Source organism: Thermobia domestica, chromosome 8, assembly GCF_964235325.1.
Source record: "Thermobia domestica chromosome 8, izTheDome1.hap1.1, whole genome shotgun sequence".
Classification (NCBI taxonomy): domain Eukaryota; kingdom Metazoa; phylum Arthropoda; class Insecta; order Zygentoma; family Lepismatidae; genus Thermobia; species Thermobia domestica.
In genome coordinates, this window is record NC_137461.1 from 263,859,924 (window position 1) to 264,436,639 (window position 576,716).

At 35.9% G+C, this 576,716-nt stretch overlaps 2 protein-coding genes across 7 annotated transcripts; both read left to right on the top strand.

The window, feature by feature from the left end:
• Positions 1 to 8,966: 8,966 nt before the first annotated feature.
• On the top strand, positions 8,967 to 315,513 carry LOC145693601 (uncharacterized). 5 transcript variants are annotated; one of them, XM_081769733.1, is made up of 8 exons: positions 8,967 to 10,256; positions 152,481 to 154,143; positions 208,678 to 208,796; positions 212,929 to 213,216; positions 292,152 to 292,318; positions 297,143 to 297,307; positions 304,977 to 305,130; positions 311,849 to 315,513. In XM_081769733.1, exons 1-8 carry the CDS (start codon positions 10,223 to 10,225, stop codon positions 312,208 to 312,210), a joined length of 2,952 nt encoding a protein of 983 aa, XP_081625859.1. In that variant the 5' UTR covers positions 8,967 to 10,222; the 3' UTR covers positions 312,211 to 315,513. The 5 variants fall into 5 exon arrangements, with proteins under 5 accessions (XP_081625859.1, XP_081625860.1, XP_081625861.1 ...); XM_081769734.1 differs by lacking the exon at positions 8,967 to 10,256 and adding an exon at positions 23,852 to 24,023; XM_081769735.1 differs by lacking the exon at positions 8,967 to 10,256 and adding an exon at positions 107,093 to 107,229.
• Positions 315,514 to 393,342: 77,829 nt separating this feature from the next.
• Positions 393,343 to 492,433, top strand: LOC145693603 (uncharacterized). 2 transcript variants are annotated; one of them, XM_081769737.1, is made up of 7 exons: positions 393,343 to 393,874; positions 410,730 to 412,510; positions 417,869 to 418,032; positions 423,990 to 424,115; positions 451,639 to 451,765; positions 479,634 to 479,859; positions 485,042 to 492,433. In XM_081769737.1, the coding sequence occupies exons 2-7, from the start codon at positions 410,737 to 410,739 to the stop codon at positions 485,187 to 485,189; spliced, it is 2,565 nt and encodes an 854-aa protein (XP_081625863.1). In that variant the 5' UTR covers positions 393,343 to 393,874; positions 410,730 to 410,736; the 3' UTR covers positions 485,190 to 492,433. The 2 variants fall into 2 exon arrangements, with proteins under 2 accessions (XP_081625863.1, XP_081625864.1); XM_081769738.1 differs by lacking the exon at positions 479,634 to 479,859.
• The last annotated feature ends 84,283 nt before the right edge of the window (positions 492,434 to 576,716 follow it).

The window sequence follows — 576,716 nt, forward strand, 5'->3', positions numbered from 1 at the left end:
ACAAACAAGATTCCCATAGCTAAATATAGCATATTTTGCATGGCTAAAACAGCTATATCTTATTTGGCAAACTTTCTTCAGGTTCAATTTGAATATTCCCTATTTTAATACAAAAAAGTAGGTTATGTTATTTATCCCGTAACTATCATGAGCTCATTAGAAATAAATACTAAATTATATTATTGAATTTCAGCGAAAATGGTACTAAAATATTATAGAAAAAGAAGAATACTTTGTGTCTTGCAAAAATGGTATGATCATTCTTACAACAATAAGAATAATCCAAGACAGATTGTTTATTCGTGCGAAAATTAAAGTATTGTCAAGCCAATTTCTTGTTCTGAGTGCATCCCTCCCTCACTTCCCCCCTTCCCCTTCCTATTAATGACTAAAAGGAAGAAAGTAAGAAAAAAAAGAAGAAATTTGCAATCCAAATAAAACAACAATGATCCGCGTAGTGAGAATCAAGTACCAGTTCTATTGGAAATAAAACAGCATCCGTGTGTCGCTCGAGTGCAAACTTTCTGCTCGTTTGGGCTGCAGAGGCAGTGGGACAGCGGACTTGGATTAGGATTTGTGCGGTATATAAGAGTATTTTTTAACGAATTAATAATTCGTTGGTGTTTTTGCAAGTGTGAATGTGGGCGCTGTGGTATTTAGGACAATTTCCCGAGAACGGTAAGTGTGTTGCTAAATTCACTTAATTTTTTATGTTATTATCAATGATTTGGTTTGGACCGGACGCACTGAAACGATTTTGGAAAATGTTTGTTCTAGATATCCTGCAGTTCAGTAACAAATTTGTGCATTATACTAATTCCTGTCAGGCCCGCAACTTGAAATTTTTGTTGGGTGAGGCTCAATACTGCAAGCCTCTATGTCTATGTAAGATTGAACGGCTATTATTCTGTACCCAAAAAGATGATAACAAGATTGTAAAAGAGCTTCTTTGTGGCTAAGCGGTTAGCGTATGCGTCTTTGGAGTGGAAGACTCTGGTTCGATTCCAGGCGTGAACTCATGTGGTTCGAATCCTACGTTTATCAGTAGGTCCACATCTCATATAGACTTGCTGTTGAACGGGAAGTCAACTCAACCATTAAGAAATTGTAAAATATTCCCACCTATATTTTCAAAAAAAGAAAAAGAAAAAGAAAGAAAAGAAAAAAGGAACTAGATTGTTTTTATAAGAGAAAGAATACAAATGAAGTGTAAGACCAAATTTTCATGCTTCATCAATCATTTCCCTGTTAAACAAATATACTTTTATGGAGAAAGTGTACACTGAGAAAAAAATTGTATGTGGCATACGTAGAAACGTACGTTACATGTGTAAATCCTGTAGTTTGACGTACAGCAAACGTATAACTGAAAAAGTATATTTTATACGTACATTCCATAAAAGTGTTCCGAATAAACGTGCTTTTCGTACGAACAAAAAAACTGTATATAGGCGGTCAGGATCTCACGTATAGATGGACGTAACATATAGCTGACGTATATGACATACGAATATGTATGTAATATACGACTGTTAGATGTCAAACATCCTACAACGACATAGTGTAACATCTGAGCGGGAAAAGTATGTAGTATATAGATAACGTATGCTCCGTGCAGATTTCTGTAGTAAACATAAGGGTCCCTTATTTTTATACAATATACCTCTGTCCGGATAACGAATTTTTCTCAATATACATATATATGTTGAGTTAGGAAGTTTGGGGGGAGGGTCCGGGCCCCAATGGGTGCGGCCCTGGTTCCTCTAAATATTTTCTTTTCGACTAAATCGCTTATTATTATTATTATTATTATTATTATTATTATTATTATTATTATTATTATTATTATTATTATTATTATTATTATTCATTCCAAGTCGCTGCTGCAGTGAGTAGCTTGATATCAGGTTTGCTAGGGGAAAGGGCACATGAATCTCCATCGACATAAGATGTTTACGTTTTCCGTTAGTAATACTATACTATGCATTCAAGGGCGCCCATGTTGTGGTTTCCAAGGCAGGGCAAGTATAAGCGACGTTTCAAAAATAGTTTCCAATTTTGCTGTAACTAATGTAAAAATTCTATTGGATTTTCGATATTCTGAAGTACAATTTCCTCTAGGGGCGCCCTTGTATGTATTATATAATATATTATATGTATTATATAATATACTATATATTATAGCTATAATATATTCAGGATGCATCATTTATAATTTCCAAACGCGATAACAGAGAAACCAAAATAAGGAAAAAAAAGTGAAACTTTGCAAGAAGCAACTATTAGGAGGAGGACATCTTTGCACTAGTAAACAGAAACACCCAACAAACAGTATTGCCAACCTAATATAAAGTTTTTTTTTCTTTAAAAAAGACACTATGTCAAAATATTATATATTTCATATTTTGCCCTTTAGAGCACTTCGATATCTCAAACTGTTCCAGAGATATGATAAACAAACATCAATGACGTTTGAAACATTGTTGAAAATGGCGGATTTATGGAAAATACTGAAACTGACTGTTGTTTTCCTTCTCTTTTATAGCATTACTGCAATACCTTTTAGTAGCTCTAAGTACAACAAGTTCTCGTAATTTCATGATTTAATTGCAAAATGATTTGTTTATCAATTGCACATCATACAAGTAACTATCATGGACGCCCGAAGGGGAGGGCAAGGTGGGGCCCGAGCACCCCACCTCTGGCTCATGAAAATTATTAAATTTCTTCAAGATTTTCTTAATACAAATAAACAATACCAATTTTAATGTAGCAATCAGTGATTTGAGCTTCCCCAGAAAATTTTCTTCGGGCGCCCATGGTAATTATATATTATACCTATCTAAGCATTTTTTCGAAATAAACCCTTTCAAAAAAATCAAATTTTCAAGCCCTTGTAACTTCGTTCCTATTCATTCGAAATAAGTCATATCATGACTATGGAATCCAACGCTAAGGAATTTTCCATGTGCATTATCCTGTCCATCTCTATTGTGCTGACGAGCTCCCTCGTGGCTAAGCGGTTAGCGTACGCGCCTTTGGCGTGGGAGGTCCGGGTTCAATTCCCGGTGGGAGCTCATGTAATTCGGATTCCACGTTAATCAGTAGGTCCACGTCTCATATAGCCTCGCTGCTGAACGAGACGTTAAACTCAAAATAAACTCAACTATATTGTGCTGTAGAAGTGATAGAAGCTTCCAAACTTTGGATGTTTGTGAAACTAAAAAATTCCTTAGTTTGCAACACTTAATAATAAATGTAGTATTTTAAGTTTTCGTTTGACATCTTGATTTGAAATTTCTAATAATCTGATGTAGTGCTATTTAAAAAAAACAGACACAGCTTTGTGTTGGGTTGGCAACACTGTTTTGTTCGGTGTTTCTATTTTATACGTGCAAAGATGTCCTCCTTCTTATAGTTGTTTCGTGCAAAGTTTCGCTTTTTTCCCTCTTTTGGTTTCTCCGTTATGACGGTTGTCCATTATAAATGATGCACCATTATAAATGATAAGCAGCAAATTTTACTAGCCCAAGAAGGAAGCTACTAGTCCACATCCCACAATAGAAATAATTTACTTACCTTTGGTATGATATTAAATACTTGCCGCACCGATGCATACCTGATTATTTACGGGGCTCCGGGCTAGATTTCCGGTGGGAGAGCCTTGAATTTTCAACATATTAGTGTTTCGAATTCCATCTAAACTGTAAGTCCACCATAAACGTCTCATATAACCTCGGTGCTGAAAGGGGACGCCTAAACTCCAACTACTTAAAAGCCAAAAAGCTTAACGGTGCTTCAAAAGAAGTTTGTTGTTGATTATGGGTGTGATTAGGGGTACCCAGAGCAGAGTACCATGACATGCAGAGCGTCGTGATAGAAATATTTCAACCAATTTGAATTTGATTTTCTGTCAAATCATTTTACAATTTCATCTAAAATTATGAGTAATGCTTGGGAACTGATGGGAGATAGTATTTGATTTGAGACGGGAATAAATTAATTTTCTGTAATTCTGGGTTCCAAAGCACTGTCAAGTCCTGATAAATTTTATTAAAATTAATAAACCATTCAGTCTGAAACCTTCACAAATCAGACGGGGGAGGGGGAACAATCTGAATGGAGGGACAGAAATTTTCAACGAAAATTTAATAAATATAACATGATTATTTGAGGAAGGAATCCCTTGTAGTGTTCCATATTCCTCTCTGTAAATAGTAGAAACTAACCACAGGCAGTATGGGAATTACCGAGGGTTAAGGGGAACCCCTGTGGTACTGTTTGACCCCGTAAGTTCTCCATTTTTCATCCTCAGTGTTAATGTGTAATTTGGGAGAAAGGGGCAAAGATATTTAATTAAACTTACTTTTTCTTCTAAAACTTATTTACTTTTTCTCATCTAATGCTAAGAGTTTTTTAACCGAAAATGGTTCCTACTTTCTCTCCCTGGGAATGATTAAAGTATTCCGAGGTAGGTAACGATTGATTTGTAGGAATCAATCATCCTTTAAAATATTTTCTAATTTTTCTGTCCGAAATATCACAAAGATATTGTGAATTCTGCAATGGTAAAACCTTCAAAGTATTTTCCTGTGATTGATTCTGGAAGGAGGGGTGGAAAGAGAAACATAATTATCAAATGTAAGAATGTTTTTAATTAACTATGGATTGCAAGGGGAAAGGGATATATTAACACTAAAGAAAATGAAATGAGATGAAATTTTTCAGTTTTACGTCCCATGGTTATCCCGACTACACTAAAGGAGACGGTGATTTTGAGAAATGAATGCGATCGTGGAATGAGTAAAATGTTAGGAAGCGGGAGAACCCCGGGAAAACGCATGCACACGGTGTTTGTCCACCACAAGGTTCACTTGGCACGAACTAGAATCGAACCAGGGACCCCCACGAGTCAGAGGTGAACGCTCTACTACTGACCACCGCGGCCTCTTTAATACTATTTAAGAAAAAGCAATGACTAAACTTACAGATAACCTCTACTTGATTTGGAGGAGGGGAATTAACAGAAAAATGACGGGCGCGTCATGGACTATGGAGAGGATTGGCACCGTTGGGTCTGGTTCATTCATTGGTCTTTTAAAAAGAATAATTTAGGAAAAAGCAATGACGGTGACCTTATAACTTGTTTTTTCTCGGTGTAGATTTACTTCAGAAGAAGGTTATCAAGAATATATTTGTTAAAAAAAATAATAATTCTTTAAAGTTTTTATCTCACTGTGTATTATTAACGGATGAACGAATGTTATCAAAAAGAGGCAGGTTTACTTTAGGAAATCATTATTTAAAAAATAAAATAACATTTTGAAGGAATCTAGCTTTCTTTGTGTATATACAGCTAGAAAACGGTAAGAATGAGATACTTTATGCTTGCTGCAGCACTAGCTGTCATCTCATTTTGCATTCCTTTATTCAAACGATTACTGCACCGACATTTCCCGCACGCGAAGGGAACTATCAGCGTGGAGTTATTGCAAAATTGCTTTGTAGGTTTTCATTCAACCGTCTACAGAGTATTTGCACAATTTTATGGATCTCTATGCTATGTCTTCAAGCCACGGACTATATTCTATACTACTTCTACAAGTAACGGCAAGTCAGTTACATGGAACACAAAGCCGATTTCAAGCAAGATTTTGCTTTCAGATTTCTACAGAAAGAGTTTGTTTCTGTCGTTCGTACTATTGAATAAATTTACACTGTGTCAGTGGCGTAGCACACTTTTGCGGCTCCCCCCGCAAAGTATAGAGAAGGGGCCCTACTTGTAAAACCGACAGAAGAAAGGTTGAAGTTCTACTTCTTTAAAACTTTATTCATCGCAAGACTTAGGGGCCCCCTATACCTCGGGCCCCCCCCGCACTGCGGGGGTTGCGGGGGCAGCTGCTACGCCACTGCACTGTGTCTTTTATTGTCGAGCAGTGAAATTACACATACATAAATTCTTCAAATTATCGCTCTGCTAAACTAAACCTGAGTCAATTTTTCAATACGGAAATGGTTAAATGAGTGTTCTCGCCCTGTGGTGGATACGGAGGGGGGCCGCCTCCAACTAAAGGGAAGGCATATAGTCTTTTTGTATTATTTTCTGTCAACATGGGCGCCCGAAGGGGGAAGGTGGCCCGGGTCCCCCTGGCTCATGAAAATGTATAAGAAAAGAAATGTATATTAAAAAATAAATAAAAGTTAACTCCTGAACCACTCCTTCGATCTTGATCAAATTTTCAGCATAGATGAGGTTCAGGCCTGGGATCATTTTTATGATTTAAATTTGACGGAACAACGTAGGGGAGGAGAAGGAGGGGGAGATATATAAAAATTAATTTATATAAGACTGAAAGTGACTATTTTTGTAACTTAATAAATCTTGAACTATCCGACTGATCTCAATCAAATTTTCAAGATACAGGAGGTTCGGATCTGAAAACATTTTTGTCATTTCATTTTAACGGTAGATCCTAGGGGGGAGGGAAGGGGCCTATAAATAAAAACTAATAAAACCTAATAACTTTTGAACCAGTAAACCAATCTCAATTAAATTTTCAACATATATAAGGGTCAGGCCTTGGGTGTTTTTTATCGTTTCACTTTGACGAGCCAACCTAGGTGAGGGGGAGGGGAGATATATGTAAAAAAAAATAATATTAAAATGACTGACTTTGTGACTTCATCACTCTTGAACTACCCGACCGATCTCAATCAAATTTCCAACATACATGAGTTTAGGGACAGGGATTACTTTAGACAATTCATTTTGACGATGCAACGTAGGGGAGGGGGGAGTAAGAGAAATTTAAAAATGATCGAAAATGAGTGATATTAGTGTTGAATTCATAGTTTTAGGGGTCAATGAGAGAAACGGTGCCACTTCAATCCACATCCAGCCCTTATAGTTGGGGAGGGGAGGGTACAACGTAGGGTAGGGGATAAACATTTAAATATGATCGAAAATGACTAATATTAGTGCCGAATCCATAGTTTTAGGAGTAGCTGAGATTAACAGTGACAATTCTGATGCCGTGTGCCGCAGCACAGAGGAGAGGGAACTATATATACCGTAGGGGAGAGGAGAAGGAGATAAATTTAAAATTGATCAAAAATGACCAATATTAGAGTTGAACCCATAGTTTTCGGGGTCGATGAGAGAAACAGTGGCACTTCTGATGCTGTTTCAATCTAAGTTCAGCCCTGATAGTTGGGGAGGGGGAGGGTACAACGGAGGAAAGGGAATAAACATTTAAAAATGAGGGTAATATATGCTAGTTTAAAGAAATAATGTAGTTGTTAATCATATGCAGTGTTCAGTGCAAAAGGAAATCAAGTTTACTTTTGATCATTTTCAACATATTTCATCTTAAGATCTCGGTACCATCCTATTTTAGATCCCCATAGATTTACAAAATTTATAGAAGAAATATATAATCCGTAATAATGTTCAAAAATGTAACCCAAAGTTCATGCTTTTCACTACTTATATCTATCATAGTATGGGTTCTGGCTCCCCCCCCCCCCAGTTTTATCTTCTAGAACCGCTATTGATCTGAAGCTCCTTTCAAAGCTCAAGAGATTCATGTCCAGATTTTGTAACTGTTATAGGCCTAATGTTAAGAAAGAAAAAAAACATTAACTTTTCCATGTACTTACCTTATAAATTACATGTCTCTTTTTGTCATATCTTTGGTAAATTGGCTTGATTCCCTTGTGCTCTGAGCGCCCCATATACGATAAATAGAACAACGGCCGATTAGTATTACTAGAATTTTATAATACTGTGTTGTAAACGTTGGCTCGTATAGTATAAGGTATTGCACTAGTGAGGCTCTATTTTTTCCTTTCCTTTCTTTCTTAACCTTAATTAAAGTTTATTATCTTTAGGTGCAGACGGAAGTCTCAGTTACCTATACTATTGAGTTTTGTTATAAATAAGTGTAATTTTAATGTAAATAATTGAAAGAAATTATGAATGATGATGGCCGATGAATCTCGGTCTCCATCTTATATTAAAAAAAAAAGAAACAGTAATGCTAATAGAATATTTATGAACATGAAATTAAAAGGAAAAACAAAACATGAACGAAAATATACTAATTGTAATGGCGACTCTTGAGGGACGTCACATCGGTAAATATATATATATATATATATATATATATATATATATATATATATATATATATATCGTAACTATCTAAGAGAACAAAGTTTACCTCATATACTAATCGTGTATACATTAGATAAGGTTGTATCAATAACATTTACATTTTTAATGATTTGGCTTCCCTCAAAAGCCGCCTCTGGACTGGTCATATACAAGTTCGTAATATGGTAAAGGTATAGTTAAAGAAATGGTAATGACTCCAACGTATATATTTACTTAGAAGGGAAGATAAAAAGTATCGTACCTAGCCCTCCTTGCTGGTTTACATTTTAAAACCTTAACAAGAATTACAGACCATAGGTGCATATTGTATACTTAAATAGTCTAGTTATGTAGATTGATATACCAGTTGAAACTATACCCATTTATTGATAGCTTCGTTCCTGTGGTTTTACATTTCGTTCAGTTGGATGAGAACTGTGTCTCTCTTTTTCAATTATAATTTTTTATGGACGAGATTATATTTTTTATGGACACTTGTGGTGCAAATACTTCAAATATCTCAAAATGAGAATCGACTGACGTCGCTTAGTAACGGCATCAAATAAGTCATAAGAAGCCAGATTTGATTTTTGTTGGCAAACGTTTCTGTTTTCTCTCTCTCCCTCTCTAGACAACAGGTCATGGCTACTGACAAGAGTTTATTATTATTATTACTTTGAACTGTAGTTTGCCCCGTGGTTGGCTGCAAATGACCCGTCCCCCTCCTCTTTCTTATGTTCTTTTCTCCCTTCACCACCCCGCAAACGCTCCCTCTTCAAATACTTGATACTAAACTCAAGAACGAAAAGAAACTTAAGTTTTTGCAGCATACATACATACATGCATATACATCTGCTCAGTTGATTATTTTATTTAATGGCAGCATAAGCTATTTTAAAAAAAGAAGAAGAAACTGAAGAATTGTTAAACGAGAGGATAGCATGAGGGGCGTGCAATACCATGTGACCAACAACCAAGTTGAAAGTAAACCTTCCACTATATACAAACAGTCGAAACTGAATTTACATAAGAGTCATTTTGATTGCTCATCGACGGAAATAATTATATTTTATACGCGAGAAAAAGAAGTACCAAGTTAGGTACAGTACCATACACATATTAAAGTGAATTTCGTCAATACAGTGTATGTTGCCGAGTGAGTTTCGTCTTTACGGACTGTGATTTTGTAAATAATAAGTGCAAAGTGAATAGAGAAAACTATATTTAAAAAAAAAAAGAAAAAAAAACTTTTACGATTCTCTTTTTAATAACATTTGAAGTGAGAAGAACTAGATGGTTTCATACGGGACAGGAAAATAATAATTGGATGTTTCGAGATGCGTTTTTATACTTTTTCATCTCTGCAAGAAATCAAAGTGACTTTGTAGCATCTATTGTGTTTTACAGTTTATGTATCGTACCGTACGACAAAGTACCTCAACAGTGGCACGCGTTTCTTCCTTTCGGAGTATTCTACAAACTACCAGTTATTGTTTTCCGTCTCCTTCGCTTGTTTCAAACAGTTCCTACCTCGCTCTTGTTTTCCCCACCCCTTTGTAGCATTACATTGCTTCTCCTCCGGTTGTCCCCCCACTATTGACTTCTTTGACCGCCCCTCCTACGTCTTGGTATAGCCTAGTTTCCTCCGTCCATATGTCCGCGCACATAAGCCTAAGGTTTTTGCTTTGTGGCTTGGCCTTTCAGAACTATAATGTATGTGAATATGTATGTATAAAGTATGTGAATACGTTTTTTTAAAGAAAAAAGTGTATGAGAGTTGCTGTACATATGCATGTTTGTCGCTGCTTTTGATATTCGCTAAGACTAACGGGGGAGAGAGAGTATATTAAAAGCTATGCACATGATCACTCAGAGCTAGAAACAACAGTAAAAGAAACTTAAGTGTGAAAGAAAAGTTTACATGACTTATTTAGTATAGAGATTCGAACCGTGGACATTCTGAAAAACAAAAGCTTTCTTGTGTGGTCAGTTCTTCTGTGGACACTTCTTTTCCCCCAATAGTTTTTGTTTATAGAAAAAATCTGAAGAAAGAAATAAAAATACAAAATGGCATCACGGCAGGACTACATGAGAGCTCTAGGTAAGGTATATTATTAAGCTTTATTTATATGGGAAGTAAAAGAAAAATATATTATTAGAATATTATTTTTCTTTTCACAAGTTCGTAAAATATCGTGAAGATGTTATAATCTAATAGAAAAATATTAAGACTTATTTATATTTTAAAATTATAACGAACTTAAATGTGTTAAATTTTAAGAAATTCAAATCTTTAGAAAAAAAGTGCACTTCTTTTTATATACGTATATACATATAATTTATGTTGCCTTAAAGAAGCTTAGAATGGCACACGTATGCTCGCCAACTGGATGTTGTGTGTCGGAAAACACGTCACCAACTTCAAACCACATAGAACAAAATCACTGCAGTTTCTTTTTTTTTCCCCCGAACACTTTTTCCGCTTTCGTTGTAGCATCTTAAAAGACAACATACACAGCACATAAATATAATTAAGAAATTATGATCCTGGTAAAAGAACATTTGTAACTTTTGTTGTTGACACTTGGCATTATTGATATTTTTGTTGGTACTTGTTTTGAGAATCGAAGAAATACCATAAATTCACAAAATTTGCAGTTGAAATATCTGGAACTAAAATAGCACACCCGAAACTAGATTCAAATCAATATGGCCACCATTATTGAACATAATTTTACGTGGAATTAGAAAAAAAATGGCCAGTTCTATATAAAATGCAGCCGTATTCTGCAACCTCCGCTTATCCACTGCTTGCCTATCGCATATAGACGGCTTTAACAGTCTTAGTACACAGCAAACGTAATATGCTGCTAGTGTGAATGTATACGTAATTTATCTCACAAATATGCGATAACGGATGATAGCATGCTACGCTCTTGATAAGGATTTTAACACTCGGAACATACAATGGTAGTCTCATATCATATCGGAGTTTTTTTTTTTCTCGTAGTCCCCCCTGTTCCGCGCCGACCTCTGCTGTTTCCTGATTGTAACATCTACACTATAGTAAGCAAGCAGTTTCTTCGTTAACATTTTTTATAACAAACACAAAAGCTTTTACTTTTTATTGTACTTTGCACCAGCTATCAATAGATTTTCTCTGTTTCAAATGTTTTACAGCGTATTATTCATTTTTTTAAAAAAAATATTTCTTTGTGATCCGAATACAATTAATTTTTTCATTTCTAATTTGATTTCATTTTCGAATATGATTAGAAATTTGATCACAGGAACATTCATCAAATAATAAAGGTAATCAGCTGTTTAGTTATGTGTTCATATTTCTTTGTACTTTTTATTTTCTTTCTACTCTGTGTGCGAGCTGTTTTTCCTCATGAGCAAGTAAGAGTACGTGTGGAGATATTTGATCTCCAACACACGACCTCAAAGAGGATCGGTTTCACATTTAGCCAGATCATTTTAATTTGAATGTATAAACGAAAATGAAAGAGAGAAATATAACCGTGTCTAATGCATTTGTGTTTTGTTTATATATATATATATATATATGCGCTTATATGTTTCTCAGTGCTACCAACATTGTTATATTTTTTATTTGTCGTGAGTTGGTATGTACTGTACACCCAGCTCGTAAATGGAAAAAGCATTTTAACTATTTATTTTCAGCGTACGTGGTACTGGATAAGTTTTGCAGCACGTAATTAATTCAATATTTTTTGTGCCTAGTTATGAGTATTTTCTGCTTTCCAAATTTCTATTGCAAGTTAGAAAATTGTTATTTTTATAAAAGAATATACGTTGTGTGTGTGTGTGTTTTTTTTAAATACATCCGAAATTAGTGTATTTACTGGTAATACGAATACGAGCAAATTCGATCATTTTATTCGCAATTAATTTTTGAATATTTTTGGTTTGTAAATGGTTTCCATATAATCGATATTCCAAATCAAGATACTATTAATCCTTTTATTTTAAATTCCAAATCGAAATAGTTGGAATAAATAAGAAAATCAAGACTCCCTAATGCATGTATTACAGGCGATAACCAAAAAATTTTTGTTGGGAAGAAGAGGGTACAAAATCCAAAATGTATTCCACTCTTTTTCAAGTTCAATATTTGAATTAGTTAATGTGAAAAGGGCTTCAGTCAAACAAACTTAATTTTGAAAAAAAAATAAGAAAAACATTGCAGTTTTGAAACTATAAAATCAATATGAATAATTGTTTCTCGTGTGAATAAAAATTACATTAATCAAATGCTCAAAGCTTAGGAAAACCATTTTAATGCTCATTGCCATGTTAAAAAAAAAATCGCTGTGGACTGAAGCCGTCCTTGTACGTAAATTATAGTCGAAGCCCTGTATGCATGTAATTTTATGTAGTTTTTTTTGCTCTTTTTAAACACAAAAATGTGTTAAGACTTTTTTTTTTTTTTTGTCAGGTTCCAGACGTTTCAGGTCTGCCTACCGAATGGGACAAAATCAATAGCTATGCCACTAACATATAAAACAAATATAATTCTCCATGCAGAAAGGGCTTCAGTCACTCACTCAAACCCATGCTGCCTAGAATAATCAAAGTTTACATCTGTTTATAAAATGTCAACCAATGAAACTGATCCCTTTGTGCACAGAAACATAGGTGTACCCAATAGGAACAGAAATCCGACGTTAGCTCACTTTTCGCCATTTTGGTGACTGAAGTCCGTTTTGCATGAACTAATTTATTTGATCTTGTAGTCAGGGCCGGCCTTAGCCGGCGCGGAGCCCGATTGGGAACGATTTTGCGGGGCCCAGGTTTACAATTAACTTGCACCAAGATCTGTAGAACCTATATATACATAGAGAGAGAGAGAGAGAGAGAGAGAGAGAGAGAGTATTTCAAAACAATACCAACAACGTTTGGAAGGTGATTTCTGACACCAAGATCAGACAAAAAGTATAGACCAACCTGGGTACACAAATGCTTTCTTTCAAATTTATCGACTGCCGAAAACATGAAAAAAAAAAAGAACTTTAAAAGTCCATAATTCCAAAACAATGGGACTTACCATAGTCGGGTCAAGACTTCATTTAGGAGCCAATATGTGTGCTATCCAAAAATACATATTTCAGAATCTTAAGGTACTCACGCAACAATTCTTATAGAGTGAGTTTGACTACGAGTATATAATTTGAAGTACTCACCAACTACCTCTATAAAAATTGTTGCGGAAGTATCTCAGGATTCTGAAAGATGGATATTTGGATAGGGCACATAGTAGTTCCTAAATTAAGTCTGGATCTGATTATAGCAGCTCCCATAGTTTTGAAGCTTAAAATTCATTTTTTTCATGTTTTCGGCAACCTATAACTCAGAAAGAAAGCATTTGTGCCCCCAGGTTCGTCTATACTTTTTGTATATCTTGGTGTCAGGAATCACCTCCCAAATGTGGTTGGTGTTGTTTTGAAACACCCAGTATATATATGGCGCTCTCTCTGCTGGTGTAGTGGTTACCGCGTGCACCCTGTGGTGTACATAGTCTCGAGGCCGATTGCCGGTGGGAGAGCATACAAAATTAAATTTCATAATCGCCTCCTTTCAGTAATCATTCAGTTCCTAAGAACAAATCCTGGATAAAAAAATATATTTCATTTCAAAAGTTTAATAGGAATTTTGCAATCAGAATGGATGGTAATCAAAATGTGCGCTTAAATAGTGCGTGAAAGTTAATAGACTAAACATATATAAGGTACATTTTAATATTAAATTTTATATATATAGATCTACAACTAGCAATATGAGTACATCATATCTGGAAAGGACATAGTCATAATACTACTTGTTTTAGTGACCTCCAGAAATTTTGAAAAGTTGTTAAAATAAAGCCTAAAATTACGTTTTCAGTCCCCACATTGCCAAATATTACCAAACACTGACGGCCCCCTGAAAATTTTCAAGTTGTTAAAAGAAACCCTAAAATTGCGTTTTAGTTTCCCCATTGCCGAATACTTTCCAGGGAAGGACCCTCGGATCCAGCCCGAAATGAAATCCTCGCTACGATACTGTACATATATTAAATCTGGTAAATATCTATAGTACTATAGAATTTCATACTAATCTATTAAAGATAACTGTATCAGCAAGCTAATGTAACAAGTTTCGACATGTATTTCGAAGAACTGAACACTTTTCGAAAATATAGGTGATGTAACTGACACCCTTGCCTCACCCTGCTGGCGGCCGTGTATACGACAATAATTATACTTTAAGATATGTTTTTAGAAGTTTAGTAAAAAGCTGTTAACAATCCTTATATTGTGGAAAATGTAAGTGAATGACATCTTATACGTCATAATAACTATAAATACCACAGTTTCTTTGTCCATTTGGCCGTCTTACACGAATTGACTTTCGAAAAGTTATTTTGCAATTTAAGGTTAAAATAATAGACCCTTCTTGCACTGTGTGTAAATATGACTGAATAAAACATAACACCTGCGTATAATTTCTTATGAAAAGTCGCCCATTACTAAAGACACAATTGAAAATGAATGAATAAGAAAAATGAATTCATCTTAGGAGTGTGTTAGAGTCTTGATGTGTGCAGAATACTCCCTGGACATAATATCTAGGCTATTTTTACAACAGAAATTGTAAACATAAAAAAATAATAATAAAAAAAAGAAACTACTGCAGCATTAAATTCAGAAAATGTTTGCTTATCCCCGGATACTAAATATAAGCTATTCATTTACTGGTTAGTGAGACGCCATCCCCTCCCCTGTGGAATCCATGAATGTACCTGTGTTGCAATATGTTGTGTGTACTTGACAACGAGAGTAGTAGAGCAATCTTAACGGTATCATAGCCACTTGGCCGGGGCCCCGCAAGCACTGGGGGAGGGGGGCCGCGAACAGAATGGCATGTATTAATTACATGTATTAGGAGTAAAATTTATTCATAGGGACCACAACACACTTGTTTGTTCTAGGGCCTAGTATGCTGTTAAAACGCCACTGGAGTAGATTAGACTGAAGAGTAGTAGACGGCAAGTGCGGGGCCCCATTAGGCGCGGGGCCCGATTGGAAGCAATCGGTCCAATCGGCTTAAGGCGGCCCGATTGTAGTAATACATGCATGTCACTAATCCATATAGTACAGTATATTATAAGTAATAGGATACAAAAGAAACTATTTTACGATGAAATGCGTTCTGTTTAAATTCTTTTGTCTTCGCGAAATATATCGAAGAATTTGAAGCTTAAAATATATAAAATGACAATTATGTCTATTGTGTTGCATGAAGGAAGAACGCAAATTGAAAGTATCTGAAAATAAAGTCCTGAGGTGAATATTCGGATCCAAGAAAGATAAGAATGAGGAATGGTGGAAACTTCATAATGAGGAAAGTGGATCTGAAAAGAGAGGGGACAATAGGTAGCGGCATGACGTCACGCTGTTCCCCTGCCTATCTTTACCCATGTATTTTTTTTTTTTTTAGGAACTGGAGGGACGTCGTACATATTCTTTTTAAGTGACAGAACGTCGTCCCCCGCATTCCCCCTCACTTTTACCCCTGCCGTGTACCTAATATTGTTAGGGCCTTTAAGTCAGAAAGTAGAACGCTGTCAAACTTTTTAACTTGAAATGCATCGGGAAGAGACCATTAGGAAGAGCTAGGAGCAAATGGAAGAACAATAGAGATAGATTTCGCAGAAGTAGGAATACAAAGTAGAAACTGGATCCATTTCGCTAAGGACAAAACTAGAGAGCTTTTGTGAATGCGGCATTGAATCTCTGGATTCCATATGTCATCGAGTTAGTAAATGTTATATATACTTCAACTTTCGGACATTGACGTCTTTCCCTAAGATTTTTCTTTTAGTGTTTCTAAAGGAATATGTCAAGTCTAGGAATTGTACATTTATACATTACCGTACTACTTAATTTCCTAAGAAAGTATAGTGTACAGCAATCCACAATGCTGTTTTACTGTAGTAATGTAATTACAAAATTTTGAAGTAAGCAAAGATAGAATTTCGAAACTCGTCTGAAAAAATCGTAAGTGAAATCTACCAAATTAGTACAAACAATATTTCTTGGGACTAAACAAGCATTTTTATGAGTAGACCAATAACGCAAAAATAATATCTTGCATTTTAAAAAAGATAAATTAATCTAGCATCTTACGTCTTTTTCGGTTGACATCAAAACATCTTAAAACAAAATGTTACAAAATAATAGGTTATATACAGTGTGTTTATATTGGGGTGAAAATACATTTTCATTCAGTATGAATTCCAGTAGAAGTTGTAACATATTCTCCTCAACCAGCGGCGCAAATCTGTCTTCAACATTGGGGGGACGGGTAAGACCGTTCCCATATATATGTCTTCAACGTTGGGAGGCGGGCAGATTTGAGGCTTATTCTGGGGGATATCAATTTCATCTCACGTTCCTTTGTGGCAATTGGACAAAAATTGTCAAATTTCTCCACCAAAATACATTTCAAATCGGATTATTGGGGGGACAGTCTCCCTCAGTTCCTAGATTGGAAGGGACAGGTCCCCCTCATGCCCCTGGGATTTGGGCCAGTGCCCTCAACAGACTTTGCAACTCAACAGGGATCGTGAATAATTGTTTTTCCTGGACTAAGCCAACACAAAGCCTGCATTTAAGAAATAGCGATTTTGGAAGAGAGCAGTGTTCGTAGGTTTCCTTAAGAAAATTTCCCTCGAAACTGATCCAAAATTTTCCCTTCTTTAAATCAAATTTTCCCTAGTTTGTTGTGTCTAATTCCTATGACAGAAATTGTGAAAAGATTAATTTAGTTATATTAAAAGTATCAACTACATTTGCTTTTTGCTTCTATTCTTTACTTATTTTTTTATTTTTTATTTTTACAAAATACACACAAATACACCCAGTCAACAATGAACAGATACACACTATTGCTACTCTATTGGTCTATTTCTGAAGAACAAAGACAAATTTTAGCATTTATATTAGTCAATCAGTCAGCGCGAGAATTTCCCAGGAGTTTTCACGTTTTATCGAAAAATTCCCTTTTTCCCTTTTTGCTTAATTTACCTACGAAATTTCCCTCAAACTACGAACACTGGAACAGAGATGATTTAGTAGCCATCAGTGCTGCCAATCTGAAACATTATAAAATCCCATCTCGAGAGGCAGAAATTCCCATTTTTCCTCTTGAATATCCCAGATTATGCGAATTACAAAATTAAAGTTTAAATAAACACATGAAAATGAAACTACACATGAAAATGTTACACATTTTCTTCAACATATGAGTAAACTACCCTTTGATATTTTTATTAAAAGGCCTTGTGTCCATCTTAAACACAAATTAAACATAACTTTCTTAAATTTTATGTTACGTTATCTATGATTTCAGTTGAAATAGTAGTCTGAAGAAGGAAGTGATATACTTCCGAAACTGTAACATTTCTCGTTAATTTATAATAAAGAATATAGACAGCCTTGTACGAAAGTTATGTTTAATTTGTGTAAACTACCTATAAATTTCTCTTTCACGTTTATCAAGTTGAAGGGATGAATTCAGGGGGTAGCCCGGAGGGAACCTCCCCCCGAAGAAAATGCATACCCCCCGGAGAAACTTCCAAAATTTCAGTCACAAAATGTAGAAATTAGTTCACCCAATTATTTTCTTTTCTTTCCGTGCACATGCAGACGAAATCCGATCTCTCAATATACATATAAATTACACAGACTCATTCTATATAAATATTAAACATCTAAGATAGAATACCAAATAGTCAATAAAATCTACATGAAATTGTCAACTGTTGAAGAAAGTTTTGTATTTTAGTAGGTACTATACTCTCGCCCTATATTATATATTAGTAGGTAGCACTAGCACAGTTGAGATAGGAAAGGAAAGATAGGGAAGATCCTTCGATCATTCCATATGATCTCTGATGTCAGCAGACTTCAGTTCTTGAAAATGTACAGTTCTTGCATTATTTGAAATAGAGCGCCTAAATCCTATTTCTCGCATCGGAAGTAACAGACGTAAATGTGTTTTACGATTGTTAAAGTAAACACATCTTTCTTTAACTAAAAATAAGTCACTTAATGACCGAACCAATCAACCAACTAACTAGTCAATGATTTATTGATATTCTACATTCCAGTCAACAATCTGAGACGAGATATAAAATTCAAAGTGAGATTTGAATCAATGCGTTCGGCGATCTCTTACCGAAAATCGAACCTGGGACCTTGTGCACGGAACGGACACTTTCTATTCTAGCCACTAGGCTTGGGATAAGGGCCAATCAATCAATCAATTATAACCTTGTAAAATCATTTGCAAAATTAGATCTGTTGTAAAGCGCTGGAAAAAATCCTAAAAGACTGGCTAGTTCGGAAAGTAGAGGTGACCATAGGTGCGTTTTATAGTGCACGTTGGATCCATGAGATTTATTGGCGGGGGGAAGGAGAATTTATTATTGAAAATAGCACAGTCAAACTTAACATAATGATGTTTATAAGAACGATAAATTGAATAGTTATTTTACAAAGCAAGTTATCTTGATTTTGTCAAACCAATCCCATCCTCCTCTACTATTATTTTATTGGGGGTGCTGAGAATGGTAAATGTGTGGGGAGTGCACCCAAACAGTGACGACGCCAGAGGGGGGGCAAGGGGGGCGAGCGCCCCCCTAGTAGCTACTTCTGCCCCCCTGACTGCCACCTAAACTGCCCCCCCAGACTCCTACAATCTTTAAACATTCTACATGTAGTATTTTATATCAGTATCATAACCAATCTCATCGTCAAATTGTAGTCTACTTTCCATGCATTTACTATGTGGCAGATTAGTTCTCAAGCTTTCTTCTTTGAGCGTCTGGGTATGCACGCATATTTCTGTTTTCTAATTTAGCGCTTTTGAGGTAAATTTTAGTTATACTTCTTTCTTATGATTTTTAATTATTGTGCCTAGCGAACAATAATAGACTTGGTCGATTAGTTTTCTTTTCATTGGATCAACTTCGAAGGGAACAAAAGAAAGGTAAAAACAGTTACGTAACTTGTTTGTATTTTGAAGTTTTCAGTTTCATATTTTGTTTTATTTAAAGGTTCTATATTTCTTTTTTCTGAAACAGTATTCTCGGCTTTCAATATTCAGAGGATGTGCTTATAACAGCTTAGTTTGCAACTACCAGGGCTTAATTTTTTGAAGGGGATAAAAAGAGTTGTGTTTTCCCTTCCTGCAAATTTATGGAATTAAATTGATTCCCAATAAAACGTATTGTCAGAGTGCTGATCTTTAGTTAGTAATTGGTTTATACTAGTGCTCCCTTACTTATTTTGTTTCAAAGTACTGACGTCAGTGTTGTCACAGTCTTAGCTCTGGAGTGGGCTGAAAAATAGTACCAAATTGAAACAAAAAGGGCTGAATTCATTATTTTATACCAATGTAATACATGGCTTTATAACACGAAATTAAAAGAGATAAAATTCTAGAATACCCCCCCCCCTCCAAGAGTCAAAATCAAGAAAGTATTCTTTTCAAAAATTACTTTCTAGAAACATCCAAATAAGAGGACCCCGAACAACAATGGAAGTAGATGAAACTTTTCTCGCATGTAGAGAGTATAACAGAGACCGCAAATTAAAAGGGAAAACTGTTACCATCTTTGGTATGTATTGTAAGGAAACCAAACGCCCCTCTATTTCAAAGTGACCGACAAACCAAAACGGTATTATGGTCATATATGAAAATATATATATAAAACGAGGAACAAGTCAATCATCTCCGAGATCGTGTGTTAAAATATAAATTATTGCACCTTATTCTTGCTTATTTCACGACCGAAGGAGGATAATAGTACTGACACTTTTGAAAATGTGACAAGTATTTGCTAAATAGCGCTGAATTGGGTAGAATTGTAACAACTTTTTCACAAAAAGGGCTGAAAATGCCAGCGTGGTACCAACGGGCGGTTGAATGACAAAAAGGGCTGAATTTGGTACAATTGTACCAAGTGTAGCAACACTGACTGACGCGACGTCTACCATATTGACTAGGAACTGCTGAAAATTTCGTAGCCCAACCCAGGAGTGCACGTGGAATGGTGAAGTTTTACTTCTTCTACACTTCCCCCGGAGTCAATATACTACATTATACAGTGCTCCAGTTTTTGCAGAAAAGTTAAAAAATCTGAAGATTTCCTCGCACCACTGATCGTAGCACTACCCGTATCGGATCTAAAATGACGTCCTTTCAAGTGTTATTTAACTTTGGAAAATAAGTACACGTAATAGTTAGACGGAGCTAAATCTGCGGAATAAGAATGATGATCTAGACATTGAAATCCTAGATCATGCAATGTCAATTGTGTTCGCATGGGCTTGATGGATAGGTGTCTTCTCCTGAAGGAACAGAATTCCATTCTTTTCATTTTTCGCGGCGTTGAACTTCGAATTTTCTTTCAGTTTTGTAAGTAATGCAGAGATTCTGGATTAAATATCTGACCGTAGCGGAGGTAGTCTACGAGTACGACTCCATACTTATCCCAGAAGAATGTTGCAAACAGTTTCTCAACCTACTTCTGTGTCTTGAACTTCGTGGGGCGAGGGAGAAATGAGTGCTACTACTCCATTGACTATTGTTTCGTTTCAGGATCACAATGGTAGAACCATATTTCGTCCATGGTTACTATTCGTGAGCGAAATTGATCAACATTACGGTCAAATGGGAAGAAGACTTCTCTTAATGCCGTCACTCTTTTATTCTCCTGACAGATTTTTTGGGAACCCATTATGCCGAGAACTTGCGCATGCCCAAGCCATTCTGAATTATGCTACCGACGCGTTCCGAAGAAATGCCCACAATCTCTGGCACAAGCTTTGCTGAGAAGGTAAAAACGAGGTGAGACGTTTTTCCGAGAAAGCGAGATGCAGCCAGACCTCAGACTATAATAAGTATATCGTGAGTTTACTATACACTTTAAAAACCATATAAAAACTGGGGTGACCGAGGCCCTCCGGCCCCGGGCTATATTCCCCACTGGCTGAAATGCTGCAATTTTCAAGAATAATGTCACAAATTGCATCCATAATTTCGGGAAGAGTCATTGCTTTTAATCATTATGGATGTAAAGCATAATTTGTTGAGAAATCGCCACGTTTATACTAAGCCACTAACTTCTTCACCACTGTATATAACGGAGGAGAGTCCCGTCGTATTTTACTGATTTCCTAATTAATTTACTTCAGTGACTTCCCTTCATGGAATAAACATGTTATAACAGTTAGGATCTGGATGTTCGTAAAATTGTGTTTGGGCACACATAATCACTTCAGAGGCCTGAGAAACAATAAGAATTTCATTATTAATATGAAAATTTGAATTTGTATTTACATACAGAGATATGTTTTTCTAAACTACGTTTCATTTTTCTACCTAGTACCTACACTCCTTCTGGATTGGACTACGACATTTTCAGCAGCTCCTCGTAAATATTCTCTCTCTCTCTCTCTCTTTCTCTCTCTCTCTCTCTCTCTCTCTCTCTCTCTATATATATATATATATATATATATATATATATATATATATATATATAGAGAGAGAGAGAGAGAGAGAGAGAGAGAGAGAGAGAGATACGTAGCATATAGTACTAGACGAATGTGTTACTTGTAGCATACGCGAAAGTAGTTCAATTTATGTTTAGGCTTCAAAAGTTTCATTGAAAAATATTTCATGTGCAGACGTTACTTATTTGTTAGTTACAAATTTTACTTGAAATAAGTTTAATTTATAATCATATAGGTCTAATATGAAAACAGCAACTAAATGCACAATGTAATGTAAAATAAGTCAAACGTAATAAATATGTCATTTTAGGTATGGCAAATAGCCGCTCCCCCCAAAAATGTATCTGCCCCTCCTTTGCCCCCCTAAGAACTTAAAGCTGGCGTCGTCACTGCACCCAAACACTTGGAGAACATGTGTACCGCTATCTGAAAGTTGTTAACTAATTCGAAAGCTCATGTTAACACCAGCAGAAACCAAAATCCCTTTATTTTTTCCTATTCTGTATCAATGCAATCCAGAGTGCAATCAGGGAAATGAACAAGAGCAATATTAAATTAGGTGCTCGTGTAGGCACTGTTCATTAAAAAAATACCACTTTATTAAGTTCTCTAATACAGTATGAGCTATCAATGAGTGTAGCCTACACTTGTGCACTACATCAAATATAATAAAGCTTATTTTAAATATTTACAGCTTGTATGATTTTCAGCATTTTAATTGACTAATGGTATACGATCTCGGCACAATTCGATCACTACCTATTAATATTATCTTCCTACTTTGCAGGCCCGAAACCAGCCACAAAGGTTTGAGGGGGCATGAATATGTTAGGGGGGGTCAAATCATTAAAAATTCTCTTTCAACTATCTAAATTGTGTTTTTTGTATTAATAATAGCATTTCGTATTGAGGTCCGGAGGGGCCACAAAAAGTTTAGGGGGGAAGACCCCCTAGCCCCCCTCTGGTTGCGGGCCTGCTACTTTGTATCCCACTGGCTTTTCCAATCTGTATTGAACTTAGTGTAACACTTCATTCTGCGTACGAATCTAATATAGCAAGCGATTTCCAGTATTGCCATATCATAGATCGTTCGTAAATATTTGGAACAACAAGATAATTTAGTATGGATTCATATGGATTCGTACCTTCGTGTACTGCTTTCTCAGTAGGCAATCAAGTGATTTACATTAATCATGAACCAAAAGCGTAGAACTAGACACTGTTGCAAAAGGGAATAAGAATTTAGCAATAGAGAAGAGGCTCCAAAGAAACCTTGTTTTCCAATAGCCAATGTAACCACTTCCTTGGCTACAGCTAATAGCAGTCAATGATCCAGTGATGTCAATTTAAAAGAGTGCGCCGAGTATACTGGTAGAATTTTATACTTGTACAGTCAGAAACATTATTAGGTATAGGTTGGAGGTATAAGAAATGATAGCTCCAACGTATACTTAATATTGTTTCTGACTGTACACCCACGCTTATTTCTCATCCACGACGTTTTAATTTGGTAATAAGCTGTACGTAAGCAGTAGTCTCATACAGGGGAATTATTTCAGACTTTGCTTGAGGGGGACAAGAGCACCACCGACGTAAGACCTTCACTTTTTGTACTAGTATATTAGTAGACAATCCATTAAAGTATATGTATTCCTCAAACTCTTGGAGCGGGCAATTGCCCCATCCTACTCCCTCCCCCCCCAAATGATCCCCCTGGTCTCGTAACGTGCATTTCGTACACGCAATCATTTTAACATTACATTGCTCGGGAAAGAGAAAACCAATATAATTTATTTTCCGGCATAAATGCGTTTATATTCAAATATCTACGTCGTACACACTTGTGTAGAACCAAGCGAAGCCAGGCTAAAATGTCTTATCTTCAGTCAATATATATACAGTATATTATGTATATAGAAAAAAACAAAGATAACATGAGGATGATGGTATTTTAGGATTGGAAGACAACGCGTCCCTCTGTGGTTAGGCTCTGATTTTTGTTTGCCTGTCCGTTATGAAGACTAAAGTTCATTTTGATTTCGAAAATAACATTTACACTCACTCACTCTCACACAGTCTTCAATTCCCCCCTCTGACCCTTCACCTCCGGTCGTCTTCCACAAGAAGCCAATGTCAAGAGAGTTTTCCACATACACTAAAACGTATACAGTAATCCTATATTTGCACTTCGTATCCAGCACCCATAACTTTGTTCTCGATAACCAATCGAAGTGAATTAGGTTTTCAAGTTTTGTTTGCCTCTACAGAACAATATGTTTCATGTGAGTACCTCATTTTCACTTATTATTACTTCATTTTGTTGGTGAGATTATTAGTCCAAATGCCTGATCAGGATTTTTTTTTTCAAGTTGTCGTAGGTTGTTTTGACCAAAATTCTTACTTCTTAACGCCAGTTGTAATGTGAAAACAATACTTGCACTACAACAGTCATACAAAAATATACTAAAATTTGTATGTAACAACTTTTAATACAAAAGTAACTTAACGTTAACTAAACTTTGAGTTATTGTTATTATCATTTCGTTTCATATCGTTGCTATAATAGCCAGTGAAGTAACTAAGGGGGAGGGCAAACGGAGCTTATGCCCCGGGCGCGGGATTGGGGGAGGGGCGAAAAATTGAGCAAATATTTATTTTCACTATAGGGCAAGGAAGGGAGTTTTTAGCAAACTAAAGATCATAAAAAAATTACCTCAGAAACTTAACAGGACAACAACGACTCACGAACCTTAGTATCATATCCATAGAGTATAAGTTAGCTTCAAAGCTTTCTTTTGAGAACATTGTGAAAATCTTTGCAGCCAAAAGAGCCCGCAAAGTTAAATTTTAGCTTCAGCAATTTTCTGTTTTCATATAACTTACATCGATTTAAGAGATTTGCAAAATGTCCGAGTATAATACTCGAGACAACAGCTTAACTGTTTGTCATAATTAAATATTATATTCTAAAGCAACAGACTGTTGATTCATTCTACATCTATGCACATCCTGATATACTGTAATTCCAGAAAAATGTTGTGATTTGCAGTTATTATGATAAGACTAAAAATTAATTATGTACTGGAATTTTGAAATCAAGCTTTACCACTTGAAGAAAAAATGGAATAGGAATACTGTGTGATGCCAATATCAAGTGTACTCGGGGAGCATTTTGGTTTGGTTGGTCAGGAAGGGGCGCCAAGACCAATTCTTGCCCCCGGGTGACAACTAGCCTAGCTGCGTTGCTGGTAATAGCTAGACTTAAGAATTTGGAGCACTCTAAATTCCTCAAAAATGCCTTTAAAACAATTTATTTATTCTTTAAATCAGTGGTTCTCAACCTTGTTTACCTGGCACCCTCTTTCCAAACTTCACGCCCCTACTCCGTCTCCTACTAATGACAAACAAAGTGTTACACACGTAGCGTATGTGAAGGTTACGAAAGCTAAATTGTAAATTGTCATTACAATTAATATCTTATTCTTAATTTGTCAGCTAATTTCTGTCAGTAGTTTGCGGTCGCTCTTCACGCCCTCAGGTTGGGCACCACAGCTTTAAACAACGCTCTAAAAACTTGATTTTGTCCAGGAAACTTAGGAGTGTTTTCTACAGGTACTATAAACGTACAGATTTTTCTATATTTACATTTCTTTGAGCATCCACAAATTTGTGTCCAAATATAACCTAGGAAGCCCAAATTATGCTCAAAGCTTAAGAAGCCTAAATTGTGCTCAAATTAACATAAGATGCCTAAAATATATCAAAATTTTGACTAGGAGACCTAAATTTAACATAAGAAACCTGAATCGCGTTCGAATTTATCCTAGAAAACCTAAATTGTTCCCAAAATTAATCTAGAGAACCTACATTTGCCCAGATTTGACCTAGAAAAACTAAATTGTGCGCAAATTAGACTAGGGAGCCTACTGTGCTCAAATTTTAGAAAGAAAACATTATGGCTTTCGGTATGATTACAAAACCTTTAATTCCAATCATGTAATCGTTCGAATCTGTTGTAATAACCGAGCCCTTTCTTTATTACCTTACTGCGGCGAAAGTAAACGTGGAATAATATTTTTGAAGGATATGCATATAAGTTTGTGTCTTTCTTAACTCTCACATGGAACTTAAACAACTGATATAATTTAAAGTTACGAATTCGATGGTTTCGTTATAATCTAATAAGAGCCGTGAGCATATGAATTCACCTAAAATTCAACAAGCGGACATCAATTGTCAAATTGTTGAAACAAGGATTCCATCGTAGAATTTTGACAACGTGGTAGAAAGAAGTACGGTAAGTGAAATGAATCTAGTAAGTGAAGTGTTGATAGAATCTAGTAAGTGAAGTGTTGATAGAATCTAGTAAGTGAAGTGTTGATAGAATCTAGTAAGTGAAGTGTTGATAGAATCTAGTAAGTGAAGTGTTGATAGAATCTAGTAAGTGAAGTGTTGATAGAATCTAGTAAGTGAAGTGTTGATAGAATCTAGTAAGTGAAGTGTTGATAGAATCTAGTAAGTGAAGTGTTGATAGAATCTAGTAAGTGAAGTGTTGATAGAATCTAGTAAGTGAAGTGTTGATAAAATCTAGTAAGTGAAGTGTTGATAGAATCTAGCGAATGAAGTGTAGATAAGATCTAGTAAATGAAGTGTTGATATGATCGAATAAGTGAAGTACTGATGGAATCTAGTAAGTGAAGCATTGATAAAATCTAGTAAGTGAAGTGTTAATAGAAGCTAGTGAGTGAAGTGTTGATAGAATCCAATAAATGAAATATTGATGGAATCCAGTGAAGTGAAGTAAGTGAAGTGTTAATACAATTTAGTGAGTAAAGTGTTGATAGAACTTAGTAAGTGAAGTGTTGATAGGATCTAGTGAGTGAAATGTTGATAGAATCTAGTGAGTGAAATGTTGATAGAATCTAGTGAGTGAAATGGTGATAGAATCTAGTGAGTGAAATGTTGATATAATCTAGTTAGTGAAATGGTGATAGAATCTATTAAGTGAAGTGCTGATAGAATTTAGTAAATGAACTGTTGATAATGTCTAGTAATCGAAGTGTTGATAGGATGTAGTGAGTAAAATATTGATCGAATCTAATAAATAGGGCAACCATAAAGCATAAAAACCAGTAAAAGCATAACGGAATTTTTCACCTATGGTTGGTACCATATCTGTGATTTTGGCCATTTTACATATCCAAATTTGGTAATCTTATAAGCATAATAAAGCATAATTTACAGAAATAAAGCATAAAGCATAATGCTTATGCTTCTTATTCCAGAACCTTGTGTATGTGTACAATAAAGAATAAATGTTTATATATTTTGTGCCAAACAAAAATATGATCAACAAAGGCTGTTATCAATGCCTTTCTTAAACAGTGGAAACCAAATACTAATTGCCTTTACGCGTAACAATGGAAAGTTCGAGTTCCTCCTCTCTCCGCACCTTCCGCTCAGAAAGATTTTTTGTTTCCTCGCTTCGTGTTAGAAGTCAAGCAAGACAGGTTGTGCTTATTCGAAGATGCCAAAATCAATAGTACAGTATATGCAATTTAAGAGACGAGAATTCTCAACTAACCATTTCAAAGTAGAAAGCCTTGGTCGTAACTTGTGGGTTTGGGCATGGGACAATCCCCCCAGGGAAGCTTCCCGCCGTACGAGGGGGACCCACTTTAAGACAAAATTTTCTTGCTCTATCCTACGATACGAACATGAAATTATAAATGAAGCATCAAATAGGTTCACTACATTACATAAACAAAACAGCACACAGAAGGTAAATAAAACAAAATTGATTCGAGGGCCCATTTTAGTAAAAATGTCTACTATTATGGCCCTAGAAATAATATTTATTCGTACGGCTTTGAGATTTGTCAATAGAAATGGATAGAAATGAAGTATAATTCAAGGAACAGGAAATTAAGGCATAATTTAGGAAGAAGCATAATAAAGCTTAAAATAAGGAAAAATAAAGCATAATATACAGCTGTATAAAGCATAAAGTTGGTTGCCCTACTAATAAATGGAATGTTGATAGAATCTAATGAGTGAAATATTGATCGACTCTAGTATGTAAAGTGTTAATAGAATCTAGTGAGTAAGATTATAGAATATACTGAGTGAAGTGTTGATAAAATCTAGTAAATAAATTGTTGATAAAATCTAGTGAGTGAAATGTGGATAGAATCTAGTGAGTGAAGTGTTGATAGAATCTAGTGTGTGAAGTGTTGATAGAATCTAGTGAGTAAGATTATAGAATATACTGAGTGAAGTGTTGATAAAATCTAGCAAATGAATTGTTGATAAAATCTAGTGAGTGAAATGTTTATACAATCTGACTTACGAGGCTATTGCGCTATCTGCTATCATCTTTGGGTACTATATATAAATGGTTATTTCATGAATTTGTATGAACTTTTTTTGTCAGTTTTTGGAAAATTGATGTGAAATTGTCTATTAATGTTTAATCCGAGATGTGTGGCAGGAAAAAGAAACTCCTCCAAATGGAAATTGCTGAATCAATTTCGTGTAAGCAGTAACAAGCTTAGTGACTCCGAAGAATATTGTTCCAATGATTTCCAGTACGTTAAAGATGTTTTAGGATATTAGTCATATGCGTTGACTTTTATTTATTTATTTACTTTCAATGAGTGCTCACGCCTAGGAAAGAATCACAACGTTTCAGGTCTCGTATTCTATTATGTTTTAACAGATCCAATATACCAATTATTCTCAAACAGGGGCTCCTTTAAAAGCGTAAAATACCATGAAGGGGGCACAGGTTACTGGAATAAAATGAACAGTGAAGTTATTTCTAAACTGCAAAGGTGTATTATTTAAAAGCAAGATTATACTTGTTTTGTATTGAACTTTGTATTTAAAAACTCAAACTAAACATAAAGTTTTGGTTTTTCTATTTCAAATTTATTTAGCAATATTGACCAAAGGAAAAAGGCAAAAAAAAAAAAAAAAAAAAGTCCAATCGGTGCTGAGCATCCATTAAAAATCTCCAATGGGTCCTTAAGGTTGGCGTAAAGGGACAAGCTTTGCCAATAGATGTCACTACAGTCTTCGTATCTCTTTCATGTATTTTTTACCTTTCACGAAAATTAACAATTTCTCTTACAAATTTCAACATACAGACTTCAAATTTTTGGAGAAGGTACTTCATAACCTATCGAAGACAACAATCCGTGCCGATTTCTTATTTAGAATTTTCTTCATTGTTGATACAGTTATATTGTTAAAGGTTTGGATATCCCTTTCAACAAACAAGCCATTTCAACAATAAAGAAAATTCTACATAAAAAGTCGGCACGGATTGTTGCCTACTGTAGGTTATGAAGTTCCTTCTCTAAAAATTTGAAGTCTGTAGGTTGAAATTTGTAAGAGAAATTGTTAATTTTCGTGAAAGGTAAAAAATGCATGAGAGAGAGATACAAAAACTGTAGTGACATCTATCGGCAAAACTTATTCCTTTAAACTAACCTTAAGCCCCAGAGCACCGATGTAGCCAGCTCCTGCAAATGTAATTAAAGGAAATGTGTCTTCTACTCAATAAATTCTGTTAAAAGACTATCCCAACAAGTATTTACAGTAGAAAAGTTTACACTGTAAAAATTGCAGGAAGTCTATCAAATATACATTTGTTGCGTTAAATAAAAGAAAAGAATAGGGTATTTTTTAAAAAATGTCATTTGTAATTTTTTAAATGTCGCCAAATATTGCATATAATATGGAATTAATGGGTTGTAACAAATATTCGTTCTTTTTTCTTTTGTAAATTTTAGAAAAGTTGGTTTACCAAAACTCATTTATATATTTATTTTGTCTGTCTGTGTGTCCGTCCGTCCGGGAGGCGAAAATCTCAAGAACTACTTCTTGGTTTACTATCAAGTTTGGCCAGATGTAAGGGGTCAAAAGTTAATAATGATCCATCCAGTTAATCCAAAGGTATACCCTCCTATGCGTCCCTATAGAGACTTATTATAGTTTACATTGTACCTTAGTAGTATGCAACCCAACATTACTTGATGTCGTGCTGGTTGCATATTAGTTACATTCAATATTCTGACCAAACTATTTCACGTGGTGTACATGTGACGCTGCTACTAGTTAAATCTAACAACAGTGTACAGGACATTTTCAGATCAGCTCCCTCGTAGCTATATGGTTGGCGTGCGCGTCCTTGATGCTGGAGGCCCAGGTTCGATTTCAGGTGGGATCTCACATGATTCAGATCCCACGTTAAATTGTAGATAAACGTTTCATATAGCCTCGCTGCTAAACTCTAATCAACCAATTAATATTGTTAGATCTCTTCGAGAAAGGTTGTGATTGCACAAACATGTGAAATAACTTTCAAGACACTGCTTTATTCATTTATTTATTTCGTACTAACAATTTTCAAGTTGTGGATTCTACAATGCAGTCGTTCGTAGACTTTTCGAACTTTTATTCTAGTTTTGACAGCAAACTTTGACTGAAAACAAACAGCAACATATGTCAGAAGAGCCAGTATGTCCTGCCAATGAGTATGTTCCGGATACCTGGACTTACCTGGGTAAGGCGTTGAAGGAGATCTCCTAAAAGGGATTACAAAATTATCTCTGGATTACCTGCCGGTCTCAATAATGAGATGGGTATTAGGAACCGAGGGGTTCGGATGTCTCGTCTCGAAAATCTCACGGACCATCAGATGGTCACTCAGACCACAACGCACACAAACATTATTCACACACACAACAAAAACACATTGTATTAAACAACACCATGCTTATTTATTAAAATACTATTCAAAAGAAAAAAATAACGGAGTAGAAAAATAATCACAACACTCAACACTGCATATGTATAATTGTTTCCTTTAATAAAATCACACTTTACTTTCTCACTATTCTTTAGCCCTTTGTCACTTTATATATTAGGATTGAAGATTAAGATAATGATTCCACTACATACACTTTTCTCACACCACTAACGCACTTGGAGGATTAGCACTGAGGAAAAGTCGCCGCGATAATCCCACGAAGTAATATAGTTGCTGCTCCAAACAATCATCAAATGTTGACGTTTATCCTCAGTAAAAATAGGTAGTCTCCAAAGTGGAATGATAATGTTGGAGGGCGCGTTTATAACTTTGACGCACAAGGTATGTGAACCTGGGACTTACTGATTGGGGCTAGCCACGATTAAGTCATTGACTGGTGGCTAATAACATATACCACTCAGCACAACGTTTTACTTGATGCTCGACGCGACGTGCGTGGTTGTTGCCTGGAAACGTGGAGTAACACTCCTCGAACCAAGAGGTTCGAAATACGAGCTGCATTGATCCACTGATCAATGTTAGCAGTTCATTCTCAAAAGCACTCAGGTTAAATCACCTGTACGTACATGCAAATAGAACGTAAAAAAAGAGTCAACGTTAATGTTAGTCCACTGGCCACGATGCACAAGACATTGCGGTAACTTGACTGTGGGAACATTTAGATAACGAGCTGCTAAAGCGATGTGACTTGTGCTATTCAGTCGTTTCTGCACCTGATGTGCTCTAGATCGCAGTATTTCCATAAATGATTGGAGAATACACTCAATTCAGTTCCAAATGACCATAGAACTTAGATTTTGCATATTGATAAGTCAGGGAGACAATGACTGAGAACACTGAGAAGCTTTGTCGCTCACTGAAATGTTCTCATCACAAAATAACGTTTTAGATATATATATATTAAAAACGATGAAAGACTTCTTTGTTCTGTTGCGTGGGAAGTAAACAGTTCCCATCGAAGAGAGAACTCATTGGCGTCGCAGAATATAGTATAAATCGAAAAAAAATATATTACTGTCTTTCCAAAATATACAGAGCGCCCACAAAAAATACTTCCATAACCTGGTGACGGTTATATTACCATATAAGAAGGAAAATTGTCAAAGATGAGACAATGAAATCAATAAACTGGGTCTGGGTGTATCAAAAGTCTGGGGCCTATAGACCAACTTCGTTATGGAGAAAGTTAAGAAAAGTAAAGGACCAAAGACCAACTCCGTTATGAGTAGAAGATAAGGAAAGTTCACGGCCATAGACAAACTCAGTTATGAGTAAAGATAAGGAAAGTCCGGGGCCATAAACCAATTCCGTTATGAGTAAAGATAAGAAAAGTTCACGGTCATAGACCAACTCAATTATGAGTAAAGATAAGGTCCCCGGACCTTTTTTTATCTTTGCTCTTAACGGAGTAGGTTTATGACACAAATATTTCTTATCTTTGCTCATAACGAAACTGATCTATGGCCACAGACTTTTCTTATCTTGATTCATAGCAGAGGTTGTCTGTAGTCCCAGTTTTTTCTTATCTTTACTCATAACGGAGTTGGTATATGGCCCCGGACCTTTTTTTTATCTTTACTTATAACCCCTTCGGGACGTACCCGCACAATCGTGCGGGTACTAGCTACAATTACAAATAATTATATATGTTGACGTTGCATTTTATTTCATCGGGGCCATAAACCAATTCCGTTATGAGTAAAGATAAGAAAGGTAATTGGTGAGTACTTCAAATTATATGCCCGTAGCCAAACTATCTCTATAAAATTGTTGCTGAGTACCGTAGGATTCTGAAACATGGATATTTTGATAGTGTACATACTAGTTCCTAAGTGAAATATTGATCCGACTATGGTATGGACCTATGGACCTTTGAAGTTCATTTTTTCATGTTTTCGGCAACCCATAACTCCGAAAGGAAGCATTTGTGCACTCAGGTTGGTCTATACTTTTGGGTTTATCTTGGTGTCAGGAATAAACTCCCAAACGTTGTCGGTGTTGCTTTGAAACACCCTATATATATATATATATATATATATATATATATATATATATATATATATATATATATATATATATATATATATATATACAGACGTGTTCAAATTATTAGACTCACGCTCGAAAAATGCAAAATTGATGTAGAAATCCTAATTTCAGAGTTCTAGAACATTTAATTTAATGGGTAAACTACCAATATAGGATCCTTCATATGTTTACTGTGCAGTTGAAGTGATGATATCACCGTTGAACAGCAGATGGTATTAGTAAGGGGGGATAATTCTGAAAGTAGTGTTTCAGTTGTAGATAGCTATTGTGGTTCCTATCAACAAGTTACAGTCTGAAGTGTTGTGGTTGCTGTCGTAAGAAGTTAACGACATTCAAAGCGTTCAACAGTTCGAATGGGCCAGTTTCAAATGATCGTGACGTGGTTCGTGTATCAATCTTTTATTCTGTGTAGTTCTGTAATTGCAGCATAATTGGAAAAGCAAAAGACCTTTCTCCGCGTAAAATGGAAGTTAACAAAATACTCTGATGGAAATAACATATACACGGCAATACATTGCTAGTAGAGTTGGGATAGAACAAATAAACTGTGAGTAGAATCTTTGTTGAAATGAACAAGAGCCAAAATAGGGTTGGGAAGTGTGGGCGAAAACCAAAGCTATCGCTAAGAGGTATCAGAAAACTAAAAAGTGTGGCTCTCCGAAACAGAAGTGCAACTTCTAATAGACTTAAGCATAAAAATGGCTGAGTATGGCGCAGATACTGTATGTATTTGGCCTGAAAGTGTTCGAAGGATTCTTTGTATCGAGGGAATAAAAGCACACGGTCAAGAAAGAAAGAAACAAAAATTAGAGTCTACTCCAATCATGGCCTCGAATGGGCACGAGGCCTAGAATATTGGGCTACTGACGATTGGAGAATAGTGTGTTTCAGTGATGAATCATGTATCTGTGTGCCTGATGAATGTTCACAATATGTGCGACATTGACCTGGGAGGAATTCAAGTTGGAATGTCTTTAATAAATCGTGAAGCATCCTACTTCAGTCATGGTCTGGAGTGTGATCTCTGTCTTCGGGCCTGGAAGACTGTATATAGTAGAGATGACAATGAAGGACGATCAATACCTACAAGTTCTTCCAGAAGAACTACTTTCGCAGACTGCACTCTGGTTTGATGACTTACAATTCACCTTTATGCATGGTGGAGCCCCATGCCATCAGGCCAAAGCTGTGACAAAATTCTTCGAGGACAACGAAATTATATTTGAATGTTACGTACGCATTTGTTTTATTGATATTGAAAAGCATATGCCACACCCACTAGAAATTAGAACAGTTACAAGTTCGAACGTATTTTCTCACGTAATATTGTAAGAACAGTAAAATATTCAGAAACTGAATGGTAAGTCTAATAATTTGAACACGTCTATATATATATATATTCGAAAAGAAAGCAAGCCGAAGCACGTAGCATTTAAAAATTTATGTCATACATCATTTGGATTGGAAAACATAAAAGAGTTCAATACAAAGAAACGAATAAAACACAACTGGGAAATGACGTCAAACTGATGTTAGAATATTATGATCCTCAAACTTCCAAGTGGCAGTACTAACTTCTTAAATTTTTTTGTTGTTTTCACTTCCTTCACGTTTTCAGTTCTTTTTTTTTTCTTTCTTTTAATTTCTAAGTCGTCTTCTTATTTCATTAATGGGCAGTAGTACGTATAGATATTTTGCCCCTGTTGCTCATTTTCACTCCACCTTCCCCTACATCAAAGCATTATATAGTAGAAGCCAGAAGCCGGATTTTGTTCCAGCTTCACAATGTTGTTTTATGCTTTATATATGTATGTATGTGTTAGGGAATGAATGCGCACTTTTTTTTTCTTTCTGTTGTTCGCTTTTCTAACCTTCAATTGTTTAGCAGGCAGGTGCTCCGTTTCGTCACAGCGACACGGCATGCCACATACAGTCATTAAGCCTCTGTTCGTCCTTATTGACGGCTTTTGCGAAAAACAAACGAAGTAAACTAATGTTCCCTGGCGGAATTCAAAACTTGTTGTAATATATTGGTTTATTTTTTTTTTATCCCTTTTCTTTCTTTTTGTATGCATATGGCTGCAAGTTGCACTTTCTTTTCGTGAATAGTGCATCTGTGTAAGGTGATTTCCCTTCTACATTTTTTTTTTTTTTACTTTCTTTTCGTGGTAGTTCATAAGGTGTTTGTTTCAGAGAGTTAAATAGACTTTCTTTTATATCATAATGTCAGTTCTTTTCCTGATAGTTCATTTGACAGATTGAACTCAGTGTTGTCATACAAGTGATAATTTCCCCGTTTTTTCGAAAGAAATAGAGTAAGTAACTAGCCTCGGAGTTAGTATTAAAATAATAATAATGAAATAAATACATAAAAGGAATGCTTCTATAATGCCCGTATCACTGGTCTGTGGTGGCAAGCGCTAGCAAGCATCTTTGGTGTGCGCGGCAGTGATGTAACTAGGGGGCAAACGGGGTTTCTGCCCCGGGCGCCCGATTCGAAAAGTACAAAATTGGGCAAATATTTCGAGGATTGTTTTGGTTTGGTTGGTCAGGGGGGTGCTAAGGCGAGTTCTTGCCCTGGGTGACTACTAGCGTAGTTGCGTCGCTCTCACGGGGTCCCGGCTTCGGTTCCCGATGAGAGAGCTGTGAAATTTGAAGCCATCACGGTGGTTCAGATTCCATTTTCAACTGTAGGTTCACTACACATATAGCCTCGGTGCTGAAATGACCGCTAAACCTCAATCCATCCAACCAAATAGATTTATAAACTGCACTTAAAAGGAGAAAAAAATCGTGCTGGTATAATTCAGTAATTATGTCTTATTAACAAAATTTGTAATAAATAAATAAAGGTTTTTGCGGGGTGAATTGATTCTTTCACAGCAGTGGTTCCCAACATTTTTCGACTGACGACACACTTATTAAACTCCCATGTCATCGCGACACACTTGAGTTTTAAAATTTTTCTTTCGAAATGTGGGTGTGGAGAATAATGGAGATAACTAGCTGGGGTAGAGCACAAAACGAATAAGAGGATGCTAGTAATTGTAGGGTAGAAAAGAACAATTTTAGATATTACTCAACATCGATTACCCGCTTCGCTGTGCTAAAATGAAAATTTAAATACACAACACCATATCTTATATGTTTGGTACCACCCTAACAGCACAATCACATAGCAGGCATATGCCTATCATGTTCCCTCAGGTACATGGGTATGTGTCCAGTATGTGCCTTATGTACCTCTCAGAGAGAAATCACATGGATGGCAAGTGATAGTCACAGTCTATGTCCGCCCCTAAACACATGCTTGACATGTACCTGGGGAACGTGCTAGTATGTTCTCCATGCCATAAGAGTCAATGAACCACAAAATTACACCCCCAAAATATGTTAAATCGCCTATATGCGTAATGTCTTTGTACTTCGTTTGCTCCTATTTGCTCCGCAGTTTCTGCGTTTGCTCCCCTACCGTTCCCGAAAAAATAGAAATTTAAAGTGGAGGGGGGCAGAACAACATGGTCCCAGCCCCTCCACCAAATAGCAGAGAGGAACGAATGGTGACATTCGTTTGTACTTCGTTTGCTCCCATTTGCTCCGCAGTTTCGATGTTTCCTCCCTTACCGTTCCCGAGAAAATAGAAATTTAAACTGAGGGGCCAGAAAAAGGTGGTCCCAGATCCTCGAATTAAAAACAGTCACAGAGAGGAACAGATGGTCACATTCGTTTGTACTTCGTTTGCTCCCATTTGCTCCGCAGTAGCTCCGTTTGCTCCCTTACCGTTCCCGAGAAAATGGAACCTTAAAGTGAAGGGGCCAGAACAACGACGTCCCAGCCCCCCACCCAACTAAAAATAATCACTGAGGGGAACGGATGGTGGCATTCGTTTGTACTTCGTTTGCTCCCCATTTGCTCCGCAGTTTCTGCGTTTGCTCCCCTGCCGTTCCCGAAAAAATAGAAATTTAAAGTGGGGGTTAGAACAACATGGTCCCAGCCCCCCTACCAAATAGCAGAGAGGAACGGATGGTGACATTCGTTTGTACTTCGTTTACTCCCATTTGCTGCGCAGTTTCACCATTTGCTCCTCTACCGTTCCCGAGAAAAAAGAAATTTAAACTGAGGGGCCAGAAAAAGGTGGTCCCAGACCCTCGAATTAAAAACAATCACAGAGAGGAACCGATGGTTGCATTCGTTTGTACTTCGTTTGCCCCCATTTGCTCCGCAGTAGCTCCGTTTGCTCCCTTACCGATTCCCAGAAAATGGAATATTAAAGTAGGAGAGGTGCAGAACAACGTCATCCCAACCTCCCAACCCAACTAAAAATAATCGCTGAGGGGAACGGATGGTGGCATTCGTTTGTACTTCGTTTGCTTTCATTTGCTCCGCAGTAGCTCCGTGTGCTCCCTTTACGTTCCCGACAAAATGGAACATTAAATTGGGGGGGGGGGGAAGAACAACGTCGTTCCAGCCCTCACCCAACTAAAAATAATCGCTGAGGGGAACGGATGGCGGCATTCGATTGTACTTCGTTTGCTCCCATTTGGTCCGCAGTTTCTGCGTTTGCTCCCCTACCGTTCCCGAGAAAATAGAAATTTTGTGTGGAGGCCAGAACAACATGATCCCAACCCCCCAATCAATAGCAGATAGGAACGGATTGTGGCATTCGCTTGTACTTCATTTGCTCCCATTTGCTCCGCAGTTCCTAAGTTTGCATCCTTACCGTTCCCAAGAAAATGGAACTTTAAACTGTGAGGGGCCAGAAAAAAGGAACCCAGGAACTTCGAGGGGCGAGAAAAAAAGAACCCAGGAACTTCGAGGGGCCAGAAGAAAGTAATCCCAGCCCCTCGAATTAAAAAAAAAAAAATCACAGAGAGGAACAGATGGTCGCATTCGTTTGTATTTCCTTTGCTGTTATTTGATCCGCAGTTTGTCCGTTTACTCCCCTACCATTCGCGAGGAAGTAGAATTTTTAACTGGGGGTTCCAGAACAACATGGTTTTAGCCCCCCACTCAATGGTAGAGAGGAACGGATGGTGGCATTCGCTTCTACTTCATTTGCTCCCATTTGCTCCGCAGTTTCTCAATTTCCTCCCCTGCCGTTCCCGAGAAAATGGAACATTAAACTGGTGGTCCAGGAAAACGAAGTCCCAGCACCTCGAATTGAAAATAATTTCAATGAGGAACGGATGTCGGCATTCGTTTGTTCTTTGTTTGCTTCGCAGAGGTACGTTTACGCCCTTACCATTCCCTAGGAAATGGAACTTTAAAGTGGAGACTAGAACAAAATTGTCTCAGCATCCCACTCAAACATAATAACATAGGAGAGCGGATGGTGGAATATTTTGTACTTTGTTAACTTCGATTTGCTTCACAGTTTCTTGGGTTGCTCTGCTATCGTTCTCGAGTAAACAGAACTTACACAGGTGATTTCAGCCACCCTCCCAACTTATATAATCGCAAAGGGGAGTGGATGTTGGCTATATCTCCTTTATTCATATTTGCTCCACAATTCCTCTGAGTACTCGTCTACTCCGATTGATCTCAAGAAAGAGGAATTTTGAAGCGGTTGGTGTGGAAATGTGATCCCAGTCCTCAACCTCCTAAAAATCGGGGAACAGTAGGGAAGAAAGTGAAACAATTCCAGAGCAATTCGGGGCAAATCTCGCAAACAATTATTTTTTCCTACATTTTTTTAGGAGGTTGAGAACTGGGATCACATTTCCACATCAACAGCTTCAAAATTCCTCTTTCTTAAGATCAATCGGAGTAGACGAGTACTCAGAGTAATTGTGGAGCAAATATGAATAAACGAGATATAGCCAAAATCCACTTCCGTCTGCGTTTATATAAGTCGGGAGGGTGGCTGAGATCACGAGTTTAAGTTTTGTTTACTCGAGAACGCTAGGGAAGCAACCCAAGAAACTGTGAAGCAAATCGAAGTTAACAAAGTACAAAATATTCCACCATCCGCTCTCCTATGTTATTATGTTTGAGTGGGATGCTGAGACAATTTTGTTCTAGTCTCCACTTTAAAGTTCCATTTCCCGAGGAAATGGTAAGTGAGTAAACGTAGCTATCGCGAAACAAACCAAGTACAAACGAATGCCGCCATCCGTTCCTCATTGAAATTATTTTCAATTCGAGGTGCTGGGACTACGCTTTTCTGGGCCACCAGTTTAATGTTCCATTTTCTTGGGAACGGCAGGAGAGCAAATTGAGAAACTGCGGAGAAAATTGAAGGAAATGAAGTAGAAGCGAATGCCACCATCCGTTCCTCTCTACCATTGCGTGGAGAGCTAGGACCATGTTGTTCTGACTTCCTCAGTTTAAAATTCTATTTTCTCGCGAACGCCAGGGGAGCAACCGGACAAATTGCGGAGCAAATGAGAGCAAAGGAAGTACAAACGAGTGCGACCATCTGTTTCTCTCCGTGATTTTTTTTTTTTTAATGCCAGGGGCTCGGATCACTTTTTTCTGGCCCCTCGAAGTTCCCGGACTCCTTTATTCTGGCCCCTCAGAGTTTAAAGTTCCATTTTCTTGGGAACGGTAAGGATGCAAACTTAGAAACTGCGGAGCAAATGGGAGCAAATGGGAGCAAATGAAGTACAAGCGAATGCCACAATCCATTCCTATCTGCTATTGATTAGGAGGCTGGGACCATGTTGTTCTGGCCCCCACTTTAAACTTCTATTTTCTCGGGAACGGTAGGGGAGCAAACGTAGAAACTGCGGAGGAAATGGGAGAAAACCAAGTACAAACGAATGTCACCATCCGTTCCCTTCAGCGATTACTTTTAGTTGGTTGGAGGGGCTGGGACGATGTTGTTCTGCCCCCCCCCCCGCACTTTAAGATTCCATTTTCTCGGGAACGGTAAGGGAGCAAACGGAGCTACTGCGGTGCAAATGGGAGCAAACGAAGTACAAATGAATGCGACCATCTGTTCCTCTCTGTGATTGTTTTTAATTCGTGGGTCTGGGACCACCTTTTTCTGGCCCCTCAGTTTAAATTTCTATTTTCTCGGGAACGGTAGGGGAGCAACTGTAGAAACTGTGGAGCAAATGGGAGCAAACGAAGTACAAACGAATGTCACCATTCGTTCCTCTCTGCTATTTGGTGGGGAGGCTGGGACCATGTTGTTCTGGCCCCCCACTTTAAATTTCTATTTTTTCGGGAACGGTAGGGGAGCAAACGCAGAAACTGCGGAGTAAATGGGAGCAAATGAAGTACAAACGAATGCCACCATCCGTTCCCCTCAGCGATTATTTTTAGTTGGGTGGGGGGCTGGAACGACGCTGTTCTTCCCCCCCCCCAAACACACACTTTAAGGTTCCATTTTCTCGGGAACGGTAAGGGAGCAAACGGAGATACTGCGGAGCAAATGGGAGCAAACGAAGTACAAACGATTGAAATTGTTTTCGAAGAATTGCGTGATGGTGGGGGGGCCAGGACTACGCTCGCGGCATAATACTGATTTCTGACTTTGACTCCTTTTCTTTTTGATAGGTTTTGTATCTTGAGCTTCAACAAAAATGGCCGCTAGCCCAGATGCAAAACCTGTTAAATCCAAACTATTTTCTTCAACAACGCAATTCACAGACTAGTGTGATTAGATCGCTTTCGACAGACCAACACTTACATTATTCTTAATTTTTTAATGTTCTCTAGTTTCTAATGTTATTTTACAATTATGACTTGTTTAAACAGTTTTTCTCGATTTGTCACAAATTTTAAAATATGAATTTAACGGGTTTTGCTATTCGCCTACTCATATATATTCGTATATATCCATGGCCCTAGTAAATACATAAAGGAGTTTTGGTAATCCTAACTTCTCGAAAATAGTTATAATATTAATCTATATATTTTGCATTTCTTAGTTCTTTATATACTAGGGAATTTTCTGTTATATAATTTCCCTCTAGTTGAATTTCCACGATTTTTCTTATCGTCCGCCATTTTAGGCGTAACGACGATTAGGCCAAACGAGGATCCTTTTTCGCCTAAAATGGCGGACACAAATCTTATCATTTATCTGTCATAAAAGTGTCAGATAACTGGTTAGGCGAAACGAGGATTAGGCCAAACGTGGCGACACGATCATTGTTTTCCTTATGTGAATAAGAAAGAGAAAAATTTAGAGGAAAGCAAATCAAAGTTTTTAACGAGGATTGCATTCGGAATTATCAAAATATGAAACTCGAAAGCATCTATCTTTTTCAAGAACAGCTTTATTACGTACTTCATATCATTAGTTAACTAGATATATTTTCTCGTGTTAACATACTTTATAACCACTTGAAGAACCTGGTTCCTTGATAATTCAATATGACAAATGCAATGCAAAACATGGGAAACAATATTTTCGCAAACACTGACAGCGGCAGAGAGAAAAGGATACAAAAGGCATGCACAGCCCGTTATAGCCTTGCTGGAAGGCAAAACATGAAGCCACAACCAATACATCAGCTATTTTGCAAGAGTTTCTTCATGGCTAAGTGGTTAGCATATGCGCCTTTGGCGTGAGAGACCCGGTTCGATTCCCGATGGGAACTCATGTGGTTTGGATCCACGTTAATCAGTAGATCCACGTCTCATATAGCCTCACTGCTGAACGGAATGTTAAACTCGAAATCAATTCAACTTATTTTGCAATATCTTCTTAAGTTCTTACCCTTGGAGGCTTGCAATGTTGCCAAACGTATTTTGAGATAGAAAATATCTAATTCTTCAAGTGTACGCGTGTCGTGGGCTGTAGGGTAGATACAAATCATAGGAGCACCTACCCGAGGTCGAATCCAGGTCTCCTACGCCAGAGTACGCTAATCCAATGGCATGGGCGCTAATCTTTCGAAAAATTTGTTTGAATCTCTCAGGATCTAGAGTCTTTGCTTGAAGTTTTATTTGTATATATAACAACGAAACACATACCTGAATGCCATTACCCTCAAAGTTATACAGAAATCAGCGTCACTATTCAGCGGTCGAATTGGAAATAAATTACCGGCACATACCGTCCCAATTCGATCACTGCGCTGACCTTTTCCACACGGAAGATCTTTGTTTTTATTGGAGATGCTCACTTAACTTTGAGAGTGCTTAATATCGTCCCTCTCGAGACAAAGGGGCGTATCTCATTTTCTTAACTCTTCCAGGAGATAACTTTAATCCATTTCTCATTATTTATTCTCTCGTCTTCTTTTAAAATTTCGTTTGATATCCTTCGTTCAGGTATATAACTTACGAGATCAAACAAAATTTTAAAAGCAGACGATAAAGTAAGTAATGAGAAAAGGCTTAAACTTCTCTCCTGGAAAAAATTAAGAAAATGAGATATGCCCCTTTGTCTCGAGAGGGACGATATCAAAGGATATCGGCGGAAACATTGACACAATATGATTTTCTTCTGCATTTTGATTTTAGCAAGCTAACAGAGCTTGATCTTTTAAGAGTCCTGATTTAGCGCGATTTTTCCTTCATAGTTGGCAACCTTGAAAGCAAGGACATTTTAATAATTGGCAACATTGAAGTATCTTTCTTCCTGATGCTAGATTGTGTTTCACTGAAAGCCACGTGTTGATCTGTAATGACGTAGATAGGGGGCTGTTAATATCAACATGAGCAATAAAACAAAGCTACTTCGTTTTTTCCTCCACACTTTTGTTCACTTGCATCCTGGTTTTACCTGCTTCTTTCACTCGATCTTTTCTGTTGCACTCTCAACAATGTAATAACTTGCACTTCGCTCATTGTTTTATTGTACTTTGTTACAGACGTCATAGAGGTATTCTGCTGATATCAGACAGGTGGTGAAGTCATAATGACAACAGCTAGTTACTGGTGAAATTTAATTTTGTTACCCCCGCCTCAATCTTGTTTCTTTTAACAACGCTATAAAACTATGCAGTACCAAACCGGACTTTGCAATCATAATCATAATATTAGTATGATTTGAGTTTTATAAATATAACCTAGAAGTGTTAACATGGCTTGACTTTAATACGACTTGGCATTTATAACTTTTAACAAGGTGTCAAAGCAGGCTTGTGGCTAGGGTGTCGCCAGGGGACTTCCTTCATCTTACAACTAGTTTCCTCTTGATTGAATGGTTTACCGGCTTTGGCGCGAGAAACCCAGGTTCAATACCCGGTGCGAGCACATATGGTACAAATTCCACGTTAAGCTGTAGGTCTACGTCCCATATAGCCTCGCTGCTGAACGGGACGCTAAATTCAAATTCATCCATCGTCCTACAACTACAGTCAACCCCCTTGAAACTTTCAGTTACTTATCTCTATTATATATATCAGAAGTTGTGACTGATCAACGCCGAGGCCAAACCGCTTAAGCTAGAAACTTTAAATTTGAACAAGGCATAGAATTTGTAGAGTAAGGCCCCAGTAAGGAATGATTTTTTTTGGAAATTTTGCGGGGAAAGAGCGAAAGAGGAATGACAATTATTATCTTAGAATGTCCATATCTCGGAATCTAGGAATGTTAGATTCATGAAATTTGGTAGATAGACTTCTCATTCACAATAATTAGACACGTCTTTTAACGTCTTTTGATATTTGACTTAGAAGGGAAGGAAGGGGATGGGAATTACAATTATAATAAGATGTCCACATCTCGGCATTCTTAAGGTTAGAGATATGAAATGCTGTATTTGAATTTTTCTTTACAATGATTGGTTGTGTTTCACCTAGGGATGAGCACGAGTCGAGTCGAGACAGAATTTTCCTGAGAAAATTCGAGTCGAGACACAGCTCTTCCAATAGAAAAATATACGTTTTTCGAGTCGAGACATTAATTTTACAGCACATTTTCGAGACGAGACAGCTTCAAATCTTGTCTCGTGCGCATCCCTAGTTTCACCGTTTTTTTGACAGTTGCTCTAGAAGGGAAGAAAAAGACGTGAAGAAAAGGATGGGGTTACAGTTGTTATAATTGGAAGGTCGTATCTCGAAATTCGTTAAGTTTAGAAACATAAAATTTGATATTTAGATTTTCAATTTAAAATAACTATAAAGACATGTTTCAGTGTTTTTGATACTTCCCCTAGAAGAGAAGAAAAATGGCTGCTAAAAAAAGAGTGGAAGTTCTAATTGTTAAAATAAGGTGGCCATATCTGGACGTCCTTTAAGATGAGAGCATGAAAACTGGTATTTAGGCATTTAATTTGGAATAAAGACTTGTTTCAGCGTTTGTGTGTGTGTGTGTTTATCTTAGAAGGGAAGATAAAAAACGGGAAGAAAAAGGGTGGGGATTACAATTATTATAATAAGATGGCCAAATCTCTATATACGTTAAGATTATATATATATATATATATATATATATATATAAGGGCGGATCCAAGGGAGGGCTATAGGGGCTATAACCCCCCTTGACCCTCAGGTATACAATGGATAAAATGGGCTTCAATCTTGTTTAAATAAAGCGGCAAATTATGGTTTAGCTCCTCCCTTGATCATATCCTGGATCCGCCACTATATATATGGAATAGATTCTGATATTTCCCTTCCGGTTGAAGGACTCGTAGGAGGTAAGTTACTTCACCACTAGGTGGAGGTACCAATGGAGTTCCTGAATTGGAGTCAGTGGGTGTGCTACCGGACCAAAAACGTTTCCTTTCAGAGTTATGAACCGCCGAATATTCGAAAAATCACGTTTCAAAACGCCCTGGTTTAGAAACTATAGGGCCTATCCCAAGCGGTTTAAGGAATTACACAGGAATAGTGTGCGTTCTGTCTAAATATCCATGTTTCAGAATTCACCGATACCAGGGAAACGAACGCACCATTAATACTTAAAGGAATATCCCTATACCTCAACTTCCTTTTTACAGTTCGTTTCGCCGATAACGGAGGATGATAAAATATGTATATTTAGATAGAGAACATACTAGTTCCTGTGTAATTCCTTTAACCGCTTGGGGTAGGTCCTATAGCTTCTAAGCAAGGGCGTTTTGAAACGTGATTTTTCAAATTTTCGGCGGTTCATAACTCTGAAAGGAGACGTTTTTCGACCCATGTTTATTAGATTTTTTCTTTTGTTTCATGTAAAGTTTTTCGGTGCTGCTACTTTCCACCAGGGGCGGATCCAGGACCGACTTCTGGGAGGGGCGGCGGTTTGTCATAATGTTACTTTTAAGTGCTCCAAACTCTGGGATGGATTATATATATATATATATATATATATATATATATATATATATATATATATATATATATATATATATATATCATAAGAAAGTTTCCTCATCTGGGGGGCGATCGCCCTGATCGCCCCCCCCCGCCTGGATCCGCCCCTGTTTTCCACCCTGTATATTAGGGATATGAGAAGTGCGAGGCCATAAGCGGAGCAAATTCAAGAGTCTGCGATCGAAGTCCCCAGCTCACCGAAGGCTAGTTGGTATATATGCTGATTGAGGGGTGAAGTGAAACAAGCGTCTACTTGACTGAATCCTCTTGTTTAAGTTTTGTGGCTATGGGTCTGTTTTAGACGGCTGCTTGAAGAGGAGATGATGCAAATAGTGCTTTAAGTTTTTAATTTGTCTTTCTGTTGTTCCTGTAATGTTAGGCTCTAAATCGACTAGACGAGAAACTAATACACATTCTGTAATATTTGTTGGCCATAGTCAACAACTAAATTGCAATGTCCTTTACTATCATAATAATAGGCCTAATAACAATAATAACAAAAACAATAATAATCTACAGGTATACTAAAATGATACATTTATATTTTTGTGGCCAATTACTTGTGTACATTTTCCATTTCTCTTTGATTTTTTTTAAAAATATGCCGTTTTTTTTTTCACTCAACGTCTTAAGTGTCGTTAGGATTAATATTGTCACTAGGTCGTTGGTAAGGTTGATAGGCTTGTGTTAGGCAACCAGTAGAAAAGTTACGTATAGCAGGTTGACGGCATTGCAGGCATTTTGCTTTGCAAAACCTGCATGCTAGCAAACTTCAAAGGCCTGCGGAGCCGCTTCGCAATGAGGTTTGCTCAGATATAGCTAGGGATGGCTAATTCCGGACTTTTTACTTTCCGGAATGCGGAAAGTAAAATCGGAAAAATTCGAATTTCTAAAAGCATCTGGAATTCGAAAGAAATTTGGAATTTAGAAAATTCCAAAATTCAGAAAAATTCCGGATTTCGGAAAAATTCCGAAATTTTTCCGAAGTCTGAAAAGTGAAATTACCGATTTCGGAAAATTTTGGCCATCCGTAGGTATAACTTTATAAGAAAAATATTTCCATTTAACACCATCTATGACTTCGCTACATTTGCCAAAACTCACTCCAACAGTTATATATTAAAATGTTCAGTTTATATGTTTGTCTATGACATTGTGTAAGTGCTCCTATCCTTCAGTTCTGTCTGTAAAGGGACATGTACAGATATAGTAAGGGAGCGGGGAAAAGATTCATTCTCGTATTAGAAAAATATTAGAAAAATAAAGGGATATCTATCAGATTCATGTTCTACTGTGATTGTGAGAATGAAGGAAATGGTGGAATGAAGAAATTGGGAGGAAACAGGAAAACCATGAGAAATCAAACGGTCACGGTTATTGTTTACTACAAAATCCACTTGGCGCAAATTGAGATCGAACCAAGGACTACAAGCACTTTAAGTGAATGGTCTATCACTGAACCACCGTGATGCTTATATTGGAATGATGCGCTGTATAGAGAAGGCAGATTAAACTAATAATGATAATAATCATGATAATAATAAATTATATCTTTCCCTTCTTCTTTTACCTTCTGCCATACTTAATATCATGAACTAAAGAATTTCTCGGTGCCTTCGTCGTAGAGCGCTCACTTCTGGTCTGAAGAGTCCTTGGCTCGATCACGGGCGAAATGAGTTTGTGTCCGAGAGTTTTCTCGAGGTTCTCACCTTTCCTCCAAAGTTACCATTCCATCATTTATTTTACAACCGTTCACTTTTTAACTCATCCGTCTGATTTATTGTGAAGGCAATATCTGTGGGACATAAACCTAGAAATTTCATTTTACTTCATTTTAAAGAATATCTGCAGTATTATATTCCTTCTTCCTGCTTTATTAACTCGCTATATTCTATCCCACTCCCTAATTTTCACAATTCTTCTCCACAGCCACATTTTGAATTCTCCAGGCTATTTTACATTTTTTTTTCAGAATTTCGATTCTTGCTCCTTGCACTACGATATTCCATACAAAATATTTAATGAATCTTATTAGTAATTCGTTTTGCAGCGATCATCAACATGAGATTTTGTTCTTCATATATATTTTTCCTGCCACTCTTATTCCTGCCTTTGCTTCTGGTTCACAGATCAGATCTTTCCCATTATTACTTGGGTTCAGTGTTTAAAATTATTCGCCTATTCTACCTTTTTTTTCCTTGGGACACGCACGACACCGCAAGAATTGCGGGTGTATCGTCTAGAAGTTCTGTGTTGAAAGTGATGACTCGTCTCAAAAATGTATCAGTTTTTCGGTGTCTCGTATCGCGTCGTGCACAATTTTATTCCTTCTTCCGGGCTCTCCCCTATAGTCTAGTGGCTAGCACTCCCAAGATTACTCTATAAGTCTCTATAAAATCTTAGTACACACACCCTTCTTTCACGAAACTTCTGGTTCGATTCCTATTAGAGGTGGGAGAGCATTGAAATTTGAACATATTACAATGGTTCGGATATCACTTTAAGCTTCGGTGCTGACTAGCAGCGACAACAACCAACGACAGCTATTCTTCCTTCCAACTTATAGTGACGTAACTAGAGGATGGCAAACGGTGCTTGTGCCTTGGTACCAAATTAGGAGTAGTGTTGCCACGAGACGAGACATTTCTCGTGTCCCGTCTCGTCTCGTCTCGTAAACGAGACGAGACGGAACCCTTTTAGACGAGACACGAGACGGGACAGACTACTTGTCCCGTCTCGAAAACGAGACGAGACACGAGACGAGACGGGACGTCTCGTGAAATGTCTCGTCCCGTCTCGTGTCTCGAAAATGCAAACGCTGGCGGGAATGGCCAAGATTGAAATTGCCAGTGGTCATATAGATTGCAAAAGGAAAATCCCCTTTGTGAGAAAACATGTTGAAAAGCCTTCATAGAAAAGTGTCCTCTGTCTATTGAATGAATCAATCGTGATACATGAGCTTCCAGGAATATCATCCTTAATGTCTTGTCCCCAATTCCCCTTGCTGTAAACTGAGGAATTCTCATTTCTTTCTTTTTTTTTTTTTTTCATTTCTGGCTGGAATGATGACAAACAAAATCAAAGACAGGGAAGATTTTTACAAGGTCAAGAAACCGAACTACCACCCCATCTATTCAATTTGAAAACTGGATAAGGTCTACACTCATTGCAGGCTGTAGTTGAAAGTTCTGGTTGAGATGGCGGATTCTCTGGTGGCGGTATTCTTTTTGCTATATGAACCGAAATTAACCGAAAACGGCAATTGAAGTATGTCATCTTGCAACTAATATTTTGTCTTCTCTCTCGTTCTCTCTCTCTCTCTCTCTCTCTCTCTCTCTCTCTCTCTCACACACACACACACACACACACACATACACATAAAAATACACTTTTACCATTTTACCAATCGCTCGCTTATTATACAGCAGTCATGTTGTAAAATTCACCTCTTCGTTTGGAAGGCGGGCGCAGGACAAAAAAAGCAGATATTATCGACGAACCCTTCAAATTGTTTGCTTTCAGCAAATTTATGATACTAACAATAACACTTTAAATGAAGAGGTTTTACAGGGGGACCTTCGTTTTGTTACGCGGAAATGTTTGATCTGACCAGTGTGCGAAATTGCCCTCTGCTTCCAAGGTTCGCCGACCCTACTGTTCCTTTCCTCTTTTAAGGTCGCGTCATAACTACCCTTCTTTGAAAACCGAAGATGCAGTAAAATTGTGACGTCACGGCGGGAGCAGAAACAGCTTTCGCCCAAGGTCCTTGTCATTCACCCTTGTTTGTTTCTTTGATTTTTGCAGGAAAGTGAGTGATTCTTGCTTTCCTGTATTAAGAAAACATTAATTACTGTAGTGCTCGTGTTAGCCTATAAGCATGTCGAATTCTACACTAAGTATTTGTCGCAATTATAGTAGAAATACTACGGGTTCCAAAGTTATTTATCATATATTTCCCTCGGTTCCTTTGCGGAAAGTTTGGCGAAAGAAATGCTGTCGGAAAGATATCTTTAAAGTTGAAAACGCCAGCGTCTATTCCGATCATTTTATTCCCGAAGCTTATGGACATAATTTAAAATGTGAGCTTCTAAATATTCTACCCAAGAAAAAGTTTAAACAAGACGTGCCTTCACTAAACTTACCTTTACTATACGGAACCGTGTTGATGTAAATAATGAAAGAATTAAATGTACGGAAGTTAGGTGTTTAAAGAAAAAACAAATCAGACATTGGGGTGCAGCCAGATGAAATAACTATTGTGACTGAAATAAAAAATAACTCTTTGTTTATGTTATTTTTCGTTTGTTTTGTGGAGAGTGAGGGGCATAAACCAAAGGAAGAGCTCTCCTTTTTGCGTAAAGAGAACGAAAAACTGAAGTTTAACAGTATGTACAAAGCCAAAATAATATGTTTATAAACGAAGTTAAAAGAATTGGAAAGCAAATATAATAAAGAATTAATTTCAAAGGCCAGTTCTAAAATATAATATTGTGATCGTTTCAATAAAGTGGTTAATAACCGGTGGTGGATATATTACGAAAAAGTTTTATACAGGGCCAAGTAAATATGCTAATGAATGGCAAGAAAAAACTAAGATGGATTGATTAAGATATCATTCGTGCATTAACACAACATGCCTCATTGATAAATTATACGATCATCTGCGGTTACAAGTTCGAATCCCCGTACCCAATGTGTCAACATTTCGACGTTGTATGATTGCGAATAGATCACGACAATATAAGAAACTTTAATCCAAAATGGCCACCCAAAAATCAACTTTTTTAGACCACTAGCTAATCTGGGTGTACTGTCATGAGTTTGTTACACAAACGGGGCAACCACCATATAGTGGCACACACCCTGCGGTTATGGGAACAGATTTGTACCATGGAAGTGAAGACTGGCCCCAAGCATTCTTTGGTCCGATGTGTCGTTCAGCTCCCATTACTATGGCACTTTAAGTAGAGCTTAATGTGCAGTAACATATAAAATTTCAATCAAATACTTTCCATTACTCAATAAAATTATTTGGTTCCGAGCTTTTTTTTTTTTTAAAAAAAAAAATAATAATTGCAACAAATCTAAACATGCTAAAATGAAAAGTAGTTTTTGGATTGGTATGGAAACCTAAAGGCTGGAATATATGAAATCAAAGTGTACACACATATCTATCTCTCTATCTCTATTTATCTATATATCTTTCCATCTCTCTCTCTCTCTCTCTCTCTCTCTCTCTATATATATATATATATATATATATATATATATATATATATATATATATATGTATGTATACAGACACTATAAAGCAAGTGGGCTGATAGTACACGATAGTGTCGGGGATGGTGACACCTTTACACCGAACTTTGCTTGTCGTGTAAACATTATTTGACATTAGTGTCTTCATCTTCAACGTACCTATGAGCAATTTACTGTATATTCGTGTATTGAAACTGGTGAAACAAATTTCAATGTTTCAGATTGTAAAAAAAAAAAAAAAAAAAAAAAAAAAAAAAAAAAAAAAAGCCAGGGTCGAGAAGCCTCAGACAACTAGCAGCAGATATATATTATCTTGTAAACTATTTGCCCTTGCCTTGTGAGCTTATTTGAATTTATTTTTAAGACCTTTAGGCAACTTTGGCCCACCCCGAATGGATGATGATGGGAAAATTAGTGGAATGAAGAAAGTGGTAGGATACTAGACAACTTCGAGAAAACACACACATTCGAAAAATGAAATGAAATGAAAGGAAATATTTGAGTTTTAGGTCCCACGGTAATGCCGGTTAGGCTAAAGGAGACGGTGATGATGAGTAATGAATGAAACAGTGGAATGAAGAAAGTGGGATGAAACGGGAGAACTCCGAGAAAACCCACGCACACGGTGTTTGTCCACCACAAAGTTCACTTGGCGGGGCTGGGATCGAACCCGAGACCCCAAGCGCCAGAGGTGAAAGCTCTACCACTGAGCTACCGCGGCCTCCACACACATTCGATGTTTGTCCACCACAAAGCTTACATGGCACTAACCGAGATCGAACCGACTACCACATACACCAGAGGTGAAGGCTTCACGGTGTAGTTACCGTGACATTTCTTGTCTTTGTGTTCTGGTTACTACTTGTAACTTAGTTGTATCTTGATTAGCATGGGGCAGCCTGCTACATTTAACTTTCGTTCCCATGGTATGCTGCCACATTTTTTACGAGACAAGACGAGACAAAACGAGACAAACGAGACGAGACGAGACGGGACAGAACCTCTCGAGACGAGACACGAGACGGGACGAGCGCATTTTTTCGAGACGAGACACGAGACGAGACACGCTTTACACGAGACGAGACGAGACAGCCTGATGTCTCGTCTCGTGGCAACACTAATTAGGAGGGCGTAAAACTGGGCAAATATTTATTTTCGTTATAAGGCAGAAGTTTTAGCAAAGAGGTTTCACAAGGTTTTAGCGAAGTAAAGCTATATTTTCACAAAGCTGAATGCAGTTTTAACGCTTTTGCATTGTTACTTGCAGTACATTTACAACGAAAAATTAGCAGTGAAACATTATTAAATTACACCCATGCTTAACATGAGAATGTAGCTCATATTATTGAAAAAATCTATCGATACTATTCTGATAGAAGGTTAACTTGATATTACAGTAAGGTATTAATAATATTACATTATATTATCAATCATTTATTCTTTAAATATAAACTTATAATACGTATTACATATCGCTATAATTTAACATATTACTGAGTTACAGAAAATCTGCCAATACTTTATTGTTATTCTACTGTTCATTCTTTGATGTGAATTCTGCCTCTTAGAAATTAAGTTCCGTTTCTGCGTCTTATCTCTGTACTTAAAACGAAATTGGTGAAATTGATTACTATCACTTCCGATTGTAGATTTTTTTCAGTATTAAATCTCCTCATCTGGGAGCCTACCGTAGTATCACACTATGAAACAAAAGATTATTATTATTATAAAGTAGAGGACCCTAATTGAACTTGTTTACTAGTTAGTGATGTCAAGCAGTGATTGGTAAATATTGACTAATCATTGGTGTACACACTAATGCGGTGATATCAGGCTTTAATTTCTTCGGAGAGTCAAACGGTGGAGCAGAGAAATTTCTAGAAGATTTTTTTTCTATATCGAAAAGGATGGTTTTATACAACTTAGCCTTCATTACAATGCAAGATGCCTGGGAGACAGTCGTAGTCACCAGGGACAGGGGTGTATTGCTCTTTTTCCCTACGACACTCACCCTACGTCTTCAAATTTTTCAGTTTAACGTCCCATGATTATGCCCCTTAACGTATGGTTATTTGAGAATGCGTTACCCCCCGCAGGGAACGCGGTCAAAGTGGCTACGCGGTACTCGGTAATTTTACTTTTGCCAGAGTTATATATCATACTGTGAGCAGTCAGGGTTTCCGGGTCTTTTTGCCAGGTCCAGGTCTATACTAGCAGAGTTCCAATACTCTGCACAAACCATCTTCCAAGCAGCTGTTTCTTTCTAAAAATCCCCTTGCCTGGCAACATGTCTTTCCTTTTTGTCCTTCCTGACGGTCTGTTGTTCCGGAACGCACCAAATACGCTCGAGTTGACGTTTTCCCCGCGTTTTTATTGCTTTCGCGTTTGTGATTAGCCATCTACATTTAAATACATGGTCAGCGTATTCCAAGCGTACGCATGAGCAATAAATACGCTTTGCAAACGCTACCAAATAGCCGGGCACTTAGGCTAAGAGAGACGATGATTAAGGCAAGTGAGTGATTATTGATTATGAAAGAATTGATGGAATTAAATGTGGGAGGAAACGGGAGTACCCCGAGAAATCTACGGACAAGATGATGTCCACCACAAACGTACGTGACCGGGGATCGAACCAAGGACACCATGCAGCAGAGGTAATCACTGTAGCACTGAGTTACCGTGGTTCCTTCACCCTGCGTCGTGAAGGAAATTAGAAATGTAGCATACTGCAGTGAAGTAATTTATTTATTTATTTATTTAACAATCACCAGATACAGCTCAGAGGCCATTTTACACTGGATATCCAACAATAACAATGGAAAGGATTTGGGAAGGTATCGGTCAGGGCCTGTTTAGTAGGTACCATCCTGGCATTTGCCTGGTAGGACTGAGGGAAACCCTGGAAAACCTCAGTCAGGATGGGCGGCAGCGGGATTCGAACCCACGACCTCCCGAATGCGAAGCCAACGCTCTACCACTTGAGCTATTTAGCTCTACCACTAATAAGAAATGTTGCCCAAGATAACCAGAAACCACGCAGATAGAACTTGTAATATGTCATCAAGTTAAAACCACCGTCTCGTTGGTTTAAATCGTACTCCATCCCCCCCTCCCCAGAACTAACCTTTGGGTTCAATACTGTACTGCTTTTCAAATTCAAAAAATGACCTGAGAGTTATTCACAATCCGTGGTAGGACAGTAGTAATATTCTTAACCTAATATATAAGTAAGTGTCAACAACTATTGGGCTCGAGCCCCACCCTACCCGGTTATGGGCACCAATATCTACAAGATAGGCAATATGATTTTATAATACATTGCCTATTCTCTTGCCTAGGAAGTACAAGGCACTGTTTCAGAATGAGCACACTATCATGCAGTCTAATTACCCATTATCATTAACAAGCATGACTGAATCGCTGCAATAACGCATGTTGGCAGTTCTGTGATGCTCTGTGTTATGTCTACGGAGATCTTGACGTGTAGCGTGTGCACTGGAAATCGCCTTAGTTCCTTGTATCACCGACAGAGGGACTATATAGCAAAACCAATCTGCAGGAACACACCTTACGAAAGCGCACGTTCATGTGTTGACAAGTGTGTGTGTAATATAATGTTTGTTACTTGTTGAATATTTTAAAATATACATATTCATGTATCAAAATAAACTTATCAATGGCATATGGTGAGATTAAACGCCTATATTTTTTTTAAAAAAAATTACTCATTGGGCAAATTGCTAAACGTAATCAAGGTTATGAACATCCAAGTAAATTCTCAATAGGCTATTTATTTTGATGCATGAGCTCCTTCGTGTCTCAATGTACTGCGCGCATTAACTGGATGTGTGCAATCCTAGGTTTGATCCTGTTATTTGTACATTATTCAGAAGGGTGAAAGAAAATTTATACGAAAACTCTAGATTAAAATTTCAGTTTTTTTTTTTTTTTTTTTTTTTTTCAAATAATGATTTCATGAGATGATCCGGGGCGGAATTTCCCCTTCGAAGCTATGAAATGCCTCCTTCCCGGAGCCAGTCTCTGTTACACGTTGTGTTTACGCAATACTCACAATACTATTTCTCACCATACTATTTTCATAATACTCTTTCCCACCACCAGTATATTGAAAGCCACCTCACAGAAAACCTCAAACCATTATTGTCTGTAAATGAAATAATAATAATAATAATAATAATAATAATAATAATAATAATAATAATAATAATAATAATAATAATAATAATAATAATAGACTAATTGAAGCTATGATTGCCAAAACTACATCAATTATTATTTTACATTGTTATAGAGACAATAACTACTTGAAAATTACACACTGTGCGACATTTTTCTTCTTTTCGTACACAAATTACGTCCACAATCCAAATAAAGTACTACTATATAACTTGTCTACTTACTACTATATAACTGTATATATAAGAGTTTTCCTGCCCCCCCCCCGCATTTTCATTTCACTCACATTCATTAACCACGCGTCTCTTTCAGCCTACAGGACTTAGCTGTCGGATGTAAAAGTAGACATTTTATTTCATTTGACTTCACAGTACAGTTATCTTCCAAGTGTGGCCATATCATCTGTTTACAAAAATACTAAATCACGAATCTAGATTTTGGTTTAAATGTGGAGAATTGGCGAGGCTATATACTTCTGGGTGTCACTTTATCCATACTAATCCCGAATTTAGTATAACGGAGGAGGGGAGGCCATACACTTGCTTGCACTTTAGAATGAGCAATTTAGCGAAAGTGATATGATAAAATGAAACTCAGATCGACACAAGTATATTGAAAGTATATTGAGAAAAAAATTCAAACCGTTCAAGTTTACCCGTGATGCAATCACAAACAAGATCAGTTTCATTTTTATTTGTAGATTCGTGCCTTTTGATTTACCGTTAAACAGTGTTCGAAGTGTGTGTGTGGGGGGGGGGGGGGTGAAGCAGAGGCGGTATGTTTTATTGTGATTTTGACTCGACATACCGGCTATCTAAATGTTGAAATGCAGTGAGGGTATGTTGTCTAAAAGATTGCATTTCTATTTACATAACGACTGAAAACCATTGGAGAGCTTCTCTGTAGTAACGAGGGAGATATGGAGAGACTTTGATTCCCCCGAAAACAACTTCCTAAAAAAATATATCATGTTATGTTTTAAATAAAGAATTACACACGAAGATGCTGAAAAACCGAATGAGGATATTAACAATTTCCTGCGGGAAAATTTTTGGTCCCCCACTCGATTGTGAGGTATTCCAAATCCCCGGAAGAGTCGCCCCATCAGCAGACAACTCCTAAATCCGCCCATGCTCAAAATACGGCATTTATATGCATTAAGGCAAGAAGACACACACACATATATATAACATAGAAATAGTTCAATACGGCACATCAAAATATACACAGATGAATTTCGTTGAAGACATCTCATTTTAAAAACAAAAGGTAGATAAAAGATAACAAAAATGTCGCTGTTTTCAACTTAGAAATTATTTCTACATAAGAAATAAAATCTTAATTCGTCAATTACTATGTATAAAAATGGATTTAATAAAAGTATTTAGCATCTACTTTCCAGTGACTGTATGTATTAATCATTGCAAAACCAGAGACGGTATGGCATACCACCGCATGCCGTCTCACTTCTACCACTGCGCGTTAAATGTAAATTTGGGAGCCGTTAACGGCGCATATTGCGAAACCAGATATGAATTTAATCGGAGGAGCCTGCGAAAGGGGTGTTAAAATTTTGAGTACTATTTTTGAATGGTAATAAATAATGTCACACTTGCTGTGCCTTATGTAAGGAAACCAACATAGGCTAATAGCATTGCAATAAGACGCTATTTTTTCACAAGCGGAAGAGCCAGATCGGGGAAAACAATAACTATAGAAATGGGGTAATTTCACCGGAAATCCGACACTGCAATATCCAACATGGCCTTATCCGGACCGGAAGTGACGCGCGTGGCTGGCGAGAGGTGCTTGCTTCCCTCTATTTGTCCAAAGCAAACACTTTTTTTTTCTTTCTTCTACACATTCAACACATTTTCAGTTAAGAGAATGAGTACCTTTTTAAAAAGTTAAACTTGTTAAAAGAAAATTCTCACTAAGCAGAGTTTTCCGTCCTTTCTTTTTATGGCTTTTGATATTTTGCCGCTTTCCGCAAGGTATACTCTACTGCAAGTCTTATGTATATTGGTGTGTGTGTGTATTTGCAGGCTTCCCGTATATGTCATGTTTGTAAGAACGAATATATGGTTACAAGGTCGTGGTGCGTGAACATTTTCAATTGCGTATTAGTCAATCGGACTGGATTTTCCGAATTTCCAAATCATTTTAACCACTATTTATATTTTGTACGTAACACACTTAACATTGTATACAATTGAAATTCTTACGAAGTCAGGCACACATTGCAAATAAGCCTACACTAAAGCCTGTGTGTTACGGTACATGTGTTCAACAGAAAGCTGTCTATGCTTTTATGAATAGTTTACCAATAAGATAAAATGAAACCTACAAATGATGAGATAATAATAATAATAATAATAATAATAATAATAATAATAATAATAATAATAATAATAATAATAATAATAATAATAATAATAATAATAATAATAATAGGGAAAATAATCAGTTACATTATGTTTTAAAGATAATGTTGAAATTCTTCCCTATTTCGATGGGTGAAAACGATCGAAAAGTTTTCGGAATGCGTTCTGTAGAGAAATAGTGATGTGAACTGGCCGCCCAGGGGATCATGTAATCTTCCCCTGAGTATTTTCTATGGGGATTTCTACAATCTGTGGGAATAAGCCACGAACAGATCGTGAATATTTAACGGGCAATTGCAAATTTATTGCGTAGTAATGTGAGCAAAATTGGACCTTTAAAATATATTCCACCCATCGAAGCAGTGCAGGGTATTTGAACGATACTATTTTCAAAACATAATGCCATTTATTCAATCTAGGGATGCGCACGAGACGAGTCGAGACAGGATTTTCCTGACAAAATTCGAGTCGAGATACGGCTATTCCAATAGAGAAATATACATTTTTCGAGTCGAGACATCACTTTAAGAGTACATTTTCGAGACGAGACAGCCACAAATCTTGCGCATCTCTAATTCAATCTCATTTTAAAGTTCTGACGTTCGTATTATTAACCCCTAAATTTCTTGAATTATCATATATAGACCTAATTAAAGACGTAATGAATCGAAGGGGGGGGGGGAAAGGGCTTTTAAAAAGGCAGACAGACAGAAAGAGAAAGAAATAAAAAGAAAAATCTTTTCGATGGTCTTTTCCCTGAGAAAGTTTGAGCTCTTCTTAAAATACTTGAATTTTAAAGGAAATTAATGTACATTTCATTTAAGTTCTAATTACAACACGATAAAAACACTACTGCAATCTGGAGATGCGAAACTGCCAACTTTTTTTTGAATAGATTTTTTTTTTTTTATGGTTTTCATATTCAAGTATCACTTCTGTTACCTTATACTGGATTCTACAATACAACATCCAAGATTTGTGAACTTTATGTTTAGTGGAAGGCTGCCTGTCTTGATTGATTTTCCCACTGACATTTCATTAGTTTCCAAAATAAGTACAAGTTATGCAACCTGTCATATCGCAGTTGTTATGCTGGGTTGCCTAACCACGTTATTAAGTGCCTGAAGATTATACCTCTTGAAATACATGTTTATTGGTTGCCTAATTAAAAATGGCAGAAAAAAAAACAGCATAAGGCAAGAAACATAAAAAAAGAATTTTTGTTTTTGGTATCAAATTTTGCTTACAGCTCGTTCTCCGTTCGGGAAACACTTTATCCTAAGTAACAGGTATTCTTTACAACCTAACGTTAGTTCAGTTGTCGAAGTGAAAACCATAGACGGCTATTTTGTGGGTAGTAAAACTTTATTCTTTACAGAGTTCCATATTTCTTTACCGCGCTATCGTATCGAAATATTTGAAACAAGAAACTTGGTATATAGTACTTGAAACTTCCCCATCGATTTTTTAAACAACCTCAATAAATATAATGAGGTTTTAGTTCATTCATAAATTTCAAATGACAATTTTGTTCTTCACAAATTTACTACATTTTTAGAGTAGCTTGCAACAATATTAAACTTTCTTTTTCAAAACATTTTTGTAGTGAATGCTAATCAGCTCCATAATGGAACTAGAAAATCCACTTCGTTTACAGATTTGTACTTTTTCTTTCCTATCGAATGACCAAATATATTTGATTTTTGATCTGTTTTTTCAGATTAATTTACTTTTAGAATACACTAACTAAATTTTCATCTCTCGTCTAAAATTGGAGTATTTTAAAAAGCCAAAAATTTCCCAAACAACAAAAAAAAAAAAAATTCGAGAGGAAAAACTCCGGTTTATTTATTTATTTTAGAAAAGTTATTTCTTTGAGCTTTGCATCTCGGCTGCATTCTGAAAAAAAAAAAAAACAGCGACGGGGGGAGGGCACAGTAGCTCAGTGGTATAGTATTTTCCTCTGGTGCGTAGGGTCCCTGGTTCGATCCCTATGCATTTCGGTTTTGTAATGATAAATAAGGACCATGACAACGTTTGTCTTCAGCTACTGCTGCCACGTTGACCAGGGCTTTCGAAACAATCAAGGTATCAGTATCACTTTTATTGTGTTTCACGCAGTATTTGAAAGATACGAGGGCATAGGAAAAAGGTTGGATTAATTTTATTTTGTTTATGTCGTTTGCGAAGAATGATTGCAAATTTCAGTGAATGAATGTAAATTTGTCAAACGTTACATTTGCTACAGAACCAGCCTACAATTTAACCCTCACAGCACAAGTTTCAGCGTATTCTGAGATACCGTTTTTAAACTCCTATTATTCACAAAGAAAACAGAGGAGAAAGGTTTGTCCCGTTGAAACAAATATTTTATAAACTCGTTAACATAAAATAAAAACATTCAATACGGGATCCTAAATATTCACGATTAATATCACAAATTTCGAAAATATGGCACTTTGTAGCCCCCTTCCCTTGGTGCTGCTAGGATTAAGGTGGAATTCGAACCAGTGTAATCCGTTCAAATTTCAACTCTCTCCTACCACCGGGAATAGAATCTGGAACTCCGTGCATCTACGGCGCGCACGGAAAGCATTCAGTTAAGTTGAGTTGAGTTGATTTTAAGTTTAACGTCCCTTTCAGTAGCGAGGTTATATGAGACAGGACCTACTGAATAACGTAGAATCCGAACCACATGATCTCCTGCGGGAATCGAACCCAGGTCTCCCACGTCAAAGGCGCGTACGCTAACAGCTTAGCCACGAAGGAACTCGGAAGGCATTCAGATATTCATATTAAAACTATATGTGATTAGGCTGCTATGTTAAACTGTAGATCCGCGTCTTATTTTGCCTTTATGCTGAGAAAACATATTTAATTACAAATAGAAGAATAGGCAATTGCTTCTATTGAGCATCTCACGGACTTCCATCCATGATTTTCGGTTTACCACCCATGTTGGTTGTACCCGTGGGTGGGCTTGACCTGATTAAATTGTATCTTACGTTTTCTCATTGAAGGTGATTTAAGTCAATTAACATTTTAGTTATGATTTCTGCTTTGCTCTCAGAGACTATAATTTTGGCAATTCGGATCATTTCCTTCGTATCAAAATAATTCAAAAGAGAAACGAAACTCTCATGAATCATTTAATTTCTTTCTTTGTTATTATTATTATTTAAAAATATTTTTGAATATTCCATACCTCTACCAAAATAAATGTCCCGTAATCTAATAAACTATGGTTATCTAATAAACTTATCCTCTGAGACAATATGGGAAACGGTCCTTTGAAATTAACGGGGACCAAAACACAAGAGGGAGAAAAAGTTTTTTTAAAAAATGGAAGAATAAGAAAAACAAGTAAATCTGTCATTTTGTAAAAGGGCAATGACGTAAGACGACAAGGGCAAAAACTGTTTTTTTTTTTTCTTACGTATATTTGCTGCTTTGTCTTTTCTGCTGTATTTTCTGTGCAGGGTTGCCTCTGCTAGGAAAATTTTCGTGTAAGTCAAGATTTTTTTAATTAAAGGCAAATACGTATATATTAACAGTCGTATATAGTGACTTTTTTCTTGCTTGAAGGTACCAATACGCTAAGATTTACACTTTAATAATAGACACACTTAATAAAACTGTTACCTCTCAATATGTAAATTTATGATTTATGTAGCGGACATTTTGACTTGCTAGTAAAACGATTACCTCTGATGTGACAAACATCTGGTTCGATTCCAGACAATGTGATTAACAAAATTTGGTGCTTTTGTGACTACTTTCTGTGCGTAATGCTGATGACAGATATACACATATTATTTTATTATTATTAAAGAAGATAAGCTAGGGGAGCTGCTTTTAAATGCGTCACGTGAGAGGTAACTTCCCTCGGCGATCACACTATCCGAGGAGAAAGAGAAGGAAGAAAGAATTGGGGTATTAACGAAGCGGCTTGGGTCCTGTGTGTTAGGTACCATCCCGACATTTGTCTAGCGTGAATGAGGAAAATCCAGAAAAAACTCACGACGGCTGGCCCGAAAAAACTTTCACACTTTTTTCGCCGAATGTTCCCACCGGGAATCGCACCCGAGACCACTCACACCAAAGACAAGAGTCTTAGCGACTACGACTACGTTTCCCGGGGTCACTCATAAATTCACATATTTAGAGATAATACTGTATTTCTAATAATTGTATTTATTATTAGACCTAAATGAAATGAAAATGAAGTTAAGTATTTCAGTTGAACGTCCCATGACCTTTAGATTAAGAGAAATGATGATTAAAACAAGTGAATGATGATGGAAGATTTGATGGAATGAAAAAGTGGGAGGAAACGGGAGTTCCGAAAGAGTTGAGTTAATTTTGAGTTTAACATCCCTTTCAGCAGCGAGACTATATGAGACAGGACCTACTGATTAACGTGGAATCCGAACCACATGATCTCCCGCAGGAGTTCCCAGAGAAAACCAAGGATACGATGTTGTTCACCACAAACTTACTTGGGCGGGGATTGAATCAGGGAACCCGCGGACCGGAAGTAAGCTCTCTAACACAGAGCCACTATATCCCTTTTCCATTCTTAAAATGTGAACGTTAGCGTATCGGTACCTTTATGCAAGAAAAAGGCACTATATACTAGTATTATGGGCATTCCAGTTTATAACACGCATCGTCATTTCTGGTATTATCTCGGGGTTCTTATTCCCTCACTTGCTTTAATCATAATCTCTGTTAGCGTGAAGTACACAATCGTGGGACCTTTTTTTCGATGTTCGACTAGGACAGATCAGAAGGGTCACAAATTATACAGTGGAAAATTTAAGGATTTAACATGTTCTGGAATGCCTTCTCTGTATGCAACCCACATGACATTTTGGATATGCTAGCTTACATAGATGTTCGTTATTCATATCGACGCGGGCTTACGTACATGAAAGGAGAAGATAAACACCAGCGAAATGGCATGGTTGTATGGACATTTCTTTAAGGGCATTCTTCCTCCCTTTTTTAATATATATATATATATGTATTTTCTTTTAATGTTTAAGCTTTCAAACTATGCTATGCATAACTATTATAAAACCGCTTTCTCCGTCCGTGTGTCGACAGGTAATGGGGCGTTTACACTTGGTCGATTTAGTCGCACGGCTAAATCGATTTAGTCGCACGACTAAATCGACTCGCTGCATTTGCCACTAAATCGAAGCAACTAGGCCGAATGAGATCGATGGATGTGTTCAATTATTTCAACCACAGAAAATAGAACGTCTTTCAATTCAGTTGACAGTCGATTAGTCGCCTTCGATCAACAAGCGATTAAGTTGAAGTCCCGTTTACACGGTCGATTAAGTTGAAAGTGACGTCAATTCAACTGAATCGAACGCAAATCGACTAAGTGTAAACGCCCCATAACAGAGCAAACACGTTAACAGACATAGACATGCAGTTTTCTACAATCGATTCAGCGTTCCAAAAATAGATTCCATCATCTCCATTAACCTTTTATTTAAACCAGAAATAATTCAAGTTAGCCATTTCGGGTTTTCACGTTTAACGCTATACAACGAATACGGTAAATAGATAACGATAAACTATTTTTTTTTGCAAACTATTCAGCGACTCAAGGTGACATACCATGAGTGCCCCGAATACTAGTTGAAATGTGCTATTACTTGTCGTGAAGACGAAGAGGTCAGTGGAAGACCATGGAGCATGGAAGCTATTTAATAGACACGTTTCTAATACAATTCTACAAATAATATCTTCTCATTACTTCCAATATGATCCATTACTTACAAAACATTTGTAATTATACAGTAACTTGCGCCCCACTTTGGCGTTTCCCAACAAGTTGATCCCGTGACAGATATTTTTACTAGGCGACCTACTCAACTATATTGGTACATCGTCATTGAATCGACCCCAGAAAAGTTTTTTTTTTTTTTTTTTTTTTTTTAAATTTAGTTGATAGTCTATTCGTAGCGTTCGAACAGTAAGCGAATTCAGTCGGAGATCGAACTGATTATACACCCAGTCGGAGATTATATTCTACACCCGACTTAGGCGACAGTGACGTCAGTTCAACTGAATCGACCACAAATTGATAATGACCCCCCTTCCTTGTAATTCTGACTACAATAACCCCCTCAATAGCAGGAGCGGCGATAAAGTTAAGCCGTTACCCATCCTCTGCTCTCCCTGACCAATCAGTTCACATTAATGCGTAAAATCAATGTATCTTTATATTATGATTTATGTGAAACTGCAGATGGTGACTCTGCGGCTATTGAAGAAACTGAGAAATAAGTTACTGAATGTAAACAAACAAACAAACAAAAACTTTCATAGCGTTTGTATTGTAATTCATGTTGTATATCCAACTGAGTAAATTGACCATTGATACATTTGAAAGAAAGCTAGAGGCAATTAAATATTTCATCTTGAGAGAAACAGTACAACAAAATTTTCTCTACGCTACTTCTTGCGTATGGAAACTCTATCATATTGGTCCTTCAAAGTAAAATTTCTGTTTTGGGATTTCTAAGACAAAAACCGTTTGATCTAAAGTAACTGTAAGTGATATATTTGATCTCTCAAAGTCCATTACTTTTCCATGATGATAAGCCTACCACTACTTTCTTATGTATGTTATCTTTTCGACAGTCGAGGACACGTTGTTTCGTGGTAGAATGATTAACTCTAGTGTGTGGGATTCCTGGTTCGATCCCCGGGTAAGTAAATTTGTGGTGGACAACAACGTCTACGCGAGTTTTCTTGGGGCACTCCCGTTTCCTGCCACATTCTTATTCCACTATTTTTTCCCATCATTATTCATTTGCCTTATTTATCCGTCTCTCTTGGGAGCAATGTGGCTCAGTGGTAGAGCGTTCATCTCTGCTGCGCGAGATCCCTGGTACCATCCCAACTCGCGCTAAGTTGGCTTTGTGGTGGGCAAACACCGTGTTCGTGGGTTTTCTCGCGGTTATCCCTTTTCCTTCCCCTTCTTCATTAGACAATTTCATTCATTTCTCATCATCATCGTCTCCTTTAGCCTAGCCGGCATAACCATGGGATATAAAACTGAAATATTTCATTTTTTCCTTCTGTCTTAGCCTAAAGGGCATAATTTGGAACGTTAAACTGAAAGATTTCAGATTTCAAAGCCATCCCCCTCGGGTCCACGGTGGCTCGGAGGTAGAGCACTCCTTCTGGTGCGTGAAATCCATAGGTTAATCCAAATTCGTGCCAAATGAGCTTTGTGGTGAACAAACACAATTTGCAAGAGTTTTGTCGGGGTTCTTCCTTTTCTTGCTGCCCCTTCATTCCATCATTTCGTTCATTATCACTATCAGTCTCCCTTAGGCTCATTGCCACAGGGAACGGTAAACTGAAAAAAAAAAAAGTTCCCCCAAGGTAAATCTGTATCTATTATATGAGACAAGAAACCATTGTAATGACCGTACAGCACCTTTTTTTTTTAAAAAAATCATAGGGAACAATTCAATTGAAAGAAAGACTCTCTTTGATTTCTTAAATTGAGGGAACTGCAGATTTCCAAGCGATGCATTTTTTGACCATCTCTCAGTTCATGTATCAAGTTTCTTAATTTTACCTAACGCATCCAATTTACGAGACAGAGTACTAGTAAACACATGAAGATCCTCTTCAAATTTACGAATTGATTTAGTAAACACATGAAGGTCCTCTTAAAATTTACGAATTGATTTTGTAGGGTCTTGTTGATTCTTTGCTTCCAAATCCCCATGGTTAACCACAGATGACAGCCTTCCTCGGGTTCATTTCCAGGATCCATATCCCCAGCAATGTTGAATTTGGCAAGTTAATGTTGAACAGTGTGTATGCTTACTATCCTCTTACCAAATGTGCAGCATATGCTTGAGCTTGCTTCTTCACTATTGCGTCCTAATCGGTCCAATGCCAAAACCGCAAATGTGCAACTTTGGCTATTTTCACCTAAGTGCAATTTCATGTTATTTAGGCACACAGATTCCAATACCAAAGTCCCATTTGTGAAATATGAGTATATTAGAAGTTATCGTCAATTCCTAAAACATGTACCTAAGTCTATATACTGATTTTTCGGAGTAAGTTGAATATTAAAATGCGTATAACACAAAGTTGAATTTAGCACATTTGCGGTTTTAGCATTGGATCGACGAGATGGCTTCTTTCTGCCCAAAACAAACAAAAATATTAGGATTAAAGTTTAAAACGTCTGTTGTCATAGAATGAACATTATTTCAAATATTACACGAAGTTTTGTTTCAATCAGAGTAGATTTAATTATTTTAAATTTGTCGTCTTTTCAACTACTGGAAAAAAATTCATGTCCAACGACCCAATATAAATATTGCTTTCGTAGAGGTAGAAAGAGTTTGTCTGCTCATCGTTGTATATACAACATAATATAGTTTTTGGTTTGATAAAAAAAATCTGAGTGAAGCGAACGTTTATTAGTATGTACTAATCTATGTTAGTGTCGGCAATAATGTATCTGATGAAGGTAATGGTCTATTACCGAAACTATAACATACGGTAGATTAGTTAAACTAAATGGTTGCTTTGGTCAGATTTTTATAGTAAATGGTTGCTTGGTCAGAGTTTTATAGTAATGGTTGCTTTGGTCAGATTTTTATAGTAAATGGTTGCTTTGGTCAGATTTTTATAGTAAATGGTTGCTTTGGTCAGAGTTTTATAGTAATGGTTAGTTTGGTCAGATTTTTATAGTAAATGGTTGCTTTGGTCAGATTTTTATAGTAAATGGTTGCTTTGGTCAGATTTTTATAGTAAATGGTTGCTTTGGTCAGATTTTTATAGTAAATGGTTGCTTTGGTCAGATTTTTTATAGTAAATGGTTGCTTTGGTCAAATTTTTATAGTAAATGGTTGCTTTGGTCAGATTTTTTATAGTAAATGGTTGCTTTGGTCAAATTTTTATAGTAAATGGTTGCTTTGGTCAGATTTTTATAGTAAATGGTTGCTTTGGTCAGATTTTTTATAGTAAATGGTTGCTTTGGTCAAATTTTTATAGTAAATGGTTGCTTTGGTCAGATTTTTATAGTAAATGGTTGCTTTGATCAGATTTTTATAGTAAGTGGTTGCTTTGGTCAGATTTTTACAGTAAATGGTTGGTTTGGTCAGATTTTTATAGTAAATAGTTGCTTTGGTCAGATTTTTATAGTAAATGGTTGGTTTGGTCAGATTTTTAAATTTAAGACCTACATGGTTTCAATGCTTTAATGAGCAGTATTCAGATATAAGTTTTGATAGTTATTATTATTATTTCATGGTCTACCTCTGATCTATCCAAGAAGAAAGGGGGGATGATGCCACTTCTGCTCGGCAGGCCTTGTAATTTAGTGATATAGATGAAAGCAACTCCGGAAGCAGATGACAATGAATGGAGTGTTTCTTTGACAAATTAAAAAGAAAACCAGTTGAAAATGCTCCAAGAGCATTGTCGGAACGAACTTAAAAACAATTTTTCTTATTAACTTCTACAGGCTTTATATCAATTGTTCTAAGTACTTTATTATTATAGGCCAACTCATTAAACAATTCTTGTAATATATCTATCCATTTGTAATTTCCTTTAGTACTAACTTTTTTCCACATGTTTTGTGAAAGAGTTTTGTTAAAACTTTCTACGATATGTTGTTTCACCAAGACATATGCTCAAAATTGAAAAATTCACAAAATATCATCTGTCTATAATATATGATTCCCGAGATATGGCTCCTTACATCTCTCTCTCTCTTTTTTTTTTTTTTTGCCAATATCTGGGGAACGGTAGCCAGTTGGCTAGTGGCTACCGTTTATTATCTAGCACTGGCGTCTCTGGCATGTAAAATGGGGGGGGGGGACATCAAAGGAAGTGATTAAAATGCTAGTACCTCAGCGGAATTTTAGATCACGTCGATTTGTTATTTATTTATTAAACAGATGACTGTGATAGACTGAACAAAATTAAGTTATCTAGCAATTATTCAATAATATATTGAACCATAAAATTAAAAAAAAAATCAACATGTAAATGCAAATTCACACATACAATGACGTAAGGAATACAAAATCATCATAATGTTCTTTAGTTTCCTATTTTTTAAATAGCGATTAGACCAAAGATCGTCATGCGGAGGTCACTGCTTGCAGTAGATCTGTCTGCTAACTCGTCTAGGCTGAGGTCTAGTAAATAATGATGTGTGGGACAGATGATAACATGCTTCAATCTCTCCTCTGTCATTGTGTTTCTAGTCTTCGAATAGATCTAAAGCTCTGTTCAGCTTCACATGAAGAAACTAACAGCACTATCAAAAGAGGCAATAAGTTTTTAACGTTTTTAAACATTGCTCGAACTTCTGGTTCCACTTCTTGTAGCACAGTATTTTGCAAGCATGACTGACACAAGACATACCAGTCTTGTGCAGAAACATTTTCATCTCAGAAGAAAATGACAATGCATCTATTTCTGGATAATTTTCAAGTATGTCAACTTGTTCGACCAAGCCGTATCTTCTAGTTGCCGAAGACGCAGGAAATACGACTGCCCTTGTGAGTAAATCTTAATTTTAGGCCTTTCAGAACTACATCAATTATGGCATAAAAATTTTTTCCCTATAATACGCACTAACATCTTCAGGAACAAAATCTTCTACTGGTTCTGTCTACTTCCTTGGTACTCTCTTCATTCTTGGCAATGAAAAGGAGTTCAAATTATATTTTTCTACTTTCTCACTAGCTTCTTGCATTATCTTGTCAAACCTTTCTTCGTGGTGTAGGTTCTGAATATTTCCTGAAACAATTTCAACACCTTTAATCAAGCCTGTTACAGTTTATTTCCGACTTTGGAATGACTTCTTCAGAAATACCAGCATGCCAGTTATTTTCTGTCTAAGTAATAAATCCAACAGCTTTATGCCAGTTTCAAAATGGGATAGAAGAACTAGAGCTCTTTTAAGCTCTTCGGTTTCAGAAATGCCTGCAGAGTTTCTCGAATCTGATCATCTCTGTATAACCATCTTGTAGGACAAAGCGGTTTTATTCTAGTGACATTGCCTATTGGTCCATCAGATTTGATTCAAGTATAGCAACAAAATTTCCTCTTGCTAAAACTGATTGAGAAAACAAGACACGTAACTCATGAGCTCATTGCATTGCATTCATGAGTTTCCAAACATTACCCTGAAGGACTATTACTCGACTAATGAAGCAAGATAAAAATATTAGACCAACATTAACGTAATGTTATAATCCAACGATTCTTAATCTTCATTAAGTCACGGTCCCCTCTGAGACTATGGTTAGAGCTTTGAAACTCCTTCCAAGAAATATGGACTTTAATATAAACTTTCATTTACTTTATTTTATAGAAACTTGATCGTATCATACACAATAAATTACTACTCTGTTATCTAATACTAATAATACTCAACCAACACTGTAATCTAGCCCAACCTGTGTATTATCTTCGATTCAATTTGTTACCTTTCATCTTGTCTTCACGGATCCCCTGAGACATATCAATAACTCTGTTATAATTGTTTCACAGCCTGAATATTATATTCCAAATAAATATAATTATTATTATTTAATGTTATTCTGTTGTTAGTAAATAAATTAAATTAGAATAAAATAATGAATATTTCGTACTTCAAAATTTTTGGGGGACGCGTCCCCCTCGCCCACCGCCAGAGACGCCCGTACTATCTAGTACCAAAATATTCATCATCCTATCGTATCTCTATGGCTTACGGTTCCCGAGATAGGCTCCTTATATCTCCCGAAATCGCAACTTTTTTTTTGGGGGGGGGAGGGGCAAATTCTTGGGAACGGTAAGAGTGACGCGAAAAATGCCATCACTTCTTTCAGATAGTTTTCAATGCTCTGTCGAATGGAGGGCTCAAAATTGAAAAATTCACAAATAACAGACAGACACACACACACACACACACACACACACACAGACAGAGAGAGATACATAGAGAATTCAGTAACGAACATTTTAAGTTCGTTGAAAATAAAGAAAAATCGCACATTTCAAAAGAACTGACGGTGCATAGTGGAGATTACGATCCAAAATTTTCACACAAAATACTGGTAACACTGATTTCACTCCTCAGTGACTCTTTTAGAGACTGTGTTGTTTTGCTTTTCTCCATAAAGAAGACAAGCTGCCTCATTATTGGTCACAGAATCGGAACAAGTGTGAATCACATGAGCTCATATGTGTAGAAATTGGACAGCATAAAAAGAAACAAGAAAGTTCCTTTTGCTTTATAGAAAGAATTGAAAGAAAAATGAATAATAAATAAAGAAAAAGGCCAATAACACAATTAGAACGGTGGCTTACAGACTAAATAACGTTCATTTCTTTAAATGTGCCGGACTAAATTAGACCGACTTCTTAATGAGGAAACAGATATGCAGTATTTATTGTTTCTTCTTCATCTTTTTATTGTTACTTGTATATTTTTTAAAGAAAATATTAGGTCTTGAGCAAAAGGATCCATCCATCCTTGACATTTTCAAGGGTCACCAGCTCACAAGAAGGCTGGTTTAATCGAGGGTAAAGGTCAAGTCTATATGGAAACTGACAGAAAACATCATAAAGTATGTTTTTTCCGTTGTTCTTTTTTTTTTTTTCATTAATGATGTCTCGTTGAATTTCAGTATTAGACTCCTAGCAAGATAGAGACACCCCTTTAAGAGTATTACAGTGTTTCCGATTTTCTACTGTTGAATTTCAATATTAGGGTTTCAGAAAAAAAAAAAAGTTGAGAATGCTCCAGGACACGAGCGTCTCTGGCAGGAGGTACGAGGGGGACGCGTTCTCCCCAATATCTTGAAGTACAAAATATTCAATATTTTATTCTAATTTAATTTATTTACTAACGACAGAACATCATATAAATAATAATAATTATATATACTTGGAATATAATATTCAGGTTGTGAAACGATGATTTTTCTGTAACAGACTTCTTAATATACCTTAGGAGGTTCGTGAAGATAAGCAGAAAGATAACAAATGGAATCAAAGATAATAAACAGGTTGGACTAAATACCATTTAAATCACTTTCTTTGATGCCCCCCCTCCAAATTTTACATACCAGAGACTCCAGTGCTCCAGGTGCATTGCCAGAACGAACTTACAAAGAATTAATTTTTCTTATTAACTTCTACATGCTTTATAAAAAATTGTTCTATGCGCTTTATTATTATACTATTCTTGTAATATATATTCATCCATTTATAATTTCCTTGAGTACTGAAGTTTTCCACATGTTTTGTTTAAAAGTTCTGTTAAAACGTTCTACGATATATTGTTTTACGAAGACATGCTCAAAATGGAGGACTCAAAATTGAAAACTTCGCAAAATATAATCTCTCTATGACTTACGGTTTCCGAGATATGGCTTCTGAAATCTCCCGAAATCCGAACTTTTTTGGCCAAGATCTCGGGAACAGTAAGACTGACGTGAAAAATTCCATCACTTCATTTACATAAGTTTTTGATGCTCTATAGAATGAAGGGCTCAAAATTGAAAAATTAGCAAATAAAAAAAAAGTTCGTTGAAAATAATAAAGTTTCTTCGTGCGTATGCCTAAGACAGAATGGTTTTAAGGAGATAAGACGTGGTGATTGATTGTGAGTTTAACGTAGGTTCTAGCAATGGTACTATAGACTAGTGCTGCCGAATTTTTGTGACATTTGCGGTTTTCGGTTTTTGAGAAAACCGGTTTCCGGAAAACCGAAACCGGAAATGCGGTTTTCAAAACCGAAACCGCAAATGTGATTTTCGAAACCGAAATCGCAAATGCGGTTTTGGAAACCGAAACCGCCAAAGCGGTTTTCAAACGCGAAACCGCAAAAACGGTATTCAAAACCGAAACCGCAAATGTGGTTCTCGAAACCAAAATCGGAAATGCGGTTTTCAAAACTGAAATCGCAAATGCGGTTTTCAAAACAGAAACCACAAAAGCGATTTTCAAAACCGACATTTTGGTTTTATGAAATTTCGCTTTTTTCAAAAACCGGTTTTCGGTTTTTTAAAAACCGATTTCGACAGCACTGCTATAGACCCTATGAAATACGGATCTTAAGAGAGAGTTGGAGTGAATTCAGCTAGTAAACTAGACTATAAACATCTTCCATTATATACTAGCTGAAATGTCCATGCACGGGAGAATAGGTTTATAAAAGTATTTGAATCTTTTTCCTTTTTAGGATACGCATTGGGGATGAATTTGCACTTAAATGACATCTGGAGTGTCACTGTTCATCTCAACGACCACGAACAATATGGCTTCGACACTAATGTCGGTCGTTTTGGATTCTTTTTGCACGTCACCTCCACCTATCAACTCCATGCCGTTGTGAGATAACAGCAACGCCAGTGTTACAGTTCATCCCAACGATCCCAAAAACTTTGAATTGAAAAATATCGGTCGTTTTCGATTATTTTACATGTCAGCCTCTTCTCACCCACACGCCAAGGGTGATGATGGTGTATTACTCACGCTGGGGGATGAATTTGGACTCAAATAGGATCGGGTTGGTCACTATTCATCTCACTGACCCTTAAAACTATGAATTGAATATTAACAGGTTGTTTTCGATTATTTTTTTACACATCATCTCTACCCATCAACCCTTGCTGATATGAAATGAATTTGGACTTTAACAGCAACGTTAGTGACACTAAGATTCTCAGTGATCCCGAAAGCTTTGGATTTGACCGGTTTAATATTGGACGGACGGTCTTCGATTATCTTTACGTGTCATCCCCTTCTCATTCACACCCGAGAGGGTGCTGGGGATGTATTACTCATACTAGTGGTTAAACTTGGACTCAAACGGCATCAGGGGTGACCCTATTCGTCTGAGTGAACGCCAAAACTATAAATTGGACATTAATAGGTTGTTTATATATCAGCCTCTCTCACCTCTTTATCCTCCTTGTCGAAAATGTACTAAAAATTTAAGGATGCACTCATGTACCAAAAATCATCAAATTTGGTTATCATTTATCTACATCTCAAATCTATGAATGTATTATTATTATTATTATTATTATTATTATTATTATTATTATTATTATTATTATTATTATTATTATTATTATTATTATTTTAATGGCGAAATAGTTCAGTGAAAGTGTAGAACACTTCGTCGGGACATTCTCTGCCGTGTCGTGACAAAACGCTGTAACTTTGGCGAAGAAGTTTTGCGAAAATGAGCCTTAAAGTTTTCATCCGAAAATGTGATCTGTATCGTGTAGAAATAGTGTATCTTGACTTTGGAAACACGTGGTTACATGTAATGTTACGTAAATGCATGTTGTGTGATTAAATTTGGTGAAAATTGATTGGTTGACCATTATTGCCTAGTTACACTGGTTCTACACGATACAGATCACATTTTCGGATGAAAACTTTAAGGCTCATTTTCGCAAAACTTCTTCGCCAAAGTTACAGCGTTTTGTCACGACACGGCAGTTCTGCACCCTGATCATCATAGAAGATGAAAAATATTTTTAATTTGGCGGAGAGTTGTTGAGTTGAGTTTAACGTCCCGTTCAGCAACGAGGCTATATGAGACGTGGACCTACTGATTAACGTGGAATCCGAGCCACATGAGCTCCCGCTGGGAATCGAACCCGGGTCTCCCACGCCAAAAGCGCGTATTAATTTGTCGGAGATAAAATGCCAGGAAAAGGTGGATTTTATACTTCCGGAATTACAGGGACTCCAGCTACTGTACGTTACAAAAAAACAAGAATTTTCAGAAGAAAGTACCGGTATGAGGAGCTATTTTGCTATAAGGTGTCACCCAGGGGCGCACCAGAAATTTTTGTTGAGAGGGTCCAACACTATAAGCCACTACGTCTATGTAGTATTGAACGGGTATTATTCTGCACTCGGAAAGACAATAAGTTATTTATTTATTTATTTATTTATTTGTGAACAACAACAGGAAAGCCCAATTATAGTGTTGGTGCATTACAAAATATACTTACAATAATTTTCTTGAACATATTATAGTTCATATTACATATATTAATTTGTTTGTGTTCGATACCTAATTTGTTATAAGAAGAGCATGTTCTCCAGATTGGTGACTTCAATAATACGTTGATCCTTGAATTTTTGCAATAGAACAGGCCTGAGTTTTCAACACGAGTTTTAAGTGTCGGGACATGAAAATTTAGTGTCCATATCAGATCTGTACAATTAAACTCATTTTGTACTATTTTACGAAGAAAGATCAGATCTATCACATTTCCCCTTTGTTCTAGTGTAGGGATACACAAGTTGTCTGTTAATGTAAGATAGTTTAATGTAAGATAGTAATTGTAAAATACTTCCACCTATATTTGAAAAAGAAAACGAGAGAACTAGATCATTTTTATAAAAGAAAGAGTACAGATGGAGTGTAACATCAAATTTCCATGCTACGTTAATCATTTTCCTTCTAAACAAGTATACTTTTATTCCGAAAGTGTACAAATGTATGTTGAGTCAGGAAGTTTTTTTTTGGGGGGGAAGATCCGGACCCCCCTCCTGTGGGTGCAATCCTAGTGTCACCAACCATACATCAATACAGTTAATGGTCCAGCAGTCACAGCTGACATGTACACCAAGATATGTTTACCGAAGTTACTTCTATTCGTTAACATACAGTACATCATCATGGTGTATTTGGCCAGACCTCGCAACCAACCATTATGTCAGGAAAACAACTGACTGTTTGACGGAGCACTCAGTCCCATTCATATGACGGAACGTCAATCTACAAAATGTCACATAGGCACACCCTATAGAGGATTTGTGGTCTCTGTTGGCTGTGGACGTTATGAATGATAGGGAGATCAGAAGTCAAAACGGTACCACAGTTCGTTCGTCGCATCAAGACCAAGCCACTGAACTTAAACTTCAGACCCGTCCAAAGTATGCTGAAATGGGTACACTACAAATTACGGCCAATTGAAGACTACACATCATGCAGCATTGTAAAATGTAAGATGGTTTGTCAATAGTGTCTCCATCACTGCGTTGGTATTTGCAGTGAATAAAGACATTTGCCTGTTAGTGATGTCTTCTGTGTAAACTTTCGCCCATGCCCTTAATAACAGTGAAATCGAGATTATTTAATGAGTGTACATTTAAAAGCATGTACAGACGCCAGCGCCGCCATAACTTAGATTTTTTTTTCTGGGAAGACAAGGCTTAATACGCGTATTTGGGCCCCCTAGAAAAAGTTGTTTTTCTAATTTTTGGGCCTCTTTCCATCTTTCTCCTACTCTTTGTAGGCTCCCCGGAGTCTGTGGACCCTCCCGCACGGCAAAGTCTGCGGGACCATTAGTTACGCCCCTGGGCACGTATCTTACATGTCAAATTAAGTAAGGGGACAATATTGACAAATCCCAAAGCCATACGAATAAATATTATTTCTAGAGCCCCTAATAGTAGACATTTTTTACTGAAATAGGCCCATGACTCATTTTTGTTTTACTTACTTTTTGTGTGCTGTTTGATGCTTCATTTATAATTTCATGTTCGTATCGTATGGAGTAAGAAGATTTTGTCTTAAAGTGGTCCCCGTCGAACTGCGGGGAGAGCTTTCATTGGGGAGGGAGCAGTTGCCCCCTGCCCCCCACCCAACCACAGGTTACGGCCCTGACAGCCCCAATTCAACTGTGTAAGTATGCTCTGCTTTTTTTTTCCTCCAGTACTCCGAACGCCACAGCACGTGCATAATTTGCTGCTCCGCATTGGAACGATTTATCACTAGCCAATCATATTCTTTAAACAATGGAAGGATATGGATTTTGTTGTTTATCTCCATTTTGAAGTAAGGTTGAACAGATAATGAAAACAAAAGATATTTGATTGACCATTGCTTTTTCCATAACGTTTAAAACACTAACGAGTGATTTTTACAATTAAAAAGGCATATTTACATACACTTTAATTCAAGGAACACTTCTTTTGCTTTTTACTGTGTAGTCTTTTTTTAAAAAAAAGACCTTGTCACAAGTCTCTCTGTGATTTCAATTTTAGTTTTTTTTGAGTCGTTATGCAACATTAAGGTTATGAAGGACGAGACCAAATTATTCAGGTGGGGTCTGAACCACGACTAGGGCTAGAACGCCATGCAATTGGATAAACTACGTGCAAAATCAACTCTTATAGCATAGGCCGTTCCTCAGCACATTATATCGCCTTCAAGAGAACTGATTATAGAGTCACGGGACCGCTCACGGGGATTTCTTTCTCGAAAATCCTGTAGACTCTTATGTATGAATATCAAAGCAGTGGATATATTTTTAAGGGGGAGGGGGTAATTGAGCAATTAAGATTGTATTTGAATCAGAAAAAAATAGCATTTCGTGTTACAGTGCCGAGCAGAGGTGGATTAACCTACCTGGAGGCCCGGGGTTAGAAACAATATGTGGCCCCTGTTCACTTCGCCTAATACATTTCTGTGAAAAGTACAGTGGGAAAGTTAAGTGATTATATTTTATATTTTTGGTCATATTTTATCTCATGATGATGACTGTATTTTGTATGATTCATTTTTTACATCCAGTTGAAATTTTGATTAGAGTGGAGGCCCCCATCCACGTGGATGCCCGGGGCAAGTGTTTCTTTCAGGAACAATGTTCCGGGGAGGCACACTTAGTATTCCGGGGGGCACTGCTGGTACTAATCTATTTATCATTATATTATAGACGTATTATTTTGGCCTCCTCCGGTGACACTCTCAGAGCTCCGAAGGGTCAGTGCTCCCCAAAAACGTGTCTGGAAGAAATACTGTCTGGGGCTACAGCCTTCCCTAAGCTCCCCCTAACCCGGCCCTAGTACCGATAATATGAAAGGAGGGGGTGGCCAGTTTGTTTCTGAACAGGGGGTATACTTGCACCCATATTCAGAAACAAAACAAAAAAAATAGTAGGAAAAGAAGTTAGTTTTAGAAATGAGAAAAAAAAAATGATTGAAAGTAAGGCTATGTTCATTCATTTATAACAGAGATTGAGAACTCCATGTGAAAAAAAAAAGAAAATTAAAAAAAGCTACCAAAAAAGTGTCGAAAAACGTTTTAAAGAATGAAGAAGAAAAAGAAAAATCAAAACATTAACGATGAAAGAAAGTTAACAAGCACTAGGCTTGCCCTCGCTGGAGTGTGACCTCGTGATCAGGTGCCTGGAGAGATTTATAATGTCTCGAGCGACAAGTTGGGGAAGACCTATTGACTCCGTTTTGAATTTGGGAGAAGACCTTGGAGCACTTCTTGCGGTCACAGCATCACAGAGGAACAATAAATTTCAAGAGCTCTCCTTTTATGTTTGAAGATCGGAAATGTCTCGTGCAAAGATTAGGTTTCATTTACTATCCCCGTCCCTTAATAAAAGCCCTATATATTTTTTTCTCTTTCTTTGAGTTTGTGTATATTCACATGTCTTATCGGTAAGCTTTATCTCTGCTTCTTCCATTCATTCAGCCGAAACACCAAGAAAGAGCGCGCAAGCAGCTGAGCTGTTATCACACGTGGTCACTGCTCGTGTAATCATTATTTCGATACCCAGCACGTGTATTACAGAACCAAATATAATGTAGTATTTATAGCCTGTCCGTTTGTATCGTTAGCTTATCGACTTGATTTGTAACCATAGAGGTCTTATCGGTGTTGTGTTCCTACTACCGTAGTGTTACTATAATCGTGGTATACTTCACCGCACAGAGACATAGAATAATGGGGTTCAAGCACATTTGCCCTCAAATTACTACATTAATGATAAACTTTCCATTGGTGTAGTGTTGCACGAATGATGTTGACCACGAGACAATATTTTTTTTTTTTTTTTTTTTTAGAATTCTTGTCTCGTCTCGATTCTCGAAGATTTTTCTCGTCTTGTGTCGTTTTGATTCTCGAAGAATTATTTTTCGTCTCACTTCGTCTCAATCTCGAAGAATTATTTTTCGTCTCATCTCGTCTCAATCTCGAAGAATCATTTTTCGTCTCATCTCGTCTCAATCTCGAAGAATTATTTTTTTCGTCTCATCTCGTCTCAATCTCGAAGAATTATTTTTCGTCTCATCTCGTCTCAATCTCGAAGAATCATTTCTCGTCTCAATCTCGAAGAATTATTTTTTGTCTCATCTCGTCTCAATCTCGAAGAATTATTTTTCGTCTCGTCTCGATTCCCGAAGGGCTCTTTCTCGTCTCGTGCCATTTCGATTCTCGAAGATTCTTCTAGTCTCGTCTTGCCTCAATTCTCGAATATTCTTTCTCATTTTGTGTCGTCTGGATTATTCTGTGGGCGTTCGTTATACGTATGTTATTCCCAGAATGGCACGGTCATAGTGAAGGCATCCGCGCTCTTCTAGTTCTCCTTTATGCTTCTACAGGGTTTTCAAAACGTTTGAGAGGTGATTCCTGACACCAAGATAAAACAAAAAATATAGACCAATCTGGGTGCACAAATGCTTCCTTTCGGAGTTACAAGCTGCAGAAAACATGAAAAAATTAACTTTAAAGGTACATAACTCCAAAACTATGGGACTTACCATACTCGGGTCAAGACTTCTTAGGAACTAATATATGTGTTATCCAAAAATACATGTTTCAGAATCCTGCAGTACTTCCGCAACAATTTTTAGAGAAGTAGTTGGTGAGTATTTCAAATTATATGCCTGTAGTCAAACGCCTTCTACAAAAATTGTTGCGTTAGTGCCGCATGATTCTGAAAAATGCATTTTTTGGATAGCGCACATATTAGTTCCTAAGTGAAGTCCTGACCCGACTGCGGTAACTTCCATAGTTTTGGAGCTATGGACCTTCATTTTTTTCATGTTTTCGGTAGCCTATAACTCTGAAAGGAAGCATTTGTGCACCCAGGTTGGCTATGCTTAGATAAATGGGAAGCTATTTGAGCTAGCTGCTTTGAGTTTATATCTCTAACAGTGTAATTAATCATAATATATTCTTCTATCATTGGTAGCTAGGTCAGTTGCTAAAATAGTTTCTGTATACTACGATTTAAGAAACATTATCTTCATGTAGGATTCATACCGTTAGCCCTTTTAAGATCTTGTGTTTTGGGGGTATTTTTTAGATTTTCAGTCAAGCAGCTACTGCATCGTCACTATTTATCCAAGGATCATGGTTTATACCTCATTCTCTTTATAATAGAGCAGGCTTTCAAATGGTACCACTTACATGCCCATACCATATACCAGGATAGGGAAAAATTGAGGGGAAAGGTAAATTTCGAGGAAAATTTTTGTCACGCCAAATTTCAAGCTTCTATCTTGAATAGTAAGGGCGGGAAAAAATTACCAAGAATTCCCACAATGCCCCAGATTACCGCAAAAGACCCTGATCTCAGGTAAAAAAAATTCCTGAAACATCCATAGTCATCCTAGAATCATGGTTCGCCCATCATTCTCTTCAGAATAGAACTGACTTTCAAACGGTACCATTCACGTGTTCCCATCGTGTATCTGAGGCGAGAGAATCGCGAAGAAAGGGAATTTTTGGTTAAAATATCCCTTTTTTCAACTTTTTGTCCTTTGGACCCCCTGTTTTAACGCAGAGATATGAAAAAATCTGATAAATACTACTTGGTGGACTGAATGTTTGTGCAAAATTTCAATCTTCTAGGTGCATAAGTAAGCTCGCCAAAAATATACCCATAAGACCCTATATTCCCGTATAAAAAAGGATCTTGAGTAAAAATTTCCCTGAGACATCCCTAATTACCCTAGGATCATGGTTCGCACATCATTCTCTTCAGAATAGAACTGCCTTTCAGGCGGTACCATTTACATGTCTCCATCATGTATCTGAGGGGTAAAAATAGTGAAAAAGGGGATTTTTGGTTAATATATATATATATATATATATATATATATATATATATATATATATATATATATATATATATATATATATATATATATATATTACCTTTTTCTCCCTCTGGATCCCTCTTGTGCTAACGCAGAGATCTGGAAAAAAATCTGATAAATACTAGTCGATGGACTGAATGTTTGAATTTCAATTTTCTAGGTGCAAAAGTAAGATCGCAAAAAATAATGAAAATAGGCCTAACAAACGAAAAAATATTTTTTAAAGTTTTGACGTCATCACCTCCTATATCTCGACGCAGGAAGACTTGCAACCATACATAACATGTACTACAATGCCTCTAGACTTGAAAAATAAGAAGCGGGCGAAAAAGCTCAAATAAGAGAGTTATAACGCAAAGTACCATAAAACACCCGTATGGTACAAATTGTACCATAAGATCTTAAAAGGGTTAGTAACGAAAAACGATCCTAGTTTGCTTTCTATCATACTTTCTTACATCTCATCCAAAGTACAATTTCTATTGCAGTAACGTCCTAACATTTTTAATTATTTCACCCCTATTATTCCTAATATGCTTTATTGGTTTATCGTTCCAATCAGTTTTTTTTTTTTTTTTTTTTTTTTTTTAAATTCTTAACGTACAAACTTCGGAGAACTCAAACGCGATACAGTTTTTATGTCTTTTCGTAATGCTTATGTTTGTGCTGTATTCAAACATTGTTGAAACTTTTCATTCAATTACACATATAGTGTGCTTCCCATCACCATCATCACAGTCATAAAACAGAGTGAAGTTAGTTCATATTTTCGTATTTTGCGATTTGTTTATCATTTACATGTCAACATTTCGTTAATAATATTGAATACCTAAGAGTATAGAAAACTAGCCACCTATTCCTCTTTCCTCGTCCAGACTTCTACAGTTGACAATCATCTCAGCCGCCATTGCTTTAATCGTTTTAATATTTATTTTAATTTCAAATTATTTTAATTTTTTCTTTCTCTTCTTTGTAATCAGGTTTATTTTGTGTTCAGATTCCCCAAAAATAGTCATATCATCTGAAAAAACAAACATATTACTCTTTCTATTTCATTATTAAATTAATCTATTCTTTGATCGAACTATCCTCCGCTCTTATACATAATAAGCTTTCATCTTTTTCCCTCTTCATGCAAAGTTTGGGGAGTTGTGTTCCCCCCGCCAGAGACGCCTGTGGTACCTAGTTTTTTTTTTTTTTTTTTTTAACGTACTGTGCTTGAGGATTACCCCTTAATTTCCTCCTTTTGCCTTCCACTTTCCACATCTGTCATTTTTCTTCAAAGAATTTGTGTTTTCATTCCATACTAGACCCTCCATCCTATACCTAAAAGTTTCTCAAAGAAATTGAAATGTTCCAGAAATGCTTATTCGTATCTTCTCCCAGCGACAATAGTGAAATATTGTGATTTAGTTAGCTTCTGTGGTTTAGGTTGACGTGAAAAAAAAAAGAAAATTGTAGTATGGTACTTTAAACCATATCCTTTCGATGTTTATTTATTTTTATTTTATTGCAAAAAGAATCTCTTGTTTAGGTGGAAAAAAATTCGCAACCAGAAACTCTTAGGCCAAATTCTCGCCTGACCAAAACCTCGCTGTGAAATCTTGCGTGACGAAATCTCGCCTGGTTAGACTTGTTGCACAAATCTTGCCTAAGATAAAGTCTTTCCAGGATAAAAATCTCAACATAACGAATATACATTTGTACACTTTCTTAATAAAATTGATCTAACACTTCATATGTACTCTTTCTCTTATAAAAATAATATTGTTCTATCATTTTTTCTGAAAATATAAGTAGAAGTATTTTACAATTACTTATCGTCTTTTCGAGTGCAGAATAATAACCGTTCAAGACAACATAGAAGTAGTAGCTTGTAATATTGGACACCCTTCAAAGCTTGGATCACGCAACAAAAATTTCTGGGTACGCGCCTGCATGAACTTGATAGGAATAAGGAAGTCTATTGTGGGGGTCTTTGAATACAGATTTAAGAAAAATAGTCATCAGATATTTCGTTTGGAGTATTGTACTCTAGGGGACAGAAACCCAAATATTACGCAGAAAGGATTTAAATAAACTGGAGGCTTCTGAAATGTGAGTATGGAGAAGAATGGAGAGTGTTAGCAGGGTCAGACGGAAAACAAATTAAGAAATGTTAGGAATAGTGGGGGTCGAAGGAACGCGTATATTGATGAAGAAGTGTCTGTGTCATGAGGGACATATTATTAGAAGGCACAGTGACAGGGAAAAGGGGTTGGAAGGAAAGAGGCTACAATTGCTGAACAGTATTATAACAGAAAATTGCTACGTTAAGACGAAGAGGTTAGCTGGAAAAGGTGGTGAAATGGGAGTTCCCCAGTTTGCATCAAATGACCAGCCAATAATGGCGGAATACTTACGATGATGATGATAAGTAGTCAAATATTATGTAGGATATTCTTTTTTGTAGTTTTCTCAGTACTTTGTAAAAGAAAGGAAAGAAAATAATGGCGAAAATACTGAGAGCAATTTTATCGTCAGGCAATTGTATGGTTGGCCTTGGAAGTGTCATGTATTTATTAATTGAAAAAGAAGAGAGAGAGAAACAAATAAAATACTCTTGCTTGCTTTTTCATTACTTGTTTTCCTTGACTAATTTTTGTCTTTCAGGAGCAAACGTTTTAAAATTCGTGTTGTGCGATTAAATCGACTTTAACCTTTGGAAAATTCTTAAGTCCTCAAAAGCAATGTTTCTGAACAATTTTAGAGGCCGCAATACAATATTTCTCAAGGACTTAACTTTTTATCTCAACAAAAATTAGAAGAAAAATGAAATCTTTGAGTTTAATGTCCTACGATTATGTCCTTTAGGCTAAGGGAGACAGATAATTAAGGCAATTGAATGATGATGGAAGAATTGGCAGAATGAGAATGCGGGAGAAAACGGGAATCGAGAAAACCCACGGATACGAAGAACTGGACTTCTAGATTTTATTCGAATACTCAACGTTTCTCATAGAAGAGGCTGTAGACATGTAACAGAAATAACACACATAAAGAACGGTGTTCGGAAAATTATGCATAGACTCCAATCTCGCAAAGGTAGCATAAGTTTAAAAGCGGAGCAATAATTGGACGAGCTCCCGGATTCGAGTTCTCTCTCATGACTCGGTAACTAACCGGGCTTTCTGTGCTCGTGGTCCCGGCTTCGCTTCTCTGTGGGAATATTTTGCTTTCAGATACAAACTTTAGGAGTGGTTCGGATTCCACTTTAAACATTGGGTCTTCTTTTATATAGCCTCAATGATCAAAGGAACATTGTACTTCAACTAATCAACCAATCTATTCCGGGTTCAATTCCTGTTGGGCAGTGTTGCTCACGAGACGAAAAATAAGATTTTTTTGTCTCGTCTCGTCACGGTTTGCGAAAAATTATTTCTTGTCTTGTCTCGTCTCGATTCACGAAGAGTTCTTTCTTGTCTTGTCTTCTCATCTCGATTTACGAAGAATTCTTTCTTGTCCCGTCTCGATCCATGAATAATTCTTTCTTGTCTCGTCTCGTGTTTTTTCGAGAAGAATTCTTTCTGATCTCGTCTCGATTCACGAAGAATTCGCTCTGGTCACGTCTCGATTCACAAAGAATTCTGTCTTGTCTCGTCTCGATCCATGAAGGATTTTTCTTGTCTCGTCTCGATCCACGAAGAAGTCTTTCTTGTCTCGATTCACGAAGAATTCTTTCTTTGCTCGTCTCGATAAATAAAGAATTCTTTCATGTCTCGTCTCGATTCACAAAGAATTCTTTCTTGTCTCGTCTGGATTCAGGAAGAATTCTTTGCTGTCGCGTCTATATTCTCGAAAAGTTTGTCTTATCTTGAAATCTTTCTCGTCTCGTTTTGTAAATTTACGTACGAAATTGATGCCTTGAATTAAAAAAAAATCATCATAAAAGTGGTGAGAATCCTTCTGCGTTTTAAGAGTTCTAGTAATTTTTCAGACAATCATGGCTGGTAATTCAACTATTGACCAAGGGAAGTGGATAATCAAGCAATACTGGAAGACAGAGAGGTTGTTGAATGTTGAAAAGGTTCGAGGAGAAGGGGATACAGAATTTAGCCTCCACCAAATAAGCTAAGCAATAAATTTCATGAAACTAGCTCCATCTGTAATGAGCCAAAGAATGGTCGATCAGACAGTGTTAGTACACAGGACAATGAAATGTTAGTTGCGCAGGCATTTATCCAAATCCCCCCCCCAAAAAAAAAAAAACAAAGAGGAGAGCTTTTCGTGAGTTAAACATTTCCTGTAGTTCTTTGAGGCGTCTGATGCAACGTTCAGGTTTCGAAAATGTATCGTTCAAGATTACTATATGGATTGTTAAGGGGGCAGACTACTAAATATTTTGGGAAAAAATAATAATTTTTCTTTTGCCCGTTTATCGTAAGTAAAAACAGGTAATTAAATGTAACTTACCACAATAATAGATAATGTTGTTCTACACCCGAAAATACGAATCGAAAGAATTTTCAGTGTTGCCATCCATAGAAATTACAGTATGACCAGAATTTGAATTACTCAAAAATCTAGGTTAAGGCAGCGACTAGAAAAATGGACTCAACGGTAATTGTTGACTTTTGGTCATACTGTAATTTCTGGTCATACTGTAATTTCTATGGATGGAAACACTGAAAATTATTCCGATTCGTATTTTCGGGTGTAGAATAACATTATTTATTATTGTGGTAAGTTACATTTTATTACCTCTTTCCACACGATAAACGGGTAAAAGAAAAATTATCAGTTTTTCAAAAATATTTAGTAGTATACCCCCTTAAGAAAGCTCCAGATCGCCTATTACAATTCTCCGAGGTAATGTTGAATGCAGAACAAGGTGATGGTATCATTGGAAAAGTGTATTGGTCAGACGAGGCGAATTTTAAACTTTGACTGCCACCACATATGTATGTTGACCTTTATAACCTGTGCGCCAAAGCAACAATTCGCCACTAATATTTTGTTTTCGGCTCATAAATGTATGTTTTTTTCTGTGTATAATTTTGTATGTACGTGGCATGGACATTAACTTCTGACTCTTACGCCATGCATGTGTAATTGCATTCACACATATATAAAACATGAGCGACAGCAATTAAATATATTACTTGTGTTTGGAAAATCATATACGCGGCGCTGCACGGATGAGCCTGTGTATGAGATTCCATATACATGGCAGTCTACGTGTTAAACATTTAGGCGCTGTTAATAGACATAACTGTGTCTATCACTCAACAGAAAACCTCCGTGTAACACTTGGACAACAATTGAATCAACCTGGGATTACAGTTTGGACGAACTATTCAAGTAAAGGGATCATTGAGCCTATGTTGTTTAATAGAACTGTTACCCAGTTTGGACGAACTATTCAAGTAAAGGGATCATTGAGCCTATGTTGTTTAATAGAACTGTTACCCTCGACCTGTATTTTAACATGCTACGGGACACCGTTTTCGATAGTTACGGCGACAACATGATAGTGATGACTTCTGTTTAAAACAAGATGGATCTCCTCTCTTCTATGCTGTAACAGTGCGCAAGTTTGTTGACAACGAATTACCCAAGCGTTGGATAGGTCGACAAGGACCAGGTAAATGGGCACCACGATCACCAGACCTCACCCCAATGGAGTTATTTTCTTTTGGAGTGTTCTCAAAGATAAAGTATTTTCGAGGAAACCACGCACTATTAACGACACGATTAATATTATAAGAGAAGCGTGCCAAGAAATTAATAACAATAAAAACCTCCTGTGTCAAAGTGTGCTTCAGTGTAAAGAAACTAGAATGCAGGAATGTGTAAATGCCGAAGGATGGTATATTGAGAAACTCAGAGACTGTACTTAATTACAATTCCTATATCATCCTGATTGTGACCTCTGAAAGTTTTCTTTTTTTTCACAATCAAGAATTCGTTATGTAATACCTAACTACTAATAAGTAAACAATAACTCTTATAACTGTATATTTACTTTTGCACGCAGACACACCCATACATTTTCATATACAGTACATAACTAGGGTCACGGTGGCTCAGTATATATATAGTCGACAAATTATTTATATATGATATTTACAAAAATACTAGTAGGCAAATTAGTATTAGTTTTTACCTTCAGACAAGTTATTTGAATTTTATACTGTTCGTGACATTATTTTCGCACTTATTAAAGACCTGCTTTCACGAAAAAATAAAATTTATTTTCTATTTTTATTTCTTAGTTGATATTGATGAAAACTGCTGAAACCCGAATTGTCAGTAGGTATGCTATTCATATAAATTGTAAAATATTTGTAGCGTATCAGTATCTAGCGTTTAATTTATGTTGCATTTTACGGTGATCACGCGTACATAAAAACATTTCATACTTAAATAGACGTAAGATGCATTATAAATGACTATTTGAAAAAAACGAAATTTAGAAAAAAAACGAGAGGCAATGTTTTTTTCTAAAAAAACGTACTTTTCTGAAAAAATACGAACGTTTTTTTTTTCTATTTACAACACTAGCTCAATGAGATATATCTCTTGATATATATGGCTCATCTTGTTTCGTAATAATAATAACTGTAGCGAGATTCTGCCATCTGATTTAACCAGCATTTGTATGTACATTTGACAGTCCAGTTCCCCGATAACTCACTTCAAAATTTACCCTATTTTAATGAATCTTGGTATGTGCCTTCCTCTAACCTTCGGAAATAACCTATTGTTTGGAATTAAACTTCAGTAAACAATAAGGGAAGGGAGGTATCAATGGCGTATTTAGGGAGCTTCCGGGCTTAAGCCCCCCCCCCCCCGAAATCTTACTTACTATAGTAAAGTATATGAAATATCTTGCAGAATTTTCACATTTACAGGCAAAGCCCCCCCCCCCGAAAGTTAGCAAAGCTCCCCACGAAACAAAATCGTAACTTCGCCACTGGGGGGTATAATGGGTAAAATCCATCCCATGTTGCAAATTTTAACATACACATACAAAATACCTCTTTTAGTATGAACTACATAAAATTGTTCCATATTGATGACAACATGGGTATATTTTCATTATGGTATCCCAGTCGATTACACTTGAAACTAGAGGAGGATAAAGAGACAATAGGAGATAAGTCCTTCCATATTTCGAAGTTCTTATTTTATCTACTAATATGATGAAAAAATTAATTTCCCTCGATAATTTTCATCAGGGACGTTTGCAAGAGGTAGGGTCCGGACCTCACTTCTCCCGAAATAACGACTTTTCTGTAAATTTAATCTTACTTTAGGGGTGATTTTATAAATTTATTTATTTTGTAATAAACAGTAAAAAATAATAATTTTGTAATGAACAGGACAAAAAATACAAAATATTATTTAAAACGTAGTTAACAAGGAACCAAGACAATATCATAAATCATCAATTCCCGTTGAGTTCATTTTTCTAGTCGCTGCCTTAACCTAGATTTTTGGGTAATTCATAAACTGGCCACACTGTAATTTTTATGGGTGGCAACACTGAAAATTCTTCCGATTCGTATTTTCGGGTGTAGAATAACATTATTTCTATTATTGTGGTAAGTTACATTTTATTATCTCTTTTCACTTACGAAAAACGGGCAAAAGAAAAATGGTTAGCTTTTGTATCATTTTTAGTAGTCTGCCCCCTTAAAGGATAATAGTCCTTTAGTTAACAAAAGTAGTTAACAAAATTAAACATACGTTCTACTGAATAATTAAAAAGAGGAAAAGGACATATTCAGAATGATTGCTGTAAACACGTAGCTGTTTATTGAACATAAGAATTAGGTTCCTTCACTTAAGTCTTTGGTTCTTGCTTTCTTCCTTACTATTAAGAGAAACATCCTGGTTCAATGGAATGCATGATTCATGGCATCAAGAAGCACAGTCATAAAAACTGTTTTAAAACGAAAGGTTAGGTATGCAATGCGTTTGCGCACTAATTCTCTAACAAATGAATGTTTTTTTCTTCTTTGTTTTTTTTTTTAACGTTATGTCTTAAGCCAACTAATAGGTGGTCAGTTGCTGTGGAGTTAGTGTTGATGAAGACCTGCATTTTGTTGAAATCAGCAACACATCGTGTTTGAAGGATTCATAATCTTTACCACAGTCTTGTTAGGGAATGTGATCTGCTACAAAATGGGTGATCACGTGTCTGAGAAACTTTTATAACATATGGCTTACATTTTGCTATTTTAGCACTATGTTTTTTTTAAGTGTTTCGATATACTTCATAGATACGTAATGACTGAACTAAAATCTGAATAGAAAACGACGATTACATTGACTTAAATGAATATCGAAAAGGAAATTTTGTTTTTAATAAACGCATAGTAACAGTGATAGTACATTTCTTTGCCGTTGTGAGGCGATGCAGTTGTGACATATAATTGACTTACGTTTTCCGTACATTCTTTGAACGTAAGTGCACGGGCTACATACATATTTAGCCTGTGTGAGTTGAGTGGTAAAGATTTTGTTTATTTATCAGAGAGGAGAGAAGTTTCCCTTTTTTTTATTTAGTTTCTTTTTGTGCTCTGTTCGTGGAACTTTGACTTTAAAAAAGATGCTTGTTGATTGGGTTGTTACTTCTGGTGAATATTTTCACTCATCTTGGCCAGAAGAATATAATGATGTTTTGGAAGGATACAATATTACCGATAGTAAGTATTAAGTCACCATGCAGTGGATGTTCATTACTTTGATTTTTCTTGAGTCTTTGTCATAAATAGAGCTTAACTAACTACATGATAAAATCCATTGGTGTCCACAGCACATAAACTTTGGGTGGGGACAGACTACCGGGGCACTGGGGTGTATGGAATCCCCTAGGAAAGCCGGAGAGTCTTCATACATTCCATTTTAAGCATTTTTTACTTGAAAAGCAAACAGAAACTTTTTTAAAAATTTGTTTTATTTTTATCTTTGATAGTTTTTTTTAATTGAAAATGTAGTACTAAAAACACAACACAATTTACAGTTTGTTTGTTTATTTAAACAATAGAATTCAACCTCGTTTTACAATTTTAGTTAAATGATACCCAGTGTATCTTAAAAACATAATAATAATAATAATAATAATAATAATAATAAAAGGTAGTGTGAAGTGAATACTCAAAAGTTTTGGAAACAGGTTTTAGGCCTACAAGCCTACAATTAATGTAAATTAGACTATAGAAACAGGGTTGTAGCCAGAGGAAAAGACGGTCCAGGTTGGAGTTCGTCTTTCAAAACGTTCCCTGCCATCTGCTATCGCCCCGTCTTTCATACTTTAATATTTCAAGCAAATGAAGAAGTTTATAATAGAAAATGAAAAAATTACAATCACGTCAATACGCGTTATATCTTGTAGGCCGCTGACGTTAGGTGCTCCACAGTGCCGTGCCGTGGAGGGAAGGGAGAGAGGGGTGACGGGCCCGGGCGCCGAAGTAAGGAGGACAATCAGCATTTTAATTCATCAGCAGTGTTTTTCAATCTAATATTTAATTTGCATGTGCACATATACAAAATGAAAGGAAAAAGTTATAAAAAGTGCTCAAAATCATGGAAAAGCAGGGTTTATTTTTGAAAATTTTATTACGCTTCACGTCAACCATGGTGGCGCTTCGCGGCTGGTCTGTCGATCTCATTCATATGTACGGGGGTGCGGTCGCATACTCTGGCACCGGACACTGATTTAACATGACATGGCACTGGTGCCCAGTTTCAATATTGACACACATACTCGCGCCACATAGGTGTTCCATGTCACATCGGCGAAGGGCGAAGTTAGCTGTACTTGCACTTGAAAGTGCAATCCATCTTCAGATAACGTTCTTTTTTCTTGATTTTCTTTTTTTTTTAAAAAAAACTGAGAAATCAACAATTAGTGCTAGTGGCGTATTTAGGAGGGTGGCTATCGGGCTCAACCCCCTCTAAAAATAAATTGGATATACACAAAACTTCATTAAAATTTGTCGGCACCCAAAAGGAAAAATATAAGTGCTTATTCACGTGTTGTGCATAGCCTTCCCCCGAAACAAAATCCTAAATACGCCACTGATTAGTGCATACTAATTAATCATCTATTTTCCTACTCTCAATGGAGTAAATGCACTCAGTTGCAAATTAATTACTTTACTATTGCATAAAAGCGTTGCATAAGAGTTTGATCTCAGTTTATCTTAGTACACTTGTAACTTCAAAATCAAACAAAAGGACTTCCATAAACAGTTTTTGTTTCCTTAAGGATAATTTATTGGTACATTTCGTACAACATGTGATTCTAACTTCACACACTGTCAGGGTCCATGTTTCAACAATGTTTCTTTCTTTAGCTCATTCATTAGTAAGTTGATACTACTTATTGATGTCTAGTTTCTGATCATCAGCTTCATTAAGTTCTGAACAGCAAGCTCATTAAGAGGTTTCATAATTCTCGCTGAATGAAATCGAGTGGGCATTTAATGTGACTTTTTTTTAACCAGATTAAGATTATACCAATAACTACTTGTATAGCCTACTACCTGTATAATACGTGTATCTACTATATCTTGTTTCAACGCGGTACAGAAACAATGATATGTAATGAAAGAAAACCTGAATTGAGGACGAATCAAATCCCTCTCTCCTAAGCATCTGTCTCTAGTTTGAGATTTCTCAAAGAAACCCCAAAGGATTTTTGATAATTATTTTACCGAGTCGACCAACCATTTTGTACACATTTTAAATTAAATACTTTCGTAAGGTGTCCACATTCTGGAAAATCAGTGAAAGTCAGGGAAAGATCAGGTAGGTAAAAATGTATCAGAGAAAGTCAGGGAAATGGTAGTTTGGTCAGGGAAAGTCAGTGGGAATCTATTTAGGTCCATTGTTATATTATTGTTTTTATGAAATAGTGTTAATTTCTTTACTGTTACTGGATTACTGGATGCAAAACGAGTTTTTCCAAATGATAAAATTGAGGGAGACAGTGTTCTCTGAAATAGTTGTTAAAACTAATTTTCTGCGAGAAACACTTGCCAAACTTGCGTACTGGCACATTTGTATGAAAGAGTAGACGCTGTCCTGGAAGAATTGCATGATGCCAAGAGGATATCTGGACAAGTGGCTGAGAACGCGAAGAAACAGTATCTCCGAAATGTAGGATTTAAGGAACACTTCAATAATTTCATAGCCAAGGACAAAGACGATATTGCACTTGATGATTTTTTACTTACTCTTAGGAAGTGAGAACTTCGTTGACTTATGATGTGTTATGAAGCTGTGTTTTTATCTTCTCTCACGGAAACGCATTTGTTGAAACTGGTTTTTCAATAAACAAAAATCTCATTGTTGAGAACTTACAAGAAGAATCTCTGATGGCTCAGCGGATCATATAAGATTTTGTGATGAAAATAGGTGGATCGTCAGGATTAACAATTCCAAGAGGTATGATAAATTCAGTGAGAAGTTCAATGAGACAAAATGAGGTGTATTTGGAAAAGAAAAGAGAAATGAATGCTGGAGACGAGAAGGGGATAGAGAAACGGAAGATTCAGCAACAACTAAAGAAGCTGGAGAAAGAAGAGAAGAAAATTAAACTGCGGAGACAACAAGAAGGATATTCAGATCAATAAGAAGAAAACTATGCAAGAAAGGATGAAAACAAGTTGTTAAATGGGTTGCATTTAGCAAACTGCATCGGCAAAGGTATGTGTTACATAATGTTTTCCTTTGTGATTAGTAAAATCATGTATGAACTGTTTATTACTATAAACAATATTATAATACTGTGTAATTGGTATTATACTGTGTAAGCATATAATGTGTAATTTTTTAATATCTTAAGTACTCTGTATACTTCACACTTTCGTTTGTAACTTTACATCTTGTGTAATATGTAATCAGCATCAGCCTAATGCATATATTTGTAAATTCACAATTCTTTTGAATTAAAGAAAATTGAAATACGAAAGAAACAGAAACGGAAAGAGAACAAAGCAAATATGGGGAGTGTGGAGACTGGGGTTTCTTTCTTTTTTCTTATTTTTAAATTATTCAATGGTCAGGGAAGCCTGGAACTTTCGTCATGGAAAGCCAGGGAAATGTCTGGGATTTTTTTTCGCTAAATTGTGTGGAAACCCTGTTTCGAAATTTTAAACAAGCAATCGAAAAAACAGCTCCCAGGAAAACAGGTGATTAAAGTGCCTCTCCATTACAATATTTAGAAATTTCTGTGACTACACCATTATTTTGTATATGCAGATAATCAAGTATAAAATAATAAGCCTGACTTAAATTTTTAATTGTTTTTGTTCCTCGTAAAGATATCCAGCAGAGTTGAGAAAAAAGCTGATGTCCAAAGTACGTAAGTGATAAATCAACTAGGGTTGGCCACAAAGTTCCGGTTCCGGCGGAACTGGTTCCACGAGGAACCGGTTCTCAGAGATCCGGTTTTCAGAACCGGTTCTGGAACCGATTCCGGACCCGGATTCGAAAACCCGGTTCCAGAGCCGAATCTTAGGAACCGGTTCCAGATCTGGATCCGAAAACCCGGTTCCAGAACCGGATCTTAGGAACCTTCTCCAGACCTGGATCCGAAAATCCGGTTCCGGAACCGGATCTTCTAGAACCTGGTCCGTTTAGACCCAAAAACAGGTTCCACCAGGAACCGTTCTGGCCATCCCTAAAATCAACCATCGAGTAATGAGAGACCTAGCTTCAATTCTCTGCTAGTTGAGTAATATTTTTTTTAAATAAATAAATAAATTTGTACCTTTTAATGACAACTAGGCTACAGTCGTGTTCTCTCTTATGAAACTACCAAGCATTTCCAGATAGAAGTGACCACTAACAGTGGAAGTTCGGAAGGAAGCAGTCGCCTCCAGAGAAATTAAGCATGACATTTGAAGGCCCAATTCATGCTGATTACAACAAGCTAATACGGTTGAGAACTGTTCGAGATATTCAACCTGGAAGTTTATCTGAGAAAAAGAGGATATGCGCATTTAAACGCGTTAAGTACAACATAATTAGCAACGAATATTGATATACGAATTGAAGCAATAACTAACGGGTTTGTTAGTTAAAATTAGTCAATATACTGTTTACAGTATGATAGGTTAGAGATGAAAATTAATCAATGTTGGTCTTCTGCTCTATTAAGAATTGACGCAGGTAAAAGACTTCCTTGCATCATGAACATTTTATATGTGCAATTGCGTTCCATTCGTGAAGGAAACAGTTCGCATAAGCAAAGCGAAAAGCAAATTCGGCAGGTGATTGAAAAGGTATATAATTTGTTTGGTAATCTGTCTTGTGGAACGCAAACTGAAACAATCCAATGTATCGCGGTGATCGAAACTGATTCATTAGCATGGACACTAACTTTATTTGATTGTTTCGTTGGTACATCATAACGTCTGGATGAAGAAGTCTCATACTATGTACAGATCTCCTGCCATAATATTTGATTGGCCAGAATAAAAAAAAAAAAAAAAAAAATCAAATGGCTGTGCAAATCATGTACAGTTCTTTGGTATATTCTCAACCATTACGTCTTTGCCATCCGTCATCCAACTTGCAATGGGCAATTAATTGTCTGTAGTGGACCCCAATGGTCAAGCAGTAGCAAGTTCAAACCATCAGGCTGCATAATAACGTAGGTCGCTAGGAGGCGCAATCGTGAATTTAACGTTGACTCTCTTGAGTTTTCAACCGTACAGGAATTGAATTAGTTTGTAATCAGCATGAATTGGTCTTTAAAATTTCATGCTTAATTTCTCTGTAGGCCAATGCTTTCTCCCGAATTTCCCTTGTAAGCACTCTAAGATATAAAGTATTTTTATAATTTTTATTCTTAAACAAGAACAAGTTAGTAAATAAACAAATCCTTAAAAATGTTACCAAATTACATTTTAATATCGAAATTTGGTTCCACTTGATTATGAAACTTCTTTGAAATTGAAATAAGTTGTGTGTGGTTGCATAATTCCTTAAAATAATATTGATTGCTGAATGAAATGGAAAAATGTTAGTTTCAATTACTAATAGGGAAGCGAATTTATTTTTTTAATGTTATCTAAGTGACTACTGTCATTATGTTTAATTAGCATTTAAAAGTGTTTCTCTGTACAATTAGTTGCACCTTTTGCGCAGTATTCTGAAATATGAATACTAAATACTAAGAAAAGACCACTTAAGTGCAATTTAAATAAGATATAATTCGTATTTCTAGTTTAATTAAGAATTGGGTTGTATTTATCGTAATATAAGCCTACGAGTTTGCAAAGAAGAAAATCTTACAAGGGGCTGTACCGTTAACTACATCTTCCTGTCGAACCAAAAGCAGTTGAATTACCAAGATTTACATGATTGCTTATATTGACGTCCTGGATACAACTAAGGAAGAAAACAATAAGTTGTTTTCTGTCCACATAGAACATTAGGTTGTAAATAGACTGGGTAGTAATCCAACATGAAACAATCTCTAGAAAGCAAGTAAGAAACAAAAGCACTGTAACCCTCAGGAAGTATTAAGAATCACTTTTTATTATAAATGGTGTCATATTCTAATCTCTGGAATGGTCTTCAGTCTCTGTTCTACACCCAAAATTTAAAACGTCGGTAAATTTAAATATAAATTACGCTTCAACGTTTCTGTTTGGGATGTCCAAAAGTTTACAAAAGCCGTCAAATTTAAAATATTTAATTTGACTTGTATGTTTAGTGTCGGCCTTAGGAAGTGCCCCAATTAGGAACAATTTTGGACGGCTCCAGGCTCCCAGCCAAGGTACATCAAAATATGTAAATCTGTGACACGTTAAACTTTAAATTTATATTTATCTGTAGTATTAATACTAAATTTATAACATTAGTAGTTCTTATTAGCTTAAGAAATAACTCATTTTAGAAAATTAAAATAAAAGTAGTTGGGTCCAGTGCCCTAAAGATACAACAAGTTGAGTTGTATTGTTCTATTACAATAATCAATACTGTTTGTTGCAAAATATGAAATGTGGTGTTACATATTCGTATGTATGTATTCAAATGTGTTGTGTGTATCTGACAAGCCAACAGTAGACTAGTGAAGGGCCCAATTGGAAGCAATCGATCCAATTGGGCTTAAGGCCAGCCCTCGGATCCATCAGATTCAGTAACTGGGTCATTGATAATAAATTATGGGCTAGACTTTGAGATCTGAAATCGAATCAATGGGGTTCGAAGTTCAAGACTCTGTGTCTAATGATGGACTCAAGATGATACTGATATAATAATAATAATAATAATAATAATAATAATAATAATAATAATAATAATAATAATAATAATAATAATAATAATAATAACCATCATCATCATCATCATCATGGTCAAACTCTAATTGGTGTCCCCAGTCACATAAGTTAGTACATTAGCGACCTTTGAGAATAGCCAATGCGTCTACTATGCGCTTTTTGCTAATTTGACATACGTTAGTGGAAATACTATATAAAGATTTCCAATGATTGTCCCTCGCATGTATCTCTTTAGAAGTATTGAAGCATTAAGGGTCTTCACTACAGCAAAATTAAATTACCGCTAATTTTAGAGTTTTTCTGCAATATCTTCAAAACAAATAAAAATATTCGAAAAGCGGATACGTAGTGAACTAGATAATACGATTTTGCATGTGCTACTGTTAATCACAACTCATCTATCTGCTTTCGATTTGCAACTGTAGATATATTTAGCATTTTTTGCGGGTTCTGTAAATAGCGGCATACCTAAAACAGATAGGTGAATTGTGGTAAAGGTATCACATGCAAAACCATCATGTTTAGTTCACTACGTTTCTGCTTTTCGAATATTTTTATTTCTTTTCAAGATATTACAGAAAAACTCTAAAATTAGCGGTAGTTTAATTTCGCTGTAGTGAAGACCCTTAACTCTACATTCTGTTCGCCTTCCAAAACAATGCAGATTGTATTAGCGTGGAGTAGAGACCTGCATGGGCCGGGCTTGGGCGGGCCGACTCTGTTATTTCTTTGGGCTGGGCCGGGCTTGGGCTGGCCGACACTGATTTCTCTTCAGGTCGGGCCGGGCTAGGGCCGATCAATTGCAATTCTTTAATAATTATTGACTTTCGTTGAACGATAATTGGAATAAAGTCAAACGTTTAAGAAGTGAGTCCGTGAAAAATGTTACAAAGAATGCAATAGCTATTTACAGTTTGTGTTGCTTAGCGGCTCCACTTTCACTATAGGGGATTGCGGTAAATTGAGCTCTGACCTTGACCTTCACTGAACTCAAAATATAAAAAGAAGGGGTGGGAGTGTTTTGCCTGTCGCTAAACAATATTACCATTTTCACTTTATGCTAAAAATCAATTAAGTTAGATTTTTGTTACAGGGAATGGAGTTTTTGTTCTCTTGATGACAGGCAAAGTTCTAGGAGGCAATGGTACCATTCGGGAGGCAAGCGTCAGGTTGTGAACAAAGTTTAGAAAATTTTTCTGAGGGTTGGGTCAAATTTAGTACTAAATTTTGAGAAAGATTCGGGCTCGAGCTATTTTTTTAAAAAAATTATCAGGCCGGGGCCGGGCCAAAAACTTTTAAAATTTATCGGGCCCGGGCCGGGCTTGGGCCAAGAATTTTGAAAAACTTATCGGGCCGGGCCGGGCTCGGGCCGAAAATCTCTAAAACTTTTCGGGCCCGGACTGGATTGGGCTCGGGCCGAAAAATTCGGCCCGTGCAGGTCTCTAGCGTGGAGGTACGAAAGGACTCTGTGCAGTGACGAGGCCAGCTTTAATTTCATTGGGGTGACACGTAGAGGGGCAGATTTTTTTGGGGGGGGCAGTTATAGCCACCGGGGGCTCCTTACACTCGCTTCCCTCTGGCGTCGTCACTGTCTCTATGTGTTATCAAAGTAGATGTTTTTTTCTATTGTTTTAAAATCCCGTTGTGTTCTCGCGGAAAGAATACCACACAATTCGAGGAAGAAAAGGTAAAACAAACGACAGGTATGTTTTCTTCTTTTCATTTCTTTTTAAAAAAGAGTAAAAACGGATACCAAATAATTACAATTTCAATATAATTAGTGAATAAATAATTGATTCGTAACAAAGGAATCGTTACGGCACAAAATTCTGTTTTCATGCAAGAACAAGATCTTATAAAAGAGTCAGTAAACATTTCCAGCCAATCATTGGTCATCATGTAATGCTATCATGCATCAAACGGTTAAAGGTGGAAAAGGCTTGAAATCGCAACGTCAGATAAAAAATACCTTGTATATTGGAATTTAAGATTAGGAGTACCACAAATATTCAAGAATCGAATAGTAATAAATTAGCTTCACTAACAGCATGCGTCAATTAATATTTTTTTTTGATAGAAATCATTCTGATTTATTATATCTTCAAGAATATATGTTATTTGCAAAAACAGTAGAATATACAGGGGGTTGAATATTGTGCTAAATGCTCTATGAATAGAGAAACGTAGAAAATTTTTCATAAACATTTTTGTGTTCTCGCTTTGCTATGGTTGGACGAAGGCCATCGACTGATTTCTCAACAGTTCAAAGTCTTTTTCTCCTTTTAGTTCGTACACTCGTGTTTTTACCATACGTTGGCTCAACTATTGAAAAGTGTAAGGAGAAAGACAGGGGTAAAAGGTCAAGTTAAGGGTTAAACATCGCATGACGTAGATACTGACGTCACGCAAGTGCATGAAGGTTTAACACAACAAAAGAATTATATATATATATATATATATATATATATATATATATATATATATATATATATATATATATATATATATATATATATATATATTGCGTTGCGTAGGAGGCAGGCAGGGGGAACAGTAGCTAACAATATGGTTTTAGAATGCTGGGTTTATGGTTGCTTTCAGAATGCCAAATGCCTCATGAAACGTTCTCCATTTTCGATTCAAACGATGCCATTTTTCAATATTGGATCCGCTACAGAAACGAAACAGTCATCAACACGGCGCTTTACGAACTGAGAACTAAATTGGAATCCAGTTTAAATATGCAAACAAACAAAACAAATGTCTTTGGCGTAATATTTTAGAGAGGAAGTCGAGACGAAATACATTTTTTTTTTAAAAAAATGAAAGCTGTATTTGTAAACTTATTTTTATATTGAAAACGAAAGCTACTTCATAAAATCTACACAATTAAATAATGATCTTAGGTTAAGATTTATTACTTCTTTCTCGGGTGGCAGTTTATTTTATTTTATTTTTAACTAACAAGAAAGGACATTCATCTGCAATTTTACACGATTCTGCTGATAACAACTACAGATGGTTAAATTCTTTCAAGTCACTTTTCTGATTTATAAAGTTTTTCTATCTTGACAACGATAGTGGATATGAACGTAAGTAAATAAGACATAATTATGTCTGGTTCTCTTCCTGTTATATTCTGACAGCTGTTTGCTTTTCAGTAAGAAAAAGTTATGCATTTCTTATCTATATCTATATCTATATTTATATCTATATCTATATCTATCTATCTATATATATTAAAAATCTTACATATTAAAAGTGATTAGCAAAAAAAGATGTATCCAAAGACAAGGAGAAAAAGTACCAGATGTCCAGAAAGTACCAGATGTTTCAGCCTATCGCGGCAGTGGGTGGGACTAGAGCGACTGCGACGTATTACAAAGTGCGCTGCACTACAAAATCCCGCCTGTTGTGAGGTGCGTTCTGCGATAATGTTTTTATTGAAAAAAAAAAATTGAAATTCATCGTCAACTATGTGAAGTGTACAGACATTGAATAATGAGTGAAGGCCGACTGAGCACGCCGAATACGGCCAAGCGTACCCGAGAGCTCTTGGATAATTTTGAATGGGAGGTGTTCGATCATCCACCATACTGCCCGGATTTGGCGCCGAGCGACTACCACCTCTTCTCAGCAATGAGGACATGGCTCGCTACACAACGCTTTGATACTGATGTCGAACTGTATGCCTTTGTAAGTCAGTGGTTGAAATCGCAGACGGCAGATTTCTACCGCGACGGTATTGAAAAGCTTGAGCCACGATATAAGTGCCTTAAATTGCATGGCGATTATGTAGCAAAATAGCTTAAGAGGTCTCATCCCGGCAAAATTAAAATACCGCTAATTTTACAGTAATTATCTGATATCTTCAAATAGATAAAAGATAATCGAAATGTGGAACAAGAGCGCCCTAGACAATATTATTTTACATGAGAAACCGTTATCACGACTCACTTATCTGCTTTCGATTTCGAGCCATTTTGAAAATCGGCATTTATTTTCACGTTTCTAAACACTAAGTGACTTGTGATAACGGTAGCTCACGCAAAATAATATTGTCTAGGGCGCTCTTGTTTCACATTTCAGTTATCTTTTATCTATTTGAAGATATCACATAATTACTGTAAAATTGGCAGTATTTTAATTTCGCCGGGATGAGGCCTCTTAAGCGTGCATCTTTCAAATGTATATGATATAATTTGGTTTGATCATTCTGTTACTTTCTTTTTTATTTCAAAACGTCTGTTACATTCTGGACAGCCTTCGTAACTTGTAAACCTAAAAATAGATGCTATATGGGAATCCTGTCACTTATTGTTGAGATGAAACTGACGCTGAAATATGCGCTCATTATAATACGAGCAAGACAACGGTATGGTTAATAAGATACAGCTTAAAATTGTCATTTTAACTTTTCAATTTTGCTTCAACTCCAAATATAATAATACACAAATCACTCGGTAGATCACATCAGGCTCAATAAAATAACATAAAAGCCAAAAAAAAAAAAAAGTTGGTGTAATAGCTCTATGTGGACCTGAGCCACTACAACGCCATCTGTTAGCGAACGGCTGAACTACATCCAGTATAGTGACGAACATGTGGTCACCATATCTCTAACAGGCGTATCAGGTGCTTTCTAAACCTAGTGTGGCCATCACATCTTTTATTCACGTGACTCCCCTGTTTACCTCACGACGCTAGGTGGACGCCGAAAATTAGGAAGCATCAACAGGAAGAATCGACCCTGGGACCACGCGGATGTGAGCCCAACGCTCTAACCACTACTAGACGACAATGTCCCGACAACAAAATAACTTGCTCATGAAAAAATACTATTAATTAGCAGATTGTAAATATTATTGCTTTATCCCACTTATCAGTAACATCCATACTAGTATCAGTGACTGATATATACTTATAACAGTAACTCATATACTCTTACAGGTGACACATATGCTCCTAACAGTGACTCATATACTCTTACAAGTGACACTTATGATCCTAACTGTGACACATATACTACTAACAGTGACACATATTCCTAACAGTGACATATACTCCTAATAGTGATTCATATACTCCTAACAGTGACCTATACTCCTAACAGTAACTCATGTACTCCTAACAGTGACATATACTACTAACAGTGACACATACTCCTAACAGTGAAACACATACTATAACAGTGACATATATACTCCTAACAGTGACATATACACCTAACAGTGACAAATACTACTAACAGTGACATATACTTCTAACAGTGAAACATATACTATAACAGTGACATATATACTCCTAACAGTGACATATACACCTAACAGTGACAAATACTACTAACAGTGACATATACTTCTAACAGTGAAACATATACTCCTAACAGTGACATATACACTCCTAATAGTGACATATACTTCTAACAGTGAAACATATACTCCTAACAGTGACATATACACTCCTAATAGTGACATATACTCCTAACAGTGATACATATTACTAACAGTAACATATACTCCTAACAGTTACATATACCCCTAACAGTGACACATACACTCCTAACAGTGACATATACTCCTAACAGTGACATATACTCCTAACAGTGACACATAGGGTCTACTACTAACAGTGACATATACTCCTAACCTAAGAGTGACACATATATCTACTCCTAACAGTGATGCACATACTCCTACGACTGGCCTAGCATTGATCACATACTACATGTAAATTATGTAAAAAGCATCTGTAATATCGCAGGTCGCTTGGATCACTTAGGTCACGGATTTCATTCGGTTGTAGCGTTACTCACGAGACGGGGCGAGACAACAAATAGGGTGTTTTTCTTGTATTTTTTTTCCGTCTCGTTTTCCAAATGTATGTACAAAGTTTATCTCCTTATTTAAAAAAAAAAAAAATTCATCTAGATATTATCAGACTCCTGCCGCGTTACGAGAGGTCCACGAAGAATGGGATAACAACATTTAAACTACATTTATTATTAGAGTACATTGTTTAATGACTTTATTGTCTTTCAATATTAATAAATGTTCTTCATTGTGTTCGTACAATCACTTTATCAATTTATAGTTTTCAAACTATGGATCATGTAACACTAAAACCTTGTTTGAGATCTAAGACTTGGAAGAACTAGTGTTGTGAACGAGATTCGAGAAATTTCTCATCTCGTCTTGAATTTCTTTTTTTTTTTTTAAAAAAAAGACTTCCCGTTTTGTTTTCGAGACGAGAATCGAGAAGGGAAATTTGTCGCCTTGTGGGCAATATTAATCCCTTTTCTCATGGATTTGTTCGGGTCTCCAGGTGGTGGCAGATCTAGAAGGTAAAAACTGGGGGGGGGGAGGCAGTCAGAACCAAGATTAGACCTGGTCAGGTAGACCTATATCATGAGTTTACTATAAATTTTTAAACATATATAAATAATAGCTTAAATTCTTTTTGTAACTTTAAAAAACTGGAGGGACCTAAGCCCTCCGGCCCAGGCTCAAGTCTCGATTCTGACATTCGGAAGCACCCAAAATCTGTCAGGTTTACAGCATTGTTGCAAACTTTTACAGTAAATTAATAATATCCACTGTATATTCTTGAGTTCAGTTGATTTTGAAAAATGAAATGAAATCTTTGAGTTTTACGTCCCACGGTTATGCCGGTTAGGCTAAAGGAGACGGTGATGATGAGAGATGAGTGAAATGGTGGAATGAAGAAAGTGGGAGGAAACGGGAGAACCCCGAGAAAACCCACGAGCACGGTGTTTTGTCCACCACAAAGTTCACTTGGCGGGGGCTGGGATCGAACCCGGGACCCCAAGCACCAGAGGTGAACGCTCTACCACTGAGCCACCGCGCCCCCCACAGTTGATTTTGAGTTTAACGTCCCTTTCAGCAGCGAGGTTACAAGAGACGGGGCCAGGGAGGTAAAAGTGAGGGGGAACGCCGTCCCCCCACCTTCAAAAATATGTGTGAGTCCCCCCAGTTCCTAAAAATTACAATGGGCAAAGATAGGCAGGAGGACGTCGTGACGTCATGCCGCTACCTACTGTGTCCCCACCTTTTCAGATCCACTTTTACCTCTGGACGGGATATACTAATTAACGTCACACATACATCATGAATCCGAACCACGTCACGTCATTAATTCGAACCACATGAGCTCCTGTCGGGAATGGAACCCGAATCTCCTACGCCAAAGGCATGTATGCTAACCGCCTAGCCACGAAGGAGCTCTCTTGTATATGCTTGGGTTTGATTCGCAATGTGAAATTATTGCTTAATCATCATACACTTAATCTACGAATAGTTCGTCTGTATCACGAATGGAACATAAGGTATGCAAGCATTTCTGATATCACTGTACTAAAGAGGAGGTCAGCGTGTCAACCCCAGTGACTGCACAATTGTTACAGAGTACAAACAAAAAACATATTTAATAACTTAGTATTTTGATGAAGTGAGATCTAAAATTTTGAATCACACTGTATAAGTACGAATTAAATCTTCAATGAGTGCTCATACTTATAAGATATTTATGCAATATTTTTTTTTTTAATCGAAATTTGATTATGCTATCAGTGTTAAAAGAACAAAAAAATTACATCTGCACAATAGTTTTTGGTTTGACTCATGTATTCCATATTAACTAAGGACTCTGTACTTCATTATCACGCTCATAGTTGAGTATCTTATCATTTTTAGTTTTGAGAATGACATTATGATACAATTCCTTTCAATAAATAGTATAGAGTATTTTTTTTAACGTAGTTATTCGTGATATATCTCATTCCTTTCCATATAGCGTAAAATTCAATGTAATAATAATAATAATAATAATAATAATAATAATAATAATAATAATAATAATAATAAAGTAAAAATAATAACAATAATAAAAAGACGCTAGTTCGAATCAGTGGCGTAAGGATATAGCCCTACTGTGTGGGTCCGCCTGCAAAAAAAAAAAAAAAAAAAATCGTGCTCCCTAAAGAAATAAAAAGAAAACTTTGCAGGAACTAAGTGTATTACAAGTTAGGACACATTGCATTAGACTAAAATACACTGTTTATCATTACTGGTCTAGTTCATACGAGGTGGTATCAAAAAATTTTGAGACTAGTTCTGTTTATAAGAAAGTGTTTTATTTATCTACGTTTATACACTATTGCCTTCAAAATAGTCACCTTGTACAGCAATACAGCGCTCCTAGTATTTTAGCCGAAATGCGTCCTGGAAGTCTTCCTTTCGAAGCGTGTCGAACATCTTCTGAGATTCGCACTAGATCTCCAAAGTGTTGATCAGACGGCTACCTTCGAGCTAAATCTTTAAATTCGGAAAAATATCGAAGCTCGCAGGACCCAAATATGGTGAATAGAGTGGGCGTGGAAGTACAATCACCTGGTTTCTCGTATTGTCTGTCTAAGCTATAAATTATTTTTGTTTTATACAGGGTGGCCAAAAAGTAGATATACATCCCTGCATTGATCAAGTATAACTTTCTAGCTTATAGGTTTATTCACTTTGGCTGTTCCGAGCTTACGATGTAAGTAAAAACACATTAAGAACAAATAATAAAGAAACTAAGTCTACCTCATGGATAACAATAAAAAATGATATAAAATGTAATGAGCTGATCAGTACAGTAATGTATACCTACTTTTGAGCCACCCTATATATTAATATGAAAGGCAGAAATTCAACTCACCGTGACCACGTATTTTTATCTGTTGCTCTACTGTAAAGAAAAAAAAAATGAAATCTAAAGATTATTTCCTGCAACATAACATCATTTAATAAATATTAAGGGGTTGGTTTTCCAAAATTCTTTATATCTGAGCTGCTCGGGGAAACATAATGGTATTTCACATTTTCTAATTCTTGATTGAACTGGGAAAGAAGGTTCAACATCAGGTTGAAGAAGGGAAAGAAGGTTGATTATCAGTGGGAGAGTATTGAACACACTACATTGATTCGGATACCACTTTTAACTGTAAGGATCCCCCTACAAAGCCTTGCTGCAAACGAAGGATATAAATAGAGATCAATTAATCAGTTTATATTGATTCAACCTTTCAACGTTACAAGAATAAATTTAATCTTCGATGTTACCCATTTACTAAAATCGGAAATTATATATATGGATTCACTTTGTCTAAAATAAATTCCATCTTCAATTTTAACTTCTATCACTTACATATTAAAAATTATAGAAAGATTTTCGAGACATTCGAGTCGAGCAGTCTCGACCGGACTCGAAAATTCGAATCGAGAAATATATTTGTCTAGACTCGTCTCGAACTTTACAAAGCGTGTCTTGACTCGAATTTCGAGTCGAGTCGAGTCGAGATTCGAGACATGTCTCGACTCGTGCGCATCCTTGTTTCTGATTAAGATTTCTCGTATCAAAATTACGTTCCATTTTCGTCCTTAACCCCTTTAAAACCAGAAGTAGTAGACTTAACTATTTCCGATTTCAATATTAGATTCCATAGAACATAAACAATAAGGGATAATAAAACATGATTTCTGATAAAGATTTCCCGTCTCAAAATTACGTTCCATCTTCGTCATTAACTTCTTTTAAAACCGGAAGTGATAGACTTAATCATTTCCGGTTTCAATATTTGACCCTATAGAACATAAACGGTAAGAGATAAAAAAAAAATATGGTTTCTGATAAAGATTTTCCGTCTTAAAATTATGTTCCATCTTCATCCTTAACCTTTTTAAAACCGGAAGTGGTAGACTTAACCATTTCCGGTTTCAATATTGGATTCCTACTGTTTTGGAAGCCTACTTATCGTAGTTTGACATTGCGAAACGAAAAATCACTTGCTTTGATTCTATTCCCAACTCCCCACCCATCATTCCTCAAAGAATACTTTCGTTCATGCATAAAGGAAAAAAAAAATATTCGTAAGTGGGATATAATAATGCCTTTCGTGCCTGTGAAAATAAATATCACAAATAAAATCACGTCACGTAACTCAAAACATGTTGATTGTCTCAACATTTTTTTTTTTTTTTTTTTAATGTATCATTTTGGTATTTGGAACATCTATAAATGCTTGCGTTAACGACAAGTAACTAACATTTAACAGCTGCATCAAGATCTCGTTTGTTTGTTGAACACGATATTTGGCATTCTCATTTCCTTAATGTCATAAGAGCAACCGTTAGACAAAAGATGTTTACAAGTTCATAAATGTCTTCATAAAAAAAAAAAAAGGAAGAAAATGAACTTCCACCCTTAGGCAAGATGAATTAGGGGAAATGTGTTTGTGTATGCATATGAAAACAAAACACATGAAGTCATCTTTTCAACATTGAGAAATCAATAAATTCCTGTTTGGGACATTATAAGTAAAGATCAACTGCTATTCATTAAGTGCTTTTTTATTATATGGATACTACGAAAAGGGCCACGATGACTCAGTGGTAGAGCATTCACCTCTCGTGCATGAGGTCCTGAATCTATTCCAGCTCGCGCCAAATGCACTTTGTGGCGGACAAACACCATGTGCGTGGATTCTCCCGTTTCCTCCTACTTTCTTCATTCCACCATTTCATTCGTTTCTCATCATCTTCGTTTCCTTTAGCCTAGCTGGCATATCCGTGGGACGTAAAACTCAAAGATTTCATTTCATATGGATACTAATGTGAGAATTAGCTTATTGATATTTTTGTTGGGGGGGAGGGGGAGATAAAGTGATTCCCAACAGAACACAGGGATCTAAAGTTGCAATCATTCAAAATTAAGTAATGAAGCCCCCTCCCCAACAACACACATATATACTTATTTCACAGCAATAATAAACAAGAAATTTATACAATGGACGAACTTAAAAGTAATAAGTAAATTAACTATAGATCCTATACCGTCCGAGGCAGGAACGTACGCAGAGGGTGGATCCTGGGGGTCCAGACCCACAGAAACCCCAATTTTTCTGTAAATGTAGTCTAATTTTAGGGGTAATTGTATATACAAATGTTTTTATAATTTATTTTCATATAGAATTTGGAGCCCTAGGAAATGCTTTGGACCGCCCCTTTCCCGAAATAAATTCCTGCGTACATCCCTGGCCCGAGGTACGCGCTTCTATAAGCTTTCCAAATGTATCTAATCTAGGGTTGAAAGTATCTTACATGGTATATGTAAAATATAAGGCGTTTGTTTTTAAATTCATACACGACTTTGTTATACATAGTATTACGTTGTCATCCAAATTCACCGACGACGACGAATTGAAAAGGCATGAGCGAGGCGAGACGTACGATTGCAAGTGACAACTACAAAGCAAAATAAAATAGTGAAACGGGTGAACACAGAAGAAAAGGATATATTATATATTACAGTGAAATTTGATAATGTACTGAAACTTTATCACTCAGCTTTTTTTTTTTTTTTTTTTTTTTTTTTTTTTTTTTTTGAGCGGAACCATCAAAGTTTTATTTCTTTTAAATTTTTTATCGACTTGTACTTTACCACTGTATGAATGTTCTCCTAACACCCTGGCATTAGAAATTTGCATATCTGTTGTTGACTTATGTACTAGCGAGTTGCTAATCCAGTTCTATTAAATTAAGAAAAAACTCTCCGTTTACCTTGAAATAGTGATAAGTGAATCGTATCTAATTCACTTCGTATTAATTAATGTCTGTAATTCGTCTTAGCACTTATTATAAGAAATAAATATCAACTAAACCCTACACTGCTTAATTTTTACACGAGATTGTAGCTCTTCTCTTTTGGAAATTTCTAACTTTTACTTAAAGTGTACAAGAGAAGGACAGGAAGGGGCAAACGTATGGCTAGATGGAGAGAAAATCGAACATGTTAAGACGTTCTCTCGGACGGAAGAAGTGCAAAAAGATGTAAATTCCAGAATAGCGCAGGCTAAACAAGCATTCAATTGAAAAGGACTGCTAACATCAAGAAATGTGTCGTCGTACGTCGTCTTTACTGATCAGAGACGTGGACATTGAGAAGAATTGAAATGTCCAAGCTGGAAGCGTTTGAAATGTAGTGTTGGCGCAGAATGCTGCGTATATCATGGACCGAAAGGGAAAGGAATGAAGACATTCTAAAGGAAGCTAATGAAGGTCAACAGATCATGAAGATAATAGAAAAAAAAAAAAGAAACTGCATTCTTGGCCATCTTATTCGGCACTCCGGTTGAATCACCGTGTTGATAGAGGAATAGGCAGAAGGAAAACCAGGAAGAGGAAGACTAAGGATAGAATTTCTAGAAGAGATCTAACAATTACGAAGAAGAGATCTTATCAAGGTATAAAACAGCTCTCCCAAGTGAGAGAAACGTTTTAAAATTTTCATGTTGCCCACCAACATATAGTTGAGGTGAACAAGAAGACTTAATCGAGGTAACTACTTCGTATCTTCTATATATAACTTACGACAAAAGGAACACTAATTCCACAAAGACACTCTCTGATTACTGTCCAAGTGAAAGTTACCCTCACGAGTCGCCATTCCTTCATCAATATCTAATACTCTTTTTAGTTTCCATTGTTCGGTCCGTTTGATAAATATGATTGCTATTGTAAGAAAATGAATACCAAGACAAAATAATATTATAATCCAGCGAATGTATGTGTATGGCATAAATTATGATTTTGGTTCGTTATTAATTTTTGTACAGACATAAGTTCTTGGAAATGAAAATTACTCTCATAAACAATATATATATATATATATATATATATATATATATATATATATATATATATATATATATATATATATATATTAAAAAGCGACACTTTTGACATGTCCTTTCTAACCCTTAGTTCGTCGTTATAATTTCAGCTCCAATTTTTACTAGCCTCCGTCTCCCCGTCACTCTCTCTCTCTCCACCACATCCTTTTCAGCTTCTATTTTATAGTAAAACTCCTGTCTTGACCATTTTTGTTCGTTTTAATGCCATAATGTTTGGTTTATTAAAAAAAAAAAAATCCGAAACGGGATCACAAAAGGTCAGACGAGAAGAAGCTTCGGTTCACGTGACCTCTCATTTAATTTTTCCACTCCTGATAACAGTTGTCACTGCGTGTATTGGATAGTTTCCAGCTTTAAGTAATAATCTTTTTTTTTTTTTTTTTTTCTTATGTTAATCCATTAGCGTTACCCAGTAGAGTGATATTCATTCTTCTGTTTTAAAATACGTAAAGCAGAAGCTTTTATCACTGCGTTGTGCCCTCCTTCTTTCGTTATCTTCAATGTGCCGATTTATCTAATGTTTTCGAGAAGCGATTAGACAAGTACGATATTTCAATATTCATCAAAAGATAGGTGAAAAGACTTTGTAAGTACATTTTTTTCTTTTTTTTCTTTTAATCATTTGTAGTCTGCTTGCTTATGATAGTGGACGCACCAAAATGTCGTCCTCTTTTAGTCATTTTGTATAAAGCTCGGTTGTCTCCTTCTGGTATCTTTAGTGTATTAGTTTCTTCTGGTGAGAACGTGATTTTAAGTTAGTGTTCATGCTGCAAAATTCTTGTAGATATTTTATTAAAACTTTATATTAAGAATTCCGATTATGTATGTACTTTTTGTGGAGTCTGGAAACATTATCCATACAACATAATCAAAATATTCGAATTGTATCAATTGAAATATCGAGTGCCAAAGAGAATTATCTATGATTTTATACCAAATGAGAAATCGATAGCTTTCACAGTGACGGTGCTACTGTAATTTATTGGGAGGACGAAGATTGCTCAAATAATCTTTATAAATCCAGCCTGTTTTTGTACGACCCGCAAGTCCGACCTGCGTTTTGTTTGCTTCAAATAAGACCCACAAAGAAAACGCCAAAGTGTTACGTGGAAGTCCCCAGGTTCTCCGAAAGCGAAAATATTGCGTTTTCAAAAGTCACATAAGAAAACAATATTGATTTGCTTTTACTATTCCATAGGTATTATACTTCAGGAATTCGTCCCACAGGGACAAACTGCTTATGAATATTATCTGGGTGTTACGGAGCGTTTGGGGGAAATGAATTGTTCGCGTAAGGCCCGAGTATCGAGTGCCAGGCAGTTGGTCTTTATTGCACGACAACGCACCATGTCACAGAACCGTCGCAGTTCGTGATTTTTTGGCTAAAAAACAAATCTGTTTTCACATCCTCCGTATTCGCCTGATTTATCACCCTGTGACTATTTCCTATTCCGAAAATTAAAATTGGCCATGAAAAAACATTTTATGACAATGTTACACACGTCCAGTTTGACGTAACGAGGATCATTAAGGCGATTCCTAAAAATGACATTCAGAACTCTATGCCAGTATTGGTTAAACGTGCCCAGCCGTGTATTGGTGCAGAAGGGGTTTATTTTAAATAAAAAGAACTCCAGGTGGTAAAATACCAAATTCTTTTTTCTTTTAATTTAAAAAGTTCCGGTACTTTTCTGACATACTGTCTATATTAGACGAGAGTTTACATCAAGCTGAGGAAAATAATATGCTTGCGTAGCTTTTGAAAAAGAATCGAAAACCTTATATTTGATGGCACTAAAAAATATGTCAATCGGTGTCAATAATAATATTGTATGTCAACTATTTGGATCGAAATCCAGACGCTGACATACATGCATTCAGCTATACGTAGCTCATAAAATAATAAACTTATGTAGTATGATGAGGGCTAATATCTATACGTATAACAACCTCAATCATTAAGTTCAGATTAATGCAGACTTAGTTGGAAATGACTTAATTTATTAAATAAAACTTGAGACATCAGATTTTGTTAATTATCCAAAACTGGTGCTGTAGCCTTTTTCTACTTAATGGATGACTAATCATACTGAAATTAAGAAATGAATTTTGACGGAAGAAAGGATTCGCAATTTTGAGTCGAATATAAGCAATATGTTCTTTAGTAATGAGCCAGCTCTTTTTTTTCTCTCTCTCTCCTCAACCATAGGTTGGTAAGCAACATGGAAATTTTAAAACTTACTTTTCTTTCCCTTGGGAAACCTATTTTATACTTTGATGATAAGCTCTCTTCTTTTTAACTGCATCTAGATATTCTATTCTTGGTCTTCCTCTTCCTGGTTTTCCTTCTGCCTTTCCCTCTATCAGCACGGTGATCCAATCGGAGTGCCAAATATGATGGCCAAATATATTGTTTCTTCTTTTTCTATTATCTTCATGATCTGTCGTCCTTCATTCGCTTCCTTTAGTACGTCTTCATTCCTTTTCCTTTCGATTCATGATATGTGCAACATTCCGCGCCAACACCACATTTCAAATGCTTCCAGCTTGGATATTTCAATTCTTCTCAGTGTCCACGTCTCTGATCCGTAGAGCGCCACGCTCCATACCAGGGTCTTAATAAATCGTTTACGGATTTCTTGATGTTAACAGTCCCTTTTTCCTGTTGAATGCTTGTTTAACCTGCGCTATTCTTGAACTTACGTCTTTCTCACTTCTTCCGTCCGAGGATATTAGACTTCCTAAATATGGGAACGTTTTAAAGTCTTCGATTTTCTCTCCATCTAGCCATACGTTTACCCATTCCTGTCCTGCTCTTGTGCACTTTATCACTTTGTTTTTATTCTTATTTAAGGTAAACGCGCTTGAATTCGACAGGTACCCGAATTCGACATACCTGTGCTTAAATTTTGTGAAATAAGCGTAAGATGTCATCCCCTCAATCGTGCATAGAAGTGGCAACATTATGGGAGTGTCTTTTCTCATGTCAAAAGCACGGTTACAGTAGATAAGTCATACGCATCTGCGTGACACACTCTTCGAGAAAAAACACATCTTAAGGAAAACATAAGACTGCAAGTTATTTTGCTAAGATTTTTATTAAAGTTAGGTTTGATTCAAGCAAATAGTAGTTCTTTAATATTGTAGAGGAGTTTCAATCAGTGCGTTTTGTGTTCTTCTGTGAGGACAAAGGTTTTGATGTAACATGAACGGGGGGTTGTCGAAAACACGAGCCTTTCTTCGTAACGTGAACCGGATTTCGACAAGGTTGTCGAATTCATGCTCAGTAGTGCAAATATAATTTTAACTGAATATCTAAACGTACAAGCATATTCAAAGTCTTTCAAAAAGCTATTTGTTGCATAATTCTCCGATACTTGTAATCTCAGTTCGACATGGGATGTCGAAATCAGGTTCCAGCATGTCGAATTGAGGATCATCGAAGTAACTACTCAGTTCAGAAAATTTAAGTTGTGTTCTTTTGTCCGTCTGATTATTTCTGCATAATAATAAAACAGTATTTGAAGCTGAGAAGAGATTACTATTACTAATAATGCAGACTTAATGTTTTACATGGATATAATTCAAGGTGACGAATTCAGATACCGCAACTGTCGAAACCAGGTGAAGTGTGTCGAATTCGGGTTCCATTGGCCAGTTCCAGTTTTATAAAAAATTTTAACATTAGCATTTGAGCCTTGAAGTGACTTTTAGTATTAGTAGAGACTGTACAGTTCAAGGGGAAAAAAAATGGGCCAACACCGACCAATATTATGGCCACAATAGGCGATTGATTTTTTAAAAAAAGTCCTTAACCTGTCGAAATCCGGTGCGTTTACCTCTTTATTTTGCTTTTTTTTTTTTTTTTTTTTCAGTTGGTCGTTCAGCTTTGAAAGTGTTTAAGATTGCAAGATTTTTCTGATTGCTTGAAGTAGAAAGTAGACCTACTTTTAATTTAAATCAACACATTGCTACATAAGTTTTGTTTCTTATAGAAGGAATGTTTTGTCTGTACATAATTTTTAAGCTTGCTACGTGACTTCCTTAATTAATTTAAAGATAGGTGAATGACCTACCAGCACCAGAACAAGAGTTGAATTTTATTTTCATTAAAATATGAATAATTGAGATATAAAATAGGTATTGAGATAATTAAATATATTTTTCCTTTCGCCAATTGATTTCTGTCATATTACAATAATTTACAGTTTTTATTTTATTGAAACAAATTGTTTATTTATGTAATGGATATATAGCGAAATGCACTGACTGTAACTAGCAGATATAAATATTGTTTATCTTTTCTTAACTGTGACACTCATAGTTTTTACGCAAATACTACTTATAAATTTACACAACAAAAGCTGTTAATGAACAATCATAGCTGCTATGGTTCTTTCTGGGCTATCAGCATTAATTGGTTCATCTCACTAAATGCTATATCAAGTGCTTAAATAAATAACACGAAGTAAAATTAAAATGAATTGAATTAATTGAGTTAAAATTATATTGACGGGGAAATTAATAGAGAGTAAAAACGAATAATTCCTGATAAGTTATGTGCAACCGTATGTTGAACGGTTCTAAGGAAAAGAACTAAAAGACCTAATGAAACAAGATCATCATCGTAGGTATTCTGCCATTACTGGCAGGTTACTTGCTGCAATTGAGAGGCTTCCATGCTCCACGGTCTTCCGCTAACCTCACGTACGATTTTTCTATTTTGATATAGCCTATTAATTCTGGTCTACTTCGCCCTCTCCCTCTCTTTCCTGTCACCGTACCCTCTAGCACCTTCCTCATGATACAGTTCCTACTTAGCCAATGTCCCAAACAGTTTCTCTTCCTCTTCTTAATAATATCTAAACTTGTTCTTTTCTCGTTTACCATTTCTAACACCTTCTCATTCGTTTTCTGCTCGACCCAGCTAACTCGCTCCATTCTTCTCCACACTCACGTTTCGAAAGCTTCCAGTCCTTTCCCATCATTTTTGCGTAATGTCCATGCTTCTGCACCATATAGTGTAATACTCTACACGAAGCATTTTATGAACATTTTTGTCAACTCTTTATTCAAGGTCCTACAAAATAGTATTTTCTTCCTCCTAAAGGCTTCTTTTGCCATTCCAATCCTTGCTTTTACACGTTGACATTTCATATCATTACTAATAATACTACCCGAGTATCGAAAACTAGTCACCTGTTCTATTTTCTTCCCTCATACTTCTGTATTTGACACCGAAACCTTTCGTTCCAACCACCATGGCTTGAAAAATTAATTAAAGTTGCATTTTCTGAGTACAGACTGAAAAGATATTATTATTATTATTATTATTATTATTATTATTATTATTATTATTATTATTATTATTATTATTATTATTATTATTATTATTATTATTATTATTTAAAATAGGAAGAAAGATGTGAAATATTCGGTTACGTTAGTATCCAATATAGAACATTTTTTTCTTTTATTCTTATGTTCTCTGTTTATATAGAATTAAACACTTTCACGCAAATTTATCGTGGACATTGGAGGAATATTCATGCCTAAGCGGTTAGCGTTCACGCCCTTGGCGTGGGAGTCCCGGGTTCGATTCCCAGCGAGAGTTCATGAGGTTCGGATTTCACGTTAAGCAGTAGGTCCATGTCTCATATATCCTCGCTGCTGAACTGGACGTTAAATTCAAAATCAACTCAACTCGGTTGTAAGTTGCTGCATTTTTAGCGAAAATTTTACTGTCGCAATCTGCATTCTTCCAAGAGGGCACATTAGTGTTAATCGTGTACCATTGTATTTACTTTTAAGTAAGTAAGTAACGAAATTAAGTCCAGACTGCATAAATAATAAGTCATGTAAGTCTTCTTAGAGTAACAGAAAATTTACATTCCTTAGATTTACTCAATGATTATGGCTCAAGAAACACATTCTATACTTGGTTAACTTGCACTCAAATTTCGTCTACTTCAATGCACAGATCCGAGTAATTATGTCATTTTTAACAAAATAATAGAAGAAGAAGCTTTTTTTTAACACCCGTACTCACGTTATGCATGGGTGGATAAGCATTGCACACCTGTGGATGTCTTAAAGCAGGCAGCTGTTTGTTGGTTATTTGCAAGGAAGAGGGTGGGCAGGATAGATTATGAGTGAAACCATGAATCGTCTTCACTATGTATATTTAACGTTTCATGGGCTTGGGCCAGGTGAGAAGAATAACGCTCCAACTAGAAGGAGAGGGAATTGATGTTGCAATTTGATTGTCTTTTATTATTAATCTAAAAATAGTAGGTCAATAGGTCCTTTGAATTAAGCTCCTTAACCCTTTTAAATTCCGGCTTTTTTAAAAGGTAAATTATAGACTTTCATTCAAGTGGCTACAGCATCATCCCTATTTATCTTAGGATCATGGTTTTACTTTTTTTTTTTTTTTTTTTTTTTACAGTAGACCAACGTTTTAAACGGTACCACTCACATTTCCCTATCATGTCCTTGAGGCGGGAAAATTTTGAGAGAAATCGGGATTTTTCTCTGATTTAAAAATTTTGAGCCCCTCTGGATCCCCCCAGTGTAAACGCAGAGATCTGAAAATCAATTTAAAAATACTAAGGGGCGTACTAAATTTCAAGCTTCTATCTTGAATAGTAAGGACGTAAAAAATATTTACCGATAATCCCCACAATGTCCCGTAAAAAAAATCATGAGACATCCCTATTTATCCTAGGGTTGTGTTTAGTACCTAAATATTACTAGGTGGACTGAATGTTTGTGCAAAATTTCAATCTTCTAGGTGCAAAAGTAAGCCCGCCAAAAAATAATAAAAATAGGCCTAACCAAAAATATTTTTTAAAAGTTATGACATCATCACCTTCTATGTCTCGACGCAGAAAGGCGTGAAACCATACACAACATGTTCTACAATGTCTCTAGACTTGAAAAACAAAACCAAGAGAAAACGAAATAAAAAGTTTTATTGGTTCTACACGTTCGCTGCGTTACGAGTCACCGGTAGCTCTTGCGATAGGCCCATTTCATTCATGTACTGTGCCGTTTTATGTATGCTATTACCTCTGTTTATTTGTGGTATTTTCGTTTGAACAGATTTTTAACATTACTAGCACCCACATGCTAAATCTTCAACGAGACACACGGTGACTCGTATAGCACTGAGATCCAAACGCAGTTTTACACTGCCGCAGCGAACGTGTTAAATCGAATAAGGAAGACACTACTTTAGTACATAAAAATAGATATTAGAACTCCAAAGGAAGAATAAAGCTCCAACTAAAAGGCGAAGGAATTGATGTTGCAAGTTGGTTGTATTTTATTATTAATCTAAGGATAATAGCATCACTAGGTCCTTTGATTTAAGCTCCTTAAACTGAGTTCCTGTCTGTGGTTCAACCTTCGTACCTTTCTTCAATACATAACAGAAGACATGAAATAAACATTAGCTTAGGTTAGCTGTTATTATATGCGTAATTGAGATTGTAACCATAAAGAGTACAAAAAATTGATGTAATAAAAGTTAAATGTAAGGAACAATTGATTGACTTTGGGTCACGATGTGAGAAACAATTAAAGACACTTGATTAGTATTAATCTTTTGATTTAATTAATTAATATATTAGTATTTGTTAATTCTGGATTATATTCTTTTTTCCTGTAATGATTCGCTGGTTCCACAGAGCACCTAGAACTAGAGCTTGATTGACCCACTGACCGACCTGCCAAACGTCCAATGTACAGTCCGCCCCATCCCCCCCTAAAAAAAATGAAAAAAAAAATTGCCTGAAATATGTTACATTAGTTTTCTTGAATAATGCACAAAATGATTCTCGTATCTTATGAATCTTTGTTGGTAGTAACCTTTCAAGGTTGGCAGAGGCGTATTGCCGGAGCATCATCAAGGCTGTTTTCTGTGTTCAAATATCAAATTAAAACAGGGTTAGCGCTTACAGTATTTTTATGTCAAAATTATGCCTAACGTTATATAGTTAAAATCGTACTTATAGACATAATATGAGATAGTTGTAGCAACAGATATCTATAAAAGACAAAATGTCCCTATCACGAATCAATTGGCATCAGGGACTCTCAGTATCTGTATCACTGTCCTTTTCCTGTCCAGCACTGTACTACAAACACAAAAATATACATTTTATGAATAATAATAACTTTGTAGATATCGTTTTCGTAGGTTTTCTCGGGGTTCTCCCATTTCCTACCAGATTGTCACTTCACCAATGCTTCCATAGCCATTCCCTTTCATTAATCATCCGTTTGCTTTAGCCGAAAGAGGATAAAACTAGGAGTTCCTTATCTTTGCATTTCAATAAATATATTAATACCTATAATAATTCTATAATAGTATTAATATCTATATAATTTCAATAATAATATTATAATCTGTGGCCTATGGAATCCGAAGGTTCAATGCCACGTTCACAAAAGCTCTCCACTGACTTCTACTAGCTCCAGTTTCTATTTTGTATTTCTATTTCTGCGAGATCCATCTTAATATTGTCCTCTCATCTGGGTCTAGGTCTTCCTAATGATCGCCTTCCGATTGGATTTCCAATTAAAAAGTTGAAAGCGTTCCTACTTTCTTCCATCCTAACTACATGACCTGCCCACCTGTTCCTCCTGAATTAGTCCCAGAAGCGACAGTCCTATTAGCGACAGGAACTGTTATCTGTCCTATGAGCGACCGATTCATTTACATTGAGATAATGAAGATGATATGATTCCATCTCGTTAGATATGTGTGCCTTTGGCGTTATTAGCGACCGAACAACCTTGGTATAAAATATGTACGTGGCAGTGACACTGTTCCTCAAATATATTTTTCCTCTACTGTGAGTGCAAATAAAACTTATTTTAATTTTGAGTTAGATTTGTCATAAAACATATCAAACGAGACAACAGGGATATTTCCATGAAAAATGTATTCCTATGTAATTATTGAAAATCCAGTTGTAATATTCCCTTTCCTCAAAAGCTCTGTTTTCTGTACTTAATTTGATTCAAATCTAATTACTCACTAAGCACAGTATTATATTTTATTTTGAAAAACTTAAACGTGTAACAGTTTCGCCAACTATATACTTTTTAGACTTTCTAAGACACTGTGAATAAAATGAAAAAAAAAAAAAAAAAGTCAATGATAAAAGACAGCTTTTGAGATCCCTTACATCTGATTGGCTATTCTCAACCAATCTCACCAATTACAATGCAGTTCACTCTAAACAATCGAAAAGGTAAACGAACTCTTTAAACTACCTTTCCCCCCTATTGTAAGCTACTTAAACGTAAATTAATTGCTTAATTTCCTTCCTCCCTTGTTTTGACTTATACATAAAAGTTTGTCGTGTAGCAATCTGAAATAATCCCTTATAACTAGACGAACTGTTAAGTCCTGCGAGAGATTTGTAACTTGTGTAATAATTTCTTCGAATACACCGTTTTTTCGATTTCTTTGATATTATCAAATGGTGAACGCCTTTTTCCCATGGGCTCCTGATGGGAAGGCAGGGGTCGTCCCCCTGGCTCACATAAATGTATACGCAATATAGCAAACCACGTATATTAAATACCAGAAATAGCAGACGTGATACAGCAACCATGGAGATGCCCCTCCATAGAAAATATTCTTCGGGCGCCCCTATCTCTTTCTGATTTCTTTCTGACACCAATGATAGTCATACGTCTTGCAAATAAAATCAGAAAAATAAACACACTACTGAACAAGACTGCACTTATTTAATATAAAAACACATTTACACGTGACGTTTCGATCTTCTAGCGAAGATCCAGAGTGTATGTCTGGTGAGGATTTTGGCTAGAAGATCGAAACGTCAAGTGTAAATGTGTTTTTATATTAAATAAGTGCAGTCTTGTTCAGCAGTGTGTTTATTTTTATGATTTCTTTCTTATGCCTTTAGCATATTCAATCTAAACTTATGCTCCGTATCATTTTAACATGAAATTTTTAATTATATTAGAATCATAGACAAAGGCGGAGCTACTCTAAATATTTAGTTAAATTTCAACTTGATAGAGTCAATGTATTTATAGAAATTAATTTAAAAATATAATATTAGGATAAACGTAAAAAAGATTATTAATGTAATGAGAGCATTCTCACGTGTTAAATTCAGGTAGAGCGAAATTTTTAATAGTACATTTTGTTAGGTTCTAAATCACATTACCATAAAACAAGTTAAAAAAAGAGAGAACCTTATCTTCTTCCATTATCTTAGAATGAACGAATCGGTGACTCATAGGGCAGTTAACAGGTCAAATCGGTCGCTCATAGGACAGTTAACAGTTCCTGTCGCTAATAGGACTGTCGCATGTGGGAAGACACCGTTCCTCCTAGACTTGATGACAATAACAATGTTTGGTAAACAATATAAATTATGTAGTTCCTTGTTATAAAGTTTCTACCATTCCCCACTCCCATTCTTCTTGGGTCTGAGTATTCGTCTCAGGATCTTTTCCTCAAAAACTTTCAGTCTAAGTTCTTCTCTCAGAGTAAGCGACCATGTTTTGCAACCCTACAGGACAACCGACATACTTATCTTTTTATATATTTTAAGCTTCAAATTCCTCGACAGAAGTCGCGACAACAACTGAATAATAACATGAATTATCTGTTTTTTTAGTCGACATTTAATTTTTTCTTGAATATGTTTTTGAGTCCATCGTCAAAGGATCCCATTAAATCTTATCTGTCCCAAACCAAGCCAATTTGCTTAGTGATAGAGCATTTGCTGCTGGTGCATAGGGTCCTTAGTTCGATCCCAGCTCGCGCCAAATGGGTTTTGTGGTGGACAAACATCTTGTGCGTGGGTTTTCTCGGAGATCTGTTTCTTTGTACTTTTTCATTCCACCATTCCGTTAATTAATATCATGACCCTCATCCTCAGTTTCAGAGCATAATCGTGGGCAGTGGCGGATCTAGAAGGTAAAAACTAGGGGAGGGACATCCAGGACCCAGACTATGATAGTATATGATGAGTTTACTACAAAGTTTCTAAAAATATATAAATTATAGCTTCAATTATTTTTGTCAGTTACAAAATCTGGGTATCCTAGCCCCCTCCCAGTTCCGGTTTAGATCTGCCACTGACTCTAGGACGTTAAACTAAGAGAAAAAAAACAAGAGAGTTGGGATTAGAAACCTTGCTTCCCCATGAACCCACAATTTATTGGGGTTCGTGATCTACAACCGTACCCCTCAATCCACTCTGCTGTAGCCACTGGCTAAAGGAAGAGATGGGAAATACATGAGCATAATAAAATGGAAAGTAATAGCATAACCCATGCACTGAGCGAGATTCGAACCCGCGACAGACAAGTATTGTGATCACCATCCTAATGACTTAAGATCACTTGAGGCTTGACCATGCAAGCCGACAATTATTTCAGTAGTAGAGTAGTAAAAATTACACAGAGAAAAAAGTATGTGGCGTACGTAAAAACGTAGGTTACATGCGTAAATTCTGTAGTCTTTGGACTTAACATACGACTAGAGACAACATTTTGAAGCAAATGTATAACTGAAAAGGTACGGTATGTTTTATAATACTGTACTTTCCATATAAGTGATCCATCTATAACTACTTCCCATACGAAACAAAGAAATGTATCGGTCAGGATCTCACATAAAGATGGACATATATAACATGGAAGATGGGAAAGATGGAGAAGATAAAATGCACAGAGAGAGCAACAAACGAAGATGTTCTAAAATGAATACGATAGAAGAGGACACTTCTACCCAACATCTTTCGTAGGAAGGCCAATTCGATTGGACACATCTTGCGAAGAAATTGTCTTCTTCATACCGCCGTAGAAGGAAAGATGGAAGGAAAGTGAGGAATAGGAAGAAGAAGAACACAACTGATCGATGACTTGAGAAACAGAAGAAAATATTGGGAGTTAAAAGAGGATCGAAGAAACATTTCCAGACATAAATTTAAATTTAACTCGTCAACGCCCAATGGCACCTACAGGTTACACTATTTTAAAGACGTCTTCTTGTTCGCCAATCGTCCACCAGGGGGTCCTAGTGAACCACAGTAGCACCAGCTACTTACGTATATATGTTGCATCACCACACAAAAAAGTTTCGAAGTTGACATACTTTACCAGGAAGAAGACGCCTTTCAAGTAGTGTAACCTGTATGTGGCACTGGGCGTTGACGGTTTAAAAAAAAAAAAAAAAAAAAAAAAAAAAAACCTTAGTTTCAGGACCTGCCGAAAGGCAGTATACTTTAATAATAGGCCTAATAATAATAATAATAATAAAACATATAACTGACGTAAGTAACATACATATACGTATGCAATATATAAAAGACTGTTAGATGTCAGACGCTCTGCAGCGGCATGGTGTAACATCTAAGCTGGTAATAGGCAGTAGACCCTACGTATGTAGTATATGGATAACGTATGCTCCGTATAGATTTTCGTAGTAAACTTATGGATTCCGTATATTTGTACAATATACCGCTGTCCGGGTAACGGATTTTTCTCAGCGTACACTCCTTATTTTTACACTGTACTTGTTTACTATTAACATAAAAACAAAGTCTTTACATTTCTTTTTCTTCATTCTCTGTTGTAATACAGTAGTGCTTGATAATACAACAGCATCACGACGGAAATGTTGGAAGAAGCTTGATATCAATTGTTCATGCATGGTTGTGCGATTACACGTAATACAATAGTATGGTTATGATAGGAGCAATGTGTCATAACTATACACACATTGAGTATATGTGGTAGTAGTGTCGTGAAACTGGTATGAATGGAAGTTAATCTAGTGAATTAAATAAAGATAGTGAAATAGTAACTCTGTAGTAAAGGTTTATCATTAGACGCTGCGATAATCCCTCCAAGGTTGAACAGAGTTTACAATGCAGTGTTACAGGTTGATACGAAGACGTGAAGAAAAGAAATGCTATCCATTTGCGTGTGTATACTTTGTATGTGTGTCTGTACATATATATAGACACACATATATGTGTGTAATGAGTGTGTGCATATATATATATTTATCGCAATAAAGTGAATCATTTTTGTTTATAAGATACTGTAACTATCGTTGCTTGTTACTAATTATTAAAAAAAAAAAAAAAGTCTTCAGTATTTCTTCCTCAAATCTTTCGTGTCTCGTTCATACTCGAAGTAAACAAAATGTACGACCAAAATTCTACATATTTTCATTTTTAACACAAGTTTAACAAGTTCAAAGATACTCTCTTTGATTGTTATCTATTATTATTGTAATTCTGCCTTTTGGCAGGGTGTGGGACTAATGAGTTTTTTTTTCTTTTTTTTAAATTTTAGATTTGGACCTGGAAATGTTTGTTCTACGTTTTTCGGTCTTCAGCTTCCTCTTTTAATTGCCAATATTTTCTTCTATTTTTCAAATCATCGATTAGTTTGCTCTTCTTCTTCCTATTCCTCACTTTCTTTCCATCTTTCCTTCTATAGTGGTATAAAGAAGACAATTTCTTCGCAAGATGTGTCCAATCCAATTGGCCTTCATACGAAGAATGCTGCCTAGAAGTGTTCTCTTCTCTCCTATCCGTTTTAAAACATCTTCGTTTGTTGCTCTCTCTGTCCACTTTATCTTCTTCATCTTCCTGCAACACCACATTTCGAAGCTCCCTAAATATTTCTTCTTTAATTTCCGTAGTGTCGAAGTCTCTGAACCATACAGTCCAATGCTTCATAGCACTTGGACCAATTTCTTCTTAAGTCCAGTGTTGAGCCTGCTAGTTAAGACTAGTGATCTTTTCTTGTCGAATGCTTGATTGGTTATGTTAGTACACTAGTAATAAAATTATATTTGTTTCTCTGAACCATGCAGTCCAATGCTCCATATATAGCACTTGACCAGTGATCTTTTCTCGTTGAATGCTTCTTTGGCTATGTTAGTACAGTAGTAATAAAAATACATTTGTTACTATACTAACAGTTAGATAGTTGTAAACTGATAGTGACATTGAGCATTGCACATAGTAGCATGCTGCTTTTTTTTTTTTAAATAGAGATTTTCATCGTTTTATCCTTTATCAATTTTATCGTGTTTCGTAAAAAAAAAAAAAAAAAAAAAACGAATTTTTGTTTTATGAATTTTCGAGGAAGTTTCCTTAAATTGGGGGTTTAGTGAAGAGAAGTTAAATTCATTTTCTGGTTTTGACCGATTTCAATCCCAAGAAGAAGAGATTATGGGGAATCGCCATAGAACGTATAACTTAGGTCATATTTTAGCAAAATATTTTATTTATTTATTTATTTATTTATTTTCTTTTTCTTTTTTTTAGCTTTTGTTCTCGTGGAACATATTTCCTAAACCACTTGGGGGAGGGAGCTTAAATTTAAAACCATATATGCTACATTACACCAAAATCGAATATGAAAAATACCATGGAACGTGTTTTTAATCGCAAAGCTAAAGAGGGGGGCGGGTAAATCAACTCCTCTATTCTCTATTGATTTTTAACTACATGTAATGGAATTCATTGGGAAGCCTCAAAGGAAATCTATTCCATTGGGAGGGAGTAGAATTCACCCTTTCCTTCTTAACAGACTTTAATTTCAAGGAGGAAGACAACTAGAAAGCCTCAAGAAAATATGCGTCTTATTGCATCAAAATTCGAATAATTTTGGTGAAAGATATCGGTAATAATTATTTTATCATAATTTTTAAGTAAGGAAACTTAAAAATTTGAGGAACTTAGCACGTTTTACCCCCTTATCCTTGGCTGATTTTAACTGTAGTGAATGTGGGTGATCAAGGTGCCTTAGACAAGATACAGACCCTGTTTTATCAAAATCGAATAATTTTTACTTAGTTTATAAACCCATAGGAAAATTTGTTTAGCATGTATAAGTGGAAAATAGCATCATGGGGTGTATTTTATCCTGTAATTTTTGATTGATTGGAACCCCAAACAACAGAATTATTTCGGAAGGTTGGGAGGGAGACACATACCAAGTTTCATTAAAATCAGATAAGTTTTACGGAAGTTATTGTGGGACAGACCGACAAATGGACACTTAGATGAACATATAAATATTAATTGAGTTGAATTGTAGAAGCTTTCTAAGGTCGCTTAATTATTGCTATACTTCCCAATTGTAGTAAGGTTAGTGTAAAGGATAAGTTTTGCTGATAGATGTCACCACAGTCTACGTATCTCTTTCATGCATTTTTTTACCTTTCACGAAAATTTACAATTTCTTTTACAAATTTCAACCTAGAGACTTCAGATCTTTAGACATGGAACTTCATAACCTATCGAACGCAACAATCCGTGCCAATTTTTTTATTTAGAATTTTCTTCATTGTTGAACCAGTTACAATGTTAAAGGTTTGGATATCCATTTCAACAATCAAGCCATTTCAACAATGAAGAAAATTCTAAATAAAAAAAATCGGCACGAATTGTTGCCTTTGATAGGTTATGAAATTCCATTTCTAAAGATTTGAAGTCTCTAGGTTGAAATTTGTAAAAGAAATTGTAAATTTTCTTGAAAGGTATAAAATGTATAAAAAGATACGAAGACTGTAGTGACATCTATCAGCAAAACTTGTCCTTTAAACCAACCTTAAAATTCGAACTGGGGAGTCCTAGCACCAGGAATAAGCTCTGAACCACTGAATCAACTTCCCCTTTATCTATAAGTGTAATTATGGTTAAAAGTTTACAAACGCTACGTCTGTCAAAACATAAGTCTGAATTGCAGTCAGGAGCGTAAAGATACTGGTATACTCTCTATATTAAAATGATAGTTTTGTATGTTTGTGGTAAAAAAAAAAAATGTTTATGTTTGCCGTTTTCACTGATGGATTGCAAATTTTGTGTAGATTGTCCAGTTCTAATTGAATATTTAAAAAAAAAACATGGCCGTTATTTCTTTATTATATTTTTTAGGGGTACACTTAAAGTGTTGGTATTTTTAAAAAGTAAAGAATCATATCCTATGAGTTATACATTCCAACACAACATATTTGTATACAGGGTTTGTATATCTCTCAGACGTTTGTTTCATGGCCAAATGATAATGAAAAACGAAGGATAACCATTTGTCCAGTCTAAGATGTATCTTTATTGTTTGGAATGTTTTGCCCATTGAACACTATATATCATTGACATTATAATTAATTGGTGAATGTAATGTATTTGCTTATTACTTACTGCATACAAGAAGAAAGTAAACACTGATCATAGATGAATTAGGAACTCCAACCGGAAGTAGCCTCAAATCTTGCAAACGGTGCGAAATATTGAAAAAAAAAAAAATCGAAAAGACCTCCCCTTTATGATACCCCTTGCCGATTTTTTTTTTTTTTTTTTTAAATCAATACGTCTTTCACTTGTGTCTGTAAAGAGACATATGCAGTTGTTGTGAGGAATGACAAGGAGATTCATGCTCATACGTGAATGATGCGCTGTGTAGAGAGCGCAGGTTCAGCTAGTAAATTTTGAAAAAGGAAAAGAAAAAAAATATTTATTTACGTGTTGTAAGGCGTTCAGAACCTTTTCCGATAACGAAGCTACGTGTACTAGATATTAATCTATACAAGTGCTTGAAACTGGGATTCGAGGACACGGTAAGTCAGTGCTAGAGAGGTTATATCTCTTACGAGAGGTCACTGGTTCGATCTCTGACCATCTGAATTTATAGAGGACAACATCGTGTCCCTGAATTTTCTCGGGTATCTTGCATTTCCTCCTACATTACCATTCCACTAATTATTTCCCAATTTATTCACTTCCATGAATCATCTGTCTCCTTTAGTATAAAGAACATAGATATTCCAGTGACATAAAACCAGAAATTTCATTTAATTTTTATATTGAGACTTCATGTACTTTCATTGAGAAGCAAAATCCAGGTTTCTTGCATCAAAAGAAAGAATGCTTATCCAAATGTTTACACACGTAAGATAACCGACTATCACTCTTTTTCTGTGTGCCGCTCTACCTGTATAAATGCAACTAATTTGAATTACTATATTACTTTAAAAATAAGTCGGCACATCAGACAAATGGTTATAACTATCTTAACCCCTCCTTCTTCCATTGACAAACAAATATTGGTCACGCAGGCCTCATATGCATCTGAGTCATCTCTTCGAACTGGAAACGAAAACAGTCAAACAACATTTTGGCTTCATATGTATTATTAACATGTTTCAGGCGTGTATTAACCTGTTTGTGTTTACACAGTCTCTCTTTCCAATCTTTTGTTAACTTGTCTTTCTGTTTTCGACGTTTTTGTTTCTTTAAACTTGACCTGAACTAAACTGTGACCTTTCTTAAAGGATTTGATTTTGCAATAGACACTCTGTCACCTTCCCCTGAGTAGACTGGCTTAATCTCTTTAACTAACCACGGAATATACATATATTCTCTCTTTATGGTTAAAATTGAACAATGGTTGTTACAATACGAGGTTCGATGACCTAACTGCGTTTGCAAAAATATTTAATCTGTTTGCTAACATTAGGATCAGTTGCGGATCTAGCCCGGGGCTGGACGGCCTATGCCCCCCGCCAGCTTTTTGAGTGACAAAAATAATTTAAGCTATTATTTATATATTTTTTGAAGTTTATAATAAACTCATGATACCTATCATAGTCTGGGTTCTGGTTGGGCCCCCCCAGTTTTTACCTTCTAGATCCGCCACTGAGTAGGATCAGATACCGAGAACAAAGATGTTCAAACCCGACTCAAGCACATGTGAGTACGAATGCTGAAAGTGCGAGTCAGAGCCTGTGTCCGAGCGAACGCAAGCCAATGAAGTTACTCAGTGCGAGCACGAGAAAGCGATAGAACAGTTGTCGGGTCACTTTGGTCACAAGTTTCGTCCGAATCATTACGGTCTGGGTCTCACTCATTTGCTTGATTCCCGATGTGACATGTCTTAATCAAGATACCATATCTTGAACATTTTAAATATTATTTCACGTTTATCTCCATTCTAAAAACAATAATACTATACAAAAAGATTTAACAAAACACTCTTTGGGCTCAGCGATATCTCTTATATCCTAAATGACAAATTTTAAAAGGTTTGCTTGAATAAAATTTAACCATCCTTGTAAGAAAAAAAAAACATACAGCTTATCTATTCTGTGTTTCTCACGCATTTATACTCTGATAAACTTTGTAGTTATCTTTCAATGCAATGCTTCAATACACACAGACACGCACAAGCGAGAAAATTATAGATTTAGCGAAAAGGCAGAGAGAAGAGAGAGAAAGAGAGAGATGATAGAATCGAATTTATTAGAATTACATTAAAAGTCTCCTAGTCAGACCGAGTCGTGCCCGGGTCATGAGCCTGTTCGATTCAGACCAGATCACGGAGCTGTCTGGTTGGTCATAGGACTGACTGACTCTGGGTCTTTCAGGTCACGGGTCACGAACGAGTCGATCCAAGTCTCGGAGCTGTCCGAGCGCCCGGGTCTCGTGAATTATAGGTCTGACTGCCTCTGGGTCTTTCGGATTACGGGTAACGAAGGAATCAAACTGGGTCACGGAGCTGTCTGAATCACTAGGTCTGGCAAGTCATTGGTTTGACTATGTCTAAGTCTTCCTGACACATTCCACCCCATTGCCATTGAGGACAGGGAGTCCGAATCTAAGCTAGTGCAAGTCCAAGATGATAAAGGCATATATGCTAATTATCACAAAGGAACTCTGTCCCTGAGATGACTGTACTTGTCGTTCATCTTGATTTAATTTTTTTCTGCGGTTTTCTCCTCAGTTTCACTAGGAGAATCCCGGGGTGGTATTTTTGAATGTAGTCCCTGTTCGAGTCTTCTCTTCCTTCCCTAATGTTGTTATTTTCTTAGTTGTTATTGAATCAAATACTAATTGTCCTCACAGGCTGTGTTGGAAGTTTGTTAAACAAATGAATAAAGAAAATAATTTCTACTCCAAATAACAATACATTAGGACAAAAGACAATAATTTTTGAAAAAAAAAAAAAAAAAAAGCAAGAACAAATTTAACATGTGTTAAATGATTCGATAGACGTAGTTGGTTTGTAAACATAACAAAATAACAAACATAGTGACTTAAATTCGAACCTGGAAATCCCTATTTTTCTGCTTCATATGAAGTCCGGAGAATAATGGTATAACCAGTATCGATTTAGAAACGTATACCAAGGTAGTAAACATGCATACGCTATATAGTTTGTTTCGGAAGCAGACAACAATAAATAAATGAAGTCAGCAAGCTCTAAGATTTACGCATGTCGGCCATACATTTGAGACTATCAAAACGAGACCGAGACCAAAATGTGGAAATATATATACAGATTATAGTGGCGTACGCAGACTTTCGTCGAGGGAGGGGGTTCAAGCTCTCAAGTTCATACACACAGAGCACGAAGTACAAGGTATGGCATAAAAATATATGTGAAACCTGTCCGTAATAGAGCACACACACATGTCGTAATGATACTAAACACACTGCCAACAACGTGAATAATATTGTCACTAAACACGCTGCAAGAAGACGCTAGAAATATTAATTTTAGTGGAAATAATGCTAGTTTAGTCACTAGACAACATTTAAAAGGTGCTAAATTTCTATTCTAACAATATAAATGAACCAATTGTTTTTGATGAAAAAATATCCTTAAAAATTTCTAGATCAAGCGACAAAGTGCTACATTGGTAGCACTGATAACAAGAGACAAACGACAACCGCCTCACGTTTCCGCGCATGTGTATAAATTTTTGATGTACAATTATGTCATCTCAAACATTGCCCCAGTGATCAAAACATAACATACTAATCCGTCAAAACTAATTAAAACAAGGCAGTAGATCATTTTGACATGCTATAGTTGCTCACATTTTTTATATTCGTGGCGGACATATCCGTAATGTCAAAAAAAAAAAAAAAAAAAAATCGACATATTTCCTTATGTCCACCATTAGAAGGCAATTCATTTGTACCCATTGAAGTATGTCCAAATTTGAAGACATGCATTTTCGTGTCGTTTTGAGTCGTTTCGGGCTCTGCGTGTATCATCTCAAGTGTTTGTCTTAATATGGCCAATGTCCGGGACTCTCCCTTACATACGCCACTGACAAATTGAAATGAGACATGGACCGCATGATAATGTTCATTTTAAAAAACTAATTGAAACCTTTACTTTTACGTCTGACGATTATTCCTTCTGAGTTAAAGGAAATTATTAGGAAAGAATTGATGGGGGGGGGGGGGAGGAGAAACCCCACGAACCAACAGGAAAACTCACAATCTTATGTATCATGCGATCGAACCGGAGACCCCTCTTTGTAGAAAAGGTAAGCGCTTTACTTGTGAGTTTCCGGGCTCCCAATTTCCAACTCGAGACAAGCCCGAGACAGCTATCTGTGAAACGAGACAAAACCGAAATTGTATGTGTTGTCATCTCGTCTCCGATTCTATTAAGGAGTTAATGAATGAATGAAACAGGCACTCATTTTAAAGAGTGTATGTTGCATTATTCATATTATGTAACTTACTGCCTAGTATATACCAATGCTGCAAAATAATTTAAAACAGAAAGAAAGTGAAATTTGTTGCGTTTTATTAGTGTAGCTCACATCACCTGATACTACGTCACCACACTTCCCTGTTAGTTTTTGGGGTGTGGATGAAGGGTAAAATTTTCCATAGAAAGTTTGTTCCTTTCTTTCTTTATTTCATTTTTTTCTCAACATTTACGTATTCTAAAGTTTCATCAACCTAGGAGAGGCGGATCCCTTTGTTGAAGGAAATCCTAAGAGCGGCGCGGTGGAAATGTTACTTTGTCATTGCGGGTGTGCTGTGTTGTGTTAGACAGCTCAAAGCACTTTGTATGACTTTATTGGAGTCTGTACGGTGTACACAAGACGCCAGGACACCTGTCCATCTGCAACACAGGTTATGATTACTAAACTTCAGTATGAGACAGGTTATTGCAAGTTTTCACTTGCTAAAAGCATTCTCAAATTTCAGGATGAATTAACGATCTTTTACTTGTTTTTGCCATACTTTCTTTCTTTTAAAATAGTTTAAAAGAATGGTTCTCAGATAGATGTTCGCCGTTCTAAGCGTTTATAAAACACCAGTATAAAACACTAGTATGGAACAAGAGGGACACAGGCTGCCAGGGACGTACGCACGGGGTGGGTCCTGGGGGGTCCGGACCCTCCCGAAATTTCGATTTTTCTACAAGGGCGCCCATGTTGTGGTTTCCAAGGGGGGCAAGCATAAACGACGTTTCAAATATAATTTCAAATTTTGCTGTAACGAATGTAAAAATTCTATTGGGTTTTCAATACTCCCAAGTACAATTTCCTCTTAGGGGGGCAAGGGCACTGCTTTGCCCCCCCCCCCCGATGGGCGCCTTTGCTTTTCTCTAATTTAGCCTAATTTTAGGGGCAATTTTAGGAATTAAAATATAAAATAACCTCATATTGAGTCTGGACCTCTCCCGAAATAAATTCCTGCGTACGCTACTGCAGGCTGCTACGAGATTATATGTTTTTAACAAATAATTATTAAATGCATCCCAAGAACAACATCAAAGGAATGACATGTGGCTAACTCAAATTTTCAGACTTACAATCCTGACTTTTCGTATTAGGATTAGAATTTAGATTTCTAGGCTTTCGGCGTCTATGGCCATGTTAGCCCGTCACTAGGATTAGGATTAGGAATTAGATTTTAGGGCTTTCGGCGTCTATGGCCATATTACCCCGTCATTAGGATTAGGATTAGGAATTAGATTTTAGGGCTTTCGGCGTCTATGGCCATATTACCCCGTCATTAGGATTAGGATTAGGAATTAGATTTCTAGGCTTTCGGTGTCTATGGCCATGTTAGCCCGTCATTAGGATTAGGATTAGGAATTAGATTTCTAGGCTTTCGGCGTCTATGGCCATGTTAACCCGTCAGTATGGGGGATGACGTCCCTCGACGATCACTCTACCTGGGGAATTGGAGAGGAAGAAAGGAAGCCGCTGGGGGACCATTGTGTTAGGTGTTATCCCGGCATTTGCCTGATGTGAATAAGGAAAATCCGGGAAAAACCTCATTCAGGATGGCTGCCCACGAAAAGCTATTACAACTTTCCTGCCGAGTGTCTCCACCGGGAATCGATCCCGGGACTACTTGTACGAAAGTTCTTGGCAATCGGAGTCAAACTTCTCAAAGAAATTTCAGATTAGATCAGTAACGCTTAGTCTAACAAAAAGGATTCAAGGATGTAGTGTTACCCACGAGTGGTGAAATTTCTCGTCTTGTCTCAATTTTATCTCGATTTTTTTTAGATTCGAGACGAGTTCTTGACTTCGAGAGCAACACTAGTTGAATCAAGTCTTAAATCGTAATTGCTGTTTTAGAGTTGAATGGCTTGTCATAACATAGTAGCTACTAGCTATATAAACCATAAATTGATAGAATGATTGTACAGTACGAGTATAATGAAGACCATTTGTTAACATTTAAAAATACGCAAGTCATTACACAATGTTCTCTAATTATAAATATGATTGAAATGTTGATATATATATTATATTCTTCGTGGATCTTTAGTGACGCGAGTTGAAACTAAAGCAAGATCATAAATTTTGTATATAAATTTACAAGCGTGGACACTGTTACCATTGGCATAAGCAGAACCTGAAAAAAATCCCAATTTTGAGGGCTTTATATTTTCATTCTTATTTTTATTTATTTATTTTTGACGATTTTCTCAGGAATGACTCAAGTAATTCCACAAAGGATAGTTTACTATTGGGAATGAGTTTATTTTTCGATGACTTTTCAGTAATGATTCAGGTGATTTTGTTCATATTTCATTAATGATATTAACACTTAAAGACCCGGAGGGGATTTAAATGTAGAAACGCTTGGATCCCGGCCATTTTAAATGTATTTTTAAAATTTTGTTACTCAGAAACTACCCTTTTAAAGTGAACGAAACTTTCAGATTCAATCGAATAAAAATGTACTAATATAACAGAAAAACAGTAATTCACTTAGCATTGTTACCGTTGAATACACAGTGTTGCAAACTTTAAGGAATATTTTTTGTATGTTGGAAATCCAATCGAAAGATATATTGTTCGATAATTTCGTGTAAATTGCAAACGACCATACAACTAAATATAAATAAGTTTAAATATACACTACATATCACAATATGTCACTCCGCCCCCTCCTGTCCCTTTTGGTGACATGTTAGGTGCGAGGACATTTAGAAGCGCGGCGCGATGGTTGAGAACTAGTGCTAAGAATAGCATCGAGTGTTGTTTTCGTGTCACTGTCGGAAGATTCTAGTTATTCTAATATTGTAGCAATGTCTAAACATTAGATTCATCGTCCGTTTCAAAAGCATCGGAGTCGCTATCATCTATTATTTCCGTAATTTCTCCGGGCGAAAATACGCCACTATCATAAGAACCACGACTTGTTGCGGTGGTATTCATGGCCAGAAGCTCAACTAAAAAGAGGGAGTGAAGCCTAAGCAAATTACAAGAAGGATGTCGAAACAACCACACTAGGGATGGCCAGATCCGGATATTTTTGGATCCGGAAATTTCGGACCTTGGATCCGGATCCGAAAAAAACGGATCTTGGATCCGGATCCGAAATTTCGGATCTTGGATCCGGATCCGAAAAAAACAAATCTTGGATCTGGATCCCAAATTTCGGATCTTGGATCCGGACCCGAAAAACCGGATCTTGGATCCGGATCCGAAACTGTCAGAAAATTAGGGTGTTCCGAATAAGCAAAATTTTCGAAATTATTGACAAAGTGATTTTCATTCCTATGCTTAAAATAAGATTTTAAGACACTTTTGGTATGTGTTCGTGTGACAGCCTTGAGTTCTCTTCAATCTGTTGATATTTGGTTTTCGTGCCTTAATATGTCACAATTACTCCAAATTTGATTGAGTAAAACTGTCGACTTTGGTGAGAGCAATCTCATTGTCAGATTCGATTCTAGTGGAAAAATTTGTCCTTTGTTTTCTGTAACACTAGTCAAATGCTGGGATGAAACAGTCTCAAGCACAAGCTTCTTCATTAGGCTCAGGCTGCTTACTTTCCTAATTCTTTCTGAGTTATTGTGGTCACTGAATGAGGCCACTTCCTAGTCGTGATGGGCTAGGCCATTGCTAATAGAACAGCCCATAAAATATAGATCAAATCAAATTAAGGAGCAACTACCTTTTCTTGCTCTTGATAAACTTTTTTTTCTTTCTTTAAAAATACGTTTCTCTGTGACCGTACCACTCCAGATAGAATTAAGAATTGTAGTAGAAATAAAGTTCTAAATGGCAATTAAGGTATCAAAATCAATGTATTAATGTATACAAAATACCATATGGAGCCTCGAGCAGTAACACCTTATCTGTGTAATTAGTAATCCAAATGGCAATTAAGGTATCAAAATCAATGTATTAATGTATACAAAATACCATATGGAGCCTCGAGCAGTAACACGTATCTTTGTAATTAGTAATCCACTACTATTAACTCTGCATAGGTTGTATAAGGAGCTATATCATTCATGTAAACACATAGGCGGATCCAGGGGGAGGGCGAAAAGTCGTTCGCCCCCACCCAGCGCCACCATTAACAGTGTACTTTAGTAGTAATTTGTGGCAATTTCAGATCATCTAAGTAATTTTTCACTGCTAGCATCCCCAACCGCCCCCTAAGAATCCATCCGCCCCCTCCAGGAGTCCGTTCTCGATTCGCCCCTGCGTAAACATAATATACAACTCATTCAAGAGTACATTTTGGTGGCTTTTTAAAATTTTCATTTTAAAGGATTGTCATTTCTCGTGGCTACTTATGCAATTTTGTCCACAGGCATACATGCAATTTCCAGTCATTACGCAAATACATTTATATACTTAATAGACCTCGGCTAGTTGGGGGCTTCGCCACTAGACCCCCGTTACTAGGGCCTCGCACCACAAAAGCCTCTAATCATAATCAATTTAAAAAGAAATGTCTGGGGATTTGCCCTTAGACCCTCTGATATCTCATTTGATCGGCGTATGACCTCGTACCTCGTAAACCTACAACCATACCGAATCTCAGTTCAAATATCAAGTTGTATGAAATAACATTCTGGTATCCCAAGATATACCGAATTTCAGTGCGAGTACATGGGGGCTTTCCCCCCAGCCCACACATTTGCTCGGTCTACGGCCTCGCACATCATATGCCTGCAAACATAACGAATTTTTAAGGGGGCGCGGAGGCTCAGTGGTAGAGCGTTCACCTCCGGTGCTTGGGGTCCCTGGTTCGATCCCAGCTCGTGCCGTGTGGACTTTGTGGTGGACAAACACCGTGCTCGTGGGTTTTCTCGGGGTTTTCCCGTTTCCTCCCACTTTCTTCATTCTACCATTTCATTTATTTCTTATAATCACCGTCTCCTTTAGCCTAACCGGGGTAATCGTGGGACGTAAAACTCAAGGATTTCATTTCATAACGAATTTTTGTTCAAATAACAAGTTTCATTTCTCTAACATTCCAGGATTCCGAGATATAAAAGTCTTTTCTCCCCGCCAATTTTCTTCCCTTCTAAGACACATAAAAAAAAAAAAACCTGAAGTACATACCTAATTATTTCAAATGAAAAGTCCAAATACCAAATTCTGTGCTCCTAACCTTCAGAGGTTCCCAGATATCGACATGTTATTATAATAATTACAATCCCCACCCTCTTTCTTTTCCATCTCTTTTCTTTTCCTTTTTACTATAACGTCAAAAAACACTGAAACACATGTCAAATTATTTTCAATGAGAAATGCAAATACCAAATTTCAAGTCTCTAACCTCAAAGGATTGAACATATTAATAAAATAATTGTAATCCCCACTTAATTTTCTTCTCGCCCTTTTTCTTCTCTTCTGGACCACGTATCAAAAAAACGCTGAAATACGTATCTAATTATTTTAAGTGAAAAGTCCAAATATCAAATTCCATGTTTCTAACCCTTTATGTTTCCGAGATATAGGCATATTATTATACTAATTGCAATAATTGCAATTACTACCCCTTCTTTTACTTTCTACATCTTCTCTGCCCCTACTAATTTAAATATCAAAAAACACTTAAACAAGTATCAAATTATTTTCAATGAGAAACCCAAATACCAAATTTGAAGTATCTAACGTCAAGAATCATCAATATTTTCCACCCCATTTCCCCCCTTCCTCGTCGAATTTCCCAAAGTTCTTCCTTAGTGGTACCCTACGTCACAAAGCCTATAAACTATCCAAATTTCAAATTTGTAGCTTAAGCGATTTGGCCTGTACGATGATCTGTCACTCACTCACTCAGGACTTTGCCCTTTTTATATAGAGATATTTAAGATTTTATAGGAAAGCCATGGATTTTGTTCTAAGGCCGCCAGTGTCTTAGAAATGTAATAGCTTTGCTATAAACTTTAAGCAATCAACTGACTGATCTGCGTCTATATGTATTATGTAAAATACCGCTTATGATATATACTTTGCTCGTAATAAAAAAAAAATAGAAATAATGACGAAAATTCAAAGACATCCATGATTTTAGCGTAATGCTGCAGGAGTTCAGATCATTGGATTAATCATAAAAGCCGACTGTATCAGATAGACTACATTAATTTCCAATGTGGCACAAAGAAAATATGCAACATTACTATGCAGTTTTTCAACGTTTTAACTCATTCTGAAAATATTATCATAGGTCTCACAAACAATGGAATTTTAATCCTAACTTGATTAATATAGTATAACAAAAGGCAGATCTATACAACTACTGACTTGAGATGAAAGTGGCATACTTGTAGTACGCTTAAAGATATACTAAAGACTAAATGATGGATGGGGTGTGCGCAACAGTGGTCTAACCCCGAAAAATGTGAAAATAAGATTTTGATGTAATCTTTTGTCATTTAAATTGCATTGTCTTCCCACTGAGTTAGATAAAATTCACCTAGTAAATTTTATACATATGGATATTTTAGTTCTGGGTCTCAATCTAAGGCCTAAAATATTCAAAACAGGAGTCCGAATCTGAACTTCGAAATTCCGGATCCAAGATCCAAAACTTCGGATCCGGATCCAAGATCCGAAATTCCGAATCCGGATCCAAGATCCGAAATTCCGGATCCGGATCCAAGATCCGAAATTCCGGATCCGGATCCAAGATCCGAAACTTCGGATCCGGATCCAAGATCCGGATATCCGGATCCGGATCTTATAGGATCCGGATATCCGAGATCCGGATCCGTCTGGCCATCCCTAAACCACACACACTTACACTGGCTTATAAAACAGGAGAAAAAAATAACTACATGTTTTTTTTCCTTCTGAGTACTGATATCTTTTTGGGGTATATACATTTGACACAGCATTTCATATAAATCTACGCAGTACGTGACCTGTAGGCATGAAGGTGATAAATATTAGTGAAAAGTAAACAGAAGGGACTAGCTGTATGAAGCTGTTGGCTTCTTTCGTCAACTGCGTGCTGAAGTGCGGGAGCTGGCCTTGATGGGTGCAGGGCAACTAAAGTTGTCTCCGGGACTGAACGCCTCGTAACAAGAGGGCAACTATAGTTGTCCATGGGTCTTTAAGTGTTAATAACCCTATAATATTGCGGAAATCATTTCTCTCGAAAATATCCACAAGAGTTAGTTTAGTTTTCTTTTGGTGGGGCCAGGGGCGGGCGATCGGGTCGATTGCCCCTCCTTCCAGAAGAGGAAACTATCTTATTTTATATATGAATATAACCCTTCCCAGAGTTTGGAGCTCTTAAAAGTAACTCTAAGTAGCAGTATTACAACCCACTGCCAACTCACCCAGAAGTCCGTCCTGAATCCACCCCTGGGTTGGGTGAACAATTTCCTCTAATAGAACTCATGCAATATCGTTGACATCTCATATAGATTAGCAGGCTATTTCATTAATAACCCTAATATATAGCATTAGTACGGAACTTAGTTTTCTTTGAACGAAGTTTTCTGACATCATAAATTTGTTCGCATTTCATAAGTAAAGTTTCAGTAATAACTTGAGCATAGCATGATTTAGTTTAAGAAATTGGAGTGAGAAAGTTTAATATGGTAGTCCATAACTTTTTTTTTTTTTTTGGAAGGTTTCGGTGTTGGACCTATTAAATAAATATAAAAATGACATTTAAGCAATTTATAATTGATTTATAAGGAACCGAGGAAGTGTACTTAATTACGTTGTTTCTTATGGTAATTTAACACAAATGTATGCATGTTATAACAGAGAGGTGTTAAATTAAATACCGTACAAACACGAAGTGACTATTGAATAAGAACTGTTGTTTCGATGAGAACAAAGTTGTTAAAATAATAATAATAATAATAATAATAATAATAATAATAATAATAATAATAATAATAATAATAATAATAATAATAATAATAATGCACTACATGGTTATGTAGAAGTCTTGCTGGAAATAAGGTAAATTGGTGGAAATTATTATTATTATTATTATTATTATTATTATTATTATTATTATTATTATTGAAAATTTGTGAATTCAAAACTGCATCTAAAATTGCAAAAGTAGTCAGACAAAGAGCACGTACGACCAACGAGTTGGAAGTCGGAGGTCATGTTCCAGATAAATAAGTTTGGGAACCACTAGCATAGCCTATATGGTGGGCTCGAGCATAATTGCGTCTTGTAGATTTTCTAAGGACTTTTGTGGACTTTAGCGCCCCCTTTTAGTACCGTGGTTATTTCGCAATCGGTCCCGCTGTTCGAAAATATCTATGACACATGGTCCTACCTTACAATTTTAGGTGGAATCGGAACCACCGAAATGCATTTAAATTTCAGCAGAAATCAAATCAGAGACCCAGTGATTCATACTTAACTTTCTACTTAGCTCCCTCGTGGCTAAAGCGGTAAGTGTACACGTTTTTAGCGTGGGAGACCTGGGTTTGATTCCCGGCGGAAGTTCATGTGGTTCGGATTCCACATTAAGCTGTGGATCCATGTTTCTTATAGCCTCGGTGCTGAAAGGGAAGCTAAACTCAAAATCAGATCAAAACATCAACTTTCAGCTATCTTTATGCAAGCAAATGACCGAATACCTCGTGTTTTACGATACTTTTTATTATTTGTATTACTATTTTAATGTCCCGAGTAGCTTGTTGCAATTTAGAACAAAACTACTGAATAGGAAAAGCGGAAACTGAATTTCCCATTAAAGAAAAGGAAGTTCCCATGTTAAAAGTATTGTTTATATTAAGTATTGAGCGCAATTTAAACTTACATAGCGTCATTCCGGTTCTTGCAGGAACTTGACGCGTTTGGGACTTCCCTTTCAGAAGAAAATAGGTGTAGCATTTTCTGTAATTTATACGCATATAGTATGCACGTGTTAATGGTCTGAGTTAAAATAAAGGTATCAAATGTCCATGGTGGTTTATGGCAGAACACCCATTTCTTTCGTTTCTTTGCTCGTGCCAGGAAGGTTTTGTTTTTTCCTTCAGGCCAGCAAGAAAAAAACAAGTAAGGAAGAGAGAGAGAGAGAGAGAGAGAGAGAGAGAGAGAGAGAGAAAGGAAAAGACCCATCCTACGATCTTTGGGCTAGGCCGTCTGCTTACTCTTTCTTATTTGTCTGGAAGAACACCATCATCTTGTCTTGACACAGTTCCTCCAGAAGGCATGACTCATTCTCGTGTGCAGATCTCAAACCACGTATAAAGCAGACGACAGTGTATATGAGTGTGTGTGTGTCTGCTCTCCAGGTAGTTTTCTTGTGCGTGATGAGTCAGTGAACCGTAGGACATACAAACTTTTGAGTTATTTTGGAAACTAATACAAGTGACTTATTTAAGTGTTTGTTTTTCTGTGCGACGGGTACAAAGTTTTCTTCTGCTCGGGGACAATAACAACAAAATATAACATGTTGACAGCAGCTTTGGATGGACTTTCATCCGTGCGGGATGTGTTGCTATGTAGCAGTGCATGGGATTTTCAAGGTAGGCGCTTGTTAGTTAATAGTACGTAACTAGCTAAGTGTATGTAATTTGTCATTGCATCGAAAGCGATTGTTCATAATCAGTACATGTTTCACTTGCTTCTGTCATCCAGGAGAGCACGGGGCTCAGTAGTAAGAGCGCTCGCTCGTTGCTCATGTGCAGGGTCTTTGACAAATCGATTCCAGATCATTTGAGTTTATTGTTGACAATATTATGCGGTGTATTTTCTTGAGGTTTCTCCGTTTCTTCACTATTTGATTCCACGAAATTTTATCATCATTATTCTTTGGACAATGATTATAACACCTCATGTTTTATGATTTGTAACCTTGCCTTAGTTCTCGAGACGATAATTCTATACCGGTGGATTAGAACCGGATTAACCCATCTGGGGACCCTGGGGCTATGTGGCCCCTGCTGCCCTTGCCTAATACTTTTCTGTGATAGTACGGTAGGAAGGTTAAGGGAATATGTTCCATATTTTAGTCATATTTTATTTTATTATGATGATTGTATCTTTATGACTCCTTTTAGATAATAAGTTGAGATTTTGATCAAAGTAGAGGCTCCTATCCACCTGAGGCCCGGGCTACAGGCCCCTTAAACCCTTCTTTAATCCAGTCCTGTGGTAAAGTCTCGTGTGCTGTAGATTTCATGTTAAAACAGTTCCTCCATGCTTCATATAGGTTGGTTATGGGTATGATTCTGAAAAGCAACATAAAACCCCAAAAGCAACCAACCAAGCAATTTGCAGTTAGAATCATTTCCTTTAAGATATACAATAAATAAACATAGAATGCCAATTTCATTTTATTAATTTCCCTTATAAAAACAATTGACAAGTGCTAATTTTTTTTCGCGGTGATATGAAAGTCATGAGTTCGAGTCCTCTCAAATCGATTTTGTGACCTGAAAAACAAACTAAACATGAGTGTAGATAGCCGTCTCCGCTGGTTAAGTGATTAGTGCTTACGACTTTGGCACATGAGGCCCTGGGTTCGGTTTCCGGTAAGAGCACATTGAACGTGTTACTGTAGCTCGAATTCCTTTGTTAAGTGTTAAGTCCACGCTTAGCCTTAATGGTGCAAAAGGAACGTTAAACTTAAACAAGCAAACAATAAATAGGTGTAGATGAACGTAATACATATATTTGTGTTATGGTAAGTGCAAAATAAGCATTTTAAGTGTTAAAAAGGGCAAGGAACGCACGCGCAGGGAGTCTACTAATTGACGTCTTCCTCTTTTATGACGTCTTCATCTTCATCAATTTAACATACCGGTACTGTATATTAATTAGATTTAGTTGTGACGTCAGCAGGTCACCCCTTCTTCTTATCAAATTTCTGTGTGACGTCAGGTCAGATGTCAATACAAGTATATAAATGTGAAGGTGAATTAAAGATGGATAGTAAAGTAATAATTACCTAGAATTGCGGTGGAATGTTTAATTACGAGATGAAGCTTATATATGCCTATAATTTAAACTCATTATTTCCTACAGTTATTTTGTGGTCGGTTACCCCCAATCTCTTCCGGAGTGACATTTTGATATTGATTTTCCCATACTGCAGTTGGTTGAAAAGATTTTAATGAAAGTTAGGAAACTATTTTTTTTTTAAACTGTTTCATCACTTCCTTGGGAGAGGTTTATTATAATTTAAAAGGGTTTATTGGAACATTGGGTAGTTTTGGATTAGAACTAGAGCCTTCAGAGAGAGAGGTCCCGAGATCTAAAATGTTTGTATCTAAACAAAAACAAATTTAATTTATTCATGAACTTCCGTGATTAATATGCGCAAAGATTTGCAGGGTAACGTCAAACGCGAACACTAGTCAGATTTCCTATTACCAATTGTAAGCTGTGTTCGATTCACTTTTTTTTTTTTTTTTTTTTTTTTAAATGGAGTTAGTGGGAAATTCTATTAAAACAAATAAGGAATCTTATTTTGTACAGTACGCTTTTATGTGGTCTAAGTTAGATTCCTGGTGGTTGCATCTGAATTATGTGTTAACCAAGCATCATGACGCAATTGGGAGCTACTTGACTTAAGAGATAGCGAACTCCAGCTTTGAAAGCCAGAAATAATTGCAATGGGAGCCGACTTGGCAAATACACATTACCTAACTGAAAGCCATCAGGCTGTCCTGAGCCCTTTGTGTGGTGTATACGTATTGTAAGCCAACATTATTTAATCAACAATTGGGAAGCTTCGATATTTTTTTCCGTACCGTAGTAGGTGATGATGATTTTAATTAGAACTCTAATTCTGTGTATAGATCTTCTTAGTATCTATAGGTTTAGCATGCATACCTTCAACGGGGTTGGCCCGGATTCAATACCCGGTGAAACCGCATATGTTTCGGATTCAATGTTAAATTGTATGTCCAAGTCCTATATATCCTTGCTGATGAAAGGGGACGCAAATCTCCGTCCATAAAAAGTATTTAATTATTCTGTAATAAATATATAGTCACTCACGAATAGCTTCTCACGGCTATTTGAAGCTTAATTCACCGAGGTCATTTGTGGCCGAGGCTCTACAGAACATGGTGACCGAATACTAAAATGCTGCTACTAGTGGTCCCTTGTCAGGGTCCATAATGATCTGAGTAGAAGTTAGGGAGGAGGAAGGGGTCTAAAAAATAGTATTTACACTGGAATGCTTCGGTATACAGAGTTCATAATATGAACATTTATAATTATTAAACTATGTTTATTTCATATGAAATAACATGTTAATTTCTATATGTGAATTACTATAATTGCGAACTTCTGGGAATAGTATAACTTTCTTCTTTTAATCCCAATAACTTATTAGTGGAGAAATGTTATTTCCAAAGTATTAAGCGAAAGAAACTTCCCTACTCCCCTAGAATTTCGCGCCCTGACTCCAAGGGCGCCGATTTCTCTGTAAATTTGGGGGGGGGCATTCAGATGCAGAAGGTTTATATGAGGATTTTAAGACAAATTGCATTCAAATTATGCCAAATATTGTATATTCATAAATACAATAGGGGCCACATGAGCTTTGGGGGGCGGACCCTCCGGTCCCCCAGGATCGGCGCCCGTGCCTGTCTCGGGTTTGACCGTAGGTTATTTGAATTTATCATGAACAGCATCGTGTGTGTGTCCGAGAGTTATATACAAGGTGGCCCTGTAGATATACGGTCCGTACTAATCATCTCATTGCATTTTATATCATTTCTTATTGTTATCCACAGGTAGACTTAGTTTCTTTATTATTACATCCTAAGCTCAGAAGAGTCGAAGCAAATAAACCCATAAACTAGAATGTTATACTTGATCAATGCAAGGGTGTATAGGCCTACCTACTTTTGGGCCACCCTGTATATATAGTTCTTTCGCTTCGTTCCACGTTCCTTTTACACCAATTATTTTCTTTCACTAGCGTTTATTTTCATTAATAACCTGTTTCTTTATCCTAAAGGGTAATAGGCCTACCGTAGAACTCATCTCATATTGTCTCACTAGGGAAGGTCGCGGGGTGTCATTCTGACTTCATATCGATACTATGCTCATTCGACTCTTTTTTTTTTTTTTTTTTTTTTTTTTTTTACCTGTGAAACAATTAGGCAACCAGAGAAATCCTTGATCGCAAGCGTGTTTGAATTAGAAGCATTGAAAGTTCAAAATTGAACAGATTTTGCAAAAAGTTTGAAGTAAGCATTTTCTAAGATAGAAGTTTTGTTTTTGGTATTAGGGGGTTTTCTTGGGTGTCCAACACAGTGGCGAAGTCAAAATGTATGCATTTTGCAAGATGGGCACTTATTGAAAGGGGGTAAAGGCGTCTTACAACTTTCAGATTATTTTTGGATTACATTTTGACCTCACCACTGTCGGACATCGAAGAAACCCCCCCTAATACCAAAAACGAGTCATCTCTATATTTTAAAAAAATGGTTACCTCAAACTTTTAGCAAAATCTGTTCAATTTTGAATTTTTATCGCTAATAATTCGAACACGCTTGCGATCGAGGATTTCTGCGGTTGCCTAATTGTCTCATATGTACAAAGGAGTCGAATGAGCATAGTATCGGCATGAAATAAGAGTAACACCCTGCGACTATCCCTAGTCAGTGCTGGAAAGAAATGCTAAGCTGAAAATCAACCAATCTAATGCTATACATAAACCTAACTCAAAATAATAATCAGGATACATACAACATTATATAATTGAACACGCCTCCATGAAATAATAATAAAAATAATTCGATTTACGTTTGTTCTGATTTGATTTACGTATGAGATGTGAGGCGCGTAGTTTTATCGGCTAATAATCTCTTCTGCACTTATTTGTATCGGAGTAAAAATAATAATAAAAAAAAAAAAACCCTGATCAGACCATGCCACATGATTTCAAGAAGTAAGTTGTCGTCATAGTGACGCATGTAAAAGTTCAAAGGTCATTGGTCAGCATTCAAGGCAATTTTAAATTTCAGCTATACCTACAGCTTAAAATTATAGGATCAACAGCATAATTACGTACGTTATTTGCAAATTTTAAGATAAATTGTATACATATATATACTTTGCTACTAAATTAGAAAAACTATCGTTATCTTGCGAATTTTTTATGCCTTATACGCAGAAGTTTTTGTTTTCGCAAGAAATTCATCCGATGGCTGAAGGAAAAAAAAAATCAAATTTAGTTTGATTAATATTTCAATAATTTTCAAGTCAATATTACGGATGTATGCCTTGTCTATCAGTACGTTTTGTAAGGGTTGTATCCGAAAGCAAGTTCCAGCCCACTTATCCTAACGTAGCCAGGCAGGATCACTAAGCCAGTTATGCAGAGGTATAGAGACTAGTTTCTTCCCCCTGTGACTCAAAAAGGGATATGTCAAACTGGTAATTACGACCTGGAGTAGAGGGTTAGGGACAGCACGAATACAAGAATTTGATAATATGGTATTTTGAGTTTTACTTGAGGTGTAAATGATATATCAATGGCTCATTGCGATTGAAGAGTGACAATGGAATATGGCGACGCTAGGACTCAAATTAAGCTCCATACTGGCTATATGGTTAAGACACGTGCCTTTGAAGTGGGAGATTCGGGCTTGATTCCCTGTGGGAACTGGTGTAGTTCGGATTTCACGTTAAGCTGTAAGTCCAAGTTTCATATATTCTCGATGCTGCAAGACACGTTAAATTTTAATTGAGCCATCAATAAAGAAGCTAAGCGCCATATTGTTTTTTTTTTAAAAGGAATATACCTTATCGGTTAAACATTTTGTAAAAAGTAGTCTATCAAATGAAAGACGATTCCTTTGATTGGTTCGATTTAGGTAGTGTTGTTCACGAGACGAGATATACATTTTTCCTGTCTCGTTTCAATTTCCGGAAATTGTTTCTCATCTCCTTTTGTTTGTAGATATACACTATGTACAAAATTTATGCCTTGATTTTTTCTTAATTTCATAGTTGTCACAACCCTTCCACGTCTCGAAAGGTACACGATAGGTGTGATGTACCGGTACTTCTCGTCTCGTTTTTGAGACGGTAATCGAGACCAGTCGAGAAACATATCGTCTTGTTGGCAACACTACCCGCAACAAGTCTTGTTTCTGGAACGTAAGCGAAAACCTAGAATTCCACAGGATGTGTATGTCCTGTGAAAAAATTGGCAACAAAATGGGACGATCCGTGGACACAAGGGCGCCGATCCTGGGGTCGCGGGCCCCCCTTAAAGCTCATGTATCCCCCCTACTGTATTTATGAATATACAATATCTGGCATAATTTGAATGCAATTTGTCTTAAAATCCTCATATGTATACTTTATGCATCTGAATAAACCCCCTCAAATTTACAGAGAAATCGGCGCCCTTGCGTGACATCCCATTATCCTGAGACTGATGTGTCTGTACTCAGTATATAGGTACGATTCAGTGTTATTTGTTCAAGCGCATGATTTTACGTTTAAATCCTTTTCGATTTTTATTTAATCCTTTATGTACTACATTGCGTGAAAGGCATATGTCCAGATAAAAACTGGTATAGAAAATTTAAAAAAAAAAAAAAAAAAAACTGAATTTGGGAGAGACTCAAACTGGCCTCCATTTTATCCACCATAAGACTGAGAATTTCGTGAGAAGGCGTTCTATTCCCCAAATATCCATCCTAGATGTGTTTTTGCTGTTGTGCATTAGCATGATTGACGCGTATGCCCTCAGTTCACTACTCAAGGTGTTGACATATCATCATGAAGTTGCGAGGGAGCTGTTTGAATTAAGACATAGTAAGCTCTAGTCTAGAAAGCAAGAAATAAACGACGTATGAGATCACATGTGCTGACTTACACAAATACAAGCACTTTGTCTAGCCATTACCTCTTGTGTGCTGAAACGCTAGGAAACTTTGTTTTAAATATTATGTAACTATTTCCACATCTACGCATATAGTTATATATACTTGACTGTAGAATTTCTACAATCGTATTTGCGTGTAAGTAAAAGACATTTTCCAAAGCTGAGACATTAGCTTAACAATCGATAGATCTATTTGAATTAAATAAAATTACATGTTTATGGAAATTCTCATGAGTAGTTTTTGAGAAAATCGTCAAAAACTAATGTTTATGACGCTAATAACTAGCAATGTCAGAATGTACACAACAAAAAGAAGTTTGGTTTCGTTTCTGGTAATCAAAACCCCTTAACAAGCTACATTTTAACAAGCCTAAGCTTAACTATAAGATTTTACCTCAAATTAAATGAAGTAAAATTTAGAATGAATGAATCGAGTAAAATAACCACTTGCGTAACAGCTCTTCACTGGCCTGAGCAGCTTCAACGCCATCTGTTAGCAACCGATTGAACTAGAGTTGTTGAATAGAAGGTTATTTGGTTTAATTTTATCTTATGGGCATATTAGTATTTTCATCCTGAGCATTATACTAACCCGTTAATCTCAATAGCAGTGCAAGTACTTATATCCAGCAAGGATAATATCCACAATTACTTCCATACAAATATATATGCGGAATTGATTTTTAAATGTCCATATCTTGGAAAATGAAATCTTGCAGTTTAACGTCCCACCGTTAGTCTATGCCTTTTTTTAAGGCTAAGGGAGACAATGATTAAGGCAAGTAAATGATGATGGAAGAATTGGTGGAATGAGAAGATGGGAGGAAACGGGAGTTCCCCGAGAAAACCCACAAACTGACTTGGTCGGGAATCGAACTAGGAATCTCATACACCATCGGTATGAGCTCTACCACTGAGCCACCGTGCCCCAATCTTCATATCCATAGATCACGCCTGTCAACTGGATAGATCATCAACGTGATTCCTATAACTTTTGACTTTATAATCCTGGCCAAAATTGATGGAGGTCCATCAAGTGCAGTAGTTTTTAATATTTTGTGTCTCCTAGACAGCGGCACAAATCTGACTTCAACATTGGGGGGTACGGGGACGGGTAAGACCGTTCCTTTTTTTTTTTTTTAAGCGATGTTCAAAATATTTATGAATTTCAAAGACAATACTGTGGAAGATCAGGGGAGCAGAGTTGTCTTCAATATTACAAGGCGGGCTCATTTGAGGCTTATTCTGGGGAGACATAAATTTCACCTCACTTCCCTTTGTGGCAGTCGGACACGAATCATTACACTTCTCAAAAAAAAAAAAAAAAAAAAAATCCAAATCGGATTATTGAGGAGTACAGTCGCCCCTAGGTCCAACATTGAGGGGGGACATGTCCCCCTCATTCCCCTGGAATTTGCGCCAGTGCTCCTAGACAAACACACAAACAGACAGATCAAATATACATGTAGAAAGGAGTTTTTTGTTTTTTGTAAACCAAACTCTAAAAAATACTTTGTGATCAACAACTAACAACCTAAATAATACGCCACACATCAAGGTGAAAACTGATGCTAAAACATACTCCTTCTAACGTTTCATTATACTATTACATAAGAGGACAACACCCAGTTTGATTAAACAGAAATTATCATGTAATTTTTAATGTCTTTCAATTAACGATTTCAGAATTGTACGTATATAGGCCTATATAAGTAAAATAAATAAATTATTCACATCTGATTCAGGATCGCAAACATTGGAGTAATGTATACTCTGATATCATAATAGGTCATATCTGGAAAATCCCAATCCATATGGAAAGTCCATGAATAGATTTATAACCCTATTATTTAGTTTACCAGCGCTAGGCTGACGACAATTCTTGAGACAAAAACTACGCGATAGAGTTTAGATGGATTCTTCCCTATTGTTTCTGTTGTTATTTTAGAATTTCCATTCTATATCCAGTGGTGCCCCCCCCCCTTATGTCCATGACGCACCCCCCCCCGCAATTGTCTATCCATAGGTGTTCTTCCATGAAAAAAATATATTTTCGATTAATTTTTACACCCTCTCAAACATATTTATATAGATTTTTACCCCCCCCCCAAATATTTCAATGACGCAGTTTGCGTCATAGCCCCCCCTTGTGGGCACCCCTGCTATATCTATAGGTTGATGGATACTACATTTTTACGCCAGGAGTCGAATCTGAGACAACGCGCATCAAATAAAGTAGACTCGTGTTGTTAATGTTTCCTGTATTGTTTTGTAGTAAGGTTTCTTTGGGATCCGAATACATCAATGATCCCAGTAGGCAGCACTTTTTTTTTTTTTTTTTTTTACTTGTTCTTATAGGAGTAAATTATGTGGAGACACAAACTAAAATTACGCAATCCTACTGTTGTAGGGGTGCCTTACAAAGCCCCAATTTTACTTTTCCTTTTGTTCTAGAAATTATGTCAAACCGTTGTCCAGAAGGACTGGATTGAATTGGATTTTGAAAAAAATGAAATCTTTGACTTTTATGTCCCACGGTTATGCCGGCTAGGCTAAAGGAGACTGTGATGATGAGAAATGGATAAAATGATGGAATGAAGAAAGTGGAAGGAAACGGAAGAACCCTGAGAAAACCCACGCACACAGTGTTTGTCGGACCTACAGCTTATGACGTGTGTAAGACGTGAACCTACAGCTTAACATGGGACCCGAACCACATGAGCTCTGGCAGGGAATTGAACTCGGGTCTTCTATGCCAAAGGTGCGTACGCTAACCACGTAGCCACGAGGGAGCTTCATTGTCGAGAAGGAACTATCTCCCTCATTACAACTTAATGCTAGCTAGACTTTATTTTTATAGACTACTACTTTTGATATTTATTTAGTAAGAAATACCTCATTTACTCGAATATAAGCGCCTCCTTTTTTTTTTCAAAATGTAGTGCATGAACTCGATCGACGCTAGGGGCTACCGCCCCCTCCTGTGGCTGTTCCCCAAACATGTATTGTAGTATAGGTCAAGCAATATAAATCTTATTTTCTGTTTACAAATTAATAGCTCCTCCACCAAAAAAATTGTTTTTCATAAGTAGAAGCTATGCTTTGTATATAATAAAACAGAAAGAAACTATTTGCTTAGCAAAACAATATATTCACATTAAAAAACTACATACGTGTGACAGTTTCGCCAACTATAAAGGTAACCAAGAAAGTTATGTCGCTTTTTCACCCACCACATCCGAACAACGATATGTCACCTTACCTGGAAGATCAAAAATAGTCCCCATCAGCATCGACGACCTTCTGCCAACGTTCTGAAAGGCCATGGATTCCATCGCTGTAGAACTTGGTGGTCCTTGAAGCGAAGAAGGTATTAAGTGCATTTTGCACCTCTACTAGGTATTTGAACTGGCGTCCTCTAAGGTGATTGTCCAAGGAATGGAACAAGTGACAATCGGACGCTGCAATGTCCGAGGAGTATGGCGGATGCAATAGTGTTTCCTATCCAAGGCGTAGAATGATGTCCGGGGTCATGTTAAGCACGTAGGGCTTAGCTTCGTCCTGTAATAGGAGGACCCTTTGCGATTCAGAAGTGCTGGATCCAGAGTTTCGAGTTTTTTTTTTTTTTTTTTTTTGAATACGCCTCAACAGCTGACAATACAGTTATATTGATGCTCTGGCCAACTGGTAGCAGTTCCCGATGCACGATGGCGCAAGCAGTCCATCAAGCACACAAGAGACCTTTTGGTGCAATGCTGGTTTCGACTGTTTTGGAACCGGTTTATGGGATGCTAACCAATGATGATGGCGCCGTGAAGCTTTGTACAGGACCAATTTTCCATCACATGTCGACACCCTGTCCACCTGTCCAGAAATGAGTCCTTCCTCAGACGAGACAGCAATGAAACACAGGTGTCTGTACGCGTTGCCTTCTTGCCCGGAGTCAAATCATGTGGGACCATCGACCCAACTTGTAGTGTTTCCCAAGTTGATGGAGGTGCTGTTGAATGTTTTTTTCCATTCACATTGAACTGTAGTCCCAGTTCTTCACATGTCTGGTCACTGTTCGCCTCAATTGCTGCCTGAAGATCTTCATCTTGTACATGCGTTGGTCTTCCGGCACGTGGTGCGTCTTCGAGTGTTTCGTCACCGCCCTTAAACTTGTTAAACCATCGCTGCACTGTAGTCACGTCATCCTTACCAAAGACCTGGCATATATTCCGCCCCGCTGCAGCGACGTTTGACCACAGTTTGAACTCGTACTGCATACACACTTATGACGCTCTGTGGATGTCCCATGTTCACTCTGTCCATACGCAAATTCAGGGTGTAATTGAACTGCCACAACCAGGTAGTATGTTGGATATATCCACACCAATAACTGAGCTTCACCTTATCTCCATTGGCATTCAGCTCACGGTGTGAGGGCCAATTGAAGAAAGACACTTTCTTGGTTACATTTATAACACTTTGGCTTCATCAGACACTATCCTAGACAAGTCAAGTACACACTTGGAAGACACTACATATGGTAGGCCACGATTGAAATGTACGGACCAAATAATACAAGAGGGGACGGGGAAGTACAGCGAAATAAAAAGTCTGGTTCATAAATAGGGATGCGCACGAGACAAGATTTGTGGCTGTCTCGTCTCGAAAATGTGCTGTGAAAGTGATGTCTCGATTTGAAAAATGTATATTTCTCTATTGGAAGAGCCGTGTCTCGACTCGAATTTTGTCAGGAAAATCCTGTCTCGACTCGTCTCGTGCGCATCCTTATTCATAAAAAAGAGCAAAATAGCTGGGTCAAATCAATCGAACGATTGTTGACCTGGGAAGAAGAAACTTAGTCTATTTTCGAAATTTCATCTGGGATGAGGAGGTATTTTAATGCTTACGCGTAGTCAGATGGTTTCTCTGTGCGTAGCGCCGTCTTTAGGACACACAATTTTTTGGTGGTGAGTCCAGTATTAGTGATGCAATAGAGAGACTATTTGAATTAAAACACAGTGAACTTCAATCTAAAAAGTTAGAAATTGCATTGATAGGAGTGGATATGCTGAGCAAGATACGTTACGGAACTAAAAAGTTGTTTGGACGGCAAAAGGAATCAATCACTTTTAAATCAATAAAATTATTATTATTATTATTAAAATTTAAGTCCAACATGTTATGGCAAATACAAAATAGTAAAAATAAAGCAGACTTCTATGACTGGATGGACTGTGAGATCACGATTAATTTTGAAGATATGATAATTATAAACTATATAGGATTTTTTGGTTGAATTGTTGAAAGTTTTAAAGGGAAAAAATTAGAAGTAGAAAAGATGAACATAGTTTTTCATTTTGTACGGGTATTTGCCGCTAAATAAATTCTACAATGTGGCTGGAGTTTCATGTTTTTTTTTTTTTAAAATGGCTAAAGATGACACATATACCAATCGGCATATATCAATGAGACATAGATCTACACCAACACATAGACATCAACATGTGCGCCGACTACGTGGGTGCTCCGTGGTTCCAGCGCCCACACAAATAATCTTGTGTGTGCGGCGCACACACAAGATTTTTAGTTTGATAGAAATAAAATAAAATAAATATTTCTACACTTGCCATTATTAAAAAAAAAAAAAAAACAATAAGCAATTAAAATTGAGATGGAAGTTAACATTTCTAACCTCTAAAACATGATTGTTTGTTACAAATGTGTGCAAAGGCAACCAAGCAACACACTCCCCTTTTCCTTCCCTCCCTCTGGCCTAGTCAAAGGCAGTCCCCACAATAATAATAATAATAATAATAATAATAATAATAATAATAATAATAATAATAATAATAATAATAATAATAATAATAATAATATCAATAATAATAATAATAATATTAATAATAATAATAATATTAATAATAATAATAATAATAATATTAATAATAATAATAATAATATTAATAATAATAATAATAATAATAATAATATCAATAATAATAATAATAATAATAATAATAATAATAATAATATCAATAATAATAATAATAATAATAATAATAATAATAATAATAATAATAATAATAATAATAATAATAATAATAATAATAATAATAATAATAGGAACTATATTGTGAATAGAATCGAGCAGAGCCCTTTATGACTGTTCATAAAGAATTTTAACTAAAAGAAAATCAATCATAAAATATCGAGACTTCCCTGAAAACATGTAACACGTCCCACCATTGATATGCACCCACGTAAATTTTGGGAAGTCGGCGCCGTTGGATATCAAATGAACTGAAACACAATGGTACAGGCTCCATTCCTCACTCGTAATTTTCGAGTAAAAATTGGAATTGTTTTGTAATCCTAAAAACTGATGTTACGTGATAACTACCTTATTCTATTAAGATTAAACTCTTATTGAAGTGTATACTAATCAATCTCTCTCATTATGACATTTGGGAAGACCACACTATAATACAGAGCGTTCAAAAAAGTCTCTATCCACCTGAATTGTCACATATTCAAAGCAACCAGAAAATTATTTTACTCAAAATTTATTATATTTTATGGCATAAAAGTACTATGTGCAGAGCGTACCCTATACACACACATTTTAACACACATTTTCACAGCAAATGTTGGAAATGTCCCCCATGAGCCTCCAAACATGCGGTGTATAGAGACTTTTTGAACGCTCTGTACATTAACCATACTGTTTAGTAGATCAAAATTAAGCAGTATAGGTCGAATTCTATTTTGTTTATGTAATTATAATATTGTCCAAAAATAAGAGATATTAATCAATAAATTACGATCGAACTGAATGAAATTACATGGCTAATGGTAAACTATTATGCGTAGTTTTTGAGAAAATTAAATTTATCTGATGCTATTTTTCTTTTATTCGTTTGATGCAAATCTGATGCAACTAATACATTTCATTATACTTGAATAGATTATTTATTTATATATTTGCTCAATATGAAAAATACATTACGTAAATGAAATGAAATGAAAAAATACATTAACACTAAAATGCATTTTGATGCCAATTGGCGACATTATATTGAATCAATTACAATAACAATAATAGGGTCTAATGATATTCTTAAAATATGTATATTAGCGAATAGTGCATGCCGATGCCATGTGGCACCAATGGAGTTAAGCTTTTTACCACACAATTTTCGTCTAGTGGCATAGGTCGAACAGAGAGCGTCAGAGAGCGTCAGAAAGCATATAGAAAACATAAAACGTGCACGTTTGTTACATGTAAATTTTTTCACAAAACCTTTTTTTGTTGTCTTAAGATTTTTAAAAAAATCATTGTTTTACAATCTTCCATACCACATGGTTTCTGCTGATATTGGCACTAAACCCTGTTTTCACTAGTGTAATACAACCATGACATCTATCCTGTAATTTATTACCCCAAAAGTAAAAACAAAAAAAAAAAATCATTTTATTGGATATTATATGCATTTATCTACGTAATGCATAAAGAAAGACAAAAGAAAAATAATTTCAACACAACCAAAATTAATTCGTGCAATAAAGGGTTAAGTAAATGAAATTAAATGAAATCTTGTTTTACGTCCCACATTATGCCGGCTGGGGTAAAGGAGACGATGATGATGAGAAATGCATGACAAATAATCTACTACTATCTACTACCTACTTGTATCTACTTGTTGTCTGATCTTTCGTAAAAGTGACACAAATGCTACTTTTGCCATTCATCTTTCATTCTCACCATTTGGGTATTTAGGGGGCTATCGGGCTCAAGCCCTCCCCAGATAAAAATAAAATTGTTAGTTTTTACACTCCACGTACGACAATAATAGTTCTTACAATTTCTAAGAATTTCAATGACTTTCCATTTTCTTATGCTCTTTGTTCAGAAATAATAGACTGAATTTCTTAAATTTCATTCCATGTAAGATCTGCGTTCTTTTTTTTTCTTTCTTTCGTCCATTCTACTCTTCTGTTTCTTTTTCTTAGTTGTTACTTTTTTTTTCGTTTCTCCTATCATACTTTCGACCGTTGTTATATAGTTGTGATTCAAGTCGGCCGTCGTCAGTAACTCCAAAACTAAGGAAGTAGTGTGTATCTAATATAGAAATCAACACGGGCGTCTCTGGCGGGGGGACGAGGGAGACGCGTCCCCCCATATTTTGAAGCACAAAATATTCATTTTTTAATTCTAATTTAATTTATTTACTAACGACAGAATATCATATAAATAATAATAGGGTCTAATAATAATAATAATAATAATAATATTTATTTCAGATATAATATTCAGGCTGTGAAACGATTATAGCAGGGTTCTTGATATACTGTAGGGGGTCCGTGAAGGTAAGCAGAAAGGTAACAAATTGAATCGAAGTTAATAAACAGGTTGGGCTAGGTAGTATAATTTAAATCACTTTCTTTTATGCCCCCCCTTCCAAATTTTACATGCCAGAGACGCCAGTAGAAATCAATCACCATACTATTTACAATGAGCTGTTTTAAAAAATGTAAAAAGTTATTAAATTAGTTGTGAAAAATTATGTAAGAACAAAATGGTGTATGTTGTTTAATAAAATGCAGGATAATAGTATTAATATCTTCTATTGCTCATAACTGTTCTATTCTTTGATTATTTCATTCAAATTTCATTTTTTCCTTTAAATGGCTTACATTGCTTTTCCTTATCGCGGGATCTGTATTTAATTTTAAACGGTAGGTTACTTATTTTTCTAAAATATGCTGCCACAAAATTTCATATCTCCCCCTTTTGCATTTCCATTTTGATAACTTAGGTATTGTCTTACCTTTCAGTTACTTCTTCCCTCTCCCTACTCTCACTGAATGTTTTCATTCCTCATACTTGGAAGTGTCATTATACAAATATTAAAGGAAGTAAAATGAACTTGAATAAAATTTGTCAGCACCCAAAAGAAAAAATATAAGTGCTTATTCTCGTTGTCCATAGACCCCTGAAACAAAATCCTAAATACGCCACTGATTCTTACGATAAAAAATTTAATTGAAAATAGTTGACTTATTTTTAGATTCTAATATATGTTAAAAATTGTAAAATTATACCGAAATGTAATTACTTTCACTTGTAGTAAGGTTGTAATTAAAACGTAAGAACTGGCCACTACTACTTTGTATGTCCTCTTGAGAGCAGCTCCAGGATCCTATTACACGATTAAAAAACAGCCCCTGAACAAAAAATACTAAGTTGTTTGAAATCATTTGATCGTTTTATTCTATACCACTATATCACTTACTTTTGGAACACCCGGTACATAAATATATATAACGTATTTATCGCAATGAATATATCTGTAGATAGCCTTAACATTTTATGTAATTTAAATGCAATAGTAACTGTAGTGGGTGATAAGAAAACATTGATATCTTATGTTTTGTTTCTCTTTTTGTTTTGCAGGCATAACAATGCCGGTGGATTATAACATCAGAGATGACTCCCCACTGAGTACAAGTTTCAAAATTTTATCACAAGATGTCTCTCATGACATGGTTCACGTGGTCAGTGGGGGAGGATCCAGTGGACTAAAGGTGGAGCTTCAAAATGGCGTCCTGGTGAATCAAGCAGGGATGACTCCGCCTTCACACAGCGATGACGCAAACAGTGACGAACCACAGCCGCGCTATTGCTTCCCCGAGACAATGCCCGGTTACCAAGACAACGAAGAGGAGCATCACTCGCACGCGAGACTTGGAAACTCTCCGCTGGTAGATGGCTCTGATGAAGCCGGGGGCGGAGCTTCTTCGCGGCGACGATTGACGGACGACGACGAAGAAGCGGCGGAGGACCCAGGGGCATCGAGGGGTGACGAAGAATCTTCAGTGTCCGTTGCTATCAGAGCCGACGTTCTTCGAAGTGGTCATTCAGACAAAGATCGCGCAACTGTTGCTGCTACTGAACTACACTATCTCGATTGTGTTCGTGACCTTCGGGTGCACGAAAATCATCAAGAACAACAGCGGTACCCTCATCATTTAACGTCTTTGGATGAGGGCGGTTTGGTCCATCAGGAGACGGCGGGGAGTAGCGGGGACGACGTAAACAAGGACGGTGTCAGAATTTCCTCGGCGGAAGAAACCGAGGACGACCGTGCGAGGTCAAGTATTGAACAAGATAAGGTCGAATTGGTGAACACCTCAGGTATCTTCTATAGGGTCGGTTCTATGCCGTATTCGTCAGCGAGCTTGTGTGAAGATTTAAGGATGCGAAGTGGTGGAACTGATGGTGGGGACAGTTCCGGAACCACCTCCAGCCCTCTTGGGGATGTCCTTCATGGTATACGCGTCCGAGAATCCTTCAACTTCGGCAACCTTTTTCCTCATCTAACATCTACCAATAATAATAAAAATGGTCACAATGGAAATGGGGGTGTTCCAGACGATACGGATGAAGGCCAACATCAAACTCAACACCGCCAACAAGAAGAGCAGTTTGGTTTAGAAGAGAACCGAGGCATTCTCCAACACCATCACAATGGTGACGTCACGTCCGGTTTATGTACTATCAGAGACGATTCAAGTACACAAAGGGTTTCACAGCAACAGTCACAACATCATTTTGCGTCACTTCTTGTCGGTTCTCCTGGAACACCTGGACGACGTGATGATTCCGGTTATTTACATGATGTATCAGCAGGTTCTTCCTCCGGTTCGCCAGTCTCCCGGAACGGAACGTCGCCAACCGTGTTAGAACTCGAGCACCACCGCGGTATTGCGAAATCACCTCTGGACATTGCAAACAGTGCAGCAGCGAGCAATAACAATAACAATCACAATCGTGTCAGTACGTTGCAGTTGCCTTCCAGTGGCGCTGGAGTTGCCGTCGTCGCCAGTTCCTCATCGTCTTTCACCACTTTATCTGCACTCCAGCCGTCACCTTTGACCTCTCACCACGTAGACTCTGTTGGTGGTGGGGGCAGTGGTACTTCAGGTGGAGGTGGGCTACAGCCTGTGGTCTCCAGCCCCGATACAAGAGATTTATACAATACAGGAATGGATCTCCATGGGTTCCACGATACTCCGACGTCCCTAATGCACGGCGGTACCAGTGTCAATATGGGAAGGTAAGTAATCAATACTTTTATATTTGTTGTATTTTCTCTTTGGACCCCATGTTACATTCCTCCCTCACCCCTCACCCCAAAAAACATATAATTTTTTTTTAATGGGTCTCACCAATTCATTCAGAGGAATTATTGTTTTATTATTACTGTTTACATGCCAGGCAACTAAGCTAAGTAAGCAGAAAATTTAAATCTTCCATAATAATGATGATGTAGCTCTCCAACTTTTTTTCTTTTTTAAATTTAAAGGGTGATCGGGTTTTAGAAATACTACTTGTGAAATATCATCTACAGTCAAACCTGAATAAGTGGGACTTCGTTCGATAACTAAAAAACTTCAGTTACAGGAAATCTTGTCTTTCGACATTAGGCTTACCTCTCTAAGTGAGGCATGGAACTATTTCAACTTGCAAGTAGAAAGCTCGATAAGTTAGTTACCTCTCGATAAATGGATTTAAGTTGGCTGTCCCTTGCGATCCTACTTATCCAGGTTTAACTATATTAACATTTAAAATATGTTTCTTTTTATGTTTTCATATATATTTTATCTTTATATTGTATAGAAGTGGTAACACTTAACTTTTCCAAAGAGAATAAAACATTCATTGAGGGATATCAAAGGGAGTATACTACGTATTTTTCATCTGGGACGTTCCATTAAAATTATCACTATCCTATAGGCGAATTCATCTAAGATCGATCGGAATTCGTATCCGAAACTGCATCGACAGGAACCTTGTATGAATCAGTACATCGAGCATTCTTAATTCGTAGATATAGGCTTATTTACTCTTTAAATTAAAACAGAGTAGTATAACATTTTCGAAAGATAGGATTGAACTACAAGTAACATCTTTTAGGGTATTTCGTATTGTATTCTTTGTTACGTAGTGTCATAATTTTGGTGATATGTGTAATTGAATTGATTATTGCGAAAACAGGTAAGTGTTTTAAGCATATTTATGAAGAATAAAAGCAAAAATTAATATTTTCTTGACTTTTTGACCCCATCTTTTAATTTGATAATATATTTGGAAATGATTGATTTTAATTGATTGAGTTTCCATTACTTGAGATTGTGTCAGATCTTTTTTTTTTTTTATGTTAGCAAATGGGAAAATATGAACTATCAAAGATTAATAAAACGGTTTTTATAACACATTGTCAGTTGCACAAAAGCACAATCTATTCATATTCTTAGGAATCAAAGATCTCTTAAAATTTCAGACTTAATGGGCGAAATAAGTTGTTCAAATGATACCGATAACGATCCCGCAGTGCCTTGAGGCCCACTCAAAAAATTTTGAAATTCGAATCGTATAGGGCAAATTTTTAAGTGGTGCGGTAGAGGCACTGGCGTAACTAGAATATTTCATCATGGCCCCTTACTTCTGAGAGTTAGAAGAACTTGATTTGGGTCCCAGTGTTTCTAGGGAACCCTTCTCAACTTTGTCCTTCCTCTAGTTATGCTTGTGGAAAAGCGGGCCGTTTGGCTGCCACGGATTTATTCCCTTGTTAGAGTGAATTTACAACACAACTATACGGAGCTTTATGCTGTTCATAGCATAGAAATCGTAAAATATTTTGTTGTATCTCCTGCAGAAAAGGGCGCTCTGCCAAATGGAATGTAATGGCGATGTCCAAATGACAGGCTTTCCAATGCTCCTATACTTCCTATTTTTCCTATATATTTGCGTGTCTTCCTATATTTCGTATATTTTAACGAAACCTATATTTTTGTGGTATTGCTACTTCCACTTGTGAAAATAACATAAGGAAATAAGGTGTGGGTGGTTGAGGGCCTTTGTCTCCACTCTAGGGTGGTTGAATGGAGACTCCTCTGTGTTTTGTTCTTTCCTAGTTATTGTCTAAAGATAATTGCACCAAATAATATATAACTAGCGCAAAAAAATATTCATACACCTTAAAAAATGGAACAAAAATAAATAGTTTCGTCATATTCATTTAAAAAGTTCTATGGAGTAATGGTTTTAAAGACTTATAAATAATTTATGTGTATCAATACTTTTTGCACTAACTGTAGGCAGATAATTGTAGAATATGTTACACATAGCCAAATCTTACCTTAAAAGCGCCACCAGCAGAATGTTTAAATTTTAAATTTTATTTTGCATTTCAGATAGTTGTTCCAGGAAGCGTGCAACGGTATTTCTGCATCTTCCCCGTAGCGTTTTCAGTATTCCATTGTCATTTCTGCGTTTTCTGTTGTCATTCCTATTCTGATATCCAATTTTCTGTATCATTGACATCTATTGAGCGTACAGGGTTGACTTTATAAAGATGATATGTAATTTCCATGCATTTTTTTTTTATTTCTACTTATTGAATAATGGAAATGTTCCTCACAATAGGTAGAAATATTGTTATATGAATTTCTTTGTTCCTTGTTTATTTTCAAAATGTTCCAAATGCGCAAATCTTCCTTCAAAACGTTCCAGGAAATAATTGAAATGTTCTTTTTCACAGCTTCACGAAACCTCCTATATTTTTTCGTCGTGATTTCCTATATTAATTGTCATTAGCATTGGAAAGTCTGAAATAACTTTACTTCCAAGTTTCTTTGCATGTTGTTTGTCAAAAATGTCACTCGTAGCTATTAATTTGTTTTATAGCATGACAGTATAATTATAATGTCTCATCAGAACTGTATAAAGCATTTGTTTATTACATTGCAATTTTCGTGAAAGTGCACTTGAATTTACTATTGCAAAAATATTTCAGAACATTCATATAGTGTGAAAGGAAATGGGAAAAATATTAAATATATGAATCTAAAAATATTTCAGCTGGTGACTTCTCTTAAGCACGATTTTGATTACGATAAAAAACAGATACGAGCTACAGAAACTTTGATCTCAATATATGTCTAATTTCAAGCACCTTGGGACTGTTATATCGATTTCGTAGTATTTTGAGCTTGAACACAGTTTTCACATTTCAGAAATATTGATGATATTAAAAATATCTATGTAAGTTATTATCTTTTCGATCTGGGTGGTCCTGGTTTCGATTTGCGATGGAGGTACAACTTAGTTGTAAATGCATAGTTGAGTTTTTTGTTAGCACAGACTCTACCGTATGCGATATGACGTACAGTGTAAAGTGTGATCTGCACAAGTGTACTGCGATCGATGTCTCCTCATCAGGAATTGAACCCAAGATCTCGTGTGCATAGACATAAACGAGAAGACATTGGCTAGGACATCGTTGAAAACATATTGTACTTTATAGTGTGTGACGAAGTATGGTAGAAAGAAAAATAAGGATGAGGAAAAATATTTTTTGCCTAGATGTTTATGCAACCTGTAACACTTAAATGTTATTATGTTTGCATATTAGGGTTACTGTCCGACTAAAATTATTTTGTTTTGTAGTGAATTTTAAAATCCCTAATGATGTATTCCATTGTTTTTCAAAGAAATTCAAATAGAAGTATATTTTAAGTGAGTTAAGTTAAATATCTAACTGTAAACAGATAGACTCTTTTATTATATTCAAAACTTAAGGCTTTTAAACATCTTAAAGTTTACGAGTGGTTTCCTAAGGTTAAAATCTTGCATGCGCGCTACGGTATATTGTTAATTTATTCATACTGACATGAATATATAGACCCAGGCCACCTTCTGATTGTTGTGCACTATAGGTTAAAATGGTGTTTAATTAACAGCTGTATTTGTTTAAATTTATCAAATTGATTTATTTTTTTTTTTTTTTTTTTTATTTTGCCAATTCGAAAATCCATACTATAGACCTATGTCTTCTTTTTATCCAATTACTCAAGGACTCCGGTATACGCAACAATCTCGCAGATAGCGATGTCTGTTAGCGTTAGACAGGCAAGTGATAGCGCACATCATCTGTTAACGTAACTGTTTCAAATTAAGAATTAGCATGATGTAGGCCCTACTAAAACGTTTGTCGTTATTATAGGGACTTTTCATTGTACCCCTTACATTTAGACAACCAAAATTATAAATCTCTCGAGCAGTGTTGCATAATATTCCAGGATAGTTGGGCCACGGCTTTTATAACTAGGATTTTTTTTTAAAATATATCTAACAATTATAGTATTATTTCAGACCGTTCTTTACTTTCTTCCCATAGACCCACCGGTAAAAAAATATCGCTTAAGCTAAGAAAGGATTCATACCGTTTCAGTGTTAGTACATTAGCTGAGCTTTTTCCTCTTAGCTTCTAGAGATAAAATTTATGATTATTATTATTATTTCCGAGGATATGTTCTTCAAGAACCGCCACTAATCATATCTCTGACAAGACACTTTGTTTTCATAATCTTGTTAGTTCTTTTTTCTTTTTTCAAAGTACAGGGAGTTTATGGTTTGATTAAAATTGATTTCTTCTTGAGTTCCATTTAAACGTGTATTAGATTGTGAAAAATTTAGTTCTATGATATATGCCCTCATCCTTGGGGTAGTAGCTAGCCCGTGCGCCTTTGGTGCGCGAGATTCTGGGTTTATTTTCTGGTGGCAGAGTATCAAACGGACTACAGAAATAAGTTTAAAAAGTGAGACCAGTACCAGTGTAGTGCGTTCGATGCTCTTCAACTGGGAACTGAACCTGTATTGTCGCATCAATGACACATACACTCTAGTCATTTGTATAGGGACGAGGGTGACGTGGCTCCAAATCTTCATTTCATATGCAGTAATTGATATATATATATATATAAATAAAGAGCTATTACGCATCTCTCCTTGTGCATAGATGGATAGAATCGAATCAAATATCCACGTTCTTCATCTCATTGTCTCTTTGAAGTTTGTTGCAAACATATGAAAATGTATTACATGCGATTATGTGACTCAGTCATCATCATCGTATACGTATATTACTGTTAGATCAATTGCCGCAGATTTAAAACCAATGTTCTCCACTAATCTCTTCATCTTGTCGCAAGAATTGCTCTCTTTAATGTAATTCATCAATTGTAATCTTCCTTTTCTTCTTCTACTAGATTTAATATGACACCCCTTAGAGTATAATTTTTACCTTCAATACTTACCTTCTATCATATTCCTAATAAGACAATTTCTTTTTCAGATAATGTCCTAACCAGTTCCTTTTCTTCTTTTTATTTATGTCCAGTATTATCATTTCCTCTAAAATTTATTCGTATCTTCTATCACATCCTCTATCACATCCCTAATAAAAGTATTCTTTTCAAATACTGTCCTAACTTCTTTATTTTCCTCTTTTTTAAACTATTTTCATTAATATCCTTCTATCACTTACTCTTATCTTCTACCATGCCTTCTACAACGTCCATAATAACTCAATTTCTTCCCAAACAATGTCCTAACCAGTTTCTTCTGCTTTATCTCCAGTATTGTCTCTCCTCCAACACTTCATTACTTTCTATCATACCTTCTATCGCATCCCAAAAAAGACAATTTCTTCTCAAATAATGTTCTAACCAGTTCCTTTTCCTCTTTTTTTCTATTTCCAGTATTATCCTTATCTCCAATATTTATTCATACCTTCTACCATTTCTTCTATAACATTCCTAATAAAAGTATTCTTCTCAGACACTATCTTAACCAGTTTCTTTTCCTCTTTTTAATTATTTCCAGTAATATCTATCCCTCCTTCAATGCTTACTCTTATTTTCTACCATAGCTTCTACAGCCTCTGTAATAACACATTGTCTTCCCAATTAATGTCCTAAAGTTTCTTCTCCTCTTGCTCCAGTATTGCACTTCTCTCCCCCAATGTTTATTCGTACCTTCTACCATACCCTCTACCAATCCCGAACAACACAATTCTTCTCAAATAATGTCCTAGCCAGGTTTTTTTTCTGTTTGTAACTATCTCCAGCATTGATCTTCTGTCCCTCAATGTATATTCGTACCTTCTACCATACTTTCTGCCACATCCCTAATAACACAATTTCTTCCTAAGATGGTATTCTAACCAATTTATTTTCCTTTTTAGCTAGGTTATATTGACTATGTTTCTTTTCTCCCCAAGAAACATTTTGAATATAGTCTTATATTCTAAGTAGTCTTCTCATTGGCTTTCCGTTGCAATGAAAATAAAATAAAATGAAATTTTTAAGGTTTACTTTCTAAGCTTATGTGGATTAAGCTAAAGGAGAGGGTGATGATAAGAAATGAATGAAATGGTGGAATGAAGAAAGTAGGAGGAAACGGAAGAATCCCGAGAAAACTCACGAACATGGTGTTTGTCCACCACAAAGCTCACTTGGCGCGAGCTGGGATCGAACCAATGACCCAGTGTTCCAGAAGTGAACTCTCTATCACTGAACCACCGCGGCCCCTGGTTTTCCGTTGAATCCAGCTAATTTCTAAGTTCCTCTTCATATCTATATTTCGAAGGCGAAATCAGTTTTGGTCTCTTCTAACCTACAGTTTATGATTTGAAAACAATAGTGGTCATCGGTTCGCGAACAATATCGGTTCACGAACGGTTTTGTGAACAATTTTGCCGTTGGCTCATATTTCGGGGTACTCACATAATCGCTTGTGTACCCACAATCTCGCACGCTCAATAGTGCTTTGATGCTTTTGCCGTAAACATTATTTGTCAGAAGCCTAAATTCAAAAACTATTTTATTTTTTCGTATTTGTCCCTTTTTGTGATATTTTAATCCTCATAAAATTTTAGGTCTGTTCAATTTAGTTTAGTGTTATTTGTTTTTAAATGTGATAATTTTATATTCACTCTATACTCTTCATCCAAGAAAAAAAAACGTACCTGGAGTATTTTTAAATGTATACAACCCAGTGAAAAATGTAATTTCAGCTCGCGGACATCGTTGTGGAACGGATTCTAGGGTTGACTGGGGGAGGGCACTGTATCTTAGGGGTAAAGCACTTACCTCTGGTGTGTAGGGTCCCTGGTTCGATCTCCGACCAAGTAAGTTTGTGATGGACAACATCGTCCGTGGGCTTTTTCGGGGTACTTCCGTTTCCTCCCACTTTCTCATTCTACAAATTTTTCCATAATTGTCATTCACTTGCTTTAATCATCATCTTCCTTCGCCTAAAGGACATAAACGTGGGAAGTTAAACTGAAATATTTTATTTTTCTAAGGTTCACTGAGTGGCGTATTTACGATTTTGTTTCGGGAGGGGCTTTGCTAACTTTCGGGGGGGGAGGAGCTTTGCCTGAAAATATGAAAATTCTGCAAGATATTTCATATACTTTACTATAGTAAGTAAGATTTCGGGGGGGGGAGGCTTAAGCCCGGGAGGATTTACGCCATTTTAAATTAAAATAATGTGAAGTATTTGTTTTAACGTCCCAAGTTTATGCTTTTTAGGTTAAAAGAAACTAGTGATACATGAAAGCGAATGATTGTGAAACAGTTAGTGGAATTGGTGGATTCTGGGAGGAAATGAGAAAGCCTCGAGACCAACTATGGACACGATGTTGTCCACCAGGCAAATCATATGACATGGGATCGAACCAGAAACTTCTGGCACCAGAGGTGAGAAGGCTTTATCACTGAGGCATTTTACCCCAAAAATGAAATATTTAGTTTATCGTTCCTTCCATAGTATGTCTTGCACAGGTTAATCATGGTTGGAAAGTAACTGTTATTGGAATGCAAACATCGGAAAGGGGAGAAATTGAAGAACTCCCCCCAAAAATACTGCAGACAGTTTATCATAGCTCATGGCATGCGGTCGAAGTAAAGGACCTTCATACCTTTTCTTATGAGTAGAGAATCCTTAAATGATTGAGTATGTATCCTTACCGATAGAGCCCCAATGGCATAGTAGATAGGGTGTTCGATCCGGGTGAGAGCGGGAATTACTTTTCACCTTATCCTCGTTTCAGTGCAATCATAATTCTCCCAGCCTCTGTAATATCAGTACATGGGTTAACCAATGGTGTAAAGAGGTTGGAACATGGTGTCTACATAACCGAAATGTCGTCTAGGATTGCCTACCAGACAAAGACGAGACTGCTCTTTCAATGGAAGCTGACACTCTTTCGATGACGATTCACAACTCCTTTTCGAGACGGCCTTAACTTTCGTCACGTAGTGATACCTTCCGTCCGTCCAGTCCGTGGGCCCCAGATGGGACTGTCCCGAATGTAGGGCGTCGTTTATATATAATTATTGGAGGAAAGTGAATTTTTGAACTATATATGTATAGAAAGATAGAGAGCTAGATCCATTAACTCGGACGAGTTTATTAGTCAATCTGCAAACATAAGGCTTTATAATATTTCTTAGCTTCTATGCAACCTGAACAGTCGCAAAGAAACGCTGGTTGCCTAAGATAAAGGGATGTGAAATTGTGTGATCCTTATTACTATCTTTAGTAAAGATTATTGGAAAATGAGATTATCCGAGGCATAATTATTTACTAACGTAAGTTTGGGATGTTGAGTACGTAATTAAGGATTTCGGAGGTTAACACCACAGGAACAGAAGATTATTGGATCACACGCTGTGTTAAGAAAATTCCATACTTCTTGAATATTATTTTTTTAACGATACGTTATCATTCCATCTTCCAGATCAGTCATTTCCGATTGAATGGTCTGTGACGTCATAGTTTGGTTCTGGCCTATTCAAGTGGAAAGAGAAGGAGGTAGCTTGACGTTAATAAAAAATCGTGCCTATTGGGAATCAAGAATATCGATAACGTAGTCGATGGCAGTCAGTAGTAAAACGGTCTCATATCGAGTTTTAAATAAATGCTTCAACTTCTACGATTGTTACTAGTAAGCTGAGGGACAAGTGATTGATGAGAGACAAATTAGTGAGATGGAAGAAAGTTTAGAAGTATGCAAGCTATGAACTCAAAACTCAAGCTTTCTTCCAGAAAATTGTGCCCTAAGAATGGGGACAAAATTAAAATTTGTGGTACAATTTGCTGAAGGACAAGGCCTGCAGAGTGTGACATGCAATCTCAAATTAATTTATCTTAGCTCTCTAGATGCGGTTTGCGAACTCGAGGCAGTAGGCGTGGGGGTAAGCCTTTTCTTAAAAGTATATGCCTGGTAGAAATACTGCCCAAAGTGCTTGTCAGCTTGGACTCTAACTTTTTTATTTGTTTTTTCCAAGATATTGCACAAATCAAATAATATTGCAATTATAAAATTTCCCTGCGTATAGTGTTTCACACGGAGTGAGATTTTAGACTGTCTGGTCTCGGGAATGTGTCGTCTCGTCTCGAAAAGTATACCGGTTTCTATTGGGAAAACTATTGTCTTGAAAACTATATGGGTTTCTATTTGGAAAACTGTCGTCTCGAAAAGTACATTAGTTTCTATCGGAAAAACTATGTCTCGTCTCGAAAAGTATATAGGTTTCTATTGAGAAACCTGTCTCGTCTCGAGAAGTATAAACATTTCTAATGGGAAAACTGTCTTGTCTCGAAAAGTATATCAGCTTCTATTCAGGAAGCTGTCTCCTCTCGAAAAGTACATTGGTTTCTATTTGAAAACTGTCTCGTCTCGGAAAGTATATAGGTTTCCATTAGGGAAACCACGTCCCGTCTCGAAAAGTATATCAGTTTCTATTGGAAAAACTGTCTTGACTCGAAAGGTATGTTTGTTGCTATTGAGAAACTGTCTCGTCTCGAAAAGTATATAACTTTCTATTGGAAATCTGTCTCGTCTCGTAAAGTATGTCGATTTCTGTTGGGAAAACTATATTTCGTCTCCTATCTTGTCACGAAATTTCTGCCTTTCCTTGCTTCGTCTTTTGTGGGCAAAACTACCCCAGCAATTTTTCATTAAATACAGAGACTAGGCTACTAACTTAAATTAGTCAATGTTTTTCAGATGGCCTTTGTTCTTTCTCAAGGTCCTCATTACGTATCCGTCTTCGTAAAATTTGCGAATCACAACGCAAATAATGCAATAAATAATAATAATTCCGTGTCTCGGATTGCGTTGACTCATACGTAATGGGTCACCAGTTCGTCATCTGAAACTTTATAATATTTATTAGTCTCTCTTCTATCCCATACACTCACACACAGATATATATATATATATATATATATATATATATATATATATATATATATATATATATATATATAGCGTACGCGTCTTTGGTGCGGGAGACCCTGGTTCGAAATCCGGCAGGAGCTCATGTAATTCAGATTCCATATTAAACTGTAAGTTTATGTCTCATATAGCAACAGTGCTGAAAACGAGCGCTAGACTTCAATTCATTCAACCAAGTAATGTTAGTTCGAAAGTCCATAGTGTCACATTTACTGAAAAAAAAAAAATATTTGAAGAAAGATTTTAAAAAAATATACTCGAAAGAAATTATTTTTACCTGTTTTTCCACACGTATACTAGCTTACTAATAGTCAGTAGACGCAGGTCAAGAATTCGCTCCAAGGTAAAATATAGAAAAAAAGGAAACTATTAGAGGAAAGAGAGTGTCGTTTACAGAAGGACAGAATGTTTTAAGTGGCTTTAAAGGTGACCTTCGGAAAATGGCAGGACCTTCTGTCGGGTTTCTCGTTGGCCCCGAAGTCAACATTCCGTTTTGGTGCTTGTATTGTTCTGTATTATCTGATAACGCGTAAGAATGTTTGATATTTTTTTCTTTTAACATGTAAAAAATTTTTTTAAAGGCCACAACATATAACGGAAACTAGCTCGATACGTAGCCCTATAAATGTATTGTTCGCATGTTATTGAGCATCCGATATGAAAATGAGTGTCTTCGTTAATTAACAATACTCCCGGGTTCGATTCCCGGTGGAGTCACACGGTCGAAAAAGTGTAACACGCTTTTTTTTTTAGGCCAGCCACCCTGAATGAGGTTTTCCTGGGTTTTCCTCATTTATACCAGGCAAATGCCGGGGTGGTACCTAACTTACAGGCCCCAGACCGCTTCCTTCCTTCCCAACTCCTTTCTTCCTTCTTTTTCCCCGGATTGTGTCCTCGCCGAGGGACGTCAAATCGTGATGGGCTAAATGGCCTTAGCTGCCGAGAGCCCAAAAATCTAAGTCCTAAATCCCAGTTGACAATACATGAAGATTTATTGTTCTGTTCTAGATTAGAAATTTGACTGCATTAGGAAAAAAAAATGTCACTGCCTCTCAACATGTGAATAATGAAAAGAAAAATCTTTCAGGTTTACTTCCCATGATTATGGCTTTTATGCTATAGAAAACAGTTGATTAATAAATAATAAAGGTGAATGATTATGAAAGAATTAGTGCAGTGAAAATATAGGAGGAAATGGGAGAACCCCGAGAAAACCCACAGACACCCTGTTGTCCACCACTAACTCAAATGACCTGGGAGTGAACCAGTGAACAATGCCTTCCGTACTGCAAAGGTGAACGTCCTACCACCAAGCGACCGTGTTCCCTATCAAAATGTGACCGCAGAAACGATAAACGTGTATTTTTTTCTTCTTTAACAGGACCATTAATTTGGTTAAGTTTTGTAAACTCCTGTAAAACTTGCAAAATTATTCTCATCTTGGCCCCTAGCTTTTAACTTGGTCAAACATTTTGCAGATCCTTAATTGGTTAGCATAAGTGCCTTTGACGAGATCCGGGTTCGATTCCCCGGTATAATTTGAGTCCTACGTTAAAGCTATAGATCCACGTCTCGTATAATCTCAGTTCTTAAATGTTTTCCTGGTTTAGAACAGGGGTTGTTAACCTTTTTTGACTGACGGCACACTTCGCTGAACCCTAGAACATCGAGACACACTTTTTAATATTATTATTATTATTATTATTATTATTATTATTATTATTATTATTATTATTAATAATATCTATTATAATAGTGAAATCAATTATAATGACTATATAGCACTGAGTATTATTGACTATTACTACTATCGCTGGAGGTGTTGACTGGTAGTAATATGTGATGATCAAGAACTCTTAAAAAATACGCAACCACTCATTACTCAATTGAAAGTGTACCTTAATAGTTCGTGAGCTTTTTCTTCCCCATGAAATTTTCGTTGATAGTGGCGATAAGATTGAGACAGTGAATCATTCAAATCTTAAAAATGTCATGCGAATACCCTAATTCTGTGATTCAACTTGTTGGGCTTTTGTGTTCGAAAGAAATGGCTTATCAAAGAAAATAATCTTTCTTTGTGCTATATTGCTAAAATACACTGATTTAACAATTGATAAATAAAATAACACTTCTTGAAGCGCTGATGTTTTATTATCTATGACCGAATCTTGCAAGATTTATCTGATTATATAATGCGACAAGTGCATTTGACCTTTTTGTAATTACAGAGAGATCCGAAGTTGTCACTCACTCCGCCCCCTCCCCTCTCCTTGCCCCTGTAACATTTTACCTTTAGCACTGCAACAGATTCAACTGTTAGCAACTTATTAGAAACACGTTTAATCAAGGATTATCACTTATAGTTTCTTATAGATTAAGTAGACTTGATCATATGTAATATTTCAATTTAATCTTCCATCCTAATCTATTTTCCTTTCATCAGCTACTAATCTTCAGCTATCTTTCCACGTTCCGCATTTAGACAGTCTTTTGTTTACATAGATTAGGATTAGGAATTAGGTTCCTGGGCTTTCGACATCTATGACCATGCTAGCCCGTCACAGATACATGAGGGATGACGTACCTTGGCGATCACACTGCCGGATGAATTGGAAAGGAGGAAATAAATTGGGTAGGAAGAAAGCGAGCTGGAACTACTATGTTAGGTACCGTCCCGGCATTTGCTTGGTGTGAATGAGAAAAACCGACTAAAAATCTCACTCAGGATGGATGGTCTGAAAAAGCTGTTACACCATTTCGACCGAGTGTCCCCATCGAGAATTGAAACCGGTACCGCGCGGAGCAAATGTGGGAGCGTTAGCGACTACGCTATGCGGGGGCATTATGCCTCTTTCACATTATCCGGCGATTTGCCGGATCCAATTCCGGCTGTTTGCTGGATCCGGTTTCGGCCCCTTTCATATTATCCGGCGTTTTGCCGTGGATGAAAAATATGCGAGCAGGGTTGCTGTGCAACTGAAGATACAAAACTCAGTGACTCTTGTCGTGTTGTGGTGGTTGTAATGGACAGACGCAAAATGTGTTTTCTACTCGCCTTGTTAAGACACAGGCAGAAAAAAAAAAAAAACGTCAGAGACACATACGGGCCTGTTTGTTACCTAATGAGAGAACATGCTACATACAGAAAAGATGTGCACTTTTTATTAGAGAAGCGGTATTTTGGAAGACATTTTTCTATACTGTTTCCACAATTGATAAACTTGGGCAAAATAGCGGCCCGGTTCTGGATATTTAAAATACCGTTCCGGTATTCAACTGTTGTGACTGAGAAAATCAGGCTAAAGTCCTCTCGGGATAGTCAACCGTTGAGGTCTATCCGAGAATCTTAAGCCAACATTCAGCCACTGACTCCAAGACTGGTCTGTAGGCATTATTATTGTTATTACTAGCTGTTATGCCCGTTCTTCGCACGGGTCAGATAAAATATCAATGTAAACAAACTGAGCAATGAGAGAAGAATTAAGAAACATTTCTAAAATTAGATACATTTTGTGTGAATATATATCCAACAACGTACGTGTTTTCATTGGGAAGACCGATGGGTGCTGAATTTGAACGTAAACACTATCGGGAGTATCAATATACATCTGAGCGACCTCGATAAATATGAATTCGACACAAATATTGGTCATTTTCTACTACTTTTACATGTCCCGGTAAACTCCCCCTGAAACCCCTCCCTGGTTCGAATTGTGAAAAAATCGCCTCTGGTCTTCAGCCGATACCGCAAAAACTATGAATGTGACACTAATATCTGTCATTTTCTACTACTTTTACATAGAAAGTAAACGTCTCTGTGATCCTCTGGTTCCAATTTTGAAAATACAACACCTCTGGCTCCCAGTCAACGGGGGCTGTATTTGGAAATCAACACCTTGGGAGAATCACAATTCATCTCAGCGACAGCGAAAACTATTGATTTGACACTAATATTGGTCATTTTCGATTATTTTTACATGTCTCGCAATTTTCCAGCCCGGTGACTCCCGGCCCGCATACAATGGTGGCTGAATTTGAAAATTATCGCTAATGAAAGTATCACCATTTATCTCAGACCGCGAAAACTGTGAATTATCGGTCATTGTGGATTATCTTTTACATGTCTCGGTGATCTCCTGGCCCAAGTTCCTTAGCTGATGGGGACTAAATGTGAAAGTAAACGCTATCTTGAGTTTCACCATTGAGCTCAGTGACCCCGAAAGCTATGGATTTGACATTAATATCGGTCATTTTCGATTATTTTTACATGTATCCAAATGCCTCCCCCCCCTGGTGATCCCCGGCCCGCATACAAATAGTGGCTGAAGTTATCGCTAATGGTAGTGTTACCATTGATCTCAGCGACCGCGAAAACTATGGATTTGACACTAATATCGGTCATTTTCTACTACTTTTACATGTCCTGATAAACGCCTCCCTGAGACCTCCTGGTTCGAATTTAGAAAAAAAACCGCATCGGCTTGATCTGGAGCCTGGACCAAGGTACCCATGACCAAATCTTGGTAACTTTCGGTCCACTCGTATGGTCCCCAGGCCACACAAAGACAGCCAGACAGATACATAAACTCTTTATTTTATTTATATTTATTATTAATTATCATTATTATTATTATTATTATTATTATTATTATTATTATTATTATTATTATTATATTATTATTATTATTATTATTATTATTATTATTATTATTATTATTATTATTATTATTATTATTATTATTATTATTATACTATTTCGGGTTTATTCTTTTGTTTTAAGCGTTCCGACTATTGACTCAAGTCTCTTTAAAGCACTGCTCTAGTCTCTGAATTCAGAGGACTATTCAAGAAATTACAGCCAGATAATTATGAACTATATAAAGTACGGTATATTTATCAAATATCACATCATGAATTCTCTCTTGCTTTGCGTAGCAAAATAGTACATTAATATATAGCAAAAGACTGTATTGCTGAAATATTTGATAGTGTATATTTCAATTTTGGGTCACCACAAATTTATAGAAGCTCATTTGTCCAGTGCTACTCGGACATCTCCCAATCTTCTATTACATAGAAAAATAATAATTTATATTGATTTCGACACTTGGGTAGTATTGGTCGTTTTCAATTCATTTTACATGTCATCTTTCCCCATATGTTGTATATACAGGTTTGGTTAATTACTCCAGATGTACTGGGCTAGAACATAACCACATACACAAACACACTCCACATAACACACAAAACCACACGCTCCCATATTATAGCAGCCACTTTCTGCTCTTTCCTGGCAACACTTGCTTCCTCCCCCAACACCCATCCGGTAGTTTGCCGCGTATATGTGAAGAGCTTCATTGCTTGCAATGTCTTTCTACCTCGTCCGGCAATTCGCCGGAATCGGATCCGGCAAATCGCCGGATAATGTGAAAGGGACATTACTGTTTATATAGAATATTCACCATTTGTTGTCCTGGGAAACGTCAACGAAGGTGCGTTGAAATCAGCACACGTGTGAGCCCTAAACATAAGTTCGTGGACTTCAGTAGATCAACCTTCTTCAAGGTTTGCAAAGATAAATGTTTGTTTTAGTGAAGATTTGAATGTACGATTGGAGATGCTTACAAGATAAGAATTGAGGGTTTCTTGTCTCAGAAAAGTGCCGCAGAAGTCATTATCGTGTCTCGAAAAAATGCTTCTATTTGGAAGAGTTCAGTTCCATCATGTATCTCATGAAAATTCTATCGTGTCTCGATTCTATCTTGTCTCGTTCACCTTGTATCGCGTCATGAAAATTCAGTCTTACTCGTTCGTTTTGAGTCTTATGAAAATTCTGTTTTGTCCCGTCTCGTCTCGTTCGTTTTGTACCTCGTCATGAAAATTAAGTCTTTTCTCATCTGGTCTCGTTTGTCTCTTATCTCGTCATGAAAATTCTGTCTTGTTACGTCTTATCTCGTTTGTTTTGTATCTCGTCATGAGAAATTCTGTCTTGTCTCATCTGGTTTCGTTCGTCTAATATCTTGTCATGAGAAATTCTGTCTTGTCTCATCTGGTTTCGTTCGTCTAATATCTTGTCATGAGAAATTCTGTCTTGTCTCATCTGGTCTCGTTCGTCTTGTATATCGCCATGAAAATTCTGTCTTGTCTCGCCTGGTCTCGTTTGTCTTGTATCTCGTCATGAAAACTGTATTGTCTCGTTCGTCTTGTATCACATCATGAAAATTGTCTTGACTCATCTCGTCTCGTTCGTCTTTATCTCATCATGAGAAATTCTGTCTCTTCTCATTCGTTTTGTATCTCGTAATGAAAATTCTGTCTTGTCTTGTTTGTCTTGTAACTCGTCATAAATATTCTCTATTGTCTCGTCTCTTCTCGTTTGTCTTGTATCTCTTCATGAATATTCTCTTATTATCTCGTCTCGTCTCATTCGTCTTGTATCTCGTTACGAAAATATTGCCTTGCCTTGTCTTTCCCTTTTGTCTTGCAACCTGTTTACAATAGAACTGAAAACACTTGCTGGTTGCTTGGAAGCGAGATTGTAGGATGGAGAATGACCGATACTATAAGATCTTCCACAGTGGTTTGTGGACGGCCAACTGGATTGGATTGAAGCTCTTGGCCGTGATTCTAAGCCCACAGTAATAGTATGTCCTGATTTTCATAACCTTGGATGTTCTTTCGTATAAGGACTAAAGCATATCCATAGACACAAACACACTTAACTTTCTTTCTTGTCCATTTTCCATTGCAGACTACTGATCTGCTCTACCTTAGTCGGCAAAGTCGGTGGCAAAGTGATGAGAAAATGAGAAAGTGTCTTAAAACACCATTTTGTCCTGTATAAACGTAGGAATTTCACAGGGTGGCTCTACGTTCGATGTGGTCGAGATTTTTTTTTTTTAAACCATTTCACTTAGTTTCTTTATAGTCAAGAACATGTCTTTTTACGTTCTGTAGGAAATATTTTCTAAAATTAGTTATTTTATTATCATTAGATTGGTTGGTTGAAGTTTTGCACCCCTTTTTAGCACTAAGGCTATTTGAGACGTCGATTTACAATTTAATGTGAAATCCAATCCACCGTCCTGCCTTCAAATTTCAAGGTTCTTCTACTGGGAAACGAACCGGAATCCCGTGCACCAAAGGTATGCGCTTCCCCGCTAGTCACTAAACTAATGTTAGTCACTCGTCTCTAAATCCAGACTAGAAATATCTGTTTAAATTCAAAAGGAGACAACAAATTTCTAAGCACTGTTTTAGCGTTACGTAATTCATAATATACAAAATATAAATTTATAAAGTGATTTTATGACCATAGTAAAAATAATTTATCATCGATTAAAGACACACATGTCATTACACAATATATTACAGTAATAAATATGGTGCAAATATTGTTATATCATACCCTGAATGGTTCTCTTGTGACATGAAGAGATTCGGATAACTTCTAGATCAAATTTCGCTAATATATATATATATATATATATATATATATATATATATATATATATATATATATATATATATATATATATATATATATATTGTGCATGGATTTTCAAAACGATATAAGAAAATTTTCGAGACGAGACGAGACGAGAAAAGCTTTCCGAGAATCGAGACGAGACAAGAAATAATTATTCGAGAATCGATTCGATTCGAGACTTCGACAAAATTTACGAGAATGAGACGACAAAACATTATTTTTTTTTATCTCGTCTCGTTGTCAATAAACAGTACGCTAGACAGGCGGGGAGAGTTTTAGGCTGATTATTAGGATTCGCAGTCACATGACTTGTACCTGCAGTAAGTTTTTGCACATTCAATCAGGTATTTGGGGGACGCGGTGGCTCAGTAGTGGAGCGTTCACCTCCGGTGCTTGGGGTCCCTGGTTCGATCCCAGCTCGTGCCGTGTGGACTTTGTGGTGGACAAACACCGTGCTCCTGGGTTTTCTCTAGGTTCTCCCGTTTCCTCCCACTTTCTTCATTCCACCATTTCACTCATTTCTCATCACCACCGTCTCCTTTGGAATAATCGTGGAACGTTAAACTTAAAGATTTCATTTCATTTTCATTCAGATATTTTTTCCCTTTATCGATGTCTCTTTTTCCTTTTTTAGTGGAATGGATATTGTTCTGCTGTTCAGTGGACTAGGAACAGATTAGAATTCAATGGACAGTTTGGTACTCAATCTCAGATAATAATAATAATCAAGCCCCTAATTAGGGAGGGGCTACAGGGGGAAGTTCCCCCTAAATTATTTTTGTCCCTCTAAAAATAACACTGAAGAGAATTTTCAAACTGACTCAAAGCCAGTGAAATTCTTGCAATTGTATTTACCAAAGCAATCTGGTAAATATAATTGGAGCAATTATATTTATTAAATTCAACTTTGCGAATTCTACTAATTTCTGTGTAAAATTATATGCTTCTTGCTAGATGCACTAAACATCTTCCATTACCTTTACCCATTTTAAGAATTTCAAACCGTACCCTATTATTGCAACCATGAGAAGCATCCAAGAATACCGGGTGCTTTGCCAAACAAGAGTATCATAGTCCACAACGTTAGTTGTGAATATTAATAAACTCTAGTGTCTCGCTTATTTTGGAAAGTAGAAAATTGAGTGCAAACGTTGAATAAAACATATACTTCTATTTTGTATTGATATAATCTAAAATTGCTGTAATATAATTTTGTTCTAATGTTTAAAAAATAAATACTTCAACTTTAATTATTATTATTATGAAACTAAGTACTTCTCAAAGAGCTTGCATTGAACACACAGAATGAAACAAAAATTTACGGTTTCGATTATTCAAAAATACAGATTCTATAAATAATAAAAAATGTACAATTTTATGGTGTTCTTTGATGTCTTTGTCATTGCCCCCCCCAGTCTTCATTTCTACCCCCCTAATAAATCAGGCAGGCTACGAGCTTGATAATAATACAACCAAGTCCCCTCTCAACGAATAATACGTAATACATAGTTAATAGAGTTTCCAGCAAATGACACAGACGTTGAAATTCTTCTTAATTCTGTTTTGGTGTAAAATTCGGTATTTGGAGCTTACATTCATCGTCTAGGAGGCAATTCGGCCCCTCTAAACGACTCATTTAAATCCGCTAGGGGTCCTTTTGAAACTTATAGGAGATAGAAAGTAGTGCCATCCGGAGAATTTAACTTAAGAATTGACAGTGGACACAAAGGAGGAAAGGGTCATATGCTTCTGACATGATAAGCCATGACCTCTGCTTTGTAGTTAATCTGTATGTGGTCGCGTGTCAACACTAAGTGTGTAGTCTTCTTAAAAAGAACTTTCTCCACTTTGAATTCGAATGACATGGTCAGCGGAATGTTAACAGTACAGCTTTCTACATGTACTACGTAGATCTCAGCCCAAAAGCTTTCATTCCATTTTAATCGTTTAAAAAAGTGCTGTCCTGCACGTACTTAACAAGCATTAAGAAAATAATGTGTGTGTTTGTGTTTTTAAAGAATTCCTTTTGCTTGTATATTTGTGCTATGTTTCACGTGTGTTAAAGCTAATTTCGCAATACCTACCAACCGTATAGTACTATTTCATCTATATTTGACGAACACCTAACTTTTTGTTGGAATTTCTAAAAGAATCTCAAGGCTGCATTTGTCCTTTAATTAATTCCAGAGAATTGGTTAAAATTTTACAACTCTTAAAAATTAACTTTATTTCTTAAAAAAAAAAAAAAAAAAAAAAACAGAACTTAAAAGAAATCTTAAAATAATAACTAGTATTAGCAAGTACCTAATTTATTGATGAGCAGAACATTCGTAATTCAGTTGGGGACGTCTGAAAACGTATTGTTCACCGTTCAGGGACCCCTTATAAAACATTGACTATAGTCCTATTATAATAAAAGTTAAAATTTCGTATTAGTATATTCTCTTGTAAAAGTTCCATATTTTCCTTTAAAAAAAATGAATCCAGTAAAACTATTTTTAAACATATGCGTGTATGGAGTCACGAAAAAAGTTACTTCAAACTTGGGATCTCTGAGTTACCGTTTAATGCCGATAATAAGAATACCTACGCTTCGCTACATTACCAATTGCGCGTTTTATTCTGATTTGAAGATCTTGAGTTCAATGGAGCTAGTTTCGAACATATCCGTCCATGGAGTCACGAGAAAAAATAGCTCAAACCTCACAAACATGTATGTTTAAAAATACTTCCATTGCACTCAGCGTCCTCAAATTTGTATAAAAAACGCAATTAGAAATTTATTCAAACGTGAGCGCTATTTATTAGAGGATGATCACGGATTTTTTATACCACAGATTTATTACACGGTTATTCAAAAATTATCGCAATTTCAGAAGAATGCAATACCTCAAACAGTAATAAATCACTACCGTATGATGTGAAGCATCCACCTACTTCAATCAGAGCTTTAATATGTTGTGTCATCGAATCAACACACATTGCATGAAAGAAATGCATTGCATTGCGTAAGAAATTATCTGCCACACTGTTCGTATGCGAGTCTGTTGGAGGACCAGGTAGGGAACATAAACATACCACATAATTAATTTCCAGTATATCCATGGCCCATAGGCCAGGGAAACAGTTGCAGTCTGTCTGGACATTGCCCTGCTGAAATATGGTGTCTCGAGTTGTCTGAGGGATAAGTATAATCTTGGTCTTTAGAATGTGTTGTGAGAGTCCGTGGTAAGATTGTCCTAAATAGGTAACAGCGGAGATCGTGTATTGTATCTCGTGATGACTGTGCATTCGATCACTATAACGTTTGACAGTGCATACTGGCAGATAGTGTGCAAAATGGTAACATCTAACGCATATGCAGTCATCACTGTATGACAGGTTGAAACAGAATTCATCCGAAAACGTGTCTGCCATTCATTTTACGAGCAGCACTGTTCATGCGTACGTTATAATCTGAAGCTTTGCGGTCAATGAGAACTTACACAAAGGCATGCGTGCCGTTAGTCTAGTGTTCAGCAGACGCTGTCGAACCATTAATTCGAATAATCCATTGTCTTCACAGTGCTCTAGCGCCATGCTAACGATGTCGTCAACTTGGTATGATCCGTCACGTCCATGCAGACGAAATATTTGCCATCCCGTGTGGTCGTACTGTGTAAGTCACTACCCGATTGTCATTGTGTACGGTTCTTTTCTGTCCTAGCTTCCATACGTACATGACCGTAGTGGCGGCACGCGCACCATTTGCGGTATGACAAATCACCTTCCCGTAGCTGATGATAGACCCTGTACGATAGTCGTCTGTTTATGTTGTACGACTGGACATAGTGACCTTTGCTTACGTGTTTCTAATCCCTTGTCCTCGCTCCACGATTCAGTGCTCCATGACGTGATACCCCGTGGGCCTGCTCAAAAATTTTAATATCAGGTCCAGGACTTAAAAGGTTAAGAACTAAAGTTGACGTTTTCTTCGCTTATTCAACCCCAAAAATTATTTGATAAATGTTGACCATGTAGTCAAATGTTTTTAAAACAAAACGCTTCAAATATGGTTCGTCGGCTGCTTTGCAACCACGTGGAGTTAGTTATGTTGATACTTCTTTTTCTCTTCCTTTACTCTACACATGGATAAAGTTACAATCATTGAGTAAATTGTTATCGGCTATGTTTTCAACAGTAGCTTTTTATCGGCTACTGTTGTGATAAAGCGTAATCAATCCTACCGTTAACGTAACCGCGATATAAACCGCATATAATAATATGCTTCGTAGAAGTTGAACAGAGGGCACTACATGTTTTGACATCTTGCCTAGCAGCGTCATAAAATTACAGAATTTACAGTATATTTATAATAATTTGACTATTCTCGTTTCTCTTTAAGTACTATACTATTATTTGTCGGTTATTTTCTGGTTTTTACACTTGCTTGAATCTTTTGCAGTCTGTTCCTCAGTTGAGGCGAGAAAAAAAAAAGAGATAAGACAAAACGACCATTAATATTTACTTGTTTTGATAGTGTTATCTCAATTGCCTGATTCCTGCGTTTGTTGTTGCTTCAAAGTTATTTAGCTAATCTCTTAAAGTAGCGGGATTCTTCAGCACTTAACCTAACCCAGAGATTTATTTTCTTACTGTGTCCAAGTAACTTGACATGTAACATTTTGTTTTCATCTATTTAACAAAACGCGTATTATCAAACTTTTGGTTTAAAAAAAAAAAAAATAGCTGTTTCGGTAGAATATAACATGAATGGTTGCTGAAAACTTAGATAACTAAACATTTAGTCAACTGTTTGATCAAAATATACTTTATTGTCCAAATAAGTTATTAATCCTAATTACGAGTAATTATTATTAGTGATCCGAGCCAATGATGATTTTCCGATCGAATAATGCTTTCGAATTATCACACAATTAGATTGATGTTTGGAGATTCAACAATAAACGATAGTTTGATGACACTATATATAATATATAATCGTTAAAAACATAAAATATCGTGCTCAAATGATGCATTGGACGCAGATAAAACACTGGGTGAAATTGGAGAATAAAAGATTAAACAATTCAACTTTTTGTTCTAAAATAATTGCGGTCCTAGGTTCGAACCGTGTGGAACACCCAGTGCCATTTGTTTCAGGTAATAAGAGTCTTAGAGTCTTTGATGTATATTGAAAGATTGCTTCCACTATTGTCGAAGGCTTTTTGAGATACAGTATAGTGTTATATATATATATATATATATATATATATATATATATATATATATATATATATATATATATATATATATATATATATATATATATATATATACAGTGGCGGATCCAGAATATGATCAAGGGAGGGGCTAAACTATAGTTTGCCGCTTTATTCAGTGTAAAGCAGGATTGAAGCCCATTTTATCCAGTGTATACCTGAGGGTCAAGGAATGGCTATAGCCCCCCTTGGATCCGCGCCTATATATATATATATATATATATATATATATATATATATATATATATATAATACCTTCCTGCTTTTTAAACTCCTATTAAGAAACCATTAAAATAGTTATTATATTCGTGGCGGTTGATCTTTTCTAAATAAATCCTTATTGTTGCTAAAGAATAACGTTTGTATATTTTCCCAAAGAATGACAGTATAACATAGATAAAAAAAAAAAAAATGTTGAGCATGCCTCGAGTTTTTTGGTAATTGGGCATATTAAGACCATCTTCCATTTTGTCCAGTGGTTACCAACCTTTTTTGGCTGACATCACACTTTACTGAACGCTAACGCGAACACTTGTTTATTTGTTATCAATAATAATATAAGTTATAAACGTGTAAGACAAATAAGTTTCTACCAAGTAGTGACCATCTAGTGTTGAATAATGTTGCTGCCACTGAAGACATTGCTTCATGATTTTTAAATTTTAAAAATCCACGGCACAGCGATTGGGAATCACTGCATTAGTCCTTAAAAATTGTGCTTTTAATTGAAAAATTTAGCATATAATTAATATAAAGGGAAAAAGCTTTTAAAGTAGATCTTACATAAAACTATAATAAAGACGGCTATTTGATTCACATTCAGCTCCATCATCGCTTCTCCATTTTTGAAACAACGTAGAAATTTCTCTGCGTAACTCCTGATTGTGAAAGAAATGTTGGAATGAAAATCTTGGAGAAAAGAGAACCCCGAGAAAACCTACGGTCGCACTGATTCAGAAATTAACCGTATTGCGTTTCCTCTTTACAAAGACTTATTGGCTTATTTTTGTGAGTATTCTCATCATCAAAACGTTGTAATAGAAACATTTGAAAGACCTTATTCAGTGAACAATAATTAATCAGTTGTTGCAACAGAGAACATAAGCAGGGCCGGATTTAGAGGGGTGCAAAGGTGCACGTGCACCCCTCGCTACCCTTCGTTATAAATATACGCTACCTAAAGTGAGAAGCTAGCAGTGAGTTTTGCAAAATCAATAGTTTAAATCAATTTTCTGAAGATTGAAGGAAAAGAATTCATCGAGAGCAGACATTTAGCATTTTCAGGGCAATTCCTCATTCACACCACAGATGCCTAAAGATATTTAAAAACTTCAAACTCAATTTAAATGTACTGGCAGTTATTTGATGCACCCCCTCAGAAAATCCTGAATCCGGCCCTGAACATACGTATGGAATAAAGCAGCGTCTGAGGATTTATTTTTTAGTTTTAACGGTCCACGTTTATGCATCGAGGCAAAGGGATACGGTAATGATAAATGGTGGAATGACAAAAGTGGGAGGAAACGGGAGAACTCCGAGAAACCCACACAGACGGTGTTTGTCCACCACAAAGCCAGAATCGAATCAGTAACCCCACGCGCTAGAGGTGAGCGTTCTACTACTAAGACACTGCGGTCCCAGGTAATCAAGTTGTCCATTGTGAAGGATTTAGCCTCTCTTTTCAGCACTGAGAGACCATTTGAGACATCAACTGGAAACCGAGTCTTATGAAATGAAATTTAATCCTTCAGTTTGGTTCCCACACTTATGCTCTTGAAGTTAAAAAAGACGAATGATTCATGAAAATGATTATGTAATACGTAATTGATTTGAGCAAGAATGCAAGAGAAAACAAGAGAACTGAGAGAAAACCTACAGACAAGTTGTTGTCCACTTTAAAATTGTATGGCTCGTTATCAAACCAGGGACCTCTCATACAAGAACTCTACTCCGTCTGCAAATCATATGTGATCCTACTGGAATCGAACCTACGACAAGATCTGAATAAACCCATTGTATGCATGCATGAATTGTATTTGAAATTCGGAAATTTCAGGAAAGGAGAAACGTGCTTAACTAATACAATTTTGTGTGCATCAGAGCGTAACACTAGGTGAAGTGAAGCACAGAGGCGTTTAGTCTAAGGAACATCATAAGGTTTTTAAGCGAGCGTGTCTTCGAACAGGGAAACACGTGCAGTGCGACCTACAACAAGTCTTGTCCATCAGCCTAAGTGAACATTGGATACAGAAAAAAGGACATACATTCATCCGGTTGCATTGTTATTTTTTCTCTTCCTTTTTCTTAAATGGAAAGGAAAGAGGGGCGTGGATAGCTCGTGCCTTATTTTTTTTAAATTCACGGGTCCTCAATCATTGTTGTTAACTAACTACGACAAATTTTGTTTGTATAGTCTGTTCGATCAAAACGGAAAACGACCATTAGGAAGACCTAGGCGCAGCAGGGACAACAATATTACGATGAATCGCACAGAAATAGGAACATAAAGTAGAAACTGGATATAGTTGGCTAAAGATGGAAGTCAGTGAAAAGCTTTTATGAAAGTGACAGTGAACCTTTGGGTTCCATAGGCCATTGTGTTAGTTACAGTCTGTTCCAATCATGAATTCCTTACACTTCTTCAAGTAATGAGTATGCTAATACGTTTTATTCAAATAAGGGAATAACCTACATACGTTATTACAAAATAAATACAAATATTATTTAAAAGTAGTAAACAAGGAACACAGACAGCATGATAAGTCATCAATTACCCTTTAGTTCATTTTTCTAGCCGATGCCTTAACCTAGAATTTTGGGTAATTCAAATTCTGGTCACACTATAATTTCTATGGATAGCAACACTGAAAATTTTTCTGATTCGTATTTTCGGATATAGTATAACATTATCTATTATTGAGGTAAGTTACATTTCATAATCTCTTTTCATTTATGAAAAACTAGCAAAAGAAAAATTGCTAGCTTTTGACAATATTTAGTAGTCTGCCCCCTTAATCATACCAACCTACCATAGACTTGGTAGCCAGATATTTGCTTTTGGTTCATTTGCACCACTATTTAAAACTGGGTCTGCAGTTTGCCGTAAAATCCGGATCACGTATTCCGTTTCGCTGTGAATATAACCCAATACAACTAGGGAATGCATTAATCACTGTTAATTTATGAATATCGAATGTTCCGCGTTAAATGGTGTGCTAGTTGTCTTTTCCTAGCTGGGAGTTCACCTTGCACCAAAACTGTCACCAATTAACTTACGGAACCCGAAAACTATCATTTCTATACTAATATCAGTCATTTGATATTATTTTTATATATCACCATCCCCGCCAGTGCTAATGGGAGCTGAATTTGGATTTAAATGGCATCGGAAATGTCACTGTTTGTCTCAGCGACCCCGAAAACTACGTATTCAACACTAAAATTGGCCGTTTTCAATCATTTGTATATGCCAGCCCCTCCACTCCTACCTAGGTGTATTAGGGGGGTCTGATCCCGATAGTATTCTTTTCGAGACTGTAAATAATATGTGTGCCAAGTTTGGTTAAAATTGCTTCAGGCGTTCTAGAGTTATGCTGGAACATAACATTTCACGGTTTATTTGTCAGTGGCTTACATCCCTCTTGTTTGCTCTTCGTGCCATTGGGAACCTCTTGTCTTACACAGTCCTTAATGAGGGAGCTATTATTTTATTTCATGATGAATATCCTTTATGTAGAATCGTATGCGTGGGCTGCATGTGGAAGAGAAGATAAGAGTTGTATAATAAAACATGTAACTTGATGACTGGTGATTCAAGAAAGGTGATGATATTTGTTTAAGAAAGCGTAAGTGTGAAATAAATGCCGTTGCTCTGTTTTGACAGTCAGAAGTTGCTGGACGAAGCCGAGCGTCGCCTTATCTTTCCACTTCAACATCTCTTATCGCATCATATTTTTATTAAAATATGCACCACCATCACCACCCCATTTTGGACTGTAGTGTGTTTATCAAAGGTAGCTTTTCAGCACCTGCAACTCAGCTGTTTACAATTTCATGTGAACAAAACAAGTTCTGACCTTCGAAACACACTGCAGTCAACGATCCGACAAATGAAGTTCTGTTTCTGTAAATCAGAGTACTGGGCAAGAGATTTTCTAAATTCATTTCCTCTTCGGGTTACAATACACTTTTACTAACTTACACCGTCATCCAATATCAGTTTTAATGTTTTACCATGAACATTATTCAGAGGCACCGGAAAAAATCGGTGCAAATAATTTTGGTACTAGCGTTTCCTGTTTTTGTAGGCGCCGCCCCGAGTCCCTGAGTTTGAAATACATTCTACGGGTCTACGGGCTCAAGGTTTAAAGTAGATATGTCATTTATATCCTAATTGTTCCCTCCAAACCTTCACCGCCTCTGCAGTTGCCTGCACGTTAGCGACATATCTTGGCGTCAGGCAGAAAGCAGTGCAAGTAGCGATACCTAATAGTCTGACTGTGAACTATTGGGAATTGTCATGGCTTAAATTAGGATTAGGGTTTCTGGGATTTCGGCATCTATTGTCATGTTAGACCGTCACGTATGAGGGATAACATCCCCCGGCGATCCCACTATCCGGAGAAAGGGAAGGAAGGAAGGAAGCGCTTTGGGGCTTGTCTTCCGGCATTTGCCTGGATAAATCCGGAAAACCCAGGAAAAGCTCACTCCGGATAGCTGGCCTGAAAAAGCTTTTCCACTTTTTCGATTCAGTGTTTCCACCGGGAATCAAACCCGGGACCGTTCGCACCAAAGGTGAAGGCGTTAGTGGTTACGGTACGCGGTGCCACTGTCGTGACTTAAGAGACCGAAGTAATTTGCATTAATAATAAGGATGAGGAATATTTCAATATTTTCTCCTAGAAGTTTATGCAACCCATAACTTTTCTAAATATTTTAAAGTTCCATATTATTCAGAAACATATTTGCTTTTTAATAAGAATTATGCGAGTTGTTGTTACTTATTTAACACAATGTATTTTTATTGTAATAATAATAAAAAAAAAAACAGCTGAATCTTTCTTTGTTGCCAGTTTTCATTGAAGTGACCAGTACAATTGAATTTTAGAAGGGTTTCGAGATATGTAATATCAACACTTTATAGGAATAGGGTCATCATATGAGCTCCCTCGAGCTTCCTTTATTGCAAGGGGTTCAAGCTTCGGGGAATGACCAATACTACAAGCTACTACGTTTATATAGTGTTGAATGGGTATTATTCTGCACGATAAGTAACTGTAAAATATTCCACTTACAGTTTCAGGAAAAAAAAATGATAAAACTAGATTGCTTTTCTAAGAGAAAGAGTACAGATGAAGTTTAACATCAAATTTCCATGCTACATTGATCATTTCTTTGTTAAACAAGTTGAAAAATGTATGTTGATTTAGGAATTTTTTGAGAAGGGGGGACGGACCCGGTGGACCCCACTGTGGGTGCTCCTCTGATGTCTCATATACCCTCACTGCTGAATGGGACACTAAACTGTAATTAACTAACTAAAAAGCTACCAAATGACAGCCTTTAAAATAGAGGAGATATCTAGATAGAATAGCTATAATACAGACTCTCTAAGTACTGCGACTGTAGACAGTTCGTCTTGTTTGCCTAGTTAGAAATCCGACGCTGGTTTCAGATCAACATCTATTGTATATTTTTCAGTTGGAATTTATATCTGTAATATTTCATTACTTTTCATCTAAACGTACTAAATTTAAATTTTTGTGTTGTGGATTGCCACGATTCTCATAATTTTAATTTTTCAACTATCTCAATGACTTCATATTAGAGTCAAATTGAAATATTTTCTATTATTTTAGGTGTAAATAAAGTTGTCCAAGTTCAAAATCATCATAGAATCAAGTCCCATCAACTAAACGAAAAGACAAAAAAAGAAATTACCAATAATATTCATCTACATTATTAAGCTCAGAGGGCACTGAAGCATTTGTTTTACTCTTCCCCCCCCCAAAGTCATTTGACCATTTTACATTAAAAAAAAAAAAAAACTCGAAGAGTACAAATAAAGTGTAAGATCAAATTTTCATGCTACGTCAGTCATTTCCCTCTTAAAGTATAGTTTTGTTGAAAAAATATACAAATGTATGTTACAAAGTTTCGGGGAGTGTCCTGATGGGTGTGTCCCTGGTACTAATGGTTACAAGTGTTAGAAGTAAGGGTGCTAATACATTACAGATTAAAAAACACACACACACACACACACACACACACAACGACTTCAATTTCAAATTTCTGTCCACAATTACACAGATGTCATTGTCTCCTGTCATGCTTTCGATTCCATCTCAACAAAACTGTGTCTGACTGAAGTCTTCCTGACATTTTTGATTTCTGTGCGCCCTCTTATGTTGGTAATATTACTTATCACACGAAGTTACTTACTTCAAATGTTCAAATCATTTTTTATGTATTGATATTTTCTAGTCATCATGATTATGAAGCAGCGCCTACAGTCTACGCACAAACAAAATAAACTTGTTTTCTTCCCCCCCTCCCAAAAGATAATGATCTACAGGTAACATTAGTTAAAGGAAGATCATATCTCAATCTTCTTGAACGTCTTGAAGGCAATGTGTCTCTTTGTACCTGTGGGGTAACATTTGATTCATTGACAGCCCTGCATATGGTCCTAATGGTAAATTTAAAGTGGCAGGCAAGAAAAGAGTATCATAAACGGAAAAGCAGTTACAAAATCATTTTTGCTTTGGCATCAAATTTCCCTTACATCTCATCCTCTTTTGGGGAAACGTTTTGTTGTGAGTTCAATTTTGAAAATGTAGTCTAAGCCATTAACAGCCATTTTGGCCATGGTGTTATCTTAGAACGATGATAAGTATTCTATTCACAGTTTTTTTTCTTTCTTTCTTTACTGTTATATCATGTCAGAACATTTGAAATAGGAAAATTGTGAATAGCGATTTCAACTTTCTCCCCCACGAATTTTAAACAGACTCAGTAATATTTTCCATGTATAAGCTTTGCTTTAGTAGATTTAAATACAAATTAAGCTACTTGCTGAGCAAAACAATACGTTTATCGTAAAAATTTGTAACGTGTAACAGTTTCACCAACTATTCACTTGGCTTCATCAGACACTATAAATACACAGGTAGTGACATTATATATATATATATATATATATATATATATATATATATATATATATATATATATATATATATATATATATATATATATATATATATGAGATAGCAAAACAATTCCTGAATGCTGATTGGCTACCATAGACTACTTCAGCCAATCGCCTTCAATCACAAAAACAGAACATAAAACCAGAAATGTTTTGCTCCGCGAGTAGTTTAATTTGAATAACGACTTCAGTAAATTACGTTGGTCGTGTTACTCCTACATGAAACTTTTTTGTTTACTCCTAAAACTTGCTAATTGACATTGCGAATTGAATTGTAATTGATAATTTTGTACCGTAAAATTTAATTCTAGAACATTTTTTGTCCATGTACATTGCTGTAATAACTGATAAACAATTCGGTGGAAGTATTATAGAAAACCCACTGATTTAGGCATATTTATTTATTTATTTTTCACTTTATAATACAATAATCAGATGTTTTTTTTTTTCCTGTTACATCTTTATTAAAATTGAAATGTTTTGAAAAAGCCAAATTTCCCAGGCAGAAAGTAGTCTTTTATTGACTCCTTATATCTCTTATGACCTTACAGCGTAAATTGGTGACATAGTACATTATAATGGGCCAAGGTATTTTCTTTTTTTTTTTTTTTTTTTTTTTGATTACTTTGTGTTCCCAAGTGATTATAAAACAGTTTTACTTCTTTTGTTGACGAATTAAGAGAAGCCTGGCCGCCTTCTCTTGTTACTGCATTAGTTGCATCCAAGCGGAAAAATCCTTCCCCTCCCCACCCCTCCAGCAGTTATCGCCCCTTCAGCTGTTGCTGTTGTAATTTGTTGTTTGGTTGTTCCGGTGGCCAGAGGAAATGGGATTAACTGTTCCTTGTTGATAAGGATTCAGAGTTTGGTTTTAGGACGAGGCAAAGGAAGCTGTTTGTCAAGGATAACTCAAACAAGAGAAAAAATATTATTCTTGTGACAATAAAATTAGCAGCTATTAAAATCGTACCAAATACTTTCTGTTGATTGTTGGTCAATTAACATTTGTTATAGAACTAATCTTGGGTCAGCAATCTTTTAATAGATTTCACGCTGATTTTTATTCTTCCCTATCCTGAGGACGGGTTTTTCATTTCCATGTATATACGTTTTCCTCCCTATCCTGGGGTTAAACTTTTCATTTCTATGTATGTTTTCTTCCCTATCTTGGGGCCAGACCTTTCATTTCCATGTACGTTTTCTTCCTTACCCTCGGGTCAGACTTTTCATTTCCATGTACGTTTTCTTCCCTATTCTGAGGCTAGACTTTTCATTTCCATGTACGTTTTCTTTCCTATCCTGAGGCCAGACTTTTCGTTTCCATATACGTTTTCCTCTCTATCCCGGGGTCAAACTTTTCATTTCCATGTACGTTTTCTTCCTTACCTTGGGATCAGACTTTTCATTTCCATGTACGTTTTCTTCCCTATTCTGAGGCCAGACTTTTCGTTTCCATGTACGTTTTCCTCTCTATCCCGGGGTCAAACTTTTCATTTCCATGTACGTTTTCTTCCTTACCCTGGGATCAGACTTTTCATTTCCATGTACGTTTTCTTCCCTATCCTGAGGCCAGACTTTTCATTTCCATATACGTTTTCTTCCCTATCCCGAGGGCAGACTTTTCATTTCCATGTACGTTTTCTTCCCTACCCTGGGGCCAAACCTTTCATTTCCATGTACGTTTTCTTCCCTACCCTGGGATCAGACTTCTGATTTCCATGTACGTTTTCTTCCCTATTCTGAGGCTAGACTTTTCATTTCCATGTACATTTTCTTCCGTATCCTGGGGCCAGACCTTTCATTCCTACGTACGTTATCTTCAATACATCTCTTATTATTTGGTCCGTACATTTCAACGTCATTTGAGGAGGACAGTGGGTCAATTTCCCTCTGAGTTCGAGAAACATGCTTTTTAGTAAATTTATACTGATACACTAATAAACAACGGAAAGTCTTACGTTGATGAACATTCTTCGCACCCCCTCCCCATCCTGGCAAGACCTGAAATGACGCTACCATTTCAGTCTCTATTTTCTAGGCATTTTTCCTTCTCTATTCTCTCCATAGATAACAGCATTGTTCTTCTATATGCCATAATGTGTATAATCATCCAATGTCATCTTCTTTTAATATATTCTTGAGCATCCTCTTTTCTCCTACTATTTATTTTTTTTCTTTCCTACCATTTCCAATGTTCTTCCACTCGATACCATATCGATCCATCTAATTTTCAATAACTTTCTCTAGCACTACGTTCCATTCTCTGTTTCTCCTCTTCTAGAGCCCATGCCTTACATAAATATAACAATGCCACACTTTGTACAGTATATATTTATGTTTTCATCAACCTTTCCTTTAGTTCCAAGTTAATGTTCCGGACAAAAGCGTTTGTTCTTCTTGGATAACCTTCTTCCCCTGAGCTATTCTGAGTGTTGAATCGTGTGTGGATCTATTATTTCTTCTTATTTTGCTATTATTATTATTTCAGCTCTTTTTACCAGCTGATCTCTGGTTTTGGCCTTAATTTTTCTTGGTGCGTCCTTTCTTTCGCATCTCACAATTTTTGATTTGCTACAAAACTAACAGCGAACAAATATTCTCTCTCCCCTAAAAATGAAAATTTAATTCAATGTGGTGTTGGAGGAAGAGGGAGAAGATAAAATGGACACAGAGAGAGAGAGAGAGAGAGTCACAAATGATGTTTTATAACGACAGGAGAGACGAGGAGCCCTTTTAGCCAGGATCCTTTGTAGGAAGGCCAATTGGATTGAACACATCTTGCGAAGAAATTGTCTCCTTCATACTGCTTAGAAGGAAAGATGGAAGGAAAACGAGGAGTAGGAAGAATAATACAAGTGATCGAAGATTTGAAAAATAGAAGAAAATATTGGGAGTTAAGACAGGAAGCTGAAGATCGAGAAACGTAGAAGAAATATTTCCAGGCGCAAATCTAAAATTAAAAAAAAAAAAAAAAAAAAGAAAAGAAAGAAACCTCATTAGTTGCAGGACCTGCCGAGAGGCAGAATACTTAATAATAATAATATAATACCGAATAATAATAATATAATACCGAATAATAATAATATAATACCGTAGGTAGCTAAGGGAACCAACGAATGAAAAATTGAAGTGAACAATCGGCCTGGGATAGATTCTCGTCCAAACCAGAGAAAAGTCCTATCCTACTGAGCCACCTTTTATATATTCTATTAAACTGCATGCAAAGATCTTCTTGTTCTTCTGATTAAACTTATTGATCGGTTAGTTGATTGCCACTCTGCGAAGGAGATTCATGCTCGATTCTAGAGAACATGAACAGTGTTGCCCACGGGACAAAACATTTCTCGTGTCATCTCGAAAATGAGACGAGAGTCGAAACAAGAAGTGTCTCTTCAAATTCGAGACGAGACGGGAAAATTTTCGAGTTTCGTGATCAATACCGGTTTACCCGAGTCTTAGATCTCAAGCACTGTTTCAATGTTACTTGATTCATAGAAAAAAAATTATAGAATAATATAGTAGTTGCAGAAACATAATGAAGAGAGCATTTATCAACATTTAAAGCTAGACAAGTCATTGCGCAATATATTTCAATAATAAATATGGTTTACATGTTATTATACAGTAACACCGTTTGTGGGTTTCTCGTGACGTGAAAGAGTTCCTGTAACTTCTAGAGGTAATTAAGAAGAAGGTCAAAGAATATATTTCACACATAACTTTACAAAACGAGACGAGAAGAAATCCGAGACGAGATAAATCTTACGTATCGTTTCGTGGGTAACACTACTCATGTAGTTCGGATTCAACGTTAAACTTCAGGTATATATCTCGCATAGCTTTCATTCTAGTAATGGTCATTAAACGCCAAACAATCATTTGTGTGTGTGTTTTTCATCTTTTCTTGTGTCCTATCCTACAGAGTACAATTTCATTTCGAACAACACCTAACCAGTTGTTTTTATTACTTTTCCCCCGAAGTATTTTCCAATATTGTTCTCTGTTATTTTCCCCCTAACACTAATATGTACTTCGTTATTGGATTTCCTTCCACCCTCCTAATCGTCTTCATACTTTTCCATACCACTCAAAATGTCTGTTTTCAAGGAGATTAAAAATTTCGTTACTGAATTCGCTGTATCTCTGTGTGTGTTATTTGCGATTTTTTTTTTCTTTTTCAATTTTGAGCCCTCCATTCGACAGAGCATCAAAAACTATCCGAAACAATATTGGGATTTTTCGCGTCACTCTTACCGTTCCGGAGACATTAGAAAAAAAAAAAAAAAAAATCCAACTTCGAGAGATTTAAGGAGCTATATCTCGGGAACCGTAAATCATAGAGAGATGATATTTTACGAACTTTTCAATTTTGAGCCCTCCAATTTGAGTATGTGTCTTCGTAAAACAACATGTCATGGAGCGTTTTAACCCCTTACCGCATGCCGTGCCATATATGGCACATACCCTTTTTCCACTTTAGCGTTTTTGTGATTTATCAAAGGCATCAAATGACTGTTTTGTCTGCTGTGTGAGATATTGACGTGTATGAATAAGATATTTTGGTGTCATCTGGCATCTTCCTTGTGAGTTGTAAGTGTGTCATATATGACACTTACTTATTTCTCGTCGGAATTAAGTGAAACATCTAAAATTCAAGTTTTAATTCATTTTTCAAGTTCCCATATGAGGATTTCCAATACTTATTATTTTTTTTTTCGCTAAAAGAAAAAAATCATGCAGAAAAGGGTTAACAGAACTCTTAAACAAAACATGTGGAAAAAATTTAGTAGTCAAGGAAATTATAAATGGATAGGTATATTACAAGAATTGTTTAATGAGTATAATAAATAATAAAGTACATAGAACAATTGGTATAAAGCCTGCAGAAGATAATAAGAAAAATAATCGTTTTTGAGTTCCTTCTGGCAGTGCTCTTAGAGCACTCTCAACTGGTTTTATCTTCCATTCCATGTTTTATTTCGTAATACTCTACTCGAAAGATTTATTTTAAGGCTCTTCTCTTTTTCTTTCACATTTAAAAAAAATGATTTTTACTTACTAAATTAGGAATGTCAATAATCTAGTGATTGGTTGGATGAAGTTTACTATCCCTGTTCAACACTGATTCTATATGAGACGTGGACCTATAGTAGTTTAAAGTGGAACCCGAACCACCTCCGAGCGTTCGAATTTTGTGAATCACTGGAAATCGAACCCGCGACCCTGTGCACCAAAGCCGCGCGCGGTAACCACTTGACCATCGGAGAGAGCACAAAGAGTTTGATAAGTCTATTATCAATTTAATAGCCGCTTCCCAGGTCTATTCTGATAAACCAGAAATGTGGGTAAGCACATGAATTTGATTCAGAGTGCCAGTGATTCAGAGTTTGTTAACACTATAGAACCTACAACGAGTTTCTTTCTTTCCCTTGTGCCTCACAGATAATAGTTTCTTATCGCAGCTACGTGAGATCATTATGCCAGAGGAACCTGAATAACATGGCCATTTCTTTTCCTTGTAGTTCAAAACGGTACAGGGGAAAGGGATAGATAATTAGGTATAGGTCTACCATATATACCTAAGTAAAAGAACTAAGTAATTGTAGCTTCATTATACAAAGGCGTAATTGAATATGGCAATTAATCTTCCTCCGGGGAAATTAAGAACAAGGATTAGAGACACAACGTATACAAGAACTGAGCAACTATGCCTTCATTATATAGATAATAACTTGCATATGCCAATATAGGATATTACATATATTTTCTTCTATATATTTTGACATTAAACAGAAGCGATGCAAAATACATTCAGTATGGACGTAAAGAAGAATGGAGAAAATTTGTAGGGTCGACTGGAAAACGAATGAAGAAGTGTTAGAAATAATAGAGCAGAAATCAATTTTAGATGTAATTAAAAAGTGGAAGAGATACTGGTTGGGGCATTGGCTGAGAATATTATTATAAGGGATGTGATAGAAGATATGGAGATAGGAAAAGGAGGAAAGGGCGAAAGACGCTACTGTTGATGAGCAATATTAAAACAGAAATTCCTAGTAGCTGAAGATCGTGGTGCGTGGGAAGCTCTCAGTTTGCGGTAAGTCCTGCCAATAATGGCGGGATATTTATGATACTGTATATAAAACCAGATCTTTATTCCTCCAAATTACAGTTAAAGTATGATGGAATATTTTAGTAGCTACTAATACTGACTTGAGTGACTGACGTTGTCACATCGTCGTTCTTAAAGCAGCGACTCAGGGGTTCGTTCAACGGCCTCTGCACAGTGGCTACCTGGAAGAGGTGGGCAGTTGGTCGTAGCGAGGCGCTGACTATCACTTCAAATATACGTGCCAAAGAGAAGAAATTACGTACACGTACGAGTATCTTACCTTCATTCCATCTGTCCTAAAGGGGAATATTTTGAGGAGTAACCCTTGACTAATAAGACGTAAGGTATTGCATTTGAGACGCAAAATTGATATAATGTATCAAATACGTTTAACTTTTATCTGAAACCGCAAAGTTACTCCTAAAATGGGGTTTCTCCCGTCAGACCTTACTTTAGTAAATCGCTTTGTCACATCGGAAAGGAAAGAAATGTTACATGTTCTTTCCTAGGTTTATTTTAGGAGATGAAAATTGCACAAAGGGAACATGTTGGCTTAGTGGTAGAATGCTTACCTCTTCTGCCAGAAGTTCCTGGTTCGATTCTAAACTAAGTGAGTTTTTGATGGGCAACGTGCTCGCGGGCTTTTTCGATATTCTTCCACATTACGATTCCACCAGCTGTTTCCTTATTATTTACTTACATTACTCAATTATCTCCATTAGCCTAATGGACATAATCATGGGTGTTAATACTAGAAATTTAATTTAATTTTATTTCAAAACTTTGAATAAATTCTGGATTCTTTCTCAAAATTTCAAATTTTCTGCGGCACGATCACCTTCTCACTGATTTGTTGCTACACCCATTTTCATGATTAGGCGACTCAAAGAAACAACGAAATGACCGTATAATAACCGCTTTTCAAATATCAATATTTTAGACGCATGCATCTACACTGTAGGAGCATTGCAGGTTTTGATTTGGGAGGAGGAAGAAGAGGAAGAAGGGGATTCTTCACAAATATAAGCAGTTTCACGCTTTTTCTTTCATTATTATATTATAAATACTAAGTGACTGTATTTGTGACTTCGCATCCACCTGACCGATTTCGATCAAATTTTCAACATAGATGAGGTTCGGACCTGGGATTTTCTTTCTTTCTTTCTTTCTTTTTCTTTCTTTCTTTTTTTTTTTTTTTAATATTTTCACTTTGACGCTGCAATTTAGGGGAGGGGAAGATATTTATAAATGATCGAAATTTACTGGTATTAGTGTCGAATCCATAGCTTTCGGAGTCGTTGAAATGAACACTTATACTTTCGATGCTGTTTAAACTCAAATTCAGCCCGCAACTTGGGAGGAGAGGGGATATATATATATATATATATATATATATATATATATATATATATATATATATATATATATATATATATATATATATATATATATATATATATATATATATATATATATATATAGATAGATAGATAGATAGATAGATAGATAGATATATGTATGTATATATATAACTGATCGAAAATGACCGATATTAGTGTCGAATCCATAGTTTTTTGGGGTTGGTGAGATGAAGAGTGCCACTTTCGATGCCGTTTAAATCCAAATTCAGCCCATAACAATAATATTTAATTTTTACTGTCATTTTTACCAAACACACGACATAAGGATTTGTGCATTTAAAGTTTTTATTTCAACCCAGCAAAGCGGTTAATCAACGCTAGTAATATACTATGAAGCCGAAAGGAAGTCGCCCTGTGGCCTCTAAATGATACCTCTGCTATTCCATAGGCCTACTTTTTAATTCATGTCGATGCTGTGAGCTTTAAAATTAAAATAATATTTTGTGAAACTCTGTGAGTGCAATTAATCACGTACGTTGAGCAAACAATACTTTTCAATGTTAAATACTTCTGTACTGTTACAGTAAGTGTGGAATATGAGGGTAGAAGTTTAGTCGACCTTCGAACTGAAGCCACAATGAGGGAATGATTCAGCGACGTCTGTTCCGTTGGCCTTTTACCTGTGACTTTGACCTCCCTTGTTTTTCTTTTGTCCTTTTTCCTCTTAAAACACCATCCCACAGTCGGCTAAACTTACTTGTACAGAAAAAATACAAATTATTATAAGTGTAGCTATTATCGAAAGAATTTTTGCTTTCTATAATAATCTTGGAATGAAGTATAGACTACTGCTATATGAATGAATGATCTACGGTATTTGTAGAGTATGAGTTATTTCAAGCTGGAAGAGAAATGTAGAGTATGTATTAAAGAAAACAGAATATTAAGACATTAAGAATGTATCCCTGTTGCAATTATGTAAATGGCCAAAATATTGTTTTAGAAAATAGTGCATGAGGGAATATACACTCGCCGGCCAAAACATTATGACTGCCTACCTAATATCTGGTATATCCACCTTTGGTTCACAGGACAGCAGCAACGTGGTTTCACATTGCAACAATGAGGCTTTAATAGGAGATTCGGGACATGTACATGTCATCTGCACAGACAAGTCACTTAATTCCTGTAAATTCTACGAAGGAAGCAATGAGCTCAGATCTGACGTTCAGTGATATACCAAAAGTGTTCAATTGGGATAAGATTGGGTGAGTTTGGAGGCTACTGCAGCAATTAAAATTCAGGACTGTGCACCTCAAACCATTGCAGCTTAACGTTGGCCTTGTAACAAGGAGTACCATGACCCCATTACAAGCCGGGAATATAGCCGACATGAATAGGTGTACGTGATCAACAATGACCTGCCGATAGCTAGAAGCCGTCATGCCTACAACGTTGTGCCATTGCTCAGTAGTGCAGTAACAATGGACACGTGTCCTTTGTAGTCGTAATCGACGGTGCCATACGGTTAACATTGATACAGTGTGGGCAGTCGACTGCGGAGGCTTATATCCAACAGTTTACTGTGTGCTCAGATACACTCTCTTGTTTTTCCATGTTAAAGTGTGCTGGTAATTAAATCACAGTTTGTGCTGTAGCCTCTTTTTTACCAATTTCGATAGTGTACAACGTCCAACATCTTAAATAGCTGTGTCTCCTCCACACCTTGACATTTGGTACCGGTTTCATCGTCGTTTTCCACCTTTGAAAGACAATAACCACAGCAGCTTGTAAACAGCTGACAAGTCCCGCTGTTTTCGAGATGCTCGTGCCCTTCAATCTGCCTCCCTCCCCCCACACTCTACGCACAAGCACCACATTGACTGATCGAGTGACATTAATGTCATAGTCTGGCAAGCGATTCTGCTGTACCCCGTGACTCTTAGTTCACCTCAGAGACTTCATTCTAAAAGTTCTGGTTGGTTATAATGATTTGGCTCATCAGTGTATATTCTTAACATATTCTTAGAGACCAATAAAAGCTTATCAAAACGAATAAATATGTTTAATAATAATCTGTGTTACAGTTTGGGCAATATGTTACTCCCTTTATGACATACTTTCTGATGAAGACAATAATATATTGGTAACACAGATGTTTATTTTGGTGCTATTTTATATTTATTTTAAGTTATATAGGTCTAGATTTCCACTTCCAAAACTAGGATGAGCAGCATTCCTGTTACTTTTTAAATTGATTCAGCGGGGGTTTAAATTGCGACATCAGAAACAAGATTATTTATTCTTACGACAGTAATATCAATAGCTAGGACATTTATAGTTTTAGAAAACAATTTAAGATTATTATTGTATTTATTTAAGATTATTGTAAAGAGTATTTATTATTAATTTATTTTTGGAATTCAGTGGGATTTAATTGGAAAGTGTCGGGGAACAGGCGTCTTGTCCCTGTCACGACGAGGTCAGTGACCAGAATATTCATAACCAATGAATTGCCTATTTTAAAGTACAAAAACGGAAACAAAATATGTGTCAACAAGAATTTTAGGGATGATCCAACAAAATGGATCAAAACATTGTGATCTTGGCCAAGAATTAGTTTTTGGATGAGAGGCCACAAAATTTTTTAATGGCCTCTAAATCAAGTTTTCGTATTTTCTGCGGAATAAGCACATCATACTGAGTTAACTGATAGTTTGGATTTGGCTACATTATATGTAGTTCCCCAGATATAAGACGTACAAGAAATTTTTTTGATTGAAACATATTGAATCTTTTGATCCAACAAAAGATAACTTTAAAATGACTCTTTTGAAAGTAAAAGATCAAGAAAAACGAAGATCACAATTTTAAAAAATGAGACCTGAGATGTGAAGAAATTCATAACTTAAATAGAAACAGATAAAAAAAAAACTAGATAAAAGATTAGATAAAGCGAGACGAACATTGAAACAATAAATAAATATTACTTTGATAAAACTTTAAAAATAATAAAAGCCTGAAATAATGTTAATCAGGTGAGCAACACGAATAAAGACAAGCACTTCACAACTAAGAATATCAGTATTCTCCCGAAGCAATTCATTTGACAATTAAAAATACTCTACGACATCTGAGTATTCGGAACATCCCAATGGACTCAAAGTCATATGAGTTAGCGATACACAAAACGCGTCGTTTCTTTATTTCAGGATTAATCGAGAAACATACATTAACACCATGCAGGCCCTATGGTTGTTACGTTGAACAATGCCTAAACCTACAAGCATGTGCAGAAACATTGACCATGAGAAGAGAAGAGACAGATTTTTCGTGACAAGATAATGAGGCGAGCCAGAGCTGTTCTAATAGAAGCAAATGTACTTTTCGAGACGAGACGAGACGAGACCCATTTTAAGACCTTTTCGAGACGAGACAGCCTCAATTATTGTCTCATAGGCAACCCTAGAAAGGAAAGCAATCCAATGAAGAAAATTTAAATATTTTGAATTGTGTATTAGTTAATAGAATTTTTATAGGATACCAAAAACTTCACAAGATCTTTGCTTTCTTCCCGTTTAACCTGCCACACTATACACATTGTTCCCTTCGTGGTAGAGTGGCTAAGGCACGTATGTTCTGTGTTTATGGTCCCGGATTCAATTCTCTGCGAGTTACTTGCTTTGGGTAAAACCCCTTATATGTTGGAGATACTGTGCTTGCAGCCCCTGGCTACACGGTTGGTTAATACCAAGTTATGATTTCAGATTTTCCTAGTGTTTCAAGTCCCAGTTTAAACAGTAGGCCCTGTCTCATATCGCCTCCGTGCTGGAAAAGGATGTTAAACCCAAATAAATCCGATTTCACTTTAAATAATACACTCCGACTCATAAAACCTAGGTACTGCAAAGGAGCGTTAAGTTTAAATCAGTCCAATGCCATTGTAAATAGTAAGCCCTGTCTCATATAGGCTAAGCGCTGAAAATGGAAGTTGAACTCAAGTCAATCGAATCTAATTATAGTTTTAAACTGTAGATCTCGTCTCATATAGCCTAGGTGCTGAAAAGCCACGTTAAATCAATTCAGTCCAATTCCATTTTTAACCTGTAGATTTAGTCTCATATAGACTCAGTGCTGCAAAGAACGTTAAACTCAATTCAATCTAGTCTCTAGACTCCGTCTCATGTAGACTAGGTGCTGCAAGCGAAAGTTGAACTCAAATCAATCCAGACCAATCCCACTTTTAAACTGTAGTTCGTTCCCGTCTCATATAGGCACGGTGCTGCAAAGGAAAGTTGAACTTAAATCAATCCAATCAAATCAAAACTCACATTTAAACTGTAACTCCTGTCTCATATAGCCTAAGTGCTGCAAAAGACGTTAAATCAATCGAATCGAATCCCACTTTAAATAATAGATCCCGCTTCACATAGCCTAAGGATGGAAAGGAAAGTTGAGCTCAAACTAATCAAATCTCAATTTTGAACTCAAAGTCCCATCTCATCTCATGTAGCCTAGGTGCTATAAAGAGACTTTAAAATGAGGTTTAATTTGTTTTGTTGTTGAGTATAATGTAAGCACTGAAACTACATGAAACGTGGACCTGCAGTTTCAGTTGGAATCTGAACCACTGTTATGGGTTCACTGGTCTTCCACAGGGAATTAGGGATGCGCACGAGACGAGTGGAGACAGGATTTTCCTGACAAAATTCGAGTCGAGACACGGCTCTTCCAATAGAGAAATATACAGTTTTCGAGTCGAGACATCACTTTTGCAGCACATTTTCGAGACGAGACAGCCACAAATCTTGTCTCGTGCGCATCCCTACAGGGAATCCAACCCGGGACCATGTACACCGAAGTAAGAATGTACCAGTTGGAGGGCTAACTTTACTTTCAGATCGATCAATCAGTAAGTATGTTGTATGACATACTTAATGGATTTATTAACTACTACCGCCAATTATTCGCTTCGCTTTGTTAAAATAAAAACAATCACTAATATGTTCCGTTAGTCAGTTACTTTTTATTATTATTGAAGCGCTTTCTGATATCGGTAATTTTCAATCATTTTTATGTATCTCCGCTCCTCCAAGTTGCGGGACTGAAATTTTATTACGGCATATGAAGTGTTACTGTTCATCTAGGCGACACCGAAAACTATGTAGATTCGACACCAATATCGGTCGTTTTCGATCATTTATATACAAAATCGGAGGAGTGATTCCTAAGAGTAAGACAAACAAAAAAAGTTCCCATAAACATAGGGCGAAAATTCCATCGTTTACGTGTTATAGGCTGCCGAAATCATGAAAAAAAAAAAAAAAAGAATTTTAAAGGTTCATAGCTCCAAAACTAAGGAACCTACCTTGGTCGGGTCAAGACTTCACTTAGGAAATAGTATGTGCTCTATCCAAAAATGCATGTTTCAGAAACCTGAGATGCTTCCACAACAATTTTTATAGAGAGAGTTTGACTACGAGCCTATGATATAAAGTACTCTCCAACTACCTCCATAAAAATTGTTGCGTGAGTACCTTAGGATGCTAAAACATGTATTTTTGGATAGAGCACATACTAGTTCTTAAGTGAAGTCTTGAGCCGACTACAGTAGGTCCCATAGTTTTGGAGCTATGGGCCTTTAGAATTCATTTTTTCATGTTTTCGGCAGCCTATAACACGTAAACGATGAGGTTTTCGCCCTATGTTTATAGGAAATTTTTTGTTTGTTTTATTCTCAGGAATCACGCCTCTGCTTTTGTACAACGACTTTAGCGCCATACTATATATATATATATATATATATATATATATATATATATATATATATATATATATATATATATATATATATATATATATATATATATATATATATATATATATATATATATATATATATATCCCTCTGCTCTAAGTTGCACCGTCAAAGTGAAATGATAAAAACCATCCCAGGCTTGAACCTCATCTATGTTGAAGTTCACCTCCTCTGGTGCATGGGGTCCCGGGTTCAAACCCTGCTTCCGCCAATTGAACTTTGTGGTGGACAAACACTGTGTGCGTGGGTTTTCTTGCAGTTCTCCCGTTTCCTCCCACTTTCTTCATTCCACCATTTCATTCATTTCTCATAATCACCCTCTCCTTTAGCCTAACCGGCATAACCGTGGGACGTAAAACTCAAAGATTTCATTTCATTTTTTTTTTATCTATGTTGAAAATTTGACCGAGATTGGTCGGGTGGTTCAAGAGTTAAGTTACAAACATAGCCACTTCTATTTTTATTTATATAGATTCACCCAAGAGTTAAGAGGACAAGTGAAACATTAATAATAATAATAATAATAGTAATAATAATAATAATAATAATAATAATAATAATAATAATAATAATAATAATAATAATAATAATAATAATAATATGCAATGAGGCAATGCACTTGAAAAGACTTTACTACTTTAGCAACTTGTATGACGTTAAATTCAGGGAAGTTTGTATCAGTTTGCACGCACGAACGTGTTAATTTACCTGTAAACATAACGCATAAAAGTCACACGAAATCCACACGCATAGTGTCAAGTCACATGAATGCTATGTCTCCATCCATCGCTTGAACGTGTATGCATCTGGCCTTGAAACAAATAAATATGCTTACTATATACACATATACTATTTCCTATTTGTACATTCTTTAAAAGTGTGTAAACAGTAAATGCAAGTGAATTAAACTATTAATTAAAAGAGTGATTGATGTTAAGTGTAATTTGATGATCGTTTATTTATTTATTTCAGTTTGTGTTAACATTTTCATTCCTAAGGGGTATTTAAATTGACAAAGTCTTGTGTCATAGTGAAAATAAGTTGTTGTTTTTTTTTTTTTTTATCATATCTTCCTAAGTTTTTACTCTAAACGGTTGAAACTTCCAGAAATTACCAGACTTCTAGAAGATGCCGGTTTTCATACGAGACGTATGTGAATAAATCATTGCAAACAATAATTTTATTTCTTGCAAAGTAATGATGCTTGAATGTTGTGAAATGATAATGATAGTTTTTTTTTTTTTTTTGTTTGTTTGTTTTTAAAGTTCTCTTTCTACAATGACTGAAAGGCATTCTTGGTTCAGGTTTGCCAGTAGATAATTCCAAAGCATCAAAATTTACCTTTTCAAATAAAAGAGGACACAAAATTCATTTTTGGTTGGTATTTTAAGTTTTAAATGGCCGTATTGTTTCTGAATGAGAAACGGATTTAGCGTAAGTTTACAGCCTGTTGCTCACTACCTCTGCCTTTAGCTCTTCAGAGGTTCAAAATTATGTTCCACGTCTTCCATATATCCAAGAACTTAATATAGGTGTAATTTCCTTTCTCTCGTAGCGTAGTCGCGAACGCTCTCGCCTTTGGTGCGAGCGCTTCCGGGTTTGACTTCCGGCGGGAAAACTCGGTTGAAAAATGTGTAAAACCGTTTTCAGGCTAGCCATGCTGAATGAGGTTTCTCTCATTCAAACTAGGCAAATGCCGAAATGGTACCCAACATACAGGTCCCATGCCTCTTTCTTCCTTCCCCCAATCCTTTCTTTCTTCCCTTTCCCCTCGGATAGTGTGATCGCCGAGGGACGTCTCCTTCATACGTCAGGGGCTAACATGGATACCGGAGATACCGAAAGCCCAGAATTATAATTCTTAATCTTTCTTTCTCTCTCTGTCTCTCTGTACGTCTGCTGTTTATGCACGTTACAGTACGTAATAAATACGTAAATAAAAAAATAAAATCATCTGTGAGACTGTACTTACAGCGTATTACCATGTTTGTCCGAATATAATGCGCACAATTTACCCAAATTTCAATTAGGAAAAATTAGGATGCGTCTTATATTGACGACCTTACAAACATTGACATTTCTTAATACGATTTATCGTATTGAAATAATGTTAATACAACAATAACATCGTTGAAACTGGCCGCATTGTAGACATCTTAATATTATCGAACAGTAACATTCTTGAAACTAACTTTCGGCAGTTGACAGAAAACTACCTTTAGAGTAGGTATAGCACATAATAATATTGTATTTTCAATAAAAATAAAACAATCCTATGTAATTATATTTCCCTGAATCTGCCGATAAAAAATGACCTGATATTTTCTTTTCTTCCTTTTGTCTTATATTCGGGTATCATCTCTTTTCTTTCTTTTGCGCTCCTTTAAATTTTAGGGTGTGACTTATATGGGAGAGTGGCTTATTTTCGGGCTAATACGGTATGTTCTTATCAGAGTTACGGGTGGTTTAGTCAAGCAGACAGTCCGAGTTCGATCCTCACTGAGAGGGCGGTGTTGACAACTAGTATGTGCATAGCTTGTATGAAAAGACAAAACACCAAGATGGCCCATAATGGCTTTTCCTCTTGCAAGATCCTGATTTTTTGTCCTTTCTTATTGAGCGTTTTTAGTTTGATGAACTTGCACAATCCTTACACTATCTCTTCATTGCAGATATTTCCTGTTAGGTGAATGCATATTAATAAGGATTCGGGATTTTTTCGTATCCCAGCTGCATTTGAAAAATTAAGTCAAAGGATATAAAGTGAAAATATGAATAATTTTTCGCTGAAGTAATACTTCTACCTTTTTATTTTTTTTCCACAAAACTCGATTCGATAGTTGCGCAGTGACTAGAAAATCCATAATTTACAGCTGCACGATCTGTTTAGAACAGTGATGATTTCAGATTTCCACTGGGAGAACTTTGATTGAACAGATGTTGAAAGTAGCACTGGGAATACTGGTAAACAAAGTTGAGTTCGATTGGTGAAATACTCTCGAGGGAATTTCGTAGCTTGGTCCAGAATACTCACTTGTAGAAAATCAAGTATTGTTTTTCTTCAGTTTCCCTTCTACTCCACCAAGAATCAGTTAAAGCGCCAGAGTGAAGTATATCTGCTGGTCTCGTTCATGAAGACAGAAGGGACTTGAATTGTAGTGAAATTTTTCCTTGTTAATGTAACCGTAATTCTAGGTGCAATTCAATGACAAAGAATATACTATCTGTGGTTCTTGGCTATTCCTTGAAAAAAAGCAGGGGAGAACTCTGGCTTTGAAATAATAACAATAATAATAAAACGTTAGCATTCATGTCTTTGTTACGTGAGGTCTTGAACGGAAAAGGGGACAGAAGTTATTTGGTGTAGATTTCTGATTTGTAAGTCAGTTGAGAAAATTAACTAAATAGGTGTCGGGACTCAGGTATAGAAAACAAAGGAATAGCGCTTGCGATAACGATGTTCTGTCTGCACATTATCCAACGACAAGCTTTCCAGCTGGTCATGGCACTTTCTGGGCTGTAATGGGGGTCATAGACGCACACGCTTGCATGACCAACACGCATGAAAGATTTGTTTCATCATGCATGTTGGAAGACTTTTTTTTTTTTGCTCACACACGTACCAACTTGCTGTCCAACTTACTAGAAAAGTGAATCGGAGGAAAGAGTCATGTGATTTACGCTGTCATGGTTGGCGGACCTAAATATAAAACAACCAACTTGCATGAACGAGCACATACACAGTAAACATACATGAAGAAAGGCCAAACCATCATGCATGTTTTCAGAAGATTTCGAAAACTTTCAACATGCATGAACGAGGCCATATACGATCAACGTGCCTGTGGTTTTATCATTTTTCGTGCATGTTGAAAGATTTCTTCATGCATGTGTCTGCGTGTATAGGCCCTTTTGCATTAGAGGGTTTCGTTTTATTAGTAGGACTGTGAGATATCCACATTTTGATGTTGAAAATCATTACCGACAAAATGTGGAAACTTGATGGATGCCCTATATAGCAAATATAGATATATATCGAGCAACAAATATATTTTGACATTTGAAAATATCAGTCGATTGAAATATTACATGATCCTGTTTATTACCTAACAAGTCTGAAAATAAACATACGTAAATGTAAAATTAAAAATTAAAAAAAAAAAAAAAAATGATCTTAGACTTACAGTCAGCTCTGTCAGAGTCAAGCACTGTAGGTAACAAAGGTGCATTGTGACAGGAGGCGTGAATTGAGAACACCTCATTAGATAACGAAGGGAAATGTAAGAGAGTTGAGTATTCTTATCAGCAGATTGGAGGAACGAAAACTTTCCCCTTGTGACGAACTATAAAGCAAAACAACACATTTCCAGTTTCAGAAATAATGAACCAGATTTTCGAAAGCAGTGTTGAATTAGTAACTTCACATAATAATGTATAATGTCAATAATGAAACAAAATCCTAATTCGCTGTAATAAATAGTTCTTAACAAGGAATCGATTTGGTGGTGTCTTACCGTATGTAAGTGGCCAACTTTGTGATGTCTTGTGAAATGGTCAACCTGAAAGTGTATAAAAACAACACTCCGTACACTGTAAAAAATTTCATGCGTAAATTTACAAAAAAACTTTGGCAATCTGTTTGCCACTTCTCTATGTAAATCAATTTATACCTATAAAGTAAAATTACTAATATGAAATGGTGTAAAATTACATTTTTTCAATAAAAATATCACATTTTCTTATAAATTTACTATAAACTTGTAAAAAAAGAAAACAGTAAATTTTGTAATTTAATCTAAGGAAATGTATATCAACTTACAAAATGAAGGGTAAGTGATTTTACATTGATGTTTGGCAATTTAATTACAAAAATTTTTTCAGTGTAGCCAACTTTACGGAGTCTTGCAACTAAAGGTGCGATCTTGTATGTGTGGCCAACTTGCAGTTCTATATAATGTACAGTATAATGAAATATACATTGGATACTTCTCGTCCCAAACAAAAGATCCAATCTGCATAAGTAGCCAACTTGCAGTCTTAGATAAGAAACCAGTTTGGTTAAGTCCTACATAGTGACCAAGTTTGCAGTGTCTTGTAAAATGTAAGACAGTGTAAAATGGCCAACTTGTTAAGTCTTAAACAAGTGGTCAATTTTGTGGAGTCTTTTACAAGTGGCCAATTGCCATGTGCATAAAGTTAACTTGCAGTCCTATATATATGTACAAAATGACTTCTGAATCTAATTTGAATTCGACTTTGAAAAATCTAGAAAACTAAGAGATTTTTCATAAAGATTTTTCGTACAAAAAAAATAAATAATAATGCCTACTTTCAAATTGTTTTTAAAAATCGAAATCGAGATATGGATATAAAAAAAAATCCCATAGGCTGTACGTATTTCATCACGAACGAGCTATTCCAGTGAAAGCTTAACACTGAAAAAAAGGGACTACTTCAGTTTCCGCAGTTTGTCTGTAAACGGAAAAATCCTGATGAAAAGTCCTTTTGTTTCATTTGGCATGAAATGTGGTTATGTGTTCACGTTCGGACCCTTACTTGAGTAATTGGAGAGGAAGTTGTATTTAACGCAGCAGTATGTTTGCGACTCTTCTCTTCTTGAATTAATATTCCATTATTGTGCTTATAATATTTATGAAACTGTTTTGTTCCTAGAAGTTGTTTTACGTAATTTATCTTACCACATTTTTTTTTTACCTTATTAATATATTACAATATTTCCACATATCTAACAGAATCAGAAATATTTATCGCCGCAGAAACAAATTGAGTGGTTGGATTAGTAAAGTGAAATGAAATTAATAGTTTAATGTCCCAATATTATGCCCTGTAAGCTAAAAGAGACGAATGATTAAGAAAAGTGAAAAGAAGAAAAAGTGGAATGAGAACGTGGAATAAACGGGCGCGAGAAAATGAACGGACACGTTTTTATCCACCATAAATTCACATTGCCTTGGATTGAATCAGGGACCACTCGCACAGTAGGTGAGCGCTCAACCACTCAGCCTACGTGCTCCTTGATTGAAATGAAATGTTTCAGTCTAACGTTCCATGATTATGCCTGTCAGGCTAAGGGAAACGATGATTAAGGAACGCTTCATGATTATGCCTGTCAGGCTAAGGGAAACGATGATTAAGGAACGCTTCATGATTATGCCTGTCAGGCTAAGGGAAACGATGATTAAGGAACGTTCCATGATTATGCCTGTCAGGCTAAGGGAAACGATGATTAAGGAACGCTTCATGATTATGCCTGTCAGGCTAAGGGAAACGATGATTAAGGAACGTTCCATGATTATGCCTGTCAGGCTAAGGGAAACGATGATTAAGGAACGTTCCATGATTATGCCTGTCAGGCTAAGGGAAACGATGATTAAGGAACGCTCCATGATTATGCCTGTCAGGCTAAGGGAAACGATGATTAAGACACGTTCCATGATTATGCCTGTCAGGCTAAGGGAGACGATGATTAAGGAACGTTCCATGATTATGCCTGTCAGGCTAAGGGAAACGATGATTAAGAAACGTTCCATGATTATGCCTGTCAGGCTAAGGGAAACGATGATTAAGGAACGCTCCATGATTATGCTGTCAGGCTAAGGGAAACGATGATTAAGGAACGCTTCATGATTATGCCTGTCAGGCTAAGGGAAACGATGATTAAGAAACGTTCCATGATTATGCCTGTCAGGCTAAGGGAGACGATGATTAAGGAACGTTCCATGATTATGCCTGTCAGGCTAAGGGAAACGATGATTAAGGAACGCTTCATGATTATGCCTGTCAGGCTAAGGGAAACGATGATTAAGGAACGTTCCATGATTATGCCTGTCAGGCTAAGGGAAACGATGATTAAGGAACGTTCCATGATTATGCCTGTCAGGCTAAGGGAAACGATGATTAAGGAACGCTCCATGATTATGCCTGTCAGGCTAAGGGAAACGATGATTAAGAAACGTTCCATGATTATGCCTGTCAGGCTAAGGGGAACGATGATTAAGGAACGTTCCATGATTATGCCTGTCAGGCTAAGGGAAACGATGATTAAGGAACGCTCCATGATTATGCCTGTCAGGCTAAGGGAAACGATGATTACGTAAAGTTCCATGATTATGCCTGTCAGGCTAAGGGAAACGATGATTAAGGAACGCTCCATGATTATGCCTGTCAGGCTAAGGGAAACGATGATTAAGGAACGCTCCATGATTATGCCTGTCAGGCTAAGGGAAACGATGATTAAGGCAAGTAAATGATGATGCAAGAATTGCCTGAATGAAAAGTGGAAGGAAACGGAAGTATCCGGAGAAAACCCACAGACGGATACGGACGGACGTCCACCACAAACTTACTCTGTTGGGGATCGAACCATGGACCCCACGCCCCCAGAAGTAAGCGCTCTACCACTAAGCCACCGTGCCCCCAATTAGTTAAAATCAATTTAGAGACAGATTGCGCCAGTCAACGCCTCCAGCGGTAGTAACAATGTCCAGTACTACATAGAAATACTACTTCATTGAAACTTCTAGTCTTTCATTACTATAATTTATATTATTATTAATAAAAAATACAAGTGTGTAGCAATGTCCTGGGCCAAGGGCGCCGATCCTGGGGAGCCGAGGGGAAACGGGCCCTCCCAAAGCTCATGTGGGCCCCCTATTCTATATTTGAATATACAATATTTGGCATAATTTGAGTGCAATTTGTTTTAAAATCTTCATATATATACCTTCTGCATCTGAATGCTCCCCCCCCCGAAATTTACAGAGAAATCGACGCCCTTGTCCTGGGCGTTCAGCAAAGTGTGCTGTCAGCCAGAAAAGGTTGGGAACCACTGGAATAGAGCATAATCATGGAACGTAAAGCTAAATATTTCATTTCCAGTGGTACTCATAAGAGTTTCACAATGTACAGTGGCTTATTTATAATTTAGGGGGCAGGTGGGCAAAAAAAAGTGAAATTTAAATTACGTAGGTGCAGGCCGGTAGCCAGCCAAAAATGTAGGGGGGAGCTGAAGTTAGGGGGGGGGCGATCCAACCATATTATAGTTCACTTGCAAGTCTACCGTGGAAATTTTTTGGGGGGGCTCGCAAAAATTTAGGGGTGCCGGCCCCCCAGACCCCCTGGATACGAGCCTGCGTAGGTATGCATAATAACTGCAAAATTGTATAGGAACAATGCATTTTAAAAGCGGGAACACGCCTTGATTTGGTTGGCGGGGGAGGGGGAAGTAGGAAATCCCAATCATTGAGAAATTTTAAAAATCAGGTATTCCTTTTGTTGGGAGATGTGTGTAGAGAGTTAATGATAGGTAACTCATTGTGGATCTTTGGGCATAATGGATCCCCTGTTATTTCATCCTATGAAGATTGATCAGTCATGCTACATTGGCATTCAGCTGCACCTAATATTATTTTGCTTTCGTTTCTGTCATGTTTGACCGAGTCTTTATGAGAACAAAAATATCTTTTACTATCATTTATTGCAGCTCATAATGACATTATTACGTCACACATGGTCGTGCATAAACGTTGCACATGAAATATTCTTTTCTCTGTCTCTCTCCTTTTTTATTTCTTCGGTTTTATTACTTTCGCAAAGAGTTTTTAGTAGGCGTCCTGATGGCAGTGTTTGCAAAACAACAGAACCATGAAAACGTCCCAAGTATTTTTCTTACGATCAACACTGGCTATTATTATATCTTTAAAAACGCTTTATATATATTTTTCTTCCGTTAGGCATAAATATTTCACGATTCTTACCAGTTATTACTTGTGTGTGTGTATGTGTGTGCGTATTCATTCTTAAAGAGCTAAATTCCACACCATTTTTTAAAAATTATTATTTTAGAAGATTTATAAGTAGAAACTTCCGTCCGCATGCTGAATAATTTCTCAACAATTGTTAGATAAGGCGGCATTTATCTAGATCGGTCATTTCCGACTGGCCAATGTGCTGTATAACATGATAGAAGCACGCTTTTACGGTCATAGAAATGGCAGGGAGAAACACGTAGAACATTTAGGAAAGGGGATGAGATACGGATAATTGGATGGACAAGTTTTGGCAGTGTATGAGTACTCATGAATCGATGAATAGCCGTAATTTATATGTCACAGAAATTATATCGACTAGACTATCGATATCCTTGTTTGTCGTTGTTTCAAAGTTTGGCGTTGATCGCGAGACGAGACGAAACAATTTTCGTAACGAAATATGAGATGCATCCTACTTGGTATCATTTTCACGACGGATGTGCCCACGAGATGAAACATTTCTCGTCTCGTAAATGAGACGAGAATTATATTTTCAGATTCGAGACGAGACTAGAAGCATTACAATTCGCGTCTCATTTTCTGTGGTGAAACTTGAAATGTCACGAATCTTATGGACAAGTCTAGTTCACCCAAATCTTAGATTTTAAACTCTGTTTACTGTTATATGATTTACAGTATGAGAACTATAAATTGATAAAGTGATAATACGAGCACAATAAAGAACGTTTATCAACGTTTAAATATAAGCAAGTCATTCAACGATGTATTCCAACAGTATGGGTCAGAAACATGGACATTACGCAAAAATGATTAAAAAAAAAAAAAAACGACTGGGAGCTTTCGAAATGTGGGTGTGGAGAATGAATGGAAAGGATTAGCTGGGTCGAGCGACAAACAAATGAGAATGTTCTACAAATGGTGGGGGAGAAAAGAACAATTTTAGATATTATTAAGAAGAGGAAGAGAAACTGGTTGGGACATTGTCTGAGAAGAAATTGTATCATGAGGAATGTGCTAGAGGGTATGGTGGCAGGAAAAAGAGAGAGAAAGTGAAGGAGACTACAATTAATGAACGATATCAAAACAGAGAAATCGTACGTAAAGACGAAGAGGTTAGCGGAAGACAGTGGAGCATATAAACTTCTCAGTTGCAACAAGTGACCTGCCAATAATGGCAGAATACCTATGATAATAGTGCTGATGATATCACATCTTTCACGGACCTCTTGTGATTCGGAAAGATTCTAATAACTTCTAGATAAAACGAAAATTCTAATAACAAGAAAGATTCTAATAACAAGAAAAAAAATCAGGACATTAATTTTTGTCCTGATAAATAAAAAAGCAAAACGGGACGAGACAAGAAAAGCTTTTTTTTTTCAAGAGTCGAGACGAGATTAGAAACAATTCTTCGAGAATCGAAATGAGACGAGACTTTTCCCAAATTTATAAGACGAGAATTCCGTGGACAACACTATGTATAAGTAATCATAGACCACGAATATTATCATGGGCCTCCAAAACTATCGACTTCGCTATTGATGTCCTTGTTTACCTCTTACTAAGGATGTCAACGAGAACAAGAGGACACTGAATTTTCGAGATACGAGAGAAGAAACATACTTTCCGAGACGAGATTCACTTTCACGACACCTTTTTCGAGATGAATCATGCCTCAACTCTTGTCTTGTACTCACTCGTGGTTCCTTCTTGTATCATTTTGTTAACTCGAATTCGAACTCTTGATATTAGAGTCACATAAATAGCTGTCTGTTACATGTGTAAGGTAGTCACTTATATACCTATTTACGTAGCTGCAACTGAATTTTTCTTTAATCTGACCATTTGTTGCGTCCAAACCTTTGGCCAGCTCTTCAGGTGAGTGCACACATAGTGAGCCGTTTCCATTTCGCGGCTGATCCACAGTTTCTTTTTAGATGTTGACATTGAAAATGCATTGGGTTGTCTTTTTTAATTCTCGCATGACCTGCTGTGTGCTGTGCCGGTGTCGTTTCCATGCCATGCCCTGATATGACGCCTTGAAGAGAAACCACCTCGGTTGCGACTTGACGGCCGCAATGTTTCGGTTGTCCTCGGAGTACTCGAAGTGACACGAAGTTTGACCAGAACCAAAAGAAGTTGTGTAGAAAGCAGTACGGCGCAGCATGGTATATGTCAGTAGTCGCGGCCATGACACAGATGGGGGCACTGCACTCTGTATGTGAAATCCTTTAAATCTGCAAATTGTCTGCATGCTTGGGTCATCTATTGGCATCAAGCAGGCAGCATAAGTAGCGACACCTATTAGCGCCGCTGTTAACTACTAGAAATTAACATTACTCACAGACAGATAAATTTTATTTTTATAATAAGGATTAGAAATTAGTCAGTTTTTTTATTACTGAAGTACTGAAGTAAACAGTTAATATATATTATTCTTGTTCTTTCTGTTGTAGTCCAATGTATGTTCCTACGACGAGAAGCACTGTGTATTCCACCGCAATGCAGTACCTGGCGAATAGTCCCTCATCTGAGGCTACGCATACATCACCTTCACAAATGTGGAGCGGGCAAGGTAAGTCCACAGTAAATCTTAGTAAATCTTCTTTACTTTTTTGATGATGGAAATTTATGCGCAGTAACCTACGGTTTGATACTTTTGAGGAGTGTCTAGAGATGGGAATTATTCCAAACCACACTTCACATATTTGCCTTTTAATGCATACACGTTAGCAGCTTGACTACGAACGTGAGCTTATCGTTGATAAACTACGAGTTCATAAAACAAATTGTTGATAAGCTACAAATTGTATAGAGAAATTATTGGTAAGCTACGTATTATAGAGAGAAACTGTTGATGAGCTACAAATTATTGACATAATTTATTGATAAGCTAAAAATTGTTGAGACAGATTGTTGATAAGCTACAGATTATTGAGACAAATTGTTTATAAGTTACAAATTGTATGGAGAAAATATTGGTAAGCTACGTATTATTGAGAGAAATTGTTGATAAGCTACATATTATTGACACAATTTATTGATAAGCTTCAAATTGTTGATAAGTTAGAGATGATTAAAACGAACTGTTAATAGGCTACAAACTTATCATACAATTATTAATTAAGAATTTTTGAATTGAAAAGGAAAAATGTAGCAATGGTTTGCTTCAAACAATTATGTGCTCAACATTTTTCACTATTTTAAGTTTAAAATGTGCATATCTCTGTGTGAAGACTTGGTTCATCAAATAATAATGTAATATTATTGCTTTGTAGGACTAGATTTATGTTATGCGTCATATACCGCGTTCTATTAGGTGTAGAAGATAAATATTTTATATGTTCTTTATTTTTTCGTTAACACAGTCCAATTTGTCATGCATTTATTCCTACAAATAATATGTGCGTTACTATTGGGAGTATTTGTGGAAGACAAACCACGATAGATAAACAACCTGTTCTGGCAGAATACAGAGTGTTTCAAAATAAATATAGGGGTTTTAAAGCTTTGTAATATTTATTAGATTTAACGTACAATTACAAATACATCAAACGAAAGAGCAACTCAAATAGTTTTTGCTACAAGTGTTCAATGTGAGCACCATTTGTCACATGGCATACATCGAGTCATCGAGTCACATGCTACCATTTGGCACGTATATAAACCGTAGTCTGTAGGGTTTAGAACTTGTAGCAACTGCAAACGATAAGGACGTAATAAGCGTCTTCTTAAAATTCTCTCCAAACAGAAGGTTGCACTGTAACTACAGATTTAGTCTTTACAAAATGTAAAACACAAAAAACTTTCTGCTCACTAGTCGCCATCTTTGCTACTAGCGGTTTCTAACGGCAGACAGAGAAAACAGTGCATGCGCATGCGTGTGTACAAAACTGTTTCAATTGCTCTTTAATTTGACGTATTATTTATAATTGTAAGTTTATTGTAAGAAATAGGCTACGATAAAGAATTAAAACACCGATATTCATTTTGAAAGACCCTATAAAATCTATATCAATTATTATTGGCAGCAAATGGTACATGTAAGGTTTTAGACATTCGTTCTTTTCTCGAAAACAGCGCATCAGAATTTAACCTCAAGCACGACGGCGTGTTCAGCTCACTCGGCTCTATCGATATACGCTTCACCTTTGAGCAACAGTTACAGAAGTTAAAGTTTAATAATTAATGAAGGCTTTGGCCTGTATCTCATTTACAATACTGTACACAGGGGCGTACCATGAAGAGAGATTTATAGGATTCGAATTCTCACAAAAATTCGAAGTCTTTTTTGAAGGATATATTTGTGTTTCGTCTGCATCAGGGGCGTACTCATAGGCTCCATAGCAGAAGATGCCGCGATCTGCGATGTGATCGCAGAAAATCTGCCGTGCCTGTGCAGAAAAATTGCCAGAATAAAAAACAGTCAACAGAAAAGTATAAAAGCATGCCTGCTATGTGTAGATGTCTTTTCCAATAAGTAACGTTTCTGTCGAGCAAACAGAGAAGGACATTACTTCGTCTTCAAACTTCTTTGAATTTATGAGTTTATTTCAGTTTTTGATTGATATAGATCAGAATAGATTATTTTTTTTTTGAATACAAGAGGTAGTTGATGAGTATTTTAAACTATATGCCCGTAGCCAAACACCCGTAGTAAAAATTGTTGCAGAAGTACCTTAGGATTCTGAAACATGTATTTTTGGATAACGCACATTTTAGTTCCTAAGTGAAGTCTTGACCCGACTACTGTAGGTTCCATAGTTTTGGAGCTATGGACCTTTAAAATTCATTTTTTTTTTTTTAATTTTCGACAGTCTATAACTCAGAAAGGAAGCATTTGTGCACCCAGGTTGATCTATAATTTTTGTCTTAACTTGGTGTCAGAAATCACCTCCCAAATGTTGTCGGTGTTGTTTTGAAACACCCTGTAGAATGTAAATGTTTACTTTACATCTGTTAAGCAGTTTAGTATTGGCGAGTGCAATATTTTTCTTCTCTTAAGTGAAGCAGTAAATGGTTGGGTATACTGCTAAACGCAAGAGCGATTTCCGTCATTGTGAAACATATCTGGATACCATCCTTGTTTTAAAGCTAATATTTCCTTATTATACTGTACTAAGGAACAGAACAACAGGAAATAAAGCGGGAAATTATTGGTATAGTGGGGAAAAGTCTGCTTCGAAAAGTATTACAATAAACCAGTTGTTCGTGAAGTAATAAAATCTTTCTTAATTAACACTATAATTGAACGCTAAGCGAGCGTGGTCATGGGTTTGGTTCACGATGGGTATCAATCTTGATGTAATTAGGAACCTGCTTAAATTAAGGGTCATCTAATTTCATCTAGAAAGCCGAAAATTTATGAAATAATTGAGACGACATAATGCTCAATTGAAATCCATCTGCCAAGCACATCATTTTATGGTAACGAGTGGCAACGCTAGAGTGGGTAGTGGGGTAGCTACGTCTATCATGGGGGAAACGGTGGCTTATTGGTAGGGCGCTTACTACTGATGCGTAGTCGCTGGTTCGATACCGGCCACGTATATCTAGTTTTGTGGCGGACAATATTGTTTCCATGGGTTTTCTCGGGGTCCCGTTTCCTCGGACTTTCTCAATCTACCAAAATTCTCCCAAGCTCATTCACTTGCCTTAATTATCCCTCTCCCGTAGCCTAAAAGGTTTCATCGTATCACATGCAACTGAAACATTTCATTTCATTGTAACGTAGATCGGAATACGAAAAAAAAAAAAAAAAAAAAAAAAACTGTCCCAAAATTTTCGTTCAACCCCCTAAGAAATTAAACCTGACGTCGTCAATGCCAGTGGCGCCAAAATCTTTACTTCGTAGAGAAAATCAATTATGGCGAAACCTGTGAGATTAAGCTTTTGATTTAACCTGGTACTAACTGATTCACTGAAATTTGATGAAGTAAAATCATTGCAATAGATATGTAACGATCATGTTGTTCAAAGATGAGACTTGTAAAATATCTATCGATAGTACACATCGATCTAAAGCAAATATGAAATCTTTGAGTTTTACGTCCCACGGTTACGGTTATGCCGGAGAGGCTAAAGGAAACGGTGATGATGAGTAATGAATGAAATGGTGGAATGAAGAAAGTGGAAGGAAACGGGAAAACCTCCAGGAAGCCCACGCACACGGTATTTGTCCACCACAAGGTTCACTTGGCGGGGGCTGGGATCGAACCCGGGACCCCAAGCACCAGAGGTGAACGCTCTACCACTGAGCCACCGCGGCCCCACTTGATAATAAATTAAGATGCGTAATTTTTGAGAAAATTGATAAAAATGAATTTGCGTATATGTACTGTGAAAATAAACTGTTAATGTCTGTTGTTGTTCGTCTTCTCCTGATCTTAACACACATACTCCTAACAGGGAAATAGCTATTCTTAACCAGTGGCGTACGCAAAATATCATCAAGGAGGGTTCAAGCACTAAATTTCATTTCTATTTCAGGCAAGTATGATGTATCATATATGGTAAATGCTTATTTTTTCATAAGATCTTAGTGAAGGGGATCAACCCTGAAACTCCCTCTCCTGCGTACGCCACTGCTTCTAACATTCAAAATACTCCTAACAGTAACGCATAGGGGTATATACGTATTACTTATAACAAGAATAACACATTAAAAAATACTAGTAATTTTCATATGTATTTTATTTTCTCTGTAGTTTGCTTAAACCCATCCGAAGACTATGCAACGAAAGTGTCGAGTAGTCCACTTCCAGGATTCTCGCAGCGGTTAACCAGTTTCACAAACTCCCCAAGTACGGCTACAATTCCCAGTTTATCCCGCAACGGTCTCTCCTCGTATCCCAGTTACATCACACCAGATCTTGGCTCAGCGTCCTGGAGCACCGGATACAACGATACGTCTTCCGGGTTGCCGTATGGAGTGGTTAGCAGCGGGCAAAATAGTCTCACGCGGAGAACGACTTCCATGCCAGGATTGTCAGCTAGTAAGTACTCGTGTCAATTATTATTACTATTATTATTTTTGTATTTATTTGTGTCTTGTAACATTTCGAGTGAAAACAGATTACATAGTAAAGAAATTAATGCAACTGAATTATAAGTATTGCCAGTAAAATTACAGTGAATAATTATCAAACTGTCTGTCAGTAATCCGTTTTTAAATTACATCAAGAGCTTTTGTTCATCGTTTTAGTTATGGGAATCGTTTCCAACTTGCAAATGTATTACATAGAAACCCGGTTTTACAACCTGAGAAATTGAAAGAGAAACAGTGAAGAAGGGAGGGTTTAGGGACATGATGTAGGACAGGGGCTGCCAACGCGTCAACCACGGTCTGGAACTGCACGAGGGTGATTCAGAAAGTAATGTCTCCAAGGTGATACCTTATTTGTATTTGAACAGATAGCGGCGATACAGGTATCAATGGAAAGCTTGTAATGTCAGCTACAAATGATAGCATCATTTTTCAATTAGCCTCCGTTACGAGCAACACACTTGGCGCGATCGCGAAACAAGGTTTTTCATGCCGTCGGCGAAGAATTGTGGTGTTTGCTGGCGACAACATTGTCGGATTGCTGCTTCCACCTCCGCGTCACAACTGTAACGTTGCCCATTAAGGTGACCTTAAAGTTTGGAGATGAGCCAAAAAGTCGCAGGGCGCAGTATCTGGACTATAAGCAGGATGAAGCAGAATACCAACAACACTTTGCCAGCAGACGGGACAACTTTGAATGTTTTGGCGGAAGAGAGGACATGTGCCTGTACTGACGATTTATTTCCGGATCGTAATGGTATATACACGACCTGTCGCCGGCGATGAATGTTCCTGGGTGCACAAACTTCCGCAGTCAGAAATCCAGTGACAGCCCGCTGTTTAAACCGGACGTCACGACAGGATGTGATGGTTTGCTCCATTACTCTGGAAGAAGAAGAGATAGGAAGGTGAAACAAGTTTTATTCTATATCTTAAACATCAGCGTATTAATGATAAACAGTTCAGAATGTTTCCGGTACACTATTGGCCAAGTAGTGGGCTTGGAGGCATTACTTTTTGAATCACCCTCGTAGCCCTCTGGGTCTTTTTGCCACACTGTCTAAATCGATCACTGTTATTGCTTCATGATTCCGTCTAGCGGGTTACTGAACAGATTAGTAGACAGTCAGTGATTGCTGAAATGAAAAGTAGCTCGCAAACTTAAAATGTTGGCCACAGGCGATGTAGGAAAATGAAATAAACAAGTGTGGGCAGTGTACGCATAGTCACAGATAGATTCACGTCAAGTATACCTGCAAAAACCATCGACTACGCTGTTGATATTATTGTTTCCGTGTCGCAGCTATATTTAATAAGTGTCAGGTTTCCTGTCTCTTGCTTCCCTTCTCTCTGTAGTTTGTCGAGAAAGGCAGAACGGGGCTATGACGTCACAGACCATTCAGTTGGAAAAGAATTTCCTATAGGCTCAACACGACACGATTAATGGAAAGCTGAATAATTTCTAAAGAGGGAAGACATTTGTGGAAGAGAGCGTAGGAGGAAATAGTGGAACCCTTTGAAAACCCACGAATACGATGTTGCCTGCCACAAACTTACATGTGATAGGATCGAACCAGGAACCCTTCGCACTTAGGGTGAGTGGTCAAACACTGAGCCCCTCTGGCAACAATGATAGTAACTTTGTTAAATGGTTACTTTGATGTATTATTTTAAAACATTATTTATGAATTCTTGCACTCTAGACATGAAAGGGCGTTTAAAGCGATTAATGAAAAAGAAAAAAATGTGAATTCTGAGCCTTGGTATCGAGACGAGACGAGACGAGACTTTGTACAGTCTCGGTCTCGTCTCGGTTGATAAAAAGCGGTCTCGGTCTCGTCTCGAGTCAATCACCGTCTCGGTCTCGTCTCGGTATATAAAAGCCCTTCTCGGTCTCGTCTCGATAATTCGAGACGAGGCCGAGACGAGACCAAGACTAGTCTCGGTCTCGGTACCACCCCTACTTATTATACACTATAAGATTTTTATCCGATTTCAACGATAGCAAATCTTCTGCCATGGTGACATCTAGGCGCGAACCTAGATTTTTTTTTTATTGAGAGGGGTCTAAACTTTGGGACCGGGGTGGGTTCAATACTACAAGCCATTACGTCTATATATTATTGAACGGGTATTATTCTGCACTCGTAAAGAAGATAAGTAATTTTAAAATATTCCAAACCAAACCACTTGGCGTAAGAGCCCGGTTTGTGGGCCTAAGCCTACTCCAGCGCCATCTTCTAGCGATTGGCTGAACTACGTCTATCCTAGCGGTGAACACATGGTCAGTGCGCTGCGATGCCCTGTCCCTAACAGAAACATCAAGAGTTTCCTAGATCTAGTGACCGTCACGTGTAACTCTCTAACCACTAGACCCTAAGTGTAAGATATTCCCGCCTGAATTTTCAGGAAAAAAATGATAGAACTAGATTACTTTTTAAGCGAAAGGGGATAGATGAATAATGTAAGATCAAATGTCCATGCTACATCAACCATTTCCCTGTTACGGAGGTATAGTTTTACACTGTAAAAAAATGAGGTGTTGAAACAACACAAAATGACTACCACTTTAGCGTGTTACTTGTGTGTTAATTCAGCACCAAGCACATCGCCTTCTGAGCATATCAGAAATAACTCGTTACTACCCGGGAGAATTTGCATTGGTATTTATCGTTTAATATGAGCAAAGCTTTGCGAAATATATTTAGCACTTGTGCCAAGTAACGAATAATGTTCTATGTTTCCTGTTATCGATCACAATAATATTGTTGTAAACCTGTGAATCGTCTGACAACAGTTACATAGGAAACAGTTCTGCCATCTTCTGTTCATACGTTCTAAGACACAAGAATAACAAATAAAGAAAATGGATGGAAGCACTGCTATCTGTGTAATTGTTGTCAGATGATTCACAGGTTTACAATAATATTATTGTGACCGATTACAGAAAACATAGAATGTTATTAGTCACTTACCATAAATGCGAAATGTATTTCGCAAAGCTTTAGTCATACCAAACAGTAAAAAACGATTCAAATACAGCCAATAACGAGGTATTTTTTATATGCTCTGAAGGCGATGTGGCTGGTGTTGAATTGACACACAAGTAACACGCTAAAGTGGTAGTCATTTTGTGTTGTTTCAACACCTCATTTTTTGCAGTGTACGCATTACTATTGAGAAAGTGTAGAAATGTATGTTGAATATGAGTTCCAAAGTTTTCGGGGGTCCGGACCCGGTTGGCCCTCGTTTGTACCCCACTGGTTCTTCATAATCTTGATTTGCACAAGAGCAAAGTAATATCAGTCAATGGTGGATTGCTGACGTGCAATTTAACACAGCTGTCAACACAGCATGTTTACGAGTAATATTTTTTAAAACATTGTATTTCCTGTTTCAATAGTAATGCGTCTTAAAGACGTTAAAACATTTCGTACTATACCATTAACCTTGCTGTGTAATGTGTGCATAACGGCGCCATAGCGTGGGGGAAGCTTGCAGCTATAGCGCTGTCCCTTTACATCCAAGTGAAAAACATGATGTGAAAATTGTTAGAAATGCTTTCGATTACAAAAGCTTGATAGGTTGAATAGATAAAAAAGTTAATTGGTGTCTCCACACTTAATGATTTTTTTTCCTTACAGATTGGCAAATTTGTGTTTAACGTACTTTGCCGTAAGGTTCTTATGTTTCATTATGCTAAAACGAGAAGACATTACTTCCGGACAGCAATTTCAACTAAAATAGACAGAAACAAGATAGAGGCGCCAACATATATAAAAATGAATTATGCTTTTGGTTTAGTTGGGATATTAACGTTTAGCATCTCTTTTCAGCAGCAAGGTTGTATGAAACATGGACCTAAGATTTAAACTTGAATGCAAACCACTGTATTGTGCTTAAATGTTTATGTCCTCCCAATGGGAATCGAACCCAGGACCACGCGGTAACCACTAGACAAGCAGGAGGACTGAAACTAAAGATGTGCATGAGACAAGAGTTCATTTTGTCTCGTCTCATTACGAAGATTTCGTCTCGTCTCGTCTCGTGTGGTACCCTAATTGGATACCTACTTCTCGTTATTAAATTGAATTCTATAATATTGTTACAGCTAGAGATTCGATAATTCGTTTCCCTCAATTGAGGGTGTTGGGGATGGTCGAGACACGTCAACTCTTGTGTATTGTCCATTGGTGCTGATTCTGGAAAGGGGGGGGGTCTTCTGCTGAAATTTGCTTGGATCAAAGTCATTGTATTGAAAACCTTATTGATATCTTAGTGGATAATATTGGACAAATCTGAATCGCTCTTCTTTCAAAGTTACACAGAAATCGACGCCACTGCTCGTGCACATGATCTGTCTTGATTGTCGCATATTCTAATATTGCGATAACTTTCGTGTTAACAATAACCGTGATAATCGAGGTGTTCTTAAAATTTTGAGTGTTTCTAGTCGTTTCCGTGACTGTTTTGTAGTGTGTAGCTATAGAAAAATATTACTCGCCATATTTCTTAAAAGAGTTCACATTGTAATGTTAGAAGAAACTTTTTATCAGCATACAGAACACACTAGTAGGCTTGAGTTACTTAGACAGAAACCTGTTTGTATGGTTTCTTTTACTTCTTTCCCTGTACATTGATAAAAGAGATTTTACTTCCGTAATTGGGAATGTAAGGGCATAATTAAGATAATTTATAATTTCCATATTTTTCTTTCTTTTTTTAAAGGAAAAATAAAAAAAGCATACCATTTTCCTTGCTACGTTTCGTTTAACGAGAAAGTAGTACTTTCTCCATAGGACTGTTTTTTTTTTTTTTTTTTTTTTTTGTTCTGGGTACGTGTGCACCTTTTCTATTCAACACCAAAGCTACTACTACAGATATCTACATACAACTTATAACACATTAGAGGTTGTATATGCAATCCGTAGAGATTTTGTAGAAGTTAGTTTATGTGGTCCTCTTAGTACTTACGTCTTGAGGCGTTAAGAGTTGCTAACTTAAAAGGAAATAACAAGAATTTTAGGAATGATCCAAAAAATGGATCAAAAGATTGCGATCTTGGTCTATAATTAGATTTTGGATCAAGGGTCACAACATTTTTGAACGGCCCCAAATCGAGTTTTCATTTTTCCTATGGAAGAAGGACATCATAGTGAGTTAAGTGATAATTTGGGTTTATCTACACTATATGTAGTTTTCCAGATATAAAGCGTACAAGAAAATTTTTGATCCAAATCTAAAAAATGCAAAAAAAAAAAAAAAATTTGATTCAAATCCAGATCTAAATCCAAAAAATAAATGATACAAAAATAAGAGGGACTATTAACAATTTTATGGCTATTACAAATAAACTTTATTTTTTATCTTCTTTTTTATCAAAATAGATATAAAATGATTGCAGAGTATTCAGAGCCTGTCGATAAGCTTAAGATATTTTGGAGTTTCGGAAAGAAGATTGGCTATCTAAGAGAGAAAGAAAGAAAGAAAAACCATGAGTTTTCGCTTGCATTTTCATCATATTGAAGTCGCCATTTTGATGCTTATACGGGAAGTTATATAAGTTCCCGGATTGAGTCAAACCTTAGGAGACCAAAAAAAAGCTTTAAACGCTTTGTCAAATATGAGAGCTTTTGTGTAATACCGAACAGTTGGCAGTCCTATTATACATCCTTAGTAGCAGAGACAACTTGCAAATCGCTTGCTGTAAGCTTGAATTGCAAGTCGGCCAAGCTTGCATCCAACTTGATTGGAAAGCATGCTGCAAGCTTGATTCCAGTATGGAAGTTACATGGGGGCAATCTTCCATTCAATGTTCCATTCAAGCTTGACGCAAGCATTTTATAAGTCAAGTCAAGTCAATATCCAACGAAGGGGCAATGATGCTATGACGCTCTGCGAAAGGTGTAAAGCATCGCTTGCAAGTACAATAAAAGGTAGATTGTATGAAACCATGCGATTCAAGTGCAAGCGTAGAAAGCGAAAAGCCAATCACGTGCCAGCTGGCCAAACGCTTTCATGCTATTAGGGATACAAGTGTTGCTAATTCTTAGACTAGTGTGGCAGTTTAACTTCGTTTTTTTAACAATATAACAACAGATCAGTTGCGTCATTTTGCGTTTTGCTTGGAGGAATTCTCCTTCAGTACATGGGTAAAAGTGAGGGGAAATGCAGGGGGACGCCGTCCCCTACTTCCGAAAATATTGCGGCGCCCCCCTCCAGTTCCCCCGCAATGGGCAAAGATAGGCAGGGGACGGCGTGACGTCATGCCGCTACCTACCGTCCCCCTACCTTTTCAGATCCACTTTCATCCCTGCTTCAATATAATTGAGTTTCATCTTTGTTATTACTATGTTACTATATACTACAGAACAAAATAGATTAAAATATATTTTACTTATAGGGGGAGTCAATTGCCACATCTTCTAATATGCTCTTTTTTTATTATTATTATTCAACCTACAAAGTTGCGTGCTCGCGCGAGAGAGAAAGTGAAACATAATATTGTGATTTCATAACAGATCAATATAAAATAATTGAAACGAAGCATCTCTTTACTCAGCTTCGGCATTCGTTTGTCCGAATACTCCTCCGATGCGCCTGAACCGTTCTCAACCAAATTTGACATCGTTAATCGACAGCACGCGCTGATTATCGTAAGGGATCGCATGATCCGATCGAACATACCGTTGAGGAATAATCACCGAAAATCGGGATGCTCATAGACTCAAACTTGGAAAGCGCTGATTCTCATTGTAAATAATGGAAAATAGAATTTTAAACATTAAAAATATGACAGAGCTCTTCTCGTTTTGTTCTGCGAACACTATTTTTCCAAATTATTATGCTTTTCGCTAATATGAAAAATTCAACTTATTTGCATGTCGTGTTCGTTCACGAAAACAATTCATGCACGAAATAATTCTATGAATTATCAATAAAGGTCGATAACTTCGCTTCAAATTTGAAATTATTGCATACCTAGTTAGTTTCTTTAAGAGATGCTCTTTCTCCCAGTATGATTTAACAAGTCCGTCAAGCTACTATGTAAGCATGCATACGAACAGGATAAATTTACGTTAGTAATAATTAGAGATGGCCACAAAGTTTCGGTTCAGGCGGAACCGGTTCTTGGAGATACGATTTTCAGAACCGGTTCCGGAACCCGTTCCAGACCTGGATCCGGAAACCCGGTTCCAGAACGATCCCAAAACCTGGTTCCAGACCTGGATCCGAATACCCGGTTCCAGACCTGGATCCGAAAACCCGGCTCCAGAACCGGATCTTGGGAACCGGTTCCAGAACTGGATCCGAAAAAAACGGTTCCGGAACCGGATTCGTTCAGAGTCAAAAACCAGTTCCGCCAGGAACCGGTTTCTGGCCATCCCTACAGTCGGCGAGAACTATCTTGGCAGTGACGTCAACGCTCTTAGTTGCAAAGCTACCAACTTAACGCTATTCACAAATAGTGCTTAGATGGTACTCTGAACGCTTCGCACGTCACGTCGTAACTACAGTTTAAAATAATGCTGGCAGCGAACTAGAGAGAAGTTAAGAACTAGAGAGAAAGCTAGATAACAATGTATTTGAATAATACTAGCATATATATATGCATTGTTACGACAAAGAAAGAAAAAATAAGATTAGACCCTATATTTATGTCGTCGAACGACAATATCTTTCCTTTCAAAAAGCAGTTTTCTATCTCCAATAGAATTTTTTTAAAACCTAAATTCCAACATGCACAGTATTTGTTGTAATGCCCTTTGAACCTTTGAAATCAATGCTTTTCTTAAGTTCGCACAATAATTTATTTAAGGTGGCGACAATGCCTACAGCATAGAGATTGTGAATTGTTCTACGAACTACTACTTCATCGAAAGAATCTAAATTTGTTTGTCTTTTCTGTGTATTTTTCCTCGCTTTACAGGGTGTTATGACGGGTTGTCCAGACTTTACTCCTTCTCTTTCACAATTCGTCACACGGATCTTTCACTGACACATGTTGCTCGGGAGGTTTCATGAACACTGTCAGATTTATTATTGTTTGCTGCAAGAAGAGTTGTAAACATTAAAAACAATGTCTCCTGCATCACAATGCAACGGCTTGCCTTTCGTTAAGGTACTATCACCCATTCTTATACACAAAATTTCGAGAACGAGAATAAAACAAAGGATTGACAACTTTCACCAGTCAGCACAGACTGTACAGCCCTACACAAAGAAAACACGTGCTTTTCAGTTCATTTTGCTTTTTTTTTTTTTTTTTTTTTTTAATTTGTGTGTTTTTCCTGGAAGTGCTGTTCTTATGTCCTATTGGTAAATGTTATACTTTTCGAAGCTACATTCACTAACCCCCACGCTCTGTTTCCGCGACCAGGAAACACGTTCACATATCATCCTCTAACTCAAGAACCGTGATAGGTAAAGACATGTGAGTTTCTTTAAAATAAACTTTGGACTTCCCTTCCCATTTCGTCCACAGCATGTTTGTGTCTATCTTCAATAGAACGAAAGTTTGTAGCATGTTGAAATCTGAGTGTTGTTAGAACAGAATAAACATAAATGGCTATCATTTAAAATTATTTTTCATATACTTATAATATGAAATTCAAATATAAAATAACCATGTTGTTCATGAAAGTTATATAAATATAATATCAAAAAATGTAGCATTTATGTCTCCTCGAACTCCAGTTATCGTTATACAAAGATGACAAGTATATTTATCAAAAACGAGCCTCCCATTTCGGTTCATTTCCTTTGGCTTTTCTGTTGTAAAGAACGGAGCGTGCTTTTAAGTTGGTATTTGTGTTCGCGCATTTTCTCTTTCCTGAGATTGGACGTTGAATTGAACGAAGCGTCTGCTTTAACCAGTGGGATAGCATTTGAGGAAGAGCGAAGTCTACGTCACTGCCAGGATAATTCTCGGGCACTGTAGTAATAATTAGTGGTCTTCCCTCCCCCCCCCCCCCTCAAGTCCTCGGCTTGTCTGAAAATTGCCTTCAACACTAGCGACATCTGTTGGTGACGTCAGACAGGAACCAGCGTATCTAACGACTTCTATTAACCTGACTGTAAACTATTGTTCAAATTCGCGTGACTGGTTAGACTGACACGCATCTTGTGTTTATAATAACAATTAAGAATATAAATAATTTCGCCTAGATCTTTATGCAACCCGTACGCCATGAATGTTTTGAAGTTTCCATATTGCCATCACTTATTGACTGATATGTTTTTGATTTTAAAATAAGGTAATAATAGTATGTCTCGACATTGTGTGTATTCATGATCTACTCGTTGAGTGGGGAGTGCGTTCTTGAGTGTGTGAGAAAATATAGTCGAAAATGAAAATAATAATAATAATAATAATAATAATAATAATAATAATAATAATAATAATAATAATAATAACAATGTAAAAGAATACACTGACATCCGCTAGAATGAACAAGGTTGTAAATCAAGAAACAGAACTGAACAGGGTAACCAATTCCTCTTTTATTTTTAATTTTTAACGTTTAACAGTAGCCCTACGCTTTTTTCATTTTCTTTAGCCCATTGATATTCCTCTTTTCTTTGAAATCAACTGATATTTTATTAGCCTGAATCTATTTATTCCATCTTAAAGTTTAGTTAAATGTACTTTGATTTTTAAATATATATATACCTCTAAAGATAACAGAAAAATAATGACCCATTTAAATCAATGAGCTGAAAAATAAATTCCCCATTTAAACCAATAAGCTGAAAAATAAATTCCCCATTTAAATCAATGAGCTGAAAAATAAATTCCCCATTTAAACCAATAAGCTGAAAAATAAATTCCCCCTATAAATCAATGAGCTGAAAAGTAAATTCCCCATTTAAATCAGTGAGCTGAAAAATACATTTCCCATTTAAATCAATGAGCTGTAAAATAAATTCCCCATTTAAATCAGTAAGCTGAAAAATAAATTCCCCATTTAAATCAATGAGCTGAAAAATAAATTCCCCATTTAAATCAGTGAACTATAATCAAAGATAACATTATTTGAAAAAAAAAAGTTCTGTTATTTGCGATGAAGACTGGAATTTAATAGACATTTTCCTACAGTGTGTGTTTATTTCTTTGCACACACGCACCCCAGAACCACATTCAACCTGAGTCGTTTGTAGTAGTAGTAATAGTAGTAGGAGTAAGCATTGGTAGTGGTCGCTAGCGAAAGTGCAGTGCGGTGTCCGTTGTGGCAATTCCCGATAAGATCCACTCGGCATTCTTTATTTATAGAAGGCAGCCACCGTATTTATGAGACATAGTCACTCCTTTCCCATCATGCTTTGCTACTGTGCAGTCCCTCATTTCTCTCTCGGCTGGATGGCAAACTAATGCGCCAGACAACCAAAGCTTTTTTCTTTTCCTTTTTCTTTTTTTTTCAATTCGTAAGTAAAAAAAAAGTATCTGTTTAAGCAGATATGAGTGCACCTGTTATTTGTTCAAGGATTTTTCTTTTAACTTTTATCAAAATGTAAAGATGTAGGTCTCCCCGTATTAACTGAGTCGGAAGTCACTCTTTAAAAGAAAAGTAATTTACTTCGTATCCACAATCCATGGTGTTCTTTTCTTAAAAGTCTTTACGCCTTTCGTAGTCTCTATCATGTATAAGTTCTTATACATGCATTACCCAGTGATTAAAGTGAAAAAAAAAAGGCACATTTATGAAGAAAACTATTTTCTGGTTCTTAATGGTGAAGAGTTAGTAAAAAAAAAAAAAAAAATCTTATAAAATGCTTCATATAATGTATTGTATTGTATAGGGTTTTACATAAAAGCGACAAAAAAGATTAGGGTTTTATCGAAATGTGGTTATAAAGAGGAATGCAGGGCAAAATTCTAATGTGGAAATGGTTGGAATAGAAGAGGAAAAAATAATACTTAGAGGCGATATAAAAAGAAGAAGAGCTGATTAGGACAGTTTTCTCCCTGATGATGTGATTTAAGGGGGTGATTTATTTATTTATTTATTTATTTATTTATTTATTTATTTATTTATAATAGTCCTCTACAGGGCCAAACTACATTTACAGAGTAAAGTCATATAATCTATTATATAAAAGAGAACGCACAAATCCTTTGTTACCTCATCACGCTAATACGGCTGAACCAATTTCTTTTATTTTTGGGGGGTTATTAGGATTTGGACCCTAGATGGTTTTTATCATATCACTTTAATTTTTAATTACCAGTGTCTTGAGATAATTGACCATTCAAGTGTCCATAACGTACAAATCCTTTGTTAGTTCATCATAGGTAAAAATAAACGTATTTATATGCAACCCGCATGACCGTGTAACTCGGCGGGTTAACATAAATGACAGGCGATATAATGTTAACATTTACTGCAATCTACTATGGTTTTTATCATATCACTTGAAAGCGAAAACTTCCGGGGTGACCGCAGCGAAGCGGGGCGGGTTAACATAAATGACAGGCGATATAATGTTAACATTTAATGCAATCTTCTATGGTTTTTATCATATCACTTGAAAGCGAAAAAGTAAAAATTATCTAAGTAACAAAGTTTATTGCGTTCCGGGGTGACCGCAGCGAAGCGGGGTGAACGCTGCTAGTTACATATAAAAATGAAATGTAATTTTTGAGTTTTACGTCCCACACTTATGCCGGTTAGGCTAAAGGAGACGGTGATGATGAGTAATGAATAAAATGGTGGAATGAAGAAAGTGGGAGGAAACGGGAGAACCCCGAGAAAACCCATGCACACGGTGTTTGTCCACCACAAAGTTCACTTGGCGGGGGCTGGGATTCAACACGGGACCCCAAGCACCAGAGGTGAACGCTCTACCACTGAGCCACCGCGGCCACAATTACGTATAAAATACATCATACATGCATGTATACCGTATATCTGTATATAGAAAGAAAGAAAGAAAGAAAGAAAGAAAACAGATTATACATGTAAAGAAGGAAAAAATACAAGTTAAGTTATAAAAACAAAATTAAAATGTTAGTAGTATAAGTAGTATTTTAAAAAATGAAAAATATGAAAAATAGTCTTCTGTATAGGTTCAGAATTCATAAATATGTCACTTTTTACTTAATTGTTATTCCATACATAATCTCTCTTGAAAATCTTATTTTTGAGAATACGCAAATATACAGAGACAATATAACAGAAGTCAAGATCCAGAACTGATGAAACCAGCTGATTGAAATTTTTACAAGCTCTAACTATGAAGGACTCTTGTTGGATTGTAACACGAGATCGCATCAAATTTAAGTAAAACAGAAGAGATCTTATTTTTAGTTACTGATACATGATACAATTTGAAATAAAAATGATTCAAAAATTTAAATTGGATTCGTTCTATGTTATTTGCTTGTAATTTATTAATAGGATCCCAAAGAACACAACAGTATTCCAACTTCGTCCTAATCATCGCTATAAAAAGATGTTTTAAAGTTGGATATTATGTAGGTCTCTTGTACTCCTAGGGCTTGTACGTTTCGGTAAAAATTTTAGAGAACCGCACTGCATTTTCCGGGATGGTGGAAGGAAAAAGAGGAAGGGTCGAGAGAAGCCACAGTTGATGAATAGTATTGGAACGAGTAACTGCATTAAGAGATAAAAGTTACGTGATGTCCGTGAAAGCTTCTTAATTGCCGTTGTTTTTGATAACGATGATGATACATGATATAACATTCAGTTATAACTAGGCCTATAGTAAAAATTCGACCTATTGCCAATACATGGCAGCAGGAAGTTTGTCTTACGTTCCCAATGGAGCGACAATATTCAAAATAATTCAATGAAATTCAGAAAATCAATATTCAAACCTTGTCCGAAAACAAATTGAATCACTAATCAGAGAATAACCGTTATTCAACTATATATATATATATATATATATATATATATATATATATATATATATATATATATATAATATATATATATATATATATATATTGAAAAAGTGCACGAATTATCCTCTGATTAATGATTCAGTTTGTTTTTGGACAAAGTTTGAATATTGATGTCTTGAAAATTTGATTAAGTCATTTTGATTATTGTCCCCCATACAGAATACATAACAAATATAGGGAAAACGTGTCGCCATCTATTGGCAATAGGTCGAGTGTTTACACACACCTTAATATATTCTGAATTAACCTATCAGGCTCTTGCTTTAATTTCAAACTTATAGTTCGAAAGTGAGAAGAGTGTTCTAAGATTCAAAGTGAATGAAACTGATCAATCTATGCCGAACAAAACCCAGGGAAACGAGAAGAAACACTTTACTATTCTGAACGGCCTGTAAGAAAGGGTTGCAAAGTGGATAGGTTAGTGAGCGACTGAAAGTGAAAAGGGGGGTGGATGGATGCTATTAAGAAAAAAAAAAAAAAAAAAAAAAACATCCGACATCACCTACTGGTTCACAACTATAGCCCTTTAGTCTGCAAGAGCAACCTTGTGTGGATCGCTTTTTGGTCTTCTGTTTAGTATCAGCTGCTCTCGACCCGAGCACTTGCCATAAATTTTGTTGGGCTTCCAAAGCACACACCAAACTAACACTGACTGTATTCCGTTATTGGCCCTGAAACAAATTGGAGTATTTAGAAACTTGAGGCACTAACCAAATATAGGGGGAAGATCTCTATGTGGCATATTAATATAGCAGCAAAACATTTTTTAAACCTTTTTTTTTATTTTTTACATCTCGGGACAGATTTTTCCCTCTAAAGGTACTTTTTTTCTTTCTTTTTTTTTTCCATCTCGTGGAAGCAGTCTCTTAAATGTGTTTGTGAGACAGTGAGTCCAAAGGTTATGGCGGAAGCTGTAAAAATCCTTTTGCCACTTCCCAAACAATATTGCTCTCATGTATGTGTATATATCGCGACATTCTTATATATATATATATATATATATATATATATATATATATATATATATATATATATATATATATATATATATATATATATATATATATATGGGACCTGCTTCGCTTTTGTTTCGGTAAATGGCAGAGATGTATTTCTTAATCTTGCGATTCCTCTGTCAAGCATAACGAATATATGTATTAGAAAAGCATCATGACCTAAGCAAGGGTGCTCCTCAGCACGACCCTACTTCTATGCCTATATATATATATATATATATATATATATATATATATATATATATATATATATATATATATATATATATATATATATATATATATATACTCAAAAGTGCCGCTCAAAAGTTTTCGAACACATCCCTGAGTTTTGTAAGCATCTACTGTGATCCTATTATTTTGGCACAAGAACTTTTACCGCCCTACATAAGAGATACTTCTGCCTATAGCATCAAATTTGACGAAAGTTGAATTGAGATCTGAGAGGTACTGCAGATGTTATGTCAAATCATAATTATTAAAATTGAAACCAAAAAAGACAATTTAATATAGATATTGCATAGTGTAAATAAGAAAATGAAATCTTTAAGTTTTACGTCCCACGGTTATGCCGGTTAGGCTAAAGGAGACGGTGATGATGAGAGATATGAAGAAAGTGGGAGGAAGCGGGAGAACCCCGAGAAAACCCATGAGCACGGTGTTTGTCCACCACAAAGTTCACTTGGCGGGGGCTGGGATCGAACCCGGGACCCCAAGCAACAGAGGTGAACGCTCTACCACTGAGCCACCGCGCCCCCCAGTGTAAATAAGAGTGCGGAAGGTAAGGCAAGATATTAGTTTTGTTTGGAAAGTGTAGACATAGAGGATTGATGAATGCAGTGACAGAAGTTTGAAAGTAGTTTACCAAGTTGTGCCATTCTTTATACCTTGTTGATATGCGAACGTTTAAAAATATACTTTGACAAGTGCTTACGATGGTTTCGTATGCTCCATTGTTGCTCGTTGAAATACTAACGATGAGCATTACATATTCGCTTCCACTGAGTGACAATTGAGCAGAGAAAGATGTATATTGACCGTCGTTAAACATTTTTCAAACAATTGCGTTTTTAGCGTTTTAAAAGCCAGCATATCTATAAGATGTAGATAACTGCAAAATTTGGAAAACTACTTTCTCTTTCAAATTTTTGTCACTGCATTGACACTTCTTGGTTTCAATTTTAAGAATTATAAATTAACATATCATCTGCAGTACCTCTCAGACCTCAATTCAACTGTCGTCAAATTCTATGCTTTAAGCAGGAGTACATCTCATGGTTTACAAAAATCCGAGGTGTTCGAAAACTTTTGAGCGGTAGTGTATATATATATATATTAATAAAAAAAAAAAAACATTTTCGGAATCAGAGGTCCGCGAAACGAAACGAGACAATTTTCATAACGGTACAGAGATCTTTCAGCAGAAACACACACATTTTTCATTACGAGGCAGCACCTTTTCAACACATTCTCAAGAAGAAAGAGAGACTCATTTTTTTCTCGTCCACATTCCTAATTATATAGGGAAAATAGTTACTAAGAGACCAAGGAAAAATATGATTTTCTTGCAATGGCGGATCTAGCCCGGGACCGGGGGGCCTACGCTCCCCCAGTTATTGAGTAACAAAAATAATTTAAGGTATTATTTATATATTTTTGAAATTTTACGGTGAACTCATGATATCGTAATCTGGATTCTGGCTGCCCACTTTTCTCTAGTTTTTACCTTGTAGAGCGCCTTTGTATAGAATATTGGAAATTTGTCTTTTTTTTTTAATCAAAATTAATCGACCAACCGTTGACATGAGGAACATTCCCAAATGTCAGCTACTACTTATTTATTTATTTATTCATTTATTTATTTCAGAAAACAACAGGCGGATGCCTAATTACAGTTTTCCATCATGATAATATAATTTAAAATACACATATGATAACAAAGTTGCGATGCTCCATAGTCTCTAGTACATATAAAATTAAAAAATAAAATAAAATAAAAACTACGTGTATTGATCTAATCGGACTCGACTGTCACTCTACAGACCCTCTGTGTAATAAGATATTCAAGGCTTTCGTTAAAAAGAAATCATTCTTTCTTTCTTCCTTTCTTTTTGTGTAAACTAGTTAAAAGTTATTACAACAACTTGTTGCTAATTGTCGCAGGGTGAAGGAGAAGAAAATGTGTGGAAATTAACCAAAAATAACTCAACGTCTTTAGCCAAAGAAAAATAACGCAAGACATTCAAGGTCACATAAAGATAATGGTTGAAACTATTAGCTCACTTTGTTAATAGTCATGCGGTCTGACTTGTTTGGCCAGAGGACAATTTGAAATAATCTTTAATAACATCAGATGTCAGTCCGTAGGTCTTCGGATTTTCATTTTTTATTTATTTATTATTATTATTATTATTATTAATAATAATAATAATAATAATAATAATAAATATAATAATATTTTTTTAATGTACTCAGTGGTGGTGCAGATAAGGCATGTGAGTGGGAGAAAAAATGTCCAATTTTTTTTTTTTTCGGAAAGGAGAGGAGAGGTAAGTAGGATAATAGGGAATTTATATACCATTTTGGTAATTGAAGTAATGAGTATTTTCAATGAGAGTCTAATTACGCTAATAGCGCAATGAGTATTTTGCAATTGAACTCATGAACGAGTACGATGTATGTAATTGAACTTATAAAAGAGTATGGCTTGTTAATGATAATATGAATTAATTTTTTATATGACTTACATATGTAATTGTTATTTACGTATGATATAATGTTCCGCATAATGAGATGAATCCCTAATTACGATTTTTTATGATGTATATATACATAATGTTCCGCACAATGAAACTAATTTGTAATTATGAATTTAAGTTGTTGTACCAATTAAAAATTATTGAATAAATAAATAAAATATTTACTTACCGCTGATGTTGTTTGACGACGCACGACGATGACACTTGAACCGCACAGACCGCCCACGAAGTGGATTTACGATTTCGGAATAGTTATTGTAGGGAAATATATAAGCATACTACATTAAGAATTATTATTGTCCATAAATAAATATATGCATTCTTTCTTTATCTTATATTGAATACACATACTTATTTTATGTTAAATGATTATATATGCATAACACACATTTTTTTTTAAAAAAAAAGAGCGTCACATAAAGCATTATTAAACCATGTAAAAAAGGTATATGTGTTATTGATAAATACTTGATATGACGCAGTACATGTATTTTTCCTTTATATTACAGAATATACATACTTTTTTGATATTAGGTGTATATAGGTATAGGAATAAAACATAATATCGAATTTTTTAATTTTTTATTGGTTTGTTTTTGGTTTAAATACACTATTTAAATAGAAAAAATGAATAATTGTTGTTTTTATTCACATAGTTATATATTTTCAATTGTATATTTTATAATTGTTGTTTTTTATTTATATATTTACATTTTCCAATAATTGTTGCTTTTTTATTCGTATATTTACATATTTACAATATTAAAAAGAATATTTACAATATATAAAAATATTTACATTTATACAATATATACATATTTACATTGCATGATGATGCGTGTACGATGGTATTTAACGCAGTGCAGTATGGGGTATGAGGATAATATAATATTCAGTACTTGTGAATGCAAGAAAGAAACCAATGATGTGAATAATTATATGCTATATCCGAGGCAGTATAGCAATGTTTTGCGGAATTGCCATAGTCATCTCCTTTCATTCATACAATTAATATATATACATTATTTACAATACTATTTACATATTTACAACACACTTACTCTTGTTTTCATTCACACACTCCTCACAGAACAAGACTTCGCCTTCGATAACCATATGGAATACTACGATAATCTGTTTCACTGTCAGGGTTTAGTCTTTGTCGTTTATTATTAACCTTACGATGTGTCTTTACCTGTGTTTTAGAGACAATAGAAAACCCAGCCTTACGCACAATCCTCCCTGGAAACTTTAACTCTTTTTTTTCAATTTTGTTTTGAACTAATTTGTAAAAATGTTCAAAATTAATTTCCTTTCGCGTTCTACTGTCCAAAGTGATTCCCCTTATTTTATATACATAATCATATTTTCCCGTCCCAATTTCTTTCATTCTATACGCATAATTTTTAGCCCCTAATCCAATAAACATATCGATTTCCCACCCTTTTGGTACTTCATTAGTTAGTTCTCCCAGGTAGGATCCGATTGTAAGATTGGATTCTCTATTTCGTTGTTGTATAAACATAATGCTGTCTGTGTCACAATATAATATGGCTTCAGGCCCTACAGCAGTCAATAGGTCATGAAGACGAAGTCTTGCCCACGATGTGATGAACGAAGCAAGCACGACATTTGAAAACTTCCATGGTTTATTTTCGCTTTCAATGTCTTTGTAAGTGATTAGGAGATGGCGTTGACCAATGGGTGTTACTGTTTGTACCTCGTATTGCGGTGACAGCAGGTACGTCAAAAGTCTTTCCGGAGTGTCAACGACTTTTGATTGTGGAAGATCGGTTCTCTGTCCCCATTTTCCATAAAGTGAATTGAGGAATATTTTAGCAATATACCTCAGACCCGGGTTCGTTCTAATATTATTGTAATTTAATTGTATGCCTTCGTGGGCATAATACTCTTCAATGTATTTGTGTTTGTCTCCTTCGCTTTGACATGATGGAGGAAAACCTGAAGCCTCCTGCTTCATTTGAAGGAAAGAATTCACATAGTCTTTAAACAGACTATCCGAATTTTCTTCCTTGCCACCAACCAGGTTAAATTCCCATACTTCCTTTATTTTGAGTATCTTATATCCGTTTTGAAGTGCTCTATGTAATTCTGGAGTGCAGAATGTGCCAGTAATAGCACGATCATTTTCACTATGCAAACATTCGGTAACACTTTCTTCCTCCATACATGTGCGACATAAGCCAAAAAGTAATCGGCCATGTGCAACATATGGCAGGATCGGAAAGAATAATTCACTTGGAGGCAAAACGGTACATTTAACCATACCATGAATACTTTCCATTTCTGGAAAGTCCGGCCCCCTATGAATTTTTGGCGCACCCACTGGCAACGGTTTACGAGCCATTACCCAGGGGTAGAGGCTAGTGACATCTAGATACTGAATATACTCCTCATCAGTACACTCATACAACGCATTAAAGCATTCAGTTCGCCCACCATTAAATCCGTGCTTGGGAACCAAATAATCAACAAGATCATTACACCGAGTTTTAATAAACTCTTGAATGAGCTTGTCGGACTTCACCTGGTCATCCCATTCACACTCCCATTTCTCAACAACATTAAGATTATGTTCTTTTAAATATTGGGATTTAATAACGGTCGCTTCGTACCTTTGTTGCATGGTTGTACGATGGGGTGAAGATGCGTCAAGCTGTTCATGTCGCATATCAGGGTAACAGGTCAAACACCCGTGGAAAAAACACCCATGAAATTCATAAACAGTATTACTAGATGGCTCATACCCATCCACCTTGTATTTTCCAAATCGTCTTTCGCCTCCATTTCCTGAATGCAGAATTTCAGTACCTCTTGTTTTGCTCATATACCGCAACCATTGCAAAGCTTTTATACTTTGCCGATCGCGGTAGTCAAATCCAAGAGGTGGAATAATTGCAATTGACTCTTTGGGTAAATACAAAGTGCAGTATGTAAGCATAGCAAGACTGGCTATGGTTCCGGATGAAACGAAACATTGGATTCCGCCAGTTTTCTCCTCTACCATATCCGAAAACTTGATAACCGCTTCTGCTAAAATTCTCACATCATTGCGGCAATACTCCAACATCTCTTTTTGCAGGTCATACAGCTCGCCACTTGCAGCACGTTCTTGGTGCCAGGCGATTAATTGTTGTTGTTCTTCCGGAGCACGATTTTCAGGATCAAAATACTTAATGTTCGGAATTTTACCTACATAATTTTGATTATTTGGTGTATTAAACAAGTATGGGAAATCTCCCTTCTTTAAATTTCCAGAAAGGCCTAATGATTTCGGGAGTTTTGATAATTTAACTCCCATATAAAGAAATGTATCGCGAAAGATTAAATGATTACCGACCCGCAACTCGGTAATTTTGTGCCCCGTCATTGTCATTGATGGTGTAAAATGTTGGGATTCAATGAGATTTTTAAGACAGAAATGGATATCATAGCGTGATCCATTATGGCTCAGTACAATTGTACGTTCGAACTTCGGACGAGATATTAACACAAAGTTAATAAACTCGTCGATGTTCTTAAAAGAAAACTCACGTTTTCCATTTTCATTTCCACATTCAAAGCATGGTATGTCTAAACTGCTACCCTTACATTTATAGCAAATCATTTGCGCGCAAACAAGATTTACTATATGCTCCTGTTCGTCCTTAGTATTTGTATCTAGAAGCATAGTCTCTACATCAAAAATTATGTACAAATACTTTTCTACCCGGGTAAGTTGTTGGTTCTGCACATAACACACGTGGTTACGCTCAACATGCGCAGAGCATGATTTACACAAACGTTCCCCGCATTTATGCACAGAACTACGACGGCGTCTTAAATCATACATAACACCACATTCATCACACACCCTAACCGTATCACATACACTCTTGGTTTGTCCGCTCACATCTTTGTGATTGTCAAAACATTCACTTGTCGGAAACAATCTATGGCAATCATCACATTTTCGTTGCATATCAGAGGACGGTAACTCGTGGTACTTTTCACAATATGTGCACTTAAATTCACACTTATGAAAAATACCAGAATTATTATACCCCTGAAAACAATGATCACAAAAGCCCTCTGTCCCCAAAAGTTTACGGACACTAGTTACCAGTTGGTAATGATTATCTTCGTACAACAAATATATTTGCTTACCACCCTTAATCCCCGGATATATCACATAAAATTCGCGTGTCATTTGATTTCTTTCATATACAATGATCTGGTACTTGGGTGCGAGATGGTTTTGTATTTTTTTCACGTCGTTCAAAGTACATCCATTTTGATCTGCAGCATTTATTCCTAATTTTATAGCTAATTTCCTTGCATGTTTCAACAAACGTTTTGGGTTCTTTTTCAATCTATATACTTGAATATGTTTATGTTCAACTCTTGCCATCCCCAGAATTACACTCTTTGGGAGGCAGTATACATCCTTTTCCATAGGAAGTAATTTATCTTCCAAGAAGTCAGCCAATGGAAGATATTTCTTAATGGTTCGTTCACGTCTTTTACCTCTTCCCTTTCGGAGATGCACAGTATGCACTTTAAATGTGACGTTACCTCCGATTAGGAACTCCTCATTACTGTTGAGGGTATTTTCCACTACGGAAAAGAGAACCTCAGGGTTCAATTCCGATTTTCTGCGCCATGACAGATAAATTGGTTTGTTTAACTTCGAGGCAGTGCTCTCGATAGTTATTCCTACAAAGGTGTTGTTGTCAACATCCTTTAATGTATGGGTCATTACAAAATCAAACAGATCACGTATATATTTTTCTGGATTTTCGATTCCATTTGAACCCATACACTTAATGGTTAGTTCTGTCCCCTTTAGCCCATAGTAAGCATATGTGCGGGATGTACTCTTTACTACTTCAAATTGTTGTGCACTTATACCATCCATTGTCTTAGGTACTTCCTGAAATTTCACAGAATCAAATCCAGTTAAGTTCATAGATTCCCCAGATCTTGCAGTGCTTGGCCCTGGTAAGTTTACAGGATTACCTAATAGCTCAGCAGCTGCATCATTAAGTAAACCATCAGTTTTACCTGCTAATATTAGATGCTTGAACTTTTCACAAGCTTGATTTTTTATACTATCCTCACGAAAGAATCCGCACTGATATAAATCAGAAATATCAGCAGCGGTTTCACAGGTTGCCAAAATAATTTCCTGAACAGCCCCATAATGCCTAAATAGCGCTTGCAAAAAACGCTCATATTCAGGACTACGTACATGCACCCCATTGCTATGAAATTTTTGTACTATCATCTTCCACGTGTAATAAACAACTTCGGCTGCTTCATATCCGAAGCGTTCTGCCATGATTAATAGTTCACTTAGGTCGTTTGCAGTTGTAGAAGCCATCTGTAATCAAATATTATATTGGTGTATATTTTATTAATATATGTTCAAGTTAAATTCACAGTATTTTTACTGACCGCACAACGATAATTGTAAATCCAAATTCAACAAAGATTCAGTTTTAAGGATCCTTTCACAGCTGACGATAACTATAAATCACAATGTTACGTGTCAGTTTACCAAACATACACTTAATACTTTACTATTTCACTGTAATACAACTTTGTTTAATTCACAAGATTAACCGAAAATTCAGCTCTAACTTTATCAACAATTTCACCAGTACTTGTTGGTAGCTATAATCATAAAACTTTCCGTAACTTGTTTCAGTTCACAAAAGATTTAGTTCTTACTTTACCGAAAATACAAATGAAAGTTTATCGGTAATTGCACTAATATTTGCCGTTAACTATTATCATAAAACTTCCCGTAACTTTTTTTCAGTTTTCCGAAGATATACTTCTAAGTTTATCGGTAAATCCTTCACTAGTTTCCGCTAGCAGCAATTTACAATTTTCCGTAATAAAATTCTCTTCAGGGTAATTGCACCACGCAATGTAAACCAGAAACGTCTTCACTTTTTCAATGATTCTTCACTACTGACTGACCGTGCAATTTTACCTATCTTATATACACGAAAATATTGTAAATTCCACACGAATGTTCTCGAAAATTGTCGAAGATTCCCGAAGATTGCCGAAGGTTCCCGAAGTTTCCCGAAGTTTTCCGAAAATAAACTTATTGAAAGGAAGTTTCGTAAATTTTTCAGCACACCGACAATGGAATTAAAGTTTATCGGTAAATGCTACAATACTTCCCGATAACTATAAATGTTATGGTCACATAACTTTTAATTAACTAATGTAAGTTTGCAATATCAACACGCAGTGTACAACCAAAGAAAAACGTCTTCAGTTTAGCACTAATACTTGTATAGGATGCAACACAGTTTGTAATGTCGTACCCAAACGCATTTCGTTTTTTGTAGTCTCGTACCCAAACGCATTACGTTTTTGTAGTCTCGTACCCAAACGCATTTTGTTTTGTAATCTTGTACGAAAACGATAATCACACACAAATTTCACGAAATAAATTTTCCAACCCATAAGAACAAAAGTATAACAACATAAACCAAGAAAATAAAATAACAGGAAAAACATACATAATTCAAATACAACACAGAAAAAACTTATCAAAGAAAAATAATATACTAAAATATATAAGAAAGTTTAGAACAAATTATTTAACAGTTCACAACTTTTAAGAACAAGTTTCCTAATGTTTTCCCAACCCTGTTGTTCATAAAGCTTCTACATGAAGCGTACCAATTAAAATTGCGTAGCAAGCAAAAATACAAAAAAGGTTAGCTTAGTCTCGTTAGTTTCAGATTAGAAAAATTCAACAGAATAAATACATAAATAAATAAAGGTTAGGTTAGCATCGTTACTTTAGAATAAAAAATTCAACACAGAAATAAAACAAAGAAAAGAAATTTAGTAGCAAACACAAATAATAGAACAAAAAAAGAAAGAAAATATCATAGCAAGAAAATATCAAATGAAAAAACAAAATAATAAATAAAAAGGTTAGGTTACCTTAGCTTAGCTTAGAACAGAGAAATTGAACATAATAAGTCAAAAGAAAAAGATTCAGTAGCAAACATAAATAATAGAACAAAAAAAAAGAAAGAAAATAGCATAGTAAGGAAATATATAAAAAAAAGAAGTTTAAACGAAATAATGAAAGAAAGAAATACAAAAAGAAATAGGTTAGAAAAAAAAGGGTTACGCTAGTTTAAAGCTAAATAACAAATCATAGAAGCAAATTATTTAACAGCTTACAACTTTTAACGTTTCCAAATATTCTTTTACGAGTGTTATAATAAATAACACGAAAGAATAAATAATTAACATGCTCCCAACAAAGTTATAGTTTCCAAAGTAAAGATACAATACAAAAGCAGTGATGAAAACGGAAAAATTAAAAAAAGAATCATTAACAAAAGAAATTTATCAGTGAACAAAGTTACGAAACAAACAAATCAGTTTGATATCATTTTAATGAAAGCGTAACTTTATTTCTAAAATGTTGTTGGTGACTACTAACGATAGTTTTATTCATTAAGTAATATTTAGCGATATTTTTTCTACCACTACTTTATATTTCGTGAAAATTAAGATTTGTATTTCCAATTTACTTATAATGTAGAAAATGTAATTATCATTACTTTGAAAGTTTCAAACAAAAATTATAGAACAGCTATTCTGTGTACGTATAGTTCATTACATGAAACTCGTTAGTTCTAAATTTCAGTTCTTAATTCTTACGATTCGTAACAAATTTTTTTTTCATTGTAATTCTTCGTATGCTTTTAACTGTGTAATGTCAATCTACATTTTTTTTGAAATTGTAAGCTTGCAATTCTTCACACTTTCGTTTCATTACATGAAACTTTTTTCATTGCAATTCTTAATATGAACGGTTGCAAACAAATTTTATTTAAATTGTATCTATACAATTCTTCACACGTTTTGTAACTGTGTTAATTGTAAAAATTCAATTGTTCATAATTAAGTTATTTTTGTGTAATTAATTTTAGTTATTCTTTATATTTGTTTTTTTCACTAGATTAAAATCTTTGTTACTTTGCCAATTCATTTATGTAGGTAAAAATATTTTATTTCTGTTTGCTAACAAATTTAAAAAAAAACTAACCAAAAATGTAAGAACACTTACCACCACCGGTCAAACTTAGGAAATCTATCTGATGTTTTCACAGTTGAGATGAAACACTTGAATGCTGTAACAATAAGAAACACAATATTACTTTACATGAAACAAAAATTTGAAAAATGTCTATTACTATACTATATGTTGTAAATTAATTTGTATGTAAACATTAAATGCATGCTGTCAAAACTTTTTGGTATACGTTTAAGAAACGTAACATGTAATGAAAATATATGTAGTTACTAATAATTGTATATTTAAAATTAATTTGCATGTAAACATTAAATGCATGCTGTCAAAACTTTTTGGTATGCGTTTAAGAAACGTAACATGTAGTTACTAGTAATTGTATATTTAAAATTAATTTGCATGTAATGAAAATATATGTAGTTACTAGTAATTGTATATTTAAAATTAATTTGCATGTAATTGTATATTTAAAATTAATTTGCATGTAAACATTAATTGCATGCTGTCAAAACTTTTCGTATGCGTTTAACAAACGTAACATGTAATGAAAATATATGTTGTTACTACTAATTGTATATTTAAAATTTATTTACAAATAATGAAAGTATATATTGTAAACATTGAACTGCTGCATGCACGAAAAAATTAACTGTCAACAAAAAAACTGTATGCTAAAAATATTTAAAAATTAAAAACAAAAACTGCATCTTGTGTTCTTAAAAAACATTGCATGTTGAGAAAACTGCCTTGTTCTTAAAAAATTGCATGTTGTGTTCTTTAAAAAATGCATGTTGAAAATACAAACTTCAACACAAAAGAAAAAAAATGTACGGTTTTAAAAAAAAACTGCTGCTACATGCAAGAAAATGTTTTTAAGTGGTTAACAAAACTGCATTCTAAAAACGAACACGACAAACTTTAAATTAGAAACAAGAAAATTCTTAAAAAATGCATGCAAGAAAAAATTTAACTGTTGTTAACAAAAAACTACATATTGAAAATATTTAAGCATAACTACAAATTAGTACAAAAAATTGATCTTATAAAAATTGCATGCAAGAAAAATTTTAACTGATGTTAAAACTACATATTGAAAAAAAAAATATGTTAGCACAACAAAACTTCAAATCAGAAAAAATATAACTGTTGTTAAAAAAATGCATGTTTAAAAACTTACACTTCAACATAAAAGAAAAAATGTATGCCTTTAAAAATTAACTGGTGTTGCATGCAAGAAAAAGTTTTTTAAGTATTGTTAAGAAACCTGTATTCTAAAATTCAACCACGACAAACTTCAAATAAAAAGTATACATGTTTTTAAAAATAAGTGATGTGTGCAAGAAAGTTTTAAGTACTGATAAAAGTATTCTGTTTTCGCATCTTATTTTTTTAATTCTCTCGCATTATTTACAATAATATTCATCATTTAAGAATTAAATGTAGGTTATAACTACTTGCATGTAACTTAAAACTATGATGTGTGCTACTATTCCGAGACAAATTGCATGCCACAGAAAAAAAACTTACATGTAAACATAAAATAAATTCAAAAGAAAAGAGGAATGCAAGAAGAAATTTAACCTTTGTTAACAAAAAAGTTACGCAAAACAAAATGCATGCTTTAAATTTTTAAAATAGTGTAAACTGCTACAACTTTATCTTACAAAAAATATTGCATGTGAAAAAATAAACTTTAGATATTATAAAATAATGTGTACTATGAAAAAATTCTTAAGCAAACTTTATGATACTTACTTTAACTTCTGTGAACTTTGATACTTGGGAATTTCGTTCTAACTTCTCGTTACTAGTTTTCTGCAATCTCCAATCTGTTGTACTGAAATAAAAGAAGTAGCACTTGTAATTTATTTTCTGATCATTTTTTTAAGGAGAACACTCGTAGAGTGTGATCATTTTATTATATCGCTTCTTATTTATTTTTTTATGTTTCGCTTCTTATTTTTATTGGTTCGTATCTTATTTATTATTTCGCTTCTTATTTGTATTGGTTCGTATGCCAGAGCATACTCGTAAGAGCAGCTACGCTGTGATCATTTTATTCGATCGTTTGCTGTGCAAACTCTTTGTTAACTTTAATTTGATTTCTTGCTAAGCAAGCTCAGAGCAGCTACGCTGCGAACGTACAAATAATTCGTATTATTTTTAATAATACTCTTGCAGCAACATAGTTGCTCTATTTAAGTACAAAGGAATAAAAAATAATACCTTTGTTAGCAGAAAATATCCTGTTCCTCTGGTACTTTTGGTAGTTACTTCTCGATACTTTTAGTACTACACCAGTAATAATGGTATTGCCACAAAAGAATTACCTAAAATATAACATAACATGTGTTGTAGTATATAGTATAAAAACCTTATATCTAACTATATATCTATATTTACATTAGAGATATATCTATATCTATAACTATATCTATATCTATCTATAACTATATATCTATCTATCTGTAACTATATCTATATCTATCTATAACTATATATCTATATTTACATTACAGATATATCTATAACTATATCTATATCTATTTATATCTATCTATATCTATATTTATCTTATATGTTAGTATACTATATGGTATGCCTAATATAAGATAGAAGAACATGATATTGAGTGTATCTAAAGATATATATTTCTGAAATATGTATAACCCATTTGGTTCTGTTAGAATTAAATTAAATTTTCAAATATCAGTACTATAAGATACTAGGAAGAGGTGGCAAGAAAAGTATACAGGAGATGTCAATGGAGTTTTGATAAGTTATGAGTATTGTAATGAGAGACCTAAGGAAACATTTATAAAAAAAACGTCTACGAAAACAGAGTACAAAAAAACAATACAAAGAAAAAAACAAACGCAGGTATAAGAACAAAACATCACAGAAGAAACATGCATAAAGACAGATGACAAAACAACAAATTTGGATTATACACAAACAAAAAGCTTCTGTTATATACAGAAAGATAAAAGACAGGATAGCTAATGTCAAATAGCTTGGGTTAGGTTAAAGAAGATAGAATAGCAGACAAACATCTTGAAAAATACCAGTAGTAGTGCTAATAATAGCAAATAGCAGCAGAAGCCAAGCAAGGAAAATACTAAACACAATAGAATAGTACTCAAGCATGTTAAGAAATATCACTAGTGGTGCTACTATCAAATAGGAAAACAACCCAAGCAAGGAAAATACTAACCAGAATAAAATAGCAGACAATCATCTTGAAAAATATCACTAGTAGTGCTAATAATACCAAAAAGCAGAAGAAACCAAGCAACAAGTATACTAAACACAATAGAATACTAGTCAACCGTCTTGAGAAATATCCCTAGTAGTGCTAATAATACCAAATAGCAGCAAAGCCAAGCAAGGAAAATACTAACCAGAATAAAATACCAGACAATCATCTTGAGAAATATCAGTAGTAGTGCTAATAATACCAAATACCAGCAAAGCCAAGCAAGAAGTATACTAAACATAATGGAATAGCAGCCAAACCTCTTCAAAAATATCCCTAGTACTGCTAATAATATCAAATACCAGCAAAGCCAAGCAAGAAGTATACTAAACATAATGGAATAGCAGCTAAACCTCTTCAGAATTATCCCTAGTAGTGCTAATAATACCAAATAGGAAAACGACCCAAGCAACAAGTATACTAAACATAATGGAATAGCAGCCAAACCTCTTCAAAAATATCCCTAGTACTGCTAATAATATCAAATACCAGCAAAGCCAAGCAAGAAGTATACTAAACATAATGGAATAGCAGCTAAACCTCTTCAGAATTATCCCTAGTAGTGCTAATAATACCAAATAGGAAAACGACCCAAGCAACAAGTATACTAAACATAATAGAATATCAGGCAATCATCTTGAGAAATACCAGTAGTACTGCTAATAATACCAACTAGGAGAAGAACTCAAGCAAGGAGAATACTAAACAGACACAGATTAGTAAACAAGGAACATAAACTTTTCAAATAGCTTAAGATTAGTTCAGGATAGGAACATTCCAAGAAAGAAAATCATGGATGAGCTTATTAATATCTTCATATTGACTAATTAACAAAACCTAGAAACTTTTACTTAGTATTATTTACAAGAGAAAATTAGGTAATACGCAGAACTAAAAATAATAAGTTACATTAAGAAAAATGAAGCGTACAAAGACAGAAATATCAAAGAAGTGAAAACTTAATTCAAAATAAAATACTCAGATCATCTAGGTTAGATCGTACTAAAAGCCATCAGATATGAGTTGCAACATGAGATCACTAAAGAAACCAAGCAAAAAAGATCTACCAAGCGCTACGAATGAAGTAACCATTGAAATAAATTAGAGCATCTTGAAACCAATTTAAAAAACACATACTACTAATAAAAAAGAGAACCAGGAATAAGTTAACTGAAAATATAAAGTTTACTTAGAAGGCATGCTGTCAAAGTTAAGGTAAATTAAGTTGTAGTAGCATTAGGTTTCATAGGATCGCCAAACTCAAGCAAGAGAGGATACTATTTTGTAAGTGGTCTATAGAAAGAAATGCATGCAGAAAACTGAAAATAAATATTTTAAAATAGCAAAAGGTGAAATAGAATTTTAATACCGTAACACAAACAGCAAAGAAAAAAGGACAAAAAAGAAAAAATCAAGATAGATAACTACAAATATATAGCTAAGTAGCTAAAGAGAAAAAATGAAAGGTAACTACATAGAACTAGCTAACTAGCTGAAGAAAGATAAAAGATAGGTAACTACATAGATCTAGCTAACTAGCTGAGGAGAGAAATGAAAGATAGGTAATTACATAAAATTAACTAACTAGGTGGAGAGAGAAATGAAAGATAGGTAACTACATAGAACTAGCTAACTAGCTGAAGAGAGAAATGAAAGATAGGTAACTACATAGAATTAACTAACAAGCTGAAGAGAGATGAAAGGTAGGTAACTACATACATCTACTAAGTAGCTGAAAAAGGCATAAAAGAAAGATAAGTATACAGAACTAGCTAACTAGCTAAAGAGAAATGAAAGATAGGTAACTACATAGAACTAGCTAACTAGCTGAAGAAAGATAAAAGATAGGTAACTACATAGAACTAGCTAAATAATTGAAAAAATAAAGAAATTTTTGGTTAGGCAAAGATATACATTACAAGAAAGAAAGTAAGTCGTGTGTTAAGTCATTTACATTAGGATCTTTAAAAATATTGAAAATAATTCATAATTGTTGCTGTCAATCAGTTTTGGATGCCGAGCAAAACGGAAATACAACAAATTAAGTTTTAGTTCAAACTAGGAAGTGATGTTTCAGTTGGGAAACCAAGGCAAATCATAAATAAAATAAATTTAGTTTGCATTAGGAAATAAAATCAGGAACAGTAGTGGCTAACAGAAAGTGAAAAACTTGTAGGTAAGAAATCACGTAAGGAAAATTTCAGTTCATAGCAAGGACACAATAAGTGATAGCTATATTCCTTTATCAGCAGTAATAGGTTATGTTAAATTCAGAAATCATTTAAACCTACAGTACTAATTAAAAGAAAAGATAAAAAAAACATAGTTGGAAGGACACAAGTTTGGGAAAGTTTAGTTAAAAGTCAAAAAATAGTAATGCCAAAGCTAGACAAACACATTGTGTAATACCAATAAAAAAATCAAATTCATAAAGAACAACACTTGGATATCATGTCAAGGGAAATTTGTTCCGTAAAATTTGTAGTATCAATAACCTTATTCAAATTAATGTAAGTCACCGTCACCTCTTTACGTATTATCGATATTACAAAAATATTTCCGTTCTTTTGCTTCTTCGTTTCACGCTATAATAGTACAATTAACTTGAGTGTGCAGTAACATTTCCTATAAGCAAATTCTCGTTCGCTTTGTATACTAAGCCAACATTTCGTAACGTTTCCTTATAATCCTATTTTCTCCATACTCACATTTCGTACAAGACATTGCAACACAAACTGTGTCAATGACACATCTGTTTACATCGATTTGCGTTCTATACATACATGATTACCCGCTTCCATATTTTTCTCGTCCTATTGTTACTTTATACTAAGAATACTTAGAATAATATATTATTACTGGAGTTTAGATAAGTTACCAAAAGTGTAAAATAGTCTAAATTTAGCAAAACAAGTACAATCAAAATAAGTATATGTGATTTTTTTATCCTCTATATAATGAAAGAATTCTTTAATAAAGAATCAGGTGCAAACAACATTCAGAAAACCACGGCAAATGTATAACTGCTGCTAATTAGAATCCTCTCGGCCATAAGCCAATAAAAGTTTCATGGCGCCCCCCAAAAATAAAATACTATGTGCCACGCCACTAATAGATGATAAGGTACAAGCTAAACCAATAAGAGGAAAACAAAAAAAAATCAATATCTAGACGCAGTCAGCAAAGAATAAATCTTAGGGGACATTCTTCTCCATACTCGCATTTGCAATATGTATGCTTCACATTTTCCCCCTTGCAACGCCAAATAATCAGCTAAAATTGAAAAGTACACACAGTCAAACTACAGTCCCTTCGTTTTCATTTCTACATCCCTTTGTTCCATACCAATCATAATCTTCTCCACACCCACATTTCAAAGGTTTCCCATGCATCGCCCACTAAAACAACGCATAAATCTGACAATCATTAGATTACATCTTATCCTAATTTCTCAATTCCTTCATTTTTTAAGAAACAAGTCCTATTACTCACAAAAATAAATTAGTTTCCAAACATAAACATTCTTTTTCCGTCAAAATGTCCTTAACATCGTTTCAATGCATCTCATAACTAAAACTCTGACAAACTGATTCTAACAAATACTTATTGGTTCAGTGCAAACTATCGCGGGTCTATCAAAAATTACCAAACTTCTTACATAAGTTGCAACAAATAATGGTTCCCAAATGCAATGCTAACAGGCCTCCTCGCAAATTTTCAATTCCCTCCTTTCTTATTAGCGCCTAAAAGTAGTATATGCAAATATTACTTTCCTATAAGGACTTGCATACATCTCTTCCCCTCCGTTCCTGTCTTTTGATATTCCTCAAGAAAGGTGTAAATACTTTCCAAGTTAGACTTCCTAAGTTTCTTTGCAATATACTAACGCAACTATAATAGATATTATAATTAGTGCGGCTTAGCAGAATGAACTATTATCTAAATTCCATCCGATCTCCTCCCGATCTTCCAAACAAAAAAAAAAAAATGTACAGAAATTCAGTTTTAGTTAGCTGCACTAGTTGTCAAAGACTATAACCTAATATCGTTTGAAAAGAAATACATTTATTTTCTTCAGGATAGGCAGTGTAATGCGTAAATAACACAATATTCTTCCTACCAAACAAGTAAGGCAATCCTACATTTTCCTGCTCCATACAATAAACAAAAAAAAAAGTCCTGCTCCCAACAGAAATTCCAGCTACTATTATTTAAAATTTCCATCCTACCGTCACTATCTCATATAGTCAAAGTATATAAAATGCTCCACATCTTAGTCAAGAGCAATATTATTTTCAAAAGAACCCAAAATTATGACATTAAAACTATCTTTTGTGTCTGCAGTGCATCAAATTCCGTACGTAGCCTAAAACATATTTTCACACCCTATTACTTAAAGAAATTCTTTCACGCCCTACCAAATCACATTAAAGTGAAAACAGTACTAAATATTAACAATAAGTTTCTCTGTCTGTCTCTTTTCCACGTCTTTCTGCAATTCTATCTATTTTTACAGAGTAGGCCAAATTAATATTTTTGAGATTCTGAAGCTAAGTATTTCAATATATCGCGTAAATTTTCTTTGTTGTTTCATAGGCTTATCGACCATAATATTTTAATGTGTTCCACATTCATTATTAACAATCAGTTAAATGCATATATATACTATAGTGTAACACACAAGTGTCAAATACATCCCCGCCTCACAAAAAAGTATCGATAGTAAAAAAAGTACTTAACTATAGTAATACCGCAATCGAAAAGAAAATAGCATCAGTCTATAATATACAGACACAAATTTTGGGGGGAGCCTGAAGCCTGGGGGTCCAGAGCTTGGCTCTGTTCATCATTGTAGCATCACATTTAAACAGTTATAAACATTGATTCATTTCTTCAAATATTACATCTACTATAAGTTCTTTCCATGCATTCTTATCATGCAAGCCAAGCCACAATTCAGTCTCAATTATTTTATATTCCCGGCATTTAATACACTTGTTACGGGTAAAATATAATACGTATATCTGCTTTAAAGATGCTCTTACAGAGTAATTCTCCAAAGTAGTATCTGGCATAGTACGAAATCAGTTCCAAACAATGTCATACTTTAACTACATTCTATATATACTATGATCTCACTTTCCACAATGTAGTTAAGGAAAGAAGGCCACAATAATAGATGATCTTCTCCCTACACTTTCAAAATACAAATATGAATCCAAAAATTTCACTTCTACTTCTTCTCATAAATCGTATATTGTTGCTATAAAACTGGCATTACTCCTGTCTTCAATTAATTTCCAGAGTAAACACTAAAAAATTTAGGTCTATGTACAATAACCAGTAAGTCTTTCCAACAGTGTCGGCTCTTAAGGCCCCCATTTTTAAAATCCTGTCTTTATTTAATTAAAAAACAAACAATAGGTGCTCCGTAAAACTACCGTTTTTTGGTCCCTCATATATAATACAGTACGCATTCCATCTCCTCATTGTTAAAATATGCAAAATCAAAACAGCTATAATAATAATAATAATAATAATAATAATAATAATAATAATAATAATAATAATAATAATAATAATAATAATAATAATAATAATAATAATAATAACAGAACTTCTTTCTTACTAACCGGATAACATACGGGCATAACAAATTTCGGACCAGTTCTAGCAAAAGCTTAAATTTCACTTTAGGTCCACGTCTCGTATAGCCTCAGTATTGAGCAATAGTTAACTGCTGTAGTACATTAATTCTTACTAGTCTTCATTCATCTTCCAACATTATCTGTATTTCAGTTTTAATCACAAGTTCCAAAGTTAACCAAAACTAAAAGAAAATATTTCAGTTCTCCTTGTATTTACACTACGCAAATGCGTAATGGTACCTACGTTTCATATTGTTTTCCCACTCCCTTCTAATAGTATAATCAACAAAACCTCATTCCATATAAAGGTAAATACGTTATCTTAATTCTAGTATATTCAAGTGTAATGCATTCTGTATTGCGCTAGCAACGCAACTTAACTAAATTAATAAAAAAAATAATAACTTACCTTTTCTCCTTCAAACTTCAGGCGTGAAACAGCGTCTACCACAAACACAGAAAAAATCAAGTATGAGTTTAACTTCCTTTTGCTCAAATCTTATATAGGGAAACGGAAAAAAAAAAAATACACGTGTGGCCGTCTTTTGTTCATTCAATCTACCTTACAAAGAAACCCTACTACAATAACCCACGGTCAAGTTCTCTTCCCACAGTAATACAAAAAACGCTTCACCCAAAAGCATTTTTAACATTCTTTTGTTAACAAAAGTCAACTCAACAGTACAATACGGTAAATAATCACTTTTTTTTTCAATACTTTTGAAAATGTCCTCTTCCAAGTTTCAATACATATATCTGCACTCCGGGGGCAGCACCTTGTTAGGATGTTGGAAAATAAATCTTATTATGTTTCTTTTTTTCTCTTTTTTCTTTTTAAATAGTAAAGGTTACAGGAGTGAACCACAAACAATTTTTGTACTTTGGAAAAAAAAACTTTCTCCAGTTCAAGTCAAAAGGACACGGACATGATATATATTTTTCTTTACTATGTTCAATTCTTAACAAACTAAAAGCTACAATAAGAATAGCTTCTTCTATTCAAACACGGGTATCTTTCATGTCACAAAATGTTTCACTCTCAAAGTGATCTATTTCAGCCATCTCACATGCAGGTGTTACAAATCCAAGTCATTCTATATGTCTCCCTTAAAAACAAAAATACACAAAAAAACTGTATCTCCTTGCCTTTTCAAATCCGTGTGGTCTTTTCTTTAAGAGTCACTTCTTCAGGTGAACAAAATGACTTAAACTTCCAGAAAATCAATACAATGATTTGCAGCGTCCTGTGTTCCCATTCAAACTCACGTCAAGCAACAGTCTCAATTATTTCTCAAAGAAACAGGCGTTCTTAAAATTTCCAAATGTTTTCTCAAACAATAGCGCTCATTTCCGTACTCGTCTTGTTACAACCAATCTCTAGGCAATCTAAAAAAAAAGTCCCTAAACATATATCACACCTTCGTGTCAAACGATAACAATGTCCAAAATTTCTCGCTTCCAAGTCAAAAAAATAACAATATATCCTTCATCAGGTGTATGTCACAGATGTTCCAATACTTGGAATTTTAACTACATGTATTCTCTCTCTGTCATGGCCAAAATACAATGTCTGTCAAACAATAATCTTCTAGGTATAAAATATTGTCTTCCACTAACACATGTGTGCATGTTTCAACCACCCAGCACTAAATCCAAACTCTTACAAATCTCATAAATTCTCAATAATATGGTTCAAGAAATGTCAAACCACTTTTAGCTACTCTCCTTTCATCCGCAAACAAAAAAAAGTGTTCCCATGTAATTCAAAAAATTCCAAAAGAGGGCATGTCACCCTCAATATTTCACTTCCTCCCCGCGTCGGCAAAATATATTTGCTTTCTGTAAGCTTTTACGTAACATACAATGAAAACCGTCTAGTTCACCAAACAAATCTTTCGTAATTCTCACAATAGATGGTAGCACTGCTCTTTTCTTCCTTTTTATATAAAATATTTTAGGCAGCTAAAATATATTTGTGTTATACTTTATTTTTTAGTTTATTATATAATATTAAAATCCATAGGAAAATTCGGTGATTAAATAATATGTCAATTATACTCAAACAAAAATTAAAAAAGTAAAGTGGTCACAAGTAAACAATTCGTCATCAGAAATAAATTTCCGACACGTATAGTGTAAGCTATTGCGAACACGTGCATTTTCTCCGAAAAAAAAAAAAACTCCGGCATCAAAAGTTCCGGTCTCAACGCGTTCGTGGGCGATCGGTGCGGTTCGTGTTTCATCCACGTGCGTCGCCAAACAACATCAGCGGTAAGTAAATATATTTATTTATTTATTCAATAATTTTTAATTGGTACAACAACTTAAATTAATAATTACAAATTAGTTTCATTGTGCGGAACATTATGTATATATACATCATAAAAAATCGTAATTATGGATTCATCTCATTGCGCGGAACATTATATCATACGTAAATAACAATTACATATGTAAGTCATATAAAAAATTAATTCATATTATCATTAACAACCCATACTCTTTTATAAGTTCAATTACATACATCGTACTCGTTCATGAGTTCAATTGCAAAATACTCATTGCGCTATTAGCGTAATTAGACTCTCATTGAAAATACTCATTACTTCAATTACCAAAATGGTATATAAATTCCCTATTATCCTACTGAGGTAGAACACAAATTTATGTGTATAATCAAATGTTTGTGTGCATTGGTAGTCAAACATAATCAGGTGTTGAACAGTTACTTCTCACCTCCGCCACTCAAAATTTCGCGTCTTTGGCGCAGAAGACCCGAGTTCGATTCGTGGTGGAAGCTCATGTGGTTCAGATACCACGTTAAGTTCTAGGTTCACATTTCATGTAGCTTCACTGCCAAACGGGACGCTGAACTCGAATCAGTCTCAAGTGAGTTAACGATCTCGCCTTCGGTGCGAGCGGTCCCGGGTTCGATTTCCGGTGGGGACACTCGGTCGAAAAAGTGTAAAAAGCTTTCCCAGGCCAGTCATCCTGAATGAGGTTTTCTTAGGTTTTTCTCATTTACACCAGGCAAATGCCGGGATGGCACCTAACATATAGGTCCCAGGCCGCTTCCTTCCTCCCCTTTCCTCGGATAGTGTGATCGTCGAGGGACGTCATCCCTCAAACGTGATGGGCTAACATGGCCATAGATACCGAAAAGCCCAGAAATCTAAATCCTAAAATCCTAATCGAATCAATCAACCGATCAAAATTTCACCAGCTCAAATTTCAAAGGCTATGTACTCTGTCCATGTAAATCATTTGCAATAAACGGAGGTTCTTCAGGATTTTGGCTTCAGGAGCAGTTTATCTGTCAGGACTGTTACTAGGTCCCCGGAGTTGTCAACAAACCCCTGGGCAGGGCACGTTCTTTAGCTGATAGTATTCTAGCAGTCTCACATTTTTATTTTGCTCGCTTGCAGAAAATTTTATGGGAGAAAACCTCTTCATGACATAAAATAATAGGAGATTCTTATAGGTATATCGGAGGACAACTGTATTTGATTTGATTTTCAGTTTCCCTTTCAACGTCCCTTTCAGTGCAATTCAGCATCCCTCTCAGCAGCGAAGCTATATGAGACATGGGCCTACAGTTTAATGTGGGGTCCGAACCACATTTGCTCCTGGCGGGAATTGATCCTTGCTCTCCCACGCCAAAGACGAGTACGCTAACTGCTTAGCCACGACGAAGGGACCTATGGAAGAAAGTTAATTAGAATGCTCAAATAAACCCGTAGCTAGGGGTTCAATCACCCCCTGCAACTAACTTCATGTCCCCCGTGAAGCTTTCGGTTGTTTGTTGCCACGTAATTGTGTAAATATAAGGTCAACTGAAGTTACTTCCCCCTCCCAAAAGCCCACCCTGGCTTAGTGTTCTGGCTACGGGCCTGCACTTAGTGTGTAAAGTACATAGCCTCTACGTGGTATTCCCAATCCTAATTCTCAGCCCACCCCCTTCCTTCAACTGAAGAATTACGGTTTTTCATGCTCTTAAAAATTTCCTTACGGTTAAAACAATACGCCGTTAGGCTTAAAATTTTAATACGAAATAAGAACTTTCATATACAATGAAATACGTAAAACGTCTTTAAAACTTTTATTTATATCTTCGTGCGGAAAGGGAGAGGGGATATTACATGTAAGGGTAATTAGTTACTCACAAATCTATTAAAAACATCAGAACTTGTAAACAAATTCACTGTGATAAGCACGCATGTGTTTGTATACAGTGAGTCATTAGGATTCAGGATGCTATTTAGATAATGTTAAAATGATTACCTCCCTAAAGGTAATTTTGAATCTCCATTTATAACATAGGCAATGGCATTGTTTTAAAGCTCTGAAAGACAACGTTAAAAGACACATATCAGAACCAAATCAGGTTCTTCTTCTCTCCAGTGTTGCCAGCACAGGATCCAATCTGTCAGAAGTTCTCGCAAATTTCAGTAGATTTCTTCAAAATTATTAAAACAAAGAACAACCCATCATATGGGCATGTTAATGCAATTTCTGGTCCATTTAATGAAAGAAATTTGCATGATATTGTTTAAATCATTTGCACTCACTAATATTGTCTGGTGAACTAAGTCCCACCCTGTTTTTAAGTGAATAATTAAGGTTTTGTCAGTGAATAACTCCAAACACTTTTTGTTGAAGATATTTCTGATTGTCAGAAGATATATTGACTTCTGTTCTTGCATCGAAATACATATTCTAGAGGTATAAACACGTTAGAGTTTCGATATTCCATCTCTTCCAGTCGTGCATTCTGTAAGTCCTTACGCTTTATGTGGAAATTAAGAATTGTTCTCAGAGGAGCATCGATATTTATACGTGACATGAACCTGTAAGTATCGTCACGCTGCATCTGTCTGTTTAAATTAGTTTTAGGAATTATATTGCTGGGATTTTTATGGCCATTTTAGCCTGTCAAGTATGGGGGTGACGTTCCTCGGTGATCACACTATTTGGGGAAGTGATGAAGGCAGGAAACGACCTCGGACCTTTTTTGTTAGGTACCATCCCGTAATTTGTCTGGTGTAAATGAAGAAAACTCAGGAAAAACTCGGGAAAACTCACTCAGGATAGGTGAGCTGATAAAACTTCGGCACTTTTCTGACCTATTATCCCAACCGCTATTCAAATAAGTCAATATAGGCAATACGAAATCAAGAAATTGTATATAGAGTTTGTTGTATGGGCTTTAAAGGTCTCTGAAGAGTCGCTTGTCCAGCCTATTTTCTACAGTTATTAGCGTAATTATTAGGAGATTTGTTAATTCTCTTTCAATTCATCCTCAGATCAGTAGATAAGTTGAAAATTCAATATCTACTGAAAATTCAGTTACGGCTGGCAACACTGTTTCTCTCGTTAACTTGTCCGGGAAAGCCCACTTGAAATAATAATTTATAAATCATTGTAACAGAGAATGAAGAAGAGTCTGCAATCTACGTATGTTTGGGATTCTAATGATTGTTTATTTAAAAAAAAAAAAAGTGTTGCAGTTCTTTGCTCTTTTAATTGTTTGTCTGTTTTGTCAGGAAGCTGACGTGACATTTTCTTCTTGACTCTCGGTAATGTTTTCGTAAGTTGAAGTTCGTGGCCATTTGCTATGAGGGACAAATGAGCATTGCATCGCGCTTTCTTATCGTAATTCTCATTTTATCTACACAGTAACTCAGCATCAGGTGTGTGGGAGATGCTGCATTCTTTAAAATTGTATTTATGCGTAGGGAACATTATGGTAAATAATACTAAATCATTGGTGTTATAAAAACACTTAATGTTTCACAAACAACAGTAAGACTGAGTTAACAGTACTAGTGGTTTCTAGCAGTGTAGGAACGTGCAAAATTTTCTTTCATTCATTCTTTCTTTTTTTTTCTTTCTTTCTTTCTTTCTTTCTTTTCTTCTTTCTTTCTGTCCTTCTTCCTTCCTTTATTTATTTATTTATTTCCTCCCTCCCTCCCTCCCTTCTTTCTTTTTCTTTCTTTCTTTCTTTTCTTTTCTTTCTTTCTTTCTTTTCTTCTTCCTTCCCTTATTTCCTTCTTTCCTTCCTTCTTTCTTTCTTTTTTTTTCTTTCTTTCTTTTTTCGCTTCTTTCTTTCTTTCTTTCTTTCTTTTTTAATTTCAACTTTGACCGATTTCAGTCCGAACCAATATAGATTAATTCAACGGAAGCACACATTGTGTATTACGTTTTTCCGAAAATTATCCCAAAACATTTTCTTCAATTTGGCAGTTAATTCATCTTTTATCCTTCCCCAATTTCAATCGTAAATAATAATTGTCATTCGGAAATCTTTTTACATTTTCACAAAAATCATTAATTTCGTTGTTGTTGTTGTTAAGATGGGTGTAAATTCACCCATTGCTCTATACACCTACTTGAATGGCTAGATCAGATTTTCACCGTCTCTTTCCGCCCAGAGGTTATATGAAACATGCACTTAACAGTGTGAAATTCGAACCACCGTAATGCTTTCAAAATGTCATTGCTTTCCCATCAGGAATCGAACTTTGATCCTGTACACGTCAGGTCTGCGCTAGCCATTAGACTAGGGGGAATATTTCCTTGGTCCGTATCTACTGATTTCAATGCCCACGAAATAGGTCCTTTTTAGGTATGGCCAACATTTTCCGGATTTGGAAACTTCACTTTCCGGAATTCAGAAAAAATCCAGAATTTTTCTGAATTCCGGAATTTACTAAACTCCAGAATTCATCCGAATTCCGTAATTTTCTCGAAATCCGGATTTTTTCTGATTTGACTTTCTGAATTGCGGAAAGTGAAAATTCTATCCCTATTGGCCATCCCTATTCCAGTTATAGGAAGTAATGAAGGAAGCACTCGCAATTTCCTGAATATCGCGTAATTTTTGTAGAGATCGCTACATTTTTTCGAAAAAATACCTTTTCGAAAAATGAAAAGTATATTTTTTTCGAAAAGCGAAAAACGATTTTTTTTCGAAAAAACGAAAAATCCCAAAATGAAATTTCGGAAAATCAAAAAACAGATTTTTCGAGAAAAATCATCCATAAATTTTTGGTATTGGTATTATTATTATTATTATTATTATTATTATTATTATTATTATTATTATTATTATTATTTTGTAGACTGATTTCAACAGTGCTGTTGCTACTGTTAAATTTAATCCTTAACTATTCAGGAAAATATACGCTATGTGTCATGAAAATCAAGGGAGTTTTTACGTGTTATCATGGAACTCAGAAAAGAATAAAAATGGCCAAATGCAACCCTTACTTTCTAATGCTTTCCACCCCTAAATAGTAGAGATAATTGGGAAGCATACGAAGAAAATAATCTGTATATCTTTTTTTGTTATTTCTTTTTTTTTTCTTTACGAAAATACCTGTGGGAAATAGTTTTATCACATTATCCATATGCATATGCTTCCAAGTATGGGTTCAATTGTTTCCACTTTACACTCTTTCGTGTGACTGATTTTTAACTCATGAGCAGAAGGCTTATATGGGAAGCTTCTAACGAAGCGTACTCCATCCAGACTTCCTAAATTTTATAGAAAGTTTCCGCGTGTGATCAAACATACAAAATTCACATTGTATCAAATAATGGTCTACGTTTGCTTCAATTAACATGTGTCTAAAGGAGAATGTTATTGCTGCACTGGATATCGGTGAGAAGCGGTACGGAGCGAGGCAAATTTGAATTTAGTATTATTATTATTTTTTGTGGAATGAATTTTGTCTAAAACTTAATCCCCAGTAATTTTCAAAACGAAAAGATGACAATCACAGTAAACGTAGAATTATTGAATTCAGATTTAAAGTTTGGATAGTCTAACTGCTGTGCCACTATTCTCTCTTTGCACGCTATGCACTTCCCAAACTATTTTTAAGTCACACGAACTATCTACACCAGCACCTTCGGCGTACTAACCCTCAGTCTTGCCTATATTCGGTTATTTAAGTTCCCACACTAGTAAGATGGTTACGAAACACATTCCTTCCTGAGGCACATATCTAATTTTTTTAAAAAAATGGAAAGTCAACTATAGAATATGGGTTTTTAAGTCATTAGGAATCTAATGTGTAACACACTATGTGGTAGTTACTTACCCCTATGCGCCACCATTGCTCATTTGAACATGGAAGGCGCGATATGATAAAATTTTAAATGAGCTTAAAGAATACGTTATGACAATTGTTTTTCAAGAAGTGTGTAGGTATTAATGCATATGATGGCCCTCGTATTTTTAATCTGTACGGTATTATTTAGTCTCTGAACTGTAAGGAAATGAAGTGCTGATTGTAGCTTACCGAAGCGTGACACCTGAAGATAAGAGAGTCCTTCTTTACCATTTGGTCCTCTTTTTCTCTTTCTTTCTTCCTTCCGTATAGAATTCAACGTTTACAGTAGGGTTGAAGAATAACTGTCTTTGTTCGCAGGTGACTTTGGCTGAGTTTCAGTCTCTATATAAAGATAAATCGCTTTGATCTGGAAGTTCTTTGTTTCGCCAGTGATAATACAGTGATAAACAATATAGCCAGCACACTTAACGTTTTTTGTTTAGATTTTTAAGACCTGAATGGATAAAAGTCCTAACTCCCTCAGCTGATTTGAATGTCATTCCAGATCCTTTCACTTGGGATGTTAATGTATTCAGTTAAAATTATTTTGTATTAAAAATAAGATTTTGAGTTAGGCTGTAATATTAGGGAAGTTGCCCTTGGAAATAGATTCCGACAATAAGGGAAATGAAAATTAAAAAAAAAAAAAAAAAAATCAATTCAGATTCTCATTTTAAATGACATTTTATGGAGAATTTGTTTTACAATTGGAACTGGTCTTAACAGTTTTTTTGAACATTTTGCTTACGTAAATAAGCTCAACATCATGTGCAGGCGAGTACATATAACGAAGACCGAGAGTAGAAGAAGGGAAAGTTTCCACGAGAACGGATAGCATGGGGGTGACTCTTGGAGGTCTGGAACCCCGTTCTCGAAATCCCGACTTATCTGTGTAATTTTACCAGTTTTAATATAATTTATTTTCATGTTAAATTTCAACCTCCCAAAAGCTTTGGATTCTTCCCGAAATAAATTTCTGCATACGTGCCTGATTACGAGCTTTTATGATCAGTCGTATCTTTTCTTGTAAGTTAGAATATTTATTTACAAATATGTATACGATGAAAAGTCGCAAAATTAGTTCCCGCACCCCGGAGAAATCATAAAGAACGCCGTTTGGTGATGTACGACCAAGATCCTGCAGATGACACTATCGTAGTCCTAGCAGAAAGTTCGCATCAGCAAGCATAAAGATTTGAAACAGTCAGTGCTTAGCAGTATTGCTAGACACCGAGAAGACCGAAGTGTATTTTTCGCAGGAAAGGACCAAACCTTCTGACATCTGACGTTCTCCTTTTGCACGACAATGTGAGACCACACTCGATGGCGACAACGCAAAACCATCTAACTCAATGCCACTCTCGAACCATTGACAATGTGATGGGAGTCTTCCATATGCAGAACACGATTTTTTCCCCAAGAGATCTTCTAAAGCGGCCTGGCATATGTTTCAACGCCCTTAGCTTTTGTGTAGAAAAATAAAGTAAACATTGTTCTTTATTTTCAAAGTATATTAATTATCTTTCATAATTAATAATACCATAATTAACAATATCATGGAAAACTTATTTTCCAAACTACCCCTTGAGTTTCACCCGTAACTTGTATTATTAAGAACAGAAACGCTCGTATATCTAGGGCCTACTACTACTACACACAAATATATATCGGCTAGCACTTCTCATATCCCTAGCATACCTAATCTTAAGGGATTTCGAGATACGGCTGGGACCCCTATCTTATTATGACAATTGGCAACCATCACCCGTTTTTCTTCGCTTCTAAGGGAAATACTAAAAACGCTTAAATAGGTCTTTAATTATTTTTTAAATTAAAATGTTAAATACCACTTTCATGCCTCTAACCTTAAAAAAAAATATAAGTATAGTCATGTTATTTTAACAATTGCAAACCGCAACGCTGTTTTCCCAGCTTTTTTCTTCTCGTGTTGGGAAAATATCAAAAAGCGCTGAAACGTGTTCTTGATTATTTAAAATGAAAAAATTAAATACCAAATTTCATGTTTCTAACCTTAAGAGATTGCGAGATATGACCATTTTAAGATAATAATTACCACCCGCCTTTTCTCCCCTTCAACGTCGAATTTCCAAAAATCTTTCCTTAGTGGGGCCTTACATCACAAATACTATGCTCTGTTCAAATTTCAAGTTTCAAGCTTAAGCGGTTTGGCCTGGGTCAGTCAGTCAGGAGTTCTTTTATCTTTTATATGTATATTCGCAAAGTAAAGGCCATTTAAAATATTCCAAGAAAAGAAAAAGCAGTAAAAGCAAAAATTTATTTATTTATTTTAAAGATAAATTCGTCCTTCTCCAAATATAAATATGTTGGAAATGAAATGAAATCTTTGAGTTTTACGTCCCACGTTATGCCGATTAGGCTAAAGGAGATGGTGATAATGAAATAATGACTGAAATGGTGGAATGAAGAAAGTGGGAGAGAACGGGAGAAGCCCGAGGAAATCCACGCACACGATGTTTGTCCACCAAAAAGTTCACTTGGCGCGAGCTTGGATCAAACCAGAGACCCCTGCACCAGAGATGAACACTCTACCACAGAGCCACTGCGACTCTATTATAAACAGGTTGGAAAACGAATATGGCGCAGAGACTTTAAGATCTTAACCTTGGATTTGATTGGATTGGATCGATTGGACACCTACGAGGGTGACTTAAGCTATTAAGAATTACAGTTTCACAGACTGAGGCGTTGTTCTGTTATTATTATTATTATTATTATTATTATTATTATTATTATTATTATTATTATTATTATTATTATTATTATTATTATTATTATTATTATTATTATTATTATTATTATTATTATTATTATTATTATTATTATTATTGATGTTATTGGAAAGGAATGGTGAATGATTCTACTTATCTGTTGCAAAGCACGCACATATGTTGGAATTGTGATAACTTTATTTTGGGTGTTTGTTTCAGTACCAGTATGAGAGGATGAAAACAAAAAAATCTGAGTTGTACAGAAGGCGTATAGGGAGGAACTAGGGGAGGAGAAATCCTTTTTATCAAACAAACAGCTTCCCTATGACTGCCGTTCCCAATTACGAAGAGTGACTTCCCTTCCTCCCCCCTGTAAACTTTTCGTTCATTAACACTCGACCCAAATTAACTTGAATGGAGCCAACCGAAGAGGAAGTTAGGCGCAGTCGGTCTCGAGAGATAGGAGCTCCTATGACAGGAAGGTTACTTTGCCATTGCCTCCGACAGAGCAACTTCCACTCTCTCCCCATCCCAAACACCAGTAATCTTTTCATATTACAAAAACAATGCTCCCTGGAATAGAAATTTTTTATGTTAACGGAACTTCTGAAATTTCTTCTCAAAGTGAAAATATTGAGTATTTATTAAGAGAAGAAATATATATGTATGTATAGGCGCGGATCCAAGAGGAGGGCTATAGGGGCTATAGCCCCCTTTAAGGATCAGGTATACACTGGATAAAATGGGCATCAACCCTACTTTCTTTACACTGGATAAAACGTAAAGACTATGATTTAGCCACTCCCTTTAGTATCTTGAAACGTTGATAAATGCTTTTCAGTTTGTACAATCTGCTTATCAATTTACAGCTTTTATACTATGAATCATGTAACAATGTTTGAAATAAAGACTAGGGTAAAATAGTGTTGCCCACGAGATTGGAAAAATTTCTAATCTCGTCTCGAAAATAAAAGAGAATTATATTTCTCAATATTTCTCATCTCGTGTCGAAAATAAGGTGATAATTATGTTTCTCTATATTTCTCATCTCGTCTCGAAAATAAGGTAATAATTATATTTCCCTATATTTCTCATCTTATCTCGAAAATAAGGCGATAATTATACTTTTCATCTCGTTTACGAGACGACTTGAGAACAGTCATTCTTTCAGAAAAAAACGCTCCGGGGGGCACACTTAGTATGCCGGGGGGCACTGCTGGTACTATTCTATTTATTATGCAAAAAGCATTTTTTTAAAAAAATAAATATAAAAACCGCTTATATATAGCCATATTATGAGACTCGCTACTCCATTGTTTAAAATCATGTAATCACACGTGAATTCTCACCGGGAATCGAACCTTGAATTACAGTGCTGAAATATTGTTGTTATTTGCCGAACTTTAGTGTCCGCCATTTTCTTCATACGTGAGATGTGGATGTACAGTTTGAGATGGGAGCAGTCCCTTCTTAAGTGGAATATAATCTGTATATTTATTTATTTAATTAAAACTTAACGTCTTTGGGATTGAGACTACATATTTATGTGTTCCGAACTGCATATATCCTCATAAGGAATCGAACTCAGGTTGTGAGCGCAAGAGAGATCTGAAATTAAGGTTCAGTTAATAAACGTATCCTCTGTTGAGAAAAAAATGAAATATTTTAGTTTTGCGTCCCACGATTATGCATTCTAGGTTAAAGGAGACGGGACGGATGAGTAATGGGAGAGAACTATTACAAAACAATTGGTACAGTCACGAACATTAATAAATGGAGGCTGAAGCCATTATTTCTTATAGCTCCAACCTCCATTTATTAATGTTCGTGACTGTACAATGAGAATGTGCGAGGAAACGGACGAACACCGAGAAAACCCACGGACACGATGTTGTCCACCACAAAACTCTCATAAGGCCTAAATCAAACCAGAGACCATTTGCACCAGAGGTGAACGCACTACCACTGAGGCCCTTTATCCTCTTGTTGAAAAAAATCACACCAAAAGCTATTAGAGCTAAACAGCAATTAACATCCACAACCATCTATTATTATACAAGTATCTGCCGAATAAGAACTATTTGTACAGAACTCTTAAAATAAACGAAGCCATCAAGAAATGCAATGTCAGCTGCTGTGTCTAATGTGGAAAAAGTGTATACCTATATTCACACGTCTTCCTTCCTCTTCCCCTCTCTAGAGTGTCTGCATTAGTCGCTGCAAAATTGTCATGCACTGCATTCAACTCAGTTGCATTTCAGGTAAACACGCATACGAAGAGAAAGAACTCAAAAAAGTAAACGCATTGAAAGAGAAAACCATAACATCTCCTTGAGTTCATGACCTTTTTGTTATACAGTGCATTGTGTGTGTGTTTTCTTACGCGCCAATGAAAGAAACAGCCATACGGTAGTCATTTCAACATTATTGTTTCTTTAAAATGAACTAGCATAGCAACTATTGACAGTAATTTCTGTGTGTGAAAAAATGCCCGAATTTTGTGGTTTGTAATGTTTTGACATTTCCAGTTTCCTTAAGTATGTAAATATATAATTTTGTGTGAGAAATGGGCTCCTAAACATTTGACAATTTGCATAAATAACTTCCTTTCATCCATATTCCCGGAAGTCTGTACAGCCTTGATGTTTTTCCCGACGATTCCTGCCAACCAGGGACGGCCCTAGGCAATTTCCCGTCCTGTACAATGTCATCATTTGCTTCACTTCCCTTCTCCAGAAAGATCAAATCTTAAAAGCCGCGATTTTACGTATGTTACCCCATCGTGAATAACCAAGGGTAGGGGAAAGGTAGAAGGTGTTTCTTATTACTCTCTTTTTAATCAATATTCTTTATTACTAGATAGAAGAAAAGATATTTTAGGAGCTGTAAGTTTTGTGCAATTAAAGAATAACTTGTGAAATACTTTTTTTTTCTTTCTTCGAAATATTTTCTCAATTAGTTTCAAAGCGGCTGACTTACATATCAACCCCTTGTAAGAAGAAGTGAAAGTATGCTGGAATTGATGTGCTTTTTTGAGTTATTTTGCGCAACAATTAAAATGCAATTCCTGTAGCTTTCTTAACTCCATGGGAAGACAACCAATATGTACTCACGCAACGGCAAATATTATATGGTACCATTTTTCCTATGAAACAGTAATACATGGAAAAACTTCACATTTCCAAATGAAAGTATATACATTAACGGGTTACTTTAAAAAAGTGGGGAGCAACTGCCCCCCTTTGCCCCCCACCTAATCGCCGCCCATGGTGATAATTAACTAAATGGAACAAGTGTTCACTACTGTTCGAGAATTAAGTTGTTGTATTTGACAACAATCAAGCAATTCATGCTGGGATTTGTTCGACCATTTGCTTTAGCATTGTCAGTGGCGTATTTACGATTTTGTTTCGGGAGGGGCTTTGCTAACTTTCAGGGGGGGCTTTGCCTGGAAATGTGAAAATTCTGCAAGATATTTCATTTAATTTACTATACTAAGTAAGATTTCGTGGGGGGCTTAAGCCCGGAAGCCACCCCCCTAAATACGCCACTGAGCATTGTCCATGTGACCTTAAACTAATGCTTCCTAAACATGATTTATTAATGTGGTATTCAAATAGAGAGTCAGCTTCGTAAATTTAACTACCGTCATCATGAAGTATGTTTCCAACAAGAAAATTTATTTTAAATAATATAGTTATGACAGATTTTGCCACCCCGTGCACGTTTTGCACATACGGTAGAGTTGGCACTAATGCCAATGTGGAGTATCAATTTTCCATATTATTATTATTATTATTATTATTATTATTATTATTATTATTATTATTATTATTATTATTATTATTATTATTATTATTATTAAGGTATCTTAGGAGCGCCATGGGCCAAGAAAGATTGAAAGATAAGCACTTCTTTCTATCCAGCAGTCCTTGGCAAAGAAGTAATAAACAACTTTGCCAAAGTCAAAACAAAGGGAAATAATTTTAAGGATTGGTAAATATTATCTATCCTATATAGCCTAGAAATGAATTCTATACACACAGTATTTTGCATATAAATTATATTTAGCGTTGTGTTCAAATATACGAAATATACAAATTATTCAGCACTTGCCAGTTATAGAAACAACAGAGTGGATCACCATAAAAATTTGCCAAGGGTCTGCACGCCTCTAGTTACGCGCTTGACCATTCGTTTTGGGTGCCCAACCGTTATGACGTCATAAACGCACCCAAATTTCTGACCTATAACGAAGAGGTGTTGAATCAATTGTTAATTTTTGATCCCGCTAGCGTAGTCGCTTACGCTCTCGCCCTCGACGCGATAGGTTCCGGGTTCGATTCCCGGTGGGGACACTCGATCGAAAAAAGTGTAAAACCCTTTTTCAGGCAAGCCACCCTGAATGAGGTTTTCCTGGATTTCCCTCGTTTACACCAGGAAAATGGTACCAGGTGGTACCTAACTTGTGGGTCCCAGGTCGCTCCCTTCCTTCCTTCTCTTTCCCCGAATAGTGTGTTCACCGAGGGACGTCATCCCTCAAATGTGACGGGCTAAATGGGTATAGATGCCGAAAGCCCAGAAATCTAAATCCTACATCAATTGTTAGTTTATTTAATATCATTTTGTAGATACTATCGTCACCTGGCGTCAACTTCTACATTTTTACATATTCTTCATTGTCTTTTTTACTCACTGTAAAAAAAAAAAAGGTAGCTTAGCGATGAATGTCTAATTCTGATAGGCCTCAGTGCAAGGGCGCCGATCCTAGGGGGGTCGGGGGGCCCAGACCCCCCAAAGATCATGTGGGCCCCTATTGTATTTATGAATATACAATATTTGACATAATTTGAGTGCAATTTGTCTTAAAATCTTCACATCTACATACCTTTTGCATCTGAATGCCCCCCCCCAAATTTAGAGATAAATCAGCGCCCTTGCCTTAGTGGTGAACAGAAAGTAAGACTCCAGACTACTTAGGTGCTCATCGTTGGTGTAGTGGCTAGCTCGTGCGTCTTACGTGCACTAGGTCCTCAGTTCGGTTCCTGGTGGAAGAGCATCGAACACATTACATTGGTTCAGTAATATAGGAGTTATGTTTCGGGACTTTAAGCATTTACGGCCATTTTACCCCGTCACGTATGAGGGTTGATGTCCCTTGACGATCACACCACCCGGGTAAGCGAGGAAAGAAGGAAGCGGCCTGGGATCTTTTCGTTAGGTATCATCCCGGCATTTACCTGGTGGGAACGAAGGAACATGGGGAAAAATTCACTCACAATGGTTCGCCTGAAAAGGCGTTTACACCTTCCCGACCGAAGTGTCCCCACTAGAAATCGAACCGGGACTGTCCACACCAAAGTCATACATTGGTTGAAAGGATTGGTTGACGCACCTTAAATGTAGGTCTCGTCCTGTGTATAATTTCCTTGCTGTCAAAGGATATCACTAACTAACTAACTCTATAGCGTATGGAACTTGGATGTTAAATGCGGCGTTCACAAAAGCTCTCTACTGACTTCTATCCTTAGCCAACTGGATCCAGTTTTTATTTCGTATTCCTATCGCTGTTATCTAGATCCATCTTAATATTGTCCTCCCATCTGCGCCTAGGTCTTCCTAATTGTCGTTTTCCGATTGGTCGTCCGGTTAAGATTTTGCAAGTGTTCTTACTTTCTTCCATCCTGGCTACATAACCTGCACACCTGAGCCTCTTATACTTGATGACCCTAACAATGTTTGGTAAACCGTATAAATTATGTCAAAGGACATCACTGCAAAGCTAAATCTATCAAAACTACCTATAGACATACAGCTGTGTAAGCCGTATACCTTTGGTACACGGACACCCTGATTTGATTACCGATCGGATTGCATTAGAATTTCAAAATATTACAGTGGTTCGGATTCCTCTTTAAACTGTAGATCTACGTCTCATACAGTTTCTATACTGAAAGGGACGTTAAATTCCAGTTCAACCGACAACTGGTTGCATGACATGCGAATCAGCTTTTATTATTATTATTATTATTATTATTATTATTATTATTATTATTATTATTATTATTATTATTATTATTATTATTATTATTATTATTATTATTATTATTATTATTATTATTACACAACTCTTATGTCGCGTGAATAAGCTCTTTAGAATAACAATGATTTAACTGATTCCAGGGTGCGAAATCATAACAGTTGAAGTGTGTGATGGAGGAGGGAGACAGAAGCGTTTTTTTTTTTTTTTTTAATGTCTCCGCAATGGAATGTTTCTACATGGAGTACATAATATTTGAACACCCATAATTATTAAACTGCTAATAATTACTTCATTGCTTTCCAACTTTTCTCTTACGGAGACACCCTATTAAAATAGTACACACAGTTTTACATGACACTCATTCACTGATTTTTCTTCAAATATTAGATACTCCGGCATAGAACAGTCATCGTACATCGCTGCACCACGTGGAAACCATTTTTAGGTGTTCCACTTTTGTGTTGTTACAAAAAGCAGTCATTGAATGTTAGTTTCACAAAATTGTAGCATTCAGCACCTCGAGGGACGCAATTAATGCGAAATGCGCTAAATGAATATTAGGAAATTTTGCATCAACTAAAAATTCGCTTAATATGTTGAATTTATAACAAAAAAAAAAAAAAAAAATCTTGACACACTTTTATGTTACCACGCGCAAGTGGCCTCCCCTCCAACTGGCCAAATTTGCTAGTTCCCCCAAATTCACATTTTTCTGTAAATTTACGTTCTTCTTCCAGATTTATAATTCTCCCCCAAATTTACCATTATTCTCAAAATTTACCATTATCTCCCAATTTTAACATTCTTACCTCAAATTTATCATTCTCCCGCAAATTTAGTTTCCTCCCCACATTTACCATACTTCTCGCAAATTTACCATTTCCTCCAAATTTGCTTTTCTCCCATAAATTTACCACTGTCACACAAATTTACCATTCTTCCCCCAAAGTTCCATTCTTCCTCATATTTACAGTCTTTCTCTAGATTTACCGTTCTCTCCCAAATCCACCATACTTCTCCCAAAATTACTATTCTCCACCAAATTTACCATTCTCCCGTCAAAATTATCACTCTCCCCCACTTCCCCCAAATTTACCAGTCTTTCCCTAAATTTATCATTCTTCCCTCAAATTTACCATCCTTCCGGCAGATTTACCATCCTCCCTTAAATTTACCTTTCTCCCCACATTTACCATTTTCCTCACAAGTTTACGATTCCACCAGGCTTTACAGTCTTTTCCTAAATTTATCATTTCCCCCAAATTTACCACTCTCCCCCAAATTTACCACCCTTCCCCAAATTTATAATTCTTCCTCAGTTACCACTCTTCCTCCAAATTTACAATTCTCGCCTCAAATTTACCATTCTTCCCCCGAAATTTGCTTTCTTCCTCCAAATAATATCATGGGCACAACTTAGCATTAAAATCCATCTGTGGACACCCCTGTCTCGTGACACGCAAGTTGGAGAGCTCTGCATTAATTCACCTATTAATTACATATGATGTGCATGTTAATTATACATGAATTACTATAAATAATTTGCAATGTTTGACAGTTGTGATTATATTTACTATTATTATAAAAGTAAGTATACGGAAAGTACTTCCCCCCCCCCAAAAAAAAAGTTATATACGGTACCTATTTATCATTCATTTTAAAAATAGCAAAAAACAGACGCAGTGTTTGCCTTATTTCGTAAACTACAGAAACATGTCACAAACATTTTTTTGTTAAATGAATTTGTATTTCACACTGAAAACTTCCATCGTTATTCTTTTCTTTGTCTTCTTATAAACGTGTTCATGAAATATAAACAACCCAACCGGGAAAATACCAGCATGAATATGCTGTTGGTTTTGGAAGAAAACGGTAGAACATCGACAAATTGCGTCAATGCCATAACAAAATGAAGGCCGCCTTTGTTTTTCTAGATAAAATCATTTTGACCTTGAACATTTTTCTTTTTTATTTAAAATAATCCATACAGCACATTCTACAGCTACGGTATATCGTGGTATAGTACGTTTAGAAAATATATCGGTAGTTCTTTCTGAATTATCAGTACTACGTACATGCCTATGTCAATCCTGACAGTGAGCCAATTTTATGGACATGCATCAAATCAGTCTTAATGGACTGACATTGGACCACCAAGGAAAAGATCTGCTCCCCAGGCTCAGATTTACAACTAGGCTCGGACGTTCTTAGAGGCGCACGTTAGGCAAAAACTTAAATAAGAAACATGAAAAAATTGCAAAAGTGAAATGAAATCTTTCAGTTTTACGCCCTTGGCTATGCCGTGTAAGCTGAAGGAGAGGTGATGATAAATTATTGAAATGATGGAACGAAGGAAATGAGAGGAAACAGGATAATCCCGAGGAAACCCACGCACACGGTGTTTGAAAAGCTCACTCTGAGTGGGTAGTCCCGTATTGCTTGGAAGATCCTACGAAGGGAGGCCATTTTCCGCCTGGAAGGAGCCCAATCGGAAGTTGGGAGATGTCCGTTCTATAGATTTCTGGATGAACGGTTTCCGATCCCAGTGGATGGGAGGGTACTAACTGGGTAAGGGAGCAGATTTCAAATCCAAAGGGTGGTGTGATACGTACGTACCGTTCGATCCGGGATGAGATACGAGAGTATTTTGACGCGTTCGCCGTAGCTCTGCGCGATGGCCAGTAGGCTTCGAACGATAGAAGTAGTCAGGGCCGGAAATTAACAAACCTCTCATCCCTGCCCCCGGTTCACTTAGGACTTCCGGACTTGGATTGGACTCTTCCGGGCTGTGGTCAAACCGTGAAATTCGGTAGCGGAACTTGAGCTTTCCTTATAACACTCGGACCCCATGCCTACAGAGTATGGTAGGCCCTGATTCGCTAGTAGGGCTGCATCGACCACTAAGTTAAACTGGTAGGCACCCAGGACTTCGGTCTGGCCTCGCTCCCTTAAATAGGAGTTACGCGCCTAATGTCAACAGGGTTCAAAATTGCTCTTTGAAGGTAAAGTGAGTGTACTATGACACTGAGTTCAACTTGAGGAAATGCAGGTCGGGTGGTTAACGGTACTGGCTCGTAAACATAGGCCAACAGGCCAGATCTCGTCCACGGAGGCGAAACAAACGTTGTAGTAGACTACGCTACATTTAATGTTATTGTAATATCAGCCATATACCACGTGTTACGCTGATTTGTAATTTAACAACAGTGTCATAATAACGCATTTGTCAGTCTTGCGTAGTAATCTGTCTAGATCAATCTTTAGTATGAGTCAGTGTTGTTACACAAATCAGGAGAGTAAAATTTTAAATTCTGGTTATGGAGCCCAGGTACATGTTGACATCGATCCAGTTGTGGGTCGATGTTTATAATCGTTGGCCGACTGTGAACCGACAGTAGTCTGACAAGATCGGTAATCAATTACTCATTCAAATCTAGCAGCTAAATGTTTTGCCTTTCCGCTTTTAATGGGGGTTTTGATACCCTGCGGGCCTTTATATGCTTTTATCTTAAGATAGACCTTTAAAAACTCACTTGCTATTCACTTACTGATGGGTAAGTGATTCGAAACTGACTTATCAAATGGTACCGAGGATATGTATTTATTTGTTCATAAAGTGAGCCATACAGAATAATCGTTCATTTTTAAGTTCAATTTATGTAGCCCTACATTCATACAAAGTGGTCATTTTTCACAATGTAGAACAGTAACATTTTTTTTTTTTAAAGTCCCGAAGTCTGTTTTCAATTTCTGTGAATTTACTTGACTCCATTTTGTTACCTTCATATTTCCCCTTAGAACGCTAAAACTTGAATTATCTTATTAATCCGCTACGCTTCGGCTTTTCTACAGGTTTAGTGGCTCCACCTAGATTCAGTAGCAGCAGTAAGCTAGAACCTGTCTCTGGGGAGGATATTCAGCCATAGACACATTGGACCTTATGCAGAGTCGTTATTACATGTGATTAGCGTCATACTAACAATTTGATTAACAATTGAAACATGCAGTAGTCAAGACCTTAGTATGGCGCTAATCATACGTCAAAACGACTCTGCATAAGGTCCATTGTGTTCGTCGTTGTTTGTTGAGGCATTGTTTTTGTCGTTGTTAGCTGAAATTTAATATCCCTTTTCAATCGGAACCAACGTATTTCGTTCAAATTTCAATGCACTGTCATCGGGAGTCAAACCTGGGATCCCGTACACCAAAGGTGCATACGCTAACTATTAGTTCAGCGGAAAGGGCTGAAATTACGGATGGTCAATTCCGGAATTTTTACTTTCCGGAATCAGGAAAGTAGAATCGGAAAAATTCCGGAATTCGGAACCGGAAATTTTACTTTCCAGATTTCGGAAAAAATCCGGAATTTTCAAAGTTCCGGAATTTTTCCGAAATCCGGAAAGTAAAATTTCCGATTCCGGAAAATGTTGGCCATCCCTAGATGAAATAGACATTGGATAGTATTAGGCACCTGCAGAAACTCACGCTGAATTGAGTTTAAAAAAAAAAAAGTTGTATTTCTGATGTATTATTTACAGGAAAACTTGATAATCAGAAACCATTGTTAACCCTGACCTAAACCAAATTCCAAATGGTGCTGATAACTGTTTAAAAATCTTGTATAATTTAAACAGATAAGTATTGTCGTCACTATATACTTAATAACATGAATACAATCAGTGCTAAGAAAAACAATAGTCATCTGTAAATTGGAGGGTATTGAAACACTTGTATTAAACGATAAGATAAGGAGCACATATAATAACTATTAAAATCACGCATGAAGAAGTATTTTTTAATCGTAACTTAAATAGAAATTATTTTGGAATCAAGATTTGAAACGATAACGTGCAATGATAATTTATCTGAAGTACGGGGCGCTTTAAATTCTGATGAACACAGACAAAACAGTATGCGATAGGAGTTATTTACGATAAACAAGTAAATATTACTACATTGGCCGTGAGTTCTTTCTCTATCTGGCCACAAGAAAGGGGTTAAAATTAGACTTCAGCATTTCTTGTGAAGGTACCATGTCTAGTGTTCAGGCCAAAGCAAATTCCACGATCGGAGATCGTTCATTTTCTCCAAATCTCGTTCTCATGTTACGTGTAGTTCCATCAGCTACATATTTCCCCTGAATCTCGTTCTCATGTTACTTGCAGTTTCATCAGCTACATATTTCCCCCGAATCTCCTTCTCATGTTACTTGTAGTTCCATCAGCTACATATTTCCCCCGAATCTCGTTCTCACGTTACTTGTAGTTCCATCAACTACATATTTTTCCCGAATCTCTTTCTCATGTTACTTGTGGTTCCGAATATTTGCTCCGAATCTCGTTCTCATATTACTTGTGGTTCGGTTTCATCAGCTACATATTTGCTCTGAATTTTGTTCTCCTGTTAGTTGTGATTCCATCAGGTACATATTTCCCCCGAATCTCGTTCTCATGTTTTGTGTGGTTCCATCAGCTACAGTCAATTCTATTACAAATTAGAAGAATGAATTGGACTTCGGTTTAAAAAAGAAAGAATAAAGAAAGAAGAGAAGCGATCTTTAAAAATTACCCACGTTTGAAACTTTACAATTTTTTTGTTAAAGCTTAACTGAAAATTTCCCCAACAACTGAAAATATTGCTCATAGCGTCTTCAGGACACTGGTTGAACACTGGAGTACCAATGCCATCTATACTTCCACGAAGGCCACTAACCACGACATAGACTAAAGAGTTAACCCTGACTATCCCTTTGGAGTTCTAGTACCTATTTTTAGGTACTAAAGTAGTGTATTTATTATTCCATTAATTTTTACTTCGGTTTTTTTTTTTTCCAAGTCTAGAGGCATTGTAGAACATGTTACGTATGGTTTCACGCTTTCCTGTGTCGAGGCATAGGAGGTAATGGTGTCATTACATTATTTTTTTTTTTCTTAGGCGTATTTCCATTATTTTTTGATGGGCTTACTTTTACACCAAGAAGATTGAAATTTTGCACAAACATTCAGTCCACCGAGTAGTATTTGTTAGATTCTTTTCAGATCTTTGCTTTAACACATGGGGTCCAGAAGGGCAATATATAAAAAAAGGATATTTTAACCAGAAAATCCCTTGTTTCGCGGTTTTCCCACCCCAGATACATGATGGAAACATGTGAATGGTACTGTTTGAAAGGACGTTCTAGTCTGAAGAGAAAGAGGTACTAAACATGATTCTAGGATAAATAGGGATGTCTCACGATTTTTTTTTTTTTTTTTTTTACCTGAGATCAGGGTCTTTTACGGGAATCTGGGGCACTGTGGGGATCATTTGTAAATATTTTCCCTGACTTTACTATTCAAGATAGAAGCTTGAAATTTCGTACACAGCTTCAGTGCACCTCTTAGTATTTTTCAATTAATTTTCAATCTCTTCGTTAACACAGGAGGGTCCAGAAGTTTTTAAAAAATCAGAAAAAAATCCCAAAATTTCCCGTCTTAGCAACATGATAGGGAAATGTGAATGATGCCGTCTGAAATGTTGCTCTATTGTGAAAAGAACGAGGTATGAACCATGATCCTACGATAAATAGGGATGATGCCGTAGCCGCCCTCGAAAAACAATAAAATTAGGCCGTACAAAAATATTTTTTTAAAACTTATGACATCATCACCTATGTCTCGATGCAGAAAGGCGTGAAACCATACGTAACGTGTTCTACAATGTCTCTAAACTTGAAGAAATAATAATAACAACCGAGGTAAATTTTTTTTTTTTTTTTTTTTTCGAATAATGAAGGCATTACTTTAGACCCTAAAAATAGGTCTTAGAACTCCAGCTGATGGAATTAAAAGCTGATGGAGAAACCACTAAATTAATAAATTTTACTCAGATGGAGTCTGAATACTAATTTCTGCACTACTACGTATATGAACTTGCGATATTTTCAACTTCATTTAGTATCATCTATTTCCTCAACCTCAGGCTTGACGATTGAGGGCTATTGAGGTTAACGTCCGACTTCATCAGAATGCCTACTTCCACTCACAAAAATTTCTGTTCATTTTTTCCCCTTAAAATAGACAGTTGTTCCTTATTTTCTACTGTATACGTACGTATTAACATTATCAGCGAGTAGCTGTTTTTTTGTTTCAAAGCCAGAGAGAGAGAGAGAGAGAGAGAGAGAGAGAGAGAGGTCCGCTGAGCAATGGGAGGAAGAGATGATGCGTTTTGTTGATTTAACCTCGACGGGAAGGGTCAGTGACGTGGACTGATAATACTCACGCAAACGATCTATTTTGCTTCTCGTTTTATTTTTGGATTTGGCCTTCCTTCTCCCCCATCTTAGCTACATTAAATCTATTGATATATATATATAATTCACATCAGGGAATGAACGAAAATTAAACGCACGTACAGCACGAGACGAAACTTTTGTCTTCAAGTGTGGCTTTTTGACAACGTACGCGTATGAAGTCTTTATATATTGGCGGGGTTCTAATTGTCGTTCCCAGCCACACTTCTCCTCGTTTAGTGGATCAGATCCGGTTTCGATTCCGTACGGGAAAATATCAGTGGCTTAGATTTCCCTTTAAGCTGTTTATAGTATCACTTTCCAATTTATGCCCTGTACGCTAAAGAAAATACCAGATTACTAATGAAATCGAAAGATTATGTAAGAATCTTTATGGTAGAATGAAAATGTGGGAGGAAACAAGAACCCCGCGAAAACACAAGGACAGGATGTTGTCCATGACAAACTTACATTGCGTGAGATCGAATCTGGAACCTGCCACTCCAGGGTTAACGTTAGAGGCCAGTGTCTACCACTGAGTAAATGTTTTTGCCTCATTGCTGACACAGGACATAAATACAGTTAAATCAGTCAATTAACCGTTTAGCTAGGTACGTTGGCTCAGTGGTAGAGCGCTTACCTCTGGTGCATGGGGCCCCTGGTTCGATCCCAGGGCAAGTAAATTTGTGGTAGACAGCATCGTGTCCTTGGGTTTTCTCGAGGTACTCCCGTTTCCTCCAACTTTACCATTCCACCATCATTCACTTGCTTTAATGATCGTCTCCCTTAGCCTCAAAAGCATAAAAGTGGGACGTTAAACTAAAATATTTCATTTCGTTTTCAATCGTTTAGCCATTATGTTAGTTGGTTTGCTTGAAGTTTTAGTGTTCCTTTTATTTAGCACCGATGAACCCATATGGGAGTGAGCCTAGGCACAGTATATTGGTTTGAGGTGGAGCCCGAACTACCCTAACGCATTTAAATATCATTTACTCTCCCACCAGGAATTGAATCTGGGACTCCGTACATCAAAGACGCGCTATAGGCACAATATCAGCAGAGGGGGACAATATTATGGATAGTGTTGACGTAATTACTTAATATTGATCTCTATATTCGTAACTTCAAGTTTAGATGACATATCTGTATAAACTAGACCACCTACTTTTGTTCTATTGGTTGCTGACTTCAGTAGCGACGCCCAATGGAAGCCGAACAGAGATCACACATATCAAAGACACATGCGTGAATCATTTCATAACTAAATATACGCTAGGTAAGTAGGCTAGAACCTGCTTTCATGGTAGAATACTCAAACAGTAGACAATATATCATGAGAATATAAAATAGTACAAGGAAATAGCCTATAAAGACGTACTATGTAATTGGTTTCAGATTTTTGGTTGAAGATTATGTTTCGTACCTTGGGATAAAGGTAGTTCAAACCAGTGTAGATTTTACATGCAAATAGGAGTAATAAGTACTCATACATTTGTCTTTGATCTTGTCTAAGTAAAGTGTTTTGGAGTGTCGAAAGAAAGGGCGATTATCCCTTTTGTTCCCCATTTGGACGCCTATGATTTAAGACCATGTATACCGAAGCTATGCGTAAAGCCCAAGCAGTGTAAAGAGAGCAGCAGCTGCTCGCAAGAAGGTATTTTGCGAAGAGACCCTGGATTTCTGTATGAATGGACGTGGATTCGAATCCCGGTGGAAGTGTATACGTTACAGTATAGATCCACGTCTCTCATAATTTCGGTACTGCAAAAAAACAAACTTGCAAATAGCGTCATGCAAGTGACGGCTCTTGAAGGAAGTCATATCAGTAAATTAAAATTGTACTCCTACCAGCTAAGGAAATAAATATTACGTATGAAATCTTGTATACAGCTTTTTCAAGCTATGTGAAGCTTCCTTCCTTTAAGAGTCTTCGTCCCGGCGAAATTAAAATACCGCTAATTTTACAGAAATCATCTGATATCTTCAAATAGATAAAAGATAATCGAAATGTGGAACAAGAGCGTCCTAGACAATATTATTTTACATGAGAAACCGTTATCACGACTCACTTATCTGCTTTCGATTTCGAGCCATTTTGAAAATCGGCATTTATTTTCGCGTTTCTAAACAGCTGAAAACGGAAAGCCACTAGGTGACTTGTGATAACGGAACCTCACGCAAAATAATATTGTCTAGGGCGCTCTTGTTCCATATTTCAATTATCTTTTATCTATTTGAAGATATCACATAATTACTGCAAAATTAGCGGTATTTTAATTTCGCCGGGATGAAGACTTTTAACTTAGAGCGACAAATTTTCAGTTTTTACCGATATGACTTAAAGAGCTGCCACTAGCGCCATCTGAGAATCTTTTCCGTACACCTCTGAAGTGAGTGCTACCACCATCATAACGCGTATGTGTCCTTTGAAATAAAGACATGCCACTATAAACGCTCTTATTATAAAGTAGAAGTGTTGACAACACATAACAGAATTGCGTTGTCTGTTTTCAACACTATTTTTCCTCTTCTCTCCTTCCTCTCCCCTCCGCCGTCCCCTTATTTTCGAAACGAAATATATATGTTGATGTGTTCTGCAACCCTGTCAGCTCTGCGTGACCCCGTGCGCTATAAATCAGGGTAGGCATAGCCATTGAATTATGAAGCGACGACATCGTGTCTCGATGCCCTACATAAATCGAACATCCCAAGAAGATCTTTAGCGCTTGTTTCTCCCTGTTGGAAAGCTAATAATAATAATAATAATAATAATAATAATAATAATAATAATAATAATAATAATAATAATAATAATAATAATAATAATAATAATAATAATAATAATAAACGTTAGTGAAAATCAATTATCTTTGCCTCACATGGGGTAGAATGCAAAAAATATTTTTTTATATGTCCAGAGTTTGATGATGAGCAGAATACGAACTAATTCGCTTATACAGGGTGTTCTATTCTATTTATAAAAAAAAATATTTAAAAAAGGAAAAATTAGTTTAATAAAAAGTAGAAATCCGTTTCGTTTATGACTTTCGAGCTGGGATGGCGTCAACCAACGGGTTCTGGTGGACTTTAGAGTCTTCATCCCACCGAAATTAAAATACCGCTAATTTTACAGTAATTATGTGATATCTTCAAATAAATAAGATGTAATTGAAATATGGAACAAGAGCGCCCTAGACAATATTATTTTGCGTGAGGTACCGTTATCACAAGTCACCTAGTGGCTTTCCGTTTTCAGCTGTTTAGAAACGCGAAAATAAATGCCGATTTTCAAAATGGCTCGAAATCGAAAGCAGATAAGTGAGTCGTGATAACGGTTTCTCATGTAAAATAATATTGTCTAGGGCGCTCTTGTTCTACGTTTCGGTTATCTTTTATCTATTTGAAGATATCACATAATTACTATAAAATTAGCGGTATTTTAATTTCGCCGGGATGAAGACTCTTAAGTCAAACTTCAAAATGACAGGATAATTTAGGACTATACAGGGTGTTACAAAATGTGCCACAATATTTTGGGAACAGATCCCTCATATCAAAATAAGAAATAAAGTTCATATGGACCTGTGCTCAAAAGTGCATAGTTTTGGAGCTATAAGGCGCCGAAAACGTAAAACAAGTTAAATATAAAAGCTTATAGCTCCACTGCTATGGGACCTATCGTAGTCGGGTCAAGACATCACTGAGGAACTGCTATGTGAGTTATCCAAATATCCATGTTTAAGTGTGCTCTAGTACTTGCACACCAATTTTTAGAGAGGTAGATGGAGAGTGATCAACAGGGCCCGGATCTTGTTGACAAGTCAACTTTTTTTCTGTTACGCATAGGACAAGGTAAATTCAAATAAAAACGTTATCCATCAACTCTGGGTTCTAAAAATATAGTTTTTTAGGGTCAACTTTTGGTCACTTTTTGCTGTTTTGAAATTTCAGGTCATTTTTTTTAAATATTTTAAGGTAACTTTTAGGTCACTTATGGTCTTTTTATTCTTTTCTTCTACATAAGGAAATCTTTAAATGAACACGGTTTACGGATGTGGAAAAGACGAAGTTGAATAATCTCTTTTCTTACCTCCTGACTATTGGAGTGGAAAAACTGCATTCTTAACAAGCTAATGAAAACTAAACTGTAGCTGGTTAACGAAAGGTGGGGATCGGTAGGTGGCCAAACAGATAGTTTTGGGTTATTGACCACAAAGAATGTGTTCACGTGAATACTAAAAATGCATTAGAAGGTTTTTATCTATTATTTTCATGTAATCTAAACTTGCTAAGTTTTATTGTTTAAGAGTGCTTCCTAGTTTCGACTCGGGAGTGAATTGACGCTTTCAATACTTACAATGCCGTACAATGGACTGATCAATAGAAATAAATGATCAATGGACTGCAACCAAGTGAAACAATACTTTTTGAATATGAGTGAGAAACGTTAATTAAAAATCCAATGGATATTAAAAAATGTCAATGTTTAAAAAATAAAAGTTGGAGAAAACGTAAGTCTTAAGGTCAATTTTTGTGATTTTTAGGGTCATTTTACAGGAATTTTAGTGTCATTTTATAGGTCACTTTTTAAAATTTTTTAGGTCAACAAGATCCGGGCCCTGGTGATCAAGTACTCCCAAACAGCCTCTCTAAAAATGTGCAAGTACCAGAGGTACTGAAAGATGGATATTTGGATAGTTCACATACTAGTTCCTCAGTCATGTCTTAAAGAGTCTTCATCCCGGCGAAATTAAAATACCGCTAATTTTTCAGTAATTATGTGATATCTTCAAATAGATAAAAGATAATTGAAATATGGAACAAGAGCGCCCTAGACAATATTATTTTGCGGGAGATACCGTTACCACAAGTCACCTAATGGCTTTCCATTTTCAGCTGTTTAGAAACGCGAAAATAAATGGCGATTTTCAAAATAAGTCGAAATCGAAAGCAGATAAGTGAATCGTGATAACGGTTTCTCATGTAAAATAATATTGTCTAGGGCGCTCTTGTTCCACATTTCGATTATCTTTTATCTATTTGAAGATATCACATAATTACTGTAAAATTAGCGGTATTTTAATTTCGCCGGGATGAAGATTCTTAACCCGACTACGATTGGTCCTACAGACTAGTAGTAGAACTATGAAACTTTAAAGTTCATTTTTTCACGTTTCCGATACCCTGTAACTAAGAAACTATGCACTTCCGACCACACGTCCAACTTTTTTTTTCTTACTTTCATGTGAAGAGTCTATTCCCAAAATATTGTTTTAAATTTTTTAACACCCTGTATAATTCGACTATGCGCTTCTCTGGCCTGTCCAGTGACCGGGAATTTATTTTTTTCTTTTTTAGTGGGTGTTTTAGAATCATAATACAAATATTAATTAATTTCAGAGTATACCGCTAATTTTACAGTAATACAAATATTATCGTACCATATATAAAGAAAACCATATATGGTTTACCAGAACTACTTATTCACACTAGAACCATAATGAGCTATGTATGATGATGTAAATGCTGTGCAACCGTTATTATTGATATACCCTTATTAGAAAGATTATTTGAAATACTTTACTGCACTTACTAAGGCGAATTTCGTTTGCAGTATCCTCTGATTTATTCTTTAAAACCGCGTCCTATAACGTTATAGAAACTAAAGATATTTGGGTTGGAGCTCAGTTGTGTCTGTATGGTTAACATACACGCATTTGGCGTGAGAGAACAAGGTACGATTCCCGATGAGTAGTTATCCATGAGTAGGTACTTTTTACCATAGGCATAAGTGAGTTCTTTGGGAAGAAAGAACCATATATCTATTTGCAGTCACTATCATAGCCTATTGCAGAATTTACCGTATTGCACATTTTAAACTCCTCCCCCTCCTCTTAATTTCTCTGCCACCCATATGAGTATCTGTTCTGTGGCAATTAGTAAGCAAGAAATAACCAAGGCATAAGTCATCGAAAAAAAGTGCAGGTGACTGACTGTATGAGTCTTGCCAGGTCAAAGGCAACTCTGACTCTTGAGTGGTACAAAGACAACTCATTGAATGGCAAAGCAAGAAAGGAGGGGGGGAAAAAGCAACATGCTGACTGAGTGTCTCCACTGCGACTTATTTACGGTCGTCATCAGCACAAGCTAAAGACCAAACAGCACGGTTTTATTGCTTTCATTTGTCACCTTTTGTGTGGAAGCAGTGTTTCACTGTGTTACTGGAGCAAGCGTAGTCTGTTCATAGTTGCTGATTGAAAAAAAGCATATAGAACTGCGAAACAAAAAATGGATTCGTTCTTCCTGTCTACAACAGAGCAGCATCCAGTTGAGTATAATTGTAAGTGGCAGAGAGTCAGTGTGAGTAGCATTTAATACAAACATTGATTCGTTTCTTATGTTGTTCTAGTATTCTTTTAATACAACTGGAACCTGCTAATCTGACTACGTGACAGACCTGGGTTCGATTCCCGGTGAGAGCTCATATGATTCGGGTCCCGTATTAAGCTGTACGTAGGTTCACATTTCATATAGTATCGGGACGGTTGAAAGGGATGGTAACCTCCAAATCAAACCGACCATTCATTAATCCGAAATAATTGGGATTGGTGCTTGTTCGGATTATATTCCGAATTATTGACGTAATTAAGAATGTTCTTAATATTGTGAGGTTCCTAAATTCAGATTTTTGAGACCGAAAAATAGAGATGCGCACGAGTCGAGACAGTCTCGAATCGAATCGAATTCGAGTCGAGAAATATTTTGTAAAATTCGAGACGAGTCGAAACAAACGTATTTCTCGACTCAAATTTTTGAATCGAGACGAGTCTCGTAAAGATCTCGACTCGACTCGAAAGTTTCTAAAATCTTTCTATAATTTTTAATACTATTTTGAAAAAAGTATTCACTCAGAAACAGCCTTGAAACCAATTCCAGCACTTATTACTTTAGAAAGGTACAGAATAGAGATGGCCAGAACCGGTTCCTGGTGGAACCGGTTTTCGGGTCTGAACGGATCCGGTTCTTGAAGATCCGGTTCCGGAACCGGTTTTTCGGGTCCATGTCTGGAACCGGTTTTTCGGGTCCAGGTCTGGAACCGGTTCTTCGGGTCCAGGTCTAGAACCGGTTCTTCGGATCCAGGTCTAGAACCGGTTCTTCGGATCTAGATCTAGAACCGGTTCTTCGGACCCAGATCTAGAACCGGTTCTTCGGATCCAGGTCTGGAACCGGTTCTGAAAACAGAACCGGTTCCACTGGAACCGAAACTTTGTTACCATCCCTACGCTAAACGCGAGCTGCTGACAAGCTGTGAACAGTATGCTAGATGAAATGGTGGAAACGACAGGCAGGCGCCCAGGCGGCGGCAGCTTGTCTCATTTGGCTAAATAAAGTGGGTAACTGGCAAACTCATTGGCTAAACAGGCAAACTGGCGAACTCATTTTGCTAAACACCCACTGGTGGACCAAATTTTTTTTCTGGGGGCACAAGCGGGTCTCGACGGAGAAGGCACAAGTGGATGGTCCTCTTTGCATTATTTTTGAAGGTGAACTTTGTGCTTCCTTTACGGGTCTTTGGGGGCTTTCAGATCCAGGTCTGGAACCGGGTTTTCAGATCCAGATCTGGAACCGGTTCCTAAGATCCGGTTCTGGAACCGGGTTTTCAGATCCAGATCTGGAACCGGTTCCGCCGGAACCGGAACTTTGTGGCCATCCCTAGTACAGAACGCATAAACGTAATAATTCATCTTTCGAGATCAAGATTTAATTTTCAGTTCAATCCAATTAATTAAAACTAATAAATAATGTCGTGATAGCACCATGTCACAAGGCCAGGAGTGTGATGGCGCGGTTCGAGGAACACAGGGGCAAGTTACAAATGATGTGCTGTCCCCCAACTCGACGGATTTGAACCCAATCGAACACATTTGGTATGTGGTTGAAAGTGACGTCAGATCGCATTGCCCTCCCTCTCCGGAATTTACGGGAATTAGGTGACCTGTGTGTGTGCACATGTGGTGCCAACTGTCTCCAGCGACCTACCAAGAATCATTGCGTCCATGCCAAGACGCGTCGCCGTTGTTATGCGTGCCAAAGATGGACATACTGACAATTAGGTACGTAGTCATAATGTTCTGGCTGATCTGTGCGTATATTTTAACTCGTATATTTTGTCACGACTCGAATTTCGAGACGTCTCGTCTCGAATTCGAGTCGAGACAGAAACTGTCGAGTCGAGACAGAGCTTAAATCTCGACTCGACTCGACTCATGCGCATAACTACTGAAAACAAGACGTTATGCAATATAATCCAGGTTTCCTTCTACAGAATTTCGTCCAGGGAGGAGAAGGAAAATAAAATTGTGAGGAGGAACCAGCATTATTTGTTAAAAACGTACCGTACTCAAGAGTGATACGTAATCACAGTTTAATTTATATCAGCTCCGGGGGGAGGAGGATGAAGGACGGAGGGTGAGGATGACCTAATTCTCTTCTGGAAAAAGCTATCAAATCAGAATTTAGCTTCAAGCATGTTATTTTCAATATGTTCATTAATTGATATATGTGTTGTCTTCGAAAGAATATTATGCTTAAATAGAAATTAGAGTTTTAGAATTAATCGTAATTTTGGGTTCTTTATCATTAACCATGCTGTATTCTGTCGTCTTGCTCGTGTTATATTGAAAAACTTGACGATACTATACATCAGTATCACTTTTACCTTAAAAGGCGGTGTGGTTGTCATATAACATAATTTTTAGAATTGGACAAAAATTTTGATTTTCTCAAAAACTGCGCTTGTTGTTTTAACATCGCCTATATCATTTTGTTCAGCTTGATTATATCTATCGATTGCAAAATGTTTAATAGCGCCATTTCAAATTTTGCCAGGGTTGGGAGGCGCAAGATTGTTCACCGACATGAAGAGTTCCGCGTTTCTTTCTTTTGTGGTATATTAGTATGCATTTTATTAAAACAGCATGTGTTTCTCAAACATAGAGGAGGGACAATTGCCCCCGCCTGTTCTTCTCAAATAACGCACTAGCGTTTAACGTTCATTACATTGTAGAATTTTGGTACGGATATGTCAGTATGTCCTATTACGCAGTTGATTTCCTTCATTTGTAGTTTGAGGTCTTTCAGGACATTTCTGAGGGCCGCGATGACTCAGTGATAGAGCGTTCACCTCTGTTGCATGGGGTTTCTGCTTCAAGCCGTTCGGGCCAAGTGAGGAACTTGATGGTGGGCAAACACCGTGTGCGTGAGTTTTCTCGACATTCTCCAATTTTCTCCCACTTTCTTCATTCTACCATTTCATTTATTTGTGATCATCACCGTCTCCTTTAGCCTAGTCGACATAATCGTGGGACGTAAAACTTAAAAGATTTCAGAATATCACTATCTTTTAAAATGAATTTTCATTGAGTAACTTCGACAATAAAGAACGAAAAAAAAATCGGGAAGTGATCTTTAAAGTAAGTCAGTAATTGAGTTCAGACTAACTTCTCATACGACAACGTTTTTACTTGGTTTAAATGAGGACCACATTTATTACTCAAGGGATCCCATAAAGGGTTTTCCCATGCAAATATTTAGGGAAAGGACATAATTTTTGATTTGAAAATAGCACAAACAAACTGGAGAATGATAAATTTGGAGAAATAAAGGTAAAGTTTGGGTTCAGAGTTGTAATATGGGGCGCAGAATAGTAAATTTGGCGGGGTGGCGCCAAATCTCAGTGGCACTGGGAGTGTCTTATTAAGCAAGGATTATTTCTATTATTACTTCCATAGAAATACACGGGGAACTAATTTTTGATTATACATAACTTGAGAGCAGCTAGATGGATCACGTGTGTTAGGTAATTCGAGGGTTAGAGTCAGGAATTAGATTTATGAGCTTTTATTTGGCATCTATGGCCAAGTTAGACCGTCACGAATGAGGGATGACGTCTCTATCACACTATCCGAGGAAAGGGAAAGAAGGTAGGATTGAAGAAGGAAGGAAGCGGCCTGGAACCTGTGTGTTAGGTACCATCTGGGCATTTGCCTGGTGTGAGAAAAACCTCATTCAGGATGGCAGGCCCCTAAAAGCTTTTACACTTTTTCAACCATGTGTCCTCATCGGGAATCGAAACCTGGATCGCTCGCACCAAAGACAAGATCGTTAGCGATTTTGATCCTCTTCACTCTGGTCAAAATCGAAAGTGATCCATCAGGTAGCTCCTTACATTTTGTGTCTCCCGAACGAACACACGGACCAAAAAAAAAAAAAAAAAAAAAAAAAAAATTTTGATAAACCACACCCTTTGAAAACTGTCCCCCGCTCTCTACGATTATTCAGTCACCCTAGAGACAGAAATTAATTTTTTAAAAAATCTAATTAAGATTTTTACCGTTTGCTTACGTCAATTTTCTCGTTGCTTGCAACAGCAAATGACCACAGAGTGAGAGTGAGTGCATAGCATAGTCGTGACATTGTAAATGAGACTTGTTTTATTTTTACTCAGTATAGTTGCTGGGTCAGCGTGTGACCGACCATCGATTACGTGTGAAACAATGAAACTTGTGAGTAAGCTTGGGAGAACAGCGGTCATTGACATGTATGTATTTGTAGTAGTAAATGCTTGTTAATACAGTTCAATGGAAGATTAAATACGATCTTATACATAATGTTATACAAGTAGTCGCATATCTCGTACAAAAAGTCGCTAGTAGTTATTTTGTTTCGCGTTATGTGTACAGGTGGTAATCAGTATTCACATGTAGCGTAATGAGAGATGAATAAAAGATTTTTTTTTCGTAGATTCCTTCACTTGTAGCCTCGTTGCTGGAAAGGGATGTTAAGCGTAAATCAATTAAGTAATTAATAAAACTTTTTCTAAATTCAATCAAGTAATTAATAAAAGCTTTTTTCTAAATTCAATCAAGTAATTAATAAAAGCTTTTTCTAAATTCAATCAAGTAATTAATAAAACTTTTTCTAAATCCAATCAAGTAATTAATAAAAGCTTTTTTCTAAATTCAATCAAGTAATTAATAAAAGCTTTTTCTAAATTCAATCAAGTAATTAATAAAGCTTTTTCTAAATTCAATCAAGTAATTAATAAAGCTTTTTTCTAAATTCAATCAAGTAATTAATAAAGCTTTTTCTAAATTCAATTTTTCTAAAGCCCCTTGAACAAGATGTTATGAAAAATAAACATTTACCGTATATAAATACGAAAGTCATGCGTATCTTGAAATTATATGAGATTTTATTCTTGAATCCTCCATGATGAACTCTGCCTACGCCATTGATTTATATTTTTTAATTTTTTTTTATAAAAATGAAACAAACGTGTTACGTCGTAGGCGTACAGTATAGTTTGTCGTCATTTAAAAAAGATTGAGGACCACTCTTTTTGGGCATGTGTTCCGGGTTCTATTCTCGATAAGGATTCGTGTTGGCTACAATACAAGAAGTACGTTTTTAAATTCGAGGCGAGAAGTGCATTTATTTAAATCCGAGTGGAGACGACAAACTTCGGAAGCTTCGTGGGTAACAGTAGTTCACCCAAATCTTAGATCTTAAACTTTGTTTTAGTACAGGGTGTTTCAAAACAACACCGACAACGTTTGGAAGGTGATTCCTGACACCAAGATAAGACAAGAGTATAGACCAACTTGGGTGCACAAATGCTTCCTTTCGGAGTTATAGGCTGCCGAAAACATGAAAAAATGAACTTTAAAGGTCCATAGCTCCAAAACTATTGGATCTACCGTAGTCGGGTCAAGACTTCACTTAGGAACTAATGTGTGCCCTACCCAAAAATAAATGTTTCAGAATCCTAAGGTACTCACGCAACAATTTTTATACAGGGAGTTTGGTTACGGGCATTTAATTGAAAGTACTCACCAACTACCACTATAAAAATTGTTGCAGAAGTACCGCAGGATTTTGAAACTTGATATTTGGATAGGGCAGATACTAGTTCCTAAGTGAAGTCTTGACCCGACTAAGGTAGGTCCCATAGTTTTGGAGCTATGGGCTTTTAAAGTTCATTTAATTTTTCATGTTTTCGGTAGCCTATAACTCCGAAAGGAAGCATTTATGCACCCAGGTTGGTGCATACTTTTTGTCTTATCCTGGTGTCAGGAATCACCTCCCAGATTATGTCGGTGATGTTTTGAAACACCCTGTATTATGTATTTCATAGTATAAAAACTATAAGCTGATTAAGTGATAGTAGGAACACAAGGAATAGCATTTATCAACGTTTAAAGATACACAAGTCATTACACAATGTACTCCAACAAAAATGAGTCGTGGGCCCATTTCAGTTAAAAACGTCTACTATTAGGGGTTCTTGAAATAATATTTATTCGTATGGTTTTGAGATTTGTTAATATTGTCCTCTTAATTAATCTGTCATGTATGGAACGGCCCAGCGGCGTAACTAACTTCCCCGCAGACCTTGCCGTGCGGGAAGGCCCACAGAGTAAGAGAAAGAGTAAGAGTAAGAGGATCCGGGGCCCATAAAGAGTAAGAGAAAGATGGAAAGAGGGAGCCCAAGAACTAGAAAAACACTTTTTCTAGGGAACCGAAATACACGTGTGAATGCTTGCCCCCCAGAAAAAAAAATCTAAGTTACAGCGCTTCGAATAAGCATAGAGATTTTCTGCGTGTTACCCCAGCACCATGAAGCAATTGGAAAACTTCATAGAGAAGAATGTTTAAGACTATTGACCAAGTGGGGTTACGTACAGCTGTCTCATTTCTAAAAGCTGCCCTGGAAGTGATGTCTTGGAAAGTTATATCTGATTGTATATGATGAGGTTGTCCGTCTTGCCTCGTGGTTCATCACGAAAATTGTGTCGTCTCGTCTCGTGGCGACCCTGAACCCGAGATATAGGCGTCTGAAATAAATACGATGATCACGCATCACTCAGTTGAATATGCACCATCTGAGTAATTATACATATCCTTTCGTTTGCTGTTTTGTACCCCTTCTGGCGCTGCTGTCGATGTGTGTTTTCCCGTACCTCTCTAGAGAGTTGCTGCGGCCGAGATCTTTCAATTGTTGGATGCGCAAGCAAGGGCACCGATCCTGGAGGGCTAGGGGGGGGGGGGACCGGGACCCCCAAAGCTCTTGTGGGCCCCCGCATTGTAACTATAAATATACAACATTTCTCATAATTTGAATGCAATTTGTCTTAAAATCCTCATATATGCCTTCTGCATCTGAATGCCCCTCTCCCCAAATTTTCAGAGAAATCGGCGCTCTTGTGCGTAAGCGTTGCCAAAATGAATTATTTCATGGACTTTAATGTGCTCTGTCTTGTCAGCCATTCTAAGTAGTCTGCGATCATAACTCGTCTAGACGCAGACTCGTCTGCGATCGTAACTGAATGACAAATTGGCAACACAGCTGAAGCCATTCACTTCTTTCCCCTAAGCAAAGGGAGGGTTTCCTCTATTACGTAGGCGGGGGTGGGGTCGAAGTATGTTTCGCACATTTTCCGAGGGCACACCTGAAATAGACAGGCTCTAGCAGCTGTGATATGAGATATTTCTGCATTAGTTCAGTATTATGATTTCTTCAAAAACGTTGTTGTTAGAAAATTGTGATCTAAGTTTTGTTGTAAGTCAGAATTTGTCTAGTTTAGTTGCTGTGGTATTTATGTTAACTATTTAATCTATTTAATTCATGTTTAATATCATTAAAAACGAAGATTTTTGAAAAACTAAATCAATGATACGTTGAAGTCAGCTAACACATTCTAAAATAGTACATGTTTTTTTGCAAGACACTGTTCCATGTTTTTTTCTTAATTAACGCATTTCCTCCAGGAAGTGGTTGCGGAATAACTTCCACCACGCTTTGCTATTTTATAATATGCTTATGAGGTCATCGTTAGCTAGTTCAGTTTTCTTTTTAATTATTTGCAAAATAAAAACCAATAAATGTTAATGTCTGATCTTCGGATTACAATGTTGAAAACATCAATTTGGCAAAAATTAATATTTTCTACCACAACTTCGCCTAGAAATGGGAATACTACAACTTTGACCAAAAAAAAGTTAATAATATACCTAGTAACTTTGGTTACATATGTTTATCCCATATTTTTGAGTAAAATGTCAATACTACAACTTTGGCTAAAAAATTTAATACCACAACTTCGGCTATAAGTATGAATACTGCAACTTTTTGGCTTAAAATGTTAATACCACAACGTTGGCTAAAATTATGAATAGGTCTATTATAACCTTGACTAACATCTTAATGCTGTAATTTCGGCTAAAAGTGTGAGTACTACATCTGTCTAGAAATGCACCTACTACATTTTTGTGTAAGATGTTATTGTTATAGCTTTGGCTTAAAATGTTAATGATACAACTTGGACTGAAGTGTTAGTACTGTAATTTCGGGTAAAATTTGAATAATGCAACTTTTGCTAAAAAGTTAATAACACATATTTGGCTAAAATGTAAGTGCTACTGCTCTGGCTAAAAGTAACGTTGGCTAACATGTATTATTTAGTACTACAACTTTGGCTAAAAGTGTTATTATTGTAAATGGCTAAAAGTGTACTACAGTCTTAGCTAAAATGTTAATACTACAACTTTGGCTAAATATGTTAGAACCATAACTTTGACTAAAAGTATGAACACTATAACTTTTTGGCTTAATACCACAATTTGGATAAAAATGTATGCTAGGTGCTACAGCTTTGGCTAAAAGTGTTACTACTATAACGTTGTCTTAAATGTGAGCACAACTTTGGATGAAAGTGTTAATATCATATAACTAGCTAAAATTGTGAGTACTACAGCTTTGGCTAAAAATGTTAATACTACAACAGCTTTGGCTAAAATGTGAATACCATAACATCAACTACTATTATTTTCGCTAAGTATGTTAGAACCATAATTTCAACTGAAAGTATGAATACTACAACTTTTTGGCTTAAAATGTTAATAACACAACATTGGCTAAAATTATAAACACTAGGCCCTATATATAACCTTGACTAACATGTTAATACTGTAACTTCGGTTAAAAATGTGAGTACTACAGCTTTGGCTAAACAAGGTAATAGCACAATTTTAAAATGTTATTACTACAGCTCTGGCTTAAAGTGTTAGTATTATAACGTTGGCTAAAATGGAGCAGAATTTTGGCTAAATATGTTAATATTATAACTGGCTATAACTGTGGGGCCACGGTGGCTCAGTGGTAGAGCGTTCACCTTTGGTGCTTGGGGTTCCGGGGTCGATCCCAGCCCCCGCCAAGTGAACTTTGTGGTGGACAAACACCGTTTGCGTGGGTTTTCACGGAGTTCTCCCGTTTCCTCCCACTTTCTTCATTCCACCATTTAATTCATTACTCATCATCACCGTATCCTTTAGCCTAGCCTAACCGGCATAACCGTGGGACGTAAAACTCTAAGATTTCATTTCATAACTGGCTATAACTGTGAGTACTACATCTTTGTCTAAAAATGTTAATACTACAACTTCGGCAAAAAATGTTAATACAGAATTTTGCTTTGATAGCTCAACAAGATCTAACAAAAATTGGACTAAGAAACATATTCTTTCAGAATCATAATTAATATTATTGTGTAGATCCCTCTCATTGTGAAATTCATCCCACCCATAATTAGTCGGTTGTTACATTCAAGTCTATATATATATATATATATACAGTGGCGGATCCAGGATATGATCAAGGGAAGCTCTAAACCATAGTTTGCCGCTTTATCCAGTGTAAAGCAGGATTGAAGCCCATTTTATTCAGTGCATACCTGAGCGTCAAGGAGGAGCCATAGCCCCCCTTGGAGCGGCGTATATATATAAAGAAACATGGATAACAATACGAAATAGTTTAGAATACAATGAGTTGATCAGTACAGTACTGTATACCTACTTTTGGGCCACGCGTTTGTGTGTGTGTCAACTAACAAAATCTTTGCAGCCATATACCTAAATGGACAGTGACACTAGGGAGTTGCTAATAATAATAATAATAATAATAATAATAATAATAATAATAATAATAATAATAATAATAATAATAATAATAATAATAATAGTAACAATAATCTCAAGCCTAGCACATATGGTGACTCACGGGGTCACAATATGAAGTAAATAATATCCCTGGAACTTTAGTCAGTTGTTAGTGAAGAACGTTGTGATGTCATCGACAAAGCCCTTGAGAAACGTTTTTCTACCTTCGTTCTGTTTGACCCCTCCCTCCCCCTGCGACCCACCCCTTCCGAGACTTGTTCTGTCACTTGCAATATCGCTCATCAGAGCATGAGAATGTTTCAACAAAACAAATGACTCATTCTTCGCGAAGTCCTGGTGGCAATGTTTTTCTCTTGTGAACTATAATTGTGGTCGTTTTATTACTATATTATTTCAAATGTCTATAGGTATACGAGGTAGTATATAAGTAATAACAGAAATAATTATAAACTGATTTGCGTTGAACATGCCTATGTTATTTTTATTAACGTAAATATTTGTTTATTATTACTATTTTTTGTGTTAAATGCTTGCTCTATTTTTTTAAATGCATTTTGCTTACGAAAAAAAAATCATAATACGCAATAAATTACAATGACTTTGTGAAGAAAGTGTTTACAATTTTGTTAAAATAATAGTACGGATAGGACGAGAGATGGGAACTACAGACATTAAGATAAATTATTAGTTTATCGTTATGATTAATAAGCTTTCATTTTAATATTAGGGGCGGACCAAGGCACAATTTTCACCCGGGCAAAGTGACATTTTCGCACCCCTCCCCTAGTCCTAGACTATATTTTACATTTTATTACAGAGATTTTAATATTTTAAACCTATTTTTCAAAAAGAAAAATTATTACTCAAATACATGATAGTTATATTAGTACTTAAAAATGTACGTATGGTATCAATTACATTATTATTATTATTATTATTATTATTATTATTATTATTATTATTATTATTATTATTATTATTATTATTATTATTATTATTATTATTATTAATGTACCGATATGTGTAATCAAAAACAATATCGAACCACATTTGTTGAATACTACTAATGGAGACATGATTACTGCTATAGTGTAAATGGCTTTGTTATATCAATAACATCAGGAGTCTTCTACCATATCTCAGGATATGTAACAATTTATTCTAATAACGTGAAATACAAAAAAACCCACATATGTTGAACGTGTTTTACGTACAGCAATATAAACAACCCTTTTTATGTAGGTCCTGCTAGTTGAAGTCCACAACATTCATAAAACGTATCTCATGAATTTGTACAAAAGCTGAACATTCTTACAAGACTAAAGCTTAATAACAGGTCTTATCAAAAGTCAATGTAAGGAACTTTATGAGAAAGCGTCCATATATTTTTCTTCCATAAAAGCAGTACCTTAAAGTCTACAATAATTTACACAAATTGTTTTCCTAATTTTGTAACGTTTGGCCTCAGACGTGATAATTAATAGCATTAAAAAAAAACTTAAGAAAAAACTAAATAGGAACTTAAATTCCCACTATTACTCAAAATTAGCAACGAATATAAACAAAAAAAAGTCAATAGAAAACATTACTAAAATTCATTTTAGCGCCCCGTTCAGTCGCCCGGATTACCCGGCCCCTGTTTATTATTTCAAATACAACACTATTCTTCTCGCTCTTCGTCTTGTACCGGATGAAATGACACCGGATTCGGCAGTTTTTCACCTTAATTTTATTGTTATTTTACAGTATAGTTCTTAAAAATGAAAATACAAAAAAAAAAAAATCTAGTTTTACGCTCAATAGTTACGCCCAACGGACAGGATTATGAAGTAACTGGTGGTGTGAGTAGACCCTATGTGGGGGGGCCTGAAAAAGTCCTCGGACACGATGTTGTGAACCATAAACTCGCATGGCCTGGAAACGAACCTGGAACCGGGATAACTCGTATTACTGAGTTACCGTCTAAACCAAAGAAGTTGTACCTGCATTTATTAATTATAACTTATCACACACACCTTTGAAAATTGTCAAAAAGCTAAATACAATTTGCACAATAGGTATTGTAGTGATAAAAGTTAAACAATGCCCAACAAGATTATATTTTTGTTTAAATATAACTTCATAAATTCGATTTTTTTTTTCTTTTCGGCATTTCAGAAGGATTTTAATGTTTTTTGAATAGTGTTGCCACGAAATGAGACGAGATTTCAGACTATATTGTCTCATGCAAGGCATGTCTCGCCTCGAAAAGATGTGCTCGTCTCGTCTCGAAAGGTTCTTATCTCATCTCGTCTCATAAATGTCTCATCTCGTGGCAACACTACTTTTCAATGAGGGGAGGTTTTCAAAACTCATGTGCGTAAGGAAAGGAGGACACCACAGGGCTCAGAGTAATATTCAGACTTTCTTTTAGTTACAACGCCCACTTGTAAATATCACAATTCAATTACTTGTGAAAAGTGTAAGTTAATTTTACAAGACTGCTTTGAACGCCTGGGTGGATATGTTACCTTCCTAACACATATGTAGCGTAAGGTTGCATAATTTTATATTGTGTTAACGTCTCTGGATTTCTCGTTAGATAACACTTGCACTTGAGATTAGATTTGTTGTCAATGATAAAAATTAGTGGCGCCTACCATATCTTACTCTCGGACAAATTATAATTACAGAAATTCATCAAAATGTTAAGATTAAAACAATAAGCTATATATTCTGAAAACAGTAAAAATATTGTGATAAAATATTAATCTTCCGCTACTGGATTTTCGTTTGTTTTGTTGTTAATCTCGATCGTATATTTACGTTTGGTAGTTTGATGCATACTGACACTTGACTAATCGTGCAAAACTTCATTAATTTTCTTCTGTAATTTTATTTGTTCTGGTATGCTAACAGTAAGACATACATTTTATATCTACAGGGTGGCCCAAAAGTAGGTATACAGTACCGTAATGATCAGCTCATCGCATTTTATATAATTTCTTATTGTTATCCGTTAGGTAGACTTAGTTTCTTTATTATTTATTTGTGTTTACTTTCATCTTAAGCTCGGAACAACCGAAGCAAATAAACCCATAAACTAGAATGTTATACTTGATCATTGCAGGGGTGTATACCTACTTTAAGGCCACCTTGTAGATATTTTGTACGGCGTTATTATATGAAATCTTCATCACCCAAAATAATAATCGCCTTAATCATCCAGCTAGCCAATTTCTTTTGTCTACGAGATGAAAGTATGTTTGTAAATTCGAGGCGAGATTAGAAACATGACACTTCTATTCTCGTTTTCGAGTCGAGGCGAGAAATTTCACTAACGCTAGTCGTGTCTCGTGGGCAACGCTGATTCGCCAAAGTCTTAGATCTCTAACATTGTTTTAGTGTTACATGATCCATATAGCCCTATATTTGAAGTACATCAAAACCTCAAAATTCGTAGCAACATCAACTGTACTTTCTATCCATTTCGTTAGTTACACGATATATCCATATCTCACAGGAGGGCTGCATTCCACAACAACGACAAGTGATATGACTTGTATTTTCAGTAGAACGATGAAAAGAAAACTTAAGATGCAACCATAAAATGGCGAATATGACCATGATTACAATAAGTGACACTTATTCGCGATTTCATATAGAAGTTTCAAAATAACTATCGGTCATTGTTAGTGATATATTTGTGAAAAATAGTTCGAGAGACCCTTGAGCTACTCCGATCTACGAATTGACAGAATAAGATTTAGGTTTATTATTTTCTTTACATTTTCTTTCTTTGATTGATTAGTTGGGAGTTCAATGTTTTCCTTTGCAGAATCAAGATTATATGAAAGTAAACTTATTGTTTAAAGTTAAAATCCAATCACTACTCGAGTTCGTATCCGAGACAAGCATAATGCAGGGGAATACGAGCAAAGATCAGACTAATAGAAAACACACACGGGTGTTAGCGACTTGGACACAAAAAGGGACACTGTTTTTTAGTAATGGCATACGCAGCAGGATACGAACATAAGATCAGGCTAATTGAAAACCCACACGGGTGTTAGCGACTTGGACACAAAAAGGGACACTGTTTGTTAGTAATGTTTCTTCAAGCGCAATATTTTATTTTTTAAATCAAGAGAATTGTTATTATTTAATTATAACAGTTTTACAGATTTGGGTTGGAGAGGAAATTGAGGAAAATACGTAAATGGAGTATTCACCAACATTGTTAAGGGTTTCTCTAGGTATATGCCATAAAACATCAAGCTTATTACTAAATAATGTTGATAGTTTGTCCTACACATAAGCACACACACACGCATATATATATATATATATATATATATATATATATATATATATATATATATATATATATATATATATATATATATATATATAATCCAGGGAACAATTGTTCCATAGCTTCCCTAAATAATACCCCAGTAAACAGTATTAACGAAACAGTAAAACGCGACGGTTTAATTTAGAAACAACCAAAAGAGAATAATTTATAAATATTTCTTGAACTGGTTGTCGGGGTCCTTTTTTAAAAAAGGAATGAATAAGATGATTGTATGGAATTAGATGATTGTATGGCGCTGTCAGAATATGATTTGAGCAAATCACAAAGTGGTAGTCAATCAGATTTACATTCTTATCAGTGGCGTATGCAAAGAGTTTCCGGGTTCTAACTCCACCTTTAACGGGATATTATGAAAAAAACATCTGCAGTATTAATATATGTGACATATGAACTTGGAAACTTGAACCCTCCTTAACTAAATTCTGTGTACGCCATTGATTTACGGTAACTAGCAAGCTGGTATAGCAAAATTAATATCGTTATATACTGTTTTTCACCAGACTTATATCTCGTAACCAAAATCTTATATGCTAGAACAGCTGTTGTTTACAATATTCAATATAAATAGTGTAACCCAAAAGTACAACATTCAGATGTGATATTTTTCGTTCATTTTCTTGGAATTGTGCTTTTCTTTCTTGCAGTAGACACAGAATATTTCTCTGAAGGAAGAGAATGTGTGAACTGTGGCGCCATCTCTACTCCTCTTTGGCGCCGCGACGGAACGGGTCATTATTTGTGTAACGCTTGTGGGCTGTACCATAAAATGAATGGTATGAACAGGCCGTTAATAAAACAGCCAAGACGATTAGTAAGTAAAACATTAATGTTTATTTTTTTTACATCTATTTAAAATGTGTGTTAATGTGTGGGTATGTGAAGGAGAATGTAAAACTTGTATGTTCGCGGTCAAATATTTAATACGGTCATTTCTTCTTGATTTCAGTTGAACCGGATATCTTCAAGGGCTACATAGGGTATAATGGGGTACACCGTCCGATGGAGGAAAAATCCAGCCGTCGATTGGTAGGTGCTGACATCTATTAGCCTGCAGTGATATCTATTATTTTTTCTTGTTTTTACCTTATACACTCTGTCGCTTGGTTGTTGTTTTCTCTCAGCCCCCCCTTTTCCTTAAATTATGTAATTTTTCTTGGGTCCTTCCTGACTCAAACTATATTAGTAATAGCGAAATCATTACTGCAGGCTTATTGTTACCAAAACTTCTTTGTTAGATATTCAAAATTTCTTTAATCAGTAGATTTTTTGAAAGAAGAAACTTTATAGCAAAAAGTATATATTCTTCTCTGTAAAATACATACAGTATATTTAAAACATATATTTTCGTATATAATTAACGAAACATGGCTTGAAAAACATAAATTCGTCTATCGTCGCTTGACAATTTATCAATCGCGTTATGTTTTTTCATAATTCGGATATTTTCATATTTTGTAAAAAAAAAAAAAAAAAAAAAAGAGTAAAATTTTGCATACGTCTTTCTTGTTAATAGTAATTAACGAGAATTTCAAAACTTTTTTTATTTAAAAAAAACTGTTTATGTATATACCTATTTATATATTACTTTGGATTTTCCTTCAATGGAACGTGTACTTATTCATTATACTTGCCCCTTTAAATGGGTCCTCTAGCGGTAAGTTTTGATATATATTTTTTAATGGATAAAAGATTCGGAAGATATGTTTATGTTAATAATGTATGCACATTTTTTTAAGTTACCAAAAGGAATTTTAATCTTCATTACTATTTTTTGTACAAGAAATTTTAGTTGTATACGAAAACAATTGTAAGTTATACATTTTTTTATTATTTTGGTCATTACTTTTTTGGTTTATCTTACTGCTAGAAGACCCATTACTTTATTTACTTAATTTTGTTTATGTTGTGTGGTGCATGTTCTGTGTTTATATATATTATTCCTGTTATGTTCCTTTCTTCTGGTGTCTGCATTTTGGGTTTCTTTTTTATACTATATTGGTTGTTTGGAATATTGCATGATGTGTAGTTTTATTTCAATATTTTCGTAGCTAATGTTTATTATTCCAATTGCATGTGTTAACACTAGTAAAAAATTGTGTTTAATGACAAAAAGAAATTTCTAGCTTAACACTCCATGATTATTCCCTTCAGGCTAAAATAGACGGATGATTCATGAAAATGAGCGATTACGAAAGAATTAATGGATTGAGAGTGTGGAAGGGAACGGAAAAACTGCGAGAAAACTCACGGTCACCATGTATCCATCACAAACTCACATGACCTGGGGTCGAACAAGGGACCCTTCGTCGTTTCTGACGGCCACAGTAAAATCATTGTGTTTAAATTTACTTGTTAACAAAGAACAGGATGAAACCCTTATTATTCAAATTCGTTTGTAAACCAGGAGCAATATTAAAATCATACTGTTCAAAATAACTTATTACTAAATAAGAATACTACAATTATTAGCTTTGAAATAACTCAAACATGGAGCATTATTAGAATTATACAGTTCAAAATAACTGATAATAAGGAATAATATTAAAATCACTGTACAAAGTAACTCATAAACAAGGAACAATGTTAAAATCGTACTGTTCAAAATAACTGATAAATAAGAAATAACATTACAATCGTTACTCAAATTAATTCATAGACAAGAAACAACGTTAAACTGTTCAAAATAACTAATAAATAAGGAATAATGTTAAAATCACTGTTCAAAGTAACTCATAAACAAGGAACAATGGTAAAATCGTACTGTTCAAAATAACTGATAAATAAAGAATAACGTTAAAATCACTTTTTGAAGAATGTAATATATATATAACTTCTAAAGAAGGAAGAATTTTAACATATATATATATATATATATATATATATATATATATATATATATATATATATATATATACAGGAGTACTGTTCAAAATAACTGATAAATAAGGAATAACATCATTGTCTAAATCATTGTTCATAAACAAAGCACAATCTTAAAAGCGTATTCTACTGTTCAAACTCAGTGATTTTAATCTACATTAAAGTTGTACTGTTCAAAATGATTCATATAGATAAAGGATAATATTAAAATCATATCTTTCAGGAAACTTATAAACAAAAATAGTATTAGAATAATACTATTCGAAGTACTCATAAATAATAATATATTACAAAGAATACAAAGTACAAAGAATAATATTAAAACCATACTCTTCAAAACAACTCACGAACAAAGAACAGGTATAAAAAACCTAGAAATTTCACTTCACTTCATTCATTAAAGTCTATTATTACGTTGTTGATGGGATTGTCATCCTAAGTTCGTAAGTTTTCTGGCATTATTGACAGCTAGCTTCCAGTAAGTTGAGAGCTTCAATGTACTTCAGAATTTCTTGGTTTTAACGTAGGAATTGCATTCTTTTAATATTGTCCATTATATCTTCTTCCTCTTGCTCATGTACCATCTGTCATATCTTCTATCACCTCTCCAATAAGACAGTTTCTTCTCAAAACATCCTAACCAGTTTTTTTAAAAAAAATATTTCTACTATTGACCTTCTCTCATCCAACAGGTTTTTACTTTCTACCACACCTTCTATCATGTCTCTGATTTCGTCACAAACAGTGTCCTAACCAGTATCTTCTCTTCGTTTTAACTGTCTCAGTTGTCCTCAAACACTTACTTTTATCTACTACCACAACTTATATTGCATTCTTATTAAGACGATTGATTTTTAAATAATGTTCTAACCAGTTTATCGTCCTCTTCTTAACTATTTCCAATATTGTCCTTCTCTCCCTCAACACTTACTCTTACTATAATATCTTCTATCTCATCCTAATAAGACAGTTTCTTCTTAAATATTGTCATAATCAATTTCTTTTCCTCTTTTTAACTACGCATTTCAGCATTGATCGCCTTTCTTTAGCTTTTCTTATTGAATTTTTATTCCACGTAGCTAATTTTTTTCATCTGTATTTCAATGCTTTTTTTACCATTAATTTTTCTGACACTCTTCCACACGAATATATTTGACAAGGTTGTTTTCTGTAACTCCTTTATTTAACAATTCATAAAATAGTATTTCTTCGTACTAAAGGCTTCTTTCCCCATCCGTGCTTTTATTTATTTCCTGTTCCACATTTCAGATCTTTACATTCACTAATACGGCAACCTAGAGTAGCTTTAGCTAGGCACCTGTTTTACTTGCCCCCTCCCCATCTTTCAATTTTAACATTTATTTCAATCACTATTGTTCTCTCTGCTCAAATTACTACTACTTTTGTCTTTTTAATAGTAATTTTTTATCCCTTACTCATTACTTGATACAAATTTTCTGCACAGTAAAATATGAATTTCTTTTTTTCTTTTTTTAAAGCGTAATATTCTAATTTGTTTTCTGTGACTAATCTTTCGTAACTCTTGACAGCTATCCACCATGTTTAGTCCTAATTAATTTAGTTCATTGAATTTAAAAGATATGTTTTAAAACTTAATATCTTATACTTTTTTTTAAAAAAAGGGCCTGTTTTAATAATTTTCAAAATAGGGCATGAAATCAAATTGGGTTGCCTACTTGACAAGACTTGAGGCTGTTTCGTCTTGTAAAGATGTCGTGAAAATGTCTCGCCTCGGATATTGCATGTCTCTGTTGGAAGCCTGATCTCGTCTCGTCTCGTCTCGACAACCCTAAAAATAAGATAATATTACAGTTTTACAAGTGAGATATTTAATCTAGCACTTAAGAGCCTGAATTATTAAAAATAATACAAAATTTACCATTTTTCTTTTTCTTCTTTATTCATAAGTGAAAGGTGACAATGAAATGCAACTTACCACAATCATAGATAATGTTATTCTACAACAGATAATATGAACCTGAAGTATTTTCAGTGTTGCCATCCATACAAATTAGAGTGTTGCTAGAATAATAATTCCCCTAAAATCTAAATGAAGGCAGCGACTAGAGGAAAGAAAACTGCATTTGATTACGTATCATGTATTTTGGTATTCTGTGAACTACTTTTTAAATAACATTATTATTTATTTTTAATAACTATGTGTTAAAACTATTTTGTTTATTACGAACTAAATACAACTATTATTTACAACTTAGCTTACAGGATACCAAAACAACATGATACGTAATTAAATGCAGTTGAGTTTGTTCCTCTAGTCTCTGCCTCAAGTTAGATTTTGGGGGAAATGTTGTTCTGGCATAGTCTTTCTGAAATACCAGATGGATTCAGTATTTTTATTTCTGTATTTTCTATGGATGACAACGCTGCTAATTCTTAAGGGTCATATTTTCTGTTGTAGAATAACATTATCTATAATTGTGGTAAGTTGCATTTCATTATCTCCTTTCACGTATGAATAAACAAGCAAAAAAATGGTAAATTTTGTATTATTTTTAGTAAGGCAGGCTCATAAACCGAATAATTAACGAAATATATATATATTTTAAAGTCATTGGATAAGGAAAAATTAAATTTTTCAACGTAACTTTATAGAAACATATATCATTTTATTTTTATTGATAGTAGTAAATAATCACGTAACTTACTACTAGATTTTTTTAAATATAAAAGTAACAGGCTATAACTAATTATCTTCCTTTTTTTCTCTGAGCAGTCAGCTTCCCGTCGAGTTGGTTTGGCGTGTTCTAATTGCCACACGACCACTACTTCGCTCTGGAGACGAAACAGCATGGGTGAGCCAGTATGCAATGCCTGTGGTCTCTACTTCAAACTTCATGGAGTCAATAGGCCTCTTGCTATGAAGAAAGATAGCATTCAGGTAAATATTAACAAACATTAGATTCCAACTATTTACTACAGTAAAACATTTTAAATTCGTTATTCTTTTGTCTGAGACACTCCTGTGCCACCATGTCCCCCCCACATTTAAAATAGGAATTAGAGTAGTACCAATACCAAGAATGTGGATTGGGTTCGAAAATTTGAAATGGGTTCTTTGTTTACGTAAACGATTTGTGTTTTCCTCATTACTTTATAGGCCTACTAATGTGAAGAAAGAAGAATGAAAGGGAATTATGCGTCACTTTATAATAAAGATTCAGATGATGTACTGAAAGTTTACATATTCTTGAACATTTGCTATTTTGCTGATAGATGTCGGGATAGTCTTCTTTGTGCCAATATACATTCGTCAAATGAATGTGCGTCAGAGATTTTCCCCCCTTCTTGCTCTTCAAAAGATCGAATTCCTCAGTGTTTGTTTCACGTCATTACTTCCTCCTGCTCCCCTCCACCCCTAACAGCTCTTGGTGTAAGAAGATTCATCAGGAGGCACGTGTTGAAGTGATGACTGCAATAGTAGCAAGTTTATTATTATTATTATTATTATTATTATTATTATTATTATTATTATTATTATTATTATTATTATTATTATTATTATTATTATTCGTCATTTGTCCAAGTGTTGTAATAAACTTTTCTTTGACGTTGCCCAAGCAATGCAATTGTCAATACGATCACGGTCCTTTCTGCACAGTGTTGCCAACGAGTTTGCACAAAATTCCGCTAAATTGAAAACCAAAACCGCCAGAATTCCACCAAAAAATATCGCGATCTACAAATATAGCTAAAAATCCCGCTACACCTGAAAAAGCTGCATATTTTTATTAATCATAATGTATGCACTAAAAAATTAAAGCACAGAAGTATTTACCACTAATTCATTAATGGGGCTAATTCATCCTCCGATTCTTCGTCTTCAACTTGTAGATTGGAGTACGTTGCTCTTGTCATAGTATTAATTTTTTGTAATATAGAAATAGGTAAATCGAAATCATGGCAGGAATTCCCGAGTCGTCTCAACCCTGCACGAGTAGTAAGAATAGCGTCAACCATCTCTCTTCCCATTCGATTTCGATGTTTCGTCTTCACGAGATTAAGCTGGCTAAAAGCTCTCTCTATCTCTGCATTTGACCATGGTAAAACAAGGAGACACAAAGCGAGATTAGAAAGTTCATGAAAAGGGTTTTCTCCGGCTGCATCTTTATATTTTTGAACTTCACTCCAAAACGCTGTAGAATTTTCCGTTCTTTTCCACTCAACTAACGTGAGTTTTTGCCATTGAAAGTCAATTTTTGTTATGGTTTCCTTAGGAAAGCCCATGAGTTCCGCCAAAGGAATAATCGGATCCTTTAACACCTTCAAACAGTTTTCTGGTGCGAACATTGAAATATTTTTCAATATTTCAACATTTGCAGGTAAACGCTGTTGAAGCTGTGATACCAGCTTAACAATAAAATTCGCACATCTTTCCCTAATTGTGTTTTCATTTTCAATCGTAAGTTCACCAGCCGTTTTTAGTTCTCCTATTCTTTTCTCAACATCATAACCCAGATAAGGTTTGGAACTCACATAGTTTTTAATATTCTCAGTTAACAAATTAACTGGACTATTTGGTACAACTATTCTTTTTGCCAGTCCTTCAATAAGCAAGACAAGATCTTGCAGTAGCTTACTTGGGTCAACAGAGTTCGATTGAAAAGATTGATTTACGTGTTGGGTTTCTGCTAAGATAGGATTCAAAAATAAAAAATACACTTCATTATTCGGATCACTGTACATTTGGAAAAGCAATTCAGATGTGTAGCACTTTTCACTGTTCCGCACTATTTGAAAATGCGTTTTTAACTCCAGCCATTGCGAAAGAATCCGTTTCACTGCTATCTCTATTGATAACCACCTAGTATGGGACACCTGTACAATTTTAAGTGGATTAGACCCTTCATTTATAGCTCTGTACAGTTCTGTGTACACCTGTTGCCGGAGAGGTGATCGAGCAAACCAATTATAAGTTTCGGAAATCATAAATTCCAAATTTCGAGGGAGTGATTCGGAGGCCGCCGTGGACACAGCTAGTTGCACAGAATGACAAACACAACGAACTAACACGAGATGATTGATTTCTTTTTTCAAAATTTGGTACACACCATTGTTAACTCCCACCATGACATTAGCGTTATCAGTCCCTAAACCGCGTAGTTTCTTCAAATCAAGCCCAAAATCTTTCAAAGCTACTTTTAATACCTTCACAATTGAATTAGCATCAGCCGATTGTAACTCGTACATTCCTAAATAAGTAGACACGACAGTAGAGCGTGCATCAGAATAGTAAATGATACATAATCCTTGCTGTTTGACTACACCAATATCTGTTGATTCATCAAGAAGAATGCTATAGTCACTGTCACCAATGTCTTTCCGAAGGCTCTCCTTAAAGTATGGAGATAAAATATTCTTGATCATAGCACTACACTTACTACGATGTAAGTGTACCTCTTTCACTTGGAAATAGCGTTTGCACAATTCACTAAGATGGTCAATGCTTCTATAAGAACAATGACACGCGGTAAATAAAGCTAACCCTGCCTCGACTCGAGCAGTATCAAAAGAAACGTTTGTCACCGGGAATTCTATTTTCTTTTGTCTATTTGAACTAAAAGGTTCAGCTGCACTTACATGTTTTTTAGTTTTGCTATGTGCTATAAGATCACAAAATTTTGCTTTCAAATTGCACTTGCAGTATTTGCACCGAGCTATCGTACGATCTTCCTCAACTTCCAACAGCCAGTTTTTCAAATTTGGATCAATTAGCCAGTCTTTTCTAAATTTTTGAGAATAACCTGCTCTTGTTCGTCCCATTGTTACATCACACAATGACAATTGTAGTGAAGAAACACTAAAAGTAGCACAAGTCCGCATAAACCGGAAAAAGAAACGACCGACCACAGAACTATCAACTAACAACTATTAATTGACGGGAAGTGGTAGCGGGAACAGAATCCTCATTCGAACAAAATTAGGCCGTCTCGGATGCTTAATTCGGAACGATCATATCCAGTGAATGAACGAAAGGGACGAACATACGTGTCGATTAAACGGGATTGTCCCGTTGATTTCGAAAAAAGAGAACGTTGCTACATACTACGTCCCGAGAGCAACATTGCCACATACCACTTCTATAATACACAAATAATTTGCAAGCATCTGCAATGCACTCGTTCAATACATAGATAAGAAAAATACAACAATAAGACATTTTATCAAAAAGTAGCATGTTTTTAAATACGTTGGAAATATTTTTTTAAAAAGCTAGGTTTCCCGCTGCACCGCTGCCAGCCAATTTTTACCGCTAGACACGATCGTAAAACCACCAGATTTAGCGGGAAACCGCTGCCGTTGGCAACACTGTTTCTGCATTTCTCTTCAGGCTGTATTTATTGTTGTTTGCATATAAGACTTCCGTCCATTATAGTACTACTGCAAAGATTGGAACAGAAGCTGGGGGGAGGGGGTGTTCTCGAGAACATAATACTGTGAACACTGAAACAGAATATGGAATGGAAGGAGGCATCTTCTCGAAAACAAAAGTGACAAGTTCGGAGCAGCAGAGGTGCTAAGGTGGCCAGGAAGCCCACTTTTTAAAATTTATTATTATTATTATTATTATTATTATTATTATTATTATTATTATTATTATTATTATTATTATTATTATTATTGTTTTGTTTTTCAAGTTCCCCTTGAAGCTCATTCCAAACTTGTTTCATTGATCACACATTAAACACCAACAAGATAGCAACGCATTTATCCAATTTTTTAAAAATATTGTCATTATTAACCCTTATCCGGGCCAGCGGGGCCTCCCGGGTCCAGTAGCTTCATATTGTTTTACGAATTTCTCAATAACCGTAAATATTTCGATGACAAAAATTCTGAATTCTTCTATCTTTAGTCAAAGTCATGAACATATCGAGTTGGTAAAGCTAATAGAGTTGGTAAAGGCCCCAGTTGCCATCTACGTTACAAAATAACTTGCCCGGATAAGGTTTAATAACTTATAAAAGTGGCGGTTCTAGAGGAAAATCATATCCATAAAACATGTAGAAGTTATCTCTTGAAACTAAGAAAAAAAAATCTTGCGTAATTTTCTAATTCTTGTATAGCCTATATTATATAGCTTTTCTTTCCTTAGTTTGAAGCGAAAAAAGTTTAATTTCTAGCGAAATGACTTCCCTCGAGAACCACCACTGAAACTGCAAGTAAACCTATTTATACAGCAGTATCTGTAAGTTTCTGTACAGAATTGAGCATTGTTTCTGTCGTTGACTGGTACGGTCTGGCTTTCAAAAATAAATAAAGTGTGTCATGTAAAATCTAGATTTACAGGCCTTCTGGATGACACAACGTTTATTTTTAAATATTAAAAAATTTCGCGACACACCCAAGGGCGCCGATTTCTCTGTAAATTTGGGGGCCCAAACAGATGCAGAAAGCATATACGAGGATTTTAAGACAAATTGCATTCAAATTATGCTAAATATTGTAAATTTATAAATACAATGAGAGGGCCCACATGAGCTTTGGGAGTCCCGGGCCCCCTCATTCCCCCAGGATCGGCGCCCTTGGACACACCTCATTAAGTTGATTTCGCTACACACCTCATTTAGTTGAGTCATTTAGTAGACTACAAATTTTATTGTATTTCATTTATTTATTTTTGGCTAAATTAATTTTTGACTAGTGTATAAATAAAACAACATACATAGCTACATTCCTAATCTCTAGTTTTTAAAGATCTTTAATTTTTACATAAATTCCTGATTTACACATTTTAGCTCTTGAGCTACCTTGTGGCTATAGCATAGGAGACCCGGGTTTGATTCTCGGCGGGAATTTATGTGGTTCGGATTCCACGTTAAGCTGTAGATTCATGTTTTGTATAGCCTCGCTCTGAACAGGACGCTAAACGCCAACTGAACCAACTAACCTACACTTTAAGCTCTTCTGTCATATAAAAATGCTTCTGTTTTATTGCTGTTCAGTATTACTGCGTAATTTAAACGAACATCTATAGCATGTTGTATATGGGTGCCACCGCTCTCGGAACAAGAACTTTCAATTCCCAGGAATGCACATAATGTGCTTCGAATGTAGTTCTCCGTGTGCTAGACAGGCATATGCTTGTGCAGCACATTCTTGCGGTACATGTTCCAATAGAACACATTTTGGAACACATTCTGAAAATACTTCTTGCCATTGCAAACATGCCCAAAACTCGCAGGCTCAGTGTAATAACAGTTCCCCACCACCTACGCAAGGTAAACAGAAAGTTACTACACAGAGGCAAGGCAGTACCGCACAGGAAAGCAATGATAAGCCAAACCAAGGGAATGGAAAGAAAAATAAAAACAAAAAACAATACAAGAATAAAAATGGAAACAAACAGCAATTTCATGCTGCATACATGAATCAGGCACAGTTTCCTCCGGTTTATCCTCCCCCATTCCCATTCTACAGTTACCCTCCCCCTTACCCTTACCCTGCTTATGCCTTACCACCACAGCAGGTAAATCCGGTGATGACCAACCCTAATCCTGCTTCTAGTCCAAAAAACTAGGAGAGGAACGGGAGATTCAATCTCCCCCAGAATCTCATACCGATTGTGACAAACTATACGGGACAAATATGAGCTCTGAATTGCTCGCTTCACAATCTACCACAATTAAGTTACCAATGGAACAACAAGGCAAATTGAATTATATCACTGGTTTTGTAGGGACAGCAAACGTTAAACTCTTACTCGATTCTGGAGCTGAAGCGAATATTTGTCCAGACCCATATGCTAGTACTGCTACAGTGGTAAATGCAATAAATTAAAGAAACTACACACAGAAAATTTATTGACGTAAATTCGAACTGAAGCCCCGCTTATCAAGAGGTACTGAGATAGATTCTGTCGAATGCCAACTATACAAATTTCTCATCCAGATCGCCAAATATCGCACTGACACCAGGAAATAAAAAATATATTTAATAAAAACTTACTGAAATGCAAATTATAAATATTCGTTCCTAAAAAATATAATTTCCTTGAAATTCCGCTTTAAAGCAATGTTAAATTTTATATTTAATTGAAATTTTCTGTATTTTTTTATAATTGGATCTTACTCTCAACATACAACCACATTTTTATTAAACAAAAGGGAATTTAGAGAATGTTTCTATATCTGACAATATCTAACTGTTTTTGTTATGATTTCCCCAATTATCAAGATTTCCACGTATCCGGAATTAAGTAGGTCTACTTCCAGAGCTCATTAATACGGATAGTTGGAGTTTCATTTTAATGACCGTGGGTATTTCAATAGTTTATGGGACTCCGCAATTTAAACAATTCTTTTTTTAATGATTTCACTTTTTTTTCAATTGTTTTGTTATTAAGGCCAGGATTTTCGTTAAAAAGAGTACAGAAATTGGTGGGTGAAACAGTGAAAGAAACACTTGCTTTTCCGGAAATTTGGTGGAATTATCTTAATTAATGAATACTATCTTAACTATCTTAATTAATGAAATAGAAATGAATTGAATTGAATTGAAAATCATCCCTCTCTCAATGTTGAGACTTGTTAGACTTTCTAGGTTTGCCAGGAGCTCATTACACTGCGAGAAGATGAGTTCTACATACACCAAACGAGCGTACCTTGTTTTCGCGACAAACTCCAGGTCCGTCACAGTAACTGAATCTCCGACTTCTAACAAGTTGGGTTCTTTTTGCCAAATTAATTTTTTAAGTCTGAGTCTTGCTGATCCCTGCAGACTTATTCTTTGCAGCTTTCATAGCTTCAGCAAGTTATTATATTGTCCTCTTAGTATTTACATTCTCTGCAATCTAAGAGAGGCTGGGGAACATTTTCATGCCTTCCAGAGCTTAGGTTTCGTATCTTTTCTACTTTGTTGTGATATATTTTTTAAACAAAGTTAGGCCCTACGTGCACTATTGTAGATAATATGTACTAAATAACGAATGTAAAATTAAAATGTGATGCTTATTTGTTGAGAATTTTTTGTGTGAATGCAGAAGGTTCTTTTTGGAATTTGGTAGACATAAATTTAGTTTGGAACACCACAATTCATGCGGTAGCTTGAAAACATTGTTTCAACAACCCTCCATCAAGTTCTGATTTGGTGAACCCAGTAACATCATTTCAGATTTTGCCCGGGGGGGGATTATTCATAGACATAAAAGTTTCATGTTTTTCAATAGTATATTAATATACAGTTTATTTTTTAAAAAGTTCTCAAACTCAGGGAGGGAAATTGCCCTCTCCAAATGACGCCTGTGGGTGGAACATTAAAATTCCGAGCCCTATTATATTTTTTCTTATATTTAAGAGTGGATATGTTCCAACATACTGTCTTTAATTTCTTTATTTCTTTCCCCTTTTTTCTGTAGTTGTTTCGTCTGTTCTAATTGCTTCAAGTGTTTCTCCTCCTGTAGTTTTTCTCGCTCATCTGAGTTTATTATTGGTATTGTTTTCACGTTTTGAATTTCAAATATCTCTTTATATTCTGATCTATGTTTTTTTTCTATTTAATAATAATAATATTACAATGGTATATTTAACTTGTGTGTTACTACATTGCAGACCCGGAAACGAAAACCAAAGAATTCAACGCCAAAATCCTCCGAAAGCAGCGGAAGTGGATCTTCTTTGACTTCCAACAGCGCCACCAGTGTCACTTCACAAGTCAAATTGGAGGTGGAAGGAGACACACCCACCACGAAACGAGGACGATACGGTAAGTTATCTTTTTTCTGTTTTTATGTAAATATATGCAGTTTTTGATTATTTCTTCCAGTGTACAACTTACAGGTAGCACAATGAAAATTGTACTATAATATCATCTCTGAAATATAGCACTTGAATCATAGGATAGGCGTGTCTTTGAAGCATAGCGTACAACATTGTATATATATATATATATATATATATATATATATATATATATATATATATATATATGGTAATAGTATACATGAGAACCCCCTGATCTGCGTTTCTTCTGTGTTCTATTACCACTTCTACATGAAATACCATAAATTTTGTACGTAGTGCAATAGTAAGAAGTATCCATATGCACAAGACATGCGATATGCGTTAAATTTCCCCCACCCCCCCCACACACACATAGTCATAGATAAAGTACAAGAGCACTACACATGCAGATATAAAATACAGGTACGTTCTTTTTTATTTTCGTATCAGTCGATAAGTAAATGAAAGTCGCTTTGTTACCCCCTTTGTAAGTTTGTACATACTCAATGAATAATCCCTAAAAGTATGAGCGTCCTGCTCCTTCGGGAACTGATGCAGCTTCATGTATACTATATCCATATATTCTTCCAAGGTATAAAATACTTTGCTTTCTTTTTTGTAATAGAAAATATCCCTTGGGAATATTATGCTATTTGACTAGATTCCAGGAAAATCAGGACAATAAGCTATATAACTGTTAAACTCTCTGTCCACTAGTTGTAAATTGTTTTCCGTATAATGATTCCATTTCCTTAATCACGCTTTCATTTCATTCATATACCGGTAGAGAATCTCCGGGGGTCTATTTCTCAAAACTACTAGTCTTGTAATACGTTTTATTACAAATCGTAAAATATCGTGAAATAGGAATACTGGAATAATAGCATCTCTAAATGCAATTGTTGATACCTCGAATTTATGATAATTTTATACTGCGGTATATAAAATTGTTAAATATTTGATTTTGAAAAGTTTTACACTAGTATTACAAGACTAGTACTTTCGAGAAACGGTTCCTGAAATCGATCTACAAGCTCGTTTTCTTCATAATTACTCTCCTTCTGAATGTATCATTAATTTCAATTTCCTTTCGTTCGTAACCTCAATTAGGTTTTATATCTTCAAGGTGCAGATTTAGGACCTAAGTTACCCATATCACTGAGTTTTCTTGTAAATAATTGCTTTATGATAATTTTAATTGTATGATGAATGATAAGGAAAGATGGCCGATGAGTTACCTCTTGGGGCTTAAAGGGGAATTAAAGAAACATGTCTGGAAATGAAAAGTTGTACGTAAGAAGGTACCGTAAAGTAAATATAAAATTCCGCAAAAATTAACGCCTAGGTACAGTATGTATCTGTTTATAAAGATTTAATAATGAAAGAAACCGTGTTTGGTTTTATTCGCATTTGTTATTTAGGTCTGAAGTCCAACCAATGATAACGCAGAAATTCATCCTCCATTTCTTTACTGAACGTCACTATAAAAACAACTTGCTTTCAGTTGAGTCGTGCAATACTTCCTTTCATTTTTTTCCAATCATTTCTTTTTATTTGCTTGATTTACCTTTTTTTGTATGACCAATGTATAACTTAGAAACTGCTTGTTTTGTTTTTTCATGTGCTTCACTGGTTGTGTAGCGGGTATGGAAAGTCAGGGGGAAGAAATCCGGTTTTTGTGTTTGTTATCCAATGTGCACTTGCTGCTTGTTTCCTTTCCTCTCTGATAAAAGAAAAGAAAAGAAACACAAGACCAGTTCATGTTGTTTGGCTTTCCCTTACTTCAACTCATCAATGAACGAAACACAAAGAGTGAAAACGACTTACAGGATTTTAACCACATTTAAAAGCATTTTATTTCTTTAAAAGTCTGCTATTTATCGCGAATTTGGCTTAGTTAGATCTGTCAAACCAGGGTTGCTAGCTTCTGAAAATAAAATATATGAACTCGAAACCAAACACCTAACATTAGCCTGCTTGTAATGACTTGATATCTGATACACTGAAATGAAAGCAATTGGTATCAATTTGAAGCAATTTATATTGTACAGTGTTTCTCAGCTTTTCAAGTCTGAGAGCCCCACAAAAACGGTTAAAATTTCACGGATCCCACAAGTACCAAAAAGAAAAAAAAAAAGAAAAAGAAAAGAAAAGAAAAGAAAAAAGTCACTCTTGAAATTAAATTATTCTTATTAGACTCTGAAGTTTAAAACCAAACATATATATTCCCATATTTTTTAAAGCGATGTTCAAAATATTTATGAAGTTGAAAAACAATGTTGTGGAAGATCAGAGGAGCAGAATTGTCTTCAACATTGGGAGGCGGGCAGATTTGAGGCTTATTCTAGGGATACATTAATTTCATTTCACTTTCCTATGTGGCAATCGGACACATATCAACATATTTCTCCTTAAAAAAAAGGATTATTGGGGGGGGGGGCAGTCCCCCCCAGTTCTAAGATTGGAGGGACATGTCCCCGTCATTTACCTGGCATTTGTGCCAATGATTAATCAGTTGAACAAGAGGATGAAATTAGATCCCCAAATTTAAGTACGTTTTTTTCTCGCTTCTCCTGCCAGTCGTAATGCAAATTAAAACCTCACCTTAATGTAACACTTTACCTTGATTAATTTAAGAACATCTCTTAACCTAAGCCTCCATAGTTGAATTGTAGACTGTATCTTTATGTAATTCTGCATGTATTTCACAAATATTGGAGTGTTTTGCTGTTTTTCATGCATCAGTTACATCGATAAACGCTGCAGTTACAAATTAAAAAGAATTTTTTTTTTTTTTTTAAATGTTTATGCTTGTAGTCCAGAGAAGCTGTTAATGTTTTTATACTCTTTGTACCACCTTCTTCAGGTAGGGACCACCAAGTATTCTGTTATCACCAGTCAGAGGAAGTCGCCTTTCAAATGCGAGTATTATCAGCTGCTTAGTTTTTTAAAAACAGTAACGCTTCTTTTGTCATTCAACCCGCATGATTAAGTTCTCCAAAGCACAGGCATTAAAAAAATAAACTTTTTTTCCCATGCTGCACAGAGATAAGAAAGAGGTACTGGCTATCAGGTATTATTACCTCTTAACACTGTCGTGTAGTACGGAACAAAACTTGCGGTGCTGTTTATGTCAGCAAGAACCAAATGAACGTGGTTTATTATTTGATATCATAGAGAAAAAAACATCAAAGGAAATTATAAGGGAAGTGTATAATTTATTTCAGGGACCCCCATAATTTATTACTTTACGTACTGCAATAATAGGACTTGCAATTCTGACTGATTTATATATACGAGGTATTACAAAAATGTGTCAAAATGTTTTGGAAACAGATTCCTTACATCAAAATAAGAAAAAAAGTTCATATGGACCTGTGCTCAAACGTGGATAGTTTTGGAGTTATAGGGTGCCGAACACATGAACTTTTAAACGTTCACTTGCTTCACAGCTCCACTACTATGGGAGACCTATCGTAGTCGGGTCAAGACATCACTGAGGAACTGGTATGTGGACTATCCAAATGTCCATGTTTAAGAATGCTCTAGTACTAGCACACCAACTTTTAGAGAGGTAGGTGAAGAGTGATCAAGTACTCCGAAACAGCCTCTCTAAAAATGATTTTGCTAGTACTGCAGGTTCTGAAGAGAGATATTTGGATAGTTCACATACTAGTTCCTCAGTCATGTCTTGACCCGACTACGATCTATCCTATAGTAGTGGAACCATGGGCCTTTAAAGTTCATTTTTCACGTTTTCGGCAGCCTATAAGTACGAAACTATGCACTTGTGACCACAGATCCATAGGAACTTTTTTCTTATTTTGATGTGAGGAATCTATTTCCAGAATATTGTGACATTTTTTTTTTTTTTTTTGTAACTTCCTCTATATATACGCGTGTGTACCAAGTTTTGTATTGACACACCTAATATATATGAGGGAAAAAACTTGTATACTAATACACATTTTCCCCTCATACCTATTCTGTCTATCAACACAAAACTTGGTACACACATTTATTATCCCCTATAGTATATTTCGAGATATATTTAGATTGTGTGTTTTTACCCGAGGCTACTCCAGACTGGTCCAAAGTTGATGGGAGGGATTTCTGGAGGAAATTTTCCCGACATTCTACCTATTTTGCCTGTTCAAGTACGTTATGGGCCTCAATACACAACACCTCTTTAACGCTTGTTTCATGCTGAAGAGAATGAACTATAAATCAAGATTTCTAGTGAACAGTGATGGTGCAATAGCTATTTCACTGCGAGTCTTCAATACTAACTTTCTTTATACTAACAGGGTTAATAAATAATCCCAGGGATTTACGCCGTCCATGGCACCTAATTTTTTGTGCATGAACATATCTTTATTTTGTTTATTGAATGGACTAGGTTTGATTCGGATGTCCGTTCATTGTTAGACCATTCTGCTTAGGGGAAGGGGTAAAAGTAGATCTGAAAAGATAGGGGGACGCAAGAGGTCCTCAGTGCCTATCTTTGCCCATTATAATTTTTAGGAAGTGGAGGGACGTCATAGGTATTTTCTGGAAGTGGGAAAACGACGTCCCTCCTCGTTCCCCTTACTTTTATCTCTGATTGTAGGTTGGTACGTGAAATTTGGACAGAAAATTCCTTTTGTCACGAAAGCAAAGGATTTTTTTCGAAATATATTGTCTTAGGGGGCGTAAAGAAGGGTCAACTCCTACCAAGAATAGAGTATCTCAAAAATCCTTGAAATTAGAAAGATGGTTCTCGGCGTGTAAACTTCCATTACAAACAACTGAACATGTTCTTCAGCGTTTCTGAAACTTCCTTCTCTAGAGGAGGAAAATCGGGCAATTTCTATTATATTCAAATTTTCGGTTTCATACGCATTAAACCTTAAGTATATAAAGACAACACATTGTTCTGTGAACACTCCTTGAAATGACCGTTCTTTAGTTGAACAATTGATAGTTGCTTAATAGAAGGTTCACCGTATTTGTTTTCTTTCAAGCATTACAATCTACAGTACTTATCCGAGAAGTAAAAAACAAGATTTAAGAAGTAATACCTAGGTACTACGTATTTTTTTAAAAAAAGATACTTACATTTTAATAGAAGTTTTATCACTTTATTTCTGCTAAATTTTCATATCCATGTTTGTCGTCACCGAATATTATATAAAGATAAACCGAGATTTGAAACATTTATGTCACGGTTTAACCAGGCTTATTTTAAATCCTACATAAATGGTATATATTCCGTATCATTCTTTTATGAATTTATCCAACTTCAGTGCAATAGAGTTAGAACTTAAAATACCGACTTTTTTTTTTTTTTTTTTTTTAATAATCGAGGAAAGTCGTAGTTTTACGGTATGTTTTTGGTCGAATAATTTTCTTACTAGTTTCTTTTATAGAAACATAATATAGAAAGAACTGAATTAAAAGGAAGTTACCGTGGCCCCAAATTTTTCAATTTTTTGGGTTTAAACGTAGATTTCGATGAGCTGTGATCAATGATATCACTTTTAATTTGTGGAACTGACCGCTTCAAAGTAAAATTACCTAGGGGTCAAAAATAAAAAGTGGGACCATTTGGGCAATGCGGACCATTGACCGACTGGAACAAAATGGGTGTAATTCGATTCGTATTCACACATACATGAATAATTGACGTACCATTTTCTCGAAAATTCTATTTTGACTCCGAAAATTAACGAAAATCAGGAATTTTGGATCTTGGATTTTCGTTAATTTTCCGGATCTACAGTAAACTGAATTTTCGGGAAAATAGCATATCAGTTGTTCGTGCATGTGTGAAAAATCGAATGACACACATTTCGTCTTTTATTTTTCATCCCTAATTTTACCTTGAAGCGGTCGGTTCTAGAAATGAAAAGTGGTACCATTGGACACAGTTAATCGAAATCTACAGTTTAAACCCAAAAAGGTTGAAAAATACTCGGCCACGGTAACTCCCTATTAACTAAAAATCTTATATACATTACTAATGTGTTTCATACATGAAATACCAGGTCAAAACTCAGGCGCTGGGAGTGTATGTATATACTGGAATGATGATACACCCACAAGAAGGCGTAGAATTATTTTTGGACGAGGGGCTGTACTACGTAAGGCTTGATTGACTGTATAGCGTCCGGACTTATGTCATAAAAAACTATTGTGCAAGAAATACAAATCGACTTGCGCTAGGTGGCTACTAAAACGCACGAATGCTATCTAACCGAGTCAGTGCAGGGTGAAACGGATAAGCCCGCGCGGGGTGCCTTCATAAGGAGCAGGCGTATCAGCGACAGTGGGCATACCTATAAGTGAGGATAATCGGAACAAATTGTGTTCCTCCAGTTACTAGACTCCTTACGAGACAGACAGCTTATCGTTACGGATCATGACTTAACATTGCATTCACATACAAATTTAGTCCATCGTGGCTTCGTTATGGACTATTACGTGTTTAGAGGCGTACACTTTGGATTACGTTTGTTTTAAAACATTACTAGGAATATCAAAAGTAAGAGCCGCATATATTTTGATTAATTATATATTCCTCTTTTGAAGCAACATTATATATTTCTTGTGTTAACTTTACAAATGTATGTATCTGTAAACTGAGATAGCATCATTTAAAAAATAATATATGATTTGTATTGACAATAAAAGATTAAAACAGAATGTTTTCCATCTTACAGATTCTTACCGTACTTCTACTCCAACAGTGAGCAACCACACATCGATGTCTTATAGTGACCTTTATCAACACGCAAGTCAACGTCTTTCTTCGCCAGCTCCTCTGCAGCAGACGCATCATGGTTTTCATTTACATAACACGGATTCCTCAAAATCTGGGTTGAGCCTTTCTTCCGCTGGCGGCTACGGAAACTATGACTTGGTGTCACCGAAAGTCGAGTGTCCCTCGCCCGAGAATCGATCCCCTTCCATGGTATCGTCAACGGATCTCACATCTCCTCATATAGTCAGCAATAAATCTATCATTGTTAACAGTGATCACGCTCACGTTGAAAGACCAACGGTGGTGTCACTATCATCGTAAACTTCTGAAAAAAAAAAAAACAAACTAGAAGACTTTTTTTTTGCCATTATTTTAAATCTAGTTTACTTCTGTGTTTGTTTATAGTAAAGATGGAGCATACAGTGAAATAAGTTTTAAGTGAAAAACGTTGTGCCTGAAAGAAAGAAAAAGTGAATGAATGACTGGTTAGTAATGTTTGCCTTACGTAAAATAAATAAGTGTTCGAAATAAATAAATAAATAAATAAATAAAAATTGTTATTTATCGTATTTTTTCAATTGAAATGATTGATATTTCTTCTCGGAAGCTCAACTTTTGTTTATAGACATTATTATGGAATAAATGTCTTCTTCGATACTGTAGAAACTGATATACACACTTAAAAAAAAAAAAAAGAAGGTGATGAATCATTAAAGAAAGGAAGGAAAAAACTATGGAAATTATGTTCCTTTGAAAACAAGAAGGATAAAGTGATGTATTTCTTTGTATGATATATAAAAAAAGTACTTGTGCAAAGAGACACAAATATATTAATAAATTCATATGAATCAAAGGAATAAGAACTTATTTGTGTGAAATTTTATACATTACAAAAAGTTTATCATTTATATATATATGTATATGTATACACACGAAAAAAAAAACACTTCTTGTCACACATCATTCGTGTGAATCTGTAGTAACTGAGAAGTCTTGATTTTTTTGTTTTTGTTTTTGCACTTAAAGAAAAAAATATTTTTACTTGTTTGTATTCGTTCATATTGCACAATTATGTAATAGAAATCACCTAATATCATAATTATATGCATGTTATATAATCATTCACTAAATGTGACCGTCGAATATATTTTTTTTCTGTGCAGTTTTAGATATGTAAAACTGCAAACATACATCCCTAAGATATTGGGAATAGCTTGATTATGCAAAACCATTGTAAAGAAAGTTCTGAAACTTCTTCTGCTGTCAAGGTTAATATCTTTTCAGATCCGTGCTGTTGAATTTTAATGGAATAATCAAGTTTTTCTTTCATTATTAGACAATTACTCGTTTATTTGGATTGGACCAAGTGTTTGAATTGTTGTTGTTCGTTATTCAAACCATTTTTCAGACAATTGTTTGTTACTCAAGCAACTATTGGTGTTCAATTAATTGTACATTACTCAAATTATTATTGGAGTTATATTACTTTCTTTGAAGGAATCATAAAGAATTTGTTCAAATATTTGAATAAAGTTTACAAAGACGAAATTATCAAATTTTAACTAAATTACTTAAATTATATACATTTTTTAAAAAAAAGTTTATTTAATACGTCATTGGTTTAATTAGGTAATTTTATTTTTAATATCTTTTAATAATATCTAAAATATTATTATGTAGGTACGTGCTTGGATTTACAATTTTAGCACTGAAATATGTTTTACCTGAAACCCATCCGGATAGCCTCATTTCAGAAACGAAGGAATATGCTAAAAACTAAAACCAGTTATGTTAACAACAATTTGGAAACTTAAGTATAGGGTGGCCCAAAAGTAGGTATACAGACCAGCATCGATCAAGTATGACATTTTAATTTATTAAAATAATGAATTTATTTGTTTTGGTTTATTCCGAGCTTAAGGTATAAGTGAAAATAAATTAAGAATAGATAAGGAGGAAACTAAATCAATACCTGTATGTATAACAATAAGTAAATTATATAAAATGTCATGACTAATCAGTACTGGACCATGTACCTACATTTGGGCCACCCTGTATAACCGGGATGAATTAATGCACTGTGATTTTTACTTAAATCTTCTATCATATAACATGAGACTTATCAACATACATTCAGTGTGGATAATAATCATAGCACAATGTTGTTGCCATTACTCAAACAGCAAAATTATATTGATTTTTTGTACATTACATGAGCATGAAATTTATATTCGACAAGATTCTATTTCCAACCAACATTAAACTTCGATGAACATAGCTACATATTAACGATTTAATCTTTTCATTTTATCCATTCCTGATACGGGCATACTCTGTGTGACTTAATAAAATGTTTAAAATACTCAATAGCAATATTATTCACTGTGCCTTTATCATAAAGAAAACATAACCTCATAGTTTGGTGATTCTATTTTTGGAATACTTAGGTATATGATGCATTTTCATGCACGAACAGTTGATATACCTCTGGTAAGCACATGAATATAAGTCTGAATAGAAGTTAATAATAAAAAAGTTATGTTTATGCTTACATAATGTAATTTACATCCATTGCACAACAACATTTAATGTAAGAAAGATATTATTATATTTTCATGTTAGTGTAGAATTTGTGACTGAACCGACTTTTTTCAGAAAAGATATCATTTGTCAAAATTAATGTTTTCTTGAAATAAGATTAGTGATATATATAAGATATTTTCTCGTGTGTGAGGTATATTATAAAAACCAGTATATCAATACAAATGTCACATAATGTTATGTTACCTACTGTATACTTACACACAGGTCTGTAATAGTTATATTTACTGCACTCTCCATTGAAGAGATCACATGCGCCTTTATGTTTTTGCAGCTCTTGTACTGAAAAAAAAAATAACACATCGCAATACAGTATGAATTACTGTAATTGAAATTATAAAAATAGTGTGAAGTAAAATATTAATAATTTAGATGACTTAAACAAAATTTATATTAGAGATAGGCAAAACTTGAGATGTCACAATTAGCAATGCCCCACCAATAAAAAGTTACTGAAATACTACTTTGCTAAATTGTAACAAATTTGTAATTATTCTTAAAAAGAAATAATTCATTCACTTCACTTATACTTCTGTATTAAAAGTACAATAAAAATTAGGATATGTTCTATCTAATACGAATTCTAGACATTTATCAGTTCAGAATCTAAATTAGAGCATTCAACAAGCACAGTGAATGCGCCGTGGTTTGGTCTCAAACCCACTAGTATGGTAGAGGTATGTTCTGGCGTATGATTTTCTAAAATTTTGTTAATTTTGTATGGTTATGACTGAGTATTCGATTTTAAAACAAGTTCTAGCATAGTATTACGAGATAGTTACATAATTTGCTATTTGGGATTTTATTATGTTGTGCGTAAGCATATTCGACAGTATAGACAGAAATTCACAAAATTCGATTCATGGGAGGAAATTTAAAGGAATTAGAATTGGCTTTAAAAACCATTGTTTAATGGGCAATTAAAAACGTAAAAAAACAAAGTCGAATAAGTTAAACAGTAAGTTAAAAAAATCCATTTATTGATGATTCATTTTCATCCATATTTGATTGTGGTAAAAAGAACAGTATGACTGATGTAACTCAAATATGAACATTACTCTTTGTCACGTAATTAGAAAGCTAATGTAGCAATTGTAATGAGAAATATTGCTACTAAAGTTTAACTAAAATGATAAAAAAAGAAAACTTGATTAAGATATGTAACAAAATTAGAATTAAATTCAATTCTATTTTGTTGATGAAATATTTCCATAACTGTTACTGCCATTTTAAATAGTACATATGAAGTATCATATTATATGATTAAAATAAAGTGCACCACCAATTTCATAGAAAGTTGGGATATGGATTTGTGTGAGAGGTTTATGATTATTATATGGATATTCACTTAAAATCGTTAAGAGCGTGACATACAAAAAGTAATACAAAATTTATCATTTTTCTTCTGCTTATGTTTCATACGTGAAAGGAGATAATGAAATGCAACTTACCACAATAATAGATAATGTTATTTAAAAAGTAGTTCACACGATACCAAAACAACATGATACGTAATCAAATGCAGTTGGGTTCGTTCCTGTAGTCGCTGTAGGGAAAATGTTATTCTGGTAACACTGTAATTTCTATCGATGGCAACACTGAAAATTACTCAGGTTCATATTTTTTGTTGTAGAATAACATTATCTGTGATTGTGGTAAGTTGCATTTCATTATCTCCTTTCACTTATGAAAAACAAGTAAAAGAAAAATGGCAAATTTTTGTATTATTTTTTGGTATGTCAGGCTCTTAAATACTTGTTTTTAATAAGTATAAATTATCACGGCAAGTAGTTTGAAGACGGACACTGAATTTAGACCATTTAAAATAAAAATGAAATAAGCATAAGTGTGGCATATTGAACGAGATCAGAAATTCAACTTCAGAATATATTATTGGTAATGTTTGGACACAATTATTTTGCTTTGCAGCGATAGTCATAACCTAAATTTCAGATTGGGAGTTACGATGTATAAGTTTAAGGTGCTCATTTATATAGGAATGAACATTGAATAAGAGACTCTTGACACTATAGTGTTATTATCATGTCTGCTATGTACTGTATGTATTAAATTTGGTAAACAGAAAACGTCATGTCGTAATATTAAAACAAAAATATTTAAGTACTGTGGTTATGTTTCAATGTTAGCATATCTGTATTTATTTTAAAAATTGTGGTCATAATTTCAACATAATTAAATCTTAACTAAACGAACAACACAATTTCATTTTGTGAAAATTTTTAGAAACTGTGTCATGTGACTCCCTTCCTGTTCAAGGAAATTGAACACGATAGAATGTGATTGGATTGCCTTCAAAACGATGCATACGCTGACGTTCAACTCAGCAGGTACCTTCATACCTATTGTTCTCAATTTCATTAAACCTTTTGCAAAACTTGTAATTTTGTTTGATATATATGACTTTGTTTCAAATTTTTAAAAAAATCTGTGGAATGACGGTTACGTATCTAAAGGTAAGACTCCATTTTGTATAAATCAGCGCCCATTTTAATCAACCGTTTGTAAATCGTGTTTTTATACTCTTGCCTCACATATAGTTTTCTAAATACATAGTTACCTTTTTTCGTTGTTGATTTAAGCTTTATGAACGAGGCTTTGAAGATACGGTTTTTAATTGGTGTTAGATTATTAAAAAAATAACATACTGTTATTATTTCTTTCAACTAGTCAATTGCCAAACTTACAATTTTGTATCCCAGAAATGTTAAGGAAATACAATTTTGTATCCCAGAAATGTTAAGGAAATACCATTTTGTATCCCAGAAATGTTAAGGAAAGCCGTAAATGTGTGTATATATATGAAGTATAAGGAGTAGTGTTTAAAGTTAATCTTATTAGAGTATTTTTTGTTAAAAAGTTAAATTGTGTAACATAGTATTTTAATAGTTGAAACCAAAAATCAAAAAACAATGAAGACTGCAAAAATATAGAAAGTTACCATAGAGAGTTTTAAATTTGGAAAAGTATATCCAAAGATGGTTGCAACATTAGCAATAAGAGAACCAAAGTGTGATGATATGTACTTATCAATAGAAAAAATATATATAAGCAGGAAAATATATATACCAACAGATGGTTATAGTACAACTATATAGACTTTTATTTATAATATTTATGGTTACATGTAAAATGGAAAAGATTTATATGGTAGCAGTACGTAAATAAAAAAAAACGAATAGAAACACATATTCTACAATACTTTTGATTATCTCAGCAGTGAAGAAGTGAGGTTACATACTCATATGTATAGTAATAGTTATAATATTCTGTGTTTTGATTCTCTGTTAATTTCTCTTACCATATTATTATGTTATCGCATGTTAATTTCCATTTATGTGTGTGTGTGTGTCTGTGTGTGTGAGTGTGTGTATTTGTAAGAGAGAGAGAGACGTTCTATGTTTTCACAGTTTTATTGTAAGTCACAACAAACATTAACTAGACTGTAGTGGTTGGATAATATCCTACACAAAAGAACGAATACATAGTCATGGTAAAAGAAAAAGGAATAAATAGTTTTATTTCTTTAAAGAAAAAAATGTTTAGTTCAAATGGTTTGAGAACACGTTTTTCCATTTACATCAGATTTTTAATACTAAATAAATGTTTTTTCTTAACTAAAATTAGTTTCATTCCTCAACATTTTCCACTAACAAACAAAAGTGAAACACTATTGCCATGCTAACAAACAATAAAACTTTTCATTTGTATAAAAAGATTGTTTCCCATCGTGTTATTGTAAGTATTGCTTAAAAATTTGTTTTTGATAGTACGTAAGATGAGATCAATTACCTAAGAGGATGGTAAACATTTTGGTACCAAATAGTAACAGGTGGCTACTGGTCAACTGGCCATCGTTCCCCAGATATTGACCAAAAAAAGTTTCGATTTCGCGAGATTTAAGAATCCATATTTCGGGAACCGTAAGTTATAGAGAGATATTTTGCAAATTTGTTAATTTTAAGCCCTCCATTTTGAGCATGTGTCTTCATAAAACAACATATCGTAGAATGTTTTAACAGAGCTCTTAAACAAAACGTGGGAAAAATTTAGTACTGAAGGAAATTATACATGGATAGATATATTACAAGAATTGTTTAATGTAAAATGAAATGAAATCTTTAAGTTTTACGTCCCACGGTTATGCCGGTTAGGCTAAAGGAGACGGTGATTATGAGAAATGAATGAAATGGTGGAATGAAGAAAGTGGGAGGAAACGGGAGAACCCCGAGAAAACCCACGAGCACAGTGTTTGTCCACCACAAAGAGTTGTTTAATGAGTGTAACAATAAAGTACATAGAACAATTGGTATAAAGCCTGTAGAAGTTAATAAGAAAAATAATTCTTTTTAAGTTGGTTCTGACAATGCTGTTGGAGCATTCTCAACCAGTTTTAGTTTTGTATAACCAAAGTATCGATTACATACATTTTTCACGTATTTTTCTTTGAGGGTTTAGCTTTTTTGAAAATACTGTATAAGATTATAATAGTAATTCGTTGATCAAAAAGCAAGTGCGGATGTGATTATATAAGCTTATTATTATCACATAATATTTTTATATATATATTTTTTCAAAGAATAAATTTGATTAATGTGTTCCTACTGAATGACTAAAATTTCTGCTAGGGGGTCAGTTCATTAGTACCATATATTGTTACTGGATAATCACTAAAATCGTACATAGTTTACTGTAAAAAAATTAAACGACTAAATCAGTACATGCTATGAAGAACAAAAGTTGATGCCTGAACTTTCACATGCTATGGATAGGGTTCGTAATTTTAAATAATAATAATAATAATAATAATAATAATAATAATAATAATAATAATAATAATAATAATAATAATAATAATAATGGAACCTTTTCCATCATAATTACATGGTATAATAAAAATGCATTCAGTCCTTGGCCTTCTGTGAGAACATACATTATCTTAAGTATTTTGGAGGCACATAAAATAATTATATAATTCGTTTCATAGTAGATCAGTTTCATATCAAGCAAGCTATGCTTAGTTATTAATGCTTCCGCCAGAGGCACTATTCTCGCAATATAGACTGACTATTGCTGAGCCAATTGCTATGCCAATTTTATGGCGAACGCTATCAACTTCCTGGCAATTACATGTTTAAATTTAAGAATGAGAGTGTTAAGCACAAATCTACAAATTACGGGACAATTCTGCGTTCCGAAGGATTTTGCCGGGACGCCATGACACAACCTTGTAATAGACAATCTCGTTAAATTCGGGATGTACACGACCCTTGGGTATGCAGGATACAATGACTAAATTCATTCATGGTATATATAGGACAAAAATAAATGTCATCGATGACAATTATTAAATTGCATTAATAACTGAAAAAAAAATCCATTTTTTATTTGTGACTAATTGAAAACCTATCTCCAAAAAGTAGAACAATAAAAATTAAATATAGGTATAAACAGTTAATGATCTACACAAAATAAATAAATAATTAAAGAAAACCCTTCGAAATCAAAGTTTCTGTATCACTGGCTAACGAAGGACAGTTATGACCCAAAAAAGTGAATTTTACTCTAGCATAAAAGGACAGAAGAAACTACTCACGTAGTACTCGGTCATCGACGAGCGTTGATGACTCCAACTACGAAGATTCTGCAGAACGCCAGTTTTTTCGTAACTCTACTACCAAAAGTTGAATGTGTTCCAGCATATCCTGGCCAACCAAAATGCAAGAAAAGACTGACTTCTAATTTATTCAAATGTTCAATATCAGCTCTTATCTTCGACAACCATACAGCCAGAGCTTTAAGGTACATATATATATATATATATATATATATATATATATATATATATATATATATATATATATATATATATATATATATATATATATATGGGGTGATTCCGTTAGTCCGTACCAGGCCTTTAAAACGAAAACGGTCCGAGATATGTACAAACTGAAAAACACTTATCCCATTAGTTGCAAAGGATAACAGAGCGAAGTAAAAAGTTTCGTCCCAGGGTCCCCCGTAGCTCCTAGACGGGATCCAATTCAAAATTGTCAAAATGGAAAGAGGGGTCAAGTGGTATATCGCTTGAAAGCTCTTGTAAAAGAAAAGAAGCTACAACAAGTCCCGATTCTCTACGATCAACCTATACAAAATGGCGGCGGGTCAAAATGTCATCAAAATTTGCATTGAAAACAATATGGCCACCCCTATAAATCTGAAACGGGCAGCCAGATGGATAAACTGAAAAACAAGTGTCCCATGATGTTCAAAGGACAACAGATCGAAATAAAAAGTTTCGCCCCAGGGTCCCAGACGGGGTCCAACTCAAAATTGTCAAATGGAAAGAGGGGCCAAGTGGTATATCGCTTGAAAGCTCTTGTAAAAAGAAAGAAGCTGCAACAAGTCTCGATTCGCTACGATCACCCTATGCAACATGGGGGCGGGTCAAAATGTCATCAAAGGTTGCATTGAAATGAATGTGAAAAAACACATATTCCAGTGGAATTGGCGGTAAAATTGCTGGACAGTGCCCGGTAGCCCTGGAGAGTTGTGGTGTTCATCATAAAAACACACCAGCGAATGGTGCGCACAGCCGAAATATTGAGTCAATGACACTAGTCGGTCGGGAGAAAACTGTTTTCACTTTGCTTACACAGAATTCTTCGAGATGTGGAACGAGGCAAGCATGCTCTACCAATGTTTCCTGCATCTGTTTTGTAAGAGGTCTGGGGCTCTTCCCAGATCTTGACCTTGGTGTCCGCACAGGATGTGTGTTTGAAAGCCCTTTGTCGGTAGTTGTGATGTTGCTTCTTCGGATGGCCTCTCCCCTCCCAGACCTCCGACACTATGGGATCAAGGAAATTGAACACTGTATCCTCCCGACTGACCTGTGCAACGGACGAAATATTTCGGCTGTGTGCACTACGCGATGATTTGTTTCCATGATGCACACCATAACTCTCCAGGGTACAGCAATTATACGGAACATTCCCCTGGGACATGTTGTTTTGCACCATTTGCCCGCATTCAGCCTAGAACCCAAAACGGCGGCGGTATAAATAGATCTGTATTCTGGACTTGCCGTGTGCTATCCAATGACGTATAAATCTTGCCAATCCCCGAGTGTCACGTTGCGACTCTCTCCGCGTTATTGTGTTATTTCCGTTCGAGAATGCATTTTCCCCCCAATTCCCGACCTAGGTTTTAATGTCACAGCCTGGTTCGTCTGTATACTTATCTTAAGCTCAGTGTTCCTCAGTAACAACAGGCGAATAATGGGATTGACGCAAGGTTCCAGCCCTGTCCTTCCCTGCCCTTTTCTTTCCTATGCGTCGTGTAAAAGTGAAACTCATGAGACATTAATGTCGTGAAACGTATAACTTCAAATGAAATACCGAAATGAATAAACATACACATCTTTGATAACGATTACTACAACTGGATTGTGCTGTTTGCTGGTTTATGTTTGTTGTACAAAACATACGTCTTTCGAGAGAAACAGTCGCAGACAACCTTGAATTGAAAGGCACGAACGTGAGGTACGCTGGAACACAGTTTGTTCCACAGTAAGTTGAGCAGGCTTTGCTGAAGGGTCGTTAGTACGAATTGTAGTGAAGTACTTGTGCTGCGCAAAAGTAATACACGCTACGAATTGAGTTGTGTGTGTGTCAGAAGGCATCCATTTCATTGTAGAAGGTGGCACGTACTGCCCTAATATCGTGTGTTAGTGCAGTGTCGGCTAAAGATAGCATTGTATTGGAACAATGCCATATACGAACTGGGAGGCATTTGACATGTTAATGGTGTTAGGGGAATGTAGGCGAAACTATAGAGCTGCAGCCCGAATTTATAACGCAAGGTTCCCACAGCGACAATCAATTTCCCATAATGTACTCACATGCAAAAAAAAAAAAAAAAAAAAAAAAAAAAAAGCGCGTATACTGTAACTCACGATTTTTCGCATTTATTCCATTTTCCCTACGTTTATGAGTAAAATTCAGTTATTAGTATGTGGAAATGATAGAAAGCTATCCATTTAAGGAGATATTTCCAGAAAATTTAATAAATAATAAAAATATAAGCAAAAAATAAAATTACGCTCGGTTTTGTGTATACTGGCAATCATACTTTCGAGGGATTTTTAGTAGCAGAGCACGATTGCGAAGGGAAATTGACAATAGGCAGTGAACGAGGGGCGATAGGCGAAGGAAGAAACTGGAAAGTGGAGTAAAATATTGAATTTATTGGTTTAAACCTAGTGTCTAGATGGTTTCCCAAATATAAATTAGCTTCTGTAACTAAGATGTCGTACGAAAATATAGAATTAAACAGAAAAACTCTTATCTTAAGGTTCGAAGCGATACGCACCATGGTTATGAGCGCTATTTGTTAAGAAAAGAGAGCAAATAAAACTAGTCTCCGTGGTTAGGTGGATAGAGTAGCGGACTAGCAGTTATTTTATTATTTTGACACGAGATCGAATCCCATCCAATCGAAAAATGTCAATGCGGACCTTGTGCACCTTGCTTTGTGCTCTAGGGTCAGTTGCTTCAACACAAAACTTCTTGATCAACAGGCACTCCGTGACAGTGGTGTGCAATAAGGAGCGGAAAATCTGCAGGAACTGCTTGCTCATGCCGTTAGGCCCATGGACCTGGCACAGCTAACGATGGATTTCGATTGGTGCTATGCCCTGTGCATTCAAAAACTTTATCACTGCTCGTACTGCACAGCGGCGGGAGCTGGAATAGGAACGTCCATTTTCAACCACTGCCAAGACGCTATTGAGAAAACTAAGGAAGTTCTGCTGGCACACGCGCCATGTTAGGACCTTACTCTCACGTACACGCAGTCGCTTCGCGCAACATACGGTTTCCTAGGTATGGGACGCGTGGGAAGCTTACTTTCTGGATGCGCCTCGTAAATATCTTTTCACGCCTTGAGAAAGCTAAGATGTACATTTCAGATGTCTAGTCTGGTTGTTGGTGCCATATGGTGACCGAACATTAGAAGTGGCGTTGTCCTCAAAGAGCACGCATTGACCAGTACCCAAAGAGTTCGCGTGCGTACTCTTTAGGGATACACTAGTTTCTATGTAAAATTCCTTGAATCTATTTTATTTGTTTCAACATATTTCAGGTCAGAATTTTTCAATAAATTTCTGTAAAATTATAAGAATTTACATATTTTAAATCACAAATAAAATGAGAGTACAGTATCCTATGCACATACAGTACGTAAAAGATCAACTTTGTAACAATAGTTGTTTTTGCTTTTATTTATTTAGAGGAGAGCAATACCCAGGAGGAAACCAGTCAATGTTCAGACATTTCATCTGGGTCTCATGAGGATGATGTTCAACATCCGAGGAGTTCCAATAAAAGTGCAGTACCTAAAAATACAGACTGTCGAAGTGACAATGCCAGCAACGAACAGTCAGAATTTAATATACGAGTGTCTCCTGATTTGTTTCCCCTGTCCAAAGTCAAGCATGAGTTGAAGCGCAATAGAGACTTAAAATTTGATGCTGCCATACCTTTCACATCTAGAGACCTTCAAGAAGATGTCATATGCCCAGGATGCTACAAAATCTACGAAGATCCAATTACAGAAGACTGGGTTAAATGTGGAGGTTGCGAGAAATGGTAGCATGAAGCTTGTTCTTCATATCAAGGACAAGATGCCTTTCAGTGTAGTATGTGTTAAACGTTTTGTTTGTTTTATCTCCATAGACACTTTCAAGTGCGTACTCTTTGACGACGTGTTGCGTACTCTTTAAGGACCTGTCCCCTAAGAGTACTATTTTGTATCAATTTAACCCTTTAACCGCCATGAGGCATCAACGCTATGCTTTCACTCTTTTTATAAATCTGTGCCGCGTGGCACTTGTGGATGCCTCACTTTTGTTTCGAAGATTATACATATGCAGTACGCAGAATCGGTCCAAATAAAATGAGAAAAATCAAAATTACGTTTTGGCTCCAGGGATATAGTTTTTGCTAATATAATACATTGTGGCAGTTAAGTATATATCCTATGTTGTGTTTACATCCACATTATTTTTCGTTACATACGAAAGTAAAGATACTACTTAAGAAGTAGATGTAGTTGTTTTGTGTTTTGTTTGTTTAAGTTCCTGTAATATGACTTCTAACACTAAGTGTATACTCTTATAGGAACCTACCTTATGCCTCTGTGGAGAATGTTGTATAGTTTAGGAGTTCACCAAAATTCTTATTAACCATACTGAAAACTGTTGTCTTAAAGAAAAGCTTGATTAGTGTATACGTCAGTATCAGCTTAACCCTTTCCCCTCGAATGCGGCGAGAGCCCCGACATTCGAGATTTTCCTTTCCGCTCGTATGTCGGGGCTACCCCGCACTAATTTTGACGCTTTAATTACTCGCATGTTGACAGAGCCCCGCTTGTATGATTTAGTCGACAACTTCTGCCATCTTTTGGCCGTCTATTCAACTCCCTAGATATCGATTTCAGTGATAGTGATAGCGAATATTTAGATAATGATAGTTTGAGTGAAGAAAGTAGTGGTGATAAATCTTCCGATTCCAATTAAAATGATGACCAAGTGACAGGTGATGTGTTGACAAGGGACAATTGGACTCCCTATGGTAATAATGATGCAGATTTTCCAAAATTACCCTTCACAGCAAATTCCGGGTATAAACCACCAGTTGTTGGAAGGCCAACTACAGAAATTGAATTTTTCCAATTATTTTTTAGTGACACTTTGCTTGAGGAAATTACAAATGAAACAAACAGTATGCTAAGTCTAAGATACAAATGCCACTACAAGAAAGGTCCATTTGGTCCACTTAACATGACATGACAGTTCCTGAACTGAATGCATTTTGAGTGTAATACTAAATATGGCACTAAATCCTAAACCAAACATACAAGATTACTTTTCAGAGGAATGGTTGGACAAATTATAAGGATATTTTCAACAGCGAAAGTTTAAAAAAAAAAAAAAAAAAAAAAAATTGGATGCTTCATTTGTGCCCCCAACACCTCAGATGCAACAAGGTGTTCAAAGATAATAAACATTGTGGAACATCTTAACAACAAATTTAGGGATTTTTTTGTGCCAGGACAAAATGTAATCATTGATGAAAGTACAGTGGGGTTCAAAGGGAGAATAGTTTTTAAGTGCTACAACCTACAGAAGCCAACCAAATGGGGCTAAGAGTATTTGTACTGGCCGACTCAAGTACTGGGTATATCTCAAAATAAATCCGAACTGTACAGCTTGCTGTGTCAAAACAAATTCGAGGGGAAAGGGTTAATCTTAATACAAAGCTAAAGCATACTTTCATTTTAATTGTAGATAGCGTGGTTATCGTACAAGCATCATTTCGTTTTTCTCGAGAACTACCGGTATCTAATGACAATTGACACTCGCCCATATTTTGACAGGCATTAGTGCTGTATCGCCGGACCAATTTGAAAATCGAATAAAAGTACGAAATTGTACTGCATTCGGTTTTATTTGATTGGATTACATTAAGTTACGTTAGATTACGTCACATTAGGCGTGCAGTACTACTATTGGTTTTTGTTCTCGACATAAAATGGGCAAATTAAATACTTGCCCAAATTTTTCTGTACATTTTACAATCTATGGATCCATATAGAAAAACAAGTGTACCTCTCCGCGAAATAGTCCATCCACCTCCACATATAGTGCCGCTTACATAAAAAACAACCAACAAATGCAACCACTTTCTTAACCTTTGCTATTCCCCTTACCTGACTTTCACTCATTCTTCCTCACAAACTTCCTCTCCAATTGACCCGGTACATTTCCTAAAATTGGTCCGGCGATATAGCAGTTAACCCTTTTGACGAATTTAATGAAATTTATCGATAAGTATGTCTTATTAATGGACTTTTTTTTTTTTTGTTAAAAGCTAGTGTTGCCGCAGTCCTATCTCTGGAGCGGGCTGAAAAATAGTACCAAAATGAAACAAAAAAGGCTGAATTCATTATTTTATACCAGTACAATTCATGGCTCTATAACACGAAACTAAAAGAGGTAAAGTTCTAGAATACCCCCTCCCCCCTCTTCCAAGAGTAAAAATCAAGAAAGTCCTCTTTTTAAAACTTTTTTTTTTAAAAACATCCAAATAGGATTACCGCGAACAACCGTGAAAGTATATGAAACTTTTCTCGCATGTATGAAGTATAATAGAGGCCACAAATTAAAAGGGAAAAGTTATCATCTTCGGTATGTATTGTAAAAAAACCAAACGCGCCTCTGTTTCAAAGTTACCAATAAACTAACACGGTATTATGGCCATATATATATATATATATATATATATATATATATATATATATATATATATATATATATATATATATATATATATATATATATATATATATATATATATATAATAGGAACAAATCAATAATCTTCGAGTTTGTGTGTAAACAGTACGCTATAATAATATACTAAAATATAAATTATTGCACCTTACTCTCGCTTATCGCACGACCGAAGGAGGATAATACACTGTAAGAAGAATACAAGGTAAGTAAACTGATATTTATAAAAAATGTAAAACCGGTCCAGGGTCCTAAAACCTTCCTTGAAAGATACCACTACATATTATTAATAATTTTAAGTATTATAATACGAAGTATTTGTTAAATGGTGCTGAATTGGATAGAATTGTACCAACTTTTTCACAAAAGGGGCTGAAAATGCCAGCGTGGTGCCAACGGGCTGATGAATGACAAAAGGGCTGAATTTGGTACAATTGTACCAAGTTTAGCAACACTGGTGTATGTTAAAATTTATATAGCGAGTAAAAAAAAACATTTTACCCTTTAATGATGATAATGTTTCGTTGATGGGAATATTCTAATATGAACATAATTATTAGAGAACTACACATATGAGATATCCTAATAAAATCTAAAATATCTGCCATACACAACTTCCACTGTGCGAAAATGTCAATAAAATAATCTAGTCTTATAAATTTGTTCTTCATGTATGATTTTCATCTGCAGTGAAACCACAAAATTAAGCTAATTTTACTTTATCAAAGACGGAGTGTTTCGGCACGCCATTTTTAACAAGTTTGGATAATATCAGTTCTACAATTCAATGCCTCTTGTTGTGTTTATTTTTAAAATTTTAAATTCATATCTGTTTACTCTTGTTAATGCTTCCTTTCCGCAAACAAAATGTATCTGTAATGGCGTCCTTCATATTCATGAAATCTGTTTTTAACCTCAAGATTTTGTAACTCTAGGTGCAGACTTACATTATATTTACCTATATCACTGAGTTTTGTTATGAATAGACATCAGATTTTTATCCAGTTAAAATTTATGAAATATGCATGCAACTATGTTGTGAAATACTTTAAAATATGCACTTAATATGCACAAACAATACAATAAAATAGCGTCTTGAAATATGCGGCAAAGTTGTGACAAAATTTTGTAGGTGAAATATAGTCTAACACCGAAAATGTACTTTACCTTTCAGGGCCTTTTCTTTAGAATATATATATATATATATATATATATATATATATATATATATATATTGTAGTATTTAGTTCATATACTTCTAACTTTTTAAAATACACACAGTTTATGAGATCAAAATGAACATAATGATACAAGAACACAATCTCTAGTTTTTCTTCAGAATTATATTTTAAGGTTGGTTTAAAGGGACAAGTTTTGGCGATAGATGACACTGCAATCTTCGTATCTCTACCATGTATTTTTTACCTTTCACGAAAATTTTACAATTTCTCTTACAAATTTCAACCTAGAGACTTCAAATTTTTAGAAAAGGAACTTCATAACATATTAAAGAGAACAATCCGTGCCGATTTTTTATTTAGAATTTTCTTCATTGTTGAAATGGCTTGATTTTTTAAATGGATACCCAAACTTTTAACAATGGAACTGTTTCAACAGTGAAGAAAATTCTAAATAAAAAATCGACACGGATTGTTCCCTTTAATAGGTTATGAAGTTCCTACTCTAAAAATGTGAAGTCTCTAGGTTGAAATTTATAAGAGAAATTGTAAATTTTCGTAAAAGTTAAAAAAAAATACATGGGAGAGATACGAAGACTGTAGTGACATCTATCGGCAAAACTTGTCCCTTTACACTAACCTTAAAGTATATCTACTTTATACGAAATAATACGAACCTCGCTCTTCTACATGTTTTCCCTGTTCGAAAGAAAACATTGTTTTTCAAGGATTTACTCCGTCCCGCAGTTAGTCTTCTTACAGAATATCACGAGAAACTTCTCTATATTTTTAGTGTCAATTTGTGATGTTTGTAGCCAGAAAATGTTCTCTCCACATCAACAGGTGTTACTGCACAAGACAGAAGTAAGTGTAGCATCTACATCTTCTGGCAAGTTAAAATCTAACCCTTGAAGGTAATTTCCCATTCAGTCAATTGTTTTGTAGTCGGAGTTTCTCGCAAGAACATCCATCAATTTCTTTTTCTACGGAGCGCCCACATTTACTAGGAGCTGATTGGAGCTCATGTTGAACTTCATCAACTGGAGCTAACCTATTACTGACCAGAATTCCTCGCGCCTCTTATTTCTGACTTGATGCTGTTATCATTAGATTTATCTTAACATCTTGGCAATTGTAAGTGTATTTGTTCTGCTGATCGATTGCTAATAATATTGGGTTTTCATAAACTGCATTCTTCCATCCTCCCAAGCAAAAGGCCATCCTGGTTCATAGATATTAAATGCATTGAAAATACAAACCAAAAACTGGATTTGTTTCATGTTATAAGCAAACATCTGAAATAAAAACTTATAGAATATGCTCTTAAGCACTAATATATGCATTAACCTTTGAAATATCATTTATATCCACTATAAAACTTCAAATTCGAGCTGTATTATTGTTGTTAAAAACTCCTACCAAGTAAAAACAGAGATGCATATCTATAAGCAAACAAAATATGCATTTACATATAAATCCGTTGTCTACTTATGAGTAATTAATTGGTTTATTAATTTTAATGTAAAAAAATTATGAATAACGATGAAAGATGGCGGATGAATTTCTGTGAGCTCAGAAACTATTACATTAGATCTAATTTCAGTTAACAAGTATAGAATCTCCTAGAATCATTTTAGAATAAGTTAATTTTTTTCCGTTTGTTGACACCATATATGAAAATCACTACAAAATTTTCTCAAACAGTTTTCAATTATTAAAATTAACAATAAATTAAATAAATCCTCTGGTCTGGAATCCATCCTCAATTGTTCTCTTAATAACAACTCGTGGATACAAGCTTCTTTACCAGTCAAAAATGGAGGCCTTGGAATCCGTCGCGCGGTGCAAGTCAAATAGTTAGTTCACTTCTTCAATGGGATAACGACGAAATCACCAATCCAGATGTGATGGACTGCATAGCTAAATGGACAAATTTAGTTGGGTTAGACCCTCCGGCTCTCGAAAAACGTAACAATCAGTCGGCTTGGGACGAGCCCATCGTTAATTGCCATGCAGCTTCTTTATTGCAGACTACAAATAACATCGAAGATAAAGCCAGAGTTTTAGCGGTCATGTCCCCAGAAAACGGAGCATGGCTTCAAGCTCTACCATCACCATCTCTGGGCCTACACCTATCCAATGAGAGCTTCCGAGTATCAGTTGCACTACGGTTGGGAGCAGATATATGTGAACCACACCACTGCCCCATTTGTAACACCTTTGTAGATAAAAAAGGATTACACGGTTTGTCGTGCAAAAGCAGCGCAGGCAGACACCCACGTCATTCAAAATGAAATGAAATCTTTGAGTTGTACGTCCCACGGTTATGCCGGTTAGGCTAAAGGAGACGGTGATTATGAGAAATGAATGAAATGGTGGAATGAAGAAAGTGTGAGGAAACGGGAGAACCCCGAGAAAACCCACGCACACGGTGTTTGTCCACCACAAAGTTCACTTGGCGGGAGCAGGGTTTGAACCCGGGACCCGCCACGTCATTCAAGTGTAAATGATATAATATTAAGAGCATTAATATCAGCAGGGATCCCAGCAGTGAGGGAACCGATTGGATGCAGCCGATCTGACGGAAAAAGACCCGATGGTATGACATTAGTTAGTACCTTGGAAGAAAGGAAAGGCATTGATTTGGGACTTCACATGTTCAGACACCTATGCCCCCTCCAACCTACAATATGCCTCAGTACAAGCTGGACTCGTAGCTGCTCGAAGAGCGAAAGAAAAAAGGAATAAATATAGCAATCTACTCGATAACTATTGCTTTGTCGCAATAGCAATTGAGTCTAGCGGTTCTTGGGAAGAAGGAGGCCTCAAATTTATAAAAGAAATCGCCCACCGTCTATCAATTAAATCAGGAGATAATCGAGCAAAAAGTTTCCTGATTCAACGCATAAGCATAGCCATTCAACGTGGGAACGTGTCGGCTATAATGGGAACGTTACCCACTAGTAAAGAGCTAGAAGAAGTCTTTCTTCTGTAATTGCGGAGAAGGGAGGTTAGGAGAAAAAACAAACATCATTGGTGCATCAATTTATGTAGCAACCGAGCAAGGAGTATGAAGAGACAGCTCACAGTCCATAAGTTTATATATATATATATATAAACAGCATGAATGCTGTACCGTACGTCAAGACAGACAGTGACATAACATGACAGGTTGGAGCCTTTGAAAGCAGAAGATTTAGTAGTACCTGCCGAACATCATGGGAACAAAGTACCGAAGAATAGATATTTACTGTTTCATTTGAAATTTTCATTATAACAGTTTTTTCAATAATCATTGTTATTTTACAATTCTTATGTAATTACTTATGGTTGTATCTAATTGCTTTCAAATCTCGATTATTGGATTAACTTATTTACATGAATGTAAACAGATGTTTTTAATACTTTATATTTTATTCAAATAAATTAAATAATATATCAAGTATTAATTTAAATAGTACTGTTAATTTAAATAGTATTAATTAATTGAAAAAGTAAACAGTACAGTTAATAAAAATCATAATATCTGGAGTATCACAAGCGTTTTCGCGAACATGGAGAAATTCCCGTATATACAAATTTATTTCTCTACTATGTATTTTAACTTCAAGGAGTAACGGACGGACGTAGGCCACCGTTACCCGTTAAGATGTTAACGGATTGTCTCGATTAACGAACTCGGTTGACTTAACTTAATTGCTCTTATTGCAAACATACAGAATTTAAAAATTCGCCTTTGTTCATGAGTTATCGTGTGAACTAATGTACAAACATTAAGTCGCCGTTACCCTTTAAAGTGTTAACGGATTTACCGCTCTAGTTATCTATTAATGAAAAATATTTGAAGAATTCACACCCGTTCATAAATTATCATGTGGACTAACGTACAAATATAAGTCGCCGTTATCCGTTAAAGTGGTAACGTATTGGCCGCTCTAGTTATATATTAACGAAAAATATTTCAAGAATTCGCATCCGTTCATAAATAATCGTGTGAACTAACGTACAAATATAAGTCGCCGTTACCCTTTAAAGTATTGACGGAGTGGCCGCTCTAGTTATCTAGTAACGAAAAACATTTCAAGAATTTACAAAAAAAAAAAAAAAAAAAAAAAAAAAAAAAAAAAAAAAAAAAAAAAAAAAACGCTACAGAATTTCTTAGTGGCATTACAAAATTTCGAACCATGTGTACTTATCGATATGTACTATAACTAAAAATTTTTAATGTTGGCAGCAGTGAATGTCAAAGACAATATTGTTATCCTTCGACCGGTTCATAATGGTTCATAACTTCTCTCAACTAACCGCCAACAACTTGACACTGTGAGTTTTTTTCATGAGTTTTCGGTTGAAATATTCATTGCAATTTCCATTAATGAATATATAATATATATTTCTTTCTATTATTTCGTCGCATGAGGACCAGAGGAACGTAACTCCATTTTCGTAGGTTTACAGGCGAGATGACAAAAATATTGTTTTCTTAGAAAGATGTGTTTTTAATAAGATGGTAATTGAGCTACATTACAACAGATGATCGACAAGGAGAACAGATGGCGTTGCGTTCCATTTACACCAAGTGGGGCTTTCAAAATGATGTCCAAACATGAAGAAAACGAAAACCGCATTTTTGGAGTTACGTTCCTCTGGTTTTCATGCGACGATTTGTAACAAATTGTTATATGTACAAATGTGAGTAGGATGTAGTGGTAATCTGCATATGTTAGATAAATGTGCCTCGCTGGAAGATTACCCAGGGGAGACGATGCGAGTTCTAAGTGGTGTTGGGTGCTGTTCTTAAACAGTTTGGTAGAACATACATCGCAGAGATTTTTTGGGACTGGCAACAGGCCCGTATCCACGGGGGGCAAGGGGGCCGACCCCCCTAATCTTTGGCTGGCCCCCATAAAATTTCACGGTAGGCTTGCAAATGAACTATAATATGGAGATGAAGTATAATATGATTGGGTCGGCCCCCCTAACTTCTACCGCCCCCCCCCCTAAATTTTTGGGCTGGCTACGGGCCTGATTGGCAATATAGATATTCATCATACTCGGACTCGTTGCTTTGCCATTCACAGTTGTTCTTGCGCGTTCGCTACGAAGCTTTTCGTCTACCCTCTGGCTTTTCTTAAATTTATTTATTAACTTACCAACACATCATTTGTGTGTGATTGGTGCCCATTCTAGATGCAGCCTATTGAATTCTGTGTCAACTTCTCGGTGACTGGGGCCCTCACCATTATAATATCTGGAATTTTCTCTTCCTTACTGACATCATTAATCTATAATAACAGAAATAAATAAACAAATTAGAAATCTACACATGTAATAGAAGAACAAAATGAAATTAAGAACATTCGTTCTCACGTAACATATTTGTAACAGAATAAATACTGTGTTAAGAGACAGTGTTTGTAATGTTCGAAGACAGCTCTCCGAATTTACTTTAAACCCTATTGGCAAATGAGAGGTTTGCAGTGTTCAGATAGAACGACATGTATCAGTCATCTGCTCACCTGTAGTGTGGCTACTTAAAGTACAGTCCATTACTACACAACAATGTCGTGTCAGAGCCTTCGTTTAACTCGCCTAATCCCAGTGGTAATTTCCGCTTTTCTCCCAGGTGAACTTTCAATACACATGGTGTGAAAACTGATAACCCACGTTGAGTGCGATCAGAGATATGCCCCGGGAACACTTTGTAGATCCAGGGGGAGTTTCTCCCAGAGTCACACCCTGAAATCACTATGTAGCTCACACGATATCCACGCTTTGATCATAGGTATTCTGCCATTATTGGCAGGTCACTTGCTGCAACTGAGAAGCCTCCATGCTCCACGGTCTTCCGCTAACCTCTTTGTCTTCAAGTACGATTTCTCTGTTTTGATATCGCCCATTAATTGTAGTCCCTTTCGTCCTCTCCCTCTCTTTTCTGCCACCATATCTTCTAGCACGTCCCTCATGATACGGTTCCTTCTTACTCAATGTCCCAACCAATTTGTTTTCCTCTTCTGAATAATATCTAAAATTGCTCTTTTCTCCCCCACCATTTCTAACACTCTTTCATTCGTTTTCCGCTGGACCCAGCTAATTCTCTCCATACTTCTCCACATTCACATTTCAAAAGCTCCCTGTCGTTTTTCATCGTTTTTGCGCGTAATGTATATGTTTCTGCCCCATATAGCTCAATACTTCACACGAAATATGTTATGAGTTTTTTCTCAACTCTTTATTCAAGGTTAGTATTTTCTTCTTCCTAAGGCTTCTTTCGCCATTCCTATCCGTGCTTTTATTTCACGTTTACACTTCATATCATCACTATAGTGGTCGCGACGAATCGTGAAGCCTAGGCTCTATACCAATCACAGAACAGCTTTCTCTCACGTGTCGTGAATCGGAAGAATTCGGTACGATTCGTGGAGCTGCCTTCCGAAAGCACGCTTGAGAAAAAGTGAAACAGTATGGCGAACAAGCAAAAGAAACAGCATTTAAAAAATATATAAAACAAATACTAATTATTGGAATTAAACTATATTAATAATAATAACAAAAAATGTAAAACAATAGCAAAAATAACGACAGCAAGAATAACAACAAAACGAAACGTAGCAGCACGAGAGATGACACTGACAAAAATTCAGGGGTGGGGTTTATGACCGGGACACACCCTCGCGTTCTATTGGGTGGTGAAATTGGTAAATCTAGGTAAAGCATCACGAGTCCTCGCGACTACTATAACAATACTACCCAGGTATCGAAAACTAGTCACTTGTTCTATTTTCTCCCCTCCTACTTCTTTATTTGACACCGACCCCTTCGTTCCAATCACCATGGCTTTTGTCTTTCAAACATTTATTTTCATCCTGTATTCTTCACAGCCCTTCCTCAAGTTTTCTTACATCTTATTTTTCTCTTCAAATTCTGCAACAAGCTCCATATCATCTCCAAATACTATACACCTAATCATTCTACCTCCTACTGCAATGCCGTCTATCAGGCGCAGTGGCTTAGTGGTAGAGCGTTCACCTCCGGTGCTTGGGTTCCCTGGTTCGATCCCAGCTCGCGCCATGTGGACTTTGTGGTGGACGAAAATTGTACTCGTGGGTTTTCTCGGGGTTCTCACGTTTCCTCCCACTTTCTTCATTCCACCTTTTCACTCATCTCTCATCATCATCCTCTCCTTTAGCCTAACCGGCATAACCGTGGGACATAAATCTTAAAGAGTTCATTTCTTCTTCTTCTTCTTCTCTCTCTCTTTTTTTCAGGGCCGTCTTTATTTTGTAAGCTCTTTTTCTCTATTCTTCAAATATGTCTTGAGGATTTGAACTGTGGCACATTTTATGTACTGCGATTCTTAGCATGTTAGAGATAAACTACTGAAAAAGTGAATAAAATCTTGATGTGAAATAATTTGATATTATACCGAATTAAGTTTATTTTATGTTCGTTTCAGTTACAATATCAAACAGCTTTCTTGCAACTGAGTCAATCAATTTTCCATTTGCCCGCAGGTATTTTAGGAAGATCACATTCATCTTTACCAAAGTAGGTGTAAATAACACTGCTGATAAAGAACTGTATTCTCGTCATTTTTCCGAGAACAAGAAGAACAACATCTAAAATTTACGATGAAACTTGAAGAAATAGTTATTCTTCTTACAGCCTTTGTTAGAATTACCAAAATGATTATTACGAATGCAGAACAAAATTCAAGAGAACAAACCCCAAGGAAAATTCAGACAAAACGGAGTAAATTCAAGCGACAGAATCATAGTCACAGGTGAGTAAAAGAATGATTATTTTTTCTTTAACTGTTATGCATCTAAAATGTTATCTGAATTCTTCACTTTAAGGAAATAACTCTTCTTTAAAAAAATGTTGAAAACCCAATAAAAGACGTACACTGAGAAAAAGATTGTAGGTGGTGTACTTAAAAAGGTAGGTTACATGCGTAATTCCTGTAGTTTTTGGACAACGTACAGCAGACGTATAACTGAAAACGCATGTTTTATAATATTTTCTGTATAAGTGTTCCATCTATACGTACTTTCCGTATGAAACAATGTAGGCGGTCAGGATCTCACATACAAATGGACGTATATAATATATAACTGACGAAGGTAACATAAGTATATGCATGTGATATACGGAAAACTGTTAGATGTCAGACATCCTGCAACGGCATGATGTAACATGTAAGGGCAGTGCCTATGTAGCATACGGATAACGTATCCTCCGCACTAATTTCTATAGTAAGCAAGATGATACCGTATAGTTGTACAGTACAATATACCATTGTCCGGAGAACAGATTTTTCTCTGTGTAAGACTGTTATATTAAGTATATATTTCACATTTTGATCTTTGCTAAAAAAAAAAAAAAAAAAAAAAAAAAAAATCTTGATCAGTATTTCAGAATTAAAATAAATGTTTATACATTACTCAAAATAAAAGACTGCTATATGCTACCACACAAGAACGACTTAAAAAAAAAATACCGTAGCATTACAGTCCTGACTGACTGATCAACTCCCAGGCCAAATCGCTTAAGCTAAAAACTTGAAATTTAGAGTCTATAGGATTTTTGACGTAACGTGCAGTCATGTCCAAAAGGATTGTCGCATACCTCTAAATATGGTGTTGTAGAAATATAGCTTGATAACGATTTCGCCCGGTATTTCTTATAATGTTAGTATGTGCATAATCGGCAAAGACATGTATGTGGTAAATTTCATGTCAAAAGAGCAGCAAATAAGAACAATATAATAAAAAAATACGTTCTTATTCATTTAGCAACATTTTATTTTACTCATTCTAATTTTCGTATTTATAATTCTTTTCCTATGAAATTTACCACAAATATACATTTCCTGATTATACACGTAGTAACATTAATAAAAGCACCCTGCAAAATTATTATCACATTATATTCCCACAACAAGACAGTTATGCGACCATCATTTTGAATATGAGTGTACATCTAAGGAAAGGTTTTTTAAAAAATTCGATAAGGAAATGGGTTAGCAATAGTGGTGAAAAATTGGATTAAAATGCCCATATCTCTCAACCTCTGAAGACACACGAAATTTGGTATATCTATATGGGCTTCTGTTTTTTTTTTTTTTTTTTTTTTTTTTGTATTTGACTTGGAAGGGAAGAAAATGGGTGGGATAAAAGAAGGATTGGGTTGCAATGATTATAATGAGATGACGATGTGTCGGAACCTCTTAAAGTTAGAAACATGATATTTGGAATTTGAACTTTCTACTTAAATTAATTTGAAACGTTTTCTATCATTTCTTGATATTTATCGAAAGAACGAGGTGAGAAGAAAGAGGAATAGGAATTATAATTATTATAAGAAAAATAGAAAATATTCATATTTCGGAATTTGGAATCAGCAGTATTAGAGGGTTATATATGGCAAAAAATGTTCGTTCGGGACAGATCTGTACTCTGTTGTGTAATTGCATTTAGAGTATATGTTGAGTTGTATAATTATTATGTGTGTTGCTTCAATTTTATGCGTACCTAAGTAATTTGAGAACTTTAAATAATGCATAAATGGGGTTAGAGTATAAAGGTGATCATAATACTAGAGTCTTGAATCAATGCCAGTTAGGGAATACCTGTTTGGGCTAAGAAATAGAAGACATAAAATTGGTGTTTGAACCCTTCATTTAACCCGTCTTTCATCATTTTCTGATATTTGTCCTAGAAGGCAATATACTACTGCTACTGCTACTACTACTACTACTACTACTACTACTACTACTACTACTATTATTACTACTACTACTACTACTACTACTACTACAAATAATAATAATAATAATAATAATAATAATAATAATAATAATAATAATAATAATAATAATAATAATAATAATAATAATAATAATAATAATAAAAATGGGGTTGCAATTATTGTATGTTCATATCTCAGAATCCCTTAAGGTTAGAAACGAAATTCAGTGTTTGGGGGTGTACTATGTATTTATACATCCCCAAACATGTAATTTTTAAAGGGGGTGTACTATGTATCCCTTCCATAGTTTGACAGGGGGTGTATTAATAAAGCCATGTCTTTACGACAGAGAATGAGTCCCTATATTAATCCAAATAATCATTTGTTGTAATAAAGCTCGATCGAAGAGGATGAACTAGGTCAATAACCATCCACGTGGTAATACGTCTAGTTTGCGTTTATATTTTTGACGGTTTTTTTTTTTTAACCCATAGAAGGGGCTAAGATGAATCAATCAAATTTACAGAGATATATATTCGAGTCCTAGAGAATATTTACCAATTTCTATTTTCTGATATTTTTCAAATTTAAGGGGTAAGCCAACACATTCCTTCCCAAAATTTGAGAATGGAGCATTAATGTATCCATGTCGAAGAGAAGAGAACGGGCTCTTTTACTATACCATCAAAAAAAAAAAAAAAAACTATATTATGCAATAAAGCGTCATCAAAAGCGATAAAAAGGTCAAAATCCTTCGAAATTTGATTTTCTTTTCGTGCAATTTATTACCCATAGAAGTGTACGGAGTAGACCAACGAAACGTACGATTTTTATATCTGGGCCTGTAATATCATACCAAATTTTTGGTTTTGGCGATTTTCAAAATTTAAGGGGTTGGCCAAGGTACCCTTGCCAAACTTTAAAGAGTCGGTCCTACTTACCTTTGGGTCATGAGTCCTGAGCCAAATGCCACTTTCCTATACGGACAAGCATACTATTACATGAATCATATATAAAATATTTGGCATCAGCTACAGCTAAAATTGCGCGTGAGGCCACACTGACTTGCAAAAATAAATAAAACAAAATACTACTACAAATACTTGAGGTAGTCTCTAACGAATGCTATCACTTGCTGTGATAAGACGCTATCAATGACTTACTGGATACCATGCGACGTAAGATGGGAATTTTGTGTCCTGCCAAAGGCCGAGGCAAATCTAGAAGGTAAAAACTGGGTCGGGGAGGAGGGAGCAACCAAAATCCAGACTATGATAGGTATATCATGAGTTTACTATATATATAAGTAATAGCTTAAATTATTTTTTCACTCAAGAAACTGGGGAGCCCAGGCCTCCCCCGGCTCCGGGCTAGATCCGCCACTGCCAAATGGATTCATCAAATACTACCTCAAGCATCAGTAGGCCTAATAGTTGCTCCTGAGCACTGGTACGTAGCACTGAACACGAACTGATATTTTGGCTGTCTTTATTTATGACAAGGTAGTGCGAATATTATGAAATGGCTGATTTCTTACATCTCACAGCTCTTATGTACTCGTAATTTTTCTCTTTTATAGACGAACAAGAGCATAAGCTTAGTTTTTTTTTTTTTTTTTTTTTCAAATGTAGTAACATTAGAAGTTATTAACATGTAACTACATTTTAAAGTAAGAATAAAATATTCAACTGTAAGTTAACATTGAGTCTAAAAGTGTGGAGTTTATGTGTGTGTGGTGACAAAAACTTAGGAACTAGTTTCTTTTCGACTTTTTTTCTCCAGCTTTTATAGTCCTTTCCATCCTTCCAAAACAAACTGCGTTACTCGTAATTGTATCACTGCGCACTAATGTTTACCGACAGGGCTGCCAACTTTTCAAACCTGCTCACCCATCTGTATACAGTATACATTCACAGCTTGAGTCCTCGAAATTAAACTTCGTTAAGTTAGAACCTTATTTCAGTTAAACACATCCATGTATGTTTTTTTAAAATCTGTTTTGGAATATTTGTTAGAGAAACAAAGTAAGGTAGATTTGAAGCTGTAATTAAGATTTATTTCTGAACAGGCTTTGTGATTCCGATCACAGTTGGTTGGGCAAATAAGACTATTTTTCTTTTATTTATCTATTTTGCTAAATGATAACGATAATGATTGAATGGTTGCTTTTAACCAATAAAAGAATCAAAATCATTAGTTCATCCATATATTTTGAATAGCAACCCGTACACCCGTACAATAAGGGTGAAACCCGTAAAGTTGGTAGCCGTGTTGCTGATTGGTGGAGAGGAAAGCTGTTTCGTCTGCTTTCCGCAGTATTTCTGCAGAGCTGCAGCATGTGCATTAGAGGTCTGCACGGGCCGGAATTTTTAGCCCGTGCCCGGCCTTGCCCAACTCGTGAACTTATAATGTGAGGCCCGACCCGAGTCCGAAATAAGTTTTAGCATTTAGGGCCTAGCCCGACCCGAGCTCATGTGATAATCAAATGAGTCCGAACTACAGAAACTTAATAATTAACGCAAAATTGTATTTTTATTTACAGCAATTAGAGGTTTAATTTTGCAGTTGTGCTTTAAAAATTCTCTAGAAAGAATGGTTCAATTAAATATCGTTCCACATTCGTATATTTTCAAAATTAGGCCCGAAGAAGCCCGAGAAATATGGTTGTATATTTGAAAATTACGGCCCAGGCCCGAAGTGATATACACTTCGTAGGCCCGAGTCCGGCCCGCGGGCTCAGCCCGTGCAGACCTCTAATGTGCATGTATATGCCTGTCACTGCGACGTAAGCAACATGTGCACATATTTCACTCCACAGCCTTCACATGAGACATAATAGCCAATGTTGTTCAATATCCCCCCCCCCTCCTCCTTTAACGTAAGAGCGACCCAAGGATATATATTTCTTTTCAACTATGTTTCAGACTATAATTACAGATGAAATCACAATAAATTATATCAATATTATCAACTGAAAGATTTAATGCTGGCGCTGGTATGTAACAGCAAGTTTGTTTATCAATATGGGAAATCATTAAGGAACTTCTTGAATGCAGATGATACTTTTTTCCTCTTCTGTTTCTCGATGTGCTTTCTCACATTGTATGGCGTGGGAACATACAAATAATAACTTCAGTCATACGAAATGTGTAAATAAATACGGTAATAATGTACACAGTCTCTCCTATGAAAACATGAAAATTAGCTACTTTAATAAGTAAACATTCTTCACGTGAATAAACAATATTGATAATGCTTGATAAGCTATTTGCTTCTCTCCTGCTTTTATGAGTTTGCATTGTTTAAGTTAGCCTGCATACTTGCTTGGGCGACATCTTTAAATACTAGCGCGCGTTAAGCGTATTTTGTCATTCATTTTAACTGTTTTCTCTTAAAATTTTGATTTTGGCCAAAAGATTTCATAAAAGCCATATAGAGACGTGCTTTTAGTTGGATCCAATTGTTCTTAGTATCCCTTAACAATACATTAATTACCAGAAAATATTACATGTATTGTGAACTATTTTCTCATGGAAGGATCAACTGTCATTCTTATCAATTTCAGTGTTGCTAGGTTACAATCAGTTTACACTTTTCCTTGAAGAATCGTTGTCAAACACGTGTCATTTCTGAAAAATGAGCTGGAATCTTTCTTCTATTTCTAAATAAGAAAAAGAAAAGAAAAAAAGAAAAGCAAGAAAGAAAGTTAAGATTTAGAGATGAGGAACTGATCAAAATTAAAACGAAGAAAAAAGAAAGAGAAATCGACTAGAATTTTAGGAATGATAAAAAAAAAAAAAAAAGTGCATCAAGAGATTGCGATCTAGGCCATTAATTAGTTTTTGGATGAGAGGCCACAAAATTTTTAAACGACCCCTAAATTGAGTTTTCGTATTTCTTAGGGAATTAAGCACATCATTACTGAGTTAACTGATAGTTTGGGTTTGGCAACACTATATGTAATTCTCAAGATATAAAGCCTACAAGAAAATTTTTGACTGAAATACCTATATTGGATCTTTTGGTCGAAAATATATATATATATATATATATATATATATATATATATATATATATATATATATATATATATATATATATATATATATATATATATATATATATATATATATATATATATATATCATTGATTCATTACAAAGTAGTGTAGTGTATGAGGTTAATTTTTCATGTAATAATTCGTGTATCACCTTTTCAAAATGCGATGAGATTGAATGAACGTTTACGAGAAATGAGAACTGAATGTCCGGTGTCATGATCGTCAAAGCGTCCGAAGGGATCTTAAAGATGTAAGAATTTTATAATGTTGGACAGGAAGCTTTATAACTTTTGTGTCCTTTTTCGCTCGACTACGGCTAAATTAAATGGAAGGTACTACTGTAGTGTGTTTTCCTACGTAGGAACTTTTTTTTTTTTTTTTTTTTTTTGGGTGCCGATTGAGTCTTCATAGTCTTATGACTGACATTTATGTATGGCGTAACATTTTTTGTTGAATATCAAATGAAAATAATATCACGAGGATTCAAAACATATTTCGGGGCCGCGGTGGCTCAGTGGTTGAACGTTCACCTCTGGTGCTTGGGGTCCCGAGTTCGATTCCAGTCCCCGCCAAGTGAACTTTGTGGTCGACTAACACCGTGTGCGTGGGTTTTCTCGGGGTTCTTCCGTTTCCTCCCACTTTCTTATTTCCACCATTTCATTCATTACTCATCATCACCGTCTCCTTTAGCCTAACCGGCATAACCGTGGGACGTAAAACTCAAAGATTTCATTTTCATTTCAAAACATATTTTATGGATTTTTTAAAATTACATATAACAAAGAAAATAAGCGAATACATCCTCTATTGAATTAGTACGTAAAGTTATTAATTGTTAACTTATTATAAAAATGAACAATTGTTCCAAGCATCCTCTTGCCTCTAATGGAAAAGTACAGTGAGCTCAACAGTTTGAATAGAAACCATGAGCACCAGGGGAGTCATTTGGGGAGAAGAGGGGGCAAATGCCCCTTCATGAGTTTGAGAAGTCCATACATTTTAATCGAATGCACGCTAATATCGTAGTAAAAACGTGAAGCATCTTGCTACCCCCTGGTAATATCTGAAATCCCGCCACTGGTTAGTACAGCTGCACATGTTTTTAGATCAACTAGTAAGTTCCCTCGTGGGTACGTACATGGTCCGCGTACGCGTCTCCGGCGCAGGAGACCCAGGTTCAATTACTGGTAAGAGCTCATGGAGTTTGAATCCTAAGTTGCGTTGTAGGTCCACACCTCATAGAGCATCGGTGTTGAAAGGGATGCTAAACGCTAATCCATCCATCCATAGATCTGCTTGTGGCGCCATTAAGCCAAGAGAGCATAGGTAAGAGTGGCTCTGATTACAAAACTTTATGTTGATTCGCAGCTGGCAGAAACGATAAGAGTAGGCATGATACAGTTTAGTTGCGGCTAACTGCAGCTTTTGGGCCATTAAGATGCACTCCCTGACAAGGGCGCCGATTTCTCTGTATATTTTTTTTGGGGGGGGGGGCATTCAGATGCAGAAGGTATATATATGAAGATTTTAAGACAAATTGCACTCAAATTATGCCAAATATTGTATATTCAGAAATAAAATAGGGGGCCCACATGAGATTTCGTGGGCCCGGGATCCTTCGGCTCCCCCAGGATCGCCACCCTTGCTCCCTGATATACAGAGAACGACGATTATGGCAGGTCACGATTAGCTATAATTTACAATGGCAGGAAACAATTCTAGTCTGCACGGGAGAAACAGTATGTCAGAAATTTACCAAAATAAGATAAATCAAAATTGTATATCTATGTGATATGCTCCACCTCCGGTTAACTTGATATAAGACAATTCTAAACGTCAGTTGAATAATTGCGTCTTGGTACTGTTAGTTGCTTGTTAGAATAAAATAATCGCCTACTGGAAACCTGTGTTTTTTGACATACAGTTTCTCCCGCGCAGTCTAGAATTAACATCTGGCCCTGCCCTTCTTCCTCTTGGTGCGCGTCTACGTTTATGAGTGGTGTATTTTGGGGGCTATGGGCCTTCCAGCGGTAGCCCTAGATAGAGAAGCGCACGAGACAAGATTTGTGGCTGTCTCGTCTCGAAAATGTGCTTTAAAAGTGATGTCTCGACTCGAAACATGTATATTTTACTATTGGAAGAGCCGTGTCTCGACTCGAATTTTGTCAGGAAAATCCTGTCTCGACTCGTCTCGTGCGCAACCCTAGCCCTAGAATATTAGAAAATAAAGTTATTAAAATAAAAACTAAATTATTTTGATAATTTTAAACTTTAGAATCTTCTTTCAGTGATACCAGTTTCTGAGAACTGTATGTATTTAGAAAGATCCACTAACTTCTTTGCATGGAGTCTGTATCACTAACTTCAGATGTCTTCGATATGACAACGCAGCAGTAACCACTCTCTAGCTACTATAGCAAGAATTGTATCAACGTATTCGACTTTGCTCCACCTCTGCCCACAGTGTACGAACGGGCTGCCAGGTAACAGCAGTTGCCTCTAGAGAAATCGGTTTCTTGGACGTGAGCGAAGGGTAAAGGGAAATTATAAGTGTAATGGCGAGGCATTTTGGGACTCTCTGGGAATTGTCTCAGATACCTTGAGCCTCGTTCCGTAGCGGTTCGTCAAAGGAACAAAAATTTTGTGTTTTATAGTATTTTGCGATAGTTTGCATAGTTGTTATAAACACTTGTTTCATTATTTGCGTTTTGTTGCCAAGGCTATTACATACTGAGGCTCCTTCGTTGGGTAATCCCCTATTTCAGCGTTCTTTATTATTCGGATAACTTCCATTTATTCTGGTGAGTAGGGTTACCACCTATCCGAAGCAAAATGTAGGGATACTTCATGGAACAAATGAAGATAGAAATGTAAGCTCGTTTTTTTTTTTTCAATACCAATAAGCTGTCTTGCTAGTAAAGAGAAAATCATATTTATCTACTTGATAAAAGGAAAATGTAAGTTTTTTTTCTTATTTTGAAGACTGTATAATAACGTGGAAACTAAATTCCATTATTATTAATAATAAAATTAATAAGAAGTTCAAAGACTCAGGAGATCAGTGGCGTTTCCCAGGGACGGTTTTGGGGTTTTAACTTCCCTTGAGCAAAATATTATGCAAAAATAAACATTTACCACATTGAGATATGCATACAAACACCTGAAATTATAAAAACTTGGAAGCTTGAAACCCTCTCCCCTTGACGAACTTCTGTGTATGGTACTGCAAGAGAGAGGAAATGGCTCACACGCCCATGCCATTTCGTTTTTATTCTCCTGCCTTTCCCGTTTCATTTTTTTTTTTAGTTTTTAGCACGAGATTATATGTGAACAGTTTTTATTTAATTACTTGGCAACACTTCGAGCTACAGACGGCATTGTTTACAAAGGCTGCGAAACTTCGTAAAAAGCATTTTTAGAGTCCTTTGAAGTAATCTCCCAAGGAATCCAGTTGATGGCATAATCACGACGCAACAGTAGCGTCACATTGCCGAACTGTGAACACACTGTACTATAAAACATTAGACGGTGAGGTCTCTAGGTATTTTCAAATAACAGAAAAACAGATAGACGGATATCCCAAAAAATCTTTTTTTTTTGGCACAAGATTATGAAACGTGTGTATCTATTGAAATCCGGAATCATTCAATTTTTCACAATTACAAATATTTCTTCACTAAATAATAATAGTAGAAAGGCGGCATTCCTCTCTAAACGCTTGTTATGCAATACTGTAGACTAACTCACTATTAATAGTTCTGCTTCTTTATTTTGTTCATAATGGGATGAAAAACATTGTAATAAAGGTGTTAACAAACGTTAGCAAGGAAATAATATGCACAATGTTGAAAACAGTTAAAAAGAGAAAAGGAAGAATTTTACTTGAGATGAAATTGTTTGGTTAGGAATGTATGTGAGAAAATGAAATATTTCAGTTGATTTATGCCCGTTTGGCCTTTTCCCGTTTCGTCTTATGCCCTCAAAACATATTTTGACAGGCAACCAATAAGGATGTTATCTTAAGGAGGAACGGGAATACCCGTTTCGCCTTATACAAGAAAATTTTCACTGCGTATCTGTAACAAAGAGGGATTTATTTTATTCTCTACTGCAACTTCTGACGGGAACATATAGCCTCGGTGCTGACGTCCCCATTAATCCCCCCTATTCATTCATTCTTTTATTTCAGACAAATTAAACTCAGAGATCTTACCAGAACATAAATTTTATTATCACACTCAAAATAGCATATCAAGTTTCTATGTAGATATAATATGAAACAGTATCAATGTATGATATTACATCAACTTCACTATTCTTAAGTCTATCTTTTAGGCGCGAATCCTGTCATTATCATTTCTTATTTCTTATTTGAGGTACAAATAGTCTACAAGACTGTATGTGTAATTGCTTCAGTGTGTAATATACTTTTTTTTTTTTTTTTAAAAAAAAAGACGCAAGTAGTCCGTCGAAATTGTAGAAGTACGGTATTATATAGTTATTCTTATGCTTACTTCTGTGTAATTGCTCAGCTAACATTTTATTAAAAGCCTTTGCAAAACTATTGGCCAACATAGTCATAACATAATCACACCTCTCACTCGCTTTGAATTAAGGTTTTATTAAACTTTCTTTTAAACAGTGACGCAAATAATACATTACTCTGAATACTTACTTTGATTATACGATGTTCTATTCAGTCAAACGTAAATACTACTAGCCTTTCAAATGTTTTGCAAAATAACACTAAATTTCCCTATCATAATTTGAAAATAACCTTCTCTGGTGTAAGGCGAAACGGGAAAAGGCCAAACGGGAATTCCCGTTTTGCCTTACAATCAAATTAACATACACTATCTTAGCACCATAGCCTGAAGTAATGAAAACAGGCATAAGGTGAAACGGGAAAAGGCCAAACCGGAATTCCCGTTTTGCCTTACAATCAAATTAACATACACTATCTTAGCATCATAGCCTGAAGTAATGAAATCAGGCATAAGGTGAAACGGAAAAAGGTCAAACGGGAATTCCCGTTTTGCCTTACAATCAAATTAACATACACTATCTTAGCATCATAGCCTGAAGTAATGAAAACAGGCATAAGGTGAAACGGGAAAAGGCCAAACCGGAATTCCCGTTTTGCTTTACAATCAAATTAACATACACTATCTTAGCATCATAGCTTGAAGTAATGAAATCAGGCATAGGGCGAAACGGATAAAGGCCAAACGGGAATTCCCGTTTTGCCTTACAATCAAATTAACATACACTATCTTAGCATCATAGCCTGAAGTAATGAAATCAGGAATAGGGCGAAACGGAAAAAGGCCAAACGGGAATTCCCGTTTTGCCTTACAATCAAATTAACATACACTATCTTAGCATCATAGCTTGAAGTAATGAAATCAGGCATAGGGCATAGGGGAGCAAGGGCGCCCATGTTGTGGTTTCCAAGGGGGTCAAGTATAAGCGAGTTTCCAAATATAGTTTCAAAGTTTGCTGTAACTATTCTAAAAATTCTGTTGGGTTTTCGATATTCCGAGGGAGGCGAGCGTCCCACCTTGCCTCCCTAATGAGCGCCCTTGGAGGGGAGAAGATTTAGTCAATGCTCGCCATTAAAGAGATCAAAACAAGTTAATTAGAGGATGGAAATCCAAAGTTGCGGCAAGTGGCCTCTGCCAAGTGACGATGATGATAATGATGACGGTTATAACATGGCTATGATATTAATTAGTGCTCTTCAGAGTTTTATCATTACACCAAAATTCATTTTTTTTCTGGGAAAGTCTTGAGATTTATCTTATCTTACACAATAATAACGATAAAAGTGACTAATGCCAATTCACACTTGGGGATTATAACTCTTTACCTTGCACTGGTTCACAGTTAGTGACCACGGTTGCCAAATTTATTTTATTTCAAACCAGATTCGATTTATTTGTTCGTCTGCTCACTTATAGGACCATTCGAAGAAAAATACGGAATTTGGGGCACAAAGTAGCTCAGTGGTAGAGATTACCTTTAGTATGTGGGGTTCCTAGTTCGATTCCTGGACAAGTAAGTGTGTGGTGCACAAACGTCGTGTCGGTGGGTTTTCTCGGGGTACTACCGTTTCCTCCCACATTCTCACTCCACCAATTCTTCCATTATCAATCACTTTTCCTAATCATTCGTCTCCCTTAGCCTAATGGGCATAATCCTGGGACGTTAAACAGAAAGATTTTAAGAATATGGAATTCTAGCTATGAAATAATTTATTTAATAACTAGCTGAACTTCGCTTTCTACACAGCGCATTATTCACATATGAGCATGAATCTCCTTGTTATTCCTCACAACATCTGTACACGTCCATTTACACACACAAGTGAAAGACGTCTTTATAAAGATCGGCAAGGGGTACCATAAGGGGCAGATTTTTTTCATTATTTTCTTTCAATATCTCGCACCATTTGCAAGATTAAGCCTACTTCCGGTTGGAGTTTCTAATTCATGTATAATCAGTGTTTTCTTCCTTCTTGAGTTGAGTTGAGTTGATTATAGTTTAGCGTCCGTTTTTGCAGCGAGGCTACAGCAGCGTGGACCTACTGATTAACGTGGAACCGAACCACCTGAGCACCCGCCGGGAATCGAACCCGGGTCTCCCACGCCAAAGGCGCGTATGCTAACCGCTTAGCCACGAATAAGCTCTTCTTCCTTCTCGGATGAAGTGTAATAAGAAAATACATTACATACACAATTAATTATGTCAGTGATATATGGTGTTCATTGGACAAAACACTGCAAACAACAAAGAATCATCTTAGACTGAAGAAATGGTTATCCTTTGTTTTACATTATCATTTGGCCCTGAAACAAACGCCTGAGAGATATATAAGCCTTGTATACAATTATGTTGTGTTGCAATGTATAACTCATAGGATATGATGCTTTAATTTTTAAAATGTCAACACTTCCAGTGTACCCCTAAGAAATGTAATAAAGAAATAATGGTCACGTTTTTTTTATAAATATACAATTGGAACTGGACAATCTACACAAAATTTTGAATCGACCAGCGAAAACGGCACGTTTCTAGCACTTGTGATTTTCGAGATCTCATTGTCGAACAGATTGGAGAAGCACATATATACTTTTCTTTGAAGACAAACATAAACTCAGCATTTTAATATATAGATAATTATCATAGGGATTCTGCTCAGATCTCTTGCGTTTAGTTTCCAGGTATCAATGTCCTCAGCTAACTTCGTCTTGATGCAAGAGTTTCTACTTCAAAACAGTTCATCAATTGCAGTCTTCAACTCCTCTTTCTTGTTCCTTCTACCGTGCACTCCATCGCGTCCCTCATGATGATATAGTTCTTTCTTAATCACCCTTCTCTTTGTCTTTTTAACTACATCTAAAATTGTTCTTTCTGCCTTTCGTATTCTTAACATTTCCTCTTTCGTATTTTGTTCGACCCCACTTAATGTTCCCCATTCTTCTTTACACCCATGTTTTGAAAACTCTAATCTTTGTCATCGCTTTTGGATAGTGTCCATGTTTCTACCCCTTGTTTACACAAAACATTCTATCAGTTTATTTTTTCTTATCGTTATTCAAAACCCCACAAAATAGATTTTTCTCCTTGCTAAATGCTTTCTTCGTCTTTCGTATCTCTGTTTTTATTTCATGATTGCACTTCATATCTTCAGTACTTACCTATCGAAAATCAGTTGCCTATCTGTTAGACTTTATCCTCTTCTACTGCTGTATTTGACACACAACGGTATGTTCCAATCACCACTTTTTTGTGTGTGTGTGTGTGTGTGTGTGTTTATTTGCATTCCATATTGTTCGCATCTTTTGTTCAAGTTTTCTAAGATCATATTAATTTCCTGTTCAGAATCCGCAATAAGCACTATATCATTTGGAAATCATATGCACACCACATTCTTCTATATTCTACTGAAATACTGTCTTCCCCATGTAGATTATCTTCCACTACCTCTTCTAGATAAATATGTTGGTAAGAGGTAACATCCCTGTTGAACCTCCCTTCCAATTGCACTTTCCTGTGCCATTCCCTCCCCTATTTGAACACTTACATATTCGCTCATATATTAGCCTGTGTTTTTAAAATAATCTTTGTCTCTTCCATTCCAACCCAATCTTTTCAAAACTGCTATCAACAACTCCTAGTTCACTTGATCAAAAGCCTCTTCTAGATCTATAAATAAAACAAATTTCTCATTTAAAAAAAATCATTAAATATTCTCATTTAAATACAACATACATATTTATAAGCAAATAGCATCTCTTGTAATCTTATCCTAAAACAAAATTATTTCTTCTCAACTTCCTAGTATATTCTTTTCTATAGTCTTCTGTTCAGTATTTTAAGGTTTCTTTTTCTTGCTGTACGTGATGTGAAATTAATAATTTTGTAATCCTCACATCTTTTTCAATTTTATTTCTTAATCAATGATGTCATTGTGGTCTTCAAGTAACCTTTTGACCACTCTCCATTTTCATATATTTTATTACAGAGTTAGAACAATGGCTCCTTGCTCTGCACCCCGATATTCTTAATACCGTAAACTTAATCCCTGCTTGTTAATTGCTACAATATCTATCCCAATTGCCCTTCCACTCCTTATAGCTGCTATATATAGCTTTCATAAATTCGCTCTAGAGCATTGCAAACCCTTTATCATCTTCACTGACTGTTATTATCTTTTTCAGTATTTGAGCTATATACGCTATCCCTAATCTCATTCAATCTTACTAAGATTTCCTTCCGCACGCCGACTACTTTTCCATCCTTATTTTCTACTGTACTTGTAATGACGTTTGTTTCTCTGAATTTACATAGATTCTACCTCCTTTGTACATTTCTTCATATTTCCTCTGCTCTTTCTAACATTTCTATGTCCTATATTTCACATTGCAAAATTTTCCCTTGCCCTATCTGTTTCTCTTTCTAATTGGTTGTTTGTACAACATTTTGCTTTCCTCTATTTAAGCGATTACGTCACTCTTATGCAGGATACGTCCTTTATGAAATAGTGTTCCAGTGAAATCCCTTACATTTTGATTTTGCTTCACCCCTTGACAGAATATTCTGGAAGAAAGAGTGTTTTTACTTCCGGAGGCATACGTGGTGAATTCCATTCACCGTTCGCACTATAACTCTCGCTTTTGGTATCTACATGGTGTTCGTTGCCATGTACTTTCAGTGACAAATTATGGAAGAGCTGGGAAGTTTTCTCCCCCTTCGTCCTGGATAAAACGAATTATTCATTAATAGTTTCAGAAGATTTCAAGTAGATAATTTACCAATATACTCTCGCCCCTTCCTCAAAAGGGTTCATATTTTCTCATCCGTCTTTTATAGGTAAGGATATTTCAATTCTCTATTGCTTGTGCTTATTATTAAGTTTTATTGTGTAACGCTTTTCATAAATTGCTCCAACACAATAAAAGTTATTAATAATTATTGGTATTTTCTCGGAAACTACACATGAGAATTTACCCTCAAACATGGTATTTTGTTCAGCTTGATATGCTCTATCGATTGATCAATGTCTTATCTTTCGACAATGTTATAGTTAAACATTAACTGAAATTTAAGATTTAATTGTAATTTTGGGCTAAATCTCATTAAACGCAGTGGTGCCCACCCCCCCCTTATGTCCATGACGCACCCCCCGCAATTGTCTATCCATAGGTATTCTTCCATTAAAAAAAATTTTCGATTAATTTTTACCCCCTCTCAAACATATTTATATAGATTTTTAACCCCCCCAAAATATTTCAATGACGCAGTTTGCGTCATAGCCCCCCTCTTGTGGGCACCCCTGTTAAACGTATCGTGTCCTGTCCTCTTTGCTAATGTCAGAATGAAAAACTGACATTATAACGAATATGAAATTATAAATGTAGCATCAAACAGGTTTACTACATTTTATAAACAAAGCAGCACATAAAAGGTAAATAAAACAAAAATGGATCGTGGGCCCAGTTCAGTAAAAAAAAAAAAAAAAAATGTCTACTATTAGGGGCCCTAGAAATAATATTTATTCGTATGGCTTTGGGATTTGCCAATATTGTCCTCTTAATTAATTTGTAATGTATGGAAGGGGCGTAACTAACGACCCCTCAGACCTTGCCCTGCGGGAGGGCCCACAGGCTCCAGAGAGCTTATAAAGAATAAGAGAAAGATGGAAAGAGGGGACCAAGAATTAGAAAAAACAACTTTTTCTAGGAGACCCAAATATGCGTATTAATGCTTGCCCCCTCCTCCCGAAAATCTAAGTTATGGCGCTGAGTTCAGTATCAGTTTCCTCCTGATAGATGGCGTGATAATCATACAGCAACAGTTTTCATTATATTCAGCCCAATACCATCTATCAATGAATACAGTTGGACATCGATGGGCAGAGCTATGGGGAGCATTGGGAGAGAATTGCCTCCCCATCTTTTTAACAAAAAATTAAAAAAAAAATCCACCTAAAAGGTCTCCCCCCAGCAGACAATTCCTAACCCCGCTCATGATCTTGCTAACTTGAATTCCTTCATAGCTTATTTTTTCACATTCCCCTGAATTCTCCCTCCATAACATTAATGTTAAAATAACCTCTGTAAGTAGTAAGTTTAAAAACAAAAATTTTGGGGGAAAATCAGTAGCGGCTAATGTTAGTGTTGCAGCGTTGCGCAACGATCAAAGTATTTCAAGAAAAAAAAAATATATCAATAGTAGTAAAGAACAGAAAAAATACTTTTTAATATTTGCATATATACACTTTAGATAACATATTTTTCACTTCTGTAACTGTCCGTTCCGTTAATCCGTTTTAAAAAGCGAAAATAATGCGTCACAGAGTCTTTAATTTATATTGTGTTGCAGCGAGCATACAACGACCAAATTCCTTCAGCGCGGCAATTGGAGCAAATGTTAAGTCTCCTTTCCCCTATCTCAGAAGTTAAAGGGACTGGTCGTTGCAGTGCTTCTGCAACACAGCACGGTTTCCAGAGAACGAGAAGGTTTTTCCGCTAAATAAGATTTCTGAATTTTCTTTCACTAACAATTAACAAATAGAATTTGTTTTTATGCATTTATATTTTTAAATTACGGGACCATACTGAAGCAAATCAATATAATGACAATTAAAAAAAATGATTGCAGAATTACAAAATAAGAAAGAAAATATCTAGTAGAGGAGAAAACAAATGGAAGTAGACCCGCATTTACAAGTTAATTCTTAGCTTATATTGATAATGAAGGCTTCCTCTACAGTAATTTGTGAATCAAATATTAATAAGTCAGTATGTAGAATCGCCCCCCCCCCTCTGTGGATAGTATTTTAGTATAAACATATTTCTTTTATAAAATAAGTATATTTTATACTCTTGATAATTTGCACATAAAACTGTATGATGGGGAACGCCACATTGAATTTGGGACTAGTTAGCAATGCTCAATAGCGTAACCACGAGGGGGTCCACCGGGTCCGGACCTTCCAAAAATTTCGAAACTTGAATAACATTTGTAGACTTTCCTAACGAACTAACAGAGAAACGATTGATGTAGGCTAAATATTTTATTTTACGCCTCATCATGTACTCTTCTTTTCTTATAAAAATAATCGTTCTACCATTTTTTCTAAAAATATAGATGACAGTAAGTAAGAATTACTTATCGTCTTTTCGGGTGCAGTATAAGACAGGTTCCATATTATGTAGACGTGTTGTCCCTCAAATACTTTGAACCCCTCCCAGTTAACATTTCAGGGTGTAGAACTGGCAGTGCTGTTTGTTTTGATGTTTTTTGATTTTTTGTTTCTGTTACATGCTGATCCTTCATCTGGCGGGTTTCGAGGTTTCCTTTCCAAAACATATCACATTGGTAAGCATTGTTTCGCCTCATGTGGAAGTATATTGTATTCATCGTGCATTGCGTAACAACCAAGACGGATGATTTGGAATGTAGTTTTTTTTTCTTTTACGCACATGTGTATGTGTTATATGAATATGAGACATTCTGCATTCATATACCAGTACCTATTTTGTATCAGCTGTTTTGGTTCTTAATTATTAGGTTTAATTTTAATGTGAGTGCTTTAATTCTGTAAATAGCCTACAAATTCTGAATGAATTGTATACCATGACTTCTGTAAATAACTTACAAAAAACATTGGCCAGCTTTCAACTGAGGAAAAATTTGCAATTAAGGCTTAGACAAAACAAGTAAAGAACAATTCAGGAGAGTGTCCGAAAAAAAAAATCCAGTTTAAATTTACAGGATATCTTATGGCAGTAATGTTGTTTGCACCAGATACATTTCCTCAATTTATTTTAAATTTTGCTGGATAAACTGTGAATAAAGTGTGTTTAATGTACATTTTTTTATAACACTAATCTCTGCTACGAACTCTCTTCAGTCAACGCTGAAGAGGAATTCGGATCACTGTCAGGGACTGAGTTTGCTAGAATGAATCGTTCGCAATAATCTAGAAAAAAATATTTAGTGAATCTACAAAGCTTCTGAAATTAATATTAACTGTAAATATGGCGTCAGCAAAAGACGAAAAGTTTTTTTTCCACATGAGAAAGAATTGACACTTTCAAGGAATTGAATGTCCCAAGAAAGGTTATCACTATTGGTTATGCTTTCCATCGAAAAAGACCTGACAATAAGAATACCAGAGTTCAACCAGCATGTATTAGGCAGATTTGCTCCAATCAAAGAGAGGAGAATGAACTTACTAATTACTTAAGGTGATTAATCGGATAAAATGTTCTGCATTTTTTATTTTTTAAAAGTAGAATTTTATTTAACATGTCACATAGCATTTGCATCTAAAGTTATGCTGATTAGTCAATGAGTCCACTTTATATCTTCTGTCTCTTATCGTTCGTACTGCAACACCCGAAACCACAATCCACCGGCCGCCACTGGGGAAAATGGATTAAAAGATTGCGATTTTGCCCAATAATTAGTTTCTGGATCAGGGGCCACAAAATTTTTGAATGGCCTCTAAAATTAAGTTTTCATATTTTCTACGGAATGAGCACATCATACTGAATTAACTGATAGTTTGGGTTCGGCTACACTGTAGTTCATCAGATAGGCTATAAAGCCTACAAGAAAATTTTTGATTGAAATATATTGGATCTTTTGATCGAATTACAACCTCGAAACGTCGAATTTTAAGGATTTCATAATCATATTTAAAAACCTCGATAACTCGAACTTTTGTATCTGTGAACTTCGAGAGTCGAAGTTTACCTCTATAATTCGAATTTCTCTTGAGGTGACCTCGATAACACGAAACTATAGCTCTATACATTTACATAATTGTCATTGTTGCTAATGTGTATTGTAATTGTGTTTCACTCATGTCTAGTATTTTATATTTACTAGTCATCTTGTTCATTTCAAGAAACTTTCACAGCTTCGAGATATAGAGGTTAAATGAATAAAACTTCGAGCTGTAGAGGTAATATACAGTGCCGTGTCGTGGAAAATCAGCACCCGGGGCGAGAGTATACGGCAGCACCCCCGTACGTAATTTTCCCTCTCTCTTCTTTCCTTCTTTACTTTAGTTTCTTCTCGAATTTTGCGCCCCCTTACTTCGGCGCCCGGAGCCGTCGTCCCTATCGTCTCCACCAACGCACGGTTCTGTTTATATCGGGTGTTGCAAAATAAGTGTTACAACTCTTGGGAGGTGAATCCTGCCACTGAGACAAGAAAAAAAGTTCTCTTGAACTTTCGGCTATCGGACATAGTTTCAGATCTACAAGGTGCCGAAAGCGTGGGAAAATGACTTTCGGATGCCAATAGTTCGGAAACTATCCAACGTAAAGAGGGCGGGTAAAAATTCACTGAAGAAGTCATACCTGCTGTATTGAATTTTGCATGTTTCACTATCCTACCATGCACGCGCAAGGGATTCCCCAAAGGAACGTAGGGAGTTCCGAATTATCTGCTAAATGAAAATCGGTCTAAATGGATACGAATTGATGGAGTTTCTACCAGGTAAAAATAATTCGTTTGTATTAAGTCGATATCTAGAACAAATACAAAATGGCGGACACTTTCATTCCCGTTGTGTGTGGTTGCATAATCGCCAGGTACGGATGCTGGCCAACAGTGAAGTTCTGAGTATTAAGTGTAGCGAATTTGTACCCAGATGCTCTAGAAAGATATCTGGAGTGTAGGTAGAGTACAACAGATGGAGCAGGGTGATTCACATGTGTGGAAACACGTAACGAAAAATGCCCAGAAATGAACTCATACTCAGTAAACGTGAGTTCAAAGCGTCAGAAATGTAAGGATTAGCGTCAAGAACATGAAATCCAATTCACCAATAATATTCCTTCAAACCGACGCAATATGATGTGCATGGTTGCATACCAATAAGGATGCAACAACTGAGGCCAAGTTGAAATTGTGCAAGGGGACTCACTAAGAAATAGGGTAAACTAAATGAATGTCTCTAGTGGGATCGCATGATCGATATTGAAATGTGGCCAATGTGTTTGTTGATATCGACGTATAGCTAATGGACAAATGTGAACATGTCCCACTACTGCTGGGAGACCGTCTTACATGCGAAACCTAGGAAAATAACGTTGTACATTCTGCTATTACATCTGGTGCACTTTTTGGTAGAACGTAACTAGAACAAGATTGTATCAATGTCACACTTTGTTTGGGACATTGTCACACAGTCGACACATATGAAAAGAAATATCTTAATCCATGGTTCAAATTGTGATAGAGCGTGAAAATAACAAACTTTTATCATGTCCCACGTCTTCTGGGACATATGACGTACTCGATATCAAAATACCTCCAGAAATATGTATCTTACACACAGTACACATGCCAAGACAAATACGAAAATGAACCAATTTGGCACATGTAACACTACAGCTGGAAAACCATACATATGGAAAATAAAACGACATGAGAAATAGGAAGAAACGTCTTAAAGCTCTGATTGTTTACAACTGTGCAGCAGGAATAACAAAATGTAACACACAAGCATGTCGGGAGGCTGTACAAGAGCGCTTGCCAAACAAAGTGGGTACTCCTCAAAGAAATGTATACAGAGAAAGTGAGGCTCCCTCGAGCCTCAGGGATAGAATGCTCGCTTTCGCTCGCGTGGTCGCAGTTTCCAATCCTACTGGGAGCCCAAGGCCTCAGATTCAGAACCCGAGTAGTTATTTTCCTATTTTTCCCACGTAGGACGGTGTCCCAGCAGTAGTGGCACATGTTCATATTTGCCCATTAGCTACATGTCGATATCAACACACAAATTGTCCGCATTTCAATATCGATCATGTGATCCCACTAGAGACATTCATTTAGTTTACCCTATTTCTTAGTGAGTCCCCTTGCACAATTTCAACTTGGCCTCAGTTGTTGCATCCTTATTAGTGTGCAATCGTGCACATCATATTGCGTCGGTTTGAGGGAATATCATTGGTGAATTGACTTTCATGTTCTTGACGCTAATCCTTACATTTTCGACGCTTTGAACTCACATTTACTGAGTATGAGTGCATTTCTGGGCATTTTTCGTTACGTGTTTCCACACATGTGAATCACCCTGCTCCATCTGTTGTACTCTACCTACACTCCAGATATCTTTCTAGAGCATCTGGGTACATATTCGCTACACTTAATACTCAGAACTTCACTGTTGGCCAGCATCCGTACCTGGCGATTATGCAACCACACACAACGGGAATGAAAGTGTCCGCCATTTTGTATTTGTTCTAGATATCGACTTAATACAAACGAATTATTTTTACCTGGTAGAAACTCCATCAATTCATATCCATTTAGACCGATTTTCACTTAGCAGATTATCCGGGACTCCCTACGTTCCTTTGGGGAATCCCTTGCGCGTGCATGGTAGGATTGTGAAACATGCAAAATTCAATACAGCAGGTATGACTTCTTCAGTGAATTTTTTACCCGCCCTCTTTACGTTGGATAGTTTCCGAACTATTGGCGTCCGAAAGTCATTTTCCCAACTTTCGGCACCTTGTAGATCTGAAACTATGTCCGATAGCCGAAAGTTCAAGAGAACTTTTTTTCTTGTCTCAGTGGCAGGATTCACCTCCCAAGAGTTGTAACACTTATTTTGCAACACCCGATATAGTCAGTTTTAATGAGGAACGGGGAACCTCTGTATCTCGAATTTTTTTTGTGGCCACTTTGATACTCGAACCTTGATTACAAGAAAAAGTCGATAACTCGAATTTTTATCTATTCCCATCAGCTTCCAGTTATCGATGTCTCATTGTAGTTGTTATCCCCGACAGTCTCGAAAACCACACATTAGAATTTATAATCACCCGTTTCTTCTTGTCCAGCGATAAGATAAGATCTAACTAATCGGCATAAATCTTATCTTTCGGCACTTTTCTTCCGTTTAACAATAATATTTCAGTATTTTAAGTTTTTGATAGAGAAGTAAATTATTTATAATATTCAAATAGTTTTGTTGTGTCTCACCTTAGTAATACATGTCAAGATGTACATATTACGCATGCGTATTACTTATACACACACACACACACACACAAACATACACACACACACACGCACATAACAAGGTGCTCTTTGCAAGTGGACTGTAACCTTGCTGGCACTTTCATGAGCAGAATGAAAGACACTCCAGTCTGGTGAAATCATTCACTCTTCGCTATTCCAAATGAGTGACTCAATTGAAAGTCAACTATGTTGTACCAATGTGTGCCAAGTTGTTCTGAAAGATACATAAATTCATACATGTTATTGACATTGATGAAATATTTTAAGTGTATTTCTTTTTACGTATCACTCTAAAAAGTAGATATATCAGAGAGGAGGCTTATCAAGAAATGTATAGGTAAGTGGTCATTTTTTTTTTTTTTTGTGTGTGTGTATTATTAACCGTGTTTCGTTCGTCTCTATTAGTTTTTATATTAAAAAAAAAAAAAAGATTTCGCAGCAGACGCGCACAAAGAAATTTTTGTTGGGACGGCTCCAAGGTTTGAGCGGATGTTAAATAAAACAAATTGACAGGTGTTATTTTACACCAGAACAAAAGATAAGTAATTTTTAAGTACTAACATATTCTCACGAAAAATGATCAAATTAGATTGTTTTTATCAGAAAATAAATAGATAAGATTATTTTAGTTTAGCGGCCCTTTCAGCAGCGAGGTTATATGAGACGTGGACCTATTGATTAACGTGGAATCCGAACTACTGAGCTCCGCCGGGAGAAAATAAGTAGTATAGATCAGTGTTTCTCAAAGTATGGGTCGCGACCCATTGGTAGGTCGTGGACCGGTTTTTTGGTAGGTCGCGAGAAGTTTTTCCTTTTAATTATGAAAATTTTATTTGATGCAGAAACACATGTTGTAAAGTGAGTACTATTCACGAAATGAAAATTGGAAGTGTTTGTTAATGAGGTGAAGAATAAGTGGTTATTCAGAGCCTTGCCCTATTCTACAGTCAATAGAGATGCTGGGTTTGGATAGAAAAAGAATGGGTGAGTCAAAATCTGTTAAGGGGTAGGACATTGCGTTTGGAATAGTGTTAGCTCTGTATTACCTTCATATGAAAAAATTAGAAATATGTTTTACAAAATTTAATTGGTTTGAAATACACCACCATTGCGTAGAACGACAATGTGTATTTGAATAAAAGTAGGTGGGCCACAAAATACTTTTTAATATTTAGTTTGGGTCTCGGTAACAACAAGTTTGAGAACCACTGGTATAGATGATAAGTAAGATCAAATCTTTAGTCTATATCAAGTATTTCACTCTTAAACAAATGTAGTTTTTATTAAGAAAGTGTACAAATTTATGTTGAATTAATAAGTTTTTTGGGATGATGGGTCTGCACCCTGTAGACCCTCCTAGGTGCGTCCATGTTCCAAAGTTGCTTTGAAGGTCTAACTGACAGCTTTCCGCGAAATGTTTGACGGGCGTCAGTAATAGGTTTTTGTGATATAGGTCAATTGTAGTTTAACGTCCTTTATAAGTATTGAAGCTTATACGAAACGGAGCTTGCCAGTTGATGTGGGATTCGAACCGTTAGTCGCACTTTTATCTGTAACTAGCAGGGGCGCATCCACCAGGTCTGAACTACGGATGGCCACATTTTCCGCAAAAACGGAAAATATTTTTCCGGAAACCGGAAAATTGAAAACGGAAGACGAAAAATTTTCCGGAAAAACGAAAGACGGAAAATTTCCCGGAAAAACGGAAGACGGAAAATTTTCCGGAAAACAATAACGTCTGGTGCATGACGTCCTTGGTTTGATCCAGGTTGCGTTAAGTGAACTTTTGTGGTGGACAAATACCGTGTCCGTGGGTCTTCTCGGGGTTCTCTCGTTTCCTCCTACTTTCTTCATTCCACCATTTCATTTGTTTCTCATCATCACCACCTCCTTTAGCCTAGCCGGCATAATCGTGGGACATAAAGATGTACTTTCTATTATGAAAACAATCTAGTTCTATCATTTTTTTTTTTTCTGAAAATGTAGGTGGGAATATTTTACAAATACGTATTCTCTTTTCGGTTGTAGAATAATGCCCTTCAATATTACATAGACATAGTGTAGGGGCGTGTAGTATCGGACCCCCTCCAAATCAAAGCTTGGACCCCTCCTAACAAAAATTTCTGCATGTGCGCTTGAATACAAATATTCGCAACGGAAATCCGCTCATCCCTTGTTAGTACCATTCCTTGTTACGCCACCTGAAACAAAAGAAAACCAGTCAAAACTTTTTTTTTTACAACGGTTGGTCGTAGAGCCCAAAACATTTCACCACTGGCTTGCTGGAAAAATTTCAGTCCTATTTGATTTTTCACACGATAGGGTTCTCATTTTAAAATGTTTCCGCCATTTCAAGATGGCGTATTTCAAGATGGCGGCCGATGGTGCCATTATGTCTCAAAAGACTTTTCCCCTCGTCTGTTATCATCACGTTTCCCCCCCTTTTTTTTTCAATTCTGTACGATTTGGATTTTATTTGGATGCTTCCACACTTTTGGACAATCTTGTAGTATTAAATTTCTAAATTCTATCCTGCGAACCATCTACTGACTGAGGCACGAACTACTGGTAATTTGGAATAATTTGTCGATTTTTTTTTTAATTTTTCATACTTGATTACGAAAATGTTTATTGCAAAAATTCGACTTTTCGTAAATTTCGACGTGTAGATAAAGTCAGATCGACCTATTTACGTAAGTACGTTGAGAGCTGTTGGTATATCAAAACTTTTGTCTGTCATTTGCGATTAAAACTTTTACGCAAATTCTAATGATTATACACTGTTCACACTATAAACAAAGACTAAGAACCCCAAGTTGGGAACCGCTGTTATACTGTGAAATGGTGAAGTATATGTCCCTTGTTCTTCCAGTTTTAAACGCATTATGAATAATAATAAGTCAGGTTAAGGCAACGTATAGTTTTTAATAGTTTTTTCAACCAAAATAAATAATTACAAATTTATCGTATGTATATTTTCAGATAACATTGTGATATGACGGAAACGAAGCTAATTTGTTTGTTTGTTTCTTTATTTCTTTTTCTTTCTTTCTTTCTTTCTTTTTTTTTTTTTAAGTTCTCACCAAAATGTGCCTAATGAACTAATGCAATAGAAAATAATTCTTCAAATTATTTGTCAATATGTTTTGCACCTCTCATTCATGACAACGCTCGTTTCACTATCAGTATCGTCCCCATCTTCTGCTTCCGATTCTCTTCGAAAGATCATTTCACTTTTTTTATATAAAAAAATAATTACTTCTGCATTGCCTGGGCCTTCACAAATGTTTACAATTTGTTTTACGATGTATTTACAATAGTATATTCTTTAAATACAATAAACGAAATAGAAGCTTTACATACCTCTTTACATACAGAGTAGTACAATAAATATCATAACACCCACGTGTGATGGCCAATTCATGAAGAAGTAATGTTTTAATTCATTTCTGATGAACCTAATTCAGTAATTTCCAAGACGATGCCTGATAATTCTCAACTTCATTCCTTATCACCTTCCCCAGCGAATCATCATCATATTAATATTATTACTGCAAGTTAGACGAAATCATATAAATTTACATATTTCCCAAACTTCTTTTTAATAAAGGTTTTATGTGTTAAGGCTCGGCACCTACAATTCAAATTTTCTTCTTCTTCCTTTTTAAGTTCCAAAAGGAATTTAGAGTCCAATAAAGATCTGAAAAATCAGGGAAATTAACTCTTCCTCAGTGTCGGCGTTGCTGTTAGGTAGCCAAAAGTGTTCCCTATTGTAGGAGTCTGTAGTTTGCGTAGACGGCTCTAAATATACTCGCTGAATTTCCCTTTATTCAGTTACTGTTGAAGCAGCAACACAATGACTTTTTCCATCAAGTCCTCTTTGGTGCTTTTGACTTTGCTAAACTATCTATGCTGCCGTTGAGAAGGATTCTGTCCAACTCGGACTCTGAAATGTCCTCGAGGTCGTCATTCTCGGATATTTCGCTTCGAACGTTGTCTTCACCGATGAAGCTGCAACAACACAACTTTTTCCACCAAGATCTCTTTGGCGGTTGTGGTTTTGCTAAACTTCCTGTGCTGCTGGTAAGGAAGATTCGGACTCTGTAATAGAGATGCAAGGGCTCGAAAAAAAAAAAAACATTTTTTTTTGGAAAAAAACTCCGTTTTTTCTGCTTTGCTTTTTTGCTTGGGAAATTTTGGGCTTTTTTGAAAATTCTGCTTTAAATTGATAAACCAGATTTTGTTTCGCTTCTCTACAACACAAAAAGTCATTTAATTAGTGGTTGATGCCGATAATAATATAAAACCTCGAAAATAAACCATGAATTTCGAAAAGATATTTCAAACAGTTTTACTTCTCAACATATTTACATTAGGAATTCCAAAGGATTAACCAATGTATATAATAAGATTTTTTTTAACCTCTTACATACAAAAGTAAGCAGGGTTGGCAAGAGCCATGGTTGTTTTTGAAAATGCCAAAAACCCGTTTTTTGGGGAGAGTTTAAACTAGGCTTTTTTGGTTTAAACCAGGTTTTTTTGGGTTTAGATATTTTGCTTTATGTATTTATATTACATATTGACAGAAATAAGTTTGTTTCACCTTGGTGTTATTATGCAACAACGGGGTTATGCTGGAAGAGGTCACATAAGCTTAAAGAAGTCCGGTCAGTAAATTTCTTAAATTGAGAAACTCCCGCCCTAGCCATCGGGAAAATCCCGTCATTACTCTAAATGTAAAACAATAACGGAAAAAATCCTGTTATTGCTTTGCATGTAAAATTTAAAGGTCAACGTATCATAATCAGTACGCTAAAACTGAGGTATTAAATTACAAATTTAGTGCGTACATATCATTGAAAGTACAATCCAAGCTAATGTTGGAAGCTACGTAGGCAATCGATAAATTTTGTCAATTTATATCAGTATATTTAAGCAACCTTGGCTTCTTTATAAAACAACAGGCATTCAGGCATGCAGAAATGTACAATTTAGTTTCGTTTCGTATGTTCAGGCTTAACATCCTTACGTAATACCGAGGTTATCAAGGAGAAGGCTTTCGCTTAAAGTGACATCCGAACCGCTACTTTGTTTACGCATGAAAGAAGGGTTGTGGTTCGACCGAGAATTGAACATGGGACACCTTGATTAAAAGGTGAAAAGGAAATAAAACTAATGCAGATGGTTTGATGTATGGAAACGTCACCATGAAGTTCACACGATTCGCATTTTTCGTACCTTTTATTTTTTTTCGGTTTAAACCAGTTGTTTATTTTTTAAAAAAAGAAGAAAAACAGGTGGTGTAAACCAGCCAACCCTAAAAGTAAATACTTCTTTTAAAAAAATACTCAAATAAGTAGCAAAATTCTATGTAGTATTTTTACTTCAAAATATTCCATACCCTCTTTTTGGAACAAAATAAAATTAAAATAAAACATAAGAAAAATACTTAGATTTATATGATACACTTAATGGCTGCACACCTAGAGCTTTTGGTTTTGTATATTCTTGAAATTCTACAGTTTTATATAAGCACCATCACGGTTTATTCAGTCCTCAAGTTTTCTGTATTTTTAACAAGAGGGATTGAACATGAAGGGTGTGAGATAAGAACATGGTAACCCATAATTTTACTATTTTAAGAAATTAGAAATTTTCTGCTGCACAATGCATTTTGAAAGTCGGAAAGCTGATTTTTCACATAAGTCTATACATGAGGGATTAAACGAAGCGGTATGCGTTGCTGCCCATCTGATGCTGCGTAACTCAGCAATTGAAAATTTGTTAGTTACCATGTTCTTGGCTCACACCCTTCATATCATTACGGAACTCTTCCCACCCCACCAACACACACACACACACACACACACACAAAAAAAAAAAGGACTACGGAATATATTTAAGTTAAGATAAATACAACTGCACAACAAACATGATTGACTGGAGCTTTTGCGCTTCTATCGAGAAGTCCGGAATTCAACTCAGCATTCGACCATTCTGACAAAACTTTTCTTCATTCCATCTATGAAGTAGAAATAGTGCGTGTACTGTGAGTTGGCTGACTTCATTTCTTATTGTTTTTAAATCGTTATTATTACTAATTACCAGCAGTGACGGTTTTGCGAGGGTTAGGGGGGGCGGTCTTTCGGACTGAAGCCTGTTCCCCAAAATTACGGAATGTCTAAAACAAACGAAATATCTATTAGTTATGCCTTTACTCATAAACTTTAAGCTGCCGTCAAATAAAAATTACGAATGTTTAGAAAAACTAAACATTAGTAAGAAAAAAACCCTCCCAAAATACTTTTCTAAATCCGCCACTGATACTCAGTATAAAATGATCTTCAAGGTTGTATCCGGAAGATTATCGCTAAATATATAAACGAAACGAAATACAGTATTAGTTATGCCTGTACTCATAAACTTCAAGTTCCTCCCAAATAAAATTAGGAGATTTTAGAAAATGAAACAATCAGAGAAACCCGTCCCAAAGTACGTTTCTAAATCCGCTACTGATTATTTGTATAAATTAGTATTCAAGGTTGTATCCGGAAAATTATTGTTAAATCGTTGCACAGCTACATTATAACAGAAATGTGGAAGTACGGTTAGAAGGATATATTGAAAAACGTACTCTTTGACGGATATATAGAAAAACGTAAGTTTAACTTTTGCGTTAGAAGCTAGAGTACTAAGCTCTTAGAAATGAAATAGACGACAAACTGAAATGATATCGAGAAGAAAAAATATCGATAACTCAAAAGTTAAAATAAAGTTAAATAGCCTCTAAAATTGCCCTCAAATACTACATTCTTCATGTTAGCTTTAATTCGTAAAACATGTGCTCCATCCATCTTGATGGTGAATTTTAGAGCGAAATATGGCATTTAGGTCATGGAATTCTTATCTAAGTATAGAATATACTATAAGAAAGCTATTTAGATAGAAAAATCATGAAAATGAAAAAAGCCAAAATTTCCAAAATTCTCGTTTTTTTTTCAAAAAAGCCGGCTTTTTATGTGAAAAAAACCATCGATTCAAAAAAGCCGGCTTTTTTGCATCTCTACTCTGTAATGTCCTCAAGGACAACATGCTCTGATAGTTCGCTTCGAGCATCATCGGATGCAAGCGTGGTGCAAGAGTTATGTGTATGAATTCCTTTAAACATCTGGTCTTGTAAGTCGAAGATATCAAATTCTTCTTTTTCTGTATTTAGGCAACAAGAGTGACTCGATGTATCACTGTTTTCAGAATTCAGGTATTCTTCTAATGCCAATAATTGAAGTGATGGATCCTTGTGAATCTCCCTAAAGACGCGTAGATCAGTCCTGACACTGACATAAGGAAGTAATCCTTTCAGATGCCTTTCCTTCAAGTGAGTACCAAAATACAGCGATTCCTTGTAAGGGGTAAATGAAAGCTGTTCTTACTACTTCTTCATCAAACCTACATGTATACACCATATTACCATTAGTATCACGACTCTGATACTCCCTACACCTCCGCTCGCAACTGATTGTAATTGAAGGATCATCTATAAAGGGAAGGAAACCTCTGCTTATATTTATGAAGAAAAGAGGTCTTTTTCAACTTTCCACACGAGGTCTTTTTTCTGAGTTTAAAGAGCATTTTGTCGCTTTTAAGGAGTAAATATCACACACGTTTTACTTTCAGATCTAAAGCGCTGCACTGAATTTTACAGCTCTTAGTAACGATAACAGTAAGTTCAAGAATAGAAAATTTTAATTCTATTAACAATGATTTACAATAATTTATATTAATTAATTAATTAATTAATTTATTTATTTATTTATTTATTTGCCATCAACACAACAGGCATAAGCCCAATTATAGTGTTGATGTATTACATAATGCATTTACAACACTAAGCATAATACAGAGAATAAACTAACAATATTAACATACTGTAGACAGATCAACACAACATTGTTGACAGTGAATGTACAGTACCTATATGTTTGTATATGAGTGTTCTGCTCGATAGAAAATTTTATAAGATTTGCCGAGTAGGGTCAGGCGGGCCACTAGAAAAGTACAGAATGGGTAATGTAGACGGTTTGTTTCTAAGTAATTTGTAGGCATGGGCGCGAGACCAAACGAGACGAGAACTGAAACAAGTCTCGTCTCGTCTCGCAAAATCAAAAGCTGTTCTCGTCTCGCGTCTCGTCTCGTCTCGCAGACCTAAGTTCTCGTCTCGCGTCTCGCAAAATTTTGGAAGTCTCGTCTCGCGGTCTCGCGCGAGACTTCTCGCGTTGGTCTCGCGGTCTCGCAAATCAATACTGAAATAATGTAGTCTTCATTCGACCCTTTTAAAATAATGTATACTCAAAGTTTACATAGTTTTGTTTCATAGTTGCATTGTTACACAATGCTTATCCATTCATTCCGATTCACAATGCTTGATTTTACACCCCACATTCTCGGTATTGAAAAATGCCAGTTTTCTGTAGTTTCTGTCTATGTGAAGTATGAATGAAATCGCCATGTTACATTTGAGTAATCTTACTTGCAAGATAAAAGCTTTCAAATAACTTGGTAAGAACGGTAACTCAAATAGCCGTATTTATAGTAAACATGCAGCGTTAGTAATATATATTTCACAACTTAAATGCACTTTTCTTAACAATTTCTAAACATTTTCTTAACAATTGAGAGTTAAGAGATTAATCTTTAATAACTACAAGAAAGACTACAATGAGCTTAAATAAAAATTTATTATTATTATTATTATTATTATTATTATTATTATTATTATTATTATTATTTAGTCTAACCGAATTACATACAAGATTTCCAATATTGGAATTATTATCTGAAATAATATTTCAAACTGTTTGCAATCTGAAACACTAGTTTTTTCCTCAAAATCAAAACAAAACCATAAAAAAGTAGTGAAGTACCGACAGCATTTTTCTCCCCCTCCTTTTCTGACGAATGAAAGCTAAGCAGATATCAGTTCTGGTTTTGGTGAGAGGATCCGTCTTGCAGCCATAAATCCATTTATCCTAAATTTATGTTTACGGAAAGAAACAACTGCTTTATTTTGACTAAAAAAAATTCCTTCTTAAACAAGCCAATAGGCCCTTTTTCTGCCTTCATAAAACAAGTTACCGTAAGAAAACAATTTGGTGGGCAGGGGCAACAAATCTGTTCTAAACCCAGAGGCTTTACATCACATTGGAACTAAACACGTATCTTTTCCCTCATATATATGCATTGAAAATAGGAAGAAGAAAGTCAGAAAGTCAGAGTGTCAGAGACAGACAGAAACAGAGAGAGAGAGAGAGAGAGAGAGAAGATATGGTATCCTCTGACCGACGCCTCGAATTTCTGCACTGAAGGAAAAATCAAAGCGAGCCGTATATTTTTGAACTAGGATATTTTTACCGAGGGTGCAATAACAGAAGACCGGAAACCGCAGCCGCGAATATGCAATGTTACCTAAGTTCATTGTTTTCGTCTACAAAATTTTCCGAAACGACAGCTTCCAAACATGTCCTCAATAAAAAAAAAAAAAAAAAAAAATGTATTGTACTGGTGTTTGCTATCCTGCTTTTATGATTTGTCAAGATGTTTTCTCATCATCAGGAGGAGGGTGGATACACAAGACAAAACGTGTTGTTTTTCCCACCCTATTTGCCTCCCTCTCCTCAAGAACTTCATGACCAAAGATCTTGGCTCACGACCCCAAAGAGAAAATAAAGAAAACAGTGTAGGTAATGGAAGAATCTATTTTATTGCATTTTGGGAAAGTAGTGACAAAGAAAAACTAACACAATCTTTATTTCTTGAATCTTTTGTCATGAGGAAATCTCCTAAAATAACTAGATTTTGATAACCTTGTTAACTTAAACCTATCATGAAATCAGTAATTGTGACAACCTGACCAAACCATTTCAAGAAACAAGAACAGCTAACTAAGCAACTATCAGTGTTGCCGAAAAGTCACAACACTTACTCCGTTAACTAGATACTTTGAAATTACCAAAATAACAGTAAAACATAAAAATGTCAATACAAATTTCATAATACAAAGGAAAATTGTATTTTTTTTCCACTAGTCGACATAATTTATAGTAAATGATCAAATAAATGCTAGCCCAAAAGTTTAGAAATAAACTATTAGTTACTGACTTGCCTTCGTCTGCGATTGTCTCTACGATTTCAGGTGATGATGTTGTGTGGAAGGGATGTTTCGATGAGAACGATGCACTTCTAAGGTATCAATTTTGTAGAACATTAACATCTTTGGGGAGTTCATAATTATGATAGCATTGTTCTTTACTGCAAAGAACAGCACGAACTTTATATATATTTCTGATTATTATCATTCACATAATCGACCGTCTTGCTCGATTTTTCGCTTTCAGGTGGAATGACTCTATATGGTTGAGGACTAAGCTTTCGAAAAATAAGGGGGAGAAGAACAATTGTTTAACTGAAAAATTAAAATGACTTCATTAAGTTATATTTTAATTAATAAATGACTGGTAGATTGACTCTGTCCTAGCTATTGAAGTAGACAAAGTATCTTTCCCTCTCGAATCTCAAACTTTTTCAGACGCAGTCCGCTATATGGATCCGCCATTTTGAATTTTTAAATTTTAATGTCAAATTAGTAAGTTTGTAATCAAAAAAGTCAAATGCACCAATGTACCAAGTCCAATTCGCCAATTTTACTTTTTCCAAATTTGGTCCTCCATTTTTTTTATTTGATGTCAAATTGATAATTAACAAGATCAAAAGCCTCATTATAGCAATTTTTGTCCATTTTTACTGATTTTGAATTATGACCACGTTTCAAGCATTTGATCCATAGTTTATTGATCTCTGTGCGTCGCCCTTTTGGACCGTCGCTCTCCTGGCTGTCGCTTTCTTTGTTCGTCGCCTTTTGACCCGTCGATCTCTTGGCTAACGCTCTCCTGGTCGTCGCTCTTTTGCCATCACTCTCTTTGCTGGCGCTCTACTGTCGGTACACCCATGTTTATTACAAAACTCGATCCTGACATTATTAACTATCTTCTCTTCAATATGTATGTTGGTACTTGCAAAAGAATACCATATTAATATCACAAATGTAAACTATGCGAGACCGCGAGAAGTCTCGCGAGACTTCTCGCGCGAGACTTGCTGAAGTCTCGTCTCGCGTTCTCGTCTCGCAAAAGATATTAGGTCTCGTCTCGCGTTCTCGTCTCGCAAAATATTATAAGTCTCGTCTCGCGTTCTCGTCTCGTTTGCGAGACGAGACGAGACGAGACTTCTCGCGTTCTCGCGTCTCGCGCCCATGCCTAGTAATTTGATTCCGTGAGAATGTAGAAGTTAGTATCTCAAGTCAAGGGACAGCTTAGAAATTATGGGTTCCACGTATACAGAAATTGAGAAATAATGAATATTAAACTTTCTTTTAAATTCTTATGTGTATGGCGGAGGGAGACATGGTGGTACGGTGGTAGAGGGTTCAACTCTAATGCAAGAGGTCCCTGTTTCGAGTTTCTGTGTAAGCATCATTAGGCAACACCGGGAATATCAAGGACAGGACAAACTATTTGTTTACGGCTTGGGGTTATTTCATTAAAGTGGGGAACAATCAATTATAAGACATTTTTTTTTTTTTCAAAAATAAACTGTTCATAAAAGGCTTCCAGTCATGTAAAAGCTCTGCGTTCGTAACAACTTCAAAAGGTGATGATTCTTTTCTCCACACCATTGCAGTTAGATAAGGCTTTGAATGGACTGGACAATCAGCTCCTTTTGTAAAATTTTCTTTCTAATCAGACCAGTATCAGGTAGGGATGGCCACAAAGTTCCGGTTCCAGCGGAACCGATTCCAGACCTAGATCCGAAAACCTGGTCTCCGAAAGTCCCCAAAGATCCGTAGGTCTAAAGGAGGCACAAAGTTCACCTTCAAAACAATGCAAAGAGGACCACGTGCTTGTGCCCTCCCCGCCCACACCCGCTTGTGCCCCCCAGAAATAAATTATTGGTCCACCACTGGGTGTTTAGCCAAATGAGTTTGTCAGTTTGCATGATTAGACAATGAATTTGCCAGTTACTCTGTTTAGTCAAATGAGACAAGCGGCCGCCGCCTGGGCGCCTGCCTGTCGCTTCCACCATTTCATCTAGTACACTGTTCACAGCCTGCCAACAGCTCGGGTTTAGTGTAGATGTGGTCACAAAGTTCTGGTTCCGGCGGAACCGGTTCTTGGAGATCCGGTTTTCAGAGCCGGTTCCAGAACTGAATCCGAAAACTCGGTTTCAGAACCGAATCTTAGGAACCAGTTCCAGAGCTGGATCCGAAAAACCGGTTCCCGAACTGGATCTTGGAAATCAGTTTCAGAGCTGGATCCGAAAAACCGGTTCCGGAACCGAATCTTCTAGAATCGGATCCGTTTAGAGCTGAAAACCGGTTCCTAGTGGAACCAGTTTTCGGTTCTGAACGGATAGGGTTCTAGAAGATCCGGTTTTCCTGGAACCAGAACTTTGTGACTACATCTAGGCTAAATCCGAGCTGCTGGCAGGCTGTGAACAGTGTGCTAGATGAAATGGTGGAAGCGATAGGCAGGCGCCCAGGAGGTAGCCGCTTGTCTCATTTGGCTAAATAAACTGGGTAACTGGCAAACTCATTAGCTAAACAGGCAAACTGGCCAACTCATTTGGCTAAACACCCACTAGTGGGAATCGCTTTGGACCAAAAATTTTTCTCTGGGGGGAACAAGCTGGTCTGGGCGGAGGGGGCACAAGGCCGTGGGACCTCTTTGCAGTGTTTGGAATGTGAACTTTGTGCCTCCTTTACGAGTCTTTGTGGGGCTTTTGAATCCAGGTCTGGAACCGGTTCCTAAGGTCCAGTTCCGGAACCGGGTTTTCGGGTCCAGTTTTGGAACTGGTTCCTAAGATCCGGTTCTGGAATCGGGTTTCGGAGTCCAGGTCTGGAACCGGTTTTTAAGATCCGGTTCTGGAACTGGGTTTTCGGATCCAGGTCTGGAACCGGTTCATGAACCAGGTTTTCGGATCCAGGTCTAGAACCGGTTACGGAACCGGTTCTGAAAATCGGATCTTCAAGAACAGATTCCTCGCTGAAACGGTTCCGCCGGGGCGGAACTTTGTGTCCATCCCTAGTGTGTAGGAGGCTGCTATCTAATTCTAACAAACAGAACCACAAGGTTTCTCTCTGTCTTCTCACTGAATCAATAATTTTCTTCTTTACTTGCTGTGTGAGTCTGTATGTATCAAAGCAATGGACTGAAAGATAAGTAGAAGGCTTATGAGAGTAGAAACACGTGAGAATCACAAAAAAAAAGTTCAAGTCTTGATAATAAGGAGTCGTCAAAGTTCAATCTAGCGAGTCTCTCTCTCTCTCTCTCTCTCTCTCTCATACACTCACACACACATATGGTGTAGGCTATATATAATATTATAAGGATATGTATTTATATATAATATATCGTATATCGTGTCCAACAGTAGAATATGATAAGCGACTTCCGCGCAATCAATATAGCATTAATTATTAAGTTTTTAAGAGGGAGCAAGTGATTCGGAGATAGAGTGCTCACTTCTGATAAGGAAGTTTCCTGGTTCGATCTCAGATCATGTGAGTTTGGTGTCTTCCCGTCTTGCCTAATCATTGATGTCTCCAAGATTAGAATTTCCATTATTTTAGGCGAAATGAGAAATCCCATCTTGCCTAATCCTATCTGGCTTAAAATAGTGACAATGCAATTTCTGTGCTAAAGTGAGAATTTCTGTTCTAGATTATTAATTATCACCACCAGGTAATCGTGAAATCATAAAGTAATATCAATTATTCGTTGTTCTTTTGATACCCTAAATATAGAATATAATCCTAAAGGAAGTTAGCCTCCGTTCTAGCATTACTAAAAAAAGTAAATATAGCCTATATTTTCACAACCAACCGCAGTGGCTCAGTGGTAGAGCGTTCACCTCTGATGCTTGGGGTCCCGGGTTCGGTCCCAGCCCCCCCGAAGTGAACTTTGTGAAAAAATAAAATCTTTCAGTTTTACGTTTCATGGTTTGCCGGTTAGGCTAAAGGAGACGGTGATTATGAGAAATGAATGAAATGGTTGAATGAAGAAAGTGGGAGGAAAGTGGAGAACCCCGAGAAAAATCACGAGCACGGTGTTTGTCCACCACAAAGTCCACACGGCGCGAGCTGGAATCAAACCAGGGACCCCAAGCACTGGATGTGAACGCTCTACCACTGAGCCACCGCGCCCCCAAGTGAACTTTGTGGTGGACAAACACCGTGTGTGTGGGTTTCCTCGGAGTTCTCCCACTTTCCAGTTTGAGTTCTCCCACTTTCCAGTTTGAGTTCTCCCACTTTCTTCATTCCACCATTTCATTCATTTCTCAACATCACTCTCTCCTTTAGCCTTGCCGGCATAAGCGTGGGACGTAAAAGTTAAAGATTTCATTTCAATCAGAAGAGACATTGTAGTTGGAATCACAGTTTACGCTTAATTATAGTTGGAGGAACTAAATACATTTGAACATACTAATATTTTTTTTTATAAATGTACACTCATGTCCAAAATGATTGTTGCATATCTATAACTGACTTATTGTAATATATAATTTGATAATGATTTTGCAGGGTATTTTAAATACTGATACTACGTGTATAATCGGGAAATGTATATTTGTGGTAAATTCATAGGAAAATAATTATAAATACGAAAATTAGAGTAAGTAAAACAAAATGTTGCTAAAAGAATAAGGAAGTTTTGTTTTCGTTTTATTGTTCTTATTTACTCCTCTTTTGACATGAAATTTACCACATACATGTCTTTGCCGATTACACACATACTAACATTATAAGAAATACCAGGCAAAATCGTTATCAGATTATATTCCTACAACAACATATTTATAGACATGCGTCGTCTAGAAATTATGTTTCTTGATGACCTTCGTACAAATTACTCAAATTTAATTTTTATTCTTTTTTTGAGTTTTTGCCCACTGTAAGTCGTTTCGGTGTCTTGCCAAGGGTGGTTACGAGAAGAAGCACGTTGATTGATTGTAAACAACACAGCAGGGGTGTAGCCAAGGGGGGGCCCATCGGGGCCAGGCCCCCCAAAATGATTTCCTGCCCCCCCCCCAAATGACCAGCTTTTAAAACATCATAGTAAAATTATATCGCTTCATTCATTTAAAAGTAACAAAGTTTACTGACAATTAATAATTTACCGTAAAATAGTATGGAAAAATCTTGTTTTTCCATACCGATCAAAAAATAGGATACTTTTTTGTGACAGCACATTACACAATTTACTGCGATTTATATTTGACAGTGTGAAGACAAACTTTTTAACAAGGTACTATAAATACAGCCATAAAACAAAGGTACTAAACTGATTTGTAAGTACAGTATATTCTTATATACTTTAACAAGTACTTAAAAAGACAGAGGATGGAAAATTTGGTGAGAAACAATGTTTTTATTCAGTTTGGATTTAATTCGCTCTCTCTTTTATTTCTACTCAGTGTAATAAAATAATTATGCTTTTTATTTTTTTAGTCACGAATAATAAATAAATATTTTTGTCAGGAAACCGTAAAGAAATTAAGTGAAATTTCAAAGAAAATCAATCTTGTGTCGATAGGTTCTGTATACAAGGTCTTAAATTTAAATACAAAGGTAAGCAAAAAAAGTTTTGTTGCTTTTTCACCCACCACCTTCGAACATCGATATGTCACCTTCGAAGATCGAAAATAGTCCCCATCAGCATCGACAACCTTCTCCCAACATTCTGAAAGGCCATGGATTCCATTGCGGTAGAATATGGTGGGCCGTGAAACGAAGAAGGTATCAGGTGCATTTTGCACTTTTACTAGGGATTTGAACTGGTGTCCTCTAAGGCGATTGTCCAAAGAAGGAACAGGTGATAATCGGACGGTGCAATACCCGGGGAATATAGTGGTGGCAATATTGTTTCCCATCCAAGGCGTAGAATGGTGTCCTGAGCCATCCTAGTCACGTGGGACTTAGCGTTGTCCCATAAACGAGGACCCGTTTGCAATTCAGAAGTGATGGTTCCAGAGTTTTGAGTTTTTCTTGAACACAGCTCAACTGCTGACACTACACAGTCGCATTGATACTCTGACCAGCTGGTAGCAGTTCCCGATGCACGATGCTCCAAACACACAGAAGGACCTTCTTCTGGTGCAGTGTTGATTTCGGCTGTTTTGAAATCGGTTCATGGGATGTTAACCAATGATGACGGCGCCGTGGAGCTTCGTATAGGACCCACTTTTTATCACATATCAACACCTTGTCCAGAAATGGCTCCGAAACAGTAAATAAACACAGGCGACTGTCGCGTTGCCTTCTGGCCCTGAGTCAAAACATGTGGGACCCATCGACCCAACTTGTAGTGCTTCCCAAGTTGATGGAGGTGCTGCCGAATGGTTTCTCCACTCACACTGAATTGTAGTCTCAGTTCCTCTTTGTGCATGTGTTGGTCTTCCGGCACGTGGTGTTTTCGGTTGTTTCATAATCGTCCTTAAACTTGTTAAACCATCGCTGCTGCACAGTCCGCGTCGTCACGACACCCTCACCAAAGGCCTGGCATATCTTCTATCCAGCTGCAGCGGCGTTTGACCTCCATTTGAACTCGTTCAGCATACATGCGCTTATGACGCTCTGTGGATGTCCCATGCTCCCTCTGTCCTTACGCAAGTTCACGGTGTATCTGAATTGCCACAACCAGGTACTATGTTGGATATGCCAATACCAACAACTGACCTTCGCCTTATTTCCACTCTCATTCAAGTCACGGTGTGAGGACCAATTTAACACAGACTTCCACGAAAAGTGACAGGACTTTCTTGATTACCTTTATAATTATACACAAAAGTGGGTCCCGTTTGGTCCCGGGCAGTAATTCTTGATTAAGCATAATAAAAAGTACCTTGAATGTAATTTATGGAGAAAATAATACAGTGAAACCTCTACTAACGGACACCTCTATAAAGCGGACACCTCCCATAACGGACATATTTTGTAATCCCCAAACACTGTAATAGGAAAAAACATATTGGCAAACCTCTCTAAAGCGGACACTCTCTAGTAGGGACACGGACAGTCTTTCTTGTCTTTTATAGGTATTATTTACCTACTATTACGGACACTTTCTCTAAAAACAAGTTGAAAAGTACAGTAAAAATACACTTTTAGTAATTCATACTATGTCACCAAGGAAGAACATGAGGATGTGACATTTTTCCTCCTCAACTGTCTGTTCAGCAACTCTGAGGAAGGGTCTCTGTTTCACAACACCCTTATATCCTTTGCTTGCATTCCACTCCCACCCAACCTGTTTCAGAAACAAAAGTGATTGACAGTTGCCCACTGTTTGGAATGACACATCATTCTACTGTCCCGCTGGAATCTTTAACCAAACAGAAGACAAGTTTGGTATTTTTGACCACGGATACGCATATTGTCCTTTAAAAAAAGATATTACTATACTGCAATTAACTCACAAATTAAAGCAACACACCAAAAACGTAGTAAGTAGCGATAAATGTAAAGTGCAGAGAACTATAACATCTTATTCCCATGTTGTGCCTCGAACATAGGGAATTGGATGATGCAAGATAATGCAGATACAGTAACATTTTGGTAATATTCATAAATACGTGATTCATGCAAAAATATTTTTTTTCTAATTGCATATTACCTTGTTTATTAATTTACGTAAGAAAATATTGAAACCTCTTCAAGGCGGACACCTCTCTATAGCGGACAATTTTTGATTCCCCACGGCTGTCCGCTTTAGAGAGGTTTCACTGTAATAATAATAATAATAATAATAATAATAATAATAATAATAATAATAATAATAATAATAATAATAATAATAATAACAACAATAATAATAATAATAATAATAATAATAATAATAATAATAATAATTATTATTATTATTATTATTATTATTATTATTATTATTATTATTATTATTATTATTATTATTATTATTATTATTATTATTATTATTATTATTATTATTATTATTATAGTAATAGGAAGAAGAAGAAGAAGAAGCTAAAATAGTGTTTTTAGTTTTCCAGAAGGAAACCAAAATTTTCCTGCCCCCCCCTCAAAAACGACGGGCCCCCCTACATAAACCTGCTGGCTACACCCCTGCAACACAGAAGTGTTCTATGGAATAGCAGAGATACTGATTATTACGATCGACAATTCTTATAGTGTCCGTTTACAAACTGAAACTTTAAGTCAGACAGTAGATTCACTGTAGATGTGCCAATCCGCAAACACTTCCTTCATCCACCATCGCCTGTGTTTCGGGCTTCTCTTTTTAGTGTGTGACAAATAAAAACGTAGCTAGCAGTAGCCATCGTCTCTACTCAACTACGATAAAACTAGGCAAATGGAAGACAAAATATGTTACACGTTACAGTGCGGGCTGAGTGTCTATGCTCTTACGGATCTCCGTAACGTAACAGAACATCGTGACATTGTGTCGTACATCACACTGCACACGTTACGTCGTTCGGTGCGGGCACTTATTACAAATGTGGACGAAGCTTTAAACTTTGGAGAATACCCGTCGAGAACATAAAAAATGTATTTCGAAGGCCCGGATCTTGTTGACCTAAAATTTTGTAAAAAGTGACCTATAAAATGACACTAAAATTCCTGTAAAACGACCCTAAAATTCACAAAAATTTACCTTAAAACTTTTTTTTTCGTTAAACATTGAATTTTTAAAAAATATCTATTGGATTTTAATTAACGTTTCTCACTCATATTCTAAAAGTTTTGTTTCAGTTATTTGTAGTCCATCGATCAGTCCATTGTAGGGCATTGTACGTACTGAAAGCGTCAATTCACTCCCGAGTTGAAACTAGGAAGCACTCTTAAACAATAAAAGTTTGCAAGTGTAGACTACATGAAAATAAGAGATAAAAACCCTGTTTAAAATCTTTGTACGCCTTCTAATCCATTTTTAGTTATTCCCGTGATCACATCCTTTGTGGTCAACAACTCAAAACTGTCTGTTTGGCCACCTACCAACACCCACCTTTCGTCAACCTGCTACAGTTTAGTTTTCATTAACTTGTTTAAGAATGCAGCTTTTTCACCCCAATAGTCAGAAGCGTGAAAAGAGATTTCATTTGAAGATTTCCTTATGTAGAAGGAAAAGAATAAAAAGTGCATAAGTAACCTAAAAGTGACCTTAAAATATTAAAAAAATGACCTGAAACTTCAAAACGGCAAAAAGTGACCAAAAGTTAACCCTAAAAAAAAATATTTTTAGAACCTAGAGTTGATGGGTAACGTTTTTATTTGAACTTACCTTGTCCTATGCGTAAGAGAAAAAAGTTGACTTGTCAACAAGATCCGGGCCCTGGCTATGACGTATAAAAGTTGTCATGTCATATTCGTGAGTTCAACATTACAGTAGATGTACACTCATGTCCAAAATTATTGTCGCATATCTATAACTGTCTTCTTGTAAGAATATAATTTGATAATGATTTTGCAGGGTACTTTTAATATTGATACTATGTGTATAATCGGGAAATGTATATTGTGGTAAATTTCATAGGAAAATAATTATAAATACCAAAATTAGAATGAATAAAACAAAATGTTGCTAAATGGACAAGAATGTTTTATTTTCGTTTTATTGTTCTTATTTACTGCTCTTTTGACATGAAACTTGCCACATACACGTCTTTGCTGATTATACACATACTAACATTATAAGAAATATATCTACCGGGCGAATTCGTTATCATATTATATTCCACAACAACATATTTATAGACATGCGACAATAATTTTGGACATGAGTGTATACCTGTGGTTTGTAATTCCGTGTAGGTTTGAAATACTATCAGATCTTCTATATGCGGTGTATTTCCTCCGTGATAAAAATCATGTGGAGGAATGATAATTAGACCAAATGCAATTTCGGATTTCGCTTAAAATGAAGGAAGTGATTTTTATCTGTGAATGGCAGCTGATAAAGTGTTCTATATCTTCGATAAGATATCTTCGTGGATACATTTATCCTAAAACAATTTCCAGAGGTATTATTAACCATTCATCAGTAAGTTCAATCCTATGCAATAGGTTTAATCGTAAAAACTAAAAAAAAAAAAAAAAAAAAAAAAAAAAAAAAACGCATGCGGTAAGTAATAATAATAATAATAATAATAATAATAATAATAATAATAATAATAATAATGATAATGATAATAATAATAATAATAATAATAATAATAATAATAATAATGATAATATAATATAATATTTGTAATACAAAGTTATCTCAGTTTGTAGTCTGTGACTGACGCTAATTCCTAATAGTACACAATCGCCGCTCCGCTACGTTCACTGCCTGCCTTTCTTTGAAAATGGATAGTACTGATGAAGCTGAACATGAAGTCCTTTGCTTTTTATTATTAAGACGAAAGACCGTATTAAAAGTTAATAAGGTTGCAATTACTTTTATATAATCTACAAGCATTTATTCCATTGTCAAGCACAATATAATTTGGTAACCAGCTACGCAATTACACTTGTTGCTCGGGGCAAAAGTTCACCTTAGCGCCCTCTCCTCCTTACCAACCAAACCAAAACTCTCCTCGACTATTGGCATCACACAGTAATTCTTCTATTTCCTTTTTTAAATTCAAGTGGTAAAGTTTGATTTCAAAATTGCAGTACATAATTTAATTGAATCATTGAATTTGAAAACTGGTCATCTCCATGTAAGCTAATTTGAGAGGAATGATAAACAAAACTAAATTAATCAATATGTATCTGATATATAACGCTGTTTTCATTTTCGAACCGTAGAACTGACATTTTCATACTTTCCAAAAATGAAAAGAACCCTATATTCAGATATACGTATATTGATTAATTTAGTTTTGTTTGTTACTCCTCTCAAATTAGCTTCGATGAAGATGACCGGTTTTCGAACTCAACGATTCAATTTTAGTACATGATAAAACACCAAACTAATTAGTATTTGATTGCCCAATAATCCGAAAGTAGCGTGCTTGACATATTCTTACAGTCTTATCATAACAACTGCAAATCACAATGTTTTTGGAATTATATTGAGTTGTGCATATATGTAGAATGCATCAACAGTCTGTTGCTTTAAAACAGAATATTTAATTATGACAAACAGTCAAGCTGTTGTCTCGAGTATTATACTCAGACATTTCGAAAATCTCTGAAATCGATGTAAGTTAAATGATAACACAAAAAGCTGGAACTAAAATTTAACTTTTCGGGCTCTTTTGGCTGGAAAGGTTTTCACAATGTCGTCAAAAGATAGCTTTGAAGCTAAGTTATGCTCTATGGATATGATCCTAAGGTTGGTGAATCGTTGTTGTTTTGTTAAGTTTCTGAGGTAATTTTTTATGACCTTTACTTTGCTCAAACTCCTTGCCTTGCCTTCTAGTGAAAATCTTATTTGTCCAATTTTGCGCCCACCAATCCGGCGCCAGGGGCACAAGCCTCCTTCCCCCCTTATTTACGTCACAGTTAGTAACTAACCAACGTGAGCACAATATATAAACTACAGACAGTTGTTATTGTTTACCTTTAGGACAGTGTAATATTTAACAAGATTTATCGCTAAACCCAGATAAAGCATGCTAATATTAAAAGGTTGTAAGCATATTTAGATTTAAGCATAATATTTGTGTAAACGAAAGTTAGTTGTGCAAAAAAAAAAAAAAAAAAAAAAAAAGTTAACTAATTAGAACTTTTAATTAACCTACAGCATACAGCGAGTCGAAGGCTTTGGAGGTACAATTAGTAATAACAATAATTAAATTAGGTAATTTGGAAAGTGAGGTATTTTATCCTTATAACATATTATTATATGAACTGCTAAGTATTATCAAGAGCGTGTATATAGTGTCTAAATACGAGTGCTCGTAATTATGACATTATAACTGTATACTCGAACTTGAAACCTATAACGAAAGGTCTGAGAACTGTTATTAGTTGATTTGAAAGCATCTTACAGATAATATCTGGCTCGAGTTGTCCACTCAAATTTCAAAAAAAGTAGTGGAGATCGTCACAAAGAACTTCAGACTCTGTGGCTATTCCCCGTTGTGATGATTCCCTATTTGTTAATTTCGTGGCTTTCCCCACAAGAAAAATGTTTACGTGGCTTTACCCTAAAGCTTTATTTTGCTCAATGGGGAAAGTTACACAATCTAATACAAATATAATCATTGATTCATTTAAATCTTTTACTACTAAAATAGGGTGTTCCAATAGGAAGCACCGTTCTTTGCATATGAGACTTTATTATAAATCAAATAACATGTTCTAAGTTTGACCTTCTACTTTCAACAAATAAATGTAAAGACTTAAATAACTTCATGTCCCTATACGACTTAATGTCCCATAATGACATTCAAAATAGTAATGGTCGAACCTTCGACTTAGTACTCTCAAATCTTAATGACGTTTCTGTAATTAAAGAGTGTTCTCTTCTTACTAATGAAAACAGGCATCACCCAGCTATATTTATCTCTTTCCCATTTGAACACCTGCAGAAACATAAGAAAGAAGTTAAGGTACCTGGTTTAATTTAAGAAAAGCAGATTTCCAAAAGATGTACATAGAACTCTTTAAAGCAGTGGTTCTCAACCTAATTTCTATCATGACTCCCGTATCATGTCCTCTTGCCAGCGACCCCCTTATAACTTCTGGTTTGTAATAAGGTTGTGTGGTATTTTTAATATAGAAAATATCTATTGCGGAGATTTCACGATATCCATCTATTTCTATAACAGTAGAATCCATTTCTTGCATATTGTGGATCAGAAGTGAATAGATTAAAACCAAAGTTGGTCAGGTCATTCATATAACAAATATCGAATCCGTCTCCGTCATACTATTTCAAAATTTATTTTTATTTTTTATTTAACAATCACCAGATACGGCTCAGAGGCCATTTTACACTGGATATCTAACAACAACAATGGAAAGGATTTGGGAAGGTATCGGCCAGGGCCTGTTTAGTAGGTACCATCCCGACATTTGCCTGGTAGGACTGAGGAAAACCCTGGAAAACCCCAGTCAGGATGGTCGGCAGCGAGAATCGAACTCGCGACCTCCCAAATTTGAAGCCAACGCTCTAAAAGTTTATAACTCCCGTTATTTTGGGTCATATGATAACAAATAAAGTGATTTCTAATTTTGGTTTAAAAACTTGGACAATTTTTGGATACGTAACAACAACAATGGAAAGGATTTTGAGGAGGTATCGGCCAGGGCCTGTTTAGTAGGTACCATCCCGACATTTGCCTGGTAGGACTGAAGAAAACCCTGGAAAACCCCAGTCAGGATGGTCGGCAGCGAGAATCGAACTCGCGACCTCCCGAATGCGAAGCCAACGTTCTAAAAGTTTATAACTCCCGTTATTTTGGGTCATATGATAACAAATAAAGTGATTTCTAATTTTGGTTTAAAAACTTGGACAATTTTTGGATATCTAACAACAACAATGAAAAGGATTTTAGGAAGGTATCGGCCAGGGCCTGTTTAGTAGGTACCATCCCGACATTTGCCTGGTAGGACTGAGGAAAACCCTGGAAAACCAAAGTCAGGAGGGTCGGCAGCGAGAATCGAACCCGCGACCTCCCGAATGCGAAGCCAACGCTCTAAAAGTTTATAACTCCCGTTATTTTGGGTCATATGATAACAAATAAAGTGATTTCTAATTTTGGTTTAAAAACTTGGACAATTGTAAAAAAAAAAAAAAAGTTATTTAGTATGTTAAACGATTTGATAATGTGTGTCACGAAGATTGAACCGTACATTGCAGCACTAGTGAAATCATACCATGCTCGGGTATCTCATTAGATTTCAATTTTAGTTGTATTTCAATATTCAGTTCTGATTAGTTTCATATCGTACCTGTTTCATTTAAATTGATTTTTAAACAACTTTGCACCTGTTGAAAACGTTTAGTAGATTTTTTTTAAATTTTTTTTTGTTCTTGCCTTTAGAACAGTGCAATATTCAACAAACTTTACCGCCAATCCACATGAGCCATGCTATCATTAATAGTAAAAAAATAAAAATAAAACAGTATGTATAAAAATATGCCTATCAAAACAAAATTCAAAATAATATTTAAAAATATTTTTTGATATTAGATTCTATTTATATTTATTTCTTCCGTTTATCTTCGCGACCCCCAGGTTAAGAAACCCTTCTCTATAGTAAACTGGGATTGAATTTCGCAATCGGACAATGTAAATATTGTATTGACAATCTTCTATCAAATGATTAACAACATATTTTCTGTATGTGTTCCACCCAAAAGACATATCAGCGGAAGTTATCCATTTTGGATTACTTATAATATAATTAAGAAAATAAAATCCAAGACATACCACCATAACAAATGGAAAAAGGGATCGACAAATGTACTTCATAATCGCGACCAACTTGAGAGACTGCATAAAGAAATAAACTGACACAAAATTAGCTACAACTTTTATTTTAAACTCAGAATGCTCTATCGAAAAAGACCCAAGCCAGATCTGGAACTTTATTAAACGAGAAACACAGCATTTGTCATCAAACAACCTTACATACAATGGCCATAATATCCAAGATATTAATGAAATAGTACAGGCATTTGCACATTATTTTCATTTAGTTTACAACTATGTACCTGCCACATACAATGTTGACTTCTTGTTAATCGGACCGAATGTAATATATTAGACAACTTTCAATTAGATGAAATAAAACTCGAAGAAATAGAAAGCGCTATACGAGCGTTGTAAGCAAAAGCATTTTGTGGTCCTGATAACATTCCTCCTTATGTTGTGAAAGGTTGCAGTGATATACTTTGTATTTAAATACTTAACTCCGCATTATATTCAATATTTCTACCAGAACAAATTCTTTCCCAGATAATTGGAAATAAAGTTTAGTTTGTCCATTACCAAAATCCAGAAACAAGAGAGATAGAAAATTTCAGGCCAATAGCTATTCAGTTGCCCATTGCCAGAATTCTTGAAAGTATATTATATGCGCGAATTTTAAATCACGTAAAACCTGTTCTTTCAACTTATCAACACGCAATAGATCTACTTTGACAAACTTATCAATTTTAGCAAATTTTATAGCAACACAATTAGATATAGGCGGTCAAGTAGATGTCGTTATGTATTGATTTTAGCAAGGCATTTGACGTCGTTGATCATGATATCTTGCTACTTAAAGTAGCATCTCTGAATTTTTCGAAACAAGCAATGGAGAATCTTATATCTTACATGCATGACCGAAAACAATATGTATACAAAGGATTCGTTACTGAAAATTTCAATACTCTATCGGGAGTCCCTCAAGGATCTAATCTAGGCCCCCTGTTGTTTCTTCTTGTTATTAATGATGTTCCTCTGTGTATTAAAACTTGTCATTTTTTTTTTTTTTTTTTTTTTTTTTTTTTTTGCCGCCGATCTCAAATTATACTCCAAAGTTCAATTGATGACTGCGTGAAACTTCAATAGGATCTACAGAGATTCAAATATGGTGTGATAAGAACAAATTAGTCCTGAATGTGTCCAATTGTAATCTCTATCTTTTACGAGGAAAGAAAATCCAATTAACTTTACCTATACAATAAGTGAAACTTCCTTGTCTACCCCAAATACTATCAAAGATCTAGGAATTATATTTGATAGCAAATTAACCTTTGCTCAACACGTTGACGAAATAATAAGAAGTGCATATAGAAACCTAGGTTTAATTTCTAGAATAGGACAGAATTTCTACAAAGAATCAACATTTACAAGGTTATATTTTTCGTATATGAGGTCAAAATTACAATACTGCTGTACTGTTTGGATACCAAATGTCACTAAATACTCTGATGCAATAGAAAATATATAGTTTAAATTTTTAAAAATGCTTTACAAGAAAATCGGTTTCTTCCCAAAGTACGGTATGTCCACTATAAAGACTTAATAACGAATTTTAGTTTTCAAACGTTAGAAAAAAGGAGAGGGGTTTTTGATTTGTTGCTCTTACATAAATTATTAAACGGTAAAATTGACTGTCCAGAATTAGTTTCAGAAGTGTTATTACGTGTCCCAACAGATAAGACTAGAACAGAAAACACTGGGGCATTATATTGTAGAAAAGCAAGAACTAACATATTACGTAAGTCTTCAGTGTGGAGAATGTGTGCTTCATATAACGAAATGATTAGATTTCATGTAGTAGATGTGTGTTAATATGTTCGAAAACAAGTTCAAAATAATTGTCAGGCAATAACTTCTGCATAATTAAACGACGTATAAATGTACACTTATGTCCAAAATGATTGTCGCATATCTATAACTGTCTTCTTGTAAGAATATAATTTGATAATGATTTTGCAGGATACTTTTAATACTGATATGTGTATAATCCGGAAATGAATATTTGTGGTAAATTTCATAGGAAAAAAATTAAAATGCGAAAATTATAATGAGTAAAACAAAATGTTGCTAAACGGACAAAAAAGTTTTATTTTCGTTTTATTGTTCTTATTTACTGCTCTTTTGACATGAAATTTGCCACATGCATGCCTTTGCCAATTATACAAATACTAACATTATAAGAAATACCGGATGAATTTGTTATCAAGTTATATTCCTACAACAACATATTTATAGATATGCGACAATAATTTTGGACATGAGTGTACATGTATAATAGTGTATGTTACATAATTATGTAACGATACTATAACTGGGCATTAAGCCTGTTGTGTTATCCTTATGAAATAAATAAATAAATTATAATTGAAAGTTAAAGTACTCCAGCTGCTTAATTTGAAGTTAAACTACTTCACAAAAATATAGCTAAATAAGTAGATTTGAATATAGTATTGCATTTTATTCTCGCACTGGAAAAGTGTAGCCTTCCTGTGTTAAAATTAGGCATAGCTTCCTCTTTTATATATTCGTACTAACATCTTATTCAACATTTATTAGGATACATGGTAGAGGACACTATTGAGATATGTCAACAAATACTTGTTTTTGATTGACCAAAACTGGAAAATGTCAACAAACACTTATCTCTGATCGAACGGGCTACTAAAAGTATTGGAAAGACATTTATATAATTTTAGTGTTCTTAACAACTTTCCAATTATTAATTCCCAGTGACTACTCAAGTTGAAAAACAATATTCTTCTGCTTTGCCAACAACGTATTTACTAAAATTAACCTAATTCGACTAACTTGTAGTGAGCAATTTGACACAAAAGTGCTCATTTTGGCCATAGTTGTGCTTGAGTATGAGCAAATTTAGAGAATGTACACAAAATGACAGAATTCTAACGAATTAAAATTATATAAAAGTACGAATGAAAGCTATAATCATACACGAAACAGTCCAAAAAATGTATATATCATTGAAACTGAAATGAAACATACTAAAAAGTTACTAAATACTATCGAAAAGGAACGTCTGTAATTATGGAAGAAAGAAAGAGGAACCGAATACGTTTCCGTGTTCGTAGTCTACATAAATTACGAGTACGGCTATTTCTTTTAACATACTTAAACAGCAGTTATTGTTTGACAATATTCAGAAATGTAGAAACAAATCTGAAATTATACTTATATTTAAATTTAATGAACAAATCAGATAGGGATGCGATTCGATTCGCTTTTAAGTTTAGCGTCTCTTTCAACAGCAAGGCTATATGAGACGTGGATCTATAGCTTAACGTGGGATCCGAATCACGTGTGCTCTCGCCGGTAATCGAACCCGGGTCTCCCACGCCAAAGGTGCAGACGCTAACCACGTAGCCATGAGGTAGCTCTCAGGTAGGGATGACGTATGCTCCAACAGGAGTGATAAAAAATAGTTATTTTCTCTCAAGTCAAATACAATAGCTACAATATATAGTTCTTTGTCTAAAATATGATATATACATTTTTTTTAATTGCGGAGTAATATGTAAGTTTATGTCAATTGAAGATTAAGAAAGAGCAAACTAAAATTTCTTCTTGCTTAGTCCTATTCCGATTCAGAGGGAGCTAAAGATTTCTTCACCTTTACACTCTGAGTCATGACAAAGATTCGGATTTTTATGACCTAAAAAATTTGAAATATGCATGCATTTATATCCAAAACATCGTCAAAAATGACCTTAAGAAAGAAAGGCATCTTTTGAGCTACAAGACGGGGGAAATTTGAAACTGCAAGAGGCATCTTGAAACTATACTGAATGATGATAAAAATCCTTGCAAGGAATGTCAATTATCTATCATATAAGAATAATATCCGTATGCTTATTGTATAAAAGACAAAAAAGACGGTCTTATCATAATTAGTTGTGATGATTTCAGGAAGTGATGGAACGGGATAAACTTTCCCGGGATCATATCTCCAATCGTGCTCAACGTGGTTTACCAATATTTTCGCAGTACTATTTTCGTCTCAAGTGTATGCCTTCTTCTTCGGAGAGTACGGAAATGTTTTTATCAAACCAGAGATGGAGTGGATCAATAAAAACTTGACCCATGACCCACTGATCCACCACCACCGTGACCCACTCTGATCCACGACCTACCATGACGAGCTCTGACCCATCACCCATCAGAACCCATCGTCATCAACTCTGACCTACGATCCACGCCCTCCTCTCTACTGACTAAAGAGTTTTCACTTGTAATAAAACAAGGCTGTGATATTATCACTAATCAGAGTTTGAATTTCTACGGTTAATTCAGGAGCTTGATGCAATAAGGGCGTAAGTCTGAAACATGTAGTTGGAGAAAAACGATGTTGAAAATTTAAGTAGTGTTTTTTTCTTACATAAAAAATGTAATATACAGCATTTTATTCCGATATTGAATTGAAATGTTACCAGGAGGCTAAACAAACATGGCAAAAGCCACAAATGCGTTTGATGCAAAAAGGGCGTAACCTCGCTTACGCCCTTAATACATCAAACTCCTCAATTGCTCAAGCACCGCTCTGTTACAATACCGATGGATGTGACCCTTACCATATAAAATGGTAAAGTATTTGTCATGGGCCATATTACGATGAATTTCAATTTAATTATCATATATAATTATTTCCTTCTTGAATTACAGATACTTTTCAGTGAAAAATAGGATGAAATTTAAGACTTATAATCAACGCAAAGGTCAACATTAAAAAAAAAAAGTGTAAAATTCTACTTTGCCTTGAATGCCAAGTAGTAAGTCCTATTGCTATCATTACAGTTACAAATATCAATATCCAAAAGTGCCTGAAGCTTTTTTTTTTCACTTAAATATGTTCATCTCAGGTAAGTAAATATAAACAAATGAAAAAGGAAGAAAAATGGAAGCTTTGAAAGTAAATCGTAGGCAAATTTACCAGTGTTCAGAAGATGCTGTCTACAATGCACTGAGCAGAGTAGGTCGGTGGGTCAGAGTGAATCAGAGTGGGTCACGGTGGGTGGTGGGTCACAGTGGGTTACGTCCTGTTGACCCACGACCCACTGACACACTCCACCTCTGTATAAAAAAACTGGACTTCAGGTATCACTGCAGAGAACCAAAAAAAAAAAAAAAAAAGAGAGAGAGAGAGAGAGAGAGGGATAAAGAGAGGCTGAGATGGCGATTTTTCGTTCAAAGTGGTTAATACTACACCAGGTCAACTACTTTGACTCCTACACTGCACAGTATTCCTTTAAATCTGGTTACACAAGGTCAAACATTTTTAACAGAAGTTCCTAATAACTTCCTTGTCAACTGACAAATATGTTTCTGACCAATCAGTAAAACGACAAAAAATATGTTTTAATATCACTTTTGATCTAAATATGACCTAAATCTTAAAGATAGTTAAGATGTATTTTCATGTTCACAGGAGTCAGAAATCTGTTTATGATGCTAGGATTTTTTTTAAAAAAAAATGACATCTCATAAAAATCCGAGCTTTACTCGTGTCTTTAGGAAAATAGCCATGAACAGAAAATCATTAAGGGCGATAGCCACGAGGGGGCAAACTTCGCGAAGAGCAAAAGCCATACTATGAACCATATTCCTAGTAATGTTTTGAGTTAAGATTGATTTATGATTTATTAGTTATGATTTAACAATCGTCTCATATTTCCCACAATCTTATGCGTATAGTTGCCATCGATTTTTTTTTTTTGGTAACTTTTTAAGATCCCGAAATTCCTTTATGTGAAAAAAGATTTAGTCTAATTCCGTAAACATTAATAAACTAGACCTCTATGATTTTTTTAAAAAAAAAATTCTGATCAAAAGATCCAATTGAACACGAAGACCAACATTTGACCTCCTCGCCGATCTAATGACTAGCGCGCGAGCCTTTACTCCATGAGGTCCAGTTTTCGATCACCGGTGGAACAACCTTGAAATTTGAACGAATTAAGGCGGTTCGGATTTCACTTTAAATTGTAGGTCGACGTCTTATATAGCCTCGGCGCTGGAAAAGAATGCTGAACTCTAACCAACCAACTAAACCAGATCAGAAATTGCTTGATTTTCTGTTACCGTTTAGTCAGGCTTTTTTTTTTTTTTTTTTTTTTCATCTTTTGAGTGCATCTCCTTATTCTTGTAGAAAATGGGTTTTGGACCAAAATTCCTTAAAAATAATTATTTGAGTTTTTATTAGCTGAGTTGAGTTTGAGTTTAACGTCCCGTTCAGCAACATGGCTATATGAAACGTGAACCTATTGATTAACGTGAAATCCGAACCACTGAGCTCCCGCCAGGACTCGAACCCGGGTCTCCCACGCTAAAGACGCCTACACTAACCGCTTAGCCACGAAGAAGCTCATTGAGTGTTTATGTTTTTATTTTTATGCGAGGTTATGAAGAACGGGATGTACTTTAATGTGTGCAACGACCTACGACGGAGGCTTAAATCGGATGCAGATGGTGGATGCATAACCATGACGGGAGATCAATTCTTACAGTATAGCAAGTTCCCCACCAAACTATCTCGCCTCTAAAGAGATGGTTTACAGAACCACGCCATTGGCTTCAGCAAAAATTAATTAATTATGAATTAATTAATTATGTATTGTAATTTGCATAATTTTAAAAATCGTATACTTTGACAAGTCTGGAGTTGATAAACTACCTATTACTGCTGATTTGTGGGCCCATTATGACCTTTAATAAAGAAAAGAAAATAATTATATATATATATATATATATATATATATATATATATATATATATATATATATATATATAGAGAGAGAGAGAGAGAGAGAGAGAGAGAGAGATGAATTTAGGGGGTGCATCGGTGCACGTGTACCCTCCCCCCTTCGTTGTAAATATATATACTATCTAAAATGAGAAGCTAGCAGTGAATATAGCAACACTTTCATAAGAATTCTGTACGATACAAATATTCTTCATATTCCAAGTGTCCATGATTAAAGAGTTCCTGATCTAAACCAGCAAGCTAGTTATATACTTAAAATATACCGAGACAAAATGGCCGTGGCTCAGTTGGCAAAGCGTTGGCTTTACATTTGGAAAGTCATGGGGTCGATTCCTGAGACACGACACTGAGCAAAATTCCAGGGCAATTCCTCATTCACTCTACAGATGCCTAAAGACATTTAAAAAAAAGTTCAAATTTAATTCAAATGTACTGGTAGTTATTAGTGCACCCCCTCTCAAAAAATTCTGGATCCGGTCTTTTATATATATATATATATATATTGCGAAGTTTACGTAAATATATTCTCGGTGAGAAAATTTGTGGAGCACGGTGACTCACTTGTTGAGCGCTTACCTCTGGTTTGTGGAGTCCATGGCTCGATCCCCGACCAGGTAAGTTTATGGTGGACAACATCGGGTCTGCGGGTTTTCTCAGAGACCTCCCACATTCTTATTCCACCAATTCTTAAATCTTCATTCACTAGCCCCAGTGGCGTATTTACGATTTTGTTTCGGGGGGGCTTTGCTAACTTTCGGGGGGGGGTGCTTTGCCTGAAAATGTGGAAATTCTGCAAGATATTTCATATACTTTACTATAGTAAGATTTCGGGGGGGCTTAAACCCGGAGTCCCCCCTTAAAATACGCCACTGACTAGCCCTAATCATTCGCCTCGCTTAACCTAACAGGCATAATTGTGAGACGATAAATTGAAAGATGATGATCATGATCCGTGAGAATATGCCAACGTCCTGTAACATCCACTCCCCAAACTAACCCAAGTGACACCATACTTTAAGTTCATATTTTTCTCTTTTGCAATTGTACGTTACAGTTTTAAAAGAATTACAACCGAAAACGTATTTACTGACGTAATTTGTGTATTTTGAGCAACCTAATTTTTAAAGGATCATTTTGAACTTCATTTTGGCTTCGTGTACTTTAAGCACTTAATATATATATATATATATATATATATATATATATATATATATATATATATATATATATATATATATATATATATATATATATATATCCATCTAGATCTCTGTCTATGGCAGGCTTTCTCATCTCCCTTTTATCACATCACCCTCTTACCACCGATCTTTGTAAGCAATTTCCAGTTTGTAATAAGCTTTACGATTATTGCTTACGGCTGTATAAAATATATGTGTAAGCCCCATAACAGTTTGACAATAAACAAGGGGAAAATATGTCTATATCAAAATAATCTTTAAAAATACATTTTCCGCTACTGGGTCCTATTGACATTTATCTGTTTCACCTTCCTTTGCAACCCCTGTATTTCTCTCGCGATTCTCCGACCAGGCCCGTAGCCAGCATAAAAATGTAGGGGGATAAGGTAAAAGTTAGAGGGGTATTATCCAACCATATAATAGTTCATAATCACATCACCATACTATAGTTCATTTACAAGCCTACCGTGAAAATTTTAGGGGGTAGTAAAAATTTAGAGGGGGGCGAGCCCCATGTTCCCGTGGATACGGCCCTGGTCCCGACAGCCAGGTTGAGAAATCCTGTTCTATGGTATTTGTAGTCATATTGCCAAAGCTAATTCTCGTATTCCCTGGTAATATTAATGTCAACTTAATGTCAACTTCACAAACAAATCCTATGTAGATACCGATTCTAGATATTATACAGTTGGCACCGAAACATTAAGATGTATCATCAAGAGTGCATCGATTAACTGTCAAATACTTGTTGAAGGTTCTCATTAATTAAAAGACTACTCGTAGAGAGTGCTGAGTCTGGATATATTTAGTTTGATTCATTACCATTGTCATAAATTTAAACGCAGAAGCACTGTATTCCTAATTACCGTATACTGTAATAAAACCAAGATAAGATATTTGCATAGTTGTTTAAAAATTCACGTGTTTTACGCACCTTGATTTTTAGTGGCTTATATGGACTTAAAACAACACACATATTATAATTATTTGAGCAAATACGATATTAAACCCATCAATATTTCTGAATCGTCGATATCTCTATCTGTTATGAATGCTAATAGTCTAACACAGTGATGAACAAACTATGTTCGCGGGCCAGATGCGGCCCTTGAAAGGTTCTAATCTGACGAATGAAAACAATTGCATTACCTCGGAAACGTTGTAGGCTTACCGATGAGCATATAACTTTATTTCTGAGAATCCTAGCTAGAACAGATTATGAGAAACTCTATAATCATTATTAGACCTGACTACTACAAACATTTTCTGAAATGTCTCATTGTTGTTTTTAATAAGTTATATTGGCCAGCCTAAAGATTTTTCTAGTCACTGGCCCTCTGCTAAAAAGAGTTCCCGCATCAACGATGTAAAAGGTTATCAAATAACCATTGTGTATCATACTATACTATGTAAAAACAATTGGGCATCGCATTAAAAGAAAGTTTCTTCTTGGCTATATAGTTAGCGTACCAGGATTCGATTCCCGGCCGTAGCTCATGTGGTTCGGATCCCAAGTACAGCTGTACGTTCCACGGTCTCATATATTCTCGCTGCTGAACGGGACGCTAAATTCAAAATTTATCCATCAATCTATTGCATTACAAGAATGAACTCTGTTTTTTTCTTTTAAATCACGATTCCTTATATCTATTATAGGCAACCAATATCCCTTTGCTACTGTGTGGGTTGCATAGAAATTTAGGATTGTTATAGATTTTAAACGGAATATGGATAGACATTGTTAACGTCGCCGTTACCTGTGAAGTGTGAACTCGGTCAAAATAATCGCTTTAGTTCTTTATTGTAAAAAAAAAAAAAAGAAAAAGAAGAAAAAAGAAAAAAAGAAAAAGAAAATTCCACCTTTGTTCAAGTTATTGCGTAGATTTGATTTAATTTGATTTTGAGTTGAATTGATTTTGAGTTTAACGTCCCGTTCAGCAGCGAGGCTATATGAGACGTGGACCTTCTGATTAACGTGGAATCCGAACCAGAGCTTCCACCGGGAATCGAACCCGGGCCTCCCAAGATTTGATTTTGAATTTAGTGTACCTTTCAGCAGCGAGGCTGTATGAGACGTGGATCTAACGTTAAATCCGAACCACATGAACTCCCGCCGGAAATAGAACCCAGGTCTTCCACGCCAAAGACACGTACGCTAACCGCTTAACCACGAGAGAGCTCTAGTTACCGTGTGAAGTAGCGAAAGTACAGAAGTACTAACATTAATTTTTATTAATATTATTATTAATAAGTCCCACTGTGAATCTTAATGACAGATTTTTTTTTTTTTTATTTCTAACAGTTTGTAAGAAACTTGCGATGTTTTAAACTATGTTCTGAGAAAAATGGGGCTTTAGAGTAGAACAGAAAAGTGTTAAAAAAAAAAAGGAAAAAAGGCGGGTATCAAAGGTGAGATATTTAAGTTTGCTTTGTGATGTAAGCACACATTCTGTCTGTCTCTCTCTCTCTCGCACATATACTGAACTCTCCTCTCCTCTCTTTGTTCATACTACGGCGCCCTTCATATTCCATACGTTCAAGCCACCTATCACACATCTCTTAGTGTCGCCTTTCCTACCAAGAAATTCCGCGTTTAAGTTAACGCGCCGAAACTTAATCCACACTGCAATTGGATCGACGATTTTGCTCAAATTTAATTTGCCAAGATTCTGTATCCTTACGCCTATCGAAAAAAAGAAGAAGAAACCAGGAGGAGGAGGAGATTTATAATCTTCAAATATAGGCAAAACCCATTCAAAAGAAGCCATTTTCCTCTCCATTCCGATTCCGATATTTCTTATTGGCTAATAACACTCACGTCATAATTCGATGATGTGTGTCGTCTGTGAGAAAGAGTTGTCTTGAGATGTTGGTCGTAACTTAGATGGTGTTTGCCGGCGATCAGTTTCACTTCACCTGCGGTAACAGAAACATCCTCTCACGAATCCAACGAAATACTTAGAAGTATCTTGTTAGACCTTCAACAACCTGGACCATTAAGGTAAGGCTTTGCTTCACTATATGATATATAAGCTTCCACCTCTGTTCACTTGCTTTTGTTTTTTTTTTTTACAAATTAAGTAGTTTTGCAGATCTTTTCTTTCCACGAATCATGACTTTCCGTTTTTGACGAATGCTAACCATTATTCACGTGAATATGACAATTGTTGTTTTTAAATAAAAACACACTAGAGTGGTTTTTATGCACCAAAAACCTAATCACCACATACACCACTAACAACATTCACAATTAATCACTACAATTAGTTTTTTTTTCTGGGCATGAAACCGAGCACAAAGTCATAACGCACTTAAAAACCTAAATTTTCACGCCACTTCCACCATTTCCACGGCGGCCATTTTGTGAGTGCTTTCAATACCTGCTGAACGGGGTAACCGGTGCAGTTTCTCTTAAACTAAAAAGTCAGTGAATGATCTCGAAGCAGATAGGATGCTGGTATTATAGTTAAATATTGTATACACACTGTGTCTGTACTCTTATCTTCTTTACGTAACTAGATTGTGTTGTCAGAGTGTCGGGGACAATCTCTTTATACAAATGGCCTTTCTCGCTGGAAGGCTTCCCCATATCTCTTTGATATAATTTTCTATCGTTATTGAGATAGGACCACACAGCTTTTTATTGCACGTAATATCTCGCAGATCAACAATACCACAAGAAAAGGTTTATTGTTGTTCTTCTCTCTCCAAGAGATCTTTTGTTGTTTCCAACAAACCAACAGAGAAACTAACAAAACAAAGATCCATCAGTTGGTAGGAGATATGATGTTATCTTCAAAACAATTTAGAATTCACATGTAATATGTCTCCCTACTTGTTGCGTATCTTCTCTTAACAGCATATGTGCGGCTTATCTTAACATATAACGTCGAGATTAGGGGGCAAGCATTTCTATTTGCGTATGTTAAACCAGCTAAGATTTACTGTAGAGAGATAGTACTATCACGACTTCTTCAATCATAAAAAATAATCAAGACAATACATATGTGTTTATAAACTGATTAAACATACATGCCAAAACATACAATATTTGCTAGAAAACTCTATCAAACTAAATTTCGGTCTAGGTTCTATTCTAAGAAGTTAACAGTTTGTTCCAAGATATTAGTTGCACTGTATTTTATATTTCTTCTATAATCTATACCTATAGTTTTATTGAAGAGAATTCACTTCTGTATTGCAAAGTGCATAGAATAATATTTATATTAATTTTTAGTAACAAATGTAAAAGAGAATCGATCAATATTAAAACGGACGTGATGTCACAGGGTGTGGTCCTCATTAACAAGATGGCCGCCACGCTGTAATTTTTCAAGGACAAAATATGGAAAATTTAAGTATGTTCCGTTTCACAAGTGCGTAATGCTAGTAAGATCAGTGTATTAATCTATAAAATTTATTTTTTTTTTTAATATTAAGAACAATTTATATAGTAGAAGTAGAAATACATGACAAAACGATGCAGTGCCAACACTACTTCTCAAAGAATATGAGACAACCAGTGATGAAATCATTTGGTGGAAAAGAAGAATTAAAAATACTTTGATATTCCTGAGAGTAAACTCTGCTTCAAATTTTGAACTCAGATTAGAAATTTTGATTAGAAAGATTCAGGAAAATAAGTCGAAATCAAGGACAAATCTGTGTCAACACAAGAAATTTGGTCTAAATAAAAGTGAACTTCCTTTCTCGTATTTAGTTTTAACACTTCACACAAAAACGACAGGGCTATTAACAGTTCAAGTGACACGTTATTATGAATAAAATCAGGGTATATACACTGAACTTTTTGTTATGTGACGCAAAGTACATACAAACTTCAATTTATGTACTATGTTTTTTTTTGTGTGTGTGTGTGCAGTTCGAAATTATAAACACACAGGTTGATCTTTATATACATTGCACAAAGTAATTCGGTATTTGAACATTTTTGGATATTTTTAGAGAGCATTGTTTAACATGTCCAAAAATGTTCTGAAGTGTCCAATTAATGAACAAAAATGTCCAAAATGTATCCTAACAGTAGTTAATGTTCTATTAGTGAACAAAAAATGTCTAGAATGCATCTTAACAATAGTTAATGCTCTGTCAATGAAGAAAAAAAATTCTAGAATGTATCCTATTATTGGTTAATATTCTCTTAGTGAACAAGTGTCTAGAATGCATCCTAATAGTGATTAATGTTCTATTAGTGAACAAAATGTCTAGAATGCATCCTAGCAATGATTAATAAGATTTCCCCTAAGAGTGTTCAAACTATACCTGAATTTCTTATGTGCTCAATTAGTATATAGACAGAAACTACATTTTAAATAGTGTTCGGACACTTTACACATTATAATTTACACATTGAGAAGTTATTTCTGCTCGTACATTCATTGAGCAGACCAGAAGTTCATGCACATTTTGAACTCTCTTACGGTAGTTCATATTAACCAATACAGTATTAGTATACATTCCAGGCATTTTTGTTCACTGATAGAACACTTCATAATATTTTTGGGCGTGTTAAATACTGTCCGAAAGTTGTTTCTACGAAATGTCTAAACACTGATTTATTTTTTGCAGCATAGTTGGTTGGTTTATTTTGTTTGTTTATCTTTGGGAAACAAATGTTTACACTAATTAACGTACTTCTGTTCACTGGTGGGGAACTCCAATATATCAACTGCAAGAATATTTGTTTTTACGCCCTCCTCCTACAAAAATTTGTTTTACGCCCTCCTTCAAATTGTTTTTTCAAGATCAACAACAGCCTTTTTGAAACAAAAGATCCAATATATTTCAGGCATTTTTTTTTTTGTACGCCTTATATCTGGAGAACTATATATAGTGTGGCCAAACCCAAACTATCACTTAACACTGTATGATGTGCTTATTCCGAAGAAAATACGAAACTTGATTTAAAGGCCATTCAAAAATTTTGTGGCCCCTGATCCAAAAACGAATTATTGGCAAAACTGGCAATCTTTTGATACATTTCCCCCTAAAATTCTTGTTCTGTCTTTTGGTGATTTGTTAGAGAAGAAAAAAAAAAACTGAAAATTTGAATTTGACAATTCATAGTTGTATAATAAGTCTTCCTATGGTGGATAAATTTTTCTATCGTTATTATGATCGCATTTAGATGTATGATATAAGACCTAGCCATTGTTACAGTCAATACTATTTTTAATGTTTTCATTCCTGAATTTGTTTTGGTGTGTACTTAGTGGTTAAATAATAATAGTGGATTTTTTTTTCTTATAAAGTTAGGCAAGTCCTCAGTTTTCGCGTGCTTTAGGTTGTGTTACAGTTCCTTTCACATTTGTCAAAATCCTAAGCTAATTGTGCCAAGAAGACTTTTACATATAACTCTCCTATCTACGGGAAAGCATTATTTATCAACATTAATTTTGGTGTAGTCAATCCAATTAGGTAAACAAGATTTGTTGCAGGATCTCTGTACATAGATTTGATCTAAATATAATAATTTGATTTGGATATGTTTTAAGATACTCACATAGAGATAGTTTTTAAAGAAAATCTATGAACGAGTGTGATCCATGTTGGTTCAGTAATATAGTGTAGAGTTTGCAATATTTTATTTCGATTTATCTGTTGTATTTTTTTTTGGAAAAAGGTTTTTCCTTACGAACCTGATAAACAGAATATTTTTTTCTTTTAAAAAATATTAATCAACTTCAAAAAGTGTTAAAAGCGAAAAATAATTTTAAAATATGGCTAAAAACAGAAAAAAGAATTAAAAAGCTTTAAAAATCAGCATTTTTCAATTTTGTGTTCTAATACCTTATTTAAAATTGTATACTGCAAAAAATAAAGAAAGTACTTTTAGACACAGTAGGACACTTTACACATTACCGACACTCTTTGGACACCTCCAGATAACATATATTCACCCCTTTTAGATATGTTGTCCAAGTATGTCCCAGATGTATGCACAAAACGTATGTCATCACATTGTTTTCAAACTGTTTGTCCAGAACTGTTTTAAATATGTCATACTAGATATTGTTTTTAGAGAATGAACGCTTTTGGACACGCAAATCACACTTTATAGGGTCTAAACACTACTTTATCAATTTCCCCTCAACATCTGCACTAAAAGCGTTTAAATGACGTTTTATTTTTTACAGTGTAGTTTCAATTGTAATATGTTTGGTTTGGCACAAACTTCAAAATTTACTACTTTTTACTATTATTTTTATTATGTTCTGCTCTCTAGAGCTTTTTAAAGTCGGTTAACATTTAAAAAGAGCTTTATTTTCTGAATTTTAGCGTTGTTTCAATGTTAATTATATTTATTTTTAAGTTTGTTTAATTTTCCAACTGTTTCGTTACCCTAGTAGCTTAGATAGTTGTCCAAACTAAAAGTGGAATTCTAACTTATTGTAAAATGGGCCAGCATTCGAGACATACGTGAACAAATACGTGCAGGTACGCAGGGATTCACTTCGGGGGAGGGTCCAAATTCAACATGAGAATATATTAAAACTTGTAAAAATCACCCCTAAAATTACATCAAACTTACAGAAAAGTCGGATTTCGAGGGGAGTCTGTACCCTCAAGAACCCCCGTATGTCTGTATATATCAGGCGAAAGTGAAAAAAAAAAAAACTTCCTTCACACTGGAATGTTTTAATATAGAGAGATGACATATTTGAACATCCATGAATTATTAAACTACATACGATATGAATGGCATGGATTTTATTTTGGGTCACTTCAAATCCATATTTAGAGCCAAGGTATTAGCATTTCCTGTGTACATTTGTCACAATGTAGGCTTGTTAATGAAGGTGGGTGGTCAAGATTTTTTTTAACACAACTGTTCATATGAAAATATTTTGGTAAAAAAAAAAAAAAAAGTGGAAAGGATCTGAGTAAATCAGTACATGAACTATTTTGTTGACAAACTTTTATTACGTGGCATTTATCAAGTGTTTTGTGAATGTGATAATGAATCGAATCGTATTCAAATGAAATAGAAATATTAATACGAGAGGTAAGAAACAAGTTAGGTAATCTAAAGACGACAAAGAAGTTACGTCTGGACTTTCTAAACACCTACAAAATTCAAAATAATTCAGGATATCTCCATATTCCCCTGTGCCACGTCGCAAATTAAAAGAAATGTGTTTGAGGTTTACTATGTTAGAACTAAGAACCCGGATCTCAATACGGAAAAAAATATATGTGAAGAAAAAGGTGGGAGAACATTATTAACAATTTTGTAATCAAAAATTATGGAATTCACATATAGGTTTTGTAAGAAATCTTATTATATTTAGAACTACAAAATCTTACACAATATTTGTATATCAGAGATTAAAAAAAAAAAATCAGCAAACTAAATACCGAATTGTTCTGGTAACATTGACTTCCTAAAGATATACTACATTTAATATGCATAGAATCCTCCGCTGCTGAAGGCTGGATAACAAGACACATGGTTTAATGAATTTTTCGACAAGTTCGTGAAGCTGGATAGCGTTAACCTGAAATAAAAAGTTTTAATTTATATTTGACTCAACAAAAATGACTCAACTTATATTTGACTCAATTTTAGGGTAATATATATAGAAAAAGATAGGGGTCTACATCACATTGCTATAGATTTTCTTATTACGGTTTGAAGAACTAAAAATAAATCAAACTTAAGTGAATGAATGTCATCGAACGTATGGGCGCCCGAAGGAAGGGGCAGCAGGAGGGCCTGCCCCCCCCTGGATCACGAAAATGTATTAATATAGCAAACCACGTATATTAAATACCTGACGTAATATAGCAAACATGGAGATACCCCCCAGAAAATTTTCTTCGGGCGCCCCTGCACCGAAGTACTATATATATATATAAATAAATTGTTAGAATTTAACTTAAAATATACCAATGAAGGGCATTCGAAATTCACGCCAAAAATATTGATAAGAAGCTTTAGAGTAAAAATTGCTCATAACTGCTGAGCACATAAGGTTAGAATCATATTAAATAAGTATTATGTGTTCTATGCGATCAATCAGTCGTTAGTATGAGTTTTCTTAGAACACTACATCAAACCAATTTTTGCGTAGCACATGCTATGTACAAAACCAGTTCGTCATGGTTAGTTTGAAAAGTTTATTCAGTATTCTGATGTTTAAATACGTAAATATTAAGTTGTCATTGTTAATTTAACTTTAACAGCCCTTACGTGACTTACAAGTATAGCTCTTTCTATTTTCTTTTTATTCTGAAAGCTGATTGTTTTAATTACTTTTTGTACCCTGTGTTCGAAGTGGAAAAAAAGCAGAGGCGGTATATTTTACAATTTTGACTCGACATACCGACTATCTAAATGTTGAAATACACTGAGGGTATGTTGCCTAAAGAAATTGTATTTCTATTTACATAATGACTGAAAATCACTGGAGAGCTTCTCTTTAGTTACGGTAGGGGGGCATGAAGAGACTTTGATCCCTCGCCAACAACTTTCTGAAAAAAAATATCCCCTTATGTTGTATTATAGAGAATTATACACGTAATTGCTCAACAACCGAGTTTCCTATGGAAAAATGGATTTATTAAAGATATTTAGCATACTCTCCCGTGACGGTATGTCTTGGTCACAAAAACCAGAGGCGGTATGTCTTGATCACTGAAAAACGAGAAGCGGTATGTCTTGATCACTGAAAAACCAGAGCTGGTATGACATACCACCGCATACCATCTCACTTCGACCACTGCTTTGTACTAATTAGAAAGCGGGGGGGGGGGAGGTTAATAGTGGCAATATTTTGCTTAAAAAATAAATATTTAAAAAAAAAATACCTATAAAACATTTGTGAAGATAACAATGAATTATTGTCCATTTTCCTGTCACTCCATCGTTATTGAAGTGTTATGTATAATGTAGTGTTAAACTGGAAAACTAAAGTATTTCCTGATTTATGATAACTTAAAAATGAGTAACACGAAGAAGCAGAAGTAGTATAAATAATTATGAATCATTCTGTGAATAGGGGCAAACATTTAAAATAGAAGGTTATATATGTGAAGATAAACAAAGTATATGGATTTCTCTTGATATAAATAATAATATGAGTTTATTATAAAATCGAGTTTAAGCCCTTTTACATGATTTTGTGAATTCTACAACCACAATAAAACTCTTACATCCAATACTACATATATACATCAATACTTTTGCTATTATTGGTTTGGTTAATTTACTGTTATGCACAGCGCTCGCCACAATACCAAACAGGACACAGTAGCATCAACTGAAGCCAATAATGTCTGTCACTAATTTTTCTATATAAAAATATTTTGTTTACTAGAGCAAAGAGGAAGGGAAATATGACTCATACAACATTTACAACTATCAGCAATGCAGAATTCGATGAGAGAGAAATGCTTCATGCGTTCTTTTCTTTGCGTCAAACGAAATTCTTGCTCATTTTTTTTAAAAATGCCCGTAATTCCAAGAATACTTTTGTTTCATACGACTGCATGCATCTATGTATCTATGTTGTAACTGATGCTTAAACAACAGAAATTCCAAACGACAACGTCTACCAAGTCAAAATTTCTAGGATCGATCTTTTCTAACTTAGGCTTATGTGTAATATATTAATATTGCTAATTCCAAATTCATTCTCTTTCACATAAGATGTGACTACCAGGATGCAATCTATTATTATTATTATTATTATTATTATTATTATTATTATTATTATTATTATTATTATTATTATTATTATTATTATTATTATTATTATTATTATTTAAATCAGGGCGCAAAATTTCAAAGTCAGACGCACTCGCCAATCCAAAAATGATGGTCGCCAGCGTCTCTCACGTACAAATTATGAGTCCCCCCCCCCAAGGCCTTCGGTTTGATAAAGAAAGAGATTACATAAGGGCATAAAAAAAATTTCAAAACCAGACAATTAGATTGAGGGTAATCAATTTTGAGTTGGGCAATTATATACATGTTAAAAAATATTTTACCTTAAGACTTCACATTTGGGTAACGCTCTCTCTCTGCACAGAAGCACCAGTTGTCGATTGCAGTTTTCGAATCAAAGTGAAGTGTAGGAAATTGTCAGCAAAACATGCAGTGTGACAGTCTTTAGTTAATTCCTGTAGGCAGTGTTAACTCTGTTGAAACTGCTGAAGCCTCTCTCACATGAAGCAGTACTCACAGGTAAAACTGTACAAAATGTAACAATTGGAAGCAAATTTAGGAATCTCGTAATGAAGTTTTTGATTGAAGGTGGAAAAGGAGGGACGAATTACAACGTTGTGAAAACTTCATTTTCTATGCCCGTTGTGAAGACTTCACATTCCGTGTTTTCCATCACTCAACGACAATTATTTTCGTGCGAAACAGAAACTGCGCATCCCTGTGAATTTAGGCAGAAACTATTCCTACTGAACACTGGTCGCCAGCTCTAAATTTCTAGTCGCCAATTGCGACCTGGCGACCGGAACTTTTGCGCCCTGATTTAAATTTTTAATCAGTATATCTGACAAAAGTGAGTTTTCTCATGTATTGTACGGACAAATCTTCATTTGAAAATTTAAAAGTCAAAGACTGAAATGTAGTAGGCAACAAGGCCATGATTCTGCACCTGAAATTTTCTGTTAGTGTCTGAAAAGGAGTCGAGTGAAGTTTATAACTCATAGTGGCTTCCATGTTTATTAGTCTTTTCTATGTAAGCGTTGCTTAACGATTTGTAAATGAAAAATGATATTCTTCATTTAAAAAAAAAATAAATAAATAAATAAAACTTGTTCCGATTCGAGGAAGCGATTTTAAACGTACTTTCATTAAACGATAAAATTGTGTTTAATCGATCGGTTTTGAAGAATTTCTACTACTTCCGGTAGATAGATTGATTACCTTTAGGAACGAAGTTCGTTCCTAAGTTTTGATCCTCAAAATCCTGTCCAAAATTGATGCTGATCCATCAAGTAATTTTGTCTCCTGGGGGACAGACACACGCACAGGCAGAGTAAATATATAAAAGAGTTTTAGTTGCTGATTCAAATTCCTTAATACAGTAGGACGTCGATGATCCGAACTAATTGGGATCACAGGTAGTTCGGATTTTCGAAAATGACCAAGAAAATGCCATTTAGGCATAAATATACTGTACGGTATGCTCTTTTATCGATACAGTGGTTATATAGTACAAACAGTAATTACAATGCCGTACGTATGGCTACTTCCATTTAAGGTTTCTGAAGAACCTGCTTGTACACTGTTCCTGTAACTCACACTTAAAACTTAACTTGTATAGGCCTAAGGGAAAATAAAAATAAAAATATGTGTGACAAATAATTACATATGAATGAGTTTTTGTAAAAACACTAACTTTACACAAGTTTGTTTATCGCTAGCGCTCAGACAAAATGTAAAAAGCTTCTAGTGACCGTGTTTGGATTTTTGACGTTCGGATTATCGACGTTCTACTGTAATTAGTTTCTTTAATTTTTCTAATAGTTAAACATACTAATCTCGTTATTATGTAGGGGATTCCCTAAATCCAGCTACGCAACCACCAAGAAAATGTGAACATATGAACAAGCGAAATTTAACATAAGCTTATAATTGTGTTACAATTATATTTTAATGTATACGTAACATTAAAATTTTTAAAAAAATAACATGACACGTTTAAATTTTGTTATGTAAACTAATGTAAAATGGCTTCTTGGGTTTTACTTAAACTGTTTTCTTGAATAAATAAGCATTTCCGGTATCTTTGCTTAAAGTTAACCGGTTATATGGTTAGTTGGTTTTGAAGTTTAGTGCCTCTTTCAGGAACTATAATATGTGAGACATCGACCTACAGTTTAACATGGGATTCGAACCCAAGAGCCCCTACCTGAAATCAAACTTGGGTCTCCCGTACTACATATATATATATATATATATATATATATATATATATATATATATATATATATATATTGGGTTGGCAACTAAGTTCCCGCCGTTTCTAGTGTCAGGCACCCATGCTCCACACTTCTGAACTTTGCCCATCGAGTGAAGATGCTTCTCTACAGTAGTGTGGGAACAATCCATTGTCTCTGCCAGTTCCCTTGTTGTTTGACGCGGATTTTCATGCAAAAGATGGTTCAATCGCTCTTCATCGAACTCAACTGGACGGTCAGAACGAGGGGCGTCTTTGAGGTCAAAATTTCCTTTTTTGAACCTTGCATACCAATCACGGGCGTTTCTTTCAGCTATAGCACACACTCCATACACAGCACAAATGTTGCGAGTAGCTTTTGTGGCCTTAGAACCTTCATTAAAGGCAAAAAGAAGGAGGTGTCGAGAATGCTCATTCTTCTCAACTTGACATTCTATGTTAATGTTTAGTAAATAAAAAAAATATATATATCTTAGTAACAACGAAATATATATTTAGGTAGAACAATATATTCTCTTTCGAATGATGTACAACTTCGTGCCAAAAGTATTTAATGTCATACAGATAATTCCAATTTAAAAAAAAACGGCGGGAACTTAGTTGCCAACCCAATATATATATATATGCCGGTATATTAATTAGTTAAAACATGGAATGTACCCTTACAAGAAAGAAAAAAAACATTAAACCATGTAAATCAGTGATAATATGAGCTCGTGGTCTTGGTGAGATTACCCTCGCCCTAGCTTTTGGGGGTATATTTCCGATCGTCCTTAAATGTGTTACCAGCATTTTCACAGTACCGGTACTACTTTTCATCTCCCGTGTATTGAAAGTCCTCCACAGGGGAAACCTGAAGTCTTCACTAATGTTCAAGTGTAAACAACTTCGTTACGAGACACACATTCATAAAAGATGCTTCGAACAGCCATTCGAACCCACGAATGCAAATCAAAGGAAAAAGTATTTATATCTATACATACGTAAGTATATAAAAATGAAAGCGACTATGTTTGTAACTTTATATCTCTTGAACCACCTAACTGATCTCAATCAAATTTTCAACATAGATGAGCTACGGGCCTGGGATAGTATTTGTCATTTCACTTTGGCGGTGCTACTTAGGGGAAAGAATATTTTAAAAAGATCGAAAATGACCGATATTAGTGTTGAATCCCTTGTTTGCGAGGTCGCTGAGGTGAACATTGGAACTTGTGATGCCGTTTAAATCCAAATTCAGCCCCACAACTTAGGGGAGGGGAGACATATATAAAATTATCAAAAGTGTCCCATATTAGTGCCGAATTAATAGTTTTCGGGGTCGTTGAGATGAACAGTGACACTTCAGATGCCGTTTAATTCCAAATTCAGCTCTTTATGTCCAAAATAAAACGTATTCTCCCCGTGCGAAGAACAGTATTCTGCTAGTTAATAATATACAAAACTCAGGAACGTACACAGGAATTTATTTGGGGAGGGATCTAAAGCCTGTGCGGGGGGGGATATAAATTCAATATGGCATTAAATTATATTAAAATTTGTAAAATTACCCCTAAAATTAGACTAACCTTACAGGAAATTCGGGATTTCGGAAGATGGGTCCAGATCCCTAGAACCCACTTCCTGTGTATGTCCCTGACAAAACTAGCAACTTTGAAAACAAGGGAAAATATTTAGGATATATTGCCCCAAGTATCGGAGTAAATATATATAAGGCCAAAAGATGTCCAAGTAGTTCAGTACGAACAGATTCGTGAAAAAAATCTTCCTTAGAACCTTATTGGCTATTTTTATCAGCTAAGTGTTAAATTAAAGTTTCGATTCTGGGATCTGTGCTTTGTATTTGATTAATGAATTGTAGAAAGTTCACGGCCATTTTTATGCAGAATCATCTGTAAAGTGTAAGTTTAAATTTCCATTGAGGCGTTTTGTACCTTGAATACGGGTAATGAATTGCAATTTCGAACACTTGTAGCAAGAGTGTATGTAGGAAAAATACAGTGATAGCTCTACTATGCAGATAAAAGTTAAATTATTCCCTTAAAAGAAAAATTAATACTTATATGAAAGAAAGACCAATTTTTAATTGTGGAATAAACATAATCTTAATGGGCCTTATGCAGAGTCGTTCTGACGCATGATTAGTGCCAAACTAAAGAAAAAAAAAATATGAAATGAAATCTTTAAGTTTTACGTCCCACGGTTATGCCGGTTTGGCTAAAGGAGACGGTGATGATGAGTAATGAATGAAATGGTGGAATGAAGAAAGTGGGAGGAAACGGGAGAACCCCGAGAAAACCCACGCACACGGTGTTTGTCCACCACAAAGTTCACTTGGCGGGGGCTGGGATCGAACCCGGGACCCCAAGCACCAGAGGTGAACGCTCTACCACTGAGCCACCAAACTAAAGAGTTCGACTAACACGTTTCCTGCTATAGTTAGGACTTTAGTATGCCGCTAATCACACGTCAAACTGACTCTGCATAAGGCCCAATTGATAAAATATTTTTTTCATAAAACTTAAGGATAAGGCTTAAAAATGTATTTTATCTGACCTAACTTATTGATAGTTGGTAATTGGATATAATTAATAATAACTATGGTTTACAGGTAGGGTAGCCAATTGACCAGTATCTTTGTCAGGCTTAATTATATACGTACTAGACTCTCGTTAATCCGGCCTTCAGTCGTCCGTCCTCTCAGTAACACGGTCCTACATCTGACGTCTCAAGCATAACGTTGCAGGAATCTACCAACGATTGTATTTGTTTATACCGTAACTGCGGAAGAACTCGTACACTACTATTGTGGATTCCGTTTACTGTTGTTTGGAAAGCGGTTGCGTGATAGTGCATGCCGTCGTCGAGCATCTTCATTGCTTCAACTGAATTTTTGGGACATGTTTCATAATGAATGATAATCTACGTACAATCTCAAGCATTAAGTTTCTCTATATGATAATGTTCGTAAATTTGTATTTAATAAAATATTGTACTGTACGATAGATTCAATTTCAGATACCCTCAATAATCCGGCACTTTCGGTAATCCAGCACCCGCCTTTGCAAGAAATGACTGGAATACAATCAGGATTTGTACAATATTGTTACAATTTTAAAAAATACAATATTGTTAATCTGTTTCCATGATTATGGGACTGAGATGTTCACCCTTTTATGAGGATTTTTTAAAAATTTTGTTGTTGTGGTTGTTGTTTAAAAGTATTTTCACTCCGTTTAAATGAAGTATCACACGATCATTTCAGATGTTACTTTTCTAGAAAGAAATAAAATCAAATGACTATTTTCATATATATTTAAATGCTAGGTTTATATATATGTGGTCAAGAAAAGTTTATTGTTTGCGGATGTTTATATGTTTGTAGCCAATTATTTTAACAATGATATCTCGGGAACCACAAGCTCTAGAAAGATGCCGTTTTCACTGATCGATTGCAAATTTTGTGTAGATTGTTCAGTTCTAATTGAACATTTTTTTTAAAAAAAATAGCCGTTATTTTTTATTACATTTTTTAGAGGTTCGCCGGAAGTATTGAAATTTTAAAAATCATATCCTGCGAGTTATACATTCCACCACCACATATTTGTATACGGGGTTAGTATATCTCTCCGACGTAAATTTCATGGCCAAATGATGTTGAAAAACTAAGGATAACAATTTCTCTAGTCTAAGATGAATCTTTATTGTTTGGAGTGTTTTGTTTAATCAACATTATAGCCTATATCACTGACATTATAATTAATTGTGTATGTAATGTATTTGCTTTTTACATACTTCATGCAAGAAGAAAGAATACACTGATCATACATGAATTAGAAACTCCAACCGGAAGTAGACTCAAATCTTGCGAACGGTGAGAGATATTGAAAAAAATAATCGAAAAAAAAATCTCCCTTTTATGATACCCCTTGCTGACTTTTATCACGACGTCCTTCAATTGCGTCTGTAAAGGGACATGTACAGATGTTGTGAGGAACAACAAGGAGATTCATGCTCATATGTGAATGATGCGCTCTGTACAGAACACAGGTTCAGCTAGTATATAATGAAATTCAAACACTTTAACGGGAAAACTTGAAAACCTTTGGTAAAACTTTAGTGAGGATGATGACGAGGTTTCGAATCCAGTATCTCTCTAATTCTAAACCAACAATGTGCCAACTGGGCGAAAGCCGCTTTCCACATACTTATATAACTTTATATTGGACTCAAGTTAGTTTTCAATTTATTTTTTCTCAAAGCATGTTAAACACGAACAGCGCTCAAAATTTTATCAACTTCCTCATACGTACTACTAGACCAAATACAGTGGTCAGCAAAAAGTGTATATATACTAGGGATGGTCAAAACCGGTTATTATAAAAAACCGGAAACCGATTTCTAGAAAAACCGAAATCCGAAAAACCGACATTTCGGTTTTTCCCAAACCGGTTGGGTTTTTCACCGAAACCGGTTTCGGTTTTCTCCAAAAACCTGTTCAATTTTCACTGAAACCAGTCTCGGTTTTCTACAAAAACCGGTTCGTTTTTTCGCCGAAACCGGTTTCGGGTTTCTCCGAACCGGTTTTGGAGAAAACCGATAACCGGTTTTGATGAAAACCGAACCGGTTTTGAATAAAACCGGTTTCGGTGAACATTTTCAAAAAACCGGTTTCGGCTTATCGAAAAACCTGTTTTTGTGCCCACCACTAGTATATACTTACATAATTTGTTTTCTCAAAGTTATCATAGAGTCAATTTCAATTGAGTTTACTGGAATTCAGTACAAGACCAAATTATTACTTCATTTCAGTACAAGACCAAATTATTTTTAAATTACAGAGACATGTAATCAATAGGGTGGGTCGATTTTTTTTTTTTAATTTCGATTGGCCGGGTTGCGGAAATGTTGCCTCGTGTTGGTGGTAGCGTACACAGAAAATTTGGATTTTTTTGGTCAACCCCTTCCTTTGCCTCATGGGACTTGGATATTTTTATAGGTGCAGCTATGCAACCCGCAAGACACTATAAAGAAAATTATACTGCACAGCTATTCCTTTTTTGAATTTCGATTGGCCGAGTTGTGGAAAAGTTGTCTCATGTTAGTGGTAGTCTACACAGAAAATTTGGACTTTTTTTTTTTGGTCAACCCCTTCGTTTGCCTCATGGGATTTGAATATTTTTCATAGCTGCGACTATGCAACCCGGATGACACTATGAAGAAAATTGTGCTGCACAGCTTATAACGTTTGGTTCTTTTTTCATACTGAACATTCTGAGGCTGAAAATAAAGCGCAAGAGAAAAGTGAGATGCTATAGTGTTCGTATGTGGTTAAAAATTATAATCAGTTAGACGAAGAAATTGTATTGATGTTTTCAAAACACATTATGAATATAAAGTAGATCATGAAAAATTGTCGCTAAACCTTCCCTTGTAGCTCTTTACACGTTTCAGCACACGCACCTAAACTCCGCAGAACCCACCACGAGCAGGTGGCTGCATTTTTGGATCAAAAGATCCAACATATTTCTTGTAAACCTTATATCTGACGAAAACTCGATTTAGGGGCCATTCAAAAATTTTGTGAACCCGGATCCAAAAACTAAGTATTGGCCAAATCGCTATCTTTTGATCCATTTGTTTTGGATCATTCCTAAAATTCCTGTTGTACATGTTAAATAGTAGTTTTTAAAAAATGTCCAAAGAAAGTTCAAGCACTGACTTATTTTTTCAAACGTGTAACGTGAGAATAAATTCCACCTTCACCGAGGATTGAAACGGTTCGTTCGGTATTACTAAATCACACTACTTACGACTCTCGTTATAAATTATTAACATGGTAGTACGTATTAAAATTATAATCAATAATAACAAACTTAAAGTATTTTCATTCTACAGGGTGATTCAAAATGAAATGCCTGATTTTAAAAGTCCATATGTATTGATAAAAACATACTATAAAATGGGATAAATTGCAAAATACTCATAAAATCTTCAAGTTTTAGCTATGCTATTACAAATGCTCTATGTGTCCAGCACCAGCAGCTCGAACAATATCTAGACGATAGTTAAATTCGTCATGAACTTCGGAACTGCGAGGCTGACCTGGACCCTTATCTTCAAATTGTCGATACGAACGACGAATGTTTTTAGGTGCAGGCAGATCAATGCCAAAACGCCGACAAAAAGCACGCTGGACCGAAATCATTGAGACTCAGTCTTTGCAAACTGCAGCACACATAACGTCTTCTGTTTAGCATACGCCATCTTACTTCTGACTGGCTGTAAACTGAGAAGACGCATTGACTGACATCTAACGGCGATTTTCTGAAACTCTAGGCCACTCACGTTCAAACAACACTCATTTCCTTTCCGGCTTGTCTCATATTCTGTAATTATTACCGTCCAAAATCAGACCATTGTTTTTGAAATACGGTGCTATGTCATGGTATCAGAGTGCGAATTACCAGGTGTGGTTTTTCTCCCTCAATCTCATTTTTATCCTCTCCCTCTGTAAGAAACTAATCGAAACACCGCTGCATTGGATTCTTGTTCCTCTCCCACCCAAACTCAAACAATGTTAAAATCAAATTACACTAATGTTGGTTCTTCTACCATTTTAATGTTAGCTGTATTCCGAAATGAGAGGTGTAAACTATTTTCTTTTGGTCTATTGCTTTATTGATTGATTGACAATTATTAATTTAATAAATGTATTACTTATTACTGTTTGTGTGTGTGTGTGTGGTGCGAGAGAGTTGAGTCATTATCTCATTTTGAATTATGCATGTTGAAACCTCTGTGTCCTGTTGGACCTAATTTTATCTCCCTCCCTTCCGCCAATATCAATAATCTAATTCACACGCTGAAAATTATCCACAACTAACTTAAGTTTTGCACTTTTCTTCTCAGGTACTTAATGGATCGACTTCAGGGTACAGAGCAGCGCTGGAGAGACTCGGAGACTGATGTGATTCAAAAGTTACGAAGAGATGAAGAGGAATCACCAACTCAACCATCTTCCCACCATCCTAGTCCAGCGCAAACGCCTCTGAGTGTAACAGATCAGCAAGTGCCCCAAACACCCAATCGTGATGAGCAATCGACCAGCCATGACAATAATATTGTAGGATCAGTGATAACTTCGTCCCCACCAGCTCCTCGACATGTTCCTACCATTACTAGAGCTCATCATCTACAACAGAACTCACCAGGACAACAGCAGATTGTAGTCGTAAAAGTTGATAATCACCATCAACAGCAACAGCAGATTTTAAATGCCAATCAACACACCGATAACAACAATGATTACCATCATACACAGCGAATGACACCTACGGACACGGATAACCAAAACGACAATCACAACCAATCACAGGATGAGGTTGAGCAACAGCAACAGCACGCGGAGCAAATCATGACCAATAATAATCATGTCAGTGATCAAGGACACCATATTCAACAACAGGAAACAACACAACCAACAACAACAACTACGTCTAGCGATGTCACTTTGAAAGAACATCACCAACAACTAGCGTCAATGACATCATCCTCCACAAACCTTCCTCGTGAGCTACTTCACCATTCAACACCACCAGGTACTGCTCAGACTCACGAAACACAAATGCATCGACATCTATCTCATGTTCATATCACAGACAGCATTGAAGGACACTCACACCACCACCATCAAATAACACAGCAACGAACACAAACTGAAGAGATGCAGCAGCAGTCCCGTGAGATTCAACACCAGCAACAACAAATACCCACAAGCCATCACAGTCAACAGCATCACCATCAAAATCATCAACAACAAAGTCAAGTCAACGATGTTGCACAAAGTCATCATCACCATCATCACCAGAGTTCGCGGCAGCACACTGCAGTAACTGAAATAAATCAAGAAAATCAATATCAGCAGACGTATCAGCATCACCATCATCACCAACATGGACACCACCAACAACAAGAACATCAACATCACCACTCGCAAACTTCACAATCTCAACAACCGCATGTTCAAGAAATCATATTTGACTCAAACGCTTTACATATTACTCCAATAGCTCATATAAAACCGTTGAGTCCATCATCTGCTCATCAAACTGATCACTTAACTGAAATTCAAACGACGTATACTAATCTTGAACCAGTGACCATGGCAACTTCTATTGCTTCAGTATCAAACTACAATCAATCTGCTTCCCCTATTGGTCACTACAATGATCATACTGGTGCATATTCTTATGCAATCAAAGCAGAACCTTACGGCAATTTAGCTCATGGGAAACTCGAGAACAGCGGTGTGTACATGAAGAGTGATCCAAATTTGGCTTCGACATCAAAATCTCCCATAAATCAATTCAGTCCTTCGTCATATGAACACGGTTCTTCTCCGGGATCACAAATGACTTTGTATGGACCTGGTGGTAGCATGTCTTCCATTCAGGTATTTCCTAGTCAAGGAGCAAGTATTTCTCAAGGCAAAGCAACATGGGATTCTCAATTGTGGCTTAATCATTCAAATGTGGAATACGGATCACAACTTAATTTAACAGCTATGGGTGACCCTTTGGACATTAGGACATCAGCAGGCTCTTCGGCTGCCGGCGCTGCTGGGCTCCAAAATTATCATTATTCTCCAAATGCTGCCATAGCTTCAACTTCATGGGCTGAAGACGAAAACAGTAAGTTTATTTCTCTTCTGTGTTTTTCGTGCAGTTAATGTTTCCTAAATTTTAATGACTTTTAGAGAGGATATTGAAGGTGTGTTAACCTACACAGCACAACATGTCCACACGATGTCCTTTAGATGTCTCATACCTGTCCCGGGACATACAGGTTCAGGAAGATTCAGTATAATGAAAATATTCAGGAATTTTACTTGGGTTCGAATAGGATGTGCGTATCATGGTCATTCTGTGTTTATCACTTAACGAACTGAGATTATGATAAACGAGAATCAAGCAAAGAAAGTTCCATTTCAAGGGCATAAGTGGACATCTGAATTTTTATAGGATGTCCACGTGATACCTACTGGCAAAATTAATCCAGCCCGTTGATAACTTTTGGAATCACTAACTTTTTATAATCATAAATCTAATAATTCATGCAGTTTCCCCATGTAATCATTACACTCTTCGTTTGGATCAATGTCATAAGTTGGTACCTCTACTTACTCGCGGTGAAGCGAAAAAGAGGATCTAGGACGTGGCATCATTGCAACAAGAAATAATGTGAACATATGTTTTTCCATCACGCACAAAAATTCGGGCTGGAAAGGGTTAAAAGCGTCCCGTTGACATCGCGACATCTCGTTCTTTAGACATCCCAGGTACATTTTTGTGTTGTGTGAGATTTAATCTTTTCAGAGTTTAAAAAAAACACACACAATGGAATATATTTCTTGTAGCTAATACCTACCCAATTAGCTTTTGACAAGAAAAAAATCAAAGATTAAGAGAAAGTGAACTATTTTTTTTTTACACGAGGATCATTGAAAAAGAAACACCAAAGTAAATAAGAATTTATTATATATATATCTGAAAACTAGTTGTTTTCTCTATTTTTCAACATAGTTTCCATAAACATTCAAGTACTTATTATATCTTTGCACTAACTTAGAAATTCCATCAGCATAAAAATCTCCCGTCTGTGCCTTGAGCCAGCCTGTGACCGCATCTTTTAGCTCTATGCTTACCGCGTCACTATATCATATAACACGGTCCTGGAAATTTGTGGAAATTCATCGGAAAGCTCCGAGATTGTGAAACGTTGATTTTCACGAGCTTTCCCATCAATTTTCTGAACGAGTTCTTCAGTAACCACTGATGGCCTGCCACTCCTCTCTTCGTCATGAATGTTTGTTCGTCCACTTTTAAATGAACGAACACATTTACGAAGTACAACTTCACTCATCACACTTGGTCCATACACGGCACAAAGTCCCCAATGAATAGCTACTGTCGAATATTGTTTTGCCGTAAGAAAACGTATAACAGCTCGCACCTCGCACTTGGCAGGGTTTTCAATATCAACACACATTTTGAGACGCTACAAAAGTGGAACTAGCGATCAGACAGCCTTCACTCTACCACGGCTGGATCCTGACTAATCTACCGCGCACGTCTGTATAAAGATGATAGTGCTGCCACCTACTACTTCACACACAGTGACCAATAGGAGGTTACTTTCCGAATGCGCCTCGTACATTCTTAGTTTAATATTTTATTCATTTTGTTTAACCAAATTGACTTCAAAATAATTAGAAATACAGAAGTATATGTGTTATTGCTAGGAGTACCTATGCGTATCACTGTTAGAAGTATGTGTGTCATCGTTAGGACAATAAGTTTTAAGTCCCACGGTTATGCCGGCTAGGCAAAAGGAGACGGTGATGATGAGAAATAAATGAAATGGTGGAATGAAGAAAGTGGGATGAAACGGGAGTACCCCGAGGAAGTCCACATACACGGTTTTTGTCCACATACACAAAGTTCACTTGGCTGGAATCGGGATCGAACCCGGGACCCCATGTACCAGAGGTGAACGCTCTACCACTGAGCCCGATTGTTAGGAGAGACAAGTGATGAGTAGATGCAAACTGCTAGTTAAACATATGCAGTATATACATAGGTAAATCAATAAATTTTGGCAGAAGAAAAATTATCAATCAATATTGGAAACGAACGACATACATTTTAGTGAAAGAAAAAATGTTTTCTCGAAACCTATTCATGAGAATTTACCTACAAGCACATTATTCTGTTCAGCTCCATCGATTGATATACACTGACTAGCCAGAACATTATGAATCTGACATACCAAATATCTGATATGTCAAAATTTAGCTCGGAATTTGACATGGAAGGAATGAGAACTTTATACGTGGTTGGAGGCATCTGCACACATAAGTCACTTAATGACTGTAAATTCCGTAGGGGGAGTCGATGAGCTCGCGCTCTGACGTTCAATGACGTACCAAAAGTGTTCAATTGGGTTAAGATCGGGTGAGCATGAGGGCCATCGCAGATCCAATTGAAATCCATCACAATGCTTCTCGATTCACTGAAACTCTGTGACAAGGAGTGTTGTTCTTCTGAAATATACCATTCCCAGGTGGTCGACATGAATGAGTGTATTCCATCAGCAAAGACCTACCGATAGCTAGGAGCCGTCATGGTGCTCTCCAGATGCACTACTTGGCCCATGAATGATCATGTGAAGTTCCCCAAATCATAATGGATCCACCACCGGCTTCTTCTTATCTTACTGTGCACGTCTCGAACAGCTGTTCCCTCAGAAGACGGCAGATTTTGACCTGGTCATCGATGCGATGAAGGCTGTATCGTGATTCGTTGGACCATACAACGCTGTGCTATTGCTCTGTGGTTCAGTGACGATAGGATGTCCCCATTTCAATCGTTATCAATGATGCCGTGCAGTTAACATAGGTACATGTGTGAGAAATCGGCTATGAAGGCCCCATATCTAACAATGTACGGTGAACTGTGTGCTCAGACACAGTCGTAATTTGTCCACTGTTAAAGTTTGTTGCTAATAGGGCCACAATTTGCATCCTATCCTGTTGTACTAATCTTGACAGTCTACGACGTCCGATGTCTTGAGGTTTGGTGCTAGTTTCACCGCCCTTTTCCTCGCTGTTGCAAGACACTAGTCACGGCAGTTCGTGAACACTCAATCGCTCTGTTTCCGAAATTCTCTTTCCCAGTCGTCTCATCATCATAATATGGTCCCTATCAAACTCTGATATATCACCGGGCTTCCTTATTTTACGCACAAACATCATACTGACTGATCAAGTGAGACCCCTGTGATCGTCTGGCGAGCAGTTCTGCTGTACTTCGTGCATCTTACATAATTCCAATGACTTCATTCATAAAGTACCGGTGATCATACTATTAGTGATAATTTTAGGGTAAATTAAAGGATTAATCATACTTTTGGACAAAATTTAAGTTTTAGTGATAATTTTGAGCTAAATATAAGTATTCGTGATAAATTTGGGCTAAATTTAAATATTCGTTACAAGTTTGGGCTAAATTTAAGTATTCGTGATAATTTTGGACGAAATCTAATTATTCGTGATAATTTTGGGCTAAATCTAAGTATTCGTGATAATTTTGGGCTAAATCTAAGTATTGATGATCATTTTGGGCTATATCTCATTAACCATATAATGTACTTGTAGTCTTGTAATGCCATAACGAACAGCTTCATAAGGGTAACAGTCAAACGTTAATAAGTGGAGTGGTTATTGTATACAATCCTTTTTTTTAAGTTTACAAAGTTATAACAGTAAATAAATAAATAAATAAATAAATAAATAAGAAGTTTTTTGAAATTTATGCGTGATAATGTACTCTCACCAATACGCTTTTATTCAGCTCAATGAGAATTAGCAATTTGTATATGACTCTCCTTTGAACATTTTTTTTTCGCTGTACGACAATTATATTCTAAAATTAGACTAAAATAAGCGTTATAATAATGTTAGCATTAGCTAGCATGGCATCAGGTGACCTGCTCACTTCTATATTGGATGCAAAAAATCAATAACCATTTTTTACTTCGCAGTTAAAAACAAACTTTTCCTCAGTATGTCAATTTTCTGCAATACTTAGGGAACGTTTCCTTTCCTCTTACGAGTAAAACTGCTCAGTGATTACAAGTTAGATACTTGTAAAAGTTTGTCGGATTGGAAACACATGGATGTTCCTAGAAGTTGATAGTTTCCTCAAAAGTTTTGTATATCTAGAAAGGTACCTCCTAAATAGCAATAAATTAACGTAAAGTTATTTTGGTTCAAAAATAATCTCAGACCCGTTTATTACGATTTATATGTAACTGTAGCCAATCATTGTCAGTCACTGATATATGAAGGTTTCCCCGACTCTTCTCCACAACCATTTATCTTGGACAATTATTTCTCAGGTTACTCGGTAGCTCTTTTTGTTTTCATCACATCACCTTGTACGAGAATGTTTTCTAGGGCTCTCATCGTTTCTTGATATCCAATATGTAGGCCAACTTAATAAATTGCTATTAGAATTTCCATATATCAAGAACTTCTCTTGCATCAAAATTACTAACCCAACGTTGTCCTATTTGATACTAATTTACTCATAAAGTTATTGTCATTTATTCATGTCGTTGTAGTATGGCTTCTACAGTAAGTCATTAAAGCAAGCCGGATATTATACGTATTATACCAGAAGACAGGACAACAAAAGTGAAGTGCAGTACAGGCAGGAAACTGTAAACAGTGCCTCATACCGCATACACACCCAACCACGTACTGCGTTTCCAACGTTACGATTCAGACACACAGTGAGTGCATCCACACCTATTTCTCTGCATCTCTCCCCGCCTCTCTCTACCTCAGCTTGGTTGCTCTGTATCCTGGTAAATATGTGACCAATCTTATTAACAGGCCTCTTACATAAGTAAATGTTCACTTTCCCTTTATTTCGAGTAGCTCATCAATTGTCCATACGAAAAATTCTGCGGCCCTATCGGCTATTGAATTCCGGACTACACACACATACACCAAGATCAATCATTTGGATGGATATCAGTACTTTTAATTAATAACAAATTTCTTTCTACTATTTCGTTTCAAAAAAAAAAATATATTTTTTATATATATATATATCTATATATCTATATATATATATATATCTATATATATATATATATATATATATATATATATATATATATATATATATATATATATATATATATATCTGTGTACTTTTGTCATAACTTCAGGACGAGTTGACAGTTATAATTAAATTTTCTTTGAGGTTGAAAGAATGTCATTCTCCGTACGGTATGAAAGTGAAAACTGAATTCTAATTGATGAATCGGTTCGAAAGTCATTTACAAAACAACACCTAGCTTGTGTTTTATATTTACGCAGTTTGCTTGTGGCTGTATTTTATCGTATAATTATGTACGTTACCAGATTTAAAACTAATTTTAATTAATAATAAATTTTATCGCTTTTTTTCCTTCTTCAGTGCTTGCAGAACCTAAAGAATGTGTTAATTGTGGCTCTGGCAGTACCCCACTTTGGCGGAGGGCCCCCACCGGCCATTACGTTTGCAACGCTTGTGGATTGTACAGTAAACTTAATGGCGTGAATCGGCCTCCTATTCGACAGCAACAGAAGAAACTCACCGGGGTATGTATGGACAAATTGCAATTATGTAATTAAATACGTCTATACAGGGTGGACACAAAGTGTTTTCCCCAAAACACATATTTCTTCACATAGCCTATTGGGGAAAGCAACTTTGAGCCCACCCTATATATTTTATTATTATTATATCTGAAGCAATGTCTTGATTTTTGTGAAAGATAGGTTTCTCGACAATATTTTAATAATAATATTTAGATGAGAAGAAGAAAGAAAACTAGTCACTTGCTTTAGTTTTTCCCTCCCAGCTTCCATAGTCTCTATAGTTCCCAAAACAACCTTGTTCTCAAACGACAAGTTTCTACACTTTATCTTAATTTTAGAGCTCCCTCGTGCCCAAATGTTTGGCATGCATGCCTTTGGAAACCAGAGATGGCATGGGTCAATGAAAACTTCATTCACGACCCACTGACCCACCACCCACCATGAATCACTCTGACCCAACAAAACCTATCGTCATCAACTCTGACCCATGATCCACGATCTCTGCTATACTGACTGAAGAGTTAACTCTTGTGATAAAACAAGGCTCTGATATCACTAATCGCGGTTTGAATTTCTATGGTCAATCGCTCAAGCATCGCTCTGTTACAATACCTGTGGATCTAATCTTTACAATATAAAATGGTAACGTGTTTGTCATGGGCCAAATTACGATGAACTTCAATTTAATTATCATATCTTGTTGAATTACATAATCAGTGGAAAACAGAATGAAGTTTGAAAGTCTCAAATCAAGGTATAGTAGACCAATGTAAAGAAAAAAAAAAAAAAAAAAAAAAACAGTGTACAATTTTCCATATAATGAAGCATACCGTAGAAAGCTTAAAATTTCCATTAAATGAAGCTTACAGCACAAATTTTCTGTTTATTTTTCTCACAACTTTATGGCTTGACTACCTTGTGCTCTGAACGATCTATATTATAAATACAGGGGCCGCGGTAGCTCAGTGGTAGAGCGTTCACCTCTGGTGCTTGGGGTCCCGGGTTCGATCCCAGCCCACGCCAAGTGAACTTTGTGGTGGACAAACACCGTGTGCATGGGTTTCCTCGGGGTTCTCCCGTTTCCTCCCACTTTTTTCATTCATTACTCAACATCACCGTCTCCTTTAGCCTAACCGGCATAACCGTGGGACGTAAAATTCAATGAGTTCATTTCATTTTTTGTATTATAAACACAAGCTTCAGCATTGTACAAACAGGCAGTGGATATATAATGCGAAGCAGTGCATTTTCTGTTTCTCAATTTGTTTCTCAACTAATATCGATCGTTTTCGACTATTTTTACAAATCAACTCACTACCAATTTTCCATATATAGAAAGTTCCAACCCCCATAAAAGAGAATTTAAAAAAAATGCTAGGACACATTCTGTTTATTTTTAAGAAAGATTTAATATAGCGAATTTCAGCTCTCTAAGTTGAACGCCTTCAAATAGGCCTACTCAATTTTTCGCAAAAATTCGGACCCCCATTCCCCCCTTAGTATATCTATTATAATGAAAGCTATATGATAACATCCAAATTGGGATTGGGGCCTAACTACATACCAAAAGTAATTTCATTTGACTTTGCCGTTTGGCCGTGATGATCAGACACACATAATTACATTCAGTTTCTTTTATATAATAATTCATATATTACAGTCGATTCAAAAATGTATTTTTTCCAGTAATTAGCTCGTCTAAAAATGCACAAGTTGTATCTCGAAAGCCAAGTAGTGATTCCTATTACCATTATTATAACTTAAAATATCAATATCCAAAAGTGTCCGAAGTTCTTTTTTCGTTTAGATATACTGATCTCGGGTAAGTAAATAGAAAAGATAAAAAGATGGAGGCCTTGAAAGCAAAATGTAGACAAAATCACCAGTGTTAAGAAGATGCTGTCTACAATGCACTGAGCAGAATGGGTCATGGTGGGTCAGAGTGGATCAATGGATCATAGTGCGTCACGATGGGTGGTCTATCGTAGTGGGTCACGTCCTGTTGACCCACAACCCACTGACCCACTCACAAATCTTGACCCACTCCATCTCTGTTGGAAACCAGGATTCGATTCCCAGTGGGAGCCTATGTGACTTGGTTTCCAAATTAAGGATTAGGGTTAGGAAATAGATTTCTGAGTTTTCGGCAACTATGGTCATGTTAGCCGGTCACATACAGCATATGAGGGATGACGACCCTCGGCGATTACACTGCCCGGGAGAATTGGAGAGGAAGAAAACATTGGTGAAGGTTGAGAGCGGCTTGGAAGTATTATGTTAGGTGCCATCCCGACATTTGCCTGGTGGGAATGAGGAGAATCCAATAAAAACCTCACTCAGGATGTCTGGCCTAAAAAAACTGTTACACCTTTTTGACCGAGTGTTCCCAACTAGAATCGAACCCGAACCTCTCATACCAAAGGCGAGAGCGTTATCGACTACGCTACGTGGGGCCACGGATCCCAAATTAAGCTGTAGACCCATGTCTTGCTGCTGAACGGAAAGCTAAACTCAAATGTAATCCAATTATTTTCATTTTATACTTTTCATACGTTTACTTTAATAATATCTGCAAAATCATGTCAGACTTCGGTTCCTATTCCGCAATAATAGTGGCATCAACTGTCATTTAATTACTCCATTGACTATTAAACTACTATTTTCCCTAATCAAACAATTCTTCACTATTTCTTGCAAATAGACATCGACTGAAACAAGTAGCTGGGTCATAATGTACGCCACGCGAAGGAGTTTGGTTTATCACAATGTGTACAAATAGAAATTTGATTTTTTACAAAAAGACTCAACAACACATTTCCTCTCACCATTCATTCCCCATCAAAAATTTCACATGACAACCAATTTTTATTATATTTAAGATTTACTATTGGCGTGATATTTCCTCAATTAATGTTGAAACCGGAAATGGTAGGGAATTTAGTAGAGAGATTAGAATGGAGTGCTTTCGGACATTTAATTCATTGCAGAAAACCTATTTTCGTTATCTATTACCGTTTTTTTACTCTATAGTGATCAACGTTAAAACCGGAAATGGTTAATTTCTACAACTTCCGCCGAATAGATTACTTCCATCCACGAATTCGGATCCTAACTTTTGATCTTCTATATCCTGGCTAAAAGTAATGGTGATCAACGTTAAAACTGGAAGTAATGGTGATCAACGTTAAAACCGGAAATTGTTAATTTCTACAACTTCCGCTGAATAGATTACTTCCATCAAGGAATTCGGATCCTAGCTTTTGATCCTCTATATTCAGGCTAAAAGCAATGGTGATACATCAAGTAAAACTTGAGAGTTTGTGTCCCTCGGACGGACACACGAACAAACAGATGAGAAGCGGATATGAAGGAGTGTTTGGTAAACTAAATTCTTCAATTAGTATCAAGCAACACCTCTTTTCAATTACATCTTTCTATGTCTTTTCTATGCTAGTATTTATTCGATGGTTCAAACATCAAAGTTTCTTGCGATGCAAGGCTTAGTGGGGGCACGGTAGCTCAGTGGTAGAGCATTTATCTCTGGTGCGTGGGGTTCCTGGTTCGATCCCAGACAAGTAAATTTGTGGTGGACAACATCGTATCCATGGGTTTTTCAGGGTACTCCCGTTTTCTCCCACATTCTCATTCCACCAATTCTTTCCTTATCATTCACTTGCCTTAAGAGTCTTCATCCCGGCGAAATTAAAATACCGCTAATTTTACAGTAATTATGTGATATCTTCAAATAGATAAAAGATAATTGAAATATGGAACAAGAGCGCCCTAGACAATATCATTTTACATGAGATACCGTTATCACAAGTCACCTAGTGGCTTTCCGTTTTCAGCTGTTTAGAAACGCGAAAACAAATGCCGAATTTCAAAATGGCTCGAAATCGAAAGCAGATAAGTGAGTCGTGATACGGTTTCTCATGTAAAATAATATTGTCTAGGGCGCTCTTGTTCCACATTTCGATTATCTTTTATCTATTTGAAGATATCACATAATTACTGTAAAATTAGCGGGATTTTAATTTCGCCGGGATGAAGACTCTTAATCACCCGTCTCCCTTAGCCTAAAGGACATAATCGTAGGACGTTAAACTGAAACATTTTCCTTACTGGGCTTAGATCTTTCATTCCACAGCAATCTTCTTCAGCACTTCCATCAAAATTTTTGAGTTAATTCCAAAAGTTAATAAACTCTGTCCTAACATTAATTCGTAATGTATGCCTTCATTTAAGCTCTCTAATTTCCAGTGTCCTTTTGAATCACAGTGAAATCAATCAATCATCCTGTCACTGTTCTATGGGTGAGTCAAGTAATTTCGTCACTTCCGGTGACATCGAAAGTGCAAGAGTACAATAATCATAATTTCAGTTCCAAACAGGACAACTACTGAGTAAAGAAAGCTTAAGCCGGTACATACGAGTAATTCACATTTAATATCATTCAATACGTTTCCTTATCTTTGATCTACAATTACCTCTTTCATTATTATGTATACAAATCAATACAACATATACACTGAGAAAAATCCATTCTCCGGACAGCGGTATATTGTACAAATATACGGAATCCTCTTGTTTACTACAGAAATCAGTACGGAATATACCTTATCCGTATGCTACATAGGTATTGTCCTTAGATGTTACATCATGCCATTGCGGATGTCTAACAGTCTTCCTTATATTACATACATATATGTATATTACCTTCGTCAGCTATATGTTATATACTTCCATTTGTATGTGAGATCCTGACCGCCTATATTATTTCATACGGAAAGTACGTATAAATGGAACACTTATATAGAAAGTATTATAAAACACGCGTTTTCAGTTATACGTGTGCTGTACGTTGTCCAAAAACTACAGGATTTAGAAATGTAACATACGATTTTACGTACGCCACATATTTTTTCCCGTTTTAACCATTGTAAGTTCCATATGTAGTACATTTTTTTGAACCCACCGGACATAAATTGTGTTGAAAATACTGGATGAAGTATTTCATGCTTGACCCATCCATTGTAAGTTTCATATATACAGAGTGGTCCAAAAGTAAGTATACAGACTTACATATATAAAACATACAGGACTGTATACCTACTTTTGGGCCACTCTGTATATAGCACATTTCTTTGGAATCGCCCGGAAACAAATGATTTTGGAAGTACATCATGTTTGACTCATCCATTGTAAGTTCCACATATACCATATTCCTGTGGAGTCACTCGGAAACAAATAATGCTGGAAGTATTGTTTTGATCCATCCTTGTAAGTTCTAGACCTATATATAGGAAATTTCTTACTAATCCACCGGAAACTAATTATACCGGAAGTACTGACGGAAGTACGTCATTCTTGACAGATTCATTATAAATTTCATATATAGTACATCTGCTTGGAATCTCCTGGAAACAAATGATCCTCGAAGTACTGGTGGAAATACTTCATGCTTGATCCATTCATAGTATATTCTATATACACCTATAGCACATTTCTTTGGAATCCACCGGAAACAAATGATTCCGGAAGTAGGTCATGCTTGACCCGCCCATTGGTCCAAGTCACCACATGTAATTTGTTAGGTAGTTTGGATAGAATATGCATTAAAACTGGAGATTCAGGTAGTAGATGAATATCTATATAGGACATTCTTTCAACATGGAGATGAAGCACAATGTCAGTGGCGATTGGAGCTTCACTGAAGTCGTAGTTCAAACACCAAAAATCGAAAATAAACAATGATAGAAATTATTCCTGCTGAGAATCCACCTTGATTCTTAAATATATCAGGTGATAGTGGTATTGGGAATGGAAGGAGTTATTTAAGGAAGGGACGTACTGTAAAGAAACGTACAATAATGATCAAATAATGTGTATATAATGTTTATTAAAATGTAAACTGTATTTGTAAACATATACAAATAATATTCTTCCATTTCTTACAGACTGGAAATCGTCGAGCAGGAGTTGTTTGCGCTAACTGTGGTACCTCAAACACGACACTTTGGAGAAGAAACAACAATGGCGAACCCGTGTGCAATGCTTGTGGCCTCTACTTTAAGCTGCATTCTGTAAGTACAATACTCAACTAATTTGGTGACTTAAGAAATTCTAAGGTCTAAAGCTGCAAAACCAAAAACGTATTAATGCATCTTGTTCTGTTTCAATTCATGGGAGGCCCGGGTTTGATTCCCGGCGGGAGCTCATGTGGTCCGGATTCCACGTTAATCAGTAGGTCCACCTCTCATATAGCCTCGTTGCTGAACGGGACGTAAAACTCAAAATCAACTCAACTCAACTGTTTCAATTCAATCATGATTGTTACGTGACTCTAAGCAAGATTCTACTTCATATTAGCTCCTTATCTTTGTTTAGGTCTACCCAAAACGGCTCGGTGGCTATTCCTCATCGTTCGTGGCAGGCCGGTAGCAAGGGCGCCCATCAGGGGAACAAGGTGGGGCGCTCACCCCTCCTAGAGGAAATTGTACTCCGGAATATCGAAAACCCTATAGAATTTTTAGAATAGTTACAGCAAAATTTGAAACTATATTTGAAATATCGCTTTTCCTTGCCCCCTTGCAAAACACAACATGGGCACCTTGGCCGGTAGCCAGCCCAAAAATGTAGGGGGACCCGGTAGAAGTTAGGGGGGCGATCAAATCATATTATAGTTCATCACCATATTATAATTCATTTGTAAGCCTATCTTGAAAATTTTAGGGGGCAGCAAAAATTTAGGGGGGCAGACCGCCCTTGGATACGGGCCTGGTTCGTGGTGATTTTACTTTATGAACGTCATGGCTTTTACTTCCTCGAGAAGAATGTCGTTGTGGATTTACTCCTCAAGAAAAATGTCATCGTGGTTTTAAACACTCAAGAATGCCGTGGCTTCTCCCCCTTCCAAAAAACTGATCTTATTTAAGACACGTGAATGAAATAGATATTTGTAAATACGAAATATTAAACATTACTGCTTTTAAATCTTGTAATCTTATTACGGTTTGAAGTTAAATTGCTGCAATACAGTAGCGTTATTTCAGATTTTGCAAAATGTTCCACCGATATAATAATTTCATGTGTTTTATTACTATATTAGTATATAATCAAATAAAAAAAGTATGGATCTCTCAAACTCACGGGAGAACAATAGCCCTACCTAAATGACGCCGCTGCTGCAATACAGTATCATATAGGATAAACATAAACAGTAAAATGTGAATATAAACTATTAGAACATTCTCCAATTATGTAAACATAAATCACTTCTCAGGTACTCCACGATAGTATTCAATAAAGGACTGCAAATAGTAAAATGAAATCTGAAGTCAACGTCCCACAGGGGTCGCGGTGGCTCAGTGGTAGAGCGTTCATCTCTCGTGCATGGGGTTCTTACTTCGATCCCAGCTTGCGCCAAGTGAACTTCGTGGTGGACAAACACCGTTTGTGTGGTGGGTTTTCTCGGGATTCTCCCGTTTCCTCCCACTTTCTTTCTTCCACTATTTGATTCATTCCTCATCATCACGTCTCCTTCAGTTAGCCGGCATAATCGTGGGACGTAAAATTTAAAGACTTCAGACTTCAATGTTCCACACTTACAGGCGTGTACCCAGAATATTTTGTTATGGGGTCCAAAGTCGAAAGATGGGAAGGATCTAGACCGGATGAATCCACATTAGTACGCACCTGGTGCAAACAAAACACAAGTATATTTAAAAATATTTACCAAGTTTCGGAGAGGTGGGGATCCGGAGCAGGACGCCCCATGGTTGCGCCCCTGATTTTTAGACTAAAGGAGACGAATAATTAGTGAAAATCAATGATTATAAAATAATGAATAATTGATAGAATGAGAATGTGGGAGGAAAGGGAGAACTACAAGAAAACCAATAGACGAATTGCTGTCCACGAGAGAGTCACACAGCATGGGATCGAATCAGGGCCCCATCACATCACAGGTGATATAACTGTCTCAATTATTCACTATACTACCCATGACTGCAATAACGTAATACGATAATATCAACACTAAACTCAACGTTCCCTCACACTTTACAGAGGTTTGAAATAGACTACGTGTGTTTATAGACAAGGGCTTTTCAAAAAGCCGAGTATAAACTTCCTTGTCATAGAAATTAGCTCCTATTTATTTACCCCATTGACAAATCGCTGGCGGCCCGCTCTCGGCTCGCCAGCGGCCAGACAGCGGGCCTTTGGCCAGTATCGACACCGGCCCGCCAACGACTTTACACTTTTTCCGCCGGCGGTCCGCTTGGCGGTAACGTGTCTGCTGCCGCCAAAATGTTGCACGCGGGTTGGTCTCCCGTCGCCGTTTCTCCTCCTCTGAACCTCTAGTGGCGTCATTAAACCGAAACATGGCCGCTTCGTAACCGCCAGTACCGCCATTAACCCGTCACACGGAACCTTCACTGTCGCTTTTAATCCTCTACTCTCAATTTTGGCAATAATGTATTGGTACTTAAGCACTGAAACATCCATACCAATACATGGTTAAAATACAAAATAACTACCACTCCAGCATGATACTAGTATGTTAATTTAACACCATTTTCTTTTTTTAGTTGGCCACGGCTAGCCACTCGTGCGAGGAAATGTAATGAAATGAAATTTTTAAGTTTTACGTCCCACGGTTATGCCGGTTGGGCTAAAGGAGACGGTGATGATGAGAGATATAGTGGAATGAAGAAAGTGGGAGGAAATGGGAGAACCCCGAGAAAACCCACGAGCACGGTGTTTGTCCACCAGAAAGCCCACACGACGCGAGCTGGGATCGAACCAGGAACCCCAAACACCGGAGGTGAACGCTCTACCACTGAGCCACCGCGCCCCCATCCATTCGTGTGAGGCTTACGCCCTCTATGGGAAGGTAGGTGTAAGGGAAATAAGAGGAAGAACAGTGGGAGGTGGTCTATAGATTCAGAGATTTTAATACTGAAGTGTGGATGGTTCGGATAAGGATGTGAGGAAGGAAATGGTGAAATAAGGAAGAAAGATTGTAACTCGCTTTTTCTTTATTTATTTTTCTCACTTTTGGGAGGGACATTGTCATCTTTGGATCACAATCATGAAGTAATGATGGAGGTGATGAACATGATGTGATGAGGTGCGATACGCAGCAAACAAAATACAGGGTTATTGTAGTGGACAGATGCAGGTTATTCTTCTCGCTTGGAGGCTACTCCAAGCATTAATGAAAAATATAGTGAGAGCCCAGATTAGTTACAAAGGAGTTACAGTGTGAATGATTGGACATATGAATGGTGAACTTCAATTCTGCAGCTAAGAGGAGATGGTGGTGATTTGGAAGAAGAGTGTAATGATACAGTGTAAAAAGCAGCGTTAATGGTGCATGGAAAGTATGGGCACGAAGTGGAAAGTTTATGAGAGCTGTCATCGTATCGATGAGGACTGGGTGGCGATCCTCAAGACGAGTGGTGGTATACTTGAGACGGAGAGACTCAAGATGAAAAAGAATATGTGGAAGGGGCATACATTGATAAAGTTCACATGTCGGACTGGGAAATTTGATTCTGTAGGCAATGCGAAGTGCATGTCGTTCCAATATCTTTAGTTTATTGTAGAATGAGAGAGGTGCGGCAATCCAGGCTAGATGAGCATATGTGGTGACTGGACGTAGAAATACTTTATAGGTATTCAGTACAGTTGTTGGATTGAGACCCCAAGTAGTGTATGTAAGACGTTTGAGTAAATTAAGACGATTGTAAGCTTTGGTGGTGATATGCTGCAAATGAGCCTTCCAGGGAGATGTGTGTCTAAGATAAGTCCTAAATATGTTACTGTTTTGCTGAGTGGAAGACGTGTGTCGCTCTTTGTGAGATGAAGTAGTTTGGGAGCTCTCTTTACTTTAGTGCGCTTTTTAGGCGGCAGGAAAACTATGGTTTGTGTCTTGAGAGTGTTGATCTTTAGGTGCCACACTTTACACCAATGAACAATCTATGGCGGATTCCATGAAAATATTCAGTTGATGGATGGTTTTACCCAGAGCTAAAAAGGCGGTGTCATATGCGTATTGGAAAGCATGTATATTATCGGGCAGAGTTGTAAAGTCAGCTACATAGAGAAGATACAGTAGTGGAGAAAGAGACGATCCTTGCGGTATACCAGAATGAAGAAATATTTGATGAGAGAAGGTGTGATTAATGGTAACATATGCTAGGCGACAGAACAGGAAATTATATATGAATCTAATATAAGTTAGAGGAAGAAGAAAGTTGAGAAGTTCATATACAAGGCCATGATGCGAAATCTTGTCAAGAGCTTTTTCAAGATCAAAGAGAGTTAAACAAGATAGCCAGGAAGTATTATAGTGATTTGTGATGTAGCTAAGAAGGCGGAATAACTAATCATTAATGCTGAAACTGGGACGAAAACCTGCTTGATGTGATGGCAATAAATTATATATGCTAAGATGTGTATGAACACGTTGTACTAGAATTTTTTCTGAGATTTTGCTCAATACTGGAGTCAATTCTATGGGTCTATATGAGGAGACACAGTCAGTAGGTTTGATGGGTTTGAGAAACATTAGTACCTTTGAAGTCTTCTACTGTAATGGTATATAGCCAGTGCGGAGGATGAATGTAAAAATGAAAGAAAGAATATATAATACTGCGTATGGACTTTCCTTGATATGTCGATATGATGTCGATATGAGATGTTATCAGTGCCTGGTGCAGTGTTTCGTTTCTGTACAATGGCTGTGCTGATATCTTCTAGAGTGATGGGCTTTGTAAGAGGACGTAATGTATTGAGCGGATGAGTACTGTTTGGCTGAAGACGAGGTGAAGAAAAGTCAAAGTGATTCACTGGGTGATTGCGAACAGGATGTTCGTGAGTAGGCGGTGTAAAGATATCTTGAAGATACTTGGCGAAGGCGTTTGCTTTGTCCAGATTGGAGTGTAGAGGCGAATCATTAATGATGAGCGGGTACGAAGTTTTGTTATATTTGCCAGAGTGTTGAGCCGTTCCAGTATCGTGTAGGATGAGAGGTTTCGGAGAGATAATTGCAAGTTTTGATCGATCATCTTAATTTGAAGACTTTAACATAATTGTGAACAGTGCGCTCAAGTGCTCGGTGATGTCTATGTGAGTATATTCACGGAAGAACTGCCGCGATCGTCTTACCATAGCAAGATATGGTGGTGGAAGTTTAGGCTCGTGTGATGCATATTGAAATTATGGTATATATTGTACAGATGCTTGATTGATATGATTGATGATAGTCTCTAATGAATGATATAACTCTGACTCTGTTGTAGGAGGATTTAGAGCTTCGAGATGTGCTGTGAGAGATGTTCGATATTTCTCCCAGTCCGCTTTGTCATATCGAGGAATTATGCGTGGTGGAGGTGCGTCTAGATGTCGAGGGTTACAGCGTTGGATACTTAGCTTTATCGACACATGGTCATTCCCAAAAGGATCAAGGACATCTATAGTGGAGCGTGGCGTTACAGAGGCTGACGTGAAAAATGAAATGATATCTTTGAGTTTTACGTCCCACGATTATGCCGGTTAGGCTAAAGGAGGCGGTGTGATGAGAAATGAATGAAATGGTGGAATGAAGAAAGTGGAAGGAAACAGGAGAGCCCCGAGAAAACCAACGAGCATGGTGTTTGTCAACCACAAAGTCCACACGGCGCGTGCTGGAATCGAACCACGGACACCAGGCACCAGAGGTGAACGCTCTACCACTGAGCCACCGCACCCCCAGAGGCTGACGTGATAGCGATATTGGGCGTGGTGTTTGATTCAGGTCTGGTTGGTTTAGGAAGGTGATGAAATATGCCCGTCGTATTGGTAAGAATGAAATTCAAAAAGTATGGTTTGTTTCTGTTGGAACGACTATGGAAATTTGTATCAGCTAGAATGATGTAGCGCTGAAGAGTGTTTGATATGGATTGAAAAAAATGACAGAGGAATTGGATGCCCTGGGCGGACGTAGATAGTGGCTATTTTAATGTAATCGGATTTATAGTAAAGAGTGATTACTAAATTTTCTGGGAGATTCTGAAGTGTGGATACGATATGGGATGTGAGATGAAAACCCAATAGCTACCCCGCTATTTGCCTGACGTGCTGGTAAAGTAGTGTCTTTTTAACACCAAAGTTTTTTTTTTAATTGTTAGCTAGCTACGGAGTAGCTAGCACCCATTGCGAGGGCTGTACCCTCTACTAGGGAAAGAGATTTCATATAATCGTGCAGTAGAAATAATTTTTAGCTGGACAAAGATACATTTATTAACTTTATTTAGTATCGATAACATTTCTTTATAATCAGCTTAGACAATTCGGAGGCCAGGAATTGATATGCTGTTTAGGAGTAATTTGCGAAATGAAATGAGAATGAGGTGCTGTGAATGCTGGGTTATCTTCTGTCCAGGGGCGTCTCTGCAAGTGATGAGATACGTAAGGAGGCCCTGTTAGTAACAAGCGGATTTACTGTGCATGGTATGAAGGTGATATATGCACCGGAATGGTTGACGTGCTGGGCATGCGGATGAGGTCATAGTCGGGATGATCTAGAGAAACAGTATATTTATACAGTGCGAAAAGCAATGAGAGAGGGGTAGGTGTATGACGGTGGTTTTGTATGTAGGGAGCGTCATTATAAACTGTTTCGAGGAAGAGAGCATGATCAGTGTCATAGCGTTGGTTGATATATTTGAGTCGAAGGGCTTCGAGGTGGTAGAGAAGGTGCGGAAAGGTAATGCGGTCGTATAGTTCACGGGTTGGACTCGGTAATTTAATGCGGTATGCTAGACGGAGAGCATGTCTTTCCATTATTAACAGTCTTTCGTAATGTTTTGCGCTTGCTGATATCCATGCATTGAAGCTACACGTAAGAATGGGACGGAGGAAGACCTTATACGTGTTCATGAGTGTAGAGAAACGGAGACTCCATGTCGTAAAGACTTTTGAGTAAATTCAGTCTGTTTTGGGCTTTGCTTACGACCGTTGCTAGGTGTGGACACCATGTAAGATGGTGATCAAATAGTGATATCCAAGTAAATCGTTGTTTTCGAGTGATGTATGTCAGCATCGAACACCAAAGATTTTTTTATCCGTCGTTCCGTTTAAAGGGTTGTGCACTTTCTTCGATAACAGCAAAGATTTTTTTTTTACAGTCTACTCGTTTAAAGGGTTGCGCCCTTTCTTCGGGGAAGTGGTGCATTGATATTGTGGAGGCTATAACAATTATGGTTGGTCTAAGGGTTTTTTCTCTTTATTCATTATTTTAAAGACATGAACATATATACATTAGAAATAAACTTGAACTGGTGATATACATAAATAAAATAATAACAACAGAAAATGTGCAGGGAGGCGATGAGTAATATGAAACCAGAAAATAACAAAATTAGTGCAGTGCATTAGGTTCAGTGCGTGAATATAACAACAAATATGAAAAACATTAAAAAGGAATAACAATTCATAGCAAAAACATAGCAGGAATAATAGATCTCATAGGAATAATTATTTGAAATGATGAAATGAGGATGAATTGTTCTGGACGCTACAACACGAGGTTCTGTTAGTGAACAAATGCGGTTATCTTCTGTTCCTGGGGCTATTCAGGAACTGATGTAGACAGGAGAGGCCCATGTTAGTAGGTATTTACTGTGCATATGGTGGATATATGGAAGATGACAGATAACGTGGATGATATATAGCAAATACTTCTGGGTCTCGGTCGGCAGGATCTATTTGCAAGTGGTACAATGTAAGATAGTGCTGTAGCGGAGAATCGACGTATCGTGGTGGTGCATCATTGTCTCGGTCGTAGCGTATTACGTCCTGAGGCATGGGATGTTGTAAGTCGAAACGTTGCGTAATATAACGGATGCGAAGCTGTTCTAGATGGGTAAGCAATGGTGGAAAATCTATGAGGTCATAGAGGAGCCTAGTTGGACTTGGTAATTTAATTCGATAGGCCAATCTGAAAGCATGCCGCTCCATTATAGATAATTGTTTATAAAATTTGTCGGGGGCAGCGGCCCAAGCTGTATGGCCGTAAGTTAAAGTAGTTCTCATAAAAGCTTTGTAAGTATGGAGGACAGTACGTGGTCGTAAACCCCAGCTGGTTCCAACTAAGCGTTTAAGGAGATTTAGTCTGTTCTTGGCTTGAGTTATAATTTTCTGAAGATGCGGTGTCCAAGTGAGCTTTGTGTCAAATATCACCCCAAGGTAGGTAAGAGAAGATGAAAGAGGAACTGGCGTGTTGTCCACATGAATGTTTAATAGATTTGGATTGCAAAACACTCTGGATCGTCTATCAGGTGGTAGAAATACAATAGATTGTGTTTTCGCAGAGTTAATACTGAGTCTCCATACGTCACACCAGTGGACAAATGTGTCGATGGCTGACAGCATTAGTCTGTTGATACGTTGGATAGTACGAGCCGTTGTTAGAAATGCTGTGTCGTCAGCGAATTGATAGACTTGGACGTGAGGAGTGACTCTGAGATCAGCAACATATAGTAAGTACAACAGTGGAGACAAAGAAGAACCTTGAGGTACGCCAGAGTGTAAGAAAATTGGGTATGATAGAGCGTTGTTGATAGAGATGTATGCAATATGTCCGGTTAAGAAGGCATTGATTAAGCGTATACAGTTATGGGTAGCAGATAATTATGTAATTTATATATCAAGCCAGGATGCCAGACTTTATCAAATGCCATTTCCAAATCAAATGTAACTAAACAAGAAGGAAATCCCTTATTGTATTGGTTATAAAAGTGCAGTGGTAAGTCGCAATAATTGATCTAGTGTGCTGAAACGCGGTCGGAAACCAGCTTGATGGATTGGTAGAAGATTGTATGTAAGGAGGTGTTCGTGAAGCCGTCGAACGAGTATACGTTCGAATACTTTGCAAAGACAGCTTGTTAAATGGATTGGACGATACGAATGGACATCAGATGGTGGTTTCTTTGGCTTAGGAAATAAAAGAACTTTGGAGTATTTCCAATCGAACGGAAAGAAGCCAGTTCGAAGGATGAACTTATAAATATGACTGAGAATCAGAATGAAAGAAGGAGGTGCATATTTGATGAGAGTATATGTAATGGAGTCGAATCCAGGCGCCGTATTGCGTTTAGTTGCTAAAATAGTTCTGATGTCATCTGGGTCTATAGCCTGAGTTAGTGGATTATTAGGTTCCAGAACATGCTGGTCAGATGGTTGTAAATGAGCAGATGTCGGATCAGCGTGACGGTTGATCGAAGATTGAAGGCGTTGCGATGTGTGCCATCCAGGAAGCGGAGTGGAGATATCTTGAAAAAATGCAGCAAAAAGATTCGTCTTTTCGATTTCAGTATTAAGAGCTTGATTGTTGTGAATAAGAGGATAGGGCGTGCGAGACGTTTTGCCAGTGAGTTGATGGAATTTTCGCCAATATTTGCTGGGATGAGTTTCCTTGCTGAGGGTGTTACACGTGTGAATCCACTGTCTTTTCTTGTAGGCTATAATATAGTTGTGTGTTATTCGGAGATATTGACGGTGTAAACGAAGTGCCTCCAAGTTGCTGCTTGTTCGATATTCTCGATAAGCTCGACGTGAAGCAGAAATTAATGTAAGATAACTTGGCGGCAAGGTAGGTTTATTCGGATGGACATGAGTAGATGGAATGGAATGATCCGCTGCACCTTTAACTGCGTCAGTAAGTTCCGTGATGACGTGATCAAGACTATGTTGCGAGGTAGGTACAGTGAGTGCGGTAATGGTATCATCGATGGTAGATCGATATTGATCTCAATTAGCCTTATGACAGAGATAAATCTTCCTAGCTGGTAAGGGATTTGTTGACTTTGCTGTACATTGTAGTTCCAGCTTAAGAGGAACATGATCACTGCCGATCGAGTCCAGTACAGTAATGTTGATAAGAGGAGATAAAGAAGACGAGATTATTACTACGTCAGGAGTCGTGTTACTAGCTGGTCTCGTAGGCTGTGGCAAATTGTGAAATTCCCCAGTAGTGGAAGTATGTATAAAATCAAGGAAGAGCTGCTTGTCGCGTTGTGTTCGACTATGGAAATTTAAGTCAGCCATGATAATATAATGCCTAGATTGTGTATCAATGAAACGAAAGAAATCGTAATTGATAATCTTTCCGAAGCGAACATAGATTGTGGCAAATGTGATTGTGCGACCGTGAAAGTAGATAGTTGCTATATTGTATTCAGGCAGATTGAAATCGTGAGGTATTGTAACAGTGCGGTATGGTATACGACTGCTAATGCCGAGAGCTGTACCCCCATATAGTCGTGGTCCGGACGGAGCATCATGGCGTAGTATATTGAATTTTGGTATGTAACACTGTAGGTAAGGAGCCAGGTAAGTTTCGTTGAGCGCAAAAACTGAGATATGTTCTTCCTGTAATAACTGCGTAAACAGCACTTGATGTGTCAACAGAGAACGAATGTTCATAAATAATAAATTGTAAGCCATAATGAAATAACAGAAAAGGTAGCAAATGAAAGCTGCCATATTAAACATAGAATTCGACAGGTTGGATTTGAAAATGAACTGTTGGTCCAGAATAGGTGGCATTGAGTTGAAGATTAAATAAGATTTTAGCTGCATGAATGATTTGGTTAAGAATGTGAGTGCGAAGAAACGGGTGGATGTTCTGTAAACTAATAGTAAGAAAGCGGAGCAGATCTTCAACCGTAACAGGATGGAGTAAAGAATTAACAGGTGTAGTTGGACGATCAGCAGACCTAATGGGTGCAACAAGTTCTGGTTTGGATGGTTCAGATGGTGGCTTAGCCTTACATCTGTAGCTATAAGTCGGATGTTTCTCAGGACATGTACTGCACTGTGGCGGTGCTTTTTGATTGGGGCAATCCTTGGTAGGATGCTGCAATGAACAATAGCCACATTTAATATCGTTAGTACATTCGGATGTGGGATGTGCATTATACATTTGACATCTCTCGCATCGTAACGGTAGAGGAGGTGGTGTACGAGACGGTTCGACCTTATAACGTCGTCTATAAATGTAACCTCCTTTAGACAACAATTGGTCGATCAAATGTGGCTGATCTGTGAGTACCCGCACAAGGTATGTTGCACCGTTATTGTTTTTTATTCTGATGCATCGTTTTACGGGGAATCCTTCCTGATGTAATTCCTCACATATTTCTTCATCCGTGAGGTCTGGTTCCACTCCTCGTATAACGACTGATAGCATTGGTGATCGTCGAGGAGGAGGAGGGGTTTTGCGTATGCTGGGAGTTAGTGCTGTTAATTTAGCCTTTGGACCAAAGATTTCAAAAGTGGCCTTGTTACGCACATGCGATACAAAATTGGAGTTCGTTGATTTTAAGATTATGCCTCTGCGAGTTTTGACGATTTCGCGTATTTCTGGACGAGGCACATATTTAACCAACTGTTGAAAAACTGCGCTAACAGTGTCATACTTCTGATCATATTCGGTTAAGAGAAAATTATATACAGGCTCTGGGTAGCGCTGTGTGTAGGTGTTTTCGACTGAACTTGATGCCCAATCCATGTTATGGCTGTTACTCTGATCAACTATAGGTGTTACACGTTGTTTCTTAGGATCTATAGATTGTTCACCATCTGAGAGAGAACGAGAGCGAATACGTTGTCCTCTTGTAATAGACTCAGCGTAACTAAGTGAAACAGAGGTGTTGAGTCCTGATCTTGGTGTTCCGGTAACAATACAAGGCTGAGTTTTTTGACGACCGTTTGGGCCTATATTAAGTGGAGTTTGTTGACCGAGATGCGATGGTCCGGTAGCGTTGCTAAGATCCGTCATAATGAGAAACAAGCCTAGGGCCGAAGCCCAAATAAAGATGGAAGCGAAAAGAAAGATGATTAATGATGATATTCAAAAACCAAGCTTGCCCTCCGAAAGTGAGAACTTTCGTCAATCCCCAAAGAGGGTAAGTGTGCTTTTCTCACAAGTGCGTTTTGCAATACTTGGTCCTCGCTGGCACAGTAACTAACATAAGAGAGGCTAGGCTTCTTGGTTAAAGTATGGGGAACAGCAAAGACATCACCTTCCAAGCATATCAGAAGTAACTAGTAATTGTCAGTGAGAATTTTATTTTGGAGTTTATCGTTTGTAATGAGCAAAGTTTTAAACAGTATATTTGATATTTTTGCCAAGTAAAAAATAACGTAACATGTTCTGATGTAATCGTTCACGAAAACAGTTTAGTAAGCTTACGAACTGCCTGACAGTAGTTACATGAGTACAGTGCTGCCACCTGTTGGTCTTATATCCTAGCTCAGCGGATGTTACCGATTCCTCAGGTTTTACATGGAATACTATTAGCCTGTTAACATTTACTTTATTTATAGTCTTCTCCACCAGGGGCCACTTACACATCACGTCCTTGTCATTTTCACTTAATCAGCAACTTTGTACAATTGCCAGATAATTGTTCACTTGTAAAAGCACTACGGTATATACTAATGTATGCACATTTTTATTACTCTCAAAACGTCTTCTCCCACTTGTAAACGTGTCAACTCTCTTCGTAAACGTTTGAAGGAGTCCACCTACACTGCATCACCATAACAAATGGAGAACACGAACTGAATATAGAAGCAGCGCGACCAGAAGACGATTTCTCCCAGCGGCAAAGTTGTTATCGTCGCTGGCGGGCCAGCGGGAAAGAGCTACAAAACGGCATAAGCGGGCAACAACCATATTCCGCCTTGACACCGCCTGTCTTGGTGGCCTGGCCGCTGCAGTAGGAGGCGGTCAGCCATTGATTGTGGCAAATTGTCAATGGGACATTTATTTATTTTCTAAATTTGGCTTTCTTAACAAGTTCCTAATAACTAATTACAATAATTACTCAAAGTCACAAGATGAGGAAAAAAAACACTCCCTAATTGGTAAAGGGTTTAACTTTAATAATGAAAGTACTATTCTGATTAAACTTTCGCAGGTGCTGATTGGAATTACAGACACGTGATATGCGGGCCATTAGTTACGCGGGAACCATTGAAATGATAATCCACCTCCATACAAATCTTGTGAAGAAATGATCATCAGGAAGGTCTTCTCTTGGAATAAATCATCGAGATACTGGATGAGAAGGTTGTCAGTGGGAGAGATACTAGGGGAATACAGTGGATGGAGAAGGATTTCTTACTGTAACACATGTGGAGTCTCTATATGGTTAGCGTACGCGTCTTTGGCAAGGAAGATCCGGGTCCGATTTCCGGCGGGATCTCATGTGATTTAGATCCCGCGTTAAGTTGTAGGTCTATATCTCATGAAGCCTAGGTGCTGGACGGGACGCTAAACTCAAATATAATACAATATAATCCATGGAGGGTTTGCACCGTCTTTAGCACCACGTATGGGAGAGCTTTGATGTCCAACATGAGGACACCATGTCTATTTGACCATTAATGGATACTTTCGGATAAATTTGCTGTATATTTCGTGGAGTTCACCACTGAAACGATCTGCTTTGATAATTTCACTTCGCCCGAGAAAGTCATGATGAATCACTGACAATATAGATCACCCCACCAGCAACAGTACTTTATGTGGGTAAAAAGGTGATTTAGGAAACTGTTCTTAATGTTGATTACGATTCAAACATTGTCCTCACCATCATAGAAGATCTACTGTTCATCTAAAGTGGCAACCAGATGCAGGAAACTTTTACAGTTATTTCTTAAACTTAGAGAATTTGTTTTCCGGTGCCAACTTGCGTGGCAGCCATGAGTCCAACATTTTTCTATTCATCGATTGCATGGAGCCGCCAAACCCCTGTGGTAGAGTATATGTCTTACTCATCTCCAATAGCAACGAACATTTTTCCGGGGATCTGCTTTCCACGGTGTTCCTGAAGAGCTCTTCCGAACATGATGTTGGTCGGTGCTCACGGAACTCATTTTGAAATGCCATATCACCGGAAAGGAATTGGACAAAGCAATGGCGAATGGTGCGTTCATTCGCCATTCTGGCACCAATGCACTATTAATGCTTTACTAGGTTTGCTGTGCAGAATGTCCCAGTTTGAAACGGTAAAGGAAAATCACTGGAAATTGTGTGTTCTTCATGGTACACTTTCATACAGTACAACCCTACGCAACAACGGACTCCATCTTGATGGCCTTGTGACATGGTGCATTATCTTGTTAAAACATGCTACTACCGTTGGGAAACATGGTCGTCATGAAGGGTTGTACGTAGTCTGCACGCAGTGTCCGATACGCCTCGGCCGTCATGGTGCCTTGCTCGAGCTCCACTAGACACATGGATGCTCACGTGAATGTTCCTCAGAGCATAATTAAGCCGCAGCCGGCATGTCTCCGTCCGCAGTACTGGTGTCTAGAAGCTGTTCCCTTGGAACAAGACGGATTCGCACCATCCCATCATCATGATGAAGAAGGTATCGGGATCGGGTGCAACGCTCTGCCACTGCGCCAAGGTCCAATGGCGATGGTCATGTGTTCATTTCAGTCGTAGTTGCCAATGTCGTGGTGTTAACATTTGCACATGGATGGGTCGTCATCTGCGGAGGCCCATCATTAGGTGCACTGTGTGTCCAGACACACTTGTACTTCGCCCATCATTAAAGTCTGATGTTACTTCCGCCACAGTTCGCTGCCTGCCCTGTTTTGCCAGTCTGCCCAGCCTACGACGTCCGACATCTGTAATGAGGTGGGGGCGCCCAACCCCTCGATGTTTGGACGTTGTTTCCCCTTGGTTTCGCCACTTGTTGAAGATACCACAACACTCCTCGAACACCCGACAAGTCCTGCAGTTTCCGAAATTCTCGTGCCAAGTCTTCGGAACATTACAACCTGCCCTCTGTCAAACTCAGATAGATCGTGCGCCTTTCCCATTCTACACACGGCCAGCACTCTCACTGATACTATATGCATCGTACGTGTGTCTGACAAGAGGTATTCCTCGGCAGGTGACTCTGCTATCGCCTGGACGGGTTTATACCGATAGTAGTTAGGTCTGGAAGTGAATAATCCAGAAGTTATGTAGCCCTATTGCGTTCATGGGAACGAAAACACAATAATTATAACTACGCTAAATTACTATAGACTGCCAATTGTTCATTCAGAGAACTTATGAAATTCATTTTATCGCAATAGTTTTATACAAACTACAGTAGATATAGGGTACGGTTAATAGTTTTATACAAACTAGTTAATCAAATATTATTATTACATTTGAAGTAAATCAAGTATCAGGACATTAATTATTAGTTTTAATTAACTGAATTGAGCTGAAAATTAAATCTCGATCTCCAAATATTAAGTATTAAGTTTATGCGTTCTGTAATTTTCTAAAGTAATAAATGCTGGAATTCGTTTCAAGGCTGATTCTGAGTGAATACTTTCTTCAAAATAATATTAAAAATTATAGAAAGATTTTCGAGACATTCGAGTCGAGTCGAGATTTTTACGAGGAGTCTCAACTCGTCTCGTGTCCCGACTCGAAAATTCGAGTCGAAAAATACGTTTGTCTAGATTCATCTCGAATTTTACAAAGTATGTCTCGACTCGAATTCGAGTTGAGTCGAGTTGAGATTCGAGACATGTCTCGACTCGTGCGCATCTCTATCTGTCTCGCCTCGAAAAATCACGAAAAAAACTGTCTCATCACTGCATTTCGTGCAATAGACCTCACGCACCAGATATGATTGTTCTACCACTAAGCTACGATGGCACCTTTTTAATTTATTGCATATTTTATTGTGTTACCATATGAAATGTTATATTCTTGCTCATGGCACTAACTTAAAAATTATTAAGTATCTATTTTTAAAGATATTTTTTTTTTTATCAATAGCGGCTAAAATTCGTTTAGAAAAATAATACTCGATATTGATACGTATTACTTTGGGAAATTTAACGTTTTCTCCTATCTTCCGAATAGAAAGAGTTCTTTGTTCGTGGATTTCCCGTGTGGTGTGAAGGTGCTGATGACGTAATTATGTGTTCTAGTTATCGGAGTCGGAGAAAACAAATATTGCCACGTCTAAAGTATTTATCAGTTTCACGTAGGAAAAGGATAAAAAAAAAATCTTCAAGAAAGAGTGTATTGTATGTATAAGTTGTGGAGGGAGGGGGCACAGGTTGTAGTTCAATGTGTATAGCATACGTTCTATTACAGAAAGTAGCCTGTTATGCGTTGTGTGAGAAGTCTAAAGGTGTCTTGATATGAAAAGTAAATTATTTGTATAGCTCTTGTACTAACTCTTTTTATTTTATTTTTTTAAAGAAGTTAACAATATATATATATATATATATATATATATATATATATATATATATATATATATATATATATATATATATATATATAGTTAGAAATATCGAAGTTTCTAACAAAATACAATAGTTTATTATGTATTTTAGCAGATAGTTAGAAAGTAACGTATTTAGTTGTATGGCGAAAAAAAATGAGAGCTCCTTCGTGACTAAACGGTTAACGTATGCGCCTTTGGCGTGGGAGACCCGGCTTCGATTCCCGACGGGAGCTCATGTGGTTCGGATTCCACGTTAATCAATCAATCACACAAGAGGCGGATGATTAAGGAAAGTGAATGAGTTGGTGTAATGAGAATGTGGAAGGAAACGGGAGAATCCCGAGAAAATCTATGAGCACGATTTAGTCCCCTAAAAAGTCACATGGACAGGAATCTAACAACGAATTCCTCGTACCGGAGGTGAGCGATTTACCAGTAAACCACCGTGCCTCATTTACGGTTAAAGGTTCATTTGCTATCAGAACCTTACAAACGTATTTAATATCTTAAAACTATTTTTTGGAAAAATGAAGCATACCGTGTGCTCCTGTTTCACAGAAAAGGGTTCAAACTGGTTTTTCACGCTCAGTGTTGTCATGTTTCAAAGAACAGAAAAATAACCCAATGTGTGTGCTCCTGTTTCGCAGAATGGGAGATTTTATTTTTCACATAGGTTTGTGGAAAAATCTCTGCTGCACCGAAAGTACGCTGATATTTGCATTACATGTCGAGAAATTGATTTCATCATAATCACATATGCAAATTCCAAGTAACAAACAAATTATTTCATAAATTATTGAGAAAGTCAAGGTGGCTGGTATACTAGCACACTATCAAGTAAAAAGGAGTTCCCGAAGAGGGAAGTGAAATTTCACAAAATGGTGTGATTTTTGGTACCTTTCGATTCTGATATGTGATTGATTGTGAGGGAATAAATCAAAGTTTTTTTTTTTTTTTTTTTTTTTTTTTTTTTTTTGCACTTCCCATTGGTTAGCCAAACGTTGAGACAGCTCATGTAAGAAGCAGTACTCAGCTCACCTGTTACATTAAATTGCTTTTGATACGACTATTATCAATGCGGTTGCTGGAAGCAGGCAATTTAACTTTGCGAAAAGGATTGTGCAGACATTTTGACAGTCATATTTTCGTTTTTAAGAGTAGGTATACGTCTGTTGAGATTGGCTTTATTCGGTGCTTTAATGCAGTATCTCATTGCATTCATTGGGATAGTTGAAAATACAATCCACATCCACTGAAGACAAGGCAATATTAAGAGTCGCACATGTATCTACATTTATTGAGGTTTATGCAGTGGCGTAACTGAGGGGCCCACAGGGCCTGCAGTGCAGGGGGGGGGCACCGCGAAGAAAATGTCAAGAACTATAGACTACAAAAAGTGAGCTGAATACGGAATATCCATTTCCCTGAACATTATTTACTTTAGAAAAGAAAAAAAAAATGATCTGGGTAAAAATTCATCCATTCTAGCAACATCAGCAGCACCTTAGCACTCAAAGGTTAAGGTAAAATATTTTTTGTCTTTTTCGGTGAGTATTAATTTTAATTATAATTCTATTATATTCCATGGATTTATTAACCATCGTCTTCTACAGGGACGTAATATAGTGGGAAATTAATGGGCAAGGGAAGCGGGGCCCAAATATAATCCTGTGGGGGAGCGACATTTTTGCGTTACGTTACTGGATTCATGTCATTATTTTTCAATGCAAATTATTTTTTTTCATTTATGTTTGTGTGTGTATGTTATTCTCGTTGCAGTACATCGCGATTGGACTTGCGTGATAAGGCTCTATTGCGAGCCGCACCTCTTTCTTATATATATATATATATATATATATATATATATATATATATATATATATATATATATATATATATATATATATATATATATATATATATATATATATATATATATATATATATATATAATTTTCCTTTCGTCAAATATTTCTAATATTGAGGTACTACCAAAACTCTTCATGCGATTCACGAAACAGGAGGTAATCGAAGTGAATTAGTCGCTGACATGTAGCCTCTAGGACAGTTCTGCAGAACAGGAATGGGTAAACTTGGCAACACTGCATGATAATAACACATTCTGCGAAACAGAAGGTAACCGAAGTATGCACGTTGAAAATGAACTATTTTAAACGTAAAATTCGACGGGATCATGCTTTTACAGTTTCCTTCCCTCCTTTTAGTTACTTCGATATCATTCAGGAGGATAAAATGTTTCTACAGAGGAGCAACATTGATTTGTGTTTTCTTCTGTTTTACATCAGGCTTTCTTCCAGAAAATTTTGTCCGCGGAAGGGGGGAGGGGGCAAACTCAAAATACGAAGAGGCTGCACTGAGACACAATTTTGGTATTTTGGCAATAGCAATTTTTCTTAGCACCGAAGGAATAGCTGGCCAAACCCGAGGGAGCAAACAGCTCCAAAAGTACGTCTGGAAGAAACACTGTTTTCCGCAGTACATTTAAACACAATTTACATTGTGCATGGATTTTTTTTTTTTAAAAAAAATAACTTTTCTGTGAAATTAACTTAGTATGATGTGCTTATTCCTTAAAAAATACGAAAACTCGATTTAGGGGAAGTTCAAAAATTGTGGGGCCCCTGATCCAAAAACTAATTGTTGGCCAAGATCGCAATCTTTGATTTTTTTTTTTTTTTTTTTTTTTTTACTCATTCCTCATATTCTTGTTCAAGCATTACTTTGTTATTATTGCAGTGTGTACTTCTATAACGTTGTACTCTTGATACACATTATAATGAAATGCTTATTACTGACATGTTACACGCAAATGAACACATTTTTTAAAACTTTTTTTTGTTAAAAAAAAATAGACATTTTAAAGATAACTAATAGCCTACCATATTTTATAGACTATGTCTAGGTCAAGTTCGTTATTGTTTTAAAGATAAAACGAATCTAGATTTTTTTAAAAAAGACAAAAATACAAATAACATATATCTAATATTGTAATCTGTATTACGACGTGAAGATAGTCAGATTTCGTTGTGATAGAAATCTTAACTGAACTAGGAAGCTACTGTTTTTTAACGGATATGATATGGATAAGAGAAATCTCTGCAGTTTTTCAAATAATGGATAAGTTAAGAAATAATCTTCACGTTGACGAAATAACGAAAACACATGTATTGCGCCTGATAAATAAACCCAGATAAAAAATATAGATATTTAAATTATTATCATTGTTGTTTTCAAAGATTTTTTTTTTAAAAAATTAAATCTTTCATAGCATCACAAGTGATTATTATCTGTTTATTGGTAATGATAATGATAATAACAATAAACTCCTTTGTGCTATAACTCCTAAATGGTCGGTTAGACGCAGGTGTCTATTCAATGATGATGTCACCTTTAATTCATTCTAGCGGCAGTGAAACGCATGCATTCGAAATTTGGCGGATTATACTATTTCCGAAACACCCCGTATGTAAATTTTACCGTCCTTGCTATTAATTGTGTGTTTGTTTCATAGAAAGGGGTTGAATCTGGTTTTTCACACTCAGCGTCGCCGTGTTTCGAAGAACGGAAAAATAACCCAAAGCATATGCTCCTGTTTCGCACAACGAGAGATTTTATTTTTCACATAGGTTTTCATATCCACGAAGATATTAAATGTCCCATTGAGAGCAGGAAATTTATGTCATTATTCAGTTCAAAATCTTCTGTCGTGGCGAATTTTGTCGACGAATTTGGAGCTTAAAATATATCAAACGACATACATCCTTCTTGTGCTGTATGGTTACGAAATAACGCTTACTGAGGGACGAACACAAACTGAAATTATTTTAAAATAAAGTCGAACCCAAGAGGAACGAGAATGGGGAATGGCGGAAATTTCACAACGAGAAACTGCATAATTCATATTACTTACCAAACATTCTTAGGGTCATCAAGTTTAGGAGGCTCAGGTGGGCAGGTCATGTAGCCAGAATGGAAGGAAATAGAAACGCGTTCAAAGTTTTAACTGGAAATCCAATCGGAAAAGGACCATTAAAAAGATCTAGGCACACATAGGAGGGCAAATGATTTTTTTTTTAAATTTCGTGCCTGTCTGTATTTTGTTATTGTTGTAGCCGCACCCACTGGCGTCTCTGGCATGTAAAATTTGGGGGGGGGGGACATCAAAGGAAGTGATTTAACTGACTATAATACAGGTTGTAAACCCAGCAGAAATATGAACTATATATCCTTTAAAAGATATTTAATTAGTTGTTCTTATTGTGTGAAAATCGAAAGGTAGAAAAGAGAAATTCTACAAAATTTCTCAGAACAGATGTGAAAAAATGAGTTTTTGGATCTTTATTACAACATTGTAGGAAGAAGAAACAAAATATGTGCGATTTGTTGGCTAAACTCTCTTCAGTAAAACATTAAAAAATATATACCGCATTTTACGGACTATAAGACACACTTTTTTTTCTTCGAAAACTTGCCTCCCAAATTCTTGTGCGTCTTATACTTGAAATTAATATAAAAATTCCAGTGTTTGATTTAAAATTCCCGCCAGTCTTAAAAATGGCCATATATTCGTTGCCACTTTTAAGAGGACTAGCTCGGGATAGTAATATTCCAGGAAGTAGAAATTAAATTCATGGTTCTGATTGGTTGACGTTGTCAGTTTCTCTTGCCATGTAGCATACATATAGCAGAAATCAAACACTTGCTGCTGTGTCGGCCCTCGTGGCTGAGCGTGCCAGAGCTACGGGCTAGTAGCGGAAATCGCTTTTGGCGTGGGTTCAAACTCGGCTCAAGGAGTTTTTATCTTTTTTTTTTTTTCGAATTTTCATAACTTTTTTTTTCATAAAAATAAGTTCAAAATAATACGCGAAAAGTGATTTACTTACTTTTGTGCAAATAAGTAGTAGTAGTAGGAGTAGGAGTAATAGTAGTAGTAGGAACGGATTACAAGCCCCACAGGGCTCGTTTTGTTCCACCTTAACCCTTATGATATAAATTTTGTGACCCACTTTAAACAGCTGATTAGGGTAGCGCGCAAAAAAAAGTACTTCCGTGAGTATTACTCTCCCGAGCGGCTCGTTTTTCAAGAAGTGCGGCATAAGCATCGCTTTCGATGGCAGTGAAGACCATTTTATATATGAAGAGGACAATGATGACGATGAAGAGGAAGGAAAAGAAGAAGAAGAAGAAGAAAGTTCAAATGACGATTTTCAGGGATTTTAAAGATCAGTTCAGTTTTATAAACTAAGATTTTTTTTAAAATCTGGTTTTGTAATCTAATAATAAAAACGGTAAAAATGTTACGGTATTTTTAAAAAATAATTGTTTAAAAATTAAGGATGCATCTTACAGTCCGTAAAATACAGTAATATGAATGTCTTCTAAAGCTGAGATTTAGAACATTAATGTAGTGGATGTGAGTCGTGGGCGGAAGGTAAATTTACAAATATTGTAAACGTCATAAGATACTCGTTTAACAGAACTACGACTAAGAATTCATCTGTATTTAATTATTATTTCACATAGCTGCAACCCTTATCCAAATACAAACGCCGTGCTCGTGGGTTTTCTCAGGGTTCTCCCGTTTCCTCCCACATTCTTCATTCCATCATTTCACTCATCTCTCATCATCACCGTCTCCTTTAGCCTAACCGGCATAACTGTGGGACGTAAAACTTAAAGATTTCATTTCATTTCATTTTTCCTTATCCAAATAGTTATTAAAGACATGAAATCATGTTATGAATCCTCAAATCATTGAATTTGTCGCCTTCTTGTTAAACAACTTCCAGAAAGTTGTCCTGTGATGCGCCGTCCAAGCTGAAATATAGTAGCATCTTTTCAGATTTTGTTACAGGGGGAGGGAATCAAGATGATCCACCGATATATATAAGAGTTTCACTTTTTTATTTCTTATATTAGTATAAAATAAGGGACAAAAATAAACGACCAAAAACGCCATTAAAAATAATGACCATTTTGGTCGTTTATTTTTAACACGTACTTTTTTTTTCTCAATCGATCAAAAAGTATGGGCATCTAAACTCAGGAGGATTCCCTTACCCTCTCCAAATGACGCCACTGCTGAAATGGAATCTTTGAGAGTGTGTTGTAGCAACACTGACGTAGACTATTTTCCAGTGAAATGCTGAAATGAGTAACAGAATGAGGGTTGAAGTGACTCCAATTTTGTGTGAAAAATCGCCAAAAATTGGAGCCATTACTTTTGATACAATTAACATTATAAAATACTTACGTTATACGAGTTTTAAAAATGAAAAAAAAAAAAAATAAATAAATAAAAACTCCAAAAAGAAAGACTCCCACACCTACTTCACTTTAATTCATGCTTCTAATTGATTTTGTGTCTGTATCGGTAATGAGTGCCAAAGAAATTTTGAAGGGGCAGATTTTTTGATACCGAAATTAATAGTAGTACTTGATCTATATTATAATACAGTATATCTGTGGGAGGAGTCGGGAGTCGAAAAAAAAGCCACCGGAGGGATGACCGGCCGATGACCCCACCAACGTCGTCATTTTACCCATTCACCAAGGGTTGCCATATTACCAGATTTTAGGGGGTACCACCCGATTTTCAGGTTCTATATCCGTCCCCCGCTTAATCATATCTTAATCACGAAAAACCACCCGCTTTTTTTGTATTGGAGAAAAATCTAAGACGACTTTGTTGATAAAGTGTTGTTATATTCAACTCAAACCGCTACATCTCGGTCAATCTCAATCACAATGTCCAGTGGACAGATGACAGAAACAAGATGAACGTAGAAACTGTCAAATTATTACTACTGGTTTTGTACAATAAGAAAGACGTATCATGCGTGGAATTTTATGATAAGATTTTATGCAATCCAGACTTTTTTAAAGAAAGTTAAAGGTAGTGAAAAATATGCTTTAACACTACAGTACTCGCATGAAAATGTTGTAACATGAGTGCTCGCGCGGATTACGATTGTAGTCCATTTGATAAATATCTATATATATTAATGGTTATTCAATCTTTATTTTTTACATTATTTTATGGGTTTTACAAGCAATAAAGAATACATTTCAGTGCAATCGTTTTATTTTTTAATATACAAAAAGAATTATAAGCCAAACCTTTACAATGCATATGCAATTTACTATAGTTTTGTAAATGTTTATTTATTTTCTTGCAATTTGGTTACAAAATTGAAATAAAAAATGAAATTTGCATTTAAAATGTTAATAATTGTTATAAGAAAATGAAAAAGTTCTTAAAGTATTTGCAAATTTCACATTTACACATGAAAAAAGGTCAAACGTAGGCACAATTTTGGGAGTTTTTAGTCATAACAGTCAGTGCAAACGATACGCTGGTGGTCAGGGCAGACCCACTTACTGCACCTGAAACATCTTTTTCGGGTACTCTTGTTTCTTCCTCTTCCACAAAAATGACACCGTCCTACTGTTCCTTCATTTGGGGGTGGGGGACCAGGATTTTCAGGAATCTTCAGCAAAACTCTTCCTCGATGTTTTATTTCTCTCGGTATCATTTGTAGATGAATGCGTCTGTGCACTTGAGGTGTGATAAGTTCCATAGCCACAGTTTGCAGGAAGTCTCTACGGTTGATAATAACATCATTGTTATTTGCTTTGAAAACAATGAGTGCGTTTACTCCAGCAACGTTTAACAAGTGGAAAAAGAGAGTGAGTGGCCATCTTCGGGAGTTCCTGGCTGTATCATACTGGCGACACAATTTGTCCAATATGTCAACTCCAAATTTAGTGTTGTTGTATGCTGTAATAACTACTGTTTTTTTTTTCTTCACCACTGTTTTCATCTATGGCCTTTGTGTTATGCATTGTTGAGATCATCAAGACAGCTTGGTTCTTTTTAGGAACATATGAAACCAAGCAGCAGTTAGCTTGGAATCCAAAAAGAGTTGAATACACTTCTCTGTCTCTATCAGCTAGAAAACATGCCGGAATTTCTGGTTTGTTTTTCCTTAGTGTTCCAATATATGTAAGGGATTTTTCTTCGAAGAGCTCTTTTGCAAGTGCAAGGGACGAAAACCAATTGTCGCCCGTTATATTACGATTGGTTCCAGCTACAGGATCAACAAGGCGTTTTACCACATCTTTAGAAGCATTACTCATCTTGTATGGTCCGACAGGCTGAATACCCAAATAGACTTCCAGATTTGACGTGTAATAGTTACATGCTGACGTCAGAGCGAATACTTTGATCCCATATTTGGCTGGCTTTTTGGGCATATATTGCCGAAATGGGCATCTACCCCTGAAAGAGACAAGCTGTTCATCAACGGTAAGGTAATCTGAAGGTTTGTACTTTTCTTGACAATTACGCACAAACTTATCAAAAATATTCCTAAATGGTGCAAATTTGTCAACACGTCTTCGGTTCTGCCTGTCTCTTATGTCATCAAAGCGTAAACATCGCATTAGAAACCTGAAACGCTTTTCACTCATCGTTACATAACAGGCATCTACTCCAGTCCCTGTACTTATGTTCCACATACTCTTAGTATTTCTTCTACCTCCATGTAGTGCCCCACACAAGTACAAAATACCAATGAGTGCTCTTATCTCTAATTCATCAGTTGGATTTGCATCTCTGTTACGCAAATACTTTTGGCTTATTTTATCTATGTAAATGTTAGTGCTGTCGACTATTTTGTGTATTATTTCAGTGTCCAGAAAGCATTCAAGCGCTTTTAGGTGAGTATTTGCATTTTTACCTTCATTTCGAGGACCAGGTCTATGCAGTGTAGGTATGATATTATGACGCTGTGTTCGCGTATTTCTTGGTTGCACTGGATCTATATACCATCTGGTAATTCTGTCCTTGCCAATGTAAAATTCATCGTGAAACCTGTCTTCCTGGATAACCTCGTTCCTTTCTTCATCTTCTATTTCTTCCAGAACGTCACTACCACTTTCTTCAGAGTCACTATGATGTCCTTCGACAACATCTTCCTCTATTTCGTCTTCGTCTTCTATACCCAAAACACTTTCATCGTCACTCTCAGTTTCTCTTAGCCACTGTCGCATCGTGATCCCTTAGAACTGTTCTCGTTCTTGCTCGGACATTTTAAACTAACATATATCACATATATTTGAGCGAATAATATGAAATAATACGTTCAAAACAAGAACAGTTAAAACATTAGGCAGAAAACAAACTGTCACGTCAGTACGCGCACGGATTACAATAGTAGTCCATGAGAAAATAACAATCCGCATAACAACAATGCTTTGACTTTGGGAGCTACCACTCGACTAATGGTGTTCTACAAATAGGGGAGGAAGGTAGACGACCGCTCAAGGTCATAAGTGTTGCCAACCCTCAGATACTAGAAAACTGAAACCCACTGGACTACAATAGTAATCCGCGCGCGCACTCTAGTGTTAAAAAAAGTGGCATAATCATACACATTTTAGTTCAGCCCATGAATACTAATGTATGATCTCATGGGTGCGTATTTGTATGATGACCATTCTGTCCAGTTCAGCTGAACAAGTCTATGTTTTTACCTAGTCTACGTGTTCACCTAGTCTTTATATATTCAGAAATGATTGTGAATTGAATTACGAGGGTAATTTTGTATGTTAGTACGATTTCAAGTAGCAATCTTTAAAAATGACTAGATTTCTATAAGAGATGGACCAAGACTCCTGAATATGTCTTACCTTTCTTATGGTAAAAATTTAGAAATTAGTTTGTGTTTCTTAGAGAGAGAAAACCGTATGAACAATATCTGCCATATATCGCTTGCTTCTTCTTCTTCTTTCTTTCTTTTGTTTTTTCTTTTCTTTTTCTTTCTTTCTTTCTTTCTTTCTTTCTTTCTTTTTTTTGGAAACTTGCCTTAGACATATTCTTACAATTACAAATACTTACTGTAATACTTACTTTACAATACGAGACTCACTTAATAAAACATTAAAAGCAAAAACTAGATTTAGTTTCGTTAGAAAAGTAGACTGGAAGTGTCACTTAATAAAGAAATCACACCCACCCATCCCCACACACATACACACGCACACACACACACACACACACAAAAAAAAAAGGTCTGAAGGATCCGAGGTCAAAATTTGTAATATACAAATTCACATCAGTACTTACGGTTTAGAATCCCCCGCTTTTCTAATTTTAATATATGATAACCCTACATTCACCCAAAAGTTCATGATACGTGGTCCCCAAATTCTCATAACGTGTCACTAGAAAAGTATTTTTCTTCCTTCATTTAATTCTCTAGCAGGGGGCGCGGTGGCTCAGTGGTAGAGCGTTCACCTCAAGTGCTTGGGGTCCCTGGTTCGATCCCAGCTCGCGCTGTGTGGACTTTGTCGTGGATAAACACCGTACTCGTGGGTTTTCTCGGGATTCTCCCGTTTCCTCTCACTGTCTTCATTCTGCCATTTCATTCATTTCTCATCTTCACCGTCTCCTTTAGCCTCATCGGCATAACCCTGGGACGTAAAACTCAAAGAATTCATTTCATTTTTTAAATTCTCTATTCTTTTTCAAAACAGTTAATCGGTTACCACCTGTTTCGTAGAATGCCTTATCAGTGTGCAACGTTACACGCCTAGATTACCCCCTGTTTCCCTGAATAGCCTTAAGAGTTTTGGTAACATCTTAATATTAGCTGGCTAAAGTATAAAAACACTAACATAAATCTTTAAAAAAAAAGCGGCCACGGGCGTCTCTGGCGGGGGGACGAGGGGGACACGTAACCCCAAATATTTTGAAGTACAAAATATTCAATATTTTATTCTAATTTAATGTATTTACTAACGACGATAACATATTAATAATAATTATTATTATTATATTTATTTGGAATATAATATTCAAGTTGTGAAACGATTATAACAGAGTTTTTGATATACATCATGGGTCCGTGAAGGTAAGCAAAACAAGTTGGGCTAGGTAGTACTATTTAGAGTAAATGCTATGGTTTCCACGAAGAGTCTTGACGTTGGAAATAGGCTAATTAATATGGCAACCATAGTGAGCAAACCTGAAGCGGGAATTTTTGGGACTTACTCTGACTTGCTCGTGAACATTTTAGAAAAGATTTCAGTTTGTTTTTTCCAATGTCCGGGTTTAAACCTAATTGCACTGTACTATAAAGAGAGCTCCACTTTTGTTCTATGCAAGAACAGATAAAAGATTTATTTTCTTCATATGTTAAAATGAGTTTGTATCAGAGTAATGATATGTAATGATTCTTTTCTATTTTATTTATTTATTTATTTTTAGGTCAACCGTCCTCTAAGTATGAAGAAGGACGGCATCCAAACTCGAAAGCGTAAACCAAAGAGCCAATCTGCTTCCATGTCACAAGGTGCCACTGTTGTTAAGACTGAACCAAAACCATGTCTCTCTAGTAAGTACACATTCTATTTTGAATAAATACAGTTCTACACTATATACAGATTTTGATGTATCATTGACAGTTTTATAAATTTAGGCACATCAACACAGAAGAATTGATTTTTTTAGCGTCTTCTTTATGACAAATAACATGTATTTTAATACGAACCATGTTAAATATGTATTTTTCATTACTTTATTGATGTATTTTTTATTTTTGATGTTTCTAACGTGTTTAACTATTATTTTTTGTTGTCAATAAAAACCAAATATTACTGAAGATCTAAATTTTCTTATTCCTCAATACATTCTACATCGTAATTAATTGTGGACAGAGGTAAAAGTGATACTGAAAAGATGAGGGGACGCATGGCATCATGCCATCCCCCGTGCCTATTTTTACCAATTGTATTTTTTAGCAACTGGAAGGATGCTATAGATATTCTTTGGAAGTGGGGAAACGGTGTCCTTTCGCGTTCCCTCTCACTTTTACCACTGATTGTGGTGTATCAAATGTTTGACGAGGTTATTGCAAAGATTTATGTCTTTAAATAACCCAAATTTAATTCTCAGAATGTACCTGTGAAAGAAAGATACGTTCAAAGTTATTTGTTAGTTTCACTATTGTAACTATCTCTAATTGCATGCTCTGTAACGTCACCGTTTATTGCTCTCATTGTCACTAAAACCACATAGAGAGAACAACTAGCAGATAGCAAATCTGGGGCTGATAAAAGACGGTGCTGACAGGCAAACAAACATATCGATGGCGTAGTTTTTATTAGTACATTGCTAATATTTGTCCTGTTCAATTCCTCTACCTCGTAATTTTCCCTCATTTGCTCCACCGACCTGTTATCTCTGTTCCTTCTCCTCTGTTATCGTAAAAAAAAAAAATGCTTCAACATTATACATCGGCCAGTTGGAAAGGACTGAATTAATTGGTTTCAAAGAAGCGTTCTTGTGCATGCGTTTAGGTGGTTAGATTTTCTAAAAGTCTGTTGGATTTTTTTTTTTAATTTCCTTCCGAGACACTCTTCAATTCCTTTACCACATGATGCTAGACAAGTGGTATGCAACCCTTTCCTTATGGCGACATTCTTTGTACACACAATTTTAAACACCTTCCGTCGGTACAGCACATCAAACCGATTTTTAGGTATTCTTAATACAGTCTCATTTTACACAGCTTCATACAATATTATACCGTCTCAATTTATACAGCCTCATACAGTATTAGACAGTTTCAATTTATACAGCCTCATACAGTATTATACAGTCTCAATTTATCCAGCCTCATACAGTATTATAGACTTTCAATTTATACAGCAACATACAATATTATACAGTTTCAATTTATACAGCCTCATATAGTATTAGACAGTATCAATTTATACAGCCTCATACAGTATTATACACTTTCAATTTATACAGCCTCATACAGTATTATACCTTCTCAATTTATACAGCCTCATACAGTATTAGGCAGTTTCAATTTATACAGCCTCATACAGTATTATACAGTCTCAAATTTATCCGGCCTTATACAGTATTATACCGTTTCAACTTATACAGCTTCATACAGTATTATACCGTCTCAATTTATACAGCCTCATACAGTATTAGGCAATTTCAATTTATACAGCCTCATACAGTATTATACAGTCTCAATTTATCCAGCCTCATACAGTATTAGGCAGTTTCAATTTATACAGCCTCATGCTGTATTAGACAATTTCAATTTATACAGCCTCATACAGCATTATACAGTCTCAATTTATCCAGCCTCATACAGTATTATACCGTTTCAACTTATACAGCTTCATACAGTATTATACCGTTTCAACTTATACAGCTTCATACAGTATTATACCGTCTCAATTTATACAGCCTCATACAGTATTAGGCAGTTTCAATTTATACAGCCTCATACAGCATTATACAGTCTCAATTTATACAGCCTCATACAGTATTAGGCAGTTTCAATTTATACAGCCTCTTGCTGTATTAGACAATTTCAATTTATACAGCCTCATACAGCATTATACAGTCTCAATTTATTCAGCCTCATACAGTATTATACCGTTTCAACCTATACAGCTTCATACAGTATTATACCGTCTCAATTTATACAGCCTCATACAGTATTAGGCAGTTTCAATTTATACAGCCTCATACAGCATTATACAGTCTCAATTTATCCAGCCTCATACAGTATTAGGCAGTTTCAATTTATACAGCCTCATGCTGTATTAGACAATTTCAATTTATACAGCCTCATACAGCATTATACAGTCTCAATTTATCCAGCCTTATACAGTATTATACCGTTTCAACTTACAGCTTCATACAGTATTATACCGTCTCAATTTATACAGCCTCATACAATATTATACAGTTTCAATTTATACAGCCTCATACAGCATTATACAGTCTCAATTTATCCAGCCTCATACAGTATTAGGCAGTTTCAATTTATACAGCCTCATGCTGTATTAGACAGTTTCAATTTTTACATCCTGCTTCAGTGTTAGACAGTCTCGTTTTTGTTTTCTTAGAGCGTTAAGAACAGAGACATCTAGTGCTATCATCCAATGTTACACAAAATTGTAGAAATCAACATCCCAATCTTAATGCAATGAAAGAAAATAAGGATATAGGTAACTGTTTTACCACAAGTTTCTCATTTATTTAAAATATTCTGAATTTATAACAAAAAAAAAAAAAAAAATCTGGCAGTACACTTGATGCTACCCCGTAACCACCCAGGGTACTGAGTAGAGTTGTAAATAAACGAAAAATTGTTTTAAAAGAAAAAAGTACACCAGTCGCCATTTTAGACAAATGTGAAATAACGTGTGCAAAAGCAAACAGAAAAGAAAATTATGCTAAGAATGTGTAAAGATTAATTCTTTAAGTAGTTTTAGCCTACAAAGTAAAGAGACAATAGCAAATCCAGTTTGAACCTACGCCCATTATATTTTGTGCAACTAATTCAATGAACAAGTAACAGTGTCGAGTGTATACCACGTGAAGGAGTATGGTTTTTATTAGAGATGGTCAAAACAGGTTTTGATAAAAAAAAAAAACTGGAAACCGATTTCTACAAAAACAGAAAACCAAACCTTTGTTCCAAAATCATTTCGTGTTCTTTTACCGAAACCGGTTTCAGTTTTTTTTTTCAAAAAATCAGTTCGATTTTTCTACCGAAAGAGATAAGATAGAAAACCGAACTTGTTTTGATAGAAAAACCGAAACTGTTTTGGAAAACCTATTTCTGAAAGTTTTCAAAACGCTATTTAAGTTTTCTAAAAACCAAGATTAATTTTTTTTTTTTTGTGCCCGTTACTAACTTGTATGATGTGATAAGATCTCAATTAATATTGAAACTGGAAATGGTTAATAGATTTTTACCACTTACGTTTTGAGTAGATAAAAATTAGAGTGGAGAATACATTTTTGGGACACTTAATTGATTGCAAAAGATACAGCTTCTCGCTATCTATTACCGTTTTATCTCAATAGTAAAAACGGATGATTTCTACCATTTCCAATGAATTCAAATCCTCATTTTTGACCTCTATATTCTGTTCCATCTGTTCAAAAATGATATCAAGTAAGTTCTTGAGTTTTTTTTTTTTTTTTTTGTCTCACGGGCGCTCGAGGAACTGCAGCTGGATGGATAATGATGACCTGAGAGAGAGCTGTTGCGGCAAATCCACATAACATCGTTGGAGAATTGAACCAAGGAACTCCAGAATACCCATTCGATTGTTGAATCTCACAGTACATAATGTAAAAATATTGTAAATGCTAGGACACAGTTGTTTAAATAACATTCAAATAATGTTTAAGCTAAATGTTAATCTGAAAAGGAGCAATACAATTATTGTACTTAAAAAGACCAAAATCTTTTTAAAAACGTAAAAAATAGCTGTTTTTTTTAAATAGAAATCTTCAGTTTTTTAACAGCAGTAATATCGCCCTATCGCGACTTCCAAATTGGAAAGTTCTGGAGCATCAGCGTCATCAGAATACCCTGTTTTTATGAAGCTAGAATATACATGGTGATAAGTCAGGAGAATAAGCAGGATAACCGAATTCGACCATAATTAATTTATAAAACTCTCTCACGGCGATGCATTAAGACGCCCAATCCCATTTATTTTTATGTCAAACTTTTAAATATATATATACATTGATTTTACAATAAACGACTAAAAACAATTCAGTCTCTTATAGGTATAAGCACGCATTAGTAAGAGATGTTCAAATCCTGTTATCCACTTGATTTTAGTCAAATCACAGCACTGCTGATACCATGTCGCCGTACCGGCAATCAAATTGTAAGAAAATGTAAATTCCTCAGTACAATGTCCTACGTCTATAATCTTTACGCTATTTGAGACGATGTAGTTATTTACGAAACGAAACGAGACGAGACGAGACAGAATTTTCGTGATAAAATACGAGTTAAGACCTAACTCTTTCAATGGAAACAAAAAACATCCTTCTGAGTCGAGACATCACTTTCACGAAATCTTTCCGAGACAAGAAAACCTCAGCTATTGTCTTGTAGACAGTCCTTGAGAGGAACAATAATTATTAAGGAATAATTATTAAAAAAAAAAAAAAAGAAAGAAATATGAGAGCATGGGAAATAGTGTTTCTCACAAGACAAGATGAAACGAGAAATAATGTTTTTATCGTTTCATTTCAAATATTTTCGTAATTTTCCTCTAGTCTCTATTTCGATGAATACTCTTTTCGTCTCGATTCTCGAAAGGTTTTTCTCGTTTCGAGTCGAAATTTTTTAGCCTCGTTTTGTAAATTTATGTTCAAAATTTATCCTCTGATCTTTTCTTCATTTCATCTAGACGTTAACAGGGAGTGACGAGGGATTTTGATAACCTCACCCAGGCACGTAGCCAAGGGGGAGGGGGTCCGGACCCCCCTCCTTCGAAACCAGAAACGAAAAAATTAAGAAAGGTTGAAACAAAATGAAACGAGAAAAAGAAAAATCAGCGTTAAAAATAAAAAGCTACAGCAAGCTTTTGGTATATCTTTCTTATGAGGAGATTTGTATTACTTGCAATACATGCTGACCAATGAGCGGGATATCCTGGAAAAGTCATGGAATTTGAAATTTCTAGAAAACTTACAAAATTCTCAGAATTTCTGCTAGAAGTCAGGGAAATTTCAAGCTTTCGAAATCACAGTGCCATTGTGTAACAGCGTGGACAGTTTCTATCATAAATTTTCGTCTTCGCTTTTTTGCATTATCAAACATGTTATTTCAGGAACAGTTTCCTACTGCTCCTTTAACCTGTCATTTGGAACAGAAAATAGTTGATGGAATAATGAAAACGAATACGTTATGTGGAAAGAAAGTTCTGTTTGTTATTAAAATACTTACTACCATATTCTCATTTTATTGTCTTAACAAACCTATAGGCCCTATATGTTGCCAGTAAGATAGTTTAGACTGTTTGAGCTCCTGCGCTTTCAGTATTTCATGTGAACCCCCCTACATTATGAAATGATGGATAAACGAACCAATATATGTTCCAGTAATATAGTTTAGAATGATCGAACCCCTGGTATGGCTACGTGCCTGCCTCACCCCAATAGTAAACTATCCCTTATGAATATTCTTACGAAAGTGATTTATGGAACATTATAGGAATAACAATGAAATACGAACACAATCGCCGGAGTTGTTTTTGAAAGTGATTTGGAAAGAAACTCGTCTCCAAGAATAAACTGCTCCTTGTGAATTTATTCGTAAGAAATAGTTTACACAGCATTATAAAGTTATTAATGAAATATTTGTTTATGAATCATCGTCATCATAGGTATTCTGCCATTATTGGCAGGTATTTTGCCATAGCTGAGAAGCTTGTATGTTCCACGGTTCTCCTCTAACCGCTTCGTCTTCACGTATGATCTTTCTGCTTTATGTCATCTATTAATTGTAGTCTTCTTTTCCCTCTCCTTCTCTTTCCTGCCACCATACCCTCTAACACGTCCCTCATGATACAGTTCAGGATCTTGGAAGAGAAAAGGGCGAATCCTGAAATTGGGGTGTTGAGAAATCAAGCTGAAAGTTTTGCAAGTACATTAAGATAGCTAGGGCGAATCTTTTTCTATCTTGAAACTGTGAGAAAACTAAGGGCGAAGCAGGGCAAAACGCGGTATGTGTGTGTTGTCCAGACCTGTCCAATTCAAGGAAACTAAAAAAATCGATTTTTTGGGTTCGCCCTTTCTCTTCCAAGATTCTGAATTTCTTCTTAGCCAATGTTCCAACTAGTTTCTCTTCCTCTTGTTAGCAATATCTAAGTGTTCTTTTCTACCCCACCATAGTAGGATAGGGGCATCTAGTCCTCACTCATGAATATTCATGAGTGTTTACTTTTTTGACATGGTAGCACTTGGTAATGCACGTTTTAAAAAATGGATACACCCTTTTACGCATACTAATGACACATAATGTATGCAGGTGCATCCGGAGGTAACATGACATATAATAAATTGGTTTCCGGTGAAAAGAAATGTTAATGGGACAAGCAGAATACAGAAAAGACCTTTTCGGAAATAAAATATGCAGATCACATACGTAGAACAAGGTAATTCATTAATATGCAGCACATGTAACGCGACAGCTGCTGCTGGAGAATATTGTAGAAATTTTGATCGTCGGAATGAGTGAAAGAAAGCACTAGAAGCTTCCAGTTCTTTTTTAAATTTATTATTGTTGCAATAGGGGAAAGAACACACTCGAACCTTCTGGAAAGATTTAAGGGCATATAAATACTGATGCATTTGCATGATGTGTACATTTAGAAAGAAGAGGGCACCAAGAACATCAAGTGTTAACTTTGCGAAGAAGATATTTTACTACTAGGAGAGATTGGAAGATTGGTAAGTAATAACGTTGTAGTTTTCTTGTATTATACTTGTTCATTTTTATATGGGAAAGGGACATATTGTAATTGTTAGGAGTATAAGGGGACGGAACTGTTTGGTTTTATCGGGAATTGATTGCGGATTTTCCGGTATTGAAAAAATGATATGATTCGGTGTACTTTTATGGAATTATAACTTGACTAAGATATAGTATAATGTAATATGTAGGGAAGCAACATTAATGATTGCACCGGGAATCGAATGAGTATTCTCCCATGTGGAGAACCGTACGCTAAATATTTTGCTTGCAGTGCGAACATGTTACATATATAGAGCTATGAATTGTGTATGACATAACAGGTATATATAAATTATATTGTACAGGAAGTTAGCAGAATGCGCCCCCGGGACTCGAATTAGTATTTTCCCACGTGGAGAACCATACGCTAAACATTTTGCTTAGCAGATGTTGTTACTTATATGTAGCTATGAATTGTGTAAGACATAACAGGTATATATAAATTATATTGTACAGAAAGTTAGCGGAATGCGCCCCGGGAATCGAACCAGAGCTCTTCCACGTGAAAAGCCGTACGACAAACATTTTGCTTAGCAGATGTTGTTACTTATACGTAACTATGAATTGTGTAAGACATAACAGATATATATAAATTATATTGTACAGAAAGTTAGCCTAATGCGCCCCGGGAATCGAACCAGAGCTCTTCCACGTGGAGAACCGTACGCTTGCTTGCACTGTAGACTTTTTTCAGTTATAAATGGTATATTTTACAATCTTATATTGGATAGGTAGTTAACAGAATGCGCCCCGGGAATCGAACCATGGCTCTTTTACATGCAAAGCCAATATGGTTGAGCGTTAGTGTTACGTTGAATATTATATTTTGTAATTTGAAAAGTCGTAATACGGTAACTAATTGCATTTTTTTTTCTTTTCTGTTTTAGGTGCTGAAGCAAATAAGTGATAGAATCGAGAAAAAGCAGAGAGCACGAAAGACGTGGATTTCAATTGGATTATCACTTAAACAGAGATAAACTATTATTCGGTAAGTATTATTATTATTATTATTATTATTATTATTATTATTATTATTATTATTATTATTATTATTATTATTTTCAAAATTTTGTTTGTTTTCAGGTTTTTAGTCATTGTATACATATATTGATTGCACTTTTTTTGTCTTGTATTTTACAGAAAAAAATGGAGTTTTACTTTGAGGAATTTAACGTGATTGATGAAACCATTTTCCAGGGAAGACTGAGAGGCTTGGATAGTGCTGAACGTGTTTTACAGACTTGGCAACAAGTAGTGGACCTGCAAGCAGCAGGGTATGTTGGATCGTCTGAAATTGTAAGTGATCTACTATCGCTTTTGTACCTATATTATAAAAATAATCAATATATTGTTCTGAATAATGTTCGCTCAGCAGCGGATATTATAGAGCTTTTTGACCACGGATTTTTCCGTGAAGATCGACTGTATGATGCGGCATTTATGTCATATTTAAATTATATGGCTTCTGAGAAGGGGCAGTTAGAGCGAGTGAGTGACAAAAGTGTATCCGCGTTCTTTTCATTTACGGGAAATCGAGAAAATGTTCAATCAGAACATAATGATGATGATGATGATGACTCATTACATATTGATTGGGCACTATTAAATGAAATTAATTTGGATGAACCAGTAGAAATTCAAAATTCCGAAACTGACTTTACAGAGATGTTGTGGCAAAAATTACAAGAAATTGAGGAAGAAAATGCGCGTGTTGATCGTCTGAATAATGCACATTATTCAGAAGATATGCGACCCACAACTTCTCAGCACCCTCCATTGCGAGGGTATGGAGGAAATGAAAGAGAGTGTAATATGTTTGAAATTGTGGGGAGAAATGTGAGAGAATACCCGCGTTTCAATATGAAAGGGGTGGAAATTATTGTAAAACCAACTGTACAACATATAATTATAAATCCCATGGATTATATTACGTCCATGATGGATTATGCGCTTTCTACCGTTCTGAGGGATACACGACCCCACGATTTTGTCGGTTTAAGAATAAATTCCGACCGAGATCTCCTGAATAAAGAAGTGTTTGTTCCATGGAGAAAACGTCAAAATTTGAATACCGATGTGGTTCTTAGAACGGTGGAGAACGTACTAAATAGCAATGAATCATTTCTTTTAGGAAATCAATTAGAATTCCGGTTTGACATCGTTGATGGATTACACGGACAGGGTATGCCTAAACGCGCAGCGGTAAGAAAATATGCAGAAATGAGTATTTTTTTCAAGGATCATGTGGTGGCCACAAAGGCTAGTGATTTTCTTTGTCTGCCAAAATCCATAGTATATTGGATTACAAAGCATGAACAAAGTAAGCAGGCTTTATATGATATGACCTTGCCTACACGCAAAACATGGGAAAATAAAGCACAACAATTGTGTAATGATGCAAAAATGTACGTTGAACGGAAACAGGGATTTGATTTGGAAGATGTAGTTGCCTTTCAAAATTATTTAGTGAAAAAGAATTATCAAATTGTAGTATATGAATTACCGGAAGATTCCAGAACACCTGTGGTACGCTACCCAGGAATAAATGCGGAGAAAAAGATATTTATTCTGTATCAGAGAGGGGATACTGTGGGCCATTTCCAGCCCATTAAGAATATTAATTCATTTATGGGTAAGAGGAATTTCTGCTTTTCGTGCTTGGAAGGATTTAGATCAGATAAAAGTGCTCACCAATGTCAGATGAGATGTTCGTACTGTGAACATTTTCATAGTAAAGAAACTAACGCGAAATTGGTACATTGTACACAATGTAATAGAAACTTTGCTGAAGGCATTTGCTTTAATAACCATTTAACACTAAATAAAGTAAAGAAATCCACATGTGATTACGTAAAATTGTGTAACGCATGTGGTGTAATGTATGATGTGAGAAAAAGAAAATCAGCTCATGTATGCGGCGACTACTATTGTAGTCTTTGTAAAGTGCACGTAACTGTTGGCCATCGATGTTTCGTTCAAAAGTGTAAACTAAAACGCACTGAACGGTTTTTGTATATTATATTTGATGTGGAAACCATGCTATTAGCACCAAATGAGAAAGGTGAACGGGAGCATGCCGTAAATTTATGTTGTTGTTTGAATGTATGTTTCCACTGCATAAATACAGGAGTAGATAGTTTATGTTTCAAGTGCGGAGATAAAATATCCGGGAACCGTATGTTTTCTTTCACAACCATGGAGGCGTTTATTGAACATGTGCTTATGGAAAGGCCAGAGTATCAGATCATTGTGGCACTTGCTCACAATAATTCGCGATATGATGGTCTATTTTGTGTTCGCACACTTATTGAGAAACAAAAAATAACTCCACATGTTCTTATGCACGGTCAAAAGATATTTCAAATTAGTATTAGTAATCGTTTTTATTTCCGGGACACTTTTCTTTATCTTGGTGTAAAATTATCCAAATTACCGAAAACCTTAGGATTGAATGTTGAATTGAAAAAAGGAGATTTTCCATATCTCTTTAATACAGAGGAACATCAAAATTATGTTGGAGAATGGCCAGCATTGCATTATTATGACCCAGACTCACGTAGTACGGCAGACCGGGCAGAACTTATGCTGTGGCATGAAGAGCGAGTACGGAATGGTGATGTTTTTGATTTTCAGAAAGAATTGATGGAGTACTGCCGGAACGATGTGCGTATATTGGCGGAGGCAGTAATTAAATTTACCTCCATGATTGAAGAGAAAACAAATGGTATTCAATGTTTTATTTCCAGCACGACGATCGCTAGTCTTGCAATGTTGACGTACCGGTGTCATCACCTGATTGAAAACACAATTCCAGTTATTCCTCCAAACGGGTTCCAACTTACTCAACAACAGAGTATTAAAGCATTAAAGTGGTTGAAGTATATGGAACACGTAACAAAGAGATCTATTGTTACTTCGAATAATGCGTTGGAGGAACGGTTTGGCAGATATAAAGTCGATGGTTTTGACGCTAAAACAAACACTATATATCAGTTTATGGGATGTTACTGGCATTCCTGTAAAAGCTGCTACAAAGATAATAGAAATAGCATTTTATGCAAAGAAAATGGTGCGTACAACACTTTTGAAAAGAGATACGAACAAACAGTGCACTGCCGCAACTATTTGAAAAAATTAGGTTATAATTTAATAGAAATTTGGGAATGTGAATGGGATGCAATGGTAAAACGTGATAAACATATACAGAAGATCATCGAACAACGGTGCAAACATATTCGTGATCCTCTCATTCCAAAATCTGCCTATCAAGGAGGTAGAACAGAAAATTTTAAGTTATATGTAGACTGTACAGAGGACGAATACGTAGTTTACGTAGATGTCACCTCGCTTTATCCCGCAACAATGTGTAAACGAGGCATGCCTGTGAATGTACCTAAAGTACACAATGGCCCCAATTTCCCCAATGTGCGAAACATTCATGGACTTGTAAAATGCAGTGTTCTTCCACCCTCCGATTTATATTTTCCAATCCTCCCTTATGTTACGGGAGGAAGATTAATCTTTGGATTGTGTAAATCGTGCATGGATGAACAAAATGATGATGAATGTACGCACATAGATCTTGAACGTATCATTACAGGTACGTTTTGTACCCCCGAACTGCACAAAGCATTAGACAATGGGTATGAGCTAATTGAAATTCATGAAATATGGGAGTTTGATTTATTAGTCCCGGAAAAAGATGTTTGTGAAGGATTATTTGGGTCATATGTGAAATCCTTTTTACAAATGAAACAAGAAGCTTCAGGCTTTCCTGCAGAATGCAATACAAAAGAAGAGCAGGAAAAGTACATTCAAGAATATTTCAGGCATGAAGGAATACAACTAAATTATGAGAACATAGAATATAATCCAGGCCTGCGCAGTACAGCGAAACTGTTTTTGAATTCACTGTACGGGAAATGGGGACAAAGAACAGACCTTTCACAGTGCACAATGGTTGATACAGCAGAGGATTTTTTAAAAATTTTAACAGATCCTAAATATGAAATTCAAGCTGTAACACCAGTTGGTGAAACTCATTTAATTGTTCAATATAAAGACTGTGAGAGTGAAAATATCCCATTAGCATTTTCAAATGTTGTGCTGGCAGCATTTATAACATCATGGGCACGACTGTGGCTGTATGATCTACTAACAAGTGTTGGAGAACAGAATGTAATCTATTGCGATACGGACAGTATCATGTTTATACAAAGAAAAGATGAGCAACTCCCATTAAAATTAAGTTCGTATTTGGGTGGGTTAACAAATGAAGTTCCCGAAGGTTGGGAAATACGTAAAGTAATAGCATTAGGTGCAAAGAATTACGCCTACGCTTTACGCAATGCTAGTGGGGAAATGAAATATGTCTATAAAATACGTGGAATAACATTAAATCACAGAACAAGTGATAAAATTAATTTTGATAGTTTTTATGATTTAGTGACGGGGAATCGGGAGGCAACTGTAATCGAAATGCCATCCAAAATTGTTCGGAAACCAGATTTGCGCATCTTTTCTCGAAGAGAACTAAAGACACATCAAATGGTGACCAGTAAACGCAGACGAATAGACGCTGACATTGTGACTGACGTACCAAAAAGTGTTACTGTTCCGTATGGCTATAGATCTCATAAATGATTGGCCAGAGACTCGTTTTTTGGGGAATAAAAAGCAGAGTTTCTATCACATTGTGTCATTTGCAACGAAGATGTTACGTTTTAAACATCCGTGCACTATTCTCATAGCCGGCCCTTCCCGTGCTGGTAAAACTCACTTTGTGAATCGATTAATCAAAGAAAGAAATGATATGTTTAATGTTTCCTTTAAAGAAATTGTATGGTGTTATGGCGCAGTTATACCAAACTTGGACGTTGATGCAAAAATACGTTTTCTGGAAGGAATCCCCGATATAAATACTTTTGATATAAGTGAAAATTCATTACTCATATTAGATGATTTAATGTCAGAAACAAATGACGATGTGGCCAAATTATTTACCAAGTACGCTCACCACAAAAAATTAACCGTAATATTTATTGTTCAAAATTTATTTCCAAAAAACCGGCATGCTCGAGATATTAGTTTAAATGCACATTATATAGTGGTATTTAAGAATCCACGTGATAAGTTACAAATTGAATATTTAGCAAGACAAATTATGCCTCGTGAAAGCAAACAACTCGTGAATGTCTTTGAGGAAATTACACAAAAACCACACACGTATTTATTGTTTGACCTTACACAACAAACACATGATGCCCTACGACTGAGAACAAATATATTTCCCGGAGAAATAATGCATGTGTACAGTAGTGTTAAAAACGCGGCCACACCGTTTTATGTTTAGTTAGCATCAAGATGTTGAAGGTAAAACATCATTACAATACGCTCTGCACGCTTGCGAAATGCAAGCCATCCGATCGGAAAGTTATTCTTCAAAACGCACCGGGTGATTTGATTCGTACCATATCACAAGTAGCAAAAAATACTATAAAAGGAAATATCCCCATATCATTAATTCAGAAGCAAAGGCTCCGTAGACATAAGAAGATCTTACGTGCTCTCTCCTCAAAACTTTCTCTTAAAAAGAAAAAGAAATTATTACTACAGAAAGGTGGTGCATTACTTCCATTAATTCTCGGGCCACTCATTGGTGCCTTAGCCTCAACAATTTTTGGAAGATAACATGTCGGAATTACGTAAAATGCTATTAGTTCCAGAAAATGCACTTCATAGAATACAATCTAATTTAAAGACGCATGAAGCACATCAATCAAGACTAGATAAAGATATGAGCGAAATCTTACAACGTACAGATTTGAGTAGAGAACAAAAATGGAAATTGTATCAGCAAGTATTACATCAATATTTACATTATAAATCGAGTCCCACACCGGAAAATCCTATTGCCCTACCCATTGTTGACTCAGAAAATGCAAGTAGTCGTACAGATAGTGGTATTTTAACTCTTGTACCCGACATATTACAATCAGTACCAAAAACACTTCGAAGGAAAACGGATTTATTACTTAAACAACTCATTAATTCACAGAAAATCTCGTGGGATCAAACAGGTACAGTAGCTATCGATGGAAATATCATTCCCGGTTCCAATATTATCGATTTAGTAAATGATGTCGTTCGTACACGGAAATATTCAACACAACCAGTAGGATTACAGCCATTTAAAACGTTATTGGATGATATTAATGTTCCTCGGGAGTTTATTAGTTCACGTACACCAGGACCGCCTTCACCTGCTTTTACAACCCCGAAAGTGACTGGCAGTAAAATTCGAAAACGGCATTCTTCTTCGACTGCAGTATCTCCCGCAATTGCAGCTAACGTATTTCGGTATTGGAAAGAATATAAAATGTAAATAAGAAATGACAAAATTATCAAAAATCTATTACAAGTATTCAGATCCTGCATCTTTATCCAGTGTTAGTACATTAGAACGTAAAACAAAATTATCCCGAGAGAAAATTAAAAAATGGTTAGCATCACAAGATGCATATACAATGCACGCTCCAATACGAAAAACATTTCCACGGAAACAATATTATGTTAGTGGTCCTAATGAAACATTACAATGCGATTTGGCGGACATGCAAAATATTGCAAAGTATAATGACGGATATCGCTATATTTTATGTGCAATTGACATTTTTTCGCGGTACTTGTATTGCATTCCTGTGAAAACAAAGAAAGGGCCTGAAATGGCTAATGCAATAACTTCAATTTTAAACCAAGTGCCATTACTGGTTCACGTTCAAACTGATTTAGGGTCAGAATTTTATAATCGCCATGTAAAGAAAGTGTTTAAAGATTTTGGGATTAATCATTATAGTGTACATTCGGAAATGAAATGTGCGTTAGTAGAAAGAGTAATTCGTACCATTAAAAGTAAAATATATCGTTATTTTACTGCAGAAAATACGTATCGGTACATTGATGTGTTGGATCAAATTGTACACAATTATAATCATAGTTATCATTCAACTATTAAAATGGCACCCGCAGAAGTGAATGATTCAAATATCAATCAAGTGTGGAATACGCTGTACGGAAAGACTGTACACAAGAAGAAATTAACTTGTAAATTTCAAGCAGGAGATTATGTTCGTATTACTAAATATAAACATAAGCTTGAAAAAGGATATTTGCCAAATTGGTCTAGAGAAATATTTCTCGTTGATAAATGTATAAAATCAAATCCTGTAACTTATAAATTAAAAGACTGGAATGGTGATGAAATTAAAGGAATATTTTATGCTGAAGAATTACAAAAAATATTTCTAAGCTCAAACAAAACCTATTTAATTGAAAAAGTTCTTAAACGTAAGAAGGGGTGGGTTTTCGTAAAATGGTTAGGCTACCCAGAAAGTATGAATTCGTGGATTCGAGTATCTAGTATTCAGTCTGCATAATGAATTCGTCATTGAAACACGGTTTTTACGTGACGTTACCTTCCAATGCAAGTAGTACACTTTTTGATAATACAACATCCTCATTTCGAGTAAAACTTGCAAGGGCCATAGATTTCACGGACGGAGAGTGGGTTGTGGGCTTAACACAAATTAATATACCGTGGAGTTTTTATAATGTTGGTCCGGGTGAACAAATTACAATCGATACATTTATTGATGGTGAATATATTCGATATCCTGTTAAAGTAACAGAGGGATATTATGCATCCATTAAAGCCATCTTAAATCTAATTCCCGAGAAAGTACGTATAATAAAATATAATTATTTTAAGAATCAAGTGTATATTCAACATTCCTTCCGGTCACGTGATCGGTGTATTCTAGACATAACAAAAGGTTTACAACATATACTCGGTTTTATGAATGAAAATTCAAATTTTTATAATTCAGTGGTGTATATAAAAGATCAACATAGGGAACAATTTCTGGCTCCTCAGGGAAAATATCCCTGTAACCTTGATTATAATATTCCAACAGAAGTTAACGTATGTGTGGATATTGTAAAACAACAAGAAGAAATTGGACCTTTACTTCGTAAAATTAGTATATTTTACGAGCGGTATGGACGAATCAAAAATATTTTATTTCATAACCCGCAGTACGTGAAAGTTGAAAAGAAATATTTTGATACGATAGAAGTAAACTTAAAAGATGAACTCGGTATAAACTTACCATTTCGTTTTGGAACTTCGAACTTGACACTTCACTTTAAACGAAAATGATTTCTGAAAGCATCGAAGACAGTTTCTACATTACACTGGTTTCAAATGCAAGTACAGACGTTTATCCTAAAAAATAGTCCAACCCATTTCATTAATAATTTGAAAAATACTGTACGTTTAACAGATACGGATTGGTGTGTCGGATTAAGTGAAATACATATTCCTTTAACGTGTCATAATGTCACCGAAGATGAAAATATCGTTTGGTACAAATTAGAAGGTCATGAAATTATGAAAAGTAAAATTACTCCTGGATATTATGCAAACATTGAACACATACTGGAAGAATTAAATAAAGTTTCAGAATTTATACGATTTAACGCTTCCAATATTATTCATGTTACTTCTGAACCAAACGTTGAATTTATAACACTTTCACCTACTTTGGCTATACAACTAGGTTTTCATGAAAAAAATGATCTCATTATTCAAAAACAGGGATTTAAACAACCATACTTAGATATTGGATATCCTTTTCAAATATTTGTGTATACTGATCTTATTGAATATCAATTGGTGGGAGACACGCAAGCTCCCTTACTACGTATTGCAACTGTTGGCAATATGACTTATGGAAAAGTTCAAACGTTACGATATCAAGATATTCACTATATACCACTCTCTAAATTTTGCTTTAACAGTGTTGAAATACTACTAAAGGACCACGCAGGACGAAATTTACCATTTCGTTCCGGGACATTGACAGTGACACTTCATTTTAAACGTTCTCCTGGAAAATGAAAAAGCAACATACGTATTATCAGCGGGGACGTGGCCTTCCCTTCTTTTCAGGTCCAGTTTATCAACGGGGTCATAGGATTGGTAGTTTCTTTAAAGGTTTATTTCGTTTTGCATTGCCTTTATTAAAACAAGGTGCCAAAGCTGTAGGCCGGCAAGCGTTACAAACAGGAATACAAGTTGCAGGTGATGTACTAGAAGACCGTCCATTTAAAGAATCCGTTCGTGCTCGCGTAGAAGAAGCTGGAGAAACATTAAAAACTAAAGCTGCAAATAAACTTAGTCAGTTGTTAACCGGTAGTGGTAAGAGACGTCCACGAAAACGTAAGGCTCCTGCTATTGTACAATTCGGTCCTCCGGTCAAACGTAATCGAAAATATTCCGGTGATATATTTAGTTAATCATGGCTTTACTCAGTGGAAGTAGTCCTGAATGTTGTACAAGTGAACTTGATTTGTTTACTATTCCAATGACTCAAACTGCTATTGAGTCATCTTCCACTGTTGAATATCGTCCGGTTTCTACTTTATCGTCAGAAGGACCAATTGAATTTGTTGTACCTGGTGAAACTGGTGATTTTATTCACACTGCATACTTGTATCTCTATGTAAAATGTAAAATTACAAAAAACGATAATACAAATTTAGTTGCGGCGGATATTGTTGCACCTGTAAATAATTTTCTTCATTCGTTATTTAGTCAAGTTGATGTTTTATTAAACGATAAATTAATTAGTTCATCATCTGGTTCATATCCGTACCGGGCTTATATCGAAACATTATTAAATTATGGTAGTGATGCCGCTCGAACCCATTTAACTGGGGGATTATGGTATAAAGATACTGCAAACCAATTTAATGTATTAGGTAATGCAAATACTGGATTTACAAATCGTGCCCAGTAAGTTAGAAATAGTGCATCATTCGATATGTATGGCCGTATCCACGCTGATATTGCCGGTGTGGGATGTATGCTTCCTAATAAAGTAAGCTTACGTGTAAAATTACATCGTACAAAAGATACGTTTTGTTTAATGTCTGCTGAAAATACAGCATATAAAGTCAAACTTGAAGACGTAACACTTCACGTGCGGCGTCTAGATATTGCTGCCGACTTAGCTATGCAAATCAATGCTGGCATGGAACACATTCCGGCCAGCATACCTCTTACTCGTGTTGAAACTCGTACCTATACCATTCCCGCAGAAGTAAGTTCATATAATCTCGATAATTTATTTTTGGGTAAAGTACCAAAAGGTGTTGTTATAGGTTTTGTATCAAACGCTGCATTTAATGGTCAACCACATGTAAATCCTTTTGAATTTCAACATTTTAACGTTAACAAACTGCAATTACAAGTTGGTTCAAAATCATTTCCACCGACACCCCTCACTCCTAATTTTGAAAATGGATTATATGTTCAAACATATTCCACTCTGTTTTCCGGTACCGGTATATATTATCAAGATCATTCACATACAATTTCCCGTGAAGAATTTCGACATGGATACACTTTGTACCCGTTCATTCTATCTCCAACAGGAACATTAGATGATTCTACGTGGGATGTCATACGTGATTCCCCTGTCAATTTAAAATTATCATTTTCTCAACCTCTACAAAATTCCATTACATGTATTGTGTACGCTCAATTTGACTCTCTCATTCAAATCGATAAAGACAGGAATGTATATACTGATCATACAATGTAAAATTTCGTCATTTGAGTGCCATGAGGGTTATTGTTCACTTCTCCGCGTTCAACGATAATGATGATCATATTATTATTAAGGAACTTGCAATTGTAAATCCTGATATCCCCTTTGTACAAAGCTGGATTTTTAAACCACCATATCCATTACATGAATTACGTGTGCCGCTCATACTTTCGAATAAACATCTAGTACAACATGATTATGGTATTGACTGGTACAATGGCGATGTAGATTACTCATTGTTACCTACTATATTGAAACAATATTGTGCTAATACCTGTACCTTGTATACTTATGGTAAAACACGTCAGGACTATCTGCAGCAACTATTGGAACGGACTGTTGTGAATTTAGAAGATTTACAGTGCCCAAAAGCGTCTTCCTTGGGATTTCATGTTTACTCTTGTGCTTATTTAAAACATAGATTTGGACAATTTAAGTGTTGTGTGCGTGAAGCTTTATTATATGCCGAATACTTAAAAGTCTATGGTTATGTTTTATACGTAAATCCAAATAGTGCAACGTATGTTCCATCCAAAATAAAACAAGAGGAGGAAAGTAAGGATGAAATAGACTAATAAACATGTATAGTGATCAATTATTACAAGTGTTACTAAAGGACTGCATTACCGGTGCAAATGTGACTGGAATTTATCCCATTGATCGTTTACCTATACTTGTTCAACACCCTGTAGGACTGATTATTAATTTGGACAAGTCTGATTTACCTGGTAGCCATTGGGTAGCGATCTATATCAATAACAATAAACATGGATACTATTTTGATTCTCTGGCACAGGGTGTGCCTAAACTAATTCAACAGTTCCTACAAAGGAATTGTAAACTCTATTTTGTAAATACTGTACAAGTTCAAGATAATCATTCTATCATGTGTGGATATTTTGTATTATATTTTCTGTATTATATGATACGTGGTGTTTCATTTGACAAATGTATTGCAATGTTTAATCATAAAAAATTAAAAAATAATGATAAGCTTGTCAAAAAACATGTAGAAAACATAATGAAAAAGAAACAAAGTAGATGTTTGTAGATTTTTAGAAATAAATAAATACCAATTTTTTAAAACTTTTATATTTTTATTTCTCCATAAAATATATCTTCCTTACAATAGTTTTAAGATTACAATGAAAACATTAAACTTGCTATGCCCTTAGTAAGGGTTGTGGATCGCTCATTTTTCCACCAATAATTCAATTGTTGTGCATTTCGATATGCACATGCCGATTTTGATTCTACTTGCTTATGAAATGAACAAATTTCATTACAAACGATACCTTGTAATTCTGTTAATGGTGGACAACCTTTTCTTTCCAGATCCACAACGTTTGCTAACGCAAAGATTTTCTTTATCCAAATGGATTTTTCCCCACCTTTACAAAGGAAAGTTGCATCTAATGCACAAAAATCATACATAATATTCCGAATATGTGATACGAGATAGCCAGTCTTACTAGACCATGACAAGCCATGCAAGTGGTTTGTAAGCCAATCGATTTGTTTTTGGCAACCTATTGGTAAATCGTTAAATTCACATGGTACTTTTACTAAAAAATGAAAATTTAAAGTATCATCACACGCAGTAAGACAAAATTCACGTATCACAAATTCATTCGGGGAAATCTTAAATCCCTGTATGTCTACAATATACATTTTATGGCAAACTGAAATTTCACACGAACGTTCCATGACAACTGGAATAAGTTGTCCAATAAATTCAGTATTTTTTAAACATTCACCAGTTTTTAACATAAAGTTTGTGATTGAAATTTCACGATGCCGTTCATGAAAAATTTCAAAGAGTTCTACTAAAGTCTTATCATTCAACAAGTGCTTTTCTAGAAAAGTTCCAGGATTATGCTGCATACCACTTATTCCATTTGAGCGTAAGTATACAGTTATCGTTTCTAACACACAATTTTCACTAATGTTTTGTCCACAATTCTCACTATCACAATACATGATTACTAATAAAAGGAAATCAAACAATTAAACAATTTACCATATGTCCACGTATTTCCCATAATCTTTTTCCAGTAAAATTTTTAATAGAATGGGTCTATATTCAAAGTCCCACACAAGATCTCGGAAACGTTCAATGAAATTCCATATCATCGCAAAAGGCTGTCCATGCTTTTTTCTGTAAATTGATAATAATTCTTCACGAACTTCAAATTTCGTTACAGCATCTATAGCTTTCCGTTCAAGAGATTCCGTATCCAACACCAAACAATCATGTGTCCATTGACTGCCGTCTCCGAACCCGCAAGCAAAACAAATACAAATATCGTCTGGTTTCCAGTATATTATACAGTCTTTTATACAATCCAATGATGTACGTTCCACAGTACACTCACATGGCAAATTCAAAAATTCTTCCAACTCCCAATTCTCCACCGGGGAATTACTCACTGTTGGTGAAGGTGTAGGGGGATATTCTTCTATTTCGTTTTCAACATCAAGTAACGGGAAAACTTCTGTTTCCAGTGGCGGAGGTTGCGGGCTTACCACCGGTTGGGATGAAAATTCTGTTCCCGGTAATACATCCGAGTTGGCCGTGGTAACTTCTGTTTTCAGTGGCGGAGGTTGCGGGCTCACCACCGGTTGGGATGAAAATTCTGTTCCCGGTAATACATCCAAGTTGGCCGGGGTAACTTCTGTTTCCAATGGCGGAAAATGCGAAATCACCACCGGTTGGGATAAAACCTCTGTCCCCGGCAAAGATGATGATTCTGCGAGATCACTTTCACCTCTTGTACTAAAATTCAAAGGTTTCGGTAAATCCATGCTTTAAAACCAATCTATAACTACTTTTCACTAAAAAAACACTGGGTATTTAATATGCTTCGTCCATCACGTGATATCCCATTCCAACAATCCAAATTTCTAGCATATTCTCCAGCAGCAGCTGTCGCGTTACATGTGCTGCATATTAATGAATTACCTTGTTCTACGTATGTGATCTGCATATTTTATTTCCGAAAGGTCTTTTCTGTATTTTGCTTGTCCCATTAACATTTCTTTTCACCGGAAACCAATTTATTATATGTCATGTTACCTCCGGATGCACCTGCATACATTATGTGTCATTAGTATGCGTAAAAGGGTGTATCCATTTTTTAAAACGTGCATTACCAAGTGCTACCATGTCAAAAAAGTAAACACTCATGAATATTCATGAGTGAGGACTAGATGCCCCTATCCTACTCACCATTTCTAACACCCTCTCATTCGTTTTCCGCTCGACCCAACTAATTCTTTCCATTCTTCTCCACGCCCACATTTCGAAGGCTTCCAGTCGTTTTTCATAACTTTTGCGTAGTGTCCATGTTTCCGCCCCATATAGGCTAGTACAACACTTCACACAAAACATTTTGTGTTTTTTTTTCTCAACTCTTTATTCAAGATCCCACAAAACAAGGACTTGTCTTATTTGCAAAGGCTTCTTTCGCTACTTCTATCCTTGCTTTTATTTATGCAATATGAACAAAATAGCCTGAGTCGTTTTTGAGAAAATCGTCTGAAAGAAAACTCAACCCTCGTAGATTTTATTTTTTTAAAAAAAATACAAATGAAAATGAAATTTTTGAGTTTTACGTCCCGGGGTTATGCCGGTTAGGCTAAAGGAGACGGTGATAAGGAGAAATGAATGAAATGGTGGAATGAAGAAAATGGAAGGAAAGGGGAGAATCCCAAGGAAACCCACGCACACGGTGTTTGTCCACCACAATGTTCACCTGGCGTGAGCAGGGTTTGAACCCAGGACCCCATGCAGCAGAGGTGAACGCTCTACCACTGAGTCACCGCAGCCTCCATTTTCTTTAAAAAAAAAAAATACCATCTTTCTGTTGCTAGAGTGGATTCATTGTATTTACGTTACTTTTAATGGGATATATATAATGTCCGTTTACGAACTTTTCAGTTTATGAACAGCGTTACGGAACGGATAAAGTTCGTAACTAGAGAGCCCAGTGTATTTGCTAGGGTTAAAATTCCTCTACACCACTAAAAGCATAACCCGTTTCATGAACTCTGAAGGCAGAGCCGTGATAAAATGATGTCGATTCGCCTAAAACAAACAAACAAACAAAAAAAATCTTTAAAGAAAAGAAATCCTATCAATAACATCAATTTTCTGAATTCAAGGGACAATGGAAGGGTGCAGAATCGAAGCAAGGACTTCGTGAACAGAATGGCTTACCCATTAGTCACTTAAGTCACGAAGCGACATATCACTGTCACTAGGATAATATAAATGTCTACGTTTACATGTTTATTGAAAATCAATACGTTGTCCTTCAAATTGCTTAGCAAAAGGTTTCAGTGAGTGAATGAAAGGTTAGAAAAGTTAAAACGTCATTCGCCACCAGCAATTTCAAGTTTCCAGGTAGACTATTTGTTTAAACCACTGATAACGCTGAAGCTCATCCTAACAGGATCTTTTGATGGACGTTGTTATCATTAAGTAAAGTTACGTGGAAGCCAAGAGAGGGAGGGGCATAGGAGAGCAGGAAAACCAGGTCACGTGTTTCTTTACTTTTCTTTAAAAAAAGAAGAAGAAAAAGTGAGCCAGACATGAAGAAATGAGAGCACTTATGTTTTAAGTTCCTGAAATTATTTCGTTATTTTTTTTTTTGTGTGTGTTTAGAGTATTATTTTTAAAAGTATCATAATAACTAGAGATCGGATGTTAGGCAAAATGCCTATTCTTTAATATTAAAGATATGATCAAAAATAACTTTTTAAAGTTTATATGGAGGGTTATAATTTCGATTTAAGCCAATTTTATTTTGCCTATTTTGCCTATTTCGACCTTTACTGCCTAAATAATTGCTTTAGTGCCTAATATTGCCTATTCTATGCATTTTCTTCAAAATAAGCCTTCATTGGGAAAATATATAATTTACGTAACATAATACACACATATATTTACTTATATTATGTGTTTTAAACACAAGCTCGTGGTACGTTACAATATGTATACAGGATGAACTTCAAAGATGCTCACATACTTCGGGAGGTGATTCGTGACATGAAAAGATAAAAGTCCTCTTGAATTTCACGAATCATCATTTGAAGTATGTGCGCACCTTTATGTCCCGTTCCAATTGTCAGGATACGATTTCAATTCCAATTTGGCACCCCTGTCACTCGAACACTGCGCAGAATTCTACAACATGCAACAGCACTTTTTGTCTTCTTTTCATGTCACGAATCACCTCCCGAAGTATGTGCACATCTTTCAGATTCACCCAGAATGTGCAATGCATAACATGCCTCGTTTTTGTATATACAGTAAAAGAAGATATTATTTAACAAATAAGTATGTTTCTATATTCTTTGAACATTATCTATGACTTGAATCTATTTTTTAATGGTATTGAGTATTTATCTTCATTGTTTCGAGTTACATTTTAGTGCCTATTTTACTGCCTATTTTTAAATTTTAAGTGCCTATTCGCCTGCCTATTTTCCAGGTTTTTAGTGCCTAAACATCCGGTCTCTAATAATAACCAAACACATAGGCCTCATCGGTCTCTTTATAAACATATTATTCTAATGCAATTAAAAATAAAGTTGATGTAGGTGGTAGCTGAATGGTAGAATGCATGGGTTCTAGTTCGATCCCAACTCCCGCCATGTTAACTTCGTGGCCGACAAACACCGTGTGCGTGTATTTCCTCGGGGATCTTCCGTTTCTTCCTGTTCCTCATTTCATCATTATCATCATAGGGTTAGGATTTTTGGCGGGAAAAGTACTGAACTTGGCTAGTTAGACTTGAGTTTAACGCCTCGTTCAGTAGCGGGGCTACGTGAGACGTGGATCTATAGCTTAACGTGGAATCCGAACCACATGAGTTCCGGCGGGAATCGAACCCGGGTCTCCCACGTTAAAGGCACGTATGCTATCTACATAGTCACGAAGGAGCTCTGAAATTGGTGAGTGGAAAGGTGAAAAAATACTGTTTTAGGTGGAAATTTGGTGGAATGAAAACTATCTTAATTAATAATTATACTACATCGCTAACAGAATATTAATACTTTAATATCAAATTCAATATCTCTAGATTTTGTTTTCAAACTCCCAAATCATGCTATTCATAAGTAGAACAACTATGACTGTCCGTAATACATAAACGGTGACGCTAGAGAAAACAAGGGTTCGGTCCCTCTGGTGGTATTGTTTGCTTCCCAGCAGACATGTTGTATTATAATATAAGTCAAGTGCTATAAATTTATTATATTGATATAAAAACAAATAGTTGGTCCCCCCAAAATTTCTGTTCCCTACTTACCCCCCCCCCCAAGAAATTAAACATGGCGTCGGCGTCCTCGCTGGCACTACCACTTCCTGTTTCAATATTAGTATCCATTGATCAAAAATGGTAAGGGATAGAGAGTCATGATATACAAGGATTTAGAATCACAATGGTAAGTTTCATCTCGGCCTTTAATCCCTTTATTTAAACCGGATGTGGTAAAAATTTGTGATTTCCGGTTTCATTACTGATCGCCAAACTGAAAAAAAAAAACGTAATAGGTTTGATTGCGAAACGGACTCAAGATGACACGTAGGCCTATAGATTTTATCTCCGACTTTATGAACCTTATGCAGAGTCGTTTTGGCGAATGAGAGCGCAAAAAGAGTTTGACTAACGGATGGTTATCAGAAGTGTATTCAGAATCTCTGATTAGCTCGTAGTAGTTGACTCAGTTAATCACATGTGACTAGTGAGTTTAGAACAGAAGGTCACAATAAATTTACATTATGAGGATACAAAGGTAATTAATTACCTGCCTGACTTTCTTTCTTACCGTTCACCTCATCGGGTGAGTTAACTATAAAACAGTTATTAAGCCGGGTTTTCTACAATAACAGAATTGCTTCTTAAAGTGAAAGATGAGAGATGAGTAGAAAATTTTCCAGTTTTGTAAGGGATACATATAACTGATGGATACATTATCTTCCCTTATAATTACAACATAATCCTTCTATTGTCTCTAATATTAATTGGCTTCTACTTATTCTCCCTGTAAATACATTCTTCAGAAATGAATGCGTTTAATGTAATTCGATTTGGTAACTGTCTGTAAGTTATTGTGATGTCAAACTACAAAGGAAACATTGCGAATTTCGTATTTGATATATTTTCATTTCTAGAGACTATGCATGCGCACGTCAAGATTTCCGTAGATGCCACATTTAATTTTCTCATCGAGATATTGGGGTTATATTAGTTAATCATACCCAAATCAACTTATTAGCTGAACTCCAAGCAAACTTGGAATACGAAAAAGTACGCCCTCCTTAGTACAGAGCTAATATGACACTAATCACGCGACTAACACTTGATTAACGAATTCTCTCTGAATACCTCCCTATTCTATTGCGAACGAAAGTGGTAAAAATCCACTGCCGTTTAGGATTACGAGACATTCAGTTTCAAATTAACAAAATCGATGTCTCCCTTTGTAAATAAGCTGAACGCTTTTTGTCTTCCGTTTATTATGGCTTAAAAATAATTCTTGTTGAAAATTGAGAATCTTAACACGAATGAGTTTTATAACAAATATTATTTTGTTAAGGAATAGTGTTGTTAGAGTAGTTAAAACAAGACACGCCAGACGGCGAAAAATGTACTTATTTTTAAGGAATGTACTTCTCTTATAAACTTCAAAAATCACAAAATAATAGCGTCTTATTTTCTTTTTCTCGTTCTCTGACTGACATGCTGAAAGTGAGAGAATATCTTCAAAAAGGAAGTCTTTGTGGACACATACTAGAAATATACTCAATGTTGATTCAGTGAAAACAAAATTTTAATTGTGTACAAATTATGGACACAGCGATGATGATGATATTGAATTTGAAATATGCTTGTGAGCGATATATATATATATATATATATATATATATATATATATATATATATATATATATATATATATATATATAAATGAAAGTGACTATGACTATGTCAAGTGTAATAACTCTTGAACCACCCGACCGATCTTGATCAAATTTTCAACATAGATGAGATTCGGGCATGGGATGATTTTCATCATTTTACTTTGACGGTGCAACTTAGGGGAGGGGGAGAGATATAAAAATAATCGAAAATGACCGATATTAATATCGAATCTATAGTTTTCGGGGTCGCTGAGATGATCAGTGACACTTCCGATGCAGTTTAAATCCAAATTCGGCTTCGCAACTTGGGAAACGGAGAGTTATATAAAAATGATCGAAAATAACCGATATTAGTATCGAGTCCATAGTTTTCGGGGTCGTTGAGATGAACAGTGACACTTCCGATACCGTTTAAATAAAAATTCAGCTCACAAAAAAGCATCTATCAGAGACACTTCAGTAATAGTAAAATGGGACATATTACTATTTTTTCTTATTTTAACCCAGTGAAGCGAGCAATTGATGCTAGTACATTCTATAGCACATTTTTGAATGGCAAGGCTAACATCAAAGCACTATAAATAGAAATACAAAGTAGAAACTGGGTCCAGTTGACTAAAGACAAACGTCAATGGAGAGCTTTTGTGAACGCGGCATTACACCTCCCGGTTCCAAAGGCCGTACTACTACTACTACTACTACTACTACTACTACTACTACTACTACTACTACTACTACTACTACTACTACTATTACTACTACTACTACTACTTCTACTTCTTCTTCTTCTTCTTCTTCTTCTTCTTGTTAACGTATTTTTTAAATGAATTCCAGCCCAGTTCTAAAGGAGAAATGTTGTTTGAAAAAAAAAATATTATCCTATTAAGGAACACAGCATCAGAGAACGCTATATACTTTCAATTGCACTACGTGCGTGCATATCCTAACCGGAGTGATCTCTCGGACAGTACACATTCCTACACTTATTATGCAACGTTCTTGCCCATGAGCAAAAAGAGAAAAGAAACCATTTTCATAAATGTGCCCAGAATTGATTATTTTGGTTCACTAAATCCAGAGATTATAATAAATTTCTTTTGAAATATACCTTGATTGCCTATATTCGTTGTAAATATTCTATAAATGTCACTGAAATATGTCTGGCTGTTTGGGATTATTGTCTTTACATTTTACAATGGAAGTAGATGTAGTTGCTATGTAGGGAATAGTGACTGTGATTCTTGAATGTGGAAGGTGCATTATGTTTTTATATTATTGTTCTGTCTCATTCTAGCAGACAGAGTAATCCTCACCCAATTCTACAATAACAAGCCACCAGAAATTCTTCACCAGGCCTCCATCATGCCTACTGAGCTAGTACCTCCACTTATTCCTGTATCATCAGAGGATGGTGGCAGCACCATTGTCCACTATGTCAATCCTTCAAATCATACCGTACCTTCTGGAGTCCAGTCTCCACTGCTGCCATCTAGTAGCATCCTCAACAGTCAAATCGCAAAGTAAGTGTCTTTAGTGCATGTCTTGGTGTCATTTTCCTTGTATTTTTTAAGTGATTAAACATTTGTGTCTATATTTTTGTGTGATTTTGTGGCTGTATGTATTGGTGTGTAATTAAATGTGGGAAATGCTTTATAGTGCATGTTTATTTTTCAAAAAATATAAACTTTATCTTTTTTACAATAACAACTGAGTCGATTATTTATTTATTTTTTTTTACATATACTCAATCAACATATACCCATGTCTAAAACTTAAGGGGATGTCTGGATAACAGTTACAACATGAGAAATTAGTACAAAAATAAATCTGCTCAGCCGGAAGTGTAGAACATATACCAGTAGACAACAAACGCTTACAATGATACATATTCAAAATTCTGACTAATACACTTACGTCATGTGAGTTACCATCTGTTGGTCGTCACAAGTCCGAGTTTTTGTTGCCAGAGATGGTTCATATGTGGTTTGGTTACTATGAAAAGCTTGCAAGCTACGCAATGTGCACTCATACTACAGCTTCTGTAGTGAATCATCAGACTCTCACAAACACAATGCGCAATTGACTGTGGTGGATGTGTTAACGCTGCAATTCTTCGTCAGAGAGTAACTCACCATGCTTAATGTGATTGAGGTCCAGTGACCTCTCTGGCCACTCGAGACATGTGATGTCTTCATGCTACAGGTAATTCTCCATCAAGTGTGTCCTATGTGGATGTGCATTATCGTTCATAAAACGAAATTCAGGACCATATGCACCTCAGAAAAGTTGGATATACTGTTCAAAAATTACGTTTCTGAAGAATTCAGCTGTTTCCGTCTGCTGCTGGAACGTTAGACCCTAACATGATGTCTTACCACTCTACCATGACATCAATGCCTCCATACTTGTATACTTGTCCCTTTCAATATTACGTACTTTAGTGCTGATAATGTGTTCCTGGTGCTCTCCAAACAAACAGACACTGAGAATCATTCTGCAAACTAAAACGTGGCTTGACACTAAAGGGTGCATACTCTATTGTTCTAGGGTCCACTTACTGTGGACGGTACACCATTCGCGCTACTGTTGTGTGAGGGAAATGCGCCGTACTGGTCGGGCATTCATACAATGTGCAGTCATGTAAAACCCGATATACAATTTGACGTGAAACGTAGATTCCAGAGGCAGCTGCAAGATCTCGAGCTATTGTACCTTCTGTGCTTACTGGCCTTCGTCGAGCATAAGACCGACAATAATCCTTACGCGGAGTTGTTGTACGTCGACGATCTCCACCATACTGACTGCCAATATTTTCACCAGGCAAGGAAACGATTTCACAGTCGCGACACAACATTGCAAGGAACGATCTAGTTCCTAACCATAGCTTGTTGACTTTGGGCCATTTCTAATCTTCAGATGATCCGTCTGCGCGTTACACCATTCACATATAATTACCGCGTGAGCTGAGAGTAATCTAAAAAAAAAAAAAAAAAAAGTGTAGCAGACACTTCTTATTTACGGACAAATATATCATGTCCTATCGGTGTCGGTTATTCAGAGGTTTCACTGTATTAGGTATTCAAAATAATTGTGTTTAATTTTATTCCTACAAAGAGAAGAGCAATAAGACGTAGTCGTATCTGGAAAATCAGAAATAGTTTGTATCAAAAGCAATAACCTGTTTCCAGGGCTTAAGCTGCCTACTTTCTGGAGATAAGAGGAGGAACAACGCATGATCTGTTCTTATCTCAAAATTTTACTTCCTTCAATCTAGCCTGTTGTAACCAATTTACCTGTAGTAACTATTTTGTTTCTGTTTTTTTTTTTATCTGTCAGTAATTTTGCTATTAATGTCCGCCCTCTCTTATATGACTAGTACTGATAAAATTGGAATGGATTCAAACAATGGATTCTTTAAATATTCGATTAAAATTCGGGCCGCGGTAGAGCGCTCGCCTCTTGTACATGGGGTCCTTGGTTTGATCCCAGCTTGCATCAAATGAACTTTGTGGTGGACAAACATCGTGTGCGTAGGTTTTGTCGGGTTCTCACATTTTCTCCCACTTTTTTCATTCCATTATTTTCATTCATTTCTCGTCGTCACCGTCTCCTTTAGCTTAGCCGGTATAACTGTGGGACGTAAAACTTAGAGATTTAATTTAATTTCAATTCAATTAAAATCCATTTTTTAACGTATCATGATTATGCTCCGAAGATAAAGGAGACGGTGACAGTGAGATAGTGGTGGAATGAAAAAAGCAGGAGTAAGTAGCAGAACCCCGAGAAAATCCATTGAAACTGTATTTGTATATCACAAAACCCACTTTACGAAAGCTGGGATCGAACAAGCGACCTTACGTAGTAGAGGTGAGCGCTCTATACCAGGCCCCGAATACATTTCATTATTCGAACATTATTTGAATAAATATTTGCACAAAGATCAAGTTAGTCTCGTTTCACAATGTGAAACTTCGGTTAGGGATGCGGACGAGACGAGTCGAGACAGGATTTTCCTGACAAAATTCGAGTCTAGACACGGCTCTTCCAATAGAAAAATATACATTTTTCGAGTCGAGACATCACTTTTACAGCACATTTTCGAGACGAGACAACCACAAATATTGTCTCGTGCGCATCCCTAACGGTAGACTTCCAAACTACTGGAATTCAATACTCAAACCTGAAAAAAAAAAAAAAATGAAATCTTTCAGTTTAACGTTCCGCGATTCCGAGGAAACGGGACTACTCCGATAAAACCCTCAAAACTCAAACTTGAACTAGTGCATCTATAACTACTGGTTGCAATAGATTAATAAGATCAAAGACAGAACATGTTTCTCGGACGCTGAGTCCATATCAAAAAGCTATTACCCAATAATCTTTAGGTCTACTATTTTTGTTCTATGATGATAAATGTTGAAATTGGAAATGTTAGTTATTTGAACAAATATCGGACAAAAAGGATAGTTTTTGAACAATTATATACTACAAAAGCAATAAGTATTTCAACAATTATACGGACCAAAAAGGATAGTTATTGGAACATTTTTTTTCGGACAAAAGAATAGTTATTTCAACAATTATATCGGACAAAAAGAATAATTATTTGAAATTTTTTTCGGACAAAAGGAATAGTCATTTCAACAAGTATATTGGGCAGAAAGAATAGTTATTTGAACAATTACATTGGACAAAAATAATTTTTATTTGAACTACTACATCGGACAAAAAGAATAGTTATCCGAATGTTTATATCGGAAAAAAAGAATAGTTATTTGAACAATTATACCGGACAAAATCAATTTCTATTTGAACTACTACATCGGACAAAAGGAATAGTTATTTGAACAAGTATATCGGACAAAAATAATATCCATTTGAACTACTACATCAAACAAAAAGAATAGTTATTCGAACACTTATATCCGACAAAAATAATTTCTATTTGAATAATTATATCGGACAAAAATAATTTCTATTTGAACTACTACATCAAACAAAAAGAATAGTTACTTGAACACTTATATCGGACAAAAAGAATAGTTATTTGAACATTTTTCGGTTAAAAAAGAATACTTATTTGAAGAATTTTTGGGGCAAAAAGTATTGTTGTTTGAACAAAATTTTCAGACAAAAAAGGAAAATTATTTGAACAATTATATCGGACAAAAAGAATAGTTATTCAACATTTTTCGGACAAAAGGAATAGTTATTTGAAATTTTTTCGGACAAAAGATTAGTTATTTGAAGGAGAATATCGGACATAAAGAATAGTTATTCGAACAATCATATCGGACAAAAAGAATGGTTATTCGAACAACTATATCGGACAACAGGAATAGTTACTTGAACATTTTTTTTGGACAAAAAGAATAGCTATTTCAACAACATTTTCAGACAAAATAAATAGTTATTCAAACAAAATTTTCGACGAAAAGAATAGTTATTTCAACAATTATATCGGACACAAAGAATAGTTATTTGAAGAATTATTTGAACAAAAAGAATAGTTATTTGAACAATTATATTGAACAAAAACGATAGTTATTCGAAGAATTATTTGGATAAAAAGAATAGTTATTTGAACAATTATATTGGACAAAAAGAAAAGGTATTTGAACAATTACATTGACAAAAAGAGTAGTTATTTGAACAATTACATTGACAAAAAGAGTGGTTATTTGAACAATTATATTGACAAAAAGAATAGTTATTCGCAGAATTATTTGAACAATTATATAGGACAAAAAGAATAGTTATTTGAACAATTATATTGAACAAAAAGAATAGTTATTCGCAGAATTATTTGAACAATTATATAGGACAAAAAGAATAGTTATTTGAACAATTATATTAAACAAAAAGAATAGTTATTCGCAGAATTATTTGAACAATTATATAGGACAAAAAGAATAGTTATTTGAACAATTATATTGAACAAAAAGTATAGTTATTCGAAGAATTATTTGAACAAAGGAATAGTTATTTGAACAATTATATAGGACAAAAAGAATAGTTATTTGAACAATTATATTGAACAAAAAGTATAGTTATTCGAAGAATTATTTGAACAAAGGAATAGTTATTTGAACAATTATATAGGACAAAAAGAATAGTTATTCGAACAATTATATTGGACAAAAAGAATAGTTATTTGAACAATTACATTGACAAAAAGAATAGTTATTTGAACAATTACATTGACAAAAAGAGTAGTTATTTGAACAATTACATTGACAAAAAGAATAGTTATTTGAACAATTACATTGACAAAAAGAGTAGTTATTTGAACAATTATATTGACAAAAAGATTAGTTATTCGAACAATTATATCGGACAAAAGAATAGTTATTACAACAATTATATCGGACAAAAATAACAGTTACTTGAACAATTATATTGACAAAAAGAATAATTATTTGAACAATTTATTGGATAAAAATAATTTTTATTTGAACTACTACATCGGAGAAAAGAATAGTTATTTGAACACTTATATCGGACAAAATGAATAGTTATTTGAACAATTATTAGGAAAAAGATAGTTTATTCTAATAACGAATAATTATTCCAATATTAGAAACAAGGAACAATAACTGAAAAAATATTCGAATTGTTTTAACAGCACTATACTGTTTTAATCTTACGTAAAACTTTTTTCTGCTTTAATTAATGCATACCTTTTCTCCTTATGTTTTGCAGCGTCCCTCCGCTGGAACCCATTCCAACTCGGTCACCGGCGGACACTTTGACCAGCGTCATCACCTCCACTTCTATCATCGTATCCGATAGGGATGAAGAAGAAACTCCAGACGACATTCCTTATCTTGTAAAGAAACATGACAGTTAGAGACCTAAAATACGAAAAGAAAATCATAATTATTCATTGAAACTTGGCAGTGTTTCCAATATTAAAAGTTGTATATAAATACGAGGAATGATCCATTTATAAACGAAAATTTGTAAATACGTCAAATCATGTAAATTTTAAGGTTAAAGTAAAATACCATTGTAGCAGTATTCAAACCTCTTTGTTAGGGGAGGCTAATTCCTACTTTTGGTTCATTCCAGATGTTAAAACATTGTTAAAAATTACATGTTTAATATGATGAATAAGATTAGCCTCTAACATAACAGATTAGATAATAGTTCCGGGCAACAGTTAGCGACCAATCCAATTGCCTGAGAAGAAACCGTTTATTTGTAGTGAATCAACACCTGGTGAGCCAGGAGCGGTCTAACGTTTGTATGATGAGACAAAACGATAAGATATCGCGGTTCTCAAAACGAAAGAATCGTACCTATAGATCAAACACTAAAGAGCTTAAGAGCGTGCCATACTAAAAATAATTTATTCATAAGTGAAAGGAGATAATGAAATGCAACTTTTCAGAATCATAGATAATATTATTCTACAACAGAAAATATGAACCTGAAGAATTTTCAGTGTTGCCATTCATAGAAATTACAGGTTGCCAGAATAACAATTTCCCTAAAATCTAAGTTAAGGCAGCGACTAGAGGAACAAATTCAACTACATTTGATTACGTATTGTGTATTGGTATCCTGTGAACTATTTTTTTTTAATAATTGTATTTAGTTTGTAATAAACAAAACAATTTTAACATACAGTTATTAGAATTAAATAATAATGTTATTCAAAAAGTAGTACACATTATTCCGAAACAACCTGATACGTAATTAAATGCAGTTGAGTTCGTTCCTCTAGTCGCTGCCTTTACTTTGATTTTTGGGGAAATGTTATTCTGGAATACTATAATTTATATGGATGACAACACTGAAAATTACTCAGGTTCATATTTTCTGTTGTAGAATAACATTATCTATGATTTTGGTAAGTTGCATTTCATTATCTCCTTTCATTTGTAAAAAACAAGCAAAAGAAAAATGGTAAATTTTGTATTATTTTTAGTATGGCAGGCTCTTAAAAGAGAAAATTTATTCCGATAGCACTGTACAATGAGAGTTTTAACACAAAAGGTAACTTATTTATACTACAATTGTCGCTTGTTCACGTTGAACTTACATGAAAGCAATCTCGAACCCAATTAAATTTTTCGTTATGATCTCATGAACTATTTTTCATAATAGAATAATTATTTCGTCTTTTTTCATTTGTCTTTCTTATTTCTATAAATTTTATTCAAAGTAATTTGTAAATTACTTTTACTACTAATTATTTGCAAATAAATAATTCCCCAATAAAATTCTAATATGGAAAAAATACCGAGTGTTTTAAAAAAATAACTCAGAGTAATTACATGAGATAATGGGGAAGTCTTTGTTCAGAGATTGGCAACTATAGTCCGCATCAACTGAACTGGTGGATGGCTTCAACCAATGAGATCGCAGCGCGATGTTGGATCTTGTTGCCAAATCTCCGGTGAGAAAGCCAGCTTCAAGCGGGCGCACATTGCATATATCAAAAGGCACACTTGTCACGAACAATATCCAGTATGTCATAACAATACATAACTTCGACACTAATAAGATCATTAACGTATGTAACTTACTAATACTACTACTATTTTCTGTTACAAATATAGTATAAATACTATAGGTCGTTTGATTCAAATGTTCGCATGATAAACAAATGAAGGTAAATATACTTGATATTAGTTGGCTACGTAGTCGCTATTAACCCATCCACATGCATCTCTAAATCAAATTTAATACTTTGCAAACCGATGGCCAAACTCTACCCAATTTTGATTTTTCTAAATTCCGAGACAAAGAAAGTATCACAACAAGAAAATAATTACGTGTTATGCAAAATTGATGGAAAATACATACGGAATGCACCGTGTTCCAGTAATGAGGAGCATTTACCTCTAATGATAAGCGTCTTTGATTCGATTAAAACAACTCATAATTTGGTGGTGGAAACGTGTTTGTAGGTTTCTCGGAATTTTCCCATTTCCTCCCATTACCTTGATTGCTTTAATTCTTCCACCATCATTAATTAGAGAGGATTCATAAAATAAATCTTTTAAAGCAAATTTCATTGATAACATTAACTTTCATAGTGAAGTAATAACCATAATAAGGAATCGCAGGAAAATAAAAACAGCTGTAAAATACGAAAAAAAAAAATTAAGCTAGAAACATGGTTAATTCACCAATATTTTCAGTAAAATGTATTCTACAACTCTTAGTTACTGTTTTAGATCAGAAATATCAAGTTTCTATCTTACTTTCGGCCGAAATATTTTTTCCACTTTATTGCTCTGGCAACATCGCTGCAATCGAGTTGGTCGACGCGAGAGCAGTCCTGAAGGTCATACGCCAGTTGTGGTGCCGCATACTATAGTACCAGTGTTGCTGTCAGGTGTGTCTAACAGATGTAATTCACCTATGACTACATTGTAATTGCACATTTAGTGAAATAGGTCAAAGTTAATAATTTGAGGGGGAGGGGGAAAGATAGGCCTATCCGATGCTTTATGTATATCTGACAACTTTAAAATTACAAGATTAGAGCAAATTGGAACAAATAAGATGCATTTTTAATATCGATATATACAATTAACATAATCTTTATCAAGTTTTCAGAAATCATAAGCATAATTACAGCATTCATATTTCGAATTTCGTACATTTAAGGGTACAAAATGTGCTTAAGTTATTAAATTTTCCTTGAAGTAATCAGTTTTGGTCTTGATTTTTGCCATTACGAGGTAACCAGAGATGTAATGCACTTGTCAGTGATACTTAACAGATACAGTGTTGCCAGTATACTTTTTATTATTTAAAAAAATAGGATTTTTCGTAATTCATTAGGCCTATTTATAACTTTTTTTAAAAATGCTTTACACAAGTTTCATTTTCTCTTATACTATAGGTAGCCATGTTCAATGATATTGAAATATGGAAAAAATGTTGTATTGAGTAGCATAAATATAAGTACTATTTTGTACAAAAATATACTTACGTTTTGAGTTCTTTTCTCTCCCATGATCGGTAACGTTTCTGACAATTGTAAAATGACGAAGAAGATTTAATTTATTTATATTGCAATTTTGTTTAGAATATATATAGGTTTCAACCTTTGAACACAAATTGTTTCTTTTGTTTTGTCGTGAACAGTTTCTGAATTATGTTATTTTCCAAACAAAACACAGTAATTTGCTTGACCTTTTGGACATTCCGTATACTGTATTAAACTTGGATCATAGAGTACTTTTTTTAAAAATAGATCTATAATCAAAAGTGTACAAATAGAGAATAATAACAATGTAAAACTAAAAAAATACTGCCAAGTTTCAATAGAAATCAAAATATTCGTGGTACAAAGATACATATTTGAAGTATTGTTAATAGTACTGTACTGTACGATGTCCATTATTTATATGTATATTTCCAAGTGTAGATGCAACAGAACCCTACCATTGAATCTTATTATTGTAACTATTATTATTTAAAAATTTTCAAACTCTTAAGAGGCATCATCCCGACGAAAATAAAATACCGCTAATTTTACAGTAATTATGTGATATCTTCAAATAGATAAACGATAATCGAAATGTGGAACAAGACCGCTCTAGATAATATCATTTTACATAAGATACCGTTATCACGATTCACTTATCTGCTTTCGATTTCGAGTGATTTTGAAAATCGACATTTATTTTCGCGTTTCTAAACAGCAGAAAACGGAAAGCCACTAGGTGACTTGTGATAACGGTACCTTATGCAAAATAATATTGTCTAGGGCGCTCTTGTTTCACATTTCAATTATCTTTTATCTATTTGAAGATATCACATGATTACTGTAAAATTAGCGGTATTTTAATTTCGCCGAGATGAGGCCTCTTAACAACAGATTATTACTAAGTCCTTTTGGCAAGTCCTGGGACTAATGGGTTTTATGTCTTAGGTTTGTTCCTGGAAATGTTTCTTCCACGTTTTTCGATTTTCAGCTTCCTCTTTTAACTCCCAATATGCTCTTGTATTTTTCAAATCATCGATCAGTTGTGTTCATCTTCTTCGTATTTCTAGTTTTCCTGCCATCCTTCCTTCTATGGCGGTATGAACAAAACAATTTCTTCGCAAGATGTGTCCAATCCGATTGGCCTTCCTATGAAGGAAGCTGGCTGCGTCTTCTTCTCTCCTATCCGTTTTAAAACATCTTCGTTTGTTACTCTCTCTGTCCATTTTATCTTCTCTATCTTCTTCCAACACTACATTTCGAAGCTCTCTAAATATTTTTTCTCTAATTTCCTTGATGTTCAAATCTCTGAACCATATAGTCCAATGCTCTACATAAAGCACTTGACCAACTTCATCCCTAGTCCAATATTGAGTCTGCTCGTTAAGAGTGATCTTTTCTTGTTGAATGTTTCTTTGGCTATGGCAATTCTTGATCTGATCTCTTTGGTACAGTAAGCGTCTCTCGTCAAAATACTTCCCAACTACTTGAAATTATTAGCAAGAATTACTGGCAACGTCAAATTCAGAACTTTTATTTTCCTTCAGGGAGAACCGTTTGCAAGTCTCCGGATAGGAGAGGAAGTTTCAAAAATCAGAGAAGTAATAGCGTTATAGTAAAAGAAACTTGTGTGGAGAGTATTTCGAAATTCCTGATACAACGTTTGGGGAGTGATTCTACTTTCGAAAACCAGTTAAAAAGGGGGAAAAATCAAGACAAGTCGAAATAGGGTTCATTTCTAAACTACGAACATAGGAGCCCACAGCAGGGAAAGGAGGCAACTGCACTCCCCTGGATTTTCAAAAGAAGTTCTTTCCTTTGAAATACGTGTCAAAACATGAAAGATTTGCTTATTAACACAACTACAGTATTTAATATATTTACTGTAGTTAATACAATTATACACTGTGAGTCAACCTGTGTATATATACGATTTCGCTCATGTATCGGTTCTTTGCTCCTACCCTTACCTCAATTAGAAAAAAAAATCTACAGTCTTTTCTTACTACAAATCTCCAAATTGCAGTATAAATTTCGCGAACACAAAGTCCAAACTCCCAAGACATAAGAGAAAGGGGCTTGGAATTTATTTTTAGGTTAAATTATACATAAACAAGACAATAATATAAAATTCAAAACATTAAGGAAGCAGTACAGAAGGATATTTTCCCCCTACATTGATATCCAATCTTTAGGTTATATAATAGCACTGTGTTCGTTATATTTAAATTATGGAAATATTTCAAAAATAATTCACATACCAACTGTTCAAATGATAACACAAGAACTCGAATTTATTTGAACTACTGTATTTTTTATGGATTTTCTGCATTTAACTTATTATTTTTATAATTAATCTTTTTAATAAGCGAACTTCACACATCCAATATGGCTTCCTCTCATACTATGTGTAAAACTATCCAGAAACAACAAGTTTCTACATGTTTGACCACAAAAAAAGAAAATGATACCATACGATACAGACCATAGGAAATGATATCATAAGATACAGACCATTATCCTTAATAACATATACATATTAGTACAAGTTATCGTTACATAATTTTCACGAAAACGAAAACAATTTTAACGTTTCTTCATGCAAATTTTTAGCTTGTCCTCGTGACCAGAATTATCAACACCCTATACGTTGTAATAGGATTTTCGAAATATGTGGTTTCCTGAGAGAAACCCTAACTCAACACTACTAGACATAGTTTATCATAACATAGTTTGTGGATAATGAAAGTCCTATTATGATAAGTCTTTTTCTAGTCTTCGATAAGATGTACCAAAGTATAACAAAATTTTAAATTAAAAAAAAAAAGAAAATCTTTTTTGCGGAGGGGGAGTTGTATTTCAAAATTTTAACAGTGCCAATGCAAATGAGAGGAGATTCTAGTTGTTTTTCAATATAACTTACTTGTATCAGCCCTTCGCTTGAAACCACAGAATCCTGCTTCTGGTAGGGCGTTCATTTCAAAAAGTGGTTTGGTTTCCAGTATAAATCGCAAATTCTGTCTATTTGGACGATAAATAAAAATAAATAAATACATAAATAAAAATAAAAAGTAAATAAATAGTATAAAATAAAATAAATGTATGTTTCCTCTCAAAAGAATAATTTAAAAAAGCAAAGAAAAGAAAGAATCAAAATTGTAAAAAAATATGTATGTATAGATATAGATATGAATATTCTTAATGTTTTCATGCATTGTTTTTATAAATACTTTTCAATTTTTTTAATATTTCGAGTTATTGTCTCTTTCTGTATATTTTTCATAGTAAAATGAGGCCTTGAAAAGCTAAATAAGAATTTTAAATTTCACAAAATACAAAATTAAAACTTTTATTTTAAAGATTCATATCAGCTAATCGAAACAGGGGGGCGAATACTAATGAAAATTTAATATATATCTTAACTGAAATTATTGAGAGTATCCATGTCTCTCAATATAGCCACGATTATTATATTCCTCCCCATGTTTACCTATTGGATTTTTCTATTAAATAATCAATTTATCTGTAGTTTCGGTTTAGAAGAGTCACTGTATATCACTATCTTTACTTCTTAACTTAAGGGTGGGACAGTGGATGGTCTATGGGCTAGGCAAATGAAATTAAGACTGTAACACAACCTTGTCACATGGTATGGTTAAACAGACGCTCTTCAACGTGAGTAGGTAATAGATACAGCTCGATCTCTGCTTTTAACACGATAGATGTGGCAACACTGCTGCCTTCTCATTTGTTCCAAAAGCCAGTTGCAGCGCCGCCTTCAAGCACCATAAACGTTGTCTCTAAGTTTAGTTTACAAAAATATCCAACCAAGTAATTCTAAGTGGAGAAGTTGTGTGGTTATCCTTGATTTTTCTGCTGAAAGGCAAAGGACATACAATCTTTCCCACCAGGAAGAATGACTAATTTTATTTAAAGGAATATCACATGTTTCCATCTTGTTCCTGAACTAGCTATAAAGAACGTACCGCAAGATAGATCTAGCTTCGTAATAACTAAATGATTATTTTTGCTGTGATTTTCGGTTTTATTTTAAAGAGCTCTTTACAGCTTTTCAAGGCCTCAAACATTGCGAAATTTAGGTTAAAACCTTCTGTTTGTAATCTTATTAAAACTGAAATAAAACTGTGAACTATATTCATTTGTTTCATGCTTGACTTATTCCTTCTTCCACCCAAATAAACTATAATTCTGTAGGTGCAGGTTACTTACGTTCGGTGGCGCGTGGAGAAACGTTCATTTTTTTTTTTTAATCGACTATTGCAACGATTCATCTCCACTTATATAAACTAATCATTATCGAATCATTAACTAATCGAATTGAACTTATATAAATTCATGTCCAATTAAAGTTTTGAAATGTTTCTGATACAGAGATCGAATGATGTTTCTGATAGCGCTATTAAATCGAATGTGACTATGTATAACTGAACGATGTTAAAAACCCTTCTAATGATAATCTTTGGGTAGTATTAGCCGTTTTACTATTCTCTAAGTCTCAGTGTAATGAAACCAGTTCTGCCTTTGAGTAAAGCGGGATTGACTAAAATACAGGAGATAAACTTCAAAATGAATTAAAATTTCAGAGACAAGTCTTACGATATATTGAGGGGGGGGGGGGGAAGAGGAGACAGTAAAGAAAAAAGAATTTTAGAAATGAACCAAAAAATAATAATTAAAAGATTGCGACCTTGGCCAACAAATTCAGGAATTATCCACAAAAATGTATCAAAAGATTGCGAGCTTGGCCAATAATACGGTCTAGTTTTTCGATTAGGGGCCACAAAAATTTTGGACGGCCTCTAAATCGAGTTTTCGAATTTTCTACGCAATAAGCACATCATACTGAGTTAAGTGATTGTTTAGGTTTGGCTATAGTACTGTATATGCAGTTCTCCAGATATAAGGAGTACAGGAAAATTTTTAGTTGAAATATATTGGATCTTTTGATTCAAAAAGTCTTTGGTCAGGTGTCCATAACTATTGCCATATTCAGTGGTGCCCACCCCCCCTTATGTCCATGACGCACCCCCCCGCAATTTTCTATCCGTAGGTGTTCTTCCATGAAAAAATTCTTCTTTTCGATTAATTGTTGCACCCCCTCAAACATATTTATATAGATTTTTAACCCCGCCAAATATTTCAATGACGCAGTTTGCGTCATACCCCCCTCTGTGGGCACCCCTGCCATATTTACTCGTCCATAATATGCATTCTATTTTTGATAGAGAAAATTGAAAATCAAAAATAGTCATATTTCGCATATAGACACAGCATAATAAGTTAACGGCAGAAAATCCGTGAATTTAAAAATAAAAATTCAAGGATTTAGATTTCTGAGCTTTCGGTATCTATGACCATGTTAGCCCGTCGCGTATGAGGAATGACGTCCCTTAGCGAGCACACTATTCGGGGAAAGAGAAGGAAGGAGGGAGGTGGCCTGGGACCTATAAGTTAGGTACCACCCCGCCATTTGCCTCGTGTGAATGAGGAAAACCTGATTCAGGATGGCTGGCATGAAAAAGCTTTTTACATTTTTTTCGACCGAGTGTCCTCATCGGGAATCGAACCCTGGACCACTCGCACCGAAGTCGAGAGCGTTGGTGACTACGCTACGCGAAGCCACATAAAAATCCAAGGAACGAAATTCGGTCTCCATGGAGATGGTGATTAAATTAGATGGAACTGAAGATGTTATGATTCATAAAGAAATATACACGATTCTAGCAACAGTGATTCTGAGCGATGTGGCTACCAATATCCGAGACAATTTTTCGTAACTGCGAAACACATAATGTTATTTGATAAAATAATGTTATTTATTCTCCAACATACATTTGACTCAGTATTTCAGTGTACATAATATTATCACTGTATTGACGTTAAGAGAGTAATGTAATAATTTGATACTAACAAGGGAACATCTTATATTGATAGCAGCATTGCCCAATCAAACAATGTGTAATCGATAAAGGAGTGAAGAAAAATGAGAAATCCAAAGTTTTACCGCCCGACATCCAAAATCACAGGAGATACAGAGGAAAAAATAATCTAGAATCATGTGAAGATAGCAATGCAAAAGATACACTGACACAGATAGAGCTTCAAAATGATTAAAGTAATCAAAATGACATTTACACAACAGTATAGTAAGCAAACATTGTACCCACAGACATGCTAAATAACATCACATGTAATGCAGTGTTGCCAACTGAGCACAAAATAAAGTTTTGTTAAATGGCACGGAACACAAATTAAACATGTAGAAAATATAATTATGAGTAGACCCATACCTGTGAAGTCATGATGTACAGTGTTGCCAACGTTTGAAGGTAGGCCTATATGAATTCCTATATTAATTTCGGATGTAGAAGAGAACATACAGTACACGATTCAAACTCGTTTAAACCAAAATATGAGACCACAAACACGAATATAATCACTGAAGTACGAAAATAAGAGACAAAGCACAGTGTCGAAGCTAGTGATGAGCAAATGCAAGACCAAGACCAAGACCGGGGTGGTCTTGGTTTTGCATATCCAGTCTTGGTCTTGGTCTTGCACTGGAACAATTGGTCTTGGTCTTGGTCTTGGTCTTGCTGCAAGAGTCTTGCAAGTCTTGCTTTTATGAAATCTTATGCTTTTCTTAGGTAAATTTTACTCTGAATAAATTCTACAATACGCCAATAGTAACAGAAATACACTGTATGTTTCTAAATGTAATATAGTTTACCTTCGTGTAAGTATGATGATAGTGTACAACATAGGCGATAATCTTTTTTTTTTTTTTTTTTTTAATGGGTGCCCGCGCTTCACTACTTATAAGATAAAATACAACGATTCGTAATCTTTTTATATTTTTGAACAGATTCAATACCCACTGGTTCCCAAAAATTGGGGAGGCTACCCCTGCACTGAGAAAAATCCATTCTCCGGACAGCGGTATATTGTACAAATATACGGAATCCTTTTGCTTACTACAGAAATCAGTACGGATCATACGTTATCCATATGCTGAATACGCACTGCCAGTAGATGTTACATCATGCCGTTACAGGATGTCTAACATCTAACAGTTTTCAGTATATTACATGCATATACTTATGTTACATTCCTCAGCTATATGTTATATATGTCCATTTGTATGTGAGATCCTGACCGCCTACATTGTTTCATACAGAAAATACGTATAGATGGAACACTTATACAGAAAGTATTATAAAACATGCGTTTTCAGTTATACGTCTGCTGTACGTTAAGTCCAAAAACTACTGGAATTACGCATGTAACCTACCTTTTTAAGTACGCCACCTACAATTTTTTTTCTCAATGTGAGACGCATGAAAGAAAATCAAGACGACACAGATTACTGAAATACCATGAATTGTTAAATTATGTTTACATACTAAAGGCGTCAGATATTTTTTTATTTTCAACCAAGATTAGCTAATCTTTGTACTGAACAAACTTCCAATTATATATTGAGATTTTTTTTTTTTTTACTAATTTTAATATGTACTCTATGGAACAGAAACATAAACACTACTCAAAAGGATGAAAAATATATTGGAGGTTTTCGTTAAAAGAAGAAAATTAGCTGGGTTGAACGGAAAACGAATGAGAAAGCGTTAGAAATAGTAGCAGGAGGAGAGAAAAGAAGAATTTCAGATGTAATTAAGAGGAGGAAAACGAACTGGTTGGAACATTGGCTGAGGAGGAACTTTATTATGAGGAACGTCCTAGAGAGTACGATGGAAGGAAAGAGAGAGAGGGGGCAAAGGAGCCAGTAGTTGAAGGAAAGTATTAAAAAAATTGCTACGTCAAGACGAAGAGACTAGCTGAGGACCACCGTACATCGAAGCTTCTGAGTTGCAACAAGTGATCTGTCAATAATGACAGGATAGCTACGATGATGATGGTATGTTTGATATGTTAGCAATATTGGCCAAAAAAGAAAGAGAAAAAATTAAAATAATAACGATAATAATCAAACCTCTAAATATTTTAGAATAATTTGAGTGAAAACTGAAAACGACTCAACTGTCCATGTCTTTTGTGTAAACTCAATTTATACAAATACTTTTGACCTATATTAGAAATACAAAAACACAGCATCAAACTCCAAGTTATTTGAAATAACGGTACAAAATCACTCTTATTTGTGAATGGATTATTTATTATAATGTTATATCGCCCAATCCTCGTGTGCCATATACCTGAGGAGGCTAAAAGTTATATTGATAAACAATTATTCAACGTATAAGCACCCGCCCATGGGATACGGACAAAATCTCGCGGCCGAAACATCGCCGCCCAAAATCTCGCCGGCCAAAACCTCGCGGGACAAAATCTCGCCGGGCCAAAACCTCGCGTGGCCAAAACCTCGCCGCCCAAAATCTCGCCGGGCAAAAACCTCGCCGCCCAAAACCTCGCGGGACAAAATCTCGCCGGGCCAAAACCTCGCGTTGCCAAAACCTCGCCGCCCAAAATCTCGCCGGGCCAAAACCTCGCCACCCAAAACCTCGCGTGGCCAAAACCTCGCCGCGAATGAAACTTTTCTTTAAAATTTATCCAATGAGTTTCTTAATATGCAATTCCACATTACAAATAATAATAATAATAATAATAATAATAATAATAATAATAATAATAATAATAATAATAATAATAATAATAATAAAAAAGAAGAAGAAGAAGAAGAAGAAGATACAAAAAATATCGTGTGCATGGGCTTTCTCGGGTTATTCCCGTTTCCTCCCACTTTCTTTATTCGATCATTTCCTTCATCCTGGTCATCTACGTCTCCTTTAACCTACAGGACATAATCAAGGGACGTCGTAAAAACTCATATATTATTTCATACTTTCATAAATATTATTAGATTTTTGTTGAAATTTTAAGTTTTTGGATGCTCCAAAGTTCACGAAACTAACCCCGTTAGTTGTCATTGCTTTCCTTATGCAGACTTTCTTTCCCTATAACCAGTTTAAAAACATCCTGTCGCCCTATCTTCACATTGAAATCCTCTAATACAGAAGTAGAATTTTCATATGGTATCGCGAGACTTGGTCAAATACCCGTGATACTTTTTCTGAAACAGCGTCTTTTATACCGTCATCCTTATCATCTGTTGAAACATTTACATTTTGGTCAGGCGAGATTTTGGGTATGGCGATATTTTGGGGCGCGAGGTTTTGGTAAGGCGAGGTTTTGGCCCGCGAGGTTCTGGCCAGGCGAGGTTTTGGCCAGGCGAGGTTTTGGACCCGCGAGATTTTGGCCCGCGAGGTTTTGGGCGGCGAGGTTTTGTCCAGGCGGGGTTTTGGCCCGGCGAGATTTTGTCACGCGAGGTTTTGGGTGGCGAGGTTTTGGCCAGGCGAGGTTTCGGCTCGGCGAGATTTTGGGCCGCGAGGTTTTGGGAGGCGAGGTTTTGGCCAGGCGAGGTTTTGGTCCGCGAGGTTGTCGCCGCGAGGTTCTGGCCGCGAGGTTTGTCACATACACTACTAAGTTTTTGTCAATGTCAAGAAAATGTTATTTCGATATTAATTTTTTCAGCATAAATTAAAAATTTCTAACGGATGCTTGATCTTTGGAGCCAAGGCCATAACCATTTAGTCGGCACCTATTGTGTATGGAATTACCGATGTTCAATACTACGTTTCTCTTTAGTTTTGGAAGAACACCACTAATATGTTTTAAAATAATGTAATATCTAGTTTTTCTACGTGCCACGATTATACACCGAGGCTAAGAGGGATGGTGATGATGAGAAATGAATAAAATGGTGGAATAAAGAAAGTAGGGGGAAGCTGGAAAATCCCGAGAAAACCTACGCACATGGTCTCTATCCACCAAAAAAGCTCACATAGTGCAAACTGGCATCCAACCAGTGACCCCAGCACCAGATGTGAACGCTCTACCACTGACCGGTACTTGTGCAAGACTCTTGTGCAAGAGTCTTGGTCTTGGTCTTGGTCTTGCAGGTATGGTCTTGGTCTTGGTCTTGCATCCCTTGGTCTTGGTCTTGGTCTTTCCTCGGGATTCCTGGTCTTGGTCTTGCATGCAAGACTCTTGCAAAAACTGCAAAAGCAAGACTCTTGCGCTCATCACTAGCTCGAAGCAGGTTTGCCCAAGTGGAAAATCAGTTTAGTATCAAACACAACACAAAACTGAAGTGATGCATGCGCTTGAATTGACAATTGATTAGCGGGCTCACTTTTCTGATGCACATAATATTGTATCACCTCACACGTTATGGATTTTGTTATAATTTGTGTTCCGTGCCATTTAACAAAACTTCATTTTGTGCTCAGTTGGCAACACTGCATTACATATGATGTTACTGATCATGTCTGAAGCTATAACGTTTGCTTACTATACTGTTGTGTAAATGTCATTTTGATTACTTTAATCTTTTTAAAGTTCTTTCTGAGTCAGTGTGTCTTTTGCATTGCTATCTTCACATGATTCTATATCCTTCTTTCCTCTGTATCTCCTGTGTTTTTGGATGTCGGCCCGTAAAACTTTGGATTTCTCATTTTTCTTCACTCCTTTATCGATTGCACATTGTTTGAATGGGCAATGCTACTATCAGTATAAGATGTTCCCTTGTAAGTCACTATTAGGAAAGCGTCACGCCTGACTTATAACTTTCTGGATTCCCTTTATTTCATTACTTAGACCTTTCTGAGTTTACACCAAAACCTCCAAACAGAAGTTCACGACTTCTAGATATTTATGCTGTCATTGCACTGCAACAAACTCACACATAGGACAGCGGTAGAGCGTTTACCTCTGGTGGCTTAGAGGTAGAGCGTTTACCTCTGGTGCATGTTGTCCTTGGTTCGATCCTAGCTCGCACCAAGTGAGCTTTGTGGTGGACAAACAGAATATGCGTGGATTTTCTCGGGTTCTCACGTTTCCTCCCACTTTCTTCATTTCACCATTTCATTCATTTCTCATCGTCGTCTCCTTTAGCCTAGCCGGCATTCGTGGGACTAAACTATTTCATTTCATTTCATATATAGGACACCCTAGTCCCAAACATACTACTACTACTACTACTACTACTACTACTACTACTACTACTAATAATAATAATAATAATAATAATAATAATAATAATAATAATAATAATAATAATAATAATTGATGACTTCATTTACGTGGCGAAATTAAGGCTCTGCAACTTTCCTCCGAGCACTTAACCAACGCATACATTTAAAAAAAAGAACATTAATACACAAAAATATAAATAGAAGAGGATTTGCCCCAAAATCAGTAAATCCTCTGACTTCAAAATCATACTGGCATTTCATTTCATTTGCACAGAGTCAGCCCTTGTAACACCTACATTTAAAGTATATTACACTATTTCAAAGAAAACACTCTCTTTCCACCCTAATCTAACAATATAATGAATTTCCAACACCAAGGCTAGGATACTCACCTGCAAAAACATTATGGCCACCTACTCAATATTTTGTATGCCACTTTTGGCTCACTGAAGAGCAAAAATGGGGTTTGATACTGAAGTTATGAGGCCTTGGTAAGTGACTGGAAACATGGAGCAACATAACGTCGACAGTTTCAGAACCTGGCGAATTTACAAACTCCCATGCATTACGAACTGGCGAATGTACAATATTTTGAGTTTTGTGTCGCTGATAATATTGGAACAACTTGTACTTTGTTCTGACAACGTGTGAAGTTCCCATTAAGACAGGGGCGGATCCAGGGGGTGCGATCGGGGCGATGCACCCCCCAGAAGAGGAGACTTTCTTATTTTATATAGAAATAAAACCTATTCCAGAGTAGGGATGGCCATTTCCGGGAAAACAGTTTTCCGGTTTCCGAAAATCACCTTTTAGTTTTCCGTTTCTCCGGAAAACTTTCCGTGTTTTCAATTTTCCGGTTTCCGGAAAAAATATTTTCCGTTTTCCGTTTTTCCGAAAAATGTGGCCATCTCTATTCCAGAGTTTGGAGCTTTTAAAAGTAGCTCTAAGTAACAGTATTACAACCCACCGCCCCCCCCCCAGAAGTCCGTTCTGGATCCGCCCCTGCATTAAGTTTGCCTTAAATATTGTTTTCAGTAGTTCGCAAGTAACGCAAAATTTACGGATTTCAATGTCTTTTTTTTTTTTTTTTATCTCGAAATGAAGCTTTTGCGCATTTGCCGGCTTATGATGCATTGGAAATGTGGTATTCGCCAATTCGTGCAAACATCCACAACATCTCCACATACTTTAATTCCTATAAATTTCGCGCAGAGGGCGATGAGCTAGGACCTAACATTCAATGACATCCCTAAAGTGTTCACTTGGATGCCATTATAGCTGGAGATATGGTTTATTTGAATGGGTGTACATGACCAGTAGGGTTGCCAACTGGCCGGTTTTTCACCGGCCTGACCGGAAATATTGCTGTTATTTTGATTAAAGTCGGTGACCTATACAAACTTGTTACCAAACCCTTTATGACCGGTTCTTTTTAAATTTGTATCTACGTAGTTCGAAATAATTTCATCTAAAGCCTGTGACAAACATCTTGGCATTTCAGCTAAACGAATGAAACGCAAGCTCTGGCGCGACGTTGCCAAGTAGTAAAGGGGTGTGGCTATAGCTAAGTAGACAAACTAGCTAGTGAGATCAGGTGGCAGGGATAGACGTGGATGTGTACAATGTAAACGTGGCAATACCGCTGGCCTCTCATTTGCTAGCAGCATTTAAAGGGAACTTGGAGCGCCGCCTTCAAATGCCAAGATGTTTGTCACGAAGTGTAGTTCGAAGTATAGATTAAAAAAAAAAAAAAAAAAACTTTCGTTCTGTAAATCCAAAACTGTCACCTTTCACCATCTATCGACGATTAATATATTTTGTTCATCTGTTTAGATAATTTTAAATAGATGACAGGGACTGTATCAGGGAAAATTTGAAATTTACTTGCAAGGAATGTTATACATTTATTGAGAGTGAAAAAGGACTTCTTAAAGCAATTTACTGTAGTTGAAGTATGTTTAAAGAGTAAATTTCATTTTGTAAATCCAAAATTGTGACGTAAAGATTAATATACTTTTGTTCATCTGTTTCGATAACTTTAAAGAAGTGGCAGTTAGTGGTAAATACAATAAAATGATCAATGCCGATTTCTGTTTCTCATTTATAGCACAATGTATCTATTAAGCCTATTAGTTAATGTACTAAGGATACGCAGAATATTGGTGCTAATGCACTTTTGTTCACGATAGTACATTTCCTTCCCATGGATGGGTCCGAACAGAGATACGTCACATTTAGACCTATATCATAGGAAAGTTTGAGGGGATGCCGGTTTTTTATTTTCCAGAGTTGGCAACCCTAATGACCAGCAATGACCAGTCTATAAGAGCCATCCTGATGCCATCTACACGCACTACTGGACCCATAAATGAGAACGTTAGCTATTTCCTAATCATAATGTAGCCCATATAGATATATAGATGTGGAACTTCTCTTCGCGCCCTCGAACCAATAGAATTTGGGAGAACAATAAAAGTGTAAATATGGTTTTGCGTTTATTTCTTTTTTTTTTTCCTCGAAAATATCAAAGAATGAAAATTTCAATGAGACTGTGAACATATGGCCATCACTGTATATAACAAAACATTTAATCCATCTGACAGTAATATCGGTTTCCAATTTAGGAAAACTGCATATAAATTTAAATTGTTCCTGATTTTACTGCAAAACTAGTTCTGCACATCCTCTTTCTGTTGCAAAATCACCCTTCAGGTTTGGAGCCTATAGTGATATTTTACTTTGAATTAATCCCTCTCGACTGGTCTAGTGGCTAGCGACTGTGTCTTTAGTGCAAATGGTCCAAGGTTCGATTCCCGGTAGAAAGACACCAAAATTTTATCACAATCATTCACTTATAGTAATCATCTGTCTATTTTACTCTAAAGGACAGAGTAGTGAGACGTTATACTAAATAGTAATGATGATTATTATTTTTTAAACTCTGATGTTAGGTAACAGAAAAAGTATGCTATTGTATAATCATATATCCAGTGTGTCTAAGGCCACATTGCCACGTTAAATGAATCTTGCAGCTGTCATAAAAAAACTTGCAACCCGATCTTTCTATTTACTATTTAGATGTTACAACTTCTTGAAAGCAAGAAAGGTGTCTCCACATATGCAGCACTGCACTCTAGTGGACAAACAGTGAACCTCCTCATTAAAAACGTGTATTTTGGCGCACTTCCCCTCCCTGTCCAAAAGAATCCGTTGTTTCGGAAGCGGCGAATCTGGTTTTCCCTTTATGTCAGCGGGGGGGGGGGGCGATAGCAGGTAGCAAGCAAGACGTCCCAGAAAGTTGCACATTGTTTAACTCCTTGCAAGATGAAAAAAAAAAAATGTTGTGTCCCTTTCAAGACTATGTTTATATGGGAAAATATGGTAGGGTTTCAAGATTTTATTTTTAATGACAGCTACAAGATTAATTTAACATGGCAATGTTATCTAAAGCTAGGTTGCCATGCTGTAAGAATCTTGTAGCTGTCATTAAAAAATAATGCAACCCTATCGTTTTATTTACTGTTTACACATTACAACTTTCTGGAAGCAAGGAAGATATCTCTCTCCTCTGGCAGCCGTTAAAACGTGTATTTTGGTGCGTTACCTCTCCCTGTCCAAAAGAATCCGTCGTTTCGGAAGCGGCTAATAGCAGGTAGCAAGCAAGATGACCCAGAAAGTTGCACATAGCTGGTAGAATGAGAATGCAGGATAAAACAGGAGAACGCTAAGAAAACAAGAGAACACCATGTTACCCACATCAAACTCGCTTGGGCAGGAATCAAAATCAGAGGTCCCTAGAACCAGAGATGAGCGCTTTATTAGTGAGTCACCATGCTCCTACCCTCTCAATTAATTCTGTAAAAAGAATTCGGTTACACATACCGTCCCTCTCGAGACAAAGAGGCGTATCTCATTTTTTTTCCAACTTTTCCAGGAGGCATGTTTAAAGATATTGTCACAAGTTTATTTTATTGTGTTCTGTCAAAACTTAATTTGATCTCGTAAGTTACATACCTGACACGAAGGAGATCAAACTAAATTTTAAAAGAAGACGATAGAATAAATAGTAAGAAAAGGTTTAAATTTGTCTCCTGGAAAAGTCAAGAACACGAGATACATCTCTTTGTCTCGAGAGGGACGATATATTAACATGTATATTTAATAGTGTAATTTGAAACTGATATAAAAACTAAGTAATAGTGAAAATTTTGTCGTATATTTATTAACTTCTAAAATAGGGACACGATAATATTTTTTATGATGCATTGAAACAAGTATATATTAAATATCGATCGTTTCTAAAACAAATATGTAATGCATTTAACCACTCGTTTTCATCATAAAGACGTAGACCGACTGTTTAAGAGCCTTCATCCCGGCGAAATTAAAATACCGCTAATTTTACAGTAATTATGTGATATCTTCAAATAGATAAAATATAATTGAAATATGGAACAAAAGCGCCCTAGACAATATTATTTTGCGTGAGGTACCATTATCACAAGTCACCTAGTGACTTTCCGTTTTCAGCTGTTTAAAAACGCAAAAATAAATGCCGATTTTCAAAATGGCTCGAAATCGAAAGCAGATAAGTGAGTCCTGATAACGGTTTCTCATGTAAAATAATATTGTCTAGGGCGCTCTTGTTCCACATTACGATTATCTTTTATCTATTTGAAGATATCACATAATTACTGTAAAATTAGCGGTATTTTAATTTCGCCGGGATGAATACTCTCAACGTACACTGTCAATTACACGTGTTTCTATCGAGAATTGAACCTTGTTATCCCGTGCCGAAGACGCGTTTGTAAATCATGTATTCGCGAAGAAGCTTCAAAGTATGTTTGAAATTCTGCAAGTGTACTGGCCATCGAATTTACTGAACTCCAGTGAGTGTTGTCCGCCTTATACCTACCTTACATGATTTGACAATTCAATATTCTCTATTGATTGTTATTTTATAAGTATTTATTTGAATTACAAGTGTAACATCTACATATTTGTCTGTAGTTTGGCATGATTGCTTTCGCAGAAACACTTCAGAGGTAAATGAATTTAAAATATAGGTCAAGAATATTCATTCGTTTTCTAACTACTTAAAAAAATAAATAAACATACATCATCATTATCATAGATATTCTGCCATTATTGGCCGATCACTTGCCGTAATTGAGAAGTTTCCATGCTTCACGGTCTTCCACGAAACAGTTTATATGAGTCTTTTTCTCAACTCTTTATTCACGATTCCACAAAATAGACTTTTCTTCATCCTAAAGGTTTCTTTCTCCATTTCTATCCTTACTTTTATTTGACGTTTACATTTCATATTATCACTAACAATACTACCCAGTAAATATTCATCAGGTGTTATTAAATTCCGAAGTTGTAAAGTACATTAAGAAAGTGTTCTGTTTTTCCTTCATACTAGTTAGAATATAGTTCACCTCTGGTGCTTGGGTCCCGGGTTCGATCCCAGCCCCCGCCAAGTGAACTTTGTGGTGGACAAACACCGTGTGCGTAAGTTTTCTCGGGATTCTCCCGTTTCCTCCCACTTTCTTCATTTCACCATTTCATTCACCACTCATCATCACCGTCTCCTTTAGCCTAACCGGCATAACTGTGGGACGTAAAACTCAAAGATTTCATTTCATTTTAGTTAGAATATCAACATCATATACAAACAATGATTCGAAATTCTACTGTGGATTCCTCTTATCCTTGATACAATATGAGTCTTTCTTGCATGTGCATGTGCTAAGAGCGACACAAATCGGCCCCACTTCGCACAGATCTTAGTACAGCTGTCAGGACAGCCACATACCTCAGGTTATACCCTATTTCCTCTTTGCTCGCGGTTTGCTAGCCGACTGAAACAGATCCTTTTTTTCAGTCACAAAAAATGTGATTACATTGTACGTAAGGACAGGCGTTTAACGGACTGTTCTGTGAGGCAGGAGATCGCTAGAAAGAGTCAAGCTAGAACACGTAAATTGAGAGTAATATGAGGCATCATCACTTACACTATGTTACCATATCTCTCATAGATGTCAAGCAGGATTGCAATAACTAAAAATTTTATTCGTTCTTAAACCCAATCGTATAAAAGAATAAATGTTCATAGTTTTTTCTTAATTAGTTTTCTTCGTATTAATTGAGAAGAGATGCGACTTTATGATATTATAGAACCATCCCTGGTTGAAAATAATCTAAATACGATCCAACACTGGTATGGTAAGGAGAGAAAAAATAGAATTCTAAATTTAAGGCTGCACATAAATTTAATTTTAATCTAATTGAAACGAATGATTAACGAAAGTGAGTGATAATTAAATAATCGATTTAATATGAATATTGGAGGAAACGGGAGGTCCTGGAGGAATCCCACGGTCACGATGTTGTTCACCACGAACTTGTATGGCCTGGAATCTAACCAAGGACTCCTCGTACTAGAAATGAGCGCTTTATCACTTTTTATTTTCTTTTACTCTTACCTTCAGTCTTTTTATTTGATACTTACTATCCCTACTGGTCTAGTAGCTGGCACGTGTGTCTTTGGTCTCGGATTCCACGCCAGGTGAGAGATTCTTAAAATTTGACGCATTACGGTGGTTCAGATTCCAATTTATACTGTAGGTTCACGTCTCATATAGCCTCGGTGCTGAAAAGCGTGTTAAATTTCAATTCAACCAATCAATTCATACTTGACTTGAGAGGGACACGAATACAGAACCATACAAGAGAGTTAGAAAACACCAATACCCTCAGTGGGACTTGAACTGAGGATGAGTTTAGGGTTGCCAACCGTCCAGTATTTTACCGGACAGTTCGGTTCTTGACCTCTTTGTCCAGTGACCGGTACGACTTCAAAACCAGACGTTAAATGACCGGTAATTTTTCATCTTACTAGCCCTATTCTCTGTTCTATTCATGTTATTTTGGAGAGAGGAAAGGAATCGTTTGTCGATGAACATGGTTAAAGCAGATCTTATAATTCGCTTTGATATTGACCTGTCGTGCGCGGAATTTGCTGAAGAGTTGAAGGCAAGAAAATTTACTGATCTTATCAAAACTGCTAAAGGTCAACAAAAGAACATTTTCAAAAGCGCAGCTAGCACTGTTTCATCCTCAGCTACATATTTCAATTAAATAATGTATCTAGATCCAGTAAAAGAATGTAGGCATTATAAGACATTACCAAAACCCTAGCGAAGCTAGTAAGTCTTATTTTTCAAGTATATTTACTGCATGCCATAATTATATTACCAAATTATATTACCAATTATGTTTGCATTTCTGTTTTAAATACGATGTATTATTGATGGTAGACTGGGTTTTCCTCATTCACACCAAGCAAATGCCGGGGTGGTACCTAACTTATAGGTTCCAGGCCGCTTCCTTCCTTCCCCCAATCCTTTCTTCCTTCCCTTTCCCCTGATAGTGTGCTCGCCGAGGGACGTCATCACTCAAAACGTGACTTGGTAAATGACCTTAGATGCCAAAAACCCAAAATCTAAATCCCAAACCCTACAAAACTTACATGTGTCGTCTCAACCCAAACTGGAATTAAGTAAGTTTAATAAACACTTAGAATATAAGTAAAATTAATAAATTCGAACTCCGAACCGCTCAATTTTATGTAAAGCAACCATTTTTTTAGTGTGTTCACATTTTTGACGAGCGAAGATGTCCAATCTTGAAGAGTATACGTATAGGGATACGCACGAGACGAGTCGAGACAGGATTTTTCTTGACAAAATTCGAGTCGAGACACGGCTCTTCCAATAGAGAAATATACATTTTTCGAGTCGAGACATCACTTTTACAGCACATTTTCGAGACGAGACAACCTCAAATCCTGTCTCGTGCGCATCCCTATATACGCACTCCTGGAGGGTGCTCGGTATTTCCATGTTGAAAGGTTGGCAACCCTAGATGAGTTTATAATAAAACTCACGATCATGATCTTAACGACTTAGACCGTTTGACTACATCATATCGTTTAACCACCATTCAAACCGGAAGAGGTAGAAATCAACCACATCCGGTTTTAACGTTGATCGTTATAGAGTCTGAACAGTTATAGATAGCGACAATCGGCTTTTATGCAATCAATCGTCCAAAGACTATATTCCATCTTTAATCTAATATCTATATCAAAACCGGAAGTAGTAGAAATCTACTATCACTTCCGGTTTCAGTAATAATTAAAAATATCACACCATACAAACTCATTTATGTGCTGTACACTGGGGACACGGTGGCTCAGTGGTAGAGTGCTTACCTCTCGTGCATGGGGTCCTTGGTTCAATCCCGGCCAAGTAAGTTTGTGATGGTCCACATCATGTAGAGTCTACGTGTTTTTTTCTCGGGATAGCTACTGCAGTTTCCTCCCACTTTCTCATTCCATTAATTCCTTCATTATCATTCACTTGCTTTAATCACCGTCTCCCTTAGCGTAGCAGGCATAATCATGGGACGTTAAACTAAAATATTTCATTTATTTTTATGTGGTGTACACGTGACACGACTACTTTTTTTTTTTTTTTTTTTACATGGTTTGTGCTGTGAGTAAATAACTGCTTTAAAGAAAGGGAACGAAGCATAAAAAAATATTGTATATATGAAATCCGTAGAAATACTTTCAACATCCGTTATCAATTACCCATTCTTCACAACAAATATCACATCAGTTTCTTAGCTATACGTGTCGGGATATTGAACTTTTATTATACAAACAAGAAAATGAAAAAAAATAAAAAAAAAAACGAAAAAGAAAAAAAAATATTCCATTGGAGGGGATGAAGTGTAAACTGACACGTAGAAGAAAAAAAGATAAGCCTCTGACAACATTTTATTGCTTCTCAACATATAGAGTGAACCGACAAAAAAAGTTCGAAACTGCGTTTTATAATAAATAAGACAGACACACTTTTGTAGCTTGTGATTTATAAGCTTTAGAGTCAATGATTAATCTCTCGCATCATTTTCAGTTTGCGTCTTTTAGAATCAAAATCGGCAGACATACTATTATATATATATATACTAATATAGAAAATTCATTCGAGAAGTGAAAAAAGGAGTATCGAGATAAGAAAAACAAATACAGTAAACAGCGAAGATTTTCGTTCGTAGTTAACTGTCGTCCTATATTAGACCAATTTGTCTCTCTCTTTTCATAAAATAAACATATATTAACCAGAGAGGGACAGAAAAGGAAGTGGGGGAACTGATTTATTTCTTCGCAGTGAAAGCTATCGCCATCTGTTGACAGAAGAGCAGCGCTAAGCGTTTAGATAGACAAAATATTGGGATTTTTTCCCTGTCAGCTAATATAGTAGTTTGTAAGGATACAATCCAGTTCTCTGATAGATCCGTTTGGAGGAGTTGTCGCTACTCACAGGATATAAACATTTATACAGGGTGTTTCAAAACAACACCGACAACGTTTGGGAGGTAATTCCTGACATCAAGATAAACAAAAAGCACGGACCAACCTGGGTGCACAAATGCTTCCTTTCGTAGTTATAGGCTGCCGAAAACATGAAAAAATGAAATTTACAGGTCCATAGCTCCAAAACTGTGGGACCTACCGTAATTGGGTCAAGACACTTAGGAACTAGTATGTGTCCTATCCAAAAATCCATTTTTCAGAATGCTAAGGTGCTCACGCAACATTTTTAAAAAGGAGTTTGGCTACGAGTATATAATTTGAAGTACTTACCAACTACCTCTATAAAAATTGTTGTGGAGATGGTGGAATGCGTAGTGGTTAGCGTGCCAGCCTTGGTACATAAGTCTTGTGGTGTACAAAACACATGGCAGCTTATTTGTAATGAAGAGCTTATATACCAAGCTTCATCTCCATAATTTGTGGGCCCGTAAAATACTCAATTTTCGCATAAATTATGACCTCTCGGTCCCCCCTTAGGATACGCATTTTAATCAAATTTAAAAAAAGAAGTTCGAAGTAGAAGATAACTACGAGTATATTCGAAAATTCATTTCAAATGATTCAGCAATTTCCCCTGATTCGATCGCCCACAAATATGTTTCATTTGTTAAAATAATATTTATCACTTGGTTTTATTATTATTATTATTATTATTATTATTATTATTATTATTATTATTATTATTATTATTATTATTATTATTATTATTATTATTATTATGAATTCTATTAAAAATTGTTAAATGGAAATACATTGAAGCAAAGAAATCTTATTATTCAAGCTTAGAAAATAGTATTTATAAGAACAGCTCATATTTTTGGAACATTTTTATAAAGGCTACTTGTAAACAAATACCAAAGCAAATCAATTATAATGGTATGCCAATCCAAGACTGTCGAAATTGCTGAAACATTTAAGAGTGTATTTTATGATGCTTTTAACTTAGACGTAGGTCAAGAAGTATTGCCTGAGGATATTGTTAGTAATAGTGACCTAATCGAAATTTCTGCCGTTACTGAATTACAATTAATGGAAGCAATTAAACTAATTAAACCGAACACCACTCCAAGTCCAGACAATATATTCTTTATTATGTAATAAAAGTTTGTGCAACAGAACTTTCAACTATTTTGACAGATATATTTAACGTTTCATTACGTACAGGTGTAAATCCTTCAATGTGGAAGCAAGTATATGTTGTTCCTGTACATAAATCAGATGATAGACAGAATGCCAGCAACTACAAGCCAATAACTCTTCTCAATGCATTCTCGAAGATATTTGAACTAATTGTACATAAACACATATATTTTAAAGTAATAAATACCTTAAATGAATCTCAACATGGTTTTTATAAGGGCAAGTCAACTGTAACAAATATAATTCATTTTACCTATCACGCACTGAAAAATAAATTGCAAGTCGATGTAATATACATAGATATTTCACAAGCTTTTGATTCTGTCAGTCATAAGTATCTCATTAGCAAGTTATCAAATATTGGGTAGTCACTTTTGTACATTCAATGGTTTGAAAGCTGTCAAACAGAACATACAAAGCAGTGGCGGCCGCTGGATTGTGGTTTCGGGTGTTGCAGTACGAACGATAAGAGACAGAAGATATAAAGTGGACTCATTGACTAATCAGCATAACTTTAGATGCAGATGCTATGTGACATATTAAATTAAATAAAATTTTGTTTTTAAAAAATAAAAAATGCAGAACATTTTATCCGATTAATCACCTTAATTAATTAGTAAGTTCATTCTCCTCTCTTTGATTGGAGCAAATCTGTCTAATACATGCTGGTTGAACTCTGGTATTCTTATTGTCAGGTCTTTTTCGATGGAAAGCATAACCAATGGTGATAACCTTTCTTGGGACATTCAATTCCTTGAAAGTGTCAATTCTTTCTCATGTGGAAAAAACTTTTCGTCTTTTGCTGACGCCATAGGTACTGTTAATATTAATTTCAGAAGCTTTGTAGATTCACTAAATGCTTTTCCTAGATTATTGCGAACGATTCATTCTAGCAAACTCAGTCCCTGACAGTGATCCGAATTCCTCTTCAGCGTTGACTGAAGAGAGTTCGTAGCAAAAATGAGTGTTATGAAAAACATATACATTGAACACACTTTATTCACAGTTTATCTAGCAAAATTTAAAATAAATTGAGGAAATGTATCTGGTGAAAACAACACTACTGCCATAAGATATCCTGTAAATTTTTTTTCGAACACTCTCCTAAATTGCCCTTTGCTTGTTTTGTCTAAGCCTTAATTGCAAATTTTTCCTCAATTGAAAGCTGGTCAATGTTTTTTTTTTTGTAAGTTATTTACAGAAGTCATGGTATACAATTCATTCAGAATTTGTAGGTTATTTACAGAATTAAAGCACACACAATAAAATTAAACATATCAATTAAAAACCAAAACAGCTGATACAAAAGAGGTACTGGTATATGAATTCCGAATGTCACATATTCATACATCAACACACACACATGTGCGTAAAAAAAACTACATTTCAAATCATCCGTCTTGGTTGTTACGCAATGCACGATGAACACAATATACTTCCACATGAGGCGAAACAATGTCTACCAATGTGATATGTTCTGGAAAGGAAACCTCGAAACCCGCCAGATGAAGGATCAGTATGTAACAGAAGCCAAAAATAAAAGAACATAAAAACAAACAGCACTGCCAGTTCTACAGCCAGAAATGTTAACCGGGAGGGGTCCAAAGTATTTGAGGGAGGTCCAATACGTCTACATAATATGGAACCTGTCTTATACTACACCCGAAAAGACGATAAGTAATTCTTACTTACTGTCACCTATATTTTTAGAAAAAAAAAATGATAAAATGATTATTTTTATAAGAAAAGAAAGAGTACATAATGAGGTGTAAAATAAAATATTTAGCTTACATCAATAATTTTTCTGTTAAACAAGTATAGTTCGTTAAGAAAGTCTACAAATGTTAGTCGAGTTTCGAAATTTTTGGAAGGTCCGGACCCGGCGGACATTCCTCCTGGCTACGCCCCTGAGCATTGCTAACTAGTCCCAAATTCAATGTGGCGTTCCCCATCATACAGTTTTATGTGGAAATTATCAAAAGTATAAAATATACTTATTTTATAAAAGAAATATGTTTATACTAAAATACTATCCACAGAGGGGGGAGGGGAGCGATTCTACATACAGACTTATTAATATTTGGTTCACAAATTACTGTAGAAGAAGCCTTCATTATCAATATAAGCTAAGAATTAACTTGTAAATGCGGGTCTACTTTCATTTGTTTTCTTTTCTACTAGATACTTTTTTTCTTATTTTGTAATTCTGCAAACACTTTTTTTAATTGCCATTATATTGATTTGCTTCAGTATGGTCCTGTGATTTAAAAATATGAATGCATAAAAACAAATTCCATTTGTTAATTGCTAGTGAAATAAAATTCAGAAAGCTTATTTAGCGCGAAAAACCTTCTCGTTCACTTGAAACCGTGCTGTGTTGCAGAAGCACTGCAACGACCAGTCCCTTTAACTTCCGAGATAGGGGAAAGGAGACTTAACATTTGTTCCAATTGCCGCGCTGAAGGAATCTGGTCGTTGTACGCTCGTTGCAACACAATATAAATTAGAGACTCTGTGACGGATTGTTTTTTGCTTTTTAAAACGGATTAACGGAGCGGACAGTTACAGAAGTATAAAATATGTTATTTAAAGTGTATATATGCGAGTATTAAAAAGTATATTTTCTGATCTTTACTACTATTGATACTAATATTTTTTCTTGAAATACTTTGGTTGTTGCGCAACGCTGCAACACTAACATTAGCCGCCACTGATACAAAGTTAAAATTGGACCTGTACACTCTAGTGTAGGTTATGTAAAAAATGGAATACCGCAAGGGTAGCATTTTGGGCCCCATTTTATTCTCTTTATTTTTAAACGAACTTGCAGAAAAAAAAATCAAATACTGTAAAACTCTCCTATATGCTGGCGATATGAAGTTGTTCAGATTAGTCAACAATGAGTTCGATAATTATTTACTGCAACAAGACTTAAATGCAGTAAACACGTGGTGTAGAAACAATTTTCTAAACTTAATGATAATAAAACAAAATTTATGACATTCACCAATAAAAGTCAATATTATGTCAATAAATATGAGGTCAATAGTTTACAAATAGAGAAAGTAAGCATTATTAAAGACCTAGGTATTACATTTGACAGTCAGTTAAAGTTCTCTAATCATATAAATTGTATTGTACAAGGTGTCAGAAGGATAATAGGTTTTATTTTTAAACAGTGGCCTGTATTTCAAAGAGATAGAATATATGTATTTCTATATAAATTACTTGTAAGACCAAAACTAGAATTTGGTTCGATACTTTGGAAGAGCGTTTCTAAAACTTTGACAAACAAGATAGAATCTGTACAAAAATGTTTTATTCAACTGCTATGTTTTAAAATTAAAATGAGTTACTATTCACATAGCTATGAATATTGGAATGATTATTGGGGTTTGGAAAGTCTTATGGATAGTAGAAAAAAATCGACATAGTATGCATGCAAAAAATACTAGATAATATTTAAATTAGTGAATATTGTGTACGCAACATAGGTTTTAAAGTACCCAATCATAGCATAAGAAATAGCACGATGTTAGTTCCTCTGAATTGGAAATGTGAAATTTTGAAAAAAATTGACAAATTCTTTAAGCTCATTTTAGACTTATTGTATTAAACAATGTGAAAATTTTATGTGATCTGACTGATAGTTTTTAACCAATGATGTTTAGAAACATTTAAGCCAAAATGTAATTTTAAGACTACTATTCTTAGCTTTCCGTTGTTTTAAATAGAGAGCTTGAATATTTTCACAGCGTTGACAAGGAATTATTTCTATTTTACTGATTTTTTATCAACATTGTGTTTTATATTAGTACTCTTCTTTTTTATTGTTTTCTTATTTATTATTACTATTATTATTATTATCATTAGTAGCTATTATTATTCCATCGCATATGTAATTCTCTGATACCAAGTGCTGTATTTTTTACCATGCAGATTGTGGTAAGTTGCATTTCATTATCTCCTTTCACTTATGAATAAACAAGCAAAAGGAAAATGGTAAATTTTGTATTATTTTTAGTACCGTACGTCAGGCTCTTAAGTTCTGATTTTAAAATAAAAACATTAAATTTACCGTATTTTAGTGTACGTTCAGAGTATATATATAGGTATTGTATACTATGAGATTTGGTAGAATTCTTGATTAAAAGTTCGGTACTGTAAGCCGATTATTCTTCTTGCTTTTGTAATGTAATTGCAGATCAGGGGCGGATCCAGGACCGACTTCTGGGGGGGGAAGTGGGTTGTCATATTGCTACTTTTAAGGGCTCCAAACTTTGGGATGGGTTTTATTTATATACAGAAAGTTTCCTCTTCTGGGGGGGCGGAGCAATGGCCCCGATCTTCCCCCTGGATCCGCCCCTGTTGCAGATGTTAGCTACAGGAGACTTAGTGTCGGAAATTACGAAAAATCTGTAACTTTGGACTGCTACTGCCCCTTTGACTCCATTAAAAACAAAAGAGAGTGTATACCAAATCTTTCCTTATTTTTCCTATAGTTTTCTTTCGTATCTGAATATCATTATCATGAAACTTACACTACTTCATTACACAAACCTTTTCAGTCCAGCAATATTGTAGAATTTTTTAATGCATTAATTTTGCTTTTAAATAAAAATTCTATTTTGAGTAAAATAAAAAAGCAACTCACGCATTCCGTAATCTGCTTCCTTAAGTAGCCTCGTGCCAGGTGAAGAAAAGGACACGTGATGGTCAGTTAATACTTAAAAACCTTCCCCCACTTCCCTTCATTCTAAACTGGGAATTAATGGACAAGAAGAAAAAGAGTGTCGTGTGCCAACAAAAGTACCTTCTTTTTCTTCTCCCTCTTCCTTTAATTTCCCGATGATGTTCTCTTGTTCATACACCTTCTTCCGATGTTAAGCATTACCCACATTCATTGACTTCAAAGTAAGATTTCATGTACACCGGGTTTACACTCCAGTAATTCACCGGTTTTCGCCAAGCCTTTTTCTTCACTGACGCTGTACGTAGCCATGCGCCGTCAATTTAATTCACTGCCAACTGTTATTGTAAAAACAGAGTTGTTACCTTAAACAAGCAAAATATGGCTTTTTTGTATTTTCTATATTTTTAAAATTATTATTATTATTATTATTATTATTATTATTACGGAAAATCTTTAATTAATCAAGTTACGTGGGGTCTCGTCATCGGGAGATCTTGTGTTTCACTCCTTTAACAAATCATTATGGCAGTTTTTTTTATTCTTTATTATTTATTTATTTATTTTTATAGAATTATTCCTCATATGCATCAGGTGAATACTGTAGGGATACCTTTAAATTCACATGATCGGTTTAATTTGCTGCACAAACTTTTTCTTCCTTTTTAAAAAATCTTAATGTTTCAACATGGTATTAGTAGTGTAAATCTAAATTTATGAAACTCCATTTGTTTGCTTGCGTCCGCAATCTCTCGATTCGTTGGACGCAGCCTTTACGGATGCGCACGAGACAAGATTTGTGGCTGTTTCGTCTCGAAAATGTGCTGTAAAAGTGATGTCTCGATTCGAAAAATGTATATTTCTCTATTGGAAGAGCCGTGTCTCGACTCGAATTTTGTCAGGAAAATCCTGTCTCGACTCGTCTCGTGCGCATCCCTAGCAGCCTTCCATTCTTCTCTTCTAAAACTTTTCAAATGTTTACCCTGTTTGCCAACGTGTACGTGTTAGAAGTCTGCAAGGGCCGGAATATTTAGCCCGGACCCGTGAATTTATAATGTTTTAGGCCCGACCCGAGTTCGAAATATGTTTTAACCTTTAGGCTTGAGCCCGGCCCGAGCCGGTGTGGTAATCAAATGAGCCCGAAATAAGACCGACTTACATAAACAATAATTAAAACAAAACTGTATTTTTATTAACAACAATTAGACGCTTAATTTTGCAGTTTAAAATTTTTACATGATTCAGAGAGAAAAAACGAAATAAAAGATACCGTTTACACTTACTAACTATATGAATTCTGTAAAGAAAATGGTCATTTATATAGAGTTCGTCTCATTTAGCCTCGATAACCGTGGGACGTTAAACTAAGTATTTAATTTAATTTTATTTATATAAATTATCATGAAATGGAAAAATGAATACTCTAAATATTTAAAACAGAATTCTATGTGTGTGCAAATTCTTATGCAAATGGCTGTGTACTGAACTCACTCACTCAGACAATCCTCAAAGCAGTTTTCCTTTTTCCTCATGCTTACCAATTTTCCTTTTTCTTCGGCAACGTTTGTTTCCTCTTTTTACAAGTAAAAATGGGAATATTTTTTTTAAAGCATTTGTGAAAGAAATGCTTCCGATATCAGTAAAAGAAAGACATAATAATAATAATAAATAACTAAAAATATAAGTTGATGCCATAAAGCAAGACAATTTGTTCTGAATGCTTTTGTTCTTTAAATTTAGTGTAAAAAAAAAAACAATACTTTCATTGACAGACAAGCTAAGTATGTTTATTTCTGTTACTTTCAGTTTTTCTCTCCACTACACAGCTTTTCTCTCAATTGCATAATGATAGATTTTTTAATGTGGGCGTCTCAAGTTACAAATTTAGATGTGCTTGAAAAGTTCTCTAGAAAGAATTATTTAATAAATATCGTTGTACAGTACATTTACAAAGTTAGGCCGGAGGGGGTCAAAAGTTAGGAACTGGGTCCGTTGAATGGAAGTGATATTTAAACCGGAAGTGGTAGAAATCAACCATTTCCGGTTTTAACGTTGATCACTGGTAACAGGTAGCAATAAGTGGTTTTCCGCAATCGATTAAGCATTTTCTTCTTCTTCTTCTTCTTCTTCTTCTTCTTCTTCTTCTTCTTCTTCTTCTTATTATTATTATTATTATTATTATTATTATTATTATTATTATTATTATTATTATTATTATTATTATTATTATTTTGAGGTGCTGCTGAAGAAGGACGTTATACACCAACCAACTTAATTGAGACTATTTTCAGTTAGACTGTCCAAGTATTTTCTTTGACATGTTAGATGATGGCCGATTCTGAGATGTAAAAGATCAGGTCAGTGGTACTGCGGTGCTCTAAAGTTTTAGAAAAATTTCAGTTTTTCAATAGAGTTACTTTAAAATGTTTGTAACTGAGGTCCTAATTGGGCTAAATACCTGAAACAAGAATTGTGATATGAAGAATAGGAGAAAGAGTCAGAATATATATGAATTCACCATTCAGCAATATGTCTCCTCAGGAAAACGAAAATGTCCTTATGGACAGTGTAGTTCTTATTTTGTCCTGGCCCGCAGTACATGATAACTGGTCATCACAAATAACAGAATGAACGACGCTTGATGTTATAACAATATTAAAAGAAACAACAATTATTTTTTAACACTCATTGTTTATTTTAGTATTAACCATCTTACTCTTCATTGTAAAATAACACTGACATAATGACAAAATGTTTGACAAAAATCCTAGTAATTTCTTACTAAAACTCTTTACTTTGCACTGACTATAATTTCTGTCTCTCTCTGTACCAACACTTCTAATTTACCAGTACAGTAAATATAAATGTCAACAGAAACCTATATTTTTAAAATGACTGAAATATATTTAGGGATTGCTACAATGAAGGATAGTTAACGAACAATATTGCCAGGTGTAAAATGTACACATAAAAATCTTCTCGTGTGCCTTATGTTCTGTCTAGGTTTAATTTCTATCGTTGCTACCAAACTTGATAAGCGGGTCTTTATCAGTAAATGAAATACGCACGTGGCCCACGCTTGTAGCCCTCCAACGTTTTCTTGTTCTTATTCATTTATTTTTCTTTAAAGCATTGTTTGATGTCAATGTCATTCTTCTTTAGTATATATGAAAAAAACTCCAAATGGGAAACATAAATTTGGGATTTAGATAACTCTAAAGAATTTATTTTCAACAATTTGATTTTACTGATTGGGGTTTAACGTCCTTTTCCAGCCCTGGAAATTTGAATTTAGGGCAGATTTTCTTCCAGAAAAAAATCCTAGAGAGAGAGGCAGGCCCGTATCCAAGGAGGGTCTAGGAGGGCCCTAAATTTTTACCGGCCCCCCTAAAATGTTTACGGTAGGCTTGCAAATGAACTATAATATGGTGATGAATTATAATGTGTTTGGATCGGCCCCCTAACTTCTTCCGCCCCCCCTACATTTTTGGGCTGGCTACCGGCCTGGAGGGAGGAGTGTAAAATCAAAATGTGAATGGGCTGCACTGGGACACTATTTGCTAAAGAAAATTCCCTACACAACGGTGACATGTAATGGGTAACAGTACCGGAATTTCAGATTTTATCATCGAACGGTGAGGGGAAGGGGGGAAGCTAAAATTGGCCATCGACATAAGAGCTTCACGTTTTTTTATAATTTGTTAATCCATATATTTCTCGAACTCAAGACGGAGCAATTTGCTTCATGCCCTTCCCAAATACTGTAACACTCCTAAATGCCAATTTAAGTTATGTTAAGTACGGCGGAAGGGCGGTTGAACAAATCTTGGGAGGGGGGGGGGGGGAGATATCTCTCGGGGGTATACTTGGAAGGAATACTGTTTACAAGAAACACATATAACTCTGAAAACGTTAATTAAAAAGTAAAGTTTAAGAAATAAAATAAAATACAATAAAGTCTCTCCATTTTGCGTCCCACGGTTATGCCTTGTAGGAAATGAAATGAAATCTTCCAGTTTAACGTCCCACGATTAAGCCCTTTAGGCTAAGGGAAACGAATGATTAATGCAAGTGAATGAGGATGGAATGATAATATGGGAAGAAATGGTAGTACCTCGAGAAAACCCACGGACACGATGTTGTCCACCATAAACTTAAATGGCCGGGAATCGATCCAGGTAAGCGCTCTACCACTGGGCCACCATGCTCCTTTTGTGTCATACAGGCTAAAAGAGAAGATGAGAAATGAATGAAATTTTAAAAGTGAGAAGAAATGGGAGAGCCCCCCCCCCCAAAAAAAAACACACACACACACACACACGCGATTTTTGTCCACTACAAACACCACTTTGTGTGAGTTGGAATTGAATTAGGGACCCCACGTATCAGAGATGAACGTTCTACCACTGAGCCACCGCGGCTCTAAAGTTTAAGAGTTAATTATACAGTTAGGTTATTATTACATCTCCATTAACTCTTGCTAGCAATCCTTCATGTCTAGTGGCTAGCGCGCAAAAGTTTTGATAACTGAGACCCCGGTCACTCATCCAGTGTTGGGGGCGCGGTGGCTCAGTGGTAGAGCGTTCACCTCTGGTGCTTGGGGTCCCGCGTTCGATCCCAGCCCCCGCCAAGTGAACTTTGTGGTGGACAAACACCGTGCTCGTGGGTTTTCTCGGGGTTCTCCCGTTTCCTCCCACTTTCTTCATTCCACCATTTCACTCATCTCTCATCATCACCGTCTCTTTTAGCCTAACCGGCATAACCGTGGGACGTAAAACTCAAAGATTTCATTTCATTTCATTTCATCCAGTGTTCTTCCTTGTCAAGAAGTGATCGAGATACTAGCGAGATACTAGAAAAGATGGTAATCGGTGCAAGAGTCGTCAGGGTAATATGGTGGGTGAAGAAGGGTTTTATATTGCAACTCATAGAGAGTCTGCACCAGAGGTGTTCAACTTCGCTAGGGTGCCCTTTCGAGGGCATCTTCACCCTTAAATTCCCTCGCCCACAATGATCCGAAGGCAAGGGTGCGGGAGGCCGGATACCAGCTTCGACAGCGAGGGCGAGGACAAATTCCCAACACGAAGGCGAGGATCAACTGCCACTGGGAGGGCGAGGGTGCCTAAAGGCAAGGACAAGTTTCCAGCTCGAGGACGAGGGGAGCGAGGGCGATGTGCAACTTCCTTCGCGAGGGCGGGGGTGAGTGAAATCGGACTAAAATGAATCCTATGATCTGCACCATCCTTTGAGCCACATATGGACATGCAACATGATACCATGTAAGTTGATTATAACTGGATACTTGCGGACAAGTTTACGGTCCATTTTATGGAGTTTACCGACATGTAACGATCTGCAGTGATTTACAATTGCTGTAGCAGATCCAGTTTTCATCAGAAATGGCAATCAGATGCAGCAAAACTTCTCGGTCATTCCTTACAATTAGGGAACTGCACACACCCAAATAGGGATTCTTGTTAGCTGCTGTCAATTCATATGGCCTCACCCGTGAGTAATGTTGTATCCGTAACGAAAGATTTACACAATATATACTCCATGGTTTAAAGTTCTTATATCACACACATCTTGGACCTCTCTGATATATACAGTGTCGAATCCAGGATATGATCAAGGGAAGGACTAAACCATAGTTTGGAGCTTTATCCAGTGTAAAGCAGGATTGAAGACCATTTTATCCACTGTGTACCTCGGCGTCAAAGAGAGGGCTATAGTTCCTATAGCCTCCCCTTGGATCCGCGCTTATATATATGTATCGACACTATATCGTTGAATGTTGTTCGTTCAACATAAAATTTTCACTGAATTTAGTTATTAACCTCGTTCAATAGTTGAACCTCGTTGGTGTAACCGGCTGATCTCACAACTTTGGGAATTGAACTTCATTTCCTTTGCTCTGAACGCCTCATATTACCTATTTCCTAAGGGTAAAGGAGGATGAAAGCAGAACAAGTGACTACACTAAGGATAGAAATATTAACAAGATTGAAGAAAAGGTTAAAGTTAATGAACTCTGTCATACCATAATTTCTTTGGTACTCTGCAGGTTGCATAGAAGCTAGGTATTTTCTTAGATTCTAAACGGGATGTGGATAGTCACCGTTATCTGTTAAGATGTTAACCCATTGAACCCATTAACGAACTTGCCCGAGATAGTTGTAGTAAGAAAAGCTACATATCCTTTTATTATAGGCAACCATAATTTCTTTGCTACTCTGCAGGTTGCATAGAGGCTAGGGATATTCTTAGATTCTAAACGGGATGTGGATAGTCACCGTTATCTGTTAAGATGTTAACCCATTGAACCCATTAACGAACTTGCCCGAGATAGTTGTAGTAAGAAAAGCTACATATCCTTTTATTATAGGCAACCATAATTTCTTTGCTACTCTGCAGGTTGCATAGAGGCTAGGGATATTCTTAGATTCTAAACGGGATGTGGATAGTCACCGTTATCTGTTAAGATGTTAACCCATTGAACCCATTAACGAACTTGCCCGAGATAGTTGTAGTAAGAAAAGCTACATATCCTTTTATTATAGGCAACCATAATTTCTTTGCTACTCTGCAGGTTGCATAGATGCTAGGGATATTCTTAGATTCTAAACGGGATGTGGATAGTCACCGTTATCCGTTAAGATGTTAACCCATTGACTCCATTAAAGAACTCGGCCGAGATAGTTGTAGTAAGAAAAGCTATATATCCTTTTATTATAGACAACCATCATTACTTTGCTACTCTGCAGGTTGCATAGAAGCTAGGGATATTCTTAGATTCTAAATGGGATGTGGATAGTCACCGTTATCTGTTAAGATGTTAACCCATTGAACCCATTAACGAACTTGCCCGAGATAGTTGTAGTAAGAAAAGCTACATATCCTTTTATTATAGGCAACCATAATTTCTTTGCTACTCTGCAGGTTGCATAGAGGCTAGGGATATTCTTAGATTCTAAACGGGATGTGGATAGTCACCGTTATCCGTTAAGATGTTAACCCATTGACTCCATTAAAGAACTCGGCCGAGATAGTTGTAGTAAGAAAAGCTACATATCCTTTTATTATAGGCAAACATAATTTCTTTGCTACTCTGCAGGTTGCATAGAGGCTAGGGATATTCTTAGATTCTAAACGGGATGTGGATAGTCACCGTTATCTGTTAAGATGTTAACCCATTGACTCCATTAAAGAACTCGGACGAGATAGTTGTAGTAAGAAAAGCTACATATCCTTTTATTATAGACAACCATCATTACTTTGCTACTCTGCAGGTTGCATAGAGGCTAGGGATATTCTTAGATTCTAAACGGGATGTGGATAGTCACCGTTATCCGTTAAGATGTTAACCCATTGACTCCATTAAAGAACTCGGACGAGATAGTTGTAGTAAGAAAAGCTACATATCCTTTTATTATAGACAACCATCATTACTTTGCTACTCTGCAGGTTGCATAGAGGCTAGGGATATTCTTAGATTCTAAACGGGATGTGGATAGTCACCGTTATCTGTTAAGATGTTAACCCATTGAACCCATTAACGAACTTGCCCGAGATAGTTGTAGTAAGAAAAGCTATATATCCTTTTATTATAGGCAACCATAATTTCTTTGCTACTCTGCAGGTTGCATAGAGGCTAGGGATATTCTTAGATTCTAAACGGGATGTGGATAGTCACCGTTATCTGTTAAGATGTTAACCCATTGAACCCATTAACGAACTTGCCCGAGATAGTTGTAGTAAGAAAAGCTACATATCCTTTTATTATAGGCAACCATAATTTCTTTGCTACTCTGCACGTTGCATAGAGGCTAGGGATATTCTTAGATTCTAAACGGGATGTGGATAGTCACCGTTATCCGTTAAGATGTTAACCCATTGACTCCATTAAAGAACTCGGCCGAGATAGTTGTAGTAAGAAAAGCTATATATCCTTTTATTATAGACAACCATCATTACTTTGCTACTCTGCAGGTTGCATAGAGGCTAGGGATATTCTTAGATTCTAAACGGGATGTGGATAGTCACCGTTATCTGTTAAGATGTTAACCCATTGAACCCATTAACGAACTTGCCCGAGATAGTTGTAGTAAGAAAAGCTACATATCCTTTTATTATAGGCAACCATAATTTCTTTGCTACTCTGCAGGTTGCATAGAGGCTAGGGATATTCTTAGATTCTAAACGGGATGTGGATAGTCACCGTTATCCGTTAAGATGTTAACCCATTGACTCCATTAAAGAACTCGGCCGAGATAGTTGTAGTAAGAAAAGCTACATATCCTTTTATTATAGGCAAACATAATTTCTTTGCTACTCTGCAGGTTGCATAGAGGCTAGGGATATTCTTAGATTCTAAACGGGATGTGGATAGTCACCGTTATCTGTTAAGATGTTAACCCATTGAAACCATTAACGAACTTGCCCGAGATAGTTGTAGTAAGAAAAGCTATATATCCTTTTATTATAGGCAAACATAATTTCTTTGCTACTCTGCAGGTTGCATAGAAGCTAGGGATCTTCTTAGATTCTAAACGGGATGTGGATAGTCACCGTTATCCGTTAAGATGTTAACCCATTGACTCCATTAAAGAACTCGGACGAGATAGTTGTAGTAAGAAAAGCTACATATCCTTTTATTATAGACAACCATCATTACTTTGCTACTCTGCAGGTTGCATAGAGGCTAGGGATATTCTTAGATTCTAAACGGGATGTGGATAGTCACCGTTATCCGTTAAGATGTTAACCCATTGACTCCATTAAAGAACTCGGCCGAGATAGTTGTAGTAAGAAAAGCTATATATCCTTTTATTATAGACAACCATCATTACTTTGCTACTCTGCAGGTTGCATAGAAGCTAGGGATCTTCTTAGATTCTAAACGGGATGTGGATAGTCACCGTTATCCGTTAAGATGTTAACCCATTGACTCCATTAAAGAACTCGGCCGAGATAGTTGTAGTAAGAAAAGCTACATATCCTTTTATTATAGACAACCATCATTACTTTGCTACTCTGCAGGTTGCATAGAGGCTAGGGATATTCTTAGATTCTAAACGGGATGTGGATAGTAACCGTTATCCGTTAAGATGTTAACCCATTGACTCCATTAAAGAACTCGGACGAGATAGCTGTAGTAAGAAAAGCTACATATCCTTTTATTATAGACAACCATCATTACTTTGCTACTCTGCAGGTTGCATAGAGGCTAGGGATATTCTTAGATTCTAAACGGGATGTGGATAGTCACCGTTATCCGTTAAGATGTTAACCCATTGACTCCATTAAAGAACTCGGACGAGATAGTTGTAGTAAGAAAAGCTACATATCCTTTTATTATAGACAACCATCATTACTTTGCTACTCTGCAGGTTGCATAGAGGCTAGGGATATTCTTAGATTCTAAACGGGATGTGGATAGTCACCGTTATCCGTTAAGATGTTAACCCATTGACTCCATTAAAGAACTCGGCCGAGATAGTTGTAGTAAGAAAAGCTACATATCCTTTCATTATAGGCAAACATAATTTCTTTGCTACTCTGCAGGTTGCATAGAGGCTAGGGATATTCTTAGATTCTAAACGGGATGTGGATAGTCACCGTTATCCGTTAAGATGTTAACCCATTGACTCCATTAAAGAACTCGGCCGAGATAGTTGTAGTAAGAAAAGCTACATATCCTTTTATTATAGACAACCATCATTACTTTGCTACTCTGCAGGTTGCATAGAGGCTAGGGATATTCTTAGATTCTAAACGGGATGTGGATAGTCACCGTTATCCGTTAAGATGTTAACCCATTGACTCCATTAAAGAACTCGGCCGAGATAGTTGTAGTAAGAAAAGCTACATATCCTTTTATTATAGACAACCATCATTACTTTGCTACTCTGCAGGTTGCATAGAAGCTAGGTATTTTCTTAGATTCTAAACGGGATGTGGATAGTCACCGTTATCCGTTAAGATGTTAACCCATTGAACCCATTAACGAACTTGCCCGAGATAGTTGTAGTAAGAAAAGCTATATATCCTTTTATTATAGACAACCATCATTACTTTGCTACTCTGCAGGTTGCATAGAGGCTAGGGATATTCTTAGATTCTAAACGGGATGTGGATAGTCGCCGTTATCCGTTAAGATGTTAACCCATTGAACCCATTAACGAACTTGCCCGAGATAGTTGTAGTAAGAAAAGCTACATATCCTTTTATTATAGGCAAACATAATTTCTTTGCTACTCTGCAGGTTGCATAGAGGCTAGGGATATTCTTAGATTCTAAACGGGATGTGGATAGTCACCGTTATCCGTTAAGATGTTAACCCATTGAACCCATTAACGAACTTGCCCGAGATAGTTGTAGTAAGAAAAGCTATATATCCTTTTATTATAGGCAAACATAATTTCTTTGCTACTCTGCAGGTTGCATAGAGGCTAGGGATATTCTTAGATTCTAAACGGGATGTGGATAGTCACCGTTATCCGTTAAGATGTTAACCCATTGAACCCATTAACGAACTTGCCCGAGATAGTTGTAGTAAGAAAAGCTATATATCCTTTTATTATAGGCAAACATAATTTCTTTGCTACTCTGCAGGTTGCATAGAGGCTAGGGATATTCTTAGATTCTAAACGGGATGTGGATAGTCACCGTTATCCGTTAAGATGTTAACCCATTGACTCCATTAAAGAACTCGGACGAGATAGTTGTAGTAAGAAAAGCTATATATCCTTTTATTATAGACAACCATCATTACTTTGCTACTCTGCAGGTTGCATAGAAGCTAGGGATATTCTTAGATTCTAAACGGGATGTGGATAGTCACCGTTATCCGTTAAGATGTTAACCCATTGACTCCATTAAAGAACTCGGCCAAGATAGTTGTAGTAAGAAAAGCTACATATCCTTTTATTATAGACAACCATCATTACTTTGCTACTCTGCAGGTTGCATAGAGGCTAGGGATATTCTTAGATTCTAAACGGGATGTGGATAGTCACCGTTATCCGTTAAGATGTTAACCCATTGACTCCATTAAAGAACTCGGCCAAGATAGTTGTAGTAAGAAAAGCTACATATCCTTTTATTATAGACAACCATCATTACTTTGCTACTCTGCAGGTTGCATAGAAGCTAGGGATATTCTTAGATTCTAAACGGGATGTGGATAGCCACGGTTAAATTAACCTTTACTCGTTAAGATGTTAATGCATTGACTCCATTAACGAACTCTGTCGAGTTAATGATTTGATTTTGAGTATAACGTCCCTTTAAGCGGAGAAGTTATATGAGATGGAACCTACTAATTAACGTGGAATCCGAACCACATGAGATCCCGCCACGAACACCATTGATATAATCGCTCCAGCTGTCTATTGCAAAAACATTATTCGAAAATTCACTTTCGTTCAAGAGTTATTATGTGGAATAATTTAGATTTGGCGCGAATGTGTGAATTTAGCTACACGTGATGACGAAGTACAAATCCGAAACTAGACCTGTGTAGTATCCAGATTTACATATCGAAAATAAATATCGATAAAAAATATGGAAACCTAATCTACGTATCGTAATAGTATAAAATATCGAATATCGACAAATATTGAAATATATCACACATCGAAATATCAAAAATATTGAAATCGAAAATTTTCCAACTAAAATATTGAAAAATTTCCTAACATCATTAAAATTGGAAATATCGAATATCAAGGAATATTGAAATTGAGATTTCGTAATATATTCGATACATCGAACATCAAAAATTATGAAAAATATTGTTGTATCGAGTAACAATATTATTGATATTTGAAAATATCGATCGATTGACGAATATTTTGGAATATCACAAACTTTAGTCTTGGTTAGTGACAAAAAAAGAAGAAAAAAAAAAGCGTCAGGACCGGATTAACCCATCTGGCGGCCTGGGGCTAGAAATAATATGTGGCCCCTGCTAAGGGCGTCGATTTCTCTTAAATTTGGGGGGCCCATTCAGATGCGGAAGGTATATATATGAGGATTTTAAGACAAATTGCATTCAAATTATGCCAAATATTGTATATTCATAAATACGATAAGGGGCCCACATGAGGTTTGTAGGGCCCGGATCCCTGCCCCCCCGAGGATCGGCGCCCTTGGGCCCTGCTGACTTTGCCTCATAATTTTCTATGAAAGTTCAGCTGGAAAGTTAAGAGAATATGTTTCATATTTTATTTTATGATGATGATTGTATCTTCATAATTCTTTTTATATAGCAAGTTGAGATTTTGAACAGAGTAGAGGCCCCTTCCCACCTGAAGGCCCGGGACTACAGCCCCCCAAGCCCCCCCTTTAATCCGGCCCTGAAAAGCGTGCACGATGAAGTGGTAGTGATTGTGAGGAAGCGACTGGAAAAGTAAGCAACGGAAATTGAATTTGTAGATAACAGAGTATGTTGATGATCAGACTTCAGAGAAAGATCTTCTGATAACAAAACCAGATGCGCAGCGACTGACTGTATGATGGGGAAGAAAAGAAATAGAAAATAAGGAAGAGTTATAAATAATTATAGATTTAAAATGATTTTTTTAAAATTAACATCCCATTATTATGCTCTTAAGGTTAAAAGAAGAGGACGGTTAATGAAAATGAATGGCTTTCAAAGAATTGGTAGAATGCTAATGTGGGAGAAAGTAAAGGAATTGCGAGAAAATTAACGATTTTGTCTACCAGAAATTCACTTGGCCTAGGGTCAAACTAGGGACCCCTACCACTTGAGTGAGCGCTGTATCACTAATCCTTCTCCAGATTATACATAGAGATAAAAAAAATGAAATCTTTGAGTTTTACGTCCCACGGTTATGAAGCCTAGGTCAAAGGTGATGATGAGAAATGAATGAAATGGTGGACTGAAGAAAGTAGGAGGAAACGGGAGAACCCGAGAAAATTCACGCACATGGTATTTGTAAGCCACAAAGTTCACTTGGTAGGAGCTGAGATCGAACCAGGACCCCCCATGCACCACATGTGAACGCTCTACCACTGAGCAGCCAAAGCAGCCCCTATACATAAATATTGGGCTCATGAGTAATTATAATCAGGGATTGTAAAGCTCTTGTACGGGGAAAAGTACAGGAAGGTAATACAATAGACAAATACGGTTTAAGAGAAAATAAAAAGATGGTATGGTTATACTGCGCTTGTGTTATGAGCATCATAGAACCTCAAGTTATGAAAAAGTTACAGCAAAATTACCTTAACGCAGAGGAAAAAAACGTATGTGGCGAACGTAAGAACGTAGGTTACATGCGTAAATCCTGTAGTTTTTGGACTTAACGTACGACCATACAGGGTGTTTCAAAACAACACCGACAACGTTTGGGAGGTGATTCATGACACCAAGATAAGACAAAAAGTATAGACCAACCTGGGTGCACAAATGCTTTCTTTCGGAGTTATAGGCTGTCGAAAACACACACACACACACACACACACACACACACACACACACACACACATAAAATGAACTTTAAAGGTCCATAGTTCCAAAACTATGGGATCTACCGTAGTTGGGTCAAGACTTCACTTAGAAACAAATATGTACCAAAAATACATATTTTAGAATCCTAAGGTACTCACGCAACAATTTTTATAGAGGGAGTTTGGCTATGGGCATATAATTTGAAGTACTCACAAACTACGTCTGTAGAAGTAGTTGCGGAAGTACCGAAGAATTGTGAAACTTGGATATTTGGATAGTGCACAAACTAGTTCCTAAGTGAAGTCTTGACCCGACTACAGTAGTTCCCATAGTTTTGGAGCTATGGACCTTTAAAGTTCATTTTTTCATGTTTTCGGCAGCTTATAACTCCGAAAGGAAGCATTTGTGCACATAGGTTGGTCTATACTTTTTGTCTTATCTTGGTGTCAAGAATCATTTCCCAAACGTTGTCGGTGTCGTTTTAAAATACCCTGTATTTTACATGCTGCAGCAAAAATAACTGAAAACGTGTTTTATAATACTGTCCATATAAGTGTTCCATCTATACGCAATTTCCGTATGATTGCATATAGGCTGTAAGGATCTCATATACAAATGGAAGTATATAACATAATGTAATATACGGAAGACTGTTAGATGTCAGACATCCTGCAGCTACATGATGTAATATCTAAGGTGGGAAGTACGTGTGTAGCATATGGATAATGTATGCTCTGTACAGATTTCCGTAGTAAACATATGGATTTCGTATATTTCTACAATATACCGCTGTCCAGATAATGGATTTTTCTCAGTGTTCCGTAAAATAAAATCTATGACTCAATCTAAAGATTCGTCATTGCTACGTTTAAAACAAGACAGCAATTTCAAAGAGAAAACAAATTATCTTGAAATGTTAAGCACCTTGGAATTATTGATAAAGCGTTTGACGTGCTATTTCCTTTAATATTTATCTTGTTTGCCGAGGCCCAGCAGCAGAGAAAAATGCATTTTATCAAAACATACGCATAGCAAAGAAAAATATGTAGAGAAGCTCTTCAGAAGAAAAAATAATCACGTGGTAGGTAATGTAGTTCATGTACTTTTGTAGGGACAGTTTGAATAACTGCAGGACATAAACATAGAATCATATTTACTGCAGATAGCTTTCTTCTGCCACGGTTTCTTTCAGAAAATGTTATCCAAGATCAAAATGTGGAGGGATGTACTGTTTAAAGGACATTATTTGCTTTGCACAAGAAATGAAAATGAAATGTTTGAGTTTTACGTCCCACGCTTATGCTAAGGCTAAAGGAGACGGTGATGATGAGAAATGAATGAAATGGTGGAATGAAGAAAGTAGGAGGAAACGGGAGAACCCCGAGAAAACCCACGCACACGGTGTTTGTCCACCACAAATTTCACTTGGCGGGAGCAGGGTTTGAACCCGGGACCCCTGCACCAGAAGTGAACAGTTATGCATAAGAGTGTAGCCTAATCGCAACATAATTTTTCGTTAGTTTGAGTTGAGGAAAATGCTTGGCTAACTCTGAAAAGTTTACTTCTCGGAAGTATACCTGGAAATATTGCATTTGTCCCATTTTGCTGGGATCACTAAAGCAGCTTTTCTCACTCTGAGGTCCGCAGACTAGAAGGGACCTCTGTGGTTTTCTTAAAGAGACCATACACTATCAGTGGCGACTTCAACTTTCGCCTATTCAAGGTTCGCCTAATAACTTCAGGCAATGGAATTTACAGATGTTGACTCAAGAGAAAGTATAGGCGAATCTTGAATTCAAGATTCGCCTTTCAAGAGTTGCCTAATGCGAAATTAAGTTGGTAGTACTGACAAGAAATGATACAAAATTTGTAGTTGCTAAATAAAAAAAAAACATTTAAAAAGTACATATTTAAACATTATAAGCACAATTACAGTGTATAACTAAATATTATATGTTTGACATCGAGTTATGAAAATGTAATGTTAAGGGGGGGATGTCCATGTTTGGGGTCAAAATTTTCGTTTTTTGAAAAGTATCATTTTCAGAATCTACGGTCTTTGAAGTTTCATTGCCGGAAGTTTCATGTTCGTATGACATTAGGTTCCCTTCGAGAACTGCAAATTATTGTGTATACTTCCGTTATATTTTCAGACTTAAATATATCTATTTTCAGTTTTCAGTTTGTTTGATCATCCCATTCTTCTGTAATGACGTAGTACAGGGGTGCCCACAAGGGGGGGCTATGACGCAAACTGCGTCATTGAAATATTTGGGGGGGTTAAAAATCTATATAAATATGTTTGATGGGGGGGTAAAATTAATCGAAAAGAAGATTTTTTCATGGAAGAACACTTACGGATAGACAATTGGGGGGTGCGTCATGGACATAAGGGGGGTGGGCACCACTGCGTAGTAAATATATTTTTGCTTCGTCGTTCCAAAAAGAATACACACTTCATTTTGCTTACTGTCAGGGCCGTGCCGTGGGGGAAAGGCGAGCGGGGCGGCGGAGTAAGGGGGGCAAAAAATTCGGGAGAATAAAGGAAAAAGATAGGAAAAATTGCTTCGAATATAAGTATGGGGGCGCCGTCGTATACTCTCGCCCCGGGCGCTGATTTTCCACGGCACGGCCCTGCTTATTGTTATTTCTGCGTTCACAGTTCTTTGTTTTCCTTATTAGTCTATGTTAGTAAACTTAGACAATAGGAGATAAATGTAGACTGAATTCCAAAGAAATTGATAGCTTACAGCAATCAGGGGAAGCAATCAGGGAAAACGTTGGCAATTTTCAGAAAATGGAGAATGCAGTGTGGGCAACTTACTTTCATAAATATTCAACTGACGAGAAACCAACGCATATGCTTTGTCCCAAAGCAGAGTTTTCCTGGGGTAGGTATAACAGATCTCAAGCAACTGGAGAACATTACGAAAATAATGTAAGGATCCCCACGTCGCAGTACCATGCAAAAGCCATGCGTACTACACGTGTTAATAATAAACACAAACAAACAGACGACGGTCCCGAAGAGGAATCGCCCACCATCGCCAACATTCGGAAGGACGAGGATCACCGAAGGAAGCCGACAATACAGAATAAAAGGGAGCTGCACGCCTCGACCGGTATCAATCTACCCAGGTTGATCGAACCACCTAAAACCCCCTCTCACGACGCTTGGTCACCGAGACGTGCCCTCCTTAAGCCCACGACGCTTGGTCACCGGGTTTCTTTCCTTTGTCTCACGACGCCTGGTCACCAAGAGAGAGAGACACCTAATCTAGACCCCTCTCACGACGCTTGGTCACCGGATGAATAGATAGTATACGCTTGACATCGAGCTGTGATGTTACACGAAGTTACAAAATTTCTTACAAAAAACATAAAATAAAGATAGAAATCCTACGAGAGTTTCCATTAATCATAAAATAAACAACGCATCAAGAATCGCTAATCACATGCAATGAAATGCAGTGAGACACTGCATCAAAGTGAGGCACTGTATTATGTCTATTTCTTGTGATCCAATCCTTCTTTTGAATTGCAAAATATCTCGATTAAGGCGACGCCACTTCGCTTTCTTTGATTTAGCGACGTGTCCCATTTGGAATTGGTACAGCGGTGGACACTTCTAAATGGTACAGCCATATGGAGATTTACGGCTAAGGTGTACCATTTAGAAGTGTCCACCGCTGTACATTGTCATTTCATTTTTTACTTGCTCTTGTTTCAAAAGATTTACAAATATCTGTATATTCAAGCCGCCGTCGTCCAAAATAATCATGTTTTACTTGATTTCTTACCTTAGGTTCAATTATACGGTGTTCAAACTTACAACAAATTATTTTGCAAATAAAATGTCCATTGTTAGATATATAAGTCATTTCTGCAGCTTAGGTAGATATAAAATTACAAATGATAGGCTTGTACTCCCATGCGCAAAAAAAATTGCGCGTATACTGTAACTCACGATTTTTCTCAATTATTTCATTTCCCTTATGTTTATGGGTAAAATTCAGTTATTCGTATGTGGAGATAATAGAAAGCAATCCATCTAAGGAGATATTTCAAAAAAATATAATAAAATAATAAAAATATAAGCAAAAAACAAAATTATGTTCGGTTTTGTGTATACTGGCAATAGTGTTTTCGAGGGAATTTTTGGAGTAGCACAGCACGATTGTAGAGGGAATTACAGAATTGGTAACAGAACAGGGGGACAGTTGAATCAAGGAACAGGAAACTGGAGTAAAATATTGCATTTATTGGCTTAAATCTAGGCTGTAAATTGTCTGCCAAATATAAATTAGCTTCTGTAACCAAGATGTTGTACGGAAATATATAAACAAAGAGAAAAACTGTTGTCTTAAGTTTGGAAGTGACATGCTCTATAGCCATGAGCATTTATTTCTTAAGAAAAAGATAGGCAAGAAAAGAAAGTCTGTGTGGTCAAGTGGTTAGAGTGACGGATTAGTAATTCTTATACTGTTTTGACCCCAGATCGAATCCCATCCGATCCTGTTCAATTTTTTTTTCTTTACAAAACATTGTAGAAAGTGTATAACTTTTATGTTAATAAGAACCGAAACAATATAATAATGAAATAACTTTTTGTTTCCTCTGATGACGTATTTATTCAGAATTAGCTTACTATTTATTACTAATAGCGATTGTTTTTAGTTTATGGTATGGTATGCTTAATCATTCCCTCTCCGTTTTTTTTAAACAGCAGAAGTAACTTCAAACTTCAACTCACTGCGAGTGTGTCTGTAAAAAACAAAACAAGCGCGACCTGCAGCTTTACACACAGCGTGACGAACACAATCACAGCCATAGCTCGTTGGCTGCTCTAGTGTTTCTGTGTGTGTGTGTTCCTTTTTAGAGTATTGACTCTCTCTCTCTCTCTCTCTCTCTCCTTTCATATCAACAAGTTCAACAAATGCAAGTCTGTGGGAAAAAATATCAAAAATGCTTTCTTTAAACAAAACTAAATTTTACAGCTCTCTTTGTGAATAACACGAATGCTTCCGACGAATTATACAGTAGCGTGAAAAACTGATAATAAAATGATCTAACATGCATAAGCTTCTTTTTCTAGCGTGACAACACATTAAACATAACAAATTAAATTTTTGGGATTACAAATTATCGCATTACGTGTCGGTGTAGGCCTATTCGTTTTCACATTCGAGCGACGAAAGAAGAAAGTGTGGTTATAGTTATAAAAACTGAATACCAGATTTCAATGAATTCAAGTTACATGGCTCCTACATATCAAAAAATGATTTTTCGATGTCTGTCCATCTATTCGTATTTCGGTTCGTCACGCTTTTACACGCACTCAAATAGATGCCATACTGTTCAACGTATCTGGACCGAATTCTAGACATAACGTTTTAATAACATACTATCTTTCGAATTTTATGTCCTTCGACATCTAAAAGTAAGGGTAATTTACTGAAGGATTAAAATTTAAAACAATTCAATTTTCTCAAGTAAAAAAAGCTGTGACGATTTTATTTACTTTTTATAAATATATATTTTATTAACGAATCTCCACCGCATATGAATAATTTTTCTGAAAAAATATATATGGTGTAATTTACTGTATGGTATGCGTTCTTTTTGCAGAATTTTCTCAACCACATTTCATAAATAAACGTATCATTAATAACCTAACAAACAACTCGTTCGAAGGAGTAGCTTAATCTTAGGGTGAGCTTTACCCCGATAGTTTTCCCATTAACGCCTGAGGCAATTTTGTTCATATTTCGTAAAAAAATGTTTCATTAATAAACTAACATACAGCATAAATCGTTTATTCCGATAACATACAGAAGAAGTGGTTTACTCAAGGGTTGAATTTTTTTGGACAATTTTCTCAGTAATAACTGAAACAAATTCGTTCTAATTTCAGTAAAATATTTTCTGTAATAATCTTACAATATGGTCAGTGGCGTGCCGTGACTTTTCTCACAGGGGACTAGGTTCGAAGAGAATGTGTGCTGTAGAGTGGAGGTCCTGAGTAGTATTGTTGACAAAAAAATAACACAATTTATATGTTTCTGTAAACGCTTCTTCTACCAAGCCTCTTTCTTTCAAGAAATGGATAATTTCAGTCACAGTTTTATTTGAAAAATCTAAGAGTCTGTAAACCTATATTAATTCACTCCGCAAATTGTTAAAATTAACAAAAAAAAAAAAACTCCCGTAAATTGATTTAAGGGTCAAAAACAAGCAATCAGGAAATCGAGATTTCAAGCACTGATTTTTTTTAAAATCTAACAGCTCAAGGAATTGCAACTCACTGAGATCTTGAAATCACAGTATCAATAATGTCATTGAAGATACGCACATATTTAATTTCTGAATCTGTTGAGTCATCTACTTTACGTCTCTTATTAGAAGGTGCCCGTTGTCATCCAATTCTACTTTTCTACAAGTCTTCAAAATCGTTTCTTGCATTTCTAAGTTGAGATACCATCTTTTGTACTTTTTGGATGCAATATTTCACATCCAAGGTTTTACTTTAAAGAATGTTGAATAGTATATCCGTGCAGAGAAATGCAAAATCGAAATCCTTCAATGATAACTCTCACATTTTTTCTTTTTTGTAGTCATGAAAGCTTCGGTGTCGCAATTATCTGAATCTTGTACAATGTTCTCAGAACACCGTAAGAGTTCTATTTGATTTTCATTTACTGCATTCACAATTTTGGAATTGTAATTCCATCTTATAGTGGCAACCGTTGGAAATCGCTTAGTTACTTCTGATTCAGCAAGCGCGTTACAGCGTTTCGATGAATATGAAAAGAAATTTGGAATGCCACTTATTCTAAAATATATTTTACATTCCTTGATGTGATTAACAGACTGTAGAACAACGAGATTGAGTCTGTGATGATAGCAGTGTATGGTGAGTGCACTCAAACACCTTTTCACAAAAGATTGTAAACCGTTCAAATGTCCAGAAAATGTGGCAGCTCCATCCATAGCCTAGTGCTACAAGCTTTTGCTTACAATTAAAATGAGAGAGAATTTGGAAAGCATGCTCACTTAGAGCAGTCGCAGTGCAATCACTGCTTTTTTTAGTAGTAACATCTGCAAAACAAATAAATCTTTCACGAATTGCCTCTTTCACGTACCGATTGAATGTTGAGAGATCTTTGCAATGTCCGTAGTTTTGTCCAACATTATTGCTGTAAGAAGTGTATTGTTTATTTCTGACTTAATTTTATCCAGAATTACTCACCAACACATTTAATAAATAATTCTGAATTCTGTTTGACGTTCCTTTAAACACTCCAATGCTGTGAAGATGACAAGTCAACATGGGCGCCCGAACGAGAGGGCAGGGTGGGGCCCGGACCTTCCTCTGGCTCACGAAAATGTATACGTAATATAGCAAACCACGTATATTAAATACCAGAAATACCAGATGCAACATAGCAACCATGGAGATGGGCCCATCCCCAGAAAATTTTCTTCAGGCGCCCCTGCAAGTCCATTTAGTGTCGTACTTAGAAAGTGACTGAATTACTTCAATATAATTTCCCTAATTGACAGAATCTTCCTGTTTGTTATGAGTTCTAAATTATAGCTCTTGTTTAGCCATAAAACAAGAGGAATAAATCAATCGGTTCATTAGTTCTCGGTTTGAATCAACTTCTGCATTGCTTGCTCAATTAAAAATCAATTCTGGTTTCCTGAAAGTTTTCAATCTAGATATTGTGGACAGGTGTGAATAACATTTTTCTTGGTGGAACTTGGGTTTGTGAAAATTGTTCATGTCACAAAAGCCATAATTATTCCACACGTCCTTTTCTATGTGGAACAGAATACAAGGCCAGCAATGCAGTTTGTTTCTTGTCTTACATGCAGTTAGCTATTTTGAAGAAGCAAAATAATCCATATTGGTATTATGTATATAATCTTTCATTTTTGTCTAAATGGAAATGCTTGGAGTTGTTCTACCATGGGCGGCGATTAGGGGGGGGCAAAGGGGGCAGTTGCCCCCCCCCACTTTTTTGAAGCAACAAATTAGTGTATATAGTTTCATTTGGAAATGTAAAGTTTTTGTATGTATTACTGGTTCATAAAAAAAATGGTGTCATATAATGTGTGTCGTTGCATTAGTACGTATTGGTTGTCTTCCTATCGATTTAAGAAAGCTAGAAGAATTGCTACAGGAAAGCTACAGGAAACTAACTCAGAGAACATTTCGCAAAAAAAAAATAAAAAAAAAAGGCTTTCACAAGTAATTCTTTAATTGCATAAAAATTGACAATTCAAACTGGTCAAACGCCCCTACAGCGGGCGGAAGATATACCAGGCCTTTGGTGAGGTGTCGCGACTACGCGGACCTGCAGCGGTGATTTAACAAGTTTAATGACGGACACGAAACACTCGAAGATACATCATGTGCCAGAATACCAACACATGTACAAAATGAAGATCTTCAGGCAGCAATTGAGACGAACAGTGGCCAGACATGCGATGAACTGGAACTATAATTCAGTGAGAGTAGAGAAAACGTTTGGTAGCTCCTCCATGGACTTGGGGAGCACTACAAGTTGGGTCGATGGGTCCCACATGATTCCGGCCAGAAGGCAACGCGAGCAGACACCTGTGTTTTTTCGCTGTCTCGTCTGCGGAAGGAGCCATTTCTGGACAGTGTTGACACGTGATGAGAAGAGGGTCCTGAATGAAGCTCCGCGGTGCCGTCATAATTGGTAAGCATCGAATGGGCCGGTTCCAAAACAGCCGAAATGATCATTGTACCTAAAGAAGGTCCTCCTGTATGTTTGGTGGACTGCTCGCGGCATCGTGAATCGGGAATTGCTACCAGCTGGTCAGAACATCAATGCAACAGTGTATTGTCAACAGTTGAGCCGTGTTCAAGAAAAACTCAAAACTCTGAAGCCAGCAATTCCGAATCGAAAAGTTGTCCTGTTACAGGACAACGCTAAGCCCCGGATGAGCCGGGACACCATTCTACACCTTGGATGGGAATCACTATTGCTTCCACCATACTCTCCTGACATTGCGCCGTCCGGTTATCAGCTGTTCCATTCCTTGGACAATCACCTTAGAGGACGCCAGTTCAAATCCCTATTAGAGGTGTAAAATTCACCTTCTTCGCTTCACGGCCACCAAATTCTACCGCGACGGAATCCATGGCCTTCCAGAACTTTGGCAGAATGTCGTCGATGCTGATGGGGACTATTTTTTATTTTCCAGGTACGTCTTAGGTTACATATCAATGTTCGAAGGTGTGGGGTGAAAAAGTGACAGAACTTTCTTTGTTACTTTTATAACATTAAGGAATATCAATAAAAAGAGAGTAATAAGGAACAACTTCTCCTTTTCCATTGTGTTGCAGTGTAATATACGAGTGAAATGGTATGTTTAATCGTGTACGAGTGTATATACAATTAAATTTAGCGAATTCAACATAATTCTAGGCTTTAGGATTATATTGTATAACCGGAGTGTCTAGTGAGTGTAAGTGTTGTGTTTTGATGTGTTCCAAGAAAGTGAAAACCACCTAATGGCAACGAACATGTTGCAGAAAGCTGCAAAAGCAAGTATTTCTTTAAATGTCGTAGCATATGTTTGTATTTACTGTCTTTTATTTTCTAAGAAAAATAATATATATTTAATAGCATGTGTATGATTAAAAATTAAGTTCTTCATCAATCCCCAGTTTGAATATAACTTCTATAACACAAACCTCATTATTCATTGCCATAATTATTACTCTTTCTATTTATTTGTTTTTCAAATTTGCTATTAAATTGTCTGATTACACAGTTTTCTGAGACAGACTTTTAAGATGTTCATGTGCAATGAATCAAATCTCTTCTTACACCTTCGTTATTTAAGAGTACAAAAGGCTATCGTATCTACATCTAATACAAAGGGCTGGAGCTTACTTCCTTTGCTCTTGTCAATTTACTTAATAAAATATTAAGTACAATACGGTATTTTAACCGAAAAAGATAGTATCCTATTAGTTATGCAGCCTTTCATCAAACAAAGTGTTAGAAACAACCAGGGAAACTAAAATTGATATACAAATATTCAGATCATGTCTTGCCCCCCACTTTCAACGTCCAATCGCCGCCACTGTGTTCTACCATTGGTTATTATTTGTTGCATTTCTTGAAAATTAAGGAATTCAATGGTCCAGAATACAAGACTGAAAGAGCCGATCCCCACCCCTACTGTCCCCTATACCAATTGAAGTAATACCACTGCTGCGCCATCGCTTTGCTGCAAGGGACTCGGTTTCTCAAACTAGTCCCCTTCCATACTTTATTCTTTGAATCATTTTCAAAATATATTGATAATCTAAAAAGTTCACACTTCACTAGATTTCTTAAAGTGTCAAGACTAATACTGTAAATTTAATAGCGTTAAAACTATTAACTGTAAAAAGCAAACGAGCATTAAATTCGCTTACGACAGAACGCCCATGCTTAGAGCTTAGACAACATAATATGAGGACTAGCTGACTGGATCCCGTTCCCTTCCCCGAGAAAAGCCGATTAAAACCCGAGCGTTTCCGATCTCCACTTCGCTCGCACCCAGCACACGGGCGCTGACTATAGTTGTGTCAGAACAATTGAAATAGTGTTATTTTACAAAAATACAGAAATGTTTTCGTTTTCTTTGGTATATATTTATCACAAATACTTTAATTAAAATTCCAGGGGACTAGCCTAGTCCCCTAGTCCCCTTGACGGCACGCCGCTGAATATGGTATAACTCGCTTGTTCCGAAAAGAAAAATCCAAAAGAGATACTTTGACAGTGATTTTTTTCCCGACGATTTGCTTAAAAATTACTCGATATACTGTCAAAATTACAGATAGAAGAGTTTACCTTTGGGGATAAGCTTTTCCCGATGACCTTTCTAAAAAAACACTCAGGAGATGTTTGTTGTTCATATTTTATAAATACATGTGACATAAATAACCTAGCTATATGGTATAATTCCCTCATCCGGAAAAACTAGAAATGGTATATTACTTTCGATAGTAAGTTTTACCCTGCGATTTTCTCAAGAACGACTCAGGCGATTGTGTTCGTATTTCATAAATAAATGTTTTACGAAAACACTAACAATATAGCATAGCTCGTTTGTCCTGAAAAGATCCACAAGGGATAATTTATTCTTGGGGGTGATTTTTTTCATGATTTTCTCAGAAATTACTCAGACGCTTTTGCTTATAGTTCACATACAATTATATCCTTAATAATTCTAATATATGGATCAAGTTATTTCTAACGAAAATATGACCAATGGGTACTTTACTTTTGGGCCTGAAGTTTCTTCTAGCAAAGTTTTCCAAAACATTATTTTATTCGCAATTTCCCAAATAAATGTTTCAATAATAGTTACAGCTTAACATGTCAGTGTAAAAAATTCGAGCGAGAAAGTACAATGCGTTTGCTCCGTATCCTTTCTTAAATTTATTTTTTAATGTTACACCTAATCACAATTTTCCGAACAAAATCGAAACTTCTTTTTAAATGTGCCTTGTTGTGGTCTAATAGTTCAAGTGCATTGGTTCTGGATTTGATTTCCAGTGAGAGCTAGTGTATTTTCATCCAAGAGATGTGACACGTCGGTGCAAAGAAAAAGTGTTTAAATAAGCCTAACCAAGCTAATCAACAAAAGAAATAATACAATGTTACGAAATTATCGTAGAAATGTTGTTAATATTAGGTAGGTGCGACTGAAATGTCCAAACGATTATTGTCAATTCCAAAGGCCTTTGTTTTCGTCCGGCGGGAGCTCATGTGGTTCGGATTCTACGTTAATCAGTAGGTCCACATCTCATATAGCCTCGCTGCTGAAAGGGACGTTAAACTCAAAATCACATCACACATCTTTGTTTTCGCCTTTGTTTTAAATGTCTCTGTTCATGAGCTCCTTAGTGGCTAAGCGGTTAGCGTACGCGCCTTTGGCGTGGAAGACCCGGCTTCGATTCCCGGCGAGAGCTCACGTGCTTCGGAGTCCACGTTAATCAGTAGGCCGACGTCTCATATAGCTTCGTTGCTGAGCGAGACGTTAAACTCAAACTCAATGTCTTTGTTCATAAATGTCTTTGTGTATGGTTTTGCATATACGTGGCATGGACATTAAATATTGATTTCTACGCCATATGTATCTAATTACATACACAGCTATAGAACGAACACAACAAACTTGGAATATCTACAGTGTTTGCGTATGGAAAATAATCACGCTCTACTGCACAGGAGAGCCGTGTGTATGGAATTCCATACACATGGCAATCAACGTAATAAGAAATGTATAATAATAAGAATTAATAATAATAATAATAATAATAATAATAATAATAATAATAATAATAATAATAATAATAATAATAATAATAATAATAATAATAATAATAATAATAAATAACAGAAGCTCGACAAATATTCTTGCAAATAATAGGAACAAGTTTGCGTCACACAGTTCACTTTGCTGGACACACCAGTGTGCCGCGTTATACCGATTGTGGCACACTGGAATATAGGTTTTTTTTTTTTTTTCAACTATTCCAACTGCTTCAATTGAAATGGATCTATAATAATAAGAGAGTGAATTTAGTCTTCTTACCCTTCGATTTAGAAATAAGGTTCGCGAGAATTTCATAAAAGAATAATATACTCAGAATTGTATATAGTAGTTTGTTTTATTCGAAATTACATACTTCCTGCAACTGTTTTTTGATTGAAATGATTTGAAATGAAATCTTTAAGTTTTACGTCCCACGATTATGCCGGATAGGCTAAAGGAGACAGTGATGATAAGAAATGAATGAAATGATCGAGTGAAGAAAGTGGGATAAAACGGGAGAACCTCGAGAAAACTCACGCACAGTGTTTGTCCAGCACAAGGTTCACTTGGCGCGAGCATAGATCGAACCAAGGATTCCATGCACCAGAGGTGAACGCTCTACCACTTAAACACCGTGGGCTCTGAAATTACTTAAAGGAGAAAGGGACTACTACATGAAAACTTGATGACGAACACATTTGTTAAAAAATACCAGCTTTTCGTGAAATATTGCTTATAGACAGGAGCGGATTAAGTCTTTTGGGGACCTAGAACCGACTGTTTTAAGGGGGCCCTATGTTAAGAATAGTTCCAGTGCATAAATTTTCTTTTCTGCCTTCCACAGCCTCATAAGCTTATGGAACTACTGAGAACTATGCTGTAATATTTGAATGTGCTCCAAGTTTAGAATAATTAGTTTAGTTAAATTCATTATTAACAATTAAATAATTGCATTCATTATTAACAGGTAAATGCTGCTGATAGAAAGATTTAAATCTAGCGATACCGCGAGCGTAACGAGCGGGGAAAAAAATAGCATCGGTCGGAAGCCTATAATATAATAAGTTGATTACTATATTTTAGTATTAAACAGAGGGATTTTAAAGGGCCCCCTGAGCTTGGGGCCCCGAAGCCTGGGCTCCATTGGCTCCGCCCTTAATCCGCTAATGTCTATAGATTATAAATTAAAGGGGACGGGCCGGGTCCGTTCTAAAAATTCCGGCCCGTGCAGACCTCTAACCCCTGTGTATATGCTATCTTTGAAAATACAGTAGAGTTTCGCTTATCCGACATGAAACAGGCAGGCAGAACGCCGGATAATATGTATGTATTAAGGAAAGACCTATTAAAAGTCAAACTATGATATAATTTTACATATTACGCATCTAATTATCATGTTTTGCAAGAAACAAATACAATGCATTGACTCAGTGACGTATCCACCGTGAGGTCCTGGAAGCTGTCCCTTACCAAACCTCAAGCACTTTCTAATAAACCTACTTTTTCCCTTTTGAGGTTCTTTTATGTCAGATTATTTTGAGTCAGTGTCCAAACTGTGGACAATGCGTTGTTGTTATAATTCTAACAAGTAACGTTTCCCAAGTGTAACATTCCGATTTTGATAAAATTTGGCAGGTAGATACTACACATAACATAAACAAATAAGTGCTTCTTTATTTTTTGCTGAAAAACGGTTTTAGGGGGAAAAAGCCCTCACCCAAAATTTTGAAAGTTGACGCCCGAAAGGCAAAAACAAGTGGACCAAAGTGAACGAAATTGTGAACAGATATTGCGGACATAAAATTAGGAAATACGTGTTTTGTATTTTCCTGGAAAAAACGGTTAGGTGGGGCACAGACCCCTCCAAACCTTTGATCATGAAATATCAAAAATGCTAATAACAGTATGCCAGAAGTGCCTAAATTTACAAGAAGAATTGGAACAAAACTTTATGTTAGTACAATAAGCAATAAATAAATAAATACGGCTTTTTTATTTCCTGCGAAAAAACGGTTTTAGGGGGCAAAAGGTCCCACCCAGAATTTTGAAATTGGACGCAAGAAAGGCAAGAAGAAATGGGCCGAACTGAATGAAATTGTTCACAAATGTTGTAGAGGTAAGATGAGGGAATACGTGCTTCGTATTTTCCTGAAAAGAAAAAAAAAAAAAACTGTTGAATGGACCGAGGCGTTGAGTGTCGGAAGGAGAGGACCGAAGCGAATGAAATTGTCTGTAGATATTGGATATGAAAAATAAAGCCTCTCGTGTTTCACAAGCGTCTCCATCAGATTTCTTCAAATTTGGCAGATCAACAACAAGCACAAACAGTTAGCGTATTTTGTAGTATATCACGAGGCAACTTTAACCCTTATAATGTTTTTCCGCATAAACAAAAACACGTGCCGATTAATTTCCTGTTTGTTGTTGATGTGCCAAAATTGATAGGGACATCTTAAAAACACGAAAGTCCTTATTTTACATACAGTCTATACAATGTCTACATACAATTTCATTTGCTTCGGTCCATTCCTTCCTGCACTTTTACGGTAAATTTACTTTTTTTTTTTTTTTTTTTTTTTTTGGAGGGGCCCAACACTGTTTTGTCGTACAAATTAAAACGCACTTCATTTATTGTTTGGCAAATTGTCCCTATACGAAGTTTCGTTGCAATTCTCCATACTCTTTAGGAACTTCTGACGTATTCATACTTATTTGCACTTTTAATATTTCGTAATCAACAGCTTAGAAGGTCCGTTCCCCACTCAACCGCTTTTTTCCAGGAAAATACGAAACACAATTACCTCAATTTACGTCTAGAATATCTATGCACGATTTCAAAATTTTGGGTGGGAAATTCTGCCCCCTAAAACCATTTTTTCGCAGAAAATAAACCCGTATTCGTTTGTTTTTTGCGTATTGTCCCTACGCAATGTGTCGTTCAAATTCTTCATGTCCTTTAAGCACATCTGACATACTATTATTAGCACTTTTGATATTTCACGATCAAAGTTTTGGAGGGGTCTGTGTCCCACCCAAACGTTTTTCTTTTTTTTTTTTTCAGGAAAATACGGAACCCGTATTCCCTCATTTTTCGTCTGCAATATCTTTGCACAATTTCATTCATTTCGGTTCACTTCTTGCCTTTCGGGCGTCAACTTTTAAAATTTTGGATGGGAGCTTTTGTCCCCTAAAACCATTTTTCCGCAGAAAATAAAAAAACAGGTATTCGTTTAGTTTTTGCGTATTGTCCATACACAAAGTGTCGTTGGAATTCTTCGTCCTTTAAACATATCAGACATATTGTTACTAGCACTTTTGGTATTTCATGATCAAAGGTTTGAAGGGGTCTGTGCCCCACCTAACCGTTTTTCCAGGAAAATACAAAACACGTATTCCTTCATTTTACGTCTTCCATATCTGTGCACAATTTCGTTCACTTTGGTCCACTTTTTTTGTATTTCGGGCGTTAACTTTCAAAATTTTGGGTGAGGGATTTTGCCCCCTAAAACCGTTTTTCCGCAGAAAAAAAAAACATGTATTCGTTTATTTTATGTGTAGTATCTGCCTGTCAAATTTTATCAAAATCGGAGTGTTACACTTGGGAAGTGTTACTTGTAAGAAAATGAAATGAAATCTCTGAGTTTTACGTCCCACGGTTATGCCGGTTAGGCTAAAGGAGACGGTGATGATGAGAGATGAGTGAAATGGTGGAATGAAGAAAGTGGGAGGAAACGGGAGAACCCCGAGAAAACCCACGAGCACGGTGTTTGTCCACCACAAAGTTCACTTGGCGGGGGCTGGGATCGAACCCGGGACCCCAAGCACCAGAGGTGAACGCTCTACCACTGAGCCACCGCGCCCCCCTTACTTGTAAGAATATACCGTAATGCCATTGATACCAGGTGGAATTAAAGAACACTTTTAAATGGGATTACAATTTCGTTTCCGTTCTGTTTATAGCATTACTGTATTAGAACGATACACTCATTGCCATTTGCTATTTTTGTTATGTGATATACGTAGCAGACAGTTTTCCTTACATGTCTCTAGAAAATATTTTTTTGATTTCGTTTGTGTTAGAATGCAGTTTGACCGGTTCATAAATGAAAAGTAAGAAATGTTAAAGAGAAATACAGAACTGTTGCATTATTATTATTATTATTATTATTATTATTATTATTATTATTATTATTATTATTATTATTATTGATATTTTTGAAACATTAGAATTACATGCTTAAGAGCTTTCGTGTCGGGCCCCCTCCGAAAAGTAAAGCTGGATATGTGCCTGCACTGAATGATAGACGTATGAGTCAAGGTATAGACGGGTGTGCTAGGCGATCGAGTCCGGAGCATCAAAAACAGACCAAGACCACAACTTGCAGTTTTTCTTGCCGATTGATGCTGCTTTTTACCTGCTATGATATGTCGGATAATAATGTGAAATAAACGAAGGTCAAGACCATGGCGTATTGGTGTTTCATGCACCTAGACCTGTAAAATATTTGTGCCGGAAACATCTTTCACCCACTAGCTAAATTTGTAGGTATGAACGCACATCTTGCCTTATAAAGTATAGTCTTATAAAGAATATATATAGCATGCTAAAAACCTAAAGACCAAATTCAATGATTTTCTATAGTTTTCTTTTTTAATAACGGGAAACTTGTTTATTTCATCACGATAAATCACGTTTGATACTAAGATGTCTGTTTCTGTCTATATATATTTTTCATACTTTATTGGAGACAAATTTGTTTTTTTGTTTGTTTTTTTTTTTTCAAGAAAAGAGAATGATAAAAGAAGCTATATAACAGCATAAACCGAAACCAATGGCTATTACTAATAGTACACTAATTCTAAATAAATACGTCATCAGAGGAAACAAAAAGTTATTTCTTTATTGTATTGTTTCAGTTTTTATTAACATACAAATTATACACTTCTATAATGTTTCGTAAAAAAAAAACTTGAACAGGATCGGATGAGATTCGATCTGGGGTCAAAACAGTATAAGAATTACTAGTTCGTCACTCTACCCACTTGACCACACAGACTTTCTTTTGTTGCCTATCTTTTTCTTAAGAAATAAATGCTCATGGCTATAGAGCATGTCACTTCCAAACTTAAGACAACAGTTTTTCTCTTTGTTTATATATTTCCGTACAACATCTTGGTTACAGAAGCTAATTTATATTTGGCAGACAATTTACAGCCTAGATTTAAGCCAATAAATGCAATATTTTACTCCAGTTTCCTGTTCCTTGATTCAACTGTCCCCCTGTTCTGTTACCAATTCTGTAATTCCCTCTACAATCGTGCTGTGCTACTCCAAAAATTCCCTCGAAAACACTATTGCCAGTATACACAAAACCGAACATAATTTTGTTTTTTGCTTATATTTTTATTATTTTATTATATTTTTTTGAAATATCTCCTTAGATGGATTGCTTTCTATTATCTCCACATACTAATAACTGAATTTTACCCATAAACATAAGGGAAATGAAATAATTGAGAAAAATCGTGAGTTACAGTATACGCGCAATTTTTTTTGCGCATGGGAGTACCTTTTAATCTTGTTCTCTGTTTCTTTCAACTGTACTTTTCTGATTGTTTTAACTGTTTCATAAAGAAGGCAGAATTCATCAACCAGCCAAAATATTTAAATGCATGGAAATACACTGGTTCATGGTATATGTTATTCGGGTGGGTAATGGATCATATTGCACCACAAGGTGCCCTGGCGGCCATCTTGGATCCAACTTTGAATTTTTAAATGGGAAGAGGGGCATGTGGGGTATCATTTGACACGAGCTTGATCTCAGGGAAACAGTGGTGCAGTCCATTTTCACATGCCGTTATTGGTTAAGAAGTTATTGCGTCACAAGTAGTGTAGTTAACGCCATAGGTATTTATGGTGAAGAAGCTCGTTGAACAACTATGTAAATTTAAAAACAAGAATTAAAGAGAACATATAAGAGGAGTGTGACAAAATGTAGGGACTATACATTACGGACCAAGGATATGACCAATCGTGAAAACTGCCTGCACATTAACATAGGACTAACTACAGTCGAAATCTCCGAAAATATATATCAGGCTTCGCCACTGGTAAAGGCTACCTTAAAAGTTATGTTATACATTGAGAACGGCTAATTTAAATTAATAATTGCAAATTGTTAATTTACTTGCTCGCTGAGCATAGACACTAAATATAACATCCCCATGCCGCAAACGTCGCCAACACAAAGTAGTCCACTTACCGGTAAATGTCGAACGTCGATATAGCGACACGCCGAAGGATTGCCGCTAGTGTGCCACCGGTAGCAGAGTTTCGTCGAGTCGAAACAAATATCTAGAGTCGGGGTGTTCAAGGTACCACCGCATAGCAGAGAGGACTTCATTTTGGTCCACGCTTCTTCGATTCGTGGACCAAAATGAAGAACGCAAAGGGACAAACACGAACTATCGCCAGTCAAGTACATGCGGTTATTATTATATGTTATTTTGTCCTGGTGAATTGTTCCTAAAGTGAGCTCTGTGAGTTCCTAAAGTGAGTAAAGAGTATCCCCTGCCTCTACATCATGAAGTGCAAAATCTTTAGATGGATGCATATAATTGTATGGATTTAAATTTCAACTGTCGCCGATCATTAAAAAGTGAATATGAAAGAACTATGAAATAAAGTAGATCTAAATAGATGCGCATCATTTTGTTCTAAAATTCCATGGCGAACGCATTTTATCTAATCGCAAAGATTATCGTTGAATATACACGGTTAAAGGAGCACTTTAATTACCCAAATTAAAAAGACCTCAACGCTTTATCTCCCTACAAGAGATGTTTCCGTGGCGAACTTGGAAGAACAAGCGCTTAATAATCGGTGGTTCGCGCCCACCCCGGGTATACTTCTTTTAAACTTTTTCCTAGTGTCTTTTAAACTCGCCTTGATAGAAACAAATTACGCATATAGGCGATTTAACATATTTTGAGGGAGTAATTTTGTGGATTATTGTGGGAGTAATTTCGTCGCGCCTCTGCCGCTGGTGGTATAATTTTTAAAACGGAAGTGGGGCCACTACATATCGTCGCTGCGGGGCACCAAATTTTGGCGAGATATCGCAATTGCCCATTGGTGGCCCACCGACGCTTACGACATGAGGATGCTTACAAAGAACTGATGTTACTCCACTGCCACTACCGTAAATCTAATTCTGTTTCAATCTCAGTGCAAGCAGTTCCGGGTTTGATTTCCGAAAATGAAATGAAATGAAATATTTAAGTTTTAATTCCAACGGTTATGCCGATTAGACTAAAGAGGACAGTAATGATGAGAAATAAATGAAATGGTGGAATGAAGAAAGTGGGAGGAAACGGGAGAGCCCCGAGAAAACCCATGCACTCATACAAGCCCTGAGAAACGGTGTTAGTCCACCACAAGCTCACTTGGAGTGAATTGGGATCGAACCAAGGACTCCATTCACCAGAAGTGAACGCTCTACCACTGAACCACTGTGGTTTGATTTCTGATAAAGACACTCGGTCGAAAGGTGTAAAAGCTTTTTCAGGCAATCTTGAGTGAGGTTTTCCTTAATCCATCAGGCAAATGCCAGGATGGTACCTATCATAGATAGAGGTTCCAAGCCATTCCCATTTTTTCCCATTCCTTTCTTCTCCCGGGTAGTGTGATCGTAGAGGGATACCATCTCTCATACGTGACGGGTTTAAAAGGCCATTGATGCACAATGCCTAGTTCCTAATACCTAATATAATTCCTAATTGCTGTTTCGATTCTGGCAGAGTATTCTTGATTTTCTTGATACGAGAAAATTTCGCCATTTCCAACATCCGTTTGCAATGATTTTTTTTGAAGAAATGAAGCTATAAAAGGAAACATTTAAGTACACCTTTGAAAGAAGTGTTTTCAAAAGTTTTCCGACCGGAAATACGGGAAACGACAAAATCCATAGCAAACACGTTGCATTTGATGTAGGAGTTACCCTCATTTCTTCCTTTCTTTTAGCGGATGTGTCGTACACAGTATACAAAGAAAGAAACGACATCATGTTGTAAATGACGTTGCGATGGGTGCGGATCTTCATGTTGTTTTAGTTTCTTCGCAATAAGAAACTATTGACTCATTGCTACGCATTGTTTTTCCTCCTCCACTCCTGTAGTTGCAATTAGTGCAGGTAAGTAAAGGATTACTGGTAGGAAGGAAATGCAATTACGTAAGTGTGCGCCAAAGATGAAAGGAGCATGGGGCAAAGTCTCATTTAATAATTTATTATCTTACGACAGTCCTATTGGATATAGCCTACCATAATTTTAAACAGACTCAACATGTTATTAGACTTCTAAACTTATGCTATGCATAAGTATTGGAAGTCTTAGAACGGCTATGTTCGTCTGTTTATTTATTATTTATTTATTTATGGACACAACAGGCATTACTGCCCAATTACAGTGTCTTCCATAATTTAGTACAAAATCTTGAGTTAAAATAATAGGCCTACAGTTTCCTTGATATATATACAGGCTATATAGACATATTTACAAAATACGCAGTATTACTCTTTTGAACAACTTTTCACAACTATATATCTATATCTTCATAATCCTTACTGATTTTATTGTATGTAGCACAAATTCTCCATGTAGGTGACATATACAGCGCATTTGTACGTGCCTTCCTGCAGTAAAACAGACCACTATTTCCCTTGCGTGTTTTGAGGGTTGGAACCTGTACCATTATCTTTGTAATTATGTCTGTACAGTCCATTTTGTTGTGCAAAAGTCTGTGCAAGAAAATGAGGTCGTTCAACGTCCGTCTTTGTTCAAGTGTCTGAAGTGTATCTCTCAATAGGTATCAATAGAGCTATATTTAACACTTTTACCGTCCCAGTCCATTAAAAAATCCCCCCTTCAGTATTAATAAATCAGTGTAGAAAATTTGGGATATTGAAATGAATAATGAAAGTCAATGTAGTATAAAGTATTTAAAAAAAAATGGAAAACAAATGTAAAAACTCCCGTTTCATATCCATATGAGCGTGCATATATTTCTTATTTTCCCAGAACTGGAAAATGAAAAAAAAAAAAAAAAATGAACTAGTCTTAGGAATTTTTCGCCCCGGGTCATAGCCTGTGTCTATCTACTGACCCACGACCCACCATGGGCCATCAAAACCAATCGTAGTTTCAATTTCTACGGTCAATCGCTCAAACATCACTCTTTTACAATACCGTTTAATCTGACCTTTACAATATAAAATGGTAAAATGTTTGCCATGGGCCATGTTACGATTAATTTCAATTTAATTATCATATAGACTGTAATTATTTTCTTGTTGAATTACAGATATTTGTCAGTGGAAAACAGGATGAAAATTTAATGTCTCAAATCAAGGTAAAGTTGGCTAACGTAAAAGAAAAAAGTGTAGAATTCGACTTTATCTCGAAAGCAAAGTAGTAAGTCCTATTGCTATTATTACAATTACAAATATCAATATCCAAAAGTGCCTGAAGTTATTTTTTCTTTTTCTTTTCTTTTCTTTTCTTTTTCTTTTTCTTTTCTTTTCTTTTTTTTTTTTTTTTTTTTTTTACGTAGATTAGATATACTCAGTTCAGGTAAGTAAACAGAAGCAAATGCAAAAGGAAGAAAAATGCAGACCTTGAAAGTAAAACGTAGAAAAATTCACCAGTGTTCAGAAGATGCTGTCTGTCTACAATGCATTAAGCAGAGTGGATCGGTGAGACAGAGTGGGTCAGTAAATTATGGTGGGTAGTGGGTTCCAGTGGGATACATCCTATTGACCCACGACCCATGGACCACTGAAAATCTTAGTCCACTTGATTCACGACCCATTGATCCACTTCATCTCTGGTGTACAGAGCAGAAACAATGAGAGATACCAATAAGCTGTTTTTTTTTAATCAGTTCAGGACCAAACAATAGGTTCATCTCTGTTAATCCTCTATATCAGCGTTTCCCAACCGGTGTGCCGCGAGGAAATGAGAACAAAATTATGAATTATATAGCAACCAAATTACAAGACAGGAAAAATGTGTATTTGTATTTCACATTACTATGAACCTCTGCAATGGAAAAAATACGTAATTATAATATATTATTGTATATACATACATTACTACTATACACATTGTATTTCGAAAATAGAATTTTATTAATATTTATAAATTGTGACGTATATTAACCATGTTAATAAATTATAAGTTTCACACCGTATTACTTATCTGTACATTTTTAATGTTCAAAAAAGTGTTTATTATCATTGTTATAAGCATTATTGCTTCTTTATTGTTATAGGTTATTTCGTAATTTGAAATTTTAAAATCTCATTCTACCCTTTTGACAAAGCAAACACACATACAAATTACCTCCATCTGTTTTAAAAGTACAAGAGATTTGTTTGTTCGTTTGTTATTTAGTGATCTTCCTTAGTGAAAGGTTGGATACAGTCTTCAAAAAGAAAGTGTATTTTTAAAAGCCTGAGTTCTATATTTCATTGGAATTGTTTTCTATTTTTTGAATTAGAATGAAAAATAAGTATAATGATCTATGATGGGGGTAAAGCCAGTGATCGAGGTTTTTTTCTCTGTGAGAAGGAGGTCAGTAATCACAGGAAAAAAATTACGATGGTATTTTCTATTTACTACTACTACTAATAATAATATCTATGAGTGTGCCGCAAGTTGAAAAAGGTTGGGAAACGCTGCTCTATATGCAAGCTGGCAGTGGTGCTGTACAACGTAACAATTTTCGGTTTCAATGTTTATCGTCGTAGAATAAAAAAAAACGGCAATCGATAGCGACAAAGTCTTCTGGAATCGATTTACCATATCAAGCACAGATGCCATCATCACTTACAACTCTTTACTAAAACCGGAAGTGGTAGAGATTTACTAAGTTTCCGGTTTCAATATTGATCTCCGTAGAGCAAAAACATTGTGACAGGTGACATTTTGAAATCAGGGTTTTAACAATAAATTCAATCTACTCCATTAGCCCTCTATTCAAATTGGAAGTGTGAAGGCACGATGGCTCAGTGGTAGAGCTCTTATCTGTGGTGCATGGGATCAATTGTTCGATCCCCGGCCGAGTAAGTTTATGGTGAATAACATCGTGTCCGTGAGTTTTCTGGGGGGGGGTACTCCCGTTTCCTCCTACTTTCTCATCGAACCAATTCTTCCATTATCATTCACTTGCCTTAATCATTGTCTCCCTTAACCTAAAAGGACATATGCGTGGGACGTTAAACTTAGATATTTCATCTATTTTTTTTTCAAACTGGAAGTGATGGACATTAACTATTTCCGGTTTCAACCTTGATCACCAAAGAACAAAAACGATAAAATAATAACGAGAAGCGGTCTTCGGGAATCGATTCATCGTCACAAGAAAGAGTTCCTTCCGTCTATTGAAACCGGGAATAGTGGAAATTAACAATTTCCAGGTTTAACATATTATTTCAACAGTACCATTGATCACTATAAAACAAATATGAGAATAGACAGTGACAAGCTGTTTTCAGGAATCAATTTAGCGTCAAAAGAAAAGGTACCGTCCTCATTCGCATCTATCTACTAAAACTGGAAATGGTAGAAGTTTACTACTACTTCCGGTTTCAGTACTGATTTTCATAGACCAACAACGGTAAAAAATAGCTTTTTGATATTGTCTCGGCGTTTTCAGAATAAATTCCATCTTGAGCTTCTTTTCTATATTTTTGTTCAAACCGGAAGTATTGAGGAATCTACGATCTGACAGATCGCGATAGTGAGAAAACGGTGATAGATAGCGAGAATCAGTTTCTTGATATGATTCAGTACCACAAGAGCAGGTTTCATTTCTGATATTATTCCTTCTAATGCAACCGGAAGTTATACATTTACCACTTCCGGTTTCAGTATTCAATTATCATAATTAGGGAGTTTATTGTAGTTTTACAATTTGAAACGAAAATAATTTACTATTTATTACATCATGTTAAATCTGGAAACGCTCAGATATAGATATTTTGTTCACTTTCAAATAAGATGGCCTCCGCACCTTAAGAATGATTAATAATAGCATATGTATATGCAGGCGCGGATCCAAGGGGGCTATAGGGGCTCCTATAGCCCCCCTCGACGCTCTGGTATACACTGTATAAAATGAGCTTCAATCCTGCTTTACACTGGATAAAGCAGCAAACTATGGTTTAGTCCCTCCCTTGATCATATCCTGGATCCGTCATTGTATATATATATGTGTGTGTATGTGTCACATATGTACAGGATGTTAAGAAAGTCTGTATACACCTGATTTGTGACATACAATCACACTGGTGTACAGAGACTTTCTGAACACCACGTATAAGCATTATACTCAATGGCAGATAATCAAGAGAACTGTGCAATATTGCGATATATCATCCGAGCGATAAATTCAAATAGCCAGATATCGATATAAAAATTATAACTGATCCATATGCCAATATTTCGATATTCGATGATTCGATTATTCGATATCTGACATTTCGATTTTATTGGTACCTCGTTATTTTGATTTTAATATTCGATATGTCGATATTTTTCCTCATATCTGAGAGGAACATTAGCTCACCTGTTAAATTTGAAAATTCTCAAACAATATATGTTGGAAAATGTTCTCTAGGATTTGAGTATATAAATTTGGCTAGTTCTGCTTATCAAGTAACATTTTATGATTGGCGTGAGTTATGAATTTTGGCGGAAAACGTATATTAGCATGAGGCGCGAATTTTAAATGTTGTGCTTAATGTTCATTAAGATAAATTGTAACATATGATCATATGGGTGAATAAAAGATTTCATTGTCTTTCATTGGAAATGAAGTCTTCTTAAATTTTGAGAGGAGTGCATTTGGCGTCCCCTTAAATTTTGGAATGTCAAAAGTAATAATAATAATTGTTCTCTAGGACTCTGTACATACTTTCTGCAAATTTCGACGGTCTAACTTGTGTCTCTTCATGTGTAAAAAAAATCATCACAATTCAAATTTGAGGATTTTGACATATCTTCTTAAAACTTCGAAATTCAGGGGAAGCTCATAGTCTAAAGTCATTAGTGGAAAGTTATTATTGGTGCAATCTGATTGACTGATCATTTTGAAATTTTAATTTAAAAATTTTCCACTGTTTTAAAAAATTCGTCTTAAATTGTTTGGTCAATTTTAAAGTTTTAGCTTGAAAATTTGTTTAGAATTAGAATTGTAGATACAACTTACAGTCTAATGTCGTTGGTGGAAGAAAATTAGGACTTGAAAGCTGATAGATAATTTTTAAAATCTTTTAATATGTATACCTAACAATAACGATTTGACGCTTTGAACTTTAGTCACAACTCATAGTATAAGGTCATTAGTGGAAGGCTATCCTTGATGGAATTTGATTGGATGAGCTTGTGGTGGACAAACAGCGTACTCGTGGGTTTTCTCGGGGTTCTCTCGTTTCCTCTCAGTTTCTTCATTCCACCATTTTACTAATCTCTCATCATCACCGTCTCCTTTAGCCTAACCGGCATAATCGTGGGACGTAAAACTTAAAGATTTCATTTTTTTGATTGGATGAGCATTTTCAAAAGTTTTTGAAATGTTTTGTTTAACATGTTTTTGGTAATTGTTTTAAAAATCTTTTGTTTATTTTTTCTAGGTTTTGTACGTATTAGAAGTAAAATTATAAAAGTTTTTCAATTTTTAAATTATTTTTTGGTTTAAAAATTTCTTACACTCGTTTAAAAGTTTTTGAAAATTAATTATCACTTTGAAATTTAAATTTAAAAATTTTTGAAGTTTTTAAAAACTTTTCTTTAAAATTTCTTTGAACACTGCTTTTAAACTTTGTTTCATTACCTTTGTTTAAAATTTTCGAGTTTGAACATTTTTGCACTCACTGAAAAGTTCGTTTTGAAAAATGATTAAATGTCTTATAGTTTGAAAATTGTTTAGATGGGTGGTCCTATGTACCCTAGGTCATTGACCCTGGACCGGGGACTATGGTCTCTGAGCAGAAACCCATTGGCACAAAGTTTTGGCTAACTATCACCATACTAGTCATAATATTCAGATGTTTTCTTTGTAATATTAAGGTCTGTCCATAAAGCCATTATATTGACATGAGTTTTCTAGAGCAAAGTTTTTCAACCCCTGATACTACGCATATCGCTGCTGATGGTACATGCAACTTATGGTGGTATTAATAATTAATATGCTTTTGTGGTACGCCAGTGAGAAAGATTAAGAATCCTTGTTCTAGAGTGTATTATGAGATTTTAATCAAAGAACAGTGCAAGCAAATAAGAGTTTTTACTTGAATTTTAATAAATAGTATTACTTCCATTCTAAGTATTATATTTATGATTCCATTGACTTTTCAATAATTGAATTTTGTAGGGTGAAAAGTACTGTACTTCGATTTGTAAGAAAGGCACTTTACGAAGGAAAGAAGAAAAAAACACGTCACTGTGACAAATGACAACAAATTTACAAAAGTTGATGTTTCTAATGGCCTATTCTTCAAGGAACTTATGATTTAGCTACGTAAAGGGTACTTCATAATTATGGATTAACCCTTTTATCGCTTCGGGGTTTCTAAAGGAAATTGTAGACTTTCAGTAAAGTAGCTACTGCTTCAATACTATTCGTCATTGTTGGTTCGCATGTCATTTTCTTCAGAATAAAACTAACTTTTAGATGATATAATGCCCATTACCCTGTGACGTACGTGGAAGAGAATTAGGGGAAAAGAGGGAATAAAGCACTCCAAAAATCCCTTTCGGGAATTTTGACCCCCCCCCCCCTTAGAACGGCCCCGGGTGAATGTACGTCCGTATAATGTATCGTAAAAAATGTGTGCAGGTATTCTACATATTTTCACTAAGCACCAGTTATAGTTACTTTATAATTACGATGAGAAAAAATTCCCAATCCTGATGTACAAAATTGTGGGAAAAAATAGGATCTGAAATATCTTTTTATTTTATTTTATTTATTTATTTATTTATTTTGGATAGAGGAATATTGATTCGATTTTCATGGTTGATGTATAATTTTGTTCAGAAGGAAACCAGCTTTCAAATAGTTTAATGTTCATGGTCCCGTAACGTACGTGGAAAGGGAAATTAGGGGAAAATCCCGTTTTGAGAATTTTTGGCTCTCTAGAACGGCTCCGAGTGAATGTACGTGCTTATAATATATCATAAAAAATGTGCACCGGTATTTTCTACATATTTTCAGTAAGCACCCGTCCGATATTGTTTCTAGTTACAAGGGGGAAAATATTTCCCAATCCTATTGTAATGTACAGAGAGAAAAACGCAATAACTTATTGCGTCCGGCAAAGTACAGAAACAGCATACGAAAGCTAAAGAATTCTTTGTCAGCAGGAGCAGTCGACACAAATAAGAAGGCAACGTTCATTCTACTAGCACACAAAAAAATCATTCAGAACAATAAATTGTTCCTTTTATCACAACTCCGCGAAATGTTTTCTGTCTAAGCAAAATCAGTATAGCCTAATGTAAGAAGGGGTGGGGAGGGGAAATAAACACATGGTACTATGCCAATGACAGACCAACTCTGAGCTCCTATCCCTCTTGTTTTCCTCAAACTTTGAGCTCCTATCCCTCTTGTTCTTCTCAAACTCTGAGCTCCTATCCCTCTTGTTCTCCTAAACTCTTAGCTCCTATCCCTCTTGTTCTCCTCAAACTCTGAAGGAGAAAGTTCTATCAACAAAGGCCTGTAAATAACTTAGTACAGTGAAACCCGTCTTCAGCGGAATCGAGCGGGACTCGCAAAAATTTCCGTTAAAGACAGGTTTCTGCTTAATGGAGATAGACCTTTCCGTTAAAAAATATATATATGCTTATAACGGACATAATGAGAAAATATATTGATTTACGCAACTTGTTCAATTACAGTACTTTTTTCTTCTACGGATTAATACCCCAAAAAACTTAAAATAAACACAAAATATGCTGTGCACACTTTCCTTTATTTTTCCCAATAGTCAAGCAGGATTTTTTGCATACATTGCTACTACTTGGCTGCTGTATACTTCAGGACACAGAAAAGCTTTCTCTGGAATTTTGAAAGTCCTCTGAACTCTTTCCTCCTTGTTTTCACGACACGTGATGGAGATATATAACTTCTGCTTTACCTCAATTCCTTTTTTCCAGAACTTTGTTTTGTCAGTTTTTTCTCATTTTTGTTGGCTGTCGCTAGTTGCTACACAAGCGGAACAGAAGTACGCCTACAAAGAAGACTGACAGCTGACATGCTACGTAGGACTAGCGAAAAATTGTGGGAGCTGAATATGAGTAGTGATTGACGAAGGTCAACACTGCCCAGCCCTTAAAGATTTAACAAAAGAACGAAGTATTTATCGCAGACAGTATAGGTTTACCCTCTCACAGGATGTTTAAAAATTTTCTAAACGATGTAGTCTGAAACTCAGAATTTTCCGTTAAAGGTTTATTTTGCTTTCCGTTGTCCGCATAACACAGTTTCCGCTTAATGAAGGGACTTTTACATGTCTTTTACTCCAAAATCCATGGGACCATGAAATATTTCCCTTTAAGACAGTTTTCCGTTTAATAAAGGGTCCGTTGAAGGCAGGTTTTACTGTATATGTAATATCTGGCCTTTAATTATTACGTCATCACCCCCAGAGAAGTGTACATGTGATAGAACTGCGTTTATTATTATTATCATTTTGTGGAACATTCCTTTAGACAATAGAGTAAGAAAAAAACGTTTGGGTGAAATCCATAGGTAATGAGGACTAATAAACGAATCTATCAATCCATGACATCGCGGTGACGTCAAAAGAGTCCAAAGGGTTAATGCAATAAACAGGAGCCCTCCCCGGTGGTGTAGTGGCTAGCGCACGTGCCTTTGGTGCACGTGTCCAGGGTTCGATTCTCAGTAGAAAAGCAACAAGTAAATTTGTCAATCATTCAATCATCCGTCTTCTTTAGCTTAAAGGACGTAACTATGGGGCGTTAAACTGAGAAAAAATAAACAAGATATGTACGAAATTCATCTATGATGGAAAGAAAGTAACGCTACATCAACAAAATTTTATGTTTGGAGGGTCACCTTGCATGGATGTGAAGCATGAACGCTACGAGAAGAAGAGAAAAGGAGTCTCCGAAACGTGGTAGAATAATGCTAATAATAATTAGATAGCTGGATAAGGCATCAAGTAAAAGTGCTGGGTACGAGAAAAGAAAGACTATATTCCACTGTAGAGCACGTATCCTCGATCTTCTCCATTCGTTTACAACCACAATTAATACCACTACAAGTAGATACCGTTCGGCAACGATTTGCATGCTACCAGTAGTAAGCGTACCACAGTTTGAGAATTTCTGCTGTAGACTATGTCGAGAAGAAGATTTGTTCGTTAATTTGTTGATTGATTAAAGATTATCGTTCCTTCTCGGCATCGAACTTATAGGGACGTGGAGCACTGTGATATGTTCAAATTTCAATACTTTCCCACCGGGAATCGAACCTGAAATCATTAGTACCAAAGCGCTAGCTACTAGACCATTAGAAAGGGTCTCGAGAATAAGAGCTAAGAAAATTAGACACGTTATTACACATGGAAGTATCACGCTATCAACTGCAGGGAAAGGAAGAAGGAAAGATATCCAGAGGAAGGCACGATTAAAACACAAGAACCAGAATAATACAAGATGTTGGAAGGAGAAAGTAGAAGAAAACGAAAAGTCTGGCTCAGTATAGGGAAGAATGAAAAGCTGCTTCATACTAACAAAGGTACTGTTGACCCAGGATAGGGAAGAATGGAAAGCTGCTTCATACTAACAAAGAAACTACTGACCCAGAATAGGGAAGAATGGAAAGTTGCTTCATATTAACAAAGGTACTACTAACCCAGAATAGGAAAGAATGGAAAGCTGCTTCATACTAACAAAGAAACTACTGACCCAGAATAGGGAAGAATGGAAAGTTGCTTCATACTAACAAAGAAACTACTGACCCAGAATAGGGAAGAATGGAAAGTTGCTTCATATTAACAAAGGTACTACTAACCCAGAATAGGAAAGAATGGAAAGCTGCTTCATACTAACAAAGAAACTACTGACCCAGAATAGGGAAGAATGGAAAGTTGCTTCATACTAACAAAGAAACTACTGACCCAGAATAGGGAAGAATGGAAAGTTGCTTCATACTAACAAAGAAACTACTGACCCAGAATAGGGAAGAATGGAAAGTTGCTTCATATTAACAAAGGTACTACTAACCCAGAATAGGAAAGAATGGAAAGCTGCTTCATACTAACAAAGAAACTACTGACCCAGAATAGGGAAGAATGGAAAGTTGCTTCATACTAACAAAGAAACTACTGACCCAGAATAGGGAAGAATGGAAATCTGCTTCATACTAACAAAGGTACTACTGATCCAGGATAAGGAAGAATGGAAAACTGCTTCATACTAACAAAGGAACTACTGATCCAGTATAGGGAAGAATGGAAAGCTGCTTCATACTAACAAAAAAGTCCCGGTTTTCAATGAAAGAATTAACTGTCCCGGAAAAGGCTTTCGGGACGCCTGTTTGCCCCGATTTTCGTCCTTCAGATTGAAAAAAAAAACCTATAAGAACTAGTATGGATGTCTCACCTAAAAACGGAAGGTTTTCTGAAGATTTGTGTACCCAATTAATTTTAGTAAACAAATAACAAGGAGTTTTATAATCATATCCATTCTTTCGTGCTATAGGCTGTTTAGCTTGCAGAGCGTAAAAAAAAAAAGAATTTTAAAAAATATTCAGGTGGGACATACGTTATGGCAATAATTTCTTGAATATACTTACAATAGGAAGAAAAAAGTCTTGTTCTCGGTGATGAGCTTTAATTAGTAATCTTCAATCAACTCAGTCGTTGCATGTTAACCGCTTGTAAACTGTCTATTTCGTCCTGTCTACCGTCTTTTGAAGCACAATTTTATAATCAAGCGTTTTATCCAGTCCAGTGAAGTCAACGTTCTTGTTTGACATTGCTGGATTCTCGTATATAAAGTGTCTCCATCATACTCAAGCGCAAGTGTTCTTTTCAGGAGAAATATTCAGTGCAATGATTATTTATAAAATAAGGAAGAAATGACCATGAAGTATGTACTAGTGTTACATTAATATAGTATTTTTCTGTTGCTAAATGCAAAATTTGTATTTCTTTTGGGTAGTGTTTCTCAGTCAAGTGACGATGCAACACAGAAAAATGTATCTCTTCAATCATAAATAGGAGAATGTGTCGTAATTGGCGAAATATTTAGGAAATGTTAAACAATAAATAAATAAATAAATAAATAAATAAATAAATAAACGGAATTCGGAATAAAGGATGCCAGGCAGCTCTTGTTATGTTACCTTTTCACATTCTTTATACATCTCTTGTGAACAAGGGCGCCGATCCTGGGGGACGGGCCCCCCAAATTTCATGTGGGCCCCATGTATTTTTATGAATATGTATGTTCATATGTATTTTTATGTATTGTTGTATGTATTTTTTTTATTAATGGGCCTCCCCAAAGTTACAGAGAAATCGGCGCCGTTGCTTGTGAATCTTCATTTGTATTCACTGTGTATCGAATAAACTGGAAAATTGTAAGTAGTACCCCAGAAAAGACAGGTAATTAATTGATTCTGACCAAATAAATGTTGGATAGGAACCAGGCCCGTAGCCAGCCCAAAAACTTAGGGGGGGCCCCGGCTGAAGTTAGGGGGGGCCCGATCCAACCATATGATAGTTCATCACTATATAATAGTTCTTTTGCAAGCCTACTGTAAAATTTTTAGGGGGCCAGCCATAATTTAGGGGGGGCCGGCCCCCTAGACCCCCCTGGATACGGGCCTGATAGGAACCCTGACCTTATGTATAGCTTGAGATTGGTGTCCCGGTTTTTCATTTACAAAATCTGGCAACCCTAGAAAGAATGGAAAGCTGTTCTATATTAACAAAGAAACTAGTAACCCAGAATAAGGAAGAATGGAAAACTGCTTCATACTAACAAAGGAACTACTGACCCAGGATAGGGAAGAATAGAAAACTGCTTCATACAAACCAAGGAACTATTGATTCAAGATGGAGATCAACAAAAATAGGTATATTCTTAGAACAAATATAAATATTATTTTAATTCTCAATAACTATTTCTTTGTATCACTGGCTTCGTTCATGGACACGTACGAATACTTTGACTTGTAATATATATTTGTATTTCTATTGTTAAGACTTATTATCTATCAGTCAACTTCTTAATGTATTATGCCCTTGAAACATAATAAAACTGTTATCTATTTTTTAAAACAAAGATTAGATACAGATCTGTCTTTATTGTCTTAAAAATGTACTTCAACATGTGTACAGGGTTGATTTTTTTTTTTTTTTTTTTTGAATCGCAAATATAGTGCTTTTCTTTCAATAGTCGGAGTAACTATGATTAATTATCTGGTGATGGCGAGTTGGAATCTTATGTTTCAATCTTTATTAGTTCTTGTTCCTAGGCTAACTGTGTGTATAAAGCACGAGCAATGAATGATGGCTCTAAGATTAACTTATTTTCATAGTAATCATGTTTTAGTTCCTACGCTGCCTGATATATCGAACCATTGTGGAACCACAATTGGCCTGCTATCGGGCCGAAGTCGGCATGATTATGTTTTTCTTAGCCCCTTTAAAAAAAAAGCTTATGAAGTTGTATTTCGTTTTTTAACTAAAATCATCCTACTCCCTCTCCCCAGGTTAAGGCATATCTAGTCTAAAATAAGAATATTAGATAATGTTTGTGCTATAATTACAGTAAAACTTAAATTGCTCGAACTTTAGATATCCGGATAGCCACATCCCGACAAAATGGGGAAAAAACCTCACTCAGAATGACTGGCTTGAAAAAGCTTTCATACTTTTTTCAACTGAGTGTCCCCGGCAGGAATCGAACTCGGGACCGCTCACACCAAAGGCAAGAATATTAGTGACTATGCTTACGCAGGCTCTCCCTATTATTCCTAACACTTCCTCATTGGTTCTATGCAGCTAAATTTTTGCATTGTCTGGAATAATCTCCCAAACGTTATCGGTGTTGTCTTGAAACACCCTGTATATTTAAGTGTTAAGTTTAGAGTTGCCCTTCCATTTAAAAAAAAATGAAAATCAGGAAAATTTACAGAAGAAATGAGGTATGAAATAATGATTTGGAGTTCTTATGTGATGTTTAAGTGTGTAAATTTGGCAGTAAAGTTATGTTTAACACGAGAAAAGATATGTAAAAGTGGGTACTATTTGCAAGACGCGGAAGGTTTCGTTGATTCAACAGCATAGTAGTTGTATAGGATGGCAAATCGGTGCGTTGAATGTGATATATTTGCATTGAGTTGTACAGAATTATATGAGAATAATGAAGATACTCTATTAAATTTTTATTAGAATCACGTGTTACTAAATTTAAGTGATAATTGAAGCTTCCATGAGAACAGGTTCCAGTCACTTTTCTAGTCTAACTAAAGTCTTATCGGGTGACGTAACCTAAACTAACCAGACCTAACCTAAATTGACCTAAACTAACCTAACAATTTTTAATGTTTTAACTGCTTTTTTTGTAGGTTTGAAACTGGAAGGTCACTTCTAAACTTATGCCAAATTTAATAATAGCGGCCTATATATCAAGTTTAAGGGCAACTTTTTTTTTTTTTTTTGTCACTCCATGGGCGTAAATGTTTTCAAAACACTTCCATTGAATTCAGCGCCCTGAAATTAGTATAAAAGGCGTAGGCTAATTAGAAAAGTATGTAAGCGTGGGGACTTTTGCATGAGGTACTTCCTTATTATTTTTTAAAAGTGAAATAACTATAAAGAAAGGTGGAACATAGTTGTTATGCTTCAATTACTTACCGTGAAATTTGTTGGCGCCAAACTCTTTACGAATATCAAAGGTAATATTACATTGTAACTTGAGAAAAATGTTGATATTGGTGGGATCTCTACGTACGCACTACTATTATAGAAAGTAACTTAAAAATAACGTTTAAAATCCTAAAATCTTAACTATTATCTTACAAATAAAAAGATATAATTTCTCTTAACTAATCATAAGGTGTCAAGTTCCCCTTATCCACTGAAATAACTCATAAAAATGTATCTTATCCTTTCAAAAGAGGAAAGTAATCAATATTTTTTTTTTCAATATCGAAACTTAAAAAGAAACTAATCACACCAATATCGATATCCAACCAAACAACAATTTTTTTGATTAAATTTATCTTTTTTATTATTTTGCAACCTTCACCATGTAGGAAGCTCCTTTGCATATAATGATTACCTATCTTTCGAGGTGGATAAAAGCCTTAACTATAGAAGAGGGGTTCAATATCATAACGGAACTGATATTTTTTTTATATATAATTGGATAAGTTAAGATATCCTATTCTCTGTGTTAAGATATCCTTACAGAGATTACCGTGTGTAGATAGTTCACAAATGCACGGAAAGCGCTTGCGCAATAATGAACGCTTCGCTGGCACACATGATAATAACGAAAGATGCAGTGCACGAAATTTGATATTTCAGGACATTGGTGTCAGCGGCACTTATAAACTTTGGGGAGAATAGACTACTGGGGGGACTAGGGTGTATGGAATCCCACCCCCAGGAAAGCAGGGGTTCCGGGGGTCGTCCCCCGGAAAATAAAAAAAATAGTCTTCCAATTTAAAGTATTTTTGACTTGCAGTAAAAAGCAAGCAAAAACTTAAAAAAACTTAGTTTTATTTTTACCTTTGATAGTTTTTTTTAAAAAAATAGAAAATATACTAAACACACACATACACACAGAGTTTACAGTTTGTTTATTCACACAGTAGAATTCATCCTTGTTTTACAATTTTAGCTAAATGATACCAAGTGTATCTTAAAAACAAAATAATAATAATAAAAGGTAGTGTGAAGTGAATACTCAGTTTTGGAAACAGGTTTTAGGCCTACAAGCCTACAATTAATGTAAATTAGGCTCAACAATGTATACCAGTTTAATTTTTTTTTTTTTTTTTTTTTTTTTTTTTTAAATAGCTACACTAAATGCGCTTTGATGCTCGCTATCTAAACAGAAACAGTTTGTTTCTTTACAATTTATTCCACCTTCTCCTTCATAGGCCCAAAAACTGACTACCTTTTTACTATTGGAAACAAACTCTTGTGCTGCTTTTTTCATATCAACTTTGCCTATGATTGTTTTGTGAACGTAGCAAACCGATGCAGGTTGAGCCTCTTTTTTGTCATAGTTGAACTAAGGTACCTGAAATATTGGGGACAGGGATTGACGCCCGTATTGCAGGGCATCAATGCATTCTCTTTTATAATGGAAGTACTAAAATATTAGAAAGTAACAAATCGTATGCGAAAAAATAATAATAAAACTGCATTGTCACGTCGCCATTGTAGTTCAATCTCTTGTTACTAGATGGCAGACCAGAACAACAAAACCTTACAATTTCAATGTTTTTTTTTTTTTTTTAAAGCAGTTTGTTTTGCGTAAATAACATAAATCGTGAGAGTAACATATCCAATATTTAATTTAGTATAATTCAACAATATCTAAAGCAAATCACTTGGCACAAAGTCACATTAAGTCAGTGTAACCTAATACGGGGACACATCTTTTGTGGCACGTGTTACGGACAAATAATTAAGCTACATTCTTATTTACAAATATTACGAGTGTTGTAACAAAGAGTCGTTTCAAACAAAGTAACTATTAAGTAAGAACTGTGGTTTCATTAGTAACAAAGCTGGTAATGAGATATTAGGCCTACTGCACTACAATGATATACAGAAGACTTGCTGGAAACTGGTGAGAATTATTATTAGCAGTTATACCCAGTTACCCCAGGAACAATAAATGTTAGTTCAACTATCTTTGTTTTAGAAATTCTTACAGATGCAGTGGTGTATTTAAGAGGGGACTTCCGGGCTTAAGTCCCAGGAAATTTTATTAACTATTTCAAAGTAAATGAAATATCTTGCAGAATGTTCACATTTCCAGGGATAAAGTTAGCAAGGTCCCCCTCCCCCGAAACAAAATCGAAAATACGCCATTGACAGGATCTCTCAGAACAAGGTATAAGCGTTTATTTCTTAATCTCAAATGCTCAGATATCAAGAATGAGAACTGGTATCATATGAGTGTAGTGGAGAGGGTTACTTATAGTATTTGAAACACATAGGCCTACTACTCAAGGTGACCAGACGTCCCGTTTTAGCCGGGACAATCCCTTTTTTCTAAACGTTGTCCCGTTTTTTTTCTGATTCTCGAACGGGACGCCTAAATGTCCCGTTTTTAATTAAAAATGACCTAGGTGTCCCGTAATTATTATTCAAAATATAAATCGTCAATGGAAATTCTCTCTTCCGTACCAACACTCGTTGCCAAGGTTCAACCGTGAACTTCTGAATTTTCAAATGGGAATTGAGTGTTCGTGGTTCAAGTGAGAATTGAGTGGGAATTCTGAGTGTTCAACTAGTTAAAAGAATTGTTGGGTAGAACTTGCAATCGGGAACCATTATTTGTTGTATGGTGCACGCAGCAAAGTTAGAAACGGTGTGTTACTTATCACTCTTACTTGTGTATTTTGTAAATTGAGAACACTGCTGAGTCCCAAAATGCAATCTGGAAGTCAGATACCCCCCCCCCCGTAGCCGATTCGTATGCGTCCCGTTTACCCAAATTAAAATTCTGGTCACCTTGTACTACATACCATTATCAACACCTGAGAACTGGTATCATATATATACTTATGACCAATCAGGGACGTACGGAAGGGGGGGGACACGGGGGTCCGGACCCCCCCCGAAATTTCGACTTTTTAAAAATTTAGCCTAATTTTAGGGGCAATTTTAGCAATTTTAATATAAAATAGCTTCATATTTAGTTTGGACCCCCCCCGAAATAAATTCCTGGGTACGCCACTGTGACCAATTAACGTGAACAAAGGGGAGAGAGGGCATGAAGGGTTTACGAAGGAGTCACCCGATAAATAAAGTTGGTAACCACTGGATTAAGCAGACCAGCCAGCGATTTGAAGTTGAAGTCCATCTCGATCCTGTCTGTGAATGATTTTCTTGACCGGAATCTACTATTTCTTTCATTTCACTAGCTCCATAATTGCCTTCACGGCGCTAGGGAAGAACGATACTTACAACTTCCATACGGTTGTGTACGAGACAACGAAAGTTGAAGAATGTCTCGTATGAAAATAAATGTCTGAAAGTACTATCTCGTCTCGAAAAAGTGTCATGAAAGTACTGTCTCGTCTCGAAAAGTGTCATGAAAGTAGTCTCGTCTCGAAAAAAGTGCCATGAAAGTACTGTCTCGTCTCGGGAGAGTGCCATGAAAGTAGTCTCGTATCGAAAAAAGTGCCATGAAAGTACTGTCTCGTCTCGGAAAGAGGTTCTGTTTCTATTGTAAGAGGTTTGACTTTGTCTCGCATTTAGTGCTGCTCACAAGACGAGTATATTTTTAAATTCTAGACGATACGATAAAATTCACGTGTCTTGTGATCAACATTGGTTTACCAAAGAAGAGATTTAAAACGGTTTTAAGGCGGCAGACTACTAAATATTTTTGAAAAACTAATATTTTTCTTTTGCCCGTTTTTCGTAAGTGGAAAGAAGTAATAAAATGTAACTTAAAACAATAATAGATAATGTAATTCTACACCCGAAAATACGAATCGGAAGAATTTTCAGTGTTGCCATCCATAGAAATTACAGTCTGACCAGAATATGAATTACTCAAAAATCTAGGTTATGGCAGCGACTAGAAAAATGAACTCAACGGTAGTTGATGACTTATCATGCTGTCTATGTTTCTTGTTTACTACTTTTTAAATAATATTTCTATTTCTTTGATAAAATTTACATAAATTATTACAAAATAAATAAGTTATTACAAAATGAATAAAAACACTATTTAAAAAGTAGTAAACAAGGAACGTAGACAGCATGATAAGTCATCAATTACCGTTGAGTTCACTTTTCTAGTCGCTGCCTTTACCTAGATTTTTGAGTAATTCAAATTCTGGTCACACTGTAATTTCTATGGATGGCAACACTGAAAATTCTTCCAATTCGTATTTTCGGGTGTAGAATAACATTATCTATTATTATTTTAGGTTACATTTTATTACCTCTTTCCATTTACGAAAAACGGGCGAAAGAAAAATTTACTAGTTTTTCAAAAATATTTAGTAGTCTGCCCCCTTAAAAATGAACTCTTTTAAGTTTTACGTCCCACGGCTATGCCGGTTAGGCTAAAGGAGACGGTGATGATGAGAGATGAATGAAATGGTGGAATGAAAAAAGTAGGAGGAAACGGGAGAACCCCGGGAAAATCCACGAGCACGGTGTTTATCCACCACAAAGTCCACACGGCGCGAGCTGGGATCGAACCAGGGACCCTAAGCACCAGAGGTGAATAAAACATGGTTTTAGTGTTACATAATTCATAGTATTTAAAAAAAGACAATAAACTGATAAAGCTATGGTACGATCACAGTAAAGAGCATTTGTCAACGTCTAAAGATTCACCAGTTATCATACACAATATACTCCAATAATAAATATGGTTTAAATGTTGTTATACCACACCCTTTATGAACCTCTCGTAATACAGAAGGATTCTGATCACTTTTAGATGAAATTAAGAGAAAAAAAATATCAGGCCATAATAAATTTTGTAGATAAATTTACAAAATAAGACATGACGATAAAAACTTTTCAAGAATCGACACGAGACAAGAAATCGTTAATTTTTCGTCTCATTTCGTTGTGTATAATCACGGAAACTCGACCTCGTCTCTTAGCTCTTTTTTTTCCTCATGGTCACTCGTTAGCTGTCATATCATGGAACCGAGAAAACCAGTCAACTTACACATCAATAGAAACACAATAATAATAATAATAATAATAATAATAATAATAATAATAATAATAATAATAATAATAATAATAATAATAATAATAATAATAAAACTTGTACAATATCGAATTTAGTTCGAACTGATTAACTGTTTGCAGGGGCGGATCCAGAACGGACTTCTGGGGGGCGGTGGGTTGTAATACTGCTACTTAGAGCTACTTTTAAGAGCTCCAAACTCTCGGATGGGTTTTATTTATATATAAAATAAGAAAATTTCCTCTTCTGGGGCGGCGATCGTGGCGATCCCTCCCCTGGATCCGCCACTGACTGTGATCGAATATAAGCATGAGTGTAAGATTAACCAGGCTTGTGTATAATGACAATTCTCTGTTGTTTGTGGGTTACTGTGGGTCAGCGGTAGAGCGCCTACTTCTAGTGTGCTAGTTCGATCTCCGGCTAAGTAAGTTTGTGGTGGACAACACCGTGTCCATGGGCTTTTCTCGGGTTACTCCCGTATCCTCCTCCATTGTCATTCCACCGATTCTTCCATCATCATCGGACCGCAGTGGCTCAATGGTAGAGTGTTCATCTCTGGTACATGGGTTCGTTGGTTTGAGCCCAGCTCGTGCCAAATGAGCTTTGTAGTGAACAAATACAGTGTACGTGGGTTTTCTCGGGGTTCTCCCATTTCCTCCCACTTTCTTCATTCTACTATTTTCCTTAATTTCTCACCATCACCGTCTCCTTTTAGCCTAGCCGGCATCAAGATTTTCTTTCATAATCATTCACTTGCCTTAATTATCCTTCTCTCTTAGCCTAAAAAGGTTAAATTGAGACACTTCATTCCTACAATTTGTTTTTAGACTGGAAGAAGTTTTTGCAGGCTTCATCTGGTCCGCGACTCATAGATTGGGCACTCTACACAATATTTTTTAAAAATCAAATGCCGACATATTTAGTTATCTTCAGTAGGTTTTCTTCTTTCTTCTCTCACTATACTGTGTGTGTGTTTGCTTATCAATTCACGACATTTGATTGGATAGAATTATATTAGCATTCATCTGTCATTCTCAAAGCCACACCTCTCCGATCATTCTACACCAACAGGTTAGGAAGTCACTGTGAGACTTCACACAAAGACCACCGGTCCGCCATCTATTGAGGAAAATGTGTAATACTTGTGGACTGAGTGCAAGTTAAATACAGAAATTGATCATAGATGGCGCATTAGTTCTCAAGAAGAAATAAGTACTTTCACAGGCCTTTTGCCAGTTTGGTGTCTATGCATGAATATATGAATGTAAGTATGTATGAATACATACCGTTAATACGCATTTTATAAAATATTTCATAAAATGTTGTAAATTAGCTCTAATATATGTCCGATACAGGCAGATAGTGAGAAGTTATCCTTCATATTTTAAGGAAACGCAAAGTTTAGAAAACGAAATTTTTATGCTAATGATATTTTGTTAAGTTGCTTTGAAAAACTGTCCAAGCTATGATTCTCAGTTCCAAAGCCTCGTCATATTCAAATCTTGCTTTTCTGTAGAGAATGGTGTGCTCATTGAAACTCCATCCATTTTAATTTGATAAGGGGTAAAGGGGGACGAGTTAAGCCCCTTTAAAACAATTTATAGATTTGCGATTCTTGAATTTCGTGATTTCGATAATCCCTTTGTTATGATACGCATTTTGCCGGACCCCTAACCATTTCTTTTATAGAAGGTTAAAAATATTTTCATATATAGGTATATACTTTCTATTTATTCTTTACTACACAAATTTTTATATCCACATTTTCCACGATAAAATTTCGTTTGATTCGCGGACTCCAACTACACACAAGAATTTGCAGGATTCCGCGGCCCAGAGTTTATGACTCGCTGTTCTAGATCATGACAGTATCTATTATATTTTAGTGTTTTCCCGAATTAAACAAATATTTGTATCTCGTTTTGTGAATTTATGTACAAAATAATTTTGTTTCTCTGAATTTTATCAGAATTATTCCGCGTCATGCGAGGTCCACGAAGGATTTATGCGCGTCTCTTATGTATCAGCCTTTGCATCGAGAGTGAATTTCGTGCATTTGCTCTTAACATCTGAATTTGGCCCAGCTGGGGGCTTCGCACCCTGACCCCCGAATTTACTCGGCCTACGGCCCTGCATCTCTTAAACACACAATTCTACCAAATTTCAAGTATCTTTTCGTATTTCAACTATCTAAAAGATGGGATGTTGTGTACCAACAAAACGCCCATTTAAATAACGTGGGAATTTCTTGATCCCCCTTTATACCCCTTAAAAACTGAAATTATTCATTTTTGGTAATTTTCCTGTGGGTTAGTTCCAGAAACCTACAATCATGCCAAATTTCATCATTCTAATCCTGCCGGAAGTGCCTGAACATTTTGGAATGTAGAAGATGTTCCATATAAATAACATGGGAAAGATTTTTCGGTACCACATAAAGCCACTCTAAACTTGGAAATTTTTATTTTTGGTAGCTTGCGTAGGTAACGCTAACAAAAACGTACAAGCACACCGAATTTCAAGTTTTTATTCCAATTTCTAATACCTAAAATATGAGATTGTAGGCTGAAAAATAGGCCCATTTAAATAACGAGGAATTTCTTCATTCCCTTTTAGACCCCCTAAAAATTAAGAATATTCACTTTTGGTAATTTTTCTGTGGGCTAGTCCCGAAAAGCTACAATCATGCCAAATTTAATCATTGTAGCCTTACAGGAAGTGCCCAATAATTTTGGAGTGAAGAAGTTGTTTCATAAAAATAGCATGGTGAAGACCTTTCAATTGCTCATAAAACCTCACTAAACTTGGAAATTTTTATTTTTGGTGAGTACTTAGGTAACTAACAAAAACGTACTAGAATACCGAATTTCAAGTTTATATACCAATTCCAAGTACCAAAAACATGAGATTGTAGGTAAAAAAAAAAAAAAAAAAAAATGTCCATTTAAATAACATGAGAAATTTCTTCATTCCCGCTTTAGACCTCCTAAAAATTAAAAAAAAAATATATTCACTTTAGGCAATTTTCCTGTAGGTTAGTCCCTGAAAGCAACAATCATGCCAAATTTCAACTTCAACCGGAAGTGCCCCTTTATTTTATGTCAGTCCATGTAGTTTTATATATACAGTAGTTAGGATATTCCAGTTTTAGAAAAGAGTATATTCTTCCTTTCTTTATCCATTATAACACGATATAAAAAAAAATAATTACAGCATTTTAAAGCAAAACTCCTGAACAAATTCAAGAATCAAACAAAATCGATCATTCGATAGGAAAGGAAAAGGGTGAATCGATTCATACAGTGTGTTTTATGGTTCCAACTTAGCGTGGGAGACCTGGGCTCGATTCCTGGCGGGGGCTCGAGTGATTCGGAAAAAAATGAAATGAAATCTTTAAGTTTTACGTCCTACGGTTATGCCGGTTAGGCTAAAGGAGACGGTGAAAATGAGAAATGAATGAAATGGTGGAGTGAAGAAAGTGGGAGGAAACGGGAGAACCCCGAGAAAACCCCCCCACACGGTGTTTGTCCACCACACACTATTGGTTTTCCCTGCACCAGCCTGTATATGTTATATAGGCTTTATATATACGTATGTAACACTAAGATCGTTAAAATCCTAAGGGAAAAAGTATAAAACGCTATCCACAAGATTCTTATTTCAAATATTTGAACACGATATAATAGTAAAGAACAGAAGGAATTTTGTAAATAATGAAGTGTTTACCACAATTTCAAACTAACATCGTACATATATGGCTTTAATTTTGCGTTCTAATAGAATATCTGAAGCTCTGGATGTTTCCTGGATGAAGAATGAGATATAAGCGAAATTGTATATGAAAACAGGAATTATTTTGTATCTGTTTCTTGGTTTATTGTACATTTTTTCGTGCTTGATAGTTTGAAGTTAATCAACTAATAGGATTTTTCTTTCTTCTTTTTAAAGTGAAGATATATGTCCCAGAGACCAAACAGAATAAGAAAATCATACAATATAAATAATTTCATTCTCGAAGAGAAGGTTTAATTTTCTTGCAGAAAATTGGAAAGGAAATAATCTTTGTTTTGGGCACCTTTTAGGATTTATGGTATAGCATAGTGTTATCTTTAACCGCTTATTTAGGTCCTATAACAAGTACTTAGCCTTGTTTTTAATTGGTCAAGTCAAACATGGACCAAAGAACAAACCAGATGCGTTTTGGAACCGGATGGTCAATTTGGCGGCACCAAGTGGAGGCAGAGGGGCATGACATATTTTTTCCTTAAGGTAAATTTCAAAAAAAAAAAAAAAAAAAATCATGCCCTTAGTTTTCAAGATATCAGATTGAAATATTGCATAAGGATTGTTAGTTATTAAAATTACACTTTCTGTTTATTATAAAATAAATATAAATAGTATTTAGAAAGTAGTTAACAAGAAACGAAGACATAATCAGCCATCAATTAAAGTTGAGTTCATTTTTCCAGCCGCTGCCTTTAATTCATATTCTCGTCACACTGTAATTTCTATGGATGGCAACACTGAAAAATTTTCCGATTCGTATTCTCGGGTGTAGAATAACATTATCTATTATTGTGGTAAGTTACATTTCATTATCTCTTTTCACTTACGAAAAACGGGCAAAAGAAAAATGGTTAGCTTTGGTATCATTTTTAGTAGTCTGCCCCTTAAGTAGTGTTTGTGTGTGTGCTAGGAAGAGATTCACTACTTAGGTGGGTATGTACATTTTTTGCTCAGTTTTCGAAAAATCCTTACCCTAGATGAGTCACATAAATCATATACGTATATCTAGGTATATTCCCAATGGAGCCTATTACTTTGGGTTTTCATTATTTTCATTACTGAAGGGCTAGAAGACAAATACAGCATCATACCTAAGGCAGAAAAGAAAATTAAAGGCTGCAGAAAATATGTCAGGAAAATCATTTGATCAAACTTTCCCCATTTTTCAGATTTGAAAACATGACATCCCTGCATTAAGATCGACTGGTCATGTATACCTATCACTTCATCCATACATTGATATAATACCGTATGTCGGTTACCGTACAAGATTTAGTTTTCCTAGCTGGTGTGGATATGATCGAAGAATGAAAAATGAAATCTTTAAGTTTTACGTCCCACGGTTATACCGGTTAGGCTAATGGAGACGGTGATGATGAGAGATGAGTGAAATGGTGGAATGAAGAAAATAGGAGGAAACGGGAGAATCCCGAGAAAACCCACGAGCACAGTGTTTGTCCACCACAAAGTCCACACGGCGAGAGCTGGGATCGAACCAGGGACCCTAAGCACCGGAGGTGAACGCTCTGTTCGAAGAATGGATCGCTTTAGTACCGCAAAGTAATAGCATAGAGCAGATTCAAAACGTCGATTTTATTCTTTGGTTCTCGGTCAATTTGTCTGTCTTTTCATGTTTTTTAGTTTCTTTAATATTTAAACATCAAACACTAAGAACATTTTGTTAATACAGAAGCGACGAAGTGTCATTCTACATCTACTAAAAACTCATATTATATAAATTACAATAGTCATAATGGTTTAAAAGTTGATAGTAATTATCAGGGCCCGGATCTTGTTGACCTAAAATTTTCTAAAAAGTGACCTATAAAATGACACTAAAATTCCTGTAAAATGACCCTAAAATACAGAAAAATTGACCTTAAAACTTGCGTTTTAAAACGTTTATTTCGTTAAACATTGACATTTAAAAAAAATATCTATTGAGTTTTAATTAAGGTTTCTCACTCATTTTCAAAAGTTTTGTTTCAGTTAGTTGCAATCCATTGTGCGTCATTGTATGTACTGAAGGAATCAATTCACTCCCGAGTTGAAACTAGGAAACATTCTTAAAACAATAAAAGTTCGCAAGTGTAGACTACATGAGAATAATAGATAAAAACCCTGTTTAAATTTTTTGTACTCCTTCTAATATATTTTTAGTTAATCCTTTGTGGTCAACAACCCAAAACTATCTGTTTGGCCACCTACCAACCCCCACCTTTCGTTAAGCAGCTACAGCTTAGTTTTCATTAGCTTGTTAAGAATGCAGTTTTTCCACCCCAATAGTCAGGAAGCATAGAAAGAGATTATTTAACTTCATCTTTTTCACATCCATAAACAGTGTTAATTTTAAGATTTCCTTATGTAGAAGAAAAAGAATAAAAAGACCATAAGTGACCTAAAAGTTACTTTAAAATATTAAAAGATTACCTGAAACTTCAAAACGGCAAAAAGTGACCAAAAGTTGACCCTAAAAATATATATTTTTAGAAGCTAGAGTTGATGGATACCGTTTTTATTTGAACTTGCCTTGTCCTATGCGTAACAGAAAAAAGTTGACTTGTCAACAAGATCCGGGCCCTGGTAATTATGCTAAATTTATAATAGTAAGTTTAAGGTTTAAGGGTTGATGGTGACTACGCTAAATTCAAGATGGAAACAGTGGTATCAAGATTGACATAAATGAAAGTAATGTAGTTACTAGGGAAAGGAATAATAAAAAAAGACGAACACAAGAATTGAAAGGTTACGAGATTTAAAGCGTAGTGGCGCCAATGGGAAATGGTTTACTATGTATCGACAACGTAAGGAGGATGGCATTGAGTGTAGATAAAGGCTGTACTTGTAGGGACACAAGGAGGAATGGGAAAGAAGGGGTGGAGGGGGAGTACGAGACACCCTTCCTCACCCTGAGAGAATTCGGGCCAACATACCAGGTTGATCCATTAAGATTGCTCTCCTCGTTTCTCTTCTGTGTTTGACACGAAATCCATTTTCTCTCCTTACGTCATCAATTCTCACTTCCCAAAACGTTAAGTTATGCTCTTTGGTGGATGGGTGAGTATTTCCTTATGGATGGGTCTTCTTGGGGGAGTTGTAGGAATGTGTCTACGTTCGTATTGAACGTGAATGTTTTAAATTTACTTGCACAAACAACTGCATTACACATTATGTTTCAGTTGGTATTTCCTATTGGCGTCTCAAGCAATTCCCCCTTTTTTTTTGGGGGGGGGGGAGTCTATTAAAGGTACTTGTAAAATGAGGGGGTCATTTTTATTGATTCAATTTCAAATTATTATTTTCATTGTTATTTAATTAATAGTAAGAGGACACGGTGGATCAGTGTTAGATAGTTTACCTTTAGTACGAGAGGTCCATGGTTCGATCCCTTATTTCTGAGTTTGTGATGGATAGGTTAAGGTGAATACCGTGTCCGTGAGTTTTCTCGAGGTTATACCCTTTCCTTCCACCAATATCGAAGGCTGCGATAGCTCTGTGGTAAGGCATAGGGTCTCGGGTTCGATCTCAGATTGCGCCAAGCCAATGGTAATAGCAGACTTGTCAAAAATAAAATAACATAGTTTTGTGGTGGATAAACATAGTGTGTGGTGGTTTTCCCGAGGTTCTCCCGTTTTTTCCCCTATTTTCTTTATTCCTCAATTTTCTTCAGTACCATAATTACCACCTCATTTAGCTTCGGAGTATAAACCTGGCAGTGTCAAACTAAAAAAGGAATTCCTTAACACTTGCATTACTTCTCCGTCTACTTTAGCTCACAGAGGATATTCGTGGGACGTGAAATTAGAATTTTCATCGTTAACAGCCTGATACTAAAAATAATACAAAATTTATCAATTTTTTGTTTGTTTATTGATAAGCGAAAGGAGATAATGAAATGCAACTTACCACAATCATAGATAAAGTTATTCTACAACAGAAAATATCAACTTGAAGAATCTTCAGTGTTGCCATCCATAGAAGTTAATTACAGTGTTGCTAAAATAATAATTTCCCCAAAATCTAAGTTGAAACAGCGACTAGAGGAAAGAACTCAACTGCATTAGATTTCGTATCACGTTGTCTTGGAATCCTGTGAACTACTTTTTAAATAAAAGTTGAAATTAGTTTGTAATAAACAAAACAGTTTTAACATACAGTTATTAAAATTAAATAATAATGTTATTTAAAAGTAGTTCACAGGATTCCAAAACAACATGATACGAAATCTAATGCAGTTGAGTTCGTTCCTCTAGTCACTGCATTAACTTAGATTTTGGGGAAATTATTATTCTAGCAACACTTTAACTTTTGTGGATGCAAACACTGAAAATTCTTCAGGTTGATATTTTCTGTTGTAGAATAACTTTATCTACGATTGTGGTAAGTTGCATTTCATTATCTCCTTTCACTTATGAATAAACAAACAAAAGAAAAATGGTAAATTTTGTATTATTTTTAGCAGTCAGGCTCTTAACAGACCATACACGTTAAATTTAGCAGTTTCCACGAACTATGACCTTTCATATTGAAATACAACAGACTCTGTTTTAACTCGAAGTCCAAATGAAACAAAAAGGTATGAATGTTCCAAAATTCGATATATCCAAAATCAAGCATTTTTAAATACCTAAAATCAACTACTGTACGTAAAAAAAATGAAAAACAAAAAAGAAAAAGATCAAAAGATTGTGATCTTGGCCAATAATAACTTTTCGGATCAGGGACCACAATTATTATTTTTTTTTTTTTAACGGACCCTAAATCGAGTTTTCGTATTTTCTACGGAATAAGCACATCATATTGAGTTAAGTGATAGTTTGGGTTGGGCTACACTATATGTAGCTCTCCAGATATAAGGCCTACAAGATTTTTTTTTTGATTGAAATACATTGAATCTTTTGATCCAAAAATAATGTGCAATGCCTTAAGGCGGTATATTACCTGCGTGGTTCAATTCCGTAAATAAACAAAATACATCTACACGCACACAAATTCAGGCACATGTACCTCGAAAATCACATTTTAATATATATCGCATACACTGAATTAACATACAAGATCGCATACACGAGCAGCAACCTTATTTATCTTCTCATTCAAAGAAGTTCGTGATTTGAATGTACGAAGTTCATCTTTGTTTTACATGATCAACGGATAATGTTAAATGCAAGAACATTCAGTTTTGATTATTAAATTTAAAATTAAATACACAAAATTTAGTTTTGATTATTAAATTTATAATTAAATGCAAAAAAATTAGTTCTGATTATTAAATTTAAATTAAATACAACAAAATTTAGTTTTGATTATTAAATTTAAAATTAAATGCAACAAACTTTAGTTTTGATGACTAAATTTAAAATTAAATACAACAAAATTAATTTTGATTTTTTAAATTTAAAATTAAATACAACTAAATTTAGTTTTAATTTTTAAATTTAAA

Excerpts from the sequence above, each read along its gene's own strand:
- LOC145693601 (XM_081769732.1), top strand. The coding sequence starts at position 136,625 with ATGTTGACAGCAGCTTTGGATGGACTTTCATCCGTGCGGGATGTGTTG. Across the intron at positions 208,797-212,928 it reads ACAAATGTGGAGCGGGCAAG|TTTGCTTAAACCCATCCGAA; the intron begins GTAAGTCCACAG and ends TTTTCTCTGTAG. Across the intron at positions 213,217-292,151 it reads CATGCCAGGATTGTCAGCTA|TAGACACAGAATATTTCTCT; the intron begins GTAAGTACTCGT and ends TCTTTCTTGCAG.
- LOC145693603 (XM_081769737.1), top strand. The coding sequence starts at position 410,737 with ATGGATCGACTTCAGGGTACAGAGCAGCGCTGGAGAGACTCGGAGACT. Across the intron at positions 412,511-417,868 it reads ATGGGCTGAAGACGAAAACA|TGCTTGCAGAACCTAAAGAA; the intron begins GTAAGTTTATTT and ends TTCCTTCTTCAG. Across the intron at positions 479,860-485,041 it reads CTCAACAGTCAAATCGCAAA|CGTCCCTCCGCTGGAACCCA; the intron begins GTAAGTGTCTTT and ends TATGTTTTGCAG.